This window comes from Polypterus senegalus, chromosome 6 (assembly GCF_016835505.1).
Source record: "Polypterus senegalus isolate Bchr_013 chromosome 6, ASM1683550v1, whole genome shotgun sequence".
NCBI lineage: Eukaryota > Metazoa > Chordata > Cladistia > Polypteriformes > Polypteridae > Polypterus > Polypterus senegalus.
Genome location: NC_053159.1, coordinates 187,489,367 through 188,066,082, shown reverse-complemented (window position 1 = coordinate 188,066,082; position 576,716 = coordinate 187,489,367). Strand labels below are relative to the sequence as shown.

General features: G+C 42.0%; 4 protein-coding genes across 6 annotated transcripts; 1 reads left to right on the top strand and 3 right to left on the bottom strand.

Moving 5' to 3' along the window:
• Window positions 1-92,070: 92,070 nt before the first annotated feature.
• frzb (frizzled related protein) lies at window positions 92,071-154,680 on the bottom strand. Its single transcript, XM_039757730.1, has 6 exons — window positions 153,338-154,680; window positions 132,372-132,431; window positions 125,363-125,428; window positions 111,536-111,740; window positions 109,861-109,924; window positions 92,071-92,961 (listed from the first exon to the last, which is right to left on the bottom strand). Exons 1-6 carry the CDS (start codon window positions 153,789-153,791, stop codon window positions 92,875-92,877), a joined length of 936 nt encoding a protein of 311 aa, XP_039613664.1. The 5' UTR covers window positions 153,792-154,680; the 3' UTR covers window positions 92,071-92,874.
• A 36,349-nt stretch (window positions 154,681-191,029) lies between these two features.
• On the bottom strand, window positions 191,030-465,279 carry nckap1 (NCK-associated protein 1). Its single transcript, XM_039757729.1, is given in 33 exon segments — window positions 191,030-191,385; window positions 191,930-192,019; window positions 200,879-200,988; window positions 204,560-204,676; window positions 211,563-211,656; window positions 220,784-220,864; window positions 226,136-226,218; window positions 232,516-232,609; window positions 237,222-237,319; window positions 242,015-242,145; window positions 256,744-256,962; window positions 260,996-261,127; window positions 266,070-266,155; window positions 266,157-266,210; window positions 272,122-272,241; window positions 285,123-285,255; window positions 286,935-287,080; window positions 311,378-311,436; window positions 316,497-316,578; window positions 317,601-317,733; window positions 326,863-326,969; window positions 332,818-332,914; window positions 333,035-333,091; window positions 338,134-338,290; window positions 343,839-343,887; window positions 347,955-348,092; window positions 349,939-350,029; window positions 361,086-361,228; window positions 361,334-361,390; window positions 365,639-365,731; window positions 402,596-402,706; window positions 422,540-422,557; window positions 464,889-465,279. Coding segments are annotated over 33 exon segments (3,405 nt in total). The 5' UTR covers window positions 464,997-465,279; the 3' UTR covers window positions 191,030-191,268.
• A 23,353-nt stretch (window positions 465,280-488,632) lies between these two features.
• Window positions 488,633-518,546, bottom strand: dusp19a (dual specificity phosphatase 19a). The gene is made up of 4 exons (XM_039757728.1): window positions 518,159-518,546; window positions 506,810-506,856; window positions 506,513-506,665; window positions 488,633-489,463 (listed from the first exon to the last, which is right to left on the bottom strand). The coding sequence occupies exons 1-4, from the start codon at window positions 518,388-518,390 to the stop codon at window positions 489,251-489,253; spliced, it is 645 nt and encodes a 214-aa protein (XP_039613662.1). The 5' UTR covers window positions 518,391-518,546; the 3' UTR covers window positions 488,633-489,250.
• A 13,654-nt stretch (window positions 518,547-532,200) lies between these two features.
• On the top strand, window positions 532,201-573,415 carry nup35 (nucleoporin 35). Of its 3 annotated transcripts, none has more exons than XM_039757726.1 (9): window positions 532,201-532,331; window positions 545,727-545,891; window positions 553,720-553,847; window positions 555,603-555,630; window positions 556,017-556,158; window positions 556,576-556,645; window positions 556,748-556,885; window positions 562,192-562,353; window positions 571,303-573,415. In XM_039757726.1, the coding sequence occupies exons 1-9, from the start codon at window positions 532,319-532,321 to the stop codon at window positions 571,378-571,380; spliced, it is 924 nt and encodes a 307-aa protein (XP_039613660.1). In that variant the 5' UTR covers window positions 532,201-532,318; the 3' UTR covers window positions 571,381-573,415. The 3 variants fall into 3 exon arrangements, with proteins under 3 accessions (XP_039613660.1, XP_039613659.1, XP_039613658.1); XM_039757725.1 differs by having other exon boundaries at window positions 532,202-532,331; window positions 555,603-555,645; window positions 556,748-556,876; XM_039757724.1 differs by having other exon boundaries at window positions 532,202-532,331; window positions 555,603-555,645.
• The last annotated feature ends 3,301 nt before the right edge of the window (window positions 573,416-576,716 follow it).

Here is a 576,716-nt window from a genome sequence, read left to right as displayed (position 1 = left end):
TATCACTCTTTAATTTAATATTGTTATTATCAGTATGCTGCTGCTGGAGTATTTGAATTTCCCCTTGGGATTAATAAAGTATCTATCTATCTATCTATCTATCTGTCTATCTATCTATCTATCTATCTATCTATCTGTCTATCTATCTTAAGGGGCTATACCTTCAGTGCTCATCCTCTTGATGTCTCCTCTGCTTTTGACACGGTCAACCTTCTGATCCTCTTTGCCACCCTCTCTGACCCTGCTTCCCTGGGAGTGTCGTCAGGTGGTCCGAGTCCCTTCCTTTTGGGCAGATCCTATTGAGATGTCAAGGGTGCCCCAGGGTAGCAGCTCTCCTCATCTCTCTCTCTCTCTCTACACCTTCTCACTGGGTCCTATCATGCAGTTCTCTGGTCTCTCATATCAGTGCTTTGCTGATGATCCACAGCTGCATGTGTCATTCCCACCAGAGGGCCACCTAGTATCATCTAGAGTCTCCACATGTCTCATTGGTATTGCTACCTGGATGGAAGTTGGACCATCTCTTGCTCAACCCAGCAAAGACAGACCTTCTTGTCACCCCAGCTCACCCATCTTTTTAACATTCAATCTGTGTTAAGCTTGGCTCATCATCACTAGCACCTGCCAAGGTGGTACACAGTGGTGATCAATGACCAGCTGTCCTTCAGGGACCATCTCACAATGGCCTGTTGGTCTTGTAGATTCGTTCAAGATCAGGGCACATCTGATGGAGTGTGTGGCACAAATCCTGGACTAGGCTTTGGTCTTGTCACATCTACAAGTCACTGCTGGCAGGACCACCAGCGTGTGTCACCAAGCCAATGGAGATGACCCAGGCGATGGTCTGGTCTTCAACCAGCTGAGGTAGGCAGAGCTTGCTCATCTCTATAGAGGACCTGGCTTCCTGTGGCGGCACAGATTAACTTCAAATTTATGCTGCCTACATACGGTATATTGCAGTCAAACTAGTCAGTAGCAGGAGACACTTGTGGGGTCCTCTGTTCCATCTCGGCCCATCAGGTCTGCTGTGGAATGCCATCTGGTGATGCCACTGATACATGACATCAAATCTCAGCCCAGTCTCATTTCATGCGTAGCTCCTGTCTGGTGGAACAAGCTGCCCATTTCCATCTGAACTTCTGACTCCTTCAAGGTGTTTAGGAAGCCAATGAAGACCCTCTGGTTTGGTGAATTTCTCTCTAACGGAAGGACTTAAGCTCCTGACTTCATTTTGTGACTGTGTCCTGTCACACTTGCTCCTAAACTGTCCCCAAACTGATGTTTACTCGATCACGTTGACCTGTTTTGTAAGTCGCTTTGGATAACAATTTCTACTAAGTGAATGATTAGAAATGGAAATAATGAAGATGGACTCATCGCCCATTTTTAGGATTAAACATGATTTCAATGCCGTATTATAAACCATGGTGCCCCCAGTACTGCCAGGAAAGACCCCAGCCCACCTCTGGATTTTTATTTTACAATAAAGCACTCAATATCTATCTCACAAATGTGATATAGTGGTTAAGGCTTTGGACGTCAGATCCTGCTTTTGACCCTGTGTGACCCTGAGGAAGTCTCTTCACCTGCCTGTGCTCCAAGTAGAAAAATTAAAGAAATGCAGCCGATTGAAATGTAAGTCGCTTTGGATATTAGGTGTCGGCCATTGTTAGTGCCATGGAGGGCTGAAAGGGCATCCCGGCTGGACAGGACCTCCTACCAAGATGGAAGCTGCCAAGAGATGGATGAGCAGAAGCAGTTCCATCCTCCATTCATTAGGTCGCAGTGGTCCACCCGCATGGGTTCATGGGTAATGGAGTCCAGAAGGGCCCACCTACTTGGGGTCCCTGGATGTGACAAGAGGGCACTGTCGAAGAGAGGGAGGGGTGGTTAAAACTTCCCTGGTTCTCAAACAAAACCCAGAAGTGCTTCTCACAAGTCATGCCAGGTCACCAGAAGTTCTTCCAGGTCCAGCATGAAAGAAGGCAGGAGAGGAAAGAGGTTCATTGTTCATGTGATCATTGGTTGTGTTTATTTTAAAAAGTACTAAAAATTTCATTATTTGAACCCATGATTGGGTCTGGGGTTGTTTGGGGCTCGGTGGTGCCCCCTATTGATTGCAGTATACATAACTGGGACAGGCTCCAGTCCCCTCCATGACCCTGACTTGAAATAAGGTGGTTTGAGAAAATTCTGTTTTTCTGAAATGGCATGGTCGGTTTATGAATGCTTTACAAAGCACTTGGGGGTCTGGCTCATTATGAAAGGCGCTATGCACAGTAAAAATGGATTTACTTGACTTCTGTTTTGTTTGCAATCAAATGAAATTTGATAATTTCATTCATTGGGACGGGCTCCAATTCCATCAATAGGTGGGCTTGAAAATGAGGGTCGATTTATTGATGCTTTAAGGGGTACCTGGGGATCCAATACAAAGTGAAAGGCGCTATAAATAATAAAAAATATGGACTTCCTTGACTCGTGTTTTTGGATGATTTGGAGGGTGATGCGACTGGCACTCCAGATGTAATAAAGAATGAGGACCCTCAGGCTCCGAACGCCATTTACTGTCATCATGCAGTTAAGAGGTGGAGTTTTGCTCTCCTGTTAATTCACAGAAATTTAGCTCGCCGTTCTCATGCTTGTGTGCCAGCCATGGGCATCGTGGTGAAAAGGCAAGGGGGACAATTAGCATTTAGTCAAGTGCCTAAACCCCCCCTTTAATTGGAGCAGACATTTTCAAGAGAACAATAGGCCTGCTGTTCTCAAAGCGGGTCCCTCTTGTCAGCTTATCTCGGGCTCAAGTGACTATACAATTCTGCTGGACTTTTCCTTAATTGCTTTTCAGACATACAAGCGATGCCCGTCGGGCAGCCTGCAGGAAGACTTGCGCAATTAACAGTCATAGGTTAAAGTGCAGGGCGCCTTTGTGTTGGTCCTTAACAAGCCAATTATCATGCAGGAGCCGGTGCTCGGAGGATGAGGGTGGCATGGCTGGCCGGCAGGAAGCGAGCGTCTGATAGACGTCTGAAGTAAGAAGAAAAAAAAAAGGCAAAATGCTGGCAAGCGCCCCCTGACGGCACGTCCGGGCACAGCAGATCAGCCACGGAGCAGATCGGACAAAAAGTGAGCTCTACGGTGTCAACCGGGGACAATAAGGACTTAAAGCGACACCGCCCACGGGCCAGAATAAAATGACAAATCTCCACATAGTGCCACTCTGCTAAGCGATGCCTGCAGTGTTGTGCATGAACTCGTTCAAAAGAGCGCTCATTGTTCTAAGAACGGTGAACTTGACGTGACGTATTTGCAAGTGAAGAACCTGAAGGTGAGCGAGTTCAGTTTTAGGTGACATTCTGGATTTGTTTAGGTCCTAATTAAACCTTACCTTACCCTGTAATGTAGGGGTGGAGACGAATTCGAATAAATAGGTATTCGGATAAGCACAAAGAGTGGATAATTACGAATAATTATTTTGTACGATTTTTTTTTTTTTTTGCCATTTATTTGTATTCAGGGAAAAATAACGTAAAATCAAATCGGCGCTGCCTGTGTCTGCCAGCTTGTGCTTAAGCTGCGCCCCCCAATGACACGAGCACACGGTGAAGCTCCGCTTTCACTTTTAGGAGAACGTTGTTCTTCGCGAGGCCACTTTATAATTTTTCCCCGTTGGACATGCAACATGTGACGCTAATTTTAACCGGCGACGTAATCGGTTTGTTCACCTACATGCTGGTGCCACAGTCACCATTTGTGTCACAAGGTTGGAAACTGAGTATAAATCAGTGGCGTAGCTGGAGTTCGTGCGGTCGGGGCGGGGCGGGGCGGTGCTACAATTTGCCGACCTCCAACATATCCGAATATGTTAATTTTTCTCTGTACGTCATTTTTTGGTTAACATATATTTTGCATAGATTTATTCATATATAGAGAGAAACAGCAATACGTTTTCTCATATAATTATTTATAAGCATCTAGACAAGAATGTAGTATAGACGCACTGATAAGCCGTTATTAGTTTAATATAATTACGCTGCGAAAACCAGAACCAGCGTAGTGTACAGGATCGTAGTGTTTTTGCGCAGAGCAAGAATGCATTCGGATATTTAACGAAACGAAATTACAAATTGTAAATTAGTTGTATATCTTCCTAGACATTATTATCAGTGGAATGTTTAGATTTATTTTTGTAATTGCCACATAAATTTCAACTGCTGTGTCTGATGCCGTCACAAAAGGACAGTCTGAAAAATTATTTTTGAAGCATTTGTGGGTAAAAATCAGTGAATTTGACTTTTTTCATTCATGTGTGATATTTTTCCGAACCCTGCTGCTTACACACGAATTGTACTGAGCCTTTTGGCCAATACTGCCGCCCCCAAAAATGTGCCGCCCGGGGCGGACCGCCCCAACCGTCCGCCCCTATAGTTAAGCCACTGGCGGTGATTTATATGTATACTTGCATCAATTTAATTTCTTTTTTGACCGGGAGGATATTAACATATATGGTTATACGTGTTTGTTGCTGGGTATAACTCAATAAAGTGTATTTAAATTAAAAAAAAACTCTTCATAATTATTGTATTTTATTCAAGAACACTGTAATAGCCTAATATAAGGCATGTAAAATTGACAAAAAAGTAAACTCGTGGGTCATTTATTCTCACTCCTTAAAAATACAAAATGAACTGAACATGAACGAGTTCAAAATTGAAAGGGTGAACTATGAACGTAAAAAGATTCATTTGAATCTGTGAACTGAACTTTGAGCGAATTCTTGTGAAGTGTGACAACACAACACAGCTCAGCGCAGGCTCCCTGGCATTGTTTTGCCCGGGCTCAGTGATGGCAGGAGTTTTAACTGAAGAATCTGCGGCTGTCGCGCGGGACGTTGTAAGTCAGATTGAATAAAGACGGCAGTTAAGTAATAAATCAGGTGAAAGCAGCCAAGCACAAACTGAAGGAGTTTTATTCAACTTCAGTACTTTGTGACTCTCCGCTGCCGGATCAAGGCTCCAAGAGCAATGGGCTTGAACTCGGGGTACGGTCTGGGTGGCATTGGCACGTTCTCTCCATATTTTTGTGTTTTTTTTCCCCCCACTTTTCTTCACAGGTCCGTGCTGTTGATGTGTCCTGGTGGCTCTAAAATGTGAACAAGCGAGTGGACTCCAGCTTTCCTCCAGTTTTGTCCGTTAATGGATTGATTGAACTCCACACAAATCCAGTGTCATCAGCTTGATTTCACCGTTAAAAGATCTCCGAGCCTTTGCGGGAAGACGTTTGCAATTACCAAGCGCTATGCTATCCGGCCATGCATTCGGATGGCTGACATTTTTATCACTTGTGTAAAGGCGGCCAGCCAGCCAGTGTTGTGCAAGTTCACACCTCACAAGAACTCGCTCAAAGTTCAGTTCACAGATTAAAAGGAATAAATTCACGTTCATAGTTCACCCCTTCAATTTTGAACTCGTTCATGTTGAGTTCAATTTGTATTTTTTTAAGGAGTGAGAATAAATGACCCACGAGTTTACTTTTGTCAGTTTTACATGCCTTATATTAGGCTATCAGTGTTCTTGAATAAAATACAATGAAGACTTTTTTTATTTAAATACACTTCATTGAGTTATACCCAGCAACAAACACGTACAATTATATATGTTAATACCCTCCCGGCCAAAAAGAAATTAAATAGATGCAAGTATACATATAAATCACCGCCAGTGGTGTAGCTATAGGGGCGGGCACTCCGCCCCGGACGGCACCTTTTTGGGGGCAGCATTATTGGCCAAAACGCTCAGTACAATTCGTGTGTAAGCAGCAGGGTTCGGAAAAATATCACACATGAATGAAAAAAGTGAAATTCACTGATTTTTACCCACAAATGCTTCAAAAATATTTTTCAGACTGTCCTTCTGTGACGGCATCAGACACAGCAGTTGAAGTTTATGAGGCAATAACAAAAATCAACCTAAAAATTCCACCGATAATAATGTCTAGGAAGATAAACAACTAATTTACAATTTATAATTTCGTTTCATGATCAATCCGAACACATTCTTGCTCTGCGCGGAAAACATCCTATCACCTGTACACTGCGCTGGTTCTGGTTTTCGCAGCGTATATTAAACTAATAACGGCTTACTAGTGCGTCTATTCAATATCTTTGTCTAGTTGATGCTTATAAATAATTATATGTGAAAAAGGCTCTTGATCAGAAAGCGGACGCCACTTGGTTGTTTCACAATAATTAAGATTATGTATATAAGTAGGTTCTGCGGTGGGTTGGTGCCCTGCCCGGGATTGGTTCCTGCCTCGTGCCCTGTGTTGGCCGAGATTGGCTCCAGCAGACCCCCGTGACCCTGTGTTCGGATTCAACGGGTTGGAAAATAGATGGATATAAGTAGGTTTCACATTTATGTTATCATTTTAGCCCTAAAATAGTGACTTAACATCAGGAACCTATTTTATTGACCTTAAGGTTAGTGTTTGGGCGAGGAGAAGGCCGTCTCAAGTGGCGTCCGCTTTCTGAATAGAAGAGAAAACTGAAATTTTAGTGACTGGCGATAATGGATATAATGAGGTTAATCTGCGGTGGGTTGGCACCCTGCCCAGGATTGGTTCCTGCCTTGTGCCCTGTGTTGGCTGGGATTGGCTCCAGCAGACCCTGTATTGGGATTCTGCGGGTTGGAAAATGGATGGATGGATGAGGTTAATAGAAATAAACTTGATGCATTAGGATTAAAAGTCAAGACGGAGGTACATAATTTAGGGGTAACTTTTGACTGTAACCTGAATTTTAAATTGCATATTAATCAGATCACTAGGACAGCATTCTTTCACTTAAGAAATATAATAAAAGTTAGACCTCTTATATCATTGAAGGATGCTGAGAAATGAGTTCACACTTTTGTTTTCAGTCGACTAGATTACTGTAACGCACTCCTCTCAGGACCACCCAAAAAAAGACATAAATCATTTGCAATGAGTGCAGAATGGAGCTGCTAGAATCCTAACTAGGAAAAGAAAACCCGAGCACATCACCCCAGTCCTAGCGTCACTACACTGGTTACCTGTGTCTTTCAGAATTGACTTTAAAATACTGCTTATGGATTACAAAGCCTTAAATAATCTGCTCCATCTTATATTTCAGAATGTCTGACACCTTACACTCCAAATTGTAACCTCAGATCCTCAAATGAGTGTCTCCTTAGAATTCCAAGAGCTAAACTTTAAAGAAGTGGTGAGGGTTAGGGTTAGTTAGGTAGGTTAGTTAGGTGCCTTCTGCTGTTATGCACCTCAAATCTGGAATAGCCTGCCAATAGGAATTCACCAGGCTGATACGGTGGAGCACTTTAAAAAACTGATAAAAACTCGTTACTTTAACATGGCCTTCTCATAACTTGATTTTAGTTTTAATCCTGATGCTCTGTATATTCAATTAATTCTAATTACTATTCACGGTGGCTGCAAAATCCGTACTAACCCCTAATCTCTCTGCTGTTCTTTTTCTGGTTTTCCGCCATCACCACCTGATCAAAGCACCGTGATGTGTTACATTGATGGATTAAAGGCTAGAAGTCCACGTGACCGTCATCATCAAGTCCTTCTATGAGAACCCTAAATCATTGATGTTAGGTAGAATGCCCAGAGGGGTCTGGGTGGTCTCGTGGCCTTGGTGCCCCTGCAGATTTTATTTTTTCTCCAGCCTGTCCTCCCTGGCCATTGGACCTTACTCTTATTCTATGTTAATTAGTGTTCTCTTATTTTAATTCTTACTTTGTCATTTTTTCTCTTTCTTCATCATGTGAAGCACTTTGAGCTCCATCATTTGTATGACAATGTGCTATAGAAATAAATGTTGTTGTTGTTGTTGAACAAGACCCTTGAAAAATTATTGCTATAGAATAAATCTATGCAAAATGTATCTTAAATTTTCTCTATACGTCGTTTTAATTTTCTATTTAAATAGGTGGACATATTCAGATATGTTGAAGGGCGGCAAATTGAAGCACCGCCCCGACCTGAGCGGCTCGAACTCCCGCTACGTCACTGATTTCCGCTCTGTTTCCAACCGTGTGACACAAATGGTGACTGTGGCACCAGCGTGTAGGTGAAGTAACCGATTACGCTGCCGGTGAAAATTCGCATCACATAATGCATGTCCGACAGGGAAAATATAAAGTGGCCTCGCAGAGTTCAACGTTCTCCTAAAAGTGAAAGCAGGGGCTTCACCGCGTGCTCGTGTCAGCGGGGGTGCAGCTTAAGCACAAGCCGCCAGACACAGACAGCGGCTATTTGATGTGACATTATTTTTTCCGAATACAAATAAATGGCAAAAAATTCATACGAAATAAATATTTGTAAAAATCCGCTATTTGTGCTTATCTGAACAGCGTATTTATTTGGATTCGTCTCCACCCCTACATTACAGCGTAAGGCAAAACGTTTAATCTGGACTGAATGTCCACCAGAATGTCACCTAAAACTGAAACTCGCTCACGTTTATGTTCTTCGCTTGCAAATGCGTTACGTCAGATTCACTGTTCTTAGAACAATGAGCGCTCTTTTGAACGAGTTCACGCTCAACACTGGTCACCGAGTGCCATACATTGACAATTAGACGTTATGAGCTCTCCAGTGTGCATGGTCCTGGCACAGAGGAGCTCAAACTGGCGCAGGCAGGACTTACATGTGTCCCAGTGTGACTCCCTGGAATTTAAGGATGGAGTGCTCTGTCAGCGCTGAGAAACTCCGATTCTGATAGTACTGATAGCACCACGGAGTCTCCCAGGGATTGGCCACTTCAGGGTCACAAAGAATCTTCAACAACTCTGCCAACAGTTGTGCTGGGCAGGTTGCCATTCTGATATTGAGCTATATGTCACTGCAGGCCAAAAACCCTTCTACGATTAAAGAAAGGGCAATGCCTTATAAGCGTTTGATTTGATAACAAATGTTATTATTAAACATTCTGACCTGAACAAAATGGGAGTTATTTATGTTGGGGGGTGGGGGGGGTGCACACTTGTCAGGCAAACAATTCTCCTCCTCCTTCGTCTTTGTTAATTCTTGTTCTTTCTCTTTCTCCTCTGTTCATCCTGGGTGAGCTTTGTCATGCCCACCTGGGTGGGATCAGAGAAGTGTCTTTTCAACCCTGGACCAGTGAGTACTTCTGGTGTAATAACATCTCCACCACAAAGCTCTTCCCGGTCAGGTGGAACTTCCTTAGGACAGGTGAGTATCCTTCTGGCAGCTCCTCATGGTGAACACCGAGTATCCCAACAAGGCTTCCCTTCAGGACTACATTTCCCATGCTTCCTTGCTGGGTGCACAAATGGGAACTCCACTAAAGGGATGCTGCCACGGGGAACCACACGTTTCTGGGAAACTGTCTCCCAGTGTCCTTCAGTTATAAGGATTTCATAGCTAGGTAAAGAATCCCCATCTATTCCAGGCCAGGATGCCAGTCTACTTTTGCATTCGGTGGCAAATATAGATATGGCGTGATACTCATGTGTTGGCCAAAAAGTGGAAATTAAAGGGAAGCCGGGAAGCACTTCTTTATGCAAAGAGTTGTGGGACTCCAGAAAAAATCCTTTGAGACATGGAGTTGAAGCAGAAACCTGGACAACATTTATGAAGGACTGGGAGGAGATACTGGAAATGCTGAGCTATTAGCTAAACAAACAGGCCTGGTGGATTGAATGGTCTCCTCTTGTTTGTCAGATTTCTTATGTTCAAATCTAATGTGTGGTGATTTTAATTTTCAGGAAAAAATGTGATGTTCCAATCTGACCCTTATGGAACTGAACTCTAGACAGACTCCAGGTCCTCACAAAGATCACACTCATGGATGCTGGGTCAGGCTGAAGCTGCCAATTCACCAGACCTCCCTGAGCGCACTTGGCATGTGGAAGGAAATAGCCGCGAACACAGACAGGGAGAATATACAGACGGCACACAGGCAGTGCCTATCAGGGTGCCCATGTTCAACCAGCTCCTCGACAGGCCGTCTCCTGTGGGTCCGTCAGGGGTTGGGGTAGTGATCGGGACTGTCAGATGGCTTAAAGGTCTTCAGATGAAGCACAGCTACTGTTTCTGTTTTCTCTGCCTGGCATCTCGGCCACTTAGGTCTGGGAGTTTCAACGGGACCGCCAACTACCCCACTTTGGCATTTTCTAACAAATGTTTCTAATTCTCCTCTGCTGGCGCATCAAGCTGTGTCTAAATAAACAAACGGATATTCCAAGAAGTCCTAATTAGGGACGGCACGCACACAAACAAGCGGCTTCTTGTGTTTGTTATGACGGAGTGACTGGTGTTTCACAGCTGGCATTGTGTAAATGTGAATTCTGCCAGGTGCAAAGAAAGCAGGCAAAAGGCACCGACGGGCAAAGTGGGTGAAATTCACTCATGAATACAGAGTGTGGGTGCCTCACTCTGAAAGACTAGAGCTACCTATATATTATATAGTGCCTTTCCCATCTATCTATCTATCTATTATATAGTGCCTTTCACATCTATCTATCTATCTATCTATCTATCTATCTATCTATCTATCTATCTATCTATCTATCTATTATATAGTGCCTTTCACATCTATCTATCTATCTATCTATCTATCTATCTATCTATCTATCTATCTATCTATCTATTATATAGTGCCTTTCACATCTATCTATCTATTATATAGTGCCTTTCACATCTATCTATCTATCTATCTATTATATAGTGCCTTTCCCATCTATCTATCTATCTATCTATCTATCTATCTATCTATCTATCTATCTATCTATCTATTATATAGTGCCTTTCACATCTACAGTATCTATCTAAAACTGATGTTAAAGATCGCATTAGCATAAAGAAACGGAAATTATTACTTGGTGAAATAATGGAACAGCGAAGAGAAATTGAATATATTGTTCAGGTTTAAACTTTAAGTTGGAGACTTGTAGATCGTCTAATGCATCAGGGAAAAGTAGTGTTTCTTCCCAATGAACAGGCGTATCCGCGAGAATTAAAAGTTTTGTTGTTTGGTGAAAATGAAATCCACATATGCGAGCGGCAGAGACGAGAAGTTGCTGGCACATAGTGCAGGCGGGGAGAGTTGGCAAATGGTCAGAGCTCAGGACCAGCCATTGTACAGCACCCCTTGAGCACAACTGACTACTATAATGTGGTGTTCACTGGCTGCTCAAATCATTTTTCATGTAGCTTTCAGTTAATTCTGCCGCAACAATTACTACAAGAACTAGAAAGTTCAAACACATAACTCTAATTCTCACATTCTTACACCTGCTCCCGGTTACGTTTAGGGCAGATTTCACCTCCTTTTCTATACTAATAAAAGGCAAAGCCCTCACTCACTCACTCACTCACTCACTCACTCACTCACTCACTCACTCACTCACTCACTCACTCACTCACTCACTCACTCACTCACTCACTCACTCATCACTAATTCTCCAACTTCCCGTGTATTTAGAAGGCTGAAATTTGTCAGGCTCATTCCTTACAGCTTACTTACAAAAGTTGGGCAGGTTTCATTTTGAAATTCTACATAAAACGGTCATAACTGGAACCTACTTACGTACATATATACGGCCATAGCCGCAGCTCGGTCGCCGTGTGAGGCGAAGTTACGTCCCTCATCGTCACGCCCCCACGTAATTGAGTGCCTGAATCCAATCCAATTGACACGCTGCCGCTAAATATTAATGGGTGAAGGGCCGTGCTTATGCAGACGAAGATGAGATGGTCAGGGAGGAACTTTTAAGTGCTGGGTCTTAGCTAACATTAAATAAAGCCGTTGACATCCCACGACATAGCACAAGCAAAGCTGAGAACCTTCGATGCATTTATATCGAGCGGCTCACGTGAGACTGACTGTGAACGCAGTACGCAGACAAAAAGCAACAGCTCCAAAGAGCGCTGAACAAAAACCATATTACACAATTGAGAAGGCCACAAAAAAATATGAAGTGAGTGACGCATACAGGCATATTCATAAGTGCAGCTACTGCAGAAACAAAGCACACGGTGGAAAAAGTCAACGTCCAGCTAATGGAAGACAGTGTAAAAACCCGTGCATGCAGTGTGTCAGGTCTCAGATAGAGAGGAAGACGAGCTGTTTATTGATGCAGTAAGAAACGAATCGATGAATGAAACCTGTCATCTTTACAACGATTGACAAACACGGAATGTAACTTGAACACAACACATCCTACAAATACGAACCTGATTGAAAGAAATAATGAGAATCAAATCCTTGATGACAGCAACACTCAACAATCATTGATAGCAAATAAAGTATCCATTATTCATAAAGCTTCAATTGGTGATCTGTCTTTCTGCGTTAACCGCATATTTTTTCATACGTCTCAAACCAAGGGGGTTGCGAAGGTAAAATGAATCAAGAAGCGCGCGTACATATTCAGTGCACCCCCTCTCGGGAATTGAACCTCAGACGTCAGCACTAGAGGCGAAGCCTCTTCCATTGCGCCACAGCATGTGGTCTGTCTGTTTGAGAGTATGTAGATCGGGGTATATATATACAGTGGTGTGAAAAACTATTTGACCCCTTCCTGATTTCTTATTCTTTTGCATGTTTGTCACACAAAATGTTTCTGATCATCAAACACATTAAACTATTAGTCAAATATAACACAAGTAAACACAAAATGCAGTTTTTAAATGATGGTTTTTATTATTTAGGGAGAAAAAAAATCCCAACCTACAAGGCCCTGTGTGAAAAAGTAATTGCCCCTGAACCTAATAACTGGTTGGGCCACCCTTAGCAGCAATAACTGCAATCAAGCGTTTGCGATAACTTGCAATGAGTCTTTTACAGCGCTCTGGAGGAATTTTGGCCCACTCATCTTTGCAGAATTGTTGTAATTCAGCTTTATTTGAGGGTTTTCTAGCATGAACCGCCTTTTTAAGGTCATGCCATAGCATCTCAATTGGATTCAGGTCAGGACTTTGACTAGGCCACTCCAAAGTCTTCATTTTGTTTTTCTTCAGCCATTCAGAGGTGGATTTGCTGGTGTGTTTTGGGTCATTGTCCTGTTGCAGCACCCAAGATCGCTTCAGCTTGAGTTGACGAACAGATGGCCGGACATTCTCCTTCAGGATTTTTTGGTAGACAGTAGAATTCATGGTTCCATCTATCACAGCAAGCCTTCCAGGTCCTGAAGCAGCAAAACAACCCCAGACCATCACACTACCACCACCATATTTTACTGTTGGTATGATGTTTATTTTCTGAAATGCTGTGTTCCTTTTACGCCAGATGTAACGGGACATTTGCCTTCCAAAAAGTTCAACTTTTGTCTCATCTGTCCACAAGGTATTTTCCCAAAAGTCTTGGCAACCATTGAGATGTTTCTTAGCAAAATTGAGACGAGCCCTAATGTTCTTTTTGCTTAACAGTGGTTTGTGTCTTGGAAATCTGCCATGCAGGCCGTTTTGCCCAGTCTCTTTCTTATGGTGGAGTTGTGAACACTGACCTTAATTGAGGCAAGTGAGGCCTGCAGTTCTTTAGACGTTGTCCTGGGGTCTTTGTGACCTCTCGGATGAGTCGCCTCTGCGCTCTTGGGGTAATTTTGGTCGGCCGGCCACTCCTGGGAAGGTTCACCACTGTTCCATGTTTTTGCCATTTGTGGATAATGGCTCTCACTGTGGTTCACTGGAGTCCCAAAGCTTTAGAAATGGCTTTATAACCTTTACCAGACTGATAGATCTCAATGACTTCTGTTCTCATTTGTTCCTGAATTTCTTTGGATCTTGGCATGATGTCTAGCTTTTGAGGTGCTTTTGGTCTACTTCTCTGTGTCAGGCAGCTCCTATTTAAGGGATTTCTTGATTGAAACAGGTGTGGCAGTAATCAGGCCTGGGGTGGCTACGAAATTGAACTCAGGTGTGATACACCACAGTTAGGTTATTTTTAACAAGGGGCAATTACTTTTTCACACAGGGCCATGTAGGTTTGGATTTTTTTCTCCCTAAATAATAAAACCATCATTTAAAACTGCATTTTGTGTTTACTTGTGTTATATTTGACTAATGGTTAAATGTGTTTGATGATCAGAAACATTTTGTGTGACAAACATGCAAAAGAATAAGAAATCAGGAAGGGGGCAAATAGTTTTTCACACCACTGTATACATATATATATATATATATATACCCGCGTTTCGCAGTTGAGAAGTAGTGTGTTATGAAAAAGAAAAGGGAACATTTTAAAAATAACGTAACATGACTGTCAATATACAGTATTTGTTTTGTGAGTGTTACTGAGTGTTGCTGTCATCAAGGATTTCATTATCATTATTTCTTTCAATCAGGTTCGTATTTGTAGGATGTGTTGTGTTCAAGTTACATTCCGTGTTTGTTAATCGTTGTAAAGATGACAGGTTTCATTCATCGATTCGTTTCTTACTGCATCAATAAACAGCTCGTCTTCTTCTTTATCTGAGACCTGACACACTGCATGCACAGGTTTTTTTTACACTGTCTTCCTTTAGCGGGACATTGACTTTTTCCACCGTGTGCTTTGTTTCCACAGTAGCTGCATTTATGAATATGCTTATCAGACGCTACATATTTTTTGCTGCCTTTTCAATTGTGTAATTCGGTTTTTGTTCAGCGCTCTTTGGAACTGTTGCTTTTTATCTGTGCACTGCGTCAGTTCACGTGAGCCGCTCGGTGTACATGCATCGAAGGTTCTCAGCTGTGCTGGTGCCATGTCGTGTGATGTCCACGGCTGTATTTAATGTTAGCTAAGACTCTGCACTTAAAAGTTTCTCTCACAGTTTCGCTGAGTTTGTGCCAAACACCACCCTGACCATCTCATCTTCGTCTGCATAAGCACAGTCCTTAACCCGTGAATATTTAGCGGCAGTGTTTCTATTGGATTGCCGCTGACGGACGGCCTTATATGGGCAGGCACTTAAATACGTGGGAGGTGTAACTCCGCCTCCCACAGCCATCGAGCAGAAGTCTATTATAGTATATGGACGAAAAAATAGGTTCCAGTTATGACCAATTATGCATAGAATTTCTAAATGAAACCTGCCCAACGTTTGTAAGTAAGCTGTAAGGAATGAGCTGCCAAATGTCAGCCTTCTACCTACACAGGAAGTTGGAGAATTAGTGATGAGTGAGTGAGTGAGGGCTTTGCCTTTTATTAGTATAGATATGTATATATATGTATATATGTATGTGTATATATATATATGTGTATATGTATATATGTAGATATATATATATGTGTATATGTATATATATATGTTTATATAAGTGTGTGTATGTATGTGTTGTGATGGATGGCCGGCCATTTATCCCGGCCAATACCCCCAAGCCACCAGGTGGAGCCCTCCTTGCAGCGTGGAGGTCCCCAGAAGACCAGCAGGGCATCATGGACAATGGAGTTTTTATGCAAAGCCCTGCTGGATGCTGTGGGGGCCACAGGAGGGAGCTGCAGGGAGGACCGAGGGCTTCTTCATGCCCTGTGACCCGGAGGTTCGTCATTGGAAGAGCGACGGACTTCCGGGTTGAAGAAAAGAACTTTTACCTGACCCGGAAGTGATTGAGGATCACATGGACTGGGGATTGAGAACACTTCCGGGTCAGGGATTATAAAAGGACTGTGGGAACTCCCAGACAACGAGCTGAGCTGGGTGGAAGGGTGGCAACATGTATGGGAGCTGGAGGATTGTGTATTATTAATTTATTGGTGATTTATATGAGTATTGTGGTGGAGAGTGTGGTTTGTGCACTGTGGCGACAAAATAAAGTCAACATTTGGACTTTTACCTGGTGTCTGGAGTCGTGGACAGGGGTTCAAGGGAGCGAGAGCACCCCCTATCGTTCACAGTGTGTATATATACTGTATATATGTATATATGTATGTGTGTATATATATATATATATATATGTGTGTATATGTATATATGTAGATATGTATGTATATGTATATATATATGTGTGTGTGTGTGTGTGTGTATATATATATATATATATATATATATATATATATATATGACAGCAACACTCATAACAGTGACAAAACAATTACATTAACAATCATGTTACGTTATTATTAAAATGTTTCCTTTTCTTTTTCATTACTTCTTTAACACACTACTTCTCTGCTGCGAAGTGCGGGTATTTTGCTAGTAACTTATAAAGCCTTAAACGCCCGAGGTTCTCCTTACTTATCTGAACTTATTATGATTTGAGAGCACACATTAAGATCAAGGTGCCATCCTGCTTATGATTCCAAGGGTTGATAATATAACAGCGGGAGTTTGAGGTTTTCGTTCCAGGGAATAGTCTGCCTGCTAATATAAGAGGCGCCTCTTCAGTCTCAGCTTTTCAATCATGCTGAAGACTCAGAACTTCAGTTTAGTATACCATGACTAGAACTACTGATTAGCTGCTCATAATGCATCTCTGCTGTTCATCATTAGTACTAAAATATAAGAAATAGGGACTCCCAAATCTCGTAGCTTCCCTTGGCGGCCCCTAAAACAGTCATCCGGGATTACAATACCCAGCATGCCTTGTGGGCACCCGTGCGTCAATCTGTGTCTAGGCTTCCTGCCATCTAGCATCCTGGGGGAGACACAACCCTGTGAGCTGTCTCACCCGGTCCTTCCACTCTAAGGTCATCTCAGCCAGGTAAGGACACGGGCTGCCCCTCACATGGCAGGGCTGGAGCCGGTGTGGGATGAGACCCTCGGCTTGTCAAAGCTGCAGACCGTTCAGGTCATCAACCAGCTGATAATAATTCTCTTAACTTACTCTAGTCTGTGAAAATTCCTCACTGCTGTATTTATTAATATAATTATCTACTATTTGTACTCCTGGTTAGATGCAAAACTTCATTTCATTGTTGTGGTATTCAGTGCTTGAAGAAGAATGAAATTACCACCGGTACCCCTTATGGTGATACGCTAGCATTCAAACAAAGAGTTGCGCCCCCTTGAGTGGCACCATAAAATAACATTCAATTGATGAGCTGGGAAGTTGAAATTTTGGGCGCTGTGATGAACTGGTATACTAAGAAAATGTACTGGTACCCTGGGTGGGTCCCTCTAGAAACTTTGAGCAGAGCAGGGGGGTCACAGCGGGTTCCAGTAGGATAGCGAAGGTACTCGTACTCTAGGCAGGTCCCCCTTGAAACCGAGAGGACTGTGATACAATAATATTCAGTTGATCGGCAGAGGGATCACCGGTACGCTAAGGAAAGGCACTACCACTCTAGCCGGGTCCCCCTTGAAACCTTGTGAGGTGCAATAGTCTGGTACGCTAATAAAAGGTTACGGTACTCTAGGTAGGGTATCCTTGAAACTTCAAGCATAACGATAAACACAATTATTTGATCGAAGAGCAGGGGATTCCTCCATGAAGCCTAGAGCATAGTGGGTACTGGTACACTAAGAAAAGCCCACCCTTGAATCTTTGAACACCTTTATACAATAACATTCCATTGAAGTGCAGGGGGGTCCCCCATGAAGCTTCGAGTTCACTAAGAAAGGTACTGGTACTCTCAGTAGGTCCCCCTTGAAACTTCGAGCACTGTGATACAATAACATTTGCTCAAAGACCAAGGGGGTCCCACATGAAACAAGCGGTACTGGTACTCTACATAATTTCCCCTTGAAGCTTTAAGCCCCACAATTCAAAAACATTCAATTCAAGAGCGGGTTTGGTGTTGGGTCTGCTGTGAAGCTACACTAGGAAAAAGGCATCGGCAATCTAGGTAGGACCCCCTTGACACCTTATGAGGTGCAATAGTCTGGTACGCTAATAAAAGGTTACGGTACTCTAGGTAGGGTCCCTTGAAACTTCAAGCATGACGATACACAATTATTTGATCGAAGAGCGGAGGTGGCGGGGGGTGTCCCATGAAGCCTAGAGCACAGATCCAGGTACTGGTGCAATAAGAAAAGGTACAATAGCCCACCCTTGAATCTTTGAACTCTATGATACAATAACATTCAATTGAAGTACAGGGGGGTCCCCCATGAAGATTTGAGTGCACTAAGAAAAGGAACTGATACTCTCAGTAGTTCCCCCTTGAATCTTCAAGCACTGTGATACAATAAAATTCGCTCAAAGAGCAAGGGGGTCCCACATGAAACAAGTGATACCGTTACTCTACATGATTTGCCCTTGAAGTTTAATGCCCCACAATTCAATAACATTCAATTGAAGAACAGGGGGGCTCCACTGTGACACTTTGAGCACCACTGGTTCTGGTACACTAGGAAAAGACATCTGTACTTTACATAGGACCCCCTTTTAGTGCTATGCCAAGACTAGGTGCTGGTACTCTAGATAGGTACCCCATGAACTTTTGAGTTCTATGATACAATGGCATGCTAAGAAAAGGTACTGGTACTCTAAGTAGATCTCCCCTGAAACTTTGAGCATCGCCTATATAAATGAAATGTATTATTATTATTATTATTATTATTATTATTATTATTATCGCTTTATACTAATATTCGATTGAAGAGCAAGAAGGTCCTCTGTGACGCTTCAGAAACTGGTACACTAAATAAAAGGCACTGGTAGTCTCGACAGAAATTTGGAAATTTGAAAAGGAGCTGGAACTGCATACCCATAAGTCCCGGCCCACTTCAGACTGTGATGGCACTTGTGCTGTGTTCAAAAACATTAAACCTGAATATGATCTAACATCAAAACAGGGTCTTCTGCTGCCAGGCCACCCCGTTACCGGGAGGAGCTTTCCACTCACCATCATGGATTCCTTCCCCTAAAGCAGACAACCCATTTACTTATTTGGTTGACACCTTTATCCAAGGGGACTTACAACATTCCAGTTGGAGCTCAGGCAGGTCAAGTGACTCACTCAGGGTCATTCGGTGGTGTCAGTAGGGGATTTGAACTGACAACTTCAGGGTTTGGAGTCCAAAGACTTAACCACAACACCTCACTGCCTCCAACCCCAATCAACATGAGTTGCATCCCACTTTTCCTGCTTCTTCTGCCCTTCCATCAACCCCTGGCCACTCATCCACTTACACACATAAGCAAAAATTCTGAAAATTCACTCTCATTCCAAAAGAACAGTCCCGCCATCATTTGAGAAACTGCAGGATCCTAACAAGCTGCTGAGGTCAGACACAAATGAACTGAAGGCCGTCTTTATTCTGCTGCCAAGCTGGAGAAGTGCAGAAGCCTCAAGTCAGTTTTGAGAAACACCAGGATTCAAAGTTTATGTGGTGTTGATAAACATTCCCAGGAGGAGCACACGTCAGCAGCGCCCCGCGTACAAATAATCAGGATTTATGAGGCTGCAATAAAAGGCTTGTGAGCTCGGCCACCCCTCCCACAACTGTATGGACAAAAGTGCTTCCCTTGAAAGGAACATCTCACACTGTTGGAAGATTTTTCTTTTTTTACGCCTTAGGCTGACAAGAAGAAGCTCTAATGAGGGGCTTTTGTTACCCATCACTCTTGTAATCCAATCCCGCCGTACAGCTGCTTAAAGTGTGGAACTCAAAGAAGCGTTTGGCTCATGCAGTGTGAGAAGATGCAGATGCAGAAGTGTGTGGTGAGGCCAGAATTCTCACTGTCTGGACTCCCGTGACTGCTGGACGGTAAAGCGGGTCAGCTGCTACTGGAAAGGAAATGGCCGAAACTGAACTCTTTGGGTTTCTGCATCTAGAGAATATAGATAGATACATGGACAGGAAAGGCACTATATAATAGATAGATAGATAGATAGATATGAAAGGCACTATATAATAAATAGATAGTGTAACAAAGGCGCTATATAGGCGCCTGACCCGACACAGATGGACACGGAGGCACGTATAGAAAGTACAAAGACTTTATTAGTTTTCTTCGGCTGTGGGACACGTCTTCCCTGTGCCACACAGCCCAAACACAGTCCCAAAAGCACTTAACACCAAACACAAACAATTCTCCACCTCGCTCCACCACTCCTCCCAGACAAGCTTCGTCTCCTTCTTCCCAACTCTGGCTCCTCGAGTGGTGGTGGCTGAGCCCTTTTATAGCCCACTCGGAAGCGTTCCAGGTGATTAACCACCTGGTCCTAATTGCACTTCCGGGTGGGGCTGAAGACTCATCCAGCCGGGCTATGGGAAGCAGACAACCCCCCCTAGCGGCCACCCCGGGCTCCAACCAAGCTGTGGAGGACTCCATCTCCCATGGAGCCCTGCGGGCGGTTGGGGAATCACCATCAGCCAGAGAGGCTGCCACTAAGCGTCCCGGGGAGGTATTGGACTGCCCATAGATAGATAGATAGATATGAAAGGCACTATATAATAGATAGATAGATAGATATGAAAGGCACTACATAATAGATAGATAGATAGATATGAAAGGCACTATATATTAGATAGATAGATAGGAAAGGCACTATAATAGATAGATAGATAGATATGAAAGGCTTTATATAATAGATAGATAGATAGATATGAAAGGCACTATATAATAGATAGATAGATAGATATGAGAGGCACTATATAATTAATAGATAGATAGATAGATAGGAAAGGAACTATATAAATAGATAGATAGATAGACAGATAGATAGATAGATATGAAAGGCACTATATAATAATAAATAGATAGATAGATAGATAGATAGGAAAGGCACTATATAGATAGATAGATATGAAAGGCACTATATAATAGATAGATAGATAGATAGGAAAGGCACTATATAATAGATAGATAGATAGATATGAAAGGCACTATATAATAGATAGACAGATAGATATGAAAGGCACTATATAATAGATAGATAGATAGATAGAGTGATGACTGCCTCACAACAACCCCTCCTCCCTCCCCCCAAAGCAGAAGAGGCCTAAGACAGATTGCACTGGCAGTGATTTAATAATATTTTGCAGAATGAACAGGGACCGGCTTGAGGAGTTTTAGCTGTAACCAACAAAAGGCACTATATAAAATCCATGCGTCCGTGAGTACAGTGGTGTCCTACATAAGGCAATTGGAAACTGGAAGAAATTCTGATAGGATGAGATCTGGTAGACCCAAAGCCTCAAGTCAAACAGATGACAAGTTTCTGAGGGTCACCAGCTTCTCCTCTTCACAGTACAAACTGACACTTGATTTTTTTTTACCTGCTCTGTGAAGCTGTGCTTAAAGCTGTTGTGCCGTCAGGCACCTGTGATCTACTGTATATACCTGTGGTATGTATACTGCCTTTCATATCTGTATATCTATCTGTCTATACATATTAACTCATTGTCATGTTCAACAAACCACCTTTCATGTTGTTGACCCCACCATTTGAATGTTGCAGCAGAAAATAAGACTCATCAGTCCAGGTGACGTTTTTCCTATCTTCTCTTGTCCAATTTTGGTGAGCTGTGTGAACTGTAGGCTGAGTCGCCTGTTGTTAGCTGACAGGAGTGTCAACCGGTGTGGTCTCCTGCTGCTGAAGCCCACCTGCTCCAAGGTTCAACATGTTGTGTGTTCAGAGCTGCTCTTCTGCACACCTCGGCTGTAACGAGTGCTTATTTGAGTTCCTGTCACCTTTCTATCAGCTCAGACCAGTCTGGCCATTCTCCTGTGATCTGTGCCATCAACAAGCCACTTTCACCCAGAGAACTGCCGCTCACTAATATTTTCCCTTTTTCAGACCATTCTCTGTAAACCCTAGAGATGGCTGTGAGTGAAAAAACACAGTAGACCAGCAGTTTGTGAAATACTCAGAGCAGCCCGTCTGGCACACACAACCACACGACGTTCAAAGTCACGTCAGTCCCCTCTCTTCTCCATTCTGATGCTTGGTTTAAACTTCAGCAGGTCGCCCTTACAAGGTCTACAGGCCGAAATGCACTGAGATGCTGCCATGTGATTGGCTGATTAGAGATTTGCATTAACAAACAGTTGACCTGGTGGACCTAATAAAGTGGCCGGTCAGTGTAGTTCTTGCATTGCTAGTCCAGCATTTACACTAGGGGGCCGCAGTTAGTGGAGGTAAACTCTCTTGGGAGATAAAATGGCCTCCATCTAAACATAAAATACACAGAACTTTGTAACAGTAAAATAATTTTGGGTGAGATGGATAAATTCCGTGCACTCCCAAATGCCGGAGGTATTTGGTCTACTGGGTCATTATTGTTCCGTGTACAGTGCTGAACGTCCCTGAAGATGGCGCTATGCAGGACTCAGATACGGTTTCTATCCTGAAAAGTCAAAGCCGCTCCGTGTGCACCAGCAACACAAACCACAAGGCTGTCTGCCCGCAGTCGTCACAGAGTATCGAAAGCCCTCCAGAGGCCCCAGTTGCACCCTGATAGTTCACATCTCACTGGTTTTCATCTCTGTAGCCATTTCGGGTCACACTGGTGGCTCCTCTGCTCTGACCGATGACCTGAAAGGAGCTGCAGAGCACTGAGTCGAACCCGCGCTTCATGAAACTCTCCCGTTTTTTTGTGCTGCTTTTTCCTTTCAACTCTGCCCCATTGATGATGATGAAGATGCCTGACCTTTCACACGTACATTTTCAGCACACTGATTTATAAACGCATCGGCGCCATTAATTTAAGGAATGCATCTTCAGCCGTGAAACACAAGAGAAACGGCGGACAGGCAGAGCGCGGCCCACGTAAACAAAGTTAAAACTGAGCAGGCCCTGCAACGTTCACAAGCGATTAATAAATCAGACAAGAACTGTGAATAGGGCCAAATGTGAGGAAGACGAGACTCCGACAGTGGGCTTGGAAGGGATTAACCACAGAAAGGCCATTATTTTCGGCCGTATCCTTTTTCTCACTTTCTGAGATTTACAGCGGATTCAGAGAGCATTCAGAACACTTCAAGTTTTCTGGGAGGCATTGCAGCACCTCAGACCCCTCAGCACAACCACAAATGTCAGTCATGTCAGTCAGTGTCCAACCTAACACAGGGTCACAGGGGTCTGCTGGAGCCAACACAGGGCGCAAGGCAGGAACCACTCCCAGGCAGGGTGCCAGCCCACCGCAGGGCACACAACACCCACACACCAAGCACACACTAGGGACAACTTAGGATCGCCAACGCACCTAACCTGCATGTCTTTGGACTGTGGGAGGAAACCCACGCAGACACGGGGAGAACATGCAAACTCCACACAGGGAGGACCCGGGAAGCGAACCCAGGTGTCCTTACTGCAAGGCAGCAGTGCTACCCACTGCGCCACTGTGCCGCCCAGGTGTAAATGTAGGTTTTATTATTATAAATTACCTTAAAAAGGCTTCTTTTAATAAACGGCAACACAAATCCAAATTCATTTCTCTTTCTTCCTCTCTTGTTCCTCCTCCATTCCTTCCAGATGAGCTTTGTCCGTCCTCCACGCCCAACTCCAACTCGCCTGGATGAAGTCAAGTGGCTCCCTTTATCTTAGACCAGTGCCATTGTATAGCCCATAGGAAGAACTTCTGGGTCAAATGGAACTTCCAAAAAGTATCCCCGCAGCACCCCCTGGTGGAACCCAACAAAGCTGCTCTATCGGACTCCAGTTCCCAGCATGCCATGAGGCTGCCATCTAGTGAGCTGGGGGAGCAAGTAGCCTCACCAGGTAGTCTCCCTCTGTCCTTCCATCCTACAAGCCTCCTGGCTGGGTAAGGGATCAGAATCCATCCCGACCAGGATACCTGCACATCACACACCCTTGTGCTAAATTCAGTCAGTCAGTCAGTCAGTCAGGGTCCAACCCACTATATCCTAACACAGGGTCGCGGGGGTCTGCTGGAGCCAATCCCAGCCAGCACAGGGTGCAAGGCAGGAACAAATCCCGGGCAGGGTGCCAGCCCACTGCAGGGCACACTCACACCCACACACCAAGCACACACTAGGGACAATTTAGGATCGCCAGTGCACCGAACCTGCATGTCTTTGGACTGTGGGAGGAAACCCACGCAGACACAGGGGTGCTAAATTCATGTAAATGCAATTTTTCCCTCATCAAACAACACTCGATACCCCAGAATGACAAAACAAAAACAGGATTTATTAAAAAAGAGAAACAGTGAAATATGCCGTTGACACAAGTCTTCAGACCCTTTACTTTGGCTCAGGGGCACCACACTCCATTGATGATCATTGAGATGTTTCCAGGAGTGTGGATCATCCTCAGGGTTACCCTACGGTATGTAGTACCATTTTGGGGTGAGAGGGGTGCTATCCCTAACCGTGTTCTCTCATTTTCATCCAGCAAGACCCAGAAGATGCCCCGCAGGAAGGGTACCTGACTCTGGCCCATCCATTTTTTTTTTTACATGATAAATTATAAGCTGGCACAAGGAGACCGGCAGCACTTCTGGGTGTGGCAGAAGAGCTGCTCTGTAGGGCTCAGCAGCAGCAACAGCACCCCCTGGCAGTGCCCATGGATCTCAAAAGGGCTGCATCAAACTCCAACTCCCATGAGGCCCTGCGGGAGTCCTAGGCACTGCTGCAATTCGGGGGGCTGGGGGAATCCGGGGGGGTTGGTGGGGTTTGGTTGCCATCTCTGGATAGGCTTGTTCCCCTGGTCCTCTCAGCGTGGAGTCATCCTAGGTGGGCTCATTGAATAATATGAACAAAGAGACTCCTTCTGATTGAAATTGGAGGCTCACTATGTGACCAATGAGAATGTCACTACAAACAGAAAACAGTTGTTCATTTTTTTTAGTGAATTTATGAACCAGAAGTTTAAATTTAAAAGCAGGCAGGGGCTGATGGATTAAACATTCATCTGTAAAGGGCAAAGCAAGAATCATGGTTGAGAGAATGTTTTAGCTGGGAACCTAAATTTCTTAGTAACATTAAACTTTTTATTATTTTGCAAAGGGCAGTTTTCCTTTTCTGTTTTAAGAGACGGCTTACTGGGAGTTTGCCCAACCAGTCTACATGTGTTTTGTGGACTTGGAAAAGGCGTACGACCGTGTCCCTCGGGGAATCCTGTGGGGGTTGCTCCGGGAGTATGGGGTACCGGACCCCCTGATAAGGGCTGTTCAGTCCCTGTACAACCGGTGTCAGAGCTTGGTCCGCATTGCCGGCAGTAAGTCGAACCCGTTTCCGGTGAGAGTTGGACTCCGCCAGGGCTGCCCTTTGTCACCGATTCTGTTCATAACTTTTATGGACAGAATTTCTAGGCGCAGTCAGGGTGTTGAGGGGACTCAGGATTGCTTTTTGCAGATGATGTTGTCCTGTTGGCTTCATCAGGCCGTGATCTTCAGCTCTCTCTGGATCGGCTCACAGCTGAGTGTGAAGTGGCTGGGATGAGAATCAGCTCCTCCAAATCCTGGAGTGGAGTGCCCTCTCGAGATCCTGCCCCAAGTGGAGGAGTTCAAGTATCTCGGGGTGTTGTTCACAAGTGAGGGAAGAATGGAGCGGGAGATCAACAGGCGGATCGGTGCGGCGTCCACAGTGATGCGGGCTCTGCATCGGTCTGTCATGGTGAAAAAGGAGCTGAGCCGTAAGGCAAAGCTCTCAATTTACCAGTCGATCTACGTTCATACCCTCACCTACGGTCATGAGCTATGGGTAGTTAACTGAAAGAACGAGATCGCGAATACAAGCGGCTGAAATGAGTTTCCTCCGCAGGGTGTCTGGGCTTTCCCTTAAAGATACGGTGAGACGCTCAGAGTAGAGCCGCTGCTCCTCCGCATTGAGAGGAGTCACATGAGGTGGCTCTGGCATCTGATCAGGATGCCTCCTGGATGCCTCCATGACGAGGTGTTCTGGGCACGTCTAACTGGCAGGAGGCCCCAGGGAAGACCCAGGACATGCTGAAGGGACTATTTCCAGGATTCCCCTGGAAGAGCTAGAAGAGGTGGCTGGGGAGAGGGAAGTGTGGGCATCTCTGCTCAAGCTGCTGCCCCCTCGACCCGATCTCGATTAAGCAGAAGAGGATGGATGGATGAATGAATGGAGACAGCTCACTGTAAGCAAATCACGGCAACGTATCCAGTGACCCAGACGTGGCCTTGACATAAGCCCATCTGTGGGTATTTTGTTGTTATTTTGTTGCCCCTTTTGTGCCCGGGTATTTTTATTATCCTCTGAAGAAGTAAACGGGGACGACTGATTTGGTGCCCCAACATTCTTTAGCTTGGGACTTGCAATTCTTCTTTCGTCAACCAGTCTCATTTATAAAAATGCCTCGCAGTAAGGAGACCTGGGTTCACTTCTCGGGTTCTCCCTGTGTCTGAATGGATTTCTTCCGGGTGCTCCGATTTCCTCCCACGGTCCAAAGACATGCAGGTTAGGTGCATTGGCAATCCTAAGTTGTCCTGTGTGTGTGTGCCCTGCGGTGGGCTTGCGCCCTGTCCGGGGTTTGTTCCTGCCTTGCGCCCTGTGCAGGCTGGGATTGGCCCCAGCAGACCCCCATGACCTTGTAGTTAGGACAGTGGTTCTTAAAGTGTGGGACAGACTGTGGGTCAGACCACCGAGCCTTGATATTTGTCAGTCTCATCTTGGAATCACAAGTGACTTGTGCATTAATGGAATGTCACTGTTCACAGTTAACAAAAGCGGCTCCATTCTCGCCAGGTGCCACTTCTTGTAATATGAGTTGTGGTCACCAGGGGGAGGGCCAAACACCAGATTGCAACTCAGTCATTTGGCAACTCGCTTTGTCCTGAACAGAGTCGCCGGGGGTCCGCATTGAGCCTGTCATAGCTAGCATAAGATGCAAGGCCAGGAACTAACCCTGGACAGTGTGCCAGTCCATCACAGGGAACACACACACTCACCACACACTAGGGCTAATTTAGAATCACGGATTTCCCCAACGTGTATGTCTTTGGAGTGTGGGAGGAACCCAGGGCCACCGGAGGAAACCCACGCAGACACAGGGAGAACATGCAAACTCTACGCAGGGAGGAACCCTACTGTCTTTTATGTGAGGCAGCAGCACTACCACTGTGCCACTGAGCCAGCCAGACACAACTAGAGCAAACACAATTTGAGGTACGGTAAAAGGTATTTTAATTAAAATGACTCTATTAATAGATTCGATCAGTCCAGCACAATAAGAAAACACAATTGGTCACCTTCTGTCTCCTTCACCCATGAGTGCCATCCACTGCCTCCCAACTCTGACTACCTGACGTAGAGGCACATCCGGTGCCAGAGTACTGCATGTCGGAAGCCGTCTAAAGTAGCAGTAGTGTTCTCCTGGATGGCATCCAAGTATCCCAACAGGGCTGCCCATCAGGACTACAGCTCCCAATATGCCCTGTTGGTGTACAAATGAGAGTTCCACCAGAGGGATGCTGCCACCCTGTGTATAGGGGGAATATATGGCCCTGGGAAGCAGTCTCTCTCTTTCCTTCCATTATGGCCTCGCAGCCAGAAAAGGTAGCAACAACAGGCCCAATCTTTGCTGGAATCCTGTCCAGGCAAGGAATCGCCATCCATCTCCGTCGGGATGCCAGGCTGTCCATTATGGCATTCATAGAGTGCAGTCGGTTACACCGATTATGTTAGGAGAACCAAGCATGGCTGCAAACTGACATGTAGTTTCATGTTTTATGTATTGTAATAAATAAGACGAAACACAGAGAAAGGTTTGCGGGTGCCATCTTGGTAACCCCATATACTTGAAGTTTGTGCAAAAAAATAAATACGTCATTGCGAACGGGAGCCCAATACAGAACTGAGAGAATGAACTGGAGTGCTGGATTTTGAGGAGTGACAGCAGGAAGGCGCGGGTCCCAGTGGGTGGACACCGGAGATGACATCAGGAGAGGTCATCAGTCAGCCTGAGGGAGAAAGTGAGAAAGGATCAGAGAAAAGCGCCAACCCCTGGTTCGGCAGGTAATCACACTTACTCAAGCCTGTAAGCTGTTTTCCATGAGCACTCGCGTGACCAGAGGTACACCCACACTGTACAAGAACTGGATGTAGTGCCTCCCCAGTGGGTTACCAGCTTCTTTTACAGTGGGCATGATGGAGTGAAGCTTGGCTAAGATATTATTGATATGTATTATATTGATATTGATATTATATATTGTATATGAATACATACATATACTCAGCAAAAAAAGAAACGTCCTCTGACTTTCAACTGTTTTTACTTTCAGTAAACTTAATGTGTAAATATTTGTATGAACACTAAAAGAGTCAACACCATAAGACATAAACTAAAAATGTTTCACAATGTGTCCCTGAATGAAGGGAGGCTCAAAATCAAAAGTACCAGTCAGTATCTGGTGTGGCCACCAGCTGCTTGAAGTACTGCAGTGCATCTCCTCCTCATGGACTGGACCAGATTTGTCAGTTCTTGCTGTGAGATGTTACCCCACTCTTCCACCAAGGCACCTGCAAGTTCCTGGACATTTCTAGGGGGAATGGCCCTAGCCATCGATCCAAATCGATCCCGCTCCAGGGTACAGGCCTCGTGTAACGCTCATTCCTTTGACGATAAACACGAATCCGGCCCATCACCCCTGGTGAGACAAAACCGTGACTCATCAGTGAAGAGCACTTTTTGCCACTCCTGTCTGGTCCAGCGAAGGTGGGTTTGTGCCCATAGGCGGCGTTGTTGCTGGTGATGTCTGGTAAGGACCTGCCTTACAACAGGCCTACAAGCCCTCAGTCCAGCCTCTCTCAGCCTATTGCGGACAGTCTGAGCACTGATGGAGGGATTGTGTGTTCCTGGTGTGACTCGGGCAGTTGTTGTGGCCATCCTGTACCTGTCACGCAGGTGTGATATTCGGATGTGCCGATCCTGTGCAGGTGTTGTTACACGTGGTCTTCCACTGTGAGGATGATCAGCTGTCCTTCCTGTCTCCCTGTAGTGCTGTCTTAGGCATCTCACAGTGCGGACATGGCAATTTATTCAGCAGTCCTCATGCCTCCCTGCAGCATGTCTAATGCACGTTCACGCAGATGAGCAGGGACCCTGGGCATCTTTCACAGTCGGTAGACGAGTCTCTTTAGTGTCCTGCGTTGTTAGAACTTTGACCTTAAATGCCTACTTTCTGTAAGCTGTTAAGGTCTTAACGACCAGTCCACAGGTGCATGTTAATTAATCGATTATGGTTAATTGAACATGCATGGAAAACATTGTTTAAACCCTTTACAATGAAGATCTGTAAAGTTATTTGGAGTTTTAAAACATTATTGTTGAAATACACAGTCCTGAAAAAGGGACGTTTCTTTTTTTGCTGAGTATATATGTGTGTATACTTATACGTACATACATACACACATTTTTATATAAATATATATAACGTATATATAAAAATACACACACACACTTTAAAATGCACACATAAGTGCAATGTGTGTCATGGTGCAAAAATATGTAATTTATATCTGTTCACTTAATATTTAAAAGTGCTATTCAGAAAGTGCATGTTTTATACAGACTACAGTATGTTAAAATGTAAAGCATTCAATAATAAAATAATGTAACCTGAAAAAAAAAAAAAAAAATTGCCCAGAGGGGACTGGGTGGTCTCATGGTCTGGAACGCCTACAGGTTTTATTTTTTTTCTCCAGCCTTTGGAGTTTTTTTTTTTGTTTTTTCTGTCCACCCTGGCCATCGGACCTTACTTATTCTATGTTAATTAATGTTGACTTATGTTTATGTTTTATTGTGTCTTCTATTTTTCTATTTTTCATTTTGTAAAGCGCTTTGAGCTCCATGTTTTTGTATGAATATGTGCTATAGAAATAAATGTTGATTGATTGATTGATGTCGTCCAGTTCTCTAAGAAGTGACTACAGGGAGTCAATACTGCTTTTGGTAATGTTATGCTGTATGTTACGCCTAATGTTGCTTTGCCTTTGCACCTGGAACTGTGAGGAACAAAATTTCATTCAGCCATATACTATGTGTGTGGACGAATGACAGTAAAAGTTGTGTTGCCTTGCCGATAAACTGATGAATATACAAAAACGCAGCATTGACCCTCTTAAAAGTGAAGTAAAAACACAGTTTGGACGTGATATTCATCACTTTCAAGGTTTTAATAAGTTAGTCACATCAACGTACATTCCAATGACAGCTTGGTGAATTGAATTATTTCTAAGCGTGAGTCGCCATTTAGCTGGTTTGGTTGCATTTCCCTACTTGAACAAGTGAGTCGTCATTTCCCAGTTTGTATGAAATGTGCCCACCTATTGGTGGGACTTGATAACAATTACAAGGGAAGAAAGTGGGTCACGGTACCAGAATGTTGTGAAACATTGCTCTAGGTGACGTTGGCTCAAGAGGAAAAAGTGATGGCAGAATTTAGCAGGTGGAAGAGAGATGGACAGAGCTGAGCAGAAATTGGACTGGTGGGGCTGAGGGGAGGTCGATCAGGCCAGGTCAGGTCAGGGGGGGGAGCATGCACTGGTACAAAGCGTTGTTGCACCCACCATACGAGAAGACAGCTCAGGATGCTAATTGGTAACCCCCCGGGCAGACACGCGGTCCAGTCACCCCTTCCAAAAATGACCCTCTATGTTCTGCAGTCAGGTATTACGTGGGTGTCCCCTTGGCCTGGTCCAGCCATTCGGGTCCTCAACAATGAGGATACTATGAGATGGATCACCCTCGGGTAATCGTGCTGGAGTGCGTAACTGACGCTCCCTCACAATGCAGGTCATGTGCCTCATTTGAGACTCTGTGAGCAACACAAAGTCAAACCAGTGGGACACAAGGATTCTCCGAAGAGACACAGGAGTCCACTGTGGTGGGCTGGCACCCTGCCCCGGGTTTGTTTCCTGCCTTACACCCTGTGTTGGCTGGGATTGGCTCCAGCAGACCCCGTGAACCTGTACTAGTTAGGATATAGCGGGTTGGATAATGGATGGATGGATGGACACAGGAGTCCAGTCTCAGGTCACTGGATAGCATCCATGACTCGCAAACAGGGAGCACCAGGACTCTAAAGACTTGGACCTTCGTCCTTTTACAGAAATATCACAACAACAACAACATTTATTTCTGTAGCACATTTTCATACAAACAATGTAGCTCAAAGTGCTTTACATGACGAAGAAAGAGAAAAAAGACAAAATAAATAATTAAAATTAGGGAACACTAATTAACATAGGGGCGGCACGGTGGCACAGTGAGTAGCGTTGCTGCCTCGCAGTTAGGAGACCTGGGTTCACTTCTCAGGTCCTCCCTGCGTGGAGTCTGCATGTTCTCCCCGTGTCTGCGTGGGTTTCCTCCCACAGTCCAAAGACATGCAGGTTAGGTGGATTGGCGATTCTAAATTGTCCCGTGTGTGTGCCCGGGGTTTGTTCCTGCCTGTGCAGGCTGGGGTTGGCTCTAGCAGACCCCTGTGACCCTTTAGTCAGGATATAGCGGGTTGGATAATGGATGGATGGATAATTAACATAGAATAAAAGTAAGGTCCGATGGCCAGGAAGGACAGAAATGGCTGGAGAAAAAAATAAAATCTGTAGGGGCACCGAGGCCACGAGACCACCCAGCCCTCTCTGGGCATTCTAACATAAATGACCTCAATCAGTCCTCATTGTATTCAGGGTTCTCATGGAAGAACTTGATGATGATGGTCATGTGGACTTCTGGCCTTTAATCCATCAATGTAAGGACATCACGGTGCTTTGATCAGGTGGTGGTGGCACAGATCACCACCACAGAAAACTGGAAAAAGAACATAAAAGAGAGTATGGGTTAGTACGGATTTTGGAGCAAACACCATGAATAGTAATGATAATAATTAATTGAATATACAGAGCATCAGGATTTAACTAAGATGAAGCTCTGAGAAAGCCATGTTAAAGTAATGTGTTTTCAGCAGTTTTTTAAAGAGCTCCACTGTATCAGCCTGGTGAATTCCTACTGTCAGGCTATTCCAGATTTTAGGTGCACAACAGCAGAAGGCCGCCCGCCTCACCACTTCTTTTAAGTTTAGCTCTTGGAATTCTAAGGAGACAATCATTTGAGGATCTGAGGTTATGATTTGGAATATAAGATGTCAGACATTCCAAAATATAAGATGGAGCAGATTATTTAAGGCTTTATAAACCATAAGCAGGATTTTAAAGTCAATTCTGAATGACACAGGTAACCAGTGTAGTGACGCTCAGACTGGGGTGATGTGCTCGGATTTTATTTTCCTAGTTAAGATTCTAGCAGCTCCATTTTGCACTCGTTGCAGACAATTGATGTCTTCTTTGGGTGGTCCTGAGAGGAGTGCATTACAGTAATCTAGTCGACTAAAAACAAAAGTGTGAACTCATTTCTCGGCATCTTTCAATGATATAAGAGCTCTGACTTTTGTTATATTTCTTAAGTAAAAAAATGCTGTCCTAGTGATCTGATTAATATGTGATTTAAAATTCAGGTCAGAGTCAATAGTTACCCCTAAATTATTTACCTCCATTTTGACTTTTAATCCTGATGCATCAAGTTTATTTCTAATACCCTCATTATCTCCATTATTGCCAATCACTAAAATTTCAGTTTTCTCTTTATTTAGTTTGAGAAAATTACTACTCATCCATTCAGAAACACAAGTAAGACATTGTGTTAGTGAATCTAGAGAGTCGGGGTCATCAGGAGCTATTGATAAATACAGCTGAGTGTCATCAGCATAGCTGTGGTTGCTCACGTTATGCCCCGAGATAATCTGACCTAACGGAAGCATGTAAATCGAAAAGAGCAGCGGACCCAGGATAGAGCCTTGTGGACCACCATATTGAATATCATGTGTCTTTGAAGTATAATCACCACAACTAACAAAGAATTTTCTACCTGCCAGGCAGAAATCAGATCAATTTAAGACCCTGCCAGAGAGGCCCACCCATTGACTAAAGCGATTTCTAAGCATATTGTGACACACCCCTTTCCAATGACCTCATGATCCCCCCATGCTCTCCCAATCCATCTACTGACTTTATACGAAGAGTCACCAGACACATGAATGTCACTGCTGAGGTAAGTAAACCGCTCGACCAGGTCGACACTCTCTCCACAGACAGACACACTGCTGATGGCCATGCCCAAGAGGTCATTAAAGGCCAGGATGTTGGTTTTTATCAGGACCCTCATAAGCCCAGACTCTCAGACTCCTCGCTCAGTCTCTTGAGAACCCGATCAGAGCCTCCATCGACTCCGCGAAGATCACAGCATCGTCACCAAAGTCAGGATCAGTGAATCTCTCTTCACCAACAGATGCCCCCCAGCCGCTGGACCCCACAACTCTGCCCACCACCCAATCCACGCAAGCACTGATCAGAATAGGAGCAGAACACACTGCTGACGAACCCCAGAATCAACTGGGAAGAACACAGAGGTTCAGCCTCCACTCTGCACAGCATTCACAGTACCAGTGTACAGGCCCGCCATGACAAACAGCCAGAGGCGGCCTTTAGGGGTGTGCGGGGCCTAGGGTTGACCAACCCCACACGGGGCCGGTTACGTCAAATGCTGTTACTGGTTTGTGTGCACTGTATAAACTTGTGTGCGAATTTAACCGGATTTTCTCATTACAGTATTCAGTGAAATTTTTGCAAGATAACATCCGGACTTTATCAAAATATATAACTGGAGAATATAACTTGACAAATCGGCTCGAACGGGATATGCGGACCTCAAAAGCAGGGCCTTGGAGTGGTCGCCCCATTTGCCACCCCTACACGCCACTCTTGCATCCAGAAACCTTGAGGGGATTCCGTGAAGTCTCAGGCTGTCCCACAGGGCAGCTCAATCAACTGAGTCAAACGCATTACGAAAATCGACAAAGGCTGCAAAGGAACTTTGCCGATATTTGCGTTTGCGCTCGATGGATACAGGATACTGTTTCTTCATATCGTGTAGTTAATGACCCCTACTTTAGGGATACATGCTGGTCGCATCCTTATTACAGCAGCGGCCACTAGATGTCTGGACCACTAAGCGCTGGAACACCATCAACCAATTCCATTTTTGCAAATCCGGAGTTTCTTCATAAGGTCGGGCATTGAGCTCCTGTGTCTTTTTCACCTATGCAGATGTTGATGTTTTTCATCAGCCTATCCTGAGTGGCTGGTAAGATGGCTCTGCAGAAGAAAATCCCCAAATGGTGTAAAATGAGCTCAGCTTCTTCTTCCTCTTGCTTTTTGCCGTGCTCAACATTGTAGATGTCCAGTCTTTGTAATCACAAAATAAACCCTGCATGAATACAAAACTGCTGACCCACTAGTCCTGTTGTAACAATGTTGCCTAAAAGGAGAAAATCCTTAGAAACTCAGCAGCCCGGGGACAGTTGCTATGGCAACGAGTCACACCATCGCCCTGTTAATGGAGCTCTGTCTGTTCCGTGCGCTTCTCAGCGGAAAACGTTTTGGCTCGAGACGCACATTGTTGTTTATTCGAGTCTAGAATTTCAGGAATTTGCTCAAGTCTTAATTTCATTCGGCGTGCTAGCGGAGCAACGCCAAGCTTACCGTATGCAGGGCTTATTGTGTATCCCACCCTGCAGGAACGCTGGTGCCTTACATCGAAATTACGCTAAAGTTCTTCCCAAGGCTGTTGATAGTGGCTGTAAAAAATATTCAAGTATTCAATCCCCTCTTCCTAGTCTGCAGTCCTTCACATTTGGTTTTATTAAAGTTTGGAATCTTTCTCAATTTAGTTGAGGTTGTCTGCCACTGATGAGCAAAAGACTGAAGTTCTTCCTAACTTAGTTGTAGGGAAAAAAAAACAAAAAAAAAAAACAAAGTGACCCGTTATTATTGTTCTGCTAGAGATGAAAATAAGCAGATCACAAAGGTCTAAGCATCAGAAGATGTAAGCTGGGAGCAGACAAGGACACCCTGCAGCCCCCCACAAGGCTGGGGGGAGCCACCAGACCTAAAGGACCCCCGAGAGTTTCCATGTTTTCATTCTAAATTGCTTGTGCAGGGGAAAAATAAGGATTTGTGGCTTTGTTCTTCTATTTTCAAGGGGAACACCCAAACGCCCGTAAAACCACCACCATGAAAGGTGACAATAGCACAACTCCAAAGGGGAACCCCCCAAAGATATCGACACCCCAAGAAACTCACACTGCATGACGGAGCACACACACACACACACACACACACACACATATATATTGTAGCGAGTGGCTGGGAGTGGTACCCAGCCGGGACGCCCAGGAGAACCGGAGTAGGGCTTACACCTCCTCCATACAACGAGGGGGCGACCGCCCTGGTGGTTTTGGGGACCACGGGAATGGAGCTTAGAAGCTCAACCATATAGGGGCCCTTGGTCACGGCCAGGGGGCACCCCAATGCCTGAAGTGCTGGGGGGAAGAAGACCAGGAACACCCAGAGTGCTTCCGGCACTTCTGACACACTTGAGAGGGCTGGCGGAAGTTAATCGGGAGGCACCTGGAACTCATCTGGGTGGGTGTGTATAAAAGAGGTCGCCTCGCTCCATTCGGGGGCTTGAGTCAGGAGCGGAGAAATATGGAGCTCGGGAGGAGAGGAAAGGAAAAGGAAGAAGGAAAAGCCATTGTGAGGCCTGGACTTTGGGGGAGTTTTGGGGTTGTGTGTGGCGCTTTATTTGTAAATATTAACTAACGATGTCTGTCTGTCTGTGTCTGGGCCAGCTGTCACACTATATATATATATATATATTGTGGACGCGGCCCCAACACAGACAGGCGGACATGTTGTTAAATACCACCACACGGTTATTCACAGAATTATTTACAATTAATTGGTCACTCAGACCCAGTTCAGTAAGTGTACAAACCCCAACACACACAGTCCTGGCCACAAATGCCTTCTTCTTGGGCCGCCTCCACTCTCCTCTCTTGCCTCGTCCTTCTTCCTCCCGACTCCAGTGCTGAATGATTGGAGACGGCCCCTTTTAAACAGTCCCCGGATGAGCCCCAGGTGTTCCCGGCATTCCTCCTCTGGCCACGCCCCAGCGTGGCGGAAGTGCCGGCTGTCCTCCCGGCAGCTCTCCAGGTGCCGTCCTAAATCTTCCCCCCACCACTTCCTGGTGTGGCGGAAGTGCTGGGGTAACAGGTCCCCAAGGCATTGGGCGCCCTGTACCCGTGGCCCCCAGAGCAACCAGGAAGGCGGCCCCCACATGATCCAGGGTGGGCTCTGACCCTCTTCCGGTCCCTCACGGTGTCCCGGCCGGGTCGTTGCCCCTGGCATCCCTGACAATATATACTTATATATGTATATGTGTGTGTATATAGTGGGGTGGGATAGCCAGAACCCTTGCCTAACCATAAAAAAGAGAGAAGATTTTCAGGACAGTTTCTCCCCAGGACCGACAGAGGGCAGCCCCCTTGGTTTACAGCGGGGGCCATAGATCATGAGCATGGAAGCATAGAAGCTCAACCCTCCTGGGGCCCGTGGCCATCAACAAAGGGAGCCTGGATGCTTCCAGGGTCATATTTGGCAGCACTTTCCACCACACCTGGAAGTGATGCCAGAAGAAGCTTGTTGGGCACCTGGAGTCCTTCCGGGTGCCCTATAAAAGGAGCCAGCTGCCACCATTTGACACCTTGAGTCGGGAGGAGGGGCGGCATGGTGGCACAGTGGTAGTGCTGCTGCCTCTCAGTAAGGAGGCCTGGGTTCGCTTCCTGGGTCCTCCCTGCGTGGAGTTTGCATGTTCTCCCCGTGTCTGCGTGGGTTTCCTCCGGGCGCTCAGGTTTCCTCCCACAGTCCAAAGAAATGCAGGTTTGGCGATTCTAAATTGGCCCTAGTGTGTGCTGGGTGTGTTTGTGTGTGTCCTGCGGTGGGTTGGCACCCTGCCCAGGATTGGTTCCTGCCTTGTGTTGGCTGGGATTGGCTCTAGCAGACCCCTGTGACCCTGTGTTCGGATTCAGCGGGCTGGAAAATGGATGGATGGAGTCGGAAGGAAATGGACAAAGCTCTTAAGGAGGAGTGTGGAGGGGGAAGGACTGACGGATAAAGAGACTGTGCTTTACTCTGCTTTGTGTAAATAAACTGTGTGCTGTGTGCCAACTTGTGTCTCAGTCTGTCTGTGTTGGGGTTAGGGCATCTGTATGCACCCCAGGCTTCACAATAAACTGTATATTGTCACAGAAGGCCGGGGTTCTTGTCCGGCCAGGACGCCTCTTCATTCTGTGGACCTGGGGAGCAAGCCTGGTCAGGACGGTACCTCCCCCGGAACGCTAGATGGCATGCATCGGGGCTACGGGCTTGGGATTTTGGAACTCAAGCTTGTTGGGGTCCGTGGCCAACACCAGGGAGCACTGCAGTGGTTCCTGAGTCCAAGTGGGCAGTTCTTCTAACCCAGGGGTTCTCAAACTCGGTCCTGGGGACCCCCTGTGACTGCAGGTTTTTGTTGATAGCACCGATCTCATTTAATTAGCTGCTGTTATTTATCTTTTATTCTACATTCAGAAAAGCACAGCAGCATGATTTTTACATTTACATCAGAAACTTAGAAATATTTCTGTTTTTGCTATGGATTTAAATGCTTAACTCTCTTTTTATTATATTTCGCCCTTTCTCTGTGCAGCCGGTTTGTTCCCTTCATTGAATCTTAATAATGACAATTAAATTCTGAAGCAGAAACCCAAGTAAACAACACTCAATCGTGAAAGGCTGCAACTACTTTAGCGTCAGCCCCACAAAGTAGTAAATAACGGATTCATTAAACAATTAGAACACCTAGAAAAGTACAATGACAATCAAGATGAAAATACTGTTAAAAAGAAAAAAAAACATATAACTGCTTAGTACATTTTAATACTTTTTTTTGTTTTTACCAAACTTATTTTTCTAATTTCTACATTGTTCCAAAAACAGGGAATCTGGGAAACAACAGTTCACTTAATTAGCCCAGGAGTCCAATTAAAAACAGAGGCTGGTTGGAATAAAAACCTGCAGCCACAAGGGTCCCCCAGGACCGAGTTTGAGAACCCCTGTTCTAACCACACCAGGAAGTGCAACCGGAAATGGGTCATCAAACACCTGGAGCACTTCCGGGTGGGCTATAAAAGGAGCCAACAGCCACTACTCTGGGAGCCAGAGTTGGGAGGAGAGGGACTGAGCTTGCCGGGGAGGAAAAGAAGAAAAGGAAACGAGAAAATATTGTTAGTGCTGTGTTTGGGACTGTGTTATTGTGCTTGTGGGAACAGGAAAGACGTTTCAACAAAGGGGGAAAAAGAAAATAAAAGCCCTGTGTGTTTTGAACCTGTGTCCTACATCTGTATGTGTCAAGGCTGCCTTTACTATATATATATACACATATATCCATCTATCCATTTTCTAACCCACTGAATCCAAACATAATGTCATGGGGGTCTGCTGGAGCCAATCCCAGCCAACACAGAGCACAAGGCAGGAACCAATCTCAGGCAGGGTGCCAACCCACAACAGGACATACACACACCCACACACACACATACTAGGGCCAATTTAGAATCGCCAATGCACCTAACCCGCATGTCTTTGGACTGTGGGAGGAAACTGGAGTGCCCGTAGGAAACCCACGAAGACACAGGGAGAACATGCAAACTCCACACAGGGAGGACCGAGGAAGTGAACCCAGGTCTCCGTACTACAAGGCAGCGGCGCTACCACTGCACCACCGTGCTGCCCATATATATATATATAAATATATATATATATATTGTGGAGCCTACCCGGACACAGACAGGCGGACATGTTGTTACTCACCACCACACGTTTATTATGTACAATAATATTTACAAGTAATGGTCACTCAGACCCAATCCCATGTGCACAAACCCCAATATTCAGTCCTGGCCACTCAATGCCTTTCTTCGGGCCACCTGCACTCTTCTATCTTGCCTCGTCCTCTTCCACACGACTCTAGCTTTGAATTAAGGGAGACGGCCCCTTTTATCCTCTCCCAGATGAGCTCCAGGTGGCTCCCCGCATTCCCTCGTTGGCCACGCCCCAGCGTGGCGGAAGTGCCGGCTGTTCTCCCGGCAGCTCTCCGGGTGCCCTTCTAAATCTCCTCCCCAGCACTTCCTGGTGTGGCGGAAGTGCTGAGGGAACAGGTCCCCAAGGCATTGGGGCGCCTCCTGGCAGTGACCACGGGCTCCTGCAGGGTGGGGCTTCCATGCCCTTAACCTGTGGCCCCCAAAGCAACCAGGAAGGCGACCCCCACGTGATCCAGGGTGGGCACAGACCAACATCTGTATAACAAACAATGCAAACAATATTTGCAGGACCAGACAAACTCTGTATAGTAGACCTCCACAAGGTCAGCCATCGAAACATACTTTTATTTTTGCAAAAATAAAAATAATATTTTGTGCATTTTTAGGCTAAACAAAACAGTAAACACATGAGACAAGAAAATCTGCATAAGTTATCTAATTATAGTAGACTAGGGGGCTCTGCTCCCTGCTCGCTTCGCTCGCCAACCCCCAGGCAGACAGTAGGCACTACCCACTTCATGGCTCTGCCGCTCACATATGGAGATGCGGATGTATGATTTAAACAGATTGTTATTTTCATGGGAATTGTTACATATGCGTAATAGAACTAACTATTTTACATTACAGCGAATAATTAACCATAGTAATGTATAATGAATGTATCGAATGTAATAAATTGAAAGAAAATTACGTTTCATGTTGTGTTAGAGGTATCCATTGCGTTGTACGTTTTTGTTCTGTTTGCCTTTGAAATTAACATGCAAATAATTTTTAAATTTACACTTTTACTGTAAAACTTGAGTAAAAACAATTTTTGAATGAACTTTTCATCAGTATCACATTGAATTTTGATTCTGTGTTTGGATTTACATCGTGACAACACAACAAATAGCTGCCCGTGAGTGAATATCGTTTCTTCTTTCTCTCTAATAGATAAACCGACTTTTTTGAATGTTTGTCCCTGTGATTTTTTAATTGTCATAGCAATAGCTATGCTAACGGGAGACTGTAAACGTTTTAATACGAATAGCATATCAAGATCTCCTTTGGTGTCTAATGTTATTCCCTGAAGATGGACTACATGACCTTTCTTGTCGCCTGTTAAAATTTTACATGTCAGAATTGTTCGACCAATTTTCAGTACAAGTAATCTTGTCCCATTGCATAGCCCATCAGTCAGACATAAATTAAACTATTACATTACGATACATCCTTCTGTCAACAGTAAGTCGGCCGGTGGAAGACCAGACAGTGTTAACAGTTGCAGATATTCTTTGTGATATTGCAAGTTGATGTTTTCATCTTCCGCACCATCACCACCAACTGTTTCAGCGTAGTCTATTGATACGCATTTAACCAATTTGTCGTGTCACCGATCGACAATTTTCATGTTAATTCGTTTGACTTCATCGTTTCTCAGTGCTAGGATTGCCCGTGTACTCGTTTCTTCTGTTGATAAGCCTTTGAGATGAAATTCTTCAATTTTGGACATAATACGTCTTCCTTAATTGGGAACTTAAAGTGAGGAAAACATAAAAATTTATAAGAGCTGAGAGTGCAGGAACTGAGTCTGACAAAAGCATTCGCACCAATGATAGGTGAGAGGACCGCGGGTGTGCGCCGTTAACCGTAAATGGTGGAGAGGAGGGAGAGACTTGAAAAAATCTCTTGGCAATAGTCTTGTCTTGTCTCAAGATCTTCTTTTATAATAGAGAGACATTGAAGAGATCCAGCATGGTAAGAAAAAGAACATCAAGCAAACAGCACAACTGGGCATCGCCAAACTACTAGCAATAACATCTAGAATTGAATGGAACAAATTTCTGTCATCAAGTACAGTAAGTGGGACAGAAAATACTTCCTCTGCTTGTCCTCCTTGCTCACCTCTTCCTACTGCAGCTGACCAAGAGCTTCTTTATAACTTTTTCTATACGATCCCCCCATTTCAGGGCACCGTAATGTTTGGCACACTGCAATGCCAGGTCTATTAAAACCATTGTTATATTTAGTTCTTTGTCGCATACCCCAGCATACACTGACTTCTTGAATGTCTGCCATTCATAGACATTACCAAGTGCTAATGGTCTTCTCTGGTGATGCTCTGCTGAGCCTCTCATGTAGCCAGCTTGTTTCAGAGGGCTTGTCCCCTTAAGTTTTCTCTTTAGCATATGGAAGACCTACTTGGTTGGACTGAAATCAGGTTTCTGCCTTGGCCATTCAAGAATTTTCTATTTTTAGCACCGAAAAACTCCTGTGTGGCCTAAGCAGTGTGTTTGGCTCATTATCTTGATATAGGATGAAGTGCAGTCCAGGGAGTTTGGGGACATTTACTGGAACGTGAGCAGATCAGATGTTTCAACACACCTCAGAATTCATTGTGCCACCAGCAGTTCCATCATCAATGAAGAGAAGTGTGCCAGGACCTGTGGCAGCCATACATGTCCAAGACAGAGCACCCTCAACACTGCCATGATTACAGATGAGGTGATTTGCTTTGGATCTTGGGCAGTGTCAAATATTATGAAGAAGTTGAAGGTCCATGGGACTTTAGCCAACCTCCCCAGACATGTCTGCAAGAGGAAAATCTACACTAGAATGGCTAGAAGGATAGAATGGAAGACAAAAAATCAAGGATGATTTCCAAAAGAGATACAAGCTGAACTCCAAGGTCAAGATCCATCATGGATTCTCCAACAGGATAAGGAGCCAAAACACACAGCTATAACCTCCCAAGAACGGCAAAGAACAAAACATTGGACTATTCTTAAGTGGCCATCTGATTTGAATCTCGTCAAACATCTATGGAAAAAAGGCTGGCGAAGACCCCCTTCAAACCTTACCGAGCAGGACGAGTGGGCCAAAGACCTGTGGACAGGTGTAGGAGACTCATGGAGAGCCCCATCAATCGCTTGTTTCTGGTGATTGCAAACCTTAAAGGTTGTGCAACCAAATCTTAGCTTAAGGATCCCATCACTGGTGTCCATGCCATTTTCATTTGTGCACTCAAAATATTCTGCTATAATCAAAACTCTAAAGGAAAGTCTGATTTTTATTAAATATGCAATAAACAATTATGGGCGCCAATTCCTTTTGACAGTTTCAAGTTATTTTATAGACAATTGTGGGTTCTGCTTTTTTCGAGGAGAGGTACCAACATCAAGGCCTTTAATGACCTCTTGAGCACGGCCATCAGTAGTGTGTCTGTCTGCAGAGAGAGTGTTGACCTCGTCATTGAGAGGTTTACTTACCTTGGCAGTGACATTCATGTCTCCGGTGACTCTTCCTATGAAGTCAGTAGAAGGATTGGGAGAGCATGGGGGGGGGTCATGAGGTCACTGGAAAGGGAGGTGTGGCGCTCCTGATATCTCTGCGAAAGGACGAAGGTCCAAGTCTTTAGAGTCCTGGGGCCTCATGTATAAATGGTGCGTATGCACAGAAATGGTGCGTAAGAACTTTTCCACGCTCAAATCGCGATGTATAAAACCTACACTTGGCGTAAAGCCACGCACTTTTCAACGGTACCTCATGCCTTGTCGTACGCAAGTTCTACGCTCGGTTTTGCAGACTGGCAGCACCCAGCGTCAAAGCAGCGCTACTGTGTGGTTGCCTTTTATTTCTTAGAACCACATTCCTGATGTGGCTTTATAAATACACTGAAACTAACCGCATATTGTTTATTAGTGTAATGCATCTGATTGTAATTAACTCGTAACAATATAATGGCCCAGGGAACAGCCATAGTATTCCAAATACCAGAACTGCTTTAGCTGTGTTACTCTCACTGCACCTTCTTCTTCTTCTTCTTCTTCTTTCAGCTCCTCCCATTAAGGGTTGCCACAGCGGATCATCTTTTTCAATATTCCTCTCACTGCACCACTCGGAGTATTTATATCACTGTATCTGAGTGGGAAATCACAGCAGCAGCTGATCGGAAAGAGAATTATCGGTATACACATTCAAGCACACGCTATCTCAGCCACAGCAAAACGTTTCAAAGCCTTTCCTGTACGGACCTCGCGGTTCAGAAACAGTCAATCAGTCCATCGAGTGCTCCTTGTAGAACTGTTAGGACTTATAAGTACAGTCACCTCAGAGTAAACTTGCACTACAGTTATAATATCGCACAACCTGCGCCACTTTATAAAGCGCGTATTTACATATGATGACGATATCATTTTTAAGATGAAATGCAGCAAAATATGTTTATCATATTATACAGATAAAACTTTAACTTCATTTAAATAATTTATATTGTTAATAATTAAACATGTAAGGACACGGTGTTGCAGCACTAGCAAGTTCACGTATTGTTCCTGCCTCGCACTGTATATTTACTGAGGCTGGTGTGACGCTGGAAGGATAGATGGATAGAATAATTAAACACGTACTATGAAGATATTTCAATTAATTCCTTAAAAGTTTTGAAGAATCGTTGTTGTAAGCTTACAGATGGCTTAATGTCTGTTACAGAGCTGATTGTGTGGCGATTGGGTATGTGTAGAAAGAAAAGGAAGGACAGGAATTGGAGGATAGTACGTTTGAAAGAGACAGCACTGCTACAATAAATTATTTCATCGAAGGTCGTGCACGGCACAGCAGCATCTTGTGTGAGACATGAACAATCACTGCTCCATCTTGTTCCCCTGTTTAATAACATGCTTTCATTCCAATCATCATGAAAATGACATCACGTATACATCTCAGTATTTTAATTATTCAGAGAGCTGTAATATCACGAATGTAATGGATTCTGTGGCCTGTCGGAGAAAGAGAAAAAAACGGAAACACGTAGTGATTCACGCACACAGAGCACATAGAAGATCAAATACAAAACAAAGCATTTAACGTGCTACTTTAGTTACGATAGGATTTGAGAAACTAGTAAAATAAATGATTTCAAGATGAAGTTTATGATGTTCTACTTTAATGACAAAATAAACTACGTGATTAAAGTGAGACTAAAGTTGACATTTTCGTGCTTTTTTCCCCACTGTGTGCCTATTTTTTTTTTTGTCTGTACCCTAATAAGCTCAGATGGTGGGCTACAACTCGCCTTTTCACAGCGACTTTGATATGTGACTTCTTTTTTATTTCCGGCACTGTGCGACTTTGTGAACTTGAGCTTTCGAGTTTCTCCGACACGCTATGTCACTCGATCAACTTCCTTTTGTTGTTTATTCCACTGTTTAAACCAACAAATAGTACGTTTTTCTTTGCCTCCACTTGGTATTCGTTGAAATTCTTCTATTTTCCCCCGTGCTTTTTCCATTGTCTTTTCACAGAACGCTGAGCTTAAGTGCTATTTATATTGATTTGCATATTCAAAGAGGCGTAATTCTGGGAGGAACTGAGGCGGGACAGAAGGCGCGTGCACGAGCGTTAGTTTTCACGCTGACCGGGATTTATGTAGCAGAAGAACACGGAAGTTGGAGTACACACAGATTCCTGCATCTGGATTTTTCTGTGCATAAGCTGACTTCGACTTTTGTGCTTATGTCATGTTAAAGTGCGAATTCTACACACTGCGTTATGCACGAGGCTCCTGGTGCTTCCTTTTTTGCTATATGTTTGTGAGACATAGATGCTATCTATTGACCTGAGACGAAGACTGGACTCCTTTGGCACTGTGTCTCTCGGGAAAATCCTTTGGCTTGACTTTGTGTTGCTCATGGAGTCCCAAATGAGGCGCATTACCTGCATTGTGAGGGAGCGTCAGTTATGGCACTACAGCCATGTGGCGCATTTCCCTGAGGGTGATCCAGCTCATAAGATCCTCATTGTCAGGGACCCAAATGGCTGGACCAGGCCAAGAGGATGACCACGTAACACCTGTCTGTGGCAGATAAAGGGTCATTTTAGGAGAGTGGGACTGGACCACGTGTCTGCCTGTGCCAACTGAGATCCCGAGTTGTTTCATCGTGTGGTGGGTACCAGTGCATGCTCCCCAACTTGACTTGACTTGGTACCAACACATTTGTCTACATCTGTAGCTTTTGTGAAAGGAGTTGTCAAAGACTTGCACTTCTTCAGACAGCAACTTTTTTTATGTCCAAAAAACATTACGTTTGTAACAATAGCGAATATTGGAGTTTTAAATTGGGGTGCTTTTTATCAGGGAAGGGCCCCCACCTGTGTTATTGCTGAGCAGGGGTCCACAAATTCTGTGCTACACCACTGATTATTTGCAACATTCCACAAACCAATAGACAAACCCCAAATCGATGGTGCAAAGGAGAATAAAAGGTCTTTGTCAAATGGATCGGTCGTAGTGATCATTACGATTTTGCAGTCTTCTTTATTTTTTTCCCTGGGGTTTTTACTAGTAAATAACAATCATAACTCATTTCTGAATCCAGGTTACCCAATTCTGCTATCTATTTTGTGATTTACTTCTTTACTCAAAAGCAGTGACGTGCGATGAGGTTCATGGCTGGTGAGGCACTGACTCCTTCAGAGTCAAGTTTACAAATTTATGAACCCCAAAGAGTCGCTTATTCACTAATCAATTGACAGCCAGCATACACATTGACTACTGGTTATGTTTCATATCTCATCAGCATTCTGTACACACACAGGAGGAGAAGGTTTGGAGCAGGCACTGATACAGCGCATTGCCGCACCCACCACACGACAAACCAACTCAGGATCCAAATTACCAGGCCAAGGGTGATACCTCAACACCACACTAGTTCAGATGGAGTGGAAGAGTGTGAGGTTTTTTTTTATGGTGGTTGGAGTGCCAATTCTGCTACCAACCCGCAAGTTTTTCTCTGCATGTTGGAGGGCCTGCAATTGCTCCGTCCTGGGTTTGACGTTAATCTGCATCCGTCCCTGCATGTAGGCCCTCCAACCTGCAGGGGTAAGGTGCATATTTGGATAAGAAAGAACGTTACATTTATAGCGGTGAGAGAAAGAGAGCGAAAAGAGAGCGCATTTGCTCCTCACCCTCCATGTGTTCTAAATTTGCCATTGCAATTCCACAATTCACACTCATTCAATACAAATGAAACTATAGAGTGGTGTACAAAAAAATGGATTTTAATTTTGACCTTGATTGAAATATTTAGTTGTTTTTAAAAGTTTTTAATTCTGATGCTTTAATCAACTTTAACACGGACTGCTCAACAAAATGATAAGAAAAGCAAAAGAATACTTCATTGAAGGTCAAAATTTAGTTTTTAAATATTGGATTGTTTTTTTATTAGTCTGATCTAATTTTTTATAGCATTGAAAACCATTTATGCTCTCACCTTTATTTGTAAATGAAGTCCATGCGCCGATACTTCTCCACTAAAATCTCCGTCACTTTCTTGTAAAAGTCTTATTTTCCTTTAGTTTTAAAAATCTTTATCTTCCATTTTGGCAGTCAGTCGGAACAAAAAATAAAAATAAACGGACCGCTGCAGTGCACTTGACTTTCTGATGTCGCTAACTTATCGGCACCTCTGCGTAGAAGAACAGCAGCAACGAGCACCTGTTGGGACGGCACGGTACTGCTGCCTCACCTTGTGAATTTTCACTGCGGTTTTATGTCCAATCATCAAGACTAAATACGTCACACACATTCATTAAAGATATTAGCCAGACTCTGGAAAGTCAGGGTGTATAATAAACGTGTCTGTCAACATTATATTGGCGACATACAGAGAGACACCAATTGCAGGCATCAACCCCGTCAGTGTGTGAAGGAGAGCGCAGTCCGAGGGGAGAAGAGACTCGTCGCTGCATGTATTTGAACAGGAAATGCGCAAATTCAGCTATTTTGACTATAAAATTGATCAGAATTATTGGAATCATACAGAAAACAAATTTATAGCACAGACCAGTGGACATATTTATTTTATGCTATCATTATTAGTTTTGTTACTTTCATAATGACAGGTGAACTTCTGCCTCACCTGCCTCTCCTGACCACACATCCCTGCTCAAAAGTGAATCATTTTTAATGCCATGTTGTTTTGTTATTGGATGTTGTTGTCTTTGTTGCTATGCTAATTTCCCATAATCCTCTGCAGTGAGCGATTGTTGAATCCATCATTTGTGATGGTATAATGATCGCTGTGAGAGTTTTTTACTTTCCAAGTTTGGATACAGAAACATAGTGATTACATGCGACTTTACTTTTCAAAATTATTATTGACTGCCTGCTTGTATTCTTTGACTTCAAATCTTGTGGTTAGTGTGTTGGTATTCTTTGATCTGCCGATATCGACCCTGCTTTGTTCTTTCCAGACTCTGATTTATCTCCCAAACACGACATTCACTAAAATTAAGTTTTTTGGGGGCGAGTTTAATATTTTTAAGGTGGAATATTGCTCCCTACAGGTTATTCTGCAACCAAAACTGTTCTCTCCTTCCTCGGCTGCCCTCCAACACAGACTTGATCTATCACATTTCCTTCCATGTGGCTCCTGTGAAGGTAACAACAGGACAAGGTTAGACTTTTGAGGCACCTTGTGGCCAACCCCGTATAATTCTGAACAATCAATGCAACGTAAAGACGTGTTATAACTTCCAACTTCCATCTAAGGTAGACTAAATAGGATAGCTTAGCTTATGTATGTCATAACTAAAGGCAAAGCAGACGTCTCGCATTTTGCTTCGCGGTAGCTCTGTGTGTAATGCATTTTGATTCAAGACCACGCCTCAATTGTTCCAACGATAATGGAATTAAATGACCAATCAGCATCAAGAGGCAGGGTTCGGGGTGTCAACCATTATGGAAGACTGCTTATATTGAGTTTTAATTTTGCTCAGATGAATCAGGATGAATTGAATTTTCAGGACCTCAACTACAGGGACAGTTAACATTGACAGCGTCCTTCCATGTGGACTTTTCTCATATGGCACAAATAATTTATAATTTTAATGCATTGGTTTATAACTTGATGCTAGGGGGAGTGGAAAATAAGTACAGATGCCACACCCACTCTCGGTCTGTTACTTGGTCTGATTTATATTAATGATATTGATTCTTTAGAGTCCTGGTGCCTCATGCATAATGTCATGCATAGAATTCAGACTAAAACATGGCGTATGGACAAAAACATAAATGTGTGTACGCACAAAAAAATCCAGATGCATAAATGTGTGCGTTCGTCAACTTCCACGTCCATATATCCTGCATGAAAAGTAACACACATGCACGCACCTGTTGCCATTCCCAAACTCCTTCCAGAATTACGCCTCTTAGAATATGCACATCAATATAAATAGCCCTTAAGCTTTGTGTTCTGTGAAAAGGCAATGGCAAAAGCACGGCTGGAAATGGAAGAATTTCAGCGAATACCAAGTGGAGGCAAGGAAAAACTTACTATTTGTTGGTTTAAACAGTGGTATAAACAACAAAAAGAAGTTGATCGATGACATAGAGTGTTGGAAAAACTCGAAAGCTCAAGTTCACAAAGTACCACAGTGCCCAAAATAAAAAAGAAGTTGTCAGATACCAAAATTGCCATGAAAAGATGAGTCGTAGCCCACCATCTGAGTGTCATCTGAAAGCTTAGGGTACAGAAAAAAGATAAAAAATAGGGACACAGTGGGAAAAAAATGAAATGTCAAATGTAATCTCGAAATTTCCACATAATCACGTAGTTCATTTTGTCATTAAAATAGAACATCATAAACTTGATCTTAAAATTGTTTCATTCGCTAGTTTCTCAAATCCCATCGTAACTAAAGTAGCACATTAAATGCTTTGTTTTGCATTTGTTCTTCTATGTGCTCTGTGTGTGTGAATCACTATGTGCTTCTTAAACGGGTTTTCTCTTCCTCTGACAAGACACAGAATCCATTACATTCGTGATGTTACAGCTCTCTGAATAATTTAAATACTGAGATGTATACTTGATATCATTTGAGTATTCATATCATATCAATTAAAGCATGTTATTAAACATGGGAACACGGTGGTGCAGTGATAGTGACGAGCTGGCGCCCCGTCCAGAGATTGTTCCTGCCACCCGCAAGATGCTTGCTGCGCCATGAGCGACCTTTGATAAAAAAATTTATTGCAGAAGTACTGCCGATTCTTCAAAACGTTTAAGGAACATTGAAATATCTTAATAGTATGTGTTTAATTATTCTATCCATCTAACCTTCCAGTGTCGTGCCAGCACCAGCAAGATTACAGCACAAGGCAGAAACAATCCCTGAACGGGGCACCAGCTCCTTGCTAGCGCTGTAACACCGTGTCCTCACATATTTAATTATTTACAATATACAGTAGATTATTTAAATGATGTTAACATTTTATCTGTATAATGTAATAAACATATTTTGCTGCATTTCATCTTAAAAATGACATCGTCATCATATGTAAATAAGCGCTTTATAAAGTGGCTGAAGTTGTGCAATATTATAACTGTATCGCAAGTTTACAGTGAGATGATTCTACTTATAAGTATAAACAGTTCTACAAGGAGCACTTGATGGATTGATTGAGTGCGTTTAGAGTTCTTGGGATGAAACTGTTTCTGAACCGTGAGGTCCGTACAGGAAAGGCTCTGAAGCATTTGCTGTATGGGAGCAGTTCAAATAGACAGCATGGCTGAGGCAGCGTGTGCTTGATGCTGTATACCGATAATTCTCTTTCCAATCAGCTGCTCTAGAGCTGTGATTCCAAACTCAGATACAGTGATATAAATACTCCGAATGGTACAGTGAGAGTAATGTGGAAAAAGATGATTACATCTTGCCTGAAGAAGGGGCCTGAGTTGCTTTGAAAGCTTGTATATTGTAATCTTTTTAGTTAGCCAATAAAAGGTGTCAATTTGCTTGGCTTTTCTCTACATTCATAATGGCTAACATGGTACAACAACCTAGTACTTTAAAAGATACAGTAACTTTCATTCCCAGAATATAATGCATAATCCTGTATACATACATATTCAGGTCAGAGAGAAGCAAAGGGACATCACAGCCAAGTGGGAGAACGCTGACAAACAGATGTCCCATCCAGCAACAAGGAATGTCGACGGCACAGTAAGACCCTTATAATGTCGTGCTGGATCTTCGTGATGATAAACACTCACATAATTATAAAATTCTTGTCAGATATGGGCAACCACCAGAAGAACTGGCTGCTTATTGACACCTTCACCTGTTCTCATCATTTCTTACAGACTCTGGGTTTTTTAACCACATTGGTGAAGCAGACATCAGCACTTTTTAAAATAATCTGCTCGTGTGTCCTTCACATGTTTTCTGCCCATCTTCCTAACCTGACTCACAGTTGCCGTTTGTCCATCTCTCGAGTTGTATCTCTCGCTCAGCTGAACTGCAAATCTTTGAAACAAATTTCACAAATCACGTTGGCACTAATAACATTCTTGCTACAATGGCATCGCTCTTATATGTATTTGGTATATATGTTCCAGAATCGGCACACAATTTAGGTATCATTTTTGACAGTAGCATGTCATTTAAAACACACATAACATCCAAAACATGTTTTTTTACATCTTAAAAACTAGGGGGCTTTGCCCCCTGCTCGCTTTGCTCACCAACCCCCCGGTCTGCACTACGCGCCAGCTGCTTTGCGTCTCCGCTGCTCGCATATCTGGATTTCGCTTTCACCAAACAACAAATCTTTTATTTCTCGCAGCTATCTATCTATCTATCTATCTATCTATCTATCTATCTATCTATCTATCTATCTATCTTCATTGGGAAGAAACACTACTTTTCCCAGATGGCAACATGAACTAGACGATCTACAAGTCTCCATCTTAAAGTTTAAATCTGAACAATATATTCAATCTCTTTTCGCTGTTCCGTTATTTCACAGTAGTAATAATTTCCGTTTGTTTACGCTAATGCGATCTTTACTATCATTTTTTTGAGACTTTCGAATTTTAGTACTTTCATAATCTCTAACCTGCTTTGCATGTGTATCGAGCCAATGTTTTTGAACCTCTTTACGACGTTCTACTTGTCATCTACTCTTTGTCTTTTATTTCTGGCACAAAGTCTCATCTCACGGGACTTGAAAGTATCTCTCTGAAAAATCAAGTCTAGTCTCAGGATTTTTTTATATAATAGAGAGATATTGGAAATTAAGATGTCTTCTAAATATGTAAGCTACTGAGAAATTAACTCCTGCATTTATTTGTAGTAGGGTTGACAACTGCAATGAGGCATTCACTTGCTTTTCAAATTGTTCTTTATGCATCTTGCAGTTCAATCAAAATGAAGCTTCAAGAATTACAAGTACTAGAAAGTACAAACACATAACTCCAATTCTTGAGTCCTTACCCTGGCTACCAGTTAAGTTTAGGCCTGATTTCAAAATATTTTTTTAACATATAAAGCCTTACAGTAAATGGCCCAGGTTCTGATTACTTATCTGAACTTATCATTACTCACAAACCTGAGCATATATTAAGACCTCAAAACGCTGGCCTGCTTATAATTCCAAGGATTAATAAAATAACAGTAGGAGGTCGAGCTTTTAGTTACAGGGAGTAACTGCCTGCTACTATAAGAGATGCCTATTCAGTCTCAGCTTTCAAATCCCAGCTGAAGACTCACAGCATACCCTGACTAGAGCTGCTCATTAGACTGCACCTCTGTTGTTAGTCGTTTATATTAAAATTTAAGTAATACAGTATTCATAAACTGTTACTAACCCTCCTGCATTCTGTTTCTATTCTCTGCATCCTCATGTAGCACTTGGTGCCCACTGCACTACTGCCAAGTTGTTTGCCTGTCTATGAAAAGACACCTCAGATAAAGGAACACTGGAATCATCGGGTAGAAGGGTCCTTTAATCTGATTGGCCAGCTCGGCACTGACTCAGCTCTAGAATGGCCAATAGTGGAGGCGGCTAATTGGATGACGTATCCAGGACTCTGACTTGTCTGACACCTTTTCTACTCTCTGGCTGTGGTTCTGCAATGTGCAGATGGACAGATGTTGTTGTGTTTCGTTAATGTTAATTTGTTTCTACTTTGTTTTTGATGTATTTGAACAAATCGATATCCTCATATGTGATATGATCCTCATACCTGTATTTAGTGAGTGGTGTTATCTATTCTTGCATTTTGCTTTGTAGTTTGCACTGCCATGTTGTATTTCTTAGGTGGCCATGATCGCCTGGCCATCGAGCTCTGTGGAGAGGATTCCTTCTGTTCTGTTCTGTTCTGTTCTGTTCTGTTCTGGGGGTTCTATTTACCCCATTTTTTTGACACCCATTGCACGTCCAACCTAAATGGCAGGGGGGTTTCTCTCTCCCTCTCTCTCTCTCTGCATTGCCTCTCCAAGTTTTTCTTCCAGTTTTTGTTTTTCTTCTCTTCTTAGGGAGACAAAACTGGAGACGTGTCAAAAAAGCAGAGCCTGTTAAAGCCCATTTAAGGTATTCCTATTCTGATTTAACTTAGCTTAGCTTCGGGCACCATGCTTCTTTGACATCTAACTCTTTCTTTTTTTTGTGCAGATTAATGACATCAGAGTTTTTTTGGCAAAAGAGACCTCCAAAAGATTACTTGTGGATGGAAACGTGGATTATTAAGAAACCAGGGGTGTGTGCCTTAAGTGGGTTATTCACTTTAGCCCCACTACAGTATGTGAACACACTGTAATGTTGAAGAGGATTCATATGAACATGAGGACAATGTGATAGCATCGGGGCTGGAAATACACCAGTGACTGTGAGGCAGACGCGCTAACCACTGAGCCACCCAGTCACTGATTAAATGCAGTTTTAAATAAAATGCACAGATTTGAATTCAGTCCCAGCAAGTGCAGACCACTGAATCAGTCAACATGATGTATGCATTGCACCAAGAAAGTAATTTATTAGTAATAAAATTCGGGGCAGTTTCTTATTATTGTAAAAAGATTAGTTCTGGTATTTAAGTGTTTAATATTGCCAGAGGAACAGTAAGTAAGTAAGTAAAGGAACCCACCATGATAAAGAAAGCAGACGACTGGTATGATGGCTTCAGGCGAGCGTCGTGTCACAGACTGCAAGCATTTGCACATCAGAGCTGGAGAGGATCGAGTTTCCAGCCTCGGTGAAATTCTCGTCAGCTTGTTTAAAAATGTCACTTCAACTGAAGCTCTTATCGCTGACAGCATCCGAAAAACGGGAAGACGATCCGATTTGCTTGGGGGAAGCGGCTAATCAGATCAATATGATAACCTTGAAAGAGCATGGGTCTCAGTTACTGAAGGGAAGAGCAACTCGAAACGGCAGGAGAGCCCCGGAGACCTCAGACAAAGAGGTGTAGGTGGATGAGATTGGGCGATAACCCCAAAGGCTGGGTCAACCGTTCGGTCGTTGTGACTTTCTGTGACCCTAACTAAATTCACAAGGATTTACTTATTGATTGTATTCATTTTGAAGTCCCTAAAATGTCAGTAGTGACTGAGCTAAATGAAACGCTGGCAAGACGGATCTCTTAATTCTGTTGCTTTTTATCAACTCTTTTGTGGTATTTGTTACAAATTATATTTTTTATTGTCTTTCTTTTTGTAATAGATTGTTTTTGATGTACAATTTTTAAGTGTATTAATCATTTTGTAAATTTCTTTTTATCATCTGCTTATGTTAATTTACATTAGTATGTATTTTGGTGTTTATATGTTGAGCCCACAGGGCAGGAACCCCCCCAGGACTTCAGCTGTTTAGACTTACATTTAAATTCAGAAAATAAGAACATTAGAACAGTCTGGACGAGAACAGACCATTCAGCTCAACAAAGCTCACTTTCATTTTCTCATAAATAACATCAAATCGAGCTTTGTGGGTCCCTAAAGTCCTCCTGTCCACCCCACGACTCCATCACTTATTCCAAGTGTCTGTGGTTCTCTGTGTAAAGAAAAACTTACTAATGTTTCTGCAAAATTTATTCTGTGCAAGTTTCCAACTGTGACCCTGTGTTCTTGATGAACTCATTTTAAAGTCACCGTCTCGATCCACTGGACTGACGCCCTTCACAATTTTAAACATTAATAAAGTATCTATCTATCTATCTATCTATCTATCTATCTATCTATCTATCTAAACACTTCAGTCAGGTCTCCTCTTAATCTTCTGTAAAGGCTCAGCTCTTTTAAACTTTCCTCATAACTCATCCCCTGTAGTCAGCCTAGTCGCTTATCTCTGCACTTTCTCTAGTGCTGTTATGTCCTTTTTATAGGCCAGGAGACCCAAACTGCACCCAGGACTCCAGATGAGGCCTCACCAGTGTGTTATAAAGCTTGAGCAGAACCGCCTGTGACTTGTACTCCACACATCAAGGCGCTATATAACCTGACATTCTGTTAGCCTTCTTAATGGCTTCTGTCTGCCAGTTGATAGCTTAGAGTCCACTATGACTCCTAAATCCTTCTCATAAGGTGGACTTTTGATTTTCAGACCACCCATTGTGTATTCAAACCTCACATTTTTACTTTCTATGTGTAATTCATTACATTTACTGACATTAAACTTTTGACACAAATCTGCACAAGCTTGTCTGCTGTCCAAGTCCTGGAATCAGCCTAGTCACTCTTCTCTGGACCTTTTCTTGTGCTGTTATGTCCTTTTTGTAGCATGGAGACCAAAACTGCACCCAGGGCTCCAGATGAGGCCTCACCAGTGTGTTATAAAGCGTGAGCAGAACCTCCTGTGACTTGTACTCCACACATCAAGGCGCTATATAACATGACATTCTGTTAGCCTTCTTAATGGCTTCTGAACACTGACTGGCAGTTGATGGTGTCAAGTCCACTACGACTCCTAAATCCTTCCCATGAGGCGGACTCTCAATTTTCAGACTTCCCATTGTGCATTCAAACCTCACATTTTTACGTCTTGCATGTAATTCTTTACATTTACTAACATTGTCATCTGCAACAAATTTGCCCAAACGTTTATGCTGTCCAGTCCTCAAATCAGCCTGGTCGCTCTTCTCTGGACCTTCTCTAGTGCTGCTGTGTCTTTATGGAGACCCAAACTGCACACAGGACTCCAGATGAGGTCTCACCAGTGTGTTATAAAGCTTGAGAAGAACCTCCTGTGACTTGTACTGCACACATCAAGGCGCTATATAACATGACATTCTGTTAGCCTTCTTAATGGCTTCTGTCTGCCAGTTGATAGCTTAGAGTCCACTATGACTCCTAAATCCTTCTCATAAGGTGGACTCTCGATTTTCCGACTGCCCATTGTGTATTCAAACCACACATTATTACTTCCTTCATCTAATTCTTTTCATTTACTAACATTAAATTTCATCTGCCACAAATATGCCCAAACCTGTCTGCTGTCCAAGCAATAGAATCAGCCTAGTCGCTCTTCTCTGGACTTCTCTGGACTCGCTCGCTATTGGACTTGGCCAAATGACATGTCATGCTTGTGCACACTGTGGATTACCAGCCACTCGACTACTTCAATCTGTTTTTGTCCATAAAGTGCCTTTCATCTTATGAGAGATGAGACATACAGTAATGTAATAAGTATGTGAATTTCCATACTGTAGAGGATCATTGAACATAAAATAGTGTGACATTTGTCATAAATAAATGTTGATTTATGTGTGAAACCATTGCTTTGTACGCTTTTTAGAAAAATATTCAGCCCTGGGACAAAAGGAAAACAGAAAAATAATTAGCCCTAAAAACAGTTAAGATCTGGGGCCTCATGTATAACGCCATGCGTAGAACTCGCACTATAACATAACGTAAGCACAAAAGCCGAAATGTGCTTACGCACAGGAAAATCCAGATGCAGGAATCTGTGCGTACTCCAACTTCCACGTTCTTCCGCTACATAAATCCCGATCAGCGTGAAAACTAACGCTCGTGCACGCGCATTATGTAACGCCCGAACTCCTCCCAGAATTACGCCTCTTTGAATATGCAAATGAATATAAATCCACTTAAGCGCAGCCTTCTGTGAAAAGACAATGGAAAAAGCACGGGGGAAAATATAAGAATTTCAGCGAATACCAAGTGGAGGCAAAGGAAAAACATACTATTTGTTCAAATAAACCGTGGGATAATCAACAAAAGGAAGTTGATCGAGTGACTTAGCGTGTTGGAGAAACTTGAAAGCTCACATTCACAAAATCGCACAGTGCCGGAAATAAAAAAGAAGTCGCATATCAAAGTCGCCGTGAAAAGCCGAGTTGTAGCCCACTGTCTGAGTGTCACATGAAAGCTTATTAGGGTACAGAGAAAAAAAAAATAGGCACACAGTAAGGAAAAAGCAAGAAATGCCAACTTCAATCTCGACATTTCCACTTTAATCACGTAGTTTATTTTGTCATTTAGTAGAACATTATAAACTTCATCTTAAAATCGTTTAATTAACCAGTTTCTCAAATCACATCGTAATTAAAGTAGCACGTTAAATGATTTGTTTTGTATTTGATCTTCTACTCGTATGTGCTCTATGTGTGTGAATCACTACGTGCTTCTTAAACCGGCTCTCTTCCTCCAACTCGTCACAGAATCCATTACATTTGTGATATTACAGCTCTCTGAATAACTAAAATACTGAGATGTATACGTGATATTATTTTATGATGATAGTTAAAGCGCGTTATTAAACATGGATTTCACGGCGCACTGATTGTGTGCGACCTTCGATGAAATTATTTATTGCAGCAGTACTCAGGGGCGGCTCTATGTCCAATAGAGAAAGTTCAATGTCAATATGGTATCTTATGCACAGTGGATGGCCACTGGTCACTGGTTGTGACACTGCATAGCCGCCTCGTGCTCATGACACAAGCGTTTAACTTTTGTCGAAATTTGCCGCTACGTGCTTCTTAAACTGGCTCTCTTCCTCCAACTGGACACAGAGTCCACTACATTTGTGATATTACAGCTCTCTGAATAACTAAAATACTGAGATGTATACGTGATGTCATTTTCATGATGATAGGAGCTAAAGCACGTTATTAAACATGAGTTTCATGAGCCTTGTGCTCATGACAAGCATTTATCTTTTGTCGAAATTTGCCGCTGCGTTTTTAGCTATGTCGTTATTTTCTCTTTCTGTTTTATATTCAATATATATTGGCGTGGCCGCCCCTGCAGTCCTTGCTTTTCTTTCTCCAAGTAACCGATCGCCACACAATCAGCTCTGTAATAGACGTTAAGCCATCTGTAAGCTTAGAGCGCCGATTCTTCAAAACATACAGTTTGAAGATACAGTGATATAAATACTCCGAGCGGTGCAGTGAGAGGAATCTGGAAAAAGATGATCCGCTGTGGCAACTCCTAACAGGAGCAGCTGAAAGAAGAAGAAGGTGCAGTTAGAGTAACAACGCTAAAGCAGTTATGGTATTTGGAATATTATGGCTATTCCCTGGACCATTATATTGTTACAAGTTAATTATAATCAGATGCGTTACACTAATAAACAATATGCGGCTAGTTTCAGTGTATTTATAAACCCGTGTCAGGAAAATAAAGAGTAACCACACAGGAACAGTGCAGTGCTTTGACGCTGGGTGTCGCCAGTCTGCAAAACCGAGCGGAGAACTTGCGTACGACAAGGTATGAGGTACCGTGGAAAAGTGCGTGGCTTTACACCAAGTGTAGGTTTTATACATCGCGATTTGAACGTGGAAAAGTTCTTACGCAACATTTCTGTGCGTACGTACCGTTTATACACGAGGCCCATGGTCTTTGCGACTGGCCTGGTCTGAGGTATGAGATTGAAGGAGTTGAACCTTCAAAGCTTCATGATGCTCCAACAATGATGGACAGATTAAAAGGAAGAAGTCTACGTGACCATCATCATCATCAAGCTCTTCCGTGAGAACCCTAAATCCAAAGAGGACTGTTTCATTTATGTTAGGTAGAATGCCCAGAGGGGACTGGGCGGTCTCATGGTCTGGAATCCCTACAGATTTTATTTTTTCTCCAGCCGTCTGGAGTTTTTTTGTTTTTTCTGTCCCCCCTGGCCATTGAACCTTACTCTTATTCGATGTTAATGTTGATTTATTTTTTATAATTATGTCTTTCATTTTTCTATTCTTTAATATGTAAAGCACTTTGAGCTACTGTTTGTATGAAAATGTGCTATATAAATAAATGTTGTTGTTGTTGTTGTTGTTGTTGAACCTTTTCAGGTTTTTTTTAGCAAATTGAGATTAACCTCGCCTGTATGTGCAAATCCTCTTAGATGAAAGTCTGCACCGTGCACTTAAATCGCAATGTCTAAAGTGTTTGATTTGTAATTTTGAACTGTGGAGCAGAGGGAGAAGTCAAGGACAGAAGTGTCTTTGTCCCAAAAATTATGGGAGGCAGCATGTTTGGTGGGATTTCAAGGCAATGCAGAAGATAAGTTCATTATTTATTATGTCTAATTAGTGGCTGAATAATTAAGAATGGCGCCCTGCCCTGGGTTTGTTTCCTGCTTTGTGCCCTGTGTTGGTTGGGATTGGCTCCAGCAGACCCCCGTGACCCTGTAGTTAGGATATAGAAGGTTGGATAATGGATGGATGGATGGATGGAGATGACATGAATCCCAAGCTTGACTCGGGTTTGGAATTCTATGTGTTTACGGTTCAGCCAGAGTCAGATTTGGGGTGAAGTTTGATAATCCGCTTTACAGAGTTAATCCCATATAACTGTCAGGATAGTAATCTGCTGCCATCTAGTGGATGAAACAACATCATACTTGCAAAAAAATGGTAACTCATCAATATTTATTAGTAAGGTGGAGCCTTTTGCCAAAAACATGATGGCAAACAAAAAGCCATAAAGTTTTTGAACAAAATGAAACTGAACCATTGGTGAATTGAGCAATAGTAATGACGATGGGAATCAGTTATCAGACACTGACATCGATGGTAGGAAGGCAGATTCTGACCTGCCAAGTTTCAGTGATGTTCATGTTTGGTGTCAGCTTCATACTACAGCGGACAATCCTACACCTCCCCGTTGCCTATTTGTGGATACTCACGGTCTGAAGATGTCTGTTGGTCAGAGATTATCTGGGCGATTTATGATGTGTCGATGATAGTCTGTTGGACAAACAGACATTAAAAACGAATCGCTATTCTTAGTAGTGCCCAAAAAGTCACTGTCAACGATTTGCTTGTCAGGGCCTCATTACAGACAACATGAGGGTGTTTGTCAGTTTCCTGATACTGCAGGGCATGTTGGGTAAACCAGCCAAAAGAAGGTAGTGGTCCTGTTGTGGAGAAATCTTCAGAAAGTCAAACAGTATTTAGACTTTAGTGCACAGCACAAGAAATAATTGCAGAGCACATAACGCCTGTCTCAGTTCATGGAACGAGCCTGGTGGTTTGGGCGCCATTTGCTTTTACTTCAGTTCTAATTACAGAACAGCCCCATTTTTCGTACATGCTGTATGCACAATAATAGCCTTGTGCTGTACCTGTTTTCATATAACAATTACCTCACCTTGTAAACTCCATTCCCCTAATAATAATCAATCTTTACATAACAATCATTTGGACTCAAAGGTCGTACTTGCTGCCCGGCCTGGAGATGACCATCATCTGATCATGTTTTACATTCCTCTCATTCCAAATCTGGTTTCTTCCGGGTACTCCGGTTTCCTCCCACAGTCCAAAGACAAGCAGGTTAGGTGCATTGGCAAATCGTAGACTGTCCCTAGTGTGTGCTTGGTGTGTAGGTGTGTGTACCCTGCGGTGGGCTGGCACCCTGCCCGGGGTTTGTTTCCTGCCTTGCACCCTGTGTTGCCTGGGATTGGCTCCAGCAAACCCCCGTGACCCTGTTATTAGGAAATAGCGGGTTGGATAATGGATGAATGGACATTCCAAATCTTGAGTTAATAAAAATTGGAGTCCCTCATCATTAAGTTTAAAGCAGGATGACCCACATATAAAAACTGAACTGTTCAATTAATACTTGCTTGTTGCACCAGCATTCATCCAACCATCCATTATCCAACCCGCTATATCCTAACTACAGGGTCACGGGGGTCTGCTGGAGCCAATACCAGCCAACACAGGGTGCAAGGCAGAAAACAAACCACGGGCAGGGCACACACACCAAGCACACACACGGGACAGTTTAGAATCGCCAATGCACCTGACCTGCATGTCTTTGGACTGTGGGAGGAAACCCACGCAGACACGTGGAGAACATGCAAACCCCACGTAGGGAGGACCCGGGAAGCGAATCCAGGTCTCCTAACTGCGAGGGGCACCAGCATCCAGAAAGACTAAAACCATAGACAGCTGGGCTGGTAAGTGCATCACGTAGCTTCACTGAGTAGGGCTCAGCTGCTGGAGCTGGAAGCAGGCGCCTGCTGTGATAGTCGACTCTTAAACTCCTGTTTAGCTCCATCTTAGCTAACACAATGCAGCTGGCTTTTAATCTGATCATCTAGAGCAGGGGTCTCAAACCTCGGACCCGAGGCCCCCCTGTGACTGCAGGTTTTTGTTCCAACCAGATTCCAGATCAGTGACAGCACCTGATAGCACTGATCTCATTTAATTAGCTGGGGTTATTTTTCTTTTATTCTCCATTCAGAAAAGCACAGCAGTGTGATTTTTACACTGTATAAGACATTTAGAAATATTTCTACTTTTGCTATAAATTGAAATGCTTAACTCTCTTTTGTCGATTTCATTCTATTTTGCCCTTTCTCTGTGCAGTGTCCCCCCTTATTAATGACAATTAAAAACGAGCAGAGCAGACAGCCAGGCGAACAACACAGAATAATCAAAGACCTCAACTACTTTAGAGTCAGACCCACTACTTAGTAAATAATGGATTAATGAAACAATTAGAACACCTAGAAAAGTAGAATGAAAATACTGTTAAAAAGAAACAAATACATTATTCCTATATAACTGCTTGGTACATTTTAATATATCCATCCATCCATTATTCAACCCGCTATAGCCTAACTACAGGGTCACAGGGGTCTGCTGGAGCCAATCCCAACCAACATATGGTGCAAGGCAGGAAACAAACCCCGATTTTAATTATTTTAATTTTAATTAATATATATATTATATATATATATATTAATATATATATATATATATATATATATATATATATATATATATATATATATATATATATACATATATTGTGGTCCCGGAGGGCTTGTGCCTCCTCTAGACCGCGTGGGGGCGTCCATCCTGGTTATGTTGGGGGCCTCGGGTACAGGGCTTGGAAGCCCAGCCCTGTAGGGACCCGTGGCCACCGCCAGGCGGCACCCCAATGCCTGCATATCCCTGGAGCCCAGCACTTCCACCACACCAAGAAGTGCTGGGGGGAAGACGACAGGGGACACCCGGACGGCTTCCGGATGCGCAGCCAGCACTTCCGCCACACTAGGGTGTGGCTATGACTAATTGCCGGGAAGCAGCTTGAGCCCATCCAGGTTCCCATATAAGGGGCCATCTCCCTCCAGTCAGCAGTGGATGTCGGGTGGAAGAGGACAGAGTTGGAGAGATGACGAGAGGCGGCCAGGAGAAAGGCATTGGACTTGTGTGGCCTGGACAGTTGGGGGAACGGTGCAAGAGGCACTGGGGGTGCACGTGAGCACAAATTGTAATAATTGTTGTAAATAAAAGGTGTGTGGTGGAACTATGTTGTCCGTCTGCTTGTGTCCAGGTCCCAGTTCACTATATATATATATATATATATTGTCACGCACACATGCATGGGAGGCAGCTGAAGGGCTCGAGTGAAGGCAGTTCTGAGGCATGCCGGGATGTGGCAGAGTGCACTGACTCTCTTTCTCACTTCCCTGTAGACCAAACCCGGGAGGCTCCACCTGGCTCTCTTGACATCACTTCTGGGACCGAACCAATGGAAACAGACCTTACCAGCTCCGGCCCCCCTGATGTCACATCTGGGCCTGATCCAATGAATAATGAACACGTGCCCGATCCTTATGACCTCACTTCCTGTCTTCCCCCTTTAAAAGCCTACCCTTTTCCCTTCTCCCGCAGTCTGGTTTTAGACTCTGTTGTATGCACTTCAGTGCTAGTTGCTTTAAAAAAACGACTTTTGCAGCCAGGATACCAAATAATATGGGTGGCTGCCCCAAACCTTTATCTGTCTTTGTCTTGCTTTATTACAATATATATATATATATATATATATATATATATATATATATATATATATATATATATATATATATATATATATATATATATATATATATATATATATATATATACAGTATACAGTATATATATATATATATATATATACAGTATATATATATATATATATATACAGGTGCTGGTCATAAAATTAGAATATCATGACAAAGTTGATTTATTTCAGTAACTCCATTCAAAAAGTGAAACTTGTATATTAGATTCATTCATTACACACAGACTGATGTATTTTGAATGTTTATTTCTTTTAATTTTGATGATTATAACTCACAACTAATGAAAGTCCCAAATTCAGTATCTCGGAAAATTCGAATATTGTGAAAAGGTTCAATATTGAAGACACCTGGTGCCACACTGACTCTAATCAGCTAATGAACTCAAAAGCCTTTAAATGGTCTCTCAGTCGAGTTCTGTAGGCTACACAATCATGGGGAAGACTGCTGACTTGACAGTTGTCCAAAAGACGACCATTGACACCTGGCACAAGGAGGGCAAAACACAAAAGGTCACTGCTAAAGAGGCTGGCTGTTCACAGAGCTCTGTGTCCAATCACATTAATAGAGAGGTGAAGGGAAGGACAAGATGTGGTAGAAAAAAGTGAACAAGCAATAGGGATAACTGCTTGTACCCTGGAGAGGATTGTGAAACAAAACTGTGGGGGAGATTCACAAAGAGTGGACTGCAGCTGGAGTCAGTGCTTCAAGAACCACCAGGCACAGACGTATGCAAGATATGGGGTTCAGCTGTCGCAGTCCTTGTGTCAAGCCACTCTTGAACAACAGACAGCTTCAGAAGCGTCACGACTGGACTGCTGCTGTGTGGTCCAAAGTTATGTTCTCTGATGAAAGTCAATTTAGCATTTCCTTTGGAAATCAAGGTCCCAGAGTCTGGAGGAAGAGAGGAGAGGCACAGAATCCACGTTGCTTAAGGTCCAGTGTAAAGTTTCCACAGTCAGTGATGGTTTGGGGTGCCACGTCATCTGCTGGTGTTGGTCCATTGTGTTTTCTGAGGTCCAAGGTCAACGCAGCTGTCTACCAGGAAGTTTTAGAGCACTTCTTGCTTCCTGCTGCTGACGAACTTTATGGAGATGCAGATTTCATTTTCCAACAGGACCTGGCACCTGCACAAAGTGCCAAAACTACCAGTACCTGGTTTAAGAACCATGGTTTCCCTGTTCTTGATTGGCCAGCAAACTCGCCTGACCTTAACCCCACAGAAAATCTATGGAGTATTGTGAAGAGGAAGATGCAATACGCCAGACCCAACAATTCAGAAGAGCTGAAGGCCACAATCAGAGCAACATGGGCTCTCATAACACCTGAGCGGTGCCACAGACTGATCGACTCCATGCCACGCCGCATTGCTGCAGTAATTCAGGCCAAATGAGCCCTAACTAAATATTGAGTGCTGTACCTGCTCATACTTTTCATGTTCATACCTTTCAGTTGGCCAACATTTCTAAAAATCCTTTTTTTGCATCGGTCTTAATTGATATTCTAATTTTCCGAGATACTGAATTTGGGACTTTCATTAGTTGTGAGTTATAATCATCAAAATTAAAAGAAAGAAACATTTGAAATACATCAGTCTGTGTGTAATGAATGAATCTAATATACAAGTTTCACTTTTTGAATGGAGTTACTGAAATAAATCAACTTTGTCATGATATTCTAATTTTATGACCAGCACCTGTATATTATATATTATACAGTATATAATATATATATATATATATATATATATATATATATATATATATATATATATATTTTACCTAAGTTAGTTTTGTAATTTCTATATTGTTCCCAAAACACAGAACTTCGGAAATAACGCATCACTTAATGACTCCAATTAAAAATAGAAGCTGGTTGGAACAAAAACCTGCAGCCATAGGGGGTCCACAGGGCCGAGGTTGGAAAACACTGATCTAGAATTTTCATAAGCCTTAATATTTAAAATATAATGCAATTTAGGCTCTTGTTCAAAAAGCGGACGCCACTTGTTTTTAAGATTAGGCACCTACTCTAAATTTATAAGATTAGGGACCCTGGTGTACCAGGCCTTACCCCCATGAACCTTAACTTCAGGTTTTGTAGCAGGGGTAGGCCATTCTAAAAGAAACAACAAGAAGGAGATGGCGTCCGCTTTTTGAACAAGACTCGCAATTTAAAATGCTTATATGTTAAAAGTGTTTATACGCTGGCATGCAAGTTTTACTTCATTTTCTTTAAGTTTAAGGGCCTTGAAGGTTTTCAAGAAACTTCTTTAGAGTTTGATGAGTCCAAAGGCCCAGCAGAGCCACCATGTCCCAAAATAAAAGCTTGTTACCTCAGTTCCCTCAAAAACACAGCCTCCTTGAACCATAAAGAACAAGGCAAGTGAAAAATAAGCAGACAACATTACAAAAGAAGCGGCCTGTAAAATAATAGTGCCTGTCCAAGCCACTTAGAAAAGATGTCAAGCAACTCCTATTCATTGTCAGCCAGTCATTGGGCAACCCGCTATATCCTAACACGGAGTTACGTGTGTCTGCTGGAGCCAATCCCAGCCAGCACAGGGCGCAAGGCAGGAACAAATCCCCAGGCAGGGCGCCAGCCCACCACAGTGCACACACACACCCACACACCAAGCACACACACGGGACAATTTAGGATCGCCAATGCACCTAACCAGCATGTCTTTGGACTGTGGGAGGAAACCCACGCAGACACGGGGAGAACATGTAAACTCCACGCAGGGAAGACACGGGAAGCGAATCCGGGTCTCCTTACTGTGAGGCAGCAGCGCTACCACTTGATGCTGTCTTTAGGGTCACATCTCCACTTGTTGCTATCTTGGATAATCTCCATGACCAGGATGGACAGGTTTGTTGGGCGGAATGAACCACTCTTGTTAAAATTTTTCTAACGTCACAGGGCACCCTGTTCAAAAGTGTTGAATAAATGAACTTCAAGAGCACCTTAGGGCATGGTGTCACCTCGCTTTACAGAACAGTGCGGACCACGGCGGCGCGTACAGCTGCCCTAATCCAACACAGACAGGCAAAAACAACAACAGCAGCAAAAACAACAACATTTATTTCTGTAGCACATTTTCATACAAATGATGTCGCTCAAAGTGCTTTACATGATGAAGAAAAGAGAAAAAAGACAAAAATAAGGGAACACTAATTAACAAAGAGTAAAACTAAGGAAGGACAGAAAAAACAAAAAAAAAAACTCCAGAGGGCTGGAGAAAAAAAAAATCTGCAGGGGTACCAAGGCCATGAGACCACCCAGCCCCCTGTAGGCATTCTACCTTCACACTTGATGATGACGGTCATGTGGACTTCTGGCCTTTAATCCATCAATGGAGGGACATCACGGTGCTTTGATTAGGTGGTGGTGGTGGCGCAGATCAACACTACAGAAAACTGGAAAAATAACAGAAGAGAAAGTAGGGGTTAGTACGGATTATGGAGCCACCATGATAATTCAATGCATATAAAGAGAATCAGGATTACACTAAAATGAAGCTGTGAGAAAGCCATGTTACAGTGATGAGTTTTTATCAGTTTGTTTTAAAGTGCTCCACCGTATCAGCCTGGCGAATTTCTATTGGCATGCTATTCCAGATTTGAGGTGCATAACAGCAGAAGGCCGCCCGCCTCACCACTTCTTTTAAGTTTAGCTCTTGGAATTCTAAGCAGACCCTCATTTGAAGATCTAAGGTTACGATTTGGAGTGTAAGGTGAGGGACATTCTGAAATATAAGATGGAGCAGATTATTGAAGGCTTTGTAAACCATCAGCAGGATTTTAAAGTCAATTCTAAATGGCACCGGTAACCAGTGTAGTGACGCTAAGACTGAAGTGATGCGCTCGGATTTTCTTTTCCGAGTTTAGATTCTAGCAGCTCCATTCTGCACTCGTAATCGATTGATGTCTTTTTTTTGGGTGGTCCTGAGAGGAGTGCGTTACAGTAATCTAGTCGACTGAAAACAAAAAGGTGAACTAATTTCTCAGCATCTTTCAATGTTATAAGAGGTCTAACTTTTGCTATATTTCTTAAGTGAAAAAATGCTGTCCTAGTAATCTGAGTAATATGTGATTTAAAATTCAGGTCCGAGTCAATAGTTACCCCTAAATTTTTTACCTCCGTCGTGACTTTTAATCCTAATGTATCAAGTTTATTTCTAATAACCTCATTATATCCATTTCTGCCAATCACTAGAATTTCTGTTCTCTCCTTATTTAGTTTAATAAAATTACTATTCATCCATTCAGACACACAAGTAAGACATTGTGGTCAGTGAATCAAGAGAGTCGGGGTCATCAGGCGCTATTGATAAATACAGCTGTGTGTCGTCAGCATAGCTGTGGTAGCTCACGTTATCAATCAATCAATCAATCAATCAATCAACATTTATTTATATAGCACATATTCATACAAAAACATGTAGCTCAAAGTGCTTTACAAAATGAAGAATAGAAAAATAGAAGACACAATAAAAAATAAAAATAAGTCAACATTAATTAACATAGAATAAGTAAGGTCCGATGGCCAGGGTGGACAGAAAAACAAAAAAACTCCAAAAGCTGGAGAAAAAAAATAAAATCTGTAGGGGTTCCAGACCACGAGACCGCCCAGTCCCCTCTGGGCAATCTCTGGGCAATCTACGTTATGCCCCGAGATAATCAGACCTCATGGAAGCATGGAGATCGAAAAGAGCAGCGGACCCAGGAGAGAGCCTTGTGGACCACCGTATAGAATATCAGGGGTCTTTGAAGTATAATCACCACAACTAACAAAGAATTTTCTACCTGCCAGGCAGGATTCAAACCAATTTAAGACCCTGCCAGAGAGGCCCACCCACTGACTAAGACGATTTCTAAGAATGTTGTGATCAATGGTGTCAAATACGGTATTCAGATCTAAGAGGATGAGGACAGATAGACGGCCTCCGTCTGCATTGACCCCCAAGTCATTGACTACTTTAACGAGTGCAGTTTCTGTGCTGTGATTTGTCTGAATCCCCACTGAAACTTATCAAGAATTGCAGGATTATTGAGGTGGCCATTTAGCTGCATAATGATGGCCTTTTCTCTAGGAGTTTCCTTAAGAAAGGCAGGTTAGAAATAGGGCTGAAATTTTCAGTCGCAGAGGAGTCCACATTATTTTTCTTCAGCAGGGGTTTAAGACTAATGACGTGTCTAATGACGAGTTTACTATGTCAAGAATATTATCAATTAGCACGCTCGATACTTCTTTGAGTTTCAGCACACAACACACTTTATTCCAGTGGTGTGGCACTTTTTTTCTTTGCTCCCACAGCACAGTATAACAAAGCACTGCACTGTCCCATCTTCTTTCTTTCCTTCCTTCCTTTCCAATTCACAGTCTTTCCACCTCCACTCCTCCCTCACAAGCTTCGTCCTTTGTCCTCCTCGAATGGAGTGAGGCGGCTTCTTTTATTCTACTTCTGGGAGTGCTCCAGGTGGCTCATTAGAATTACCTGGAATCACTCCCACATGTGGTGGAAGTCCATTATAGGCCTCTGCAGATCCCCCTGGCAGCCCCCATGAAACCCAACAGGGATGTGCCAAACTCCAAATCCCGGCATGCCCTGCAGGATTCCATGGTGCCACAGTCACCCAGGAGGGCTGCCCTCTAGCATCCCGGGGCAGGTATTGCCTTGCCGGTGCTCTCTCCAGGTTCTTCCATATGGTTGGCGTCCCAGCCAGGTAATGGCCATGGCCGTCCATCACAACAGTCTGTATTTGTTAATGTGCTGAGGAAGAAGTGACAACAGAAAAGATCACAACAAAATGAGTGTGTCGCAAACGTGAAGGCAATGGCCACCTGAGGGTCACTGGCCCTCGTGTCGAGGGCTGTCATCGGGTGTCTCTGCTCTGTTGCCCGCTTGCACTAAAGCGCTCAACTCACACATGCAGAATATTCATTCAGCGCAGGCTCACAAGGCCCAGCAGGCGAAGGCCCAGCAGGCATAAAGCTGGAGCAGATAAGATGCCAGTCCGTATTTTGAATCTGGTACCATTGTACCTGCAAACTTGGAAGGGCACACATTCCAGGGCTCTTTTCGCAAAAAAATAGTGTCTCCGCATAATAAATTCCCAGCGGCCACTAGTCGGGGTGGGGGGGGGCTTGGGGGGCTTCTTAACTCCTCGACACGATGACCTGCCGGCTGGCTGAAAATAAACCCAGCAGCCAACAGACGCTGAATTCTGAGCAGCCCGTCTAAAAGTGGCCTTTAACCGACATTCCTCGTAGACTCAATTAAAAGAGCGGGCACAGCTGTTGATGCCATTCTCATATGTCCAGAGGATTTTTTTTTCCCCCCTCTTAGCTTGAAATAAAATTAAACGGTCCTTTTGTTCGAGCATTCAGAGGAGAAGCACAGGTTGCACAATGTGACCAATGTGATTCGGGCTGACGCTGGTGCCCTGCCAACTCTCCAAACGACCTTTTCACTGACAAATAAAGGTCTTTTAGTTACTTTTAGCCACTGGGAGTTTGCAGCTTTTCTATGGCGTAAACTTCATCATTTAAAGTGAAAAAAAAAGAAAAAAAAAAACGAGCAAATAAAACGGAGACAAGCAGGCACAATTACGGCATTGTCCATTCATCTGGGCTCCACTTACCTGTTCTAACATAAGCCCTCTGTTTTACGTTCTGCACTGACCGCCATATCTGTGGAAAAAAAATAGAAAATGTGCACAAAGTGCCATAAGGACAAGTTGCTCAAATATTTAAGTGAGAAAGATCCTTGGAAATCTACAGCTGTGCATGTTGGCACCAGGTTTAGGACCCTTGACTTAGTTAAGATAGGCTGGTACATCGGGTGGGACCCTAGGTTTGTATCCTGATGCCCACATTTGGACTCTGCACAGTCATCTGTCACAAATTTGCCCAAGCCAATCTGCTGTCCAAGCCCCCCTGTGATGATTCAACAGATTCTTAATGATCTGCCAATCCTCCTAACTTGGTATCATCTGCAAACGTAACCCGCTTGTTATTTATATTTTTATCCAAATGATTTATATATATTTAAAAAAATATTTTCAAAATACTGCGGTGGACTGGTGCCCTGCCCGGGGTTTGTTTCCTGCCTTGTGCCCTATGTTGGCTGGGATTGGCTCTAGCTGACCCCCGTGACCCTGTAGTTTGGATATAGCGGGTTGGATAATGGATGGATATTCAAAATAGCACTGCCCCCTGCTGGATACCACTCTTAACATCAGCCAATTCTGATAAGATTCCTCACACCGTCTGGCAGTTGAGAGTGTCGAGTCCACTATGACTACTAAATTACAACCTTAGAACAATCTGGACAAGATCAGGCCATTCAGCCCAACAAACCTCCAAAGTCCTATCCACTTATTTCTTCTATAATAACATCAAGTCGAGTTTTGAAAGTCCATTAAGTCTTACTGTCCACCACACTACTTGGTTGCTTATTCCAAGTGTCTATTGTTCTTTGTGTAAAGAAAAACTTCCTAATGTTTGTGCAAAATTTACCCTTCACAAGTTTCCAACTGTGTCCCCGTGTTTTGATGAACTCATTTTAAAGTCACTGTCTTGATCCACTGGACTAATTCCCTTCATAATTTTAAACACTTCAGTCAGGTCTCCTCTTAATCTCCTTTTGCTTAAACTGTAAAGACTCAGCTCTTTTAATCTTTCCTCCTAACTCATCCCCTTGACCCCTTGACCCCTTGACTCATCCTAGCCGTTCTTCTCTGGACCTTGTCTAGTGCTTCTTTGTCTTTATGGAGAACAAAACTGCACACTTGTCTCCAGATGAGGCCTCACCAGTGTGTTATAAATGTTGAGCAGACCCTCCTGTGACATGTACTCCACACATCAAGGCGCTATATACCCTGACATTCTGTTAGCCTTCTTAATAGCCTCTGAACAGAGTCTGCCAGTTGATGGTGGAGTCCACTATGACTCCTAAAACCTCCTCATAAGGTGTACTCTTGATTTTCAGACCGCCCATTGTGTATTCAGACCTCACATTTTTTCTTCCTATGTGTAATTCTTTACATTTACTGAAAAATAAATTTCATCTGCCACAAATCTGCCCAAGCCTGTCTGCTATCCAAGTCCTTCTGTGATGATATAACAGATTCCAAATTATCTGCTAATCCACCTATCTTGGTATCATCTGCAAACTTAACCAGCTTGTTACTTGTATTCCTATCTAAATCATTTAAAAATATTAAAAATAGCAGCGGCCACAGCACTGCCCCCTGCTGGTCACCACTCTTAACATCGGCCAGTTCTAATGAGGTTCCTCACACCATCACCCTCTGCTTCCTGTGTCTGAGCCAATTCTGCACCCACCTACACACCACACCCTGAACTCCCATTTCTTTCGGTTTGATGCCCAACCTCTCATGTGGCACCTCATCAAATGGTTTTTGAAAGTCCAGATAAATAATATCATCTGCTACACTTTGATTGTATCCTTTTGTTGCCTCCTCACAGAATTCCAGAATGTTAGTAAAACACGACCTCCCTCTTCTGAATCCATGCTGATCATTCAGTAAAACTCCTGTTCTTGCCATTGATTTACTTGTGATGCATGTTAAGCTTACCAGCTTGTAGCTGCCTGCATGTGCCCAGTCACCCTTCTTACATAATGGGATAACATTTGCCATTTTCCAGTCCATCAGAATTTCCCCACTGCATGTTGTATTATTGTGATATTTACCTAGGGGTAAGTGTACTCATCAAATTTGTTACCAGGTTGGCGTACTGTCGCACCTTAAGACTAACACACACATACATAGTGTGGAATTTCACGAGCTCTGACACAGACAGACAGACCACAGGAGTCCCAACACACACGTTTATTTTCTCCTTTTCAGCCTTTATACAACAAAGTGCACAAATTACTCCAATTAGGCTCAGTCTCGTCTTTCTTTCTTTCTCTTCTCTGCCACCTTCACTCCTCCACTCGCAAGCTCTGCCCTCCACCTCCCGACTCTGGCTCCCTGAATTGTGACTGCTGGCTCCTTTTATAAGGCACCCAGAAGTGCTCCAGGTATCTGATGACCTATTTCTGGCAGCACTTCTGGGTGTGGTGGAAGAGCTGCTCTGTAGGTCTCAGCAGCAGCTACAGCACCCCCTGGGAAGCCCAAGGATCCCAATAGGGGTGCACCAAATTCGAATGAAGCCCTGCGAGAGTCCTAGGCACCTCTGCAACACAGCAGGGCTGCCATCTAGAGCTCTGGGGGAAGTAACACTCTGGATAGGCTGGCTCCTCTGGTCCTCCCAGTAGGGAGGTGTCCCGGCCAGGCAAGGGCTCTGGCCATCCGCCACACTAAATATATGCATACACACAGAGCCTCAACAGTGCCCTATGAATGGCACACACACACCTGGTCAATCTCTAGCACCTTTAACCATACAAGTGCCCTATGAATTACACAGCCTGTCACTCTCTTAGCACTTCAAGGGACTTGCTTATTATCGGCACAAACAACATTCAATGTTTTAAAAATATCTCAGACCTAAATATTACTTCGGTCTCTAGGAATACATTTAAACATAGAAAGGCTCAATATCCTTGGCTATAGGCCATTTATCAACCCAGAATACCTTACTTTACATACTGTTCCCTACTATTGGGTGTTGCTCACACCCACAGCCTTAATAAACCTTGCAGCATGTAGCCTATGGCAAACTTCTGGCTACTCCAGGTGCTCTTAAAAATATAAACTTTCTTACTTCAGTCACTATTGACATGAAGACAAAGCACAGAAAGTTAAAAGCAGAGTGGTATTTATTTAAGAGCAATAATACCAGCAGAGGAAAGCATAAAAAAAAATATGGATAGCAAATTCTAGATATACAGGGCTATTCAAAATGAAAGAGCAGATTTCACAAATTTATTTCAAACAAACTGTATAAGGCAGAAACACATTCTGCACATCAGATAGATAGATAGATAGATAGATAGATAGATAGATAGATAGATAGATAGATAGATAGATAGATAGATAGATAGATAGATAGATAGATAGATAGATAGATACTTTTTTAATCCCAAGGGGGAATTCACATACTCCAGCAACAGCATACTGATAAAAAAACAATATTAAATTAAGAGTGATAACAATGCAGGTATAACAGACAATAATTTTGTATAATATTAACGTTTACCCCCCAGGTGGAATTGAAGAGTCGCATAGTGTGGGGTCTCCTCAGTCTGTCAGTGGAGCAGGATGGTGACAGCAGTCTGTCGCTGAAGCTGCTCCTCTGTCTGGAGATGATCCTTTTCAGTGGATGCAGTGGATTCTCCATGGATACAAGAAAGTTCAAAGTTTAAAAATTCAACCTCAAGAAGATTCGAATTACTTCATTTTCATGCAAGATGGTGACCCGCCTCATTTCCACTAGTAGGTCCGGCGTTACCTGAATGACACCATTCCAGGATGATGGATTGGAAGAGGTGGACAACAAGATTTTACTCGTTGTCTATGGCCTCCCAGGTCTCCAGACCTTACCCCCTACAATTTCTATCTATGGGGGTACATTAAAGAAAGAGTGTTTGTTCCACGTATGCTCGCTAATGTTTAAGATTTGCGACATCGAATTGAGGAAGCTGTGAATTCAGTAACTAGAGACCAGTAGACTCGTGTGTGGCAAGAAATGGTCTACCGTTTTGGTGTTTGCTGCGCTACACATGAGGCTCATGTTGAGGGCATGCAACCTCAAGGACCTGTAATAAGTAGAGACCATAGGCGTGGAAAGGTTTGGGGCAGCCATCCGTTTAATTCGGTTTCCCGGCTGCAAAAGTCTTTGAGGCATTGTAAATAGTTTTACACAACAGAGTCCAAAACAGAACTGCCTGCCTAAGCAAAGGCAGTGAGCTTTATAGCACAGAGGGCGGAAATGATGTCGTCCTCTGGGCCGGAACTGGAAGTGACATCATCCTTGGGGACGGAACCAGAAGTGACCTCATTCTTGGGGCCGGAACCGAAGTGATGTGTCCTTCCTGGAAATGGCGGCTCCTGGTGGGATTTCCCGGGTAAGACCTGCAGAGAACTCAGAAAGAGCGCCAGTGTACCCGCCCCGGGCAGATGTATAAACAGTATTTCTAAGCCCTTCAGCTGCTTCCCATGCACACGCAGGTGACAAGACTCCCCTCAGCCCAGACCCGTGGGGTCGGGCGACCTGCACCGAGAGGTCGTGGGCCCGGGAGAGGGCATCGGCGTTGGCATGAAGAGACCCCTGTCGATGAACGAGCGTATACTTGTACTGCTGCAGGTCAAGAAACCACCTCGTGACCCGTGGATTCACTCCCTGTGAAGGGCCATCCACTTCAGAGGTGCATGATCCGTCACCAGAGTGAACACGTGACCCAAGAGGTAGTACCGCAGCTGCCACGCCCATTTGATCGCCAGAGCCTCTTTCTCCACCGCGCACCTGGTCTCCCGTCCAACAGTTTCCGCTCAGGTACATAACGGGTGTTCAACACCGCCGACGCTTTGGCTCAACACGGCTCCCAAGCCTGTGTCCGGCGTCCGCCTGGAGGATAAAAGGAGAGAGAAGTTAGGGGAGATCAAGATAGGTGCTGAAGTCAGAGCCCTTTTAAGTCACTGAATGCAGCCCCGCTTTATCAGACCATACCACCGTATTAGGAGCTCTTTTCTTTGTCAAGTCGGTCAAGGGCGCCGCTCTCGAGAAGCGAGGCACAAACCGGCGGTAGTACCCGCCAAACCGAGAAAGGATTGGACTTGCCGCTTGGTTTGCGGACGGGCCAGGCCATTATGGCTTGCAACTTGGAACACTGTGGCCTCACAGTACCCCGGCCCACTAGGTAGCCCAAATATTTGGCTTCTCTCAATCCAAAGAAACATTTCTTGGGGTTGATTCGGAGCCCGGCCTCCCCCAATGTCCGTAATACTGCTGTGACCTGCTGTATGTGTTCCTTCCAGGTGCTGGAATAGATGACAACGCCATCCAGATAGGCAGCACAGAACGAGTTATGGGGCCGGAGCACTTTGTCCACCAGACGCTGAAAAGTCGCAGGCGCCCCGTGTAACCCGAATGGAAGGACACGATACTGCCAGTGTCCGCTAGGAGTGCTAAACGCGTTTTTTCTTCGGACTCCTTAAAGGAACCTGCCAGTACCCCTTTGTCATGTCAAGTGTAGTCAAGAATTTGGCTGGTCCCAGTCTCGAGGAGGTCATCCACGCGAGGCATGGGATAAGCATCAAATCGAGAACCTTGGTTGAGCCGACGGAAGTCATTGCAAAACCCTCCAACTGCCGCCAGGCTTAGCAATCAAGACGATGGGACTGGACCAGGGACTACTACTTTCCTCGATTACTCCTAGTGCCAGCATTCGCTTGATTTCCAGTTCCACTTCTACTTTCTTTGCCTCCGGAGTCTGTAGGGTCGCCACGGACGATCACCCGGGTCAGTCAATATGTCGTACGCAATCAGAGAGGTCCGACCTGGTTGTTCACTTACCACCTCTGGTACAGAGCGGATAGCTGCTTCGAGCTCCTGTTTCTGTCTGGGAGATAGCTGCTCGCCGAAATTAAGGGAACTTACTTCAGCGAAGAGAGAGCAGGGCTGTCCGGAGGAGGGATCGATCCCTCTCCTTCCACGGTTTCAGCAGGTTTACATGATACACTCGCTCAGCTGGTCGGCGATTGGGCTGTTTCACCAAATAGTCAACCAATCCCTTCCTCTCCTTAATTTCGTAGGGGCCTAGCCAATGTGCGAGCAGTTTAGAGTGAGAAGTAGGTACCAATACCATGACGATCCCCGGTTGGAACTCCCGGAGAGTCGTACCACGGTCATAAAGGCGGGCCTGTGCTGATTGTGCCTCCTCTATATGACTTTTTAGAATCGGTCTTATTGCATCAAATCTATCGCGCAATTGGGCGATATACTCCAAAATATTAGTGGAGGGCTGTGCCTCCCCTTCCCAGCCCTCTTTAAAATATCTAATAAACCCCGGGGTTGTCTTCCGTATAGTAATTCAAATGGAGAGAACCCCGTAGAGGCTTGAGGAACTTCCCGGTAGGCAAAGAGGACAAGGGGGAGGAGTTGGTCCCAATTCCTCCCATCCTTGCTGACTACCTTACGTAGCATTTGCTTGAGAGTTTGATTAAATCTCTCCACTAGCCCATCGGTTTGAGGATGATACACCGAGGTTTTTAAATGCTTTATTTTCAGTAACTTGGCAGTCTCCTTGAACGTTTCCGAGGTAAAAGGCGTTCCTTGGTCCGTCAGGACTTCTCTAGGAATGCCCACCCGCGAAAAGACTCCTACTAGTTCCCGTGCAATATTTTTAGTGGTAGCCGAGCGCAACGGAACGGCTTCAGGGAATCGGGTTGCATAATCCACGAGGACGAGTATATATTTATGTCCTCGGGCTGAGGGTTCTAGGGGTCCTACTATATCACCCCAATCCTGTCAAAGGAACGTCAATAAGGGGAAGGGGAACCAGAGGAGCACGGTCCTCCTAGGAATTTGCCGCAGTTGACACCGGACAGGAAATGCAAAAGCGTAACCTCCTCATTAATCCCGGCCAGAAAAACGGAGCTTAATTTCTCTAATGTCTTATCGGAGCCGAGATGGCCTCCAAGAAGGTGGGAGTGTGCTAACTCGCAAACCTGCCGCCGGTAGGTCCGCGGGACTAGCAACAACTTCCGGACCTTCCCCTCATGTTCAGCGCCCCGATACAACAACTCATTATCAATGACAAAGTGAGGTCCCTGTGGCATGGGCAAATGCGTGCGTTGGCCGTTAACGAGAACCACTGCATTCTTTATGTGTTTCAGAGAGTCGTCATTCCACTGTTCTCTCTTGAAAGAAGCCGGTGTTGCTCTAAACTGAAAGTGCAACTCAGAGAGGGTCCGGTCTGACCTCAAGGGGGGAGATTCCTCCCTCGCTGCCGGGGCGCTAGTGGATGACGTAGTAGCCCGCGACGGTCCGGGAGTGTCTTCGTCATTCTCTTGGCCTACCGCCCCACTCCCTGTCGGCTGATTACACGGTGTGGAAGCAGCTTGAGATGAATCTTTGTCATCTATAACGAGGCCATAAGCTTTTCGGGGAATGCTTTCTAAGCTACCGCGTTACTATCAGACCAGTCTCGCCCGAGGATTACGGAAACGGAGGATCCGGATGTACCGCCACGTAAGCTGTCAAGGGTTCCTCCGAGACATACATAACACCGGGCGGTATTGTACGTGCGGATATCTCCGTGTATACATTTTAGACTGGTCTTATTTTTAATCCATTGTTGCGGTAGAATAAAACGGCGAGCAACGACAGACACGTTACTGCCGGAATCGAACAGAGCTGTTATTTTATGTCCATTAATGAGAAGCTCCCCCGTATGTTTATCCGCCAGGGGATTGCTAAGGGCACACAAACAACCCCGCCATTGTCCCCTACGGTCCGCCTTGTTCCCCGACAGGTCGCAAGCCAGACGGCCCAGCGACTTCGGAACAGGCTCTGGATTGCGTGGAAGGGACTGCTTTAGTAAGACATAGCTCCCAGGTAGTCCACAAAGCGGCTGTTCTGCCCTCCCAGGTTTCACAGCCGCCTCTGGGTTTGCAAGAGCTGTAGCAGCTCGTCCATAGAATGGAATTCGCCCCAGGCCGGCTGGGCAAATTCCTGGGTAGCTTTAGCAGCAAAAACAGGCCACTTGCTGCACTATTTGTAAGGGGTCAAATCAAATGGCCGTAGCCACTCACCCACCTGTTGCCAGAGAGCCATAGCCTGCTCTGACAGCCCTTTACTTGGGTTAAACTCCCAGTTTAGTATTTCCTTCACCTGCTGGCCTGGGGACAACCCATCGTTAACAGGGACCTTGGTCCCGATGGGCGGCTCGGTTTTCCTGCCAAGGAGAGCATACTGAGCCACTCGTGTGTGTTCCCCAGAAGCCAGCCCACGCCTGTGGGTCCCCTCTACCTTCTCCACGAGATGGGTTGTTAGCCCCGGGTTATGCTCGTGGAGCAGAGCCTGCACCGTGTCCTTCCTGACCCTCCGGCGCACTCCCTGCCCTGAAACTCGGCCCCGGTACTCACCCACCTGGTTCCGTGAAAGTTCGTGTCCCGTGTTCATCGGGGACACCATCCTGCCGACTACGCCACTGTAATAAGTGGAGACCAGAGGCGTGGAAAGGTTTGGGGCAGCCACCCGTTTAATTCGGTTTCCCAGCTGCAAAAGTCAAAAGACCTCCATAAGAACTCGAGGGTAAATATGATCTGGTCCTGGGGATTCCTAGCGATGTGCTTGACGGACGCGGGCCCTGCTCAGCTGGGAACATGTCGCTTTGTTTTTAGCCGCCGGCGTTTGTACACAATGTGCCACCCCGCCCGGCCGAGTCGGACGGCGCTAATGAAAATAATGTAATTGTGGGAAAATGTAAAAATGCTGACTGACGTTGGCTAAAATCGCTAAATACGGACATGTGAAAGTCCTTACTACAAAGTTACTTAAATTAATAAGCAATACGATCAGTCTAACTAATTTGACTGTGACTGATGGTCTGATGCCCTGATCACCTGATGAGAGTGCCGCAAAAAACAAGAGGCCTGATGGGCCCTCCCGAGGCCTGGGTGCATTGCACCCCTTGCCCCATTGTAGCTACGCCACTGGGTGTCGGCCCAACACCCAGGCTCACTATTCAGCTTGCATTCGCTCGCTCGCTCTCCTGCACCGGCTCTCTCTCTCACCACTGTTTCCTCCTTTCTCCTGCAACCTCCCGTCCGCTCTTTCTCTCTTTCTTTCTTTCTTAACCGTCTCGGGCTTCTCTTTATAATGGATGTGGCAATCAACAGTTCCCAGGAACGATTACGGAGCGGACCGTCTCTCACCTGTGCACTTAGGTGAGAAACGTCCACAGCACAAATCCACCCAGGAACCGCTTCAGCCAAACTACTACGCCCCCTCGCTAAGCTGTGAGCGCGGTGATTATTTATTTATTTAAAAATGGCTCTTTCGTTGTGAGCTGTGGACCCGCTACACCACATCTACACGGTGGTCGTCATCAACTTTTCCAGTGTACACTTCTGCATTCATCATATAACCACTTACGTTCACAGTAGAAATGTCTTTATGCATTTTTCGTTGGGATCATACCTTCGTCAAGTGAAAGTTCACAGGCTGGAATGAAGTGTTGCTGAACGTTAGCCGCAATGACGTCAAAAATTGGTTGGCTCTTGTATATCTTTTCATTCTTGTTCACAGCTGGATTTCTTTCATCTACACAGTGCGACATCAACTGGATAACTAAAAATCTGTCCCGAGGAAAAACCTTAGCGAATCCTGGCGTAGCAGTGATCCAGCTCCCCTTCTGCTTCCAGTACTGTTCGTATCTATCTTTATGAATCAACAGCTTCATGGCAATTTGGCACCCAAAAAATGCTTTCAGTTCGGGGACAGTGACCGGATGAAAACATTTGTCACTGTAGTTATCAGGTTTGTCTTCCTTTACATACTTTGCCTGCCGATTTGTCTCCTGTGCAATGATATTCCGCACCCAAAACAGCGACAGATAATCCAGTGGCCTATTTTCACTTGAAATAGAATCAGGAACGTTTTTTGGACCAACATTTTCTGACAGTTTGAATTCTGCATCTGTGACTGTGAATGAATCTGTGTTAGCTGTCCAAGTTATATGACCGATATCAAGAGCATTGCACCCAGCGGGTAAGTCATTATCTGAATCCTCTGCACCACTGCTTTCACAGCATAGTCTCTAGCTAAGATATCCTCGGGGTCAGATTCTAACAGCAACTGTTTGGCTTGCTCAGCTGGAAATTGCTGCCTTTTTGGTTGTGTTTTGTCTCCGGCACCAGGTTTTGGAGCAGCCAGCTGCTCAGCTCATAGCCATTTGCTAGTTATTTCAGTTCTATTAAATTTTTGCCTATATATTAGTGCAGGGGTGTGGTGTAGCGGGTCCATAGCTCACATCAAAAAGGTCACTTTTCAAATAAATAATCACTGTCTTCACGGCTTATAGAGAGGCCGTGGTAGTGTGGCCGGAAGCAGCTCCCAGGGAAGTCCGTGATGCGGGTGGTCCTCACTGAAGTGCACAGGTGAGGAGTTGTCCGCATCTGTAATTGCTGCCGGGAGCAGCTGATTGCCACACCTGATCCACGTCCTCGTGATAAATAGAAGGGCAAGGTGGCTAGGAGGGGGGGGTGGAATGAAAAAAGAAAAGGAAAAAATGAACGGAGGTTGCAGGAGAAGAAGGCAGGAAGCAGGGAGAGGAAAGCCGGTGAAAGAGAGCGAGAACGAGCGAGCTGAGCAGTGAGCCTGGGTGTTTGGCTGGCGTCTGAGGAGCAGTCGATTGTTGTCGCTTCCGTTGAGCATTTTATGAAGACCGGAAGAAGGATGGCTCACCGCGTAAGGCCAAGAAGGCAGCGGGAGTCGGGACTTGGGACGTGAAAGCCCCAGCGTAAGCGCCCTGGTCGCTGGGGATCCCAAGTCATGGTTTAGTGAAGCCATTCGAGCCAGGGATCAGTGAGGTGAATGAACCAGCAGAAGAAGGTAGAATGAAGGTCAGCTGCAGGTAGGGTGGCTCCCCTGGTGTATATCCTGGATGGGAGAAGCCGGGGAGTCACCAGTAGAAGAAAGGCACTGGGCTGATTTGTTCAAAGGGACATCTTCCAACCATTGTTTTAACCATGTTGTTTTTAAAAGTTTTTTTTTCTAACCTCCACGATTTCTGTTTTAATGGATTATCTCTCTATTATAAAAAAAAATCTTGGAGAGACAGACTAGGGAGACAAGATGTGATCTTCTCAGAAGACAATTTGAAGTCCCGCGAGAGACACTTTAACTTGCTCCCAGCTCTTAAAACAATGACAAGCGACATGCAGAACACGCAGCTCGCAGCAGATGATCCGACCACTTCTCCTTGTGTGCGTTCAGCCACCCTAACACCCCCTCTTCACAACGCGAGCAGCAGAGACACAAAGTGGCAAAAAGGACAGCGGCTGTGCAGGCTTTAAAATTATTGTCAGGCAGCGCGACAGCAGCTGCCATCCCCCTTCACAACACGAGCAGCGTTATACGTCCTGCGAGAAAGAGATGTAACCACTCACGGGGCCGGAAATAAAGGACAAGTATTTTTTTTACAACGTCACGCGAGACCAGGCAGTGAGCCATCATTTAAAACAAGTCCACAGACATCTAACCTAGCAGTTGTTGGATTTCTTTTGGCAGACATGCATCATGTGCTCCCAGCTCTTAAAACAACGACAAGTGACAAGCAAAACAGGCAGCTCACCAGCAGCAAAAAGACAGCAGATGATCCGACGGCATCTCCTTAGCGTGTGTTCAGCCGCCAATTCACACAACACGAGCAGCGTTATACGTCTGGCAAGGAAGAGATGTAACCACTCACGGGGCCGGAAACAGAGGACAAGTATTGTTTTTACAAAAAAAAATAAAAAGTGAAAATAATGCATATGTAACAATTCCCATGAAAATTACAGTCTCTTTAAATTGTATATTGCCTGCCTAAGGTAAAATCATCCCTGATGGAGGATCGCAGGAATCATGGGAAAGAGGGGTCCTTTCATTGGATTAGCGCTATTTCATCTGTGGAATGGCCAAATGGGGAGGCAGCTTGATGAATGAGGTCTCCAGGACTCTAAACGAATCCAAATCATATTATGTGATATCATCTACAGTTCAATTCTACTCCTTACTTCTAAAATTTTTATTTTTATACTGTACTAGCAAAATTCCCGCGCTTCGCAGTGGAGAAGTAGCGTGTTAATTAAAGAAGTAAAGAAAAAGAAAAGGAAACATTTTGAAAATAACGTAACATGATTGTCAATGTAATTGTTTTGTCACTGTTACGAGTGTCGCTGTGATATATATATATATATATATATATAGCAAAATACTTGCGCTTCGCAGCGATGTCATGTGTTAAAGAAGTTATGAAAAACAAAAGGAAACATTTTGAAAATAACGTAACATGATTGTCAAAGTAATTGTTTTGTGTATTTGGCGGCAGCGTCACGAAGTTGTTTTCGTCTGCTGCATCAGAAAATGTACCACGACGTCTGACATGCCTCCTTTTTAGTGTTTTCTCACAGCTTGCTCACAGATTGCTGCTGTTATAATCGGTTTGAGTTTACATATATATATATATATAGTCACGCACGCGCAAGTAGGGGGCCACGGACGGACCTTAATACGTTTGGGAAGTCATACGCCAGCAGGGAGTGGCGGGGTACTAACCTTTCTCTCTTTGTGTCTTACAGAATAAAAGAAGCACCGCCGCCATGAGCCTCCATCCTACAACTTCCCGCAGTACGCTACTTCCGCCCTTCCTCTGTCCACTACTCATGACGTCTTCAATCCCATCTTCCACCACAGCTCCTTCCCAGCATTCCTCCACTTCCGTCCCCTCCTCCATAAATGTCCGCCGACGCCATCTTTTACTGTCAAACGCATACTGAATGTTTTTTCATGTACTTTTGACCTGTCATAATTCAGATTGTGGATTATTATTCAGTATACGGGGCCGGAAACCCCAAACCTTTATGCTGTTGTCTGATTACTCTTTTACAACATATATATATATATAAAACCCATTGCCCTTCTTGTGTGATTTTGGGCTATACAAATAATAAATTGTATTGTATTGTATATCAGGTAAACCAAACACGGGGGTGGGGGCGAGCGATGTCTGTCTGCCTGTATGTCTGTTCGCTTTTCACGAGAGAACTACTTAATGGATTTAGATTGGGTTTTTATTCTATAATTTGTTTAAACATTCTGGTTGATTTTGCGACTTCTCTCATTTCACTATGTAGCATAGTTCACTTGTGGTACCAATTTATTAGCACAAACCCAAGAAACACGCAGCAGGCCGAGGGCAGGGGCCTTCCTCACTCACTCGCCAGCTACGGGGCGTGTGCCTTAACTCCACTAAGCTAGCGAACTGCCTCACAGTTAGGAGACTCGGGTTCACTTCCCGGGTCCTCCCTGTGTGGAGTTTGCATGTTCTCCCCGTGTCTGCGTGGGTTTCCTCCCAAAGTCCAAAGACATGCAGGTTAGGTACGTTGGCGATCCTAAATTGTGCCTAGTGTGTGCTTGGTGTGTGGGTGTGTGTGCCCTGCAGTGGGCTGGCACCCTGCCCAAGGTTTGTTTTCTGCCTTGTGTTCTTTGTTGGCTGGGATTAGATCTTCAAATGAGTGTCTCCTTATAATTCCAAAAGCTAAACTTAAAAGAAGTGGTGAGGCGGGCGGCCTTCTGCTGCTATGCACCTAAAATCTGGAATAGCCTGCCAATAGGAATTCGCCAGGCAAATACAGTAGAGCACATTAAAACACTGCTGAAAACACATTACTTTAACATGGCCTTTTTATAACTTCACTTTAACTTAATCCTGATACTCTGTATGTTCAATTCTTCATAATAATTATTCACAGTGGCTCTAAAATCCATACTGACCCCTACTCTCTCTTCTGTTTCTTTTTCCGGTTTCTTTGTGGTGGCAGCCTGTGCCACCACCACCTACTCAAAGCATCATGATGCACCAACATTGATGGAGTGAAAGCCAGAAGTCTACGTGACCATCATCATCAGGTCCTTCCATGAAAACCCTAAATACAAAGAGGACTGTTTGACTTATGTGAGGTAGAATGCCCAGAGGGGACTGGGTGGTCTCGTGGCCTGGTGCCCCTACAGATTTTATTTTTTTCTCCAGCCTTTGGAGTTTTTTTTTTGTTTTCTCTGTCCACCCTGGCCATCGGACCTTACTCTTATTCTATGTTAATTTATGTTGACTTATGTTTATCTTTTATTGTGTCTTCTATTTTTCTATTCATTTTGTAAAGCACTTTGAGCTACATTTTTTTGTATGAATATGTGCTATATAAATAAATGTCGATTGATTGATTGATTGGGATTGGCTTCAGCAGACCCCCGTGAACCTGTAGTTAGGATATAGAGGATTGCATAATGGATGGATGGATAGGTCCTGATGAGTTGAGTCTGGATATTCTCTTCAGTGTATGCCACATTGAAAAGAAAGGTTGCAATTCAAATTGTGGATCGTGATTTTGTGCTAAAAGGATCAGGATATGATGTTTTGGAAAGGTTGCCCACCCCTAATTTGACTAATCAAGTTTTTAAATTTATGTAGGATTAATTAACCTGTCACACACGTGTGCATGGGAGGCAGCTCAAGGGCTTCAGTGAGAGCAATTCCAAGTCATACTGGGATGTGGCAGAGTGCACTGATTCTTTTGCTTCTTGGCCTGCAGACCACCATGGGAGATTCCATCTGGGCCTGTTGAAGTCACTTCCGGGTCCGAGCCTATGGAGGTAGACCTTGTCGGCTCTGGCACCTTTGATGTCACGTTCGGGCTCGAGCCTATGGCTGAAGACTCTTCTGAACCGGCCCCCTTTGACTTCACTTCTTGTCTTTTCCTTTAAAAGCCTCCACCTTTACCTTATTGCCTCAGTTCTGATTTGGACTCGTTTTTGTGTACATCAGTGCTGTGTGGTGGATTGCCGGCTTTTTACTCGGGCCCTCACCCCCAGGCCGCCAGGAGGAGCTCTCCCGACAGCATGATCATGCCCCGAGTTCCAGCAGGGCATCATGGACTATGTAGTGTTTATACACAGCCCTGCTGGATACCTTGGGGGCCACCAGGCGTCGCTGTAGGGGGGCTCGTAGGCTCGCATGTGCCCTATAACCCGGGAGTACATCATAGTCATGTGACAGGAAGAAACAACGTGCTCCCGGGGTGAAGAAAAGGACTGTTTGCCTGACCCGGAAGGAATAAGGAACTGTGGACTGATTGGGCAGGAACACCTCCGGGTCAGGGGCTATAAAAGGACTACGGGCCAGTCCAGACACTGAGCTGAGCTGGGAGGTAAGGAGGGCGAAGGGTCTGGGCGAGGAGGAAAGAGAACTGATTGGAAATTTATTTTGTGGTTTATGAGTGTAGAGTGGAGGGTGCTTTGTGCACGGTATAATAATAAAAAGAAGAGTTATTATACTTTCACCTGGTGTTCAGAGTGGTACCTGAGGGTGTTAGAGGTGGACCACGCCTGTATCTGCTACAGCTGTTATTTGCTTACAATTTGCAGCCAGGAAACCAAATATACGGGTGGCTGCCCCAAACCTTGCTATGGCTTTTTGTGGAGTTTGTGACAAACCCTTTGGCAAGCTACTTGGAAAGGGGTTGTGAGCTCCCAGAGGCTCTCGAGCGACGTGTTGGAGACCCCTGAGTAATGACAGGGGGGCCAGAATGACTAGGCCCTGGTGGGCAGTTTAGCCAGGACATTGGCATACACCCTACTCTTTACGAAGGAGTCAGGACCTCAGTTTTACATCTCATCTGATGGTCCTGGAAGCAGACGCCTTTTATTTTTATTATTAAATTCAATAAAGTCCGGGAGAAAGAAAAAGTGTTAGTTACTCCATGGAAGAGGGAAGGGAGAAATCCTTTTTGAGAACGAACCAATTTAGATCTTTTTGGACTGCTAAAAAGAAGCTGTGTGAGGCAGAAATTAAGTTTGATCACACACATACACACACTACCGTCTGAAAACACACCAGAATGACTAAAAAGAAAGAAAATGTCTGACTTGGCAGTTCCAGTCCTCGTGAGGTGCTACACAGTCCTGCCACATGCAACAGTTCGCTGACGACACTGCTATGGTGGGCTGCATCAGGAGTGGGCAGGCGGAGGAGTACAGGAACCTAATCAAGGACTTTGTTAAATGGTGCGATTCAAACCACCTACACCTGAACACCAGCAAGACCAAGGAGCTGGTGGTGGATTTTAGGAGGACCAGGACCCTCATGGACCCCGTGATCATCAGAGGTGACTGTGCAGAGGGTGCAGACCTATAAATACCTGGGAGTGCAGCTGGATGATAAATTGGACTGGACTGCCAACACTGATGCTCTGTGTAAGAGAGGACAGAGCCGACTATACTTCATTAGAAGGCTGGCGTCCTTCAACATCTGCAATAAGATGCTGCAGATGTTCTATCAGATGGTTGTGGCGCGCGCCCTCTTCTACGCGGTGGTGTGCTGGGGAGGCAGCATAAAGAAGATGGACGCCTCACGTCTGGACAAACTGGTGAGGAAGGCAGGCTCTATTGTAGGAATGAATCTGGACAGTCTGACATCTGTGGCAGAGCGACGGGCGCTGAGCAGACTCCTGTTAATCATGGAGAGTCCACTTAACAGGATCATCTCCAGACAGAGGAGCAGCTTCAGCGATAGACTGCTGTCACCGTCCTGCTCCACTGACAGACTGAGGAGACCCCACACTCTGTGACTTGGGGTAAACGTTAATATTATACAAAATTATTGTCTGTTATACCTGAATTTTTATTACTCTTTAATTTAATGTTGTTTTTTTATCAGTATGCTGCTGCTGGAGTATGGGAATTTCCCCTTGGGATTAATAAAGTATCTATCTATCAATCTACAGGCATATTGCAGTTGGTATGTAGGACCCCCAGTCACATTTCTTGACACACATCTGCTGAATGATTCATTGGCTGGAAGTCCTCAGCGTTGGTGTGTCACAGAGAGGGTGTGCAGCGTTGTCCATAATGGCACTCGGTTTTCTCTTCATTCTCTCCTCCTGTTCCACCTCCTGGGGGTCCAGAGATTTTCCCATAACTGAGCCTGCCCTTTTTTACTGGCTTGTTGACTTGGTGGGCCTGCTTTGCTATTTGTTCTGTAAGTGATGTGCAGTGTCCATGTACTTGTAGCAGTGTACCACCTCTCTTTATCCACACCCTGGATTGTGACCGGACATAGAGGCTCGTTGGTGTGGCAGACATCAGATATGTCTTCATTAATGTAATCTTTTAGCTTTCTTTCTTTCATTTTTAATTCTCTTTCTCAGATCCAGTGGATTCAGCGTCATTCCTGGCTGTTGCCTGAGTGGACTTTGCAGATTCTCCTCATGCCCATAAGTGCCCCTTCATTATCACCCATACTTTCAGCCTACAGCCATGAGGGGAGTCACTTTCTTTGTGATCCAAGCACAGACAAGCCAAGTACTGAAATGACAGGCACGTCGGTTTGAAGACTGCCAGGTCTACATTGTAAAAGTTATGAGTAATAAGAAATCTGAGACCCAGCTATTAAGAGCTCTTAGGAGGGGATTAGTGGAGCACCGCCATGACTAGACGCATAGCTGAGCTATTAAGAGCTGATGAAATGCCACTCAGTACTCCTCTGACATCTGGATTATTTGAATTGCCGCTCGTCATTTCTGAATATTTTTTACAATAGTAAGCAAGATGTGGATTATGCTTTGGCATTTAAAGGACATCACCACACAAACGCTTTGGCGTAAGAAAAAAAAAAATGAAGTAGGCTATGAAAGTGTAGGGGAGATTTAAACAAAAGCCACCCTGTTGGGTCTTCTGTTGATGGTGTCACACATGCATGTCAGTGGACTCATCTGAGGTATGTATTACCACTCTGGGATGAGAGGGGGCGCTGGCGCTAACCCTGTCCTCCTCTGTTCCCTATACAGTACTGAAAAAATACCCGGCGAGGGCATTGGACTCTGGACCCCCAGCAATATATCCCTTGACCACCAAAGGCACACCGCAGGACGGAGCTCCTAGCTAAGTGTCTGAAAGAGCATCGGCTGTCAAGGGAAGGACAGGAGTCAAACGGGAGGTTGGGGTGTCAACCGGACCACCCCGTTTTACTTGAGACCAAAAAAATCTGAAAACGATAAACACGTGTTAGAGCAGAGTTAACAATAGTTAAGGAGTTAGCGTTCGGCTTCACTGCAATGGGCTCTGGGGAGAGGTCTTGTCACAGAATTAGAGTTCCCTAAGGCCGGGTTCATACTTCACGCAACGCGGCGCTTGCTGCAGCGGACGCTAATCCTATGCAAGCGTTGTAGTGTTTATACTTGCGTGCGTACTTTACGGAAATCTGGAGGAATCCACCAGGTGGCAGTGCGAGACATCATCACGGTGAGAACAGGTTCGGCTTCGCTGTGTTGTGAATTGCCTGGAACATGACATGACATCTTACCGCAATATTTCTGAAAATGATGTCTAATGATTAAATCCATCAATCCAGGGATGTGTCCATTCCAGCAAGCATTGGGCACGAGACAAACAATCCCTGGATCAGCTCATGGTGAATACAAGCACATTCACATACACTGGCACCGAATCCCCAAATCCGCCTATCTTTGGAAGGAAACCGGAGCCCAGTGTGGAATCCAAGCAGGGAATACCGGCGACGTGACGCCCTGCGAGAAAGCAGTGCTACTGCTCTGCCACCGTGTCACCCCTGTGTGTAATTATTAACAGTATTCATTATTTAAATGAAATTAACAATTTATCTGTAAAATGTAAGATACACACTTTAATGCATTGCATCATGAAAGTGATATCAAGTATAAATCTAAAGATTCTAAATGTGCAGAGAGTTGGAATATCTGACATTGAACGTGTTCTGTGTGGTGATCTATTGCTGCCTGCCATAGCGATTAAAAACTGGGATGACGTTTACGACGGTCTGCTTTAATGATAAAGTAAACCACGAGGTTAAAGTGGACATTTCGAGATTAAAGCCAAAATTTCCACTTTAATCACAAAAAACACGTTTTCACCAAGTCCTTATCTTTTTTTCTCAGTGGCTCAAACACAGCGCTGCACATTATGTTGCTGTTGTGAAGTTGCAAAAAAAAAAAAAAAGACGGCACAGAAGACGGTAGGTGAGACTTTTAAAATGTATCGTGTCATAACGATCGGGAATATGCGACGCTTGAATATAAAAGCACCACGAATGCATCTGTATGTCGGCATTTTGCTTCACCACATCGAACCATTTATCAAACATCGAAGCGCGGACACCGATCTCGTAGGTTCCACAAAGCCGCTTCCCGTCACATGTAGATAGTAACCAGAGACCCGGACGTCACGTTCCGACTTTTAGCACACTGCGCCCCCTGACTTTTTGATGGTACTGCAACTCCTGCATGCGTCACGTTAATTTCTGAGGACCTGCTCAGAGGACGCGTCAAATGAACGCTGAGAACGTGTGGCAGCCATGATGCGTGCGTGTATGCGTTCTGAGCGTGAAGTATAAATGAGCCCTTAGGTGGTGTACTTATCTCCTGAATACAGTTTATTTTTGTATAGCCCAAAACCACACAGGAAGTGCCGCAATGGGCTTTAACAGGCCCCGCCTTTTGACAGCCCCCCAGCCTTGACTCTCTGAGAAGACAAGGAAAAACTCCCAATAAAACCTTGTAGGGAAAATGGAAGAAACCTCGGGAAAGGCAGTTCAAAGAGAGACCCCTTTCCAGGTAGGTTGGGCATGCAGTGGGTGTCAAAAGTAGGGGGTCAATACAATACAATACACAGAACAGAACAATTCCTTAAGACAGCATAATAATAAAAATTTTAGAAGTACGGTTTAACAGTAGATGATATGACATAATTAGGTTTGGATATTTTTAGAGTCCTGGAGACCTCATCCATCTAGCTGCCTCCCCATTTGGCCATTCCACGGCTGAAACGTTGCTCCGATGAAAGGACCCCTCTTTCCCATGATTCCTGTGATCCTCCATCAGGGATGACTTTACCATAGGCAGGCAAACAACTTGGCAGGTGGGCCGTGGCACCAATTGCCACATTTGGGTACCGAGAAAAGAAACAGAATAGGTGAGGGTTAGTATTCAAATATAATTATCATGTTACTTATGTTATAGTGCTAATGACTAACAACAGAGATGCAGTATGTACAGTTAATCAGCAGCTCTAGTCAGGGTGTGCTAAACTAAAGTCGTGAGTCTTCAGCCGGGATTTAAAGGCTGAGACTGAAGGGGCATCTCTTATGGAAGCAGGAAGACCATTCCACAGTTTAGGGGTCCTGTAACTAAAAGCTCGACCTCCCACTGTTATTTTATTAATCCTTGGAATCCTAAGCAGACCGGCATCTTGAGATCTTAATGTGTGCTCAGGTTTGTAAGTCATGATAAGTTCAGACAAGTAAGCTGGACCTCGGCCATTTAATGCTTTTATATGTTAAAAGGAGGATTTTGAAATCTGCCCTAAACTTAACCAGGAGCCATTGTGAGGATTTAAGAACTGGAGTTATGTGTTCGTATTTTCTTGTTCTTGTAATAATTCTTGCAGCAGCATTTTGGATTAACTGGAGGCTGTATAGAGAACAGTTTGAACAGCCAGTGAACACCGCATTGCAGTAGTCAATCCTACTAGAGATAAATGCATTAATTAATTTCTCACAATCCTGTTTATTTAGAAATAAATATGAATGAGACCCAACGTCTCGGGAGAGCCTCACTTGTATGCCTCCTGCATTCGAAGGTGCATGGTCAGTTGCCATAAATGGATGTCTTCTCAGAGCTGTGGGTGATAAGAGAGATACAAGAGTTAGCGATTACGCCCCCTGGTGTCCCGGAGTGGTAGCCCTTACCTCAGATGAGCCTGCAAGGTGACCCTGCGCGATACAAGACATTCACGACTTTTATTACTCCTTTTGTAGCGCCATCATCTGTGTGTTTTGTTTATTACTGGATCCTGTTCAGTGGACGCAGTGGATTCTCCATGATTGACAGGAGCCTGCTTGGTGCCCGTCGCTCTGCCACAGATGTCAAACTGTCCAGCTTCATTCCTACAATAGAGTCTGCCTTTGTCACCAGTTTGTCCAGGCATCCCTCTTCTTTATGCTGCCTCCCCAGGACACCACCGCGTAGAAGAGGACACTCGCCACAACCATCTGATAGAACATCTCAGCATCTTATTGCAGATGTTGAAGGACGCCAGCCTTCTAAGGAAGTATAGTCGGCTCTGTCCTCTCTTACACAGAGCATCAGTATTGGCAGTCCAGTCCAGTTTATCATCCAGCTGCACTCCCAGGTATTTATAGGTCTGCACCCTCTGCACAGTCACCTCTGATGATCACAGGGTCCATGAGGGTCCTGGGCCTCCTAAAATCCACCACCAGCTCCTTGGTTTTGCTGGTGTTCAGTTGTAGGTGGTTTGAGTCGCACCATTTAACAAAGTCCTTGATTAGGTTCCTATACTCCTCCTCCTGCCCACTCCTGATGCAGCCCATGATAGCAGTGTCATCAGCGAACCTTTGCACGTGGCAAGACTCCGAGTTGTATTGGAAGTCCGATGTATGTTGGCTGAACAAGACCGGAGAAAGTCCAGTCCTCTGTGCTGCTGACCACAATGTCAGACCTGCAGTTCATACTGAGGTCTGTCTGTAAGATAGTCTACGATCCATGGCACCAGGTATGAATCTACTCGAATCTCAGTCAGCTTGTCCCTAAGGAGCAGAGGTTGGACGGTGTTGAAGGTGCTAGAGAAGTCCAGAAACATAATTCTTACAGCACCACTGCCTCTGTCCAAGTGGAAGAGGGATCGGTGTAGCATATAGATGATGGCATCCTCCGCTCCTATCTTCTCCTGGTATGCGAACTGCAGAGGGTCGAGGGCGTGGTGGACCTGTGGCCTCAGGCGGTGAAGCAGCAGCCACTCCATGGTCTTCATCACATTCATTAACGACAGGCAACGGGGAGAAGAGCCCCTTAGTAGAGTGTTTGGCCGACACTCGGGGGGGCAGAAAGAAGTGGGCACTCCTGCTGAGCTCTTAAGAGGAGCAGAAGTGACCAGAAGGTGGTTTGGCTCACTGCATGAGGCCGTTTAAGGCAGCGAGAGTCAGAGGCTTGAGAGGTTGTAGCCCCAGAGTGAGTGGTGAACCCGAGTCTCAGTCTGGAGGAGCTGAATGAAGCCAGGGATCGTGAAACTACCAGACCAGCAGAAGAAAGAGAAGGTCAGCTGCAGGTATGGTGACTCCTCTGGTGCAGGGTCCTGATGGAAGAAACAGGGGAGCCTCCAGCTAAAGAAGGCACTGGATTTTGCATTTAAAGAGAATGACTTCCTGCCCTTGTTTTTATCCTCATTTATAAATGTATTTAATTATTGGAATTTTTTTAACTTGTTTTTAATGGATTATTTATTTATGGACATTTTGATGCACTGCACGATTTATTTGGGCACTGGCTTTGTTGGTTTAATAACAGCACTGCTTGCACTTTGCTTCATTTGGTGTCCTCATTGTCCAGCTCATCCAGTTAAGTTACAGACGGTGTCGGGTCCAAGAGGATCCCTAAAGGGAAATGGAAGCCATGGTGCAGAACCCGCATTGTTACAGGGAGTGAAGCTAAAGTTAGAAAGTGGGATTCATCAGAAAATGGAACGAGCCTTCACAAAACTGATCATGTCATTCATTTCTCAATTCCGTCTCCACCCTTCTTCTTCTTCAATGCACTGCCGCCACCTGCCTGGCAGTGCCCAGATTCCAGCAGAATAAAAGGTTTTGTCTTGTCCTCATCACCACTCGTACCCTGAGTTATCGTTGAACGCTACGTGCCGAGGACTACCACAGTCACTAGTGCAAGTTACTGTGACTTGCTGGAGACCAATGTGAAGCCTGCTATTCGATCAAAGTGACGGGGACTGCAGTCTCATGGAGTCCTTTTGCTGTAAAAAGACGACGACACACACACTGCTAAGAAAACCAAGGCTTTGTCTGGAGAAACTGAAGTTTGAGGTATTGCCACATCCTCCTTATTCACCAGATTTAGCACCATTTCACTTCCGCCTTTTTTATTTGGACCTCAAAAAAAAATATGTGAGTGGTTGTCAATTCAAGATAGATGACGACATAAAGAAAGCGGTGTACACGAATGGTGGCGAGGACGAGACAAAACCTTTTACGAGTATTCTGCTGGAATCCAGGCACTGCCAGGCAGATGGCACCAGGCAGGTGGAGACTCCATAGAGAAATGACACAATCAGAATCATTCCATTTTCTTACTTTAGCTTGACTCCCCTTTATACATTAGCTGTTCAATTTTTGTTATATATCAACTAGGGTTCCTCCTCTGACTGGGGTTCAAATTCATTCCATTTTTGATTCTTTTGTATGCGTTCATGTTGTTAATGTTCATTTGTAATTGATTGAGTTTATGTTTCAGTGCCTCGGTGATGCTCCATGTCTGTTGTGGGTGGTCCCCCTTGTCAAAAATGGACACTTACAAAGGGGTCTCCTTTTACTCCCTGCCATTGAATCTGATCAAACAAAACAAGACCAGCATTTCATTTATTGGTATAAGCAAAGGCCATTGTTTATTAATCATTATTAAAACGCAGTCAATAATATTAATAAAGAATTCAAAAGAGAAAGTGCAGACTTTTTTTTTTTTTAATGAAGAAGTCTGTGATGTGAAGTGTTCAGCCCAGCAGAGAAGCTACTGTAGGTCTGTGCTAAAATATTCCAAAGGAAAAGTTGATTGAACAAAAAAAAAAAAAAGAAACAAAACAATTTAGCCATTCAGACAAGTGGCACTGGCCAGGCCCCTCCCCTAACCCCACCCCTCCCATAGCCCCGCCCTCACCTCCGATATCACAGAGCATCATGGACTCGACATTCACACTTTGTCATCTTTCCTCCTTTGCTTGTCTTCACTGTTTCAACTGCTGGACGTCTCCTTTCTCGTATGTCTTTTTCCTTTCGTAACGCTTTTATCGTTTTGCTGCATTGCCTCAGACGAGACTCCATTCAGTTTCCTTTCATGGTGGCTCTTCTATTCGGCCACACTGACTGTCACCTGGACTTGGTTCTCCTTTGAGTCACGTTTCGTCCGTCAATAAATGTCCACCATTGGTTCCTCAGTGTACAATGCATAAAACTCCCATAAGTCATGTCCACCATCTTTGAATGGTCCCAAAATGAAGGATGGGAGATGAAGGTCAAAAAATGAAGAATACAATCATAATCTACAATCACCTAAAATTCAGAGTCAATAGTATAACAAAAACGTGCAATAGTGCAATTTCCTCTTTGCTCTTTACAGAAGGAGATTCTCTCGTCATTCTGTCCAGGTTGCATTCCATCAGGTGCATTTAGTGACGACTTGGTCTGCCGTTGTTTCTGCCAGGATCGCCGTCACTTTTCAGTCTTCGTGGGTTTCGGAGCTTCTGATCCCAGCGCTAGGAAGAAGCAAACAAAAAAAACATCTTTGGTTACTAAATTTAAAATGTCTGCCCTTCCATCTATCCGCCAATTCTTTGTTCCTACATGTCGAGGTTAGAATACTTCCCAGGTATGAATAGAATATTAGAATCTTCGAGACGAGAACTGGCCATTCAGCCCAACAAAGCTCGCCAGTCCTGTCCACTTATTTCTTCCAAGAAAACATCAAGTCGAGTTTTGAAAGTCCCTAAAGTCCTACCTTCCACCACACTACTTGGTCATTTAATCCAAGTGTCTATCGTTCTTCGTGTAAAGAAAAACTTCCTAATGTTTGTGTGAAATTTCCCCTTAACATGTTTCCAACTGTGTCCCAGTGTTCTTGATGAACTCATTTTAAAGTCATCGTCTCGATCCACTGGACTAATTCCCTTCATTATTTTAAACACTTCAGTCAGGTCTCCTCTTTTGCTTAAACTGTGAAGGCTCAGCTCTTTTAATCTTTCCTCATAATTCAACCGCTGTAGTCCTGGAATCAGCCATTTGCTGTTCTCTGGACCTTTTCTTGTGCTGTTATGTCCTTTTTGTAGCCTGGAGACCAAAACTGCACACAGGACACCAGATGAGGCCTCACCAGTTTGTTATAAAGCTGCTCCACACCTCAAGGCGCTATATAACCTGACATTCTGTTACCCTTTTTAATGGCTTCTGAACACTGTCAGGAAGTCGATAGCTTAGAGTTCATTGTGACTCCTAAGTCCTTCTCATAAGGTGGACTCTCGATTTTCCAACCACACATTGTGTATTCAAACCTCACATTTTTACTTCCTATCTGTAATTCTGACATTAAATTTCATCTTTCAAATCTGCCCGCCCGTCTGCTGTTCAAGTCCTTCTGTGATATAACGGATTCCAAATTATCTGCCAATCCACCTATCTTGGTATCATCTGCAAACTTAACCAGCTTGTTACTTATATTCCTATCTAAATCATTTATAAATATTAAAAATAGCAGCGACCCCAGCACTGACCCCTGTGGAACACCACTCTTAACATTAATAATACAAAAGGGGAAGTATTTGATTATGTGCTCCTTTGTTAATAAACATCTTCTTTTATAAAGAGTTTTCACCGTTCTCCTTAGTTTGTCTATTCTTTTACAAGTACTACTTAGTTAGTAGTAAAAGAATAGTCAAGGAGGAGGTGAAGTGCATCAGGAATAGTAAAGGGGAATTAAAAAATACAGGCAGTGAAATAGCGGACGCTCTAAAATCGCATTTATCGGAGATCTTCACATATGAGGAGGTGGATAACCTCCCAGCAGTAAAAGGGACTATTAGATAGATAGATAGATAGATAGATAGATAGATAGATAGATAGATAGATAGATAGATAGATAGATAGATAGATAGATAGATAGATATGAAAGGCACTATATGATAGATAGATAGATAGATAGATAGATAGATAGATAGATAGATAGATAGATAGATAGATAGATAGATAGATAGATAGATAGATAGATAGATAGATTCTTTATTAATCCCAAGGGGAAATTCACATAATCCAGCAGCAGTATACTGATACAAAGAAACAATATTAAATTAAATAGTAATAAAAATGAAAAAAATTCAAATAAAATTAATGTTAGCATTTAATCCCCCGGGTGGAATTGAAGAGTCGCATAGTGTGGGGGAGGAACGATCTCCTCAGTCTGTCAGTGGAGCAGGACGGTGACAAAAGTCTGTCACTGAAGCTACTCCTCTGCCTGGAGATGATCCTGTTCAGTGGATTCTTCATGATTGACAGGAGTTTGCTTAATGCCCGTCGTTCTGCCACAGATGTTAAACTGTCTAACTTTAATCCTACAATAGAGCCTGCCTTCTTAACAAGTTTGTCCAGGCGTGAGGCGTCTTTCATCTTTATGCTGCCACCCCAGCACACCACCCCGTAGAAGAGGGCATTCGCCACAACCGTCTGTTAAGTAGGTACTGAGGGATGTAGAAATTGTAGAGAGAGAAGAGCTGTTGAGATAAATATGCTCAAATCAAACAAATCACCAGGACCAAATAATGTTTACCCCTTAATTCTTAAGGAGGTTACTGAGTGCAGATATAAACCCTTGATGCATATTTAGGAAGTCACTGCACACTTGGGAAATTCTGAAGAACTGGAAAATGGCAAATATCATCCCGTTATATAAAAAGGGTGACCGCGCAGATCCAAGCAACTATAGGCCAGTGGGCTTAACGTGCATCACAGGAAAATTAATGGAAGGAGTTACTAAGGATAAGATTGAGCAACACATGGCAAGGACAGGACAGTCAGCATGGGGCCAGAAGAGGGAGGTCGTGTTTTACTAACATGCTGGAATTCTATGGAAGCAGCAAAAGGATACGATCAGAGTGGAGCTTATGATATTATTTATCTGGACTTTCTGAAAGCATTTGATGAGGTGCCACATGAGAGGGTGGGCATCAAACTAAAAGAAGTGGCAGTTCAGGGTGTGGTGTGTAAGTGAGTGCAGAATTGGTTCAGACACAGGAAAGAGAGGGTGATGGGGTGAGGTACCTGATCAGAATTGACTGACGTAAAGAGTGGTGTCCAGTAGGGGTCAGTGCTGGGGCCACTGCTACATTTAATATTTATAAATGATTTGGATAGGAATATAAATAACAAGCTGGCTAAGTTTGCAGAGGATACCAAGATAGGTGGATTGGCAGATAATCTGGCATCCATTGAATCATCACAGAAAGACTTGGACAGCAGACAGGCTTGGGCAGATTTGTGGACGATGAAATTAATGTCAGTAAATGTAAAGTATTACACATAGGAAGCAACAATGTTAGGTTTGAATACACAATGGGCAGTCGGAAAATCGAGAGTACACCTCATGAGAAGGATTTGGGAGTCATAGTGTCCTAAGCTATCAACTTCCAGACACAGTGTTGAGAAGCCATTAAGAAGGCTAATAGAATGTCAGGTTATATAGCGCCTTGATGTGTGCAGTACAAGTCACAGGAGGTTCTGCTCAAGCTTTATAACAAACACACTGGTGAGACTTCATGTTGTTAATTTTGGTTCCCAGGCTACAAAAAAAGAAATAGTTTCACTTGATTTTATATGAAGTTCCTACCGCTTGTGTTGAGTCAGTATGGTGGCCTGACCTCCACTATGAGGACAAAAGAACACAACAAGCAACTCAATGAGAATCTCCAAGTCACTGAATATCCAGTTAACTTAATCATGATGACGTAGAAAGAGTATGGCAGAGCAGGAAATCTGCTAAAGCAGGTCATCCACCAAAACTGAATGAAACAAGTGAGGAGGCCACCAAGAGACTTCTTAGAACTCCGAAGGACTCACCAACCAAGTGTTGGTTTTCACAAAGTTTGCTGCTTCAGTGTTTTTAGATCTTTCTTGTCAGATGTTTCTGTAAGTTACTGAAGCAGAATTACAAGCAGCTCAGAAGTTTCAATGCGTTTTGGATTTCTGAAAAGGTGGATCCACATTTTAAAACACCTGAACTTCATTATGAGATATCTGTAAATGTTAATACATAACCCTGTAATGGTGTGACACATGCATGTCAGATATGTCATCCTCTAGGCTCCTCTGAGGTATGTACTACCACCCCAGGTCGAGAGGAGGTGCTGGTGCTAACCTTATTTTCTTGTATTTCCTGCATAGTGATGTGATGAGAAGACTCCCAGTAAGGGTAATTGACCCCCCCCCCCACCATGTTTTTCACAAGGAGGTGTTACTCAATACGACGGTGACCCCAAAAGACAGAGCTCCTTCCCAACACGACTATCACTGGCGTACTGAGCCGCGAGAGATTCCCAAAGTAATAAACATCCGATTTTCATTTTGTTGTGGCACAGTCGAGTGAATATTTTGTTTATAACCTTTGCATTTGATTAAACGGGGACAATCAGGTTGGCGTCCCAACATTTCAATGTGTGGACCTGCAATTCCTTCCCCATCGACCTCCGTGGCTCCTGAAAATTGAAAGGCAGATGGACATTTCTGCCAATGCACAAGTCCTAACAGTTATCAAACAGATTTGAATTTAAATTATTAAAAAAAAGAAAAAGTTGGCAAGTTAGCCAACTCAACAAATACATTTCATGAGTCACATTTCAGCTCTTGGCTGCCCTACTGATGACTTTTGATGAATCATTTTTGTTCCCACAATGAATGGTTTGAATTACCTCTGACACCGAGTTGCACATAAAGGCTGCCCAGCTTTATGGGTTTAAGTTGGCTCCAGCTGCAGACACCCAATTGCAGGATTGCAGGATTTTGTCACCTGGTTTACTTGACCTGGGTCACACATAAAACCCTAATCTTAACCACAGTTTAACCAGGTGTTATCACTGACATATAATGTAAGGCAGTCGTCTCAAACTCCAGTCCTGGAGGGCCGCAGTGGCTGCAGGTTTTCATTCTTACCCTTTTCTGAATTGGTGACCAGTGTCACACATGTGTGCATGGGAGGCAGCCAAAGGGTCTAAATGAGAGTAATGCCACACCAGACAAGGAGGTGACGAAGCGCGCTGACCTGTTTTCTCGCTTTCCTGCAGACCGTTCACAGGAAATTTCGCCTGGTCCTGATGACATCATTTCAGGTTCCGGTCCTTCTGATGACGTCACTTCCGGTGCAGAACCAATGAACGAAGAGCCTTCTGTTTCTGTTCCCTTCTGATGACGTCACTTCTGGGTCCGAGCCTATGGAAGAGGACTCTTCCGCTTCCGCCCTCGATGATCTCACTTCCCTTGCTGGCTTCTAAAGCCTCCATATTTTACCCTAACTCATCAGTTCTGTTTTGGACTCTGTTCAAAGTACATCAGTGTGAACAATTTATCTTTTTGCAGCCAGGAAATATTATATGGGAGGCTGCCCCAAATCTTCTTTATGACTCTTGGGTCTGTGTTTTGTGATACCAGTTTTTGCTGCTAATTAACCCTAACCCTGACCCTAACTCCTTTTCCTTTCGTTTTAATGGACTTGTTTTTTAAGATTTGTTCCCCTGCATTTCTTCCTCTTTCCTCTGAATTGCTTCATTTCTTTACTTCCATGGCACCCAAACATAAATGAAATGTGAAGTGAGGGAGCCAATAGAAGCCCACCTAAGTCAGGGCCACAAACTCCAACCAGTTGCTTAATTAGGCTCTGATTCTTGTCGTTAAACTCGTTCTTTAATTCCATGGCTTGTTGCTGCTCTGATTGTGTAACAGCAGACATTTCTGTAATTGCTGTTTTTCTCTTTTCTAAGAGCACTGGGGACCTGAGCAGATCAACATTCCTGAGACCTTCACCTTTCTTTATTTTCAGATATTCTATGATGGACACAGTTTGCTGGTCAAGTTTGGGCTCATTTTGTATCTCATTATTGTTTGGCTGCTAATTAAGGAAAAAGAAACAGTTAAGGGGTCCGAGTCTTCAAGAACAAGACAATTAAAATGAATGCAAAAGAAGTTAATTAGCAGCAAAAACAGGTCACTAATTAAGAAAAAGGTCAAAATGAAAACCTGCAGCCACTGCAGCCCTCCAGGACTGGAGTTGGAGACCACTGATGTAAGGTAAGTGGGCCTCTGGAAATCCACAGCTAGAGCTTTTGCCACCATAGTCACCATGTACAGTAACTCCAGTTGAGGTCGAGTCGGTTCTCCTCTCTTGTGAAAAGTTTGGTGCGATTTACTGTTATAAAGCATTCATCACCCTTAAACCACCAATCTGAATTGTGGATCCTGGTGGGGGGGCTGCATTGGCTACAGGTTTCACTTCCCAACACTTCCTTAATTAGGAACCATTTACTGCTGCTAATAAAATTAACACAAACGTGAGTGGCTTTTCAAGATTCAGAAGCCTTCATTGTTTCCAGCAGCAGAGATGTAAAGCATGCCAACAGAGGACGGTTAAGATGGTCCAACTCACATTTCGGTGTCCATCATACTGTAAAATGCATGGAAGAATATGCCGTACATATTCAAGTGGGTCTTTTCAGTTTGGTATTGTTCTACCCTGGCTGAGAGACCCCAGTCAGTCAGGATTGGAAACGGCATCTCCAGCACCACCACACTGTGCAACGTTGCTCCACAGGGCTGTGTTCTTAGTCCATAGCTGTTCACTGTACTGACTCACAATGCACAGCTAATAGCTAATGCATCAGGTTCGCTGACAACACAACTGTGGTGAGCCTCATCAGCAAGAACAACGAGTCAGGATACCAGGAGGAAATGTGGAGGTTAACGGACCGGTGCAAAGCCAACAGCCTGTCTCAGAACGTAAACCAAACAAAGGAGATGGTTGTTGACTTCAGAAGAAGTAGAGGTGACCACTCTCCGCTGTATATAAAATGGCTCAAGCGTGGAGATCTTCCAAAGCATCAAATGGCCATGTGGCGCATTTCCCCAAGGGTGATCTGGCTCATAAGATCCTCATTTTTGGGGACCTGAGTGGCTGGACCAGGCTAAGGGGTCACTCACGTAACACCTGGCTGCAGCAGATAGAGGGTCATTTCTGGAGGGTGGGACTGGACCGCGTGTCTGCCTGGGAGGGTTGCCAACCGGGATCCCGAGTTGTTTCATCGTGTGGTGGGTGCGGCAACACACTGTACCAGTGCATGCTCCCCGACTTGACTTGACTTGATACATCTCAGAATCCGTAAACTAATATGTCCCATGTAGTGATTTACCATCGTCAAGTGCCGATCTTCAGATTGTTCCCAGAGTTAAACACAATGAAGCAGTAAAGCAGCCTTTGTATCCTCTAACGTTCTGGAGCACATCACCGCTTTACACGTGGTAGGCATCTTCTCTTAAGAGTTTTAAGAACTTTTAATTCAGCATTTAATTATTTTTACTTTTCTTCTTTCTGATATAAATATCCATCCATTAATTACTTTGCAGTTTGCATGTTCTCCCCGTGTCTGCACTCCTGAGAAGCCAATCATCTAACGTGACATATCCAACAACTGGATCCAATTAGTCTAGGGCTAGCTAGGATAAAATAAAACCGGTTTGATTTTCTCATTGGTTGGAGGGGCAGGTTTCTTTGAGAGTGAAGAACCTGTGAGTGTTTGGCTGTTAATATAATGCAAGGAATAAGGAACACTTATGTTTTGAACCTTACAGAAAGAAGAGAAGTTCATCTGTATGGCGTCAGAAACTTCACATGCCGTAACAGAATGGCGGCACGGTGGCGCAGTGGGTAGCGCTGCTGCCTCACAGTTAGGAAACCCGGGTTCGCTTCCTGGGTCCTCCCTGCATGGAGTTTGCATGTTCTCCCCGTGTCTGCGTGGGTTTCCTCTCACAGTCCAAAGACATGCAGGTTAGGTGCATTGGCGATCCTAAAATTGTCCCTAGTGTGTGCTTGGAGTGTGTGTGTGTGTGTGCCCTGTGGTGGGCTGGCACCCTGCCCGAGGTTTGTTTCCTGCCTTGCACTCTGTCTTAGCTGGGATTGGCTCCAGCAGTCCCCCCATGACCCTGTGTTAGGATATAGCAGGTTGTAAGATGACTGACTGACTATGTTTTATTATTTATTGGTATCTAAAATAGACAACTGTCGTGCAATACTCAAGTAACTGATTTTCTGTCTATAATAACTAAGCACCAAGCCGCCTTCCTCCCACACCTCTTCTGTATACTGTCTCTTTAAATACAATCGCTTTCTCTTTCACAGAGGAGCATTCTGACGCCCTTCTAGCAGCTCAGCTGTGAGATAGCGGGCACCCTGCGCCAACCCTCGAGGGTTGGCAAGTGAAGCAAGCAGGTTATGTTATGTTTAAGAAAATTGAACCACTGTTAGTCACAGACCCTTCAACCATTACTAACACACATCAATCGATGCCAGTTTCACAATAACTTGAGCCACCACAAGCCTTTTTGTCCTCCATTTTGAACTCTATTGTAACGTGCTGTTAAAAAACTCGGATTTAATGTCGTCTACTATCACATGGAATTCTATCCTATTATCTCTATTACTTATGAATATGACACATTGTTACAAAACTACTTAACCCTTTCAAACTCATTTTTTCCCCCCCGTTATCTGCTACTTTAATTTAACTGGCTATAACGTCATCACGCTTTACTCAATATTTATCTTCCACATCTCAAAAAAAAGGTTGGGCATTTCTCTTTCAGAATTTTTGCAGCTATACACCTATGTTACAGCAGAATAAGTTGCAAAATTCAGTAATATTTTTACAAAAAAAATGCATTTTGAATGTTATTCTTATTTCCATAGGTCTTGGAAAAAGCTTCCAAACACAGCAAAAGTATCAGTGAATGTGCAAGGAGCACCCAGAAAAAAATGGTTATAAAACACAATATATCTACAATCAGTCTGCATATCTGTCCAGTTTTACTGTTTTGAAACGGCAAACACTTCAGAGCCTTTCCTGTACGGACCTCGCGGTTCATCCCAAGAACTCTAAACGCACTTCATCAGCCCATCAAGTGCTCCTTGTAGAAATGATTGCACTTCTAAGTACAATCACCTCACTGTAAACTTACACTACTGTTAGAATATTACACAACCTGCGCCACTTTATAAAGCGCGAATTTACATATGATGACGATATCATTTTTAAGATAAATGCAGCAAAATATGTTTATTACATTATACAGATAAAATATTAACATCATTTAAATAATCTATATTGCTACTAATTAAACATGTGAGGACACGTGTCGTAGCGCTAGCAAGGATCTGGTGCCCCGTTCAGGCTTTGTTCGTGCCTCGCGCTGTATTCTTGCTGGGGCTCGCGTGACATTGGATGAATAGAATAATTACATACGTACTACGAAGATATTTCGATGTTCCTTAAAAGTTTTGAAGAATCGGCTTTCTCAGCATACAGATGGCTTAACGTCTATTACAGAGCTGATTGTGTGGCAATTGGGTATTTGGAGAAAGAAAAGGAAGGACAGGAATTGGAGGTTAGTACGTTTGAGAGAGACAGCACTGCTACAGGAACTTATTTCATCGAAGGCCGCGCACAGCGCAGTAAGTATCTTGCGTGAGGCAGGAACAATCACTGGACAGGGCGCCATTTCATCACTATCTCTGTGCCACCGTGTTCCCGTGTTTAATAACATGCTTTAACTCCTATCATCATGAAAATTATATCACGTATACATCTCAGTATTTAAATTATTCAGAGAGCTGTAATATCACGAATGTAATGGATTCTGTGTCCTGTCGGAGGAAGAGAAAGCCTGTTTAAGAAGCACGTAGTGATTCACACACACAGAGCACATAGAAGACCAAATACAAAACAAAGCATTTAACGTGCTGCTTTAGTTGCTATGGGATTTGAGAAACTAGTAAATGAAACGATTTTAAGATGAAGTTTATGATGTTCTGCTTTAATGACAAAATAAACTACGTGATTAAATTGAAAATTTTGAGATTAAAGTTGACATTCCACGCTTTTTTCCACACTGTATCCCTATTTTTCTTTTCTCTGTACCCTAACAAGTTTTCATATGACACTCAGACAGTTGGCTACGACTCACCTTTTCACGGCGACTTTGATATCTGACAACTTCTATTTTATTTCGGGCACTGTGCGACTTTGTGAACTTGAGCTTTCGCATTTGTCCGACATGTTATGTCACTCAATCAACTTCCTTTTGTTGATTATACCACTGTTTAAACCAACAAATAAGACGTTTTTCTTTGTCTCTACTTGGCATTCGCTGAAATTCTTCTATTTTCCCCCATGCTGTTGCCATTGCCTTTTCACAGAACACTGAGCTTAAGGGCTATTTACATTGATTTGCATATTCAAAGAGGTGTAATTCAGGGAGGAGTTGGGGTGGGGCAGCAGGCGCATGCACGAACGTTACTTTTCACGCTGACCGGGATTTATGGAGCGGAAGAACGTGGAAGTTGGCATTTGCACAGATTTATTCATCTGGGCTTTTTGTGCATACGCACATTTCTTCTTTTCTCCGTACGCCATGTTTTAGTGTGAATTCTACGCACGGCGTTATGCATGAGGCCCCAGGACTCTAACGACTTGGACTTTTGTCTTTTTGCTGATATATCAGGAGCGCCACACACCCCTTTCCAGTGACCCCATGACCCCCATGCTCTCCCAAACCGTCTACTGACTTCATATGAAAAGTCACCAGAGACTCGAATGTCACTGCCGAGGTAAGTAAACCTCTCGACAAAACATTGCAATGTGATTTCAGGATATGAAATATGGAAATTTTAATGACAGAATACTGTACTTTAAATACAGCAATGAAGAAATTCATAATTTGATGCAGTTTTTTTGAGTTTAAAGGGTTAATAAACTAAAATTGTGATAACTGCTCCAACTTTCATATCACTTAACTAAGTCACCAAATGCACCTGAATGTTACGCCCTGCTGACTTTGTTGAACTTGTCCTTGACTATGAAGGTCTCATGCAGTGGAGGTTTATTATTGAGAGCTTTAGAGAAGGCAACAGCAGTAGATGCACGAAAGTAGCACTTTGTCACAATTTTCATTTTCACATTATTCTTCTCCTAACCGAGAGACATATTAAAAAATTTCCAGGGGTTGACAACCTGATCTACAATAACATTAAGTTCATGTGTGATCATAAGCTCCAATATGTGGCCTGAAAATGTATTTAGTAAATTCTGAAGAACTAAGCAGGTACAGAAATTCCTTACATCTTTGACCTACATGAACATTAACTCTTTCAGAGCTGATGCCGACTTCTGTCAAAAGGAGGAGTTGATGATGGTAATCAACTGTAAACTGATAAAACCAACCGTTATGTTTTAGTTGGACTCTCGTTGCTAGAAGGAAAGTTAGCTTGATTGGTTTGACTGAGATTTCCTGGGCTTGTGTGAGTAGTAAGGCACAAACAAGAGCAAAACTGGCACTGACATAATGGCAAGAGATCAAAGCGAATGTGTAAAGCAAAATAAAAGCTTTGCCTATTATCTTAGAACTGGACTTTGAGTTGCCGGACTCCGATTTTGATACAAGTGATCGAAAACGAATGTGAGGTTGCAGCTTCAGCTGATTGGTCCCCAGTTAATCATGGTGTTGAGCAGGTTCATGTAGGCTGACACACCGATGGCAGTGTTCGCCAGGAGGACTGCCACTTAAGAATCTCACTGCGACCGTGACCCCTGCTGCTGCTGCCGCCGCCACCCCAACCACACAAAGACAGCCTGGCAGCCGCAGCTTGCAGCAACAGACATTTTATGTTGATTTCTGTGTGAAACCATTGCTTTTCAGAAACTAGAGTTAAAAGGACCAGTTAAGACAATCCTACGATGATGCAGTCTTTGCATGGAGACAGCTGACGGAGAAGCATTGAGAAAAACAGAAAGGTTTACATGTGGTGTTTACTGGTTTGGAGAAGATAGAGTGTCACGTCAAGAGGTCCAGAGGTGCATGAGTGAGAAACCCTAACCCCAAATCCTAAAACAGATAGTGAGAGACAAGAGAGGTAAACACAAGAGAAACTAACATGTTGGTGGAAAGTGCAATCACTGCGTCTTTTGTCCTCACCCAGAAATGCACTTGAGGATTGTCCAGGACTCGTGTTAAAACAGACAAGACCCCAGTTAGTGGAGGTCTGCATCAGGGGTCTTCTTGAAGTCCTCACCTTTTTAGTTTGATTATGAAGATGTTGAGTCATGGGATAGAAGACCACTCCCCATGGCACAGGCATGGTGCTGATGGCATTTTGTTGTGTAGCATCAGAAGAGAGGAAGTGGAGAGGAAGTTGGAAGAATGGAGAAGAGAGTAGAAAGAGAAATAGGAAGAAGAAGATGGAAGATATAATGTTTAATGATGATCAGCATTCAGAAAGTTAGCCTGCAAGGAGAGTTACTGAAACATGCGGAGAAGTTTAAATATCCAGGATCGGTGGTAGCCCAAGATGGAGAATTTGATGCAGAGATAACACACGGAGTGCAGTGTGGATGGAACCATTGGAAGGTGTCAGGAGTGTTGTGTGATTGAAGAATTAGCGTGAAGGTTAAAGGGGAAATTTTTAATATAGCAGTAAGCCCAGAAATGATGTAGGGGGCTGAGACGTGAGCAGTAAAGGGAGCCCAGGAGAAGAAGTTGAATGTGACAGAAATTAGAATGTAGAGATGGATGTGTGGAGCTACAAAAAGGACAGAATAACAAACAAGATCATCAAAGGTACAATAAAAGTGGGAGAGAAATCTAAGAAAGTATGGGAAAGTAGGTTGAAGACACATGAACATGTGTGATGAGGAGAGATAAGGAATATGTGGGAAAAAGAATGATGGGTTGTGGAAGTCCAGGGGAAGAAAAAATGAGGGAGAGCAATGTGGTGGCTGATGGATAAAGTAAATGAATGATCTGAAGGAAAAGGATCTGATTACGGAGATGGTGTGGCTGTTGGAGAAGGTTGATCAAGCCCATCAACCTCACATCGAAGTGGGGAAAGATAAAGAGGAAAAAGAAGAAGTTAAGACAATCTTATCATTATTAATAAAATAAATGGAGAATAGCTCTGAAAGTCCTGACAAAACGCTGGTGACCGATAAATAATTATAAATTGAACTGAATGTGTTCCCTTTATCGTAAGAGTAAGATATTCAAAAGAGGCCAATTTCTCTAAAAAGAGGGTCTTAAAGTATTAGCAAAAAACAGAGCTATGATGCCCCCTTTCCTGCCTTTACTTATGACATGGATGAAGCTATAATTTGGTGGTGTGGTATCACGTAGGGAAATGAGCCAAGCCAAGTTTTAGGTGGATTCATGGACGATAGATTGATCACAGACACGTTGACGTAATCAGAAACGTTTGTAATCTTATAATTGTAATTGCTTTTTGTTTATATACTTCTTTTGTCTTTCTGTCTTTGTATATGAAGGAGAACAAACAAAGTAAGAATTTCATTACATGGTTTAAACCTGTGTTTTACTGTGTATATGACAATAAAAGTCTTGTATCTTGTAGGCAACAGATCGGTATTGTCATTTTGGTAGCAACCTTGGCACTGATTTCTGATCACGTCTCTTTCACCTGATCCTTAAAGGATAAGCGCAGTATTTTTTCCAGCCAAAGTAAATTCTTCACAAACATTATACAGTCATATGAAAAAGTTTGGGAACCCCTCTCAGCCTGCATAATAATTGACTCTCCTTTCAACAAAACAGATATCAGTGGTGTGTCTTTCATTTCCTAGGACCATCTGAGCACTGCGGTGTTTTCTGAACAAAGATTTTTAGTGACGCAGTATTTAGTCGTATGAAATTAAATCAAATGTGAAAAACTGGCTGTGCAAAAATGTGGGTCCCCATGTAGTTTTGCTGATTTGAATGCCTGTCACTGCTCAATGCTGATTACTTGGTTGGATGAGCTCATTAAGCCTTGAACTTCATAGACAGGAGTGTCCAATCATGAGTGCTAAAAGGTATTCTATGTGGTCAATCACAAGTTGTGCTTCCTTCCCTTTGACTCTCCTCTGAAGAGTGACAGAGAGCATGGGATCCTCAGAGCAACTCTCAACAGATCTGAAAACAAAGATTGTTGAGTGTCCTGGTTTAGGGGAAGGCTACAAAAAGCCATCTCAGAGGTTTAAACTGTCAGTTTCAACTGTAAGGAATGGAATCAGAAAATGGAAGGCCACAGGCACAGTTGATGTTAAACCAACAGGCCAAGAAAAATACAGGAGTGACATATGAGCAGGATTGTGAGAATGGTGACAGACAACCACAGATCACCTCCAAAGACCTGCAAGAACATCTCGCTGCTGATGGTGTATCTGGACATCGTTCTACAATTCAGCGCAATTTGCACAAAGAACATCAGTATGGCAGAGTGATGAGAGAGAAGCCCTTTCTGCACTCGCGCCACAAACAGAGTCGCTTGTTGTATCAAATGCTCATTTAGACAAGTCAGATTCATTTTGGAACAAAGTGCTTTGGACCGATGGGACAAAAATAGATAGACAGATACTTTATTAATCCCTGGGGGAAATTCACATAATCCAGCAGCAGCATACTTATAAAGAACGATATTAAATTAAAGAGTGATAAAAATGCAAGTATAACAGACAATAACTTTGTATAATGTTAACGTTTACCAAACCCCCCATGAAGGGTGGAAATGAAGAGTCGCACAGTGAATGGAGTTATTTGGTCAGAGCAAAAAGCACTTTGCATGGCGGAAAAAGAACACAGCATTCGAAGAAAAACACCGGCTACCTCCTGTCAAATTTGGTGGAGGGTCCATCATGCTGTGGGGCTGCGTGACCAGTTCAGGGACTGGGGCCCTTGTTAAAGTCGAGGGTCGCATGAATTCAACCCAATATCAACAAGTTCTTCAGAATAATGTTCAAGCATCAGTCACAAAGGTGAAGTTACGCAGGGGTTGGATATTCCAACAAGACGATGAGCCAAAACACAGTTCAAAATCTACAAAGACATTCACACAGAGGGAGAAGTACAATGTTCTGGAATGGCCGTCACAGTCCCCTGACTTGAATATCATCGAAAATCTATGGGATGATTTGAAGCAGGCTGTCCATCAAATTGAACTGAACTGGAGAGATTTTGTATGAAGAATGGTCAGAAATACCTCCATCCAGAATCCAGACACTCATCACAGGCTATAGAAGGACAGCGTCTGGAGGCTCAAAGGAGCAAAAGGAGGCTCAACTAAGTATTGACGTCATGTCTCTGTTGCCCACATTTATGCACCTGTCTAATTTTGTTATGATGCATATTGCATATTTTCTGTTCATCCAATAAACTTATGTCACTGCTGAAATCCTACTGTGTCCATAAGGCATGTCGTATATTAAAAGGAAGTTGCAACTTTAAAAGCTCAGCCAATGAGAAACAAAAATCCAAAGAATTAAGAGGGGTTCCCAAACTTTTTCATATGACTATATATACACATTAATTTTCCACCCAAAATTGCATTAGAAAGTTAAGCGTTTTCTATAAATTTTGAAAAATATCTCGCCTGCCCCAGTATTTTGTATTGGAAGCTATGGGGCATGGATCACCACCGGAAAATAAAAGCCTAAAGACTTACCGAAAAAGTCCACTTCAAAGTGGCAAAGATTTCGATATAACAAAATGTGCTTTCCATGTTTCTAAACGTATGTTTCTGATAACATCCGGGATCTGGAAATGATCTTTTTATCGCATATTCCTGGTAGTACAGGTGAAGTATCCCTAATCTGAAATCCCTGGGACCAGAAGTATTTCAGATTTTGGAATATTTGGTATACATAATGAGAAGCCTTGTAAACATTATTGAACAAGTAAGGAAATGCAGCCAAACCTGCTAAATGACGACTCACACGTCTAATAATTCATATTGCTTAGCCGTTATTAGGATGTGCGTTGACGTGACAAATCTGATGAATATGCTGTACGGACTCTGGTATAGTTCCCTTTTAAGAGGGCCAATGCTGCGTATTTGCACCAAAGTACCAAAATACGCGTATGCAACTTTCCACACAAATTTTATACATCTTTTTTTTTTTTTTTTATTTGGGTGCCACTCAGCACTTTTGGTCTGCGGTGTAGGTGTTATTGTTTCTCTCACACACGCACGAGGCATATTGAAACTGCTGTGGCACTTCATGGGGTAATTGATAATCGATTGAGTGGCGGTTTTTCATAGATCTCAACCCTGGTTGCTATTTGTGTATCCTAGCTTTGTGGCGTGTTGCATAAATATGAAAGTAAATCAACACAACATCAAGAAAACTGGCAGAGAAAATCGGTACTGACCCCTACTCTCTTTTCTGTTTCTTTTTCCGGCCTGCGCCACCACCACCTACTCAAAGCTTCATGATGCTCAAACAATGATGGACGGATTAAAAGGCAGAAGTCTACGTGACCATCATCATCATCAAGCCCTTCCGTGAGAATCCTAAATCCAAAGAGGACTGTTTCATTTATGTTAGGTAGAATGCCCAGAGGGGACTGGGTGGTCCCGTGGCCTGCAGATTTTATTTTTTCTCTCCAGCCGTCTGCAGTTTTATTTTGTTTTTTCTGTCCTCCCTGGCCATCGGACCTTACTCTTATTCTATGTTAATTAATGTTGATTTATTTTGTTTTATAATTGTGTCTTTCATTTTTCTATTCTTTAATATGTAAAGCACTTTGAGCTACTGTTTGTATGAAAATGTGCTATAGAAATAAATGTTGTTGTTGTTGTAGTGTGATTTGACCTTTCAAGAGGAAGCCAAGAGAAGTGAAAGGTTATTGAGGAGGAAGACAACTTCTGAGGTCACACGCATGGCTGGACTTTTAAAATGGCTGACTCTCATAACACTGATGATTTATTTTTTTGTTCAAAAATAACATTTATAAGATCATTTATAATGGGTGTGAAATCCCATGATGCACATCAACACTTAACAACTGTCTTGGTTTGAAAAATGGACAAATTCAGTAAGCTTTAAGGTTTTTTATTTTCTGGTTGTGCTACATGCCCCGTAGCCTCCATTTTAAAATGGTAGGTAGGGGAAGATATTTTTTTAAATTTATAAAAAACACTTAACATTAGAAAATTATTTTGCACGGAAAACATATGCATACCATACTTGTGAAGAAGTAGCTTCAGCTTGAAAAATAGCAAACTTTCCTTTAATGTAAAACTTGTCCTGTGTCTCATTCAAGATTGAATGTTAGTAACAACATTTCAATTTATTGCACATTTTCATGCTTAAAAGTAGCTCACAATAGCAATGGCTACTTTGAGAGGGTAACAATAAGGAAAGTGAAAAACTTTTTTAAGACCATAAGAACAAGAAAGTATGTCCAGCTTAATAAAAAAACTGATGAGGATAAACTGGTAAAGGGTTCACGTACAAGGCCTGGGGCTGGAAAAAGCAAATCAACTAGAAGTATCAGGGCCGGTCCAAATACATCACTTTCAAATTACATACCTTGACTTTTTTGCCCAGGCGGTCTTTCCATTTTTCTGCAATGGAGCCCTCAACCAGAAGCAGCCTGCAGACACAGACACATAATTACTTATGAGACGAAAAGTTGGGACAGAAAGGCTGGAGCAGGTGCCATCAGTATGAAGAGCTGCTCCACACAACGTGTCACAAATGTCTGAGAAGGCTACTAAGAGGACCCAAATAACGTGCCCAGCATTGACTCAACAAACCTGGGGTTTCCTTTTGTTTATTGGACAGTGTGACACTTTACAGTAAGGATGTTTCTGCCATGGACTGACAACTCAGAAAGTATTGCAGCTGTGGGAAATGTCCTGCAATGTTCCTGTTCACCAAGATCTTTGAGAGGCTGGTCCTGGACTGTATGAGTCCTCTTGTGGTGGACCACCTGGACCCACTGCTCTCTGCCTGTCAGACAAAGACTGGAGTGGAGGAGGCAAAGACCTATCTGCTCCACGAGGCTGGACAAAGCTGGCCACACTGTGAGGATGATGTCTGTTGATGTCTCCAGTGCCTTCAATACCATCCAGCCATCCCTGTTAAGGTGTCAACTCATAGATATGCAGGTAGATGAGCTTGCGGTGTCCTTATGATGGACTGTCAGGCAGTTTGTGAGACTTGAGGACTGCGTGAGAAACACAGGAGCACCACAAGAAACAGGCCTGCCTGCTTTAACCTTCACTCTGTGACACCTCAGACTAGAAATAGAACAGCAGGCCACATCACTTGAGTAAATTCTGAGATAAATCAGCATCTATGAGGTCTATCGAAAAGGAGGATGAAACTGAGGCAAGGAGTCAGGAAGAGTATTTTGAGAATGGTCTGCATCTTAACATCAGCAACACCAAGGAACTGCTTATTGACTTTCATCTCACCAAAGAGTTTACATATCCATTTAATATTTAAGGAGCAGATATAGAGGTGGTCCACCCCTACAAGTACTTGGGGGTCCACTTTATTGTCAGGTTGGACTGGTCACATAACACAAAGAAACTATAAAAGACTCTTCTTTCAAAGGAGACTGCGTTCTTTTAATGTGAGAAGCGCTATCCTTCACATCTACAATTTTGTGATCGCCAGTGTGGTGTGCTGGGCTGGTAACATCACTTCAAGAAAGGACCACCAAATCAACAAGCTGATTTAAAGGGCCTACTCTGTTATGAGATGCACATTGGCACAGCTGGTGGTGGTAGTGGAGGAATGTATGAAAACAAAACTGGGTGCCGTTATGAACAAAGCTGCACAGCCTCTCTCTGACTCATCAACACGGAGGACTGTGAGCCAACAAATTAATCAACAGATGTGTGTCAAGAAAAGTGACTGGGGGTCCTTTATACTGTACCAACAGCAATACACCTGTATAGCGCCTCACTGGGACTGCAAAGTCAGACTTTTTAATTTATTTATTTGTTTTAGTCATTCTGGTGTGTGTTCAGACCATAGTAACTATCTATCTATCTATCTATCTATTGTATAGTGCCTTTCACATCTATCTATCTCTCTATTATATAGTTCCTTCCATATCTCTCTATCTATCTATTATATAGTGCCTTTCACATCTATCTATCGATCTATCTTTCTATCTAATATACAGTGCCTTCCATATCTATCTAACGGAGTCCCATCTAATCTAAAATGCAGCAGCACTCAGTTGACGTACCTGGACTGCTCCTCGCTCTCGTAGCCCATTATCACATACTCCTCGTTGGCGTGCAGGGGTGGGCACAAGCAGCCCGAGTTTGAGTACAAAGTGACGGTGTCCCGAGGAATATTAACTAGGGAAGACTTGAGGATCTCCTTCACTTCCACCACAGCAGTAACATCATGACACCTGCTTCTTACTTCCTTCACCTTCGCCCGTATAACTGTCAAAGGAATCAAAGCAGAGAAGATGTTAGTGAATAGAAGTACAATTATCTGATGAGTGTTGGCCAAGAGCAGGTGCCACTATCAACATTGCAGGTTCCATTTACATTCGCAGACAGGAAGTGGTGGAAGTAGAAGAAAAGGACTGGCAGTACCCCGGTTGTTCTTCATCCTCCTCCCACATGCTGTACTGTGCAGCGCCTTCACATTTTTCACCTTTTCGTATATCGCAGCCTTGTGCTGAAATCATTTTTTCTCCCTTTTTAAGCAACACTGCATACTAAGAATGACCAAAGAAATGCTGGATTTTAAGATTTTTTGCAAATGTTTAAGAAATATCAAACTGACGCAAATATTCAGCCCCTTTCATCTGTACTTAATTGAAGTCCCTTTGTCAGCGGTCCCAGCCAGAAGTCCACTTGAGTCTGGTGCCATGATTTGTGATTTCAGATTTGTGGATGTTCTGCCATTCTTTTCTGCAGATCCTCCTCAAGCTCTGTCAGGCTGGTGGAGAGCACTGGTGGGCCGTCATTTCCAGGTCTCTCTGGAGATGTTCGATTGAATTGAAGTCTGAGATCCTGCTGGGCCATTTAAGAACAATCCCAGAGTTGTCCATAAGCCACTCCTGTGTTGTCCTTGCTTTGTGCTTTGGCTCACCATCCTGTTAAAAGTCTGCAGTGATCTGAGCAGGTTTTCACTGCTCTTTGCTCCGTTCAGCTTTCCTTCAACCCTTTCTAATTATCCTAGTTAAGCCCACAGCAGGATGCTACCACCACACTTCACCACTGGTATGGCATTGCACAGGTGATGAGTGGTGCCTGGTTTCCTCTGGATGTGACACTAATCCTGGTTTCATCAGACCAGAAAGTCTCGTCTCTGCCCATCTGAATGAACGTCCTTTTGGTACCTTTTTTAAAACTCCACAGAGCTCTCATGTGACTTCTCCTCCATCTGGCCCAGATCAGTGGAGCATTGCACTGATGATTGTCCTTCTGGAAGTCCAAGGCCCCAACCCGTCCCCTCCCCCACCACCTTCTTCACGCAGGTTCTTCAGGAGATCATCCAGAGTGACCTTCAGGTTCTTAGACACCACCCTTACCGATGCCCTTCTTTCATGATTGCTCAATATTGCCGTGTGGCCCGCTCTAAGAAAAATCGTGCTTGTTCCAAACTTACTCCATGTATGGATTATGGAGGCCACTGTGTCCTTGGAAATCTTCAGTGCTGTAGGAATTTTTTGCCGCTTTTCCCAGGTCAGTGTCTCTGAGCTCTGCTCCTTAGATCACCCCAGTCCCAAAGGTATCACGTCCTCGTGAGCTGAACAACTTCCGGCCTGTCGCTCTGACGTCACATGTGATGAAGACCATGGAGTGGCTGCTGCTTCACCACCTGAGGCCACAGGTCCACATACCAGGAGAAGGAGGGCGCAGAGGATGCCATCATCTATATGCTACACCGATCCCTCTCCCACTTCGACAGAGGCAGAGGTTCTGTAAGAATTATGTTTCTGGACTTCTCTAGCACCTTCAACACCATCTAACCTCTGCTCCTTAGAGACAAGCTGACTGAGATGGGAGTAGAGTCATACCTGGTGGCATCGGTGGATCGTGGACTATCTTACAGACAGACCTCAGTATGTGCGTCTCGGGAACTGCAGGTCTGACATTGTGGTTAGCAGCACAGGAGCACCGCAGGGGACTTGACTTTCTCCGGTCCTGTTCAGCCAACATACATCGGACTTCCAATACGAGTCCTGCAACGTGCAAATGTTCACTGACGACACTGCTATGGTGGGCTGCACCAGGAGTGGGCAGGAGTAGGAGTATAGGAACCTAATCAAGGACTTTGTTAAATGGTGCGACTCAAACCACCTACAACTGAACACCAGCAAAACCAAGGAGCTGGTGGTGGATTTTAGGAGGCCCAGGCCCCTCATGGACCCCGTGATCATCAGAGGTGACTGTGCAGAGGGTGCAGACCTATAAATACCTGGGAGTGCAGCTGGATGATAAACTGGACTGGACTGCCAATACTGATGCTCTGTGTAGGAGAGGACATAGCTGACTATACTTCCTTAGAAGGTTGGCGTCCTTCAACATCTGCAATAAGATGCTGCAGAAGTTCTATCAGACGGTTGTGGCGACGGCCTTCTTCTCCACAGTGGTGTGCTGGGGAGGCAGCATAAAGAAGAGGGACGCCTCATGCCTGGACAAACTGGTGAGGAAGGCAGGCTCTGTTGTAGGCACGGAGCTGGACAGTTTGACATCCGTGGCAGAGCGGCGGGCGCTGAGCAGACTCCTGTCAATCATGGAGAATCCACTAAACAGGATCATCTTCAGACAGAGGAGCAGCTTCAGCGACAGACTGCTGTCACCATCCTGCTCCACTGACAGACTGAGGAGACCCCACACTATGTGACTCTTCAATTCCACCCGGGGGGGTAAACGCTAGCATTATATAAAGTTATTGTCTGTTATACCTTCATTGTTATCACTCTTTAATTCCTTTATTATTGTTCTTTATCAGTATGCTGCTGCTGGAGTATGGGAATTTCCCCTTAGGATTAATAAAGTATCTATCTATTTATCTAATACATTTGCAAAAAATTCTAAAAGCCTGTTCTCACTTTTTCATTCCTGAGTGATGGCTGATGATGAAAAAATGAATTGAAATGATTTTAACACAATGGCAGTGACATTCATGTCTCTGGTGACTTTTCCTATGAAGTCAGTAGACGGTCATGAGGTCGCTGTAAAGGGGTGTGTGGCGCTCCTGATATCTGCAAAAGGATGAATGTCCAAGTCTTTAGAGTCCTGGTGCTTCCTGTTTGTGAGACATGGTGCTACCCAGTGACCTGAGATGAAGACTGGACTCCTTGTGTGTCTCCTCTGAGAAGCCTTGGGTCCCACTGGTTTGACTTTGTGTTGCTCACGGAGTCCCCAATGAGGCACATGACCTGCCATTGTGAGGGAGCGTCAGTTACGGTACTATGGCCTTAATACTGCGCGTCACCTTCTTTAGTTGTGCGTGTCACCTTTTGTTAATTGTTCAGTGCCACATTTGATTCTGTGCGTCACCTCATTTGAATGTGCATGTCTCCTTAAGCTGCGGTGGGTTGGCACCCTGCCCAGGATTGGTTCCTGCCTTGTGCCATGTGTTGGCTGGGATTGGCTCCAGCAGACCCCCGTGACCCTGTATTCGGATTCAGCGGGTTGGAAAATGGATGGATGGATGTCTCCTTAAGTGTTTAATTGTGCGCAGCACACCTTTTAATTTTTTGTCACTTGCCCTTCAGGGCCACCATAAGAAACAGAAAAAATAAGGATACAGAGTCACAGGATGAAAAATACAGCCAATCAATCAGTTAGTCAATCAATCAATGAATACATACATGCATATTGTGAAGTAATTTCAAAATGAACTTAAAGGGTACATAAGGTGGAAGCATTGAAATGCCTGATAGCAGTGGGCAGAAAAGACCCCCATGCCATGGTGGAATGAGCCTGTGGCTAAAAGTGCTGCAAGAGAGAGCGCCCCCCAGAGGAAATAGAGAGGATTTTTCATGATGGCATCCATTGTTTTTCTACCATCCACTTTTCCACAACAACTTCCAGTGTGTTTGGGTTCACCCTGTGATGGCGCAGGCTTTCCTGCTAAGTTTGTTCAGGTCTTGTGCATCTTTTGAGCTCAGGTTGCTTCCACAATGTAGAACACCACCACATTGGCTACTATGGACTGGTAGAACATTTCCATCAGCTTGCTGCACACATCAAAAGACCTGGGACTCCTCTGCAAGTCCAGTCTGCTCTGGCCCTTCTTGTGTTGTCAAACCAGGGAAAAATTCGATATATGGTTGGTTGTGACATACCCAAATCATCACTACTGCAAATCTTCATTTTACACTTCACGTTACCAACTCTTTAATTTCGGTTGACAGCACATGGCTTCTCCTTGTTGATGGAGCGATCACGTGACGTACAAGACTTGTTATGAATGTTAAGCCATCTCCCTCAAATCGATATTTTTTACAAGTTCATTGAGGCCCTGCATTTCCAAATCATTCCGTCTTTCCCGGAATGTGTGTGCTGATCACTGCCAGAGCGCCATCTCCTGGAAGCTCCTAGCGAGTTAGGACAGCTCTCCTAAATCCCAGTGAAGTTAGGAGTACATTTGGAAAATTGATTGAGGAGACCCTGGAGAGGTGAGGACCTGCTCTAAAGCTAAACAGTTTTACCCAAACTCGCATCACTTTGAGATTTACGAGACAGTTTTCCTGCTCTGAGACCCTTGAGGGATATGGGCACTGGTCTTGAAATAGTTAGAGATTTCCAATCTTAACTTTGAGTTTAGTTAGCATTTGGGCTTATGTAATGACTCTTCTGACATTTTGGCTTATTTCTTATCTTTCTGGGCACCGCCAAACTGTGTTGTGTTTTCATGGGTGCTGCCACCTTCCTTACTCTTTCCATGGAAGTTGCCGCCACGTGATTCGTGTTGCATTGTGTGTGACATTATAGATCCTGATTTTATAGATGATGGCATACTGCTCGGAAAGCGAGCAAAGATATTTTTAGAAGAAGTTTAAAGTTTGTTCGTCAATTATATACATTTATTTTCAAAATTTTAAATCACGTTGTCATTTAAATATAATTAAAAAATCTCTTTGAACCTAACTATTATCTAACTGGTAAAGGATGTTGCCGAGTTGTATTTTGCCAAAATGTTTCGTTGCCAAATTGTCTTTCGCCGAGTTGCCTTTTCGCTGGTTATCTTTCGCTGAGTTGTCCTTTCACCCAGTTGCTACTGAACCCACTAGAATACATTCTTTAATTAGCAGAAGTATGAGAGAGGTTCACCATCGCTGGCAACGTGACCAGGTGTAAAGGCAGTGACAAACAGTGTATCCTGGGCCATCCTCACCGATAAGCACCATCATCCCCCTACCAGGAATATTACCTTTGTGAGGACAGGAGAAAAGCCCCCTGAGGCCAGCCCGTCGCAAACAGGACCTACTTCACACTGCGCAACACTGGCGGCTAATGTTGGACCTACTCAAGTTGCCAGCTCACTTTGTAGTGACATCACAGCGTCCAGATATAGTTATTCTGTCACAAGCTCCAAAACAGCTTGTCATGATAAAACTCCCCATGACCTGTGATTTGGCCTATGAGGGGAAGTACACAAAGTACCAGGGCCTTCTGGGAACTCTATCCAGAAGGGGGTGCTTGTTTCCTGGGATTGTGTTTTGTATTGATACACACACATCCCTTTAGTGACGGTGGCAGAAATAGTCAGACGAGAGTAGTATGGTACAAAAAGAGATATGTGAGCTTAACTTGCTTGAAAATGTAGATTCCAAACCCAAATTACAATGCATAATCTACAGTATACTAATAAAAGGCAAAGCCCTCACTGACTCACTCACTCATCACTAATTCTACAACTTCCTGTGTAGGTAGAAGGCTGAAATTTGGCAGGCTTATTCCTTACAGCTTACTTACAAAAGTTAAGCAAGTTTCATTTCGAAATTCTACACGTAACAATCATAACGGTCGATAACGGTCGACAACATCCGCCATGTTGAACTTTCTTATTTATGGCCCCATCTTCACGAAATTTGGTAGGTGGCTTCCCTGCGCTAACCGAAACAGATGCACGTACTTATTTCGATGGTATGACGCCACTGTCGGCCTACTTATTGAACTTTCCAACGTCACTAATTCTCCAACTTCCCATGTAGGTAGAAGGCTGAAATTTAACAGGCTCATTCCTTACAGATTACTTAAAAAAGTTGGGCAGGTTTCATTTTGAAATTATACGGGTAATGGTCATAACGGTCAACAACGTCCGCCATGTTGAACTTTCTTATATATGGCCCCATCTTCATGAAATTTGGTAGGCGGCTTCCCTGCGCTAACCGAAACCAATGTACATACTTATTTCGGTGGTATGATGCCACTGTCGGCCGCCATATTGAACTTTTCATCGGTCTTTGTTACTTATAGGCCCATCTTCAAGAAATTTGGTACGCGGGTTCCCAACGCTAACTGAATCCTACTTACGTACATATATACGTCCAAAGCCTGCAGCTCGGTAACCGTGTGAGGCAGCGTTGGGTCCCCCATCACCACGCCTCCCACGTTGTTGGCTGCCTGCCTATATAAAGCCGTCCGTCGCTCCAGTCTCTTCATTCCCTTCCTTGCTTTGCCACAGGATTCACGTCTCCCTGCTTATAACTACAGCCTTTTTATTTAATCCACGGCTTCTCCGCTGTTTTATTGTTCATTTATTATGATTATAGTTATTGTGTAGGTATTTTAGACTTACTTTACATTGTTCAGGTACCCATTTCCTTTATCATTCCAACCGTACCCCCATGAACATGTCTATCGAGGTGATCACCATCGATCAAAGAACTGTCACTTACCGATTTGAGTAGTGGACACTTTGATGTTAATGAATGTTTAAACTCTAAAAAGCTGGATGTGAAGTTATCGATGAAACCGGTTGTGTGCTTACAACGCTTGACAGATGTCGAATGTCACTTCAACACAAGTCCTACAAATACTGTCGTCATTGAAACAAACCATGAAACTCAAACCGATTATGACAACAGCAATCCAAGCTGTGAGATTTGAGGCAAGATTACTGTTCACATGGCCGACTGTACGTCGAATGCTCAAGAGTAAGATCAGCGCACAGCTTGGTCATATTACAACCGGAGGGCCGAACTCACAATGTGGTATACAAAGAGATCCTTAATAAATAATTATTGGAATATTTTCCCTCAGTTTAAAAAGGTTTAATTTTCTTCTTAATAAAAATTTTAAGGCAGTACTTCGCCACTGCGAGTCGCAGGTATTTTGCTAGTTATTTATATATTCATATCCAGGGTGGAGGGAAGCCAATGGAACATACAGCTGCCATTCAGTTCCTTCAATGGGAAAATGCTGACAAGTACGTAGTAGTAAATACTTTGTAAGTAAAACAAAATGTATAAAGTGCTTTTCTCAGACATGAGTCACAAAGTGCTGTACAATAAAATAAAAGAACAAGGGAGATATAGTAAAAAATAAAAAATGCAAAAATTTACTAACAAAAACTACCCAAAAGCTTTTCTTAAGCTGGGCTTTAAACTGTTCATCTCAGAGCAGGAGGACGACTGTTCCATAGTCTGGGAGTAACAGATCGAAATGTGTGATCCCCGCCCGCATCTTCAGCCTGGAGCGGCGGAAACAAAGAAGGCCTTGCTGGCTCGATCTCGAGGCTCGACTAGCTATGTGATGGTGCAGGAGACCCACAATGTACTAAGGAGCCTGACCATGCAAGGCTCTGTATTTTATTATATTGTATCCTGAATGTCGAGAGGTTTACTTACATCAGCAGTGACATTCATGTGACTCTGGTGACTCTTCCTATGAAGTCAGTAGATGGATTAGGAGAGCATGGGGTCGCTGGAAAGGGGTGTGTGGAACTCCTGATATCTCTGATAAAGGACAAAGGTCCAAGTCTTTAGAGTCTTGGTGCTTCTTGTTTGCGAGACATGGACGCTATCCAGTGACCTGAGATGAAGACTCGACTTCTTCATGTGTGTCTCTTCAGAGAATCCTTGGGTCCCACTGGTTTGACTTTGTGTTGTTCATGGAGTCCTGAATGAGGCACATGACCTGCATTGTGAGGGAGCATCAGTTATGGAACATCAGCCATGTGGCGTGATTCCCCGATAGTGATCAGGCTCACAGGACCCTCATTATTGAGGACCTGAGTAGCTGGACCAGGCCAAGGGAACGCCCACGTAACACCTGGCTGCGGCAGATAGAGGGTCATTTCCAGCTGGTGGGACTGGACCACATGTCTGCCTTGTGAGATGCTAACCAGAATCCCAAACTGTTTCGTTGTGTGGTGGGTGTAGCAACATGCTGTACCAGTGAATACTCCCCAACCTGACCTGATCCTGAATTCTACTGGAAGCCAATGTAAAGAGAATAAGAAAGGAGCGATATGAGTCCCCTTATGGAAGCCTGGCAGCTGCGTTTTGAATATTCTGAAGGCGAATTAAACCAGATTTGCTTAGACGGGAATAAAGAGAGTTACAAAAATCAATGTGTGATGAGATAAAAGTATGAATATGCATTTCCATCTCGGCCTTTGAAACAACTGTCCTTAGTTTGGAGAAGATTCTCAAGTGAAAAAAGCAGGAGTGACTAAGGGACCTCATATTTGCATCAAAATTCAAGGATTGATCAAAAACAACAGCTCCGTTGTGTAGAGAGACCTGAGAGAAGATAGAAGGTGTTGAAAGCTTATGGCTAACTGTCGTGTATGGGTCAGGTGGGGCAAAAATTCAAAGGTCTGTTTTCTGAGCGTTTAGCTTTAAGTTTTGGGCTAAGAGCCGTTTATTAATCTCCGTCAGACAATCAATAAGAAAAGTCAACTTGTATAGTTGTTGGCTCATAAAAGAACAAAACAGTTGGATGTCATCAGCATAGAAATGATAAGAAATATCCATCCATCATCCAACCCGCTATATCCTAACTACAGGGTCATGGGGGTCTGCTGGAGCCAATCCCAGCCAACACAAGGCAGGAAACAAACCCCCAGGCAGGGTGCCAGCCCACCGCAGGGCACACACACACACCAAGCACACACTAGGGACAATTTAGAATTGCCAATGCACCTAACCTGCATGTTTTTGGACTGTGGGAGGAAACCAGAGCACCCTGAGGAAACCCACACAGACACGGGTTTCCTAACTGCGAGGCAGCAGCACTACCCACTGCGCCACTGTACTGCCCCATGATAAGAAATATCCTTAAACTAATTGATAATATGAGCTAACAGTAGCATATGTAACAAGAGAAAGAACAGGCCCAAGGACAGAACACTGAGGAACCCCACAAGACAGTGAAGCGCTGACTGACGTGAACTTGGCCCACCCACACCGAAAAACTCCTACCAGCTAAAAAAGATGAAAAGTAGGCTAAAGCTGAGCCAGTGATACCTAAAGAGTGGGACAGCCTGTCTGAAAGGATCTAATGGTCAACAGTATCAAAAGCTATACAGCTATACGAGTCCGGTCTGGGCTGGCAGGGTGGGGGGCAGCATCGGTCGCTCCTCCATAGTTTCTCCTCATTTTAAATACTCCAGTTTATTTATGAGTCTTGCCAGATATGAACAACTGCCATCAGGGATGGGCTCTTCTCAGACCAACATAGCACCTTTTATTGACACCTGTTCTAATCACGCATGGCCGTGGAACTCGTTCACAGAGAAAGCTGGAAATGGCAGACAGGAGCTCCTGGTCATGGGCCAAATAGGGCAACAAGTCTGCATGTGCCATCTCCCTACAGATTTTATTTTTTCTCCAGCCGTCTGGAGTTTTTTTGTTTTTTCTGTCCCCCCTAGCCATTGAACCTTACTCTTATTCGATGTTAATTAATGTTGATTTATTTTGTTTTATAATTGTGTCTTTCATTTTTCTGTTCTTTAATATGTAAAGCACTTTGAGCTACTGTTTGTATGAAAATGTGCTATATAAATAAATGTTGTTGTTGTTGTTGTTGTTATCTCCCAGTTGTCATCTCATCTTCTCCCTGTAAGCTTATTTGTGTGGTTTGAGCTACAAAATAATGTGTTTCCACCCTATTGGCTGTAGGGGTTGGACAGAACATCCATAAAAGTTGCTTGGTTAACCTCACTCTCTCTGTTACTAACATCTGATAAAGGAGCATCTCTCACTCTTACCAAACTGATAAACTGAAAGGACAGCACAATGGAGAGCACAGCTCGGCAGCCATATTGAGACAGGCATGCAGCCTGTTCTGAAGAAAGCTGAGCACAAATGATGCCTTAACTAGAGACATTTTAAATAACTAACAAGTCTGTGTGCCGCCTGAACTACACATCACCATTTATCAGGTTGTATGGTTGCCAGTATTCAAATGTACTTTGCATATTGTTATTATTTATGAATATTATCAATAATACATTGTTTAAATTGTAACTGAACTCCTGCTTGTCTTTTACTACACCTAATTGTCTGAGGTTATAGATGTAGAAGAGAAGGTGGGGAGAAGTTATATACTATGATACCTTATAAACAGTGGTAAGTCTGAGAGACTTGAGGCATTCCGACAAAGGCTACATATTAATAATCCAAAAGGGGTAAGTAGAGCAATATTTTACTCTACCAAGACAAAACAGTACCTGAGGACTAGATTAAGGATTCTTGTTCATTTGACTTATGAACAAATCACTATTTGAGAACCAGTCTAACGATTCTTGTTCATTTAGTTCGTGAATGAGTTACTACCCGATAGCCAGTCTAGCGATTCTCATGTATTTGATTCACAAACTAATCGATACTCAAGAACCAGTCTGATAATTCTTGTTCATTTCATTCGTGAATGAGTCAGTACCCGATGATCAGTTTAATGATGCTTGTTAATTTTACTCGCAAACGAATCAGGACTATTCTAATGATTTTCATTCATTTAGTTCGTCAATGAGTTACTATTCGATAACCATTCTAGCAATTCTTGTTCATTTAGCTTGTGAATGAGTTACTAATTGAGATTCAGTCTAGTGATTTTCGTTCATTTGACTCATAAACAAATCTCTACCTAACAACCAGCCTAAGTCTATTGTTCATTTTATTTCTGAACTAGCTGTCCCCTGCGGCTCTTCCCAAGTAGTAATGAAACAGGGCAAACTGTAAAAATCATAAAAACACTTTAAAAAAAAATGGTAATTCTGGACAAGCGGAAGGTAGGTACGGTCCAACGTCAAACATCGGCACTGTATCTGATTGTGTTCAGCTCTGACAGGACAGCGTCCCCTACGTGGGGAGAAAAGCACATGGCCGTGACATCTCTGCCAGTCACCAGGGTTCTGCCCGATTCCCCCTCTCCTTGGCTCGCAGCGTCTCTGTCAGATTTGCACAAATGTATTGGTTCCACTAGTGAACTATGATACTTAGCACGATGAGATAAGTCGCAAAATCAACCAGAATATTCAAGCAAATTATAGAAAAAAAATCCGATCTAAATCTGCTATGTAGTTCTTTCGTGAAAAGCGTAAAGACTTAAAGTTTATATCCGAACAACATATTGGATCTCTTTTCGCTGTTCCGTTATTTCACGGAGTATTAATTTCCGTTTGTTTGCGCTAATGCGATCTTTCCTATCATTTTTTTTGAGACTTTCAAATTTTAGTGCTTCCATTGTCTCTAACCTGCTCGCATGTGTGCCGCGCAAATGTTTTTGAATTCGTAATGACGTTCCACTTTGTCCTCAACTCTTTGTCTTTTATTTCTGGCCTCTGGCGTGGTTAAATCTCTTGGCACAAAGTCTCGTCTCGTGGGACATGAAAGTGTCTCTCTAAGAAAGTCACGTCTGATCTCTCTGAAAAAGTCTTGTCTTGTCCCAGGATTTTTTTAAATAATGGAGAGACTAGCAGCGCCCTGTAGCTCCACCCTCATAGAAGTGAAACAGGACAGTGAGGAGGCTCCCAGCCAGCTCTCTACTCCTGACGTTACGCTTCCCTTCCCTTCGGCCCGCTGCCTCTGTCTCAGATTAGTGCAAATATATCGCTCCTGCAAGTTAATTATGATTCTTAGTATGATGAGAGAAGTCGCACAATCAACCGGAGTGTTCAAGCAAATTCTTGAGAAAAGCCCGATCTAAATCAATGAAGTAGTTCTTTCGTGTGCTAGTTAAGCGCAAGGCTGGCGCATGAGTGAGGAGGCCCAACAACCCTCACCCCCCAGCTGCATGTCTCTCCGATTCGCACAAATAAATCGGTACCGTAAACAAACTATAATACTTAACACGATAAGAGAAGTCGCAAAATCAACCGGAATGTTCAAGAAAATTAGAGAAAAAACTCCGATAAGTAGTTCTCTTGTGAAAAGTGGACAGACAGACAGGCAGACGTTTGATTTTATATAGATGAGTCAGTACCCAAGGATTGGTCTAACAATTCTCGTTTATTTGAGTCGTGAACAAATCTCTACCTAACAACCAGCCTAAAGTCTATTGTTCATTTTATTTCTGAACTAGCTGTCCCCTGCGGCTCTTCCCAAGTAGTAATGAAACTGAACAAACTTTAAAAATCATAAAAACACTTTAAAAAAATGGTAATTCTGGGCAAGCGGAAGGTAGGTACGGTCCAACGTCAAACATCAGCACTGTATCTGATTGTGTTCAGCTCTGACAGGACAGCGTCCCCTACGTGGAGAGAAAAGCACATGGCCGTGACATCTCTGCCAGTCACCAGGGTTCTGCCCGATTCCCCCTCTCCTCGGCCCGCAGCCTCTCTATCAGATTTGCGTGAATGTATCGGTTCCACTAGTGAACTATGATACGTAGCACGATGACAGAAGTCGCAAATTACAGAAAAAACTCGAGCTAAATCGGTTAAGTAGTTCTCTCGTGAAAAGTGGACGGACAAACAGACAGGCAGGCAGACGCTGGATTTTAAATAAAGAGAGAGATATAGATGAGTCAGTACCCAAGGATTGGTCTAACAATTCTCGTTCATTTTATTCATGAACAAATCACTATTTGAGAAGCAGTCTAATGACTGCGGTTCATTTCATTTGTGGATCGGCCACTACCAGTCTATTGATTCTCATTCAGTTGATTTGCAGATGAAATCTTTATGAGTTACACATTTCTCATTCACTTGTGATTCTGTAGTCAAATACCTTGTTTTAATTATGCATCTTAAATGTGTTATCATACTTAACGGCATATGAATTATCATGCTAAATGTGCAATTAATCCTCCTTAGTTTAGAGGACAAGTGGCCGTTTATCCGTGTGTCTGTCCAGTTGCTATGTCTCTGTCATCCTAACAACAGATGACACACCACACACATTTGTGGTAATGAAATGCATTGCATCTGCCATTCCAACAGACGGTGCATCACAGCTGTTTGTAGTAATGCATTTTATTACTACATGCATTACAAAGTACATCTCAGTAGATGGTGCAGAGCAAATGTTAACGCTGAGGTCTACCTTGATTACGTTGATTTCAACCCGTAGCACAGTTACTGTTTCCATTTTCCATTTAAACGAATTGTACAAAACAGACAATCGGTACACTCTGATATACTCGTATCGTTACTCCGTTGTGTGATAAATGAGAGAATCATCAGTAGGTCCATTCTTGTTCTTGACAGTAGTAGGTGTCATTTTGCTTGACTTCTCATTGTCTCTGATAGATTAGTTTTGCCAGCACCCCATTTTTGGGGCCTTCTGGGCAGGTTAGTGAACACCTTGGTCTTCTTCTTAGCCTATATTTGGAATCCTCACTCCCAACATGCCTTTTTGAAGACCCCATGTTACTGGAACACCTTGGCTCCTGGAATATTCTGTTAACTTATCAGAGAAGGTTTCAAGTGTTGGAATCAAGTCCAAGGGTTGGGTGTAACATGAACTCACTCCAGACTGTTATGGATGTTACCATGTCCTATTTCTGAATGCTTGTGGTGTCGTTTTGCATTTTTGTTTCTTAGAAATAACAACATTGGGATGAATGGACAAAATCTGGACACATCGAATCACCAGAACATTCAAACTGTCCGTGAAGAAAAAAAAAAAAAATGTGCGACTCACCATAGTTGTAATTGTTCCTCAAGTAGGTCTTCTGGTTGGGCTTGATGGGCTTACACTTGCAGTGGTCTGTGAAACAAAGAGGTCAAGGGTCAGCTGTTGACAGATACACAGGTGAAAAACATTCCGACTTGAGGAGCGCGTGCCATTCTGAATGCTGCCAAGGAGCCCATGGGCACCACCCACAGCAGAGACCCTCACTAGAGATGGAGAACACTCATAACATTAGGATGAAGTTTAATGGCCACTCCACACTAGTAGACAGATGGGACAAATGTTTAACTGGGACAAGAAAGAGACACCAGGGCCTGAGACAACGTGTGTGAGAGACATTGGGAGAAGAAGGGGCTACTTCTGAGTGGGCTTATAGTCCCTGTGCTCATCCCTCTAGTTTTTCTTTTTCTGATTTTGTATTTCTTCTATTACTCTGTATGGGGCAGAAGATGAAACTCAAGCTGCCCTTTAGCAGTTTAAAAATAATAATTATCATCATTTACATTGATATAGCACTGTTCATACTACTCAAAGCACTTCCCATATGAATGAGGAGCCACCTTAACCACCCCCAATGTAAAGAATTTTAAATATTGTTATTAAATAACACACACCCCCCACCACACTCACACACACACTCACACACACACACACACACAAGAACTTCAGCCATTGATAATGATTCAACCTAATTACAGGCTTTAGGTGGTAGAAAGATGGATCAGATTATAGTCAGATCTGCCCAGCTGTGCCACAGGCTTACATGGCAGGGCATTTAACACTTAAATAAAGCTTTGGGTGTGGGCTGGTGCCCTGCCTGCGGTTTGCTTCCTGCCTTGCGCCCGGTGTTGGCTGGATTGGCTCCAGCAGACCTGCGTGACCCTGTAGTTAGGATACAGCGGGTTGGATAATGGATAAAGCTTTGGGTAGAACATACTGCACACTGAAATTAAGCTTGGTACATAATACACACACGCATGTTCTCCCCATCACTGTGTTTCTCTGATTTTCCTTCCATATCCTCAAAAATGCACAGTTTAGGTTTTATGTTTATTTCAGACTAGCTGCTCCACCACTGCTCTGCCCGCACAGTCTTGAAAAGGGGCAAACTTTAAAATTCAATAAACTAAAAGGTATTGCTAGCTAAGTGGAGACAAGATCCGCTCCAAAATACAGAGGTAGAGTGGCTCCCCACTCCTGACATCACACTTCCCCTTCACCTCGGCCCACAGCCTCTCCCTCAGATTAACACGAATAAATCGCTCCTGTAAGTGAACTGTGAGAGAAGTCGCAAAAGTTCAAGCAAACTCTAAAAAAAAGCCCGATCTAAATCCGTGACGTAGTTCTTTCGTTCGCTAGCTAAGCAGAGGTAAGGAACGTCCCGAGGCTGGCAAGTGAGTGAGGAGGGGCCCCCTCGGCCTGCTGCATCTCTTTCAGATTCGCACAAATAAATCAGTACTGCAAGCGAACTACGATACTTAACACGATGAGAGAGGTCGCAAAATCAACAAAAATGTTCAAGCAAATTCTAGAAAAAAACCCAATCTAAATCCGTTAAGTAGTTCACTCGTGAAAAGTGGACAGACAGACAGATGTTGGGTTTTATATATTGTGGCGGACGGCCGGCAGCTTATCCCAGCTGAGACGCCCCTGAAATGGATGGGGGACGGCAGCAAAACGCTAGATGGCAGCTTCCATGGGATCTGGCGGTGCCCCGGATTCCTGCAGGGCATGCTGGAACTTGGAGTTTGGTTGCGCAGCCCTGTTGGGTGCTGTGGGTGCCACCAGGGGGAGCTGTGAAGACTAAAGATGCTGAAAAATGAATTCACACTTTTATTTTCAGTCGACTAGATAACTGTAATGCACTCCTCTCAGGACCACCCAAAAAAGACATCAATCGATTACAACGAGTGCAGAATGGAGCTGCTAGAATCTCAACTACGAAAAGAAAATCCAAGCTCATCACCCCAGTCCTAGCGTCACTACACTGGTTACCTGTGTCATTTAGAATTGACTTTAAAATTCTGCTTATGGTTTACAAAGCCTTCAATAATCTGCTCCATCATATATATCTGAGTGTCTGACATCTTATATTACAAATCGTAACCTCAGATCTTCAAATGAGGGTCTGCTTAGAATTCCAAAAGCTAAACTTAAATGAAGCGGTGAGGCGGGCGGACTTCTGCTGTTATGCACCTCAAATCTGGAATAGCTGACTGATAGAAATTCACCAGGCTAATACGGTGGAGCACTTTAAAAAAACTCCTAAAAATACATTACTTTAACATGGCTTTCTCATAACTTCATTTTAGTTTAATTCTGATGCTTGGTATATTCAATTAATATTATATTCAATATTCAATTAATTATTACTTTTATTCATGGAGGGTCTAACCCCTACTCTCTCTGCTGTTCTTTTTCCTGTTTCTGTGGTGTTGATCTACGCCACCACCACCTGATCAAAGCACCGTGATGTTCGATGGATTAAATTAAATGCACATCTTTCCTTGAAGAAGGGGCCTGAGATAGCCAATAAAAGGGGTCATCTTGCTTGGCTTTTCTCTACATTCATAATGGCTAACACGGTTCAACACCCTAGTGCAGGGGTCCTCAATCCCAGTCCTGGAGAGCCGCAGTGGCTGCAGGTTTTTGTTCTGACCTGGTTGCTTAATTAGAAAGCAATTCTTGCCAATAAAGCACTAACAAGCTATGAAATTAAATCAACTCTGCTATGTCAGCTCATTCTCATATCCTAGATTTTCTTTCCCTTTCTATCATGCAAATGATTTGAAGGCTAAAATGGACGAGTAATTCTCAGTCCTTCACTTTTTTCTCTTCATTTTTCTTCCAAGTAATTAATTAAACCCAATAGTGCAGATAAATACACACAGGTGTAAATGTAAAGAAGCTAAATGGAGAAATGCTGCTCTCTCTTGTCATTTGCATGTTATTGATAATAAGGAGCAATTAAAATAGCTGTTTAAGACAAAATTAAGCAATAAGGGCTCAAAATCACTAAAGTGAAGCAGAAGTGTTACTTTAGCAATAAGTGCTTTTTATTAAGCAAAAACCTGCAGCCACGGCGGCTCTCCAGGACCGTGATTGAGGACCCCTGCCCTAGTGCTATGCTCTATATATGGACGTTTCAGGGTGGCATTCAAGGCGGGCTCACCTTTGCATATTTAAGGTGATTGTGGTTTATAAACAGAAAATTCCATGGACACTATATAATAGATATATAGATAGATAGATGGAGATATGAAAGGCACTATATAATAGATATATAGATAGATAGATGGAGATATGAAAGGCACTATATAATAGATAGATAGATAGACAGACAGACATGAAAGGCACTATATAATAGATAGATAGACAGACAGACATGAAAGGCACTATATAATAGATACATAGATAGATGGAGATATGAAATATGAATAGATTGATAGGAAAGATCCTGCAGTATGCAATAGATAGATGGATGTGAAAGACGCACGGTGGCGCAGTGGGTAGCGCTGCTGCCTCACAGTACGGAGATCTGGGTTTGCTTCCCGGGTCCACCCTGTGTGGAATTAGCATGTTCTCCCCATGTCTGTGTGAGTTTCCTCCCACAGTCCAAAGACGTGCAGATTAGGTGGACTGGCGTTTCTAAATTGTCCCTGGTGTGGGTGTGTGCCCTGTGGTGGGCTGGCACCCTGCCCGGGGTTTGTTTCCTGCCTTGTGCCCTATGTTGGCTAGGATTGGCTCCAACATACCCCCATGACCCTGTAGTTAGGATATAGCAGGTTGGATAATGGATGGATGATTTACAGTGGGATGCAAAAGTTTGGGCAACCTTGTTAATAGTCATTATTTTCCTGTATAAATCGTTGGTTGTTACGATAAAAATATCAGTTAAATATATCATATAGGAGACACACACAGTGATATTTGAGAAGTGAAATGAAGTTTATTGGATTTACAGAAAGTGTGCAATAATTGTTCAAACAAAATCAGGCAGGTGCATAAATTTGGGCACCGTTGTCATTTTATTGATTCCCAAACTTTTAGAACTAATTATTGGAACTCCAATTGGCTTGGTAAGCTCAGTGACCCCTGACCTACATACACAGGTGAATCCGAGTATTTAAGGGGGTCCATTGTAAGTTTCCCTCCTCCTTTAATTGTCTCTGAAGAGTAGCAACATGGGGGTCACAAAACAACTCTCAAATGACCTGAAGACAAAGATTGTTCACCATCATGGTTTAGGGAAGGATACAGAAAGCTGTCCCAGAGATTGAAGCTGTCTGTTTCCACAGTTAGGAACATATTGAGGAAATGGAAGACCACAGGCTCAGTTCAAGTTAAGGCTCGAAGTGGCAGACCAAGAAAGATTTCGGATAGACAGAATGGTGAGAACAGTCAGAGTCAACCCACAGACCAGCACCAAAGACCTACAACATCATCTTGCAGCAGATGGAGTCACTGTGCATCGTTCAACCATTCGGCGCACTTTACACAAGGAGATGCTGTATGCGAGAGTGATGAAGAGGAAGCACAAACAGAGCCGCTTGAGGTCTGCTCAAGCACATTTGGACAAGCCAGCTTCATTTTGGAATAAGGTGCTGTGGACTGATGAAACTAAAATGAGTTATTTGGGCATAACAAGGGGCGTTATGCATGGAGGAAAAAGAACACAGCATTCCAAGAAAAACACCTGCTACCTACAGTAAAATATGGTGGTGGTTCCATCATGCTGTGGGGCTGTGTGGCCAGTGCAGGGACTGGGAATCTTGTCAAAGTTGAGGGACGCATGGATTCCACTCAGTATCAGCAGATTCTGGAGACCAATGTCCAGGAATCAGTGACAAAGCTGAAGCTGCGCCTGGGCTGGATCTTTCAACAAGACAACGACCCGAAACACTGCTCAAAATCCACTAAGGCATTCATGCAGAGGAACAAGTACAACGTTCTGGAATGGCCATCTCAGTCCCCAGACCTGAATAGAATTGAAAATCTGTGGTGTGAGTTAAAGAGAGCTGTCCATGCTCGGAAGCCATCAAACCTGAATGAACTAGAGATGTTTTGTAAAGAGGAATGGTCCAAAATACCTTCAACCACAATCCAGACTCTCATTGGAACCTACAGGAAGCGTTTAGAGGCTGGAATTTCTGCAAAAGGCGGATCTACTAAATATTGATTTCATTTCTTTTTTGTGGTGCCCAAATTTCTGCACCTGCCTGATTTTGTTTGAACAATTAGTGCACACTTTCTGTAAATCCAATAAACTTTATTTCACTTCTCAAATGTCACTGTGTGTGTCTCCTATATGATAGATTTAACTGACATTTTTTTATCGTGACAACCAACGATTTATACAGGAAAACAATGACTATTAACAAGGTTGCCCAAACTTTTGCATCCCACTGTAAATCATCCATCCTATATCCTAACTACAGGGTCATGGGGGTATGCTGGAGCCAATCCCAGCCAACATAGGGCACAAGGCAGGAAACAAACCCCGGGCAGGGTGCCAGCCCAGCACAGGGCACACACCCACACCAGGGACAATTTAGAAACGCCAGTCCACCTAATCTGCACGTCTTTGGACTGTGGGAGGAAACTCACACAGACATGGGGAGAACATGCTAACTCCACACAGGGAGGACCCGGGAAGCAAACCCAGATCTCCGTACTGTGAGGCAGCAGCGCTACCCACTGTGCCACCGTGCGTTTTTCACATCCATCTATCTATTGCATATTGCGGGATCTTTCTGATCAATCTATTCATATTTCATATCTCCATCTACCTATCTATGTATCTATTATATAGTGCCTTTCATGTCTGTCTGTCTATCTATCTATTATATAGTGCCTTTAATATTTCCATCTATCTATCTATATATCTATTATATAGTGTCCATGTAATTTTGCCCAAACTTTTGCATCCCACTGTATTTTTTTGGTCGTACGCATTTTTGCTGTTTTATTTATTTATTTATTTATTTATTGCTGAATGTGTATTTTCATGCTTGAATCAAAAGTCTTATAAATGAGGCCCCCGATCTTATCATCCATCAATCAGTACCCGACCTCACAAATGTAATTTTTGGCTGAATGGACCCAAATTCACAAAAAGACCCCTTCTAAAATTCTGTGAAAAGGAGGGGGGGGTGGGACGGGGGACATTATGGCAGCTAAGGGTTCAACTACAAGTTCATAGAGGTGACCCCAAACCTTTAGGCCGTACTGTGTAGCATATGAGAGCGCCCCCTCCTGTTTACAGCATCGAATGAAAAAGGCCACCTTTACAATCTGTGATTTCATGTCTTTGTCATATCAATTTGCGTACTTTCGAAAGACATTTTAAAGCAGACAGCTTTCATTTTAATCAGGAAGAATCCTGTCACAGGCAGTGGGAAATGTGGGGTTAAAAAGTTGCCATGACAGAATTTTCAGAGGGGGTATGGGCCGAAGACGTCAACTGGGGGTCTTCATTTTAAAGGCATTTGTAAGGGCAGCCATTTAAAGATGCCCAAAGGGTGACTCTCCATAAAATCCCCATCAGTGCCAGTTGTCGCTCCATACTGTAACTTTGCACTCTTTGTCTTAACCCTTCCATGTTCGTTTTCCTTTTGCCGCACTGGGATTTTATAACAGAAGATGGCATCCACAGCTGGTTTGCTCAGCTCAAGCCTCAGGTGCTCCTCTAACATTACATCCTACTTATCGAAACGATCGGCTCTTCATCTCTGATCAGGCACAACACAACCGATGTACGTGCATTTGACGCAAACAAATGTCAAAAAATATACGTTTCCCACAGTACAACATTGTCCGATTTTTTAAATAACACACTCAAATCTAAAATTCTGTGTTTCAAACAGGACCTGATAAAGTAGGGGACAATGTTAGAACAACACATAGAAATTCTGTTATTCATAAGTAAAATAAAAGCATCAGGAATAACATTCTAAAAGAAATGTTTCAGACTGCAGACAAAAACAATCCTAATAAATAAATTCAAAAATCCTCCTACCAGGGCTGGCGCTCCTGCAGTTGCCTCCGTGAGGTTCCATCGAGAAGTCTGACGCCGAGTCTTAAAAGAAAGAAAAAACGAGTCACGTCAGTCCGCTGACCCAAATCCAGCCTCAGGGGGTCATTTAGCCAGGGTACACCCCCACCACCACCAAATATTATGTTGAGCCCCCCACCCCATGACTGCACACTATTCCATTAAGTGTCTGTTTGTCCATCCTGTTGCTGTGTCTCTGTTTTTCCAACAGATGCGGCATCACAAACATTTGCAAAAATAAAATGTATTGCATTTTTACCATTCCAACAGATGGTGCATCACAAACATGTGTAGCAATAAAATGATTTGCATTTGACATACAAACAGGTGGCACATTGCAAACATTTGTAGTAATGATTTGCATTGCATTTTTCATTTCAACAGATGATGCATCACAAACATAAACACTGCTTATATGAATCCCATATCAAACGGCATATAACAGAAATGTGCACTGCATTTTTCATTCCAACAGATGGCGCATCACAAACATTAACATTGCTTTAACAACTCCCATACCAAATAATAGAGACACATACATTGCATTTGTTGTTCTACCAGATGATGCATCACAAGTCCCTCTACTGACACTACTGTGTGACCCTGAGCAGGTTACTTGACCTGCCTGTGCTCCTATTGGAAAACCAAAAGAAATGTAACCAATTGTATCATAAATGTTGTAAGTCACTTTGGATAAAGGTATTCGCTAAATAAGTAAATATAAACATAAAGTTTGTAGCAATTGAATGCATTGCATTTTTCATTCCAACAAATGGTACATCACAGACATTAACACTACTTTAATGAATCCCGAATGGAATAGAACAGAGACATGCATTTATTTCAGCAGATGGTGCATTACAAACATTTGTAGTAAGGCATTTATTATTACATGTTTATAAAGCCATCTGTTGGAATGACAAACGCAATGCATTTTATTACTAAATAGCAAAATACCCGCGCTTCGCAGCAGAGAAGTAGTGTGTTAAAGAAGTAATGAAAAAGAAAAGGAAACATTTTGAAAATAACATAACATGATTGTCAATGTAATTGTTTTGTCACTGTTATGAGTGTTTCTGTCATATATATATACACATACACACACACATATAAACACATATATATATACATATACATATCCATACATATATACATATAAACATATACGCATATATATATATATATATACACACACACACACACACACACACACACACACACATATATATATATATATATATATATATATACATCCACATATATATATATATATATATATATATATATATATATATATATATATATATATATATATATATATATATATATATATATATATATATATATATATATATATATATATATATATATATATATATATATATACACATCCACATATATATATACACATCCACATATATATATATATATATATATATATACACATATCTACATATACACACATACATACACATATATACACACAAATACATATATATATATATACAGGTATATACATATCCATACATATTGTCAGGGATGCCAGGGGCCATGACCCGGCCGGGACGCCAGGAGGGACCGGAAGAGGGTCAGAGCCCTGCCTGGATCACGTGGGGTTTGCCTTCCGGGTTGCTTTGGGGGCCACGGGTCAAGGGCATGGAAGCCCTTCCCTGTAGGAGCCCGTGGTCACCGCCAGGAGGCGCCCCAATGCCTTGGGGACTTGTTTCCCAGCACTCCCGCCACACCAGGAAGTGCTGGGGAAGACTTGGAGGATGCCCGAGAGCAGCGGGAGGACAGCCGGCACTTCCGCCACACTGGGGCGTGGCCAGAAGAAGATTGCCGGGAACACCTGGGGCTCATCCGGGTCCTCTACAAAAGGGGCCGTCTCCATTCATTCGAGGCTGGAGTCGGGTGGAAGGAGGAGCGAAGCAGTGGAGAGTGGAGCGGCCGAAGAAAGGCATTGTGGCCAGGACTTTGAGTGTTTATTGGGGTATTGTGCACTAAACTGGGTCTGAGTGACCAAATAGACTGGGGTCTTTGTGACCATAATTTGTAAATATTGTAAATAAACGTGTGGTGGTTTGTGCAAAACAAGATGTCTGCCTGTCTGTGCCCGGGTGCCGTTGACAATATATACATATAAACATATACACACACATATATATATATATATATACACACACATATATACACACAAATACATATATATATATACACATACACACACACATACATACATACTACAGTTGTATTTTTGAGGATTAATTTTAATATGGAACAAACACAGTGCTATCAGTCAATCCAAAATGTTAATAAACCTGAATGTTGCACAACGGAAATGTGAGTGTGAACATCATCAGGGAATACATATGTGCGCACAATTATTAGGCAACTATTAGTGTGCAGATTTATTATGCAACTAAAGGAAAAATGAAAATTTTCCCATCTCACTTGTTTATTTTCATCTGTTATAGTGAGAATAATAAACAAACACCTCAAAATGTACAAATAAACATCTCTGACATTTCAAAAAATCAATCAATCAATCAATGACCAATATAGCCACCCGTCTTTCCAATAACAGTCATAAGCCTTTCCATTCATGGAGTCTGTCAGTTTCTTGATCTGTTGACGATCAGCTTTTTGTGGAGCAGTGACTACAGCCTCCCAGACACTCTTCAGAGAGGTGGATTGTTTTTCTCCCCCGTAAATCTAGCGTTTAAGAAGTGCCCACAAGTTCTCGATAGGGTTTAGGTCAGATGAGGAAGGGGGGCCATGTCATTATTCCTTCATCTTTAAGGCCTTTACTGGCTGGCCACGCAGTGGAGAACTTCGATGCAAGTGATGGAGCATTGGCCTGCATAAAAATCATGGTCTTCTTCCTGTATCACTGTTTGAAGAAAGTGTCTTCGAAAAACTGGCAGTAGGTTTGGGAGTTGATTTTGAGTTCATCTTCAATGCAAAAGGTCCAACTAGCTCATCTTTAAAAATACCAGCTCATACCAGTACCCCACCTCCACGTTGGAGTGGAGCTCTGTGCCATTACTGATCCACAGGTCCATCCATCTGGTCCATCAAGAGTCACTCTCATCTCATCGGTCCATAAAACCTTTGAAAAAAATCTGTCTTCAGATATTTCTTGGCCCAGTTTTGACGTTTCAACTTATGTTTCTTGTTCAGTGGTGGTTGGGTTTCAGCCCTCCTTACCTTGGCCATGTCTTTGAGCACTGAACACCTTGTACTTCTGGGCACTCCAGGTAGGTTGCAGCTCTGGAATATGAAAGTACTGGAGGATAATGGGTTCCTGGTAGCTTCACGTTTGATTCTTCTCAAATCTTTGGCAGCTAATTTGCATCTTTTGTTCTCAACACGTTTCTTGCGACCCTGTTGACTATTTGCAACAAAATGTTTGATGGTTCTGTGATCACACACCAATATCTTAGCAATTCCAAAAGTGCTGCATCCCTCTGAAAGACTTTTACAATTTTTGACTTTTCAGAGTCAGTTAAATCTCTTTTTGGCCCATTTTGCCTGAGGAAAACTAGCTGCCTAATAATTCTGCACACCTTGATATAGGGTGTTGATCTCCTTAGGCCACACCCTCCCTCATTACACAAATACACATCACCTGACGTGCTTAAATCCAATAAGCATTCAAGTTAATACAGCTTGGAGTTGGAATATACGCATTCAAAATGATGATATGGTCAAAATACTCACTTGCCTAATAATTGTGCACACAGTGTACATACATATCTACATATATATACACACACACACACATATATATATATATACACATACACACTCTTTGGGGTGCGAGCAACTGTTGCTGGGGCTGCCAGAATCCATGAAGGAAGAAAAATGAAAAACATTATTTGTACAAAATCTTAATTTATTTATCCATTCCTAAATAATTAAATGGGCAGGCTATTTAGTATCAGTGCAATACGCTGCTTGTTAAAACGGATGACTCCGCTCTTACGGCAAGTCTGCGTGGATATTATGAACTATCGTTTCTGTTCAAGTTCTATTTAAATTTTAAATAGAATGAATTTTTATTTACTCGACAGAATATTATTCCGGAATAAATCAACTCAAACCTTAAATAACTTATAATATTTTGCTCTCCATAAAAATATATCCTGTCTAAATTATACAAGTTAGAAATAAAGTAAACGTTAAAAGAACAAACATTCAAATTTCTTTACTCTTATGTAATTTTATATAAAAATAAACTTAAATTTTAAATATCCCAAAAGATTTTGCTCTCCATAAAAATATATCCTGTCAAAATTATACAAATTCAAATATGAACATGGTGCATAACAAAACCTGGAAATATAAATAAAATTTGTTCTTTTCAGCAATAACAAATCAAATCATTCAGTTGTCTTTGCTCAGATGTCATTTTATCAGAGCTGGACGCCTGGCATCTTTTTGGCAACAAGTTTGTTTCTGTTTGGTGTGAGGTTCTGTGTTGTGGAGATTCTCAGGATGGACTGCAGGTGCTCATCAGTGAGGCGACTCCTGTGTGCTGTTTTGTTAGTCTTCATCACTGAGAAGAGCTTCTCACACAGATATGTGCTACCAAACATGCACAAGGTTCGAGCCGCATGTAGGCGGAGCTGGAGCATTTGTGCGGAATGGAGTGAATAAACTGTGCGGGCCGTGCAGTATCGTACTTTGCCTTCAGTGTGCCATTACACTGCAGCTCAATCACCTCCATCTGAATCTGCACAGGTGCAGTTTCCACATCGACGGCAAATGGGTTGCGAAACAACTCAAAATTCTTTTTTTGTTCTTCAAAGTCACCAAAGCGCGTGCGAACTCAGTGCGCAGTGCGCTCAGTTTATCAGCAAAGTGCGTATTTGGGAACACCGTTGTGCCGACTTGGTTCAACATTACTTGGCAACAGGGAAAGTGGGGCAAGTTGCACTGCTGCATTTGTGTCTCCCATAAAAGTAGCTTCACTTGAAATCACTTTGTGTAAAAACGTCCGCTGAAGTGTCAGATTCTTCTTTAACTCTTCTGCTTTCTGTATCTTGTGCATTGCATTCAGGTCTTTCAGGTTATCTTGATGTTTTGTCTCATAGTGCCGTCTTAGATTAAATTCTGTAATTACAGCCACATTAGCTCCACAAATGAGACACACGGGTGTCAGTAAACATATACTCAGGCTCCCATCGGTTTTAAAGGCTCTATGTTCAGAATCACCTTTTCTCTTGGCATCGTGTGGGCTAGCTTCACAATAACTTGCAGCATCATAAGCTAGACTTGATTAACGCGTAAGTGTTGGCAAGGCAGCTGAAGCGCTGCATTATGGGATCTGTAGTTTATTGTGTTACCAGAGCTTCATCTCTCCGGGCCATTAATAACAATAATACAGTATATAAAATGATCTCACGGGTCGGATATAATTACACGGCCATGTGGCCCGGGGCCTTGAGTTTGACACATATGGACTAAATAGAACTTGAAAAGAATATTTTTCAAATGTGATCGCAAATTCAGATCGAGTTGACGCAGCACTACAGTACATCGAGCCAGCGTGCTATTGTGGTTTTGCCTGCGTGCCTCAATAAGTTATCCTCCCCTCGCTCTTACTTTTTTACCGTTCATCTAATGAATACACTGAGTATGGCTTTACCAAAACAATCATTGATCGCGAATAAAGTATCCATTATTCATAAAGCTTCAATTGGTGATCTGTCTTTCTGCGTTAACCGCATATTTTTTCATACGTCTCAAACCAAGGGGATGTGAAGGTAAAATGAATAAAAATGCGTACATACTCAGTGCACCCCCTCTCGGGAATCGAACCTCGGCGCTAGAGGCAAAGTCTCTACCATTGCACCACGGCGTGTGGTTTGTCTATTTGAGCGTAGCAGTGTAATTCGGTTTTTGTTCAGCACTCTTTGGAACTGTTGCTTTTTGTCTGCGCTCGTCAGTTCACGTGAGCGCTGAATATGGTTTTATATGTCACTCGCTCGCTTCTAATTGTTTCGCTGCCTTCTTAATTATATAATGCATGTTTTCTTCAGCACTTTTTGGAGCTCTTCCTGGTTTTCTACGTAATGCGTGATTACGTGAGAGGCGTGATGATGTCACACGAAACTCCGCCCCCCACGGCTTTCCAGCTCAACTCCATTACAGTATATGCAGAAAAATACCTTCTAGTTATGACCATTATGCGTAGAATTTCAAAATGAAACCTGCCCAACTTTTGTAAGTAAGCTGTAAGGAACGAGCCTGCCAAATTTCAGCCTTCTACCTACACGGGAAGTTGGAGAATTAGTGATGAGTCAGTCAGTCATTCAGTCAGTGAGTCAGTCAGTCAGTGAGTTAGTGAGTCAGTCAGTGAGTGAGTCAGTCAGTCAGTGAGTTAGTGAGTCAGTCAGTCAGTCAGTGAGTCAGTCAGTCAGTGAGTCAGTGAGTCAGTCAGTCAGTGAGTGAGTCAGTCAGTCAGTGAGTTAGTGAGTCAGTCAGTCAGTCAGTGAGTGAGTCAGTCAGTGAGTCAGTCAGTGAGTCAGTCAGTGAGTCAGTCAGTCAGTGAGTCAGTCAGTGAGTCAGTCAGTCAGTGAGTCAGTAGTCAGTGAGTTAGTGAGTCAGTCAGTCAGTCAATGAGTCAGTGAGTCAGTCAGTCAGTGAGTCAGTCAGTGAGTCAGTCAGTCAATGAGTCAGTGAGTCAGTGAGTCAGTCAGTGAGTCAGTGAGTCAGTCAGTCAGTCAATGAGTCAGTCAGTGAGTGAGTCAGTCAGTCAGTGAGTTAGTGAGTCAGTCAGTGAGTCAGTGAGTCAGTCAGTGAGTGAATCAGTCAGTCAGTGAGTCAGTCAGTGAGTCAGTCAGTCAGTCAGTTAGTCAGTCAGTCAGTCAGTGAGTCAGTGAGTCAGTCAGTGAGTCAGTCAGTCAGTGAGTCAGTCAGTGAGTCAGTCAGTGAGTCAGTCAGTGAGTCAGTGAGTCAGTGAGTCAGTCAGTCAGTCAGTGAGTCAGTGAGTCAGTCAGTCAGTCAATGAGTCAGTCAGTCAGTGAGGGCCTTTTATTAGTATAGATGCACTACAAAATCATTCCAATAGACGGGGCACTGCAAACATGAATCCTTAGGTCTACATTGATTATTTAGATTTCAACTCATCTTAGACAGGTAGCACAGCTACTTCACAATAATTTGATTACTTTTATTAATTATACATTTTTTCAACACTTCAATGACTTATTTAGCTGTGTTTTGAAGTGAATATTTATTCATTTCATTTTGGCACCAGTGGTATTTCCACATGAAAAACCAGACCACGCTGACAAAAAAAAAAAGAAAAAACAAAACCTCTCTTATATTAACGTAATGCGAGCCGTTAACGAGTGAACAACAGCCATAAGTGTTCATGTGGGAATAATAACGACGTACTTAAAGACTGATGGGATCTTCCCCACTCAGTACAGTAAGTATGCAGGAGCAAGTCAGATAAAGTAGCGAGTTAGGAAATGGTGGACTATCAATCTGAATGTTGGAGCATCTTCATTTTATTTTATTTTTTTTTTATGTTACAAGTTTATAGGTGATCTTCTTTTAATTTATTAAATATTTTTTAAAAGAATAGCACTAAGAAAATGCAATTGCATGTGTGGGTAGACTGTCAATCTATCCGTCCATCCATTATCCAACCTGCTATATCCTAACTACAGGGTCATGGCGGTATGCTGGAGCCAATCCCAGCCAACATAGGGCACAAGGCAGGAAACAAACCCCGGGCAGGGTGCCAGCCCACCACAGGGCACACACCCACACCAGGGACAATTTAGAATCGCCAGTCCACCTAATTTGCATGTCTTTGGACTGTGGGAGGAAACCCACACAAACACGGGGAGAACATGCAAACTCCACACAGGGAGGACCCGGGAAGCAAACCCAGATCTCCGTACTGTGAGGCAGCAGCGCCACCCACTGCACCACCGTCCGTCTTTCACATCCATATATCTATTGCATACTGTAGGATCTTTCTTATCAATCTATACTTAGCACCCTTCAGTATTTTATAGTGCCTTTCATATCTCCATCTATCTATTATATAGTGCCTTTCATGTCTGTCTGTCTATCTATCTATTATATAGTGCCTTTCATATCTCCATCTATCTATCTATTACAGTGGTGTGAAAAACTTTTTGCCCCCTTCCTGATTTCTTCTTCTTTTGCATGTTTGTCACACAAAATGTTTCTGATCATCAAACACATTTAACCATTAGTCAAATATAACACAAGTAAACACCAAATGCAGTTTTTAAATGATGGTTTTTATTATTTAGGGAGAAAAAATCCAAACCTACATGGCCCTGTGTGAAAAAGTAATTGCCCCCTGAACCTAATAACTGGTTGGGCCACCCTTAGCAGCAATAACTGCAATCAAGCGTTTGCGATAACTTGCAATGAGTCTTTACGCGCTGGAGGAATTTTGGCCCACTCATCTTTGCAGAATTGTTGTAATTCAGCTTTATTTGAGGGTTTTCTAGCATGAAGCGCCTTTTAAGGTCATGCCATAGCATCTCAATTGGATTCAGGTCAGGACTTTGACTAGGCCACTCCAAAGTCTTCATTTTGTTTTTCTTCAGCCATTCAGAGGTGGATTTGCTGGTGTGTTTTGGGTCATTGTCCTGTTGCAGCACCCAAGATCGCTTCAGCTTGAGTTGACGAACAGATGGCTGGACATTCTCCTTCAGGATTTTTGGTAGACAGTAGAATTCATGGTTCCATCTATCACAGCAAGCCTTCCAGGTCCTGAAGCAGCAAAACAACCCCAGACCATCACACTACCACCACCATATTTTACTGTTGGTATGATGTTCTTTTTCTGAAATGCTGTGTTCCTTTTACGCCAGATGTAACGGGACATTTGCCTTCCAAAAAGTTCAACTTTTGTCTCATCAGTCCACAAGGTATTTTTTGGCAATCATTGAGATGTTTCTTAGCAAAATTGAGACGAGCCCTAATGTTCTTTTTGCTTAACAGTGGTTTGCGTCTTGGAAATCTGCCATGCAGGCCGTTTTTGCCCAGTCTCTTTCTTATGGTGGAGTCGTGAACACTGACCTTAATTGAGGCAAGTGAGGCCTGCAGTTCTTTAGACGTTGTCCTGGGGTCTTTTGTGACCTCTCGGATGAGTCGTCTCTGCGCTCTTGGGGTAATTTTGGTCGGCCGGCCACTCCTGGGAAGGTTCACCACTGTTCCATGTTTTTGCCATTTGTGGATAATGGCTCTCACTGTGGTTTGCTGGAGTCCCAAAGCTTTAGAAATGGCTTTATAACCTTTACCAGACTGATAGATCTCAATGACTTCTGTTCTCATTTGTTCCTGAATTTCTTTGGATCTTAGCATGATGTTTAGCTTTTGAGGTGCTTTTGGTCTACTTCTCTGTGTCAGGCAGCTCCTATTTAAGTGATTTCTTGATTGAAACAGGTGTGGCAGTAATCAGGCCTGGGGGTGGCTACGGAAATTGAACTCAGGTGTGATACACCACAGGTAGATTATTTTTGAACAAGGGGGCAATTACTTTTTCACACAGGGCCATGGAGGTTTGGATTTTTTTTCTCCCTAAATAATAAAAACCATCATTTAAAAACTGCATTTTGTGTTTACTTGTGTTATATTTGACTAATGGTTAAATGTGTTTGATGATCAGAAACATTTTGTGTGACAAACATGCAAAAGAATAAGAAATCAGGAAGGGGGCAAATAGTTTTTCACACCACTGTATATAGTGCCTTTCAGGTATGTCTGTCTGTCTGTCTATCTATTATATAGTGCCTTTCAGATATGTCTGTCTATCTATTATATAGTTACTTTCAGATATGTCTGTCTGTCTGTCTGTCTGTCTGTCTATCTATTATATAGTGCCTTTCAGGCATGTCTGTCTGTCTATCTATCTATTATATAGTGCCTTTCTTGTCTGTCTGTCTACCTACCTAAAGGAGTGAAGGAATGGCAGACACTGAGGAGGCAGCATAAACAATTCCAAATGACCTCATCAATCTTCAGAACTGGACCAACACCTGGAAAAAGGAGTTTAATGTTGAAAAGTGCAAAGTGCCTCACGCAGGCTACAGGAACATTGCTAACAAATATGAAGTGGGAGGCACTGCGCCACAGGAGATGACCTCTGAAAACGATTTCGGGGTTTATGTTCTCAGTGTCTAAGCAATGAAAGATTAAAAGACAAATAAACTGTTAGGTTCGATCCTAAACACAACTGAATATAAATCACGGGACCCCAGGTGAGTGACAGTTGCACTTCCTTCAATGTCCCTGTTGACTTTTCGGTGCCACTTTCCTAAATATTTGCTTCAAACGATGACCTGGGATGTGCCAGTGTGGGTGTGTGCCCTGTGAGGGACTGGCACGCTGCTTCAGCTGGATGAGGGGACTGTTTAAAATTATGTGGGGGTCAGTATGGTGGACGTCAGCTGTGACTTTAAAATGAGTTCTTCACCGAGAACACGAGGGCATTCAAATGGGCGCTGGTTAAAGAATGTTGTACTTATCTCATACTACATTTTTTATCTTTATTCTATATATATAGTGCCTTCACATTTATCTACAGTGTACATTTTTTTACTACATATAGTGCCTTTCACAACTGTCTGCAGCACCAGTGCTCCCATTCTATCGCATATGGCGCCTTTCACATCCTGTAAGCCTATGTAAAGCTGTCTTTTATTGTCTATGCACTCTGTACTATGGAGTGAGAAACGTTTCATTCTGTAAGAGTTTCACACAATAAAATCCTTTGTTCTTTGGAAAACTTGTGTCTGTGTGGTTGTGTCAGGAGTCTGGGGGACCTGCAGCGCCCCCTGGTGACCACAGCTTTTCTAAAGAACAAAGGATTTCATTGTGTGAAACTCTTACACGATGAAGCGTTTCTCACCCCACACTATAATTCTCATTTTCTTCAGCATTGCTGTCTTTCCTCCACTCCTCCCCGGTGAGTGTTGCCCGACTTCACTCACGGGCACCAACTCGTCCGGATGTGGCAGAATGGCCCCCTTTAACTTGGACCTGATAGTCCTTCCAGTGCCAGGACATAGCGTGATGGAAGTACTTCTGGGTCACTCAGAAGCCTCGCAAAGTAGGGATTACCAATCCCAACAGCTCCCCCTGGTGGGCTGCCCCGCTGTGGGTATCCATGCGGGAGTTCTGGTCTGGGTGTGCTGCCATCTAGTGTGGCAGAGAAGCCACTGCTCTGAATGCAATGTCTCCCCTTGTTCCATAATTACATTTGTCTCCCAGCCCTTGCCTGTCCTCCATTAGGAGTGCCTTTATAATTAATGCTATATATAGCGCCTTTCACATCTGTCTATGGTATCTGTATTACTGTTCTATTATACAGGATGCCATGCACAGCTGTCTGTCTTTCTAATACTAATTAATATGCCACGTATAGCGCCTTTTACACGTATCTATAGTGTCTGTGTTACCAATTTATCACATATAGTGCCTTTCACATCTGTCTAAAGTTTTGTTTTACCAAAATTTTGCACAGAATGTCTTTCATGTCTGTTTATCTAATAGTGTCTTTATTATCGATATGCTGCCTATTGTGACATTCCACGTCCCAAGAGCCAGCTTCTGTAGCCGAGGATCGGACCGCCAAGGTCCCCACCTTCGGCCACCACCCAACTCACACTGCACCCGCCCTCCTTGGCCTCTCCCAAAGGTGGTGAGCCCATGAGAAGGGGGAAACACATTGCCTCTTCAGGCTGTGCCCGGCCGAGCCCCATGGGTGCAGAGCCGGTCACCAGGCGCTTGCCATAGAGCCCCACCTCCAGGCCTGGCTCCAGAGGGGGGTCCCGGTGACCCGCATCCAGGTGAGGGAAAACACGGTACAAATTTTTTATTCGTCATAGAAGGTCTACACCCTTAGCATAGTCCTGGAGGGTGCATGGGAGTTTGCCCAACCAGTCTACATGTGTTTTGTGGACTTGAAAAAGGCATTCGACCGTGTCCCTCGGGGAATCCTGTGGGGGGTGCTCCGGGTGTATGGGGTACCGGACCCCCTGATAAGGGCTGTTTAGTCCCAGTACAACCGGTGTCAGAGCTTGGTCTGCATTGCCGGCAGTAAGTCGAGCCCGTTTCCAGTGAGAGTTGGACTCCGCCAGGGCTGCCCTTTGTCACCGATTCTGTTCAGAACTTTTATGGACAGCATTTCTAGGTGCAGCCAGGGTGTTGAGGGGGTCCGGTGTGGTGGACTCAGGATTGCTTTTTGCAGATGATGTTGTCCTGTTTGCTTCATCAGGCCGTGATCTTCAGCTCTCTCTGGATCGGTTCGCAGCTGAGTGTGAAGCGGCTGGGATGGGAATCAGCACCTCCAAATCCGAGAGCATGGTCCTCAGCCGGAAAAGGGTGGAGTGCCCTCTCAGGGTTGGGGGAGAGATCCTGTGCCAAGTGGAGGAGTTCAAGTATCTCGGGGTCTTGTTCACGAGTGAGGGAAGAATGGAGTGTGAGATCGACAGGCGGATCGGTGCGGCGTCCACAGTGATGCGGGCTCTGCATCGGTCTGTCGTGGTGAAAAAGGAGCTGAGCCGTAAGTCAAAGCTCTCAATTTACCAGTCGATCTACTCTCCTACCCTCACCTATGGTCATGAGCTATGGGTAGTGACCGAAAGAACGAGATCGCGAATACAAGCGGCTGAAATGAGTTTCCTCCGCAGGGTGTCTGGGCTTTCCCTTAAAGATAGGATGAGAAGCTCAGAGTAGAGCCGCTGCTCCTCCACATCGAGAGGAGTCACATGAGGTGTCTCGGTCATCTGATCAGGGCACGTCCATCCTGGAGGAGTCCCCGGGGAAGACACAGGACATGCTGGACAGACTATGTCTCCTGGCTGGCCTGGGAACACCTTGGGATTCCCCCGGAAGAGCTAGAAGAAGTGGCCTGGGAGAAGGAAGTCTGGGCCTCTCTGCTCAAGCTGCTGCCCCCGCGACCCAACCTCGGATAAGCAGAAGAGGACGGATGGATGAATGCCTATTGATCTTTTGACATATAACGCTCCTGCCTGTCCTATCACTCCATTGTATATAGCGCCTTTCACAGCTATCCATAGTGTCTGTCTTATACTGCACTGAGTGTTTTTCACATTGGTATGTCTTTATTATCTAGTTACATGCATATGTATGTATGTATATAGCGCCTTCCAGTCTTACCTACCATTCTATAGTGTCTTTCACACCCGTCTATCTTACACAGCCTTTATTATCTCTATGCCATGTGTATATATAGCGCCTTTTATGTCTACAGTGACTGTCTTACCACAATATTGCCTTTCATATCTCTCTGTCTCATGGTCTCCTAATGCCCCCATGTTGTCCACCCACCATATCTGTAAATATTTGTGTCAACTGGCGACCCTCGAGCCAAATTGGCAGGAGTGTGTCAGTGGCGTAGCGAGGGGGGTGCCGAGGGGGACATGGCCCCGGGCGGCGTATCAAAAGGGGCGGCGGCAATCACCATGATATTTAAGTTTAAAAAAATATAGGTATATTTGAAACTGCAAATCGCGCCCGCGCTGATTCAAGCCAAGCAGACAGCGGGTGCGGAAAGGGTGGCAGGTGAAGCAGGTGGTGCAATAGAAATTTTCTCAGACGTTTTTACAGCGCATTGTAGAGTCAATCTACGACAGTATCTAGTGACGACAATTGTATAAAAGATTTTGCTATTAAAAAAATACGAAAAGTAAATTTTTAATCAATAAAAAAATTTAATGCTGCTTTTTTTATTTTGTCTATTTTTTTTAAGAATAACTAAATAGAGGGGCGGCAAATTTCCGGTCGGCCCCAGGCGACGAAAGCCCACGCTACGCCACTGGAGTGTGTGCCCTGTGAGTGACTGGCACCGTGTCGTGGTCGGCTACGAATTAGATAGGACGAGAAACTGCAAAGCCATAATTGGATGAGGGGACTGGAAAATGGGTGGGATGGCTGAAATGTTTAAAATAACAAAGGGGGTCCGTACAGAGGACACCCCCTTTAAAGTGAGCTTTCCACCGAGAACACACTTGGGGGCACAGAAATGGGCACTGGTGGAGGGGAAACTTAACACAAATCTTAATAAATATTTCTTCATAGAGAAAAGCAGATAAATGGAGCAAAATCCCAAAACTGGACGGGGGTTCAAATGTCAGAGATATTTTGGGAATGTGAGATGAACGGGAAATGAAAGAAAGAAGACCCTAATGTTGATTATTTATTGTATATGGCGCCTTTCATAAAAACAGGTTTTACTAATTCAGGCTCAAGGAGTGCCTGGGCCTCTCAGTTTATAGCGCCTTTCATGTCTTTCTGTGGTATCCTGGTTTGTTGGGTTTTTTTTTTTCCCAGTCTATCAAATACGCCGAATTTCCAGGTCTTCCCTTGTCACTCCTTGCAAATAAACTTTTTTTTTTTTATTATTTAATTGTACCGCTGTTGGGTAGCATGGTGGCGCTGTGGAGTTAGCGTGATCTCCTGGTGTCCGGGTGGGCTTCCTGCTACAGTCCAAAGACACGCCGGGCAGGTGAATCGGTGGTGTTACAACGCACCTGTATGTGTGTGTTTGTGTGTGAGTGTGCGTGAGTCTGAATGTGTGTGAGTGAGTGAGTGCACAAGAGTGTATGTACATGTGGGTGAGTGTCTGAATGAGTGTGAATGTGTTTGTATATGTGTGTGTGTGCTCGTGCGTGTTACTGCGCGTGTGCATTGGTGTTAGAGTGTGTGAGGGTGTAGTAGTGAGTGTGTCTGTGTGCGCGTGTGTGTATAAGTGTGTTACTTTGTGAGTGTGTCCTGCCTGGCCCCCGACGCTTGCTCGGGTTGCTCCAGCCCTGCGCTGGTCGAGCAGTTTTCGGTGATGGACGCCTCGCGGTTTCTTTGCGCTCATTCTAATGCTGCGCGTTATTTTCCGGTTTAAAAATCGTCTTCTGGACAACAGCGCAGGTGCGCGACACGCGCGGCCAGCCGCCACTGAATTGAGATTAAATAAATAAAACAACAAAAGCTGGCAGTCTGTATCTCCCCGAGCGCTTTGGTTTGAAAGCCCCCCTTTGGCCCTCTGCGCTCCTGACCACGAAAACAAAACAGCAGCAGCCGTCGGTCGGAAGCTTCAAAAATCCGACATGGTAAAGAACTGGATTTCCTCCTGAAGTATCCGGACAGCCATCAAGATGTCCTTAACATGTTCGGATATCACGATACAAGACCACGTTCTATCCACGGTGCCTTTCGTGACTATCAGGTGTAAACGCAGCGCTGTTTCTGACTATCCTCCGTGTATAGCGCCTTTCACACCGTCTATCTTTCCGCCAGTCCGTGTGCATTCATTCGCCCGTCCGATGTCCTCCAAGGAACCCTCCGTGTGCTGCGCTCCGCTTAGTTCCTCGGGACTCACAACGCGTATTCAGCCGTTTAATTATGACTACTGACGTGCTGTTCACTCCTCCACTACATGAAGAGTCCGCCATGAGGAGGAAAAGTAACCTCGAGTCGGGCTGAGCTCGCGCTCATGGCTGCTGTATCTTTGAGTTGGAGCGTATTTCCAGTTTATCTGGCGGAGAAGGCGCTGGACCCGTCGGCAGAGTATGCGTTGTCTCCATGTTGTATTTATTATGTCACTCTATTGCATATAGCGCCTTTCACACCTCTCTGTAGTGTCTGTTTTACTAGTCTGTTGTGTGAGGTTCCTTTCGCGTCTGTCTGCCTAACAAAGCCATTATTGTTAGTTATATATAGCGCCTTTTGCAATTATCTAATTTCTGTCTTTTCAAAATATTGCATATAGCGCCTTTCACTTCTGTAATAGTGAATTTATTATCTGTATGTTTCACATCCATCTGTGAATCTGCTGTGTGTCTTTCATGTCTGTCTGTCTACTGCCTTTATTATCATGTTTTTTATATATACATATACAAATATATATACACACACATCCATCCATCCATCTACTATCCAACCCGCTATATCCTAACACAGTGCGCAAGGCAAGAAACAAACCCCGGGCAGGGCACACACACACACACACCAGGGACAATTTAGGATCGCCAATGCACCTAACCTGCATGTCTTTGGACTGTGGGAGGAAACCCAAGCAGACACGGGGAGAACATGCAAACTCCACGCAGGAAGACCCAGGAAGCAAACACAGGTCATATAAATTTATATACATATACATACATACACTATATATATATATATATATATATATATATATATATATATATATATATATATATATATATATATATATATATATTTTTTTTTTCACCGACAAAAGCGCGATAGACATATGAGAGCCGACAAAATAGCGCCGATTAAAACGCGGCGTCAAAATCGCGCAGACAAAATCGCGAAAGTTTCATGAAATGTGAATTACTAGTTTAAAGCATATATAATAAAGTTTATTTTAGTAGTCAATATTATGAGACGCGGCATGCCATCAGCACGGCACGCAGATCGTCCTTAAGATCACGCCCTGCATATGTAGGAAGAATTGCAGCAAGACGTCTTGATAGTTGAGCGTATTTAGACTTGCTGGCTGCCTGCCGCTTTGTATACGACACGTTATGCCAACCCTCGACTGAGTTATTTGTTCGCGGCATGCCATCAGCAGTTATAACAGTTATAAACTAGCACATAATGTGTACATAATGCGCACGTACGCGTCCCACTCTCTTGGCCTCTCTCGCGATTTTGTCGGCGCTCATATGTCTATCGCGCAAATTCCGGGTCACATGCACACATATATATATATGTATATATATATATATATATATGTATATATATATATATATATATATATATATATATATATATATATATATATATATATATATATATATATATATATATATATATACACACATATATATATGTGCCTTTCACATCCATCTGTAGTTTCTTACCAGCGCCTTTCACATCTCACTTTTCCAAGTCTGTTATGTGGACAGTCTTTCAGTCTGTATCTGTCCACCAGTGCCTTTACTATCCATATGGTATACATATAGTGCCTTTTACATCAATGTATTGGGTCTGTCTTACGGGTCCATTAAGTGGGTGTCTTTCACATCTGTCTGCCTTTATGATCTATATGTTATGTATAAAGTGTCTTTAACATTTATCTTTGACCAGTGTGTTGCATGGAGAGCCTTTCATATCTGACTGTCAAACTGCAATTTATGATTAAAGTATTTATAGTGTCTTTCAAATCCGTCTGATTGTCAAATAGTGCGTTTATGATCTATATGTTGTATATATAGTGCCTTTCAGGTCTATTTATAATATCTGTGTTACCGGTCTGATGATGCACAGGATGACTTTCACATCTGTCTGTCTATTTAATGGTGCCTGTATGATCTGTATGTTATATACACACATACACACATACACACATACACACATACATACATACAAGTGCCTTTATAATTAATGCTATATATACTGTAGTGCCTTTCACATCAATCTATAACTTCTGTGTTACTAGTCTATTGTACAGGATGCTGTTCACAACTGTCTGCCTGTCAAGCAGAGCCTTTATGATCTTTATGTCATGCACAGTATATACAGTATGTGTGTATAGACATATATATACGGTATGTGTATATACAGTACATACGGTACCAAGGATGATGTACCTGCACTGGTGCACCCATACATACACACACACACACACACACAGGGCATGCTGGGAATTGTAGTCCTGCTGGACAACTCTGCTATTTTCCTGGGTACTGTCAAGGAGAGCAGCAGGGAAGGACCAGCCATACTGTGGGCAACAGAATCAAGCTGCAGACCACTAGAGCTCCACTTCACTAAGGAGTTTGTCACTTTACATTGTACATCGGTGATGTTAAGCAATACGCTGTAGTTACGGGTTATGGATATGAAAAGAGTAAATCGACTCAAGTAATGACGACGGTCAAGGAAACACATGCCAAAAACATGTAATCCAGCTGCCTGGTGCTCCTGAATCATAAAGTGCTGGATGCCGGCAGCTGGACCCCCGTCACTTTGCATGGCTTCTACTTGACGCTGGAGTTGTTTCCTTCCTACAATGACTCCTGCTGGGTCCGGCATGAACGGGGTCTCCTCAAAGGTGTTTATGCAGTTTTGTCGATGCCTGGGGTTCTAGTGCATTCTATCTCCATCCATTATCCAACCCGCTATATCCCAACTACAGGGTCACGGGGGTCTGCTGCAGCCAATCTCGGCCAACATAGGGCGCAAGGCAGGAAACAAACCCCGAGCAGAGCGCCAGCCCACCACGGGGCACCCACACACACACGTACCAAGCACACACCAAGCCCAAGTTAGAATCGCCAATGCACCTGACCTGCATGTCTTTGGACTGTGGGAGGAAACCCACGCAGACACGGGGAGAACATGCAAACTCCACGCAGGGAGGACCCGGGAAGTGAACGCAGGTCTCCTAACTGTGAGGCAGCAGCGCTACCCACTGCGCCTACCTGCCGCCCCATTCTATCCCTCTCTTTATATAGTAAATGAGACAAAAGGACAGCTGCTGTACAGGCTTTAAAATGATCGTCGGGCAGCGCAGCATGCAAATCTCGCAGCATGGCGGCAGCAGCAGCAGAAAGCCAGTAGCTGATACGTCCGCATCTCCTTAGCCTGTGTTCAGCACAAACCCACACACACGCCCCAACCACAACGTCCGCATCTCCTTAGCCTGTGTTCAGAACCCCCAAAATGCCCCCTTCACAACCCGAAGAGACCGGCGCGCAACGCCTACGTGAGGTAGCGAAGCCAGCAAGAGGCACAGCCCCCTAGTGTATATACAGGTGTATGTAAAATCTGTTTATGAATAAGAAGAGGACCAAAAAATGATCGGATTTGTTCAAAAAATGATTCTACAACTTGCAGCATTTTCAGTCACCATCAAAATCCTCCCCCGAGACGCTATGCGCTTGTCCCAGCACTTCTTCCATCCCTTGTTAACATTTCCTGTCTTTTGTCACCTAGTTTAGAGACCCCTGTGTTTTATTTTGATCTATTTTTTCTGACACGGTAGTAAATCGTCTCCCCTTCAGTCTCAATTTTAATTTCGGGAACAAAAAACAAAACAAATCACGGATAGCGAGCTCACTGTAAGGAAACAACCTCATTGTTGTTGGTCACCGTGGCGGACCCCGCAGTGTGTGCAGGTGCAGCTCCGCATGCGACTCTCCTCGGGACGCGTATTTTTATTTTTCTGATGTTTTTCTACAGACGCCTCAGCTGTTCGGTGTAGTATCACTGATTAACAGTCTGTTTTAAGAGAAGCTCTTTATTAACAAGTCCATTAATACAGAAAAACTCGATCATCGTTGTCTTGATGCTCGATATGACCCGACCTGCTTATTTCGGCTAGAAGAAAAAAAAATCGCTAAAGTGACGCGTGCGACAGTAGAAGAAAAAGTCAGAAACGCGCATCCCGATGAGCTCCTCACAAAGCCACTCGGAGGACTGAATAACAAGACGGTGGGCACGCGATACCTCACGGGATGTTCGACAACTACACCCACTATCGACCGACTCCGGGAATACTGGAGCCCCCGTCATACAGAGACAAGCAAACCAAAGACAGACAGACTTAGGCGTGCTGGTGTCTTTAAGCTAAATGCTATGTTGGGAGTGTCTAGCATACAACATTTATAGCTGTTATATACTGTACTATCTATTATATCAATCGATCGGTCCTATTGCACCTTGAAATCAATCAACGAACCTACAGTATCTTATGGAGCCTTTTTAGTGCCTTTCTTAGATAGATAGATAGATAGATAGATAGATAGATAGATAGATAGATAGATATGAAAGGCACTATATAATAGATAGATAGATAGATAGATAGATAGATAGATAGATAGATAGATAGATAGATAGATAGATAGATAGATAGATAGAAATAACTTTATTTGTTCCCAGGGGGAAATTAAGCTTTTTACAGAAGCGCCTTTAAGTAAACAAATAGATAAATAAATATGTATTATATATCGTCTTTAATATCTGTTATATATTGTTGTATCTTTCTTATGGATCTATCCTATAGTACCTTTCATATCTACTTATCAATCTTATAGTGACTTCCTTATCCATATATCAATAACTTAACGTTTTTCGTATCCATCTATGGGCTTATTTATCATATAATGCCTTTCACATCTATCTATCCATTTATGCATTATATTACATATTTCATATCTATCTATTGTATACTGTAGTATCTTTCATACTGATCTGTCCTATAGTGACTATCTAAAGATCTAGGTTTTATATAGCGCCTTTCACATATATATCCATTGTACACTGTACTGTCTTTCCTATTGATCTATTCTTAGTATCTTTCAGATCTCTCTATTAATCTGTTATAGAGTCCCTTTCCTATATCCATCTATCTATCCTTTATAAAGCGCCTTTCACATCTATCTATTGCCTACTGTAGTATCTTTCTTATCGACTTATCCATAGCATTTAACAGATCACTCTATTAATCTATTATATAGCGCCTTTCCTACTTGCTAATCTATTGTACAGTGCCTTTCATGTCTATCTATCTATATACCAACCCTATAACGTTTTAGACATATCTATCCATATGATATATAGCGCGTTTCACATCTATCTATCACATATGCATTATATAGTGCCTTTCACGTCCATCTATCTATTGCATACTATAGTATTTTTCTATCGATCTATCCTTAGCAACTTTCAATATTTTATTTTGTCCTTCCTATCTATTGGGTGGTCCAGATCTAATTATACAATTTTCATTACGCTATAACTTATTAAGGTTATTACATAGATATAGCGCCTTTCTTGTCTGTCTGTCTGTCTAGAGTTTTAAAACGACACTCTCGTATACTGAGACCATCCGCTTGTATCCCCTCGAGGCGCCCACCCAACCGCACGCCCCGGACAACGCTCACCTGGCCCGTCGGCGGACACGATGGCCTCGGGGGAGATGCAGACCCCTCGGTCGTACACGGGCAGGTCCTCGCAGGCCAGGCTCTCCGGCCACGAGTGGTTGTACCTCTTCATGATGGGCTCACAGCCGCTCTTGGCCCGCTCGCACACCGACTTGCAGGGCTTGATGGGGTCGTGCTGGAAGTCGATGGTGCAGATGGGCGCGTACATGGCGCAGAGGAAGAAGAGCAGCTCGGGGCTGCACTGCGTGCCCAGCAAGCCCTCGAACTGCTCGATGGCCAGGATGGCGTTGGCCTGCGTGCTGTGGTGCAGGTGGTTGGGCATCTTGGTCATGTTCCATGGCATGGACTTGCACATCCTGATGCGGATGGGCTCGCAGGCGGCGCCGAGCGCCCTGGGCATGCCGAGGAGACTGAGGACGGCGGAGCAGGTGACAAGCACCTCCGGGGACAGCATGGCTCGGACCGTGGTGGACGGTGTCTTGGGGATGGCTTGTCCAGGATTGGGAGGGGGAACTGAGGCCTGCAGATTACCCGAAGCTCCGCTCCTTCCCGCCCGGCGTTAAGAAGATCCGTCCCAGAAGGTAAATGGACAGCTGGCACATCCAGAGAGGAGCAGAAAGTCAAACAAATCCGCGTGGAGGAAACATCTGAAAAATCCGACCAAAGAAACAAAAAGGCAGCGGTGCCCCCTCAACAGGCTCCGTCCCGGCCAATTCGGTCCGCTCGGTCGGTTGGTCCCAGCCCTGGTGGTCCTCCTCCTCCACCGCCGTCTGCCTGGCTGCTCTCTCGCGACTCACTTCGCCGGCAGACTCGCCCTCCTTTGGCTCCGGATGCCCCCTTTTTCTAACGCCGACGGCTGACCCTCCCTCCGCCCCTCGCCGAGAGCGCCTATCCTCAGCAGGGGGCGCCTTCGGCCAGCATGTTCACTGTTGGAGTAACGCGCCTTAATAAACGGAACCAGGAGAGCAAGCGAGTCATCCAGCTATATAGCGCCTTTCAGGCCAGACAGAACGTCCGCGTCGCACCACCCACGACATCATCACGTACGACGGTGTCAGTGGGCCGCGTCTCGGAAATCAGCCGGACTCTGGCCAGTGAGTGCCAAGGAGGAGCGGTCGTTGAAGTGCAGGGACTCACCGCTTCTGGAAACGGGTTGGGGCATCTCAGGTGTGGAGTATCTCGTCCAAGTTTGGTGACATACAGTGATGTAAATGAGGACGAGAAACTGGAAAAATAATTATAAATAAATAAAAAAATAAATAAGTAAAACGCGTGGCCTGCAGTTCGGGATGGACATCCAGCTGTGAGCGGCCACCGTGCTGGTTTAGTTCAGACGACGAGACAGAGCAGAAAGAAAACGAAAGGGTTAAATAAGGAAAGCTAACAATAATCTGGCGGCAATGCGTTCTCATACAGCGCCAGCATGCGCGAAAACAAAGGCCACGTGACCAAAAATAAAACACGCGAGAGTGAAAAAAACGAAAACGACAGAAGAGCGGAGCAAATGAAACACCAGCGAAATCTCGACGTGGCATATAGTGCCTTTCACATCTATCCACCTTTTATAAAGATTATTTTCTTATGTTTTACTGTATATGCTGCCCTTTTAATCTATTTCCAATAGCGCCTTTCAAATATGTCTATCATAAAATGCCTTACCTATGTCTTTCCTTTAATAATATAGTGCCTTTCCTATCTATCAGTTTTATAGCACCTTTCAAATCTCTTATCTACCTATCATATAGTGCCTTTCCTATCTATCTATCCATGAAATATATAGTGCCTTTCATACCTATCCATAATATTATATACCGCATTTCACATCTTTTATATCGTTTTTCTTTTCTTTGCATTATATAGTGTCTTTCGTAGCTATGTATCATATAGTTCCTTTCCTGTCTATTAATTTTATAGCACTATTCAAAGCTCTTCTCTACCTATCATATGATGTCTTTCTCATCTATTATATAGTGCCTTTCCTATTTATTTATATTTCAATGTATTTTTATAGTTTCTTTCATATCTATCATATATAGTGCCTTTACAATCTATCTGTCATAAGGTACAGTACTTTCTTTCTCATCTACGTATTATATACTGTACTACCAGTTCAATCTATTTTTATCAAAACATCTTGACTATCCATTGTTCTCTTCTCTTGTTAAATGATTCTTAGCCTGGAGAGGTCTATTAATGTTTTACATCCAAGATGTCTCACTTCAAGGTTTTCCAGTGCCGTCTCTGCCCTGGGGTCTATAGAAACACAGGGAAATTCGAGTTTCTTTATTACATCTTTGCCTGAAGAAGGGGCCCGGGTTGCCTCGAAAGCTTCCATATGGTAACTTTTTTAGTTTGCCAATAAGAGGGGACATTTTGCTTGACTTCTCATTACATCCATAATGGCGAACATGGTACAGCACCCTATAGCAACTTTCACATCTATCTATCCGTCTGTCATACCTTCCTTACCTGTCTTTCGTTCTATCATATAGTGCCTTTCACGTATACCTTTCAATTTTTATATAGTGCATTTCACACCTGTCCATCTATTATATCGTGTTTTTGTTATCTATGCATCATAAAGTGTTTTTCTAATCTAATTCTGATATGATGTCTTTCAAATCTATCTATCTATCTAATAAAGCCTTAACAAAAAATTTCATTTCAATCCTACTCTATTTCCGTCTCTGATTTTTATTCAATTTTACATTCCAAATTTTACATTTAGAGGGTCACCTAAAGTCAGTCATTTTTCCAACCCGCTACTGAATATCCTAACTACAGGGTCACGGGGGTCTGCTGGAGCCAATCCCAGCCAGCACAGGGCGCAAGGCAGGAGCAAATCCCAGGAAGGGCGTCAGTCCACCGCAGGGCGCACACACACACACATCAAGCACAATTTAGAATCGCCAATGCACCTAACCGGCATGTCTTTGGACTGTGGGAGGAAACACACGTAGGCACGGAGAGAACATGCAAACTCCACGGAAGCGAACCCGGGCCTCCTTACTGCGAGGCAGCAGTGCTACCCACTGCGCCACCGAGCCGCCCTGTCACCTAAACTGAAACATTGAAATCACGGCGCCATACACATATACAGTAAACTCAGAAGGCGTCTGACCGCAAAACCAAGCTGTGAAAAATAAATCGTCCCTCGCTGCCCATTCCGCTGTGTTTTCTGCGATGCGGTAACGGAGAACGGCACAGTGCCTCAGGTCTTAACTGTAGCGCCGTTCGTTTACCTATCCGGTTAAGTAGCGATCTCGGCCACTGCTTGCACAGTTCGGACTCCGTCCTCGCCATCTCGAGAAACCCCCGGCCGTCCTCTTTGTATTTAATTCGAAGAAGCCCCGCGTCGAGACCCCGCCGAGGTCCGCGGTGTTCTTGTGGTCTCGCTGGTGTCTTCACACCTCGCGCCTTGGCTTTTCCTGTTGTTTTTTTTTTTTCCGGTACTCCGGTTTTCTCCTGCCCAGCTCCGATGAATTGGTCAGCTGTGGGCAGACGGAGTCCCGGAGAAGAGAGGCGCAGCTCTCACAGCACGAAGGACGCGTTAAGCGCGGTCAGGGATTTACCTGATAAATGAAGACGATATGAAAAATACGTTGGGACAACGGGGATAAAATCTAAAAGTGACTGTCGGCTGTGTGCATTTGTCACCCAGCCCTGACTGCAAGTGAGGAGCTCAGCACTAGACACGGGTATCAAAAGACCACCGAGCGGCGCTGCGCTCCGCAGATTCTTATAAAAGCCACAATGCCAGCTGGCAAGAGGGGTCGACTCACTCAGGGTCGCTCACGGGGCCGGCTGAATCACCTCGATCTGAATCCTTGGGATTTCATGTGCTGTTTATCAATGGCAAAAAAACCCGAAATCACCCAGAAGCAGATGACACAGCAAGTCATCGCTGGCACTTGAATTATAACTATTGTGGCTGAATATAGCGCCTTTCCAGGGTGAAAGCAACTTCATGTGGGGGTCACACATCCTGTCAGTGAGGCAGGTGACTGTATATAGGGCCTTTACATGGTGAGGACCCTCCAGATGTGCTCTTACAAATACAGATGGTCGCATTACACTTTTGAAAGACCACAGACATGTCATCAGTAGTGTGGATTGGTGAAATTCGCCAAAGCGTTTTGATGCTTTGGTAGGCCAGCATGACATCACAGAGCTACAGCGGCCATGTTGGATGTTGCTGTCACCACCGGATCTGCTTCACCTGCCTCATTTTCGAGGCACATGTGGACTGTAAGTGCACTCCACCTAACACACTTACCTGATGCACTGCAGCTGGCAGGATGGGGCGTGGCTACACATGGGATGAGTTCGACGTTAAGCCCCGCCCCGTTCTGCAGACTGGTTGGGCTACAGCGACTGTCAGTGTGATGGGCTCTGTGACACTCTGGTTATGACTCAGTTTGGGGGAGGAGTTATGTGACTCAAATAATGAGGCGTGTCAAATCAAAACCACGGGACATAAACCTGCACGTGTCATCAGCTGCGGGAAGGTCACGTCTTCCGTGCATCACTGCAAAGCAACTCACAAATCAAAAAGAATACAAAACAGCATGAACAACCGTTTCGTGAAAAAGTATTTGCCCCCCACCCCTTTTACTGCCATTGTTTTGTGCTTATTCATAACACTTCATTGTTTCTGATCTCCACATAAATTTTGCAGAATAGTAAACATCTATCCATTATCCAACCCGGTATATCCTAACTACAGGGTCACGGGGGTCTGCTGGAGCTAATCCCAGCCAACACCGGGCGCAAGGCAGGAAACAAACCCTGGGCAGGGTGCCAACCTACCGCAGGGCACACACACACACCCAGCACACACTAGGGACAATTTAGGATCACCAATGCGCCTAACCTGCATGTCTATGGACTGTGGGAGGAAACCCACGCAGACACGGGGAGAACATGCAAACTCCACGCAGGGAGGACCTGGGAAGTGAACCCAGACGGGTCTCCTAACTGTGAGGCAGCAATGCTACCCACTGCACCACCGTGCAGCCCTCTAGTAAACATGACACACAGTTTTTAAATGATCATTTAATTTACTGGAGGAAAAAATAACCCAAAACCACCCTTGTGAAAAAGTAACTGCCCCCTTGTGAGTCACTCAATCAATAAACCAAATGGAAAAGACATTGGGTGTGGAGGTAGGGTACTCACTCGACTCAGGACCCCCACTTAGGATGCCAACTCAGGCTGCTCCGTTCTCGACAGATGTATCGGGAAGGTTTACTTTGCACTGTCACAATGGGAACGAAGACCAGCAGGCATGTAAATCTTCAGTGTTCTTTATTAAATGATCAGGCTGGATTCAAATAACAAGTTATAGTAATTAGCTAGTAATTAGCATCTGGCCATTTTATTCATTCAGATATACATATCAACCTGCAACCAGGGACGTTCTTAGGCATACGTGAACTATGCATCCGCGTATTGTCTGTAGACCTCAGAGACAGGATTGTCTCGAGGCACAAATCTGGGGAAGGTTACAGAAAAATGTCTGCTGCTTTGAAGGTCCCAATGAGCACAGTGGCCTCCATCATCCGTAAGTGGAAGAAGTTCAAAACCACCAGGACTCTTCTTAGAGCTGGCCGGCCATCTAAACTGAGCGATCGGTGGAGAAGGGCCTTAGTCAGGGAGGTGACCAAGAACCAGATGGTCACTCTGTCAGAGCTCCAGAAGTCCTCTGTGGAGAGAGGAGAACCTTCCAGAAGGACAACCATCTCTGCAGCAATCCACCAATCAGGCCTGTATGGTAGAGTGGCCAGACGGAAGCCACTCCTTAGTAAAAGGCACATGGCAGCCTGCCTGGAGTTTATAAAAGGCACCTGAAGGACCCTCAGACCATGACAAACAAAATTCTCTGGTCTGATGAGACAAAAGTTGGACTCTTTGGTGTGAATGCCAGGCGTCACGTTTGGAGGAAACCAGGCACCGCTCATCACCAGGCCAATACCATCCCTACAGTGAAGCATGGTGGTGGCAGCATCAGGAACTGGGAGACTAGTCAGAATAAAGGGAAAGATGACTGCAGCAAAGTACAGAGACATCCTGGATGAAAACCTGCTCCAGAGCGCTCTTGACCTCAGACTGGGGCGACGGTTCATCTTTCAGCAGGACAACGACCCTAAGCACACAGCCAAGATATCACAGGAGTGGCTTCAGGACAACTCTGTGAATGTCCTCGAGTGGCCCAGACTTGAATCCGATTGAACATCTCTGGAGAGATCTTAAAATGGCTGTGCACCGACGCTTCCCATCCAACCTGATGGAGCTTGAGAGGTGCTGCAAAGAGGAATGGGCGAAACTGGCCAAGGATAGGTGTGCCAAGCTTGTGGCATCAGATTCAAAAAGACTTGAGGCTGGAATTGCTGCCAAAGGTGCATCGACAAAGTATTGAGCAAAGGCTGGGAATACTTATGGACATGGGATTTCTCAGTGTTTTTATTTTTAATAAATTTGCAAAAACCTCAAGTAAACTTTTTTCACGTTGTCATTATGGGGTGTTGTGTGTAGAATTCTGAGGGAAAAAATGAATTTAATCCACTTTGGAATAAGGCTGTAACATAACAAAATGTGGAAAAAGTGATGTGCTGTGAATACTTTCCGGATGCACTGTAACAATAAATTGCAAAAAACGTAATTTAAAACTCTGCCTTAATGTACTCCCCTCCGCTGCATGCCAGTTATTTTTTGAAACACCTGTTTAGCTGTATGCACATTTGAATGGCTCCACTTTTCTTACATCGGGTTAAATTTGATGGGACACATCCATGCCTAACGGCTGCCGGTCACATTGAATCTAAACATCACCTCAATAGAACTTCTCCTGCGATGTCAGGATGACTAAAGGGTCTCCACAGGCAGCACACCATGCCTTGATCAAAAGAAATTAGCGAACACCTGAGGAAGAAAGTAACAGAAGCAGATCAGTTAGGACAGCAGATTCTAAAGCCCAGGGACGCCAGTGAACCACCATGTCATCTCCAGATGTTCAGTCTGCCCAGAGTGAGGATTCCAAGAAGTCGCAGAAGAACCCAGATGAACATCTAAGGAGCTGTCGGCCTCTCTCAGTTCGGTTAACGTTAACGTTTGTGAGATTCCACCATTAGATAGACGCTGGGCAAAAATGGAATCCATGAGAGAGCTGCAAGGTGAAAACCACTGCTGATCAAGAGGAACATAAAGGCTTTGTCAAACAACACCTTGGTTACCCCCAGAACTTTTGGGATAACGTCCCGTATATCGATGGGTCAAAAGTGAACTTTTTGGAAGACACGGGTGCGACGGTGCCGGTCCTCTCCATGCGCCCTCTTCACATTTGGGAGTCTCTCGAACCCAACACCGTCGATAGTTATGACCGTGTGAGCCGACAGATGAGGACAAATCACACCTGCAGCACAGGGGGTGGCGTATAAAGTGTCCAAGAATCCAAACAAAATCAAAAACAGCGTCCCGAGTTAGTCCGTGGTCCTTCATTTTAGAAGCAAAAACGAAAAAACGAAAATGAAAGGAATTTTCAGATTTTGATTTTTGATTAAAGAATAAAACGAGGGAAAATAAGGTATTTTTTAATTCTGTGGTAACAAATAGCAGTCATAAATTTAAAATTACACGTACTTTTCTGGATTTATTTGTGATTCAAATAATGAAAGTGTAATAGCTCAAAAAGAACAAAACAGACGTATTTTCGTTGTCTGAAACCGGAGGTGGTACTTCTGCGCGATTAATCCTCCTCACTACACATCGATTGACAGCCTTGAACTTACACTGCATGGCATCAGCAGAGGATGGACCATCACGTTGTTTTTCGGAACAGTAAAAGAGTGACAGCCCAGGACGAGGACATGACTGCAGAAAAACTGAGTCGCATCTTTCCGGTATGGCCATTTTTAGAGTGCTAACATTTTGAATGGCTGCTCACTGACAAATGTAACACATGTTAAGAAAACTTTCTGTAAATCACGTTGCTTTCCTATCGTGTTACACTTGTGCGCATTGTTAATACTCGAAACGCGTTTAGCGATAGCACTATAAAAATGGCCAGACTTAGTGTTAGTAAATGAAATCACCAAATGTTAGCTGTTTCACAGTAAATAACAACAATAACGTTCATTAAAGAACTGCTACATTAATGAAGCAAAGTTTGCAAAGCTTGTATTTTTACCGGAAAGATGCAACTCCATTTTTCTGCAGTCATGTCCTCATCCCGGACTGTCACTCTTTTACTGTTCCGAAAAACAACGTGATGGTCCATCCTCTGCTGATGCCATGCAGTGTAAGTTCAAGGCCATCGGTCGATGTGTTGTGACGAGGATTGTTCGCACGTGTCGTCAAAAATCGCGTAGAAGAAGAAATGCCTCCGGTTTCAGACAACGAAAATGCGTCTGTTTTGTTGTTTTTGAGCTATAACACTTTTATTATTTGAATCACAAATAAACCCAGAAAAGTACGTGTAATTTTAAATTTATGACTGCTATTTGTTACCACAGAATTAAAAAATACCCTATTTTCCCTCGTTTTATTCTTTAATCAAAAAATCAAAATCTGAAAATTCCTTTCATTTTCATTTTTTCACTTTTGCTTCTAAAATGAAAGGGTCCGTGTAGTGTTTTGGTATTTGATATTTCGTTTCAGAAAATATCATTTAAAATAGAAAAAGAGACACTTATTTGATTTTCAACTTTAAAGGGAAAAATGAAAAACGATTACTTTTTCCTTTTGTTCTTTTGCACATCAGAAAAGAAAAATTCAAGAAACGAGAACAAGGAAACGCCCGTTATTTATTTTGTCTGAACCGGGAGTTTTTGTAGATAGATAGATAGATAGATAGATAGATAGATAGATAGATATTTAATTATAGTAGGCAGGATGATAGATAGATAGATAGATAGATAGATAGATAGATAGATAGATAGATAGATAGATAGATAGATAGATAGATAGATAGATAGATACTTTATTAATCCCAAGGGGAAATTCACATAATCCAGCAGCAGTATACTGATACAAAGAAACAATATTAAATTAAATAGTAATAAAAATGAAAAGAATTAAAATAAAATTAATGTTCGCATTTACTCCCCCGGGTGGAATTGAAGAGTCGCATAGTGTGGGGGAGGAACGATCACCTTAGTCTGTCAGTGGAGCTACTCCTCTGTCTGGAGATGATCCTGTTCAGTGGATGCCATGGATTCTCCATGATTGACAGGAGTCCGCTCAGTGCCCGTCGCTCTGCCACAGATGTTAAACTGTCCAACTTTAATCCTACAATAGAGCCTGCCTTCTTAACAAGGCGTCTTTCATCTTTATGCTGCCTCCCCAGCACACCACCGCGTAGAAGAGGGCACTCGCCACAACCGTCTGGTAGAACATCTGCAGCATCTTATTGCAGATGTTGAAGGACGCCAACCTTCTCAGAAAGTATAGTCGGCTCTGACCTTTCTTACATAGAGCATCAGTATTGGCAGTCCAGTCGAATTTGTCATCCAGCTGCACTCCCAGGTATTTATAGGTTTGCACCCTCTGCACAGTCACCTCTGATGATCACGGGGTCCATGAGGGGCCTGAGCCTCCTAAAATCCACCACCAGCTCCTTGGTTTTGCTGGTGTTCAGTTGTAGGTGGTTTGAGTCGCACCATTTAACAAAGTCCTTGATTAGGTTCCTATTCTCCTCCTTCTGCCCACTCCTGATGCAACCCACGATAGCAGTGTCATCAGTGAACTTTTGCACGTGGCAGGACTCCGAGTTGTATTGGAAGTCTGATGTATGTTGGCTGAACAGGACCGGAGGAAGTCCAGTCCCCTGTGGCGCCCCTGTATTGCTGCACACAATGTCAGACCTGCAGTTCCCAAGACACACATATTGAGGTCTGTCTGTAAGATAGTCCACGATCCATGCCACCAGGTGTGAGTCTACTCCCATCTCAGTCAGCTTGTCTCTAAGGAGCACAGGTTGGATGGTGTTGAAGGCACTAGAGAAGTCCAAAAACATAATTCTTACAGCACCACTGCCTTTGTTCAGGAGAGAGAGGGATCAATGAAGCATATAGATGATGGCATCCTCCGCTCCCACCTTCTCCTGGTATGCGAACTGCAGAGGGTCGAGGGCGTGGCGGACCTGTGGCCTCAGGTGGTGAAGCAGCAGCCGCTCCATTGTCTTCATCAGAGCAACAGGCCGGAAGTCATTCAGCTCACTAGGACGTGATACCTTTGGGACAGGAGTGATACAAGATGTTTTCCAAAGCCTTGGGACTCTCCCCTGTTCCAGGCTCAGGTTGAAGATGTGCTGTAGAGGACTCCCCAGTTCCAACGCACAGGCCTTCAGCAGTCGTGATGATACACCATCTGGACCCACTGCTTTGCTGGCATGAAGTCTTTTCAGCTCTCTGCTCACCTGGGCTGCTGTAATTGTGGGTGGGGATGTCTCTCCTAAACTGGTATCAGCAGAAGGATGGTTGGAGGATGCAGTACTCCGAGGTGAGAGTAGGTTACTGTGATCAAACCTATTAAAGAAGTTGTTCATTTGGTTTGCTCTCTCCACGTCTGTCTCGATGGCGGCACCCCGCTTCGAGCTGCAGCCAGTGATGATCTTCATCCCATCCCATACTATTTATTTATTTATGAAAGGCACTATATGATAGATAGATAGATATGAAAGGCACTATATGATTGATAGATAGATAGATAGATAGATAGATATGAAAGGCACTATATGAAAGATAGATAGATAGATAGATAGATAGATAGATAGATAGATATGAAAGGCACTATATGAAAGATAGATAGATAGATAGATAGATAGATAGATAGATAGATAGATAGATAGATAGATAGATATGAAAGGCACTATATGATAGATAGATAGATAGATATGAAAGGCACTATATGATAGATAGATAGATAGATATGAAAGGCACTATATGATAGATAGAGAGATAGATAGATAGATAGATAGATAGATAGATAGATATGAAAGGCACTATATGATAGATAGATAGATAGATATGAAAGGCACTATATGAAAGATAGATAGATAGATAGATAGATAGATAGATAGATATGAAAGGCACTATATAATAGATAGATAGATAGATATGAAAGGCACTATATAATAGATAGATAGATAGATATGAAATGTACAATATAATAGATAGATAGATAGATGTGAAAGGCACTATATAATAGATAGATAGATAGATATGAAAGGCACTATATGATAGATAGATAGATAGATAGATAGATAGATAGATAGATAGATCGATAGATAGATCGATAGATACTTTATTAATCCCAAGGAGAAATTCCCATAATCCAGCAGCAGCTTACTGATACAACAGGTCAACAACCTGGTCACGTAATGCGCCACTGGCAGCAAACACTGGTCACTGGTGTGTAGACTGGACCATCGTCATGACGTTAGAACAGAACTCAGATGTGATTTTAGAGATGGCAAAACAAGGCCTGTCATTGAAAATGATATCTGAGCGTCTGTCATATGAACACGGAGAAGCGAGAGGGTTTTCTGTGAGAAAGGTTAGAAAGTTTTGTGCTGAGCAAATCTCGGGCTGTCGACTGTCTGCCACACTTTTGGAGACAGAGGTGACAAAAGCTATCAATGAGGTAAGGCCTTCTCTTCCTACACCTTATGATTGTGTCTGGGGTTATGTTGAGACTGTGTGTGTGTGTGTTGATGCGTCCTGCAGGTGGTGGGTTGTTATTTAAAAGATGTCTGTCACTGATATTAGCACAGTAATGTTTTAGTGTTACACAGTTGGTTTTAGAGTAAGCTACTTTACATTTGTTATTCTAGCATGAACTTTATTTTAAACTGGTGGGCCCAACATATGACCGTAAAATGATGAAGGGTTATCTGTCCACGAAAGGGACACATGCTTCAGAGGGACGAATTGTGTCAATTTTAAGAGAGGAGCATCAACCTTATCATGAAGCAAGACGCCAAGTATGTTATTCAGTAAACCTTTGCCAGAACTGTATTCAAAAGTCCTGTTTGTGATATAACACCTGTGACGGTAATTCTGTTTTACAGAATACAGAGTTTGAATTAGTTCTCCAGCTTATGATAAAATCTGTCTTTAACTGATTAGCTGTCATTTATTCTTGTGATTTTTTTTAAGGGAGCACAGAATCTTAATCCCACACCATACCATGCTGAATACATGGGTCACAAAAACAACATAATGGTCCATTATCTGCTGATGCCAGTGTAACTTCAAGGCCGTCTATCGATGTGTTGTGAGGAGGACTGTTCACACGTGTCGTCAAAAATCGTGCAGAAGAAGATGAAGTACCACCTCTGGTTTCAAACAATGAAAATGCGCCTGTTTTGGAGCTATTATACTTTCACTAGCCATGTGCGCCCAACTACGTTGCGCGTGTTAAAGTTGTCTGTGAAGAGCTCCCTGTTTAAACGCGGCTGCCAGTCGTGAACTGGGCCCTTCGTCGCACAGCATTATGATTTTTTATAAGGGAAAGAAAATTACAAAAGAAAACCCTTGGACATTGATTCGATAGGAACGGCCCACTCTGAATCACTGTCTAAATCGTAATTATGTGGTGGTGTAGGAGCATTTCTGTTTCTGTCCGTTCACAGTCCGTCTCGTTTTCACGACGCTGCCGTTTCCTCTCACGATGTCTTCTCAACCTTTCTCTAATCTCACAGGTTGCTTTGTGGCAATCCAAAGAGTAAGGCAATATACACGGAGCAATGGTTATAAAAGGGGGACACACAGGTATCCAGGCTATTTAAAGCATAAATAGGGATAACTTCACTGACATGTGAGCAAGCCACGGTACAACTGTGAGACGCGCAGCACTCGCCGGCTACAACGTAACAATAATAATTTCCAAAACGTGCTGTTACGTTGTCATTCATTGTACCCACTGTCTGTCTTTCATTCATATGTCACGTAGGCGCATACCTTTTATCTTCGGCAATCTCATTCTCTGACCAGGCCTCAGGAGCTAACCAGCGTAACACTGTCCACCACCCCTTTCGTTATTCCGGCACATTGTTGACATCCATGAGTAACAACAACGTACTAAACTGAAAGGTGGTCTACGCATGCGTGGAATTTGCGGACAAACAAAGATCAAGATCTAAATGAAGATCTCTTTAGTTAATTTAAAGCACAACAATTTGTTTAGTTTGAATGTCTGTGTTTTGAGGTGTGACTGGCGTACTGCAGTCTTCAGTAGTATAAGCCTGGAGGAGATTCTTAATGCAATGCCTATGTTTTAGTTGTCTCTCTACTGCCATCTAGTGCTTCTTCTAATTCATTCATGGACAAACAAAGATCAAGATCCAAATGAAGATTATATATTGAGATTATTAGAATCACAAAACCAGAAAAGTATGTGTAATTTTAAGTTTATGACTGCTATTTGTTACCATAGAATTAAAAAATACCTTATTTTCCCTCATTTTATTATTTAATCAAAAATCCATCCATTATCGAGCCCACTATAACCTAACTACAGGGTCACGGGGGGTCTGCTGGAGCCAATCCCAGCAAAATCTGAACATTCCTTTCATTCTTGTTTTTTCGTTTTTGCTTCTGAAATGAAATTTCAAATACCAAAAAGTCCACGGACCCGAGTGCAGTGCTCAAAAATCCATAGATAAATAATCCATAAAAACAAGTGAACAGTGAGCGATGGAAACACAATAAATAAATCCATTAAAAGCCGAGGTTGAAAACACAGTCACTGGCTCCTTAACGTTCTTTTCATTCATGGATGATCCCAGCCCACCTCCTCCTTTGTCTCCCCGGCTCACCCATCACTTGTGCAGCCACGATCTTCATCCCCTGGTCACCCAAGTCAGGCGGTCAGTGCAGCCAGACTGTCCGATCGAGGTCGGCTCTCCTCCCATCATCCTTCACGCACCTGCTGTCGTACCTCGGAGGTCATCCGCCCTGCTGAACAATGGCATGGAGTAGGGTGAAGCAGCCCCCTAAAACACCACAACCTAAGATCCTTTGCGGGGACCCCGGTTCGTGCTGCCTTTCCCCTCTAGGTGGCCAGATTATCCCGAACGAGACTCCTTTTCAGCCGCCTTTAACCTCTGTTCCTTTTCATCTTCCTTTGACCCCCTACTTACACTCATCCTTCTCATCTTATATGGGGGGGACGTGGCCCAGGTGTGGTGATTAGCAGCTTCCAGCATCAGTTACGGACACGGACGATTCCTCAACTGTGCATGTAAGTGAGGAAGCGCCCGCGCCACATCGCACCCGGGAACCTCTCCCACCACACTACCATGCCCCCTAATTAAGCTGCGAGTGCGATGATTATTTATTTTAAAAAAACAATCGGCTGTGGACCTCACTTTACCACAATGGGTCCCATTACATCTGACATAAAGCTAACACAACTTTCCACAATAAGAACATCATGGCCAGAGTCAAACATGGTGCTGGTAGTGGGGTGATGTGGAGATACTGTGCTGTTTCAGGGCCTGAGTGTCCTAACCGAGGGAAGCACAACTTCAACTCTCTACCAGAAAGTACTGAAGAAGAAGGTCCAGTCATCGACCATTTATCTGAAGCTCAAGCACCAATTGGGTTATACAGCAGGACAAGTCCACCTATGAATGGTTGAAAAAACAAAATCATTAACTCGTCAAAGTCTTGACTTGGACCCCATTGAGATGTTGCGATTAGACCTTAATTGGGCAGTTCGTAGTTGGAAACATTCCAGTATGGCAGGAGTGAAGCAATTCTGTAGAGAAGAGCAAATCAAGATGCCTCCAGAGCGATGATGAAGACGGACATCCTGTTACCAAAAGAGTCTGATTGCAGCTGTTGGTGGCGCAACCAAGTACTAAGTTTAGGGGGTAGATACTTTTTTTTTTTATGTGGGTGGCACAGTTGTCAGTGAACTTTAATTCCTTCAATTAATCAATTGATTGTTTATAGAGTGTGTTGTGTTTGCTCAGGTGGTCTTTTGTATTCTACACAATTTGTTTGGAAATCAGATACAGTGAAGTGTTACGAATAAGCAAAGCACGGGAAAACAGGACGGGGGCAAATACTTTTTCACAGCACTGTTATTCATGGTATTCTTCTTGATTTGTGAGTTGTGTGCTTTTGTGCACACCATGAAATGTGTTGTAAAGTAACAGACTGGGTACCAAACGTCATTATTAGAAGCGGTGAAGACCCTGAAGACCGTGTTTGAGGCATCCTCTGTACTCACCTCGGCGTCCTTAATATCCAGTAAGGCTGCAGCCAACAAACAGCCTCAGGTGTTCAGACTGAGCCAGTGTTCAGTTCAACGTGCCAGGCGGCATGCTGGGTCGACCTGTACCCCCTCCGAGTGAGCCCATCAATTTCGTTGTGCACCCTATCAGATGGTCCATTCTGTGCTCGTGAACATGCAGACACATCTGCCATTTGCAGGACCGGAACTGGAATCCTTGTGACTTTATATAGTGCCTTTCTATCCAGAGCTCTTCATTTAGGGGGTGTGACACTTGAACCCTAACCCTTTTTGGTTTAACACGAGAATCACCCAGAAGTGCTTTCATTTAAATGGAGAGGAACTGAACTGATCGGCCCTTTAGTTAGTCATTTGGACCGTCTCCATGTTAGAGCAGATGACCTGCAGCTTTACGGACCTACAGACCCTGGTGCTCTCTGATCCAATGTCTTACCAGTGTTACAGAACGGATGAGCAGTCATGTCCCCCCAAGCTTAATAAGGCTGAGGACATGACTTAACCTTATTAAGAAAAAAATGTTTGAACAATTATTGCACACTTTCTGTAAATCCAATAAACTTCATTTCACTTCTCAAATATCACTGTGCGTGTCTCCTATATGATATATTTAACTGACATTTTTTATTGTAACAACGATTTATACAGGAAAATAATGACTATTAACAAGGTTGCCCAAACTTTTGCATCCCACTGTAAATATCGTATTTACTTATGTAAGACGGACACCCTAATTTTTACAAAGAAAATCGCGAAAATCATTTTGCCCTGTGTACGATGCATGTTGTGATTGTATAGGAAGCGTTTAGAGAGACAGCGCGACAGAGAGAGAGAGTGCGAGATCGCGAGCAAGAGAGAGGGAGAGAGCGAGTGAGCCCAAGCAGAAGTACACATTACAGAATTACATTTCTTACATTGACGTGCACCTGATTTTCTAAAGCTAATTTTCGGGAAAAAATGTGCACATGGTACATGCGTAAATACGGTATACAGTTGTACTTGAAAGTTTGTGAACCCTTTAGAATTTTCTATATTTCTTAATAAATATGACCTGAAACATCATTAGATTTTCACTCAAGTCCTAAAAGTAGATAAAGAGAAACCAGTTAAACAAATGAGACAAATTTATTATACTTGGTCATTTATTATTGAGGAAAATGATTGAATATTACATATTTGTGAGTGGCATATTACATATTACATATGTGTCCGGTGTTTTCAATCAATGTGATGCCAATCAGGTGTGAGTGGGCACCCTGTGTTATTTCAAGAACAGGATCTATCAAAGTCTGCTCTTCACAACACATGTCTGTGGAAGTGTATCATGGCACGAACAAAGGAGATTTCTGAGGACCTCACAAAAAGAGTTGTTGATGCTCATCAGGCTGGAAAAGGTTACAAAACCATCTCTGAAGAGTTTGGACTTCACCAACCCACAGTCAGACAGATTGTGTACAAATGGAGGAAATTCAAGACCATTGTTACCCTCTCCAGGAGTGGTCGACCAACAAAGATCACTCCAAGAGCAAGGCACATGTGTAATAGTCGGCGAGGTCACAAAGGACCCCAGGGTAACTTCTGAGCAACTGAAGGCCCCTCTCACATTGGCTAATGTTCATGTCCATGAGTCCACCATCAGGAGAACACTGAACAACAATGGTGTGCATGGCAGGGTTGCAAGGAGAAAGCCACTGCTCTCCAAAAACAACATTGCTGCTCGTCTGCAGTTTGCTAAAGATCACGTGGACAAACCAGAAGGCTATTGGAAGAATGTTTTGTGGACGGATGAGACCAAACTAGAACTTTTTGGTTTAAATGAAAAGCGTTATGTGTGGGGAAAGGAAAACACTGCATTCCAGTATAAGAACCTTATCTCATCTGTGAAACATGGTGGTGGGAGTATCATGGTGTGGGCCTGTTGTGCTGCATCTGGGCCAGGACGGCTTGCCTTCATGGACGGAACAATGAATTCTGAATTATATCAGAGAATTCTAAAGGAAAATGTCAGGACATCTGTCCATGAACTGAATCTCAATAGAAGGTGGGTCATGCAGCAAGACAACGACCCTAAGCACACAAGTCGTTCTACCAAAGAATGGTTACAGAAGAATAAAGTGAATGTTCTGGAATGGCCAAGTCAAAGTCCTGACCTTAATCCAATCGAAATGTTGTGGAAGGACCTGAAGTGAGCAGTTCATGTGAGGAAACCCACCAACATCCCAGAGTTGAAGATGTTCTGTACTCAGACTATGGGCTGAAATTCCTCCAAGCCGGTGTGCAGGAATGATCAGAAGTTACTGGAAATGTTTAGTTGCAGTTATTGGAGGGTCACAGCAGATACTGAAAGCAAAGGTTCACATACTTTTGCCACTCACAAATATTTAATATTCGATCATTTTCCTTAATAAATAAATGACCAAGTATAATATTTTTGTCTCATTTGTTTAACTGTTTTCTCTTTATCTACTTTTAGGACTTGAGTGAAAATCTGATGATGTTTTAGGTCATATTTATACAGAAATCTAGAAAATTCTAAAGGGTTCACAAACTTTCAAGCACAACTGTAGAAATAAACACATTAAGCTGTAATCACAGACTCTGAATGATGCGAAAGATATTTAGTCGATAAAGACGAACCTTGAGCCGTCATTAGACATGAACTCTAAAATGTTCATCTTTTATTAACATGTGGCCAGTGGAGCCATGCTGTGTGAATGGAGCAGATCCAAACAGCACGGCTGGCTAGTCTTTGATTACTGAACATTTGAATATAATGTAATTTGAACCAATCAACATACAAATAAATGGAATATACTGTACTAGGTAACACCCACTCTGCCATTAAGTATTATGCAGTGTCCAAAATTAGTTAAACATATTAGGAGTCAAGGGTAAATAACTGGCACAAGGAAACAGGACTTGTTACATGTAAACTTTTACCGGAGAAATGAAATATGGAGGTAACTATTAAATATTTTATCATTTTCTAATTTAAATGTGCTGAAGTCAGGATGTCCTCATTTAACAGATAGTACACTGACCTAAAGTTTAAACCGCGCATTAACCAGATTACTGGGATTGCATTTTGCCCCATTTAACCTCCTTGATGGTAATCTCAAGCATGACTCTGGCTTGGAATTCCATGCAATTACGGTTAACCCCAAGTCAGACACGGGTGACGTGTGATGATCCGCTTTATAGCATTGAGCCTTTTCACACACTTGCGGATGACAGGCAGCCAAAGGGCTCAAATGAAGGTAATTCCACGCCAGACCAGGGGGTGGCAGAGTGCACTAAACCTCTCTCTCTTTTCCTCTGCAGACCAGTTACAGGAAGTTCCGCCTGGGCCCCGATTACATCACTTCCAGTCCAGATGACATTACATCCGCTTCTGACCATCCAATGAACTCATTTCCGGTTCCGACTCTGCTGACCTCACTTCTTTAGCCTGACCATAAAACAGCCATTTTGTTTCTCCCAACTCAATTCTGTTTTGGACTCGAATCTGCATAAACCATGCATCTAATTGCCTTCTTAGCAGCCTTATTTCACGTATAGGGTGGTCCAGATCCAATTATGTAATTTTCATTACACTATAACTTATTAAGGTTATCACACAGAAAATCCCGGACCATCGAGAAGTGTGCGAACTGACGACATGAAGAATCGTCCCCGCATAAATCAAAGTCATCCAGACGATCTGGATCTGCATAATTAGATCTGGACCACCCTGTATACGGATGGCTGCCCAAACCTATTCTGTGGTATTTGTCTGTTTATTTGACAAATGGCGTAGTCAGCAGGATAAATAGCTCCAAGATGTACACGGAGCAGGACATGAAACACATCACGGAAGATCCAACATCTGCTAACATCCAGGTGGGAAAACACCATACCCGAGTTTCCGAGTGGGGGGCTGCATCCCACAGTTCAGAAACACCAGGTGCAAGCTCCGTCCCCAGTACACATAACCAGGCAAAATAGCTACCACGGGGAGTGTGCAGGATGGGGGAGTCTCAGGGGGCTTATTATGCTCTCTCGGAGGAGAGGGCCGCCCTCCCCAAAAAAGACAGAGCCCCAGACCAGCAGGTGAAGTTATGACAGTGGAATTACCCTCATTTGAGGCCATGTGTGACAGCCTGAAGAACTCTCAGGACAGTATTTTGCTGCCATCTAGTGAATAAAATAACATCATAATGTAAAAAAAACACAATGAAGTAAAGCCAGTTTTAGATCAAACTGAAATGGACCCATTGCTTGAATCAAGTGATAGTGACAATGATTTGACAGTGAATTGGTCGCCAGACGTTGATACGGACAGTAAAATGAATGCGTAGACAACTGGATGAATGAGCAGCCATGTTAGGCCTGGTGAATTTGGTCTCGTGAAGCTTTACCGGGGTGTAGTGTTATGGGTCCACAGCTCTCTCAGCAAAGGCCCGTTTTAGATAAATAATCACCGCGCTCGCGGCTTAGCAAGGGGGCTTGGTAGCTGTAGCGGATCTGAGGGCGATCTGCGGTGTGGGTGTTTCATGCCTAAATGCACAGGTGAGAGACTGCCCACATCTGTGATTGTTCCTGAGGCTGCTAATGTGCTGCAGCTGCTATGCCATCTCAATATATAGAAGCGCGAGTCGGCTAGGAGGGGATGAATGGAAAAAGAGAGGAAAGAAAGACGGAGGTTGCTGGAGAGCACAGAGCAGGAGAAAGCCGGTGAGAGCAAGAGAGCGCAAAGGCGAGCGAGAGATCAGGCTCAAGGGCAGCTGGACGGTGGGCCCTAGCAAGGTGTTTAGCTAGCACCTAGGGCAGTTGATTGTAGTCGCTCCCGCTGAGCATTTGGGGAAGAGCGGGAGTGACTAGCAAGGAAGGTGGCTCACCGTTGAAGAAAGTGGGAGCCGCGAGACTTGGCTGAGAAGTCCTTGTAGTGAGCATTCTGGTTGGCAAGGACTCTAAGTGTCAGGCCTGGGATGAGTGCGTGACCAAAGCCAGGATCGGGTGGCCTCCAGACCTGTGTGAGTGAGAGAAGGTCAGCTGCAGAGAGAGAGCGTCTCGCCTGCTGCAGGGCCCATACAGGAGAAGCAGGTGAGATGCTAGTGCAAAAAAAGCACTGGGCTCGTCATTGTTTTAAGACTGCTTCCAGAAACGTTTTAACCTAGTTTTAAAGGATTGTTTTCGTATTGATTTTAAACCTCCACGTTTGTTTTATGGATTATTTATTTAATGACTCTTTAGATGAAACTTGCACTTTAATTGAACACTTTGTTTTAGTTGGATTATAAATACAAGCACTTTTGCACTTTTATGCACCATCCCCTTGCTCCATTGTTATTGCCTCACTGCCTGGCTCATCGGTAACATTACCAACGGTGTAGTGTTCAAGGGCTCCCGGACAGCATATGGGAGCATGGAGCAGAACCCGCATCGTCACACAGGGTGCAAGAAGCTGCTTGACAGAATGACAAATTGCGATCGATGAAGACGTTAGCCACCTAAGCACTGTTCTTGATAAATTTCAGTCAGGTTTGAGGACAAATCACAGCACAGAAACTGTACTCATTAAAGTAGTAAATTACTTTCGGGTAAATGCAGACAGTGGCCATGTATCTGTTCTCATCCTCTTTAGATTGGAGTGCCGCATTTGACACCATTGATCACAACATTCTTAGAAATCGCTTTAGTCAGTGGGTGGGCCTCTCTAGCAGGGTCTTAAATTGGTTTGAATCTTACCTGGCAGGTAGAAACTTCTTTGTTAGTTGTGGTGATTATACTTCAAAGACCCCTGATATTCAATATGGTGGTCCACAAGGCTCTATCCTGGGTCCGCTGCTCTTTTCGATTTACATGCTTCCGTTAGGTCAGATTATCTCGGGGCATAACGTGAGCAACCACAGCTATGCTGATGACACTCAGCTGTATTTATCAATAGCGCCTGATGACCCCGACTCTGTTGATTCACTAACACAATGTCTTACTTGTGTTTCCGAATGGATGAATAGTAATTTTCTCAAACTAAATAAAGAGAAAACTGAAATTTTAGTGATTGGCAATAATGGAGATAATGAGATTATTAGAAATAAACTTGATGCATTAGGATTAAAAGTCAAGACGGAGGTAAAGAATTTAGGGGTAACTGTTGATTGTAATCTGAATTTTAAATTGCATATTAATCAGATCACTAGGACAGCATTTTCTCACTTAAGAAATATAATAAAAGTTAAACCTCTTATATCATTGAAAGATGCCAAGAAATTAGTTCACACTTTTGTTTTCAGTCGACTAGATTACTGTAACGCACTCCTCTCAGGACCACCCAAAAAAGACTTCAATCGACTGCAACAAGTGCAGAACGGAGCTGCTAGAATCCTAACCAGGAAAAGAAAATCTGAGCACATCACCCCAGTCCTGGCGTCACTACACTGGTTGCCTGTGTCATTTAGAATTGACTTTAAAATACTGCTTATGGTTTACAAAGCCTTCAATAATCTGCTCCATCTTATATATCAGAATGTCTGACATCTTATATTCCAAATCGTAACCTTAGATCTTCAAATGAGGGTCTGCTTAGAATTCCAAGAGCTAAACTTAAAAGAAGTGGTGAGGCGGGGGCGGGCGGCCTTCTGCTGTTATGCACCTAAAATCTGGAATAGCCTGACAATAGGAATTCGCCAGGCTGATACAGTAGAGCAGTTTAAAACACGGCTGAAAACACATTACTTTAACATGGCCTTCTCATAACTTCACCTTCATTTAATCCTGATGCTCTGTATATTCAGTTCATTATAATAACTATTCATGATGGCTCTAAAATCCAAGTTAACCCCTACTCTCTCTTCTGTTCTTTTCCCGACCTGCGCCACCACCATCTAATCAAAGCACCATGATGTTCCTACATTGATGGATTAAAGGCCAGAAGTCTACATGACCATCATCATCAAGTCCTTCCAAGAGAACCCTAAATACAAAGAGGAGTGATCATTTATGTTAGGTAGAATGCCCAGAGGGGACTAGGTGGTCTCGTGGCCTGGAACCCCTGGAGATTTTATTTTTTCTCTCCAGCCGTCTGGAGTTTTTTTTCGTTTTTTCTGTCCTCCCTGACCATCGGACCTTACTCTTAATGTTAATTAGTGTTGTCTTATTGTAATTTTTACTTTGTCCTTTATTTCTCTTTTCTTCATCGTGTAAAGCACTTTGAGCTGCATTATCTGTATGAAAATGTGCGACATAAATACATGTTGTTGTTGTTGTTGTTCACAATGTGGCAACCGCCAATGTTCACGTCAGGGGAAATGTGGAAGTCGTTAAGTCGAGCTGTGTGGTGGCCTACAATAAACATAAGGAGTGCATCAATTGTGCAGATCAGGAACTGATGTGACACCATCTCAAGTAAAAAGAAGTGGAATAAATATAAGAAAAATGTGCAAAGTAACAAACATCTACTGTTCTGATTGTGACATCAGGCTGTGCTTTGGCGACTGTCGAAAAAATCTGGCCATCTTATTCTTTCAGATATACGTATAAACCTAAATATTTGTAACACAGTCATGAACAAACATAACATTTATACTTCTTCCTTAAATATAACAATAAATCACAAAAATGTAATTTAAAACTTAACTTAAATTTAACTCTGCCTTAATGTTACTCCACCCTGCTGCCCGCCAGTTATTTTTCTAAACACCCGTGTTGCTGTATGCAAATTTGAATGGCTCCGCCTTTCTTACATCAGGTTCAATTTGACTCTCCTGTCCTACCGTATTTATGCTGAGATGTTGGTATTTAAATGTTTCCCTTACTTGTAATAACGTTTTTTGCTTGTTTTAAACATAACAGAAAGATATAAAACATTAAAAATTATACATCTCATAACATTACAAGATGGCGGCGAAATTAATTCAGGTTTTTGTTTTCAGATTACTGTAATGCGTTCCTAACTGGATTACCTAAGAAAGACAGAATCAACGGCAGCAAATTCAAAATGCAGCAGCAAGAATCTTAACCAGAAAAATAAAAATCTGAGCACATCACCCCAGTGTCGGCATCATTACACTGGCTACCCGTGTCTTTTAGAATTGATTTTAAAATACATGAAAACATATGACTGCGGAGGGTTGGCGCCCTGCCCGGGATTGGTTCCTGCCTTGCGCCCTGTGTTGGCTGGGATTGGCTCCAACAGACCCCTGTGACCCTGTGTTCGGATTCAACGGGTTGGAAAATGGATGGATGGATGAAAATATATGAAGCCGTAAGTCACCTGCTCCTTCCTATATTATAGAGTGCCGGTCCCACACATTCCCAGTCGTAATCTTAGATCTTCTTATAATGGTCTGCTTATTATTGCAAGAGTCAAGCTTAAAATAAGTGGTGAGGGAGCTTTGTGATGTTAATGCACCAAAAATCTTGAATTTGTTACCAATTGAGATACGGCAGGCTAATATTGTGGAACACTTAAAAAAAAGATTTATAAATATCTGTGTTTTAGGTGCACTCACATATAATACAAGAAGCACAAACTGCGTGAGCCATGTCAGATTGCCTGCATCAATTTTTTGTGGAGAGATCTCATTCTGTCCACACTACACAAAAAATTTTCAAATGCCACAAACCTTCTGTTGGCGAATCTTTAAACTTGTCAATGTTAAAATGGAAAAAAAAAACGTTCTGCACGACTTCAATTATGAATTACTTTACTGTTGCAGTTTTACCTTGAAAATTGTTACACCAGCTTGTATGTTCTCCTCTTTTCACCTCCGATTGCTGCTACTGACAGCAAACTGATCCCCCGTACAAGTCATTGACACACCAGAGGACTGCGTGTGCAGGTTGGAAGTCACGGTTACAAACTGTTTCTGCACACACAGCTGGGCGATCCTCTATTGGCAAATCCAGCTGGGCGTGTGTGGAAACCACTGCATCAGCAAATTGTTTCTGCTTTATGGCTACTCGTGCGTAAACAGAAGAGAAGCAGTGCATCACCATCCCACTCCTCCCGGTGCTTGAAGTTGTAACCGGTAAGTGAAATGATCTTCCTAACAGTAAACGTAAAATGCAAAGAAAACAAAGCATGGTGGTGGGAGTGTCATGGTTTGGAGCTGCATGAGTACTGCCGGCACTGGGGAACCATGAATGGCAACATGTACTGTGACATACTGAAGCAGAGCCTGATCTCCTCCCTTCGGAAACTGGGCCACAGGGCAGTATGCCAACATGATAACCTCCAAGACCACCACTGCCTTGCTAAAGAAACTGAGGGCAAAGGTGCTGGACTGGTCAAGCATGTCTGCAGACCTAAACCCTACTGAGCATCTGTGGGGCGTCCTCAAACGGAAGGTGGACGAGCGAGCGCAAGGTCTCTAACATCCACCAGCTCCATGATGTCGGCATGGAGGAGTGGAAGAGGATTCCAGTGGCAACCTGTGAAGCTCGTGTGAATTCCATGCCCAAGAAAGTTAAGGCAGTGCTGGAAAATAATGGTGGGCGGCCACTCAAAAGTATTGACACTATGGGCACACTTTGGACATTTTTCACTTAGGGGTGCACTCACTTTTGTTGCCAGCGGTTTAGACATTAATGGCAGTGTATCGAGTTACTTTGAGGGGACAGCAAATTGATACTGTTATAAAAGCTGTACACGGACTACTTTACATTGGATCAAAGTGTCATATCTTCAGTGTTGTCCCATGAAAAGATAGAATAAAATATTTACAAAAATGGGAGTGGTGTACTCACTTTTGTGAGATACTGTACATGGAGTACCAGGGCATCACAGGATCCACTCACACGTATGCCAGTCATCCTTACCTGAATGTCTTTGGAATGTGGGACAACATCTGGAGTACCTGGAAAAAATACACACAGAGGGAATGCCTTCCAGTCACAGAGCTGTAAAAAAGTATTTGTTCCCTTTCCCTTTTATTGCCGGTTTGATAAGGACCCTGCTTGATCTCTGACCCTCTGCCTATCATGTCTCTCGCTCTCACAATCATTTCAGTGTCACCACCCCCCCTTCACTGATGTCTGATTTACCTTCTTCAACTTTCCTTCAACCCCAAGTCATTCCCGTCTGCTGCACCCTATACCTTCTCTGAAGAAAGATGAAGTACAAAAACTTTTTGGGAAACAGATTATCGGGAAAGCAGCGGGCCCTGACGGAGTCTCACCTGGTACTCTTAGAAATTGTGCAGATCAGTTAGCTCCAGTCTTCACTGACATATTTAATACTTCCCTGCAGGTTCTGGACTGCTTTAATGAAACCACTATTATTCCAATACCCAAGAAGCATAAAATCTCTGAACTTAATGACTACGGGCCAATTGCTTTGACCTCAGTGGTTATGAAAGTATTCAAACGTCTCAAGCTTTTCTACCTAAAGTCTATCACGGACCCTCTCCTTGATCCACTTCAGTTCATATAGAGGGCAAATCGCTCAGTGGAAGATGCTGTTAATTTATGCCTGCATTACATTATTCAGCACCTGGACTTGCCTTACACCTACAGTACGGGAGGGTCTCTCTTGTGGATTTTCTAATCCAGTGAGGAGTACCCTCTGGTGTCTGCCAGTGGATTAGGAGTTTCCTTGACAGGTAGGAAGCAGTCCAGTGCTATGTAAAAATTTGGGCACCTCTGATAAAAATCACTGTCAATTTATAACTTGCTAAGCTTTGGAAGCAGCAACTTCATGTTAACATATTTTACACCTTAATGGAAAAAGCAACATTTCAGTAGTAAAATATTTTTTTTATTGGACCAACAGAACCAATTTAATGAGCCTTTAAATAAAAATAGGCAGGTACGTAAATTTGGGCGGCCCAAAGGAATAACACCGTCAATAGTTAGCAGAGCATCCTTTTGCTGAAATAACAGCCTGTAGACGCCTCCCTCCTATAGCCATTGACAAGGCCCTGAATTCTGGGCCATTCTTCCATATAAAATGCGTCCAGTTCAAGTCAGGTTTGATGGCTACCGAGCGTGGACAGCCTGCTTCAAATCAATCTGTACATTTTCAATACTGTTCAGGTCTGGGGACTGGGATGGCCATTCTAGGACACTGGACTTGTGCCTCTGCATGAATTCCTTGGTAGATTTTGAACGGTGCTTTGGATTCATTGTCGTTCTGAAACATTCAACCCCAGCATAACTTCATCTTTATGACAGACTCGTGAATATTCTTGTTAAGAATCTGGGAGATACTGGGAAGAATTCATGCGGCCTTCACCTTTAACAAAGTTTCCAGTACCTGTGCTAGACACACAGTCCAAAAACATGATGGACCCTCCACCAAATTTTACAGTAGTCAAACTTCTTATCCTGGAATACTGGGTGTTGTTTATTTCGCCATGCCTAGCACCTCTGGTTGTGACCCAATAACTCCACCTTAGTCTCATCTGTCCACAGTAGTTGTTTCCAAAATGTTTCTGGCTTGTCCAAATGTGCTTTTGCATACCTCATGTGACTCTTCTTGTGGTGAGGACTCAGAAAAGGCTTTTTTGCGCATCACCCTTCCATCGAGCTGTTTCCGGTGCAAAGTGAATGGTTTGAGGACCGTGATTAATGGTTCACTGGGTTGACTTGGCCTCCAAATTCCCCAGATCTCAATCTGATTAAGCATCTGTGGGATGTACTGGAAAAACAACTGCAATCCATGGAGGCCAAACCTCACAACTTACAGGACTTAAAGGATCTGCTGCTAACATCATGGTGCCAAATAGCACTGGGCAACTTCAGAGGTCTTATGGGGTCCATGCCTTGATGGGTCAGAACTGGTTTAGAAATTTGAGGGGGGCCTACACAATATTAGGTAGGTGGTATTAATGTTGCAGCTGATCCCACCCCAGTATTGTTTGCGTGAAAAGGTAATTGCCCCTATTACTCATTCAGACAGCTGACCAAAGGCCACTGATAGGACTCAGTCCTCTGAAGATAGTCAGCCAGATTAATCTAAAAATTCCAACATATTGATGTCAACAAGAAAGTGAAGGTGCCACCACAAGAACAGTAGGCCTCAATCACAGGAAATTCCAGAGGAGATGCAAGAAAAGTTTTTTTGTTGAGACCTGCCAAACAGGAAAGGATTACAAAGCCATTTCTACAGTTCTAGACCTCCGATTACACAATAGTGAGAGTGGTTATCTCCAAGTGAAGGACATCAGAAACAGTGGGGAATCTTCACAGGAAAGGCCAGTATGCCAAAATGACCCCAAGGGCCCAGTGATGACTCATTCAGAAAGTCACAGGGGACCTCAGAAGAACAGCCAAAGAACTGCAGGCCTCTGTAGCCTCAGCTTGCGCCGGTGTTCATAATTTCACGACGAGGAAGAGACAGTGGGGAAAAATGGGAGTCATGGGAAGATGGAGACTTCTACTATCCAAGAGGAACATCAAACCTTCTTCTCACATTTTCAAATAAACATGTGGATGATCCCCTAATTTCACAGGGCCCACTACATGTAGCATTCGACAGTGAGAACATCAGACCTACAATACAACATTGGGGAGATGGTGTGATAGTGTGATGACATGGAGATGCTTTGAAGAGCTGCCATTATTGAAGAAACCAGAATTGTGCACATTACCAGAATTTTCTTATGGAACACCTTAAATCCTCTACCTGTGACCTGAAGCTGAAGCTCATCGGGTTATGCAGTGAGACGTTAAACCAAAACACAAAAGCTAAGCTACAACTGAAGAGCTCAGAAGCTTTGGAATGGTCTCAAAGTTCTGACTTGAACCCAATAAAGATCTTGCACTCACAAACCTGCCAGTGTGCTCAAATTAAAGCAACTCTCCAAAGAAAAGCGGCCTAAAATTTGTCAAGAGCGATTTGAAAGACTGATATCAAATTCTACAAAGCGTTCTGTGATTATGGCTGCTAATGGTACTGCAACCAAGTACTGAAGCTTGAGAACTACCAACCGGTGTCCCTCCTGTCATTTCTGTCCAAGACTTGAAAATGCATAATCTAAAAACGACTCTGTCTTACCTCTCAAACAACAAACTATCTGACCCTCTTCATACTGGATTCTGCAAGGGTCATGCCACCGAAACTGCACTGCTTTCAGTCACAAATGCTGTTAGATCTGCTCCTCTCTCCTCTGTCCATATCCCCTTCTTGTCTATCTTCTCCCTCAATAAACCCAATCCATGGTTCTGCTGTGGACTGGTTCGCGTCCAACCTTTCTGACCATCATTTTGAGTCTCTGGTCCAACTCCTCATCATCTCCACAAGTATTGAGTCTTCATTCTCCCTTCAAGCAATGTTGCTTCTTCTCATGAATTCTCCAAATACTTGCTAATGCACAGTACTTCCTCTCATTCTCTCAGGTTTCTGCCAAGATCTCCACCTGTCTCTCAAACATCTCATCCCAGATGAATGTTCATCACCTCAAACCTAACCATTCAAAGTCAGTTATCCTGGACTTGCCTTCTGATTCTCCTTCCTCAGATTTGTCTCTGAGCATCACACACAAAAATTTCACCTTTACATCATAAGTAACAGTTATGAATCTTGGTGCGACTCTGGACTCCTCACTTTTATTCATTCATTTCTCCTCCATGGTGTTCTCTGTTCCTCACTTCATTTCTTGTGTTCCCCTGCTTCATTCTCTCCACAAGATTCCTGCTGCTGTTCCAAACTCTCATCTTGACCAACGTTCTTCTGAATGGTTCTGCTCCTCGGTATCTCCGGTGTTTGGTCACTCCATATGTCCCTTCAAGAAGTCTTTGTTCTGCCTCTGCCTGTCTGCTGATCATCCATCCTCTTGCTAGACGGGCCAAGACTGGACGGTGCTTCTCTGTTCTCACTCCAAAGCTGTGGAACGATCTCCCGTTGTCTTTTGGAACTTCATCCGGTTTCCTTGTCTACAGGCCTATTTCAAATTTACCATTTCTCTCTAATATACTAGAAAAAGTAGTCGCCAATCAGCTTCAGTCACACTTTACGCATTATAATTTATTTGAAAAATTCCAGTCTGGTTTCCAAACTGGTCATAGTACAGAAACGGCACTAACGCGGGTTGTAAACGACATTCTGATATCCTCTGATGAAGGAAACTCCACTGTAATTATGTTGTTAGACTTTAGTGCAGCGTTGACACCATCGACCATCCTATTTTACTGCACAGGCTAGAAAACGATGTTGGGCTCACAGGCAGTGACTGTGCTCGCTTGGTTTAGTTCTTATTTATCAAATCGATTCCAATATGAAATACAGAAATGTGCTGACAGGACTCCATCATTATACCCAGAAGTTCAATATGGTGTCCTGCAGGGCTCAGTACTCAGACCTTTACTGTTTTCACTTTACAGGCTTCCACTGGGATCTCTCATTCGGAAACATCAGGTTCATTTTCACTCGTATGCAGAGGACACCCAGTTATACCTTTCATTTAAATCAAATGAAGTTTCTCAGATGTTATCTTTAATTTAGTGAATTAAAGGAGTGGATGGATGAGAACTACTTGTCTTTAAACACAAATAAAACAGAGCTGTTAATTGTTAGATGTAATGACGTTGATCACAACAATATTCTGTCATCATTTAACTCAGTTGGAATCCCAATTAATTTTACTGAATCAGTCCGCAATCTCGGAGTTATCTTTGACTCTAGCATATCATTGAAAGTGCACATCACAAAGTTGTCCAAATTGTGTTTCTCCCATCTTAAAACTGTTGGGAAATTAAGGCGCTTTCTAAATAAATGGGATTCTGAGGATATTAATTCCTGCATTTATTTCTAGTAGGATTTGACTACTGCAATGTGGTGTTCACTGGATGTTCAAACTGTTCTTTATTCAGCCTCCAGTTAATCCAAAATGCTGCTGCAAGAATTATTACAAGAAAATACGAACACATAACTCCAGTTCTTAAATCCTTACAATGGCTCCCGGTTAAGTTTAGGGCAGATTTTAAAATCCTCCTTTTAACATATAAAGCCTTAAATGGCCAAGGTCCGGCTTGTCTGAAGTTATCATGAGTTACAAACCAGAGCGCATATTAAGATCTCAAAATGCCGGTCTGCTTATAATTCCAATGATTAATAAAATAATAGTGGGAGGTCGAGCTTTTAGTTACAGGACCCCTAAACTGTGGAGTGGTCTGCCTGCTTCTATAAGAGATGCCCCTTCGGTCTCATCTTTCAAATCCCGGCTGAAGACTCACAACTTCAGTTTAGCACACCCTGACTAGAGCTGCTGATTAACTGTACGGACTGCATCTCTGTTGTCAGTCATTAGCACTAAAACATAAGTAACACGATCGTTAGAATTTGTTACTAACCCTCACCTATTCCGTTTCTCTTCTCGGTAGTCACATGTGCCACGGCCCACCTGCCAAGTTGTTTTGCCTGCCTAAGATAAAGTCAGCCCTGATGGAGGATCGCAGGAATCGTCGGGTAGAGGGGTCCTTTCATCGGATTGGCTGGCCCAGTGCTGGTCAGCTGTGGAATGGCCAAATGGGGGAGGTAGCTTGATGGCCGAGGTCTCCAGGACTCTAAACAAATCCAAATCTTATTATGGGATATCATCTACTGTTAAATTCTGCTCCGTACTTGTAAAATTGTTATTTTTATACTTTATCGAGGATTCGTTCTGTTCTATGCATTGTATTGTATTGTATTGTATTGACCCCCTTCTTTTTGACACCCATTGTACATTCATCCTACCTGGAAAGGGGTCTCTCTGTGAATTTCCTTTCCTGAGGTTTCTTCGATTTTTTCCCCACTAGGGTTTTTTTGGGAGTTTTTTCTTGTCTTCTTAGAGAGTCGAGGCTTGGGGGCCGTCAAGAGGCAAAGCCTGTTAAGCCCATTGCAGCACTGCATGTGTGATTTTGGGCTACACAAAAATAAATTGTATTGTATTGTATTGTAGGAGTCTTTTGAAAACACACCCGTCCATTAAATATTCTGGAACTGCTTGGCGTCACTTCTACAGGGTGGCGTCTGCTTCACTGACAAAGAGTATAGGGTACCAATGTTTGTCTTAGTCCAGTTGCAGGTATAGTTATGTAGTACAGCATTTCCCCAACCTATAGGCTGCAGGGGGAATTGAAGGTGGGCTGCGGACAAATTCCCATATTCCCTGATTGAAAACTCTTCTCCCCGGATCTCCAGGGATCTAATGATCATGCTCGATTCACTAAGGGGGGGGAACGGTTTTTGTTGCTCACATTTGTGAACAGCCAAGCTCTGAAGAGGGTGCTTCATTCACCGCGGGGAAATTGTGGGTGGTGAAGACACTAAAATGGGAAAAAGTGAGTCGTGATACCGGAAAGGCTGAGAAGCACTGATGTAGTAGAAGCAGGACTCCCTCTGAGTCAGGATCTTCTCTTGTTTCCTGTTGCTTTTGAAGATTTCACCCTCTAATTATTCTTGCATGTATTATAACTTGCTTTGTAGGTCGCCTTGGATAAAGGTGTCTGTTAAATAACAATAATAGTATTAATAATAAACTATGGAGGCAATAACATTTTTATATGAGTGGCAGACAGACATGAAAGGCACTATAGAACAAACAGACAGAGAGATGTGAAAAGCACTCCGTATTAGCTAGCCAGGCATATCTTTATCATATTTATTTAACATAAGGGTGACGGGGTGCTGGTAACTTTGTCCCTTGAATAAAGACGGTCCTCATTTAAAAGGTGCAGTGTGCACTCCCTCAGTCTCCCCTTCTCTAATATTGAATTATGTCGAAAGGGCTGAGGGCATTCATTGTGTACCCAAAATCAAAGGGTAATTGGGAAGGGGGGCTAGTACTTTTTCAAAGTGTTATATACAGAATCTCAACTATAAACATTAATAATAATTTTTTACATATATAGGGAGGCTCATATTTATGTATATGATTGAAAAGGCATTACTGTCAGGAAACTACCAATGTTTATTATCAAATGACATAATGGAACATTAAGGACCTTAAATGTTTTTTCATCCCCTGTTCTCAATGGCGTGGTCCACCAATACACCATCCAGGTCGATACACACCTGAAGACGAAGAGCAACGTTGTCACAGGCGGCCTGGCACATCTGTACTGGTATCCTCTGAAATTTGTTTGTGATAGCTGCATGTAGCTCAGCCACTTTGTGGACGAGATGTTGATATGCCTCGTCTTTTAGGTAACCCCACAGGAAACAGTCTGGTGGGGTCAAATTGGGAGACCGAGCCGGCCATTCCACAGGCTCACGTAAGCCGATCCAGCGGGAATGTTTTGTTCAACCACTGTCGCACGTAGTGTGGCGGTGCCCCATCTTGCTGCCATCACAGATCATCAATGTCCGGTCATCGTTACTCCCATTCTCGGGCTACATAGTGATGCCATTTTCGATACTTTTCTCTAGGGCTGGGTGATTTTGCCTAAAAAAAAAAAATCTTCAATTTTTAAAGAAAAATTCGAGTTTCGATTCGATTTTCGATTTTTTTTTTCCAATGCACTTAAAAAACGGCTGCACACATCAGATATAGTGTCAAAAGTGCAGCTTTATTGCTATGATTGTCCTCAAGAGTTAAAATGCGTAGAATCCCAAAACAAAAAGTAAATGAGGCTCTGTCATTCAACAATTTCAAGCTTTAACCCAGGTTTAAGCAAAAGTGCAACAGCTTCACAGTAGCTTAAATTTTCTGTTCAAGAAATCAGATAATTACAAATGTTGTAACATATAACATTACAATTAAAAAAATAAACTCTTCTCAGTATAGTGTGAATATAAAAAATGAAACATGCCTGTGGCAGACATATAGCCTGCTCAAAGAATGAACAAATGTAAACTTTTATCTATAACAACAAAACACGTGCTTGTTAGATCTCTGAAACATTGTGCATGCTGATTCTAAACATTTTTTGCAAGAAAGATGAGCCTGTCCACAACCTCTGGCTTAAGGCAGGCCCGGTTGCCGGTAACTCTTCCCCCACCCACACTAAATACCCTCTCTGAGGGGCACTAGTGGCTGGAATAGAAAGATATTTTTAGCCAGTAAGCTTAGCCTTGGAAAGTTGGGCTGATGCAGCTTCCACCATTCAAGAGGATCTGTGTCTGGCTCTATGTCTGGAATAAGGAAATACGTTGCAAGCTCAGTCTCAATTTTTGTTTTCTCAGATTGCGGGTGTGGCGTGCTGGATGGTGCACTGTTTTTAAAGAAGGCACCCAGAGTCATTTTCTTTTTTGGTGGGGTGTTCTCTTGAACAGCTGAGGGACCAGCTTCCTCTGTGGCAGAGTTGCAGAGAGCAGAGATCTCAGACACCGCTCTTTTTTTGACAACTTCCAGTTTGCTTGCATCAATGTATGTTGTCCGGAACCTCGGGTCTAAAAGTGTGGCCATGTCCAAAAGTTCCTCTTTCTCCAAATCACAGTATTTACTTTCGAGGTAACACATGATGTTAGCTTTGATTGTTTTTGTTAGCTCCAAATCTTCCTCCTCTGGCAGGAGGAGACTTGTTTTAAACAAATGCAGCACTGGTTTGATGCATGACACACTGACATATGATTCCCTGACAGTGCATCAGTGAAGTCCTGGAGAGGTTTTACTGCTTTGTTGGTGGCTTCTAATACTTCCAAATCTTGCCACGTGGGAACAAGATGACGCGTTTTCTTGTCCGCACCCAGGACACGAGTTATCGCCTTCTCTTGCTCAAGAAAGCGCTCCATCATCTTTTGACGAGACCCCCAACGTGTTGGGGATTCTGAGATCAAAAGATGCTGGGGAAGTCCAAGCTCAGCCTGCACCTCTGTCATGTCTCGCCTTTTTTTCCAGCTGTAGGAGAAGGCTGATACAGCTTTTTTGCAGACCCCTATGGCCCGATCGATCCTTGGATCCTTCACACCATTCTCTGTCATAAATGTGAAAAGATATTTAGTATATTTTTTGTCACTCCAAGCTTAAACTATATATTTGATTATGTGAGTTTTCAAAATTGTTTTGTACTTTTATCACAATTTTAATAGCTGTAACACAGTTTAATACATAATGTTGAAAATTCAGTTGAAATATATACCATGTTCTGGCTATTAAATTATAAGCAACCAGTACTTTACAATGTGCAAGTATGTGCACCTATTTATTCTTACACCAACTCTTACCTATTGCGCTGTGGAGTCTGTGGCCAAAACACTGCAAGCTGGGCCAGTTGTTGTCCTGAAGGGCTTTTATGATGTTGGTGCCACTATCAGTTGTCATGCAGACGAGTCGTTCCTCCGAAAGTCCCCAGGAGCTGAGAGAGTCTTTTAAGCCATGGGCAATTATGTCACCAGTGTGGTTGTCGGGGAAATACGCTGTCTGAAGGCAGATGCTGCGCAGAGTCCAACTAGTGTTGATGTAGTGAACCGTCAGACTCAGATATGGCTGCATCGTCCGGCTGGACCTCAGGTCCGTTGTGGCTGAGTAAAACTGCATCTCCTCCAGCTCACTGCGGATCTTTTCCCGAGTTGTATTGTACATGTGAGGCAGCGCTACATCGGCGAAATACTTGCGACTGGGGAGAACGTACCGTCGCATCTAATACTTTCAGCATGTGATTAAAGCCTCACTTTTCGACAGAATAACTTGGCAGCATGTCTGTGGCAATATAAAACGTGATCGCCTCTGTAATCGCTTTCCATCGTGCTCCGTTCTTATCATAAGGTACACAGTTTGTAAAGCTCTCTGGAAGTGTAGTTTGCTTTTTAGCAGGTGTGCTAGAGGAGCCGTTTTCGCTATGGAGTTGGCTGCACTTCTCCCATTCTTCGGGATGTTTATTCCTCAGGTGCTGGAAAAGATTTGTTGTACTGCTGCTTCCAGTAGCAACAGCCTTGAAACATTTTGCAGCAAGCAAATTACGGAATTACCTGTGCCTTTCTTTGGAAGTAGTTCTCTGCTACACGCTGCCATGTTGTTTTGACTGTGTTAGGCGGGGCGGGGGCTGGCTCATATCGCGCTACGGTAACCAACAAGGACGAAACGCGGAAAAGTCCGAAAAAACTATTGTGGCAAAAAACTCGAGTTTGCAAAATAAAAATCGCTTTAAACTACAAAATCGATAAATCGATGAAATCGATTTTTTGCCCAGCCCTACTTTTCTCACAGTACTTTAAATGCTACAGCCTGTGAAACATCATATACATAAACACTGGCCACCCTGTATAGCGCTTTTTTCAATATTTAAAATGTTTTACACAGTAAGTGGGGACACAATTCAACCACAACTAACGTGTAGTATCCACCTGGATGATGCGACGGCAGCCATTTTTGCTCAAGTTCGCTCACCACACATTAGCTGTTAGGAGGTGAAGTGGTGAGAAATGTTTAGCCAATTAGAGACAGGGGATGAATGACCCAAGATGTTATGTGCAATTTATCGTAGACAACCAGATACACCCAACTCTTTATGAAGGATGGCCACGGATTTTTTATGGCCAAAGAGAGAGTCAGGACATCAATTTTACATCTCATCCAAAGGATGGCACCAATCTTATAGCATCATTGCCCTGGGGCAATCGGATCCTCATTCGGACCTCTGGCGCCCCCTTTCTGGCCTTCAAACACCTCTTCCAGCAGCAACCCAAGTTTTTTCCTAGATGGTCTACCATCCAAGTATTGGCCGGGCCCAAACGTGTTGCGCTTCAGTTGGACGATCTGTTCTGAAGTGCATGTGGTGTGGCTGCTGACTGTTCACTAGTAAGACTTGGGCTTTACCCAATGCCAGCAGGCCACCAAAACCTTTTTTTTTTTTTGCATTAGTGGCTTACAGGGGATGCAATGGAGCCCCAAACACCAGACACAACTTCACCTACACAAGCTCCAAGTTCAAATACTTACACAGGCTTCAACAATTATGTTTTGTCCTCTTCCAAACCTCCCAGGTGAGCGTCGTCCTTCTCGTCTCCCGTCCCCAAATCCCTCTGGTTGAGGTGGAGCAGCTCCTCTTCCCCACAGACCCGGGAACACTTGTATTGCAACAGCACTGCCACCTGGAAGCTGGTACCTTCCCAAGCACACAAATGCCCGTACATGAGGGGTGTCCAACTCCAGTCCTGGATGGCCACAGTGGCTGCAGGTTTTCATTCTAACCATCTTCTTAATTGGTGACCAGTTTTTGATGCTAATTAACTTCTTCAGCCTCAGTTTTAATTAGCTTGACTTGGGCCCCTTAGTTGTTTTTTTCCTTAATGAGCAGCCGGACAGTAATGAGACATAAAACAAGCAGGACATGACCAGCTCACCTGTACCCATAAAACAAAATCTGAAAATAAAGATGAAGGTCTCAGTAAGGTTGATCCCTCAGGTTACTAAAACATTTTAGGAGTTCTTAGAAAAAAAACAGAATATCAACAGTTTTGGAAATGTCTGCTGTGGCAAAAAGAGAGCAGCAACAAGCCGTGGAATTGAATAACTGGTTTAATTAACAGCAAGAATCAGCTTCTCATTAAGGAACTGGTTGGAGTTTGAAGCCCCAATTTAGCTGGTCATCTGTTGGCTCGTTTCAGGTCTCATTTCTGTTTGGCTATCATTTAATGAAGAAAAGAAACAATTCAGAAGACTTAATCCTTAACAGGGCTATTAAAATAGAGGGATAAGAAGTTAATTAGCAGTGAAAACTGGACACTGATTAGGAAAAGGGTTAGAAAAAAAAACCTGCACTCACTGCGGCCCTCCAGGCCTGGAGTTTGACAGCCGTGCCCTACAGAACCGGCCATTGGGACTACAGCTCCCATGATGCCCAGCAGGAGAACACACAGGGCTTGTGCCATTCAGCATACTAGAGAAAACACCGCTCACCCATCCACCATAATGGCCTCCCAAGACCAGCAGTGGGATGCCAGTCCATCCACGTCCCTTGCACCTTTAACAGCCGGGCTTTGCTAAATGTCAGTACAAGAACTGAAGATGACATAAGCCCACAAACCTGATATAAGCTAATGTTTATTTTATGTTATGAAGATACACTGGAATTTCAAAAAATTTAAAACATATAAAAAAGTGGTTAAGGGATAACAATTTTTCAACATTCCATAAATATTTAAGAATGTTTCTAATACCATACAGGAGGGTACAATGGTGGTGTTAATGCCAACAAGGCTTCATGAAAGTTAGTTTATAAAATTATACTATGCTTTATACAAACACCCTCTGATGCTCTGAAATTCGGTATAGTTAAAGTAAAATGATATATAGTGTCGATAACAATTTGGCAAATATTTCCAAAAGAAAATTAAGTACAGAAAAAAAAAAATTACAGGAAAATAACAAAAAATAAAATAAAATAAAATAAAAAAAACAGAAACACAGATCCACAAATAATACACATTTGTAACTCACAAAGATGAGAGATAGAACAACCATCAAGAAGAACCACTACTCATTATTTAAGCATAGAAGAGAGTCAATAAACAAGCAACAAAGTTCTTGCATTATTGAAAATTGTTAAAACTCAAAACAAAATCAGTTTCATTCGTGGTGTGTGTTGTCTTTCTTTTTTTTTTTTTAATGGGTTGTATTAGTGTCACTAATTCTTATCACCCAAGATCAGAGATAACCGTTATAAGCAAACAACTGGTCATTGATACAACTTCAGGAAAAAGTGACCCGATTTCACAAAAAAAAAAAAAAAAAAAAAAAAAAAAATCAAAAAGAAAAAAAAATCTTTAAGACTCTAAATGTACACACGCAAGGCTGTCACACTCCGTGTCCTCCCATGTCAGCTGACGGCGTCTATGCTGAAGACGTGACGCTCTGCTTGTAGACGGCGTGGTAGGCATTTCTCAAGAGGACGTACGGAAAGCAGGACTCCAACAAGTCCATGGTAAGAAAGGGAGACTCTTGCACAATCTGTTAAATGAAGACAGCCAAGAATCTGTCAGTCCTTTCTCCGTCGCTAACGTTTCTAGGTTATCAGGCTCACTAACTCCCACCCGTAAAGCCGCCCCTTAATTGGGGGACATAAATAGTGTCCTGGGAAGGCTGGCAGTGACGCAGGTCCAACGCAAACATCTCGACACAACTGCAGGGCCGAGCTGAAGTGACCAGCCAGCGCTTCTGATCTAAGACATCACCTACAAGGGTTATCAATTTCACTTTATATGCTAAGCAGTATTCATTAGTTTGAAAGTAAATCAACTTGTGCAGCCATGCTGGACAACCAGCTTTCAGATCTACAATGACAGAGTCCCAAGTGCCCACCCGACATTTCCAGGCAACTGAGTGACATCACTGGCCATGAAATGCCTCCTCATTGTATGGCCGTCAAGCTGTGTTTCCACTGCCCGCTGACTTATGGCTGCAGGGAATGATTGTGGAAACCCCGCTGTTGACTCAGCAGTGGCTGATAATAAATAAAGCCCCCAAAATGAGAAAGTGAAAAGCTCCGACTCACCATATCCAGCAGTAAATAAACCGACTCTCGGTTCCGTGTCGTGGTTTTGTCCGTCTCCTGGCCGATTTTGAGCAGGCTGGAAGAAGCAAGCTGAGAAAGGGAAAGAGGGAGGGAGGATGAGACAACATTCAATGTGAAGTCTTCTGTTAGGTCATCTGAGCACTTGAAGCCAAAAGTCAGAGAGACGTCTGTAGCCGATTCTAAAACCGTCTGTCAGATGGGGCACTGCAGCTTAGCAAGGTGTAGGAACAAAAGAAACTTCTAGGCTCCTGCGTTTGGTCTTTTTTATTATTTGTCTGGTGCCATTATCCAAGGCAACTTATAACTTATCTGAAATACACTGGGCAGCAAACATACAAGCTATAAAAACCTGGACACAAACAGGTGAACATACACAGGCCCGGTCCACAATAGAAGTAAAATCCTGCAGTACTTCTTTATATTCCCTGCTTTGTGCCCCAATAAATCACCAATATACTAATAACCCAATTGTGCTTCACTCACTGAGAATATGGAACCAATGTAGAAAGCATTTTAAGATGAAGAATCTTTTATCTGTGACACCTCTGCATGAGAACCACCTTTTTCAACCCCTCGCAAACATATGCAAGTTTTTAATATCTGGAAAAAATTTAGGATTCAATTGCTTAGAGGTCTTTATATAGATAACTTCTTTGCATCCTATGAACAATTATATTCCAAATTTAACTTTCCAGCTACACATTTCTTTCACTATCTTCAAATTAGGAACTGAACAGAACCTGCCCGATTTCCCTCATCTCGCACCTTGATCCATGCTGGAAAAAATATTGTTCAGTCTTGAGGACTCAAGACAGCATCTCTGCAATATATAAAATTATTTTACAGTCCCTCCCTTTCAAAGATCCAAGAGGACACTGGGAAAAAGATCTCGTAATCTACATATCAGAAAAGGAGTGGAAGGTAGCAATGCAGAGACTTCACTCGAGCTCCATATGCGCAAAGCATACAATCATTCGACTCAAAATTATACAGTGCAGGCCAAAAGTTTGGACACACCTCCTCATTCAATGTGTTTTCTTTATTTTCATGACCATTTACATTGGTAGATTCTCACTGAAGGCATCAAAACTATGAATGAACACATGTGGAGTTATGGACTTAACAAAAAAAGGTGAAATAACTGAAAACATGTTTTATATTCTAGTTTCTTCAAAACTCTGATGACTGCTTTGCACACTCTTGGCATTCTCTCGATGAGCTTCAACAGGTAGTCACCAGAAATGGTTTTCACTTCACAGGTGTGCCTTATCAGGGTTATTTAGTGGAATTTCTTGCTTTATCAATGGGGTTGGGACCAGCAGTTGTGTTGTGCAGAAGTCGGGTTAGTTGGACGACCATTTATTTTTCAACAGGACACCTCCAGGCTGTGTAAGGGCTATTTGACCAAGAAGGAGAGTGATGGAGTGCTGTAAACGGTCATGAAAATAAAGAAAACACATTGAATGAGGAGGTGTGTCCAAACTTTTGGCCTATACTGTATATCGAGCACATCTGTCTCGCTTAAAACTGTCCAAAATGTTTCCAGGGCAGAATCCAACCAGCGAACGCTGCAATCGAGCTCCAGCCTCACGGGGTCACATATTTTGGGCCTGCGCCAAATTAATATCATTCTGGATACCATTCTCGACAGTCTTGGGGTCTCAGTCCCTCCTAATCCACTAACAGTTGTATCTGGTGGGCTCACAGAGGGGCTTAAAGTGGGGAAGGACAAACAAACTGTGATTGCCTTCACTACACTATTGGCACGCAGACTTATTTTGCTAAGCTGGAAGAACCCAAACTCTCCTCTTTTAAGTCACTGGGTAACCGATGTGTTATACTATTTGAAATTGGAAAAAATGACATTCTCAGTTAGAGGATCTGTGCAGAACTTTTTCAAAACCTGGCAGGATCAGATCAATAATATTTTAGAACTAGCAAAATACCCGCGCTTCGCAGCGGAGAAGTAGTGTGTTAAAGAAGTAATGAAAAAGAAAAGGAAACATTTTGAAAATAACGTAACATGATTGTCAATGTAATTGTTTTGTCACTGTTGTGAGTGATGAGTGTTGTTGTCATATATATATATATATATATATATATATACATATATATATATATATATACATACATATATATATATATATATACACACATACATACATATATACACACATATATACACACACACATATATATAAACATATATATACATATACATACACATATACATACATATTTACATATATACACACACAGCTATTTCAGATCAGTGCAATACGCTGCTTGTTAAAACGGATAACTCCGCTCTTACGTGCAAGTCTGCGTGGATATTATGAACTATCGTATTTGTTCAAGTTCTATTTAAATTTTAAATAGAAGGAATTTTTATTTAGTCGACAGAAATATCTTTGGTAGGAATGGTAAAACAGACAGGAATATTATTCTGAATAAATCAACTCAAACCTTAAACAACTTATAATATTTTGCTCTCCATAAAAATATATCCTGTCTAAATTATACAAGTTATAAATAAAGTAAACGTTAAAAGAACAAACATTCAAATTTCTTTACTCTTATGTAATTTAATATAAAAATAAACTTAGATTTTAAATATCCCAAAAGATTTTGCTCTCCATAAAAATATATCCTGTCAAAATTATACAAATTCAAATATGAACATGCTGCATAACAAAACCTGGAAATATAAATAAAATGTGTTCCTTTCAGCAATAACAAATCAAATCATTCAGTTGTCTTTGCTCATATGTCATTTTAGAGCTGGACGCCTGGCATCTTTTTGGCACAGGTTCGTTTCTGTTTGGTGTGAGGTTCTGTGTTGTGGAGATTCTCAGGATGGATTGCAGGTGCTCATCAGTGAGGCGACTCCTGTGTGCTGTTTTGTTAGTCTTTATCACTGAGAAGAGCTTCTCACACAGATATGTGCTACCAAACATGCACAAGGTTCGAGCCGCATGTAGACGGACTTTTTGTTCTTCAAAGTCACCAAAGCGCCGTGCAAACTCAGTGCGCAGTGCGCTCAGTTTATCAGCAAAGTGCGTATTTGGGAACACCGTAGTGACGACTTGGTTTAACATTACTTGGCAACAGGGTTGCACTGGTGCATTTGTGTCTCCCATAAAAGCAGCTTCACTTGAAATCACTTTGTGATTGTGCACGGGTAAAACGTCCGCTGAAGTGTCAGATTCTTATTTAATTCTTCTGCTTTCTGTATCTTCTGCATTGCATTCAGGTTACCCTGATGTTTTGTCTCATAGTGCCGTCTTAGATTAAATTCTGTAATTACAGCCACATTAGCTCCACAAATGAGACACACGGGTTCAGTAAACATATACTCAGCCTCCCATCGGTTTTAAAGGCTCTATTTTCAGAATCAACTTTTCTCTTCAGCATCGTGTGAGCTAGCTTCGCAATAACTTGCAGCATCATAAGCTAGACTTGATTAACGTGTAAGTGTTCGCAAGGCAGCTGAAGCGCTGCATTATGGGATCTGTAGTTTATTGTGTTACCAGCGCTTCATATACCCGGCCATTAATAACAATAATACAGTATATAAAATGATCTCGGGCGGATATAATTACACGCGGGCGGATGTGGCCCGCCCTTGAGTTTGACACATATGGACTAAATAGAACTTGAAAAGATATATTTTTCAAATGTGATCGCAATTCAGATAGAGTTGACGCGCACTACAGCCTGCATCCTCCCCTCGCTCTTACTTTTTTACCGTTCATCTAATGAATACACTGAGTATGGCTTTACCAAAACAATCATTGATGGCGAATAAAGTATCCATTATTCGAGTATGTAGATCGGGATATATATATACATATATATATATATACCCGCGTATCATGAGAAGTAGTGTGTTAAAAAGCTAGAAAAGAAAAGGGAACATTTTAAAAATAACGTAACATGACTGTCAATATACAGTATTTGTTTTGTGAGTGTTACTGAGTGTTGCTGTCATCAAGGATTTGATTATCATTATTTCTTTCAATCAGGTTCGTATTTGTAGGATGTGTTGTGTTCAAGTTACATTCCGTGTTTGTCAATCGTTGTAAAGATGACAGGTTTCATTCATCGATTCGTTTCTTACTGCATCAATAAACAGCTCGTCTTCTTCTTTATCTGAGACCTGACACACTGCATGCACGGGTTTTTTACACTGTCTTCCTTTAGCGGGACATTGACTTTTTCCACCGTGTGCTTTGTTTCCGCAGTAGCTGGATTTATGAATATGCTTGTATCAGACGCTTCATATTTTTTGCTGCCTTTTCAATTGTGTAATTCGGTTTTGTTCTGCTCTTTGGAACTGTTGCTTTTTATCTGTGCACTGCGTCAGTTCACGTGAGCCGCTCGGTGTACATGCATCGAAGGTTCCCAGCTGTGCTGGTGCCATCTCGTGCTATGTCCATGGCTGTATTTAATGTTACCTTAGTCCTTTCTCTTGCAGTTTCGCTGAGTTTGTGTCAAACACCCCCCTGACCATCTCATCTTCCTCTCCATAAGCAAAGTCCTTCACCCGTGAATATTTAGTGGAGTTTGCTATTGGATTGCCGCTGACGGACGGCCTTATATGGGCAGGCACTAAATTACAAACGCCAGCGCAGCCTGTCTATGAACTTAATTTAAAGTGTAGGTTTACATCGTGCTTTGTTTCAAGTAGCAGAAATCCTGAATATGGCTGTATATGTCACTCGCTCGCTTCTTATTGTTTCGCTGCCTTCTCAATTATATAATGCATGTCTTCCTGGTTTTCTATGTACTGCGTGATTACGTGGAAAGCGTGATGATGTCACACGAAACTCCGCCCCCACGGCGTTCAAGATCATCTCCGTTACAGTAAATGGAGAAAAACAGCTTCCAGTTATGACCATTACGCGTAGAATTTCGATATAAAACCTGCCCAACTTTTGTAAGGAAGCTGTAAGGAATGAACCTGCCAAATTTCAGCCTTCTACCCACACGGGAAGTTGGAGAATTAGTGATGAGTGAGTGAGTGAGTGAGTGAGTGAGTGAGTGAGGGCTTTGCCTTTTATTAGTATAGATAAGCTCTTAAAGCACTGAGGAAATAAAAAAAAAAGAAATGCGAAGAGAATTATCTGCCTATTAAACTCATCAATTTATTTATTTTTATTAGCTTTAAGTTTTACTCTGTTGGCCATGCTCTCTTTCTCAGGAGTGAGGGTTGGGTTGTTTTGTTTCCAACCCTATTTTTTGTAAAAATTGATCTATTTGTTTGGAATGATTATAATAAAATCAATAAAAAAAAAAGAAATACACTGGGGGCGGCACGGTGGCGCAGTGGGTAGCATTGCTGCCTCGCAGTTTGGAGACTCGGGTTTGCTTCCCAGGTCCTCCCTGTGTGGAGTCTGCATGTTCTCCCCGTGTCTGCGTGGGTTTCCTCCCACAGTCCAAAGACATGCAGGTTAGGTACATTGGCGATTCTAAATTGTTCCTAGTGTGGTGTGTGTGCTTGGTGTGTGTGTGTGTGTGTGTCCTGCGGTGGGCTTGCGCCCTACCCGGGGTTTATTTCCTGCCTTGCGCCCTTTGATGGCTGGGATCCAGCAGACCCATGTGACCCTGTAGTTAGGACATAGCGGGTTGGATAATGGATTAATTGAAATACGCTGGCATACAGAAGTATTCAGTCCCCCGTGTATTCATGTAACCAAGCATTCATCATCATCATTTTCTGCAGATTTGTCCACATATTTATTCAGCATTTTTAATGTGAACTCTTAAGCTGTCACACATACATTTCCAAAGTCCGAATACACCATTTTCTGTAGATGTTTTACTGTAGAAGAAGACAAAGCCCAAAGTGAGTGTTTGCCGAAGTATTCACGGCCCACACATTTGTGAAGAAGCCTTTTGGTGCAATAACATCCTTCATTCTTTTGGTATGCAAGCACGTCCCAGTTTTGCATGTTGTGATTCTTCTCCACTTAAATGACCAGAATTTCTAGAGGTCCTCTAGGTTGGTGGGATGGAGCCTCTGGACAGCAGTTTTCAAACAGTGCCAAGGATTCTCAAATGACGTTATGATCAGGGCTTTGACTCGGCCATTCCAGAACATTCACCTTTCTATTTCTAAGCCACTACAGTGTTGCTTTGGCCTTATGCTGAGAGTCATTGTCATGATGAAAGATGGATCTTTTCCCGAGCTCTAGGTTCATAGCAGACTGGCACAAGTTCTCCTGCACTGTTGTGAGGTATTTGTGTCCATCCATTGTCCCTTCAACTTTGACAAGATGCCCTATCCCAACACTTGAAAAGCATCTCCATAGCATGTTGCTTCATCAATATATTTCACCGTTGGTATGCGGTCCCTTGAGGCCTGGCCAGTATTAATTACACGCCACAAGTACCACTTTGAAGTGGGTAAAATGGGGTGGGCATGGTTGGAATGGGTCATTCGGGCTAAGCTACAATGAGAAGCAGGAGTGACCGGGAGTTTTAGACGACTCGGCGGCGGAAAACAGGGAAGGCAGTGGAGGATGAAGAGGTTTGGGAAGAGAGCCCCAGTGTGAGAGCCCTGCCGGCTGGGGACCCAAGCCGAGGTCCGGACCGGGAACCTTTTCCGTAGCCATTAGGGCGACTCCTCTACTGCAAGACCTGCGGGGGGGATAAGTGGGGGAGCCGCCAATTAAAAGATGAAGGCACCGGGGTTTTGAAAGAAGATAGTTTCCAGCCTGTTGGTTTTAACCTTGCTTTAATGGACGTATTTATTCTGATTTTAACCTCCAACTCACCTCTGCTTTTATGGATTATTTATTTATTTATTGAACAATTGAATTTTGGAGCACTGCACTATTTAATACCTATTTGTTGATTAGTTTTTAATAAAAGTACTAAACACTTTTTTAAAACTCCCGGTTGCTTTACGTGGTCTCCTCATTTGTACAACTCATCCCAGTCATGACTATCGGCGGTGTCGGGTTCAAGAGGCTCCCCAAATGAGAAGAGGGAGCAATGGTGCCAGACCCGCACCGTCACAGAGTGCCTATTAGGTATGTTGAGAGAGTGAGAAGTTCTGTACTGCAGAAGTACCAACAGCATGGGGCGCTAGAGAGGGGTGGCGCAGACAAGTTAAGAGCCCAGAAGTAAGAAGCTGCCAAGAATCTCCTCCATGTGACGTGTGACCAGGGCCGTGGAGTCAGAAGTCAGAAGCAAATCACTGGGTTACTGGAGTCAGAGTCGGTAAAAATGTAAATTGTAAAATAATTTCTAAATTCACATATATCGATCTAATTAAACAATTTTTTCTTCTAGGCTTCTTTTTTTACAGTCATTTTTTTTTTAACTTCGTCTCATGTTACTCATACTCTTTTGCATCTGTTTATGACCACACACTCGGGTGACGAACAAGCCAGTCTCCCTTCTGATTTGAACGCGCTGATGATTTCTGCACGTGTTCTGTCTGTCCCTGTACTGTACATTGTTCTCGGTGCATCACGCAGAGGGACTCTCCCTCAAAACTGCAACCTCTTCTCAACCCAGCTTCCTCCTGTGGTATAGCGGGTCTACAGCTCCCGTCAAAAAGGCCAGAGGGAGAGAGAGAGAGAGAGAGCGAGCAAGTTGGAGAGAGCGAGGGAGAGAGCAACAGAAAGAGAGAGAGAGCGTGAGCAAGCGAGCACGAGAGAAAGAAAGAGAGAGAGAAAGAGAGAGTGTGAGCACGAGAGAGAGAAAGAGAGACAGCAAGACAGCAAGTGAGAGAGAGAGAGAGCGAGAGAGAAAGAGAATGTGAGAGCGTGAGCAAGAAAGCATGAGAGAGAGAGAAATAGAGCGAGCAACAGAAAGCGAGAGAGAGCGTGAGCGAGCGAGCGAAAGAGCGTGAGCACGAGAGAGAGAAAGAGAGAGAGACAGCAAGACAGCAAGTGAGAGAGAGAAAGAGAGAGAGAGCGAGAGAGAAAGAGAGTGTGAGAGCGTGAGCAAGCAAGCATGAGAGAGAGAGAGAGAGTGAGCAACAGAAAGAGAGCATGAGAGAGCGTGAGCAAGCGAGCACGAGAGAGAGAAAGAGAGAGAGACAGCAAGTGAGAGAAAGAGAGTGAGAGAGCGTGAGAGCGCAGCCTTGTGTGAAGCTGAGCAGGGAGCCTGGGTGTTTTTCTCAATGTTTTTACGTTTAGTTTACTATTACACTGTGCATTCTATCGTATAATTAACTATTTTGTGCTTAAAAATCTTTAAAGAAAATATATTTACATACAGTTTGTGCTGTCCGGAACGGATTAATTGTATTTACATACAATCCTATGGGGGGAATTATTTTGGGTAACGACAAGAGTTTTGGAACGAATTACAGTCGTGACCCAAGGTTCCACTGTACCAGAAATTGAGACGTCTGAGGTGGTAGTACCGGAAATTGATAAGTCCAAATCCGAGTCGGGTCCAGTGGTACCGGAAATTGAGAATTCTGAGTCAGAGGTCCTGTAAACAGAGGGGTCGGGGTTGGAGTTGTAGGTTTGTGAACCAACTCCACAACACTGTGTATGACTCAAAAGAAGCCATCAGTTACAAGACCTCAATTTTACAAACAGGGGAATCAACCTCAACAGCTCGATCTTACAGCAACAGTCAAGTCCAAGACCATTCAGGATGGTCAAAGGTTATTCCAACAAAACTAGTTCTCAAGGAAGTCATAGTTGAGAAATTTCTGTTCAGCACTGGCATGTCTACAAACTTCTACGGTGTGAGAAGAAAGATGGCAAAATACATACAGTACGATATTAACTCTAACTTAGCAGCAGGCTCCTGTGAGGACATGATAAGCCATAGTGTGTCAGGCAATAGCTGAGCTCCACAAACAGAAAGTAGCCTCAATTCAATCAGTGTCCTTGGGATAGTGGAAAATTTTTTTTTGCACAAAAATGGGCATAAACAGCTTTAAAAGAAGAGACTTACGGCCAGAAACTCCTTGAGACGGTCTTCAATGCTTCCCTTATGAATGGTGAAGAGGGCAGCAGCTATCTGGTTTATCGCTTTTGCTAAGCAATGAATGTTGTTGCAGTGACCTGAAATAAAGTCAAAAGCATTAATTAGCTAATAATTAAACTAAAGATTACTGATTAAGCATTTTAAATAGCCTGTAAAAAATACATATGGAATCAAAGGAGTCAATTCATATCTGCAGCAATGCACACATCTGATACAGTTTAATATTGTGCAGTGTGCTGAATCAGAACATACAACAACTAAATACATGGTGACATTGAGGTCAAAATCTTTGATTAAAAAATCATTACCAGATAGCAAATGTGGAAAAGAAATTAGAGTGGCACAGTTTCAACTTAAAACCTGGTTTGGAATCAGTTTTGTTTCATCTGATAGATACGTCACATTAGACGACTTTTCCAGCGATCTACATTGCCAGATGAAGGCAGTCGTTTCTGCACTCCTGAGAAGCCAATCGTCTAACGTGACATATCCAACAACTGGATCCAATTAGTCTAGGGCTAGCTAGGATAAAATAAAACAGGTTTGATTTTCTCATTAGTTGGAGGGGCAGGTTTCTTTGAGAGTGAAGAACCTGTGAGTGTTTGGCTGTTAATATAATGCAAGGAATAAGGAACACTTATGTTTTGAACCTCACAGAAAGAAGAGAAGCTCATCTGTATGGCGTCACAAACTTCACATGCCGTAACAGAATGGCGGCACTGTGGCGCAGTGGGTAGGGCTGCTGCCTCACAGTTAGGAAACCCGGGTTTGCTTCCCGGGTCCTCCCTGCGTGGAGTTTGCATGTTCTCCCCGTGTCTGCGTGGGTTTCCTCCCACAGTCCAAAGACATGCAGGTTAGGTGCATTGGCGATTCTAAAATTGTCCCTAGTGTGTGCTTGGTGTGGGTGTGTGCGTGTGTGCGTGCCCTGCAGTAGGCTGGCGCCCTGCCCGGGGTTTGTTTCCTGCCTTGCGCCCTGTGTTGGTTGGGATTGGCTCCAGCAGACCCCTGTGACCCTGTAGTTAGGATATAGTGGGTTGGATAATGGATGGATAACAGAATGGAACAAAATAAACAAAGCGCCAAGACTGCAGCTGAACTCATGGCAGCTCCATCAGGCAGCACAGTATGGGGATGTCAAGAAAAGGGGCCAGCATGACCGTGCTGGAGGATCTGCGCTCGGTCGGTAAATGTGACACGGGCTGCGTTTTTTAATTGGGTAATCTGACATGGAGCAGCAACTACAATCTGCAGATCTGACACACCCCACAACAAGAGGTCATGTAATGTGACATCAGTTAAAGTCACTGGCTCAGATTATTGCTCTAAGGCATGAGGGGGAGTCACTGCACTCATAATCAACTATCATGCTACAATACCTACTTCTGACATTTATTATCAATCCGCACCTGTGAAGTCAGTAGACGGATTGGGAGAGCATTGGGGGGGGTCATGAAGTCGCTGGAAAGGGGTGTGTGGCGCTCCCCATATCTATGCAAAAGGACGAAGGTCCAAGTCTTTAGAGCCCTGGTGCTTCCTGTCTTACTATAGGGTTGAGAGACATGGACGCTATCCAGTGACCTGAGATGAAGACTGGACTCATTTGGTACTGCATCTCTCTGGAAAATCCTTGGGTACCGCTGGTTTGACTTCGTGTCGAATGAGTGGTTGCTAATGGAGTCCCGAATGAGGCACATTACCTGCATTGTGAGGGAGCATCAGTTACAGCACTATGGCCATGTGGTACGTTTCCCCGAGGGTGATCCAGCTCATTAGATCCGTATTGTTGGGGACCCAAGTGTCTGGACCAGGCCAAGAGGTCGCCCATGTAACACCTGGCTGCGGCAGATGGAGGGCCATTTCTGGAAGGTAGGACTGGGCCGTGTATGTGCCTGGGGGGTTGCCAATCGGCATCCCAAGGTGTTTCGCCGTGTAGTGGGTACGGCAACGCACTGTACCAGTGCATGCTCCCCAACTTGACTAGCACCTGTGACAAGAACTGAAATGTCACCAATGCTGGGCTGACATTCACTTGTAACCTACCACAACCACCATCACATCTTACTTGCTTCCATTCTCTTGGAAAGAAACTAAAAATCGTGTCAACCAAACTGGCATTGTCCAAACTGGGGGTATCTTTAAAACCGTTACCAACTGCCAGTGTAGTGCCCTGGAAAACTAATGTCTCTATTGTAGCAAGTGCCAGTTTATATCTGCCTCTTAATGTTATGTTTCTGTCAGAGTTTATTCCCTGGTCTTATGTGTATTTCCAATTTTATTACTGTTTTTGGTTATTTTTGAATTATTTTTCATACTTTGATGCAGTATCTATTCATTTTGCTTACTGTTTTGTATTTACTGTATGTACTGCATCTTGTGTTCAGAGGATGGGACCACCTTTTATCTTTACATACTGGTGGATGAGACCACTTCCAACCAATCGTCACCAAGTTTGTAGGAGTCAGTGAAGTTGCTGGCCTGCTTTTGGGTCTTCTCCCCCACCATGTCTGTGACTCCATGTTATAACACCTTGATCCAGCAGCCATCTTTTTAAAAACTGGTGTATCAACAGAGATGTCGGAAAATTTGAACTTTTTAGTGACATGGTTTGAAATGCATTGCACTTTAACATGTGAACCAATTCTTTGCTCCTCTGCCTTACATGAGAGCAACATTGGGAACATCCTGAATGACTCGCCTTTCATTCACTACTGTGGTGAGATGTATGGTTTAAAAGACTATTATTATGTACCTTTCAAACTGTGTCTGTTTGTTTTACTGTGAGCAGGCCAAAGAAGGAATTCCAAAGGCAAGTAAAGCATCTGTAATCTCATTACAGCAGCTAACCCTGTTTGTTTAAACGTATCTGAAAATGAACACTGAGACATTCAGCACATCACAACCCAGGACAAAGGGACAGGCCATGTATTTCAAAATAATATTTGTAATCTATTTAGTTAGCCAATAAAAGGTGTCATTTCACCCTACTTTCTCCTGTTTCAGCCTATGGCTAACATGGTACAACACTGTATTGCTATTGTATTAATTACAGCAAGGAATATTCCATAAACTGAGACAGAAAAAAGATTTTACACATGCTGCATATAGAAAAATAAGCCTTGTAGTGCCTGTGTAACAAGGCGAGGTCAACAGTGTGCGGGGGGCGTTTTTGGGGTGGAAGGGGTCTAAATGTGGATCCCCATACCCCAGTGCAGTGACGAGGACACTGTGCTGTTAAAATGGCATCATCCTTTGGATGAGATGTAAAACTGAGGTTGTGACTCTTCATGGTCATTAAAGACCCCTGGACATCCTTTGTAAAGAGTAGGGTGTACCCCAATATCCTGGATGTACTGCTCTCCATTGTGTGGTCATTCTGGCCCCCTAATCATCCCCTGTCTCTAATTGGCTAACGATCTCTCACCCCTTCACCACCTAACAGCCAATGTCTGGTGAGTGTACTGGCACAAAAATGGCTGCTGTCACATCATCCAGGTGAATGTTACACATTGGTGGTGGTTGAAGTGGCTCCCCAATTAATAAAGCAAATTTGAGTAGCGAGAAAGGCGCTATATAAATGTAAAGAATTATTATTATTATTCTTCTATGTATATTTAATTACATGCACAAAGTTATTTTTACCCAACATACCTTCAATTGCAGGACTGTACTGCGACATGACATTACTAGCAAGGGTTGGCAAAGAAACAGCCACAAAAACCATCAGGAGGCAGGCAATTTTGTATTCTTCCTCTGGACTTATGGTTTCTAAAAATTAAAAATAAAAATACATGTTAAAAACAAAATGACCATCATGGTAGAAAACTGGCACGACAGGGAGCTGCTTTAGATAGCTCTGGGGCACCAGGTCTGCTCCTAGCTGGCATTCATCAATGCATTTGTCTTGGCTTTTTCAGGAATGGTTTCCAAAGATAATTGTTAGACTGACTGTGTGTGTGGGTAAAAGGGTCCTCTGAAGAACTGGGGTTACCTGCAAGCCAGCCTCCTATTTGTCCTGCACCTCTGTCTGTCAATACTGACTACCAATTCTAGGGAAAAAAAAAGGCCATGAAAATGGAGAGATGATAAATGCACAGTTGAATTTCTTCCTGATGCCGAGTTTGTCAGGTAAAGAAAATTAATTACAATTCTCTCTATTATAAAAAAAAAAATCCTGGGAGGGAGACTAGGGAGACGAGACGTGATCTTCTCGGAAGACAATTTGACGTCTGCGCGACAGACACTTTAATGTCACACGAGACAAGGCGGTGAGACCACATTTAAAACAAGTTCAAGTACATCTAACCTAGTAGTTGTTGGAATGCCTTTGACAGACAAACATCATGTGCTCCCAGCTCTTAAAACAACGACAAGCAGTACATGCAGCTTGCCAGCAGCGGCAGGAAGCCAGCAGATGATCTGACTGCTTTTCCTTAGCGTGCATTCAGAACCCCAATCCCCCCCCGTGTCCTTTCACAATGCGAGCGGCTGAGACACGAAGTGCCAAAAGGCCAGCTGCAGTACAGGCTTTTGAATGATCGACGTGCAGCGCGACAACAAAAACACCAAGCTTGCCAGCAGCAGCAGAAAGACAGCAGATGATCCAATGACATCTCCTTAGCGTGCGTTCAGCCGCCCCCCCTTCACAACACGAGCAGCGTTATACGTCCTGCAAGAAAGATTTAACCACGCCCGGGGCCAGAAATAAAGGACAAGTACAGTGATCCCTCGTTATATCGCGTTTCGAGGCTTCACTCCATCGTGGATTTTATATGTAAGCATATCTAAATATATATCACAGATTTTTCGCTGGTTCGTGGATTTTGGCAGACAATGGGTCTTTTAATTTATGGTACATGTTTCCTCAGTTGGCTTGCCCAGTTGATTTCATACAAGGGACGCTGTTGGCGGATGGCTGAGAAGCTACCCAATCAGAGCACGTATTATGTATTAAATAAAACTCCTCAATGATATACGATATGCTTCCCGCGTGGTGCTTCGCATACTTGAAAGCCCGAACAGCACGTATTGATTTTTGATTGTTTGCTTTTCTCTCTCTGACATTCTCTGCTCCTGACAGAGGGGCTGTTTGCGCACTGGCCTAGAGGATACGGACGCTCCTCTAAAAATGCCGAAAGACTACCTTCACATTGCTCTCTTCCTTGCGGCTGCTTTGTCGGGCGGTGCTTTGCATACTTGAAAGCCCGAACAGCACCTACTGATTTTTGATTGTTTGCTTTTCTCTCTCTCTGTCTGACATTCTCTGCTTCTGACGCCACTCCTTTGAAGAGGAAGATATGTTTGCATTCTTTTAACTGTGAGACAGAACTGTCATCTCTGTCTTGTCATGGAGCACAGTTTAAACTTTTGAAAAAGAGACAAATGTTTGTTTGCAGTGTTTTGCGTGACAATATAAAAATAACAATATAAACGTATGGTTTTTACTTCACGGAATTTCACCTTTCGCGGGGGGTTCAGGAGCGCAACCCCCGCAATCGAGGAGGGATCACTGTATTATTTTTACAAAAGTTTTAAAACAAAAGTGAAAATAATGCATATGTAACAATTCCCATGAAAATAACAATCTCTTTAAATTGTATATTCGGCAAACCAAACCTTGGGGTGGGCGAGCGAAGCAAGCAGGGGGTGGAGCCCCCTAGTACCTAATTACAAAAATGCTCACTGAAGCTGTTAGGACAGAATGAATAACTGGAGTTTTTTTTTTAATATATTTTACAGTAAGATTTGTTTCATCCAGTGCTGAAAGACGACAAGTGATACTGCTAGAGCAAGGCTTGATCAAATCTGTGTCAAATTTTTCTCCATAAAAGCTTAGTAATTGGTTGCATTGCATCTTTCCTGTTTGGTCAAGAAGCCTGTCATTTGACGACAGACAACGCAAGCCTAGGGTTGCGTGCTGTCATCCTTCTGGTATGTCACAGGTTGCAGAAACATGCAGCAGAAGCCCAATACGTGGAAATTAAGTTAATAAGTAAAGTATTACGTGTAGCAAGTAAAAATGTTAAATTTGAACACATAATGGGAGGTCTGAAACTTGAGAGCTGATTATGACAAGGACTTAGGAAATGAAGTGGACTCGTCACTATCTACATCCAGAGAGCGTACAGAACTGATCAAGAAAGCGAATAAGATGTTGGGTTATACATCACAATGTGTAGAGTACAAGTTGTGGTATAAATTTAACATCTCATTAAAGAAAGAAACATCCTCTAACAGGACAATTCAGTATTCAGGCAGGAGAAAAGCTGTTCATTGTATCTTTTAATTCCTCCTCAGCAAAATGCCTTGGAGGGAGCATTCATCAAAAGCAGTCTGTTACAGAATGGTCAGAAAAACAAAGAACAGAGGCTCATTTTATAAGCTACTGAATTTACATTTAGTGTCAATCAATACATACAGTTTACTCTGATTGGTTCGCTGGTTTACACCCAAATAATTTATATAAAATAAAAGTCTGTTATATTATATTCTGGTTCTTCTTATACCTTTGAGTTGTGCCACCACCTTTGAAATTTCTGTGCATATAACAACTGTCCATTCTCGTTGTTAGGACATCTGCTTAGTCATCTCTCGGTCGTCCTTCAGTTCATTTTGTATATTACATCAGCCTTTCTTCTGGTACATTGTTACTTACTTGACCGTCTCAGTATTTTTCCTAAACCAATTCTTATATTTCAGTGTACATTTTGTTGTTCACTTGACCTTTATCTCGTTTCCTGGTGTGCCTGAACAGGTTTCTGACATTTATTAAGCCTTTATGCCATTTCTCTAAGATGAATGCTATGTTACCGTAAAATGATTCTTCCACAAAGTCAATGGAGGATATGATTAAATTGTATAACACAAAGGTGGAGCTGTCATCTGGAGTACTGTGTGCAGATGTGGTCCTCATATTACAGGAGAGACACAGCAGAGCTAGAAAAAGTCCAGTGCAGAGCGACTAGGGCGACTCTGGCACTGAGAGCTCTGAACTATGAGGAAAGACTGAACTTTTTCATTTTACGCAAATGGAGATTAATATGTGACAAGATTAAAGTGTTAACAATTATGAAAGGAATTTGTACAGTAGATGTTACTCAAAAATACATTTTGGAACGAGAACACATGGACACAAGCAGAAACTTGTAAAGGACAGATTTTGCACAAATGAAGAATAAACAAATTCTTCTATTCATCCAACACTGAAATGACCCCGACAGGAACAATCACCTCCTGGTTTGGGAAATTAACGTGGCAGCAGGACCACAAGGCTCTGTAGAAAGTGGAGTGGCCAGGGTGTGGACTCACTAACCGCCAGGACAGCTATACTGAGTGATGTTGGACCAGGGCAAGGAAAGTTATCTGTGACACCAGAATTCACATCAATGGCTTCTTGTCTGTGCTGCAATCAGGTAAATGTGACCACTGCATAAAGTCCAATTCAGGGAGACTGAGGTGGAGTATCCGATCACAGCCCATCCACATATTAAGTAAGAAAAGCGACTAGAAATACATCATGCCCTACTGTTAACTCATACATTAAATTATTTAAGTCATTGATTTGGCTACTAGCATTCTTTAATAACAATTCTAATAATTATCCTGTATTTATTCATGTACCACACGCCCTCATGTAAGATACGCACCCTAATTTTTACAAAGAAAACCATTTTGCCCCGTGTACAAGACGCGTTGTGATTGTATATGAAGCGTTTAGAGAGAGAGAGAGAGCGTGAGTGCGCGAACAAGCGAGCGTGAGTAAGCGGGCGAGAGAGAAAGAGCGAGCAAGAGAGCGAGCGAGGCCAAGCAGAAGAAGTAAACATTACAGAATTACATTTCCTCGTGTATAACGCGCACCTGATTTTCTAAAAAATTCGCGAAAAAATGTGCGCGTGGTACATGCGTGAATACGGTAATAATAATAATAATAATACTACGAGGGACGTTCAAAAAGTTTCTGCAGTTTTATATTTTTGTTGGAAATGGTGGTGGCAGGAGGAGTAGTAATTGGGCATTAAAAAGTTGGTATGACGCTGGGAAAATTGCATCGCAAACAAAGATGACTATGTAGAAATTTGATGTAATTTGTTTTTGAAATTCTTAATAAATAGAATTTTAAAAAAAGTGTCATCATCTCTCTAATATACTAAAAAAAAAAATTCCGTTGTGTCCACGTTATTTAGCCTTGACCACGCCCCTCCACACCGCTCACCCAATCATTACTCCTACTTTGCACATCCTCTCTCCATCCCACCTCGTGACACTCTCAGTGCTAACTTGCCTTTCAACATAGTTGGTTATAATGGCACGGCAGAAAAGCAAATTATCTATTCAAGAATGTCGAATTTTAGATCACAATAGAAAAACAGCAGCAAGAGCTGATAATGAACGTCGAAAAAAGAAAATGAACAAAAAAGAGCTGCAAATAATAAAAATCCAGAACAAAGATAAACGAGATAAACGAGAAAGAGAAAAATATCTCAAACAATATGCAAACAGAAATGCAAAAAAGCAAAGTTTAATGAATGTAAGTTACGGGATAAAGTAATTCATAATATTGTTTTTGATGTGGCATTAATGTAATTTAATTTTCACTTTGTATGATGTTTTATTATTCACTAGTATTTAAAATAGTTGTGGTGAAATACTCAAGTATTTGATTTTTCTACCTATAACAACTAAGGATCAAACCGTCTTCCTCCTGCACCACGCATACTCGCATGTACCATCTCTTTAAATACAATTGCTTTCTCTAACGTAGGGTGCCGAGCACCTCAAACACAAGATGGCAGGCACCCAGCGCCCACCCCCAGGAGTTGGTAAGCGAAGTGAGCAGGGGGCAGAGCCCCCTAGTTATTATTATTATTATTATTTACTGTTACTAATGCCATATTTATCATTGTGTTAATGATTTTTCAATGTATAAAGTTATACAGTGTCATTGTTCCTTTACATTTGCCTCAAGGCAAAAAATAAAAATCATAACAAAACAAAACAGAAAGGTCAGCTTGTGGTGTTTATTGAACTGAAGAGGTGTGGAGGTACATGAGTGAGAAACTGTGTGACGATGTCCAGTATATGTTTGAGGGAATGAGGACTCAGGTTAAAAGCAGGGTAAGGATAACAGAAAATATCCCAGTAAGCCCGGACCAGGGGTGTTCCTGAAGTCCTTACCTCATTGACCTGCTTATGGATGTGTTGAATCATGGGATTAAAGATCAAACCACCCCGGTGTCAGTTTTGTGTGGATGACATTGTGTTGTGTAGCACCAGAAATGAGGAAGTCGCTGGGAAAATGAAGGAATGGAGAAGGGCTTTGGAAGACAGAGAGTTGGAGATAAAGACAGAAGATCCAAGGTTTAATGATGATCAGGATTCAGAAGTTAGCCTGCAGGGTGAGCTACTGAAAAGTGTGGAGAAGTTTAAATGTCAAGGGTCAGTGGGAGCCCAACTAGGAAAATTAGTGCAGAGATAAAACATGGAGTGCAGTGTGGATGGAACATCTGAAGAAATTATCAGGAGCATTGTGTGACTGAAGGTCACATTTCTAAGACACTGGTAAGACCAGCAATGAGAAGATGGATGTGGCAGAAATGAGAACACTGAGATGAATGTGTGGAGTTACAAAAATAAAAAAGGACAGAATAAGAAATGAGACAATTGGGAGAGAAATCAAAGAAAGTACAGGAATGTAGGCTGAAGTGAAACAATGACAATGCGGGCAAAAGAGTGATGGGAAAAGAAGTCCAAGGGAAGAAAAAATGAGGAAGACCAAAGCAGAGATGGATGGATGAAGGAAAAGGGTCTGACTGGGCAGGAGGTGCAGGAGTGAGCTGTTTAAAGAAGTCTGATCAAACACATCGACCCCACACAGAAGTGGGAACATGTGAAGAGGAGGAGGAGGAAGAAGAAGAATCAAGATCACATGTGTCTGGGTTTTAAATGTCTATTACTGACAGGCAATGAGAAGTGTGCACTTCTTTGCTTTCTCAATAAATTTCCTCACTTTGTTTATGCAGAGAATCAAAGATTTGCTTGGTGAAGAAGTGTGCTTTCAAGTGGTTCTTGACACTTTTGTTTTCATGTAGGAAATCTGAGCAATGACGTACCTGTACATAATGTCTATGAAACATCCTAACTAGGGTAATATACTCCATGTGTCTTTTAAAATCGTACACACAACGTAAACACACAGAGTGCTGCTGTATAATTAACTGCATGTAATTCACTCAAAGATATGTTGTGTTTAGTCAAGAGTTAATTCGCTGGACTATCTGGGTATCCAATGCCAAGCTTATAATCAACTACAGGAGAAAACTTTAAACAAATGATATCTAAGGTGACGCTTCTAATTTCTATAATTCACCTTCTCAGTCGCGAAAGTCCCTACATCCCATAGAAACACTTGACGGAGCTCTCACTCTCCCGTGCAAACAGGCAGGCGGCTCAGTGCTAAATCTCTAATCGCAAATCTCAGAATTTCCCAGCCATTTCCTTGCAGGCAGTTTCCACCTTGGGTGTTCTTTGCATGTGGTCTTATTTTATTTCTAATAAAACGGACTTTTCTTGTTTTTTTTTTCTTTTGGCAGAGGAACCACACATTTTATTATTAACAAAATCCAACACTCCATTTTCTGAAAATCTAAAGACTTACCTGACTTTTGAGAGGATAAAGCAACTACTAAGGCCGGGTCAATCTCACAAGGCAATCCAGCAGCTGATGAAAGTTCATAGACATTCATGGCCACCTGGGAATACAAACAGATGTTAGGTGTTTCAAGCGCCAGTGCAAATCACAAAAAGAGCAGGCCATGGCTTTGACTACATTTAATCCATGTGCACCTTAACCATTCTCCTTCTTTTTCTACCCTGGTTAGATCTACATTATCCTTTACTGCTGTCCCATTTTGGCCATTTTTATACCCAGAACCGTCAGTACCTTGCAACCCAAATGAACAGGAAAACAGGTTTTAGTGGTGCCGATACAATTACAAAGGTTTCTCTAATAACCAATTGGCATCAGGTCAATGAAGGAATTGCTACTGAAAACGGGGCTCACATATGCAGGCATATGTCAGTAATAAATTAAAATTCAGTCATCTGAAGCAATGTATTTTGAAAATCAATTTAATGGTATTTTGATAAAAAATAAATCAACTTCTATCAAAAACAAGAAATGTTTTGGTGTATCCAAACCTTTGACTGGTACTTGTGTGTGTGTGTGTGTATATATATATATATATTCATATATTGTCACACATGTGTGTTTAGGAGACAAGTAAAGGGCTCGAATACTTGTGATTTCATGCCAGACCAGGGGGTGGCGACGTGCACTAATTTTCCCTCTTGATCTTTTACAGACCATTCTAGGGAAATCCCGCCCGGCTGTGGGGCAGCCATGGACGTCACTTCCGGCTCTGGTATTGATGACACCACTTCCTTTGCTGGCCTTTATAGCCGCCATCTTGTCTCTAGAAGATCAGTTCTGTTTTAGACTCAGTTGGATGAACATGTTTTGTTATTTAAATCAGTTTTGCAGCCAGGAACAATTATATGGGTGGCTGCCCCAAACCTTCTCAATGTTTGATGGTCGTTATTGTGACAATATATATATATATATATATATATATATATATATATATATATATATATATATATATATATATATATATATATATATATATTGTGGAGCCGACCCGGACACAGACAGGCGGACATGTTGTTCAATACCACCACACGTGTTTATTTACAAACTATTTACAAATAATTTGGTCACTCAGACCCAGAATACCGTCCAAATAGTGCACAAACCCCAAACACACACAGTCCTGGCCACAATATGCCTTTCTTTGGGCCGCCTCCACTCTCTCTTCTCTTGCCTTGTCCTGCCTCAACCCGACTCCAGCGCTGAATGAATGGAGACGGCCCCTTTTAAACAGTCCCCGGATGAGCCCCAGGTGTTCCCAGCATTCCTCCTCTGGCCACGCCCCAGCGTGGCGGAAGTGCCGGCTGTCCTCCCGGCAGCTCTCCGGGTGCCGTCCTAAATCTTCCCCCCAGGACTTCCGCTACACCAGGAAGTGCTGGGGTAACAGGCCCCCAAGACATTGGGGCGCCTCCTGGCGTGACCACGGGCCCCTACAGGGTGGAGCTTCCTCTTCCGGTCCCTCACAGCGTCCCGGCCGGGTCGTTGCCCTTGGCATCCCTGACAATATATATATCCATCCATCGTCTAACCTGCTGAATCCGAATAGGATCACGGGGGTCTGCTGGAGCCAATCCCAGCCAACACAGGGCACAAGGCAGGAACCAATCCTGGGCAGGGTGCCAACCCACCGCAGGACACACACAAACACACCCACACACCAAGCACACACTAGGGCCAATTTAGAATCACAATCCACCTAACCTGCATGTCTTTGGATTGTGGGAGGAAACCGGAGCGCCCGGAGGAAACCCACCAATACAGTATATATATATATATATATATATACACACACACACACACACACACACATATACATACACACGCAGACACATTCTCAGTACTGGTGAAAAGTTTTTAGAACAGCTCAGTTTTTCCAGCTTTCCTTTTAATTTAATCAGTTGAATCACCTAAAATGGTGAAAAGGGTTAGTAAACTGCCCAGAGGTTTAAATTTAAAGTTTAGTTTAGAAAAACTGCAAGATGCAAAAATTTGCACTGGGTGTGACGAGGATGGACAGGATTAGAAATGAGGACATTAGAGGGTCATCTCAGGTTGGGAGACAAAGTCAGAGAGGCGAGAGTGCGTTGGTTTGGACATGTGCAGAGGAGAGATGAGGGGTATATTGGGAGAAGGATGCTAAGGATAGAGCTGTCAGAGAAGAGGAAGAGAGGAAGGCCTAAGAGAAGGTTTATGGATGTGGTGAGAGAGGACATGCAGGTGATGGGTGTGACAGAACAAGATGGAGAAGACAGGAAGATATGGAAGAAGATGATCCGCTGTGGTGACCCCTATCAGGAGCAGCTGGAAGAAGAATAAGACGACGATGACAAAAGGAACAACTAACAGGTTAAAACATATAGATATTCTGTAGCAGTTCAAGTAAGTGAAGCCTTGCAAGTTGAAGCAAACAATTTACACAGGTGTCCCAACTTCTTTTGATTACTCTCTATCTGTCTTAAGGCAGAGTTGAAACAGACTGTGTCACTACACATTCTGAAGGACCGCTTGGACAATATTCCAGTGATAAATGGCAAGAAAATGGCAATTAACAAATGAAATGAGACTGAGCAGAAGTGTAGGCCTTTAATTTAGATAAATTGCAATAAAAATCAAAGTGTCAGTGAGTCCAGGGGTGTCCTACACAAAGGCAACTCTGGTAGAAGAGATCCGGCAGACCCAAAGTCAAGCTGAGTTTCTGAGTGTCACTAGCTCGCATGATCACAGGTGCCTCACTGCACAGGTCGAATAAAGCAAGTGTCAGTTTCTACTGTGAAGAGGAGATTTTGTCCAGTCTGCTGTAGTCCACAGCTCTTATTTCAAGGCCTTATTTTGTCCTTTAACTCTTTCAGGGTGGATGTCAACTTTTGTCGAAATTCAGGGGTAGAGGGGTAATTGACCGTAAATGGTGGCAAAACTTGCCGTTATGTTTTAGTTCAATTCTCTTTGCTAGAAAGATAGTTAGCTTAGTTGATCTGTCCTCGATTCCCTGCGTGTGCATGAGTAGTGAAGAGCAAAGAACCTCTAAAGCGGCACAGACATCTGGTGAGAGACCAAAGTAAATCCGCAAAGCAAAATACTCTATGGATGACATTTTTCACAATATCACTGAATCGGATTCTGACTTGTCAGACTTTGCTGCAAGTGATCTGGAGATCGAGACTGAAAATGAAACTAAGGGTTAGTCCCCAGCTGATTGTGACGCTAAAACGTTTGTGTAGCCGATTCCAGGGCTACAGGGGATGAGTTATGAAGAAAGATGAAAAGAGCTGAGCCTTTACAGTATAAGCAAAAGAAGATGAAGAGTTGACATGACTAAAGTGTTTAAAATTCTGAAGGGAATTAGACCAGTCGTTCAAGACGGTGAATTTAAAACGAGTTCATCCAGAACACGGGGACACAGCTGGAAACTTGTTAAGGGTGAATTTCAGACAAACATTAGGAGGTTTTTCTTTACACAGAGAATCACAGACACCAAGTAGTGTGGTAGACAGTCGGACTTTAGGGACCTTCAGAACTCGACAATGTTGTTTAGAAGAATTAAGTGGACAGGACTGCCGCGCTTTGTTGGGCTGAATGGCCTGTTCTTGTCTCGATTGTTCTAATGTCAAACCTGCAACACAAAGTCCCCTCTTCACAGTAGAAACTGACACTTGCTCTTTTTTTGACCTGCACTGTTAAGCTGTGCTTGAAGCTGCTGTTGAGGTGCCTGTGATCACACAAGCTGGTGACGCACAGACACTTTGTTGACTATCTCACGTCAATGTGTCCTAGCCAGCCAAACACCTTGCTTGTCTGCAAATGATAGTTTTTTTCCCCTCCTTGGAGCCCCAATAGATAAACTCCAATGGCTGATCATGAACACCCCACAAGGTCTTGCCGTTCTGGAAATGCTCTGACCCAGATGTCTGGCCATAGCGATTTGGCTTTTCCTGAAATCACTCAGGCCTTCACCTCTGCCCAGATCTGTCGACCACAAGTACTTAATGTCAGCTTACCGTCTAATCTGTCCCTGACCTTGACAGGTGTTATTGTTACGAGGAAACAAAATCTTTGTTGTCCAGCGCAAGGCATCCAAGACGCTGAAACCTATGCTAGCAGTGTTAGGCACAAGGCAGGCATTAATGCTCAGGCAAGTGCGCAGTCCTTCACAGGGCACACTTACTGGTGCCCACCCCACACAAACACCCATGTCAGGCCAATTCAGAGTCCCCATTTCACCAGAAAATGGAAGTCTTTGCAAAGTGGGATCATATGCAAACTCCACCAGTAAAGAGTGGCCGGGCCTGAGATTTGAACCCAGAGTTAAGAGGCGGCAGCACTGCTAACAACTGCACGACTCTCAAGCCCAGAATGATAACTATGAACGTGTACATTTCAAAATCAGTTACCAACAAGTGGAAAAATGACACCATGGGATGCTGTGTGGCAGTTTGCTTCCTACGCGTTTCTATACATTATAATGGAGACACTTTGAAAATGCTGATTTTGGCATTTCTGACGCACAATCAGCTCGTCCAGCAGTCTTCACGCTGCTCAGATTACACATCTGTGTTTTTCTTGGCACTTCGCACAGGAGCTTATGTATCTGGGAAGCAGAGGACGGCTTCACTGGCACTAAATTCTGTTAGCTTAGAAAAACAGCTTTCCAAATCTGTTATATTTCTGTTTCATCTTTCTTACTTTTTTTTTTTTTCTTCTTAACATTGGTTTAGACTGCAGTCTTTCGTAACCATTGACATGTGAAACTCATCCACAGCTGATTTTGGCTTGAGAATTTCCAAAATACAAACGGTTCTTTTTTTAGGCCTGTCCGTGTCAGCTTGAGACAGCTATCTAGAAAAACGTAAAACCACTGAACAAATTCTGTCACATAATTGCTAAAGGATGCAAAGGGATTATTCAAAATTTGAGGCTCTATAAACATACCTTGTGGGTTATATAGTGCCTTTCCCCAGTAAACACTACACCTCCAGAGGCTCTTTAAAGTATAACTGCTACCATGTTCATAGAACGTGAACCTTGCAAGTTATTACCAACGGCAATGTGCCTGTATAGCGCCTCACTGTGGCTGTAATGGCCAAGTCAGTAGTTGTCTTTCTTTTCAGTCATTCTGGTGTACACTTGAGAGGGGTCTGTCACTTGTCAGAATGCAGTAAACAGTACTTACTTATTGAAGTAACATTACTTGCTTACAGAGCTTCTGTAAAAGCCAAACTTCCCCCTGGGGACAAATACAGTTTGTTTGGTTGCTCTTTCTATCTCTCTATAGCTGTGGTTTTGAATGTTTCTTTCTTCTTGCAACCCAATTTTGCCTTTTTGTATCTTCGTGACCCACAATCACCCCAGAGCGTCATCCAGGGGATCCATCCCCTCTTCTAGAACTGCCATTAATCATTGTTCTGATTCAGGGATGGAATCTGGTCCCTTAGTGAATGGTCGCCAATTCCCATCCTTCTGCCTTGGTGAATCACTGTCGATTATCGTCCTTTCCCCTTAGAGAATCACTGCTAATTGTCATTCCTCCCTCAATCATCGATCTTCCCTCATGGTGAATCGCCTCCAATCGTCATCTTTCATCTAGGTGAATCGCTGCAAATTGTCGTCATTCCTTCTTAGAAAATGGCCCTCCTTCCCCCTTAGACAACTGCCGCCAACCATCGTCCTCCCCCCTTGGTAAACTACCACCCATCATCATCCTTCCCTCTTAAATAATCACCGCCAACTGTTGTCCTTCCCCTTTACAGAATCACCGACATTCGTAATCCTTTCCCCTAAGTGAGTCACCACTAATCATCATCCCTCCCACTTTGATAATCGCCTTCAATAATCATCCTTCCCCCTTACAGAATCGCTACCAACCGCTGTCCTTCCCCCTTAAAGTATCACCGCCAATCGTCAACCTTCCCTCTTAGACAACTGTCGTCCTTTCCCCTTAGAAAGTCACGGCTAATTCTTGTCCCTCCCATTTGGACAATCACCTGCAATCATTATAGTTCCCCCTTAGACAATCACTGCCAATTAGGGAATCCATTCCCAGACGGGTTTATCCATTCCTGGGAATTTGGGAATCCCGCATGTCATTCTCGGGAATCCTGGGGATGACACAGTGCACGGGCATCTCACATGTGAATGGTTTTAGAACGACCAACACTTATTTTTAATAAGACTACAGCAATATGTTGACACCAACAAAAGACTAACCTTAACTACAAGCAGTTCATGCTGTCATATAAGTACATGTATCTAGTTTGTTGCGGTAATAAGAGTGTAGAAAGCACAACGTGTCCAGCGTGCAGCCGTCCTGGCGAGAGTGCACCTTTGTGCAGAGTATGCTAGCTGCTGAGAAAGCACGCTCTGCCTTCACTGAAGTAGGTGGCACAGTCACCAGATACTGATACACTTGTTCTAAACAATGCCAGCACTTGCCGTTGCTCTGAAACACCACCATTTCAGCTTTTATTGATGCATCCAGTTTCTTGTCATCGTTCTGTGATGGCAAGTTTCTTGGCACAGATAATGCGAATGCAACAGACTGACGCATTGCAATTTGAAGTTGCTGTTCAAAGCCGTTGTCTGACAGAGGTCAATGAAGTCTGCCCCGTCCCGGCATTCATGAGCTGCAGAGTGCAGACTCCTCCCAGTCCACTGTGCTCAGTCTTAGTGGGAGCCGGGAGACTGATGACTGCTGCTGGTCTGTTGTTGACTGAATTAATCGGCAACACACTACACCGTGGGCCAAAATACCGTGCCACTTAATTATGTTCAATTTTCAATCTCAATCGATTTTTACACTTTTACATACTATATATGCGAGCTTGGCCGTTCCTGGTTTCCCAGGAATTACAGCAGTTTCATTCCCGTGAATGTGGGAATAGATTCCCTACTGCCAATTGTCGTCCTTACCCATTGGTGAATTGCCACCAATTGTCATTCTTCTTTCTTAGACAATCACCGCCAATTGTCATTCTTTGTCCCAACTGCCTTGGAGACTCGCCACTGATCGTTTTCCTTTTGGCCGCAGTTTCCCCTTGCCTGCGGTGACCTATCACATGGTATTCCACAAAACTTTGCGACACTTTCACCTTCGGTATTATTATGATTCATGACTCAGCGCAGCAGAAGTTCAGACATCACGTGATCCATAGTTTAAGCAGCATTGCTCTTTCTCTGAGTCGCACAGTTAGTTGTTGGTGGTGTTTATTTGAATATCTAGAACAAAGGGTTGCAAATCAAGGTACTGACCGGCAGGTTCCGAATCAAGCAAGCTTATGAACAGCTAAAGTGTTGTGATGGACTGCAATCCAATAAGATGGAGTACATCAAAAGTCAAGGATGTGCAGCACCATTGGCACATTTGTGAATGTCGTTACATTTCATGTAAAAAAAAAATGTGTGTTATGACACACACATGTGTGTTATTCACTTTTAAAAGTCAAGCAGTACCCATCATAAAAGGCTAAGTGCTGTTATGAGCTACTATTCATTAAAATGAAGTAATTTGTGTACACTTCTGATGGCACACAAAGTGCATGTAAATGCACCCCAATAACCCAGTTATTCACAGACACTCAGTTTATAAAATGTCATGTAAAACATTATCCTAGTTAGAGAAACCGGGTTAACACAAATAGATTTCTTTGCGAGGAACCCGGTTATTTGGCCATGTAAACCCTTAACTTGGTTACAGCTAAGAATTTTGTAGTCTGCGCATATCCATTGCACTCTTTCATCTGCACATGTGTTAGCATCACACATGCTTTCAGAAGCCAAGGGTAGAAGCATCCACAAATATACATTTCCTTGGTCGATTGCATTAATCCTTGTCTTGTTTAAAACAATCCGTCTCAACATATCAGAAACTGCTAAATGTATGGAGATGAGCTGAATGTACAGTGTTAAGCTCAGCAGCACAATCTGGGGAGTGGTGCTGTGGGTAAAAGTGTTAAAAGTAACAATGCATTAAGTCACAGGTGTCAAACTCCAGGCCAGGAGGGCCGCAGTGGGTGCAGGTTTTCTTTCTAACCCTTTTCCTAATCGGTGTCCAGTTTTCGCTGCTAGTTAACTTCTTATCCCTCTATTTTAATAGCCCTGTTCTTAAGGATTAAGTCTTCTGAATTGGTTCTTTTCTTCATTAAATGACAGCCAAACAGAAATGAGACATGAAACAAGCTAACAGATGAGCAGCTAAATTGGGACTTCAAACTCCAACCAGTTCCTTAATGAGAAGCTGATTCTTGCTGTTAATTAAACCCGTTATTCAATTCCACGGCTTGTTGCTGCTCTCTTTTTGCCACAACAGACATTTCCAAAACTGTTGATATTCTGTTTTTTTCTAAGAACTCCTAAAACGTTTTGGTAACCTGAGGGATCAACCTTACTGAGACCTTCGTCTTTATCTTCAGATTTTGTTTGATGGGTACGGGTGAGCTGGTCATGTCCTGCTTGTTTTATGTCTCATTACTGTCCGGCTGCTCATTAAGGAAAAAACAACTAAGGGGCCTGAGTCAAGCTAATTAAAGCTAAGGCTAAAGAAGTTAATTAGCATCAAAAACTGGTCACTAATAAGAAGATGGTTAGAATGAAAACCTGCAGCCACTGTGGCCCTCCAGGACTGGAGTTCGATACTCCTGCATTACGTAGTTCGATTACTTTTTAAAGTAACGAGAAACCGAATTACTTATGTTACTGAAGTAAATATATATGTGTTATTATTATCCCCGCAGCACTGAGTGGAAGGCAAAAAGCATCCATAACAGTACACCACACCTTTGTAGGACTCAACTGCAACGCCAAGCAGAAAACCTTTTTGCTGTGTGCAATCCAGCAACAGAAACAAATGAATAAACTGTAGTTTTCATCTTGTTATTTGCTATTGATATGTTGGAGCAGTGTGATCAGGCGACACAGCGGCCAGTATTCATACATTGAATCACACTGGTAGCTCAGGTCAAGGATGTCAACTAAGACAAACAAAACACACAGCAGTTTTACGTCTGTGATTCAAATACTAGAACAATGCAACACTTTTCCCCAAACATCTGTAAAGTAATGTAAAGGAAAGCAAATAATTAACATCACATTGTGGCGTCTGGCACCATTATTATAAGACGTGTTCTAAAATAGGTGATGGCCAATAATTCAGCAGGACAGATTCCTTATTCTTTACTTACCTTCATGTCAGTCTCTCTTGGAATGTGATCCTTAAAGTCCTCAATGGAACTGACAAGGAAAGGGATGTGACATGACAAAACCTAAGGAAGAAATAAAACAGAAAATGATCCAGCAGCTGTGTCCTCTGTTACAAGCAGTGGCCCAGAACAACTTAACACCACTCAGCCTGTTGAAATGTGGAGATGTGACACGGGCAGTGCCTGACCTGCCAGAAGAAAACGAAACTCAAAGTGTTATGAGCCGAGATTTACTTTACGAAAACGAAACTCAAAGTGTTATGAGCCGAGATTTACTTTACGAAAGCGAAACTCAAAGTGTTATGAGCCGAGATTTACTTTACAAAAGCGAAACTCAAAGTGTTATGAGCCGAGATTTACTTTACTTTTTGTGGGGATTCTAAGGTCCTTGTATGGCCTTTAAATTTCCTTTCTATAAACCCCTTTGAGGTTTTATTGAAGAAGGAATTCATTTCTGATATTATTGTTTTCTCAGAAGGCAGCTGGAAACAGTAATTTATTATTTCTCATTACGTCACAACACCCTTTAGTGTGATTTGATGCACCCTCACATTCTGCACTATACAGATCTTTCCCAGACAGCACTGGGGCGGCAAAGAATGAGATGTCGCCAGGGTGACTGCGTAAAGGTCAGCAAGTGCATCCCTTATTATTTATATTTATTATTATTTATATATCCCATCAGTTTAGAGGTTCTTTAGAAGTTCCTTTCTTCTGGGTTATGTTACATTTCTGCTTTATAACTTTGATTCTTGAGAAGTGTTTTGACAAACGATAAACCAGACTTCCAGGTACACAAATTTGGCTTGACTTTTGGTAACAAAGATTTCCCAGTCGTCTCTTATTAAAGTATTTACTCCTTTGCCAGTCAGATCACAAAGCAGTTATCAAATGTTTCAGCATGGCATACTAGAACTGTGTACACGTCAAAATCAGTCATTAAGACATCCCTAGACAAAACAGTTAGAAATACTGGACCACTGAAAGTGGTTTAATAATAATACTAATAATTCCTTACATTCATATAGTTTTTTCTCACTACTCAAAGTAGTTTACAAAGTGAGAGGGGAACCACTTCAACCACCTCTAATGTGCTGCACCCACCTGGACGATGTGATGGCTGACATTTTTGCTACAGTGCGTTCACCACACATTATCTATTAGGTAGTAAAGGGGTGAGAGACAATGGGCAATTAGAGATGGGGGATGATTAGGTGGGCCAGAATGACAGGGCTATGGTGGGCAATTTAAAGAGAATATCAGGATACGCCCAACTCTTTTCAAAAGACGCCCATTTTATGACCACAAAGAGTCAGGACCTCGGTTTTACATCTGAGCCGAAGGACGGTGCCATTTTTGGAGCAGAGTGTCCCAGTCAGTGCACTGGGGCATTGAGATCAATGTACAGACCACCTGGTAAGCACCCCCTGCTGGCCTCATTAACACTTCTATCACCAGTAGCCCAAGTTTTTCCTAGATGGCCTCCCATCCAAATACTGGCCGGGCCAGAACATGCTCAGGCTAGAATGATGTTTCTTAACCCTGAGGTTGCTAATGTCTTAAATCAGACAATGTTAGGTTATATCGTAAAAACTGGTGAATATAAATCAAGGGACGTCATGCTCTGACTATGCAATGCACTAGAGAGACCACATCTGGAGTATTGTGACACATTCTGGTCACACCACTAGAAAAAGAGGAGAGCAACCAAGTGCATCATGGGACTAAATGACATGTCCTACTGTGACAGACACAGAGAACTGTCAAGTCTCGAGTACAGGAGGCAACGTGGGGACCTGAGCCATGTATTCAAAATTCTCAAAGGCATGCTTCTGCAGATGCAGCTGAACTCTTTCAACTAAATGGAGAATCAAATACTCAAGATCAGCAGTAGAAATGAAAAGGACGTGCATTCATCTTTATGCAAAGGGTAGTGGGAATCTGGAACAAACACATGGAGATGAAGAAGAAACGTTGACAACGTTAGGTTGGGTTAGGTTATATAGAGCCCTGAAATGTGGAGTACAAGTCCAAGGAGGTTCTGCCCAAGCTTTATAACACACTGGTGAGGCCTTGTCTGGAGTTCTTTGGTCCAGGCTGATGGGTATGAACTAAAAAAAATCAAAAACTAAAATCTCTCCTTCCTAGAAGTATTCAGACTTTTTGCTGTGAGACTCTAAACTGAAGTCAGGAGCATCTTGTTTGCTTCAGTTCTTGTGGAAATGTATCTAGAACTTGACTGGAGTCCACCAACTGAATTAACTGAGTATCATTTAAAAATGGAGAATTGTACCTGTGTGTATAAGGTTCCACGATTCACACAGCAAGTCAGAACAGAAAACAAGCAATTAAGTCCAATGGACTCTCTGTAGATAAAATTGGGTATGAGGTATAGATTAGGGCAAGGAGATTAAACCATTTGTAAAGCTTTTTGTGTTCCCAAGAGCACAGCAGACTTGATAATTGTGAAGTGGAAGAAGATTCACACCACCACTCTACCAGGACTCAGCCAAACTGAGTAACTGGACAAAAAGGCCTTGGTCAATATGCGACCAAGAACTCAATGGTTTTTCTAGCAGAGCTTCACAAGTCCTCTGTTGAGAAGGGAGAACCTGCTGGTAGGACAAACATCTCAGTAGCAATCCATCAATCAAGGAACAAATAACAGACAGTTTTGTGGTTGCTAAATGGCATTTACAAGACTCTGAGAGCACAAGGGAAAAGATTCTCTGGTCTGATGAGACACAATTTCTCTTTGGGCAGAGAAACGCTATGTCTGATAAAGACCAGGCACTGTTCTTCACCTGCCTGATACCATCCCTTGCAGTGAAGTATGGTGGTGGTGTTGGTGGCAGCAGCATCATGCTATTGGGGGTGCTTCTAAACAGCAGGGACATGGAGATGGGTCAGAAATGAAAGATGGATGAATGTACCCAAACCCAGAGGGGTACTTGAAGAAACTGCTCCAAGGTGTTTACCAACCTCAGGCTGGGGCGATGGTCCACCTTTCAGCATGACACTGAACCAATGCATACTGTGAAGACAACACTAGAGTAGCTTCAGGACAAGTCTCTTGAGTGTCCTTGAGTAGCCGAGACAATTCAGTGTAGATTAATGGTCCAAAATGGCAAACATATCCATTTATAATTAAATATGTAAATCAATCAAGTGGGCAGAACGTTGAGTGGTCTAAATTTTTCTACATGTTAAAATACAGAAAATTACATATAAAAGGCAATTAATAGGGTACTAGGCTGACACTCCAAATCTTTCTTTACAACAATTTCTCATTCTTTCCACAGCACGTTCCTTCTTACTTCACAAGAGTGTTTGCCAGAATGGCTTTATTTAACAATATTTTAGTAAAACTGCATGCGTTTGGAGCATTATAAGTGACGTGACATGTTGATTACATGGCTCGAGTAACGTGAGGCATTTTTCATGGGCATTTTTGATATCATTTATACAGTTGAGCTTGAAAGTTTGTAAACCCTTTAGAATTTTCTATATTTCTCCATAAATATGACCTAAAACATCATCAGATTTCTGTCCTAAAAGTAGATAAAGAGAAACCAGTTAAACAAATGAGACAAAAATATTATACTTGGTCATTTATTTATTAAGGAAAATGATCGAATATTACATATTTGTGAGTATGTGAACCTCATGAATGATCAGTTAGTTTGAAGGTGAAATTCGAGTCCGGTGTTTTCAATCAGGTGTGAGTGGGCACCCTGTGTTATTTCAAGAACAGGATCTATCAAAGTCTGCTCTTCACAACACATGTCTGTGGAAGTGTATCATGGCACAAACAAAGGAGATTTCTGAGGACCTCACAAAAAGAGTTGTTGATGCTCATCAGGCTGGAAAAGGTTACCAAACCATCTCTAAAGAGTTTGGACTCCACCAATCCACAGTCAGACAGATTGTGTACAAATGGAGGAAATTCAAGACCATTGTGACCCTCCCCAGGAGTGGTCGACCAACAAAGATCACTCCAAGAGCAAGGCACACGTAATAGTCGGCGAGGTCACAAAGGACCCCAGGGTAACTTCTAAGCAGCTGAAGGCCTCTCTCACATTGGCTAATGTTCATGTTCATGAGTCCACCATCAGGAGAACACTGAACAACAATGGTGTGCATGGCAGGGTTGCAAGGAGAAAGCCACTGCTCTCCAAAAAAACATTGCTGCTCGTCTGCAGTTTGCTAAAGATCACGTGGACAAACCAGAAGGCTATTGGAAGAATGTTTTGTGGACAGATGAGACCAAAATAGAACTTTTTGGTTTAAATGAAAAGCATGTATTTTGGAGAAAGGAAAACACTGAATTCCAGCATAAGAATCTTATCTCATCTGTGAAACATGGTGGTGGGAGTATCATGGTTTGGGCCTGTTGTGCTGCATCTGGGCCAGGACGGCTTACCTTCATTGATGGAACAATGAATTCTGAATTATATCAGAGAATTCAAAAGGAAAATGTCAGGACATCTGTCCATGAACTGAATCTCAAGAGAAGGTGGGTCATGCAGCAAGACAATGACCCTAAGCACACAAGTCGTTCTACCAAAGAATGGTTAAAGAAGAATAAAGTGAATGTTCTGGAATGGCCAAGTCTAAGTCCTGACCTTAATCCAATTGAAATGTTGTAGAAGGACCTGAAGCGAGCAGTTCATGTGAGGAAACCCACCAACATCCCAGAGTTGAAGCTGTTCTGTACGGAGGAATGGGCTAAAATTCCTCCAAGCTGGTGTGCAGGAATGATCAAAAGTTACCGGAAACGTTTAGTTGTAGTTATTGGGGGGTCACAGCAGATACTGAAAGCAAAGGTTCACATACTTTTGCCACTCACAAATATGTCATATTCAATCATTTTCCTTAATAAATAAATGACCAAGTATAATATTTTTGTCTCATTTGTTTAACTGGTTTCTCTTTATCTACTTTTAGGACTTGAGTGAAAATCTGATGATGTTTTAGGTCATATTTATGCAGAAATATAAAAATTCTAAAGGGTTCACACACTTTCAAGCACAACTGTACTTCTCCTGCATTGGTCTCCATAGACGCCTATTCTACTGGAAGCTTTTATATTTCCATTCTGCATGAAAACATGTTTTTCTTTTGGCCATCACTATAAATCACGTGGAGTAAGTTGGGCGTGGAGTAATCCTTTAAAAGCAGAAATATTCAGCTGATTATAAAACTATGTGGCATAGAAGCATCAGGACTAAGAAACATATGAAACCTCCTCCATTCAGAATGCCCCTTTTGTGCCATCCCGCTTCATCAAACCAATAAAAATGAAACAGAAATAAAAGAAAGAGCAGGTCTCACATCTCTGAGTGCCTCCTGAGCCAGTGAACGGAAGGAGAGAATTACTCCGATAATGGTCATCCTTTTCAGGACACTGTCAACTGCTAAAAAGAAAAATACAGAAGATGCATTAAAGCCTGCAATGAGAAAGGAGTACAACAAGCAAAATGGCTCCATGTACACTTTTACAGTCTGCCAAACACAAGTTTCCAATTTATTGGCATATCTGTCAAAAGGGCTGCACTTTAGATTCAGACTTATATTTACATTTTTTTTCCTTAGAAGACACTTTTACAAAAAGCAACTTGCAAATGAGGTCAACATAATCGAGTAACATCAGCTTGGGGGCTGTTTGGGAGCAAGGGTGGCAGGACAAGGGTACAAAACTGATTTCCACAAGTGGAAAAGTTCAAAATAACATACAAGCCAGTTGCAATTTCCAGAATTACGAAACCTAACAGCTATTAGTTAGACAGGAATTTAACAAACAAGAGAGGGTATTCAGACTCTTGGTAAAGACATTGTGGGATTCAGAGTTTCGGACAAAGGTGGGCAGCTCTCGTTCCACTAGACAGGAGTGACATGTTGAAGGAGTCTAGACTTTGATACCACGCAGAGGTGGCATCGGCAGACCTCAGAGGTCAAAAAGGAAGTGAAGGACCTCACAAGTGTCTCCATCAATATGGCTGCAGACTCACTGACTACACCGTAGGCAAGCATTAAGGATTTGAGCTTTGTGGACAAATTAGTGGGTCCCCTTACAAAGTCACTGAAAAGTGCTGTAAGCCACCTGAAAAGAGATGAAATGAAAAGCAACTGTCCCCTGTGTGCCTAAATGTCTTTGATATGTCATTCGAATAAAGCAAAGCAAGTGTGACAGGAGATCAAGTGTTGCTTATTCTACAAAGATCTTCTAAAATGGCCTGGACACATTTGTTAGGACCCCTGGAAAAGATCCAAAATCAGTGGATTTGAGTGGGTTTTTTTTCTTTTTAAACTTGCTGTTTTCTTGAACTCATATTACAAGTCTCCAATCGTGCATTCAGTTATTCAGTCTATTTAAATGTTGTCACACTGCTGCTGTTTGGTGTCATTGTGTGTCCCACACTGAACATGGACTAGAGGAAGCAAAGGTGACAGTTGTCTTAGGAGATCAGAAAGAAAACGATAGGGAAGCATATTAAAGGCTAAGGCTAGAAGATCATCATCTCCAAGCAGCTTGATGTTCCTGTGACAACAGTTGCAAATATTATGAAGAAGTTGAAGGTCCATGGAACTGTAGCCAACTTCCGCAAGGGGAAAATCTACCCCAGAATGGGCAGAAGGGTAACGAGAATGGCAGGCAAAAAGCCAAGGACAACTTCGAAAGAGATACAAGATAAACTCCAAGGTCAAAGTCCATCAGGGTTTGATCCCACCATCTGTCACTTTTGAGTGATAGTGGGCTCAATGGAAGAAGACCCATATTGACACAAGCTACAATGCTTCTGGAAGAATATCCTTTGGACAGATGAGACAAAGTTGGAGGTTTTCGGGAAGTCACATCAGCTCTATATGTCAACAGACCAAAACATGAAGCTTTCAAAGAAAGACTACCATAGCTACTGTGAAACATGGAGGAGGCTTGCTTATGTTTTGAGGCTGTTTTGCTGCATCAGGCATGGGGTGTCTTGAGTCTGTGGAGGGAATGAAGAAATCTCAAAACTGTCAAGACATTCTGGAGCAAAACATCCTACCCAGTGTCAGAAAGCTCTGTGCGAGTCAAAGGCCACGGATCCTCCAACAGGACAATTAGCCAAAACGCACAGCAAAAAGCACCTAAGAGCAGCTAAGAACATAACAGACTCCTCTCAAGTGGTCTTCTATGGAGCCCTGATTGGAATCCCATCGAACATCTATGAACTCCTGTGTCTTCAAACTTGACAGAGCCGAAGCAGTTTGCTCAAGAAAAGTGTGCCAAACTACATGTGGACAGGTCCAGAAGTCTCGTGGAGAGCTCCTGGAATCGCTTGTGTGCATTGATTGCAAACTCTGAAGCAGGGGTTTTTAACCTGACGTTCATAGACCATTAGGACCATGGATGGGTTTCAGGGGGTCTGTGAGGGTCAGATAACAATTTACTATACACCCCGGTACTGTTGATTTAGAGTAGATTTAGTAGTAATTATGTGTGTAGTAATTGTAATTTGTGGTATTATTTTTAGGAAGTCACAGCGCACTGGAGAGATTCCGAAGGACTGGAAAATGGCAAATATCATCCCATTATATAAAAAGGGTGACAGGGCAGATCCAAGCAACTATAGGCCAGTAAGCTTAACATGCATCACAGGAAAATTAATGGATGGAATTATTAAGGATAAGATTGAGCAACACATGGCAAGGACAGGAGATATTAGGAACAGTCAGTGTGGGCTCAGAAGAGGGAAGTCGTGTTTTAGTAACATGCTGGGATTCTATGAGGAGGCAACAAAAGGATATGATCAGAGTGGAACATATGATATTATTTATCTGGACTTTCAGAAAGCATTTGATAAGGTGCCACATGAGAGGGTGGGCATCAAATTAAAAGAAGTGGGAGTTCAGAGTGATGTTTTTAGATGGGTGCAGAATTGGCTCAGACGCAGGAAGCAGAGGGTGATGGTGTGAGGAACCTCATCATAACTGGCCGATGTTAAGAGTGGTGTTCCACAGGGGTCAGTGCTAGGGCCGCTGCTATTTTTAATATATATAAATGATTTAGATAGGAATATAAGTAACAATCTGGTTAAGTTTGCAGATGATACCAAGATAGGTGGATTAGCAGATAATTTGGAATCCATTATATCATTACAGAAGGACTTGGATAGCATACAGGCTTGGGCAGATTTGTGGACGATGAAATTTAATGTCAGTAAATGTAAAGAATTACAAGTAGGAAGTAAAAATGTTAGGCTTGAATACACAATGGGCGGTCAGGAAATCAAGAGTCCACCTTATGAGGAGGACTTAGGAGTCACAGTGGACTCTAAGCTATCGACTGCCAGACAGTGTTCAGAAGCCATTAAGAAGGCTAACAGAATGTCAGGTTATATAGCGCCTTGAGGTGTGGAGTACAAGTCCAAGGAGGTTATGCTCAACCTTTATAACACACTGGTGAGGCCTCATCTGGAGTCCTGGGTGCAGTTTTGGCCTCCAGGCTACAAAAAGGACATAACAGCACAAGAAAAGGTCCAGAGAAGAGCAACTAGGCTGATTCCAGAGCTACAGGGGTTGAGTTATGAGGAAAGATTAAAACAGCTGAGCCCTTACAGTTTAAACAAAAGAAGATTAAGAGGTGACAGGATTGAAGTGTTTAAAATTATGAAGGGAATTAGTACAGTGGATCGAGACTGTTCTTTTAAAATGAGTTCATCAAGAACACAGGGACACAGTTGGAAACTTGTTAAAGGTATATTTCGCACAAACATTAGTAAGTTTTTCTTTACACAAAGAACGATAGACACTTGAAATAAGTGACCAAGTAGTGTGGTAGACAGTAAGATGTTAGGGACTTTCAAAACTCGACTCTGTGTTTTCTTGGAAGAAATGAGTGGACAGGACTGACGACCTTTGTTGGGCTGAATGGCCTGTTCTCGTCCAGAGTGTTCTAATGTTCTAATAATGGTAGTAGAAAACATAGTAGTAGTAGATCTGCTTTAATTAGCACAAGAGGACTGTCTTGTATATAAACGTCTACACGTGAAAGTGTGTGCGTGTGTCTGTCTGTCCGGAAGGGAGGTAGAGTCAGGGTAAGGGCTGCACCTCCGAGGATACACAAGCGCGGCCAGCCCATCGACAAAGCTAAACCTTTCGAAGAAAGAGTCATTCGCTTAGTCGCTAATACACAAGCGAGGCGAGTACATCGAAAGAAGAAACCTCCAAAGAAAGACAAAGTCGCTTAGCCGCTAATGCACAAGCGAGGGGAGCACATCAGCAAAAAGAATCCTCCTAGGAGAGACGCCCAGAGTAGTTCCTTTCAATTACTTGACATCTCTACATTTCAATTTTTTTTCTGACGATATCAATAGTTTAGGACCCCGGGCTTTTTACAGCACGGGCTTACACAGATAGTATTTTGTAATTAAAATGAGTGCCCATTACTTTTTGCCTAAAAAAGAAGTATTTTTTTTTTAGATTGTTTACTTTAAAGTTTAATAATACGTTGTGTGTTATATATGTATGAGACAATGAAATCTCGATAAATAAAGTACACTATATTCATTGCATGCAAAGTTGTGTTTACGTGAATATTTCTGGGTAAGGGCGTCCATAGCTTTCATCAGATTGTTAAAGGGGTCCGTGACTCAAAAAAATTTTAAAAATCACTGCTCTAAAGATTGTGCAACCAAATACTAGGTGAAGGGTTCCATCACTTTGTCCACGGGTTGAATCAAATCTCCAAAGCCAAGTCTGATTTTTGTTAAATACGCACTAAACGACGATGGGTGCCAATGACTTCCGTCAGACTCAAGTTATTTCAAAATCAATTGTGGGTTCTTCTTTTATCATGGAGGGGTACCAACAAATTTGTCCAAGTCTGTACGACGACACGCCGCTTCAGAAAGCTACTGTATTGAACTGAAGAGATTTGACTGTGAATCGTCACAATTCAAATTCTAATATCAGAATTTGCTACCTGTGTGAGGGGCTCAGAGTGAATAGTTGAAGCAAAGGAAATCACCCACCCCAAGGCTAAGACACACTTGACAAATACGGCATCGTAAAGCGAAAGGAAAGAAGGACAAAGGCTTTGACAAGTGGAATAACGACAGAGTCAATGTGGATGTGTTTCATTTCAGAACAGGTCTCTGGGTTAGAAACACTAGTGGAAGGTTACACTCTGTGAAGGATGGCGGGCCATATATTCCGGACCACACCTCCAAGTCGCCAGATGGAGCCCTCCCAGCGGCATAGATTTTCTCCGAATTCCAGCAGAGCCTCATGGACCTTGTAGTTTTTATAAACAGCCCTGCTGGATCACATGGGGGCCACCAGGAGCTGCTATAGGGAGGCTTGGGGAGTGCTACGTGCCCTATAACCCAGAAGTACGTCCTGGTTACGTGAACAGTAGGAATGACGTGCTTCCGGGGTGAAGAAAAAGACTTTGTAGCTGACGTGGAAGTGATAGGGAATCTCATGGACTGTTTGGTGGATTCACTTCCGGGTCAGGAGATATAAAAGGACCATGGGAACTCCCAGACGACGAGCTGAGCTGGGAGGAAGGATGGCTAAGTGTCTGGGAGTTGGAGGATTGATTATTATTGAGAATTGTTTATTAATAAGGAGTGTGGAGTGGAGGGTGCTTAGTGCACATAATTGTTACAATAAAGAAGAATTATTGGACTTTTACCTGGTGCTTGGCGGGGTACCTGAGGGTTCAAGGGAGCAATAGCGCCCCCTACTGCTATAACTCATAAAAGGGCATTGAAGGAAATATCAGCTGTCATGGCTGGAAAGGGTTTCAACAGTACCTATTGTGCCAAGGAAAGGACAAACTCTTGAGGCTAGGCCTCTGCCCACCAATCACGAAGTCGGGCAACATGTCGTACGTCAAGGTTACAGTTCCATTTATAAATGCATGTCACATCAGGCCATGAAAAGACATGGATCTGATCAGTTCTATGAAAATGCAAAATTTTTGTACAGACGCACATTTTATTCAAATACGAGAGTGCGAACCAAGAATGAACAAATGTCAGGTCTGAACAAAAGATCAGAGGATTTTATTACTGCTGCTGTGTGGACAAAGCCAAAAAATTCATCCTGAGGCAAAAAAAAAAAAAAAATTTGGACAAAATGTAGGCAGCACAGGAACATTCACAGACAGCATCGTCTTGAAATGATTTCCGAAGCGATAAGTTCCACTGTCTAAAGAACATGCAGTTGTTGTTCCGAGCAACATCTGGGTGACGGAGACATTGCATTTGTCAGCATTAAGGTTCAGAACAGCACACATTTGTCATCAAGATCGAAATGAAAGAATAAGAGAAGAACGTAAAACTGCATGGCCTCAAGGACTGAAAGAGACAGTAGCAGGAAGTGACTTTATGAGCAAGTTAAAATGCAAGTAATGTGTTCACCAGAAAACAATACTTAAAAAGTAGTTAAAACTGATTATCACATTAACACGTTTCACTCTTAAAAATGTTATCACATTGAAGAGTAAGTTAAAGTAAAAAAAAAAAAAGACGAAGCAAAATAATCCAGATTAAGCAGGTTAGAAGAAATATAGCCGTTAAAGGAGTGAAAAATAAATTGTCTTAAATAATCGCGTGCTCTAACATAATTGGCAAAATGTGCTTTCCATTAAACACAACTTGCCAAGTCCAAAGAGGATATTTTATTGTGCGTGTTAGCAATCGGCCCCGGCTCACAATACCCACATGTCAGTTTCTTGAAGAGGGCCGCCATCTGGTCCGGCTTGTCAAAGCTGGTCCTCATTTGCGTAAGCACTTCGACGTTATCCACCACAAGTTTCTGAAAAGATTTGATAAGTTTATGTCACGCATGAAAATGCCAATGGACTTTATGATATGTAAGAATGGTGGCCACATGTATGAATACAACATGTTCCAAAAGGCCGGAAAAAGATGTTGTGGCTGTAGCAGAAGAAAATGAGAACACTCTACAGCGGAAAAGCATTCAGAGGTTCTGTAATAATAGGAAGCCTTTCAGAATGATTTCCCTAAACCTAAAAAAATGAACCATTCTCATTGACAAATATAGGCCTGTCTTAATTATCCAACCCGTTATATCCTAACTACAGGGTCACGGGGGTCTGCTGGTGCCAATCCCAACCAACACAGGGCGCAAAGCAGGAAACAAAACCCTGGGCAGGGCGCCATTCTTAATTATTCAACCACTAATTAGACATAATAAATAATGAACTTATCTTATGCATTGCCCTGAAATCCCACCAAACATGCTGCCTCCCATGATGTTTGGAACAAAGACACTTCTGTCCTTGACTTCTCCCTCTGCTCCACAGTTCAAAATTACAAATCAAACACTTCAGACATTGCGATTAACGTGCACGGTGCAGACTTTCATCTAAGAGGATTTGCACATATTTTGGTCACACCACGACACTTGACTTTACCGACGATGCTGTGATCTTTGCTGAGTCAATGGAGGCTCTGATCGGGGCGCTCAAGAGACTCAGTGAGGGGTCCGAGTGTCTGAGCTTGTGAGGGTCCTGATAAAAAACAACATCCAGGCCATTAATGAACTCGTGGGCATGGCCATCAGCAGTGTGTTTGTCTGTGGAGAGAGTGTCGATCTCGTCAAGAGGTTTACTTAACTTGGCAGTGACATTCATGTGACTCTTCCTATGAAGTCAGTAGACGGACTGAGAGAGCATGGGGGGGTCATGAGGTCACTGGAAAGGGGTGTGTGGCGCTCCTGATATCTCTGCAAAAGGACGAAGGTCCAAGTCTTTAGAGTCCTGGTGTTCCCTGTTTGAGAGACATGGACGCTATCCAGTGACCTGAGACAAGGCTGGACTCCTTTGGTACTGCGTCTCTCAGGAAAATCCTTGGGTACCGTTGGTTTGACTTTATGTTGCTCCTGGAGTTCCGAATGAGGCACATGACCCGCATTGTGAGGGAGCGTCAGTTACGGCACTACGGCCATGTGGCGCGTTTCCCGAGGATGATCTGGTTCATAAGATCCTCACTGTTGGGGACCCAAGTGGCTTGACCAGGCCAAGGGGTCACCCATGTAACACCTGGCTGCAGCAGACAGAGGGTCATTTCCTGAAGGTGGGTGTCTGCTTGGGGGTTGCCAACCGGGATCCCAAGTTGTTTAATTGTGTAGTGGGTGCGGCAACATGCTGTACCAGTGCATGCTCCCCAACTTGACTTGACACTTTCTCTACATGGTCCCCCCATTTCAGGGCACCATAATGTTTGGTGTCACAGGTATTTGTGATTCCTCACGTGGGATTCATTGCTTCACAAAATTCTACCCTTTGGAGTCTGTAGTTGTCATTGTTCAACATGAGGACAAGAGCTGTGCCAATGAATGTCAAAGAAGCCATTATGAGGCTGAAACATAAGGGTGAACAAAATCAACTGTCTGGAATATCATGAGGAAGAAAGAACACACTGGTGAGCACAGTAATCACTAAGGGACTGGTAAGCAAAGGAAGACCCCCACTGCTCATGACAGAAGAATCCTCACTATAGTCCAGAAAAAGACCCAAATGCCTGTGCAACAGATCAGAGACAGTCTTCGGGGGCCTATGTGGACGTGTGAGAGACGACTATCAGCAGAAGACTCCATGAAGAGAAATATGGAGGCCACACTGTCACAAAAACAGGCAGTATAAAAGAGCCTGCAGAATTCTGGGAAATGGTCTTGTGGACAGACGACACAAAAATGAACCTCCAAGTGATGGCAAGAGCAGAGTGTGGAGACGACAAGGAACTGCCTGAGATCCAAAGCAGACCATCTCATCTGTTAAGCATGGCGGTGCTGGGGGTGTTATGGATTGGGCATGTATGGCTGCCACAGGTCCTGGCACACCTCTCTTTATTGATGAAGTCACAATGAATTCTGAGGGGTGTGTAAACATCTGATCTGCTCAAGTTCCAGTAAAGGCCCCCAAACTCACTGGAAGACGCTTCATCCTACCACAAGATAATGAGCCAAACACGCTTTTGAAGCAGCACAGGAGTTTATCGCAGGTAAACAATGGAAAACTCTCGAATGGCCAAGCCAGTCATCTAAATGGAATCCAACTGAGCAGGCCTTCTACAGTTGTGCTTGAAAGTTTGTGAACCCTTTAGAATTTTCTATATTTCTGCATAAATATGACCTAAAACATCATCAGATTTTCACTCAAGTCCTAAAAGTAGATAAAGAGAAACCAGTTAAACAAATGAGACAAAAATATTATACTTGGTCATTTATTTATTGAGGAAAATGATCGAATATTACATATTTGTGAGTGGTAAAAGAATGTGAACCTCACGGATGATCAGTTAGTTTGAAGGTGAAATTCGAGTCCGGTGTTTTCAGTCAATGGGATGCCAATCAGGTGTGAGTGGGCACCCTGTGTTATTTAAAGAACAGGATCTATCAAAGTCTGCTCTTCACAACACATGTTTGTGGAAGTGTATCATGGCACCAACAAAGGAGATTTCTGAGGACCTCACAAAAAGAGTTGTTGATGCTCATCAGGCTGGAAAAGGTTACAAAACCATCTCTAAAGAGTTTGGACTCCACCAATCCACAGTCAGACAGATTGTGTACAAATGGAGGAAATTCAAGACCATTGTTACCCTCGCCAGGAGGGTCGACCAACAAAGATCACTCCAAGAGCAAGGCACACGTGTAATAGTCGGCGAGGTCACAAAGGACTCCAGGGTAACTTCTAAGCAACTGAAGGCCTCTCTCACATTGGCTAATGTTCATGTTCATGAGTCCACCATCAGGAGAACACTGAACAACAATGGTGTGCATGGCAGGGTTGCAAGGAGAAAGCCACTGCTCTCCAAAAAAACATTGCTGCTTGTCTGCAGTTTGCTAAAGATCACGTGGACAAACCAGAAGGCTATTGGAAGAATGTTTTGTGGACGGATGAGACCAAAATAGAACTTTTGGTTTAAATGAAAAGCGTTATGTTTGGAGAAAGGAAAACACTGCATTCCAGCATAAGAACCTCATCCCATCTGTGAAACATGGTGGTGGTAGTATCATGGTTTGGGCCTGTTGTGCTGCATCTGGGCCAGGACGGCTTGCCTTCATTGATGGAACAATGAATTCTGAATTATATCAGAGAATTCTAAAGGAAAATGTCAGGACATCTGTCCATGAACTGAATCTCAAGAGAAGGTGGGTCATGCAGCAAGACAACGACCCTAAGCACACAAGTCGTTCTACCAAAGAATGGTTAAAGAAGAATAAAGTGAATGTTCTGGAATGGCCAAGTCAAAGTCCTGACCTTAATCCAATCGAAATGTTGTGGAAGGACCTGAAGCAAGCAGTTCATGTGAGGAAACCCACCAACATCATAGAGTTGAAGCTGTTCTGTACTCAGGAATGGGCTGAAATTCCTCCAAGCCGGTGTGCAGGAATGAGCAGAAGTTACCGGAAACGTTTAGTTGTAGTTATTGGGGGGTCACAGCAGATACTGAAAGCAAAGGTTCACATACTTTTGCCACTCACAAATATGTAATATTCGATCATTTTCCTCAATAAATAAATGACCAAGTATAATATTTTTGTCTCATTTTTTTAACTGGTTTCTCTTTATCTACTTTTAGGACTTGAGTGAAAATCTGATGATGTTTTAGATCATATTTATGCAGAAATATAAAAATTCTAAAGGGTTCACAAACTTTCAAGCACAACTATATATGCTGAAGAGAAAACTTAAGGGGACAAGCCCCCCAAAATAAGCCGGAGCTGAAGACGGCTGCATTATTGGCTTGACAGAGCATCACCAGATAAGACCCTCAGCACCTGCTGATGTCTATGAATCGCAAACGTCAAGCAGTCATTGCATGTAAGGGATAGGTGATGAAGTCTTGAATATGACGACTTTAAAAGAGCTGCCGCTGCTGTGACCTAAACATTATGGTGCCCTGAAATGGAGGGACTGTGTTGTAAAACTGCTGTGTGGCAGACATGTGTGTAAATCCCCTTAAATGAAAGTCTGCAACGTGCACTTTAATCACAATGTCTGAATTGTTTAATTTGTAATTTGAAACTGTGGAGCAGAGGGGCAAATCAAGGAAAAATGTATCATGTGTATTTTTTTTTCTTCAAAATGTCATTTCTTGTGTTCATGCTCAGCTTAGATAACTTCAGTTGGCTATACAGGAAAACCTTATTAACAAATACTGAAAGTACAATTATTGGTTACAGCTTCCAAGAAATCATTTTATTGCTGGCTTCACATTTCCCTTTTACTGCCAATGCAAAGTTATAAATTAAAAACAAGCGTCCAAAACTAACTGGCAGTGTTAACAAGCTATAAATTAATAATAAGCATCCAGCCTTAACTGGCTGCGTCTCTGTGAACTTCCATCTTATAAAAAGGCACTAATGCATCAAAAACAATTTAAATGAGTCTCTGTGTTACCTTGAGTTCTGCCACCTGAGAAGAAATGTGCCACATCAGACTTTCACTCAGGAATTTCATGCCATAAGGGCCAAGTAGCTCTGAGAGGGCCCTCATCTCTGGAACAGAAAACATACATTCATACACATGTTAGAAATTAATCTCCGCACCTAAAGAGTGAATGGTAGGCGATCCTTGCGGTGTATTTATTGGACTAAAAAGATGCAAAACAATAAACTAATTGTAGGAGAGAAGAAAACAATACTGTTAACAAATTACAGTTAAATCATCAACAAGAAAAAGTATGTGAAGGTGTTGGAATGATCCGGTGTTCTGCATTAATTGGTCATAAAATGTAATTTGATTTTCATCTAAGTCACAAATACAGACAAACACAGTATTCTTAAACTAACAATACATTTTTCATGAATTTATTGAACACACCCATCAAATATTCACTGGGTCAGACGTGCGCAGCGTTCAGGAGGAACGGAGGACCCTTCTTCCTTACAGAACTGTTTCGGCTCAGCTGTACTCTTAGCACGTCTGGTGTGAACGGCTCTCTTGACGTCAGTCCACAGCGTTTCAATTGAGTTAAATCCTGGGTTATCCCAAAAAGTCAGACTTTATTTATTTATTTATTTATTTTTTTGGGAAGCCATTCATTAGTAGATTTACTTTGATGTTTAGGGACTTTGTCCTGTTTCACCACCCAACTTCTACTGAGCTTCAGCCGGAGGACAGCCACCCTGACGTTATCCTGTAGAATCCCTTGATCAACTTTAGAAGCCATCCAGTCTCCAAGGCAGCAAAACCAGTCCAAATCATGATGCACCCACCGCCGTACTTCACTGTTTATATCTAGAATTGCAGTGCTCTTTTGAAACCCATGTATACAAAATGCTGGCTATTCTTCCTGCACAATTCAATCATAAATTCATCAGCTCACAAAACACTTTCTTAATAGCATTGTGAAGTGCCAAGGTGGTCTTTGGAGTGCAGAGACGTGTTTTTATCTTTTTGAACAGCAGAGATGGCTTCTTCCCTTGGTGTCTGACTGTGGACATAATGCCTGTTCGATGTTTTGCATATGGTAGATTCATCGATTGATGTCCTGCTGCATAACTCAACTGCACTTGAGCTCCATATAACACATTGATGAGCTGTCATTCCCCTTTAGTACTTTCTGGTAGAGTACTAAGTTCATGCCAGCCTCAATTCTGACCAGTCGCACAGGCCATAAAGTAGGAATGCATCTCCAAACCATTACACTACCAGCACCACCATCAAGTGGGCATGAGGTTCTTATTGTGGCATGCTGTGTTAACTTTACATAAAATGTAACGGGACCCATGTCTTCCACAAAAGTTCAACTTTTGACCCATCAGTCCACAGAACATGATCCCAAACGTTCTAAGGGTAATTAAGATACTGATTACAACATGTCAGACAGGTTTTAAGTTCTTCTTGCTCAGCAGTGCTTTTTGTCTTACATCTTGCCCATGGGGTACCATTCTGGCCCAGTGTCTTTCTAATGGTTGAATCAAGAAGAGCTGAGAGAGGCCTGCAGTTCCTTAAAGCTTCATCTACGTGACTTTCTGGATCAGCTTTGTATGGAGTAATTTTGCTAAGCTGGCCACTCCAGAGCAGGTGTACCACTGTTCCAAGTTTTCTCTATTTGGAGGTGATGGCTCTCGTGGTGGTTTGCTGGAGTCTCAGGGTTTTAGTGACTGCTTTGTAACTCTTTAATGACTGACTAGCTGTCCCCCGCGGCTCTGTCCACATAGTAGTGAAACAGGACAGCAAGGAGGGCCCTGCCCGGCTCGGCTCCCCACTCCTGACGTCACGCTTTCCCTCTCCCTTCGGCCCGCAGCCTCTCTCTTGGATTGGTGCGAATATATCGCTCCTGCAAGTGAACTAGGATTCTTAGCTCGATGAGAGAAGTCGCAAAATCAACTGGAATGTATGGAAAAATATACATATATACAGTGGAACCTCGGTTCACAACCGTAATTCGTTCCAAAACTCTGGTCGTAAACAGATTTGGTCGTGACCCGAAGTAACTTCCCCCAAAGGATTGTATGTAAATACAATTAATCAGTTCCAGACCATACGAACTGTATATAAATATATATTTTTTTTAGTTTTTAAGCACAAATATTTTTAATTATACCATAGAATGCACAGTGTAATAGTAAACTAAATGTAAACACATTGAATAACACTGAGAAAACCTTGAACAACAGAGAAAACTAACATTGCAATAGTTCGCGATATATCGCTAAGAACCGCTCGCTAAAAACACTTTTTTTAATGAGTTTTAAGCACAGAAAAAAAAAATCAACATTTGAAAAATCCGTAATTTAATAAACCACCAAGAAAAGTAACTTTGCGACAATGCACGCTACGAACCAATCACTGTAAACAGAACTGAAAACAAAAACAAGCCCAGTGCATTCTTTAACTGCCTTCTCTACCTTATGCGTCCAGCTCTCTCTCTCTCGTGTGCATGTGTCTCTCTCTTGCGCGGCTCTGTGTGTGCGTCTCTCTCGTTCGTGTGTGTGTGTGTGTCTGTCGCGCTCTCTCTCGCTCGCTGCACAGGGAGAGACTGAACACGTACAAACCGAAAGGGAAACTGGCTTGTTCGTATACGGAGTGTGTGGTCGTGAAGCGAGGCAAAGGTTTGGTGAACTTTTGGTCGTAAACCGATTTGTACATGAACTGAGGTTCCACTATATATATATATATATATATATATATGTATATGTGTGTGTGTATATATATATATATATATATATATATATACATATATACACACACACATATATATATATATATATATATATACATATACAAACCGGATTCCAAAAAGTTGGGACACTAAACAAATTGTGAATAAAACTGAATGCAATGATGTGGAGATGGCAAATGTCAATATTTTATTTGTAATAGAACGTAGATGACAGATCAAACGCTTAATCCGAGTAAATGTATCATTTTAAAGGAAAAATATGTTGATTCAAAATTTCACGGTGTCAACAAATCCCAAAAAGTTGGGACAAGTAGCAATAAGAGGCTGGAAAAAGTAAATTTGAGCATAACGAAGAGCTGGAAGACCAATTAACACTAATTAGGTCAATTGGCAACATGATTGGGTATAAAAAGAGCTTCTCAGAGTGGCAGTGTCTCTCAGAAGCCAAGATGGGTAGAGGATCACCAATTCCCACAATGTTGCAGAAAGATAGTGGAGCAATATCAGAAAGGTGTTACCCAGCAAAAATTGCAAAGACTTTGCATCTATCATCATCAACTGTGCATAACATCATCCAAGATTCAGAGAATCTGGAACAATCTCTGTGCGTAAGGGTCAAGGCCGTAAAACCATACTGGATGCCCGTGATCTCCGGCCCTTAAACGACACTGCACCACAAACAGGAATGCTACTGTAAAGGAAATCACAGAATGGGCTCAGGAATACTTCCAGAAACCATTGTCAGTGAACACAATCCACCGTGCCATCCGCCGTTGCCAGCTGAAACTCTACAGTGCAAAGAAGAAGCCATTTCTAAGCAAGATCCACAAGCTCAGGTGTTGTCACTGGGCCAGGGATCATTTAAAATGGAGTGTGGCAAAATGGAAGACTGTTCTGTGGTCAGACGAGTCACGATTGAAGTTCTTTTGGAAATCTGGGACGCCATGTCATCCGGACCAAAGAGGACAAGGACAACCCAAGTTGTTATCAACGCTCAGTTCAGAAGCCTGCATCTCTGATGGTATGGGGTTGCATGAGTGCGTGTGGCATGGGCAGCTTGCATGTCTGGAAAGGCACCATCAATGCAGAAAAATATATTCAGGTTCTAGAACAACATATGCTCCCATCCAGACGTCATCTCTTTCAGGGAAGACCCTGCATTTTTCAACAAGATAATGCCAGACCACATTCTGCATCAATCACAACATCATGGCTGCGTAGGAGAAGGATCCGGGTACTGAAATGGCCAGTCTGCAGTCCAGATCTTTCACCTACAGAGAACATTTGGCGCATCATAAAGAGGAAGGTGCGACAAAGAAGGCCCAAGACGATTGAACAGTTAGAGGTCTGTATTAGACAAGAATGGGAGAGCATTCCTATTTCTAAACTTGAGAAACTGGTCTCCTCGGTCCCCAGACGTCTGTTGAGTGTTGTAAGAAGAAGGGGAGATGCCACACAGTGGTGAAAATGGCCTTGTCCCAACTTTTTTGGGATTTGTTGACACCATGAAATTCTGAATCAACATATTTTTCTGAAGATGTGAGATACGAGAGTTACTGAAATCTCTCTCTCTCTATCTATATATATAGATATATATCTCGTATCTCACATCTTCAGTAATTTCTTTTGATCGAGTCGAGTGTGCTGCTTGTTAAGACCTTTTAGCCCACTTCTTCACATTGCTGGAGAGGTTCTGTTTAAGTGATGTTTAGATTCAACATGGCTGGTAGCAATTAACCAGCTTGTGCCTGACTACAGTAAGTGACTAAGGGGGCATTTACTTTTTCACATGGGTGCCATCAGTGTTTTTGAACATTTTTCTTTAATAAGTGAAATGATCATTTAAAAATGATGTATTATGTTCACTCAGGTTGTCTTTCGTATTATACAAAATCTGTTTGGAGATCAGAAACAAGTTTGATGAATAAGTAAAAATAGAGGGAATCAGAAAATATGATTTCACGGCACTGAATATACTACTGATGCCTGGCTCCATCTGTTCAGAGTATTTAAATTCTGGGTCCTTTAAATTTTGTAAGCCAGTGCGGTTTGGAATACTCACCTGATATGTCAGAATATTCCTCGGCATTAAATGTCAGTTCGTTTTCTGTGGGCAGGTTTACAAACGCCTTCATTGCAGGAAAATACGCAATGTGTCCATTGCTAACTTGCCGCAGTAAGGTCTCCAAATACCTATAAAGCAAAGCATTTGTTAAGACTTCTTCATAAACACTTGGTTTATTCCTGCAATGTGCTAAATTACAAGAAGCAAGGCCCACCTTCCAAATAAATGTGCCATCAACTCTCTTAATTTCTCTCGTTAGTCATTGCCAGTCATTGTTCAGCAAAGGCGCACCGCTGATTTCATCCCGTCGGCACAAAATGTGCACAATGGAACAGTTCATTCACACTTACAACAAATAATGAAGGGAAACAAAAACCTCAGCAGTCATTACCACACTGGGCTGGCAGAGAGCTGATACACTTAGCATAACATGGCAGTAGAGCAACATTCATTATTAAGACATTATAGAGCTCACAGGGGATACGCTGAACTTGTCAGATAATTGAATTACCAATAAGCGAGGCCAGTATTGCCACTCAAATCTAACCACCGATTAGTCAGATTTGTAGGGACAGACAGACAGACAGGAAAGGCACTATATGATACATAGATAGACAGAAAGAAACACAAACTTAGGTCGGAACACACACCAGAATACTAAAAGGGGAAAAAAAGAAAAAGAAAAATGTCTGACTTGGCAGTCCCAGTGAGGCGCGATACAGGTGTATTGCTGTTGGTATAAAGGCGCCCCTGTCACATTTCTTGACAAACCTCTGCTGAATAATTCATTGGCTGAAAGTCCTCAGTGTTAGCATGTCAGAGAGTGGATGTGTAGCATTGTTCATAATGGCACTGTCTCTCTCTATTCATTCTCTCCTCCATTCTACGACCTCCAGGGGGGTCCAGAGTGTGTCCCATAACTGAGCCTGCCTTTTTAATTGGCTTGTTGATTTAGTGGGCCTCTCCATAAGTGATGTTGCCAGCCCTGCACTTCACAATGACCATCACAGAGTTATAGAAGAAGTGAAGGATGTCAATACCCACATTAGGACAATGAAGTTTCCTAAGGAAAACAGAGTCTGCTCTGCCCTTTCGTCTACAACTCTTCTGTCTCATAAGATCAGTCCAGTCTGTCACTGATGTGGACCCCAAAGTACTTGTAGGAGTGGACCATCTCTACATCCTCTCCTTGAATTATGACCGGTAATAAAAGCTCTTTGGTGTTGTCAAAGTCCATGGGCAGCTCCTTGGTTTTGCTGGTGCTGAACTGCAGACAATTCTCACAAAGTTCTCCATCTGACTCTCCTCCTCAATCTTACCCGTCCTTATCAATACATCCCATAAGTGCAGAATCACCTGAGAATTTCTCCAAACGACTTGACCTGCTGTTATATTTATAGTATATACTTATGGCCATTATTGTCTCATGCAAAGATTACATTGAAATTATATAGTAGAGCAAAAAAATAACAACCCACAAGTCAAAATTAGTATGACCTGGCATATGCAATGGCACAATTGTGGATACAACTGACGAGGAAGTAGTAACGGCCACCATCACTTCAGAATGTTTCACTGAAATGCTAGAGAACTAGAAAAAAATGGATGTGGTGGATACCTGGTGTCAACAGCTCATACGGCGCAGTGATCCTGATGTTTCTGAGGAAGCTGATTTCCCTGCGCGGTGACGTCAGGTGGGCTTCACACGCTCACTTGATCTCACTCTGTGCGATTTCTTCTTGTCTCAAGTGGACGGTATACACACACAGTACTCAAAACCTTGAAGCCCTCAAGGATACTATTTTGCCACAAAACTGCTGCTATTCCCTTTAAAATGGCCAAATGAGTCATGCGAGTGTTCAGAAATCATCCCGAATTGTGTACCGCTAATGATGCCCACCAATGTCAATGTCAAATTTATTTATATATAACATTTAAAACAACATAGGAATGATGTGGCCAAAGTGCTTTCCGATAATAGAATTAAAGAAAACATACAAATAACATCAACAGAAATAAAATAAATTAACATAAATAATAAATAGAAGTAATGTTATATTAATCACAATGAGGAAACCATCAGTATTACTGAAAGTCACGGAATGCAAGTGAACAGAAATAAGTCTTTAATCTCGTTTTGAATTGTCGACGACTCCTTTATGTGACGAGGTAACGAGTTCCACAGGCGAGGAGCAGCAGATGACAAAGCCCTGTCTGTCCCCCTTAGTTTGACACTCGGTACTTGAGGGACAACAAGAGACAACTGACCAGAAGATCTAAACACTCTCGATGGCTGGTGTAAAACACACAGTTCAGATAAATAGGCAGGAGCGAGCCCATGTTAAAGATTTAAAAACTAGCAACAAGATTTTAAAATCAATTCGAAAACTGACAGGCAGCCCGTGTAAAGAAGCTAATACTGGAGAAACAGAATCCGACTTTCTTGACCCAACCAGAAAGCGAGTGGCAGCATTCTGGACCAACTGTAACCTGCGTATCAGCGGTTTGCTAATCCCAGAATACAGCGAGTTGCAGTAATCAAGGCAAGAAAAGATAAAAGCAGGAGTAGCTTTCTCAAGATCCCCAGAAGATAAAAAAGGCTTGATCTTACCTAACAGACGAAGCTGGAAAAAGCAACTCTTGACTACAGAATGTACTTGTTTCTCAAAAGAGAGGTTACTGTCAAAGATAACACCAAGATTGTGGAGTTGAGGTTTGTAAAAGACAAAGAAAGAGCCGAGAAGTCCAAGACCAATTTGAGCTTTAGCTGATGGACTCACTATAAGGACCTCCATTTTATTTTGATTCAGATCAAGAAAATTATTAGCCATCCAGGATCTTAGTTCACAAAGACAGTTGTGCAGTTGATTCATTGTAGAGTTGCAGACGGGAATATAAACCTGAGTATCATCAGCATAGCAGTGAAAAGAAATGATAAATTTCCTAAAAATAGCTCCAATAGGGTGAAGGTATACAGTAATTCCTCCTCGATCGCGGGGGTTGCGTTCCAGACCCCCCCCGCGATAGGTGAAAATCCGCGAAGTAGAAACCATATGTTTCTATGGTTATTTTTATATATTTTAAGCCCTTATAAACTCTCCCACACTGTTTATAAATATTCCCCGCAGAGTTATACAGCATAATCCCTTTGTATTCTCTTAGATATTAGGTAAGATTCATTGAAATTATGTATATAAACACACTGTTTATATACAGTAAAACCTAAATATTATTTTAAAGATATTGAGTGTCTCCGATATCACATGTTACAGCCATTACGATAGACAGGCCACCAGCAATAAATACGTACAATGCAACAAAAATAGTATACAGTAAATGTGTGTACAGTGACACTAAACGCACATACATGTACTAAGCACTGTAAGTAGAAAAATAATTATGGTTACTCACCAACAATGACACGATGACTTGTCCAATAACAATGAGTTTAATTTTACTGCACAACAAAGGAGAGCGTTACAGCCCTTAAAGGAGCCACTTCAGGTGATTGTGTAGCACTGCCGTTGTTCTTCTTCAATGCAAATCCCTAAAGCAGATCCCATCCAGACTTCTGCCTTATTACATCCACTTACAACTCATTTTGCACCCTGGTTAAAAGGACACTGCGACCGTAGATCTTATATTTCTTTCCTACTTTTTAAATAAAAAGAATCGTAGCCTTCAACAAATCCAAAACGCGTTTACCTTTTCGCAATCGTTAACATCTTCCGTTTGCACTTGGGCACGGCCCCTGAAGCAGGAGCAGATCGTTTTGGAGCCATAATGAAGGACTTGACTATGCACAAAGATAAACACAAAAGAGCACAACTCTTTGCACAGCGAAACACGTTGATGCTGAATGAGCGAGACGAGACTTCCTGGTTAACACCGCCTTCAGCAAGCAGGAACTTAACTGCGTGCTCTGATTGGTTAGCTTCTCAGTCATCCGCCAATAGCGTCCCTTGTATGAAATCAACTGGGCAAACCAACTGAGGAAGCATGTACAGGAAGTAAAAAGACACATTGTCTGCAGAACCCGCGAAGCAGCGAAAAATCCGCGTTATATATTTAATTATGCTTTCATATAAAATCCGCGATAGAGCGAAACCGCGAAAGTCAAAGCGCGATATAGCGAGGGATTACTGTATAGGCGTCACTTTTAAAACACAGTGAAAAAAATCTAATTTTTATACCCTTTCTTGTGTCGTAATGAAATAAATTTTATCTTGTAGCTTTTTTTGTAAAATAAACGTTCAAAATGTGGTACTTCTTTTTGGCTCACCCTGTAAATACACAGGGCCCAAGTAGACTTTAATTGCTTCAAACACTTGCCTTATTATTTCAGAAACCACGTGTCTCGACAATCCAAAGACGTTTGCCAACTTGCGTTATGTCCCCTCGTCTGCTAAAGAGTAGAATGTGTGGACAACTTTTTTTGACAACACCGACAGGCGATTTCGTTACAGTTGTCTTTCCTTCGATGTGCGGGTGAAGCACCTTACACAAAGACAACAGCGATGTCCCTGACAAACACAAATTCTCTTCAGCAACCACCACTTCATTCTCAAAGTTGTCCCACCTACTAGAAGTGTCTGTGTCGTCGGAATGATCGATGTAGCAGTGACCGCCGTGGCGCATTCCGACACCTCTGTTGCTCAATATAGTGATGAAATAATTGTACGTTTAACTGTAAACGTGTAAAAAGTCCCGTTAAGAAGGGTAACACCAGCACTACTTTAGTTACGATCACAATTGCACAAAATTGCCTTATGTAAACAAACGCGTAACGGTGCAAAAACTGACGTTAATCATCTACACGTAAACAGGAAAAACAGAGTTTCTAAACATCTTCACCCTGGAAGGAGTTTATCAAAAGGTCCGTTTTCAAGGACCTAAAACGCAAGGCCAAAATGCATACAAAAAGCTGTGTTTTTAAAATAAATACCCAGGTACATGTGGGACAGGGTCTCAGTGCAACCCATCTGTGACTCGTCCCAACAAAACAACAAGCTGTAGGGGCCGACCCGGAGTGCATGAGAGAAGACTACCAATAAACGCCCACCCGGAAGTACAATGCACAGAATGCAGCGATGAAGAATAAGGAACGTGGCTCCCAAACAGAAAAGACGCCCGTCTTGCCTGGTGTTGTGTGTTTTACATATCATGGCAGAATGGGAAAATGAACAAAAAGGACAGAGACTGTGGCTGAACTCCCTGTATCTTTAGATTAGATAAAGTTTATTAATTCCTAAGGGAAACTCACGTGCATACTGCAGCATAAAAATATTGTGAACCCTCGCTTATCACGGTTAATCCGTTCCAGACTCTACCGTGATAAATGAATTTTCGCGAAGTAGGATTCTTTATTTATAAATCGAATATTTTTGCAGTTACAGTATAGAAAACCTGTTTACGACCTTCTAAATACGTTTTTTAACATTATTAGAGCCCTCTAGACATGAAATAACACCCTTTAGTCACCATTACACTCATATTATCCAATATATTAAGACAAAATAAGAGAAAATAAGACATATTAGACGTTACAAATATATTACTAGGCGCACTCGCCTTTTAAGGCGACCAACTTTTATCCTCAATTTGTGTGCGCTCCATGTGTATATCAGGCATGTAAATGTAGGGAATGAGAACATCAAAGTGCCCATTCATAACATCTCCCGAAAACCTACGTTTTTTTTTATCCCCTCAAGTGCCTGTCCAAAGTCGTACAATGTCAGCCCGAATCTGTACCCTTAAAGACGGAGTTTCATGCACTAAATAAGCTATAGATGAGAATAAGCAAGCACCATCTCCCCTGATATTTACTACGCGGTGAGGCATTTGTACTCCATCAACATGAATTATTTCCAGAGACATAATTGTGTCTATTTTTCCAGCGCATCGCGCACAAAAGCAAGGGAACGATGAGAGCACCAGAACTCTGCTCACATTGTGTCGCTTCGTACCTCAAGCAGCAAGTAGTAAGTCTGTGATAGGCGGAATACCGCTACGCTTTGCACTCACGGGACGGAAGGACAATCCCGACCGCTTTTATATAGTAGATTATTGTACTGTACATTTAATTGCACACAAACACTAACCTATGAAGGTACGACCTCAGTAGGAGAGTCTTCAGGTGGTGCAGTATCTTCAGCAGGTGCGTCGTTGTCTTCTTCCACTGAAGGAGTACTAGGAGTAGGCAGTGGGTGTCTGGGTGCGCGACTGAAGAACATCTTGATAGGCAGTTGCTGGTGCTGTCTTTTCACATGCATGAGGAGGCTTTGTAGGGTATTGCCATCTTTAATCATATCCAAGAGTTTCACCCTCTCTTGGATAGTAAGCATCTTCCTCCGGCGCTTAGTTTTATTGTCAGAAGGCTTAGAAAAAGCAGCACGTTTAGGAGCCATCGTGTGGCTTACATAAAAGCTTTCAGAAAGCGCGTGCATTGTGAAGTAACCGTGTATGAGAAAAAATCATAATAGAGTGAAGCTGCGAAAATCGAAGCGTGATATAGCGAGGGATCACTGTACATTAAAAAAAAAAACAAGGGTAAAGGACTCACAGGACAGACAATACAGCCAAGCGATCAACCTCAACAAGTAAATAAATACAAATAAATACATAATGTATATCGTGTAGAGACTACAAAATGAACTTTAAGAGTACGTCGGGAGGAAGCACTGAATTGCCTGATATCGGTGGGCACAAAAGGTCCCCAGAGGTCCTTCTAAGCACACTGTGGAGGAACAAGCCTGTGGCCAAACCCTGCATGAGCAGCAGACATGTGCCCAGTGCCGCTCTTAATCTCTCAAACTCACTGCTGCGCATGATGCACACAAAGAAGAGTGAATGAAATGCACGCTTCATGTATACTCACTGCGTCTCACCTACAGCAGGCACTCCCCTGTGTACACTCTCATGCCATTTCACCCAAGCTGGCGACCAGTGGTGTTTTCTGCCAGCTGTACTCTTCCCCTCCATCCTCCTCCTCTCTTTCACACCATAATACTTTGTCATCGTACACAGGATGCTGTGCTTGAAACTGCTGATACACATTCACATGTCAAGTGACTGACGAACACTACCAGTCAAAAGTCTTACAACACCTCCGCTTCTCTTCAAATTTAATCAGCTGAAATGCAACAAATGGCCTAAATTGGTGAAAAGGTAAACAGGAAACTGCCAGAGGTTTAAATTTAAAGTTTAGGTTAGCAAACACTGGAAGAAAAAAAAAAGGAACCTTCAGAATATAACAGAATCTCAAGAGTTATGAATGAGATGCAAGCACATTACAATTAAAGCCGATAAGCATGATCCAGACTTTGAAAAACGGAGTGAATTTGTCCATGTTACTGTCTAGGAGCGGCCGCATCATCCTCTTGAGGTTTACTTTTAAACTCTGCAGCAGAACAATGAGGGATTCCAAATCAATGTCTAACGGCATGTTCTCTTTTCAGACACAAGACGTTGGACCACATTTATTCCTTTGTTAACGCCGTCAAACGAACATCTGAACAGGTCTGAACATCTTTCTGCCACCTATTGCTCTGTTATCGAGGGCAGCAGATCCCCAGTATCCAAGTCAAAAGTTCTTATGATTGTTATGGCGGTTCTTGTTTGTTTGATTATTTATATATTTGTTCATTTCTCTTTCGTGAGCTTCTATAAAGTTCTAATTTCCCCTTGGGGACAAATAAAGTACATCTATCTAACAAGTATGCAGTGCCTTTCATATCTCTCACTAATATAGCGCCTTTCATCTATCTTTCTATCTATCTATCTAGTACATAGAGAAAAGCCAAGCAAAATGACACCATTTATCGGCTAACTAAAAAGATTACAATATGCAAGCTTTCGAGGCAACTCAGGCCCCCCTACATAATGCTTTTCCTTTTTATCTATCGTATAGTTACTTTCATGTCTATCTATCTATTACATAGTGCCCTTTCATCTAACTATCCATCTATTTTAAAGGGGCTTTCATGTCTATCTGTCTAGTACATACAACATTTACTTTCTGGCTATCTATCTATATATAGTGCCTTTCACGTCTATTCAATACATAGTACCTTTCCTTTCTATTTATCACATAGAGACTTTCATGTCTGTCAGTCTATTATATAGTGCATTTCACGTCTATATATCTAGGTCACAGTGCCTTTCCCTTCTGTCTGTCTGTCTTTCTGTCTGTCTGTCTGTTTATCTATATACAGTGCTTTTCATGTCTGTCTATCATATAGTACCTTTCATCTATCTGTTTATTTTATAGTGCCTTTCATGTCCATCTAGTACATAGTGCCTTTCCTTTCTATCTATTAATCACATAGTGCCTTTCATGTCTGACTATATTTAATATGACGCCTTCATCTATCTATATATACTGTAGTGCCTTTCATGTCTGTATATTATATAGTGCCTTTCATGTTTATCTGTGTATTATATAGTGCCTTTCATCGCTCTATTATATTGTGCCTTTCATGTCTGTCTGTGTATTATATAGTGCCTTTCGTCTATCTATTATATACTGCCTTTACTTTCCATCTACCTATTAATCACATAGTGTCTTTCACGTCTGTCCATCTATTGACCCCACACTGAAGTGGGAAAAGATGAAGATAAAGAAGCAGCTCTCCGTTGAGGGATGGGGTTTTAGTGTGGCTTATAATTACAAATCTTCACTGTTTCGGTGATACTGTATATGTTGTATGATTTTTTTAAAAAGTTGTAGGTTTCCTAAAAGTCACGCTATAAAACTTGTTTTCTGCAAAGAATACATCTGGAGAGAGTAAAATTAAAAAAAAAAACATTCTGCCCATTTGCTTACAAAAGACGATTTCCAAAAAAGAAATACTGTATTTAGATGCTCCAGAGGACACGCCAGAGCCATTTAATACGCTGCTGTTTTTATTTGCTAACTCAGCCAAACATCTGCACATCAAACTCGACTAAAGAAAGGCCTGCAGTGTAAAGTAGCGACTCAGCTGGGGGGGTGGGGGTTGTTAGGTAAGCAAACATTGCAAATGGAAAAATGTGTTTGGAAGAAGCAGCCACATTATTGACTTGGTATTAGGCAGATTAAACGCTGTGTGTTAAACAAATATAAAAAACTTAACACTCACTTTAGCATTTTGTATTGGTTTAATCTTAGGGTCAATATTCCACTCTGGGGGTGTTAGGGAGTGGTGAGAAACACGATTAGCATGTTTCTTAAGCTGCATTTCACAAAATGGGTCTAAATGTTATTTTCACTTTATATGGAAGCAGGGTGACAGTGGGGTGCAGAAAGTTGGCTTACAAAGTAGATGCAAGTAACCATGAACACGTGTAAGCAATACACTTCACCACGTGTAAAAAAATGGTAAGTGCTCAACTTTCGTGGGGTTAGCGTTCCTAGGAAACAACATGAAAGTGGAAGACGCAGACGTTAATACATTGAACCTATGAGAAAGAAGGGGTTAGGTTTCCGTGACCATTAAAAACTGCAATCATTCACTAGAGTTTGCTCAAAATACACGTCAAGTCAAGCTGGTGAGCATGCACTGGTACAGTACATTATTGCACCCACTACATGACAAAACAACTTGGGATCCTGGTTTGCAACCCCCTAGGTAGACCCGTGGTCCAGTCCTACCCTCCGGAAATGATCCTCTATCTGCCACAGCCAGGTGTTACGTGGGCGACTCCTTCGCCTGGTCCAGCCACTCGGTTCCCCAACAATGAGGATCTTACGAGCCAGATCACCCTCGGGGAAACACGCCACATGGCAGTAATGCTGTAGCTGACGCTCCCTCACAATGCAGGTAATGTGCTTCACTCGGGACTCCATGAGCAGCTGCTCATTCGACACAAAGCCAAACCAACGGTACCCAAGGATTTTCTGGAGAGACGCAGTACCAAAGGAGTCCAGTCTTCGTGTCAGGTCACTAGATAGCATCCATGTCTCACAACCATAGAGCAAGACAGGAAGCACCAAGACTCTGAAGACTTGGACCTTGGTCCTTTTGCATAGATATCAGGAGTGTCACACACCCCTTTACAGAGACCTCATGACCCCCAATCCATCTACTGACTTCATACGAAGAGTCACCAGAGACATGAATGTCACTGCCAAGGTAAGTAAACCTTTCAATGACGAGGTTGTCACTTTCTCCACGGACAGACACACTGCTGATGGCCATGTCCAAGAGGTCATTAAAAGCCTGGCTCTTAGGTTTTATCAGGACAATCGCAAGCCCAGACACTCAGACCCCTCACTGAATCTCTAGAGACCCCCAATCTGAGCCTCCATTGACAACGTGAAGATCATGGCATCGTCAGCAAAGTCAAGATCTGTGAATCTTTCTTCACCAACAGATGCCCTTCAGTTGCTGGACCCCACGACCTTGCCCAACACCCAGTCCATACAAGCATTGAACAGAGTAGGAGCAGAACACAACGCTGATGAACCCCAGTATCAACTGGGAAAAACACACCTGCAAGAATTATTTATAACAAAACACCATTTTTATTATACACACTTTCTGTAACACAGTAGCCATGAAGAGAGAGAGAGGGGTTAGGAGAAGGCACACCCACCACATGACAAATCAACTCAGGATCCCAGATTAGGGCCCAAGTACAGCCATGCAATGGGTGACACCTCAGCACCACACCAGTTCAGATGGAATGGAACCAGTGGGAGGTTTTTTTGTTTTTATGGAGGCTGGAGTGCCAACTGTGCAACCAACCCTCAAGGTCTTTCCCTGCAAGTTTGGGGGTCTAGATGGATAGATGGATGGATAGATGGATGGATAGATGGATAGATAGATAGATAGGATAGATAGATAGGATAGATAGATACTTTATTAATCCCAAGGGGAAATTCACATAATCCAGCAGCAGTTTACTGATACAAAGAAACAATATTATATTAAATAGTAATAAAAATGAAAAAAATAAAAATAAAAAAAGCAGACAATAACTTTGAGTAATGTTAACATTTACTCCCCCGGGTGGAATTGAAGAGTTGCATAGTGTGGGGAAGGAACGATCTCCTCAGTCTGTCAGTGGAGCAGGACGGTGACAAAAGTCTGTCACTGAAGCTACTCCTCTGACTGGAGATGACCCTGTTCAGTGGATTCTTCATGATTGACAGGAGTTTGCTTAATGCCCGTCGCTCTGCCACAGATGTTAAACTGTCCAACTTTACTCCTACAATAAAGCCTGCCTTCTTAACAAGTTTAAGTCCAGGCATGAGGCGTCTTTCATCTTTATGCTGCCACTCCAGCACACCACCGCGTAGAAGAGGGTTAGGCTGGGTGCCCAACAGAGTAGAGTCACTTTAACATTTACAGGATTTGAACCGGCAACCTTCCAATTACCAGTGCAGATCCCTGCCCTTAAGAGCCACCACTCCGCCCAGTAACCATGAAATAACCCATAAAACGCAGTAAACAAAACACAATCGGTAATGTGTAAAAAAAAAAATTTCTAGCTAGTCATTCATTTTTGTGCAAGCATCTCAACTAAATAAACTTTACTCATTGCTGTCAGAAGACTCAGAGACTAGTGAGATCCCAACATCACCCCTGACACTGTCTTTCACGGCCGGTGTTGGGACACCATAAAGGATACACTGGATTGAAATACTCCTTCAGCATTGTTTATTTTGTGAGCCTCTTCAGATCCTTAAGGGTCTCGGTATATGGGAGGTTAGCAGAGGCTAGTTGAAGTTTAACCTTGGGTTTGCGAACAATGGTGGGATTGGACACATCAAACTCTGTAGCCGACTCACTGACTCGTTAACACCAAACTCACCAACACCTTTGCACTCCCACCAAGCCACATCACTGACTTTCCACACTTGGGCTTACAACCCAAAGGACTTGCACTATTGCTTTGGGGACATACAGTACATGCAACACAAACCTTTATTTATTTATGTATAAATTTGTTAAGCAAAACAAAGAAAATATGCAAAGAATACCCGGTGAGTTCTGTATTCTACACCAGAAGGGTGAAACAAGACCAGTGAAGTGCCTAGTGGGATACGAGCAGCTCCTCCTGGTCTTACCATTCTCTTTGTTAAATACCGTATAATATTATTGCTGCATCTTGTTTATGTTATGGGCTGGAGACGGTGGCACTGACCAGAAAGCAGGACACAGAGCAGGAGGTGGCAGAGTGAAAGACAGTAAGATTTGCATTGGGTGTGACAAGGGTGGACAGGATTAGAAATGAGGACATTAGAGGTTCAGCTCAAGTTGGACGGTTTGGAGACAAAGTCAGAGAGGTGAGATTGTGTTGGTTTGGACATGTGCAGAGGAGAGATGAGGGGTATATTGGGAGAAGGATGCTAAGGATAGAGCTGCCAGGGAAGAGGAAGGTTTATGGATGTGGTGAGAGAGGACATGCAGGTGATGGTTGTGACAGAGCAAGATGGAGAAGACAGGAAGGTATGGAACAAGATGATCTGCTGTGGTGACCCCTAACAGGAGCAGCTGGAAGAAGAATAAGAAGAAGACAACAAAAGGTGACAGAGCAAGATGACGAGGATAGAAAGATATGCTGTGGCGACCCCTAAAGGGAGCAGCCGAAACAAGAAGAAGATCAACTTCCTTTTATTCCATTTTGTAAAGCACTTTGAGCTACACTGCTTGTATGAAGATGTGCTATAGAAATAAATGTTGCTGCTGTTGTTATAAATGTGCGTGTGTCACGCCTCTCGTTTCTTTCTCTATTGCGCATACAGAAAAACCCACGAATGACTGAGGCTGCCAACGTCAAAGTAAAAAAGATTACAAATAAGCTGTGAAAGTTAAACAAGTGAATGTTTAGAATTGACTAAAAATGGGAATGTACAGTGTCCTCCATAATTCGGAGAAAAGACTAATTTTTCCTTGACTTACCCCTCTGCTCCAGAGTTTATTACTGAGTGGTAAGGGAGTGTGAGTGTGTGTGTGTTCACCCTACGATGGACTGGCACCCTGCCCACAGTTTGTTCCTGCCTTGTGCCCAATACCAGCTGGGATAGGCTCCAGCACCTTCATGACCCTGTTCAGAACTTGAAAGGTTAGAAAATGACTAACAATTCAGATGTAATTAAATTGCACATTGCAGACTTTCATTTAAGGGGATTTCCGTACATTTCGGTCATAGCATGAAGACAACACTTTTTATGCACCGTACCCCCCATTTCAGGGCATAATGTTTGGAACAATTGGTGTGTATGATTCCTCAGGTGTGTTTCATTGCTGCATAAGATACCTCGGCTTGCTTCTACCCTTTGGAGTCTGCAGTTGCCATTGTTCAACATGAGGACAAGAGCTCTGCATTGAAAGTCGAAGAAGCCATTAGAGGGCTGAAATACCAGAATAAATCCATTGGCGACCTTAGTAAAACCTTAGGATGACTGAAATTAACTGTCTGGGACATCTGGTCATCTCAGTCATTGCAAAGGGGCTGGTAAGCCAAGGAAGACCTCCACTGTTAAGGACAGAAGAATCCTCACTTTGGTCAAGAATAAAACCCACACACCTGTGTGACAGATCATACAGTCTTCAGGGGTCAATGTGTGTGTGTCAGAGATGTCTATCAGCAGAAGACTCCATGAACAGAAACACAGAGGCCACACTGCAAGATGAGACCCACACAAACAGGATGGCCAGATTACAGTTTGTGACAAAAGACTTCAAAGAGCCTGAGGAATTCTGGGAAAATGTCTTGTGGACCAAGGAGACAAAGATGAACCTCATCAGAGTGATGGCAAGAGCAATGTGTGGAGATGAAAAGGAACTGCCCGAGATCCAAAGCAGAACACGTCATCTGTTAAACATGGCGGTGCTGGGGGTGTTATGGCTTGGGCATGTGCGGCTGCCACAGGTCCTGGCACACTTCTCTTCATTGATGATGGAACAATTGATAGCAGTGGCACAATGAATTCTGAGGTGTACAGAAACATCTGATCTGCTCATGTTCAGTAAAGGCCTCCAAACTCACGGGACGACGCTTCATCCTACCACAGGATAATGAGCCTAACATGCTGCTGAGGCCATACAGGAGTTTGTCAAGGCTGAAAAATGGAAAAATACTGATTGGCCAGGCCAGTCACCTGATTGAAATCCAATTGAGGAGGCTTTCCATCGCTGAAGAGAGAAGTTAAGGGGCAAGCCCCCCTGAAACAAGCAGAAGCTGAAGATGGCTGCATTGTTGAAGGCCTGGCAGAGCATCACCAGAAAAGATCCTCAGCACCTGCTGATGTCTATGAATGGCAAACTTCAAGTAGTCACTGCATTTGAGGGATAAGCGATAAAGAATTAAATATGACAGCGGCTTTGACAAACCCGCCATTATGATGTCCCAAACATTATGGTGCCCTGAAATGGGGGGGGACCGGGTATAAAAAAAGTGGTGTAAGTGAAATGTATGCAAATCCCCTTAAATGAAACAATCACAATGTCTGAATTGTTTGATTTGCAATTTTAAACTGTGGAGCAGAGTGGGAAATCAAGGAAAAAGGTGCGTTTGTCCCGAATATTATGGAGGGCACCGCAGTTACACACATTAAGCAATTAAACAATCAAAAACAAATGACACTACCGGTTACCCCACTTTAAATTGGTCACCTTTCTGAACAAAGACCCTCTTCACAGGCAGGGCGGTATGAATGTGCATGTTATCCTGCAGCATGTTAAGTGCATCCTGCAATTTGGAATTGTGGTTCAGAAGTGGTTCTCTGAGGGACTTACCAGTTTGTGTACAGGCTGGTGATTGTAGGCTCTCCATGGCTGTCTAAATGCTGTGTCTGCTGCAGGAGGACGTTATTGAACACTCGGGTGATATCGATTTGAACGTAGTTCTCAATTGACTGCAGCACAGTCATGTAGGCTCTCACGCTCGTCTGCAGCTCAGAAGGTTTGGCAATCTCTTGTGTCGTCTGATTGTACATCGTCATTCCTACAATCGACCTGCAAGAAATACAGCCGTATGAAACGTACACTGGGAAACAGATGGACAGTTATTTACTTTCAGTTATTAATGTCATCATAACAAATATCTGAAGTGTACAGAATGTGAAAGACCAATATACCAAGAAAGCCTGTCTAATTGATGAATAAACAGAAATGATTTTGATAAGAAAGGCATCAGTCTTAGAAATTTGTATTGCTTGTCCATTATTTTGTTCATACTGTTCGTGATTAAACGTTCAACCCACTGTAGCCCAGTTTTGGCATTTTCAACAGTAATAAGTCAATTCTTTTGGGTGGGTTTGGGTGCTTCATTTAAAGTAGTGAATACAGACAAGTGAAGGCATAAGTAGACTCCATAAATGTTTTTCTTTTCAAACATACGTTATCACACACGAGCACATGGGAGGCAGCTGTAGGGCCTGAATGAGAGTAATTCTATGCCAGACCAGGGGGTGACGGAGTGCACTAACTCTTTCTCTCACTTCTCTGCAGATGAGTTATGGGAAATTCCGCCTGGCCCTAATGACGCCACTTCTGTGTTCCGGCCCCCACTGATGATATCACTGCTGATCCCGGGGCCAATGACGCCACTCCCGGGTTCCGGCCCCCACTGATGATGTCACTTCCTCCGCTCGCCTTTAAAGCCGCCATCTTTGTGCTATTATATCAGTTCTGTTGTGGACTCCAGTCTGTACACATTGTCACACACATGCACATGGGAGGCAGCTGAAGGGCCTGAATGAGAGTAATTCTATGCCAGACCAGGGGGTGACGGAGTGCACTAACTCCTTCTCTCACTTCTCTGCAGATGAGTTATGGGAAATTCGGCCTGGGCCCCCACTGATGACGTCACGTCCGGTCCCGGCCTCAATGCCACTTCCGGTTTCTGGCCCCCACTGATGACGTCACGTCCGGCCCCGGCCTCAATGCCACCACTTCCGGTTTCCAGGCCCCACTGATAATGTCACTTCTGGTCCCATGCCCAATGACGCCACTTTCGGCCCTGGTCCCAATGATGACATCACTTCCTTCCGCTCTCCTTTAAAGCCGCCATCTTTGTGCCAGCAAATGAGTTCTGTCTTGGACTCAAACCCATACACAATTTAAACTTAATTTTGCAGCCAGGATACAATATAAGGGTGGCTGCCCGAAACCTTTTTATGACTCCAGTCTATTCTTGTGACAATGTGGACCTATCAAGATTTGATTTTCATTTAAACAGTTACATCTTTGGATGAAGGTGATATAATAAAGCAAACATCAGGCCACATTTATATTTTGTAATCCATCGCAGTGAATTTAAATAAACATAAATTAAAAAAATTTGCATAAGGAAAAAGCAAGTCCACCCAACCATTTAACAGTAACTCAAGTCAAGTCAAGTCAAATTGGGGGGCATGCACTGGTACAGCGGGTTGCTGCACCCACTACACGGCAAAACAACTCGGGATCCCAGTTTGCAACCTCCCAGGCACACACATGGTCAGTCCCCACCCTCCGGAAATGACCCTCTATCTGCAAGTAAAATACACCAAATTAGAATCAGGCAAAAATGATTAGAACATCATGAAAGAGTCTTATTTAGACCTTGGGCATTTAGTTTGGTTTGCTCTTTGTCAAAGAAACGTGTTAACACCATGCTGAAATCAAAAGAGCTCCCCGAAGCCTTCAGAAAGAAGGTTAAAGGAGCCTATAAGATAGGGTGAGATTTAAAAAGATCTCCAAGCAATTGGAAATCAACCATTCCACTCTACTTCTATGAGGGATGTTCATAAAGTTTATGCACCTTTTTCTTTTTTACTCTATTAAGAATTTGAAAAACAAATGAAATCACTTGTCTACACAGTCAGCTTCCTATGCAATGCAATGTTCCCAGTGTTGTACCAACTTTTTAATGTCATCAGCAAAAAAAATGTTTTTGGTTGAGCGCGTAGCCACTGCTGCTTTCACATCAGGGTTCTTTCTTCATTCCTCGTATTCGTGACTATAGCTGGACGTGTGGAGGGCTCTGCATCCGTCACACAAGTATGGCAATTTTCAAACAATTCAGTCCACTCATAGACGACTTTATGAGAGAGAACTTTATCCCCATTACTGAGCGCACACAAGCGGAGATGAATTTCTGCTCCTGGCACAACTTCAGAAAGCGTATGGCAGAACGTTGTTCCTCTTTGGTGCAATTTATACGTTTCTTCACCACAGGGTGACAACTACTAAACTGTAAGGGCAGCCGGCTTGCCAAACACACCCAATTACTACTCCTTCTGCCTTCACCATTTCCAACGAAAATATAAAAGTGTGGAAACTTTCTGAACAATCCTCATACATATGGAGAAGATCTCAAACAATGGCCAACTTGTCCAGGCCAGGCCACCCCAGGGTGTTCAACCCAAGAGCTGAAGAAGCTGTAAGAAGTCTCTAAGAAGTCCAGAATGTCATCACAGCTCTTGCTGCTGTTTATGACAGCATATGAGTTTAACATTAGTGAGATGCCGCACAAATTAGATCTACGTGGGAGGGGTGCCAGGTGGAAACCTTTGCCATCCATAAAGAACATCAGTGCAAGACTAAAGTTTGGCAAAGAACACCTAGGCAAATGCCAGGACTTCTGGAACAATCTGCTCTGGACAGATGAAACAATGATAAGTTATTTGACCACTGTACCCGAATACGTTTGGTGAAAACCAAAGACCACATTTGGCAAGAAGAAACCTGATAGAAAATATGTTAAGGCATGGTGATGGAAATTATATGGCTTGGGGCTGCTTTGTTGCATCAGGGCTTGGACAAGTTCACTTTGATTGGACATTGTTTAGAAAGGCTCAAGTGTAACAGTGTATATAAGGTCCTGCAATTCACAATACATGTAAGTACAAAAACCAGGCCATGAAGTCCAAGGAACTTTCTGTTGACCTCAGTAATCAAATCAGTGCAAGGGAATAAAACCATTTCTTTCAAGAATTTGGAACCACCAGGATATCTCCTAGAGTTGTCTGTCTGGCCAAACTGAATAACTGGGCAAGAACAGCTTAGATTAGATATGGAGATGACCAAGAACCCAGTGGGTCACTCTAGCAGAACTTCAGAAGCCCTCTGCTGGATTGGGAGAACCTGTAGGAAGGATAACCATCTCAGCAGCACTCCATCAATCGGGCATTCACAGTAGAGTGTCTAGAAGGAAGCCACTCTTGAGTAAAAGGCACAGGACTCTGAGAACATGACGAAAAAGACTCACTGGTCTGATGTGACCAAAATTGTGGACAGAATTATAGGCAGTATGTCTGGCAAAAACCAGACACTGCTCATCACCTACCTAATACCATCCCTACGGTGGTGGTGGTAACATCATACTATAGGGGTGCAGGGACAGAGAGACTGGTCAGAATTGAGGAAATGATCAATTTGAGCCAAATACTGAGAGGTCACTGAAGAAAATCTGCTCCAGCGTGTATACCACCTCGGACGAGGCAATGGTTCAGCTTTCAACACTATAATGACTTGAAGCATACAGCCAAGGCACCACTGGAGTGCCTTCATGACAAGTCTCTGAGCGTCCTTGAGTGTCCCAGACTTATACCCCCACAGAACATGTGCGGAGAGACTTGAAGATGGCAGTTTAGAGATGCGCCCCATCTGATCTAATGGAGCTTGTGGAGATCTGCTAAGACGAATGGGATGCATTGCCCAAATTCAGCTGTGCAAAGCTTGTAGAGGACTCACCCAAGAAGGCTCAATGCTGGAATTGTTGGCAAAGGGGATTTTACAAAGTACTGAGTTAAGGGCCTGAATACTTCTAGAGGGAGAGAGATTTCAGTTTTTGATTTTTATGCTGTCATTACAGGTTATTCTTGTAGACTGATGGGGAAAAATGGCAAATTTATCCATTTAAAGCTACAAAATGACGAGTACAGAAAGTGACGCGATCTGGTGACTTGCTGAATCTACTGCGTGATGACGAAGGCTTGTGCCAGTATGGCCTCATGATTCAGGTAAAAAAACACCTGTCCTTCTAAAATGTTTCCATACTCACTTGGTGAAGCGGATCTCTAAGTGAGAAGTCAAATACTCCCTTGGCGTGAAGGTGTGCTCCCACACAATCATGTTGGGGACATAATTGATCGAGAAGCAGAGCTCTGACAGGGCAGTGTGCAGCTTGTCCAAGCTTAAAAGGAGAAGAAAGAAAAAGATTCAAATGAGAAAAGGTTAGTTTAAAAAAGCCAGTTGATAAATGGGTGAACATATCAAACACCGAAAATCGTAGCTGTCTAAAAGTAGCTAAAATGTACAGGTCATTTCTGTTACTCCACGTCTTCATTTTCATCACTTTTATATTGCCAAGGGGAGTTACAGAATTTGATTTTTTAACCAAAAGGCTGCAGGTTTAACTCCCAATGTCAACACATGCTTCTTAAAGGCAGTATATCAACAGTAAAAATTGTATGCATAATAATTATTATGTATCTTAATCTTCCAAGTCACCCAGGATAGGGAATCGACCTATATAAATAACAACACTCCCTGTGAATTCCATGTCATGGGTTGAGTATCCTGGGTTAAAATCCTGTACCCAGTTGTTGTGCATGTGGACCGTGCAGGGTTTACCTCTGGCTAAATGGGATTTTTTTCTTTAGGAAGTCCAGTTTTCCTCTCAAAGACACTCAGGTCAAGGCACTTAGCGATTCTTAAATGACCCCGAGTGAGTGTAAGAGTCTGGGTTGGTCATCTAATCCACCCAGGAGTATTTCCTGTCCCACATAACCCTTAATGTTTTCAGGAAGATTATGTTATTTTGTACCACAAAACACAGACCCGAGAAGAATTTAAATTTAAAAATTAGAAGGATAACTTGAATACATTTTACAGAAGAAGCCCAGAAAATGTGTGATTATCAATTCCTTTCAAACCCACTTCTCCAGTTTTTGATCAGAGCTGGTGTTTCTCTGCTGAGGAATTCGCTTGGAGTGAAGCCCCTCTTGTAGCCACTTTACCTCCTACTGGAGACATTGACAGCCGTGGGGCTCAAACACGGGTCACTGGGATCATAGCCACCAAACCTACTGCTCAGTCAAACAGAGCTCTCCATTTAGCCAGAGGCCGATCTGGTCACAGTTTTATGACAGGGTTTTTTTGCCTTGATTTTTGTCCGAGTCTTACAGCCGTGCTTGCTCATGATCTGCTGGTTATAAAGTGTTTTTTTGTAGTTGTTTTGGGCATAAAGTTCAAAGTGAAAAGTAAAACTGGATGGGGTGGAAGTTCACAGCAGAGCAAAATCAGACATACAGTCATATGAAAAAGTATGGGAACCCCTCTCAGCCTGCATAATAATTGACTCCCCTTTCAACACAAAGATAACAGTGGTCTGTCTTTCATTTCCTAGGACCATCTGAGCACTGCGGTGTTTTCTGAACAAAGATTTTTAGTGACGCAGTATTTAGTCATATGAAATTAAATCAAATGTGAAAAGCTGGCTGTGAACAAATGTGGGTCCCCTTGTCATTGTGCTGATTTGAATGCCTGTCACTGCTCAATGCTGATTACTTGGTTGAATGAGCTCGTCAAGCCTTGAACTTCATAGACAGGAGTGTCCAATCATGAGTGGTCAAAGGTATTTAAGGTGGTCAATCGCAAGTTGTGCTTCCTTCCCTTTGACTCTCCTCTGAAGAGTGACAGACAGCATGGGATCCTCAAAGCAACTCTCCAAAGATCTGAAAACAAAGATTGTTGAGTCTCCTGGTTTAGGGGAAGGCAACAAAAAGCCATCTCAGAGGTTTAAACTGTCAGTTTCAACTGTAAGGAATGGAATCAGGAACTGGAAGGCCACAGGCACAGTTGCTGTTAAACCAACACAGCAGGTCTGGCAGGCCAAGAAAAATACAGGAATGGCATATGGAGAGGCAGGATTGTGAGAATGGTGACAGACAACCACAGACCACCTCCAAAGACCTGCAAGAACATCTCGCTGCAGATGGTGTATCTGGACATCGTTCTACAATTCAGAACATCTGTATGGCAGGGTGATGAGAAAGAAGCCCTTTCTGCACTCACGCCACAAACAGAGTCGCTTGTTGTATGCCAATGCTCATTTAGACAAGTCAGATTCATTTTGGCACAAAGTGCTCTGGACTGATGAGATAAAAATGGAGTTATCTGGTCAGAACAAAAAGCACTTTGCATGGCAGAAGAAGAACACCGCATTCGAAGAAAAACACCGGCTACCTCCTGTCAAATGTGGTGGAGGGTCCATCATGCTGTGGGGCTGTGTGGCTAGTTCAGGGACTGGGGCCCTTGTTAAAGTCGAGGGTCAGATGAATTCAACCCAATATCAACAAATTCTTCAGGATAATGTTCAAGCATCAGTCACAAAGTTGAAGTTACACAGGGGTTGGATATTCCAACAAGACGATGACCCAAAACACAGTTGGAAATCTACAAAGGCATTCATGCAGAGGGAGAAGTACAATGTTCTGGAATGGCCGTCACAGTCCCCTGACTTGAATATCATTGATAATCTATGGGATGATTTGAAGCAGGCTGTCCATCAAATTGAACTGAACTGGAGAGATTTTGTATGAAGAATGGTCAGAAATACCTCCATCCAGAATCCAGACACTCCTCACAGACTATAGGAGGACAGCGTCGAGAGGCTGTTAGATTAGCAAAAGGAGGCTCAACTAAGTATTGATGTCATATCTCTGTTGGGGTGCCCACATTTATGCACCAGCCTAATTTTGTTATGATGCATATTGCATATTTTCTGTTAATCCAAAAAACTTAATGTCACTGTTGAAATCCTACTGTGTCCATAAGGCATGTCAGATATTAAAAGGAAGTTGCTACTTTGAAAGATCAGCCAATGATAAACAAAAATACAAAGATTTAAGAGGGGTTCCCAACCTTTTTCATATGACTGTACTGTAAATATCCCTACAGTAATTCAAATGTAGCCAACTTAACGCTGACAGTTAACCTAACCTGCATGTCCTTGGGTAGTCTTACAGGGCCAGAATATGAGAATACAAGCGAGAATACATATCTGGGGAGAAGGCGTTAAAAAGTGTGTAGTGAATGGTGGCAAAATCCTACGTTGTAAATGCTGCACCCACAGTGCTTCTTCCTAAAACACCTGAACCTCCCAATTCCTCCAGTCCGTGCGTTTTAAAGCGCCGCAGAGGTTTCAAGGAGACAACAAAAGATACTGAATAAAAGATTTGACGCTAAGTGAAAATAACAAGCTAAACGTGCTGTTATGAGTTTAAGAGCTCAGTGGCACAAGGCAACTGAAGCTTAATAATTAATTTGTACATTTTAATGAGTGTAGCCAGAGTGGACAAAGTCACACACACACACACCACCGCAGTTACCAGGCTCCACACACTTGAGATGTGCCCCAGTCTGCTATGATATCTTTCTGTCATTTTAACTACTGCATCACTATATGATGTAATAACAGCAAATCAACTTTTCAATAAGCATTGTGGTCCGTGGATATACAGTGTGTTAAAACGCAGTGGCTATTTTGTCAAGGCATGTTTGCATTTCCAATTAGTCAGTAATGTTTAATTTCTTTGTAGCTATTCGTTTAGACGTGCAGTCAGAAGGTGGGTGTTGTGCAGCCTCATCTGTGCATCTACTGGTGTCTTTACTCGGATATTTGTATTCGGGTGTTTTAAGCCCTGAAAAATTTGCATCTCCTGTGGCTCTTTGTTATCTGCTCTCTTAACGGCAGTTCTTTTGACGCAGTGTGACGCGTCGTTTACTTCAAATGTATATTTTGCAGTTTATATTTTCATGAATACAGCTGCCAATTCTTTCAAGCTTACATCGACACCTACACTATTGTCGTAAGGCTGAACAATAGAGAGCTCACGCAGCACCTGCAACAACGTATTGTTCATATTTACCACTCATCAATTGATGCGGTTGAATGCCAATGTATAATCTGTTGCTACAAATTTTTATGACGTAATTTCCTTGCACCAGATATTCAAATAGAATAAGCATTTATATTGAGGGAAAAGACTCCTTTCTCTCTTTACTGCTCTTAACGGTTTTTATCTGGTTGTTGGCTTTCCTCTCTTTCTCATTGATTTGATTTTAGTTTTGTTAAATTTTACTTAATTGTATGAAATGCTATATGCTTTTAATAAATTCAATAAAAAAAGTTTATTGTGAACAGGCAATTCAGCCTAATAAATATTGCCAGTCCTATACAAGTAATACTTCTAAAAAAAAAAAAACCATTAAGTCGAGTCTTGAAGGTCCCTAAAGTCCCGTCTGACTACAAAACTACTTGGTCACTTATGCCAAGTGTCCATGGTTGTCTGTGTGAAGAAAACTTCCTGATGTTTGTGAGAATTTATCCTAAACAAGGTTCCAACTGTGTCCCCGTGTTCTTGTTGAGCTCATTTTAAAGTCACAGTCTCGATCCACTGGACTAATTCCGTTCATAATTTTAAACACTTTATTGTGTTTACCACTAAAACAAAATGACAGATGACATGGGCTATCATGCATGAACATCTAAGGGTCTCCTCTTTCTGGAACATCTGATGTAAGAAATAAAACTCCGGTACCCAAGGTGGCGCTGTCGCTAAATGTATCCACAGTTCAGAGAAGCCTCCCACTGAGGGTCTAGCTGACTCTGCCCATTCCTATCAGGAGACTATAAGGTCGAGGAGCTCCCAGAAGGTGGAATCTCATTTAGGAATCGGGCTGCCCAAAGGATGGAACTCTACCCCAAAAGGACTGATCGCTCAACCCAACTATCCTGTTATTAAGAAAGCAACTGCCGTTTGTAACTTCTTGTTATTATTTAGTGCCATCATGCCACTGTAAATTTGCTTTGATGGCATCATTAAAAGGGACGACCCAACCCAACATTTTCTGGACTCGTGTTATACCTTACTCGACCACAAGGTGAAGCGGTATTCCTGCTTATTAAGGCACTTGAGACTGAACTGCTGGAATTGGACTCAGAAAACAATTCAGCTCTGAACTGATCACCAGTAAAATTAAACTCAGCACAGTTTGCACAAACATTTCTTAAACTCCCCTCCAAAGATTGATCACATATAATTTTACTGCTGACAGAGTAGAACACTCACTTGGTGACTAGTAGTCGGTTTTTCCTCATACTCTCCACTCCAGGCTTTTCTCGCTCAGGTTCTCCTTTCTTCCCGGTCTGCTTTTTTGGATTTCTTATTCACGGCTTGACTGATTGTTTTGGCACAATGTTTTGGAAGTAACTGTACAAAAGTTGAAAAGGAAATTTCCACATTGTTGTCATTACATTTCTATAGTAAAGTTACAGCTTAGCAGAAAGAGCACAGGCATTTGTAACATGCGCATACCGCAGTGGTGATCTGAATTTCTTTCTGAAGGTATACGAGGTGAGACACAAAAATAATCGGACTGGGCTTGGGGCTTTCCTGGAAAACAGACTGGAGGTCGGCCGGACAAGAATCACAGAACTATGTTCTCCTACACACCCTCTCAAACTGTCGACCGACTAGGTATATTCCTGTGAATAGCTCAGTCAGTATTTGCACAACAATTGCTACACGAGTGGCCGTAAAGCAGTTTTTGACTAACAAAACCATTCCTGTCCTTGATCATCCTCTTTATTCACCCGATTTAGCTCCCTGTGATTTAAATTTTTTCCCGAAAATCAAAAGTGACCTGATGGGAACACATTTTTCTTCATTGGATGAAGTGAAGACAAAAACAGCAAGCCTGCTGAAGAGCCTCAAGCAAGAAGACTTCAAGCACCATTTCGATCAATGGAAGATACGTATAGAGCGGTGTAGAGATCGTGAGGGGGAGTATATGCACCTTCAACACCATCCAACCTCTGCTCCTTAGGGAGAAGCTGACAAAGATGGGAGTAGAGTCACACCTGGTGCCATGGACAGACCTCAGTATGTGCGTCTCAGGAACTGCAGGTCTGACATTGTGGTCAGCAGCACAGAGGACTGTACTTCCTGGTTCCTCCCTGTGTGGATAGCGCTTTGAGTACTGAGAAAAGCGCTATATAAATGTAATGAATTATTATTATTATTATTATTACTTCCTCCGGTCCTGTTCAGCAAACATACATCAGACTTCCAATACAACTCGGAGTCCTGCCACGTGCAAAAGTTCACTGACGACACTGCTATGGTGGGCTGCATCAGGAGTGGGCAGGAGGAGAAGTACAAGAACTTAATCAAGGACTTTGTTAAATGGTGCGGCTCAAACCACCTACACCTGAACACCAGCAAAACCAAGGAACTGGTGGTGGATTTTAGGAGGCCCAGGCCCCACATGGACCCCAAGATCATCAGAGGTGACTGTGCAGAGGGTGTAGACCTATAAATACCTGGGAGTGCAGCTGGATGACAAACTGGACTGGACTGCCAATACTGATGCTCTGTGTAAGAGAGGACAGAGCCGACTATACTTCATTAGAAGGCTGGCGTCCTTCAACATCTGCAATAAGATGCTGCAGATGTTCTATCAGATGGTTGTGGTGAGCACCCTCTTCTATGCGGTGGTGTGCTGGGGAGGCAGTATAAAGAAGAGGGACACCTCACGCCCGGACAAACTGGTGAGGAAGGCAGGCTCTATTGTAGGCACAGAGCTGAACAGTTTGACATCCGTGGCAGAGCGGCGGGCGCTGAGCAGACTCCTGCCAGTCATGGAGAATCCACTGCATCCACTGAACAGGATCATCTCCAGACAGAGGAGCAGCTTCAGCGACAGACTGCTGTCACCATCCTGCTCCACTGACAGACTGAGGAGACCCCACACTATGCGACTCTTCAATTCCACCCGGGGGGGTAAACGTTAATTTTATACAAAGTTATTGTCTGTTAAACCTGCATTGTTATCACTCTTTAATTTAATATTGTTCTTATCAGTATGCTGCTGCTGGAGTATGGGAATTTCCCCTTGGGATTAATAAAGTATCTATCTATCTATATATATATATATATATATATATATATATATATATATATATATATAAGGTGACAATATTTAGAATGCTGCAATTCATCAATAATTTTTTTTTTTTTTTTTTTACCAATTCGGTTATTTTTGTGTCTCACCTCGTATATAATGTTATATTATTAAAAAAGGAAAAAAAAAACTCATGTTCTTGATACCTGAATTAATACTGTCTACAAATATTTAAAGACAGACACCAAAAGTGAACATTTTAAAGTATTAAAACAAAATTTATTAACAGTATTATGAAAGCAGAACCTTAGTTACAAAATTATAATCACTCAAATTCGTGTTTTCTTCCGCCAAGCAACACTCAGAATTACAAAGATTTTTGAAAATTTTGTAAACTTGTTATAAATAAAAACAAAGAATTTCCCAATGACACAACTAGAGAGACCCTTTGCCATTCCGACATGGTGTGATCGAAATGTAAGCAAATCCTATTAAAGTAAAGTCTGTGACGTGAACTTTAATCACAATGTCGGAATCATTTGATGTGTAATTTTAAACCATGGAGCAGAGGGAGAAATCAAGGAAAAATGGGCCTCTGTCCCAAACATTATGGAGGGCACTGTAAAATGTAAAAATTCCAGATTCACACTTACTGAGTTGATTAAACTATTTTTTCTCATAGATGGTTGATAAAAGTGTGTAAGTTAGAGAAGGGGAATGACAGTCAGTAGGAGTAAGACGTAGTCCATGTGTGTGAATGAGAGGGTAGATGGTGGAAGGGTGCAATGGCATGGAGAAGAGGTGGTAAGGCAGACATATTGAAACACTTGGGTTCAACAGTCCAAAGCAATGGAGAGTGCGGCAGAGAGGTGAAGAAGAGAGTGCAGGAATGGTGGACTAGGTGGAGAAGAGTGGCAGGAGTGATTTGTGATAGAAGATTACCTGCATGAGTGAAAGGGAAGGTATATAAGATGGTAGTGAGACCAGCTGTGTCGTATGGTTTGGAGACGGCGGCACTCACGAAAAGTCAGGAGGCTGAGCTGGAAGTGATGGAGTTGAAGATGCTAAGATTTTCGCTTGGAGTCAGGAGGGTAGACGGTATTAGGAATAAGTACATTAGAGGGACAACACAGGTATGACAGCTTGGTGACCAAGTGAGAGAGGCTACATTGAGACAGTTTGGACATGTGCAGAGGAGAGAAGAGGAGCACATCGAGAAAAGAACATTGAGGGTGGAACTGCCAGGCAAGAGGAAAAGAGGAAGGCCAAAGAGGAGGTTTAAGGATGTGGTGAGGGAGGACATGAAGGCAGTCGGTGTGGCAGAAAATGATGTGAAAGACACGTAGAGATGTAGACGGATGATCTTCTGTGATGACTCCTAAATGGGAGCAGCTGAAAGAAGTAGTAAAGTAAAGTAGTAAAGTAATCCAACCTCTGCTCCTTAGAGACAAGATGACTGAGATGGGAGTAGACTCACACCTGGTGACATGGATCGTGGACTATCTTACAGACAGACCTCAATATGTGCGTCTTGGGAACTGCAGGTCTGACATTGTGGTCAGCAACACAGGAGCGCCAGAGGGACTGTACTTTCTCCGTCCTGTTCAATCTATATACATCAGACTTCCAATATGACTCGGAGTCCTGCCACTTGCAAAAGTTCGCTGATGACACTGCTATTGTGGGCTGCATCAGGTGTGGGCAGGAGGAGGAGTATAGGAAGCTAATCAAAGACTTTGTTAAATGGTGCGACTCAAACCACTTACACCTTAACACCAGCAAGACCAAGGAGCTGGTGGTGGATTTTAGGAGGCCCAGGCCCCTCATGGACCCTGTGATCATCAGAGGTGACTGTGCAGAGAGTGCAGACCTTTAAATATCTGGAAGTGCAGCTGGATGACAAATTGGACTGGACTGCCAATACTGATGCTCTATGTAAGAAAGGCCATAGCCGACTATACTCTCTTAGAAGGTTGGCGTCCTTCAACATCTGCAATAAGATGCGGAGATGTTCTACCAGACAGTTGTGACGAGTGTCCTCTTCTACGCGGTGGTGTGCTGGGGTGGCAGCATAAAGATGAAAGACGCCTCACGCCTGGACAAACTTGTTAAGAAGGCAGGCTCTATTGTAGGAGTAAAGTTGGACAGTTTAACATCTGTGGCAGAGCGACGGGCATTAAGCAAACTCCTGTCAATCATGAAGAATCCACTGCATCCACTGAACAGTGTCATCTCCAGACAGAGGAGTAGCTTCAGTGACAGACTTTTGTCACCGTCCTGCTCCACTGACAGACTGAGGAGATCGTTCCTCCCCCACACTATGCGACTCTTCAATTCCACCCGGGGGAGTAAATGCTAACATTATTTAAAGTTATTGTCTGCTTTTACATGTATTTTTATTACTATTTAATTTAATATTGTTTTTTGTATCAGTATACTGCTGCTGGATTATGTGAATTTCCCCTTGGGATTAATAAAGTATCTATCTATCTATCTATCTATCTATCTCTAGTAGTAGTCTTATATTTAAACGTTGCTCAGTGTTTGAAAGCCACAACACTGCTACGGCCTTTAAATCCAAACAGGTTAGGGTGCTAAAAAGTCGCCTGAAGATTCACGCTGGCGATGATGAAATGTCTTGTGTCTTGTATGTTGTGTGCTTTCAAAATAGTAAATTTATTAGTCTAATTACGAATAAATGAGTTGGAGTTGTTGGTACAAGGAATAGAGGAATTGGAGTCGAAGGTTTTGTTTGTGCTAACTCCCGAGCTCTGCTTCCACCGGTCAGTTACGAGTTGCTATTGTTTATATTGGCTGTGGGTCATGAGTGGGTTTTTACTCTGATGATATTCACTCAATGCTTCTCCCTATTAAAGGATCATGCTCAATTCTCTGAGGAGGAAGCTCTGACGATTGCGGAATAAGGCTCTGAAAATTGTGCATGATTTGCTAGGGGTAGGAGGACACTTACATAGGAAAAAGTGGATCATGACACCAAAAAGGTTGAGAAACACTGTCGTAGTGTCTCTTCAGAGGAAAGATAAGAATGCGACTACCTGTCATTCAAAGAGCACTAGGCTGAGAGTGTGAAGAACTAAACACAATAAAAAAACGGTCGTATCCCTACACGTGATCTGCCACTGAAGGCCCCTTTTATCTGTTTTCACTTTGGTCCAAGCATGCAGGTTTGTGATCACAAACGGTGGACAATGAAAGTGGCCGAGGCTAAATGAGAAAGCAGAAAAAGGGCACTTTACCCAGAACCAACAGTAGAAGAATGGTAAAGAAAATAAGTGAAATAAATGAATACAAATATTTGACAGGAACACTCTGTTGTGATGTGGGATTTTGCATATAACTTGATAAATGTTTTGTATGCCTTTATTTATAATTTAGGCAAACCAATGTAATTTAGAGGCATTCATTTTTGCCTTCCCCCCACCCCCTTTTTACAACTGTCTTTTTGTAATTTTATGACAGGATTTGGGGGGGAGTGTGTCTTAAACCAGTTTGATCTCCCACACAAAGCCAGGTTAGCTTAACATAAGGTCTTGGGGGGTTGAGGTGTTAAAATGTACTATTTCTCCCATTGGTCTGAGATATGGCTGGTTGGAATTGGCTTGTCTCAGAGGCCTTTGATGTCCTATTGGTTCTAGGAATTGGAGAGAGCATCTATAAATGTACTTGCTCAACCACATTCTCTCTCTCTGACCAACATATGATGAAGAAGCATCTCTCTTGCTAACCTGTGATGATGAAGACAACATAATGAAGAGCACAGCTCAGCAGCCATATTGAACAGACATGTGGCTGAAAGCTGAGCACCAACGATGCCTTAACTAGAGACATTTTAAGTAACTGCAAGTCTGTGTGCCACCTGAATTACACACCACCATTTTATCAGGTTGTATGGTTGCCAATATTCAAATGTACTTTGCATTTTGTTATTATTTATGAATATTATCAGTAATACATTATTTTATGTGTAACTTAACTCCTGCTTGTCTTTTTACTACATCTAATTGCCTGAGGTTATAGATATAGAAGGGAAGGTGGGGAGAAGTTATATAGAATAATACCTTATATACAGTGGTAAGTCTGTGAGATTAGGCATTCTAAGGCTACATATTAAAAATACAATAGGGGAACGTAGAGCAATATATATTACTCTACCAAGATAAAACACACTCATACAGATTACAATTTTCCATCCCTTACCTGGTCACTCAGAGTGCACTGCTCTGTACAAATGTCTGTGATGAGGTTCCGGGCTTGTTTTGCCATTTCATCCAAAAACATGTTGCACAAAGACAAACTTCGGTCCCCAATATGATGTCTCTATAAAACAAACACTTCGATCAGAAAAGTATACATTAAAGGGTGATGATTCAAAGTCTCACGTAGGCTTGGTTACTGCTTTGCTCACCACACTGCAGGTGTAGGGTCGACCCTCGGGCTGGGCGATATGACCAAAATTCTATATCACGGTATTTTTCAAAATTTTACCAGTTTCACGGTATTCAACGGTATTTTTTCCCCCATGCAGTAGACTGTATTCCACTTTCATGAGAATTGTACATTGAACAAAAAACATTTTAATGTGTACACAAGTATTAATACAGGTTTGCATGGCCCCGTAAAGTTTTCAAGGGGGTGGCATTAATGAAGAGAAGGAATCACATTGCATTACAGTTGCAGTCAAACAAATATTGAGCAAATTTTGCAAACAACTTAAACTAGAATTTTGACAACATATTTTCAACCATCCAAAGAGGCATTTAGACTTAGTAAAACATTCAGAGGTGCTTGTCAAAAGTTCTATTGCACTGAACATGTCTTAGAAAAGGTATAAATAGTAAATATGTTTTGTAAACCAACTACACTTTGTTGATGTCAACAATCTCGGTCGACTGACACGTTAGCTATATGGATTGTAATGGCGTTGGTTATCTCCATCCACCACTTGGTTTTTTTGTCGTAGGCAGTACGGTAAGTAATGTCTGACTAGAGTGTCCTTTAGCTTTTTCAGTTTTACCTGAGGATGTGGAGGGTGCCAATCTTAGTTCCATACATTCATGGTACTCCAAAGCGCGTTTGCGGCTAAGGTGGTGCAGCAAATTGCTCGTGTTTCCGCCTCCAGTGACAACTTTAGCTCGACCGCATTTGCAGTAAATAGTTCTTTGGTCTACATCTGACATTTTAAAACCAAAATCTCCAGACAACAGACGCGACTCCTTTATTCGGCAAAAGTTCTTCTGTGTCATCATGTTCAACTTTATCGTCTGCTACAGCTTCAGTTTTCGAATGTTCTCTGTCCATTTTCACCGCTCAATACCTCCACTACTGCATGTGTTCCGTTGCATGCGTGTTTAGGGGTGTAGCAGTGAAAAAAGTCCCCCCTTAAACAGTTTCCAGCTGAGCCATTTAAACCAGTGTTGCAGTATAAGAAAAATTCATATCATAACAAAAATAAAAAACAGTTTTCGGTATGAACCGGTATACCTCCCAGCACTAGTCGACCCTAAACCCAAAATGGGGTTAAGCAAGCTGTAGAACGGTAGTTTGTTAAGGTACACACTGAATATCAAAGGCATGCCAAGCATATCTTTTTTCCTTTTTGTTAGCTTTTCGTCACTGCTAACAAATAAAAACAATCAGAAAAGAGCCACATCTTTCATTTCCAAAACAAAAATGATGCACATTAAAACATCGGTGGAGAAATACATTCACAGAGCTGTTATTTACTCTCATGCTGTTCAAATGAATTTTTATTAAGTAGACTTCTTTTATGGCACTTCTTAAAAGTACATTTCTCCCTAAACAAAACATTCAGGGGTGGATGAGGTCTCCAGGACTCTAAAAATATCCAAACCTAATTATGTCATATCATCTACTGTTAAACCGTACTTCTAAAATTTTTATTATTATGCTGTCTTAAGGAAGTGTTCTGTTCTGTGTATTGTATTGTATTGTATTCCCCCTACTTTTGACACCCACTGCACGCCCAACCTACCTGGAAAGGGGTCTCTCTTTGAACTGCCTTTCCCGAGGTTTCTTCCATTTTTCCCTACAAGGTTTTTATTGGGAGTTTTTCCTTGTCTTCTCAGAGAGTCAAGGCTGGGGGGCTGTCAAAAGGCAGGGCCTGTTAAAGCCCATTGCGGCACTTCCTGTGTGATTTTGGGCTATACAAAAATAAACTGTATTGTATTGTATTGTATTGTACTCTGTACAGTATACGAGACACCCAGTATGCTGATTTTATTCAACTTCTCTGCTACATTCTCTCAGAATATTTTGTCCGTTTCCGTACCTTGTTTTCGTGTGATGCTTGAACAGACAGACAGATAGACAGAAATGTAATATTTATATATACAGATGTGAACACATTTGTTGGTACCCCTCCAAGAAAAAAAAAACAAAAAAACCTACAATTGTCTTTGAAATCATGGATTAAAGTTCATGTGTGTGTAAAGGCAGGCGTCCCAATACTTTTGGCAATATAGTGTACATCACTTCCTTGGCAGCAGTATTCCCTCAAGGAGGTGGCATCTGTCAGCAGGATACTGCACCCTGCCACACTTAGTGAATTGTTGAGAAATGGTTTGAGGAACATAAGAAAGAGTTCCAAGTGTTGCCTTGGCCACCAGACTCTCCAGGTCTATTTCCAACCTGAGGTTCTGTGGGATGTGTTGGAACAAAAATACCAACCTGCAGCAGATCCACCTTGCAACGTACAGGAGTTAGAGGAGCTGCTGCCAGACAGCACAGGACACCTACTGAGGCCTTGTAGAGCTCGTCTCGGCAGGTCAGCATACTATACAGGAGGTCATAAGTGTAATATATGAACCTTTTTTAATTTAAAATAAATCCATGAACCACTGACTAAGGTGCTGTTACCCCACATAACACAAAACATTCAGAATCAAAGTGAGTTGCTAAAAATCTCTCTCGGAAAGGAACAGATAACCGCGTGCTATAATTCTGCTTCGCCCAGCGCTAAACGTGACCTTTGAAGCGGACCACTTATTTATTCTTAAAACCATAAATTGTTTTCAAAGAAAAAAATTTTTTCTCTCTCTCTCTCTTTGCCTTACACGGAAATTTTCCTGGAAACTCTTCGCGCTTGTCCAACACAAATACAGCCTGCAGCTGTTTAAAGTTGTGTCAAGTGGACTCATTTCAGGGACATACTGAGACAGCGAGTTTTAGTATTTGAAGAAGGAAAACTGAAGACTTGTAGAGCTCAATAAATCTTATTTATGAAAGTGCCTTCACGCTTATAGATTTGAGGGTAGCAGACCACTGAGACAAGAGAAATGAAGTCAAACACCCACTGGGGTACAAGGAGGGATACAACAACTATGAGTCAGTTTATTGACACAAAGGATAAACTTTAGTAAAGGAGCATTTCATTTACAGGTCGGGTGGGGTGGGGGCTAATTTAATTCCAGGGTAGTTTGTGAAAGACACGGCATTATTTCTTGAGCCTTAAGTGCAGCCAGACAGCAGAATGAACAAGCGTTTCAAGTGACCTTTAGAATCAATTGAGCTCCATGTCTGCAGCTCCTGTGTGCAATTTACCAATCATTTACACAATCTTGTTTTCTCAGCCTTAAATAAACATTTTTTTCCCCTTTTCTAACCTCAGTAAAAATTTTCCACTGCCTAATGTAAGCAGTCTTGCCCTATGACCAGCCCAAATGCAAGTATGGGGTGGGGGAAACAAAATTTCAGTCCCAGCATCCACTTCCTTCCCACTGAGTTGGTTTGTGTTTCACCGCAGACGCTCTCCTTTTGAATAGCCCTGCATTAACAAGCCCACCCGTAAATCCCCCCCAAAAAATGGAGCGAGTCTCTCCCTTGACGCTAACTCGCGGCCGTGAATTGGATTAAGTGGATTTGAAAATGTAGCTTAGAGCAGTGCACATGTAACCCTAGTGTTAACAAAATCACAAGAGGCATTATTGGAAAAATCCACAGCGAAAATCAGACCCCTACACTTTCCGCACATTTTATTGCGTCGTTGATTTAATTTGAAATGGATGCGTTAAACATTTTTAACCCATAATGACAAAGCAGGGCTCTAGACTAACTTTTTGCACTGGTTGCACTGGTGCGCCTAACTTTTTTTCTTAGGTGCACCAGCACAAAAGTTAGGTGCACCCAAATTTTCAACCGCATCACATTTAACACCACAGTTTTGCAGTTTGTAAATGATTAACTAACAATCTGGTCAATATAAAGTTCTTTATTTGAAGGCAAGCACAATTCTACAAGAAAGGTAACTTACTGAAAAAGTGTTGGTGCTTAAAGTGCTTTACTGAGCTAAAATTTAAACTTAAAAAATCTCAAGATAAATTAACTGAAAAGAAAATCTAAATTAAGTGTTTTAAGGGCTTCAGACTGAACATCTCATGGCTCAATGTCTTATGGACTATCCTCCATTGCAGTCACATGCCCCTCGGATGGCCAACTCCTGTAGTTTGGCCTTCTTGATCTTTGGCCTTGACTAAACCAGCTGGCCACACTCTCTCTAGCATCAAAATCTTCCAGACTTGGGCATGAGCATGCTCGACCTCAATGTGTCCAATAAGTATATTCACCGGTCTTCCTCTCCGCAAGATACGACTGTACACAATGACGCATTCCTTTGTGGCGATATCTGTGTCTCCGTCGATCAGGAATGCCATTTACACACTGTTCGCAATTTGCACAGACGTCTTTTTTTTCAATGTATCTGTGATGACTCCTATAAATTGGGCGCACGCGTCATCATTGCTGTACGTCGGGTTTACGTTCAAGCCATTTTTCTTCATAAGAATTATTTCGGACTTGAATTTAGTGAAGGGAAGCTCTTCTTTTGCAATATTGTAGGCAACGTTAAACTTAATTATCATCTCGGCCTCGTCTGATGATCTGTTTGCTGCTGCCTGCCGCTGAAAGGCAGCGGGAGAGGGACACTTGAGCAGTGCATTTATCGCGCATGTAATGTGTTTTATAGATGCATTGTGCTTTTTCAGCGTTTCAATTCTAAATGTATTAGAACCAGTCACAAATGCACTACTGCCGGCCATGGTCTTCCCACACTCTTTACAGTAAATACAGTGCATTATATTATCGGCTTTACTGTATCTTAGCCAAGGAAACTGGTCAAGTCACTCTTTTCGAAATGTATACACTTTACCCCTTTTAATTTCAGTGGGCTCGGACTCGATTGTATGTGGCTCATTATCTGGACCAGGGCTTGCTATAACTTGGGAGGTTGATGGCTCCGTGTCAGAGCATTGGTTATGATTTTCGGACGGATCAGGCCCTAACTTAACATTCTTAACGAAAAAGCTGTCAATCGTTCTTTTCATCTTCTCTCATAATCCGCGGGTACATCCACTGTTTACCTGATGGGCTACTCACCTCTCTCTGTCTGACTGCATCACATGCATTTTCAAACGTACACACACATACAGGAATATCTGGACCACGGCCAATCAGAGTGGGGGCGGGATCCGCCGTTCACTATCTCTGATTGGTTTAGACCACGATATGGGCCTGATGTGTGTCTGTTGTTGAACAACAGGGAGACTTTAAGAGTCACGGAGTTTCGTTTTTTTTCCCCCTCGAACGGCTGGTCGCACCGGTGCAACCTTTGATTTTTTTTAGTCGCACCATTGAGAAATTAGGTCGCACTCTAGAGCCTTGCAAAGTGAAGACATGTTCTTAGAAAAGTTTGCAAATTAATTAAAGATCAAAGAATGAAATTTCTTGTTCATCTAAGTCAGGGGTCCTCAATCATGGTGCTGGAGGGCCGCAGGTTTTTGCTCCAACCCAGTTGCTTAATAAGAAGCCCTTTATTGCCCAAGTAACGCTTCTGCTTCACTTTAGTAGTCTCGCTCATAAAGATTTTGAACCCTTATTGCTTATGTTAGTCTTAAACAGCTGTATTCTGGGTTTTTAATGGCTCCTAATTAGCAATAACATGCAAATGACAAATGAGACCAGCATTTCTTTATTTAGCTTGTTACCATTTACACCCTGTGTGTATTTATCATGTACTATTGGGTTTAATTAAATACCTGGAAGGAAAGTGAAGAGTAAAACATGAAGGACTGAGAATTACTCCTCCATTTTAGCGTTCAAATCATTTGGATGAGATCCTTAAAAAGGGGAAGAAAATCGAGGATATACAAGGGCAATCACAAAAGAAAGGTCTCCAAAGCGGTGGGGACGTAGAGAAACTGTTCGTACGGCTGTTGGCCACACTGTTGTGATTGGTGCTTCCTCCACTCCCAAACAAGCATGCGCGGCTTCGCTGGGATGCTCAACCTTGGCTTGGTAGCCCTTGAACGCTACCGGCAAGTGCAAAGTTCGCGCAGTTATTTGATTTTTGAACGCAAAAGGCGTTAAACTGGTTGAAATTCATCGCCAATTGGCGGAAGTGTATGGACAGTCATGCATGGATGTTAAAAACGTTCGCAAGTGGTGTAGAGAATTTACAGCCGATTGTACTGAAATTCACGACGAAAAAAGGAGCGGGAGACTGTCAATTTCCGACGAGACAGTCATGAAGGTTGAGGAAAACATGCGTGAAGATCGGCGGATCACTCTGGATGCTTCTCTGCGTTTTGGTTCCTGAGGATTCCCGAAGCACCATCCACAGGATTTTAATGGAAAAGTTGCAATATTGGAAGGTGTGCGCAAGACGTCGCTCTCCTGAAAAATTGAAGTCCGGACTTGGCGCCCAGTGACTACAACCTGTTCCCTAAGTTGAAAGAACATTTGGCTGGAAGGCGATTCTGCTCCGACGAAGAGGTGAAAGATGAGGTTCAACGCTTCCTGAAAGACATGGTGGCGAGCTGGTATGACATGGGCATTCTAAAACTGCCACAGTGTCTACAAAAAGGCATCGACCGAAATGGCGATTATGTAAAACAATAAATAATTCTTCAACCTTTAAAATGATGTAAATATTATAGAAAATAAACGGTTGTTTGTATTTCTAAAAAAATAGGAGACCTTGCTTTTGGGAATGCCCTCGTAAGAATGACCTGACATAGCTGAGTTAAAGCACAAACAGGCCATGAAATTAAATTATTGGCAAGAATTGCTTTCTAATTAAGCACTGCGGCCCTTCAGGACTGCGATTGAGGACCCCTGATCAAAGTGTTCTGGCCATTTGCTGTGGAATCAGGTTTACTAACCTTAACTTTGCGGCACATCCTCTCTCTGACACACCAACACTGTGAACTTTAAGCCAACAAATTAATTCAGCAGAAGTGTGTCAAGAAAGGCTACTGAACTGAAAAACGCCTTGCAGACTGAATAACCGAATAAGAAGGGCCTTAATCAGGGACATCAACTTAAAATAGGATGATGTGATGGGAGAACCTCTTGGAAGGAAAACCATCAGACACTTCTCATTCTTACCATAAGTGTCTGATTGATGGAATGCCTTTTAATTGTCACTATACACATGTACAATGAGATTAAAAGCAGCTCCTTCAGTGCAGACATATATGTAGAAGTAAATAAACAAATGGTGCAAAAAGTTGGAAAAAAGTTCTGCGATGCTATATACTGTCACAGGTGGCTGGGGGGGCAACCCGGCCGGGACGCCCCAGAGGAGGGCTTACGCCTCCCCCAGACCACGTAGGGGTGACCGCTCTGGTGGCTATGGGGACCACGGGTACAGAGCTTTGAAGCTCAGCCCTGTAGAGGCTCATGGTCACCGCCAGAGGGCGCCCCAATGCCTATGGAGCCCTGGACCTTAGCATTTCCACCAAACCGGATCGGGGACACCCGGAGTGCTTCCGGGTGCACAGCCGGCACTTCCACCACACTGGGGAGTGCCGGCGGAAGATTGTCGGGAGGCACCTGGAGCACATCCGGGTGATTATAAAAGGGGCCGCCTTACTCCATTCGATGGCTGGAGTCGGGAGGTCGAGAGACGAGGTCTTGGAGGAGGCAAAGAGGTGGGCTGGAGAGAAAAAGGCATAGTGTGAGAAAGGCCTGGACGTTTGGGGACTTTGGGGTTGTGTGGCACTTGTAAATATTAAGACTTGTAAATAAATGTGTGGTGGTGCTTAATACGATGTCTGCCTGTTCGTGTCCAGGGCTCGTTCCACAATACATATACATATGGAAAGAATAATAAGTACTGCACTATTGGGTTAGGGTTACAGTAATCCCTCGCTATATCGCGCTTCGACTTTCGTGGCTTCACTCTATCGCGGATTTTAAATGTAAGCATATCTAAATATATATCACGGATTTTTCACTGGTTCGCGGATTTCTGCGGACAATGGGTCTTTAATTTATGGTACTTGCTTCCTCAGTTTGTTTGCTCAGTTGATTTCATACAAGGGACGCTATTGGCGGATGGCTTAGAAGCTACCCAATCAGAGCATGTATTATGTATTAAATAAAACTCCTCAATGCTATAAGATAGGCTTCCCGTGCGGTGCTCGATTGTATGCTTGTCTCTGCCTCTCTCTCACCCTCTCTGACATTCTTTGCGCCTGACGGAGGGGCTGTGAGCAGAGTTGCTGTTTGCACAGAAGCTGTTTGCCTAGTGGATACGAACGCACTTCTAAGAAATGCCGGCCGCTTTATCGCGGTGCTTCCAAAAACACACTTATTGATTTTTTAATTGTTTGCTTTAATCTCGCGCTCTCTCTCTCTCTCTCTGACGTTCTCTGCGCCTGACGAGGAGATGTGAGCAGAGGGGCTGTTTGCTGAGAAGATACAGATTTTTGATTATTTGCTTTTCTTTGCGAGTGATCTCTCTCTCTCTCTCTCTCTCTGAAATTCTCTGCTCCTGAAGAGAAGATCTATTTGCATTCTTTTAATTGTGAGAAAGAACTGTCATCTCTGTCTTGTCAATGAACACAGTTTAAACATTTGACTAAAATGTGTTATTTCATGTCTAAAGGGCTCTAAAAATGTTAACAGTGTGGGAGAGTTTCTAAAGACTTAAAATATATAAAAATAACTATACAAACATATGGTTTCTACTTCGCGGATTTTCATCTATCGCGGGGGGTTCTGGAACGCAACCCCCGCGATCGAGGAGGGATTACTGTATTGCACATTATTTAAATATTTCATAATAATGATGATTCATGTGCAGTGAGTAGTGGATGTTGGACCCCGAGAGTAATGATATTGCAGTTATTATCAGTACCATTTAGATATTGGATATTGCACAGTTGATGGATAGAAGGAAGTCCAGGGGTTGGGGATTAGACTGGGTGGTCAGTGCACGTGTGAGTTTAGAATGGTTATGGCTTTTGGGAAAAAACTGTTCTTGAGTCTGTTTGTCCTTGTGATGCACTTGTAGCGCCTCCCTGAGGGCACCTGGTCAAACAGATCAGAGCCAGGGTGGGAGCTGTTCTTGATGATGTTTTTTGCTCTGCTTAGGCAGCGGGAGGTGTAAATGTCCATCAGGAAGGGGAGAGGGCACCCGATGATCTTCTGTGCAGCCTTTACTACTCTCTGAAGCCTCTCCCCGTCTGCCATGGTGCAGCTGCCGTACCATACTGTGATACAATACGTCAGCAGGCTCTCGATGGACGAGCAGTAGAAGGTCAGTAGCAGGCTGGAGTCCAGTTTGTGCTTTCTGAGGACCCTCAGGAAGAGTAACCGCTGCTGAGCCTTCTTGATGACTGCTGTGATGTTTTCTGTCCAGGAGATGTCAGCGTAGTGGCTAGATGGGCATATGATTGCATTTAAAGGAGGCTGAGAGCATGAGGGGGGAGAAAGATTCAGTGGTCCGATGAAACCAAAATTGAAGTCTTTGGTCAGAACCCCAAGCATTATGTCTGGCAAAGACCAGGCACTGTTCATTACCTGCTTAAAACCCTCACCACGGTGAAGCATCCTGCTGTGGAGACAGGTCAGAATTTAGGGAAGGAGCCAATTAGGCACAGTGTGTCACGAAACACTTTGGGGGCTCTGTAATGCCAACGCCAATACTCCAGTATAGCATCTCACTGTGACTGTGTCAGCTAAGTCAGAAGTTTTACTTCTTTTTAATTGTCTTGGTTTATAGTCATTGTGGTGGGTGATCAAACCAAAGAGTTTGTGTATATTGATTTACTCTCTTATCTACCTATTTGGGTGGAGTGGTGGCTCTGAGGCTAGGGATCTGCACTGGCAATCAGAAGGTTGCCGGTTTGAATCCTATAAATGCCAAAAGGGGCTCTGCTCTGTTGGGCCCTTGAGCGAGACCCTTAACCTGCAATTGCTCCGTGGATATGACGTCAATCTGCATCCAGTCCTGCATGTAGGCCCTCCAGCCTGCAGGGAAAAACTTGGGGGTTGGTGGCAGAACTGGCACTCCAGCCACCATAAAAAGCCTCACACTGGTTCCATTCCATCTGAACTGGTGCTAAGGTGTCACCCGTTGCATGGCTGCATTCGGGTACTAATCTGGATCCTGAGTTGGTTTTTCATGTGGTGGGTGCAGCAATGCGATGTATCAGCAGGTGCTCCTAACCTCTGACCTTCCCCTGATCAGTTTCTCTTCTAGGTATCCTCATGTGGCACTTAGTGCCACTGCTCTGCTTCTAAGTTGACTGCCTAGCTATGGAAAAGTCACCTCAGATAAAGGAGCACAGCTTGTTGGTCGAGGTCTCCAGGAATCTGAATGTGTCCGGCTTGTCTGACTCTTTTCTCCCGCAGTTCTACAATTAGCTGACAGACAGATGTTGTTGTTTTTCATTTACGTTCATCAGTTTCTACTTCGTTTTTTATATATTTGAACAAATCTTTACCCTCATATGATATACGTCTGTATTTAATGAATGGTATCACCAGTTCTTACATTTTGTCTTGAGAGCGATCATGGTGATCCAGGCCTGCACTTGGTAAGGAGCACTGTGCAGGAATGAAGTCATTTCTACTGTTGTATTATAATTCTGAGGTGGCCATGATAGACTGGCCATCGAGTTTTGTAAAGAGGACTCTTTACTTTCGTACTTGCTTTATGTGTTGTATTTACCCCATTTTCTAACACCCTATTTGGAAGGGGGTCTCTCTCTTTTCTCTGAATTGCTCCTCCCAAGATCTCTTCCACTTTCTTCTATCTCTACAAGATTTTTTTCCTTGTCTTCTTCGAAAGCCAAGGCTGGGGAGCTTTCACAAAACAGGGCCTGTTAAAGCCCATGGAAGCATTCCTTGTGTGATTTAGGGCAATACAAGAATTATTATTGTTGTTCAGAATTAAAGGGTCTTAAATTAAAGTTAAAAAATGTGCATACATTTCTGAAAACCTACTTCCTTTCACTTGGTTATTAAGGGTTGCTGAGTGTAGACTGATGGGGCCAAAATGGCAAATTTATCTATTTCAAATGATATCCACAACACAATAAAATACGCAGAAAGTGTAGGAGTCTGAATCCTTTCCAAATCCACTGTACAATGTCTACTTAACTCTGACAGAATATGCTTCCTGAAGAGAAGGGAGTAACTTGTAGGAGATAAGGGAACTGAGATACAAAAAGATAAATAAATTAAACTTATAAAAAAAAAAGCCAGGTACAGTCATATGAAAGAGTTTGGGAACCCCTCTTAATTGTTTGGATTTTTGTTTCTCATTGGCTGAGCTTTCAAAGTAGCAACTTCCTTTTAATATCTGACATGCCTTATGGACACAGTAGGATTTCAGCAGTGACATTAAGTTTATTGGATTAACAGAAAATATGCAATATGCATCATAACAAAATTAGACAGGTGCATAAATGTGGGCACCCCAACAGAGATATGACATCAATACTTAGCTGAGCCTCCTTTTGCTCCTTTGAGCCTCTCGATGCTGTCCTCCTGTAGCCTGTGATGAGTGTCTGGACTCTGATGGAGGTATTTCTGACCATTCTTCATACAAAATCTCTCCAGTTCACTTCAATTTGATGGACAGCCTGCTTCAAATCATCCCATAGATTATCAATGATATTCAAGTCAGGGGACTGTGACGGCCATTCCAGAACATTGTACTTCTCCCTCTGCATGAATGCCTTTGTAGATTTCCAACTGTGTTTTGGGTCATTGTCTTGTTGGAATATCCAACCCCTGTGTAACTTCAACTTTGTGACTGATGCTTGAACATTATCCTGAAGAATTTGTTGATATTGGGTTGAATTCATCCGACCCTCGACTTTAACAAGGGCCCCAGTCCCTGAACTGGCCACACAGCCCCACAGCATGATGGACCCTCCACCAAATTTGACAGGAGGTAGCAGGTGTTTTTCTTGGAATGCGGTGTTCTTCTTCCGCCATGCAAAGCGCTTTTTGTTCTGACCAAATAACTCCATTTTGTCTCATCAGTCCAAAGCACTTTGTTCCAAAATGAATCTGACTTGTCTAAATGAGCATTTGATACAACAAGCGACTCTGTTTGTGGCGCGAGTGCAGAAAGGGCTTCTCTCTCATCACCCTGCCATACAGATGTTCTGAATTGTAGAACGATGTACAGATACACCATCTGCAGCGAGATGTTCTTGCAGGTCTTTGGAGGTGATCTGTGGGTTGTCTGTAACCATTCTCACAATCCTGCCTCTTCATATGCCGCTCCTGTATTTTTCTTGGCCTGCCAGACCTGCTGTGTTGGTTTAACAGCAACTGTGCCTGTGGCCTTCCATTTCCTGATTCCATTCCTTACAGTTGAAACTGACAGTTTAAACCTCTGAGATGGCTTTTTGTAGCCTTCCCCTAAACCAGGAGACTCAACAATCTTTGTTTTCAGATCTTTGGAGAGTTGCTTTGAGGATCCCATGCTGTCTGTCACTCTTCAGAGGAGAGTCAAAGGGAAGCACAACTTGCAATTGACCACCTTAAATACCTTTTAGCACTCATGATTGGACACTCCTGTCTATGAAGTTCAAGGCTTAATGAGCTCATCCAACCAAGTAATCAGCATTGAGCAGTGACAGGCATTCAAATCAGCACAATGACAAGGGGACCCACATTTGTGCACAGCCAGTTTTTCACATTTGATTTAATTTCATAAACTAAATACTGTGTCACTAAAAATCTTTGTTCAGAAAACACCGCAGTGCTCAGATGTTCCTAGGAAATGAAAGACACACCACTGATATCTTTGTGTTGAAAGGAGAGTCAATGATTATGCAGGCTGAGAGGGGGTCACAAACTTTTTCATAAGACTGTAATACATCAAGATGAAACATCCACTGTAAGATAAGGAAAAGGTCCAGACAGCCAGTACTTACCTCCTCTGGACACAGCTCGTGAGTGCAGCTCATGAAGTGAGTACAAACAAGTGGGAAAGAAATGGAGTATCTGGACTGAGATGGCAGCTCCAAGCACTGCTGGAACATTTTCTCAAAGGCCCGGCTGTAAAAACTGAAAACACAAACTTTTTTTGAACACACTGAAGACCCTCAAACACAATAAAAACTACACTTGCCAAGCTTAATAAAATATGCAGAGCAATGCATTACTAATGAAAATCCATCAAAGATCACTTCAAACAATATCTAATAATATAAAAAAAAACAAAAGTACTAAACTTGCTAAACAACAGGTTTAATAATATTTTAGTAATGAAAAGACTATGCAATGTAAGACTTATACATGCTAATGTTTTATATGCAAACGAGGTTTGCTTGTGACATGTCTCAGTAATTATAATAAAACTGTGTCTCTTAAAAAGTACGGTGAAACTTGGAAGGTCACTTTTTCATTTGCCCGGTATGTTCTGTGAACAAGGATTCTGAAAAAATGATCCCTGACATAAAAGCAATGAACTATGGAGATGAAGATCACACGTAGCTCTGCCGAGTACACTAAACTTTGGTGGCAAGTTTCTTTTTGGACTGTTCTAGAAACATGAGGTCACTGTTGATTGACCACCTGGCATGAGAAAAAAACCCAAAGAAATAAAGCCCAGATTGCAAAGGGCATCTGATGGGAATTAAGCCTACCTGGTGGCACAGCATATCGTCATTTCAGAATTTTTCAGTTCAGTCTCCTTGAAAGTGAATCCATTTATCCCATTGGTGTTTCAATAGCAGTTGTCCTCTTGGTGGGGAAATGAAGCTGGAAGAGGACTTCGGGGGACAACTTTTCAGGACGATTTCCAGCAATGGCAGGCAGAAGAAAGAGTTGCCAGGATGAAAGTTGGCGGGGATCACAAACAAGGTCTGGTCTACTCACAAAAAACGTTTCACATACCTGATGCTACTCTATTATTCGTAGGCTCATGTCCAACCAGACACTGCTTGTAAATGTATTAAGCGTTGAATGCATGGAACTTTCAGGAAACACTATTACATACCTCAGGTCTTTAGTGACCCGGCATATATACACTATATGGATAAAAGTATTGGGACGCCTGATCATTACACCAACAGGGACTTTAATGACAATTCAAAGACATAGACTTTAATATGGATTTGGTCCCCCCCACCCAAATTTAATAAATTTGTGAAAATTCCAAAAAAATTTTTTGATTTGTTTTTCTGGGAGACTGAGTGTTACGTGATATGAGGGGGAAAAAAATGAATTTCAATCATTTTAGCACAAGGCTAAAACATAACAAAATGTGAAAGAGCTGAAGGGGTCTGAAGACTTTCTGAATCCACTGAATTCCTTTTAAAGGAAGATCTGAATGTGTGGGTCAGCAATGGGAAAATTATATCTCCCAGTTGGCCTGGGAATGCCTTGGGATATCACAGTATGAGATGGCAAGTATGGCTGGTGAAGGGAGCCTATGGGTCCCACTGCTAAGACTGTTGCTCCCACGACCCGACTTCGAATAAGGAGTGGAGAATGAATGAATGAATGAATGAATGGAGTGTGGCATGATTTGGGGGTACATGGAAAGGATGAACGGATCAAAAGTTTTTAAAACCACCATAATGTGCCCCGCCAATAATACCCCTTTGAATCAAATTTAAAAACAGCAGACCTTCCAAGTGTCAGGTTATGAGACAGTAAAGTGATATTTTACAAGAAAAATGCAAAAGTGCATCTTAAACGGGCAGATCATTGCTCTACACGGCAGGGTTATATTTTCTTACCAGAAAACAGAGAGGTCTGACGTTTCCACTAACATCTCTACCAGGGAATCCACCATTTTTGTGTGAAATATGATTGTGTTCATCATCTTCCCAAGTTCTCTGTGATCTGCCAGACCCAATGAAGCCTTAGACACGCTGGTGTATGCCTGTTAAAATACAAAGAAGCACAGTGAATACAGAAGAACACAGGAAATGATGACACAAGAAGGACCTGAAAGGAGGAAGCCATGTTGTTTTTTTTCTCATTCTAATCAAGCACGCTGGCAACCAGAAGTTTAGGAGTTGGGGTCTGGCTTTTCCAAGGAACAATTGCAGCATGAAGGTTATTCCAAGTGACACATTGCCAAGAAACTGAAGATTTCCTACAAAGGTGTCCACTATTGCCTTGACAGAAAATGGAAGTCGAGAGAAGGGGAAGGCCCAGGTGGGCAGCTACGTAAGAATAGGAGGACATCAGAGAGTGCAGTGTGAGAAACAAACACCTGACAGGTCCACAGTCATCTGCGTCACTAAATACACACCAAAGTGACATCTGCAACAAATGAAAGACGACTCCAAGATGGCGAGTATAACACGTCCTTCCAGTCATCGTCTGTCCAATGTCTGTGCCCTTTGGCCCATTTTAATCTTTTCTTTATAGTTGGCAGTTTCACATGAGGCTTTTCACACTCAAAGGCGAGCATCCCATAATTGTCTTTAATCTGTTACAGATGACCCTGGTGTGTATGTACAAAAGAAGTTAACTGAGGACCTGTCAAGGTGTTTGTTTCTTACACTGTACACTCTCATGTTCTTCTCCATTTATGCAGTTGCCCACTATTGTGCTCCCCTCTTCTTTTTCCATTCCCTTCAGATTCCATTCGTCCTCTTCTCTCTCAAGAAAGTAATGGACACCTTTGTGTGAAATCTTCACTTTCTTCATGAACTAGCTGTTATTCTGCAAAAAAAAAACAAAAAAAAAAACAGATGGACACGTTTCTTGAGAATGTTATAACATTTTGTCCATTTTTGAACCCACAGCTGAACTGTAGGAATGCCAGTATGTTGCAGCACAACTGAACAGAAGAACAGGTGTCAAGGGTCCTAATGTTACTACAAAGGTTTCTCCAATAGCCGATTAGCATAACACAAGACAAATTAAGGATAAGATGAGCGAGTTGGACGTTAGGAGACTGAAGGAGCTGCTGCTGAAAATGAGGCCTTTGTAGCCATATGTGAATCATAAATTAAAAAGCAGCCATTTCAAGCAGTAATAGCCATCAGAAACATGTGGAATGCCTTGGTTATGTACTATATATATATATATATATATATATATACACACACACACATTATATATATATATATATATATATATATATATATATATATATATATATATATATATATATACACACACACACACACACATACATATACAGTATATAAAATCAATTTAATGGTATCTTCATAGTAAAAAATAGGTATCCATTTCTGCCAAAAATCTGACCCCAAACCTTTGACTGGTAGTGTATATAAAATGTGCTCATTGTGATCAGATACCAATACTATGATTGAGAGAATCATCCATCCATTAATGAGAAAGATATCTTCTTATATAATATGCTACCATGGTTCTCCATTGGTCTGTCCAGGATTTTAAATCACCTGTAGCTTGCAAACCGTTTGGACTACTAACCTGAAATTTGGTACACATCTACTACGTGATGTCTACTATCCACTTTCAGAATGATGATTGACCTCCAAGGTTATTCCTATTTTTATTTTATTTTATTGTAGAATCAACTCTCGGCAGCGGCCAGCGGTGTGGCACATGCATACGGGGGCTCCCTTCTCATCCCTACCACCTTGGCTGCCACTTCCCCTACCTCTTCATATCTTAAATCATTTTTCAGGCAGATTGAAGAGTGAAAAATTAAGGAAAACATACTAAGTAATTGCAACACAAAAACTGACTTAATCAGTTTTAACGCAAATAGATGTCAACAGAAAAAGAGAAGAAGCGGGCCACAAGGCTGGAGAAAGACAAGCTGCTCAGGAAGCAGCAAGCGCATCAACCTCTGAGCAAACGAATGCTAAACAGAGACAGAGAAAGAGGATGGAAAGTACAAGTGTATTCACTGTACGTTATTGTGCAGTGTGCCGTTACTGGTATAGATAGATAGATACAGTGGTGTGAAAAAGTATTTGCCCCCTTCCTGATTTCTTATTCTTTTGCATGTTTGTCACACAAAATGTTTCTGATCATCAAGCACATTTAACCATTAGTCAAATATAACACAAGTAAACACAAAATTCAGTTTTTAAATGATGGTTTTTATTATTTAGGGAGAAAAAATCCAAACCTACATGGCCCTGTGTGAAAAGTAATTGCCCCCTGAACCTAATAACTGGTTGAGCCACCCTTAGCAGCAATAACTGCAATCAAGCGTCTGCGATAACTTGCAATGAGTCTTTTACAGCGCTCTGGAGGAATTTTGGGCCACTCATCTTTGCAGAATTGTTGTAATTCAGCTTTATTTGAGGGTTTTCTAGCATGACCCGCCTTTTTAAGGTCATGCCATAGCATCTCAATTGGATTCAGGTCAGGACTTTGACTAGGCCACTCCAAAGTCTTCATTTTGTTTTTCTTCAGCCATTCAGAGGTGGATTTGCTGGTGTGTTTTGGGTCATTGTCCTGTTGCAGCACCCAAGATCGCTTCAGCTTGAGTTGACGAACAGATGGCCGGACATTCTCCTTCAGGATTTTTTGGTAGACAGTAGAATTCATGGTTCCATCTATCACAGCAAGCCTTGCAGGTCCTGAAGCAGCAAAACAACCCCAGACCATCACACTACCACCACCATATTTTACTGTTGGTATGATGTTCTTTTCTGAAATGCTGTGTTCCTTTTACGCCAGATGTAACGGGACATTTGCCTTCCAAAAAGTTCAACTTTTGTCTCATCAGTCCACAAGGTATTTTTCCAAAAGTCTTGGCAATCATTGAGATGTTTCTTAGCACAATTGAGACGAGCCCTAATGTTCTTTTTGCTTAACAGTGGTTTGCGTCTTGAAATCTACCATGCAGGCCGTTTTTGCCCAGTCTCTTTCTTATGGTGGAGTCGTGAACACTGACCTTAATTGAGGCAAGTGAGGCCTGCAGTTCTTTAGACGTTGTCCTGGGGTCTTTTGTGACCTCTCGGATGAGTCGTCTCTGCGCTCTTGGGGTAATTTTGGTCGGCCGGCCACTCCTGGGAAGGTTCACCACTGTTCCATGTTTTTGCCATTTGTGGATAATGGCTCTCACTGTGGTTCGCTGGAGTCCCAAAGCTTTAGAAATGGCTTTATAACCTTTACCAGACTGAAAGATCTCAATTACTTCTGTTCTCATTTGTTCCTGAATTTCTTTGGATCTTGGCATGATGTTTAGCTTTTGAGGTGCTTTTGGTCTACTTCTCTGTGTCAGGCAGCTCCTATTGAAGTGATTTCTTGATTGAAACAGGTGTGGCAGTAATCAGGCCTGGGGGTGGCTACGGAAATTGAACTCAGGTGTGATACACCACAGTTAGGGGATTTTTGAACAAGGGGGCAATTACTTTTTCACACAGGGCCATGTAGGTTTGGATTTTTTTTTCTCCCTAAATAATAAAAACCATCATTTAAAAACTGTATTTTGTGTTTACTTGTGTTATATTTGACTAATGGTTAAATGTGTTTGATGATCAGAAACATTTTGTGTGACAAACATGCGAAAGAATAAGAAATCAGGAAGGGGGCGGAGGAGAGAGGGAGAGAGGGAGGTAGATACTTTATTAATCCCAAGGGGAAAATCACATTATCCACCTGCAGTATACTGATATGAAACAACAATATTAAATTAAATAGTAATAAAAAAGCATGTAAACGCAGACAATAACTTTGAGTAATGTTATCATTTACTGCCCGGGGTGGAAGAGTCGCATAATGTGGGGGAGGAATGATCTCCTCAGTCTGTCAGTGGAGCAGGACAGTGACAGCAGTAATATATAATACTTATCTACTGGTTGGTTAGATTATTAGATGAAAGTTACTGCAAAGTGGGACTGACACCCCTTAAGTATAAAAAAACAGCAAGAAATATCATTATAGCACAAATCGGTGGACAAAACAAAATGCATGAACAACATAACTCACACACAACAAACATGACGGCTGTTCATACATGCAAATGTCACTTTTTTTGTTTCTTTTTTTAAACGCTCTTTCAAATCTTCTCAAGCCTAAAAGAACAGAAAATCAAAATATACCCACACTACCAGAATACACCACCATGTCTGAATACGGCTGTCAACAAATCGGACTTACTGGACACTCAAATTCAACGTTAGAAATAAGTGGCCAAGAACATGGCCTGTCAGCAGCGATTAGGCACGTAGGGAAGTTGGTCAGATTAATAGTTTTAATTGGCAGGGTGGAGGAATTAAAGGACATTAAGCTTAATCTGCCCTTATTTGCTGAAGTTAATTAATTAATCGCAAACCATCGCAACTGTACCAGACCAGCTGCCATTGCACTCAAACAAAATTTTTTTTAATCATTGTTCACATATTAAATGCTAGCTGTGCTACACGTCTAAGCTGGAAATCAAAGTAATTCTTGTAAGCCCTCAGCATATTCAGCATTAATGTTTGCAGTGCACCATCCATTGAAATGTATTTTGTAATGCATGTAGTCATAAAAGGCACTGAATTAGAATGACAGCGTATAAGGCACTTGCTTTTGTTTCCATTTTGTATTTTATTTTCTTTTTTACCCCCCCTTCAATAAAAGGGGTTTTAGCTGGCTTGGCACCTGAAAAATGTTCACCCGGGTCCAAATATCCTTAAAGACCTGCATGTCTTTACACTCAGTGTGTTTACATGTACACACATAATTGAATTAAGGTGAATGACGCAGTTGAGGCAGAAGCTTGGTTTCTTAATAATCTGCTTTTATATTAGCAAGTAAGCTTCTAGAGTTCTCCTTTTGTTAAAACATTCCGCCATCATTAAATCTCGCAAATAAATAAATAAATAAATAAGTTAAAAGACATTATCCGAATCCGAAAATGAGCCTGTGAGAATTTTCTTGTATTTTATACCGTGTTTCCCCGAAGATAAGACAGGGTCTTATGTTAATTTTTGCTCCAAAAGATGCACTACAGCTTATTTTCAGTGGATATCTTATATGTACAACAATATACTTTTATCCAAATACAATCATGTCATCTTCTTCTGGAATATCCTCATAGCGCTCCATGTTCTCAGCATGAATTTCTTGCTACTCCAGTCGCTTTGTGGATCCTACAGGATCGATGTGCCTGCTTCGATGTTTGACGACCGGTTCGATGTGCTAAAGCAAAATGCCACCATACAGATGCATTCGTGGTGCTTTGATAGTCAAGCGTCGCATATTCCCCAAAGTAATGACACGATACATTTTAAAAGTCTCACCTACCGTCTTCTGTGCCGTCTTTTTTTTTTGCACCTTCACTATACCATCAGAATGTACGGCGGCGTATTTGAGCCACAGAGAAGAAAAAAGGACATAATGAAAATGTCTATTTTATGATTAAAGTGGAAATTTCAGCTTTAAACTCGAAACGTCCTCTTTAATCCCGTACTTTACTTTGTCATTAAAGTAGACCGCTGTAAACATCATCTTAAAACCAACCCAGTTGTTAAATCACTACGCGCTTCTGGGGCTTCCTCCTGACCTGACAGCAGCGGCAGGCAGTGATTGCCACACAGCATGTTATATTTATGACATTCCGGCTCTCTCTGCACATTTAGAATTCTTAGATTTCTATCTATTCTTTCATGATGAAATGCAATAAAAATATGTATGCTGCATTTCACAGATAAATCATTAACTTTGTTTAAATAATCAATACTGCTAATAGTTACACATATGGGGTGGCACGGTGGCAGAGCGGTAGCGCTGCTCTTTCGCAGGGAGTCACGTCCCTTGTGATCCCTGCCTGGAGTTTGCATGTTTTCCGGGTGGGTTTCCACAGTGGGCTGTTTTCCATCCAATGACATGAAGGTATAGGGATTTGGTGAAGCTACAATGAGGCCAGTGTGTGTGTGTGTGTGTGTGTGTGTATGTGCTTGTGTTCACCTTGCGATGAGCTGATGCCCACTCCAGAGATTTTGTTTCGGTCTTGCGCCAATCCTAGCTGGAATGGGAACATCCCCGAATTGATGAATGTAATCATTAAACATCCTTTTCAGAGATATTGATGTAAGGTGTCCTCGGAATTTCATGGATGTTTCGGCACACGCTTCGCATCACGTGAAGTACAGGGTGGTCCAGATCTAAGTATGCAGATCCAGATTGTCTGGATGACTTTGACTTATGTGGGGACGATTCCAGTTCGGCACGAAGACGATTCTTCATGTCATCAGTCCGCACACTTCTCGATGGTCTGGGATTTTTCGGGTGATTTTCTATGTAATAAGCTTAATAAGTTATAGCGTAATGAAAATCGCATAATTAGATCTGGACCACCCTATATAAATCTGGCCTTAGGCGCCTTATTTTCGGAGTAGGTCTTATTTTTGGGGAAACACAGTAAACATGTTTAGTCAGACTGACATATTTTTCGGTTTCTCTTACCAGACTGCATGTTTTTCTTTCCTTACATCCAATGCTGCTGGAATAACGACAACACAGGTGCTTTTTACTTCAATAAGATGTGTCAGGTTGCTTGTTACCTTTAAAAGTACACGGACTATGTAATGCATGCTACTTTTAACGTTACCCTACTACTCTCCAGATCGTGTTGCTGAGTTTAGCACTGTCTGTTCAACTCACGAACATAAATTTAGAGATTTCTAAAATACTGAGACAGACAATTCCAACTAGGAGAACAAATAATGCGATTGCCTGAATATTTGCATCTTGATGCTCCTACCTTTGGCTCCTGAAAGTTGAGTGCAAAGCAAATCCATCGCAGGCTGACAGAGTGGAACGGACATGCACAGACTATAAGATCCTTACCAGCAACCCAGTTAAGGGTTTACATGGGCAGTGAATCGGGTTAGTCACGGAGAAATGTACCTCTGATAATCCAGTTTCTCAGAGTAAAAAAATAGCCAGATTTCCCTAAACAGAACAAGCGTTTACATGGCATTTTGAAAATCAAGTTTCTGTGAATTAATTGAGTTATTGAAGTGTATGTAAGCGTGCTAACTGTGGGAGGAAACCGAAACGTTTTAACAAAAAAAAATAAAAATCAGTAGTGGTCTCCCCTCGACTCTCTCAAATGCTCAGATATGCGGAGAGCCGCAAGACAATGATTATATTTTTAAATTATGTACATGAAAGAACTATCAACACAAATCAAATCAAACAAATAATATATTGAACAATTATAATTAAAGTAAAGTCGAATAAATCGGACTCTGCAGCTGCATGAATAAAAGGTAAAGCACCACTTCTGGTTGTCAGAAATAGTCCAAAAGTTGAAAGAATCTATGTTTTGTACCTAATACTTGTATGCAAAATTTGGTTGACCGAAGTGAAAGTGTATTCAAGTTATCGTGTTTACACACACACACACATAATTCCAAAAATGGTATTTTTGGACTCACATTGAGATTCATCAAAATCTCAACACTGAATCGATCACAATAATTTCCCAATGCTTCGTATACAAGAAAGTAAAAAATGCCATTGTTTAAGTTTGTTTGCTGTCCAAGTTGTATTTACTTCAAATGGAAAAAGAAATTTGGCCATTGACGTTCAAACCTTTGTATGTATACATATATTTATTCATACACATGAATTCAAACTGCATTGTAACCACACGGGGGCACAGACAAGCCCCAAACCGCAGACACAATATCACCCAACATATGGCCACATATACCATAATATACAGTAGCTAAATAAACGTCTTCCTTTCCTTCCACTCCTCCTGAGTGAGTTTCACCCGCTGCCTCCTAACTCCCTAATTTGAGGCGGTGGGCTTCTTTTTAAATAAGACCCAGGAATGTTTTCGGTGTCAACTGCACTGAATGTCGAGAGCATTTCTAGGTCATGCGGAAACAAGTGTTGTCTTTCACCCCCCAAATCCCCCAAAACACCACCCAATGGCCCCTTTAGGGATGCACTTCAATTCCTAAGAAACCCTGCGGGTGTCTTAATCGGGATCAGACTAGAAGAACACTGCCACCTTTAGTGTGGTGGAATGAACTGCTCCTGGTATCCACCATCACCCAGCCTATCCGTTATTCCTTGTTCCCAGGCAGGACAAAGAATACAAGGCTAGGTTGTGTCTATTCTCTCGCAGTCCTTCCATTATGGTCTTCTGGCCGGAGCAAGATATTATCCTCAATCCCAGCTGGGATAACCAAGACACTTACAGTATATACATAAACACTGTGTATGTGTCACTTAGAAGTAAACTTCACAAACGCGTTTGCTTTAAAATGAGTTCAAGAAGACATGCCAGAGTAACGCTATTGGGGTCTGATCTTAAGTAGATGGAGGGTGTGTATGCGGAAACTTTATTACTCAAGAGTTATTCACACAGCAAGCTAATTGCATGGTAGCAGGGTGTAAACAGGCTCATGGGGGCGTTTAACTGTCGAGAGAAATTATGAAATCTGAATCAACAAAAGGATTAAGAAAGGTTTTTTTGTTATTTTATTACTCGAAAATAATTTATCATCATTATGACATTTTTAAGAAGCACTTGTTAAAATACTGCCGGCAAAAAAAAACGTGTAAGACTTGGTGACAAGGCAGAATGTGAAGAAGTCTTAAAAAAAAAATGTTTATAACTATTCTGTGAACGTCTTCAGTGGCTGCAGGAGAGTCTTCATCTTGTTCTATTGAACAACAATTACATTTACAGTCTCCTCCATAATGTTTGGGACAAAGACACATTTCTCCTTGACTTCCCCCTGAAACAATTCAGACATCGTGATTAAACACATTTATTACACAGCCCCTCCCCCCCTTTTGGGGCACCATAATGGTTGGCACACAGCAAAGGCAGGTCTCTTATATTGAGGACTTTGTCACTTGGTTCACCGACAAAAGCGCGATAGACATATGAGCGCCGACAAAACCGCGATGGACAAATGAGCTCCGACAAACTCGCTAACTGGTTTTCGACAAATGCGCGCCGACAAAATCGCGAGAGAGGCCAAGAGAGTGGGACGCGTACGTGCGCATTATGTACACATTATGTGCTAGCTTATAACTGTTATAACTGCCAATGGCATGCCTCGAACAAATAACTCAGTCGAGGGTTGGCATAACGCGTCGTATACAAAGCGGCAGGCAGCCAGCAAGTCTAAATACGCTCAACTATCAAGACGTCTTGCTGCAATCCTTCCTACATATGCAGGGCGTGATCTTAAGGACTATCTGCGTGCCGTGCTGATGGCATGCCGCGTCTCATAATATTGACTTCTAAAATAAACATTATTATATATGCTTTAAACTAGTAATTCATATTTCATGAAACTTTCACGATTTTGTTGGCACGATTTTGACGCCGCGTTTTAATGGGCGCTATTTTGTCGCTGCTCATGTGTCTATCGCGCAAATGTCGGGTCACTTTGTCACTTATCCCTCAAATGTAATGACTGCTTAAACTCTGCCTTTCATAGACATCACCAGCTGCTGAGGGTCTTCTCAGGTGATGCTCTGCAAAGCCTCTCATGCAGCCATCTTCAGCTCCTGCTCGTTTTACGGGGCTTGTCCCACTAGGTTTTCTCTGCCGGCTCCACTGGACTGAGCTGAGGTGACTGGCTTGGCCATTCAAACATTTTCCATTTTTTATCTTCGATAAACTCCTGTATGGCCTCAGCAGTTTGCTTGGCTCATTATCTTGTTGTAGGATGAAGCACCGTCCACCATGTTTGGAGGCCTTCACTGGAATTTGAGCAGATCAGATGTTTCTACACACCTCAGAATTCATTGTGCCATCAGCAGTCACATCGTCAATGATGAGAAGTGTGCCAAGAACTGTGGCGGCCATACATGCATAAGACATAACACCCCCAGCACCATGTTTAACAGATGAGGTGGTCTTCTTTGCTTCTCTTCTGTCCACTAGACCTTTTCCCAGAATTCTGCAGGTTCTTTGAAGTCCTTTTTTGCAAACTGTAATCTGGCCATCCTGTTTTTACGGCTAATTAGTGGTTTGCATCTTGCAGTGTGTTCATGAAGTCTTCTGCTCATAGTCGTCTCTGACACACATACATCTGCCTCCTGAAGACTGTTTCTGATCTGTCCCACAGGCGTTTGGGTCTTTTTCTTGACCATAGTACGTGGTGTTCTTTCATCAGCAGCGGAGGTCCTCCTTGGCCTCCAGTCCCTTTTGCAATTACTGAATTTACCAGTGTGTTCTTTCTTCTTCGCAATGTTTCAGTCATCCTAAGGTCCAAGCCGTAACACTCCCAGTACCACCACGTTTAACAGATGAGGTGGTCTGCTTTGGATCTTGGGCAGTTCCTTTTGGTCTACACTTTCCTATCGCCATCACTCTGATGAGGTTTGTCTCAGTCTCGTCTGTCCACAAGATCTTTTCCCAGAATTCTGCAGGCTCTTTGAAGTCCTTTGTCACAAACTGGTCGTCCTATCTTGCAGTATGGCCTCTGTGTTTCTGTTCATGGAGTCTTCTTCTGAGAGTCGTCTCTGACACACACACACAAACACACATCGGCCCCCTGAAGACTGTGTATGATCTGTCAAGACAGGTGTTGGGGGCTGTTTCTTGACCAAAGTGAGGATTCTTCTGTCCTCAGCAGTGAGGGTCTTCCTTGGCCTGCCAGACCCTTTGCGATTACTGAGCACACTAGCGTGTTTTTTCTTCTTCTTGATATTCCAGACAGTTGATTTTGGTCATCCTTAGCTTTTAATAAAAGTTTCCAACGGTTTAATTCTCATGTTTCAGCCTCATGATTGCTAATGTTGTGCCTGTACCACAAGACAAAGTCCTCCACGACTTTTCTATACTCTGACTCGTCTTCATTATCAATGCAACCTATGATGGGCGAGTCATCAGAAAATATCTGTAGATGGCAAGCGTTGGTATTGTGCTGGAAGTCCTTTGTGTGAAAGGGGAACAGGAAGGGAGACAGGACGGTGCTCTGAGGTGCTCCAGTATTACACACCACCATTTCTGGCACACAGAGTACATGCTTGTTAGGTAGAAGGCCCAGTGAAAGCTGGCCAGCCTTTTGGGCTTTTCTCAAGAATCGTGCAGCTGTATTTTTTCCTGACCTCACTGGCCATCTCGCCATCCCATCAGACTTATTTTTAGAGACTTAAAAATACATCCATATACAAGAACTCCTCTATGTTTTATTACCTGTATATCTATGCTATTTAAGCGTATATCAACTTACTGTTATCTAATTTTTCTGACAGCCATACTTACACGCGATTAGTGTTACAGCAGGATGTGGGATAAAGTTTAAAGGGCGGAGTGGTGGCTCTCACTGCCAAAAAGAGATCCTACCCTGCTGGGCCCTTGAGCAAGACCCTTAACCTCTGAACAATGGCTGACACTGCACTCTGACCCCAAGGGGTATGCGAAAACTAACAAATTCCTAATACAAGAAAACTGTATAAGGCGAAATAAACGAACAAAAAAAAAAAAAAGTAATAATTACTAGCCGGCCTGTGTAATTTTTAAGCTCTATTCAGACGAGGAGGTGGTGTAAAGTCAGTGATTTACTGCCATTGCCCCATTCCCTCCCTCTAGTTTGATGTATGCACACAGTCAGTTCCGACCACAATAGCAACTCTTATTTCTAGGAACAATGTGCCCGTCTGCACATCCAAGAAGGTGAACCCCGCAACCATTCACTTTTCAACATCAATCGTGTATGTCGGCAGGTCGCTGGACCTCTGAGGGGACATAACACCCACCCCATGATGCAGCGTGCACAACAAGACATACACAGACGGTTCTTTCTGCCCAACTTCAGGCACTGACTAAAGTGATTATTACCGGAGGATCTGTTTAATGTTATTCACAACTCTTCATTTGGGTGACAGTTATAAAGAATTCTCTAAAACCCTGGGGACCACCATGAGAGCCATCCACTCCAAAATGGAGAAACGCTGAAACAGTGGGACATGCACCAGTGCAAAGAAAACCCGTCCAGAAAGTCACAGAAGGACCCAGACAAACATCTAAAGAACTGCAGGGTCCATCAAGTCAGTTCATGTCAGCTCTCCTGTTTCCATCAATAATGGAATCCCTGAAAGAATTAACACGGTGAAATGACTGCTGAACTAGAAGAATGTAAAGGCTGGTCAAACACTTGCCAAAAAAACACCTCCAAAACTTTTAGGATAATGATATGTGGACTGGTGAGTCAAAAGACATGGGCCCCATTCCATCTAGTGTAAAGCTAACAGTTACAGCTTCCAGAAGAACACCATCATGCTAGCAATCAAACATGGCGTTGGCAGTGTGATGGTATGGGGATGCTGTGCTGCTCCAGGGCCTGGGCAACTGGCTATAATGGAGGGAAGCAAGAAGCAAATGATGAAATAGCAGATAGATTAATTGGCAGCCCTAGTCAGAAGTTTTCTTTCTTCCTTTTTAGTCATTTTGGTATGTGTTCAGACCACAGTGTATATGTAAAATATATATATATTTATGAATCTATTTATATATTTATTTATTTAAAGAGCTTCTTTAAAAAGCCAAATTTCCCCCTGGGGACAAATAAAGGTTGATCTACCTATCCATCCATCAATCAATAATAGTGTCTTTCACATCAATCTATTTTATAGTGCAATTTCACATCTATCAATCAATCATATAGTGGCTTTCACATCTATCTATCCATCTATCAATCCATCTGTACATTAATCCATCCATCATAAAGTGTCTTTCACATCTATTATATAGCGTCTTTGAAATGCATCAATCCATCTATCTATAGTGTCTTTCACATATATCCATCCATCTATCATATTGTGTCGTTCACATCTATTATCAAACAATCAATTCAATCAATTCAATTTTATTTGTCATTCAGCAGAACATCCGAGATGTGCTGCAGAACGAAAAGACAATGCACAAGACATTAATAAAAACACATGGTTAAAATCAATTACATTCTAATTAAAAGTGCATTCAGTGAAATGCTAAAGTGCTTCATTTAAAAGACGAACGGCGGTGGGGAAAAAAACTGTTTTTAAACCTGGTGGTTCTGCATTTCGGGCTGCGGTACCTTCTACCTGAGGGCATGAGGGTAAAGAGTTCAGAGGCAGGATGAGTGGGGTCTCTGGAGATCCGCACAGCTCTGGCCAGACAGCCTTGTTTTGCCAAGTCTTGTACATTAGGTAGTGGGGCTCCAATGACCCTCTCAGCAGCCCTCACCACTTTCCTCAGTGCTTTCCAGTCCGAACTGCTGCAGCTCTCCTGCCACAGAGAGCTGCTGCTGGTTAGCACACTTTCTATGGTCCCTCTGTAGAAAGTGGCGAGGACCGACTTGCTAAGATGGGCCCTCTTTAGCCTCTACAAGAAGAGCAGGTGCTGTGCAGGGACCAGGTGAGGTCGTTTGTCACAGTTACTCCTAGGAACTTGGTAGACTGCACAACTTCCACAGCAGTGTTCTTGATGTAGACCGGGGTGTGTGTCCGCTGTTTCTTCCTGAAGTCGATCACCAGTTCTTTCGTTTTTTCGACATTCAGTGTCAGATTGTTTTTATCACACCATTCCACAAATGACTTCACCTCCTCTGTGTAATCCCCCTTCCCATCACCTCGAATGAGACCCACCACTGTTGTGTCGTCCGCATACTTAATAATGTGGTTTGTGCTGAACTTGGCACAACAGTCATGGGTCATGAGTGTGAAGAGGAGGGGACTCAGAACGCACCCCTGTGGAGAACCTGCACTGAAGAAGATGGTGTCTAAATTTATTCTTCCTTACCCATACGTACTGAGGCCTGTATTATATAGTGTCTTTCACATCTATCTATTATATAGCGTCTTTCACATCATCTATCCATTCATCTACCCACATATCTATCCATCAATCAATCAATCATATAGTGTTTCACATCTCTCCATCCATCCATCATATAGTGTCTTCCACATTCATCTATCATATAGTGTTCTTCACATCCATCTATCTACCATAGTGTCTTTTACATCTATCCATCCATCATATAGTGTATTTCACATCCATCATATAGTGTCTTCCACATTCATCTATCATATAGTGTTCTTCACATCCATCTATCTACCATAGTGTCTTTTACATCTATCCATCCATCATATAGTGTATTTCACATCCATCACATAGTGTCTTTGACATCTATCTATTATATAGCATCTTTCACATCATCCATCCATTCATCTACCCACACATCTATCCATCAATCAATCAATCATGTAGTGTTTCACGTCTCTCCATCCATCTATCATATAGTGTCTTCCACATTCATCTATCATATAGTGTGTTTCACATCTCTCCATCCATCTATCCATCCATGCATCATATAGTGTCTTTCACATCTATCCATTTACCATACCGTGCCTTTCATATCTATCTATCCATCCATCTGTCATACATTGCCTTTCATATCTGTCCATCCATCCATCATATAGTGTCTTTCATATCTATCTGTCTAGTAATAACATGTGCCTGCAGCAGCCACTAAAGCCGTACTTTATGAATTAATGGCAGAGTCGGAGTGAACCCTAAAGTTATGCCGCTCACAGTTCCCTGTTGTTGATTTGATTGAACAACAATCTTTTTCTCCATGAGATATATGAGAGAATAAACTTCAGATAGGCTGTGGGGTAGGAGAATTTAATGCAACAATTATCTGACATTTTTGGAAATGCTTAGGGTAGGTGAATGAATAAGAAATAGACACACTAAACCCGGAAAAGACCGACCACAATGGGTAAAAGAAAAAAAAAGAGAAAATGTGCTCGTAAGGTTCAAAGAGTAATAATTCAAATCATATGGTGAAAATACATAAATAAAATGTAAACATTGAAAAGACGGACAAAACTCACGCACAGAAACCACCAACTAAAGCTAAAATTGGTTCTGCTTCTTGGCTTTGAAACTTGTGGTGAAGGTTTTTCACATATTAAGCATAAAATTCACTTTGTAAAAAAAATAACATAAATAATAATATATCAAAGCTCATTTTGGAAGATCTCTGCATTACATCAGGGTGTAAATTCATCCAGCAGTGATCAAACACGATCTACAAGAACTTGTAAACGACTGCCAGCTTCAGATTAAAACACTGCCAAAAAAATAAGAGTAGACACTGCAGAAAAGCACAGCTGACAGGTGTGAATCCCAAAAGTGCCAGGATGTCAAGCCTTAATGTTATTGTTTGCGATTGGGCCATCAGCTTGGCACTCAAGCACAGGTTAACTTTTCTAGGAATGACAAATTTCGGTTTTTCATCTCTAAATATATAAAATCCAACATCTCTCTCTGTATGTCTGTCCGCTTTTCACAAGAGAACTACTTAACAGATTTAGATTGTTTGTTTTTTTTTATATCATTTGCTTGAACATTCTGGTTGATTTTGTGACGTCTCTTATCATACTAAGTATAACAGTTTACTTGTGGCACCGATTTATTTGCTCGAATCCGAGAGAGACACAGCAGGCCATGGGCCCTCCTCACTCACACACCAGCATCGGGGCGTTCCTTACCACCACTTACCTAGCGAACGAGAGAACTACTTAACAGATTTAGATCTTTTTTTTCTATAATTTGCTTGAACATTCTGGTTGTTTTTGCGGCTTCTCTCATCGTGCAAAGTATTATAGTTCAGTTTACGGTACCAATTTATTCACGCAAATCAAAGAGAGAGGCTGCGGGCTGAGGGGAAGGGGAGGTGGAACCTCAGGAGTAGGGAGTCAGGCAGGGCCCTCTTCACTCACGCGTCAGCCTCTGTTTGAATCGGTCTACCTCTGGTGACGTGTTGGAGCGATACCTGTTTATTGCTTCTTAAAGTTTGTCCTGTTTTACTACTACGCGGGCGGAGCCGCGGGAGACAGCTAGTTTTGAAGAAATTTGCACACCTTTCTGACAACATGTTTTCACTTTGTCTTTATGGGTAACTGAGTGTAGATTGATATGTAAAAAACTCAATTGTAACAGTTTAGAAAAAAATCTCTGTATTATAAAAGGAAATCCTGAGATGAGACTTTTTCAAAGAGATAATTTCAAGTCCCGCGAAACAAGACTTTGGCCATGAGATTTTTTCAAGTCACACCATCCTCTCAACCATTATCAACAGAAGAAATGAGTACATGGGCAATCCTAGAACCAAGAAACGATAAAGTCAAACGAATTAACGTGAAAATTGTCGATCAGTTACACGAAAAATTGGCTAAATACGTATAAATAGACTCTGCTGAAACAGTTGGTAGTGATGGTGCGAAAGATGAAAACATCAACTTACAATATCACAAAGAATATCTACTGTATAACCGTTAACACCGTCCGGTGTTCCACCTGCTGTATTACTGTTAAAAGAAGGATGTATCCAAGAAAGGTAATAGAGTACATCTTCAGTGGATAACATAAGACACCAAAAGAGATCTTGATATGCCATTCATATTAAAATGTTTACAGTTTCCCGTTAGAATAGCTTTTGCAACGACAATTAACAAATCACAGGGTCATTCAAAAAAGTTGGTTTATTTATTAGAGATAAAGAAACGAAATTCACTCACGGGCAGTTATATGTTGCGTTGTCACGATGAAAGTCCAAACACGGAATCAAAATTCAATGAGATACTGACGAAAATGTAATTAAAAAAACTATTTTAACTGAGGTTTCACAGTAAATGTGTAAGTTTAGAAAGTATTTGCGTGTTAATTTCAAATCCAATCAGAATGAAATCGTATAACGCAACAAATAAATCTAATGCAACATGAAACATAATTTACTTTCAAATTATTATATTTTACTATTCTTTACTATCCTTCTATATAAAAGCGGTCGGGATTGTCCTTCCGTCCCGTGAGTGCTACGCAGGCGCGGAGTTTCACACACGCCCCGTCCATTTTGCAATGCACGATGGGATTTGTAGTTTAATTTTTCCACGTAAAAGATGATTTTCTACTCCAGACTGTGCGATATCTTCTTCTTCTTTCTTACTATATAAAAGCGGTCGGGATTGTCCTTCCGTCCCGTGAGTGGAAAGCGTAGCGGTATTCCGCTTATCACAGACTTACTACTTGCAGCTTGCGGTACGAAGCGACATGATGTGAGCAGAGTTCTGGTGCTCCCATCGTTTCCTTGCTTTTGTACGCGATGCGCTGGAAAAATAGACAAAATTATGTCTCTGGAAATAATTAATGTTGACGGAGTACAAATGTCTCACCGCGTAGTAAATATCAGGGGGGTTCAAAAGGGGGACCTCAATATAGAAAAAAAGTTTACATTTCATCACAAAAATAACAGAAACTAGGAGTATTAAAGTAACGCAATATAACCAAATGAATGAGTTTGTATAAAATATCAAATTGATCTACATATTGAATTGCCTTAAGAAGTGGTCAACTTAAAAGGTGGGTGAGCCTAGTGGTTAAATACTCGCTGTAATGTAAAATAGTTAGTTCTATTATGCATATGTAACAATTCCCATGAAAATAGTAATCTATTTAAATTGTACATCCGCATTGCGGCTGAACAGCAAAGAGGCTAGCGTGTAGCACCGAAGCGGGGGTTGGCGAGCGAAGTGAGCAGGGGGCAGAGCCCCCTAGTCTACAATACAATAAAGTGTGTAAAAACTGAAGAGATCAGAATATCTTCTGAATCTACTGTAAAAATTAAAATTATAATAAAAGGAAAAGTTTATAACACGTGTGTCATAAGAATGGTACACTGGTAGGTACCAGTGGGGCAGCAATAGTGTGAATGGTTCCAAACACAAGACCCCACCAGTAAACTGTCACACCAAAGAAGGCCAAGCAGTGTGCCTTACGTGGAATGGCCGAGGAGGGCTTAACAACATGTCAGCCATCCGTGATTAGGCAGGCAGTGGTCACGTTAACCCCATCTGCTTTAGCTTTATTAATTTGGCAGGCTTACTGATTTCAGTGGAGTGAAAAGTACACATTTTGTATTTTATTTTTATTTTGTAACATGGTTAAATTGTTGATCTGATGTTACTATGAAGGATAAGGCACAGCATTGACTCATTTTCCATGATTTAATTATGAAATACAAGCAGAACAAAATGTTTAAAAAAAAAGAGAAAAAAAAAGCCTCGACTGTTCTCCTCTCCCCAAAAATGACTAAAGGTATTCGGCGAATGACTCATGGAAGATCTAAGAGGATTACTTTACTTTTTCTTTCCCAAGATGTAATTAAGGAGGATTAAAAAGGGTTGAATATTTCTGTAAACAGAACTGTTCATTTAAAGGAAGAAATAAAGGAGAATGCAGGGTGTAACTGGAAACTTTTACCCACGTCTAGAAAGAAAAAAAAAAAAAGGACTCTTCAGATACTCGACTTGATAAGATCTCTGCGGCCTTGAAAGGCAGATCACATACTAGAGCTAGAATGGCCGCTTTCTAAGTGTGTCGAGTTAAGTCCTACGCTTTAAAAAGGACTGATGGCGACAGTTAAAGAGGTTCAGGTGTTAGCGTCACTCATACCAATTGAAAGCACAAAAGAAATGGACCCAACTGTGTCATAAACGTTGTAAGTCGTCTTGGATAAAGGCGTCAGCCAAATAAGTAAATGTAAATGTAGTACAAAACAAAAAGATGAGCAAGGAAAAGGTCATCACAAGAATTTAAACACACACACACAAACCATACAAGGAGGAGGAGTATAGGAACCTAATCAAGGACTTTGTTAAATGGTGCGACTCAAACCACCTACACCTGAACACCAGCAAGACCAAGGAGCTGGAGGTGGATTTTAGGAGGACCAGGCCCCTCATGGACCCCGTGATCATCAGAGGTGACTGTGCAGAGGGTACAGTAATAGTGAGTCAGGAGGAGCTGGACCAAAAAAATGGGATTTCAAAGTGCTCAGAAGTAAATCTTATGAACACAAGAGATTTAAAAAAAAATATAAACATTTTTACAACTCCAAATGTGAAAAGAAAACATTAATTAAGTTACCAAAGGATTAAGGATGTCCATGACATTGCTCTCTATCTCAGGGGTGGGGATCGATCTGTTCTTAACATGATTCTTTTTTTTGTAAAAACTTGATTGCTATGTATGGATTGTAATAAAATTATTAAAAATAAAAAAAGGATGTCCATGATTGGAAGCACAATGCCTGAACAAAGTTATCAGGAAAGCCTGCAGCATCGCAGGGGGAAATCTGTTATGGTAAAGAGGATTGTGGGAAAATCAGATGCCATCATGAAATATCCTCTGCAGGAGGCGCTAGCTAGCTAGATAGATAACTTTATTAATCAATCCATCCATCCATCCATTATCCAACCCGCTGAATCTGAACACAGGGTCACGGGGGTCTGCTGGAGCCTATCACAGCCAACACAGGGCACAAAAGGCAAGAACCAATCCCGGGCAGGGTGCCAACCCACCGTAGGACACACACACAAACACACCAAGCACACACTAGGGCCAATTTAGAATCGCCAATCTACCTAACCTGCCTGTCTTTGGACTGTGTGAGGAAACCCACGCAGACACGGGGAGAACATACAAAGTCCACACAGGGAGGACCCGGGATGCGAACCCGAGTCTCATAACTGCGAGGCAGCAGCGCTACCACTGTGCCACCGTGCCACCCTAACTTTATTAATCCCAAAGGAGAATTACCATACTCCAGCAGCAGCATACTGATGATAAAGAACAATATTAAATTGACGAGTGATAACGATGAAGGTATAACAGATAAGATGCACCTCTGGAGGTCTTTTCTGCCTACTACTATCAGACAAGTCGATGCTTTCACCTGATGTACTTTTTAAGTTTAATTTGATTGATTGATTGATTGGCTATATTATCTGTCTTCTGAGTCTGTAGGTTTATTGATTGATTGATTGGCTGTATTATCTGTCCCGTGAGTCTGTGGATTATTGATTGATTGATTGGGTGTATTATCTAGGACAGCTAATCAATCAATCAATCAGTCAATAATCCACAGACTCACAGGACAGGTAATACAGCCAATCTGAAGATGATTGATTGATTTTTTTGGCTATATTATTTTTCCTGTGAGTCTATATCTCTGTGTTTTATGTTTCTGCTGCTGTATGGATCTGAATTTCTCCTTGGGATTGATAAAGTTTATTTCATTTACCTAATAAATATGATTTAAAATGTTTCGACTGAGGTGAGTTTAAAAAAAAGAAACTTTCTTTCATACATCATTAAGAAAAACAAATTTTGGCAATGCAGAGCAATCTCACGGCACGTGGAGATCATAACAGAACTTCAGTCAGTGAAAGTCCTGCATTTAGACATGGTGGGCTTGAAGCAGTCTCCTTCAAAGTTCCTAACCCCCACAAATCCACAGTTGTTAACTTCCACAGCCCCCCCTTTGCTCAGGTTCTGGGCCACTTCTGATACTTTAGGCTAAACTCCAAAAACAGACCATCTGGCAAATTATGTCTTGTTTTTCATACTGAATTTTCTTTTCTATCCTGCTCTCGTTTATACAGAAAGTTATTTCTTCATTTAATGATCTCAGCTTTGCAATATTACTTTTTCCATTCTCTTCTCTGTCTGATCCAGGGGTGGCCAACACTGACCCTGGAGAGCAGCAGCGGCTGCAGGTTGCCAATCCTCACCAATCACAGATCTTATTTAACTTCATGACTTGTTAGTGTTTAAACTCTACCATGTAATGTCGTTCTTTTTTTTTTTTTCCTTTTTAATGATACACGTATCATCCAAGTGATTTGAAGCCTAAAATGTACGAGTATTTTTCAGTTCTTCACTTCCTCTTCAGTTTCCTTCTGAGAACTTAATTAAAACAAACAGTGAATGGTGAACACACACAAGTAGAAATGGAGACAAGCTAAAGGCAGAACTGCTGGTTCCTTTGTCATTTGCATCTTATTTAAAACAGTTAAAATAAAAAATACAGCTGTTTAAGATGAAAATAAGCAACTGAGGGCTCAAAATCTTAACAAGCGCGACAACTAAAGTGAAACCGAAAAATGTCACTTGAGCAATAAGTGCTTCATCAGCAATGAATGCTTTCTCATGAATCAATTGGGTTGGAACAAAAACCTGAAGCCACTGCGGGCCTCCAGGACTGAATCAGGGGTCTCAAACACCAGGCCTGGAGGGCCGCAGTGGCTGCAGGTTTTCATTCTAACCCTTTTCTTAATTAGGGTCCTGGTTTTGCTGCTAATTAACTTCTTTTGAATTAGCATATATACTCGCATATAAGTCGGATCTTCAAACCCAAAAAATTGATCATAAAATTAGACCCCGAGTTATACGTCCGTTCAAAAATGCAACCCTTCATTTTTTAAATTATTTTTTACATCTTCTTGCCTCCTCCAATCTCTCATCAGTTTCTCAGACACATCAAATTTTGTTGCAGCAGCACAGTTACCATTTTCTTTCGCCACTTCAGCGACTTTTAATTTAAAACCAGCTTCAAATTTTCTTCTGATCGTAAGCTCCATCATCGATAAGGGATGCTCTTACGATAAAGGTGTATGAGGGTCTGAGATACAAAAAACACAAAACAGTGCAAACGTCGCTTCAGAATAGTTTGGGTATCACCATGTGGTCACGTAGGCACAATACATAGAAACACAAGGCCGTGGGCTCCCTGGTTACTCTCTCAGGTGAGTGTTAGCATATCATAATCTCTTGGACTAACAGCGTGAGTTTTCCGCATTCGACTTCTACGACCAACATTGTAAAATACCAGAAATTCTACGGTAAAATCAAGTCCCAACTTACAGTTAGGTCCATCAATATTTGGACAGAGACAACTTTTTTCTCATTTTGTTCTGTACATCACCACAATGAATTTGAAATGAAACAACTCCGATGACGTTGAAGTGCAGACTTTCAGCTTTAATTCAGTGGGTGAACAAAATGATTGCATAAAAATGTGAGGCAACTAAAGTATTTTTTGAACACAATCCTTCATTTCAGGAACTCAAAAGTAATTGGCCAATTGACTCAAAGGCTATTTCATGGGCAGGTGTGTTCAAGTCCGTCGTGACGTCTTATCAATTCAGCTGATAAAAGGCCTGGAGTTGATCTGAGGTGCGGTGCTTGCATGTTGAAGATTTTGCTGTGAACAGACAACATGCGGTCAAAGGAGCTCTCCATGCAGGTGACAGAAGCCATCCTTAAGCTGTGAAAACTGAAGAAACCCATCTGAGAAATTGCTACAATATTACGAGTGGCCAAATCTCCAGTTTGGTACATCCTGAGAAAGAAAGCAAGCAGCACTGGTGAACTCAGCAACGCAAAAAGACCTGGACGTCCACGGAAGACAACAGTGGTGGATGAGCACAGAATCATTTCCATGGTGAAGAGAAACCCCTTCGCAACAGCCAACCAAGTGAACAACACTCTCCAGGGCTTGGTCGGCGTATTGATATCCAAGTCTACCATAAAGAGAAGACTGCATGACAGTAAATCCAGAGGGTGCACTGCAAGGTGCCAGCCACTCATAAGCCTCAAGAATAGAAAGGCTAGATTGGACTTTGCTAAAGAACATCTAAAAAGCCAGCAAAGTTCTGGACAAACATTCTTTGGACAGATGAAACCAAGATCAACCTCTACCAGAATGATGGCAAGAAAAAAGGATGGAGAAGGCGTGGAACAGCTCATCATCCAAAGCATAGCACATCATCTGTAAAACACGTGGAGTCAGGCAGTGTGATGGCTGCCAGTGGCACTGGGACACTCGTGTTTATTGATGAGGTGACACAGGACAGAAGCAGCCGAATGAATTCTGAGGTGTTCAGAGACGTACTGTCTGCTCAAATCCAGCTAAACGCAGTCAAACTGACTGGGGCGGCGTTTCATGATACAGATGGACAATGACCCAAAACATACAGCCAAAGCAACCCAGGAGTTTATTAAAGCAAAGAAGTGGAAAATTCTTGAATGGCCAAGTCAGTCACCTGATCTTAACTCAACTGAGCAGGCGTTTCACTTGTTGAAGACTAAACTTCGGACAGAAAGGCCGACAAACAAACAGCAACTGAAAGTAAAGGCCTGGCAGAGCATTAAAAAGGAGGAAACCCAGCATCTGGTGATGTCCAGGAGTTCAAGACTTCAGGCTGGCATTGCCAGCAAAGGGTTTTCAACCAAGTATTAGAAATGAACATTTGATTTCCAGTTATTTAATTTGTCCAATTACTTTTGAGCCCCTGAAATGAAGGGATTGTGTTCAAAAAATACTTTAGTTGCCTCACATTTCTATGTAATCGTTTTGTTCAACTCACTAAATTAAAGCTGAAAGTCTGCACTTCAACGTCATCTGAGTTGTGTCATTTAAAATTCATTGTGGTGATGTAGAGAACAAAATTAGAAAAAAGTCGTCTCTGTCCAAATATTGATGGACCTAACTGTATTTGCGGGAGAACTTAAACTTAAAGTATATACAGTCATTTAAATTGAAGACTCAGACCTCTTAATTGTTTCTTTTTCCTTCATTAGCAGCGAAACAATAATGAGATACAAAATGAGCCAAAACACGAGCAGCAAACTGTGTCCATCATACAATATCTGAGAATAAACAAAGATCCCAGGAATGTTGATCTGCTCAGGTCCACAAAACATTTTAGCAGTGGTCTTAGAAAAGAAAAAAAAAAAACAAAATGTCTGCTATTGCACAATGAGAGCAGCAACAAGCCATGAAATTAAAGAACGAGTTTAATTAACAAAACCTCATTAAGCAGTTGGTTGGAGTGAAATCGGTTGGAGTTTGAGGCCCTGACTGAGTTGGTCTTCTGTTGGCTCCCTCACTTCACGTTTTATTTCTGTTTAAGGGGTGCCATTTAAAGAAAGAAATGAAGCAATTCAGAGGAACAAATCTTAAACAAAACAAGGCAATTAAAATTAAAGGAAAAGGAGTTAATTAGCAGCAAAAATGGATCACCAATAAAGAAAAGGGTTAGAATGAAAACTTCCACAGCCGGAGTTTGAGACCACTGATTAAAAGGCTCAGAGTCTTTAAATAGTAAATAAATTAAATGAGGTTAATTAAAAAGGAGTCACTAATTAAAAAAATGGACAGAATGAAAACTTGTAGGCACTTCGGCCCTCCAGGGTCAGAGTTGGCCAGCCCTGGTCTGATACATGAAGCCCGGGATGGAGTGGTGGCAAAAAGTGGTAACTGCTAAACGTCAAACCCAAGCATATGGTCATTATGAAGAATGTTTAACAGGCTTGGGGAGGAAAACAAAAAAAAAAAAACAACAAGAAATAACTTTCATTGTTTTGTTTTCTTCATTTCTTATTCTCGAGTTATAACATGAAGTAGCGGCTTACCTGCAGTCTAAACCAATCAAGTCTCATTCCTCTGAAATCAAACACCTCTCCATCTTCAACTACAAATAAATACAAATAATAATGAACATGAACGCCACATTTTCATAATGATTCCTATTTAAGTTAACTAGATTAAGATGTTCAAGAAAATGTTATATTCATAGCTGAGCATTTTTAATAAGAGTGAATAAATATACATAGTTCATTACAATTTAAATACATTTGTGGTCGTGGCCCTCAAGAATGAGTGCGCACATCCTGAGCAGATGCCAGCTCTGCCGTGTAAAGTTGTGTAAAACTGTTTAAGCTATTTTATAGCTTAAAAAATATAATTCATAATACTAAAACATTTACAAGACTTATCAAATACACATTTATTTAAAAAGTAACTTAAACTTGACACCGGGTTCAACTCCATTTCCAAAACAAAAAAAGAAAAAGAAAGTTGGGAGGCTGAGTGAAATGACAATAAAAATAAATCGAATGTCATGATTTGCAAATCATATAAACCCCAAATTGAATTGAAAAAATCAGATGTTAAAACGGAGAAACTTATTTTTTGAGAAATACAGTGGTACCTCTGGTTATGACCGTAATTCGTTCCAAAACTCTGGACGCGACCTGAATGTAATTTCCCCATAAGATTGTATGTAAATACAATTAATCCATTCCAGACCATACGAACTGCATGTAAATATATATATTTTTAAGCACAAAAATAGTTAATTAACATTGCACTAGACCCTTATGAACCGCTCGCTGTAAACACTTTTTATTATTAGATTTAAGCACAGGGGAAAAAAAATGAAATGCCACTTCTCTTGCGAAACTTTTCAAACCATCCTCTACTGGCTTTAAATGCCTCACCTTCGCCACTCGAAGAAGGATTTCTTTTCAGCAAATCGCCTTGAATCTTCCTGGCTTTCTCACATATGATCGTCTCACTTACGCTCTCCTCTGCTTCTCGTTCTCGGACTACCCAAGAAAGACTTCAATCGACTGCAACGAGTGCAGAATGCAGCTGCTAGAATCCTAACTAGGAAAAGAAAATCCAAACACATTTCTCCAGTTTTGATGTCACTACACTGGTTACCTGTGTCTTTCAGAATTGACTTTAAAATACTGCTTATGGTTTATAAAGCCTTAAATAATCTGCTCCATCTTATATTTTGGAATGTCTGACATCTTATATTCCAAATCGTAACCTTAGATCTTCAAATGAGTGTCTGTTTAGAATTCCAAGAGCAAAATTTAAAAGAAGTGGTGAGGCGGGTGTCCTTCTGCTGTTACGCACCTAAAATCTGGAATAGCCTGCCAATAGGAATTCACCAGGCTGATACAGTAGAGCAGTTTAAAACACGGCTGAAAACACATTACTTTAACATGGCCTTCTCATAACTTCAATTTAACTTAATCGTGATACTCTCTATGTTCAATTCATCACAATAACTATTCATGGTGGCTCTAAAATCCGTACTGACCCCTACTCTCTCTTCTGTTTCTTTTTCCAGTTTCTTTGTGGTGGTGGCCTGCGCCACCTCCACCTACTCAAAGCTTGATGCTCCAGCATTGATGGACTAAAAGCCAGAAGTCTACGTGACCATCATCATCATCAAGTCCTTCTGTGAGAACCCTAAATACAAAGAGGACTGTTTCATTTATGTGAGGTAGATTGTCCAGAGGGGACTGGGTGGACTCTTGGTCGGGAATCCCTGCAGATTTTATTTTTTTTCTCTGGCCGTCTGGAGTTTTTTTTTTTGTTTTTTCTGTCCCCCCTGGCCATCGGACCTTACTCTTATTCGATGTTAATTAATGTTGACTTATTTTATTTTCTTACTGTGTCTTTTATTTTTCTACTCTTCATTATGTAAAGCACTGTGAGCTACATTTTTTTGTATGAAAATGTGCTATAGAAATAAATGTTGTTGTTGTTGTTCAACCACACCTCTTCCAGAACTTGAGGCCTCTGCTTGGTTAACATCGTAACTCCTGTTGCAGCATCAGCTGCTTTGTTAGGCCGTGTATATGCAAACAAAAGAAAATGGAAAACGGAGAATGGGAGATTCATTGGCGCTTACGAACGTGCGTAGGGAAACTGGCCGCCTGTGTTTTTGTTTGCCACCAGAATGCGTGGTCGTAAACAGATGCAAAATTTTGGCAAACTTTTTGGCCGTAACCCGATTCGTACATGTTCGGAAATGATTGTGACCAGAGGTTCTACTGTACCTGCACATTTTGAATTTGATGTTTCCAAAAAAGTTGTCACAGGGCCCTACTTACCACGCTGCTGCCATCCCTCGTGTTTTTACCAACGTTTCAGAATTGAGGAGACCTGGAGTTCTAAAAGTGATCTGTGTCGGGGGGCCCATTCCTGCCTGAGTTAGGATTTCAGCTGCTCCACAATTCAGGCTCTCCTTTGTCGTATTTTTCATTTCATAAGGCGCCAAATGTTTTCAGTGGGTGGCGGGCCGCTTTAACATGTGGACCCTTTGACTACAGAGCCATGCTGTCGTAGTATGTGCAGAATGTGGTTTGGCATGGTCTGCCTGAAAACGACGTCAACTGGATGGCAGCACGTGTTGCTCAAAAAAACCTGTAGGTTTCATTCAGCATTAATGGCGCCCTCCCAGATGTGCAAGCTACCCATGCCATGTGCACTAATGCAACCCCAACCCCCCTAACACCATCACAGATGCTGTGCCTCTTGAAGTCTGCATTGATAACAAGCCGGGTGGTCCCTTTCTCCTCTTTAGCCTGGAGGGCACCAAGTCCACGATTTTCCAAAAATAAAGAATTTCACAGTTTGATTCGGGTGGACCACAGGACATTTTCAGACATGAGCTCGGGCCCTGAGAAGGTGGCGTGGTTTCTGGATCATATTTATATACTGTATATGGCTTCTTCTTCACTTGGTAGACTTTTAACTAGCATTTGTGGATGCTGCGATGCGCTGTGCTCACAGACGATGGTTTTCAGAAGTGTTCCTGAGAGCCATGCAGTCAGTGATTTCCACCTCAGAATTGTGTCTGGTTTTAATGTGATGCCAATATCGGTCTTCAGTCTGGTCTCTTCTGTACAGAGATCTCCCTGGATTCTCTGAACCTTCTAATGATATTGTGTATTATGTAGTTGAGGAAATCCCCAAATTCTTTGCAAATTTACACTGAGGGATGGCATTCTTCAATTGCTGCATTGTTGGTCTTTCACAGAGAGGTGAACCCCTCGCCATCTTTACTTCTGAGAGACTCTGCCTCTACGGGATGCTCTTTTCATACCCAATCATGTGACTGACATCCATCCATCCATCCAACCATTTTCCAACACGTTGAATCCGAACACAGGGTCACGGAGGTCCGCTGGAGCCAATCCCAGCCAATACAGGGTGCAAGGCAGGAACCAATCCCGGGCAGGGCGCCAACCCACCGCAGCATGTGACTGACATCTGGCCAATTAACCTCATTGGCTGTCAGATGCTCCACCAGCTGTTTTTTGAGCATTACACAGCTGTTCTAGTCTTTTGTTGACCGCCTCCCACCCCAGGATTATAGCAACATAAATCGTCTGCTGCTATGTGCTGTGGCTGCTGTTGCCGTCTGTTCAGCATGTCTGGCAGCAGTAGCTGCGCAAGGGCGGCTTGATGGCAAGCAGGAATGCACGGCGGGCCGGCTACCTCTCCGTCTTCGCACAGCAGGTTGGTGACGGTGGCAGTTGCAGTGTGATGCAATATGGTTTGTACCTCTTGTCGTCATAAGTGGTGGTCCTCCTAGGCGAACGCTGCTGTAACCGTATCAGCTACACAAACGTGTTCAGGATCAAAATCAGCAGTTGACCGATAGGCCGATGCTGGTACCACACTATTGTTGTCGATATGCATCTCCAGATCGCTTGCGTCAAACTCAGACTCCGATTCAGCAATAATACGTAAAACGTCCATGGGGTATTTTGCTTTGCACATTTGCTTGACTCGTGCCATTTTAGAGACTGTTTGCTCTTCACTACTCATGCACACGCAGGGAATCGAGGTCAAATCAACAAAGCTATGTAACTTTCCTTCAAGCAAAGAGAGTCGAACTAAACAGTAAGGGCAAGTTTTGTCACAGTTTACAGCCCATTACCGTCCTCTACCCCTGAATTTCGACAAAAGTCAACATCAGCCCTGAAAGAGTTAAATGTGTTGCTGACATCAAATTCAAAAAGAGCTCATCATTTCTCTCAAATTTACGACATGACAAGACTTTTTCCCAGAGACGAGACGTGATCTTTTGAAGAGAGACACTTTCACGTCCCGCGAGACGGTCAACTCACATCATACATACAATCTTTGGAAGCAAGTCCCGTGATACACATGCAGAGCAGGTTAGAGATAATGGAAGTAGGAACATTCAAAAGTCTCAAGAAAATGATAGAAACGATCGTAATAGCGCAAACAAATGGAAAATATTCCTCGCTGAAATAACGGAACAGCGAAAAGAGACTGAATAGTATTTGAGGACGTCTGGGGGAGAAGAGAGAGCAGGAAGAGAGACAAAAGGACAGTTGCTGTACAGGCTTGTAAACGTTCGAAGCATCGCGGCACGGCAACAGCAGCAAGCCAGTAGCTGATCGAGCAAAGAGGAGGCAAAACTGTATTTGTTTCCAATTGTATCACCGATTAAGAGGGGTTTTAGAGGAGCGATCACGTCTTCTTCAGCCCCCGTCTTCACAACGGCGCAAAGTGCTGATGGGAGGGCAAAGCCCCTTAGTTTTTTATAAAGCAATAACATTCTTCAGTTTCAACATTTGCTATTTATGGCTTTGTTCTATTTAAAAAAAAACTGGGTTTTATACGGTAGTTTGCAAATCATCAGATACTGTGTTTATCTGAAATTTACTCAGCATGCCAACTTTTTTGGAAATGGGGCTGTACAGAATGTGTACAGTTAAGGCATTAAATGAAATCAGTCAATATTACTCAACAAACGCAAAACAGTTATGTGATGCTTTAAAAAAGTTCCATGCATTAGCTCCCTACAAAGCAACTTTATAGTCAATTTTACAATACAATGAAAAAAAGGCAGAAATTAAAAAGTAGAAATATTAACTGATAAAATATCATAAAGCTAGATTTTAAATTATTCACCTTGTTTTACACTAAGGGAAGTCATTGTGTTTACAAATGAAGACATTATGATTGATTCATCTTCTGGGCACACAGACAGATTCTAGAAAATAAAATACAACACCAAGTTACAAACGTTTAATAAATGTTAAAACTAATCTTAGTATTTTGTTTTAATTGCATATTTTTGTTATTCATGACACGGAAATACTTAGTGTTGGATATTACAATAGAACAAGGGCTCCATCTAGTGGCCAACTTGTAAACTTTGCCTGCACGTAAAAAAAAAATCCCAATAGGTTTTTACAACATAAAATTTTAACACAAGTCTTAAAACAGAAATATCATGCGTCATTTAAAATTACCTACTCTTTGTTAACTTAAAAAAAATGGTGGCATAAAAGAATTAGATTTGGGCAAAATAAAAGTTTAATTGCACTAATTAGAAACAAAGGCTGCACTTCACTTCAAAAGAGGAATAAATTATACAAATACATTGTCAAAGCTGCTTAAATAAGTACGCCACCCAAAAATGGGAGTATAATATAAAAATCTAAAAAATATATATAAACTATAAAATATATGCACTCACATACATACGTACACCATCTGTTGTATTACAAACATTTGTGATGTGTCATCTGTTGAAATGACAACTACACTACAGCAGGCCATTTAAAATGGGATTTATAAAAGCGGTGTTAATGTTTGTGATGCTCCACCAGTTGGAATGACAAGTGCAATGTATTCTATTACTACAAATGTTTGGGAATGACCAATGCATTTTATTACAAATGTCTGTGTTTTGCCAGCATTTGGAATGACAAATACAACAATGGCTATGTCTCCACTACATACCATTTGGTAGGATTTTGTAAAGGCAGTGTTAATGTTTATGATGTGCCATCTGCTGGAATGACAAATGAAATGCATTTTATTACTAAAAATACTTGCGATGTGCCATCTTTTGGAATTAGAGACATAGCAACTGGATAGACACACAGACAGACATAAAGCCCCTGATCCTTTTAGTAAGGTGGACAATCATCACATTTAATGACAACTGTTTGAAAACTCAAATAACAAATCAGTAACAGAAAAAAAGGTCCAAATCAATAACCCTACCTGAACAAGCTCATTGAGAACAACAGCGTCAAAGCCTGACAAATACTGGACATAGTATCGCTGCATCACGGGGCCGTATTTCCGAACGTGTGCTCGTAATTCTTCCATGTAAAAGATGAGTTCAGCAATATGTCTGAAAAATAAAAAGTGACAAATAAGAGAAAACAACTCAACGTGCTCGAGTTAAAGCCAACCATTGAAAATGTTCAAAATAAGCTGGCGGAAGGGGCTCACCAACTTCAGCAGCAGACTGAATCATTTCATAAATAAAACTTTAAAAGTTTACATCTCTTAAACAAATTCATTTCATTTTTAATACAGCACTCTTCATTCAGTAAAACACAAACCTAACTACAGAGCATCAACAGCAAATCGGTCAATCCTACAACATTTACAAATGTGAACACACAAACTGTCTCGCATGTTAAATACACAGGAAAGCAAGTCAGAAAATGTACACCTGGCATAAACGTCTGGCGAGTACAGTGACTTAGTTAACAGTTTTGATTTGTGCTTATTGACTTAATCAAAATACAGAGACGTCACCTTTTGGTTTATGAAATCTTAGCAGCAGCTGTCGATGTTGCCCAGATACATTGAACGTGTCAACGTTTTTCTCAGTAAAAAGATTTCTAATGGGGCTGTTGAGATGGATGGATGGATGGATAGATATGAAAGGCACTATATGATAGATAGATAGATAGATAGATAGATAGATAGATAGATAGATAGATAGATAGATAGATAGATAGATAGATATGAAAGGCACTATATGATAGATAGATAGATAGATAGATAGATAGATAGATAGATAGATAGATAGATAGATATGAAAGGCACTATATGATAGATAGATAGATAGATAGATAGATAGATAGATAGATAGATAGATAGATAGATAGATAGATAGATATGAAAGGCACTATATGATAGATAGATAGATAGATAGATATGAAAGGCACTATATGATAGATATAGATAGATAGATAGATAGATAGATAGATAGATAGATAGATAGATAGATAGATAGATAGATAGATACAAAGAAATCAAAACAAACAAGTCTGTAAATGAAGTGTAATAAAGTGAATGACACAGTAAATAAGTATTGAACACGCTCACTGAAATGTATTTAAAACTCAGTAGAAAAGCCTTTGTTGGTAATCCTGTATGGAGAAACGAGTCGCATGCATTGCTCAGGTGGGGTTTTTGGTCCATTCTTCCACACAAAGTGTCTTCAAGTCTCGAAGGTTCTTGGGATTCTTCTATGAACTCTGATTTCAAGTCAGGTGATTGACTGACTGGGACATTTTAGCAGCTTTATTTTCTTTATTCTCTGAAACCAATTGAGTTTTTCTTTGGCTGTGTGTTTGGGATCCTCGTCTTGCTGAAATGTCCCCTCTCATTCTCGTATAAAAAGTTACGCTTTTTTTACTTTAATTTTCTCAGTCTCGTTCACGCTTTCCCTCCCCTCCTGATCTGACCCTAACTAACTAACAGCCGCACCATAAATTCTCAAGAGACGGTGGCATCACATCTCCAGGATGCTTTCGTTTCAGATGCTCATGCATCGCGGTGGTGCTGCCGTGAAAATAAAGCTCCGCTTTACATAATCTGCATTCAACTTTTTTTTCTTTTTCGGTAAAGTGCTCCCTCACTTTAGAAAGTTTCTGTCTCACTTTTTTCCACCTCCTCTATCTGACTCGCCATTGCAACGTTTATTTTCGTCTACATTCTTCTTCTCCTCAGACGTTCTTCTTTGTTGGTAGGACTGTGTGCAGTCTTGACAAACAAGCACAAACGATACTGCCCCCAGGTGTTCATGTAGTGCATTGCAGTTACAAAAACCAATGTGGCTCTTTGTGACTGGAGCCTCTATTGAAGGTTCTGTTTATGACGCGTCGACAATAAAAAATCTGCGCTAACGATTATTTGTAGTCGACATCGTCGATTACGTCGACTAATCGTTGCAGCCCTAGTGTGCAATGACATTCATAGAGTTCAATTTTGGCCTCCTCTGACCAGACTCTATTCTCCCAGTATTGTCCAAATGTTGTGCAGCAAAATTTCAACAAGCTTCAATATGCTTTTTCTTTAGCAGTGGAGTCTTTTGCGGTGAACGGTGTGCATAGAGGCCTTGACGGTTGAGTGCATTACTTCTTGTTTTCTTTGAAACAACTGGACCTTCTAATTCCAGGTCTTTCTGAAGCTCTCGGCAAATGGTCCTTGGGTCTTGGACAACTCTTCTGATTATTCTTTTGTCAGAAATCTTGCGAGGAGCACCTGGTCGTGGCCGGTTTATGGTGAAGTCACGTTCTTTCCACTTTCGGATTATGACCCCAACGGTGCTCACTGGAACACTCAGAAGTTTAGAAATGCATTTGACAACAATGCCATCAACGATAAGGTTGCGAAGGTCTTGAGAGAGCTCATTGCTTTTACCCATCATGAGTTGCTTCTTGTGTGACCCCTTGGGAATGAGAAACCATCAACTAGGACAAAAGCAGCTGATATTTATTTGCACTGATAGGGGGCTACCAGGATTGACAGATTTCAGATGCTTTCTTGACTTTCCGTGCCATTTTGCTCCTACATTTGTTCATGTGTTCAATACTTTTTCCCGGTGTCATTCCACTTTATTACATGTAACTTAATTGATGGACTTATTTGATTTCTTTGCATGTGTGGATTACTTGGGTTGTTACCGACATCTGCTGAAAATTTCATGTCAACGGCCCCATAGGAAATATATTGTGGACGCATTTGATACTTATTTTCCCCGTTATAAGTAATTTTTAGTCAGAACTAACTAATGTCTATTCGGCAGCAGAAGATTTTAAATTACTTTAACTGCTTTCACCAAATTAATTTATTTCAAGGCTCAAAATCCGGGAGGAGCCAATGTCATTAAAAATCTCACCAGACTGGGTTAACATTTTGGGTTCCAAAACAGTCCACCATCTCTTCTTGACAAAAGTGGGATGTGTGTGCAAAACGTTGTTGAGACTGAGACGAAGGTGTGAAATTATATAATAATTCTTTGCATTTATATAGCGCTTTTCTCACTACTCAAAGCGCTCAGCAATTGCAGGTTAAGGCCCTTGCTCAAGGGCCCAACAGAGCAGAGTCCCTATTGGCATTTACGGGATTCGAACGGGCAACCTTCTGATTTCCAGTGCAGATCCCTAGTCTCAGAGAACAGAACTCCCCACCAAGGATGGGGTCAGAATTTTCACTTCTAAATTTGCTGTTGCATCTCCCTGACAGAGTGGGGTATGCATGCACAATTCTGCTGAGCCTGAACCAAGTATGCGAAATTATATATAAAGAACGCACACAACACACTGAGCCTCCCATATTGAGCTTTATATGTAAGATTTACGCAGCAGGGTGTCAAATTCAAAGAGGAGTGATAATTACACGTCTTAGTGGAATACATAAAACACCTGTATTGTTCAGTAGCATTTTACAATATGATAGACAAAAACTGAACAGAAAAAAACCTTGTGTTTATTCAAGGCAGCTTTCACCGACAGTCAAAAGAAAAGTGACATAATTACATCCATTAACTGGTTGTGAGGGGTCTATGGATAAGTGGGATTCATATTTCTTGATTGCTTCATTTCACATACATTGTGGTGGCACATAGAGGCATAATTATGAAAACTGTAGCACTGCCCAAAGACTTGTGAGCCTAACTGCATACGTAGAAATGATTTCTCCCAAAGATAAGTTCAATTTGAAAGAGCTTTGTTATTCAGTCAATACAGAACATTTCTTGGTTTTAAGGCAGACAATTTCAAAAACCCACTGATGCTCTTTAAAGTGTCTGAAAAAAAAAAAAAGCTTGTGTGACGCTATAGCCTCACCGTGATGCTAATACACAGATAGATACTGGGGGCAAGACTCTCAATAAGTTGTAGGTATGAACTGCAAGGAGCAATATACCAGCAAGTTTACAGCGGGGGGAAAAAAAGAAAAATAAATGTTTCTTACTTCAACAAGATTTTTGGACTTACCATTAGGTTGTTTATTTCATTTTTTTTTTTTTTTCTTCTCTCAGATGTTCCACCGTATGTTTTGGGTGCAACCCTCATGCGTAACATACCACGACCGGTATTTTAAAGGTGGCACTTAAGCTAAACGCAGTCACGGGTGCCTGGGAAGGTCAAAAGACAGCTATAGGGGGACTCCATGTTGGATTAGTAGTATAGGTGTACCGTGATAGATATATAGATATATAGATAGATATATAGATATATATAGATATATAGATATATATATAGATATAGATATATATAGATATATATAGATATATATATAGATATAGATATATATATAGATATATATAAATATATAGATATATATAGATATATATATATAGATATAGAGAAGGGATGTTCGACTAATGCCACTCTCCAGTGACATGCGGCGAGTGCTACGCGGTGGGCTCTTGCTGAATGAAGCTAGGACAGCCACTGATGTTTCTTCATTAGTGACAGTTTTCATGCGTCCATATTTTGGCAAATCCAACACTGAACCAGTTTCATGAAACTTAGCAAGCAGTTTGCTAACTGTAGCATGGGAGATGGGTGTTCTCGTAGGGTGTCTGGCATTGAAATCTGCTGCAATGACCCGGTTACTGCATTCACCAGACATCAACACAATTTCTATCCGCTACTCACGTGTTAACCTCTGCGACATGTCAATGGTTGTAAACAAAGAGAAACTTGTAAATAACTCATGAAAGAATAAAGTTACGTTAAAACCGAGCACACCATTGTTTTTCTTGTAAAATTCCCAATAAGTTTGATGTGTCACAGGACCCTGTTCCTATTGAAAAAACAAAAGTTGGATCCAAAATGGCCGACTTCAAAATGGCCACCATGGTCACCACCCATCTTGAAAAGTTTCCCCCCTCACATATACTAATGTGCCACAAACAGGAAGTTAATATCACCAACCATTCCCATTTTATTAAGGTGTATCCATATAAATGCCCGACCCATATATATATATTATACGATATATATAAAACAGAGAGAGAGAGAGAGAGAGAGAGAGAGAGAGAGAGAGAGAGAGAGAGATAGATAGATAGATAGATAGATAGATAGATAGATAGATAGATAGATAGATAGATAATTATTAATCCCAAGGGGAAATTCACATGCACCAGCAGCAGCATACTGAGGATTTTAAAATAAATAAATAAATAAATATTAAAGAGTAATAACAATGAAGGTAAAACAGACAATAACTTTGTATAATGTTAACGTTTACCCCCCTGGGTGGAATTGAACAGTCGCATAGTGTGGGGTCTCCTCAGTCTGTCAGTGGAGCAGGACGGTGACAACAGTCTGTCGCTGAAGCTGCTCCTCTGTCTGGAGATGATCCTGTTCAGTGGATTCTCCATGATTGACAGAAGTCTGCTCAGCGCCCATCACTCTGCCACGGATGTCAAACTGTCCAGCTCCATGCCCACAATAGAGCCTGCCTTCCTCACCAGTTTGTCCAGCCGTTAGGCGTCCTTCTTCTTTTTGCTGCCACCCCAGCACACCACAGTGTAGAAGAGGGCGCTCGCCACAACCATCTGGTAGAACATCTGCAGCATCTTATTGCAGATGTTGAAGGACGCCAGCCTTCTAAGGAAGTATAGTCAGCTCTGTCTTGCACTGAGCATCAGTATTGGCAGTCCAGTCCAGTTTATCATCCAGCTGCACTCCCTGGTATTTATAGGTCTGTACCTTCTGCACAGTCACCTCTGATGATCACGGGGTCTACGAGGGGCCTGGGCCTCCTATAATCCACCACCAGCTCTTTGGTTTTGCTGGTGTTCAGGTGTAGGTGGTTTGAGTCGCACCATTTAACAAAGTCCTTGATTAGGTTCCTATACTCCTCCTCCTGCCCACTCCTGATGCAGCCCACCATAGCAGTGTCGTCAGTGAACTTTTGCACGTGGCAGGACTCCAAGTTGTATTGGAAGTCTGATGTATGTTGGCTGAACAGGACCAGAGAAAGTACAGTCACCTGTGCTGCTGACCACAATGTCAGACCTGCAGTTCCCGAGACGCACATCCTGAGGTCTGTCTGTAAGATAGTCTATGATCCATGCCACCAGGTATGACTCTACTCCCATCTCAGTCAGCTTGTCCCTAAGGAGCAGAGGTTGGATGGTGTTGAAGGCACTAGAGAAGTCCAGAAACATAATTCTTACAGCACCACTGCCTCTGTCCAAGTGGGAGAGGGATCGGTGTAGCATAGAGATGATGGCATCCTCCACTACCACCTTCTCCTGTAAGGTTTAAGTTTGTATCTTAGTATCCTCAAGGTTAGGTATAAATGGCTTTTGTTGTTTAGTGTTTTATTATGTCTTGATGCATGCTCAATAATCCAGATAAGGAAATTCTAGAAAGTTGATTCTGTTCATCTGGACATAGATTTTTTTTTCCCCGATACATTTCATCACTCATCCAAGTGACTTCCTCAGTCTCAGCTGACTGCAGGTTTCTCCAACCTTATAAACAGTACCTTGGCCTAATGACCAAACTAGAACCATTGACTAACAATGGGCCATGTGATCAAGTGTAATATAGTTTATGCAGTTAAGTGCCAAGAGGATTGTTGTGAATCATACATCGGGGAAACCAAACAACCACTGGCAAAGCGGACGGCACAACACAGAAGGGCTACCTTGTAAGGCCAGGACTCCACAGTCTAATTTACAGTGGAAAGTATTCACAGCGCATCACTTTTTCCACATTTTGTTATGTTACAGCCTTATTCCAAAATGGATTAAATTGATTTTTTTCCTCAGAATTCTACACACAACCACCCCATAATGACAACGTGAAAAAAGTTTACTTGAGGTTTTTGCAAATGTATTATTTGCACGCTCAGCAGAGAGGCCATAATGGAAGGAGTATGCAAACGGGCTCACTAGGAGTAGATCATTCTTCCACATGACAGGTGGCAGTATCTCTTCGAGCTAAACCCGATCAGGGCATCCACAAGGTGGCATGGGAGATGGGAGTTCAGAAATGTAGCCCTGTCGGGGTCTTTGGGGACCACCAGAGGTAGCTGCCTAGGGAGGACTGCCCTGATTGCCACACAATCCGGAAATGCTCTGGAGAACCTGGACAGAAGATCAGAAGCAGTTCCCAGGTCTGGTTTAAAAGGAAGCCTGCTGCCTCTCTCTGAACTGAGTCAGAGTCAGCAAGCAACACTCAACGGGTGGTGGAGGGGAGGATGGACTTATTTATCTCTCTATTATAAAAAAAAAAAAAACTTGGGACGAGGCAAGACTTTTTTTCCCAGCGACAACACGTGACCTTTTGAAGAGAGACACTTTCACATCCCGCGAGACGTCACGGCATACTTACAACCATTGGAAGCAAGTCCTGTGAGACAGTGACTTTTACAAGTCACTCCCTACTTACAACCATTTTCAAACAAGACCTACGGTTATCTAACCTTTTAGTTGTTGGAATACTTTTGGCAGACACACTTCCTGCTCTAGATGACACATCAACAACTAAGCGAAGAAGAAAGAGCATCGTGTCGAAAAGAGACTCAAAAGCGTTGGAGAGAAAAGAATGCAAAAAAAAAAAAAGCCCAGGCCGGAAAAAGACAAAGTAGAACGTCGTAAGGAATTTAAAAATGTTGGTGCGATACACACGCAGAGCAGGTTATAGATAATGGAAGTAGGAAAATTAAGTCTCAAAAAAATGATAGAAAAGATTGCATTAGCGCTAACAAACAGAAATTATTACCCAGTGAAATAATGGAACAGTGAAAAAAAATCAAATAGTGTTTGAGGATGTCTGGGGGAGAAGAGAGACAAGGCGGTGAGACAAAAGGAAAGCTGATGTACAGGCTTTAAAACGTTCAAAGTGCCACATGAGATGCGGATCACATGGCACGGCAGCAACAGCAAGCCAGCAGCTGATCGAGCAAAGAGGAGGTTAAAAGAAAACGCATGTGTTTCCCATTGTATCACTGTTTAAGAGGGGGTTTCAGAGGAGCTATTTTTATCAGTTCAGTTTATTTTTAAAACTTTACTATTATATTCTTTATCAGCTCAGTTTTTTTAATGTTTACAGTAATCCCTCGCTATATCGCGCTTCGACTTTCAATCTATCGCGGATTTTAAATGTAAACACATCTAAATATACATCACGGATTTTTCGCTGGTTCGCCGATTTCTGCAGACAGTGGGTCTTTTAATTTATGCTACACGCTTCCTCAGTTTGTTTGCCCTGTTGATTTCATACAAGGGACGCTATTGGCGGATGGCTGAGAAGCTACCCAATCAGAGCATGTATTACATATTAACTAAAACTCTTCAATGCTATAAGATATGCATCCCGCGCGGAGCTTGATTGTTTGCTTGTCTCTGCCTCTATCTCACCCTCTCTGACATTCTCTGCGCCTGACGGAGGGGCTGTGAGCAGAGGTGCTGTTTGCCTAGTGGATACAGACGCACCTCTAAGAAATGCCGATTTATCGCGGTGCTTACAGAAGCACACGTATTGATTTTTTGATGGTTTGCTTTAATCTCACTCTCTCTCTCTCTGACGTTCTCTGTGGCTGACGGAGGGGATGTGAGCAGAGGGGCTGTTTGCTTAGAAGATACTGACGCTCCTCTAAAAAATGCCGCGGCAAACTTAAAAGCACAAGTATTGATTTTGTGATTGTTTGCTTTTCTTTGCGAGTGCTCTCTCTCTCTGAAATTCTCTGCTCCTGAAGAGAAGATCTATTTCCATTCTTTTAATTGTGAGAAAGAACTGTCATCTCTGTCTTGTCATGGAGGACAGTTTAAACTTTTGACTAAAGGGTGTTATTTTATGACTAGAGGGCTATAATAATGTGAACAGTGTGGGAGAGTTTATAAGGGTTTAAAATATATAAAAATAACCATACAAACATATGGTTTCTACTTCGCGGATTTTCACCTATCGCGGGGGGGTCTGGAACGCAACCCCCGCGATCGAGGAGGGATTACTGTATATTCATCTTTTATTTATTTTTATAGTTTACTTTTGCATAGTGCTTTACGTTGACTACAGGCTCACAATGCTAGCACGAATTTGCAGGTGTAAATCAACGATAAGATAATGAATCCCTACATCATTTATAGAAACCGACTCAGATGAGGCTGTCTGAACACACAGTAAAACGGGGTCGATTTCTCTCTCGTTACATTCAAATAATGACCACTGAGGTCGATTAGCATTAGATGTGAGATACGGCCATTTGTACTTACTTGTCAATAAAGTCATCTGCACTCTTTTTTTGAATATTATCCGCATGGCGAAGGAGCCAGATAATTTCATCTCGAGCAAACGAAAGTGCCATAAACACAAAAAGTGCCTAAAAGATAAATAAAAAAAAAAACAACTTCATTTCATTCATTTCACTCATTAATAAGGCACTAAGATGAAACATTAATGCATTATTTTTATCACAAGTGTGTTAACAACAGACAACAAGTACGGTGCCTATAGAAAACCATCAAACTCCTTTGAATTGTCACTTCTTTTGTCTTGCAGCCTAACAAACCAATTCAAATGATCCAGTTTTAGTTGTTTTTTTTAACACATTTTGCCTTACATTACTCAAACAATGAGAACAAAAGGTAACAGTACTATAAATCAATAAAAAATAAACCAAGAAACTACAACAACAGGGTGTGAACAATGGTCAGTCATTTGATTTAACACTGTGCAGAGCCACTTGGCTTTAATGACGGTCTGTTTGAATGTCTCTACCAGCTTTGTGCACCAAGGATTACAGAATATTTGCCCAATCTTTGACTTCAGTGTACTTTTGTAATGAGCAGCGATGGACTGCTCTCGTCAAGCCCATCCGCATATTTAAATCAGGGTTCTGAGTTGCCATCTCAAGGACATTCGCCTCCTTTTTTATTTTGGATCGTTGTTGTTCTGGAAGGTGGACCACCTGTCTGGCAGAGGTCCACAGGTTTTGCTCAGGAATTGAGGTGTAACTGGTAGCCTTCATTTTCCCATCAATTCTGAGACGATAGGCCAGGCTTGATCAGCAAGCATGTGAAGGAGGAAAACGATACAGAAAACCAAACACTCTGTATGACTGGAAAATGTGTGCCGCCTTTAAAACAAAACTGGATTAAGCCTGCACCAAGTGGTTCTCAAGCTGGAGTGAAAGAGTGAAGTTAAGAGTAACACAAAACAAAAGAATTAATAATTAAAAAAATAGCAGTTAACTTAAAATTAAATAATTAAAAAATGAAATCAGTAAATGGGAAATAAGACCTTAACTACTTGAAAAGAAAAGTCACACTGAATTGTAAACAAATAATAAAAAAAGGACATACAGTCGAACCTCAACTTACTCAAGTTCAACTTTACACGAGTAGAATGTAAAAATAAAATGGAAGGAAAAAAGTGCAGAAACTGAAACAATACGCCACGCATGGTGATGTGCTTTTGTCTTTTATAGTCTTTTATAGTCCTGCCGATGTGTCTCAGTCACTGTTGCATATTCTTGCGCTTTCAGACAGCAGTGCCAAGAAGGAAGCTCCCACTGCTTACATTCACCACCCTCCTTGTTCCAGTAAGTGTGAAAAGAATCCCACGTACTCATACCGTGATTCATTCACTTGCATGAGACACGTGACTTGAGCCACTTTCGTTCCCTCACTCTCACTATTGCACAAAGGGGCACAAGGAAGAGTGAATTGCACTTTTGTTGTACACTCTCTTGGTCTCACACCACAGCGGGATTAGAAGTAGCGAGACGCACTCTCTGCACCCTCATTCTGGCATGGGATGGCATCTCCAGCCTGCTGTATTCTCTCTTTCTCTCACACGACTGCAGAAGCTACCATTAGAAAGAACGAGACGCAGGCCTCTTGTGTTCTCACTTAAAGTACCATGTACAATTGCTTTGTCTTACTCGCCATGTCTATCTTCTCATGTCAAGATGTCAGCTGTCCTTTTTGTAGAACAGTGTTATTTTCTAAATCTGGAGATACTGGACTGAAGCAAAGAGTTGAGTCTGCCTCGGTTTTTGGCCTCCTGCACACAGCCCAAGTCACGCGCAGAATAACGTTACTGGACACTGACACCTTTTCATATATGAAACAACTGATGTATACACATAATGTACTGTACATATTGATGGGACATTTTATGTTATTTTATGAGTGACTGCCAAATCAGAACTTTTCTTTCTTTTGAACTTTCTTGCTTTGTATCCATATTCCAATGTGTGTTCAGAACAAAGTGTGTGTGTATATTTATTTATTTACTGACTCACGTATCAATTTTTGTATTTATTTATTTAAAGAACTTCTGTAAAAATGCCAAATATCCCCCTGGGGACAAATAAACTTCTTTCTTTCATATAGTGCCTTTCACATCTATCTATCTATCCATCCAGGAGTAGTCTAAGCACGTTTGACTCTACAGTGATCCCTTGCTATATCGTGCTTCGACTTTCACGGCTTCACTCCATCGCCGATTTTATATGTAAGCATATCTAAATATATATCACGGATTTTTCGTTGGTTCGCGGATTTCTGCAGACAATAGGTCTTTTAGTTTATGGTACATGCTTCCTCAGTTGGTTTGCCCAGTTGATTTCATACAAGGGATGCTATTGGCTGATGGCTGAGAAGCTACCCAATCAGAGCACGTATTACGTATTAAATAAAACTCCTCAATGATACACGATATGCTTCCCGCGCGGTACTTTGCATACCTGAAAGCCCGAATAGCACGTATTGATTTTTGATTGTTTGCTTTTCTCTCTATCTCTCCGACATTCTCTGCTGCTGACGGAGGGGGTGTGAGCAGAGCGGCTGCTCGTACACTGGCCTAGAGGATACGGACGCTCCTCTAAAAAATGCTGAAAGACTATCTTCACATTGCTCCCTTCCTTGAGGCTGCTTTGTCACGCGGTGCTTCACATAATTAAAAGCCTGAACAGCACCTACTGATTTTTGATTGTTTGCTTTTCTCTCTCTGTTTGACATTCTCTGCTTCTGGCGCAAACTCCTTTGAAGAGGAAGATATGTTTGCATTCTTTTAATTGTGAGACAGAACTGTCATCTCTGTCATAGATAGATAGATAGATAGATAGATAGATAGATAGATAGATAGATAGATAGATAGATACAGTGGTGTGAAAAACTATTTGCCCCCTTCCTGATTTCTTATTCTTTTGCACGTTTGTCGCAAAAAATGTTTCTGATCATCAAACACATTTAACCATTAGTCAAATATAACACAAGTAAACACAAAATGCAGTTTTTAAATGATGGTTTTATTATTTAGGGAGAAAAAATCCAAACCTACATGGCCCTGTGTGAAAAAGTAATTGCCCCCTTGTTCAAAAATAACCTAACTGTGGTGTATCACACCTGAGTTCAATTTCCGTAGCCACCCCCAGGCCTGATTACTGCCACACCTGTTTCAATCAAGAAATCACTTCAATAGGAGCTGCCTGACACAGAGAAGTAGACCAAAAGCACCTCAAAAGCTAGACATCATGCCAAGATCCAAAGAAATTCAGGAACAAATGAGAACAGAAGTAATTGAGATCTATCAGTCTGGTAAAGGTTATAAAGCCATTTCTAAAGCTTTGGGACTCCAGCGAACCACAGTGAGAGCCATTATCCACAAATGGCAAAAACATGGAACAGTGGTGAACCTTCCCAGGAGTGGCCGGCTGACCAAAATTACCCCAAGAGCGCAGAGACAACTCATCTGAGAGGTCACAAAAGACCCCAGGACAACGTCTAAAGAACTGCAGGCCTCACTTGCCTCAATTAAGGTCAGTGTTCACGACTCCACCATAAGAAAGAGACTGGGCAAAAACGGCCTGCATGGCAGAATCCCAAGACGCAAACCACTGTTAAGCAAAAAGAACTTTAGGGCTCATCTCAATTTTGCTAAAAAACATCTCAATGATTGCCAAGACTTTTGGGAAAATACCTTGTGGACTGATGAGACAAAAGTTGAACTTTTTGGAAGGCAAATGTCCCGTTACATCTGGCGTAAAAGGAACACAGCATTTCAGAAAAAGAACATCATACCAACAGTAAAATATGGCGGTGGTAGTGTGATGGTCTGCGGTTGTTTTGCTGCTTCAGGACCTGGAAGGCTTGCTGTGATAGATGGAACCATGAATTCTACTGTCTACCAAAAAATCCTGAAGGAGAATGTCCAGCCATCTGTTCGTCAACTCAAGCTGAAGCGATCTTGGGTGCTGCAACAGGACAATGACCCAAAACACACCAGCAAATCCACCTCTGAATGGCTGAAGAAAAACAAAATGAAGACTTTGGAGTGGCCTAGTCAAAGTCCTGACCTGAATCCAATTGAGATGCTATGGTATGACCTTAAAAAGGCGGTTCATGCTAGAAAACCCTCAAATAAAGCTGAATTACAACAATTCTACAAAGATGAGTGGGCCAAAATTCCTCCAGAGCGCTGTAAAAGACTCATTGCAAGTTATCGCAAACACTTGATTGCAGTTATTGCTGCTAAGGGTGGCCCAACCAGTTATTAGGTTCAGGGGGCAATTACTTTTCACACAGGGCCATGTAGGTTTGGATTTTTTCTCCCTAAATAATAAAACCATCATTTAAAAACTGCATTTTGTGTTTACTTGTGTTATATTTGACTAATGGTTAAATGTGTTTGATGATCAGAAACATTTTGTGTGACAAACATGCAAAAGAATAAGAAATCAGGAAGGGGGCAAATAGTTTTTCACACCACTGTAGATACTTTATTAATCCCAAGGGGAAATTCCCATAGTCCAGCAGCAGCATACTGATAAAGAACAATATTAACTTAAAGAGTGATAACAATGCAGGTATAACAGACAATAACTTTGTATAATGTTAGCGTTTACCCCCCCAGGTGGAATTGAAGAGGCACATAGTGTGGGGTCTCCTCAGTCTGTCAGTGGAGCAGGATGGTGACAGCAGTCTGACGCTAAAGCTGCTCCTCTGTCTGGAGATGATCCTGTTCAGTGGATGCAGTGGATTCTCCATGATTGACAGGAGTCTGCTCAGCGCCCGCCGCTCTGCCACAGATGTCAGACTGTCCAGCTCCGTGCCTACAATAGAGCCTGTCTTCCTCACCAGTTTGTCCAGGCGTGAGGCGTCCCTCTTCTTTATGCTGCCTCCCCAGCACACCACCGTGTAGAAGAGGGCGCTCGCCACAACCGTCTGGTAGAACATCTGCAGCATCTTATTGCAGATGTTGAAGGATGCCAACCTTCTAAGGAAGTATAGTCGGCTCTGACCTTTCTTACACAGAGCATCAGTATTAGTAATCAGTTTGCTGTAATTTTCCTTGAGATGTTGTACTGTACTGTCTTGTCATGGAGCACAGTTTAAACTTTTGAAAAAAGAGACAAATGTTTGTTTGCAGTGTTTTAAAGTCCCTGTCTCTACAACCTCCTGTGTTTCTGTGCAAATCTGTGACCCATGCGTGACAATATAAAAATAATATAAACGTATGGTTTTTACTTCGCGGATTTTCACCTTTCGCAGGGGGGTTCTGGAACGCAACCCCCGCGATCGAGGAGGGATCACTGTATACGCGACTCAGAAAAGTAACAGATGCATAAGACGAGAGTCTACTGTACATCTATGATATTGTACACTAAAGCATTGTTTTTCAATCAGTGTGTGTGAAAGAAGAGCTGCCCGGGTGTGCTGTTGATATAATAGTGTAGCGCACCTGTGTCTGAACCTGAGAGGCAGTTGAAATCTGTCTGAGGAGGACAAGACTACGTGAAGAAGCGGACATAAAAGCTGCTCCATGATTGCCATGTTGCAGACACGACACTTCCATGTCTCCTAGCTGCTGGTGTGTACGGCCACCAGTGTGTCTGGTGGATAGTGAGCATACAAGTTGCCTGTGAGGCAGTGAGTGCCAGGCAAAAAGACGAAGCAGCTGGAAGATGCCACCAAAGTGCTCAGTAAGTGCAGTCTTTGTGAACTCTGATCTTGGAGCTGCTTTTTTTTTTTAGTCTTACCACTTCAGACAGTTGAGCTTGTGTATGAGATGTATTGTGCTTATGGTTAGCAGTAAGTGGTAATAGTAGTGTGCCTTGGGATGCTTTTGGTTACAAAAAGTGTGCCACCACAGAAAAAAGTTTGGGAAACACTGCTCAAGAATCTTTAAAAGTATAAATAAAGGACAAGATGCAGTAAGGTTACCTTTGGTCCCAGCAAACCAGGCTGGTCAGCCAGAACGGTGGCAAGCTCCTTCAACGCTGACCTTAAAAACTTGCGTCTTTCTCGGTGCATGGAGCCACTTTGGGAAAACATACACAAAGAATTGCCTCAGTTACAGAATTACACAGCTCTTCCATTTTGAAAGAACTGAACAAAGTACTTTGCACAGTGAAACACATCATAACATACAAATACATACCCGTGTGACAAAGCTGCTTCTTTGCATTCTCTAATATCATTAATACGCTTGTTGTGCCTGAAACAGAAAGAGAATTTGAGTTTTAATACATAGGCACTGTATAAATATTTACTACGAGATATTTTTTTAAAAAAGGGATTTTCAAATAATTGTGTCATTTTCATTTTTTTCAAATTTTTAATTAGATGTTTTTATTGACCTGAGAGTGGCAAGATTTTTGTAGTATGTACCAATAACTGGGGAGTAAACTTCGGTAAAAGCATCCAAGTAAAATACAGTGGATTAAGGAAGTATTCAGACCCCTTCGTTTTCTGTACACTTTAATACGCTGCAGATTTAAATTGAATTTGATTTGTTTGCCATTTTTGCCCATCAATCTACACTTTAATAACCCATAAAGACAAACTGAAGACATCTTTACAGAAAGGTTTGCAAATTTATTAAAAATCAAAAATAGCAATCCTTCATTCTTAGATATGGCATTGCAAATTGTGCTCAGGTGTCTTCTGTAATTTTCCTTGAGATGTTGTCGAGAGCTTCAATGAAGTTCAACTGCGGCCAACTGAATTGAGAGGCCACAGTTTAGCAAGACACCAGTGTATAGAAAGAACCACAATTCACACTGCAGGTCAGGACAAAAAACAAACTACAAGGTTCTTCCACTCTCTGTAGACCACCATGATCAAATTATGGTGATGCACAGATCAGGACAAGGGGATAAAACCATCTGTAAAGCTCTGTGTGTTCCCAGGAGCACAGAATTGTAAAGTAGGAGAACTTCGGAATCACCGAGACTCTTCCTAGAGCTGGCCGTCTGAGTAACTGGACAATGAGGCTGTGGGTTCAAATCCAATTAGTGACACCATGTGACAACGAGCAAGTCACTTCACTTGCCTGTGTGTTCCAAAGAGAAAACCAAAATGTAACCAAATATACGTCTCAAATGTTGCAAGTCACCTTGGATTAAGGTGTCAGCAAAATAAGTAAATGGAAATATACTTGGGTTCGCTTCCTGGGTCCTCCCTGCGTGGAGTTTGCATGTTCTCCCTGTTTCCTCCCACAGTCCAAAGACATGCAGGTTAGGTGCATTGGCAATTCTAAATTGTCCCTGATGTATGCTTGGTGTATGTGTGTGTGTGTGTGTGTGTGTGTGTGTGTGTGTGTGCCCTGCGGTGGGCTGGCGCCCTGCCCAGGGTTTGTTTCCTGCGTTGCGCCCTGTGTTGTTTGGGATTGGCTACAGTAGACCCCAGTGACCCTGTAGTTAGGATATAGCGGGTTGGATAATGGATGGATGGAAATATACTCAAATACTAAGCCATATAATCAACTCTAAATCGTCAAAATCAAAAACGGATTTAACGGAGTTAACTTGAACTCATTAAATTTACAAAAAATCTCCATGATTAAAACAAACAGTTAAACCTAACTGCCTAATATAAATAGTTTACTTTTTTCAAAAAAAAAAAAAAATTGTGAGTGCGTTCTCCTCGACTATCTTGCATACTGAGATAGAAGAAAAGGTCATCAGAACCACCTTCAGTTGGCGCAATATTTCTCAAATATCATATCTCTTTGTTTCTCATTATAACTAATTGATAATATCGATACGCAATCATTTATCTCTATTTATAATGAAACTTTATATTAAAATAATACTTTCGAAAATGGTGGTGGAATTTTTTCATGATTACATATGCATTACCGAAATTACGTGCAAAGTAAAAAGAGTTACAGTGTAATCACCTAAAAACATAGACAAGTGTTAGTATTAAATATTTCTTGCAATAAATTGCTATAGGTAAAACTGCATTTAGCTACACTCAATTATGATAATGATGGAGTAAATAAAAAAAAAATCATAAAATGAAATGTATTACCAGGAACACGACAGGGATGTAGCAGCTTATTGTTCCCATTACATCTTTATATTTACATGGCAAGTTCAATGTTTACACGTTATTGTTAAACTGATGATGTATAAATTAAAATTAATAACTTATTGAAAGAATATGCGTTATATTGAATACAGTTTTTAATATCATGTATACATTTGTTTTTCTATGATGCAAAAAATTCGGATGGTTATTTAAATAAAATACTACTTCCAGTTGAGAAATTTTTCTCAAATTTCATATCTGCTGGCTTTTTATCATTGTAAATATCTATACAGCAGGGGTGCCCACACTTTTTCGGCTTGCGAGCTACGTTTAAAATGACCAGGTTGAAATGATCTACCTAAATTAAAAATTATATATATATATAAATATATAAATATATACATACATACATACATATATACATAAATATATATATATATCTATACTAATAAAAGTCAAAGCTCTCACTCACTCACTCATCACTAATTCTCCAACTTCCTGTGTAGGTAGAAGGCTGAAATTTGGCAGGCTTATTCCTTACAGCTTACTTACAAAAGTTAAGCTCATTTCGAAATTCTACGCGTAACGGTCATAATGGTCAACAACATGTTGAACTTTCTTATTTATGGCCCCATCTTCACGAAATTTGGTAGGCGGCTTCCCTCGCTAACCGAAACCGATGTACGTACTTATTTCGGTGGTATGATGCCACTGTCGGCCGCCATACTGAACTTTCCAATGTCACTAATTCTCCAACATCCCGTGTAGGTAGAAGGCTGACCCCATCTTCACGAAATTTAGTAGGCGGCTTCCCTGCGCTAACCGAAACCGATGTACGTACTTATTTCGGTGGTATGACGCCACTGTCGGCCGCCATATTGAACTTTCCAATGTCACTATTTCTCCCACTTCCCGTGTAGGTAGAAGGCTGAAATTTGGCAGGCTCATTCCTTACAGCTTACTTACAAAAGTTAAGCAGGTTTCATTTTGAAATTCTATGCGTAACGGTCATAACAGTCGATAACGTCCGCCATGTTGAACTTTCTTATTTATGGCCCCATCTTCAGGAAATTTGGTAGGTGGCTTCCCTGCGTTAACCGAAACCAATGTACGTACTTATTTCAGTGGTATGATGCCACTGTCGGCCACCATATTGAACTTTTCAACGGTCTTTGTTACTTATGGGCCCATCTTCAAGAAATTTGGTACGCGGGTTCCCAACGCTAACTGAATCCTACTTACGCATATATATCGCCCATATCCTGCAGCTCGGTCACCGTGTGAGGCGGCGTTGGTCCCCATCCCAACGCCTCCCACGTTGTTGGCTGCCTGCCTATGTAAGGCCGTCCGTCGCTCCAGTCTCTACATTCCCTTCCTTGCTACGCCACGGGATTCACGTCTCATAAATATCTTAGACTCACAGGTGACGATTTCAGTAGTGGACACTTTGATGTTTATGAATGTTTAAACTCTCAAAAGCTGGATGTGAAGTTATGGATGAAACCGGTTGTGTGCTTACAACGCTTGACAGATGCCGAATGTCACTTCAACACAAGTCCTACAAATAATTATTAGTATATTTTCCCTCAGTTTAAAAAGGTTTAATTTTCTTCTTAATAAAAATTAAGGCAGTACTTCACCGGTATTTTGCTAGTATATATATATATATATATATATATATATATATATATATATATATATATATATATATATATATATATATATATATATATATTAGTTCCCTCTCCTTTGTATTTCTCAGATTGCTTTTCGGAAGGAAGTCAGTTTCGTAGTTTTTATGAACAATTCGAAAGTGCCTTTTCACATTTTCCTTCTTTGGAATAGCAATGATAGACTGATAGATCAGACAAACGCACTTTGACTGTGACCTCGTGAGAAAAAAAAAAAATCCTCTTCCAATTCCACATCCAGCCCATACCCTCCCCAAACAATTATTTTTTTTTTTTTAAATCGTTTCTTTAGGCGATAAAAATTGGAAGGCTAACTAGATCACTTTGATAGCCGGAGTTTTGCAGTAGCTCGCGCGTTTGATCGTGAAGTGCGGGATGACCAGTGTGTTTGAAGAAAAGAGATCTCAGACTGGCCGCCCTGTATGTCAATCAAGTGGCAAATGCCATAGGGAGGATATATGATAGACTTACGTTTTAAAAAAAAAATAATTTTTTTGAATGCAACGCGATCTACCAGTCGATCGCGATCGAAGCATTGGGCACCTCTGCTATACAGAATTTGAATCAGCTATCTGTAATTATAACCATAGTTTATTTGAAATTTTGCAAAAGTATTCAGTTAAAGTACCACTTCTGGTTGCTAGTGGCTGAAAAGTTGATAGGATTCCTTATCTATTCTATATATACGGTATATAAAATAATAAGCCTAAAAGTGCAACGATTTTATGTGATGTTTTTATGTCACGTTTTTTGTCACACTTTAAATTGGGCTTATCTTAAAACTTACATATATATGTTTGGTATCATTCTTTATCATTCGAACTATAAAGTGATGTTAGATTTTCAGATTCTTATTCCGTTTTTAAATTATAAACTAAAAAATATCAAGAACTCACGTCTCGCGAGACAAGACTTTGTGCCAAGAGATTTAACCACACTGGGGCCAGAAATAAAAGACAAAGAGTAGGACAGCTGCTGTACAGGCTTTTAAATGTTCAAAACGCCGTGCGAGATGAACATCACGCAGCAAGCCAGCAGCTGATCGAGCAAACTGGAGGTAGAAAAACCCAAAAAATACTATTTGTTTCCCATTGTATCACCGTTTAAGAGGGGGTTTCGGAGGAGCGACAGTGTCTCCTTGGGGTGCGTTCAGCCCCCCTCTTCATAACGTGAGCGGCAGAGACGCAAAGTGGCTGGGGGGTTGGTGAACGATGCGAGCAGAGGGCGAACCCCCTAGTTTTTGATATAAAGCTGGTGAACAAAATTTCACTGACCGAGGTCAACGCACTTTCAAGTTATCATGTTGACACACAGACAGACAATTTCAAAAATTCAGGAAGGTCTAAAATATCAAGATTCATCAAAATCTCAAGATCTCATTTTTTCACAAGTCGTATACTTTCTCTATACTGTGTATATAAGAAAGTAAAAAGTAAGTCAAAGTGAAGAAGACATCGAAATATTCTTGCTTCTAAACATGCAGAATAAAGAAAAACGCATCCCTGAAGGAAAGATAATGGAGAAGGCCTACCCTCTGATATTCACAAACAGATCCTCTATTGATTTGTGAATGTGGAAGACTTCGTCTCTGTAGAGACACAAACACGAGCTGCTCTGAAGGGCAAGCTTCCAGAGATTTAGAGCAGCAGCATCTGTGTTCAAGACCCCGTGACATAATGTAAAGCCAACTAGAAGAAAAAAAACAAATACATAAATCAGTTCTTTTCATTTAAAATTGCATTTTCAATATATTAAAAAGGATATTTAAACTCTTAATTGCCTGTGTTTAACGTAAACAAAAATGGAAGTAAATAAAATAGGACATAACAGTCAAACACTGTTATATCCCAACCCAAAGAAAATAATTTTTTGATTTTATTGATTTTATTAAAACAAATAGCATTCCATACAAATAACTCAAGTTTAACAAAAAGGTTTGAAACAAATCAGCCCCCAAACATGAGAAAGAGAGCTAGGCCAGCAGAGTAAAACTTAAAGCTAGTAAAAATAAGTAAATAGATAAATTAATAAAGATAAATGGTGTAAAAGAGGGGAGAGAACCTGCTTCCTCAATTTAAATGCTTATTCTAAAATGTTATTGATTAGATCCTGCCAAGTTTTGTACAGATCCTCCAAGTGCAAATTTGATTTTTTCCAGTTTTAAATAGTATATCACATCAGTTACCCACTGACTTAGAAAGTAAAATAATTTATGTTAAAATCTAACATTCTTAAACTTGTTTAATCCACTTTAGACTCACGGTGGGCCTTAGTTTATAACAGCAGTATGGTGCTGGGCCATCACAGACCCCACTTACACACACCACACCCCCTCACTGGGGCAAATTTAAGGTCAGGAATTAACCAAATCTACACATCTTTGAAAGGAAACCTGGAATGACTTCACCAGCAAGTCAGTTATAGCACCTTGAAACAGCTACAACTCTCTGATTCTGCAACTGGTTTGCTTTCCTCCTAGGGAGTCACGAGTTATTAGGGTGAAGAACAATGGAACCTTCAAGGGAAAAATCAGGAGTGGTCTTCCCTTGACTTTCTTGTCTATTCAGATATGGGGAAGGATATTTTATTAGCAAACTACAAGACAATGATTGTATTTTTTATATTATGTACATTAAAGAACCATCAACAACAAATCAAATTAATAATATATTGAACAATTATTATACAAGTTGAATAAATCAAAGCAGCATGAATAAAAGGTAAAGTACCACTCCCAATTCGTGGAAATAGCTCAAAAGTTAATAGATATCTATGTTTTGTACATAATACTTGTATGCAAAATTTGGTTGACCGAAGAGAAAGCGTACTCAACTTATCGTGTTTACACACACACACACACACACACAGAGACACAATTCCAAAAATGGTATTTCCGGACTCAGGGAGGAGTTAAATGTCGAGATTCCTCAAAATTTCGAAATGGAATTTTTGTAGGATTAGAATACTTTCCCTATACTTCATATACGAGAAAGTCAGGGAGGTCTAAAACATCAAAATTCATCAAAATCTCGACATCAGACCTTTGGACAATTACAATACTTTCCATGTACTTCGTAAACGAGAAAGTAAGAAAGTAAAGCAAGTGTTTGAAGTGTGAAAACAGAGGAGATGCTCACCAAACTGGGCCCTGTTCACGTTCTTTATATATACTGTGTGTATATGTGTATATATATATATATATATATATATATATATATATATATACACATACATACATACACACATAGTACATCCCCAAAATTCACGGGGTGCGACATTCCTAGAGCACTCGCAAATTGTGAAAAACCACGAATTTCAGATGTGGTTAAAAAAAATTCCTATTTTTATACTGTAGTTTAAACCCTAAACATGCCCCCAAAACACTTTTTAATTTCAAACTCAGCTTAATACATTACCTAAAAATAAAGAATGTAAAGGTAAACCCGTATACTGCACAGTACTGTCTCCTGTAGTGCTAGAATGTAAAATACCGATGTTGCCGCTATATGTACTGTATTCTAAGTGCGCTTTCATTGCCAGAAGCCTTAGAAGGTGCTGGGCATTTCGGCGGCATCTTGGGGCTTTTACTCTTAAACTGCCAGATACTTGGGGGATAATGCATCCCTGGACACCATATGCTTTTTTGCTGCACTTTAAGTAAATGTCACAATTCACAAAGAAAAAGTGAAATTTTAACGGAACACATTTTTTTTCATGCAAAGAGCATCACAATTACTGCAACACTAATCATTTTACACAATGCTAATGAACTATAAAAACTATTTAAAAAACTACTGGAACAATATGTGCAAGATGCAACTGACGCAATGGATGAAATTCAGTAAATCTCAGAGCCAACTGCGCTTGAACTGGCTTGCACTCAAGCACACAGAGGTAAGCGCTGATGCTGGCAGGCCAGTCTTGTGCAGCGGCTCAATCCCAGGGACAATAAAGCTGCAGTGCTGCAGAGTGTCACGCTTGGGTCACAGAATTGCACAGAAACTCAGGAGATTGTAGAGACAGGAACTTTATGCAAACACTTCAAACAAACGTGTCTCTTTCAGAAGTAAAACGAGCTCAGTATGCAGTTATTTCTTGATTAAAAGAATAGGCAAAAATCATAGGGGAGCACAACGGGAGTGGGACCCACAACAGGAGCAGAGAGAAACAAAGCAATCAGCCAAAAAGGGCAGGTGCTGTTCAGGCTTTTAAGTATGCTGAGCAACTGGCAGTGGTCATGAATCTACGACACTGACTGATCAGCTCCTGCGTGCTCACAAATGGCAATGGGAAATGACTATAGCCAGTTGTGGCGGTTTAAGGGTTAAGAGGAACAAAACGGAAAACACAAGAACATTCAGCTGGAGATGCATCACAGTCAATCAGCAGCAAGGAGAAATGAATAACACTGTAGCAGTCCGGTGCCGCTAAGATTCACACCATCAAGACCACCGCGATTTATTTATTTTTATGGTGGAGATTCCAGTGACGCACCCAGCCTTGGCCTGAACCGCACACACTCACAAACAGAGACAAAAACAAAGCAAACCAGTAATCAAACAGCAAATAATGAATGTAATTAAAACAAATGAAACAAATTAAAACAACGATACCACCCCTGTTCCCCTTACAGCGATCACATATTAAGTACAACAAAGCACAAACAAAACACACACAGTAAATCAGGAAAAACGGCAACGGATGAAATGTAATGACGAAAATAGATAGTCCAGAGATCCGCATGTTGAATGGGAATGTAAAGGTAGGCCTACCGCTAGTTCCTGAAATGGTGAAGACAGGTGGACGGGTTCAGCAGCGCTCCTTTCTTTGCAGGATGGCCATGAATCCACTTACAATCCTAATGGACACAGGCAGACGGCAGACAATCCAGACGCAAAAAACGATCCAGGACAAAATGAATAAGTACACGTAACCCAACAGAAGGCAGACAGAGAGACAGAAACTCGTAACACAAATTACAAAAACTTTTTTTTTTGCTTTAGGTCACCGGCCCCACTTTTTAAAAGCCGCGCTGACATCCTTTGACCCCAACCGCCCCAGCACCCTCAGCAGAAGACCAATCAGAGCCACTGCAGGGACTTCTGGGAGTTGCAATTTCAAATTTTATTGGCTACTTTCACCATCCCAAGCCATGTTTTCCTCTACAGTTGCTTCCTGGTCTCTCTACAGTGCAGTATAGCCACGATAAAAGCCATAAAAATTGCGGAGGATATTTGCGGTTCCCACTAACAATTATTCGATAGGCTATAAGAAAAAATCCGCGAATGACTGAGGCCAAGAACTCTAAACCGCGATTTCGCGGGGGGTCTACTGTAAATGTTTTGGACAGGAATATAAATGACAAGCTGGTTAAGTTATGTCACACACGCGCAAGTAGGAGGCAGCTAAAGGGCTTGAGCAACTGTAATTCTACACCAGGGAGTAGTGAGGTGCACCGACTGCGTCTCTCAGTTCCTTGCAGACCATTCTCGGGAAATCCCACGGGGTTCCAGAGTCTCTGAAGATGTCATTTCTGGTCCCGGTGATTGTGATGACATCACATCCGGTCCCGATGATGTCACTTCTGGTTCCGGTATTAATAACATCACTTCCTCCACCGGCCTTTAAAGCCGCCATCTTACCTCCTCATAGTCAGTTCTGTCTTGGACTCAAACCAGTGAACATCTCTGTTCAATATACAACCCATTTTTGCCACCATAGAATAATATATGGGTGGCTGCCCCAAATCTTTATGATGTCTGTGTCTCATCATCATCACAGTTAACAGATGATACCAAGACAGGCGGATTGGCAGATAATTGAGAATCCATTGAATCATCACAGAGGAACCTGGACAGCACACAGGCCTAGCAGATTTGTTGCAGTAAATGTAAAGTTTTACATGTATGAAATAAAAATGTGAGGTTTGAATACACAATGGAAGGTCCGAAAATCCAAAGTACAACTTATGAGAAGGATTTAGGAGTCGTAGTGAACTCAATACTATCAACTGGCAGACAGTGTTCAGAAGCCATTAAGAAGGCAAACATAATGTCAGGTTATATAGCGCCTTGATGTGTGGAGTACAAGTCACAGGAGGTTCTGCTCAAGCTTTATAACACACTGGTGAGGCCTCATCTGGACTCCTGTGTGCAGTTTGGGTCTCCAGGCTACCAAAAAAACGACATAGCAGCACAAGAAAAGGTCCAGAGAAGAACGACTAGGCTGATTCCAGGGATACATGGAGGAAAGATTAAAAGAGCTGAGCCATTATAGTTTATGAAGAAGGAGATCAAAAGGTGACATGACTGAAGTGTTTCAAATTATGAAGGGAATTAGCAGAGTGGATCAAGACTGTGACTTTAAAATGAGTTCATCAAAAACACAAGGACACCGTCAGAAACTTGGGGGTGTTTTTCTTCACACAGAAAACCACGGGCACATGGAATAAGTGACCAAGCAGTGTGGTGGACAGAAAACTTTCAAAACTCAAGTTGATGCCATTTTAAAAGAATTAAGGAGACAGAACTGGTAGGCTTTATTAGGCTAAATGGCCTGTTCTTTTCTAAATTATTTTTAATGTTCTATTCCAGCACTTTCCATGTTGATCAGCTGCTGAAATAAGGCGATGTCATACTAATTTTCAGTTGTAATGTCACGAAGATATGGTATGTTGACTGACATATGACTGACACTCACACAGGCGACGAGAATCAGCAGAGAAGCTGTTAAATCTCACATGCTCTTCAAAGTCACGTCAAGTCCTCTAGTATTCTGCCTACTTAGTTTGCTCAGCATTACTTTAAAATCTTTAAGCCACATAGTATTTACATGTTAAACAAAACTTCCAACATTAATGGTAATATTTACCTGTATATTGGTATAAAGAAACTTACACAACATGATAAACTTGCTCCATATTTTTACTACTAAAGGGCTAGAAGGCTAAATGGCTCTCTGAGTGCCAGAGAGAGAGTCAGGGCATGGACTGAACCAGCGATGAGCTGGATTTTCAGTTCAGTACGTTAACTCATACGAACTACCTTGTAACTCTTGTTAAAAAATTTTGTTAAACTGTAAAATGTAAGCCATAAATAAAACAAGCAATTCTCCAAAACTGAAACAGTTTTAGTTTTATAAGGACAGGGTTTGCAACAAAGCACAGAAAAGTAAAACCTAATACATCGGATAAGATAGGAGCAAAAACACAAAGGAAAAAAGAAAGATTGCACTTACAAATGATCCATTTCTCCATAACATCCAGGGAAAGATATTCACATGGCATCTAAGAAATAAAAAAAAAAAAAGACATAAAAATGTATGAGGATTAAAAAAATACCACAATCTAAACCGGGGTCTCCAACCTTTTTTCCCCTTAAAGCAACGTTTCCAAAATGAAAATGGCCGAGAGCTCCTCATGTTTTCTAACGTTTATTCTCATCGCTTATGTCAACCCAAACAAACTGAATAAGCTCGTTTTGCCTGAACATTTACAAACTGTTGGTGTCCACAACTCACATTTTGCATTAAAACATCACAAAAAAATATTTAGTTCACCTGCAAGTGCATTTTGTACGTCTGTATGCATTTTCTAGTGTATCTCACACTATTGAATTAAAACATGAATGCTGTCCAAACAAAACAATGCAATTCCAAGTACACAGATATGACGTATTCATTTGTCATTTTGTCACGTCACTGTGTCACTTTATTCACAGGTCCAGTTGCATGTGTGATGTGTTTTTTAGTTAGTTAGGTAGTGTTTTAGATGACTGGCACTGCATGGAGTCAACAAGAGAGGCAGGTGTATGGTGGAGTGGAGCCACTCAGGTTCACTCTTATGGACTCATTTCAATGTCCGTCTGTCAATCTTGTTCTGAACTTTGAACTTCATGACATTAACGTCAGACTCACAGAGGTATGGAGACCCAAACAAAGCAGACATTTTCAGAGCTGCTTGGTGAAGATTCTCCTAGTTATCTGGCTCTAATAAGCTTCAGAAATGTTGAGAATGCTGTCAACATTATTTTGAAGGTTTACTAATATATAATATATAACATCAAACATCTGTGTGTTTGTATGTCTGTCCGCTTTTCACAAGAGAATTGCTTCACGGATTTAGATCGAGATTTTTTCTATAATTTGCTTGAATATTCTGGTTGATTTTGCGACTTCTCTCATTTCACTATGTATCAGAGTTCGCTTGCGGATCCGATTTATTTGTGCGAATCTGAGAGAAGCAGTGGGCCGAGGGGAGAGGGGCCTTCCTCGCTCACTCGCCAGCTTCGGGGCACGTTCCTTAACTCTGCTTAGCTAGTGAATGAGAGAACAATTAAATTTAACTTTTGTCTGATATTTAAAATAAAGTGTTACTTAGGTCTTGATGAGTTTGAGTCTGGATATTCTCTTAAGTGTCTGCAACATTGAAAACAGAGATTGCATTTCAGTTTGTGGATCGTGATTTTGTGTTGAAAGGATCGTGATATGAGTTTTTTGGAAAGTTTATCTTCATTCTCTCCTCCACTACAACCACAAGAGGGTCCAGAGAGCGCCTTTTAATTGAACCTGCATTCTATTTTTTTATATTATATTTTTATTAATTTTATTGCAATCCATACAAATCAATCAAGTTTTTACAAAAAGAAAAAATTGAGTTAAGGACAAATCGATCCCAACCCCTGAGAGAGAAAGCAAGGCAAACGGCGTGAAATTTAAGGCTTGTCAATATACTTAAATTAATAAATTCTCTGTGCTTTATGAGCTTATTTTAAAATATTACTGATTAGATCCTGCCATGTTTTGAAAAAATTCTGTACGGATCCTCGAACTGAGTGTTTGATTTTTTCCAATTTCAAATAATATAACACATCGGTTTCCCACTGACTTAAAAGAGGAGAGTTTGGGTTCTTCCAGGTTATCAGAATAAGCCAAGAGTGTAGTGAATGCAATCACAGTTTGTTTGTCTTTCTCCAATTTAAACCCATCTGGAAGACCACCAAACACAGCTGTTAATGGGTTAGGAGGGATTGTGAGTCCAAGGCTGTCTGAAAGGTAATTAAAACTTTTTGGTCCAGAATAATGTTAATTTGGTGCAGGCCCAGAACATGTGACCTAGTGAGGCTGGCACTAGTTTGCAGCGTTTGCAGGTTGGATCATGCCCTGGAAACATTTTGGAGAGTTTTAGACGAGACAGATGTGCTCGATATATAATTTTGAGTTGTATAATTGTATGCTTTGCATATATGGAGCTCGAGTGAATTCTCTGCATTGCTACTTTCCACTCCTTTTCTGATATATTAATTGAGAGATCTTTTTCCCAGTGTCCTCTTGGATCTTTGAAAGGGAGGGACTGTAAAATGATTTTATATATTGTAGAGATGGTGTCTAAGTCTTTGAGATTGAGCAATATTTTTTCCAGCATGGATGAGGGTGCAAGATGAGGAAAATCGGGAAGGTTCTGTTTAACAAAATTCCTGATTTGAAGATAGTGAAAGAAATGTGTAGCTGGAATGTTAAATTTGGAATGTAATTGTTCATAGGATGCAAAGACGTTGTCTATATAAAGATCTTTAAGCAAGTTAATTCCAAATTTTTTCCAGATATTAAAAACTGCATATGTTTGTGAAGGTTGAAAGAGGTGGTTCTCTTGCAGGGGTGCCACAGATAGAAGCTTCTCCATCTTAAAATGCTTTCTACATTGGTTCCATATTCTAATTGAGTGAAGCACAATTGGGTTATTAGTGTATTGCCGATAACGTGTGTTTATTGGAGCACAGAGCAGAGAATACAAAGAAGTACTGCAGGATTTTACTTCTATTGCGGACCAAGCCTGAGTATGTTCTTCTATTTGTGTCCAGGTTCTTCTCGCCTGTATATTGGCTGCCCAATAATAAAACTGGAAGTTAGGTAGAGCCATGCCACCTTCTGCCTTAGGTCTTTGTAGGGTCGCTCTTTGGATACACGGATGTTTTGAATTCCAAATAAATGAGGTTATTGTTGAATCTAATTGCTTAAAGAATGATTTATTAATATATATTGGAATGTTTTGAAATAAAAAAAGGAGCTTAGGAAGAATATTCATCTTAACAGTGTTAATTCTTCCAGCTAGTGTGAGATGAAGGGTTGACCATCTATGCAAGTCTTGCTTAATTTTTTCCAAGCAGACGGCGAAATTTTGTTGATAAAGAGCTTTATGTTTACTTGTGTGAACCTGCATTCTCAATTGGTTTGTTGATTTGGTGGGCCTCGTCTGAAGTGTTGTTACTGGTTCACCACACCATTGACTAACACAGTTACACTTATTGAACGTGTAAAGGGTGTCACTACCCACAACAAAGAAGTTCAGCCGCCTAAAGCCCATTTCACATTAGATGACTTTTCCATCAATTTTCAGTCGTACCTTTCATTTATATGATCGGAGGCAGTCAGTGGCAAGCTCCTCTAAAGACGATTGCCTAATGCGACTTACCCAACTACAAAGACTAAAAAGTCTGCCAACTGGATACGATAAAATAAAATCGGTCTGACTTTCTTTTTATTTGGAGGGGTGAGCTGTGTATACAGGAGAGCGGACAACCAATGAATGCACATATTTTCAGGAATAAGAAACATGCATGTTTTGAACCTCACAATCAGAAGAGTGGCTTGTCTGTCTGATGTTTCACCTACTAAAACAGAATGGAAAAATGAAAAAAGGGGCCGCAACTTCAGCTATTATCGTGGCAGACGTCAACCATTGGCAAAGTGCTGGTAAAGTTGTCGGCTCCATCAGGCAGCACGGGGGGGACTTTGGACTTCACAAACAGAAGAGGGGCTCATTTGTCTGATGTCTCAGGATTTAAGTGCCACAACAAAAATTGCCGCGGCTATTAATTATTAACTGCTCCGTCGAGGAAGGACGCTACTGGCTGTCAGAAAAAGGGGTGAGCACTCCTGTGCTGGAAGACTGGCACTCAGTCGATAAATGTGACATGGGCTGCGATTTTCAGTCATGTGATTTGATATGGGCTAGCAACGAGATCAGTGACAGTGGTTGTCAAATCTGACAACAAAACGTCACATAATTTGACATTGACTTAAGAAAGAAAGAGTCTGCCGTTTTTTATACTGTATCGTTCATCTGTGTCCATCCTGTCACTGATGTGGACCTAAATATTCAATTAGGAAGAAACTGATCAAATATAAAAATAAAGTATCATACTCAAATATTAAAACTGAGGTTGCTTAAGAACTTAACATCTATACAGATATATATATATTTTTTAAATGGAAACAACACTTTTAATAAATGGCCAAATTACTTGATGTACTTGGCAAAGGATTAAAATCCAGAAACTGACAAAAAACACTCACTGTGTCAGACTGAGCAGGATTGAGCATTGTGCTAGGAGCGCTGACAAGGCTGAGTAACTGGGCGTTGCGCCACTGGTCAGCAGACAGGTTTCGCCGAGGATACACCATCTGAAGTGAAATCAGGGCATCGGATAAGGACTGTAGGGAGAAAAAAAAAACAAAAACGACGAGATCTGTTAAATATCAGCAGGTGACTTTTCCAATTCTTCAGGCTATTCTCCAAATATAAAATAAAACCACATTAACAACAGTATGGCAGCTGTAAACATCTTTAGCTCCTTAGTCGTCTTCTTTTTTCGGCTGCTTCCGTTAGGGGGGTTCCATCTCTTCCTGTCCTCTCCATCTTGTTCCGTCACACCCACCACCTGCATGTCCTCTCTCACCACATCCATAAACCATAAACTCTTAGGCCTTACTCTTTTTCTGTTACCTGGCAGCTCTATCCTTAGTATCCTTCTCCCAATATACCCGGCATCTCTCCTCTGCACATGTCCAAACCAGAGCAATCTCGCCTCTCTGACTTTGTCTCCCAACCGTCCAACTTGAGCTGACCCTCTAAAGTCCTCTTATTCTTCTTATCCAGTCCATCCTCGTCACCCAATGCCAATCTTAATATCTTTAACTCTGCCACCTCCAGCTCTGTCTCCTGCTTTCTGGTCAGTGCCACCGTCTCCAACCCATATAACATAGCTGGTCTCACTACTGTCCTGTAGACCTTCCCTGTCACTCTTGCTGATATCCATCTGTCACAAATCACTCCTGACACTCTTCTCCACCCTGCCTGCACTTTCTTCTTCACCTCTCTTCCACAATCCCCATTACTCTGTACTGTTCATCCCAAGTATTTAAACTCATCCCCCTTGTATCCTCACCATTCCACTGACCTCCCTCTCATTTACTCATTTCTTAAACTCCTTATTATTCATTATAAACCAGTGCTACGAGAATTAAATAAGTATGTGCTAATGCTATATAGAATAAATAATCCTCTTCCATCCTACATAGTCACTCTGAGCACTTGTAGAGATGTGTATTGGGGTACACTTATTGGAGATTTGAGTCAAATTAGCCAATAAGGTTTCAAATTTAAACGTATATTGCCTTACAGTACAATATTACGCCAAGGCCCCATCCACACTAATTTCAAAACACATACATTTGTCCACGTTTTTACCTTTCGTCAACACTACCCCATCATTTATGACTCCTGAAAATGACAACAACAAAATGTATTTATAAAGCACATTTTCATACAAATGCTGTCGCTCAAAGTGCTTTACAGGATGAAGAAATAAAAAAAGAGAAAATATAAAGAATAAAATTAGGCAATACTAATTCACACAGGGTAAAAGTAACGTCCGATGGCCAGGGAGGACAGAAAAAACAGAAAGAAAAAAAAACTCCACATGGCTGGAGAAAAAAAAAAGAAAATCTGCAGGGGTTCCAAGGCCACGAGACCACCCAGCCCCCTCTAGGCATTCTAGAGGACTTTTAAAGCGGAATGCTTCATAAAACGTAGCAGCAGCATTTCAGCGTGGACAGGCGTAATCTAAAAACTCTACTCGTGCTCTGGTTGGTTCGTGCTCATTTCTTGCCCCTTTTCCTGACTGTATCCTGCTCACTACAACGGCTCATCTCCTGACTGGTCAACCTATACAGTTGCTCATGGATGTCACATTAATATCCCCAGCTTTAAAATAAGAAATGTCTCTATACATAGACAAGGTAGAACTTTATTTGTCCCCAGGGTGAAATCTGGCTTTTTCCAGGAACTCTTTAAACAATTAAATACATAAAAAGCTAGATAAGCAAGTAACTGAATTGGTCTGAAAACACGCCAGATAAATATTAACACTCCAAAACAAAAAAAAACAAAAAAATTCCAAAACTTTTGATTTGTTAAATGACACAAAACTGCAACCATTTTTATGACATTTTCAATAAACGCATTTTGTATAATAATAATATTAAAAAGTGTATATACCTTGCTATGGGGTACAAATTCCTCCATCATTTTCTTTAATGGGTTTTCATAGTCTACAATCATCTGGCCCAGTCTTGGATACTCTCGGTCACTAAACAGAATAAGAAAAAGTTAGAAACATCAGGAACTGGACTACATTATCATTTATTATTGTTTACCGGTGTCATTTTTGCATAAATAGATAAAACACAGTTAAAACTTTGTGTCCACAGGGTGAAATTTGACTTAATACAGAAGCTCTTTAAGTAAATAAATGCATATAGAGGTAGATAAAAAAAATATACTGTATATACACTCAGACTATGGTCTAAAGCACGGGTGTCAAACTCCAGGCCTGGAGGGCCGCAGTGGGTGCAGGTTTTCTTTCTAACCCTTTCCTAATCAGTGTCCAGTTTTCACTGCTAATGAACTTCTTTTCCCTCTATTCTAATAGCCCTGTTCTTAAGGATTAAGTCTTCTGTATTGATTCTTTTCTTCATCAAATGACAGCCAAACAGAAATGAGACATGAAACAAGCTAACAGATGAGCAGCTAAATTGGGGCTTCAAACTCCAACCAGTTCCTTAATGAGAAGCTGTTATTCAACGGCGTCTTACTGCTCTCTTTTTGCCACAGCAGACATTTCCAAAGCTGTTGATATTCAGTTTTTTTTTTCTAAGAACTCCTAAAATGTTTTGGTAACCTGAGGGATCAACCTTACTGAGACCTTCATCTTTATTTTCAGATTTTGTTTGATGGGTACATGCGAGCTGGTCATGTCCTGCTTGTTTTATGTCTCATTACTGTCATTAAGGAAAAAACGACTAAGGGGCCCAAGTCAAGCTAATTAAAGCTAAGGCTAAAGAAGTACCTAATTAAGAAGCAACTAATTAAGAAGATGGTTAGAATGAAAACCTGCAGCCACTGCGGCCCTCCAGGACTGGAGTTTGACACCCCTGGTCTAAAGACACTCCAGAATGACTAAAAAGAAAGAAAACTAACTTGGTAGTGCAGGGAATGTACTATCTTCCTCTATAAAACGCTACCATGGCTGGCTGTTTGTCTGTCCAGGATTTTAAATCACCTGTAGCTCGCAAACCGTTTCACCGGTTGACTTGAAATTTGGCACACATATACTACGTGACATCTACTATCCGCATTCGGGATGATGATTTTTATTACTCTTTTTATTTTTATTTTATTTTATTGTAGAATCAACTCTTGGCACCTCGCGGCAGGGCGGCCATGTGGCGCATGTGTACGGGCGCTGTTCTCATTCCATGCCACCTTTGCTAATCATTCTCGAGGCAGACTGAAGACTTAAGTGCCAGCTTAAGTGAAAAATTAAAGAAAACAAACTAAGTAATTGCAACACAAAAACTAACAATCAGTTTTAACGCAAAAAGATGCCGACGAATGAAGAGAAGAAGCGGGCCGCTAGAGTGGAGAAAAGAAGAGCAGCTCAGGAAGCAGCAAGCACGTATGCTGAACGTACAGAGAAAGAGAATGAAAACTAGGAATGCTCAAGTCAAGTGTATTCACTGCACGTTATCGTACAGTACGCCGTTACTGGTACGGATATATTACTGTTGGTACAAAGGAGCACCTGATGCATTTCTTGACACACTTCTGCTAAATAATTTGTTGTCTGGACGTCCTCGGTGTTAGTGTGCAACATTGTTCATAAATACACTAAGTTCTGTTTTAATGGGGCACAGATGCAATGGAAAAAAAATAATCTGACATTTGATCAAAATGTTTATAACCTTCAACTACGTCATCTTAAGTATTTCTATTTTTTCATTATATGCTCAATACAATTTCTTAACTAGAAAAAGAAGAAGCTATTTTTATATGTTTGCATGTTCTCCCCATTTCTGCATCGGGTTTCTTCTGGGTACTTTGGTTTCCTCCCATTGTCCACATACATGCAATGTTAGGTGAATTGTCAATGCTAAATTTGCCCTTTTATGATTGATGTGTGTGTTCACACGACGATAGACTGGCACCCAGGATCCAGGATTTGTTTCTGCCTTGCACCCTATGCTAGATGGGATGGGATAGGAGAGGCTCCAGCCCTTATCACAACTTTGGTCTGAATTAAGTGGGTTAGGAAATGACTTGACATGAAATAGTCTTTACGGCAGATGCATCCGTCGGGCCAGTTTCAGGGCTGGCTTAGGTGGTGTTGGCCCAGCGGTGTTCTAGGTTTATTTTTGAGTGTGTGCAGACCTGACGTGTTCAGCTTAAAGATGGGGACTCAAGCCTAGAGCTTCTTTTAATTTTTTTTTTATTTTTTAATCAACCATTTGCCCTTTTGGTTCAATCTTCACACAGTTAAGGTTATGCAGCACAAGCCACCAAAGAGGAATGAAAAAGTAGTATTTGTTTGCTTTAAGGTAGCCAAAGTAACTGAGGGTGGGTTGTGGCGGCACGAGGATGGGAACTAAAATTGATCAGCATCGGGAATACATCCGCACAAGATATTATTAAAGAATAAGTTTGGTATTTTTAAAGCTGAAGTTATTTCTTGGCAATCATGGTATACAGTGCCCTCCATAATGTTTGGGACAAAGACACATTTCTTCCTTGATTTCCTCCTCTGCTCCACAGTTTCAAATTACAAATAAAACAATTCAGACACCATGATTAAAGTGCACATTGCAGACTTTCATTTATGGGGATCGGCAGCTATTTCAGTCACACAACACTTTATTCCACACAGTCCCCCATTTTAGGGCACCATAATGTTCGAGACACTGCAATGGCACGTCTGTTAAAACCGTAGTCATATTTAGTTCTTTGTCGTCAAATCCATCACATGCAATGACTGCGTGAACTCTGCCATTCACAGACATCACCAGGTGCTGAGGTCTTTTCTCTGGTGATGCTATGCCAAGCCTCAAATGCGGCCATCTTCAGCTCCTGCTTGTTTCGGGGGGCTTCTCCGCTTAGGTTTTCTCTTCACTACAGTATATGTAAGGCCTGCTCAGTTGGATTGAATTTGAATGACTAGCTTGGCCATTCAAGAATTTTCCATTTTTAGCACTGAAAAACTCCTGTGTTACCTAAAGCAGCGTGTTTGGCTCATTATATTGTCGTAGGATGAAGCGCCGCCCAGTGACTTTGGAGGCCTTTAATGGAACTGGAGCAGATCAGATGCTTCTACACATCTCAGAATTCATTGTGCCATCAGCAGTTCCATCACCAATGAAGAGAAGTGTGCCAGGACCTGTGACCGCCATACTTCCCCAAAGCAGAACACTGCCACCACCAATCTCGGTCAGTTCCTTTTCTTCTCCACACTTTGCTCTCTCCATCACTCCGATGAGGTTCATCTTTGTCTCATTTATTCAGAAGACCTTTTTCCCAAAATTCTGCAGGCTTTCTGAAGTCCTTTTTCACAAACTGTAATCTGGCCTTCCTGTTTTTGTGGTTTGCCTCTCACAGTGTGGTCTTCCCCTGTGTTTCTCCTCATGAAGTCTTCTGCTGATAGTCGTCTCTGACACACACACACATCGGCCTCCTGAAGACTGTTTCTTATCTGTCACACAGACATTTGGGCTTATTCTCTACCATAATGAGGATTCATCTGCCATCAGCAGTGGTGGTTTGCGATTACTGGGGTAAATCAAGGAATGTGTCTTTGTCCCAAACATTATGGAAGGCACTGTATATGCATTTGTCACATACAATTGTGCTCTAAAGTTAAGCACTTTCTGTAAACTTATGAAAATATCTTGCCCACTCTGGGTCTTTAAAATAGAGGGTATTGGGCATGGAGGAAAAGCCTAAAAACATCCATTTTTCAAGCCAAGGAAGCTGTCGAGCATGCACTTGTTTTAATGTTGTTTTGCTGTTGTGTATTTGTAATATTTAGCATTGTTATAATTGTATGTACTATGTCTTTTAAGAATAGGTTTAAGATTATATTAGATAGTGCTTTAGGAGGCACAATTTATAGGTAAGAACAGCTTTGCTTTGCCCAAAAAGCCCCCTAAAAAATCCCCCCATAGTCTATAGGATATACAGTAATCCCTCCTCAATCACGGGGGTTGCATTCCAGAACCCCCCGCGATAGATGAAAATCCGTGAAGTAGAAACCATATGTTTGTGTGGTTATTTTTATATATTTTAAGCCCTTATAAACTCTCCCACACTGTTAACATTATTAGAGCCCTCTAGACATGAAATAACACCCTTTAGTCAAAAGTTTAAACTGGGCACCATGACAAGACAGAGATGACAGCTCTTTCTCACAATTAAAAGAATGTAAATAGATCTTCTTCAGGAGCAGAAGGAGCAGAGAATTTCAGAGAGAGAGAGAGAGAGAGAGAAAAGCAAACAATCAAAAAATCAATACACGTGCTTTTAAGTATTATAAAGCGGCATTTTTTAGAGGAGCGTCAGTATCTTCTAAGCAAACAGCCTCTGTGCAAACAGCCCCTTTGCTCACATCTCCTCCGTCAGGCGCAGAGAACGTCAGAGAGAGAGAGAGAGAGAGCGAGACAAGCAAACAATCAATAAGTGTGTTTTTGGAAGCACCGCGATGAAGCGGCATTTCTTAGAGGTGCGTCCGTATCCACTAGGCAAACAGCTTCTGTGCAAACAGCACCTCTGCTCACAGCCCCTCCGTCAGGCGCAGAGAATGTCAGAGAGGGTGAGATCGAGGCAGAGACAAGCAAACAATCGAGCACCGCGCAGGAAGCATATCTTATAGCATTGAGGAGTTTTAGTTAATATGTAATACATGCTCTGATTGGGTAGCTTCTAAGCCATCCGCCAATAGCGTCCCTTGTATGAAATCAACTGGGCAAACAAACTGAGGAAGCATGTACCATAAATTAAAAGACTCATTGTCCGCAGAAATCCGCGAACCAGCAAAAAATCCGTGATATATATTTACATATGCTTACATTTAAAATCCGCGATAGAGTGAAGACGCGAAAGTCGAAGCGCGATTTAGCGAGTGATTACTGTAGTGTTAAGTACTGACTCCTGATGTGACATTTTACGTGGGGGTGAAGGCATACAAAATTGACACTTTAACATGGTCTGAAAGGGGGGCAGGATGAGTTTAGAAGAATGAAAATATATATATACTGTATATATATATTATATATATATATATATATATATATACAGTACTGTGCAAAAGTTTTAGGCAGGTGTGAAAAAATGATGTAAACAAAGAATGCTTTCAGAAATATAAATAATGATTGTTTATTTTTATCAATTTACAAAATGCAAAGTGAGCAAACAAAAGAAAAATCTAAATCAAATCAATATTTGGTGTTACTACCTTTTGCCTTCAAACCAGCATCAATTCTTATAGCTACATTTGCACAAAGTCAGGGATTTTGTAGGATTCTAGTCAGGTGTACGATCAACCAATTCTACCAAACAGGTGCTAATGATCATCAATGTCACACGCAGGTTGAGACACAGTCATGAACTGAAACAAAGACAGCTGTGTAGGAGGCTTAAAACTGGGCGAGGAACAGCCAAACTCAGCTACCAAGGTGAGGTTGTGGAAGAGAGCTTCATGTCATGGCAAGATTGAGCACAGCATCAAGACACGAGGAAGTTATACCGCATCAGCAAGGTCTCTCCCAGACAAAGATTTCAAAGCAGACTGGGATTTCAAGATGCACTGTTCAAGCTCTTTTGAAGAAGCACAAAGAAACGGGCAACGTTGAGGATCGTAGACGCAGTGGTCGACCAAGGAAACTTAGTGCAGCGGATGAAAGACACATCAAGCTTACTACCCTTCGAAATCGGAAGATGTCCAGCAGTGCCATCAGCTCAGAACTGGCAGAAACCAGTGTACACCTATCTACTGTCCGGAGAAGTCTGGCCAGAAGTGGTCTTCATGGAAGAGTTGCAGTCAAAATGCCATACCTTCAACGTGGAAACAAGTCCAAGCGACTCAAGTATGCACAAAAACATAGGAACTGGGGTGCAGAAAAATGGCAGCAGGTGTTCTGGACTGATGAGTCAAAATTTGAAATATCTGGCTGTAGCAGAAGGCAGTTTGTTTGTCGAAGGGCTGGAGAGCGGTACAGTAATGAGTGTCTGCAGGCAACAGTGAAGCATGGTGGAGGTTCCTTGAACGTTGGGGGCTGCATTTCTGCAAACGGAGTTGGAGATTTGGTCAGGATTAATGGTGTTCTCAATGCTGAGAAATACAGGCAGATACTTATCCATCATGCAATACCATCAGGGAGGCGTACGATTGGCCCCAAATTTATTCTGCAGTAGGACAACGACCCCAAACATACAGCCAAAGTCATTAAGAACTATCTTCAGAAGTCCTGGAAGTGATGGTATGGCCCCCACAGAGCCCTGATTTCAACATCATCGAGTGTGTCTGGGATTACATGAAGAGACAGAAGGATGTGAGGAAGCCAACATCCACAAAAGATCTGGGGTTAGTTCTCCAAGATGTTTGGAACAACCTACCAGCCAAGTTCCTTCAAAAACTGTGTGCAAGTGTACCTAGAAGAACTGATGCTGTTGTGAAGGCAAAGGGTGGTCACATCAAATATTGATTTGATTTACATTTATATTTTGTTCATTCACTGCATTTTGTTGATTGATGAAAATAAATAATTAACACTTTTTTAAAGCATTCTTTGTTTACAGCATTTTTTTTCACACCTGCCTAAAACTTTTTCACAGTATATATATATATATATATATATATATATATATATATATATATATATATATATATATATATATATATATATATATATATACATAAATATATATATACATATACATACAGTGGTGTGAAAAACTATTTGCCCCCTTCCTGATTTCTTATTCTTTTGCATGTTTGTCACACAAAATGTTTCTGATCATCAAACACATTTAACCATTAGTCAAATATAACACAAGTAAACACAAAATGCAGTTTTTAAATGATGGTTTTATTATTTAGGGAGAAAAAATCCAAACCTACATGGCCCTGTGTGAAAAAGTAATTGCCCCTGAACCTAATAACTGGTTGGGCCACCCTTAGCAGCAATAACTGCAATCAAGCGTTTGCGATAACTTGCAATGAGTCTTTTACAGCGCTCTGGAGGAATTTTGGCCCACTCATCTTTGCAGAATTATTGTAATTCAGCTTTATTTGAGGGTTTTCTAGCATGAACCGCCTTTTTAAGGTCATGTCATAGCATCTCAATTGGATTCAGGTCAGGACTTTGACTAGGCCACTCCAAAGTCTTCATTTTGTTTTTCTTCAGCCATTCAGAGGTGGATTTGCTGGTGTGTTTTGGGTCATTGTCCTGTTGCAGCACCCAAGATCGCTTCAGCTTGAGTTGACGAACAGATGGCCGGACATTCTCCTTCAGGATTTTTTGGTAGACAGTAGAATTCATGGTTCCATCTATCATAGCAAGCCTTCCAGATCCTGAAGCAGCAAAACAACCCCAGACCATCACGCTACCACCACCATATTTTACTCTTGGTATGATGTTCTTTTTCTGAAATGCTGTGTTCCTTTTACGCCAGATGTAACTGGACATTTGCCTTCCAAAAAGTTCAACTTTTGTCTCATCAGTCCACAAGGTATTTTCCCAAAAGTCTTGGCAATCATTGAGATGTTTCTTAGCAAAATTGAGACGAGCCCTAATGTTCTTTTTGCTTAACAGTGGTTTGCGTCTTGGAAATCTGCCATGCAGGCCGTTTTTGCCCAGTCTCTTTCTTATGGTGGAGTCTCTATGTTAATTAATGTTAACTTATGTTTATCTTTTATTGTGTCTTCTATTTCTCTATTCATTTTGTAAAGCACTTTGAGCTACATTTCTTTTGTATGAATATGTGCTATATAAATAAATGTTGATTGATTGATTGATTGAGTCGTGAACACTGACCTTAATTGAGGCAAGTGAGGCCTGCAGTTCTTTAGACGTTGTCCTGGGGTCTTTTGTGACCTCTCGGATGAGTCGTCTCTGCGCTCTTGGGGTAATTTTGGTCGGCCAGCCACTCCTGGGAAGGTTCACCACTGTTCCATGTTTTTGCCATTTGTGGATAATGGCTCTCACTGTGGTTCGCTGGAGTCCCAAAGCTTTAGAAATGGCTTTATAACCTTTACCAGACTGATAGATCTCAATTACTTCTGTTCTCATTTGTTCCTGAATTTCTTTGGATCTTGGCATGATGTCTAGCTTTTAAGGTGCTTTTGGTCTACTTCTCTGTGTCAGGCAGCTCCTATTTAAGTGATTTCTTGATTGAAACAGGTGTGGCAGTAATCAGGCCTGGGGGTGTATGTATATATATTTATCTATTTATCTTGGCATGAAAAGAAGACAACTCTGTCTCAGCAACCATATTGAGACAGGCAAGCTGCCTGGGCCTGTGCAGAAGATGAGCTGACCAGGAAGAATCAAAGTTATTTTGGCACTTGAAGCTACAGGTCAGGTGTCAGGGAGCGTGTACTGGTAGAGCATGTGGCCACACCCACTGCATGACAAAAGAGCTTGGGATCCTGATTAGGAACCCCATCCGCACCCCACCCCCCCCCCCGAAGGTATCCACAAAGTCCAGTCCCACCGTCTAGAAATGACCCTCTATCTGCCACAACCAGGTGTTACGTGGGCATCCCCTTGGCCTGGTCAGGTCACTCAGGTCCTCAACAATGAGGATCACCCTCAGGGAATCGCACCACGTGACCGTTTGTATTGAAGCTACACATCTACCATTATCAGGCCACAGTGGCTTGTAATCAACACCCATCTTATCTTTCTTATAATGTCAATGTCAATTTATTTATATAGCACATTTAAAACAACATAGGAATGCTGTGGCCAAAGTGCTTTACGATAAAAGAAGAAAAAAACAAAATACTGTAAATAATAAATAGAAGTAAGATTATATAATCACAATGAGGAAACCATCAGTATTAGTGAAGGTCACGGAATGTAAGTGAATAGAAATAAGTCTTTAATCTCGTTTTGAATTGTCAACGACTCCTTTATGTGACGAGGTAACGAGTTCCACAGGCGAGGAGCAGCAGCAGCACAAGTCCTGTCTGTCCTCCTTAGTTTCACACTCGGTATGAGGGACAACAAGAGACAACTGACCAGAAGATCTAAATAGTCTAGATGGCTGGTGTAAAGCACACAATTCAGATAAATAGGCAGGAGCAAGCCCATGTTAAAGATTTAAAAACTAGCAACAAGATTTTAAAATCAATTTGAAAACTGACAGGCAGCCAGTGTAAAGAAGCTAATACTGGAGAAACAGAATCAGACTTTCTTGCCCCAACCAGAAAGTGAGCGGCAGCATTCTGGACCAACTGTAACCTGCGTATCAGAGATTTGCTAATCCCAGAATACAGCGAGTTGCAGTAATCAAGACGAGAGAAGATAAAAGCAGGAGTAGCTTTCTCAAGATCCCTAGAAGATAAAAAAAGGCCTGATCTTACCAAATAGACGGAACTGGAAAAGCAACTCTTGACTACAGAATTAATCTGTTTCTTAAAAGAGAGGTTACTGTCAAAGATAACACCAAGATTGTGGAGTTGAGGTTTACAAAAGACAGAGAAAGAGCCGAGAAGTCCAACACCAATTTGGACTTTAGCTGATGGACTCACTATAAGCACCTCCATTTTATTTTGATTCGGATCAAGAAAATTATTAGCCATCCAGGATCTTAGTTCACAAAGACAGTTGTGCAGTTGATTCATTGTAGAGTTGCAGACGGGAATATAAACCTAAGTATCATCAGCATAGCAGTGAAGAGAAATGTTAACATTTCCTAAAAAGAGCACCAATAGGGTGAAGGTATATCGAGAATAAGATAGGACCCAAAATGGATCCCCGAGGAACACCACATTTAAGAGGAGCAGTAGACAAAAAAGAGGAATTTAAAGTCACTGAAAAGTGTCTACCAGTTAAATATGACCTGAACCAGTTAAGAGCAGCCCCTTTAAGCCCAACAAGATGTTCAAGCCACAACAGCTATATCTCATGGTCGATAGTGTCAAAGGCAGCGGACAGGTCAAGGAGGACAAGGACTGCAGCGCCACCCGAGTCAGTAATAATAGAGATGTCACTGAATGCTTTAAGGAGGGCCGTCTCAACACCATGATAACGCCTAAAGCCACATTGGTAAATCTCAAATAAATTATTGGAGTTAAGGTGATCAACCAATTGATTATAAATAATTCTTTCTAATATTTTAGCCAGAAATGGCAATTGGGAAATCGGGCAAAAATTGGCTAAAACTCCAGTATCTAATTCTGTCTTTTTTTAGACGGGGACGGACTGCAGCTTGTTTATAATTGGTGCATATTTCTTGAAATGCAGAATTACACGTGCAGCCCCTTCACCAGCCTGTCCTTTCACTCTACCTGACTGCCTGATGTTATAGATAAAGAAGTGAAGGGGTACAGGTCAGGTTGGGGAGCAGGCACTGGGACAGCATGTTGTCGCACCCACCACACAACGAAACAGCTCGGGATGCTGGTTGGCAACCCCAAAGGCAGACACGCGGTCCAGTCCCACCCTCCCGAAATGACCCATTATCTGCTGCAGCCAGGTGCTATGAGGGTGTCCTGTTGGTCTGGTCCAGCCACTCGGGTCCTCAACAATGACCAACAATCACCCTCGGGGAAATCACGCTACATGGCCGTAGTGCCGTAACTGACGCTCCCTCACAATGCAGGTCATGTGCCTCATCTGCGACTCCGTGAGCAACACAAAGTCAAACCAGCGGATTCTCTGGAGACACAGTACTGAAGGAGTCCAGTCTTCGTCTCGGGTCACTGGAGAGCTTCCATGTCTGACAAACAGGGAGCACCAAGACTCTAAAGACTTGGGTACGAAGTGCTGAAATACAATACCTGACCACAGAGTGCTAAATGTATGGGATTTGTGGCATTTTGGTGAAGTCTACATAACAAAGAGTTTAAATGGTAAAACAGGGTCACCAAGGACTCTACATGACACAACAGTGTGAAAAATGGAGGTGCATTTATTAGGGTTTTAAAACAAATGACCACAGACCTGTGCGTTAAAGGAATGTAACTGGAGATAAACGTTCTTATTTATCAGGTGCAGGATGACGTTCAAAATTAAACTTGATCAAAAATAATTGTTTGCAAAAAAAAAAAAAAAGCCACTATAACATTTTAACACCACGCTGACAGCAGTTACCTGGACTGATGTGTCATTTCGTGAGCATAATTATACAGCCCAATGATAGCCTTGCGCTCCTCGATTCGTGACAACATGATCATTAATGTTGTGTAAGTAACGATTAGATCCAGGTAGTTCTTGGTGAGATCAAAATTCACCGTCTGAGTAAAAAAAAAAGAGAGACAAGAAAACAACGAATAAAACGATTCCAAAAAGGGATAACACAATTCAGTAACAGCAAATAAAGGAAAAAGGTAAATACTTACAATGTCAAAGAAGACTTGGCAAGCATCAATGGTATTCAGCAACTCACAAACATGATCCTTAAAATGAGAGAGAAGAGTCGAGTACATATTCATAAATGACAAATTCATGTTGAAATTTCTGATGAATAAAATTAATTAAAAAAATAAAAAGCCCATTATGAACAATGTGATTTCTCACTACTTTAATTCATAACTTTAAATGGTTGTTGCTCTGGCTCAAGTTTATTTCTTAATTATTAACTAACACATTAAATATGTAATTAGTTTTGGTTCTTGGATGTTTTGTCTCTAGTTTAGTATATTACTTAAATAAACGATAGAAAAAAGGCAAATTAAGAGGAAAACAACATATATACTGTATATATATATAAAAAAAAATACTTTTTAAAACCTTACTGTTTAGTACACTTTTTAACTTAATATAAGCGTGGTTTTTAAAAAGTATTTTTTATATATATATTATTTTCAACTTTTTAGTCTTGAAAATGTTTCAAATATTCTCAAATGAAATGTTCTAACCGATACCAACGGCATCTATTAGATAATATTTCTATCTGTTACTATCGCCATCTATTGTTGAAATTGTGAACTATTCTTTATATGAACATTCATTTCTTAATTAACATGGATTAATCGATCAATTAGTGAAACTGATTTTTTTTTTACCTCCTCTTTGCTCGATCAGTTGCTGGCTTGCTGTTGCTCCCGTGCTGCATGATCAGCACTTTGTGCGGTGCGTCGAACGTTTTAAAGTCACTGCCTTGTCTCTCTTCTCTCCCAAACATCCTCAAACACTATTCGATGTCTTACCACTGTTCCGTTATTTCACCGAGTAATATTTTCCATTTGTTTGCGCTAATGTGATCTTTACTAACATTTTTTTTTTTTGTTTGAGACTTTCGAATTTTCCTAATTCCATTATCTCTAACCTGCTCTGTATGTGTATCATGGGACTTGCTTCCAAAGGTTTTAAGTATGAGGTGCCTTGCCCGTATCACGGGACGTGAAAGTGTCTCTCAAAGATCACATCTCATTGCAGTCTTGTCCAAAGTTTTTTTTTATAATAAGAGTTCTCCCCGTGTCTGCATGGGTTTCCTCCGGCTGCTCCGGTTTCGTACCACAGTCCAAAGACATGCAGGTTAGGGGCACTGCCGATCCTAAAATTGTCCCTAGTGTGCACTGGCGCCCTGCCCGGGTTTTGTTTCCTGCCTTGCGCCTTGTGTTGGCTGGGATTGGCTCTAGTAGTGCCCCGTGACCCTGTGTTAGGATATAGCGGGATGGACACTGACTGACTGACTTAACGGAATAATAATCTGAAAATCTAACAACATCACATTAAAGTTCGATAAATTCTGAAAAGAATGATACCAAATCAGGTTTTAAAATAAGCCTGATTTAAAGCATGACAAAAACGTCAAATAAAATGGTTGTACTTTTAGGCTTAGGATTTTATATATATAATCTATGAATGAACACATGTGGAGTTATGTACTTAACAAAAAAAGGTGAAATAACTGAAAACATGTTTTATATTCTAGTTTCTTCAAAATAGCCACCCTTTGCTCTGATTACTGCTTTGCACACTCTTGGCATTCTCTCGATGAGCTTCAACAGGTAGTCACCTGAAATAAAACCAACTAGAATATAAAACATGTTTTCAGTTATTTCACCTTTTTTTGGCCTGTACTGTATATATATATGTATGTGTATATATATATGTATATATATATATATATATGTATATGTGTATATATATATATATATATATATATATATATATATATATATAGAGAGAGAGAGAGAGAGATAGAGAGAGAGAGTAGATAGTTTGTTTGTTTTTTTTCTCTCTTGAGCTTCTGTAAAGTTTTATTTATTCATTTTTTGATTGATATGCATACTCTTTATTAATCTGTGAGGTGAAACTGTCTTTTCACATAACCTTTGGGGTTTACAGCACAGAGTCAGCCACTGTACAGTGTCCCTGGACCAATTTTCAGGTTAAGGGCCCGACACAGCAGCATCCCTGTTTTTCACCATAACGGGACTTAAACCAGCAACATACCGGCACAGATCCTTAACCACAGAGCCGCCACTACCCCACCAATTTCCCCTTAGGGAGAAACAATGTCTGTCTGCCTAGGTGTCTGAGTCAGGCAGTGTGACAGAGTGGCTAAGGCTTTGGACTTGAAACCCTGGATTTGTGGGTTCAGATCCCGCTGCTGACACTGTGTGACCATGAGCAAGTCACTTTACCCTGCTGCTTGTGTGCCAATTGGGAAAACAAAACAAATGGAACCAATTGTCTGTCAGTCAGTCAGTCATTGTCCAACCTGCTATATCCTAACACAGGGTCACGGGGGTCTGCTGGAGCCAATCCCAGCCAACACTTGGCACAAGGCACGAAACAAACCCCAGGCAGGGCACCAGCCCACCACAAGGGCACACATACACACCAAGCACACATACTAGGGACAATTTAGGATTGCCAATGCATCTCACCTGCATGTCTTTGGACTGTGGGAGGAAATATTCAAACTCCATGCAGGGAGGACCCGAGAAGCAAAGCCAGGTCTCCTTACTGCAAGGCAGCAGTGCTACCACTGCGCCACCATGCTGCCCGGGACCAACTGTACCTCTCTCAAATAAGTCGCCTTAGATAAAGGTGTTAGCCAAAATGAAAACAAGTAAAAAAAAAGTAAGTGTCTGCCTATTTCTCTCTCTCTCTCTCGTACCCCCTTTGAGTTTCACTACACCTCATTCATCTTCCAAAACCGCCTACACTAAGTCAGTGCTGCCATAGGCCGGAGATCAGCCAGCCATGTTTTTTTTTTTTTTAGTTGACCTTGACAGCTGACTCAGAGTTTCTTACAGTTGTCGTGCTTTCATTTTGTATTTTTGCCTCTGTGATTAAAGGAGGGTAGGCATGCAGGCCGCTGCATCAGTGAAAACCAGTAACTGTTTTCAAGAACAATGCAGGGTTAGATGTTTACACAGTTCACGCGGTTTCTGAATCATCACCATGAGCACCACTAGATTTGGTCTGAAAGATTCCAGCAATGTCTACAGCACAATACCAAACCCTCGCTCACGGGTTACTCTTTCCTCAGGCATCAGCATTCCTCAGATAATCAAATAGCAAAAGCTGTCAGAATTCCTAGGCCTCCGTTTGCTCTCATAGGATTTCAGCCGCATTTATTTTTTGTTTTAAAGTTTGTTCAGTTCTTACAATGCCGTATTTTGATTCAATGTCACGTGAATGGCAATGCACAAAACAACATATTCAAGGGTAAGTTCGGTATTTTTTTTTTCCAAGTTTTATTTTACACCTCAAAAGTTCTATTAATCAACTGGCGAGGCAATATACCAAGTTTTTATATGTTGTGGGTGCACATACATAAAACAAGACATGCTTTTGCCACCATGAAAAGGCAATTTGCAGCCAAGTCCAGCTCTCCAACTAACTATACTTGTATTGCAATGAGGGCACCTAACGAGAGTGACGCTGCCATGATAAGTGACATTCCTAACAAACAAGTCCTCTGTCATGCCAGTGTGGCCAGCAAACGTCACGTCTCAGCAGCTTGGATCAGCTCGTGAATGGCTTGTCGGTAAGATACTCGGTGGGACCCTCGGTGTTTTATATAGGGAGGTCCAGATCTAATTATGCAATTTTCATTACACCATAACTTATCAAGTTTATTACATAGAGAATTCACAAAAAATTATTTTTGTTACCGATAGATGGCAGCACCTGCCCTGCATTCCAAAATCGCGGGGAGACGGTTGTCAGTTGAACAGCGGGTGCGATGTGTTTGCTTTTTCATAATTGCATAATTAGATCTGGACCACCCTGTATCCATCCATCCATCCATTATCTAACCCGCTGAATCCGAATACAGGGTCACGGGGGTCTGCTGGAGCCAATCCCAGCCAACACAGGGCACAAGGCAGGAACCAATCCTGGGCAGGGTGCCAACCCACCGCAGGACACACACAAACACACCCACACACCAAGCACACACTAGGGTCAATTTAGAATCACCAATCCACCTAACCTGCATGTCTTTGGATTGTGGGAGGAAACCGGAGTGCCTGGAGGAAACCCACGCAGACACGGGGAGAACATGCAAACTCCACGCAGGGAGGACCCGGGAAGTGAACACCAGGTCTCCTAACTGCGAGGCAGCAGCGCTACCACTGCGCCATCGTGCCGCCCGTGGACCACCCTGTACTTAGAGGATAAATAAAACATTTTAGCTCCAATAAGTAACTCTGCAAATGTTAACATATTTAAAAAGTCCTTACCTTAAATTCCATAACATCCACAAAAGTGAAGTAATATAAAGCTAGGTTCTTCAGAATTTCAGATTTCTCTTTTTGAAGTTGTGCAAGCTGTTGCTACAAAAGAAATGCATAATCATAAACTTTTTCGATAATTCGCCAACATTAAAAAAAAAATGTCATAAGGGGTCATTTTAGGCCTGTGGGCCAAATAAAACCAAGTTATTTCCATCAAGTGGTCAAATCTATAATCGTTAGAAAAATTTCTAACTGCTTACTGTATTAAAAAAAAAAATCAATAAATTCAGCTCAAAGGCATGTGTCAATATTGACTTAATTAGTTCCAAACTATTAGTAAAAATCAATAAATAAATAAAATTAAAGATGCAACCATAAGCCACCTATTCATTGTTGTTAAAATTTGCAAAGAAAATAACACAGCAAACATGTTTGGTATAAAAATCTCAGAATATATGTAGAGTTATGCAATTGGGTACTGGAAAAGTACTGAAAAACTCCAAATTAAAAATTGTACGGTACCCGGAAAAAAAAAAAAGTCAGATTTCCTCTCAATTCCACAAACCGACACTCGCCATGAAGTTGTTGAAATTGTCCATTTTGTAGACCTCACGAAATGAAAGTACAAACGTCAATGCAATTAGAACTGGAAACCCCTCATTAAAGAATCGGCACAACTGAAACTTCAAAAGCGACCGAGTACACAGTGCGGTGCCATGGCGTGGCACAACATGGAGGTGGGCAACTGTGTGCCGCATTAGGGAAACTGGAGTAAGACTTGGGGAGTTTTGGAAGTATGTGTTATTCGCTTTGGCACCGGAACTGTAGATCGAAAGCTGGTAGAGATACCAAAGTCAAAGCTTTAGTACCGATCCAACACTAGATGTATCACTACGACCCCAAGCGAGTGACTTAAGTGGCTAGTGTTCATACTTTAAAAAAGTGGAAAAAATGCTACTAAAATATGTTGTTTAATAGAACAAGACATAGTTATTAATACAAGGGAAGTTCAAAAAGTTTCTGCACTTTTATATTTTCGTTGGAAACGTCGAAGGCGGGAGGAGTTGTAACTGGACATTAAAAAGTTGGTACGACTCTTGGAAAATCTCAACACGAAGGAAGAGGACTATGTAGAAAAGTGATGTCATTTGTTTTTGAAATTCTTAATAAATAGACTTAAAAAAAAAAAACGGACATTTTGATGGGATGGGACCCTTAACCTAATACTTAGTTACACAACGTTTATAGAGTTTACAGTCACTACACACAAGCAACTCCTGGAGCTCTCAATGAAACTTCTGCACCTGTCCCCAGGTTGTTCGGCTCATTCATCCTCTTCTCCAAACTGCATGCTTCCATTCTTTCCATAGATGTTCCATGGGACTTAAATCAGGGCTCATAGATGGCCACTATGTTTATCTCTTTGCCGTTCTTGGGTACTTTTAGCTATGTGTGTTTAGGCTCCTTATCCTGTTGGAGGATCCATGATTTGCAACTGTGACGGAGCTTTCTGACACTGGGCAGTGCATTTTACTCCAGAATGTCCTGATAGTCTCGAGATTTCATTGTTCTCCGCACAGACTCGAGACACCCCATGCCAGATGCAGCAAAGCAGCCTCAAAACATAAGCAAGATTCCTCCATGTTTCACAGTAGCTATGGTGGTCTTTCTTTGAAAGCTTCATTTTTTCGTCTGTGGACACAGAGCTGATGCAACTTGCCAAAAAGCTCCAATTGTGTCTCATCTGCCCAAAGTACCTTCTCCCAGAAGCACTGTGGCTCGCCAATGAACATTTTAGCAAATTCCAATCTGGCTTACTTATGTTTTTCTTTCAACAGTGGAGTCCTACTGGGTCTTCTTCATTGAGCCAACTTTTACTCAAAAAGTGACCACTCAGTGATGGACCTTGACCTTGGAGTTCAGCTTGAATCCCTTTGGAAGCTGTCTTTGGCTTTTTGACTAACATTCTACACTTCTGCTCATTCTGGGGCCAATTTACGGTTGGCTACAGTCCCATGGACCTTTAACTTCTTAATAATAATTTGCAACTGTTGCTACAGGACCATCAAGCTGATTGGTCTTCTAAACATTGCCTTTAACATGCTTGTCTATTATTTTCTTTCTCTTGTCCATGTTCACACCAAACAGCAGAGTGACGACTTTTCTCCATTTAAATCAGTTGAATCACTGACTGTACTAATGGAGACATGTGATACAAATTCACGAAAACGGCGAGTTTGGAAAATCCCTCAAATCTAATTATTTAAGATCTTTTCTAGGGGTCCCAACAAATGTGTCCAGGCCATTTTAGAAGATCTTTGTAGAATAAGCCATACTTGATCCCTTGTCGCTCTTGCTTTGCTTTGCTTTACTTGATGACGTATGAAACGTATGCAGGCATACAAGGAGCAACTGCTTTTCATTTCATCACTTTTCAGGAGGCGTGTAGAACTTTTTTATTGAGCTGGAAGGGGATCAACAAATTTGTATACAACTATAGCTCAGTTTCAGAGCATCTCAAGTGACAGGGTAAAGAACTTTACGGCAACCTGCACAATTCTGTATTCAAACGTAAAAACAGCACATCTCTACTGCATTATCAGGTACAAAACAAGGTCAGTCTGTAGCAACCTGCCACATGAGCAGTACCAGCAAAGAAAAGATGGGATGACTGCTGGTGGGACGAAATCATAGATTGGGTGTGTACAGTGATAGAAGAAGCTTGGTTAAGATAAGATTGTTTAAGTAGCGAATGCAAACCCTACTGGTTCTGTGGCCATCAGTTAAATTGTTAATGAATGTTTATGTGCTGTGGGTATCTGTCATATTATTCATTGATAATTTCGGTTATTTTAGCTTTATTAGCTTTCACTTGTAGTGATCAACTTTCGTAACTTGTCCTGCTCCTCTTGTTCAAAACAGTCCCTAAGATTGATGTTACTTGTTTTCCTGTTTTAAAAATCAGCAGTGCAGCTCAATTTACTCCCACACTTCCCCTTAGTTTTGTTCACTTGTTTAACAAGGTGATTTAACTAAAGGCGACTGAGTCAGGAACGGACAGCTACGTTAAAATGTTGTGCACTAAGACGGTGCTGAATTGATAAATTATATGGTTATAACTGAATCTGCCATCTAGTGAGCCTAGTCTGTGTGTCTTTTTGACTATAAACCCATTACAGTGAAGAATGATTGGCTACCAAAGTAAACCTTCAACAACCATAAGTAATGATAGAGTGCTTTGACAGTCCATTTTATCAATAGTGGAATAAATTAATTACCTGAGCAACAATTTGTGACAGATATACATAACCGGGTGTTCTAGATCACTGAAAACCTGAGTTAACACAGACCCCAACTCTTACGTGCTGAAATCTGTTTGCAGAATAAAACCATTAGAATTTGGGGCTCATAGAACAGGATAAGAGGAAAAAGTGCTTTATAAATCCATGAAAGCTTTATCACTAGTAATCGACCAGACAATATTGTGATTCTTATGCCATTTCATTACATCCATTAAAGCAGCAGCCCAATTAGCAAAATTAGGAATAAACTGTCTATAATATATAACCAACCAGCCCTAAAAAACAATGGACCTACTTTTGTGTCTCTGGATGCAAGTACTTAACCAGTCTTTTTCATATGGCATTTGATTACAATCTTAACCAGGGAATAACCAAGGCTGTGAGGTTCTGACATGCCTAACTTACATTTCTTTGGATTAGCAGTTAAGTCAGCACCCTTCAATATGTTTAAGACAGCGACTTCACATCAATGCTGTCAAGTATGAGTCCCAGTCAATCTTGAAAATGACAACATCATCAGGGTATGCAGGGCTGACGAGTTGGAGTCATGGAGTCGGAAGCAATTACTGGAGTTGAGGTGGTTAAAAGGTAACGACTCCTACTAAATGTAAATGGTAATGTGTTAAAATTTCCAACTTCACATGTACTGATTCAATTCAATTATTCATTCTTCTAGAGTTTTGGTAAAAACATACTGTAGGTTTTTTTTTTTTTTTTAAATGTTTTAGCTTAGTCTCATGTTTAATGTTACTCAGTGTTTTTAAGTCAAATCAGCATTGCTATAGACTTTACACCCAAGCTTTAACAGGCCAGAGTGCTAAAAAGTAGCCTGGTAATTCACAATGCTGATGAAGAAGCACTGGGTATCTTGTATGATGTACGTTGTGTGCTTTAAACCATCACAGTAATTATATTAGTCTAATAACAAATAGAGGAATCAGAGGTACCATAATTTGAGGATAATGAGTCAGTAGAACCATAAATTGAGGAGTCAGGAGTCGAGGTATCAGAAATTGAGGAGTCGAGAGCCTGTGCTGCCATAAACTGAGGAGTCAGGAGTCAAGGTACCATAAATTGAGGAGTTGGTGGTATTAAAAATTGGGGAGTCGAGGTATCAGAAACTGAGGAGTCACTGGTATCAGAAATTGAGGAGTAGGGAGTAGAGGTATCATAAATTGAGGAGTCAGGAGTCGGTGGTACCATAAATTGAGGAGTCGGAAGTACCATAAATTGAGGAGTCATGAGTTGGTGGAACCATAAATTGAGGAGTCGTGAGTTAAGGTATCAGAATTTCAGGAGTAGGGAGTAGAAAGAGAGAGGTTAGGAGCAAGCACTGATACAGTACATTGCCGCACCCACCACATGACAAACCAACTCAGGATTCAGATTAGGACCCAAGTGCAGCCATGCAACGGGTGATACCTCAGCACCACACTAGTTCAGATGGAATTAAACAGTGTGAGGTTTTTTATGGTGGCTGGAGTGCCAATTCTGCCCCCAACCCCCCAAGTTTTTCCCTGCAGTTTGGAGGGCCTACGTGCAGGGAGTAGGGAGTCGGTGGCAACATAAATTAAGAAATCGGGAGTACCATAAATTGGAGTCAGGAGTTGAGGTATCACAAATTTAGGAGTCAATGTACCATAACTTGAGAAGTCAGGAGTCAGTGCTTCCATAAACTGAGGAGTCTGGAGCTAAGGTATCATAAATCGAGCAGATGGGAGTCAGTGGTACCATAAATTGAGGAATCTGGATTACCATAAACTGAGAAGTTGGAAGTTAGTGCCACCATAATTTGAGGAGTTGGGAATTGAGGTATCATAAATTGAGAAGGGGAGTCAGTGGTATTAAAATTTGAGAAGTGAGAAGTCAGTGCTACCATAAACTGAGGAGTCAAGTTACCATAAATCGAGGAGTTGCCAGTTGGAGCTTCCATAAACAGAGAAATCGGGAATATCAAAAATTGAGGAGTCAGTGATACCATAAATTGAGGAGCCAGGAGTCAGTGCCGCCATAAATTGAAGGGTCGGGAATCAAGGCATCATGGTACCATAACCTGAGGAGTTGAGAGTCAGTGATACCATAAGTAGGAGCTGGGAGTCGGAGGTTTTATGTACCAGTTCCACAGCCCTGAGGGTATACACACAAATACTCAGAATGAGGGAGTAATATTTGATTCATCATGCACTGAAATGTGTAGGGGGGCTGTAATCCATCACAGTATATACTGGAATACTGACAATGATATACAATATATGCAATATGTACTTGCATGTTATTTAATTTACATACAGTTTGTTGCATGCTGACCACTGTATAGTTTTAATTTTTTTGTCGTCTGTTCCAAGAAGGCATGCAAGTACGAATTTCATTATATTGAGTGCACAGACAATACTAAACTTGACTAAGAGGATTTATGGTCATTTAGTACACAGAAAGTCCCAACCAATAAATCTCTTTTGAACTTTAGGTTATTTACCAAGCACACTTGCATGGCTGATAATCCGTTCCTCTGCATCTCCAGCATGAACTTCAGCTACAGTTGTTCCTCAGACTTAAACCACTTTTCAGTGAAGTGATCTGAAGTACAAATCATTTGAAACACTCCTCATGGAGCTACACTAGTGGAAAAGAAAAACATCTGAGTCAAGGGGGTTTTAAACATCATACTGGAAGCGCAACAAGGAGTAAAGTAGATGAGATTCGACCCAGGAGTTTAATCAACGATGAGACACAATCCCTCATTAAGAGAGACAGAGAGCACTGCCATTGTGGCCCCAAGATCGAGTATCATCAGTCTAGAGTGTTTAACAGATATGAAAAGATGCAGTTTTTTAAAAAAATGTCCCTTTTTAACTGTGAGCAACACAGGCTTGACACACTTAAAGAGGAAGTTCACCGTTGTATACCTTTTGGTCATTTATCACTTTAAATTTGCCAGTGCTGACACTCTGAGCTTTGCTTTTTGATATTTGTTGCTTGGGGATTTGATAATAAACTTTCTCATCTTAATTGTTGAAATGACCTAAAATGCTCTAAATATCTAATTGATTTATCAGGTTGTTGGCAGAGTAGTGAAGAATAAAAAAAAAGGCTGAAGTTTGAATGGTTTAAACAAAATAACCCAAGTCAATCCCATCTTATTGCTTTGCTCTCTAAAGATGAGAGATTCTCCTCATGCTATGATGCAATTTGTGCTGTGATTCAGGCTTTGCAATACAGTAAGTATCCCTATCGTATAACATTTTTATAATCTGAACAATGGTGTGATTTCCCTGAAAGTCTGGTTCGTTTAGATGTAGACCAAAACAAGCGTATCGAGACCCCTTGGAAGGGGTGGCCTCAGTGCGATAACAAACGGACCCTGGAATGGATCGCTTGAGGTATGAATGTGACCCGACACGGGACCGGTCTAACCATGAAAAACTGGCCATTAGGAGTGAAACTGTGCGTGCGGTGGTAATCAAGCTGAGGGGCTGCAGTCGGTAATCGTGGAATCTCCTTTATAGCATAATGAGTTGAGGATAAACACAAAGTGTAAAAAATAATTAAAAGTTGAAATAAAAATAAACTCCTACACACGTACAAAAGTAACAACAAATTGCATAAAACAACTCACACAATTCCTTAATTAGAGAAGTGCCTTATTTCGTCTCAGAGTTCCCCGAGGAAAGGAATACATAATACATTTATTTCTGATCGGGTCGATCAAAACACGTACAGAGGTGACGAGAAACGATAGCAGTGTCCTGTGAGACCGACGGTCCAGTGTTCAACAAAGAGATGCATGCAGGTGGGGGAGCCTTTTCAGTGCACACACTAACTATGACATGTTAGTCAGTGTTAATCAATTATTACAAAATAACTTTTATTAACAGTAATGTACAAAAGTTAGGCCAGTAGACATTTGGTTTGAGAGAAGTTAAATTGAGGTTATGTTCATATGGTGACTACTGGCAACATCAAACAGCGAAAACAAAATTACGTGATGAGCCTCAGTGCCGGCCTTCAGGAAAGTGTGTGTCTTCTGTTGAACACTCGGCTACAAGAGTTAAGTGTGCGGTGGAAGTCACGCTGAGGGGCTGCAGGCAGGAACTGTGGAAGCTCATTTATAGCATAATGAGTTGAGAATTAACACGAAGTGTTAAACATAAATAAAAGTTGAAATAAGAATAAACTCATACACACGTACAAAAGTAACACAAATAGCATAAAACAACTCACACAATTCCTTAATTAGAGAAGTGCCTTATTTCGTCTCAGAGTTCCCCGAGGAAAGGAATACATAATACATTTATTTCTGATCGTGTCGATCAAAACATGTACGGAGGTGACGAGAAACGATAGCAGTGTCCTGTGAGACCGACGATCCAGTGTCCTAATCTTAGTGCGACAAAGTGATGTGCGCAGGTGGGGGCGTCCTCTCAGTGCACTAGGACATGTTCGTCAGTGTTACTCAATCATTCCAAAATAACCGTTATTAACAGATATGTACAAAAGTTAGGCCAGTAGACATGTGGTTTGAGAGAAGTTAAATTGAGGTTATGTTCATATAGTGACTATTGGCAACATCCATCCATCCATCTATTATCCAACCCGCAATAACCTAACTACAGGGTCACGGGGGTCCACCCAGCCAACACAGGGCACAAGGCAGGAAACAAACCCCGGGCAGGACGCCAGCCCACCACAGACTGGCAACATCAAACAGCGAAAACAAAATTACATGATGAGCCTCAGTGCAGGCCTTCAGGAAAGTGTGTGTCTTCTGTTAAACACTCGGCTACAAGAGTCAAGTGTGCGGTGGTAGTCACGCTGAGGGGCTGCAGGCAGGAACTGTGGAATCTCATTAAAAGCATAATAATTGGAGAATTAACACAAAGTGTTAACAATAATTAAAAGTTGAAATAAAAATAAACACATACACACCTACAAAAGGAACAGAAATAGCATAAAACAACTCACACAATTCCTTAATTAGAGAAGTGCCTTATTTAGTCTCAGTTCCTTGAGACAATGTTTTTAAAAATAAAAGGAATACGTAATACATTTATTTCTGATCGGGTCGATCAAAACACGTACGGAGGTGACGAGAAACGATAGCAGTGTCCTGTGAGACCGACGGTCCAGTGTTCAACAAAGAGATGCACGCAGATGGGGGCGCCTTTTCAGTGCACACACTAACTATGACATGTTAGTCAGTGTTAATCAATATTACAAAATAAGCTTTATTAATAGATATGTACAAAAGTTAGGCCAGTAGACATGTGGTTTGAGAGAAGTTAAATTGAGGTTATGTTCATATAGTGACTATTGGCAACATCCATCCATCCATCTATTATCCAACCCGCAATAACCTAACTACAGGGTCACGGGGGTCCGCCCAGCCAACACAGGGCGCAAGGCAGGAAACAAATCCCGGGCAGGACGCCAGCCCACCATAGACTGGCAACATCAAACAGCAAAAACAAAATTATGTGATGAGCCTCAGTGCAGGCCGTCAGATGGCAAGTCATCTGTTGAACACTCGGCTATTTGAAACGTGTCCACTACGGCATTATTTTCAAGTACGGCAGTACACAAATATATCTGCTGTTGACACACCATGATATTTTATCCTGGTGGCAAAAAAAAGGTTTCTGCCGAAGAAGTCCGTGACCCACCAGCATTCACTGATGCTTCAAGGTCACTTGAAGGTTTGCAGTATGACGTGCAACCGAAACTAACTGGAAATGTAAGCATGCCGTGATTTGTAACAAAGCAAATGAACTAAGAGTGTGAAAACGCTTTAAGAGATTAAAGCCCGGCTTCTACATTTAACTTCCTCAACACTACATGCTTATTAATCACACCTGAATATTTTTTTATTATTATTATTGTTATTTTTGAGAAGTTTGCACAATACCTTGGACTCTATCATTGACTCTGATTGTTTAAAGAAATCTCACTACGGCACGTTGTTCAACAATGGTGTAATCATGCAGCAGAGCGCCTATGTTCATTTCACCTTGGCTTCAAATTGATTGGCGAGTTGTGCCAATTCAAACTACCCTGTCTGTGTGTCCGTCCGTTCACTATGCCTCTGTCATTCCAAAAGATGAGACAACACTAAGATTTTTAGGAATAAAGTTAATTGCATTTGTCATTCTAACATTAACACTGCTCTTATGAATCCCATACCAAATAGCATATGACAGAGACATATGCATTGCATTTGTCATTCCAACAGATGGCACATTGCAAGCATTTGTAGCAATGCATTTTAATACTTCAAATGCTTGTGAGGTGCCATCTGTTGGAAAGACACATACAATCCATTTTATTACTACATGCATTACTAAATATATTCTAAGTGATGGTGCACTGCAAATGTTAATGCTGAGGTCTAAATTGACTACTTAGATTTCAACCCATCTTTGATTGGTAGCTAAACTAGAAAAAAATTAAACCTAAAACACAATAAAGTGTGCACAAAGTGATGAGGTCTGAATACTTTCTGAATCCACTGTGTAACGCAGGGGTCCCCAACTCTGGTCCTGGAGGGCCCCAGTGGCTGCAGGTTTTCATTCTAACCTTTTTCTCAATTAGTGACCTGTTTTTGCTGCTAATTAACTTCTTTTGAATTAATTTTATTTGACTTGCTTTTTAAGATGTGTTCCCATCAGTCCCTTCATTTCTTTCCTTCAATGGCACCCAAACAAATGAAACGTGAAGTGAGGGAGCCAACAGAAGACCAACTCAATCAGGGCCTCAAACTCCAACCAGCTGCTTAATGAGGTGCCGAGTCTTGTCGTTAATTAAACCCGCTCTTTAATTCCATGGCTTGTTGCTGCTCTCATTGTGTAACAGCAGACATTTCTGAAATTATTCATTTTCGCCTTTCTAAAACCACTAGTAAAATGTTTTGTGGACCTGAGCAGATCAGCTGTCCAGAGACCTTCACCTTTCTTCATTTTCAGATATTGTACGATGAACACCGTTTGCTGCTCATGTTTTGGCTCATTTTGTATCTCGTTATTGTTTGGCTGCTAAGTAAGGAAGAAGAAACAATTGAGAGGTCCGAGTCTTCAAGAGCAAATCAATTAAAATGAATTTAAGTTAATTAGAAGCAAAAACAGGTCACTGATTAAGAAAAGGGGTTAGAGCAGGGGTGGGCATGTTTTTGTACCAACCCAACGGCCTAATAAGGAGCACTTATTGTTCAAGTAACACTTCTACTTCATTTTAGTTGTCTCGCTCATCAAGATTTGAACCCTTATTGCTCAGTTTAGTCTTAAGCAGTTGTATTCTCGATTTTGAATTGCTCCTTATTAGCAATAACATGCAAATGACAATGGAAGGCAGCAATTCTCCATTTAGCTTGTTACCATTTACACCCTGTGTGTATTTATCGTGCACTGTTTGGTTTAATTAAATACTTGGAAGGAAAGTGAAAAGAGAAAAAAGTGAAGGAATGAGAATTACTCCTCCATCTTATACTTCAAATCATTTTAATGACATCCTTAAGGGGGGAAAAAAAATCTAGGATATGAGTGCATTAACTCTGCCATGTCAAGTCATTCTAACAAGCCATGAAATTGAATTATTGGCAAGGATTGTTTTCTAATTAACCAACTGGGTTGGAATAAAAACCTGCAGCCACTGCGGCCCTCCAGGACTGGAGTGGGGTACCCCTGGTGTAACAGATATGGATGTCGGATCTCTTGATGTGCTCTGATTGCAAGACTTACTGCTTTTTAAATATAAAAAAAATGGTAAAAGATTACAGCCCAGGCTAAAGTGCTGTGTGAAGAAATGGCTTTTAGTTGCATCTTTTTAAACATGAAACATGAATATACATGCTGCTTCGTACAAAGAACAGTCGCCCTATATATTATTTTACAGAGTTCAAGTTCCAGAGATCATAATAATTTGATTTTGACATAATGAACTGTAATATTATAAAAACAAAATACAGGATTAAAAAAAAATTTGCATCAGAAAAGGATTCCCGACAAAACACCAAGCTAATCTTTGCAGTGTTAGGGCTTTGACATGGCATTTGAATTTGTATTTCATAAAGCACTTAAAAAAACAGGTAATAAATTCAGATGACGTTACACAGCTTCAAAACATTTAAGAATTAAAAGTGCAACAATTTCAAATGCCAGTAGCTCTTTGGACTGTTTATGTAGACTTTAAAGTGCACATTAATAAATGACTCATCACGTTTTAAAGAACTGAATTTACAGATTCGCTTTTTTTCAAAGTCTCTTATCATTATCAGTTAGTTGTATGAAAGAAATAAATAACTTTGTTATCAAAATTAGAAAAGTCTGAAAAAAGGTTAAGTTACAGGATTGTGAGATCCAAGAATTGGATTCAGAACACATAATAATGTCACCCACGCAGGGCTAAACCTAACAATCAAGAAATTTCAGTCTACGCTCGCACAGGTAGAGCCCGTACCCGCAGCGGAGAGGTGTAACACTATAATGAAGAATCACAAAGTCTACTCCATGTGCGACTACTACAGTATAAGCTAAAGCACGTCAGAAAAGAAAACCTCAAAATATGGGAATTAATGGGTATCATCAATATATAAAGGCATATATCGATCTGAACCTCAACAATATAGAAACTCGGGTGCCATTTTTGTTATTTATGTTTATCAAAAAAAGACCACTTATCATACAGGTATAACTAAATACCCCCAATCCACAAGATATCGAAGAAGAAGCGAGAATACAAACATGCTGCAGGTTTTGGTAATGCTCCTTTATTTGGTATACACAGCGCCCTCCATAATGTTTAGGACCAAGATGCATTTTTCCTTGATCTGTTCCCCCATCCCCGACCCCACACAGTTTAAATTTACAAATCAGATAGTTCAGATGTCGTGATAAAAGTGCACACTGCAGACTTTCATATAAGGGGATTTGCACACATTCTGGTCACACAACACTTTTTTTTTACACGGTCCACCCATTTCAAGACACCGTAATGTTTGGTACACAACAATGGCAGGTTTATTAAGGCCGTTGTCATATTCTGTTCTTTGTTGGATATCCCAGCATGCAATGACTGTTTGAAGTCTGCCATTTAGTGACATCAGCAGGGTCTTCTCTAGTGATGCTCTACCAAGCCTCTAATGCAGCCATCTTCAGCATAACAGTAGAGTGTTGTACCGTGTTAGCCATAGATTGATACTGGAGAAAGTAGGGTGACAGGTTACACCTTTTATTGGCTAACTAAATAGACTACAAATACGGCCCCTTCATCAGGCAAGGTGTAACCTTATCGGGTTTTCAGTTCCATGTGAATCCGGTACATTGTAATACAAAGAGGACTGTTTGACTTATGTTAGGTAGATTGCCCAGAGGGGACTGGGTGGTCTCGTGGTCTGCAACCCCTACAGATTTTATTTTTTTTCTCCAGCTCTTGGAGTTTTTTTTTTTTTTGTTTTTTCTGTCCACCCTGGCCATCGGACCTTACTTATTTAATGTTGACTTATGTTTATTTTTTATTGTGTCTTCTATTTTTCTATTCATTTTGTAAAGCACTACATTTTTTGTATGAATATGTGCTATATAAATAAATGTTGATTGATTGATTGATTGTGGTGTCTGGTATATCCATAGCAGTAGAGTGTTGTACCGTGTTAGCCATATATTGATACAGGGTGAAAGGTCACACCTTGCCCGATGAAGGGGCCTTAGCTGCCTCAAAAGCTTGCATTTCTAATCTATTTAGTTAGCCAATAAAAAGGTGTCATTTCACCCTACGTTCTCTTGTATCGTCAGCATATGGAACTCCCGCTCAGTTGGACTGAAATCAGGTGACTGGTTTGACCATTCAAGAATTTTCATTTTTGTAGCTTTGATAAACTCCTGTGTGACCTCAGCAGTGTGTTTGGTTCATTATCTTGTTGTAGGATGAAGCGCCATCCAGTGAGTTTGAACGCCTTTCCTGGACTTGAGCAGATGTTTCTACACCCCTCAGAATTCATTGTGTCGTCAGCAGTTCCATCACCAATGAAGAGAAGTGTGCCAGGACCTGTGGTAGTCATACATGCCCAAGCCATAACACTGCCACCATCGTGTTTAACAGATGAGGTGGTCTGCTTTGAATCTTGGGTAGTTCTTTTTCATCTCCACACTTCACTCTCGCCATCACTCCGATGAGGTTCACCTTTGTCTCATCTGTCCTTCCCTAGAATTCTGCAAGCTCTTTTTCACAAACTATAATCTGGCCATCCTGTTTTTCTGGTTTGAATCTTTCAGTTCATGGAGTCTCCTGCTGATAGTCGTCTCTGACAAGCCCACATCAGCCCCCTGAAGACTGTGTATGATGTGTCAAGACAGGCGTTTGGGGGCTTTTTCTTGTCCATAGTGAGGATTCTTCTGTCATCAGCAGTGTAGGTCTACCTTGGCCTGCCAGTCCCTTTGCGACTGCTGAGCTCACCAGTGTGTTCGTTGTTCTTTGTGATATTCCAGACAGTTGATTTTGGTCACCCTAAGGTTTTACCGAGGTCTCCAACGGTTTTTTTCCTTGTTCTTCGGCATCATAATGGCTTCTTTGACATTTCATTGGCTCAGCTCTTATCCTCATGTTGGACAGTGGCAACTACAGACTCCTCTAAGCGTAGAAGCAAGCCGAGGTGTCTTATGAAGCAATGAAACCCACCTGAGGAATCACAAAACACCTGTGACGCCAATTGGTGCCCTGAAATGGGGGGACCGTGCAGAAAAAGTGTTGTGTGACCAAAATGTGTGCAAATTCCCCTTAAATGAAAGTCTGCAGTGTGCACTTTAATCACAAGTCTGTATTGTCAGTCAGTCATTATCCAACCCGCTACATCCTAACATAGGGTCACGGGGGTCTGCTGGAGCCAATCCCAGCCAAAACAGGGCTGCAAGGCAGGAACAAACCCTGGGCAGGGCGCCAGCCCACCGCAGGGCACACACACACACACACTAAGGACAATTTAGGATCGCCAATGCATCTAACCTGCATGTCTTTGGACTGTGGGAGGACACCAGAGCACCCGGACGAAACCCACGCAGGGAGGACCCGGGAAGCGAACCCAGGTCTCCTTACTGCGAGGCAGCAGCGCTACCACTGCGCCACCGTGCCACCCAAGTCTGTACTGTCTGATCTGAAATTTTAAACGGTGGAGTAGAGAGGAAAAAATCAAGGAAAAATGTGAGTTTGTCCCAAACATTAGGGAGGGCACTGTGTATATCAAATCAAGAAGCATTACCAAAACCTACAGTGTGTATGTACGAGGGGGGACCCAAAAATAACCGGAATTTTGTTGTTGTTAGGTTGGTACTTGTAGTACGTGGTTGGGCCGCTAGGGCGATCTGGTTACACTCCTCACAAGTCAGTCTGCCAAGTGCCATCAGTCTGGAAGGTTGTGCTTTTTGTAAAAGTAGTTTTGTGCAAGCGTCGTTTTTTTTACGATGGCCGATTATCGTGAGCAACGCGCGGCAGTGAAATTTTGTTTTCTTCTTGAAAAAAGTGTTGCAGAAACTATTGTTATTGGAACGGTATGACCACCCTACTCACCGGATTTAGCTCCGTGTGATTTCTTTTTGTTCCCTCGGATGAAAAAAGACTTGAAAGGAAGGCGTTTTGCTGACGTCGAAGAGGTAAAACAAGAAACGACCAGAGCATTAATGGGCATTACTTCAGACGAATTTAAAAAATGTTTCGAACAATGGAACAAACGGTTAGGTAAGTGTATTTCCGCCAATGGAGAGTACTTTGAAGGAGACTAATTGTAGTTTGTACAGAAAATTAAATTAAACACGTTTTAAAAATATTTCCGGTTATTTTTGGGTCCCCCCTCGTATTCTGTACAGTATATATGTATGTATGTATTCTGGCTTCTTCAAAATTTTGCGGATTAATTATATCTGCAAGTGGTCTTTCTTCATAAAGATGTGTGTGGGTGCCCTATGGTGGGCTGGCACCCTGCCCAGGGTTTGTTTCCTGCCTTGCGCCCTGTGCTGGCTGGGATTGGCTCTAGCAGACCCCCCGTGATCCTGTAGTTAGGATATAGCAGGCTGGATAATGGATGGATGATGAATCTGGGACCAGAGTTTCTACATTGTTGAGGCAGACTTCTGATATCGATACACTATATGCATTTCTGTATTGACGATAATCAGATTTTTTTTTTCTCGTCTGAAGTGCTTTGCTTTTACAGTCATCAAGGCAGCTCATACTGTGGAGCCGAGTTAGAGACAGACTTTATTGTGTTACCCATAGAGTGTTTGGAGGGTACATCTATGGTTTCCTTTAACATAACACACAAATTTTCGATTGTCCAATTCAGGCTCACAGTGGCAGGAACACATTCATCTGCACCATAATACTCACAACGCAGCCAATAAACTCAAATTATTATAATTAAAATTAACTAGGACAATTCTTGGAACTCACTGGTTAGTTATTAATATGGAAGAGAAGAATGAAGGTTGGCAAACCACTCATGTAAATTCTAGCTTGTGGTTCAAAACTAAAACAAAAGGGGAAAAACAAAAAGCAAAAAACAAAATTGAAACTTACCAAAAGAATATCCAGAAAATGCCAAGATAAGCATGCAAAATAAAATGCAGAGCCAAAAACATAAACCAACATAAGAGATACACAGACAATGTTAAATATGATGCAGTGACATTGCATTCCAAAAAGCAGTCATAGTCATTAAAACATTCACGAGGTAGCAATGGCACGGTGGGCCATATGAACCCAGCACCTTCCAGAAGGCAAGCTGGAGCATAAAGAATGAAATTCAAACCAAAAAACAAATACATTATATCACAACTTATGACAATATGCAAGTGATTGTGAAAAACTAGAACAATGGATGCAAACCCATTTTTAGTTCATTTTTAAACAGGTGTTTTATTATTAATACTCACCAGCAATTCAATTCAATTACTTTACACACAGAAAAAGTATTAACATAATATACTGAAGAAAAAAAAGGAAACAAAACCCTTCCCGTTTTACTGAAATTTAAAAGACTGTTGCTAAAATACCAATAAACAAATGTGAACTGTGAACGTGACAGTTGGCACTCCTTCCACCACCACTGGACACATCTGATGCACTTGTCTGATTTTATTCCGTCATTTCTACAAAACGAACTAACAAAACCTCTGGCCAATGTGGCACAGAGGGTCCCAGAAGTGCTCTCTTAGGGCCGGTTTATACTTCACGTTCAGAATGCGCACGCATCATGGCTGCCACTCGTTCTCAGCGTTCATTTGACGCATCCTTGGAAATTAGCGTGTAGTACCAGCAAAAAGTCGGGGAGGCGCAGCGTGATCAAGTCAGAACGTGACGTCCGAGTCGCTGTTTACTATCGACATGTGACAGAAAGCTGCTTTGAGGATCCTACAGGATCGATGTGCGTGCTTCAATATTTGATGAACGGTTCGATGTGGGGAAGCAAAATGTCAACATTCAAATGCATTCGTGCTGCTTTTATAGTCAAACGTCGCATATTCCCCAAAGTAAAAGTCTCACCTGCCATCTTCTGGGCCGTCATTTTTTTTTTTGCACCTTTACAATAACATCAGAATGTACGGCGGAATATTTGAACGACAGATTAAAAAAAAAAAGTTACGGACACAGTGAAAAGGTGCATTTTGTGACTCAAGTGGAACTTTTGGCATTAATCTCCAAATGTCCACTTTAGCCTCGTAGTTTCTCTTATCATTAACGCAGACCGTCGTAAAAGTCATCTTAAAAACGACCAAGTTATTAATCGCTACTCACTTCAGGGGCTTTTTCCTGACCTGACAGCAGCAATCACCACACAGAACGCGTTACATGTATGATATTCCAGCACCCTGCACATTTAGAACCTTTAGATTTATACTGGATGATGAAATGCATTAAAGTATGTATGTTTTACATTTTACAGATAAATTGTTAACTTCATTTAAACAATGAATACTGCTAATAATTACACATGTTGTGGCGGCATGGTCTGCCTCACAGGGAGTCACGTACCTGGTATTCCCTTCCTGGAGTTTGCATGTTTTCCTGGTGGGTTTTCCACAGTGTGCTATGGTTTTCTCCCAAAGTCATGAAGATTTTGGGATCTGGTGACACTAAAATGACGCTAGTGTACGTGTGTACTTGTATTCACCTTGCGATGAACTGATGCCCCATCCAGGTATCGTTTCTGACTCGCACCCGATGCTTGCTGGAATGGGCACATCCCTGAATTGATGGATGTAATTATTAAACATCCATCCTTTTCAGAGATATTGTGGCAACGTGTCCTCTGAATTTAATGGATGTTTCAGGCAATTTACAACACAGCGAAGTCGAACATTTTCTCATCGTGATGATATCTCGCACTGCCTCCAGGTGGAATCTTCCAGATTTATGTAAAGTACACGGGCAAGTATAAACAGAACAAAGCTTGCGTTGCGTCTCATCACGTGAAGTATAAACCCAGCCTTAGGGTCTTCTAGGTCAATATCTTCACACATCCATTCAGTTAATCACAGCAGCTATGTGTGGCCTGGCCTCATCCTGCTGGATGTTCAGGAGGTATGAACAACTGGCCTCTGACAGACCTCCTTGCTTTAAGCACAGGAAAATGGAGCGTGTTCCTCATTGTTCTATCACTGGTGTGGCCATTGTGTCTACTGGCAGTTTAAAGAGCAGCACAACTGACAGATCTGAAATGGTCCCTCAAGGGCACCAGTCTATCTGTTGGGATAACCTACATCTTTGATGGTCATCCGTCATGCATGCCCTTTCTGTTTAAAGCAGAAAAAAATGGACTTCCATTCCTTTCCCACAGCACTGATCCTGGATGCAGGGTGCTGATGCCTACATATGCTGTATCAGAAGCACTGGGCACAAGGCAGGACCACAGCCCTCCAGAGGGCTCACTTAAGCACACATCCACACACCTTGAGTCACCAGTCCACTTAAGAATGGGAAAGATCAATCCACACGGACATTGTGAGAAACTAAAAATGTCACACTGGTACTGTCTTGGTAGAGGTTGCATTGAAGCTGTATTTCTCACAATTCACTTTTTAAAGATGTCCATTTTAAATTACTTAGCATGAGTATTGCTTTGAGGTTTTGAAATACAATGCAATAAAATGCAATTCGAATTAGGGGCCACCTGGGTTCACATACAGTTCCTGGGAGAGGCTGACCTGGACAGACCTGCTGGACCTCTCCAGTCTGCCTCTGAACTCTGGGTACCCCCAGTGTTCCGCTTCAAAGGGTTTTGGTGGTGTCTGGGATGGTCTGTGGCTCCTGGGGGGGCTTGGCCTTTATGGATCTTATCATCTCTCCCCGGATCTGTCATCACCCCCAGACGGCATTTACTTTGGGGACATTTTTTGATTTTCGTGGATTAAGAGATTGTTAAGATTACAAAAGTATTCTCTATTAGCTGTACTTGCTATTTAAAGACAACAGTTCACAAATCCCATTGCGTGGTTCAGGGTACAACTAATATTTCAGTCCATAAAGCATAAAAAAAAAGTTTAACCCTATATATTAAGGAGCAAGCATTTGTTTAGGGTTCATCTTTTAAGACTAAAAAAATGTCAGGAAACACAGGAAAAATAAATAAATAAGCTGATAGATAGATAGATAGATAGATAGATAGATAGATAGATAGATAGATAGATAGATAGATAGATAGATAGATAGATAGATAGATAGATAGATAGATAGATAGATAGGAAAGGCACTATATAAATAGATAGACAGATAGATAGATAGACGATTTTATTAATCCCAAGGGGAAATTCACATAATCCAGCAGCAGTATACTGATACAAAGAAACAATATTAAATTAAATAGTAATAAAAATGAAAAAAATTAAAATTAATGTTAGCATTTACTCCCCCGGGTGGAATTGAAGAGTTATAAGAGCTATATAAAGAGTTTACATTTTTTTAAGTAAATCAAGCATTTTTTAAAAAGAGAAAAAGAAGTAGAGTCATGTACCATGTTAGCCATTTATGGCTGCAATAAGAAGTGAAACAAAATGACACCTTCATTGAGGGCCATCTTAACACCATCATAGCCACCCCAGGGCAAAGTAGAGCACTGGAGCCCCAAATTTGAAAGAAAAACAGAAGCATACATAGGCATCAGAAAAAAATGTGGGCCCCTATTCTCGTGGGGGCCTCGGGCAACTGCCCAGCGTGCCCAGCGTGCCCATGCGTTTAGATGGCCCTGTTTTCATTGGATAACTGACAACAACAACAACAACATTTATTTCTATAGCACATTTTCATACAAACAGTAGCTCAAAGTGCTTAACATATTAAAGAATAGAAAAATGAAAGACACAATTATAAAACAAAATAAATCAACATTAATTAACATCGAATAAGAGTAAGGTTCAATGGCCAGGGGGGACAGAAAAAACAAAAACTCCAGACGGCTGGAGAAAAAAATAAAATCTGTAGGGATTCCAGACCATGAGACCTGCATTCTACCTAACATCAATGAAACAGTCCTCTTTGGATTTAGGGTTCTCACGGAAGGGCTTGATGATGATAAGATTAGACTAGATTACAATATATAAGCTTTCAAGGCAGCTCAGGATCTTTCTTCAGGCAAGGCGGTCTTCTGAGTCTGCCGAGTAGGACCCTCTTAAACCGAGATGCCAAGTTTATTTGAGCTGGTTTTGATTCCACCAAAGAGGATTAGGGAAAGTCACATTTGGCAACCCGAGGTAACCAAGTGACATATCTTACTCTATTTTTTTTTTTTTAATAGTTTGTTCCTGTGAAAGAAAGTTTACTCGATCAAAAATAAAAAACACAACTTTCTTAATATTAAAAACCATGACTTTCTAGAAATTTAAAAACAGAATAAGAATCTGAAATAAAATTATTCTGAACCGGGATCCTGGTTTGGAGACGTTCTGGACAGGTCAGGAGGACTCCGTGGTGCCAAATGCTGTAGCTATTTATTTCTTTGTGTTATCAACATGAAACTTTACACAGGTACAGTTAACATGTCTGGGAACATCTCAGTGATGGTAAAAACTGCCCTGGTATTACTGTATCAGAAAAAAAAACTGAAAAAAATTACTCTGAGCCCTGTGTTTTTTTTCCCTCCTAGTTTTAACAGCAGTCTCTAAGTCAGGGGTGCCCAATACATCAATTGGGATTGATTGACAGGTAGATCGCGTTGCATTCAAAAAAATTATTTTTAAATGTTAGTCTATCAAATATCCTCCCTATGGCATTTGCCACTTGATTGACATACAGGGCAGCCAGTCTGAGATCTCTTTTCTTTTAACACACTGGTCATCCCGCACGCATGATCAAACGCGCGAGCTGCTGCAAAACTCTGGCTGTGATCTAGTTAGCCTTCCAATTTATATTGACTAAAGAAGGGGTACGAAAAAAATTTGTTTGGGGAGGGTATGGGCTGGATGTGGACTTGGAAGAGGATTTTCTTCTCTCACAATGTCACAATCGAAGAGCGTTTGTCTGATCTGTCAATCTATCATTGCTATTCTAAAGAAGGAAAATGTGGAAAGGCACTTTCGAACTGTTCATAAAAACTACCAAACTGATCTGAGAAAGAGAAAGGAGAGGGAACTAAAATCGCACTTAATCGGACAGCCGTCATTTTTCACTCGGCTGAATTCAAAACCAAAGGCAGACGCAGCGAAGCATCGTTCCGGGTGAGTCACTCGATCATTAAGCATAAGAAGTCCTTCCAAGATGGAGAGATGATAAAAGATGCCTTCGTTGAGGCAGATGGCTACGGAGAAATTCCTTATGAGATTTCAAGACCCCTGGCCTGAGAAAAAGGAGTTCCTCCTTGTCATTAAACATGCAGAATACAAGCAACTTAATAACGATCAATGGCCGCTAGACTTAGCATTTTTTTTATGATCTGACCAACATGTTCAATGAGCTTAATTTACAGCTGCAAGGAAAAGAGAAAACCAATATGACCAATATGATTAGCTCAGTTAATGCTTTCAAACGAAAAATGCAACATCTGTCCTCAAAGCTGCAGCGCCTTGATTTGGAGAACATCTAAAACCTCACGTCAGAGCTGGAAAAGCAATGGAAGGCGTGTGCGCAACTTGACAGCATCCGCTACACAGAGCAGACTGAAAAATAATCTGTCAGACTTTGACAGACGGTTTCAAGACTCAGCTTTACTTGAGCCAATCACTACATTTAAGTGCTATCCATTTAGGGAAGATGTTGAGGGCGATTCACCCGCATCAGAAATTGCAATACTGTTTCACCTAAAACTCCTCTACAGTGGAGGATGAGATGTTGACACTACAGGATGACATTCAGCTGAAGTCTGGGGGATCTTGGACAGTTTTGGAACTTACTCACAGAGGAAAAGTACCCAAACATGAGGAAATGTGCCACCTCCTTGACTGCATTATTCGGCTCTACTTATTTATGCGACTCGGCCTTTTCCCACATGATTATTTAATCCAAATACTGTGGTGACCATAAATGTATTGAATTGTTATTGTGCCATAAAGGTTATTCAGTTATGTAATGTACGACAACATATATTTTATGTCTAAAGTATACTCAGTGTATGTGTATGTGTGTATATATACACACTGCTCACAAAAATTAAAGGAACACTTTAAAGAAACACATCAGATCTCAATATGAAGTTGGATATCTATACAAATAACGACAGGGCAATGTCTTAGGAACAAAAGGATGCCAAGTCTTTTAATGGAAATAAAAGTTTTCTGCCTACAGAGGGCTCAATTGTGTAGACACCCTAAAATCAGAGTGAAATGAAGATGTGGCAGGCTAGTCCATTTTTTCAAAAACTTAATTTCTGCTACTCAATATGCTTTTCAGTATCTTGTGTGGCCCCCACGAGCTTGTATGCATGCTTGACAACGTCGGGGCATGCTCCTAATGAGACGACGGATGGTGTCTTGTGGCATTTCCTCCCAGATCTGTATGAGGGCATCCCTGAGCTGTTGTACAGTCTGAGGAGCAACCTGGCGGCGCCTAATGGACCGAAACATAATGTCCCACAGATGTTCTATTGGGTTTAAGTCAGGGGATCGTGAAGGCCATTCAATTGTTTCAATTCCTTCATCCTCCAGGTACTGCCTGCATACTCTTGCCACATGAGGCCGGGCATTGTCGTGCATTAGGAAGAAACCAGGACCTACTGCACCAGCTTAGGGTCTGACAATGGGTCCAAGGATTTCATCCTGATACCTAATGGCAGTCAAGGTGTCTTTGTCTAGCTTGTAGAAGTCTGTGCGTCCCTCCATGGATATGCCTCCCCAGACCATCACTGACCCACCACCAAACTGGTCATGCCGAATGATGTTACAGACAGCATAACATTCTCCATGGCTTCTGCAGACCCTTCAACGTCTGTCACATGTGCTCAGGGTGAACCTGCTCTCGTCTGTGAAAAACACAGGGTGCCATTGGTGGACCTGACAATTCTGGTATTCTATGGTAAATGCCGATCGAGCTCCACTGCGCTGGGTTGTGACCACAGGGCCCACAGACCACCCTCAAGAAGTCTGTTTCTGATTGTTTGGTCAGAGACATTCACACCAGTGGCCTGCTGGAGGTCATTTTGTAGAGCTCTGGAAATGCTCATCCTGTTTGTCCTTGTCCAAAGGAGCAGATACCAGTCCTGCTGATGGGTTAAGGACCTTCTATGGTCCTGTCCAGCTCTCCTAGACTAACTGCCTGTCTCCTGGAATCTCCTCCATGCCCTTGAGACAGTGCTGGGAGACACAGCAAACCTTCTGGCAATGACACACATTGATGTGCCATCCTGGAGAAGTTGGACTACCTGTGCAACCTCTGTAGGGTCCAGGTATCGCCTCATGCTACCAGTAGTTACACTGACTGTAGCCAAATGCAAAACTAGTGAAAAAAAGATGAGGAGGGAAAAATGTCAGTGGCTTCCACCTGTTAAACCATTCCTGTTTTGGGGGTCATCTCATTGTTGCCCCTCTAGTGCATCTGTTGTTAATTTCATTAACACCACAGCAGCTGAAACTGATTAACAACCCCCTGTGCTACTTAACTGACCAGATTAATATCCCATAAGTTTCATTGACTTGATGCTATACTCTGATTAAAAAGTGTTCCTTTAATTCTTTTGAGCAGTATATATATATACACAGTGGAACCTCGAGATACGAGTTTAATTCGTTCCAGCACTGAGCTTGTATAGCAAATTTCTCGTATCTAGAACAAACTTCCCCATTGAAAATAATGGAAATCCAGTTAATCCGTTCCGCACCCCAAAAAATATCAACATAAAAATCAATTTTCCTAATAAATAATATATACAAGTGGAACTAATACTAATTAATCCGGTGTTTGACCCCCTTTCGCCTTCAGAACTGCCTTAATTCTATGTGGCATTGATTCAACAAGGTGCTGATAGCATTCTTTAGAAATGTTGGCCCATATTGATAGGATAGCATCTTGCAGTTAATGGAGATTTGTGGGATGCACATCCAGGGCACGAAGCTCCCGTTCCACCACATCCCAAAGATGCTCTATTGGGTTGAGATCTGGTGACTGTGGGGGCCATTTTAGTACAGTGAACTCATTGTCATGTTCAAGAAACCAGTTTGAAATGATTCGAGCTTTGTGACATGGTGCATTATCCTGCTGGGAGTAGCCATCAGAGGATGGGTACATGGTGGTCATGAAGGGATGGACATGGTCAGAAACAATTCTCAGGTAGCCCGTGGCATTTTAACGATGCCCAATTGGCACTAAGGGGCCTAAAGTGTGCCAAGAAAACATCCCCCACACCATTACACCACCACCACCAGCCTGCACAGTGGTAACAAGGCATGATGGATCCATGTTCTCATTCTGTTTACGCCAAATTCTGACTCTACCATTTGAATGTCTCAACAGAAATCGAGACTCATCAGACCAGGCAACATTTTTCCAGTCTTCAACTGTCCAATTTTGGTGAGCTCGTGCAAATTGTAGCCTCTTTTCCTATTTGTAGTGGAGATGAGTGGTACCCGGTGGGGTCTTCTGCTGTTGTAGCCCATCCGCCTCAAGGTTGTGCGTGTTGTGGCTTCACAAATGCTTTGCTGCATACCTCGGTTGTAACGAGTGGTTATTTCAGTCAAAGTTGCTCTTCTATCAGCTTGAATCAGTCGGCCCATTCTCCTCTGACCTCTAGCATCAACAAGGCATTTTCTGCCATTACTGCCGCATACTGGATGTTTTTCCCTTTTCACACCATTCTTTGTAAACCCTAGAAATGGTTGTGCGTGAAAATCCCAGTAACTGAGCAGACTGTGAAATACTCAGACCGGCCCGTCAAAATTGCTTAAATCCTATTAGGTGTTCCTAATAATCCTTTAGGTGTGTATATATATATATATATATATATATATATATATATATATATATATATATATATATATATATATATGTGTGTAGGTAGATCATTTCGAACTGGTCATTTTAAAAGTAGGTCACAAGCAGAAAAAGTGTGGGCACCCCTGCTCTAAGTAAAGGAGGAATGTTTAAATTTGACACAAACACAGATCCTATCACATTTGAGAAGTTATCTATTAGGTTTTAGTAAAAACAATTCACTGCCTTGCCTTTATTATTCGAATAATAAGGCTGTATTTTGGTGGAGATTGCTGAAAAGTGCCCTCAGAGTGTAAGGGGTCTGTCAAACTACTGCAGCAGCTACTTAATTTTTTATCCACCATGCTACTAAATATATTTCCTCAATATGGTTTTTCCACTTCCAGTACAAGTTAACATTTTAGATGTACACTGATAAAGGGTATTCTATTAAAAAAATCCATTCTGAAAGCCAAAATTAACAAAATACTAAATGAAAAGAGAAATTATAAAACAACAGATGCCATCCCTTACTTGCACCGTAACAACTACCTCTATTGTGAGAGGCCAGACAGTTATTTTTATTGTAACTGTTTACATTTACTTCCCCATCTCCGTTGACCTTTGCACATAAAATGGACTAATGTCAATATAAGTAAACAGGCATTTAATGCCAGCTTGAAAAACTATTTAAAAGTATATAAAGTGAATTCAGAACACTTATCCTTTGTTGCACATTGTTATGTTGTAGCCAAAGGCTAAAATCCTTTAAATTTATTTTGAACCTCATCAAGCAACACTCAATGGCCAAAAATGTCAAAGTGAAAACAGGAAATTAGAAAGTTTTGCAAATTTATTACAAATATAAATCTGACAATGACACAATTATTCAGACCCCTTACACGGCACTTAACTGATGAGACTCTGGAGATCCTCTCAAGCTCCGTCAGTGCACAGATAAGAGACTGGGATCAAGTTCTAGGCTCTGGCTGGGCCACTCAAGGACACTCACTAATCTGACCCTGAGCCACTCCTGTTTTGTCTTTGCTTTGTCCTGTTCAGAGGTGATTTACTGCATTGACTAGCACAATGCATTGTTCACTGGCTATCCAACTCGTTCGTTATGCAGCTTTCAGTTCATTCAAAATGCTGCTGCATGAATTATGACACAAATTTGAAAATACAAAGTCACAACTCCTGTCGTCGAGTCTTTACTCTGGCTTCCAGTTAAGCTTAAGGCAGATTTTAAAAATCCTCCTTTTAACTTCTACAACCTTAAATGGCAGAGGCCATGCTTACTTACCTGAGCTTATCATTACTTACAAAACTCGAGATCTCAAGATGCCAGCCTACTTATGATTCCAAGGGTTAATAAAATAAGAGTGGACGGTCGAGCTTTTAGTGACAGCACCCTGAAGCTGTGTAGTGATCTGCTGGCTAAAATAAGAGATGCCCTTTCAGTCTCAAAATGAAGACTCGTCACTTTAGTCCAGCATACCCTGACTAGAGCTGCCGATTAGCTGCACATACAGCATCTCTGCTTGTTTGTCATATGTACAGAAATATAAGCATTAAAGTATTTTAAACCATTACTAACCCTTCTCTATTCGGTTTCTCTTTTCAGTATCTGGATGTGACATTTGATGGCACTGATCTGCTGCCAGGCTACTCTTCTGCCTATGGAAAAGTTATCTTGGATAAAGAAGGATGGAAAGATTCTCTCATCAGATGGGAAAGTTGGCACAGACTCCACTATGGAAAACCCAGGAGCAGGTAGGCAGCCAGCTGGCCGAGGTCTCCGGAACTGTCACTTTGTTTTTAACTTTTTTTGCTGTCCACTGGCCATAATTCATCATAATTAATGGACAGACGAAGGCTGGTTTCCATTTAGGTTTAATATTTGAACAAATCAACATTTTTATGTGTACCACTTCCGTATTTAGTGATTAGTATCATCCATACTTGTATTTTAACTGAGAACTGTTCATAGAGCTCTGTGCCTGTACTCGGTGAAGAACGCTAAACCAATAATAAGTTGTACTGAACCTTCAGCCCCCAGAGCAGATTTTCATTAAGGCCATGTCTGCACTTTCTTCTTTTCAGCTTTCCCTCAATCATGACTAGTCTCCCGGTCTCTGATGCTGCCATTACCATGTTTTCCCACAAACACAATGCTTAGAACTCAGGCCAAGGCCAGACAATTCAATCGTGGTTTCGTCAGACTAGAGAATCTTGTTTCTCGCAGTCTGCAAGTCCTTTAGGTGCCTTTTTGTAAATTCCAAGAGGGCTTTCATGTGTCTTTTACTTCCATCTGGCCATTCTGCCTTAAGGCCCAGACAAGCGGAGTGCTGAAGTGATGGTTATCCTTCTGGAGGTTACTACCCTCTCCACACAGATTCTGTGGAGCACAGCTAAAGTGACCATTGTGTTCTTGTTGACATTTCTTACCAGAGCTTTTCTCCCCAGATAACCCAGTTTGCCTGGGCAGTCAGCTATTGGAAGAGTCACGACTGCCCCAATCTTTTTTCATTTAAGAATTATACAAGGCAGGTGTAGCACAGGGTTCTACAAATCCAACAGCCCCCCAGCTGCTAATGGTGGAGCTGAACCACTTCACTCCTAGCTTTGAGGTGAAGTCACCAGAGACGGCTACTTCACATCTGCTAGCTCACAACAGCCACATTCTCATGGTGGAGGAGCATGAGGTGAGGCGTACACCAAGGGCGGTGAACCCAAGGGAGACTGCAGGACCTGAGTGTGTTTGTGGACGAATGCTATTGGACTGTATGAATCAGCTGGCTGGGGTCTTCACCAAGATTTTCAACTAGTTCTTATCCCAGTCCACCATTCCATCCTGCCTGAAGTCCTTATTATAGTTCTACTGCCAAAAAAGACTACCATCCGCAGCCCGTATGACTATCATCCAGTGTGATCATGAAGTGCTTTGAGAAACTGGTCCATTAATTCAAACCTCCCACCCATGTTAGACACACATCATTATGCTTACATGATCTACAGGGGACACCATAGCCACAACTCTCCATTCTGTTCTAACCCACTTGGAGCAGCAGGGAGTTACGCTAGGCTGCTCTTTATAGATTTTAACTCTGCATTTAATATCACCCTCCCTCACAGACTGGTAAATCTGCCTCTGGATCATGGACTTCCTCTCTGATTGCTCCCAGAGGGTAAAAGTAGGCCCCCCACATCTCCTCAGCCCTTCGTCTCTGCTGGTTCTCCACAGGGCTGCATGCTGAGCCCTCTAGTCTTTACCCTCTATACCCATGACTACATCCCTGCACACTCCAGCAATGGCATCATCAAAATTGCGGATGACACCACTGTAGTGGGGCTCATCTCTGGGGGGAATGAGTCAATTTATCAGGACAAGGTGGAGCGGCTGTCTGGGTTGTGGCAGAGGCAACAATCTGGTTCTCAACACCACCAAAACCAAGGAGCCGATTATCAACTTTAGGAGAAAACAAACGGATATCCAACCCCTTTTCATTGGTGGGGACTGCATGGAGACTCGGACATCCGATTCCTGGGTGTGCACACAGGAGGAGGACCTGACTTGGAGGGCTAACACCACTGAGATGGTGACTTTACTTCCACAGTAAGGATTCTCAGTAAGAATAATTTCCCCCAAAAACTGCTCATGTCCATTTATTGTAGAAAGCATATTGACTTATTGCATCTGTGTGTGGTTTGCCAGCTGCACAGTATCAGAGAGGAAAACGCTCCAGAGAGCCGTAAATACCACCTAGAAGATTACTGGATGGCCTCTCCCATCCCTGGAAGATCTTTACAGTTCCCGCCGTTTTAAAAAGGCCCAGAGCATAATTAAAGATCCAACCCACCCCGGTCACTCCCTATTTGAAATGCTGCCCTCAGGCAGACGTCTCAGGACAATTAGATTTAAAAAGTTTTCACTCCAATGACTGCATTAAATACTGCTCATTACATAAATACCAGCAGAATGTGAAAAATATCTTGTATGCGTGGTATGTGTATTTTACCTTTTTCTAATTCTTTAGGATGCCTTTTATAAATCTTTATATATTTTTATAGTTTTATAATTTCATGTTGTTTTGCATTGTTAAGTTGCCACTTAATGTGGTTGTATATGTGCAATGACAATAAAGATATTCATTCTTTCCATTATGGAGGCCACTGTGACCATGGAAACCTTCACGGATGCAGAATTCCCCAGATCTGTGCCTTGACACAACCCTATGTGTACTGACAGATGTGTGCCTCTCCTAATCATGTCCAGTCAACTGAATTGACTACAGCTGAAGATCGAACAAGACGTAGAAACATCTCAATGATGATCAACAGAATGTGATGAAGCTCAGCCAAAGCAAAGCATCTGAATACTTGTGGCGGCAGGATATTTCACATCTCCACATTTTATAAATTTGCAAAAATTTCAAAAATTCTGTTTCTGCTTCTTGTGTGGGAAAAATTAAGGTAAACAATTTTCACCTAAGGATTCAACATAACAAAATATGAAAAAAAGTGAAAGGGTCTGAATACATTCTGGACATACTGTACTAAACCAGACCTGACTTTGACCAATATTTATTCTTAAATAAAGGCCACGACTGCTGAAGGCCTGTGCGTTGGAGCTGGGGAGTCCTCTACAGCGCATCTTCAACCTGAGCCTGGAACAGGGGAGAATCCCGAGGCTTTGGAAAACATCTTGAACCACCCCAGTCCCAAAGGTATAACGTCCTAGTGAGCTGAATGACTTCCGCCCTATTGCTCTGACATCACATGTGATGAAGACCATGGAGCGGCTGCTGCTTCACCACCTGAGGCCACAGGTCCACCATGCCCTCGACCCTCTGCAGTTCACATACCAGGAGAAGGTGGGAGCGGAGGATGCCATCATCTATATGCTACACCGATCCCTCTCCCACTTGGACAGAGGCAGTGGTGCTGTAACAATTGTGTTTCTGGACTTCTCTAGTGCCTTCAACACCACCCAACCTCTGCTCCTTAGGGACAAGCTGACAGAGATGGGAGTAGATTCACACCTGGTGCCATGGATTGTGGACTATCTTACAGACAGACCTCAATGTGTGCGTCTTAGGAACTGCAGGTCTGACATTGTGGTCAGCAGCAAAGGAGCACGGCAGTGGACTGGACTTTCTCCAGTCCTGTTCAGCCAACATACTGTACATCAGACTTCCAATACAATTCGGAGTCCTGCCACCTGCAAAACTTCGCTGATGACACTGCTATCGTGGGCTGCATCAGGAGTGGGCAGGAGGAGGAGTATAGGAACCTAATCAAGGACTTTGTTAAATGGTGCGACTTAAACCACCTACACCTGAACACCAGCAAGACCAAGGAGCTGGTGGTGGATTTTAGAAGGACCAGGCCCCTTATGGACCCTGTGATCATCAGAGGTGACTGTGCAGAGGGTGCAGACCTTTAAATACCTGGGAGTGCAGCTGGATGATAAACTGGACTGGACTGCCAATACTGATGCTCTGTGCAAGAGAGGTCAGAGCCGAATATACTTTCTTAGAAGGTTGGCGTCCTTAAACATCTGCAATAAGATATTGTACCAGATGGTTGTGGCGAGCGCCCTCTTCTACGCGGTGGTGTGCTGGGGAGGCAGCATAAAGAAGAAGGACGTCTCACGCCTGGACAAACTTGTTAAGAAGGCAGGCTCTATTGTAGGAATAAAGCTGGACAGTTTAACATCTGTGGCAGAGCGACGGGCACTAAGCAAACTCCTGTCAATCATGAAGAATCCACTGCATCCACTGAACAGGATCATCTCCAGGCAGAGGAGTAGCTTCAGTGACAGAATTTTGTCACCGTCCTGCTCCACTGACAGACTGAGGAGATCGTTCCTCCCCTACACTATACGACTCTTCAGTTCCCCCCAGGGAAGTAAATGCTAACATTATTCAAAGTTATTGTCTGTTTTTACATGCATTTTTATTACTCTTTAATTTAATATTGTTTTTATTTTTGTTTTTTGTATCAGTATGATGCTGCTGCAGTATGTGAATTTCCCCTTGGGATTAATAAAGCATCTATCCATCTATCTAAAGTATAACATTATACAGTCATGTGCCGCTTTATGTATGTCGACCACAAAGTGTACATGTTGTTACATTTGGGTGTCTGGGTGCGAGTTATCGGTACGCATAGTTTTAACAGTCGGTACAAAGTAGCACAAACCGATCTTCACATCTCAGCGGCCTCACAGCATGTCCGTGTGAGGCAGTGTTTCTCAACCACTGAGTCACGCTACTGGCTGCCATAGTTGCTTCATGAGTGGGCCGTCTAAGTCAGCGTTTTTCTCGATCACTTTTTCATTACCCAGGTGGCCACTGATGGGTCGCATTTTGCCATTGTTGCTTCATGAGTGGGTGGTAGTGGATCACCCAAGCACAATGTATTTCCATTTCTAAATGAGCTCATTTCACCAAGCGGGACTGCCCGATTACGCTTGTTTCACCAAGAGGACAGCTTGCTACTGCTGCCAACGGGTCATCATTGTACTTAAAAAGGCAAAACTGGGTCACGGGACCATAAAGGTTGATAAACACTGCTGTAAATGAAGGCAGAGTAGGTTGAGCGCATTAGCCACGTAGAGCAGGAGCGATCAGAACAAACATTAAAGGACCTCTGTATGTCAGAAAACATAATAATAATAATAAAGATTTATTACTGCAGTAGGTTTTAGCAAAATTACCCTATTGTTTTTAAGGCCCTCAGCCATAAGTGTGACTCGCCTAAACTCAGTCAGCCATAAATTAGTGCATAACTGTACTTAATCCAACTCGGGACTGTAGGGTGGTTGGAAATGACCAGAAGAGGGCCCAGTCACGCACACACCCACCTAGTTTTATAACCACTTAATAACCTATAACCTATCCTGCACATCATTGCGATTTGGGAGACAAAACTGAAGTAACCGGTGGAAATAATATGCAGATATGTTTAAAAAAACAGCAATACGCTTAGTGCATATTGGAGCTAATGGAGATTCGAACTAAGAACAGTTGATCCATCAGAAGGCAGGACTAAACACTACACCATTTCTGAGAATTTTAAATCTGATGAATTTAAACAAACATTTGTCCTTAATACAATATTTAGTCTTCTGTAAACAGGGACACAAATTGGGAGGCAAAATCAAGACACAAAATGGACCACGGAATTTGTGAACTGTTACCTTGGTTGCAGATGTATACAAAATGCACATCCAACACAACTAAACAGGGAAAAAGAAGGAGCACTAATGCTGAATTCTATTAGGAAGTCAGAATTTCCGAGTTCCTAGTTGGAATTTTCAACTGGAACATCCCCCTTAAGCCGGATTCCCAACTAGGAAAACTCAGGAGTTGGTCTGTCAAGTCAAAGTCTGACAGACATCATATTATGACGTCACTTCCAAATGGCGACATACACCGCAAACTTTACTAAAAGCTGTGGTATCATACTGTTAATGAACACTGTTGTCTAAGTGTGTCTCATTAAATCAGCTGTACACACAGTGATGTCCAACTTCTATCCATGGACAGGTTACTACAGTGTTTGGATGTGCAAAATAACCACGTAATGCGTTGGTTTTCCTGAATGTGTCCTCACTGATTTTACTGGAACACAATCAATTCAGGAGTGACGTCATTCCCAGCTCTGAAATCTGACTTCTGAGGTAAATGGAACACAGCATTATAGCTTTTTGTGGCCATTGCACATACCACACAGTCTTTTCTGAAAAATACAAAACTGTTGTGAAGATACAGTGTACAGCAAAAGTATTTATCCCCCTCAGTGTTTGTCCTGTTTTGTTGCATTACAAACTGGATTTTCATTTGGATTTTATGTAATGGACTTCACAATATAGTCCAAAATTGTTGATGTTAAATGAAAATAAAAATATGTTGTCTCTCTCTCTCTCTCTAAAATCCAACGTCGTCTGTCTGTCTGTCTGTCTACTTTCACAAGAGAACTACTTAATGGATTCAGATCTTTTTTTTCTATGATTTGCTTGAACATCCCGGTTGATTTTGCGACTTCTCTCAGTGCGCTAGGAATCATAGTTCGCTTGCGGGAGTAATTTATTCTCGCTAATTCGAGACAGAGGTTGTGGGCCGAGGGAAGGGGAAAGAGAGATGTCAGGAATGGAGAGCAGGCCGGGGCCATCCTCACTCAAATGCCAGCCTCCGTTCAAGACAGTGAACCTCTGGGCCATGTTTTGGAGCGAACCTTGCCTCCGCTTAGCTAGCGATACCTGTTTGTGCATTGAGTTTCAAAGTATATATATACATCCATTATCCAACCCGCTATATCCTAACTACAGGGTCACGGGGGTCTTCTGGAGCCAATCCCAGCCAACACAGGGTGCAAGGCAGGAAACAAACCCCGGGCAGGGCGCCAGCCCACCGCAGGGCGCGCACACACACATACATATATATACATACACATAAATATATATATATACACACACACAAATATATATATATATATATATATATATATATATATAAACTGCTCAAAAATTAAAGGAACACTTTGAAAACACATCAGATCTCAATGGGAAAAAGAAATCCTCCTGAATATCTATACTGATATAGACTGGGTAATGTGTTAGGAGCGAAAGGATGCCACATCGTTTGATGGAAATGAAAATGATCAACCTACAGAGCCCTGAATTCAAAGACGCCCCAAAAATCAGAGTGAAAAATGATGTGGCAGGCTAGTCCATTTTGCCCAAATTGAATTGCAGCAACTCCAAATTGTCCGCAGCACTTTGTATGGCCCCTGTGTTCTTGTATACATGCCTGACAACATCGGTGCATGCTTCTAATGAGATGACAGAAGGTGTTGTGGGGGATCTCCTCCCAGATCTGGACCAGGGCATCACTGAGCTCCTGGACAGTCTGACGTGCAACCTGGTGGCATTGGATGGACCAAAACATAACGTCCCAGAGGTGTTCTATTGGATTTAGGTCAAGAAAGTGTGGTGGCCAGTCAATGGTATCAATTCCTTCATCCTCCAGGAACTGCCTGCATACTCTCACCACATGAGGCCAGAAATTGTCGTGCACCAGGAGCCACTGTACCAGCATAGGGTCTGACAATGGGTCCAAGGATTTCATCCTGATACCTAATGGCAGCCAAGGTGCCTTTGTCAAGCCTGTAGCGGTCTGTGTGACCCTCCATGGATATGCCTCCCCAGACAATCATTAACCCACCACCAAACTGCTCATGCTGAATGACGTTACAGGCAGCATAATGTTCTCCATGGCTTCTCCAGACCCTTTCACTTCTGTCACGTGCTCAGGGTGAACCTGCTCTCATCTGTTGGACTACCTGTGCAACCTCTGTAGGGTCCAGGTATCGCCTCATGCTACCAGTAGTGACACTGACTGTAGCCAAATGCAAAACTAGTGAAGAAACAGAAAAGATGAGGAGGGAAAAATGTCAGTGGCCTCCACCTGTTAAACCATTCCTGTTTTGGGGGTCATCTCATTGTTGCCCCTCTAGTGCATCTGTTGTTAATTTCATTAACACCACAGCAGCTGAAACTGATTAACAACCCCTCTGCTACTTAACTGACCAGATTAATATCCCAGAAGTTTCATTGACTTTATGCTATACTCTGATTAAAAAGTGTTCCTTTAATTCTTTTGAGCAGTATATATACACACACACATAAATATATACACACACACACACATAAATATCTATCTATATATCTATCTATATCTATATATCTATATATATATCTATATATCTATATATATATCTATATATCTATATATATATATCTATATATATATATCTATATCTATCTATCTCTATATATATATATATATATATATATATATATATATATATATATATATATATATATATATATATATATGTGTGTGTGTGTGTATATATTTATGTGTGTATATTTATATATTTATATAAACGGCAAGTAAAAGTGCTATGTATTTGCTTTGAAACCCCCAAATATGATCTGCTCTAACACCATCAAGCAAGTGACATGAAAAGCAAGGAGCACTCTAAACAAGTCAGAGACAAAGTTGTGGAGAAGTAAAGATCAGGGTTGGGTTATAAACAAAGTATCGTAAACTCTGAACATCCCACAGAGCATCATTAAATCCATTAATAAAAAAAAATATGGAAAGAACATGGCACCACTATAAATCTGACAAGGGAAGGCCACACACCAGGCAAAGAGGGCATTCATCCGAGATAAAACAAAGACACCAAGGAGAACACTGAAGGAGCTGCAAAGATCCACAGCAGAGATGGGACTATCAGTCCACAAAACCACTTTAAGCCGTACATTCCACAGGGATGACCTTTATGAAAGGGTGGCCAGAAAAAAAGCCATTGCTTAAAGAAAAACGAAAAAATAAATAACAAAACACATTTGGAGTTTGCCCAACAGTGTGTGGTGGACTCCATAAACACATGGAAGAAGGTTCTCTGGTCAGGTGAGGCTAAAATTTAAGTTCATTGATCATAAAGGGATACAATATCCCTGGTGAAAAACCCAACACGTCCCATCACCCCAACGACACCATTAATACTGTGAAGTACGGTGGTGGCAGCATCATGCTGTGAGGACAGGAAAGCTGATCAGGACTGAAGGAAAGATGGATGGCACTAAAAATGGGGCAATTCTGGAGGAAAACCTGTTCGAGTCTGCCAGAGACCTGAGGCTGGGACAAAGGTTCAACGTCCAGCAGGACAAAGACCTTAAAGCTACACTGGAGAGGTTTAAAGGGAGACATTTCTAAGTCTTGGAATGGCCTCATCAAAGCCCAAACCTCAATCCAACTGAGAATCTACGGCTGACTTGAAGATTGCTGTACACCAACGCAACCGATTGAACTTGAAGGAGTTACTGCGTGTGGTGGGCAGGATCCCCAGCCAGGATGCCTGGAAGGACCGGGAGAGGGACAGTTAATCCCCTGGACCACGAGAGGGCAGCTGCCCTGGTTTTCATGGGGGCCACGGGATCGAAGCTTAGAAGTCCAAACCTGTTGGGGCCCGTGGCCACCACCAGGTGGCGTCTGGATAGTTCCGGAGACATGGACTGTAGCACTTCCGCCACATGCGGTTTTGCCATGAAGAATAAGTAAAAATGCCACTGGTAAGGCATGCTAAGCTAGCCGAGACATTCACCAGAATTGCAGGTAAAGGGGATCTACAAAGTATTGACTGTTTTTTGGTATTAATTACTGCACATTAACTCTTTCAGGGCTGATGTTGACTTTTGTCAAAATTCAGGGGTAGAGGACAGTAATCGGCTGTAAACTGAGAGAAAACTTGCCCTTACTTTTCAGTTTGACTCTCTTTGCTCGAAGGAAAGTTACATAGCTTTGTTGATTTGACCTCGATTCCCTGCGTGTGTAGGAGTAGTGAAGAGCAAAAATGGCATCAGCATCTGGTGAGACTAAAGCAAATGTGCAAAGCAAAATACTCCATGGACGTTTTCTGTATTATTCTGTATTTTCAGACTCTGAGTTTGATGCAAGTGATCTGTAGATGCAGATCAAAAATGAAACTGAGGTACCAGCATTAGCCTATTGGTCCTCAGTTGATTGTGGTGCTGAACGCGTTCGTGTAGCTGATACGCTTACAGCAGCGTTTTCGCCTAGGAGGACTACCACTTATGATGACAAGAGGTACAAACCATATTGAGTCACACAGCGACTGCCACCGTCGCCCACCTGCAGTGCCAAGGCAGAGAGGTAGCTGGCCTGCCATGCATTTCTGCTGGCCATCGAGCCACCCCTGCGCAGCCACTGCTGCCATAGATGCCAAACAGGCACCAACAGCAACCAAAGCACGTAGCTACCAACAGACGTTTTATGTCGATTTATGTGTGAAACCAGTGCATTGGGTACTTTTCAGAAAATATTCAGCCCTCAAATAGTTAAAATGGTAGACATGCTGTGTAAATCAAATAGGGCAAACTCCTCAAAACGGCATTTGAATTCCAGGTTGTAATGAAACAAAGCAGGATAAAAACACTGAGGGGGGGGAGAATATCTTTCTGGTAAATGTGGCCATTTTACATCCCACACAGTCTTTACTGACCGGAACTTTCTCAGCATTGAAAGCTCCGAAACTGTTTTGAAGAAGAAGTTCATCCCAGTTAAGCAGAAAAATGTCAAACATTTAGACTGTTTATAACTCAGCAATTTGAATACAAGTCTCCAAATATAACGCTAACGTCTTAGCCTTTAGTCCTTTACAATCCAAATTACACACAAAGTAATCCGACTGCATGACTTACATTGTTGTTGCGCGTCTCCACGGCAGGGAATTTTCTGACGATAAATTTGACAGCAGACTCCAGATTTTTGTCTATCAAATATGATGGTTTTGCTTTGGGGTCTCCGCATGCCTATAATAAAAGAGTGGAGAAAAAAAAAAGAAATATAGCAGATAAAAAAAAGTATGTTACAATAGGAAAACAAATGTCATGATCAAATCACTGAGAGGTGGCAGATCAAGCTATGCAAAACACTGGTTGAATTTCAGTGGACAGGTGACAAGATGAGAAGGCAGAGTGCAGGGCAGAGCTGGAGGATGCAATGGGAGTGAGAAAGAGAGTGAGAGTGAGAGAGAGAGAGAGAGAGTGAGAGAGAACACAAATGCTCTGCTACGCAAAATGCTGTATGGGAATTTTCAAAGCAGTTAGTGCAACACAGCAGAGGATGAAAAGATTCATTCCTACAAGAAGAAAAGGTGGAATTTTAGTTGGCTTTAAGGTGATAAGAGAAGAGAGCAATTATCTGAAACAGAGCTGCTGCTGCAACAAATACTCCAGTGCAACTGAGGTAGTGCGGTGCGCGGGTTAGGGGGCGACATGCAGGCTGGAAAGTTGTGCGAAGAAAAGAACGTAACGTTGATTTGTCTAACTTTTATTCACTGGACCGAGTTTATTTCCCACAGGTTTAGAATTTTTCGCTACATAGAAAATGAGACACAGACATGGGAGAAACCAAAAAAAAAAAAAAAGAATGCACTCCTTCACTCTATATAGCACACCACTTCACTAGAAATACAACGAGGTGTTATCTAAGTAATACTCTAAAAACAGGGGTCTGTTTGGTCTGGTCCCGGAGGACCACTGTGGGCTGCAGGCTTTCATTCTAACCCTTTTTTTTTTTTAATGTGTCCTGTTCGTGCTGCTAATTAACTTCTTGTGAATTCATTTTAATTGAATTGCTTTATTAAGATTTGTTTCCAAGAATTTCTCCCATCGTTCCTCTGAATTGCTTCATTTCTTTCCTTCAATGGCACCCAAACATAAATGAAATGTGAAGTGAGGGAGCCAAGAGAAGACCAACTAAGTGAGGGCCTCAAACTCCAACCAATTTCACTCCAACCAGCTGCTTAATGAGGCGCCGATTCTAGTCGTTAATTAAACCCGTTCTTTAATTTCATGGCTTGTTGCTGCTCTCGTGGAGCCTTAGCAGACATGTCTCAAATTGTTGATGTTCTTTTTCTAAGACCCCCGTTTAAAATGCTTTAGGGACCTGATCAACATTACTGAGACCTTCGCCTACCTTTATTTTCAGGTATTGAAAATATGACTTGGAGTCCTGCCACGTGCAAAAGTTCGCTGATGACACTGCTATTGTGGGCTGCATCAGGAGTGGGCAGGAGGAGGAGTACAGAAAGTCAATCAAAGACTTTGTTAAATGGTGCGACTCAAACCACTTACACCTTAACACCAGCAAGACCAAGGAGCTGGTGGTGGATTTTAGGAGGCCCAGGCCCCTCATGGACCCTGTGATCATCAGAGGTGACCGTGTGCAGAAGGTACAGACCTTTAAATATCTGGGAGTGCAGCTGGATGACAAACTGGACTGGACTGCCAATACTGATGCTCTATGTAAGAAAGGACAGAGCCAACTATACTTTCTTAGAAGGTTGGCATCCTTCAACATATGCTGCAGATGTTCTACCAGACGGTTGTGGCGAGTGCCCTCTTCTACGGGGTGGTGAGCTGGGGTGACAGCATAAAGATGAAAGACGCCGCACGCCTGTACAAACTTGTTAAGGCAGGCTCTATTGTAGGATTAAAGTTGGACAGTTTAACATCTGTGGCAGAGTGACGGGCATTAAGCAAACTCCTGTCAATCATGAAGAATCCACTGCATCCACTGAACAGTGTCATCTCCAGACAGAGGAGTAGCTTCAGTGACAGACTTTTGTCACCATCCTGCTCCACTGACAGACTGAGGAGATCGTTCCTCCCCCACACTATGCGCCTTTTCAATTCCACCCGGGGGAGTAAATGCTAACATTAATTTTATTTTAATTCTTTTCATTTTTATTACTATTTAATTTAATATTGTTTCTTTGTATCAGTATACTGCTGCTGGATTATGTGAATTTCCCCTTGGGATTAATAAAGTATCTATCTATCTATCTATTGTATGATGGACACCAGTTGTTTTGCCTCATTTTGCATCTCGTTATTTTTTGGCTGCTAATTAAGGAAAAAGAAACAATTAAGGGGTCTGAGTTTTCAAGAGCAAGTCAATTAAAATGAATTCAAAAGAAGTTCATTATCAGCTCATTAAGGGTTACAATGAAAACCTGCAGCCACAGTGGTCCTCCTGGACCAGACTTGACGACCCCTGCTCTAAAACACAGGTGTCGAACTCCTGGAGGGCCGCAGTGGCTACAGGGTTTCATTCTAACCATCTTCTTAATTAGTAACCCATTTTTGCTGCTAATTAACTTCTTTGGCATTAATTTGAATTAACTTGATTCAGGCTCCTTTGTTTCTTTTTCCTTAATTAGCAGCCAAATAATGGCGAGACCCAAAACAACCCGCCACATGAGCAGCTCACCACATTACCTGAAAATAAAGAAAGGAGAAGGTCTCAGTAAGGTTGATCTCTCGGGTCACCAAAACTTTCGACGATGTTCTTAGAAAAAACAGCAAATCGACAGTTTTGGAAATGTCTGCTGTGGCAGAATGAGAGCAGCAACAAGCCATAGAATTAAATAATGGGTTTAATTAACAGCAAGAATCGGCTTCTCATTAAGAGTGAAATTGGTTGGAGTTTGAAGCCCCAATTTAGCTGGTCATCTGTCGGCTCGTTTCAAATCTCATTCCCGTTTGGCTGCCATTTAATGAAGAAAACAATCAATTCAGAGCACTGAACAGGGTTATTTAAATGAAAGGAAACAATTAGCAGAGGAAAAACTGGTCACTGATTAAGAAAAGGGTTAGAATGAAAACCTGCAGTCACTGCGGCCCTCCAGGCTCGGAGTTCGACACCCCTGCTCTAAAACATCACTCGGGGCTGTGTCCACACTATTATGTTTTCGTTTAAAAACAAACATTAGTCTCCGTTTTTGCCTTTCGCCCACACAACTCACCGTTTCCTTAACCCCTGAAAACAGAAACTTTTGGAAATGCTCCACCGGGAGACGTAAATCCCTGAAAAAAATGGCTCAACACTGCAGTGTGGAGTGGTGAAAACAGACAGTCTTGGTAATACGGACCCTACGCATGTTCTGATTGGTTCGTTCTTATCATGTGGCCCTTCTGATTGAATCCTGCTCATTATATTTTCTCTGCCGCTTTGCTCGCCTCATACCTGTGAGTTCCTTACCATAACGATTCTACCTCATTGTCAGTCCAAACAAAATATACTGCCCTCCATCATGTTTGAAGCAAAGACGCGTTTTTCCTTGATTTCCACCTCTGCTCCATGGATTAAAACTACAAATCGAACAATTCAGACATCGTGATTAATGTGTACATTGCAGATTCACACTTTTTCTATGTGGACCCCATTTCAGGGAATCATAATGTTTGGGGAAAATCGGTGTCACAAGTGTTTGTGATTCCTCAGGTGGGTTTCGTGGCTTCCTAAGATACCTCAGGTTGCTTCTCCACTTTGGAGTCTGCAGTTGTCATTCTTCAACGTCAGGGTAAGAGATCTGTCAATGAAAATCAAAAAAGCCATCACGAGGCTGAAAAACAAGAATAAAACCAGTGGGGACATCGGTAACGTCTCAGGATGACCAAAATCAACCATCTGAAATATCATGAAGAACAAAGAATGCAACTGGTGACCTCAGGAATCGCAAAAGGTATCTTGTGAATCAATGAAACCCACCTGAAGAACCACAAACATTATGGTGCCCTGAAAAGGGGGGACCCTGTACACAAAAGGTGTTGTATGACCGAAAAGTGTGCAAATCCCCTTGTAAGAGCCAATCGTAGAAAGTTAAAGCCTTAAGTTAAGCTCATATTAGTGTTTGCTTAATTTCAATCTTATATATAAACGTCTACGTGTGTCTGTCTGTCCGGCCCGGAAGTGCGAGGCTACAGCTTGAAGCTCAAACAAAGCAACTCTGTCGCCAAAGTGAAACCACCGCCGCTGAGAGACAACGGAGGCGAGCATGTCGGCAAAACGGAATTGAGGAGGAGCCGCTAATACACAACCGATGCGAACGATTGATTGAAATGCCAGAATCCATGGTTTCTAGGAGCCCGGGCTGCTTACACAGCTAGTAGAATATCATTTTTTTTTCATACCTATAGATTATGGTATAGCCTTTACCCCCTGTAGTTAACGTGAAATAGAACTTTCTTGGCTATACCAGTAATGCAGTGTGTTAAGTCTGTATGGGATTAGTCTCATTGCTAGCATGGACTGATAAACCTTTTACAGTCCGTAAATGGCATAGACATACAGTTTTATGGATTGTTTAGAAACGATTTGACTGTAGGAGCAAACTTACAGAAAAGAAGATAAGTCATAAATGGAATTATTCTTTAAACACAGACTTTACTTTGCAAAATTCTTTTTACTGTTTTCTGTGGTGGCGCACCTGATCAAAGCATGCCCTCGACCCTCTGCAGTTCGCATACCAGGAGAAGGTGGGAGCGGAGGATGCCATCATCTATATGCTTCATTGATCCCTCTCTCACTTGGACAGAGGCAGTGGTGCAGTAAAAATTATGTTTCTGGACTTCTCTAGCGCCTTCAACACCATTCAACCTCTGCTCCTTAGGGACAAGCTGACAGAGATGGCAGTAGAGTCATACCTGGTCTCGGGAACTGCAGGTCTGACATTGTGGTCAGCAGCACAGAGGACTGGACTTTCTCCGGTCCTGTTCAGCCAACATACATCGGACTTCCAATACAACTCGGAGTCCTGCCACGTGCAAAAGTTCACTGACGACACTGCTATCGTGGGCTGCATCAGGAGGAGTATAGGAACCTAATCAAGGACTTTGTTAAATGCTACGAATCAAACCACCTACAACTGAACACCAGCAAAACCAAGGAACTGGTGGTGGATTTTAGGAGGCCCAGGCCCCTCATGGACCCCATGATCATCAGAGGTGACTGTGCAGAGGGTGCAGACCTATAAATACCTGGGAGTGCAGCTGAATGATAAATTGGACTGGACTGCCAATACTGATGCTCTGTGTAAGAGAGGACAGAGCCAACTATACTTCCTTAGAAGGCTAGCGTCCTTCAACATCTGCAATAAGATGCTGCAGATGTTCTATCAGATGGTTGTGGCGAGCGCCCTCTTCTACGTGGTGGTGTGCTGGGGAGGCAGCATAAAGAAGAGGGACGCCTCGACAAACTGGTGAGGAAGGCAGGCTCTATTGTAGGCACAGAGCTGGACAGTTTGACATCTGTGGCAGAGCGACGGGCGCTGAGCAGACTCCTGTCAATGATGGAGAATCCACTGCATCCACTGAACAGGATCATCTCAAGACAGAGGAGCAGCTTCAGAGGAATGCTGTCACCATCCTGCTCCACTGACAGACTGAGGAGACCCCACACTATGTGACTCTTCAATTCCATGGGGGGGTAAACGTTAACATTATACAAAGATATTGTCTGTTATACCTGCATTGTTATCACTCTTTAATTTAATATTGTTTTTTATCAGTATGCTGCTGCTGGAGTATGGGAATTTCCCCTTGGGATTAATAAAGTATCTATCGAACTATCTGATGTCCTTCCATTGATGGATTAAAGGCCAGAAGTCCACATGACCGTCATCATTAAGTTCTTCCATGTGAACCCTGAACTCCGTGAGGACTGATTGAGGTCATTGATGTTAGGTAGAATGCCTAGAGAGGGCTGGGTGGTCTCATGGCCTGGAACCCCTGCAGATTTTATTTTTTTTTTCTCCAGCCGTCTGGAGTTTGTGTTTGTCATTGAACCTTACTTTTATTCTATGTTCATTAGTGTTCCCTTATTTTAATTCTTACTTTGTCTTTTTTTTTTTCTTTTTCTTCATCATGTAAAGCACTTTGAGCTCCATCATTTGTATGAAAATGTGCTATAGAAATAAATGTTGTTGTTGTTATATATACCAACTTTTTCTCCCTTCTCTACCTTAGGTGTTATTGGTTTAAGAGCTTAGGTGTTATTCCCGATAGTACCTTAACATTTGAGGAGCATATTAATAACGTGACTCGGTCTGCACATTTCCATCTACGTAATATCGACCATTTACGCCCAGCTTTTTCAGCGACCAGAACTGCTATTCTTGTTTATGCTCTGGTCACATCTCGCCTTGATTATTCTAATTCTATCCTTTCAGGTCTTCCTCACAAACTCCTTTTTAAACTTCAATTGGTTCAGGATGCCACTGCCGCTCATATTATTACCAGAACCCCTTCTATAGAACTCGGTACTCCAGTCCTTCAGCAGCTTCACCGACTCCCTATTAAATATCACACTGATTTGAAGATTCTGCTCTTTACTTACAAGACCCTCCAAAATCGGGCACCTCCTTATCTTTCTGATCTTCTTCACATCTCCAGTCCTTCTTGTATCCTTAGATCTTCCTCCTCTATCAGTCCTCTCTATAATTCCTCCTGCTCGCTTGACTTCCATGGGGTTTAGAGCTTTCATTCGAGTAGCCCCTCACCTCTCCCACAAGATATTCGTAATATCAACTCTCTTCCTACCTTAAAATCTCATCTTTTTAAGTTGGCTTATTCTGTCTGATAATTGTAGCTGATAAATTTAAATTCAATTTTATTATCGTATTCATTCTGGTTTTATTGTACTCTAATATTTTATTCATTTTATGTTGCGACTGTTGTTATTAATGTGCTCTGTAAGGTGTCCTTGAAATGCGCCTATAAATAAAATATTATTATTATTACTATTATTTTTGTGTGAACTGTTCTACTTTGAATTTTTACTAAAGATATTTGGTCTGTGGAATCATTTCAACCTGTCACACCTTTGCTAAAAATCCCATGAAGCAAACTACAGCTGCAGAACTAATTTTGGGTAAACGCAGCTCCACATTCCTCAATGAAAGTTTGCAAAGTGCCCTTTAATCACAATGTCAGAATTGTCCGATTTGTAATTTGAAACTGTGGAACAGAGGAGAAAATGAAGGAAAATCGTGTCTCGATCCCAGACATCATGGAGGGCGCTGTTGTTCCGTTTCTGTTATTTGCCATTGCTGTTCTCCTCGCGTCAACACGAGCGGTGAATGAAGGTCCAGTGTTGAGTGCAGCTCCTCATCTCGTATCTGCCGAGGAGCGCATGTCCACTTTGGGTCATATGTGTTTTCTCTCGTTGGTGTGGGTGGAGAAACTTTCATAAACGATGTGCAAACACTAGTGTGCGAGGAGATCCTTTTTCTTTAAATAAGCCATTTTTTTTCGAAGAAAACGTACTAGTGCGGACATAGTCTCAGGGTTAAACAGCTTATTCAAAGATATCAACAGCAGCCAAAAAGTTAACAACAAAAGAATTTGAAAAGAAAGCAGCAAAACAAAAAAATATCTAAGTAAGGGCAAGTCACCTTCAAATACAATTGTACCATGCAAGGCATGTTTATGTCAGGTTACCCTTCTAGTGTCAAATTATTGCAGTACATTTACAAAGAAAGTTTAAGGCTGTAAGTAGGAGCCTTTCCCACCGCCAGAGTTTTTTTCAGGAACCATGAACATTTTTTTTAGAAATTCAAGGACTTTTTTTAGCGTTCCCACCACAGGAATCCGGGTCATTTATAGTTCCAGGTACTTTTTTTTTTTAAGCTCCTACTCCAGGGTATGCATTTCTCATTTTCATTCCACCGTGGGTGGGGCTTCAGAGATGAATTGTGTTGATTGGTTGACCACAAGCACTGCCAACTTCAGAAGTCCTTGGCTAAGGTCCCTGTTGTAAGGCCTGTAATGGCGCTTTTCCACTGCATAGTACGGCACAGCACGGTTCAGTACAGCTCACCTTGGTTCGGCTCGGTTTGCGTTTCGACTGCAGTTTAGTACCACTTTAGAGTGGGCGGGATTATTCACGTGTCGTTATAGTTGCGCCTCTACTGCCGTGACACCGTGGAACTTTTACAACAACACGCGACACGACAACACTTTAGCTCGACGACGCAAGGGTAAGCATCTAAAAAGCACATCACTAGCTAACTTTTATCACTGTTGCAAAGCATAAAATGAACTTAACTGCCAGTGTAACATTAAAATGCTGATTCTGTAGATTACAGATCTTCCACATTTTGCAAAAAAGTCGCCGCAAAAGACCATCTGTTTGGACATTTAACCGTGCTTCAGAGTGGTGGGATGTGATTGTTCCCGGTTTTACAAACACTCAGTGGCTGGAGAACTTTCGAATGTCGGAAGAAACATTCATCCACTTATGCAACAAACTGCGTCCAGCGATGGAGAGACGGGACACAAACCTCCGCGTGTGTGTACCTTTAAAGAAAAGAATAGCCAGTGACACAGTAATGACGATTTTCTCCAGCCAATCAGTGACCAGCAGAGTTTACACGTCACGTTTTGGTAACGGTTCGGTGCGCTTGGAACCTCGGCTGAGGTGGTACTAAAAAAAGGACCAGGTACCAGGTACTGTTCCCAGTGGAAAACGCCCCAAAAGTGAGCTGAACTGAACCGTGTCGTGCCGTACTATGCAGTGGAAAAGCGCCATAATTCCATCAATCAGGCACCACAGGAAGTTTTTGCAGAAATGAGGGTCTTTTTATAAACTTGGGAACTTTTACAGCATTTCCACTGCCAAAACTCCTGACATTTACAGGTAGTACTTTTTTTATTATTTTAAAGCTCCTACTCCAGGCTCTGTACTTTGCATTCCTAAAGAACTATCAGGAGTGAGGCTCTAGAGATGAATTAGGCTGAATTGTTGACCACAAGCACCGATGCCATCTTATTTAGTCGTCTGGACTTTGGTGAGTTGTGAAGATGGAGTACTCTTCATAGTGGCCTCCCCAACATGCCGTGTGACGCACCGCTTCGAAGCAATAATGTGGAACAACTCCCAGACACTCCTAACTCTACATCACCATCTCTCTTCTTTGCACATCACATATATTTGCATAAAGATTCCAGATTCTCTGATGTGGTGGGAAACCAACACACGAACGTGGCCAGGGACCACAATGAAACCCAGGGCTGGCATCATACAGGGACTCGCTGGCTCTTGAAAACAAACTTCTGATGGTGGGAAAATGCCTACTTACAATGGACAAAAACATATCTAAAATTTTACTATAACACAAGTAACACTGTGACAAAAAAAAAAGGCTAAAGTGTTGTCGTTGTCTGCGTGTTCTTGTAAAAGTTCCACGGTGTCACGGTAGTTGAGGCGGCGCAACTATAACGACACGTGAATAATCCCGCCCACTCTAAAGCGGTACTAAACTGCAGTCGAAACGCAAACCGAGCCGAACTGAGCCGAACCAAGGTGAGCTGTACTGAACCGTGCTGTGCCGTACTATGCAGTGGAAAAGCGCCTTGATATACCTCTAAGTGAATGACGAACAGCTCCCGACAGCCATGCTAACCTGTGAAAGCATAATGCCTCAAAATCTCCTGTCTATGTAATACCATTTTTGACAAAGTTAAATAAATAAAATGGTAATTATGTGATATATAAGCACATGGAAAAAGCAGCAAGTCACTGAAATGTGAATATTTGTATAATTAAATAAACGTCACTTCATTATTATGAAATACAGCGCCATTTTGGTTCATTAACTTGAGTTACCTTACATTTCGTTATTACAGATTTAATTTCAAAGTGGCCTTATTGTTAAAGAAATTTTTATTTAACAATGGGACTTTTTCGAATGACTGTTTTACCGGCTGCACTACTTATTTCAGAAGGCCTCTTTTCATGGTGGTTTTGTCACTTTTCAATCAAGACCAACGGACTGAACAGCTTCCTATTAGTTAATCATTTCCTGTCATTTACTTTTGCCTCACTTTATGCAACACGCTATCAAAAACTCTATCGCTACTTTTTCCTGCATTCAGGCTACCAAAAATAGCAATGCAGTAAGAGTTGGGATAATTTTGAAGACAGAATACAAAAAGACTACCAGAGCAAAAAAGCATGTTTGTTACAAAGAGCTTAATGGTAATCTTTCTCTTTCAGTCGTGTCATACATTTGTGAAAATCCCTTCAGCAGATATGCGTTACCTCCCTTCTTTCTTTTTTATTGGACAGTACAACCCCTTTCATTCCTAATTCTTTATGCTTCTTGTTGCCTTTATATGTCAGACATTTCAACACTGTTATGGACGATGGGACGCACATCACTACATATTATTTACTGTCGTACCGTGTCACTTGCCCCTGTTCATAAGACATTCTCTCCCTCTTGTGGACGCTAGACGACACTGCACCTAAACTGGGTACGGGCACCGGATGGGAAAACACTTTAGACCGTGTGTACATGTATGTGTGTGTTTATATACGAGGTGTGGCAGAAAAGTAATGAGACTGGCAACACTGCAAGCGATCTGGCAACGCTGCGCTGTTGTCCTTGATAGAGCCCGTGTATCGGTACCCTCCCATAGCTCAGTGCGAGTTTCAACTCCTTCCGTTAACTACGTGATTTTTGTGACTGCTGCTATTAGCGAAGTTGTGTTTTTGGTTGTGCGTCACGCAAAATGGAACAGCGGAATTTGGAGCAACGTTGTGCCATTAAACGGCAAGTTTGACATTTGAAAAGTTAAAACAGGCCTATGGGGAACATTCTTTATCACGAGCTCAAGTTTTTCGCTGGCACAAATCATTTTTGGAAGGCAGAAAACACGTTGAAGATGAACACCGTTCAGGGAGGACTTGAACTTCGAAAACCAATGAAAACATCGAACGTGTGAACACTCTTGTGAGGTCAGACCGTCGTTTAACATTAAGAATGTTGAGTGAACAATTAAATTTGAACTGATTTAACGTTCAACAAATTTTGACTTAACATTTGCACATGCGAAAGGTCTGTGCCAAAATGGTGCCGAAAAACTGCCCTCTCCATAACAGAATTTTTGACCTCAAAAGGCATTCCTGTGGTTCCCCAGCCCCCTTATTCACCTGACCTCAGTCCGTGTGACTTTTTCCTTTTTCCTAAACTGAAAAATCTCCTCAAAGGACGTCATTTCGGGACTTTAGAAAACATCCAAAAGAGTGAAACGGACATTCTGAAGACCATACCGGTTGAAGACTTCCAGCGCTGCTACCAACAGTGGGAACGACGTCTCCATCAATGTGTGGCTGCCCAAGGGAACTACTTTGAAGGGGATAACATTGATGTTTGAAAAAAAGAAAAACTTTGGTAAATAAAAAATCAGTCTCATTACTTTTCTGCCACACCTCGTATATATGTATATATGTGTGTGTATATATATATATATATATATATATATATATATATATATATATATATATATATATATATATATATATATATATATATATATACACTCACCTAAAGGATTATTAGGAACACCTGTTCAATTTCTCATTAATGCAATTATCTAATCAACCAATCACATGGCAGTTGCTTCAATGCATTTAGGGGTGTGGTCCTGGTCAAGACAATCTCCTGAACTCCAAACTGAATGTCAGAATGGCAAAGAAAGGTGATTTAAGCAATTTGGAGCGTGGCATGGTTGTTGGTGCCAGACGGGCCGGTCTGAGTATTTCACAATCTGCTCAGTTACTGGGATTTTCACGCACAACCATTTCTAGGGTTTACAAAGAATGGTGTGAAAAGGGAAAAACATCCAGTATGCGGCAGTCCTGTGGGCTTAAAATGCCTTGTTGATGCTAGAGGTCAGAGGAGAATGAATGGGCCGACTGATTCAAGCTGATAGAAGAGCAACTTTGACTGAAATAACCACTCGTTACAACCGAGGTATGCAGCAAAGCATTTGTGAAGCCACAACACGCACAACCTTGAGGCGGATGGGCTACAACAGCAGAAGACCCCACCGGGTACCACTCATCTCCACTACAAATAGGAAAAAGAGGCTACAATTTGCACGAGCTCACCAAAATTGGACAGTTGAAGACTGGAAAAATGTCGCCTGGTCTGATGAGTCTCGATTTCTGTTGAGACATTCAAATGGTGGAGTCAGAATTTGGCGTAAACAGAATGAGAACATGGATCCATCATGCCTTGTTACCACTGTGCAGGCTGGTGGTGGTGGTGTAATGGTGTGGGGGATGTTTTCTTGGCACACTTTAGGCCCCTTAGTGCCAATTGGGCATCGTTTAAATGCCACGGGCTACCTGAGCATTGTTTCTGACCATGTCCATCCCTTCATGACCACCATGTACCCATCCTCTGATGGCTACTCCCAGCAGGATAATGCACCATGTCACAAAGCTCGAATCATTTCAAATTGGTTTCTTGAACATGACAATGAGTTCACTGTACTAAAATGGCCCCCACAGTCACCAGATCTCAACCCAATAGAGCATCTTTGGGATGTGGTGGAACGGGAGCTTCGTGCCCTGGATGTGCATCCCACAAATCTCCCTCAACTGCAAGATGCTATCCTATCAATATGGGCCAACATTTCTAAAGAATGCTTTCAGCACCTTGTTGAATCAATGCCACGTAGAATTAAGGCAGTTCTGAAGGCGAAAGGGGGTCAAACACCGTATTAGTATGGCGTTCCTAATAATCCTTTAGGTGAGTGTATATATATGCCTGCCTGCTGCTATCAGGTAATTCAATGCTTCCTCCCAACATACCCAAACTAAATATCGATACTCAAAATTCATTTTGCAATTTACGCAACAACTCCCATTTATTAATTATTTATTGATTGATGAATTGTGTTATTTGCCCTATGAATCTGTATCTTTGCTTGTTATGTTCCTGCTGTTATATGCATCTAAATTTCCCCACAGGATTAACAACGTTTATCGAGTCAAAACTCCAGGGATAGCTAAAACGTGAACTTCCTTTAAAAACTTCAGGTTGAAAATCTGAACTCATCACAACACTTGGACTAAATACTATATTTACGAAGGGGGACCCAAAAATTACCAGTATCGCTCAAGAGGAAGGGAGTAGTTATCGAAAATCCAGTTACGTATTGCAAGCGTACAGGCTGATTAATTAGTCCGCCAAGGGGCAGTGCGGCGAGTTGGTCGACTGCATATTTCTGATATTTATTCTACTACTGTGTGCCAGACTTCCACGATTTTTTTTTTAATTCTCCAAACCGATCAAAATATGTGCGATCATGTGAAACATCAAAACAATGGTTGCGTTTTTGCAAGTTGATGGACTTTTTAATAAAGTGCTTCCCAGTGAAAAGACTGTTAATCACTGATATTACACTGAAATTCTGAGAGATCTGCAGAAAAGTGTAAGGAAAAATAAAAATGCTTAGCAGTGGCGCAGGGTAAATGGTCTTTTCTCGTGACCTTTTGGGGTTAGAACGTAGGATCGGCCATTGTACAGTGCCCCCAACCTTGACGACAACAACAACATTTATTTCTGTCGCACATTTTCATACAAATAATGTTGCTCAAAGTGCTTTACATGATGAAGAAAAAAGAAATAAAAGACAAAGTAAGAATTAAAAAAAGTCAACACTAATTAACATAGAATAAAAGTGTAAAAAGCTCCGATGGCCAGGGAGAACAGATAAAACAAAAAAACAACTCCAGACAGCTGGAGAGAAAAAATAAAATCTGAAGGGGGTCCAGACCATGAGACCACCCAGCCCCCTCTAGGCATTCTACCTAACATAAATGAACAGTCCTCTTCGTATTTAGGGTTCTCATGGAAGGACTTGATGATGATGGTCACGCAGACTTCTGGCTTTTAATCCATCAATGTAGGAACATCATGATGCTTTTGATTACGTGTGGCGCAGATCGCCACCACAGAAAGCCGGGAAAAGAAACAGAAGAGAGAGTAGGGGTCAGTACGGCTTTTAGAGCCACCAGGAATAGTTATTATAATGAATTGAATACACAGAGTATCAGGATTAGATGAAGGTGAAGTTATGAGAAGGCCATGTTAAAGTAATGTGTCTCTACTGTATATTTTTTAAACTGCTCTACTGTATCAGCCTGGCGAATTCCTATTGGCAGGCTATTCCAGATTTTAGGTGCATAGCAGCAGAAGGCCGCCCGCCTCACCACTTCTTTTAAGTTTAGCTTTTGGAATTCTAAGGAGATACTCATTTGAGGATCTAAGGTTACGATTTGGAATATAACGTGTCAGACATTCCAATATATAAGATGGAGCAGATTATTTAAGGCTTTATAAACCATAAGCAGTATTTTAAAGTCAATTCTGAATGACACAGGTAACCAGTGTAGTGACAGCCCACCTGTACAAACCGCACAGTCATTCAAATAGTTTTTGACCAAAAACAATATGGTGGTTGTTCAGCTCCTACTGAATTCACATGATCTCGCTCCCTATGACTTCTTGTGGGTGCCAAAATAAAAACTGAGATCAGCCGCGAAGATGATTTGCTACCATGTTAGAAATACAGGGGGGAAAAAAATCATAATGCGCTCTAGACGCGGTAACAAAAGATGAGTAGAGGAAACGTTTTCAGAAGTGCAATGCATTTCAAGGGGAATATTTTGACGGTGACTAAAATGGAATTGCTGTCATCTTCTTCTTCACCTCTTCCCACTTCTATGTTATGCTATTGTCAGACACATTTCTTGTCAAGAGAAAGAAATGATATTCACTCACGGGCAGTTATACGTTGCGTTGTCATGATGTAATTCCAAAAACACAATCAAAATTCAATGTGATATTGATGAAAAGGTAAAAGCGTAAAGAGATCGAATATATGGACATAGGAAATATGACAGGAGTGCGCAGCAAGAGATGCACATCACGGAGCAGCAGCAGCAAGCCAGCAGCTGATCGAGCAAAGAGGAAGAAAAAAAAATGTATTTGTGGTGCATTTAGGCCCCCTCTTCACAACAAGAGCGGCAGAGACACGAAGTGGCTGGCTGGGGGGGTTGGGTTTGGTATTGCAAGCAAATCAAGCAGGGGGCAAAGCCCCCCAGTCTTCCGAAACAAAAAAAAACATCAAGTCGAGTTCTGAAAGTCCCTAAAGTCTTACTATCTTTGATTAATTCCTGCATTTATTTCTAGTAGGATTGACTACTGCAATGCAGTGTTCACTGGCTGTTCAAACTGTTCTTTATTCAGCCTCCAGTTAATCCAAAATGCGGCTGCAAGAATTATTACAAGAACAAGAAAATACGAACACATAACTCCAGTTCTTAAATCCTCACAGTGGCACCCGGTTAAGTTTAGGGCACATTTCAAAATCCTCCTTTTAACATATAAAAGCATTAAATGGCTGAGGTCCGGCTTACTTGTCTGAACTTATCATGACTTACAAACCTGAGCGCACATTAAGATCTCAAGATGCCGGTCTGCTTAGGATTCCAAGGATTAATAAAATAACAGTGGGAGGTCGAGCTTTTAGTTACAGGCCCCCTAAACTGTGAGGTGGTCTGCCTGCTACTATAAGAGATGCCCCTTCGGTCTCAGCTTTCAAATCCCGGCTGAAGACTCACTAGTTCAGTTTAGCACACCCTGACTAGAGCTGCTGATTAACTGTACGGACTGCATCTCTGTTGTTAGTCATTAGCACTAAAACATAAGTAACACGATAGTTAGAATTTGTCACTAACCCTCACTTATTTCGTTTCTCTTGTCGGTGTGCCAAGTTGTTTTGCCTGGCCAAGGTCAAGTCATCTCTGAATCATCGGGTAGAGGGGTCTTTTCGTCGACTGGCCCAGCACCGACTCTGTAGAATGGCCAGTCGTTGGGTGAGGCTTCAGCTTGATGGCCAAGGTCTCCAGGACTCTGAACAAATCCAAATCCTATTATGTAATATCATCTACTGTTGTATTCTTCCCTGTACTTGTAATATTTCTATTGCACTGTTATATTATAACCTGGGTTCGCTTCCCGGGTCCTCTCTGCGTGGAGTTTGCATGTTCTCCCCGTGTCTGCGTGGGTTTCCTCCAGGTGCTCCGGTTTCCTCCCACAGTCCAAAGACATGCAGGTTAGGTGGATTGGCGATTCTAAATTGGCCCTAGTGTGTGCTTGGTGTGTGGGTGTGTTTGTGTGTGTCCTGCGGTGGGTTGGCACCCTGCTCGGGATTGGTTCCTGCCTTGTGCCCTATGTTGGCTGGGATTGGCTCCAGCAGACCCCCGTGACCCTGTGTTCGGATTCAGCGGGTTGGGAAATGGGTGGATGTTATATTATATTGAGGATTGCTTGTGTTCTGTTCTGTGTATTGCATTGTCCCACTCTTTTTTAATTGACACCCACTGCACGTCCAACCTACCTGGACAGGGGTCTCTCTTTGAACTGCCTTTCCCAAGGTTTCTGCCATTTTTTTTCTTTACAAGGGTTTTTCCTCATCTTCTTCGAGAGCCAAGGCCGGGGGGCTGTCAAAAGGCAGGGCCTGTTAAAGCCCATTGCAGCACTTCTTGTGTGATTTTGGGCTATACAGAAATAAATTGTATTGTATTGAATCGTATTGAATGCGCTGTATTATTTGTCCTGCGAGTCTGTATTCTTATTTTTTATGTCGCTCTTGCTGTATGCATCTAAATTTCCCCCTGGGATTAATAAAGACAATCCAATCTAATCTCCTCTATAAAAGAAATATCAGTTCTAAATCACATTTGTCTGAGATGATAAATCTTAACTGTGCCACAATGTATGTGGTGCACCCTAGACACGCTTGCCAAAATCCAGCAAGTATTAAAGGCCGCTCCAAGCTAACACACTCCCGAGCGAAAGGCTTCATACTTCACATCCGTCTTCCCTGCATGGAGCTGTCAAGTTCAAAAAGGACGCAACACACGCCAAGACAACTGTGCGCTGCTTTTGAGGCATCCGAGTAGGCTGAGACACTTGTGTCCTCTGGGACAGACATCCTTTATTTAACCCGCTCTCGCTCTGAAAATTAATTCAGGACGCCTGCCACCGTTGCCAATGGTTTAAAAAGTGTGCCACAGTGATGGTTATTCTATATTTAATTAAAAACAGGTATTTGCTGAATGCACACACATCAGCTGACAGGTTGAAATTCACAGGGAGCTGGACAGAAACCCGTGAAAAGGAAGGCTGTTTAAAAGTATTGATGTGCCCTGATCAATATATGGCTGCAGAAGCCTTAAGTGTTTAGAGGAGGTACAAAAGGCGCTAGGATGGTCTGAGAAGAGCCCAGCTCAGGTGGCAGTAACCCATACTTGGCAAGTTTGATAAAAAGTTCACTAATTATGTAAAATATGTGAGCATTTATATTGGAAAGGAACCACCAGGAAGCCAGACGACGTTGAAATGCCATCGACACTCGGCAGGATCTGACATTAAAAAAAAATAAAAAAAAGTCAGCAGTATTCCCCACTGAGAAGCTGGGTGATGACCGCACTGTTCCAATGGCTTCTCTTCGGCTGGGATACGTATCTTTATATACAATACGCTACCGGGGCTGTCCGTTTGTCTGTCCAGGATTTTAAACCACAAACCGTTTGACTGATTGACCTGAAATTTGGTACAAATATACTACGTGATGTCTACTGTCCGCTTTCAGGGTGATGATTGACCTCCAAGGTTATTCCTCTTTTTATTTTAATTTATTGCAGAATCCAGGGCTGTGGAGTCGGTAGATAAATGCTCCGACTCCGACTCCCCGACTCCGACTCTGTATGTATATACTGTGCTAATGTATTTTCTACATCCATTGAAGGAATGGAAGGCAACATACATGTCATTTCACCACAGAACTAATGGCTAGGAAGCCAACGCTCTACTATAATGCCAGATTAAAGACAAACACAATTGATTGGCGGCCGCAGATTGCGGGTGCCCACATGGACGGGCAGATCCAGCTTGCCGAAAATCTCGACCACCGTCCCCCATCCAAAGTAATGTGATGCCTCTGTCTGCTGCAGTGGCCGTCTCCTCTGTCAGCCAGCCGGAAGTTTAGTGCATTGTGCCACTCACCGGCCAGCTGATCAGCAGAACGAGCCTCTGCTGGAGACCGGTAGGGAGATCTGTGTTCTCGGCTCCTTCACTAGCGCATAGCGAAGGGGAGCCGACGGAGCTGAGAACACACCAGAGGATTTTTCAGGCGTTTGACGCGTGATGACTCGTTGAACGGCCGAAAAATCGGCAGTGCGTCTGTAAATGTATGGGGGGCTTTAGGCCAGGTTCACAGTTCCCTGTAACAGTGGAACACGACACAATGGAAAGCGGTGCCGCACCTTACCTGTGCATTACATCCCATATAGTGACGCATACAGTCAATGAAAAGCATGCTTCATGGTTACTTGACATGTTCGTTTTGTGGTAACATTATGCACTGCATGCATTGGGCTTTATTCTTACAGCAGAGAAGTAGTGCATTATGACGGTTTGTGAATTGGGACATTTCAACTTACTTTTTTAATTCCCATTTAAATTTAGTAGGAGTCCGAGTCGGTTAACTTTTTGCCGACTCCGACTCCAGGGACCCAAAATTGTCTCCGACTCCACAGCCCTGGTAGAATCAACTCTAGGCAACGGCCAGCAGGGCGGCCATGTGCGGTATGCGTACGGGCGCCGTTCTCATCCCTACCACCTTCGCTGTCACTTCCCCTACCTTTTCATATCTTAAATCATTCTTGAGGCAGATAGTTGGAAGGCATTTCGCCATCACTTCCCCTAACTCTTCATATCTTAAATCATTCTTGAGGGAGCTTAAGTGAAAAATGAAGGAAAACGCACTAAGCAATTGCAACACAAACACCGACTTAATCAGTTTTGATGAGAAAAGATGCCAACGGAAGAAGAGAAGAAGCAGGCCACTAGGGTAGAGAAAACAAGAGCTGCTCCGGAAGCAGCAAGCGCATCAACCTCTGAGCAAACGAAAGGTGAACGTACGGAGAAAGAGTCTGAAAACTAGGAATGCTCAAGTGTGTAACGTGCAGTGCGCCGTTACTGGTGTTTAAATAATTACACATTGTATGATAGGGGCGGCACGGTGGCGCAGTGGTAGCGCTGCTGCCTCGCAGTTAGGAGACCCGGGTTCGCTTCCCAGGTCCTCCCTGCGTGGAGTTTGCATGTTCTCCCCGTGTCTGCGTGGGTTTCCTCCGGGCACTCCGGTTTCCTCCCACAATCCAAAGACATGCAGGTTAGGTGGATTGGCGATTCTAAATTGGCCCTAGTGTGTGCTTGGTGTGTGGGTGTGTTTGTGTGTGTCCTGCGGTGGGTTGGCACCCTGCCCAGGATTGGTTCCTGCCTTGTGCCCTGTGTTGGCTGGGATTGGCTCCAGCAGACCCCCGTGACCCTATTCGGATTCAGCGGGTTGGAAAATGGATGGATGGATGGACATTGTATGATGGCAGTGGAAGCTACATTTTAAAGCAAGCAAAATACTGATCTCTCTCTTTGTAGCATTTTTCTGTCCGCCATGGTTACTATGGGATGTGTAGAAGGCTCAAGTCTGTTCTGCATTCAATAAAGAACACAATCCCAAGGAGAACGCGCCCCCTGCTGGAGGCAGCTGCTTAAACACTTCTATGAGACCTGAAAACAGAGTTTACTTCTTACTTCTTATATGAAGACTTCAATACTTTTCTTCATCTGTAAAGCAGGTGGATCAAAGACATAATATGTTTATTATAATTTTTTTTTAGGGAGTAGAATGTGAAAATGTGCAATGGGTGAAGACCCTGACAAGGCGTAGAATTGGCCCCACCTTGAAACAATCAGATCCATTTTTTTTTTTATACATATAAGCTGCAGTAAAGTGCAAAAACCGTGAGGCACAAAGAAAAAGAAGTCATGAAATGTGGAACTGGTCGAAAAAAAGAAGAAGAAAAAAAAAGTAGGAGAAGTGAGGAAGAGGTTGGGGTGGGGGTGTGGGGTGGGGAAGGTGAAAAGCTTTGCAAACCTTCCAAACTTGTCCTTGCTGGGTAAGCATTGTAACAGAAAGAGAGAAAATTACACATAAACACAGGTTGCCAACATCTGACATTCATTTCTGACATATAAAAATGTTTAGCTGTGGGAACCAAAGGCATTATTAAAAACTTTTTTTAAACAAAAACACAGGAAATGTCTTAATTGTTTGACACAGCTTAGCATGCTTCATGAAATTAAACCCACACTGCACACAGGAGTGGACGTTCCCACAGATAACAGACACCAGACAGATCGTCTTTGCGGACTTGCTTAGGTACTGCGTATGCAGCCAGAGGAACAAAACATGCAAGTAAAAACAAAGGAAATCAATGCAGTTTTTTGTTTTGTTAATCCATTCAAGGTAAAGCTATCATATTCTAAATTACCTGAAGAAGGAAAAAAAAAAAAAATAAGGATAATAATAATTTAAGAATAAATCAATCTGTTTAAAACTGCGAGGGTATATCAAAAAAAGCAATTAGAAACAAACCACTTAACTCCCATGTCAAAATAAATCACCCTAAGGGGATCATACCTACTACGCTATAAGCAAACCGACTTGAGAGCTGCCCACTGTAAAATGTCCAGTCGCAGTGCAATTATGTCCGCTCCGCCTTCCAAGTTGCACACTTAGTTAAAGAATGTAACCAGACTGTATTGGTGAGAAGAGATGAAACCCTTTTGAATGTTAGCAACATATGGAAAAACATGTTAGCCAAAGAACAGAATACGCATAAGAATGGGAAGTGCGTCCATAATGGTCGACAAAGACAGCTTAGGCAATTCAGCAGCTTCAATCAAAGGCAAAAACATCTCACACGGAGCAAATTAAACTTGAATACCTGATATTTTGGGGGTTAGACTTTTAAATAGAAATTGCTTTAATTTTATTTTTTTTGATTTACCCTCGTTTATACATATCTTTTAAGAAAAGGCACATTTAAAGCCATTGCAAGACGAAGTACTTTGAAATTCACACCATCACAAGGCAATGCCATACCAAGTTCTACATTACAGCACCATAAAACAAAACAGAAAGAAAAGCAATTCTCCAAGCGATGCCCCCATACATAATGACATCTTTACATCAAACAGGTCTGGCAAGCACAGATAAATCACATTGCTGATGTCACACACACAAAAAAAAAGTCAAATATGTATTAAAAGACAAATCACCAGCATCATGGAAAAACAAAATTATCGGCTATACACGGTGCCTGAAATTTATCCTAACACTGCTGATAGCTCTTAAACAAATTTAAAATACGTAAGGATAAAAGTGAGTGTTAGATGAAATGAACTGAATAGAAAAAATAACATTAACAAAGAAAAATAAATAAATAAATCAGAGCGTTCTCTTTGGTATAGCAACAGCAGACCCAAAAGACACAAATTCAGATGTTAATTAATGTGATGAAATCAAAACTACATCTAAAAGGGGCAGCGTGCCTGAGGCAGCGCTTCTCAAGTTCAGTCCTTGTTGGGGTCATTCGCCCCCTGCGGTTACAGCCTTTTGTTCTTGTCATTTTACTTGTAATTGATCTCATTGTTTAATTTAGCTGCTCTTTTTACTTTCTCGTATGTGAAGTACACGGAAAGTATTGGAATCGTCCAAAGATATGATGCTGAGATTTTGTTAAATCTCGATGTTTTAGATCTCCCTGACTTTCTCATAAATGAAGTACAGGGAAAGTATTGGAATCCTCCAAATATTCCATTTTGATGAATCTTGATGTTTTAGACCACCCCCATTACGAAAGTACAATTTTTGGAATTATGTCTCTGTGTGTGTGTGTGTGTGTGTATATAAACACGATAACTTGAGTACACTTTCACTTAGGTCAACCAAATTTTGCATACAAGTATTAGGTACAAAACGTAGATTTCTATCAATGTTTGGGCTCTCTCTGTTAACCAGAAGTGGTACTCTACCTTTTATTCATGCGGCTACAGAGTCTGAATTATTCAACTTTACTTTAAAAATAATTGTTCAATATATTATTAATTTGATTTTATGTTGATGGTTCTTTAATGTACATTATCTATCTATATAACACTATATATATATATATATATATATATATATATATATATATATATATATATATATAACACTATATATATATAACACTATAAATAAAAGTCAATGTGTGTATGTATGTACGTTCCAGCATCACTTCCAAACAGCTGGAGCGATTTTCATGAAACTTGGTACCCGTTTCTCATTGGTCGAGTATAAATACTGTAGGGTGAAATCAGCCCTAACCCCCTTCTGGATAGGGTGGAGGGTGATCTTGCGGTCTTATACTGTATGCATGTTATCATCCAGTTGACACTCGGAACGACCACCAGAGGGCGACCTGGAGGTGACTGCCAGCATTCTTTATGTTTGAGTGCCACCGCCGCACCCGCCTGTTGCTTTTGAATTTAAATCAAGTTGACCGGTTCCAAGTGTCAACTGGATGATGATAACATACATACCAGACCGCAAGACAAGCACATTAGTGAGTCTTCATTGTTTGTTAATTTATTTTTAAAGTTGTGTTTTTTTTTAATTATATTTTTCTCAAACAATTAAAAAAAAAAATATACCACTTTATTTTCCACCTGGGCAACGCCGGGTATTTCAGCTATAGCTAGTATAAAAATACAATCATTGTCTTGCGGTTCAATCCTCAAATATCTATCCCCATATCTCAGTATATGAGAAAGTCAAGAAGAGACTACTCCTGATTTTTTCCTTTTTCTTTTATTCTGTGCTCACTAAACCACACTTGTGTAAAGCCCCATGTACACTTATCACACTAAACTTGCATGCAGACCGTGACACAAAACAAATATTTTGCTGTTGGTGGCCAAAACCCATTTATACTCAATCAGCACATTTAATTATTCTCCAAGTGAGTAGGAGGTAGTGTACGATGACTTCGATAACGATACCAGCTTTCAGATCTCAGTTCTCGTAACCGAAACGTTTCCAAAGCAAATAACAGAAAACTTCAAAAAATGTCCATCTTACACCAGCCTCCCTGATGTGCCGCACGATTGCCTGCCTCCCTGGTGCGCCGTACTACACACCGCTTCCCTCTTGAAATAATGAAGTCCCAATTGCATTAAAGCAATGGTTGGGTCTCTGTGAAGAAACTTCTCCCAGAAATCCAAGAACAGTTTGGTGACCCACAATGCCTTTTCCAGCATGATGGATCATGATGGCCAGAAGTGAGGACTAAGTGGCTCGGGGAACAAAACATCAAAATTTTGGGTCTATGGCCAGGAAACTCCCCAGACCTTAATCCCATTGACAACTTGTGGTCAACCCTCAAGAGGTGGGAGGACAAACAAAACCTCACAAATTCTGACAAACTCCAAGCATCGACTATGCAAGAATGGAGGGCTGCTGCCATCAGTCAGGATTTGACCCAGAAGTTGATTGCCAGCCTGCCAGGGCGAATTGCAAAGGTCTTGAAAAAGAAAGAAGGGCCAACACTGCAAACATCGACTCTTTGTGTAAACTTCATGTCATTGTCAATAAAAGCCTTTGAAACTTCAGAAATGCTTGTAATTCTACTTCAGTAGATCATAGAAACATCTGGCACAAAGATCTAAAATCACTGAAGCAGCAAACTTTGTGAAAACCAACACTTGCGTCCTTCTCAAAACTTTTGGCCACGGCTGTATAATTAATTCTCCTCCTCATTTTTGTGTAAAGTGTTTTCCTTTGAATTTTAAAACGAGAGCCTCTAAGCCCGGTACTATTCAAAGAGGGAAAGCAGACGTGGCCCACATTACAAGTACTTGGGGGTCGACAATCTGTCTATCAACGATAGGTTGGAGTGGTCTTGGAACACAAAGGCATAGCAGGCTCATTTTTCTTAGGAGACTGCGATCTTTTAATGAAGGAAGCAACACTCTTCTACAACTCCATGACGGCCAGTGTGGTGTGATGAGCTGGTAACGTCACTTCAAGAGATGCCCACCGAATCAGCAAGCTAATTAAAAGGGCAGGCTGAGTTACAGAACACACTCTGGACCCCCTGGTGTTTGCAGTGGAGGAGAGGATGAAAGACGAGATGAGTGCCATTATGAACAATGCTGAACATCCTCTCGCCCCAAAATGAATTATTCAGCGGAAGTGTGTCAAGAAATGCGAAGGGGGCTCCTTTATACCAACAGCAATATGCCTGTATAGCGCTTCCCTGAGGCTGTCAGAACTTTTCTTTCTTTTTGAAAGTGTGTGAATATACAGTGGAACCTCGGTTGACGAACGTCTCGGTACACGTACAACTCGGTTTACGACCAAAAAGTTGGCCAAACTTTTGCCTCGGTTCACGACCACATACTCGGTATACGAACAAACCAGTTACTCTTTCGGTTTGTGCGCGCCGATGATTTCCGCACATGTTGCATTGTTCTCGGACAGACGTGCATGCTTTCGCTGTGAACTCTTTGTGCTCTATTCCATTTCCCTTCCGGTTCGTACGCGCCGATTATTGTATTTAAGCAGGTGTTGAGCCGCTCCCTGTTCATTGTTCTCAGTCAGACGTGCGTGCTTTTCCTGTGATCTCTTTGTGCTCTACAGTATTTCGTGTGCTTTTGCGTTAACCATGGCTTCTAAGCACTGTAAGCTCCTCTCCACCCAGTTCCTCCTCACTTCATGCCAGAACTCAACTCATGCAAGGTTAGTTTCCTTGGTGGTTTACGATTAGTTTTTGTATTACGGATTTTTCAAATGTTCATTTTTCGGTTCGTAGCGTGAATTGTTGCAATGTTACTTTTCTTGGCTGTTTATTAAGTTACGGATTTTTCAAATGTTCATTTTTTTTTCCCCTGTGCTTAAAACTCATTTTAACTCTTTTAGGGCTAATGTCAACTTTTGTCAACAGCAGGGCTCGAGGTTGGATGTTGACTTTAGTTAACATCCAGGGCTAGAGGGTAATAATCAGCTGTAGACGTCGACAAAACTCGCCACCTTTGCTAGGAGGACTTTTAGACTCATTGACTTGACATTGAATCCCTGTGTGTGTATGTGTATGAGGAGCGTAGAGTGAACAACATCTAGAATGGCATTGATGTCGAACAAAAAAGCAAAGCGATTGTGCAAAGCAAAATACTCTTTGGGCATTATTAAGTTTTTTTTGCTTTATGCATATTATTGCTATGTCAGACGGACTTATCAAACTCCGATTTTGATGCAAGTGATCTGGAAATCAAAAACAAAAGGCAGGTAGCCGTTTCCTTTCTGGGAAGTGCCTTTCAGAATATAAATGGTTTGACAAACAGGTATGTAAGCCGTGTTACAGATGATCTTAGAAAGCTAATGTTTAATGTTAGTTAGTTTTGGGGAACAATATTCAGACCTTGTAGAAAAATGAAAAAATAATTAGCCCTGAAAGAGATAAAAAGTGTTTACAGCTATCGGGCTGTAAGGCTATTAGTGTGAACTCCTGCAATGTTACTTTCTTGGTTGCTTGTGGTTGGTTTTTAAATAAAGTTCGGATTTGTTCAAATGTTCATTTGGTTTTTTTCCCTGTGCTTAAAACTCATTTAAAAAAAAGTGTTTACAGCGAGCGGTTCGTAGCACTATAGCGCAAACTCTTGCAATGTTAGTTTTCTCTGTTGTTCAAGGTTTTCTCGGTGTTATTCAATGTTTTTACATTTAGTTTACAATTAGATGTGCATTCTATCGTATAATTAACTATATCTGTGCTTAAAAATCTTAAAACAATATATATTTACATACAGTTCATACGGTCTGGAATGGATTAATTGTATTTACATACAATCCTATGGGGGAAATTGCTTCGGTTCACGACCAACTCTGTTTACGACCAGAGTTCTGGAACGAATTATGGTCGTGAACTGAGATTCCACTGTATTTATTTACCTATTTATGTACTAAGGGAATTAGTCCAGTGGATCGAGACTTGTATTTTAAAATGAGTTCATCAAGAACACGGGGACACAGTTGGAAACCTGTTAAGAGTAAATTTCACAAAAACATTAGGAAGTTTTTCTTTACGCAAAAAACGATAGACACTTGGAATGAGCGACCAAGTAGTGTGGTAGACAGTAAGACGTTAGGGACTTTCAAAACTCGACTTGATGTTTTCTTGGAAAAAAATAAGTGGACAGGACTAGCAAGCTTTGTTGGGCTGAATGGCCTGTTCTCGTCCAGATTGTTCTAATGTTCTAATGTTATGTAAAGAGCTTTTCCCCCTTAGGAACAAGCCAAACTCTCCCCCAGGGGACAAATAAAGTCCAATCTGTCGATCTGTCTAAATTTTCTAAGAATAAGTGAACTAAAGCAGTGAGAGAGAATTAAACATTACACTACAGACACAGAAGGTGCATTTGAAAAAGAAAAAGGGGATTTGGATGTTCTAAAGGAGAGATGAGAGCTTCTCCACGACAAAACAGACATGAAGTCGCAGTAACTTGGACAACAGCAGCTGTTTCAATGAAAGCAGAAGTTCAATTACAAGCAGAATTGTTTGGAACGAAAAAGCAGCAGGTACCTTTTTGGGGTCTCCCCCAGCCCAGAACTGAACTTGAGAACCCCTGGCCTAAGACACACCAGCGATGCTAAGGTGAGCTGCAGCACAGGAGGCAACACCTACTGAAATGGCTTCCGTAAAACAGAACCGAGCAACATGACAAGAATCACTCAAGCATTAACATGCACCTCAAAGGTCACAATCAATACAGTTTATTAAGTTACATTTCCTTTGATAAATAAACTGCTTAGTAAACAACAAGCTAATAAAAGACACTGACCATTCCTGTAGCACACTTCTTTGGCTTTGTACCTTTTCACTTCAAGTGTGTTATGCCAATTCTTTTTAACGACATGTTGCGTTAACCGATGAAACTCTAAACTTTGCAAATCCATCACATTAGCAATTGACAGGGATTTACTGATTTTGTTCATTTTTTTCAAAACCACACTTTAGAACAATTGCTTATTTTTTCAGGTTTTGCATACAGTATATGATTTACATCAGGGGTCTCAGACTCCAGTCCTGGAGGTCCACAGTGGCTGTAGGTTTTCATTCTAGCCCCTTTTCTTAATTAGTGGCCTGTTTCTGCTGCTAATTAACTTCTTTTGAGATCTTTGTAATTGACTTCTCTTAAAGACTCACAACACCTTAATTGCTTCTTTCTCCTTAAACGATAACGAGATACAAAATGGGCCAAAACATGAGCAGTAAACTGCATTCATCATACAATATCTGAAAATAAAAAAAGAGGAAGGCCTCAGGAATGTCGATCTGCTCAGGTACACAAAACATTTGAACAGAGTACTTAGAAAAGAGAAAATCAACCGTTTCAGAAATGTCTGCTATTGCACAATGAGAGCAGCAACGAGCCACGGAATTAAAGAATGAGTTTAATTAATAAGAAGTGACGCCTAATTAAGCAGCTGGTTGGAGTGAAATTGGTTGGAGTTTGAGGCCTTGACTTAGTTGGTCTTCTGTTGGCTCCCTCACTTCACATTTCATTGTGAATTAATTTTAATTGAATTGCTTTTTTAAGATTTGCTCCCCTGGACTTCTTCATCGTTCCTCAGAATTGCTTCATTTTGTTTTTTTCAATGGCACCCAAACAGAAATGAAACGTGAAGTGAGGGAGCCAACAGAAGACCAACTAAGTCAGGGCCTCAAACTCCAACCAATTTCTCTCCATAGCAGTAGCTTAGTTAGGTGTCAGTTCTTGTTAATTAAACCCGCTCTTTAATTCTGTGGCTTGTTGTTGCTCTCATGGTGCCTTAGCAGACATTTCTGAAGTTATTGATTTTCTCTTTTCTAAGAGCCCCGTTAAAATGTTTTGTTGACCTGAGCAGATCAACATTCCTGAGACCTTCATCTTTCTTTATTTTCAGATATTCTATAATGGACACCAGTTGTTTTGGCTCATTTTATATCTCGTTATTGTTTGGCTGCTAATTAAGGAAAAAGAAACAATTAAGGGGTCTGAGTCTTCAAGAGCAAGTCTCGGGAACTGCAGGTCTGACATTGTGGTCAGCAACACAGGAGCGCCGCAGGGGACTGGACTTTCTCTGGTCCTGTTCAGCCAACGTACATCAGACTTCCAATACAACTTGGAGTCCTGCCACGTTCAAAATGTTCACTGACAGCACTGCTATCATGGGCAGCATCAGGAGTGGACAGGAGGAGGAGTAAAGGACTTTGTTAAATGGTGCGACTCAGACCACCTACACCAGAACACCAGCAAAACCAAGGAGCTGGTGGTGGATTTTAGGAGGCCCAGGCCCCTCATGGACCCCGTGATCATCAGAGGTGACTGTGCAGACCTATAAATACCTGGGAGTGCAGCTGGATGATAAATTGGACTGGACTGCCAATACTGATGCTCTGGGTAAGAGAGGACTGAGCAGACTATACTTCCTTAGAAGGCTGGCATCCTTCAACATCTGCAATAAGATGTTCTACCAGACGGTTGTGGCGAGCGCCCTCTTCTACGCCGTGGTGTGCTGGGGAGGCAGCATAAAGAAGAAGGACGTCTCACACCTGCACAAACTGGTGAGGAAGGCAGGCTCTATTGTAGACACGGAGCTGGACAGTTTGACATCTGTGGCAGAGCGACGGACACTGAGCAGACTCCTGTCAATCATGGAGAATCCACTGCATCCACTGAACTGGATCATCTCCAGGCAGAGGAGCAGCTTCAGCGACAGACTGCTGTCACCATCCTGCTCCATTGACAGACTGAGGAGACCCCACACTATGTGACTCTTCAATTCCACCCGAGGGGTAAACGTTAACGTTATATAAAGTTATTGTCTGTTATACCTGCATTGTTATCACTCTTTAATTTGATATTGTTTATTATCAGTAAGCTGCTGCTGGAGTATGGGAATTTCACCTTGGGATTAATAAAATATCCATCTATCTAATTAAAAAAGTTCAAAAGAAGTTAATCAGCAGAAAAAACAGGTCACTCATTAAGAAAAGGGTTAGAATGAAAAGCTCAGCCACTGCAGCCCTCCAGGACCGGAGATTTGAGAACCCTGGTTTAGAGGTTGCTTCTGTCGTTATTTACTATTAAAAGTGAAACATACATACATACATACATCAAAAATATTAGACAAGACAATATTTTTAACAGTTTAAATCAAGCCTGAAACCGGATATTAATTATAATAAAACATAATATCCGATTACCAATAACATAGCCAAGTGAACATTGAGAAGACAATGCTAGAAAGGAAATGTTAGGAAAAATAATCTGATCACAAGTTGAGAGGTGGACTTCCAACAAACAGCAGTACTAAAGAGTCATGTTAAGATTAAACCTCAGCAGTAATTAAATTAAAATGGTATTTTAAGAAGTGTTCACAGGCATATATGGGACAACAACATGTGTAATAATAATAAGACTGTTTTCTCTTTTGAACTGGGTTGAATTATTGAAGAAAAAAACCAAATGAAAACATAATAATAAGAATATAAAGAAATTCGTTTTTTCCCCCACAATCCACCAGGAAATTGAAAATCTATGCAAAAGGTTGACTATGATGCAAAAAACTGCCTCAGGCACAAACTGCATTTGTTTCTTAAAATGCTTCCTAATACTTACAACATCTTTGGGTCAAATCTGACCCGGGTTTTGCATTGAGTTTGCTTTCTTAAATATCTGAACAACAACAACAACAACAACAACAACAACGTTCGTTTCTACAGCACATTTTCATACAAATGATGTCGCTCAAAGTGCTTTACATGATGAAGAAAAGAGGAAAAAAAAAGACAAAATAAATTAGAAAATAGAATTAGGGAATGCTAATTAACATAGAATAAAATAAAGACAATTAATGATGAGCAGAGCAGACGCTAACACAAATGACTCTGAAAGGAGCAGCTACTGCGGTGTTGGCCATCTGGGCGCTTATTAACTAACCAGAACATTCAAAAACGAAACATTTAAAAGGGAAACAGAATGGATTCTTACCCATCTAACACATATACATTTCAGTACAAATGTCACCTAATCAGTTTGTAATCTCTGGATTGATGCAAGAAGCACAAAATGTGGGAACTAAAGGGTAACTTAATTAAGGCAGAGGTCCAATTAAGAGAAGAACTGGGGTGACACAAAAACCTGCACCCATGGGGCTCCCCTCGGACTGAACTTGAGGACCATTGGCCTAACCTCCACAATGAAGACACAAGAACACTCCAAACAACTTCAAGAAAAGCACAAGTCAGGGGATGGAGACAAGAAAATCTCTAATTCATGGACTATCCAGTTAAATCCATCATTAAGAAAAGGAAAGAGTAAGGCAGAGTCGCAAATCTGTAAAAGCACGCAATCCACAAAAAACTGAAGAGAACAAGTACGGGAGACCTCTGAAGACTTGGAACGAGTTACACGCTGTACTGGTCGACATTGGCGAGACTGTGCAAACAATAACCGTTACATCTGGGTGCTTCACCAGAGAGGCAAAGATTACAAAAAGTTCAGGACATATGCGGAAGTTTCTGTGCTCTTCTGACTTTCAGAAAGCACTCGATGAAGGGTCTCATGAGAGGTTGGGCATCAAACTACAAGAAGTGGCAGTTGAGAGTGTGGTGTGTAGATAGGTGCAGAGTTGGCTCAGACACAAGAAGCAGTGATGATGAGAGGAACCTCGTCAGAATTGGGCGACGGTATGAGTGGTGACCAGCAGGAGGCAGTGCTGGGGCTGCTGCTATTTTGAATATACGAGGGACATTGAAAAAGTTTCCACACTTTTATACCTTCATTTGAAATGGTGGAGGCGGGAGAAGTAGTAACTGGGCATTAAAAAGTTGGTACAATGCTGGGAAAATTGTATCGCAAACCAAGGTGACTATGTAGAAAAGGGATGTCATTTGTTTTTGAAATTCTTAATAAAGTTAAAAAAAAAAAAGTGCAGAAACTCTTTAAACATCTCTCATGTATACAGTGGGATGCAAAAGTTTGGGCAACCTTGTTAATAGTCATTATTTTCCTGTATGTTGTTACGATAAAAAATGTCAGTTAAATCTATCATATAGGAGACACACACAGTGATATTTGAGAAGTGAAATGAAGTTTATTGGATTTACAGAAATGTGCAATAATTGTTCAAACAAAATCAGGCAGGTGCAGAAATTTGAGCACAGTTGTCATTTTATTGATTCCCAAACTTTTCGAACTAATTATTGGAACTCCAATTGGCTTGGTAAGCTCAGTGACCCCTGACCTACATACACAGGTGAATCCGAGCATTTAAGGGGTCCATTGTAAGTTTCCTCCTCCTTTAATTTTCTCTGAAGAGTAGCAACATGGGGGTCACAAAACAACTCTCAAATGACCTGAAGACAAAGATTGTTCACCATCATGGTTTAGTAGAAGGATACAGAAAGCTGTCCCAGAGATTGAAGCTGTCTGTGTCCACAGTTAGGAACATATTGAGGAAATGGAAGACCACAGGCTCAGTTCAAGTTAAGGCTCGAAGTGGCAGACCAAGAAAGATTTCGGATCGACAGAAGCGATGAATGGTGAGAACAGTCAGAGTCAACCCACAGAGCAGCACCAAAGACCTACAACATCATCTTGCAGCAGATGGAGTCACTGTGCATCGTTCAACCATTCGGCGCACTTTACACAAGGAGATGCTGTATGCGAGAGTGATGCAGAGGAAGCACAAACAGAGCCGCTTGAGGTCTGCTCAAGCACATTTGGACAAGCCAGCTTCATTTTGGAATAAGGTGCTGTGGACTGATGAAACTAAAATGGAGTTATTTGGGCATAACAAGGTGCGTTATGCATGGAGGAAAAAGAACATAGCATTCCAAGAAAAACACCTGCTACCTACAGTCAAATATGGTGGTGGTTCCATCATGCTGTGGGCTGTGTGGCCAGTGCAGGGACTGGGAATCTTGTCAAAGTTGAGGGACGCATGGATTCCACTCAGTATCAGCAGATTCTGGAGACCAATGTCCAGGAATCAGTGACAAAGCTGAAGCTGCGCCGGGCTGGATCTTTCAACAAGACAACGACCCAAAACACTGCTCAAAATCCACTAAGGCATTCATGCAGAGGAACAAGTACAACGTTCTGGAATGGCCATCTCAGTCCCCAGACCTGAATAGAATTGAAAATCTGTGGTGTGAGTTAAAGAGAGCTGTCCATGCTCGGAAGCCATCAAACCTGAATGAACTCGAGATCTTTTGTAAGGATGAATGGTCCAAAAAACCTTCATCCACAATCCAGACTCTCATTGGAACCTACAGAAAGCGTTTAGAGGCTGTAATTTCTGCAAAAGGCGGATCTACTAAATATTGATTTCATTTCTTTTTTGTGGTGCCCAAATTTCTGCACCTGCCTGATTTTGTTTGAACAATTATTGCACACTTTCTGTAAATCCAATAAACTTCATTTCACTTCTCAAATCTCACTGTGTGTGTCTCCTATATGATAGATTTAACTGACATTTTTTATCGTAACAACCAACGATTTATACAGGAAAATAATGACTATTAACAAGGTTGCCCAAACTTTTGCATCCCACTGTATATAAATGATTTATATATGAGGTTGATAGTGACCAGTCCACTACGACTCTCACATCCTTTCCCATAAGGTGTACTTTTAATTTTCAGATCTCCCACTGTGTATTCACAGTTTCACATCCTACATTTCACCCTTTACATTTACAGTGATCCCTCGCTATATCGCGCTTCGACTTTCGCGGCTTCACTATCGCGGATTTTAAATGTAAGCATATCTAAATATATATCACAGATTTTTCGCTGGTTCGCGGATTTCTGCAGACAGTGGGTCTTTTAATTTATGGTACATGCTTCCTCGGTTTGTTTGCCCAGTTGATTTCATACAAGGGACGCTATTGGCGGATGGCTGAGAAGCTACCCAATCAGAGCACGTATTACGTATTAAATAATACTCCTCAATGTTATATGATGCATTGCTTCACACACTTCAAAGCTCGAACAGCCCGTATTGATTTTTGATTGTTTGCTTTTCTCTCTCTCTCTCCGACATTCTCTGCTCCTGACGTGCACTTCTTTGAAGAGGAAGATATGTTTGTATTCTTTTGTGAGAAAGAACTGCCATCTCTGTCTCGTCATGGAACACAGTTTAAACTTTTGACTAAAGTGTGTTATTTCATGTCTAGAGGGCTCTAATAATGTTAAAAAACATATTTAGAAGGTCATAAACAGGTTTTCTATGCTCTGTGAAAATATTAGATTTATAAATAAAGAATCCCACTTCGCGGCAATTCATTTATCACGGTAGAGTCTGGAACGGATTAACTGCGATAAACGAGGGTTTACTGTACTTAAATTAATATATTAGTAACAGACATTAAGCCCGTTACAATAACGGGCGCTAGAACAGTATTGCATAAACATTATTAGGAACAGTCTATATTAAATGGCAAGGGACCTTGACCTCATTCTGTTTGTTGTCTTCATTTTTTTGTTAAAAATATTTTTGCAAGAAGCCTAAGGTAAAATAATATTAAAAATAAAATAGAAATGTATATGACAATACAGTAAGTATCTATATATATATATATATAATTCACTAAGGCAAGACAACCATGGAAAGCACGCCGGAAGGGGCGTGGATTCACTAAGCCGGCAACAAGTGAGACACCTATGGCGCACGCAGGAAGGAGCCACGCCCACCAACTCCAAGCCCATTGGATACGACGATGACTCGCAGGGCCACGCCCACCAACTCGGACACGACGACACTGAAAAAATGGCGTCATTTATATTTGTCTGTCGTAGAGGCAACATGCAGTGCAGGTCAGGTTAATGTCATGTGCATGTCATGCACCTCCGAGCTACGTTGACTGTTCATAGAGGCATGTTTCTCACGGAGGTGAACCATAGCAAACTGTTTTACACACTACATACAGCAATTCGCATCTGCGACAAACATGCTTCTTCTTAGATGCTCCTGCACTTTGTTCACACCCCTTCACTACTACCGTCGTCGGGCGTCTTGGTGGATTATATATACAAAGGCAGCCAAAACCGCACAGAGCAATGAAAAGTCTAGAGTTCCATCTTGTCATTCACTTTGTTGTATCCTCAAACCCTCCCTTTTTAGACAACTGTGTCTTTCCAGAAGTGTTCAACCATCAATAAATAATTATACGGCGTTTGTTATGCCGCGGGTTCACTATTGTGTTGTATTTTGCTCTCTCCAGAGTTCCATCTTTTCATTCGCTTACTGTTGTATTCTCACACCAACCCGTTTTAGACAACCGCGTCTTAACAGAAGTGTTTAGCATTCAATAAATAATTATGCATGACATTGAGCGTGTGTCTACCCGGCGTGGGTAAACCATTGAACCGCATTTGGGCTGCAAACCATGGAATTCCCACTAAGTGCGACTCATACGCTCCTACTGCTTACGTCCCAACCGTTTGTACACCCACCTCGCTACGACCGTGGCCGGGTGTCTTAGTGGATTATATATAGAAAAGCAGCCAGATCCGCACAGAGCAATGAAAAGTCTACATCAGTCACACGTACATCTGGACTGTATAAAGACGACGACTCAAGTGACGAGTTGGAGGTGGGCACATGAGAGGGCAGTGCATACTGAACGAGAAATCAGCAGACTAGCATGACGGACGCAGCTGAATGGACGTCATTCTCCTTTCCTCCCGTTCCAACCTCCGCGCCGTGCACCCCCATCCCTCCGTCTGGCAGGAGGAGGCGCGAGGATGGTCCGCCAGTTTTCAGTCATGGATGATTGTGTGTTGGTTCGTTCTGTGCATTGTTACAATGTTGCTTTTCTTGCTGATTTATTACATTAACGATTTTTCAAATGTTACTTTTCTCCCTGTGCTTAAAAATCATTAAAATACCGGCCTGATTATGCGGCATATGGTACGCCACGGGTTGGCTAGTAATTAATATTGCCTTAGTGTAAAACTTTATAACAATCTGTAATACACAATATCTGAAGAAGATATTTAGGAAAATGTTTTTATTTTTTTACCTCAAGAAATTTTTCAATAAAATTTCATTATAGACAACATTTTTTGTAAACACTCTTGTTCAGGACCATCTACAACGTTGACAACAACATCTGTAAAACTTCTACCTCTTGATAATGCAACATATAACTGACCGTGGCTGAATGCTGGTTCTGGCAAGTAAATGGAAACTTTTCCTAAGGTTTGCCCTTCAGCTTTATTAATTGTTATGGCAAAGGTTAATGTAACTGGAAATTGTCGCCTTCTTATGGTAAAGGGTAAATTAGTAGAGGATAGAGCCAAATCAATACGGGGAATATTCTGACGCTCATTTTCTTTTTTACAATCGATCTATTTGCTCGTATTTTTCTTTGTCTTTCAGCCTTTCTTTTGCTAATGTTACTTGCTGAGCTGACTGTTCTTCCAGGAGATGTTGCTTATATACGAGTGTCTGTGTCTTTTGTCCTACTTGACGTGTCCTTTTTTTTTTGGGTGGCATGTTGTTAGTATATAGTTAGTTAGTAAACATGCACGGGGCGGTATGTGTGGCGTCTCCCCAGCAATGGATTTTATGTGCGATGCCGCGACTACCCAATCAGCACTCTCCCCAGCAATGCTGTCCTTTATTTGCTTATCATGCGTGGCCGCGGCTACGCCATTCACTGTGTGCCCAGCTTCCAGTGTGTGGGCGTCCACGATGCCGGTCGTGCGTGTCGCACCGAGCCTCGCGTATGCGCACTTCACCAAAAGACACACACACACGGACACCTGGACGCACACAGGGGTTTTATTAAAGAGGATAACTGGGACTACGGTGCAGGTACTGATTGATTTGAAAATTGTAGAGAGAGAAGAGTTGCCGAGATTAAAGAGGCCTGATATCAAACAAACTACCAGGACCAGACAATATCTCTCTATTATAAAAAAAAAAATCCTGGAAATGAAAAGCAGGTTGACGAGACGTGATCTTCTCGGAAGAAACTTAAACTATTAAATAAGAGAGCACAGCCAGTAAAACACTCAGTCATGTAAAGGCACGTAGCACACACGGATCCTGTGCTCTCAGCACATATGAAGCGTATCAGGACAATACGTTCGAGATGAAACGTCAACGACTTAGCAAAGAAGAAAGAGCAGCGCGGAGGAAAGAGACCCAAAAGCACAGGAGAGAAAAAAAGGCAGATAAGAGATTATGAAAGCAGTGGAATTCGAAAGGCTCAAACAAACGATGGCGCGAGACACATGCAGAGAAAGGTTAAGAATATGAAAGCAGTAAAATTCGAAAGTATCGTAGCATCCCAGCCAGGCTGAAGCCTTTTTTGTTTTAAGTGACTGTTAGGTCCGATTTGAGGGAGGGCAGAGTACAGCACAGAAGACTGATAGCGGGGTATTGATTGATGCGGTAATCAAGACCCGGGGGATGAGGGGTTGGAGAGGGGGCTAGAAAGTTATGTTTGGGGTTATGAAGTCGGCAATTGTTCAAGTAAAACTTTTGTGACACTACTATGTCAGTCGCTACAGCATCAAAAAAAAAAAAAAGATAGTAAAGATCACATTAGCGCAAACTAAAGGAAATTAATCATCAGGACCAGGTGTGATTGAAAAAATAGCAGGACAAAGCAAGGTCGGAAATAAAAGGCAAAGAGCAGAAAACAGTCTTTTCGCTTTTGCATCATTCAATGCACAAAATGTAGATTAACACAATAATGGACCATACATTATGAGAATCTGTGGTCCTGCAACAGTTAAAGCAACGACAAGTTTAATTTCAAAGAAAACACAATTCGGTCAGGTGTATATTTAGGATCATGGAGAAGCGATGCAAATTTTAACAGGCGACAACCGTATATATTCTGCGAATAACATTAGACACCGAAGGAGATCTTGATATGCCATTCGTATTCAAATGTTTACAGTTTCCCGTGAGAATAGCTGTTGCTATGACAATTAAAAAATCACAGGGACAAACATGAGAAAAAGTCAGATTACTTATTAGAGAAACAGAAACAATATTCACTCACGGGCAGTTATACGTTGCGCTGTCACAATGTGTCTCCAAAAACGGAATCAACGGACTGTTAGACTCGTTGACTTGACATCGAAGCCCTATGTGTGCGTAAGTAGCGAAAACAGCATCTATAAAATGGCAGTGGCATCGGGTGAGAGATCAAAGTGAATGTGCAAAGCAAAATACTCTAATTTATTTATTGTGTATTATTGCTGAATTAGACTCAAGAATTAGAGGCAAGTGACGTGGAGATCGAAAACGAAAATCAAGTACAGGTAGTCCCCAAGTTACCGACATCCGACTTACAAACAGGGCCGCAGCCACTCCTTCATCTGTCTGGGGGATGCGACGCAGGCTCCTCAGTAACTGCCGCTCCGTCATCTTTGGCCTGGGGACGGAGTCTGGAGGGGGGCGGTTTCGCTGTTCACATAGTGTAGTGTCCCTCAGGCAGTTCCAGCTGATGAATGGGGCGGTGGGGGCCGCATCCCATTCATTCTCAGTGGGCGGCTGGGTGCGTGGCAAGCGGTGACCTGGGGTCCACAGTCAGCAGGGCCGCAGCTACGGCTCATGCGCAGGAAGGAGGCTTGCTGGGGTGGTTCGCTGCCCGCCCACCACGCCACCGCAGCTACTGCTCCTGACTGGACAGAGGCTGGATGGAGCAGAGGGGGGCGTTTCACTGCCCGCCCACCACACAGACTTGCAACGTCCCTCGAACGGCTGTCCCGTTTGTTCTCGGTGGGCGGCTGGTGATGCTGCAAGCGGTGACCCGGTTGTGGCTAAACGGAGGCCACTGAAGGTGAAAGGGGCGGCGGGGAGCAACATTGAAGTGTGCCTCAGGTGGCTGCCTGTTGAAAGGGGACGGTGGTGGGCAATTCACTACCCACTTTTGGCCACACCCTGTTCGTTCTCAGTGGGCAGACGCTACAGGGAGCATACTATATTGCAAGGTGAGGTGACTGTGTGGTGGGCAGGTGGTGAACCGCCCCTCTCCGCCTCCATTCATTCTCAATAGCAAGCCTGCTTGTACTGTTACGTAAATAGCAGGAAGTTGTCTCATGTCAGTACACCAGACGTGTTGACGACGGGTGCCTTCCTGCTGTGATAGCGTGTACAGTGCTGTGCAGAAGAGCTCATCTTACCCTTTTGTCTTCACCCTTTAAGAATGTCTCTAAAACACAAATCTGATGCAAGTGCTGTTGATACGGTAAAGAAGAGAGAAACCATCACCATGGAAAATAAAGTAGAAATAATAAGAAGGTCAGAGAGAGGTGACACTCCATCATTCATTGGCAGAGCACTTGGTTACAGTCGGTCAACAATAGCAATTATTAAAATAATGGACCTGTTCCGACTTACATACAAATTCAACAGTCCCTATCTTGCATCAGCTGAACTTGCTCATGTAGCTGACGTGCCTATGGCAACGTTCACCTGGAAGGACTTCACAAGCATTTATCCATCCATCCATTATCCAACCCGCTATATCCCAACTACAGGGCCACGGAGGTCCGCTGGAGCCAATCCCAGCCAACACAGGGCGCAAGGCAGGAAACAACGCAGGGAGGACCCGGGAAGTGAACCCAGGTCTCCTTACTGTGAGGCAGCAGCGCTACCCACTGTGCCACCGTGCCGGCCACAGGCATTTATGACACTCTGATTTTGATGCAAATAATCTGGAAATCGAAAACAAAAGACAGGTAACTGCATCAGGTGATCGGTCCCTAGCTGATTGTGGTGCTGAGCTCACTCGTGCAGCTGACGCGCCTATGGCAATATTCGCCTGGGAGGACTACCCAGATATCGATCAACTTCATGGACTTCATCAAATAACATGGTGTGCGAGTGGACGCTACGGATTAGCAGCCATTTGACTACTTCAAGCCGTTTGTCTCAGCACTATTAAGCTGAAAGGCTCTTTCTGGAAACAAACAGGTATGTAATAATTATGTGAATATACATACCGTAGAGACTCATGGAACATAAAACAGAGTGACATTTGTCATAAATAAGCATTTTATTTTAATTTATGTGTGAAACCATTGCTGTGAGAGCTTTTCAGAACACTCTGTTTTTTGGAAAAAAATATTCAGCCCTGGGAGAGTCAGGTCAGAGACCCCGGGACAAAAGGAAAAAAAAAAATTAGCCCTGAAAGAGATAAGAAAAGACAAGTGAAAATGGCAATGAAGGCATTGCTCCCCTTTGGCATTTTATATTGTTTGCACCCAAGGCTGTACTGCTCAATGCTAGTCATCCATGTTGAATAGAATGAAACTCTACAAAAGAGGTTGAATCAGAAAGAAAATGCAAACATCAAAGCATACCGTAGATCTGAGTACACCCTAAAGTAAAGCAGTGTGTGGTCTTTGAATGACTGGGCGAAGAAACCACAAGCAGTTCCTTTTCCTACCACAGAATTTGCTTCCTTCTATCACAAGCATAAGATTTATCTCGTGTTTTCTGGAAACTGAAACTGCGTGTTCATCACTTTTGGTCAATTTGAGTGCAAACGCCATGCAATGGCACAGAAATTACATTCAGAAAACTATACCACTTACAATAAATGACCGACGGCATTAATGGGTTGAGATGAAATAACACCAACCACTTATCTATCATTCATTCATTCATTTTCCTGCACTTATCTCAAACCGGCGGGTCATGAGGGCAACAGTGAGGATCGTACGCCCCTTTACACAGCCACACTTGCTAATTCACGCTTTGGGATATCAAGGAGTTCCCAGTGTATCTACGAGATATAATCATCCATGTGAGCCCTGGGGTCTCCTCCTATAACTGGCTGTGCCCATAAAACTTCTACACGAAGGCATCCATATCAGATGCCCAAATTATTTCAATTGGCTCCACTCGATGCAAAGGGCCAGCAGCTCTACTCAAAGATGTCTGTGCTTCTCACCCTGTCTCTAAGGGAGAGTCCAACCACCCGGCGGAGAAAGATCATTCTGGCCGCTTGTACCGGTGATCTCATTCTTTCGGTCATCACCCAAAGCTCATGAACATAGCAGAGGGTAGGGATGTAGACCGACTGGCAAATCGAGAGCTTCGCCTTCTGACTCAGCTCCTTCTCAACCACTACAGATCTGTATAGCGACCGCATAACTGCACTCGTCGCCCCAATCCACCTGTTGATCTCACTATCCCATTTCCACTCACTCGTGGATAAGACCCTGAGGTACTTCAATTACTCCACTTGAGGTAGTAACGCACCACCCAGACAGAAAGGACAGTCTAGCTTTTCTACCTCAGATGTGAAGGTGCCAATCCTCATCACTGCCTCTTTATCACTCTGTCACCATACCTCCCAATGCGTGCTGGAGTTCACAGTCCAACGAAGGCAATAGGACCACATCACCTTCCTGGATAACCTGGCCATGTAAATCACAAACAGGATAGGACACAAAAATAAGGGACAAAGCACAGTTATGGCCAAGTCCCACACTCACTGAGAATGGAAGTGATGTTTTTCCCAGTATATATATATATATATATATATATATATATATATATATATATATATATATATATATATATATATATATATATATATATATACTGCTCACAAAAATTAAAGGAACACTTTAAAGAAACACATTAGATACATCAGATCTCAATATGAAGTTGGATATCTATACAAATAACGACAGGGCAATGTCTTAGGAACAAAAGGATGCCAAGTCTTTTAATGGAAATAAAAGTTTTCTGCCTACAGAGGGCTCAATTGTGTAGACACCCTAAAATCAGAGTGAAATGAAGATGTGGCAGGCTAGTCCATTTTTCAAAAACTTAATTTCTGCTACTCAAAATGCTTTTCAGTATCTTGTGTGGCCCCACGAGCTTGTATGCATGCTTGACAACGTCGGGCATGCTCCTAATGAGACGACGGATGGTGTCTTGTGGCATTTCCTCCCAGATCTGTATGAGGGCATCCCTGAGCTGTTGTACAGTCTGAGGAGCAACCTGGCGTGCCTAATGGACCAAAACATAATGTCCCACAGATGTTCTATTGGGTTTAAGTCAGGGGATCGTGAAGGCCATTCAATTGTTTCAATTCCTTCATCCTCCAGGTACTGCCTGCATACTCTTGCCACATGAGGCCGGGCATTGTCGTGCATTAGGAGGAAACCAGGACCTACTGCACCAGCGTAGGGTCTGACAATGGGTTCAAGGATTTCATCTCGATACCTTATGGCAGTCAGAGCACCATTTCCTACGCAGTAGATGTCTGTGCGCCCCTCCATGGATATGCCTCCCCAGACCATCACTGACCCACCACCAAACCTGTCATGTTGAACGACGCTTGCAGGCAGCATATCGTTCTCCTTGTCTTCTCCAGACTCTTTCACGTCTATCACAGCTGCTCAGGGTGAACCTCTCGTCTGTAAAAAGTACAGGGCGCCAGTGGCGGACTTGCCAATTCTGGTGTTCTTGAGCAAATGCCAGTCGAGCTCCACGGTGCTGGGCAGTGAGCACAGGGCCCACTACAGGACGCCGGGCCCTCAGGCCATCTTCATGAAGTCTGTTCCTGATTGTTTGGGTAGAGACATTCACACCAGTGGCCCTCTGGAGGTCATTCTGTAGGGCACGAGCAGTGCTCAGCCTGTTCCGCCTTGCACAAAGGAGCAGGTATCGGTCCTGCTGATGGGTTGAGGACCTTCTACGGCCCTGTCCAGCTCTCCGAGAATAACAGCCAGTCTCCTGAAATCTCCTCCATGTTCTGGAGATTGTGCTGGGAGACACATTAAACCTTCTTGCTGCAGCACGTGTGGATGTGCCATCCTGGAGAAGTTGGACAACCTGTGCAACTTCTGTAGGGTTAAGGAATCGCCTCATACTGCCAGTAGAGATGATTACTCAAGCCAAAACTAGCACGAGTGGAAAACCAGCCAAAAAGATCAAGAGGGAGAAACTTGAAATGACCTCCACATGTAAAACCAGTCCTGTTTTGAGGGTTTTCTAATTGTTGCCACTTTAGTGCACCTGTCGTTAAGTCCATGAACACCAATACAGCTGAAAGTGATTAACAATGACCTCAGCTGCTTAACCAACCAGAAAATTATCAGACAGGTTTAATTGATTTCATGCCAGGCCCAATAAAAAAGTGTTCCTTTAATTTTTGTGAGCAGTGTATATATATATATATATATATATACAATAAAACTAAGGGCCGGAGGAAGATGCTTACTATCCAGGAGAAGGTGAAACTCTTGGATATGATTAAAGATGGCAATACCCTACAAAAGCCTCCTCACGCATATGAAAAGACAGCACCAGCAACTGCCTATCAAGATGTTCTTCAGCCGCACACCCAGACACCCACTGCCTACTCCTAGTACTCTTTCAGCGGAAGAAGACAACGACGCACCTGCTTAAGATACTGCACCACCTGAAGACTCTCCTACTGAGGTCGTGCCTTCATAGGTTAGTGGTTGTGTGCAATTAAATGTACAGTACAATAATCTACTATATAAAAGCGTTCGGGATTGTCCTTCCGTCACGCGAGTAAAGCGAAGCGTATTCCGCTTATTACAGACTTACTACTTGCTGCTTGAGGTACGGGCGACACAATGTGAGCAGAGTTCTGGTGCTCATCGTTCCCTTGCTTTTGTGCGATGTGCTGGAAAAATAGACAAAATGATGTCTCTGGAAATAATTAATGTTGATGGAGTACAAATGCCTCACCGCGTAGTAAATATCAGGGGAGATGGTGCTTGCTTATTCTCATCTATAGCTTATTTAGTGCATGAAACTCCGTCTTTAGCGGTACAGATTCAGGCTGACATTGTACGACTTTGGACAGGCACTCGAGGGGATAAAAAAAAAAAAAACAGGTTTTCAGGAGATGTTATGAATGGGCACTTTGATGTTCTCATTCTCTACACTTACATGCCTGATGTACACATGGAGCGCACAAAAATTGAGGATAAAAGTCGGTCGCCTTAAAAGGCGAGTGCGCCTAGTAATATATTTGTAACGTCTAATGTCTTATTTTCTGTTATTTTGTCTAATATATTGGGTAATACGAGTGTAATGGTGACTAAAGGGTGTTATTTCATGTCTAGAGGGCTCTAATAATGTTAAAAAAACGTATTTAGAAGGTCAGAACAGGTTTTCTATACTCTAACTGCGAAAATATTCGATTTATAAATAAAGAATCCTACTTCGCGAAAATTCATTTATCACAGTAGAGTCTGGAACGGATGTAAAGTTTATTACATAGAAAATCACCCGAAAAACCACCCGGACCATCGAGAAGCGTGCGGACTGACAACATGAAGAATCGCCTTTGCACCGAACTGGAATCGTCCCCTCATAAATCAAAGCCATCCAGATGATCTGGATCTGTATAATTAGATATGGACCACCCTGTATATAGATATATCTCTATCTCTGTCTGTCGTTCTCTCTCTCTCTGTCTCTCTCCAAAGAAGTGTTAGAAGTGGTGTTAAAGAAGTTATGAAAAAGAAAAGGAAACATTTTAAAAATAACGTAACATGATTGTCAATGTAATTTTTTGTGACTGTTATGAGTGTTGCTGTCATCAAGGATTTGATTCTCATTATTTCTTTCAATCAGGTTCGTATTTGGAGGACGTGTCGTGTTCAAGTTACATTCTGCGTTTGTCAACCGTTGTAAAGATACGACAGGTTTCATTGATACCTTTGTGTCCACGTTGTCAGAGTTGAAACATTCATAAACATTGAAGTGTCCACTACCCATATCGTTACCTGTGAATCTAAGATGTTTAACAGGCATTCCCAGTTGTCCAAAGGTGTAAAACATTTCCCCATTTCTATACACAGTTCATATGCAGAACCATAGGTTGAAAGCTTAAGCATTTCACTGCTCTAGTGGTCCTGTGTAGTCTAATTATCTCCTGTACCGTCATCAGTCCACACCTTGAACCTGCCCCAGTCATTCAATACATAAGACACGATGTCTCTACACATATCAAGGCCGAGACTGATATGGCCATGAAATAAGTAAGAGAGAGAATGAAAGAGGCAGGCGCAATCTCGGGGCATGGAAACCACTGGGTGCGGGTCAGTGAAATTGTGATCGACGGTGATCACCGGAACAGACATGTTACTCGGGGTAAACTTGCACTCGTTGAGAAAGAAAGTACAAAGGAAGACGAGAAACGGTGGAGCAGTGAATGAAAAGCAGAAGTCAACACCAGGAAGACGTACACAAGCAAGAAAGGAAGCCCAACAATGACAGCCTTGAAGCAGTGGAGTAAACGAAAAGGCAGGAGTCGCCAGCAGGGTGACGTGAGGCAAGGTGAACAATAACAGGCTCTGAGCGGTGGAGTAAAGAAGAAGGGAGCAGTAAGCACGCCGAACAGCTGAGGAAAGTAAGGAAGCAAGTGAGGAGGCACATGAGCGCGGGATGTAGTTAATGTATATAGGCAGGGAGCCAAACATGTGGTTAGGTGCGCGGACAGCGGCCGTGCAGAAAAAGGAAGGGTGCCATGAAATAAATCCTCTGTTAACAGAAATAAGGAATGAAACCGCCAATAACAGAGGTCAGTTCCGAAAGTTCTTTACGGCATAATGGTGAGAACCACCAAAAAGAAGTCATTATTTTTGAAAGTTCGTTACGGGGAATGGCCAAAATGAAACATAACGTTTTTAAGTATGGTGTAAAGGATGAGCATGGGAAATTTGGGCTTCCTACATATACTGGAAGTCGCCAAAATAGTGAAGAAGGGTTTCCCCTATATATATATATATATATATATATATATATATATATATATATATATATATATATATATATATATATATATATATATATATATATACATATACACATACAGTACTGTGCAAAAGTTTTAGGCAGGTGTGAAAAAACGCTGTAAACAAAGAATGCTTTCAGAAACATAAGTAATGATTGTTTATTTTTATCAATTTACAAAATGCAAAGTGAGCGAACAAAAGAAAAATCTAAATCAAATCAATATTTGGTGTTACTACCTTTTGCCTTCAAACCAGCATCAATTCTTATATATTCTTACGTTTGCACAAAGTCAGGGATCTTGTAGGATTCTAGTCAGGTGTACGATCAACCAATTCTACCAAACAGGTGCTAATGATCATCAATGTCACACGTAGGTTGAGACACAGTCATGAACTGAAACAAAGACAGCTGTGTAGGAGGCTTAAAACTGGGCGAGGAACAGCCAAACTCAGCTACCAAGGTGAGGTTGTGGAAGAGAGTTTCATGTCATGGCAAGATTGAGCACAGCAACAAGACACGAGGTAGTTATATTGCATCAGCAAGGTCTCTCCCAGACAAAGATTTCAAAGCAGACTGGGGTTTCAAGATGTGCTGTTCAAGCTCTTTTGAAGAAGCACAAAGAAACGGGCAACATTGAGGATCGTAGACGCAGTGGTCGGCCAAGGAAACTTAGTGCAGCAGATGAAAGACACATCAAGCTTACTACCCTTCGAAATCGGAAGATGTCCAGCAGTGCCATCAGCTCAGAACTGGCAGAAAGCAGTGGGACCCAGGTACACCCATCTACTGTCTGGAGAAATCTGGCCAGAAGTGGTCTTCATGGAAGAGTTTCAGTCAAAATGCCATACCTTCAACGTGGAAACAAAGCCAAGCGAAAAAAAACATAGGAACTGGGGTGCAGAAAAACGGCAGCAGGTGCTCTGGACTGTTGAGTCAAAATTTGAAATATTTGGCTGTAGCAGAAGGCAGTTTGTTCGTTGAAGGGCTGGAGAGCAGTACAGTAATGAGTGTCTGCAGGCAACAGTGAAGCATGATGGAGGTTCCTTGAACGTTGGGGGCTGCATTTCTGCAAATGGAGTTGGAGATTTGGTCAGGATTAATGGTGTTCTCAATGTTGAGAAATACAGGCAGATACGTATCCATCATGCAATACCATTAGGGAGGCGTATGATTGGCCCCAAATTTATTCCGCAGCAGGACAACGGGTGCTTTACCAATCTCTGCTTCAGCAGATTGTAGCAAACGGGGAAAAGAAAAAAAAATAAAACACCACACTGGACATCTTAACTATAGTTTGGCAGAAGGCACAACAAGGACTTCAAGATGAGCTGGAAAAAGGTCTACACAGTCTGATGAGACAAAAACAAAAGCTAAATGCTGCATTAAACAACACATTATTAAAAAAAAAAAAAAAACCATACGCCAACCCCTCAATAAATCATGCTGGTTGCAGCATCAGGCTCTGGGGATGCTTCTCTGCAGCAGGCCCTGGAATGCTTGTGAAGGGAAAAATGAATGCAGCAAAATTCTGGAAAAAAAAAAATCACAGAGCAGTCTTTAAGAAACATGCACCTTTGGAGAAGATGCGTTTTCCAGGAAGACAATGACTTCAACTTTCACAGGAATGGCTTCCAGACAACAATGTGAACATTCTGGAGTAGCAGAATTACAGTCCAGATCTCAATCCAAGGGAGAATTTGTGGTTGGACTTGAAAAAGGCTGTTCATTTTCAATCCTCGTGCAACTTAACAAAGCTTGAGCAGTTTTGCAAAGAAGAATGGGATGGCAGTGTGGACTTGTGCACAGTATGCCAACTCAAAGCTGTCATGGCTACCAAAAGTGCATTAATCCATAATCCAGCCGCAGATTTTCAAATTCTTTCCCTTTCAAGGAAATACAACGGCCGTTAAATTTTCTGACTCTTCATTTTGTGTGGTCTTGAAAAATGTGCCGAAATCCGCTTCTTAATAGCTTAGTGCAAATACCGTATATCTTCCAATAGTAGCCCCGGCGTTTATTCAAAAAATTATTCGGACGGCCCGGCGTTTAAAAGAGACCGGCTATTACTCACCTCGCAGACGGAATGGTGATGGTTAAACGGGGTTCATTTGGCAGCAAAATACGGTATGGTACCGTATTTACGGTCACAAAATGTAGGCAACAAAACCGGATGAACATTTCAGGATTTAATGAAATTATCAGTACGGTCTTATTAAAGCAGTATACAGTACGATACTACCGTAAGCATGAAAAACAGGTACGGTAGACGTCAACTTTCTTGCCAATGATGCCACCAGCACTGACCTGCACCAGTACGAATTTCGCACGAAAGCGCTCATCAGCCCGACAAGTTCCCTGCGGAACATAAGGAAATGCAATAAGCTCGAAACTCACGCATATACGTATACATTACGACATGAGACTGGATAAGATACAATAAAGTACAGTATTTACCATCTACTCGTCGTCTAAATAGGTAATGATTGCTTCATTATTTGCGAGTTCTTCTTCATCTTCCTCTTCTTGTGATGGCAATACAGGTACTCCCATTGCTTGTTGTCGCGCAGTAATCAGTTTTATCAGGATTAACGTGTCGAAGATGGCATTTTCATGTTCTTCCCGCCACCTCTGCCCTCCCTCTGGGGTTATGATTGACGTGGAGAAGAAAGGGCAAAATGTACACAAAGAAATTTCTTTTTGACTTTCTCGCTTCCTCGATGGCATCTGACGACACGAAAAGGTACTTACCGTATGATTCACTGCAGGAGGGCGGTAGCCCAGGTGGTACAAAAAAAGAGGATTAGCGTACGAAAAAGGCGGTGGGTCATTGGAGATCGGCGTTTACTACAGACCGGTGCTTAAAGGAGACCGGCGTCTATTTGTCGCGACATCTCTTCAAACCCGCCGTTTATTAAAAACGGGCGTCAATAAGAAGCCAGCCACTACTAGAAGATATACGGTAAGTGCTACAGCAGCACAAAGTAGTTGGGGGTCTCAGAGACCCAGCCCCAATCATGGAAACGTTACCATTTCTGTACGAGCGTTTATGCTTCAATTTATATTTGTATTTTCTTAGTCCTGCCTGAGACATTGCTGGTGTAGTTTGTTGAGGAGCAAGTCCAGCTGATGTGTTTATGAACAACGAGTCAACGACCAACAAAGAAATTCAATGCAAGTGAAGCCCTGGCTGAAATAATGAAGGAGTTGTCGGATTTCGATACATCAGACAACTCAAATGAAGATGACAATGATGATGGCAGTGACAATGTGTCAAGTGATTAGGAAACAAAAACTGATGATGAAACAGCCCCGTGGAGATGCAGCAAATGTAGCTAAGAAGTGACGCTGTCACGTGTGACCAAAGGCAAAGGAGAGAAAGATAAAGGCCTCTTGCTCCCAGTGCAAACTTCCAGTTTGCCAGGAACATTCCGAGCGTTCCCTCATGTGTCTGAACTGCAAACAAGTTGAAGTTGGGTCAGGTTCTGAGCGACTGTTCTGTATGCAAATCAGACTGACGTCTTGTTTTAGTGCTAATATGACTGTATTTTATAGGATTTGTAATAGTAATGCGTGTTTAGTGTTCACCAAAGGTAACATGTAAACCATTGACAATTTACATCACATTGACTTCATTTCAGAGGTAATAAAAATTTCTGAAGTTATTGTATTGCTTTTTAGGCAGATTTAACCAGTTTAAAATGGCCTGCAAGACCCCCCATTCATGGAAACGTTATAAAAATGGCATTCATGGATAAGGGTTAACTAAAAAACTGACTTGAAAGAGATGAATACTTAAGGGGTCAATTTCCGTGCATCATCCTGTAAGTTTTAAAAGAATCCATATTAGGGACACAGTGACCTAAACACTTCCAAGTTTGACTGAACATTTCAGGGGCTTTCTTAAGTGGAGATACTGAAAAAGTCCTAAGTGTGGAGGCTACATTCTACATTCAGTTCCACGGATGGACCTTTAACACTTTCAGATGAATTAACAGGGGTTTATCAGAAGACTTCTGAGGACCAATGCTGTCTGAAACAGATCCCTCAAAAGGATTACCAAGTGTTCTCGTGGGAGTGTGGACAAGGGATGTTGTGTCTGCTGTTTCTCCCAGCATGTTTGATAAGATTATGGGAATTCTCAGGAACAATTTAGAAGGAAATCTCATGTCAGTTTACACACCTGGTCTGTCATGGTATTGAAGACCTTCCAAGGTGTCTGACCTGTGAGAAGAGTGGGCCGTTTGAGTGACAGTGTAGAAATATACACCCTATGCCTGATGCTCAACAGAATGCAATCACAGACAACCGTAAACCTGACACAGAACCATCATCTCTGAATAAGGCCCATAACGCGTACAAATGATCCAACTTAGAATGAAACCCACATTTCATCACACGTGGACGGTTGAATTTCTAGCAAAAAGGAAAGCACAACATCATCATAATCAGCATGAGAACTGAGTGTCATCTTACGTGAAGCCCATCAGCTCGCAAAGGCAGAGTGTGTGGGGACTGGACGCACACACACATATAAAACACACATGAGCCGTAAATGGCTGCGGTCCGGCTTACTTGTCTGAACTTATCATGACTTACAAACCTGAGCGCACATTAACTCTTTGAGGGCTGAATATTTTTTCCAAAAAACATACTTTTCTGAAAAGCAATGGCGTCACACCGACATCAACATAAAACGTCTGTTGTTGCATGCCGTGGCTGCCAGTTTGCCAAGAATGTGTGGCAGGCTTGCTGCCAGGCTGTCTTTGCGTGGCTGGGGCAGTAGCAGCGGTCACGGTCGCAGTACATTGCAATCTGGGTTGTACCTCTTGTCATTGTTAAGTGGCAGTCCTCCTAGGCGAACAGTGCCATAGGCGTGCCAGCTACTTGAACATGATCAGCACCACGAATAGCTGGGGACCAATCAGCTGAAGCCAGAACCTCACAATCATTTTCAATCGCTTGTATCAAAATCAGAGTGAAAGGCAAAATGTCGTCCCCAGAGTGTTCTACTTTGCACATCCACTTGGATCTCTCGCCAAGTGTCAGGGCCAAGTTTGCCGCTATTTGTGCCTTGCTACTCATGGGAGTGCAGGAAATCTCGGGTCAAAACCAATGAAGCTAACTCTCTTTCTAGCAACAAGGCTCCAACTAAAACATAAAACGTTTTGTCACAGTTGATTACTATCGTCATCTCCTCCGTTTGTCAAAAGTCGACATTAGCCCTGAAAGAGTGAAGATCTCAAGATGCCGGTCTGCTTATGATTCCAAGAATTAATAAAATAACAGTGGGAGGTCGAGCTTTTAGTTACAGGGCCCCTAAACTGTGGAGTGGTCTGCCTGCTACAATAAGAGATGCCCCTTCAGTCTCAGGCTGAAGACTCACTACCTCAGTTTAGCACACCCTGACTAGAGCTGCTGATTAACTGTGCAGACTGCATCTCCGTTGTTAGTCATTACCACGAAAAGATAAGTAATACCCATCTATCCATTATCCAACCCACTATATCCTAACTACAGGGGGTCTGCTGGAGCCAATCCCAGCCAACACAGGGCGCAAGGCAGGAAACAAACCCCGGGCAGGGCGCCAGCCCACCGCAGATAAGTAATATGATAGTTCTAATTTGTTACTAACCCTCACCCATTCTGTTTCTCTACTCAGTACTCAAATTGTGGCACTTGGTGCCACTGCCCACCTGCCAATTGTTTTGCCTGCCTAAAGTCATCTCTGATGGAGGATCGCAGGAAACATCAGGTAGAGGGGTCCTCTCATCGAATTGGCTGGTCCAGCGCGGACTGTTGGATGCCCAATAGGGGGAGACAGCTTGATGGCTGAGGTCTCCAGGACTCTGAACAAATCCAAATCCTATTATGGGATATCATCTACTGTTAAATTCTGCTCTGTACTTGTAATATGTTTATTTTACTATTATACTGTATTGAGGATTATTTGTGTTTTGTTCTGTGTATTTTATTATACTGAACCCTTTTCTTTTTGGAACCCACTGCACACCCATCCTACCTGGAAATTCTTTGAATTGCCTTTCCTAAGGTTTTTTCCATTTTTTCCCTACAAGGTTTTTTTGGGGAGTTTTTCCTTGCCTTCTTAGAGAGTCAAGTCTGGGGAGCTGTCAAGAGGGAAGGCCTGTTAAAGCCCAATGCAGAACTCCTTGTGCGATTTTGGGCTATACAAAAATAAATTGTATTGTACTGTGCGTGAACATTTTTTCAAAAGATACTCAAAGACGTTCTCAAGTTTGGACATGGCATTTTATAGGCTTTTCCATGGCAGGACCGTGGATGCTTTCAGATGAATTACAGGGGTTTATAAGAAGTCTTCATCGGAGGATAGATACGGTCTCAAAGAGATGCCTCTTTAATGCTTACAGATGAAGTTTATAAGAAGACTAGCAAAATACCCGCACTTCGCAGCGGCGAAATACTGCCCTAAAATTTTTATTAAGAGGAAAATTAAACCTTTTTAAACTGAGGGAAAATCTACCAATAATTATTTGTTAAGGATCTCTTTGTATACCACATTGTGAGTTCGGCCCTCCGGTTGTAATCTGACCAAGCTGTGCGCTGAGCTTACTCTTGAGCATGTAACGTACAGTCGGCCATGTGAACAGTAATCTTGTCTCAAATCTCACAGCTTGGATTGCTGCTGTCATAATCAGTTTGAGTTTCATGGATTGTTTCAATGACGACAGTATTTGTAGGACTTGTTGTGTTGAAGTGACATTCGGCATCTGTCAAGCGTTGTAAGTATACAACCGGTTTCATCGATAACTTCACATCCAGCTTTTGAGAGTTTAAACATTCATAAACATCAAAGTGTCCACTACTGAAATCGTCACCTGTGAGTCTAAGATGTTTAAGAGGCATTGGCGGTTGTCCAAAGGTGTAAAATATTTGGCCATTTCGTTACACTTGAAAGCGACAACCGAACAATTCAGCGGCAGCCATCAACTCACATGCAGAACCATAGGTGAAGGACTTAAGCATTTCACTCTTCTAGTGCCCCTGTGTAGTCTAATTATCTCCTGTACCGTCATCAGTCCACACCTTGAACCTGTGCCAGTCATTCAATACATAAGACACAATGGATATCAAGAGTGAGCCTGATATGGCCGTGCAATATGTAACACAGAGAATGGAAAAGGCAGGTGCCATCTCCGGGCATGGAAACCACTCGGTAAGTGACAGTTCTTTGATCGATGGTGATCACCTCGATAGACATGTTAATGGGGGTACGGTTGGAACGATAAAGGAAATGGGTACCTGAACAATGTAAAGTAAGTCTAAAATACCTACACAATAACTATAATCATAATAAATGAACAATAAAACAGCGGAGAAGCCGTGGATTAAATAAAAAGGCTGTAGTTATAAGGAGGGAGACGTGAATCCCGTGGCGAAGCAAGGAAGGGAATGTAGAGACTGGAGCGACGGACGGCCTTATATAGGCAGGCAGCCAACAACGTGGGAGGCGTAAAGGTGGGGGACCCAACGCCGCCTCACACGGTGACTGAGCTGCAGGCTATGGACGTATATATGTACGTAAATAGGATTCAGTTAGCGTTGGGAACCCTCGTACCAAATTTATTGATGATGGGCCCATAATTAACAAAGACCATTGAAAAGTTCAATATGACGGCCGACAGTGGCGTCACACCACTGAAATAAGTACGTACATCGGTTTCGGTTAGCGCAGGGAAGCAGCCTACCAAATTTCGCAAAGATGGGGCCATAAATAAGAAAGTTCAACATGGCGGACGTCGTCGACCGTTATGACCGTTATGTGTAGAATTTCGAAATGAAACTTGCTTAACTTTTGTAAGTAAGCTGTAAGGAATGAGCCTGTCAAATTTCAGCCTTCTACCTACACGGGAAGTTGGAGAATTAGTGATGAGTCAGTGAGTGAGTGAGTGAGTCAGTCAGTGAGGGCTTTGCCTTTTATTAGTATAGATTTCATCAGAGGGCAGACACGTCTCAAAGAGGTCCCTCAAAAGTGTTTTTTATTTTTTTGTTTTCTATATTTCAAATTATACAATTTTCTGTGTTCGGAATTTGGTAGTTTTCACATACCCCTTGAGGTCAGAGAACTGGGTCGGCCATTGTGCAGCACCCCAGGAGCAATTGCAGGTTAAGGGCCCAGCAGAGTAGGATCTCTTTTGGCAGGAATGGCAACCTTCTGGATACCGGCACAGATGCTAAGCCTTAAGAGTCACCAAGTGTTCTCTTGGGATGTTGTGTCTGCTGTTTTTCCACTAGTGTGTTTGATAAGAAATTAGGAGCTCTCAGAAACAATTCAGATGGAAATTTCAGGTAAGTTTACACACAGGGTCTGTCAGGCCTTCCAAGGTGTTTGACATATAAGCACTGGCAATGTAAAAATGTCCAACAGAAAGCAATCAAAGACAACCGTGAACCTGACATCGAACCATCATCTCTGAATGAGGCCCATAACACGTACAAGTGATCAAACTTAGAATGGAACCCCACATTCCATCACACGTGGACAGTTGTATTTCTAGCAAAAAGCAGAGCACAACAACATCATGAGCAGCTGCATAAGAAATAAGTGCCGTCTCACATGACGTCCATCAGCTTGCAAAGGCAGAGTGCGAGGGGACTGGCCGCACACACACATACGTATAAAACACACATGAACATTTTTTTCCAAAAGATGAAAGACGTCTTCAAGTTTGGATGTTGCATTTTATAGGCTTTTCCACGGCAGGACTGTGGATGCTTTCAGATGAATTACAGGGGCTTATAAGAAGTCTTCATCGGAGGATAGATATGGTCTCAAAGAGATGCCTCTTGAATGCTTACAGATGAAGAGTTTAAGAAGATTTCATCCGAGGGCAGACACATCTCAAAGAGATCCACCTGAACACTTTCAGATGAATCACAGGGTTTTATCTGAAGACCTCATCAGAGGGCCGACATGATCTCAAAGAGACTCACATTGAATGCTCTCAGATGAATTACAAGGGTTTATCAGAAGACCTTCACCAAAGGACAGATTCGGTCTCAAAGAGATCCCTCAAAAGTGATTTTTTTTTTTTTTTGGTGTTCTATATTATATTTTATACAATTTTCTGTGTTAGGAATTTGTTAGTTTTCACATACCCCTTGGGGTCAGAGCACAGGGTCATCCATTATATTGCGCCCCTGGAGTAATTGCAGGTTAGAAGCCCAGCAGAGTAGGATTTCTTTTGGCAGGAATGGCAACCTTCTGGATACCGGCAAAGATACGTAGCTTCAGAGCCACCAAGTGTTCTCGTGGGAGTGTGAACATGGGATGTTGTGTCTGCTGTTTCCAACAAACTGTGTTTGATAAGAAATGAGGACTTCTCAGAAAGAATTTGAAGGGAAATTTCAGCTAAGTTGACAAACAGGGTCTGTCAGGGTATGCAAGACCTTCCAAGATGTCTGACCTAGAAGTACAGTGGGCCATTCAACTGGCAAGGTAAAAATGTCCAACAGAAAGCAATCAAAGACAACAGTGAACCTGACACAGAACCATCATCTCTGAATAAGGCCCAGAACACGCACAAGTAATCAAACTTAGACTGGAACCCACATCTCATCACACGTGGACGGCTGTATTTCTAGCAAAAAGGAGAGCCCAACAACATCATGAGCAGCGGCATGAGAAATAAGTGCCATCTCACATGACGTCCATCAGCTTGCAAAGGCAGAGTGTGTGGGGACTGGACACACACACACACACACACACACACACACACACACACACACACACACGCGCATAAAACACACTTGAACATTTTCTCAAAAGATACGAAAATATGTTATCAAGTTTGGATGTTGCATTTTACAGGCTTATCCATGGTAGAACTGTGAAAGCTTTCAGATTAATTACAGGAGTTTATAAGAAGACTGCAAAAAAAACAAAAAAGAAAACAGACAGTTAGTTATCAGCAAGAGTGACAGGGAAGGTCTACAGGACGGTAGTGAGACCACCAATGTTATATGGCATTGTCGGGCAACCGGTACGCGGAATTTTCTAGGGGCGCCGCGAAAAAATCACTAGTGTTTTTGAACTTTTGGTTGATTAAAAAGATAATGTTTAAAAAATATATTTTATGTTGGAAAAACAGAAGGTTAATCAGATTGTTGAATAAACGAATGTATTTATTTTAAAAATTTCCGCTGTTCGCCATTCATCATAATATCAACACCAACGGTGTCAAAAAAACACATCTCGTGAGACTCAAAAAGTCTCGTTGTTAGAAGATCTCGCTCACTGTGCGGATAGAAGAAGGCGGAGCAAATACAGAGCGAGAAAATACGAACGCTACATTTCGGCTCTTGCCGATGACAGAGAATCGCTGTAGCAGCAGCTCTCACCACTTAATCGTCTGAGTATTACTATGGAAATACTATTTGATGAGGTGCCACATGAGAGGTTGGGCATCAAGTTAAAAGAAGTGGGAGTTCAGGGTGATGTTTTTAGATGGGTGCAGAATTGGCTCAAACACAGGAAGCAGAGGGTGATGGTGTGAGGAACCTCATCAGAACTGGCCGGTGTTAAGAGTGGTGACCAGCAGGGGGCAGTGCTAGGGCCGCTGCTATTTTTAATATATATAAATGATTTAGATAGGAATATAAGTAACAAGCTGGTTAAGTTTGCAGATGATACCAAGATAGGTGGATTAGCAGATAATTTGGAATCCGTTATATCATCACAGAAGGACTTGGATAGCAGACAGGCTTGGGCAGATTTGTGGCAGATGAAATTTAATGTCAGTAAATGTAAAGTATTACACATAGGAAGTAAAAATGTGAGGTTTGAATACACAATGGGCGGTCGGAAAATCGAGAGTCCACCTTATGAGAAGGATTTAGGAGTCATAGTGGACTCTAAGCTATCGACTTCCCAACAGTGTTCAGAAGCCATTAAGAAGGCTAACAGAATGTCAGGTTATATAGCGCCTTGATGTGTGGAGTACAAGTCACAGGAGGTTCTGCTCAACCTTTATAATGCACTGGTGAGGCCTCATCTGGAGTCCTGTGTGCAGTTTTGGTCTCCAGGCTACAAAAAGGACGTAGCAGCACAAGAAAAGGTCCAGAGAAGAGCGACTAGGCTGATTCCAGGTCTACAGGGGTTGAATTATGAGGAAAGATTAAAAGAGCTGGGCCTTTACAGTTTAAGAAAAAGAAGATTAAGAGGTGACCTGAGTGAAGTGTTTAAAATTATGAAGGGAATTAGTCCAGTGGATCGAGACTTGTATTTTAAAATGAGCTCATCAAGAACACGGGGACACAGTTGGAAACTTGTTAAGGGTAAATTTCGCACAAACATTAGGAAGTTTTTCTTTACACAAAGAATGATAGACACTTGGAATAAGCGACCAAGTAGTGTGGTAGACAGTAAGACGTTAGGGACTTTCAAAACTCGACTTGATGTTTTCTTGGAGGAAACAAGTAGATAGGACTGGCGAGCTTTGTTGGGCTGAATGGCCTGTTCTCGTCTAGATTGTTCTAATGTTCTAATGTTCTAAATATTAACCTTATTTTTGCTCTGACACCGCTGATCAACACAGTAAACTTTGTAAACTCAGTGACCTTTTCCAGTTCTTTGTGGTGAAAAACATTTTGTTGTGACGCAAGCATTCGACACTTCCTTGTAATTTAACTCTCAACGATTATCATTCGCTTTTTATTTACGGTACTTTTAATTAAACTTTATCTAGAAAAATTCGCACATAGTTTAATCTCGTCACAACTTTATTTAGGGGCAGTCCCACAGGTGCGCCGTGAAAGACAATTTTTGGCCTTAGTGCACCGCAACTCAAAAAAGGTTGCCTTTCACTGTTATATGGGCACAGGAGACAGAGCTGGAGGTGGTAGAGTTAAAGATGCTAAGATTTGTGTTGGGTGTGACGAGGATGGACAGGAGTAGAAATGAGGACATTAGAGGGTCAGCTTGTAGCATTGCCACATAAGTATATATTTTTCTTTTCTCTACGGAAAATCCTGTTGTCAAAAAAAAAATATATATATATATATACGGAAGATAGGTGGGTTAAATAGAGAAGACCTTTTGGGGAGGTACAGGGTTGTTCTTTACAATTTCCGCGGGTTGCCATGGATACTGACGCACTATTTAAATAGAGGAGGGAAAAGGCAGATGGGAGAGAGAGAAAAAAAAAAAGGAAAAGACAGCCCGAGTTTTATGCCGAAGGAGGGAAAGGACATGACCATTCCAAGTCCAGGACAAAGATTTGTTTTTCGGGGAGCACCACAAGTCAACTGCAGTCTGGGGTGGCCACCTCGAAGTTTTCCGGATACACTGAGGATACCAGGAAAAGGATCGAAACAGTGTGAGCGGTAAATCTTTTTATTCCGGGATTGGCATGCCTGATGAACTGGACTATGGAGAAATAGTAAAACGAGGAAAACACTAAATCAAAAGGACGGAGGGGGAAAGCCTGGGAATTATAGTTTCATGTTTTGTGTTCATAGTGTATATTGGAAGTGAGGGCGTTTTAAAAGTGTATTAAATTATTGTTTTGTTTTTGCATTTTCTTTTCTCAGTGTGGGTTTTTTTAATATCGTTTTATTATTATAAATCACCTTCCGGCGTTGTATGAAGGGGTTAAAGGCAGGGTGAGGTTGGCCTGCAATCTTCAATTAAACTTAAAGTGTAAATCGTTACAAGGTCAGGTGGGAGACAAAGTCAGAGAAGTGAGATACTGAGTATATTGGGAGAAGGATGTTAAAGATAGAGCTGCCAGGCAAGAAGAAAAGAGGAAGGTTTATGGATGTGGTGAGAGAGAACATGAAGGTGATGGGGGTGACAGAGCAGGATGACGAGGACAGGATGATATGGAAGAAGATGATCATCTGTGGCAACCCCTAACAGGAGCAGCTGAAAGAAGAAGAAGAAGAAGATATGTCTATCATGAGCAGCTGGAAGAGAAGTGCCACCTCACATGAAGCCCATCGGCTCACCAAGGCAGAGCATGTGGGGCTTGACACTCACACAAACATTTTTTCAAAAGACACTGACGACATCAGTTCAAACGTGGCATTTTGCAAGCTCATCGATGGCAGGGCTGCGAACACGTTCATATGAATTACAGGGGGTTTATAAGAAGATTTTAGAAGGGGACAGACACAGTCACATAGAGATCCACCTGAACACTTTCAGATGAATTACAAGGGTTTATCAGAGGACTTCACCATAGGACTGACTCCGAGAGATCCCTCAAAAGGCTACCAAGTGTTCTCCTGGGTGTGTGGACCTGGCACGTCGTGTCTGCTATCTTTGCCCCATTGTGTTTGATAAGAAACGAGAAGTTCTCAGGAACAATCCGGAAAGAAAGTGTCTGACCTAGAAGAACAGTGCAGTAAGCCATTCAACTGGCAAAGTAGAAATGCCCAACCTCTGCTTAATGTTAATCAGAAAGCCATCAAAGAAAACAGTGAACCTGACACAGAACCATCATCTCTGAATAAGGCCCATAACGCGTACAAATGATCAATCTTAGAATGGAACCCCACATTTTACCATATGTGGACTGCTGTATTTCTATCAAAACGGAAGTAAGACAACATTCTCATTTTCCCTTGGGGACAAACAAAGTACATCAATCTACAGTGCATCCGGAAAGTATTCACAGCGCTTCATCACTTTTTCCACATTTTGTTATGTCACAGCCTTATTCTAAAATGGATTAAATTCATTTTTTTTCCTCAGAATTCTACACACAACACCCCATAATGACAACGTGAAAAAAGTTTACTTGAAATTTTTGCAAATGTATTAAAAATAAAAACATTGAGAAATCCCATGTACATAAGTATTTACAGCCTTTGTCATGAAGCTCCAAATTGAGCTCAGGTGCATCCTGTTTCCCCTGATCATCCTTGAGATGTTTAATTGGAGTCCACCGGTGGTCAATTCAGCTGACTGGACATGATTTGAAAGGCACACACCTGTCTATAGAAGGTCCCACAGTTGACAGTTCCTGTCAGAGCACAAACCAAGCATGAAGTCAAAGGAATTGTCTGTAGACCTCCGAGACAGGATTGTCTTGAGGCACAAATCTGGGGAAGGTTACAAAAAAACTTCTGCTGCTTTGAAGGTCCCAATGAGCACAGTGGCCTCCATCATCCATAAGTGGAAGAAGTTTGAAACCACCAGGACTCTTCCTAGAGCTGACCGGCCATCTAAACTGAGCGATCAGGGAGAAGGGCCTTAGTCAGGGAGGTGACCAAGAACCCGATGGTCACTCTGTCAGAGCTCCAGAGTTCCTCTGTGGAGAACCTTCCATAAGGACAACCATCTCTGCAGCAATCCACCAATCAGACCTGTATGGTAGAGTGGCCAGACGGAAGCCACTCCTTAGTAAAAGGCACATGGCAGCCCACCTGGAGTTTATAAAAGGCACCTGAAGGACTCTCAGACCATGACAAACAAAATTCTCTGGTCTGATGAGACAAAGATTGAACTCTTTGGTGTGAATGCCAGGCGTCACGTTTGGAGGAAACCAGGCACCGCTCATCACCAGGCCAATACCATCCCTACAGTGAAGCATGGTGGTGGCAGCATCAGGAACTGAGAGACTAGTCAGGATAAAGGGAAAGATGACTGCAGCAATGTACAGAGACATCCTGGATGAAAACCTGCTCCAGAGCGCTCTTGACCTCAGACTGGGGCGACGGTTCATCTTTCAGCAGGACAACGACCCTAAGCACACAGCCAAGATATCAAAGGAGTGGCTTCAGGACAACTCTGTGAATGTCCTTGAGTGGCCCAGACTTGAATCTGACTAAACATCTCTGGAGAGATCTTAAAATGGCTGTGCACCGACGCTTCCCATCCAACCTGATGGAGCTTGAGAGGTGCTGCCAAGAGGAATGGGCGAAACTGGCCAAGGATGGGTGTGCCAAGCTTGTGGCATCAGATTCAAAAAGACTTGAGGCTGGAATTGCTGCCAAAGGTGCATCGACAAAGTATTGAGCAAAGGGTGGAAATACTTATGGACATGGGATTTCTCAGTTTTTTTATTTTTAATAAATTTGCAAAAACCTCAAGTAAACTTTTTTCACGTTGTGATTATGGGGTGTTGTGTGTAGAATTCTGAGGAAAAAAATGAATTGAATCCATTTTGGAATAAGGCTGTAACATAACAAAATGTGGAAAAAGTGATGAGCTGTGAATACTTTCCGGATGCACTGTATCTGTCTATCATGAGCAAGTGAAAGAGAACCAAGTGCCACCTAACATGAAGCCCATTGGCTCACCATGGCAGAGCATGTGGGGGCTCAACGGTCAGACAAACATTTTATCAAAAGACACTGAAAACATCTCCAAGTTGAGATGTTAACATTTTACAAGCTTATCAATGGCAGGACTGTGAACGCTTTCACATGAATTACAAGGGGTTTCTAAAAAGATCAGGGGACAGACGCGGTGACATAGAGAATGCTTGACTTGTTTTGAAACTAGTTTTGTAAAACTTGACTTATTTGTATGGAATGTTATTTGATTTTAATAAAATCAAAATACAAAAAAAAAAAAAGAGATAATGCTTCCAGATGAATTACAAGGATTAGGGTGTTGTACTGCGTTAGCCATTATGGATGTAGTGAGAAGTCAAGCAAAAATGACACCTTATACTGGCTAACTAGAAAGATTACAATATACAAGCTTTGGAGGCAACTCGGTTCCTTTCTTCAAAAGCTTGCGTATGGTAATCTTTTTAGTTAGCCAATATAAGGTGTCATTTTTGCTCGACTTCTCACTACAAAGGTTTCTCAGAAGACTTCGCCAGAGGACCGACTCAAAAAGATCCCTCAAAAGGCTACCAAATGTTCTCCTGGGTGTGTGGACCTGGCATGTCGTGTCTGCTACCTTTCCACCATTGTGTTTGATAAGAAAAGAGAAGTTCTCAGGTACAATTCAGAAGAAAATTTCAGGCAAGTTTACACAAGGTCTGGAAGACCTTCCATGGTGTCTAAACTAGAAGAACAGTGGGCCATTCAACTGGCAATGCAGAAATGCCCAACCTCTGCCTAATGTTAATCAGAAAGCAATTACAGACAACAGCAAACCTGACACAGAACCATCATCTCTGAAAAAATGCCCAAAACACGTACAAGTGATCACACTTAGACTGGAACACATATTTTATCATATGTGGATGGTTGTATTTCTAGCAAAAGAAAGCACCACAATATTCTAATCTATTTATCTATCTGTCGATCATAAGCAGGTGGAAGAGAACCAAGTGCCACCTAACGTGAAGCCCATCGGCTCACCGAGGCAGAGCATGTGGGGGCTCAACAGTCAAACAAACATTTTTTCAAAAGACACTGAAAACATCCCAAGTTCAAATGTTGCATCTTACAAGCTTATCGATGGCAGGACTGTGAACGCTTTCATATGAATTACAAGGGGTTTCTAAAAAGATCAGGGGACAGACGCGGTGACATAGAGAATGTTTGACTTGTTTTGAAACTAGTTTTGTAAAACTTGACTTATTTGTATGGAATGTTATTTGATTTAATAAAATCAATAAAATTAAAAAAAAAGAGAGTACGCTTTCAGATGAATTACAAGGGTTGATCATGTCTGCAGTATTAGGGTGTTGTACCGTGTTAGCCATTATGGATGTAGTGAGAAGTCCAGCAGAAATGACACCTTATACTGGCTAACTAGAAAGATTACAATATACAAGCTTTGGAGGCGCCTATTGTAATCTTTTTTTTTAGTCAGCCAATATAAAGGTTTCATTTTTTTTTTTTGGACTTCTCACTACAAAGGTTTACCAGAAGACTGACTCAAAGAGATCCCTCACAAGGCTACCAAGCGTTCTCCTGGGTGTGTGGACCTGGCATATCAAGTCTGCTATCTTTCCCCATTGTGCTTGATAAGAAAAGAGAAGTTCTCAGGAACAATTCAGAAGGAAATTTCAGGTATGTTTGCACAGGGTCTGTCAGGGTGGGGATGAAATGTCAAGGTGTGTGACTTAGAAGTACTAAGAAGATCTAGAAGTCATTCGACTGACAATGTAGAAATGCCCAACCTCTGACCAATGCTCATCGGAAAGCAATCAGATACAAGCGCGGAACTGACACCGAACCATCATCTCATAATGGGTGCAAGTAATCAAACTCGGCATTGCATCCACATTTCATCATACGTGGACTGCTGTATGTCTAGCGAAAAGCAAAACTCGACAACATCACGAGCAGCTGCAAGAGAAGTGAGCGCCGTCTTACGCGAAGCCCGTCAGCTCGCAAAGGCGGAGCGTGTAGGGACTGGACGCGCACACACGTATGAAACACACATGAACAATTTTCTCAAGTCAATTCTCTCGACTGGCACAATGCGGCCCGTGCTGAATATTCTGCCTTTCACGTCCCATTTGTCAATCATCCTCCGTACAGTCGTGTTTCATAGCCATGGCTTCTTTCCCCAACCACTATACTCCCATCCCCCCCAACACCACCACCACCCGACAGCAAAAAACAAAACGCCGCTCCACAGCCGTCTGTTCACTCGCGCAGCTCTCACAGTTACCCTGCGCGATCGTCCACCACAGCCTTACCTTTTTGATGTTATAAATGCGGGTGAGCATCCCGATGCCCCTGTCGTTGAGGATGGTCAGTTTCTCGGCCAGCTTCTGCTGGCTGGGCTGCAACACTGCCCGCGACATGCTGCCTGCCTGCTGGAGCCGCACAGATGTACGACAAATGGACAAAATCCCAAGCCTACGCCTTTCCCTGGGCGGCACGTACGCAGGCTGCTTCTGTCAGGGGAAAAAAATCCCGAACGTTCGACCACTTAGTGCGCATCCATGATATGTGGCGAAAATATACCAGCCAACCACCCTACTACCCCGCGACTCTCCCTACCGGACACCTCCCTCTAGGTGTTGCCCCGGACTTCCAGAACGAGGCCGTTTCCTGCAACACCGACGCGTGTCACGTGATGCGGTCGGCTTCTGCCGCTGGGATTGCGGGAGAAGGAAGGCGAATGCGCGTGCACCTTGATGGCGTGTGGGTCAGCGGCGCGCCGATGCGCGGTCATGTGCCAACCTGCGCAATTTGCGTTGCGCGCCTTGTAAATTAAATATTAAAAAGCAGGAGATGTATGGGAGCCTGCCATTTTACACGGGATCATCTTTGAAATAGATAGATAGATAGATAGATAGATAGATAGATAGATGTAAAGTGTAACGTGTACTATTTTTACGTATAGACGTTAGAAAAGACACTACATAGATTAATATCTACACAAGGCACTACATTTACAGTCAGTACGTAAAACCTATGATTATTTTCAGTCATCAGATAGAATATCGAAACCGCTAAATTTAGCCTAAATCGATATATACCTACTGTAGCTAAAAAGGTGTAAAATGCACATCTATTTAGACGGTTAGAAATCTATATATTCTTGTAAAAACACTATATTTAAGTCAGATATTTAGAAAAAGCACTGTGAAAAGTTATAAAATGCACTATACAAAAGATAGATAGATGTGAAAGGCACTATATAATAGATAGATAGATAGATAGATAGATAGATAGATAGATAGATAGATAGATAGATAGATAGATAGATAGATGTGAAAGGCACTATATAAGTGATAGATAGATAGATAGGATAGATAGATGTGAAAGGCACTATATAATAGATAGATAGATAGATAGATAGATAGATGTGAAAGGCACTATATAATAGATAGATAGATAGATAGATGTGAAAGGCACTATATAATAGATAGACAGATAGATAGATGTGAAAGGCACTATATAAGTGATAGATAGATAGATAGATGTGAAAGGCACTATATAATAGATAGATAGATAGATAGATAGATAGATAGATAGATAGATGTGAAAGGCACTATATGATAGATAGATAGATAGATAGATAGATAGATAGATAGTGTGACAAATAGGGGCGCTGTCGTCCCTTTGAACCTTCGGACCAGACGCCAGACACCAGGTAAAAGTCCAACAGTTGACTTTATTAAAGCAATAATGTGCACAAAGCACCATCGACTCCAAAATACTCATAAATAATAAGTCAATAATCAATAAACACAATCATCCAATTCTCAGACGCGTTGCCACCCTTCCTCCTGACTCAACTCGTCCTTTATACAGTCCGTGAGCTGGAAGTGCTTCTGAACCCTCAGTCCATGTGACTTTCTAGCACTTCCGGGTCAGATCAAAACTCTTCTTTTTCTTCAGCCGGAAGTACTTTAGGATGGGATGACTCCATCCTCATGACCGTGAAGTACTTCCGGGCTATACAGAACATATGAGTCCTTGAGTCTCCCTGCACCATCCTCTGGCAGCCCCCGCGGTATCCAGCAGAGCTGTGATGGAAAACTCCAAGGTCCATGATGCCTTGCTGGAATTCGGGGCATCTCCATGTTACAGGGATGGCTCTATCTGGCAGCTTGGTGGTATTGGCCAGGATAAACTGCTGGCCATTGTCCACAACAGATAGATAGATAGATAGATAGATAGATAGATAGATAGATAGATAGATAGATAGATAGATAGATACATAGATAGATAGATAGATAGATAGATAGATAGATAGATAGATAGACTGAAAGGAACTATATAATACATAGATAGATAGATAGATAGATAGATAGATAGATAGATAGATAGATAGATAGATAGATAGATAGATAGATAGATAGATAAGTAAGGCACTATATAATAGAAAAATAGATAGGTAGATAGATAGATAGCCAGTGTGTTATGATGGGCTGGTGACATCATTTTAAGAGAGGCCTACCAAATCCACACGCTAGGGCAGACTTAGTTTTGGGACATGCTCTGGACCCACTGGAGGTGGCAGAGGAACAGAGAATTGAACCAAACCTGAGTGCCATTATGAACAACACTGCACATCCTCTGTGTGAGACACCAACACTGAGGACATTCAGCCATCGAGTCATTCAGCAGAAGTGTGTCAAGAGACACGACTGGGACTCCTTTACACCAACAGCAATACACCTGTATAGCGCCTCACTGCAACTTCCAAGTCAGAAGGGTTCTTTCTTTTTAGTCATAGCGCTGGTAAAGTTTACACGTTAATTTTTGTGATTAATGTGGCCACTTTAACAGATTAAAAATATTGTCATGTCCAGTGCAGGAAACAAGGTGATCGCCTCATACTGGTGTTCATTTTCTTGATTTATAGATACCATAATGACATAGATGCAGGGGAGTGGGAGGAAGAGGGGACACAGGGAGTGTTTCTGGCGGTTCTGGTGCAATGTTAAAAAGTTGCAAAGATAAAAACTGTGCTGCAGTTTTTTTTACCATTTCCATTTTAATAAGAACATTGAATCAATCTCATATCCTATAAGTGCTAAATAAGTTATTTTTGAGGGGCATTAAAAAACCAAAATTAGTCCCGAGTACCTTTGTATTTAACTCGCCAGTCTGTAAGGTAACTTGCCGTGCTGACTGCCCTAATGTAATGACAAAATCCTACAAATTACAAGTGCACTGAGTATTCCTACCCATGATTCCAGTTTGCAGTATCTTCACCAATTTATGCAAAGAGAGCAGCCTAACCACCTAAGAAATGCACAGTGCCAGTTTTTAGGCGAGACAGAAGCTCCGGAGAACTTTTTCCGTGGTGTACAACAGTGGTTTCCAAACTTCTTTTCTGTGGTGCCACATCCCAAGGCATCCCACAATTCTATCCATCCATCCATCCATTTTCTAACCCGCTGAATCTGAATACAGGGTCACGGGGGTCTGCCGGAGCCAATCCCAGCCAACACAGGGCACAAGGCAGGAACCAATCCTGGGCAGGGTGCCAACCCACCGCAGGACACACACAAACACACACCCACACGCCAAGCACACACTAGGGCCAATCTAGAATCACCAATCCACCTAACCTGCATGTCTTTGGATTGTGGGAGGAAACCGGAGCACCCGGAGGAAACCCACGCAGACACAGGGAGAACATGCAGACTCCACGCAGGGAGGACCCGGGAAGCGAACCCGGATCTCCGAACTGCGAGGCAGCAGCGCTACCACTGCGCCACCGTGCCGCCCCCCACAATTCTACCAACTACAAAAACATTAAATGTCATACATGTGCTAAACTGTCTGAAGGGACTTGGAGACTGGCACTCACAGATATAACACTTAGTGAGCACTTGTATGCAGGGCTGGTGCCACTGTTAAGGCGAATTAGGCATTCGCTCAGTGCGCAGATCATAAGGGGGGCCAAAACCCAGCCGTACGGGTCAAGCTACCGAACAAATAAGCTTGGCCTAGGGAGCAAAAGAACCTAGCACTGGCACTGCTTGTATGCCCACTGTCTCTCGGCTCTGTGAGAGTGACTGATGAAGGACACTCTGGCAGCTGGACACGCGACACATCTCCTGGCTGCTACTGTGCTCTCTTATTGCTGTGTCTGGAAAACGGCGATCACAAAGCTGCTTTCCTGTTGGCTTCTCCGGTTAGTCCAACCTTCTCAGACAGATCTCGACCACCTGAGGAGTGTGTCTCTGTCAGGTCAGGGTCCAGGGGGCACTACAGTACACTGTTATTTCTATTGTGCACCAGTTGAAAAAACACTTGTGTAGAGTAGAATTAATTATCAAGTTGTTGATGATGATGATGAACAATTGAGGGTGGTATTTGCACACTTTTAACACAATTTGTGTTAAAGACTTCAGCAGTGCATTCAAAAAATACTCATTTTACTTTGACCCATTCGTGGTTTATAGGCTATGCCAATTTGAGAATTAACACAACTTTTGTTTGCTGTTCTGCAGTGGGCTGGCGCCCTGCCTGGGGTTTGTTTCCTGCCTTTTGCCCTGTGTTGGCTGGGATTGGCTCCAGCAGACCCCTGTGACCCTGTGTTTGGATTCAACGGGTTGGAAAATGGATGGATGGATGGATGGATTATATTATACTGCAGTGGGCTGGCGCCCTGCCTGGGGTTTGTTTCCTCCCTTGCGCCCTGTGTTGGCTGGGATTGGCTCCAGCAGACCCCCATGACCCTGTAGTTAGTTAGGATATAGCGGGTGGGATAATGGATGGATGGATGTTTTCTGCTGTTATTTGTGGAGAAGCTTACACTGTAATACATTGGCCTAGCTTTTTGATTTCTTTTCAACTGACTTTTAGGGAAGCCATTCAGATTCGGGTTCATACACTGCTAAAAGTTCCGGTCCTTGTTTAAGTTGAAGCTACACTATTAAATTTGTCAGTCAGTCAGTCACTATCCAACCTGCTTTATCTGAATACAGGGTCACGGTGGTCTGCTGGAGCCAATCCCAGCCAACACAGGGCACAAGACAGGAACAAATCTCAGGCAAGGCGCCAGCTCACCGCAGGGCACACCCACATACCAAGCACACACTAAGGACAATTTAAGATCACTGGTGCCCTGCCTGGGATTTTGTTCCTGCCTTGCACCCTATGTTGGATGGGATTGGCTCCAGCAGACTCTCGTGACCCCGTGTTCAGATATATGTAATGATAGTAATAATAATAGTAATGATATGTACAATGTGCGAGTGAGACGAGTGTCACTTCTGGACTCCCCGAATCCCATTTCAATTTCACTGACTGAAGACAGATTTGAAGCTAGGAGAAGGCGTGTCTGCACAGTTGCCCGGGTAACACGCGGGCCCGATGCTTGCACAAGACACGCCTACACCGTTGCCTGAGTAACGCTCAGCACTAGCGCTGTTGGCACTTTTACAGCCCGAGTAAGCCTGAGTGACACTCCGGACTAACGCTTTCATCACTGTTTTTACAGCCCGAGTGACGCTCGGGTCGAATGCTAAGGAGGTTCACGAATGTGCACTCGTATCCATTTTCTTCACCCACTTAATCCAACTCCGGGCTGCTGGGGTGCCGTTAGCCTATCCTATCAGCATCTGGCACAAGGCAGGACCCAACTGTGGACGTGGCTCCGGTCACCACACAGATTATCAAAGTTAAAACTCAAGTCAAAGCAAACTTTATTGTCATCTCAACCATACGAAATTCCAAAGCTCAGGGTCCACAGTGTAACAACATGAAGTGCAAATAAAAAATTTAAATTAAAAATTAAAATTCCATCTATCCATTTTCCAACCCGTCACGGGGGTCTGCTGGAGCCAATCCCAGGCAATACAGGACACAAGGCAGGGAACAAATCCTGGGTAGGGTGCCAGCCCACCGCAGGGCACACACACACACACCAAAAAGACACTTGGGACAATTTAGAATCGCCAATGCACCTCACCTGCAAGTCTTTGGACTATGGGAGGAACCCGTCGCAGACACGGGGAGAACATGCAAACACCACGCAGGGAGGACCCGGGAAGCGAACCCAGGTGTCCTTACCGTGATGTAGCAGTGCTACCCACTGCGCCACCGTGCCACCCCTAAAATTTAAATGAAAACACAAATAAGACAAGACAGAGAAGTAGCAGCAATATTGATGTGTAGTAAGCAATATGAACATTGATGCAATGTATGGTATTATGCAATCTAGATACATAAATATAGTACAATACAATACAATACAGTTTATTTTTTGTATAGCCCAAAATCACACAGGACGTGCCGCAATGGGTTTTAACAGGCCCTGCCTTTTGACAGCCCCCCAGCCTTGACTCTCTGAGAAGACAAGGAAAAACTCCCAATAAAACCTTGTAGGGAAAAATGGAAGAAACCTCGGGAAAGGCAGTTCAAAGAGAGACCCCTTTCCAGGTAGGTTGGGCGTGCAGTAGGTGTCAAAAGTAGGGGGTCAATACAATACAATATACACAACAGAACAAATCCTTAAGACAGCATAATAGCACATAGTCAATAAATATTTAATATAAAATAATAGATAATACAGAAATGATCAGTGTATGATAATAGTTGTTTAAGACACCTGTAAATAATGACAGGTCAGAATGTTTCACAGCAGAAGGATATCAAAGAATGTCAAAGTGCAGTGTGCAAAATACTTAAATGTCAGTATGAGATATAAATGTATTTATTTATCATAAATTATTTTACATTCTAAGTCAGCGGGTAACTGATGTTATATACAATTTAAAGCTGTCAGTCAGTCATCTTCCAACCGGCTATATCCTAACTACAGGGTCACAGAGGTCTGCTGGAGCCAATCCCAGCCAGCACAGGGCACAGGGCAGGAAACAAACTCCAGACAGGGCGCCAGCTCACCGCAGGGCACACACCCACACAACAAGCAAACACTTGGGACAATTTAGAATCGCCAATGCACCTCACCTGCAAGTCTTTGGACTGTGGGAGGAAACCCACGCAGACACGAGGAGAACATGCAAACTCCACGCAGGGAGGACCCGGGAAGCGAACCCAGGTCTCCTAACTGCAAGGCAGCAGTGCTACCCACTACGCCACCGTGCCACCCCTAAGATTAAAATTTAAAATTTAAATTAAAACACAAACAAGACAAAACAGAGAAGTAGCAGCAATACTGATGTGTAGTAAGCAATATGAACATTGATGCAATGTATTTTATTATGCAATCTAGATACATAAATACTGTATAGTAAATAAATATGTAATATAATAAATATAAATAAATAAATAATAGATGATACTGAAATGATGAGTGTATGATAATAGTTGTTTAAGACACCTGTTTCATAGTAGAAGGATATCAAAGAATGTCAAAGTGCAGTGTGCAAAATACTTAAAGGTCAGTATGAGATATAAATTTATTTATCATAAATTATTTTACATTCTAAGTCAGTGGGTAACTAATGTTATATACAATTTAAAACTGTCAGTCAGTCATCTTCCAACCCCGCTATATCCTAACACAGGGTCACGGGGGTCTGCTGGAGCCAATCCCAGCCAACACAGGGCGCAAGGCAGGATCAAACCCCGGGCAGGGTGCCAGCCTACAGCAGGTGATTTGCTGTATAAAGTCAATAAAATAAAATAAAAAAGTACATAAGTTGAACAGTGTGAGAGGCCAGCGAGCGAGTGTATGCAGCGTGTTACGTTAACGGCGAGGCCAGACTTACCCGCGCGCTCACGAGCTTTCCTGCTGGTTTTTATCGGTGTGAACACTAACCTCTCCCTATTTACTGAGGTATTGAAACAATGAAATCTTTTGAAACTTTGACCGCCGCAGTCGTTTATGTGCAAACATACAAGCAGACGGGCACCTTGTCAAGAAATGACTCGTTCCTACCTGGTGATGAGTTTCACGCCGGGTGAGTGCCCGGTTCTGTCTGTTATTTTGGGGCAATTCTTATCAAACGTCATACATGCACGCACTGAGCAGATTCTTAAGACCACCGAGATGGTCTCCTTGTGCACTCAAACCAGCCTCAATTCTTCATGGCATGAATTCCATAAGATACCAGAAACATTCCTCTGAGATTCTGGTTCAAGCGGACATCATTCCGTCACACAGTTTTTTTTTTGCAGATTTGCCAGTGGCACCTTCATGCTGTGAAGCTCCTGGTCGGCCTCATGCCAGTTTAGAGGTGTCATGGTTGCCACCGGGGAGTTGCTGTTTTTTATATCAGCATAGGGTTGTGGTGGGTCGTGAGTGGGTCTCCACTCTGATGAATTCACTTGACCCAACCACTTCCTCCACTCTGACCATCATGCTGGGTTCACCCAGAGGACCACCCCTCGACCCGCTCTGACTGTCATGCTGGATTCACCAAGGCTCACAATTTGAGAAACGGTGGGCCATGACACCAGAATTGTTGAGAAGCATCTGTTCTGCCGGACTGGGAAGGCCGCTGAAGGAAACTAAACTCATTGTCTTGTTCATGAAACTAACTTGAGATGACGTTTACTTTATGACATGGTGCTTAAGCAAGATGGACGTAGCAATTAGAAGATTGCAGCCATGAAGTGACGCACATGGTCAGCAACAATACTGGCTGATGTTAAGGGAGGTGACCAGCAGGGGGCAGTGAGGGGCTGCTGCTATTTTTAATACATAGAAATGATTTATAGGGTGGTCCAGATCTAATTATGCAATTTTCATTACGCTATAACTTATTAAGTTTATTACATAGAAAATCACCCGAAAAATCCTGGACCATCGAGAAGTGTGCGGACTGACGACATGAAGAATCATCTTCGCACCGAACTGGAATCGTCCCCGCATAAATCAAAGTCATCCAAACGATCTGGATCTGCATAATTGGATCTGGACCACCCTGTAGATAGGAATATAAGTAACAAGCTGGTTACGTTAGCTGATGATACCAAGATAGGTGGATTAGAAGATAATTTGGAATCCGTTATATCATCACAGAAGGACTTGGACAGAAGACAGGCTTGGGAAGATTTGTGGCAGATGAAATTTAATGTAAGTAAATGTAAAGAATTACATGTAGGAAGGAGAAATGTGAGGTTTGAATAAACAATGGGCGGTCTGAAAATCGAGAGTCCACCTTATGAGAAGGATATAGGAGTCATAGTGGACTCTAAGCTAACGACTCCCAGGCAGTGTTCAGAAGCCATTAAGAAGGCTAACAGAGTGTCAGGTTATATAGCGCCTTGATATGTGGAGTACAAGTCACAGGAGGTTCTGCTCCAGCTTTATAACACACTGGTGAGGCCTCATCTGGAGGTCTGTGTGCAGGTTTGGTCTCCAGGCTACAAAAAGGACACAGCAGCACAAGAAAAGGTCCAGAGAAGAGCAAATAGGCTGATTTGAGGACTTGGACAGAATAAAGGTTTGGGTAAATTTGTGGCAGACGACGATGTCAGTAAATGTAAAGAATTACACATATGAAGTAAAAATGTGAGGTTTGAATACACAATGGGAGGTCTGAAAATCGAGAGTCCACCTTATGAGAAGAATTTAGGAGTCGTAGTGGACTCTAAGCTATCGATTTCCAGCGAGTGTTCAGAAGCCATTAAGAAGGCTAACAAAATGCTAGGTTATATAGCGCCTTGATGTGTGCAGTACAAGTCACAGGAGGTTCTGCACAAGCTTTATAACACACTGGTGAGGCCTCATTTGGAGGCTACAAAAAGGACATAGCAGCGCTAGAAAAGGTCCAGAGAAGAGCGACGAAACTGATTCTGGGCTATAGGGGATGAGTTAGGAGGAAAGATGAAAAGAGCTGAGCCTTTACAGTTTAAACAAAAGAAGATTAAGAGGTGACCTGACTTCTTCTGTTAGCTGCTCCCGTTACGGGTTGCCACAGCAGATCATTTTCTTCCATATCTTTCTGTCCTCATCATCTTGTTCTGTCACCCCCATCACCTGCATGTACTCACTCACCACATCCATAAACCTTCTCTTAGGCCTTCCTCTTTTCCTCTTCCCTGGCAGTTCTGTCCTTAGCACCCTTCTCCCAATATACCCAGCATCTCTCCTCTGCACATGTCCAAACCATCGCAATCTCACCTCTATGACTTTGTCTCCGAACCGTCCCACCTGAACTGACCCTCTAATGTCCTCATTTCTAATCCTGTCCATCCTCATCACACCCAATGCAAATCTTAGCATCTTTAACTCTGCCACCTCCAGCTCTGTCTCTTGTGCCACCGTCCCCAACCCATATAACACAGCTGGTCTCACTACCATCCTGTAGACCTTCCCTTTCACTCTTGCTGATACTCGTCTGTCACAAATCACTCCTGACACTCTTCTCCACCCACTCCACCCTGCCTGCACTCTCTTCTTCACGTCTCTTCCACACGCCCTGTTACTCTTTACTGTTGATCCCAAGTATTTAAACTCATCCACCTTCGCCAACTCTAATCCCTTCATCCTCACCATTCCACTGACCTCCTTCTCATTCACACACGTATTCTGTCTTGGTTGTCCTACTGACCTTCATTCCTCTTCTCTCTAGAGCAGATCTGCTCCTCTCCAGGATCTCCTCAACCTGCTCCATAGATAGATAGATAGATAGATAGATAGATAGATAGATATGAAAGGCACTATATGATAGATAGATAGATAGATAGATAGATAGATAGATAGATAGATACTTTATTAAACCCAAGGGGAAATTCCCATACTCCAGCAGCAGCATACTGATAAAGAACAATATTAACTTAAAGAGTGATAACAATGCAGGTTTAACAGACAATAACTTTGTATAATGTTAACGTTTACCCCCCCAGGTAGAATTGAAGTCGCATAGTGTGGGGTCTCCTCAGTCTGTCAGTGGAGCAGGATGGTGACAGCAGTCTGTCGCTGAAGCTCTCCTCTGTCTGGAGATGATCCTGTTCAGTGGATGCAGTGGATTCTCCATGATTGACAGGAGTCTGCTCAGCGCCCGTCGCTCTGCCACAGATGTCAAACTGTCCAGCTCTGTGCCTACAATAGAGCCTGCCTTCCTCACCAGTGTGTCCAGGTGTGAGGCGTCCCTCTTCTTTATGCTGCATTATTGCAGATGTTGAAGGATGTCAGCCTTCTAAGGAAGTATAGTCGGCTCTGTCCTCTCTTGCACAGAGCATCAGTATTGGCAGTCCAGTCCAGTTTATCATCCAGCTGCACTCCCAGGTATTTATAGGTCTGTACCCTCTGCACAGTCACCTCTGATGATAACGGGGTCCATGAGGGGCCTGGGCCTCCTAAAATCCACCACCAAATCCTTTGGTTTTGCTGGTGTTCAGTTGTAAGTGGTTTGAGTCGCACCATTTAACAAAGTCCTTGATTAGCTTCCTATACTCCTCCTCCTGCCCACTCCTGATGCAGCCCACAATAGCAGTGTCGTCAGTGAACTTCCCAACTCTCACTACAGATCACAATGTCATCAGCAAACATCCCAGTCCACTGGGACTCCTGTCTAATCTCGTCTGTCAACCTGTCCATCACCATTGGAAATAAGAAAGGGCTCATAGCCGATCCCTGATGCAATCCCACCTCCGTCACTCCTACTGCAGACCTCACCACAGTCACACTTCCTTCGTACATATCCTGTACCACTCTTACTTACGTCTCTGACACTCCCGACTTCCTCATACAATACCACAGCTCCTCTCTCCTCATCCTGTCATTTGCTTTTTCCAGGTCCACAAAGACGCAATGCAACTCCTTCTGTCCTTCTCTCTACTTCTCCGTCAACATCCTCAGAGCAAACATCTCATCTGTGGTGCTCTTTCATGGCATGACACCACACTGCTGCTCACTAATCATCACCTCAATTCTTAACTCAGCTTCCACTACTCTTTCCCATAACTTCATGCTGTGGCTCATCAATTTTATCCCCTTGTAGTTACTGCAGTCCTGCACATCCCCATTAATCTTAAATATCAGCACCAGTCCACTTCTTCTCCACTCCTCATCATCCTCTCGCTTTCCAAGATTCCATTAAACAATCTGGTTAGAAACTCCACTGCCATCTCTCCTAAACACATCCATGCTTCCACATTTATGTCATCTGGACCAACGGCTTTTCCATTCTGCATCCTCTTCATCGCTGTCCTTACTTCCTCCTTGCTAATCTGTTGCACTTCTTGATTCATTATCTCCACATCATCCAACCTCTTCTCTCTCTCTCGTTCTCTTCATTTATCAGCCTCTCAAAGTACTCCTTCCATCTGCTCACCACACTCTCCTTACTTGTGAGTTTGTTTCCATCTTTATCCTTTATCACCCTAACTTGCTGCTCATCTTTCCCAGCTCGGTCCCCCTCTGTAGCCCACCGGTCTTTTTCTCCCTCTTTAGTGTCCAACCTCTCATACAACTCATCATATGCCTTTTCTTTAGCCTTCGCCACCTCTCTCTTCACCTTGTGCCTTATCTCCTTGTACTCTTGTCTACTTTCTACATCGCTGTAACTATCCCACTTCTTCTTCACCATCCTCTTCCTCTGTATACTCTCTTGTATTTCCTCATTCCACCACCAGGTTTCCTTTTCCTCCTTCCTCTTTCCAGATGTCACGCCAAGCCCCCTTCTTGCCGTCACCCTTACCTCATCTGCTGTAGTTTCCCACCTGTCTGGTAATTCTTCACTGCCACCCAGTGCCTGTCTCACCTCCTCTCTAAACTCAACCTTGCATTCTTTCTTTTTCAACTTCCACCATTTGATCCTTGGCTCTGCCCTCACTCTTTTCCTCTTCTTGATCTCCAACGTCATCCTACAGACCATCATCCTATGCTACTTGACTACACTTTCCCCTGTCACCACTTTGCAGTCTTCAATATCCTTCAGATTGACTCTTCTGCATAGGATGTCATCCACCTTTGTGCATCTTCCTCCACTCACCCTATACGTCACCCTGTGTTCCTCCCATCCTTTAGGCAAAATCCACTATCCCTACCCATCACCTCCTCATCTCCTCTGTTCCCTTCACCAACATGTCTATTGAAATCCGCTCCAATCACCACTTTCTGTCCCTTGGGTACACTGTTTATCACTTCATGCAACTCACTCCAGAAATCTCCTTTCTCCTCCATTGCACACCCAACTTGTGGTGCATATGCACTAACAACATTCATAATCACACCTCCAATTTCCAGCTTCATAATCATCACTCTGTCTGACACTCTTTTCTCCTCCAAAACACACTTGACATGCTGTTCCTTCAGAATAACTCCTACTCCATTTCTCCTCCCATCCACACCATGATAGAACAATTTGAATCTCCCTCTGATCCTCCTGGCCTCACTCCCCTTCCATTTAGTCTCAGGCACATACAATATATCAACCTTCCTTCTCTCCATCATATCTGCTAACTCTCTCCCCTTACCAGTCATACTGCCAACATTCAAAGTTCCTACCTTCAGTTCCACTCTCTTTACCTTCCTCGTCTCCTCCTGCCTCTGGACACGTCTCCCCCATCTTCTCCTTCTTCGGCCAACAGTAGCCCAATTTCTGCCAGCACCCTGTTGGCTAACAGTACTGGTGGTGGTCGTTGTTAACCCGGGGCTCGACCGATCCGGTATGGAAATTTGTATTGTTGTGTCCGCATATTGATTTGGCAAAATTTTACACTGGATACCCTTCCTGACGTAACCCTCCCATTTATCTGGGCTTGGGACCGGCGCGAAGAAACACACTGGTTTGTGCATCCCCTGTGGCTGGGTTAAGAGGTGATATGATCGAAGTGTTTAAAATGATGATATGAATTAGTCCAGTGGATCGGTGACTTTAAAATGAGTTCATCGAGAACACGGGGACACAGTTGGAAACTTAATGGTAAATTTCGTCGAAACATTAGGAAGTTTTTCTTTACACAAAGAACAATAGACACTTGGAATAAGCAACCAAGTAGTGTGATAGACAGTAAGACTTTATTCAAAAGTATATATATAGCCACAAACCTGCGCCTTGTGTACACTAACACCTTCTCTTTCTCTCTTTACAGATTGGATGATTGACAGCCAGATCAACTCTGACATCATTTCCTTCATCCGTCCCACTGGATCCACCTCTTCCTGCCTGGCTGGCATTTATCTGGAAGCATCGCCATCTTGGCTAGTCTGATGTTTGACTCATTCCCTCCCTGAATGACATTGTTTTTTTCTGAAAAGCTTTTCATACTTGTCTTTATAATATGCAGGGTCACGATGTTGCCCCAAACCTTTGTAGAATTAGACCATATAATTAATATATATATATATATATACACTAGCAAAATACCCACATTTCGCAGCGGTGAAGTACTGCCTTAAAATTTTTATTAAGAAGAAAATTAAACCTTTTTAAACTGAGGGAAAATATGCCAATAATTATTTATTAAGGATCTCTTTGTATACCACATTGTGAGTTCGGCCCTCCGGTTGTAATCTGACCAAGCTGTGCGCTGAGCTTACTCTTGAGCATGTAACGTACAGTTGGCCATGTGAACAGTAATCTTGTCTCAAATCTCACAGCTTGGATTGCTGCTGTCATAATCGGTTTGAGTTTCATGGTTTGTTTCAATGACGACAGTATTTGTAGGACTTGTGTTGAAGTGACATTCAGCATCTGTCAAGCGTTGTAAGCACACAACCGGTTTCATCGATAACTTCACATCCAGCTTTTGAGAGTTTAAACATTCATAAACATCAAAGTGTCCACTACTGAAATCGTCACCTGTGAGTCTAAGATGTTTAAGAGGCATTGGCGGTTGTCCAAAGGTGTAAAATATTTGGCCATTTCAGTACACTTGAAAGCGACAACCGAACAATTCAGTGGCAGCCATCAACTCACATGCAGATCCATAGGTGAAGGGCTTAAGCATTTCACTCTTCTAGTGCTCCTGTGTAGTCTAATTATCTCCTGTACCGTCATCAGTCCACACCTTGAACCTGTGCCAGTCATTCAATACATAAGACACAATGGATATCAAGAGTGAGCCTGATATGGCCGTGCAATATGTAACACAGAGAATGGAAAAGGCAGGTGCCATCTCCGGGCATGGAAACCACTCGGTAAGTGACAGTTCTTTGATCGATGGTGATCACCTCGATAGACATGTTAATGGGGGTACGGTTGGAACGATAAAGGAAATGGGTACCTGAACAATGTAAAGTAAGACTAAAATACCTACACAATAACTATAATCATAATAAATGAACAATAAAACAGTGGAGAAGCCGTGGATTAAATAAAAAGGCTGTAGTTATCAGCAGGGAGACGTGAATCCCGTGGCGAAGCAAGGAAGGGAATGTATAGACTGGAGCGACGGACGGCCTTATATAGGCAAGCAGCCAACAACGTAGGAGGCCGCCTCTCACGGTGACCGAGCTGCAGGATATGGACGTATATATGTACGTAAATAGGATTCAGTTAGCGTTGGGAACCCGCGTACCAAATTTCTTGAAGATGGGCCCATAAGTAACAAAGACCATTGGAAAGTTCAATATGGTGGCGGACAGTGGCGTCACACCAACGAAATAAGTACGTACATCGGTTTCGGTTAGTGCAGGGAAGCTGCCTACCAAATTTCGTGAAGATGGGGCCATAAATAAGAAAGTTCAACATGGTGGACGTTGTCGACTGTTATGACCGTTACGTGTAGAATTTCGAAATGAAACCTGCTTAACTTCTGTAAGTAAGCTGTAAGGAATGAGCCTGCCAAATTTCAGCCTTCTACCTACACGGGAAGTTGGAGAATTAGTGATCAGTGAGTGAATGAGTGAGTGAGTCAGTGAGGGCTTTGCCTTTTATTAGTATAGATTAATATATGTAACAAGGGCGGCATGGTGGCGCAGCAGGTAGCGCTGCTGCCTCGCAGTTAGGAGACACTTAAGGGTTCGCTTCTCGGGTCCTCCCTGTGTGGAGTTTGCATGTTCTCCCCGTGTCTGCGTGGGTTTCCTCCCACAGTCCAAAGACATGCAGGTCAGGTGCATTGGCGATTCTAAATTGTCCCTAGCGTGTGCTTGGGGTGTGTGTGTGTGTGTGCGCGCTGCGGTCGGCTGGCACCCTGCTCGGGGTTTGTTTCCTGCCTTGTGCCCTGTGTTGGCTGCGATTGGCTCCAGCAGACCCCCATGACCCTGTGTTAGGATATAGCAGGTTGGATAATGGATGGATATTGTGCCCGATCCGACACAGACTGACACCGAGGCACGTGTATAAAATAAAGAAACATTTTATTTTGCTTCAGCTGGAGGGCACGTCTTCCCCGTGTCCCTCAGCCACAACACAGTCCCAAAGCACAAAGTGAAACACCAAAAGCACTAATTCTCTTGCACCACCACTCCTCCCAGGCAACCTCGTCCTCCTCCACCCGACTCTGGCTGCTGGCCCCTTTTATCGGGCACCCGGAAGTGCTCCAGGTGTTTGATTGCCGACATTCGGCTGCACTTCCGGGTGTGGCAAATCCAATGCCCAGAAGTGTTCAGCAGCTCCTGCTGCAGCACCCCCTGGCAGGGCCCGCGCCTGTAGAACCCAACAGGGCTGTGGAGAACTCTGTCTCCCATGGAGCCCTGCGGGAGGCTGAGGCACCATTCTAACCCAAGGGGGCAGCCATCTAGGGTCCAGGGGGAGGTATTGCACTGTCCAGGGCTGCTCCCCCTGAATATATAGTGAAGCGGCGTCCCGGCCAGACATGGGACCCAGCCATCCGCCACTATATATATATATATATATATATATATATATAATTAAAAAATAAAACATGGCTGTCTGTTCCTCATACAATCCTAAACACGTTACCCAATCTATTCCAAATTTTGCTTAGTTGCTCTTAAGGGCATACGGATAATACTTTGGAATCCAAAATTTTTTTGACCCCAAGGGTGCCAGTGTTTTCTTTTTTTTTTATCCTTTGGTGCAACAGTTTGCCATCTACTGGCTTAATAACCGCTAATAAACTGAAAAGAGGTATTCAGAAAGGTTTGCAGTTCATTTTAAATCAAAACCCAAACAGAATCTCTGCACGTCTCACTGACCTTGAAACCTGGATGAAGGAGCACCATCTCCATTTGCTCGTCCTGGCAAAGATGAATACTTCTTGTTTTCCTAGGTCATCCGTTTATTCAGCACAGCGTCTCCGTTGAGCTCAGTTCATTGTTAATAACACCCAGCAATTCTTTACTGTAAGCAGCAGGGGGTGCCAGTGAGACCAAAACCTCAGACACGATCACACCCAAACCGGTAACAGATCCAAATACAGTCCCGTTTTATTAATAAATGTCAGTTTCGCAGACCAATTAAGACAACTAAAGTGTAAACAACCCAGAAGATGATCCTCTTCATCCACACTCCTCTCATCAAGCCTCGTCCACCTCCTTTTATCTTTTACCCGGCAACACTTCTGGGCGTGGGACATGGTCCATAAGAAACACTTCTGGTTCAGACGGGAGTCCCACAAATTAGGGACCATATTCCCCCTGCAGCCCCAAACCCCAACCCCCCGGTTGGCCCCCTTGGAACCTTGTGTTCAGGAACTCCAGTTTTCAACAATGCAGACGAGCTGAAGGCCGCGATCAAAGCATCCTGGCTGATCACCTCCATGCCACGCCACATTATTGATGCAGTCATTCATACAAAAGGAGCCCCGAACGAGTATTCAGAATATCTTTATTGTCATTGTAACAAATACAACGAAATTAGATGCAGTCCCTTTTTGAGTTCCTACATGGACATGCTTTTCAGCAGGCCAACACTTCTGTATTAAAAATCTTTTTTTTTATTAGTCCTATGTAATATTTTAATTTTCTGAGATACTCAAGTTTGAGTTTTCATTACCTGTAGGCCACAATCAGCAAAATGAAAAGAAATAAACGCTTGAAATATATCACTCCGTGTGTAATGAACCTACAGTTGTGCTTGAAAGTTTGTGAACCCTTTAGAATTTTCTAGATTTCTGCATAAATATGACCTGAAACATCATCAGATTTTCACTCAAGTCCTAAAGGTAGATAAAGAGAAACCAGTTAAACAAATGAGACAAAAATATTATACTCCGGCCTGTTGCTCTGACGTCACATCTGATGAAGACCATGGAGCGGCTGCTCCTTCACCACCTGAGGCCACAGGTCCGCCACGCCCTCGACCCTCTGCAGTTTGCATACCAGTAGAAGGTGGGAGCGGAGGATGCCATCATCTATATGCTACACCGATCCCTCTCCCATCTGGACAAAGGCAGTGGTGCTGTAAGAATTATGTTTTTGGACTTCTCTAGCGCCTTCAACACCATCCAACCTCTGCTCCTTAGAGACAAGATGACTGAGATGGGAGTAGAGTCATACCTGGTGGCACGGATTGTGGACTATCTTACAGACAGACCTCAATATGTGCGTCTTGGGAACTGCAGGTCTGACTTTGTGTGCAGCAATACAGGGGTGCCGCAGTGGACTGGACTTTCTCCGGTCCTGTTCAATCTATATACATCAGACTTCCAATATGACTCGGAGTCCTGCCACGTGCAAAAGTTCGCTGATGACACTGCTATTGTGGGCTGCATCAGGATTGGGCAGGAGGAGGAGTACAGAAAGTTAATCAAAGACTTTGTTAAATGGTGCGACTCAAACCACTTACATCTTAACACCAGCAAGACCAAGGAGCTGGTGGTGGATATTTGGAGGACCAGGCCCCTCATGGACCCTGTGATCATCAGAGGTGACCGTGTGCAGAGGGTGCAGACCTATAAATATCTGGGAGTGAAGCTGGATGACAAATTGGACTGGACTGCCAACACTGATGCTCTATGTAAGAAAGGTCAGAGCCGACTATACTTTCTGAGAAGGTTGGCATCCTTCAACATCTGCAGTAAGATGCTGCAGATGTTCTACCAGACGGATGTGGAGAGTGCCCTCTTCTACGCGGTGGTGTGCTGGGGTGGCAGCATAAAGATGAAAGACGCCTCACGCCTGGACAAACTTGTTAAGAAGGCAGGCTCTATTGTAGGATTAAAGTTGGACAGTTTAACATCTGTGGCAGAGCGACGGGCACTAAGCAAACTCCTGTCAATCATGAAGAATCCACTGCATCCACTGAACAGGATCATCTCCAGGCAGAGGAGTAGCTTCAGTGACAGACTTTTGTCACCGTCCTGCTTCACTGACAGACTGAGGAGATCGTTCCTCCCCCACACTATGCGACTCTTCAATTCCAACCGGGGGAGTAAATGCTAACATTAATTTTATTTTTATTTTTTTTAATTTTTTTAATTTTTATTACTATTTAATTTAATATTGTTTCTTTGTATGCTGCTGGATTATGTGAATTTCCCCTTGGGATTAATAAATACTACTATACTACTACTACATTTTATTTGAAAGCGCCTTTCAAAACACTCAAGGACACTGTACACAGTAAAAAATAATAATAAAAGTAAGAAAATAAAAAGCAGGCAAAAGAGCAGGTAATTTACAAGATCATAAAAACATAAAACATAAAACAGTTCCAAGATAGTAAAATGGAGAAAGTTATGTGGGATAAGCTATTTTGAATAGGTGAGTTTTAGTCTAGACTAAAAAGAGAGAAAGAGGTGATGTTTCTTATTTCAGAAGGTAGGGAATTCCAAAGTCGAGGAGCAGAGCAACTGAAAGCCCAGCTCCCCATAGTGGCAAGACGGGGGACAGGGACAGAGAGAGAAAGAGAAGAAGAGGATCTGAGACACCGAGATGGGATGATGATCTGTACCAAATCAGAGAGATATGGAGGAGAGAGATGATGAATAGCCTTAAATGTATACAGAAGTATTTTAAAATTAATGCGATATTTGACCAGAAGCCAATGGAGCTGCTGGAGAACAGGGGTGATGTGGTGAATAGAAGGGGTCCTGGTGATAATACGGGCAGCAGAGTTCTGAACACGTTGAAGCTTATGAATTGATTTTTGAGAAAGACCAAAAGAAGTGAATTACAATAGTCAAGCCGAGAAGTAACAAGGCTGTGAACAAGAATGGCAGTGGCCTGTGGAGTAAGAAAGGAACGGAGACGATTGATGTTACGCAACTGGAAATAAGCAGACCGAGTGACATTATTGATGTGTGAATTAAAAGACAGAGTACTGTCAAGGATGACACCCAAACTTTTCACACATGGGGAAACAGAGACCGGCAAGTTATTGATAGCAATAGAAAAACTATTAGTTCTGGATAATGTTGATTTAGAGCCTACCAGGAGAAGCTCTGATTTATTGCTGTTGAGTTTCAGAAAGTTAGAAGAGAACCATGTATTTAGTTCAACTAAACAGAGAGTGAGGGAGGATGGGGGGAGAGCAGAATCAGGTTTGGTGGACAGATAAAGCTGGGTGTCATCAGCATAACAGTGAAACTGAATATTATATTTACGAAAAATATATCCAAGCGGGAGAAGGTAGATAATGAAAAGAAGGGGCCCCAGGAGTATCTATCTATCTATCAATCTATCTATTTATTGAGGAAAATGATCGAATATTACATATTTTTGAACCTCACGGATGATCAGTTAGTTTGAAGGTGAAATTCGAGTCCGGTGTTTTCAATCAATGGGATGCCAATCAGATGTGAGTGGGCACCCTGCGTTATTTAAAGAACAGGATCTATCAAAGTCTGCTCTTCACAACACATGTCTGTGGAAGTGTATCATGACAAAAACAAAGGAGATTTCTGAGGACCTCACAAAAAGAGTTGTTGATGCTCATCAGGCTGGAAAAGGTTACCAAACCATCTCTAAATAGTTTGGACTCCACCAATCCACAGTCAGACAGATTGTGTACAAATGGAGGACATTCAAGACCACTGTTACCCTCCCCAGGAGTGGTCGACCAACAAAGATCACTCCAAGAGCAAGGCACACATGTAATAGTCGGCGAGGTCACAAAGGACCACAGGGTAACTTCTAAGCAGCTGAAGGCCTCTCTCACATTGGCTAATGTTCATGTTCATGAGTCCACCATCAGGAGAACACTGAACAACAATGGTGTGCATGGCAGGGTTGCAAAGAGAAAGCCACTGCTCTCCAAAAACAACATTGCTGCTCGTCTGCAGTTTGCTAAAAATCACGTGGACAAACCAGAAGACTATTTGAAAAATGTTTTGTGGACAGATGAGACCAAAATAGAACTTTTTGGTTTAAATGAAAAGCGTTATGTTTGGAGAAAGGAAAACACTGCATTCCAGCATAAGAACCTTATCCCGTCTGTGACACATGGTGGTGGTAGTATCATGGTGTGGGCCTGTTGTGCTGGATCTGGGCCAGGACGGCTTGCCTTCATTGATGGAACAATGAATTCTGAATGATATCAGAGAATTCTAAAGGAAAATGTCAGGACATCTGTCCATGAACTGAATCTCAAGAGAAGGTGGGTCATGCAGCAAGACAACGACCCTAAGCACACAAGTTGTTCTACCAAAGAATGGTTACAGAAGAATAAAGTGAATGTTTTGGAATGGCCAAGTCCTGACCTTAATCCAATCGAAATGTTGTGGAAGGACCTGAAGCGAGCAGTTCATGTGAGGAAACCCACCAAAATCCCAGAGTTGAAGCTGTTCTGTACTCAGGAATGGGCTGAAATTCCTCCAAGCCGGTGTACAGGAATGAGCAAAAGTTACCGGAAACGTTTAGTTACAATTATTGGGGGGTGACCAGATACTGAAAGCAAAGGTTCACATACTTTTGCCACTCACAAATATGTAATATTCGATCATTTTCCTTAATAAATAAATGACCAAGTATAATATTTTTGTCTCATTTGTTTAACTGGTTTCTCTTTATCTACTTTTAGGACTTGAGTGAAAATCTGATGATGTTTTAGGTCATATTTATGCAGAAATCTAGAAAATTCTAAAGGGTTCACAAACTTTCAAGCACAACTGTATATAATATATGAGTTTCACACTTTGAATTGAATTACTGAAATAAATGATCTTTTCGATGACATCCTACTTTATTGAGAGGCACCTTTTAAATGTATCTATCTACCATTCAGGTTTTATAGGAGAACACAAAGTAAACTCTTTGGTCAGTTCCAAATAAATGAAGTAGGTATTAATACAGGGTGAGCCAAAATGAAGTACCCCATTTCTCAAGGACATTGAGCAAGGTGGAGGCAGCCGAGTGGGTAGGGGTAGGTGGGGGGTCGTTGGATAGGCGATCCCTTGTAGCGTTCTTCAAAAACAATGAATCCATCATCACTACACAGCGCGCCAACCGAACGCACTTCAGCATTCCTCCAAAGTATTGAACGCATCAATATTTTTCTCAGTAAATATATTTCTAATGGGGCTATTGACATGAAATTTACACCAGATGTCAGTAACAACCCAAGTAATCCACACATGCAAAGACACCAAAACAAATAAGTCCATAAATTATGTGTAATAAAGTGGAATGACACAGGGAATAAGTATTGAACACCTGAAGAAAAGGAGGTACAAGAAAGGCCTGGAAAGCCAAGAAAGCAGCTGAAATTTGTCAATCCTGATATCCCCCCGTAAGTGCAAATGAGCATCAGCTGGTTTAGTCCTAATTGATGGCCTATCATTATGAAGGTGCCACACAAGAAGCATCTCATGATGGGTAAAAGCAAAGAGCTCTCAAGACCTTCACAACCTTATTGTTGATGGTGTTGGTGACAGACGTATTTCTAAACTTCTGAATGTTCCAGTGAACACTGTTGGGGGCCATAATCCAGAAGTGGAAAGAACATCATTTCACCATACACTGGCCACAACCAGGCGCTCCTCGCAAGATTTCTGACAGAACAGTCAAAAGAAGAATCAGAAGAGATGTCCAAGAGACAAGGACCACTGGCAGAGAGCTTTAGAAAGAACTGGAATTAGCAGGTCCAGTTGTTTCAAAGAAAACAAGAAGTAATGCACTCTACCGCCATGGCCTCTATGCACGCTCACCTCGCAGGACTGAAAGAACGTTGAAGCTTGTTGAAAGTCTGCTGCACAACATTTGGACAAGCCAATGAAATAACTGGGAGAATAGAGTCTGGTCAGAGGAGAGCAAAACTGAACTCTTTGGATGTCATTGCACACACCATGTTTGGTAGCGAAATGGCACTGCAGATCACCCCATAAACACCACAGCAACAGTGAGGTTTGGAGGTGGGAACATCATGGTATGTGTGGGGCTGTTTTTCAGCATATGGTACTGACAGACTTCATATAATTGAAGGAAGGATGAATGGAGAAATGTAGCGGGACATTCTTGATAAGAATCTGCTGCCGTCTACCAGGATGCTGAAGTTGAAACGAAATGAGGGGAGACATTTCAGCAAGACAAGGATCTCAAACACACAGCCAAGGAAACTCTCAAATGGTTTTAGAGAATAAAGAAAATAAAGAAGCTGCTAGATTAGCCCAGTCAGTCAATCACCCGACTTGAATCCAATCGAAAATCTATGGAAAGAACTGAAGATCAGAGTTCATAGAAGAAGCCCCCAGAACCTTCAAGATTTGAAGGCAGTTTGTGTGGAAGAACGGGCCAAAATCCCACCTGAGCAATGCATGTGACCCGTTTCTCCATACAGGAGGCGCATTGAAGCTGTCATTACCAACAAAGGCTTTTCTACTAAGTTTTAAATACATTTCAGTAAGCGTGTTCAATACGTATTTACTGTGTCATTCACTTTATTACACATAGCTTAATTTATGGACGTATTTGTTTTGATTTCTGTGTATGTGTGGATTACTTGGGTTGTTACTGACATCTGGTCAAAATTTCATGTCAATAGCACCATTAGAAATATATTTACTAAGAAAAACGTTGACGCGTTCAATACTTACTTTCCCCGCTATATATAGTACCTTTCACTATCTATCTATCATATAGCACCTTTCATATTTATCTATCTATCTATCATATAGCGCCTTTCATATTTATCTATCATACAGCGCCTTTCATATTTATCTATCTATCTATCATATAGCGCCTTTCATATTTATCTGTCTATCTATCATATAGCACCTTTCATATCTATCTATCTATCATGAAATTAAGTCAGAAGATTCCATAGACAGAGGATATTACGATTTTATTTTATACAGATGGTACAAGAAGTCTGCTTAAAGAAGAGCCAACAGGCCATTTCAAAAGCACTGACCTTGGTAATCGATAAGAGTCTCTGAGTACAGCTGCTGCTTCTCTTGATCAAGGAGAGCCAGTTTGGGCAGAAATGGTTTTCCAAAAACAGGCCACTGCGAGTAGATTCAGGACACTTGATATATTACATCTTTTGGTTGGCCTGACATCACCAGGAGATCCCCACCAGGGGAAGCTGAGGAAATGGAAGTCCGCTCTGCCCTGCTCAGCCTGTTACCACTTCAAATCTCATCAGAACAAAACAATATAGACAAGGAAATGATTTTGTAACATTGCTTGTATATAAAATGCAAACTGTATAAATTCTGTATAAATACAAATGATGCCCAGGTTTCATTTTCTCATTTTAAAATTTAACAAAAAGCTGCTACTACTCCTGTAAAATAAATTGCACTTCTCTCTGTCCTGTTTAGTATGAATGGAGTGTACTTAATAAATAAAACATTCATCTTTAGTTATGTACATTGACAGCACCTTCAGATTTTCCTTAATAATAATCTAAGCACAGATTTACTTGGAAGCCCTTGCTCTCTAGGATGACACATGATCTTCCTTCTTCAAAGTAGGCTTGTACTGCTTCAGCTGCTCCAAGAAACCAGGATTCGGACAAATTGCAGGTCTTGCCATCTTAACTCGTGAAAAGGCATCTTCAAAAGTTAGGCCGTCCACAGACATTAGGTATCCGATGACGATAGAAGGTGCACGGGACACCCCAGCATTGCAGTGCACCAAAACCACACCATTCTGGGGGAGAAAAAAAGAAAACAAAAATAGATGAGGAAAGAAAAAGAACAACCCTCATGACCAAAGATAAATTTGCATATGGCTGTGGGAGCTCACAGTTGCAACAGTGGTTGCACTGCTGCCTCGCAACAATGAGGCGGGGGTTCACTTCCCTGGTCCTTCCTAACATGGAGTTTCTATGTTCTCCAAGTGTCTACCTGTGTTTCCTCTGGGTGCTCCAGTAACGCATACAGGTTAGGTGAATTGGGGATGTTAAATTGCTCCGTGTCTGGGTGCGTCTTCACCCTGTGATGAACTGACACCCTGTCCTGGGCATAGTTCTGCCTTGCACCCTATGTGTGTTCAGATGGACTCCAGCTTATTCACAACCCTGATCAGGATGGATGGATGTCTGGCTGTTGAAGCTCTAAATTAGACAATTACAATAATTGTGATGACATCATTCACACCAATAAGTTCATCTATCCTGTTGTGAAAGAAAAACAAGCCACATTAATCATATACTGTATATAAGGTAGACTGTAACAGTCCTGCATTCTTGTATGTATGCTATCATCCAGTTGACGCTCGGAACGTTTCTGGTATGCTCCGTAAAGTTTTATCATGAAAAATCCATAGTATTATTTGTTTGTCGTTTAATGTTCATTTTTGTTAACTATATTTTCAACTTGCATTATTCTTATTATAACAATGTTGCAGTGGTAGTAGAATTAAATCAACCTATTAATTTAATTGACGTTTTTGTTGTTCGTCGTCTGCATGTAAAAACTTATTATTGCACCTCAAAACAAAAATGAATCTGTCAAAAAACCTTAAAAAAGGCTTCGCTTTTCCCATTGTTTTTACACTACCTTGAACGTATTCCGCGATTATATTTTGATGAATATAGGCCAAGATAAGTAAGCAAGTTTATTTTTTATCTACCATGAACATCCTATATTTATTTTGTGGATTTGGTGGCTCTCTTTGCGATTTTTGCTTATTCATTAACAAACAAAATGTCATTTGTTTCAAAGCATCGTAGCTAACATGTTGGTGTTACAATTTTTTCGTTAAAAGTAATAGTGAGTATTTTTTTTAATATGTTCGTAATCAAAAAAACTAATTTAATTAAGTTATCAAAATCGAAGGTAAAGTATAGACCAAATATTTCCGCTTCATTTGGCTTTTGCCATATGAATAAATAAATCTTAAGGACAATCATTGAAATTTGCTGGAATCAATTTGGACATAGCCTGCTTCTCATATGGAGAAGTTTATGTGGCTTGTTCAAGTGTACAAAGTCCTAAGAACCTTTATATATTGGCTAAAGACGGAAAAACTAAAAACACTGTATATAACAAGGCACTTCAGTAAACAATACAAGCACATTAGTGAGTCTTCATCCATCCATCCATTTTCCAACCCGCTGAATCCGAACACAGGGTCACGGGGGTCTGCTGGAGCCAATCCCAGCCAACACAGGGCACAAGGCAGGAACCAATCCCGGGCAGGGTGCCAACCCACCGCAGGACACACACAAACACACCCACACACCAAGCACACACTAGGGCCAATTTGGAATCGCCAATCCACCTAACTTGCATGTCATTGTTTATTAATTTATTTTTATTTTTAAAGTTGTGTTTTTTTTATACTTTACTCAAACAATTTAAAAATCTCTGTTTGCTTAATCTGAAAAGATTTCAACTCCTGCAATCTCTCCTCATACCTTAGACCTCTAAATCGCAAAATTAACCGATGTAGTTGCTCTTCTCTGGACTTTTTCTAGCACTACTTTGTCTTTTTTGTAATATGGAGACCAAAACTGAGCACAGCACTCCAGGTGAGACCTTACCAGTGTGTTACAAAGCTTAAGAATAACCTCACTCATCAGGGCACAATATAACCTAACATTAGTTTCTTCATCATTTCTCTCCATTGTCTGGATGTAAATACAGGTAAAATTCCGTTACAACGAATATCTTTACAATGAAATTTTCATTACAACAAAGTATTTTTATGGTCCCGACAGTTTCCCCATATGACACGAGTCTATAGAAATCTTGTTTCTACGAAATACATTCAGCAGACATTTTCATTACAACGAAGTTACCTTGAAATGCCTGAATGAATCATCCGCAGAACAGTTAGTTCGGTGGTCTCAGCTCAGTTGTGCACAACGATCCCCAAATAGAAACAGAATTTCTTTTTCTTTCTTTGAACTTTCCTCATACTGTTTTTTTGCTGTTTTTGTTTTCGGTGGTTTTTAGGGATACCTTTTGCTTATCGCTGGACAACAGTTGAAAAACATCCATTAGAATTTAACTCATTGTCACCCTCCTATAGAAATGGCACACACGAAAAAACGATAACAGTTCATATTAGGAAAAAAAAAAAAAACTTTGCATTTTTGCAGCTCTCGATTCCGAGAAAAAGAAAAAAAAGACGTTGCCAGTGAATTCGGAATTTCGCCATCGACACTGTCAACTTTCTTGAAAGACCAAGCTAAAAAAAGAACAAAAATCTCGGGTTGCAAACTTATGCGAACTGTTGCATTTGAAGACGTCAAAAAAGCCATTTTTATATGGTTCAGTGATGCTCGTTCAAGAAACATTCCAATTAATGCGCCACTCATTCAAGAAAATGTGTGGCTTCTAAACTCTCTTGGGACCTCCCCGAACTGGAAAACATGCCGAAGAGTATTTTGAAATGAGATCACTGCGTCTGTGGACGGCTCTTTATCCGTTGCCAGGGCAACAGCAGGCTCATAGATGTGCTGCGGTTTGCCACCAAAGCAAAAAGAAAAAATCTCAATGGGTGATGCAAGGAGCATTGTAAATGCAGCGAACAGGATTACTTGGCCACAACCCTATCTGACTGCCGTGTCTGTTTATAGGAGAGTGGCAGATCCCGCTACAATAAATAACCGTGCTGTTCCTGTTTCAAGCTGAATAAAGCTGGTTTTGCTAAAGTACTGAGACTCAGCCTTTTCTTTGGGGTGCAAGACAGGGACTTACGGTGAGACCCCGATCTTTTAGGATTTGCTTCTGGGGCACTTCACTGCAGCGATGTGAGCCTGCCGTTGCCCTGCCCCGGCAACGGAAAAAACAATCTTCCACAGACGTGGCAATCGCACTTCGGGACACACTTCAACGTGTTGTTCCTGTTGGTTGGGGGGGATCCCAAAAGAGTTCAGAAACCTCACAATATGAAGAAGAAAAAAAGGATGATTCGACTTCTGATTGATAACTGTGCTGCCCACAGCATGCCTTCACATTTAGATAATGTTTGCGTTGAATTCCTCCCAACCCAGCAGTGCTTAAGCCATTGAATTTGGGCATCATTCGCACCCTGGCAGAGTATTATCGCAAGGAAATGCTGAGAAAAATTCTCGTCAGCATTATATGTATACAGGAGGAGATTAAAATTAACATGAAAGAAACTGTTGAAATGATTGCAAATGCCTGGAAGTTAAAGAAAGCACTATAGTGACAAATACAGAATCTCATTACAACAAAATATTTTTTAGGTCCCTGGCAGTTCATTGTAACAGAATTTTACCTGTACTGTAGTTAGGAGTCCACTAGGACTCCCAGGGCCTTCTCAAATGGTGTACTTTTGAATTTTAACCACCCCACTGTCTATTCAAATCCAACATTTTTACATCGTTCATGTGATACTTTACATATACTCAAATTAAATTTCATCTGCCCTAAAAAACAAAGAAATATATAAATCGTGACAAATATATTCTGAAATTTTTCATGTAAGGAAGACAGAAGTGTTGGGGTAAGGTTGTTATACATGCTAATCATGGTGTCGGAGAGTGTCACCGTGATGCTTATTGGTAAGACATGTAAGGAAAATCTTCACTGAATTCTGTACACCTGACAATAAAACTGCTGTTAGGTTACTTCTTACAATTTGCTTTAAGCTGAAAAAAATGTTCTTCATTCTGATATATTTTTTTTTATATTGATTTTGAAATATGCAGAATAGAAAGGTGCCTGATATTTGTTTATCACAGAGCCAGACATCTGGAGAGAACCATGAGTGAATTTAACTTAAAAGATGGTGGGAACAATTGGATGGGTGACACACTTTGAAATTTCAATAAACCAATCCATTGCCTCATGAAGGTAGCACTCACAGCAGGAGTGGTGGTTTAAACAGTCACAGTGTACTCGTTAACCTGGGAGCAAGCCAGAGGTCATGATGGATAAACCTGCAAAATGTCCTAAAAAGACCTCTGTTAAACATACAAATGTGTATCGTGTGTACTGATAATACTTTACATGTGCTAAAAATAAACAGAACCTGTTGCAAGAGAAAAACATTCCGTAAAACCAGACTATACTTTGGTATTTAAAGTATTTAAAGACATCCCTAGGCTACTGGTAAAAGTGAATGATGCCCCATCTCTAGGTGTCTGTCGCTCTCAGTTACGACGATACTCCCATAGTCAGTATGTGGTTAAAATAAAATGTCACCTACGTCTGTCAAGAATTTTTTTTTTTTTATTAATTTTATTACAATCCATACAAAGCAATCAAGTTTTTACAAAAAGAAAAATTGAGTTAAGAACAGATCGATCGAGAGCAAGCCAAACAGCGTAAAATTTAAGGCTTGTAAACATACCTAAATTAATAAATTCTCTGTGCTTTATGAACTTATTTTAAAATATTACTGATTAGATCCTGCCATGTTTTGAAAAAAGTCTGTACGGATCCTCTAACTGAGTGTTGGATTTTTTCCAATTTCAAATAATATAACACATCGGTTTCCCACTGACTTAAAAGAGGAGAGTTTGGGTTCTTCCAGTTTATCAGAATGAGTCTGCGTGCCAAGAATGTAGTGAAGAAATGAACGGTAAAACATACATTCAGTCTAAAGGGTGTAACTGGTGCTCAGGGTGAAGTTTAAGATAATGGATGGAATAACCAGTTAAAATGAGGTGAAAAGAACTCCCTTAAAGCATACCCAAAACTGTAAATTCACCTAATAACAATGACACAACTCAGCAGGACCACAAACGAGGCTGCACAGCACACAATGTCACGCTACACATCCAAATGAATAACTAAAGAAAGTTAAATGTGCCATACCTGAATATGGTCACAGCATGTTAACAGAAATTGTGTGCGTGTGTGTGTATTATTATTATGTCTGCATCACATCTCTTTGGGAGTTCTGCTCAAAAGATCGTGCTAGGGTTCTCATCCCCTCCTCCAACTCAAAATTATTGGCCCGTTGGCAAGGACCTTATGAAGTTAAGGAGAAGAAAGGGCTTGTCGATTATTTGGTAAAACAAACCAATCGTCAACAGAGTGGACGGGTATATCATGTAAACTTGATGAAACTCTGTAAGGATATGGATCCCGATCTCTCCTCCAGACATCCCCGTTCACTCTCTGCTCACAAAACAACCCTTAACTTTGGTCCCAATTTGACCGCCAAACAACAATGGCAATTGGAAGCCGTTATCCTGTCTGTCACGGAGGTGGTGAGCGAAACACTCACCGACAGACCTCTCTGATTGCGCATGACATTGTGACAGAGCCCAGGTGACCATTAGAGAATGCCCGTACTGACTTCCTGAGGCAAAAACAGCTGAGGTGAAACTAGAAATCAACCGCATGCTGGAACTAAGTGTTGTAGAGGAAAGTTATAGTCCCTGGTCTAGTCACATTGCGTTGATTCCTAAGCCTGATGGGAGTTGAGGTTTTGCAGTGACTTCTGTCAGCTTAATCAAGTTTCACAGTTTGATGCCTATCCGATGCCAACTCCTTGGGCGGCTAGGACAGGCAGAATTCTTGACCACACTTGACATGACGAAAGGGTACTGGCAGGTTCCTTTAAGACTAGAATCCCTGAAACCTTTGAAAAAAGTCGCAATTCCAGGCCACCTTAAATACCTTCGCACCTCTCCATCAGCATCTTTTGTATTGCAAATGTGTTGATCAGCACAAGCAGCAAGCAGCCTGCTATCCCATCTCCCCACTGACAGAGCTGAAGTCAGTTAAAAAATTCTCAAAGCTCAAGTCTCTTTATCTGGGTGTGAGGTGCCTTGAGTTGTATAGCGTAAAGATATTGTTATTTGGAATACATACATTTAACTCTTTTAGGGTGGATGTCGACTTTTGTCGACCGGAAGGGTTGAGGGCAAATGTCGACAAAAGTCGACATCCTGGGATAGACGGCGACAATCAGCTGTTAATGACGACAAAACTCATGGTCACGTCACAGGAATTCCCTCTCTGCTCGGAGGAATGTTAGACTCATTGACTCAGCATCTAATCCGTGTGTGTATGTGAGTTGCGAAATGTAAACAAACGTAAACAAAGGTAAGATGGCATCGACATCTCACAAGGGAGCGAAGCGAGTGCAGAAAAGAAAATATTCAGCACATGATGTCGGACTCTGATTTTTCAGAATCGGATTTTACTGACAGCTGAGCGTATTCGCACAGCCGATGCACCTACAGCAAGGTTTGTGTGGGAGGAATACCCAGACATTGATCTGTGGGAGGCAAACTGGCTACCGGACTTCACAAGACGACATGGCTTGCTGTTGAGACACGACAGATTACCAGCCACTGGACTACTTCAGGCTACTCTCTCCTGATGCCACTTTCAGCTACTGTCAAATGAGACAAACAGGTATGCAGAGCAATTTTTTGAATCGCAGGCTGCGCTTGCATCACATTCTCGTTTTTCAAAGTGGAAACCCACAACAAAAGATGAGATGGAGGGCGTTGTGGTGGCATTACAAATAAAGATGGGACTAGACTGGTGGTATAACTTCAGGGAGCATAGGTCCAAACATGCTTTGTCCCCTGGTGGCTTTGGACAGGTGATGCCGTGTGATGATAGGTATGTGCTGCTGCAAAGTTTTATTCACTTCTGTGATAACCAGAAGCAAATCCCAAGGGGTGAAAGTAATTATATATACAGGAAAGTATTTCTTTCAAAGAGAGAACTGTCCCTTGACAAGTCAGCTTGTGCTGGAGCTGCTTCAGTGCTATGAACATTTGGGTCATGTTGTGTACATGGACATCACCAGAATTGTTCATGCAGCTACAGAGCAGGGGAGTTGGAGCTTGTGGCACAGTGAGGGTAAACAGGAGACACAGGCCTTCACAGTTGAAGCCAGACAAGCTGAAGATGAAAAGAGGTAACAATACGGTTTTCATGCAGGCAGAAAACTTGGTGGCAGTGGCATGGCACGATGTCAAACAGGAGACTTGTCTCTCTACAGACTTTGCTGTGTAACATGTATGTGATATGTATGTGAAATCATAGTATGTAATCATAGTATATAACATGCTAGACAGTAACATTTGTCAAAAGTAAATATTTTTTGTTGATTTGATATGTTAAACAATTGCTTTGTGTTCTTTTTTAAAAAAATGTTAGTTTTTGGAAAAATATTCAGCCCAGGGAGAAAAGAAACAAAAAAAAATTAGTCCTAAAAGAGTTAATAACCTTTTGGTTAGAAGGCAGCCTGTTCTTACCTCTGCACCATTCAAGAATATGTATCAACTTTCTGTCGATTGACATTTGAGCTTGGGTTTTTAACTCGTTGACAGCAACATGTCAACTGAATCACTTTTTTTCCTTTTGATACATTTTTGAATAAAAGTGCACACGTTTATTTGCTATTTGGACTAAAGTATTCACACATTATACACTTCACGTCATTATTAGTATAACATGGAAAAAGTTTCTGTTTTAAAGTATTTGTTCAGCATTTCTTGCCTCGCACTTCCTGTCATCCTATATTTACACAGATCGTTGTACACACGGAACACACATGAAATGTATATATTCCAAATAACAATATATTATTTATGCTATACAACTCGAGGCACCTTATAACCAGATAAAGAGACTTGAGTTCTGAGAATTTTGCGACTGACTTCAGCTCTGTCAGTGGAGAGATGGGATAGCAGGATGTTTGTGCTGATCAACACATTTACAAAACAAAAGACGCTGATGACGAGAGGTGTGAAGGAATTTAAGTTGGCCAGGGATTACGACTTTTTTCATAGGCTTCAGGGATTGTAGTGTTAACGGCACTGGCAGTGTCTTATCCTTCCATTTGGGTTAAATGCGGTGCCAGCAACCTTACAGCACCTGATGGATGAAGTGCTACGTCCACATAACTCCTATAGCTCAAACAAGTGCAGAAGGAACTCCGAGTCCAGCTCGGGGCAGCGAAGGAGCAGTACAGGAGAAAGCTGGAGCAGAAGTTGCAGAATAACAGCATGAAGGAAGTGTGGGATGGGATGAAGATCATCACTGGCTGCAGCTCGAAGCAGGGTGCCTCCACTGAGAGAGACATGAAGAGAGCAAACCAAATGAACAACTTCTTTAACAGGTTTGACCACCCTAACCAACTCTCACCTTTGGAGTACTGCATATTCCAACCATCCTACTGCTGATACCAGTTTAGGAGAGACATCCCCACCCACAATTATAGCAGAGCAGGTGAGCAGAGAGCTGAGGAGACTTCGTGCCAGTAAAGCAGTGGGTCCAGATGGAGTATCGCCACGACTGCTGAAGGCCTGTGTGCAGGAACTGGGGAGTCCTCTACAGCGCATCTTCAACCTGAGCCTGGAATAGGGGAGAGTCACAAGGCTTTGGAAAACATCTTGTATCACTCCAGTCCCAAAGGTACCATGTCCTAGTGAGCTGAATGACTTCTGGCCTGTTGCTCTGACATCACATGTGATGAAGACCATGGAGCAGCTGCTGCTTCACCACCTGAGGCCACAGGTCCGCCACACCCTCTACCCTCTGCAGTTCGCATACCAGGAGAAGGTGGGAATGGAGGATGCCATCATCTATATGCTACACCGATCCCTCTCCCACTTGGACAGAGGCAGTGGTGCTGTAAGAATTATGTTTCTGGACTTCTCTAGCGCCTTCAACACCATCCAACCTCTGCTCCTTAGGGACAAGCTGACTGAGATGGGAGTAGATTCACACCTGGTGGCATGGATCGTGGACTATCTTACAGACAGATCTCAATATGTGCGTCTCGGGAACGGCAGGTCTGACATTGTGGTCAGCAACACAGGAGCGCCACAGGGGACTGGACTTTCTCTGGACCTATTCAGCCTATATACATCAGACTTCCAATACGATTTAGAGTCCTTCCACGTGCAAAAGTTCGCTGATGACACTGCTATCGTGGGCTGCATCAGGAGTGGGCAGGAGGAGGAGTACAGGAAGCTAATCAAAGACTTTGTTAAATGGTGCGACTCAAACCACTTACACCTGAACACCAGCAAGACCAAGGAACTGGTGGTGGATTTTAGGAGGCCCAGGCCCCTCATGGACCCCGTGATCATCAGAGGTGACCGTGCAGAGGGTTCAGACCTATAAATACCTGGGAGTGCAGCTGTGTGATAAATTGGACTGGACTGCCAATACTGATGCTCTGTGTAAGAGAGGACAGAGCCGACTATACTTCATTAGAAGGCTGGCGTCCTTCAACATCTGCAATAAGATGCTGCAGATGTTCTATCAGACGGTTGTGACGAGCGCCCTCTTCTATGTGGTAGTGTGCCGGGGAGGCAGCATAAAGAAGAGGGACACCTCACCCCTGGACAAACTTGTTAGGAAGGCAGGCTCTATTGTAGGAATAAAGCTGGACAGTTTAACGTCTGTAGCAGAGCGACGGACGCTAAGCAAACTCATGTCAATCATGGAGAATTCACTGCATCCACTGAACAGTGTCATCTCCAGGCACAGGAGTAGCTTCAGTGACAGACTTTTGTCACTGTCTTGCTCCACTGACAGACTGAGGAGATCTTTCCTCCCCCACAATATGCGACTCTTCAATTCCACCCGGGGGAATAAATGCTAACATTATTCAAAGTTATTGTCTGCTTTTAAACATGCATTTTTATTACTCTGTAATTTAATATTATTTTTTGTATCAGTATACTGCTGCTGGATTATGTGAATTTCCCCTTGGGATTAATAAAGTATCTATCTATCTAGCAATGCCTACCTGGATGTTGTCATCCATTCCAGCACATGGAAGGAACACCTACAGCAGGTCCAAGCTTTTCTACAGACACTAGATAAAGCCAGTCTTCAAATTAATCCCAAGAAGTGCGTCTTTGGATTAACTGAAGCCAAATATTTGAACTACCTGGAGGGCTAGGGTGCTGTGAAGCCACAGTGTTTCAAGTTAGATGCCATTCGGAAATGGCGCCATCTGATAACCAAGAGGTAATTCCAAGACTTTCTCAGTTTAACGGGTTACTAATACCAGTTTGTGTTCTATTTTTCTGAGACAGCGATGCCCTTGATAGATCTGACAAAGAGGAGGGCCCCTAATACAGTGATTTGGGATGATAAAGCAGGCCCTGATGTCAACACCAGTGTCAAAAACTCCTAACTTCTCTTTGCCTTTCATTCTCCACACAGACACTTCAGTCACAGGTCTAGGAGCAGTGTTAAGCTAGAGCGTCAATGGTGTTGAACGTCCCGTCATGTTCCTGAGCCAGAAACTGCTGGACCAGGAAACCATGTATGTGGTGGTGGAGCAGGAAGCCTTGGCGATCAAATGTAATCACAGCTGAGGTATTACTTCCTGGACAATGTGTTTACCTTACTTATGGACCATGCACCCTTACAGTCGATGTTCTTACACAACGAGTCGAACCCACCCTTACAGTCGATGTTCTTACACAACGAGTCGAACCCACGTGTCACAAAGACCTCCAGCCTTACAAGTTCTCACTTGTTCATTGTGAAGGCTCTCTCCAAGCCAATGTCGATGCTCTTTCTTGGGTTCACGACCTCTTGATTCGGACCGTCCAACCCGATGGGTCTAGGCTGAGGTGGGGGCCGTGTCACACACATGTGCATGGTAGGCAGCCAAAGGGCTTGAATGATGGTAATTCCACGGCGGACCAGGGGCAGCAATGTGCATTAACCTTTACTCTCTTTCTCCTGTGGACCATCTGAGGGAAAATCAGGCCTGGGCCATTCAACATCACTTCCTCCGACAGACTATAAAAACGCTTTTGGACTCTCGTCTGTAAAGACATATTGTTGTTTTTATATTTCTTTTCGGCAGAATCTTCAAGTATACAGGGAGGATACCCCAAACCTTTTATCTGTGTGTATTTGAATACTTTCTGAAGACTTGTCTGAAGTCTGAATCCGTGATATGTAAGTCTGTTGTTTGTGTTAACAGTCTACCTAATGATCAAGGAAATTCTGGACAATTTTAAGGATTCTGTAAGTACTAGCCAGACCACTATTTTAGGTCTCACAATAAGGACATTGTCTCAAGTGCCTTTTAGAGGGAAAATGTCAATGTGGTCTGGAGTGGAATGGAAACTTTTGTTAAAGCAGGAGAAAGCAGGTGGGAGCGGGTGGAAATGGGATGGAATTTTGTCAGGAGTGGCCAGGAGCAGGGTGAAATTTATGGTGGGAACAGTCAAGAGTGGGACTGAAAAAGCAATACTATGCAGACCTCTACTTCATGGGATATTCTTTTCTTGACAGAAGTCCTGTTCGATTCCTAACGAGCCACAGGGAGGAGGCTCCCATCTGACCCAGAAGTACTTCTGAGCTAAAACTCCAATATCCCAGAAGTAGTCCTGGGTCTGGCTTTATAAGGAGCCTTTCGTCCTCAGACAAGCAAGTTGGAGGTGGCTACGAAGTACAGCAACACATGCCCGGAGTGAAGGAGAAGAGGAAAGAGAGTTATTGAAAACAAGTCTGTGACAAGGTGTTTGGAAAGCAAATAGTCTATTGCGAACCAGAGACTTGTGTTTGGTGGCTGTGGTCTTGGATTTGGATGCTGGTTGCCCCCTATCACCTACAACTTTTTTTTTCCTGGTAAAGTTGCCTACAGAGGAACCAGTGCCCAATTTTCATATCTGTCAATTTCCAAACCACTTCTTCTGGGGGCAGAAGTAGAGACTAGGCTACCTTCTAGTTTTGAAAAAAAAGAAAGGCACTATGTAAATAAAATGTACTATTATTATTATAAAATCCTATTGTTTGAAATTACAAAAGTGCAAATATAAGCATCCAATCCAATAAATACTTTTAGTCAAATTTTACATGATCCATCTCTCCAAGACCATAATCCAAAATAGCACATTAATTAATTAATTAATTAGGTTAAATGAGCTGTTGAGTCCTGAACCATGACAAGCAAAGGAAGAACTTGAAATCTCATTTGCAAATGGAATGGAAATTTATTTCTAAGTAATGTGGTAATTATAAACCTGCATGAGCTCACTTAATGCAACAGAGTCGGGTTTCTGCTAATGATACTTGTAGGTTGATAAAGGACTTGTATACAGAAAACAATGACCAACAGAAAGAGATATGATCTTTTTACAAACTACTGAATAATACATTACGAAAACTTTAGCACTCCCGGGCTACACCAAGATATAGACTCACTTGAATTGGAAGTATTAAAGACACAGGATCCGTTCAGTTATTTAACTGAGCGTGTTAAGGCACATTAAAATGTATTTTACTTGAAAGAAATTAAACAAGCTTAACTTTCACTGCATACACAGTACGTGTTTATAGAAAATTACTGTGACGGGATCAAAATTTTGAATTTCAACAAAGTTACACTGTGAGGTATACAAAACAAAACCTGGATCAGTTTCAGAGTGGAGACCACGTGTATTTCTATGTTTTTGGGTCACAAAGGACATGACAGTTCTAAAATGAATCGCTCAGCCCAAGCAAAATTAGATACAATTAAAAACACTGAAAAAATCGATTGATTCTGGGTGATTTTTTTGCCATTTATTCATTACCATTTACGGTGCACTGCACAATAACGTGAACATTCCTAGTTTTCATCCTCTTTCTCTGTACGCTTGTCATTCGGTTGCTCAGTGATTGATGTGCTTGCTGCTTCCTGAGCAGCTCTTCTTTTCTCCACCCTAGTGGCCCGCTTCTCCTCTTCTTTCGTCGCCATCTTTTCGCGTTAAAACTGATTAAGTGAGTGTTTGTATTGCAATTACTGAGTACGTTTTCCTTAATTTTTCACTAAAGCTGACACTTAATTGTTCCATCTGCCTCAAGAATGATTTAAGATATGGATAGGTAGGGGAAGTGACGGCGAAGGTGGTAGGGAATGAGAACGGCGCCCGTATGCATGGGCAGCACTGCCGCCCTGCTGGCCGCTGCCGAGAGCTGATTCTACAATAAAATAAAATAAAAATAAAAAGAGGAATAACCTCGGAGGTCAATTATCACCAGGAAGGCGGATAGTAGACGTCACGTAGCATATGTGTACCAAATTTCAGGTCAATCGGTCAAACGGTTTGCAAGCTAAAGGTGATTTAAAATCCTGGAAAAACAAACGGACAGTCACGGTAGCGTATTATATAAGAAGATTATTCTTACCTAATCATGTTTATTTTTTCTTTTCTTGCACTGCAATTTTCTCTTTTGACATGTTATAAAGGAGCTGGATGTACACTCTTTGTATCTGCTATACTTCCTTAAAAACTACAACAGTCTGCTTTTAGGGGTAAGCTGTTCAGAAAAGCTTCAGTAAGCAGCCATACCACATGCACTTCAGAACAGGACGTCCACCTGAAACTAAGCATGTTTCGGTCCGGCCAGTACTTGGATCGGAGACCATCTAGGACAGGGCTATTCAATTACAAATTAAATTTAAAGATTTTCAAAGCAAGAAATTTACCTGGGCCAGACATTTTCAGTGGGTGGTAAGCAGCTGGTAATAACAAATTTAAAGTCAACACTAATGAATGCATTGAAAAAAATCCATCCAACCATTATCCAACCCGTTATATCCTAACTACAGGGTCACAGGGTCTGCTGGAGCCAATCCCAGCCAACACAGGGTGCAAGACAGGAAACATAACCCCAGGCAGGGCGCCAGCCCACCGCAGGCATTGAAAAACAAGTCATGTTTGTTCATTGTTTCCCTTTTAAATTTGGTCACATCAAAATGTGAGCTGTGGACACCAACAGTTTGTAAATGTTCAGGCAAAAGGAGCTTATTCAATTTGTTTGGGTTGAAATAAGCTTTGAGAATAAACGTTAGAAAACTGGAGTAGCTCTCGGCCATTTTCACTTTGTAAAAGTAGCTCTCAGGGGAAAAAAGGTTGGAGACCCCTGGTTTACAGTAAACCGAGGGAAGAGAGGATTGCTTTAAATCACCTCATGTGTGATTAGCAAGGTTTTTTTTATAAACAAAAAGGTGATGTTTGGATCAAGTTTGAGGTACTGTGAAGGTATATAGAAGCCGAGAGTCCTAACGCTACATGTTTTGCTTATTTGATGAAGCAACAGAACATTTAAAATTTGTAATTGACAAATCGTCAAGTATAGTAACAATTCTTTTTTTTTTTTAATTATTAATTGTATTGTGATCATTTCATACAAATGAATACATTTTTACAAAAAGTAGGATTGAGAACAACTCGACCCCCACCCCTGAGAGAAAGAGCATGGCCAATGGGGTAAAAATTAAGGCTTGTAAACACACCTAAATTGATGAGTTTGATAAGCAATAGAGATGAATGGAGAAGAAAAAGAAATGCGGAAATAATTGCTTCCTTGGTGCTTTAAGAGCTTATTCTAAAATATTACTGATTAGATCCTGCCATGTTTTGAAAAAAATCTGTACAGATCCTCTAACTGAGTATTTGATTTTTTCCAATTTCAGATAGTATAAAACATCAGTTTCCCACTGACTTAAAAGAGGAGAGTTAGAATTCTTCCAGTTTAGCAAAATAAGTCTGCGTGCTAAAAGTGTAGTGAATGCAATACTATAGTATAGTAACAATTCTTTACGTTTACATAGCGCTTTACTCACTACTCAAATCACTTTGCTACTCACTCCACGTAGAGAAGACCCGGGACGTAAACCCATAATCTATTTATTGCCAGGCTGCAGCACTGCTATTACGCCACCTGCACAGGTGTTCTATACTGCATGATATTGTCCTTGATAGTTTTAAATTATAAGCACAGAATTTCCGAAATCAAAGAATATTAACCGCAGGTTAATGAGAAGCTCTACATTATACAAAAAAGTTGTTATGTAGTCCCGCAAAGCAACCAGTACTTAATTTGACTGAGTTTTAAAGAAAAGTACAAACTTTTTGCATATTTTCATAGTACTAGGGTGTTGTACTGTGTTAGTCATTAGGGATGTGGTGAGAAGTTAAGCAAAATTATAACTTTAATTGGCTAATTAGAAAGATTACAATATGCAAGCTTTCAAGGTAACTAAGGCCACTTCTGATCTTGCCTGAAGAACTTGGCTGGAGTAAAACTGGTTGGAGTTTGAGGCCCTGACTTAGTTGGTCTTCTGTTGGCTCACTCACTCATTTCTGTTTAAGGAAAGGAATGAAGCAATTCAGAGGAACAATCAAAAAATTCCAGGGATTAAATCTTAAAAAAACAAGTCAATTAAAAATAATTCAAAAGAAGTTAATTAGCAGCAAAAACAGGTCACTAATTAAGAAAAGGGTTAGAATGAAAACCTGCAGCCACTGGGGCCATCCAGGAGTGGAGTTTGAGATCCCTGTTTTAGAAGGCAGGGCCTGTTAAAGCCCATTGCGGCACTTCTTGTGTGATTTTGGGCTATACAAAAAATAAATTGTATTGTATTGTACTGTAACATGACGCTCACGCCTATGTAAAGGACAGGCTCTGTGTTAAGAAGACAGAGGATGTCAATCCAGGTTTGCTGAAGGTACACCCCTAGGCTGCTTAGAGATTTCTCCATCTTGGACAATGCCTCCCCCGTACATTCCCACAATGAAAGGTATCAATAAAGCTTTGAAAATATTTCTTTAAGTCAAGTCCCACACACTCAACTAGTTTGTGCTTTTCATTTGTTAGTCTTGCAACCTATTGTTTTTGTTGAAATTGAAAGGAATACACCGGTATCCAATCATTAAAGGATATAAGAGCAGCAGTTCCTGCTTTTTTAGAATTTTTAATTGAATTAAAACTTTGTTTTGTATTACAAATTTTGTATTGAAACTTTATTTTGGGTATGGTGACAATTATTTTGCCTCATTTTCAAGGGAGCTGTCAACTTCAGAGCCTGTTTCATTGTTGCCTAGAAAACAAGTCGGAAGAGAGCGGCACGTGATGTCACTGCGGTGACGGGTTAAAAGGATAGCATTGTGAAAATTACAGATTGCTGTACCGCTCCTTGAACCTGAACACAGACAGGCACAGACACACAATTCCAAAAGCACATTCTTTATTTCCTCATGGGGCAGTTGTATTCCCCAACTCCCCACTTCCAATCTCAGTACACAATAAACAGCACACAATACTGCTCAGTCCCTTCTTTCTTTCTTTCTTTCTTTCTTCTCTGTCACCTCCACTCATTTCCATGCAAGAGCTTTGTCCTCTACCTCCCGACTCTGGTTCTTCGAATGGAGTGAGGCGGCCTCCTTTATAGTGCACCCAGAAGTGCTCCTGGTGCACTCTAATTCTCTTCCGGCAGCATTTCTGGGGGTGGCGGAAGAGCTACATGGGCACCTGGATCCTTTTCTGGCAGCACTTTCGGGTGTGGCGGAAGCGCTGCACTCCAGAGCTCCGGAACTGTTCAGGCACCCCCTGATGGTGGCCACGGGCCCCAAAAGGGTTGAGCTTCCAAGCTCCAAGCCTGTGGCCCCATTGCAATCCAGGGGGGTTGCCCTCTTGTGTTCCGGGGGAGGCATTGTCGTGACCCTGTCCTCTCCCCCCGTCCTTCCACCACAGCATCAATATCTCTTCCCTATCTGAGATTGCAGATAAAGCCTCAACTCCATTTGTGATTGTTATTAAGAAAGTTCCTATTTAAAAAAGACATCTCAGTTCTGTTCTTCCTGACTATGATTGTCAATTACTATTTTGCTTCTGGTGACAGAATTTTTTGATGAGACCCTTACTATCATTTTCTGACTTTGCCTCATCTTCTGGCCATTGCTTCTGTTTTCATGCTAGTCCTTCTACTTAGCACAACAATTTGGACGCACATTTAACCAAACACTCAACGAACCACCTAAAAGCAAAACAATGGATTTACCTGTGACCTTGCCTCAGATATAAAATCAAAGCACTCCTGGAAATATGATGTGATGTCAGTATCAGGCAGATCCAATATCGCCAAAGTTCTATATGTAAAATGATCAGGGAATGCATTTTCCACTCCATAGGCAACATTCAATATGTGTGAAACCTGAGAAACAAGAGAACACAAAAAGCACATGGTCACCACATTGTGATTTCACAGTTGGTGATTTTGAGAGTCTTGCGCTCGCACACTGAAAAAAACACAATAAATAAAAACACACAATCCACTCAATTGTAATTTCCCTTTTACCTTAATTTTTTTCAAACTTTCAAAATCCTGTGCAACATCTTGCGATGCTGGAAAGGAAAAGGGAAAAAGGTTAAACAGCACATTGTCAAAGCACTTAATCATAGCTGGCAGAAATTATTGTTGGCTTTCAGCAGTCTGTCAGCACAGCTTTTTATTGTTTCATTGAATCCTGTTTTTCAGTCAACACATAAAGTTTGAGGAACTGCCTGCTGGATATATATGAATGCATGATGTGGGGGCTTGCAGTTTGAAAAGCATGTAATTCATGGCAGCTTCCTAACTTACAGCAGATGCTCATACTTCTTTGACCTCACTGCCACTCTGTATTGGACTAAGCAAGTTCAAATAAAAGGAGAGTATAAAGGCCAACCCCGACACAGACAGGCGTAGGACACAAGTCCAAAGCACACAGGGCTTATATTTTTATTTTCCCTTGTGGGAAACGTCTTCCCCGTCTCCCACAAGTACAGCAACACAGTCCCAAACACAAGCACAATAACCAAAGACAATTATTTTTCTCCTCCACTACTCATAAGCGAGCTTCGTCTCCCTCCTCCTGACTCTGGCTCCCAGAGTAGTGGCTGCTGGCTCCTTTTAGAACGTACCCGGAAGTGCTCCAGGTGCTTGATGACCTATTTCCGGCAGCACTTCCGGGTGTGGTGGAAGAGCTGATCTGTAGGCCTCAGCAGCAGCTACAGCACCCTCTGGTGGCGCTAATGGATCCCAACAGGATTGAGCTCCCAAACTCCAGTCCTGTGGCCCACGATGCAAACCAGGGGGGCTGCCCGCTCATGTCCCAGGTAAGGCATTGCCTCCCTCCCGGTCCTTCCACTCTCCTGGCATCCCGGTGGGGCAAGGTCCCCGGTTGTCTGCCACAACAGATATTGAGTAGCTGCAACATTTCTTTACAAGACTCCCAAAATTATTATTACCTGGAAGAGTAAACAAAGTCCATTAGACTCCCATGTCTGAACACGTATCAATCAAGTCAAGTCAAGTCAATTTGGGGAGCATGCACTGGTACAGCACGTCACTGCACCCACTACACGACGAAACAACTCGGGATCCCGGTTGGCAGTCCCCCAGGCAGACACATGGCCCACTCAAACCCTCAGTAAATGACCCTCTATCTGCCGCAGCCATGTGTTACGTGGGCGACCCCTTGTCCTGGTCCAGTCACTCGGGTTCCCAACAATGAGTATCTTACGAGCCTATCACCCTCAGGGAAACGCACCACATGGCTATAGTGCCGTAACTGACGCTCCCTCACAATGCAGGTCATGTGCCTCATTCGGGACTCCATGAGCAACACAAAGTCAAACCAACGGTACCCAAGGATCTTCCAGAAAGACACACTATCAAAGGAGTCCAGTCTTTATCTCAGGTCACTGGATAGCGTCCATGTCTCGCAACCATATAGCAAGACAGGAAGCACCAGGACTCTAAAGACTTGGACCTTCGTCCTTTTGCAAAGATATCAGGGAGCGCCACACACCCCTTTCCAGTGACCTCATGACCCCCCCATGCTCTCCCAATCCATCTACCGACTTCACAGGAAGAGTCACCAGAGACATGAATGTCACTGCTGGGGTAAGTAATGGTGTTGAATTATCTAAACTTCACACGGGGGTCTGCTGGAGCCAATCCCAGCCACCACAGGGCGCAAGGCAGGAAATAAACCCTGGGCAGGGCGTGATAATCAAATTTCAACACTCTGCCACCATGACTAGTGATTATAACTACTTTACTTCAAAACTCCTCTTCTTCCTTAACTGAAAAATCTCAGAACACATTTGTCATAAATTATTAACATCCGTTTCTATAAAAAAAAAGTGGTAATGCAATGTATTCAGAAACAGATGAATGGCATGAATGCGGTACAACCTGACAACAGGCTAGAGTGATGAAAGGCACAATGGGAGGAGGCTTTAGACAGTGGTGGAACCGGAACGTATCAAGTATTTATAAATGTTACATGGAGATAATTCAGTGTTTTTGATTTTTTTTACAGTATCTTGGTTTTAAACTTTTCCACATCATCATCTTCATTGCAATTTCTCTTCCGCTTTTCCTTGTATTTAATTCATCATTTCCTAGTGACCATGCTAGTGAGTCTGACACTAATGTGGCTATGGCCTTCCAGCATTCAGTGTTATGTACCTAGGTATCTGTCCATGTTATTATTAACATACAATTAATTGTGCATCGGTGCATTAATAACAGAATTAAGAACTTAAAACAATGACAAAAAAATGAACATTTCTATAAATCTTATGCATGTAGTTCTGACAGGTCTGCTTTTTTCTAAAATGCAACATTAGGCAAGAAATGTGGTAAGCTAGTTAAAAAATTAGATCAGTAAGAAGGAAAAAGACAAACTGTTCAGGAAACTGGGTGGAATAAAAAGTTGCAGCCCCAGGACTGGAAAACTTCAACTATAGATAGCTCCACAACACCCTTTATAATGGGCAGGTAACGTGGGGGTCTAGGTGTGCAGGGACACCTGGTGCCACTAGGGAGAGTTCTAGAAAGGCAGTCTTAGGAGTTCCAAAGGTCATTCCCAGTCACAGGTGTGATCTCTGGGCCTCTGGGAAGATAAGGGAGGATCGAAAGAAATGTTACGTGAACCTGGAAGATGATCAGGACACTCAAAGGATGAACGCAACTTCAGAAACAGTGCAAGAAAAGCCATGGCTAGTTTCAGTAACTGTTACTTTATGAGAAGTGTACTACAGACAGTGGGAAGGTGAATCTTCTGAAAGCATGGCTGTGGATCATTCACTGTTAAATATGTGTATATTATACATTACTCTCATTTGGTGTGTGTGTCATTCCATCTTGGTGCTCATTACTGTATTATTAGGCGGAGTGGTTGCTCTGAGGTTTGGGATCTGCGCTGGCAATTAGAAGGTTGCCGGTTCGAATCCTGTAAATGCCAAAAAGGGACTCTGCTCTGTTGGGCCCTTAACTTGCAATTGCTGAGCATTTAAAGTAGTGAGGAAAGCGCTATATAAATGCAAAGAATTATTATTATTTTTCTTGATGTTGAAGTGGCAAAAATTACATGCAGCTTAGCACCACATCTTGCTTTCCGTATACTTCTTTTTCTTCTTTCCTCCTCCTATTTTAAATATTATTATTCATTTTTATTATCTTCTATATGATAACTCATTAGTGTTAGTATCAGGTAATTATAACACGCCATCATGATGATTTCTAAAGAAAGTGTAAAATGTCTTCACGAATGGAAATTTGTGGTATGAGTTTTTGTAAAACTGTGACGTTATTTCTTCCCAAATGGAAACTCATCTTCCTAGATTGGAGTAGGACACTTCATAAATACTTCACATGTCCTACTCTGAAATAGGACAAATTCTAATCCTAGTCAGAGTTTTAGTGCAATTCCCTGGACTCTGTTAACGCTTGATAAATACGAGCACTGGGGGCTTAGGACTACAGGGACACCTGAGGCCACTAGGGTGAGTAAGAGCAAAACAGTCCCAGAAGTTCCCAAGTTCATTTCCTGTCAAATGTATGGTCTCTGGGGTTTATCCAGTGACAGTTCCTATTCTAATTCATACGAGGCTGCAACCCAACATTGCACTGCTTCTGCATTGGCTTCCTGTAGAACACCGTACTCCCCGTGACCATGTAGTTAGGATATAGCAGATTGGATAATGGATGGATGGATATATTTTAATTTTATTGAATTTGTAAAAATTAAATAACACTCCATACACATAACTCAAGTTTTACAAAAAGAAAGAAAAAGGTTTGAAACAAATCAACCCCCAAAGAAGAAAGAGAGCTAGGCCAGCAGTGTAAAGCTTTATGCTATTAAAGACAAATGAATACATAAAATAATACATTAATAGAGATAAATGGAGTAAAAGAGGGGAGAGAATCTGCTTCCTCGATTAAAATGTTTATTCTAAAATGTTATTGATCAGATCCGGCCAGGTTTTGAAAAAGTTCTGCACAGATCCTTTAAGTGCGAATTTGATTTTTTCCAGTTTCAAATTGTATATAACATCAGTTATCCACTGACTTAGTATACAGTACAGTACACCTCCTCATTCAATGTATTTTCTTTATTTTCATGACCATTCACATTGGTAGATTCTCACTGAAGGCATCAAAACTATGAATGAACACACGTGGAGTTATGTACTTAACAAAAAAAGGTGAAATAACTGAAAACATGTTTTATATTCTAGTTTCTTCACAATAGCCACCCTTTGCTCCTCTGATTACTGCTTTGCACACTCTTGGCATTCTCTCGATGAGCTTCAACAGGTAGTCACCTGAAATGGTTTTCCAACAGTCTTGAAGGAGTTCCCAGAGGTGTTTAGCACTTGTTGGCCCCTTTGCCTTCACTTTGCTATTTTGAAGAAACTAGAATATAAAACATGTTTTCAGTTATTTCACCTTTTTTTTGTTAAGTACACAACTCCACATGTGTTCATTCATAGTTTTGATGCTTTCAGTGAGAATCTACCAATGTAAATGGTCATGAAAATAAAGAAAACACATTGAATGAGGAGGTGTGGCCAAACTTTTGGCCTGTACTGTAGATAGATAGATAGATAGATAGATAGATAGATAGATAGATAGATAGATAGATAGATAGATAGATAGATAGATAGATAGATAGATAGATAGATAGATAGATGTGAAAGGCACTATATAATAGATAGATAGATAGATAGATAGATAGATAGATAGATAGATAGATAGATATGTGAGACACTATATAATAGATAGATAGATAGATAGATAGATAGATAGATAGATAGATAGATAGATAGATGTGAAAGACACTATATAATAGATAGATAGATAGATAGATAGATAGATAGATAGATAGATAGATAGATAGATAGATAGATAGATAGATGTGAAAGACACTATATAATAGATACAGTACAGGCCAAAAGTTTGGAGACACCTCCTCATTCAATGTGTTTTCTTTATTTTCATGACCATTTACATTGGTAGATTCTCACTGAAAGCATCAAAACTATGAATGAACACATGTGGAGTTGTGTACTTAACAAAAAAAAGGTGAAATAACTGAAAACATGTTTTATATTCTAGTTTCTTCAAAATAGCCACCCTTTGCTCCTCTGATTACTGCTTTGCACACTCTTGGCATTCTCTCGATGAGCTTCAACAGGTAGTCACCTGAAATGGTTTTCACTTCACAGGTGTGCCTTATCAGGGTTATTTAGTGGAATTTCTTGCTTTATCAATGGGGTTGGGACCAGCAGTTGTGTTGTGCAGAAGTCAGGTCAGTTGGACGACCATTTATTTTTCAACAGGACAATGACCCCAAGCACACCTCCAGGCTGTGTAAGGGCTATTTGACCAAGAAGGAGAGTGATGGAGTGCTGGAAATGGTCATGAAAATAAAGAAAACACATTGAATGAGGAGGTGTGTCCAAACTTTTGGCCTGTACTGTAGGTGAGTTAGGATTTTTCCAATTGAGCGAGATAAGTCTACATGCCAGTAGTGTAGTAAAGGCAAATACAATTTGTTTGTCCTTCTCCACTTTAAGCCCATCTGGAAGTACACCAAACACAACTGTTAATGGATTAGGAGGGATTGTCAAGCTGTCTGAAAGGCATTTGAAGAGTTTGGTCCAAAATGATGTTAATTTGATGTAGGCCCAAAACATGTGGCCTAGTGAGGCTGGAGATTGACTGCAGCGTTCACAGGTTAGATCTTACCCTGGAAACATTTTGGACAATTTTAAACAAGAGAGATGTACTCGATATATAATTTTAAGTTGAATAATTCAATACTTTGCATATATGGAGCTCGAGTCAATTCTGTGCATTGCTACTTTCCACTCCTTTTCTGAAATATTGAGTGAGAGATCCTTTTCCCACTTTTCTCTTGGATCTTTGAAAGGGAGGGACTGTAAAATGTTTTTATATATTTCAGAAATGCTGTCTGAGTCCTCGAGACTGAGCAATATTTTTTCTGGCATAGAGGTAGGTGGGAAGTGAGGAAAATTGGGCAGGTTCTGTTTTAACAACGTTTCGAATTTGAAGGTAGTGAAAGAAATGTGTTGCTGGTAAGTTACATTTGGAGTGTACTGTAAAACCTCGGGTTACGAATGTTTCGGAACACGTACAAATCGGGTTACTATCAAAAAGCTTGCCAAACTTTTGCATCTGCCCACGACCACACACTCGGGTGGCAAAAAACACTGGCAGCCAGCCAGTTTCCCTTCCGGTTTGTATGTGCCAATGATTTCCGCACGTGTTCAGTCTCTCCCTGTACATTGTTCTCGGTCAGACGTGCGTGCATTCGCTGTGAACTCTGTGCTCTATTTCATGTGCTTTTGGATTAATTTTGCAGTTAACCATGGCCACTAAGCAAGTGAAGAGTGGTAGTGTTGGTGAGAAGAAAGGTCAGAAGAAAATTGAAATCGAATTAAAGATAAACATGATGAACGACCATGTCATCTTCGCATTTCCAAAAACTTTTAATGTGCAGGAAAAGGAAAGTCACATTAGACCGCTATTTCGCAAACTTTGATCCACCAGCTAAACACACCAAGAAATCACGAGAGAAAACACCTGAAGAAGAACGTCCCTCTGTCGTAGAGCCGGACGCTCCCTCAAAACCTTCTCTCCACCCAGCTTCCTCCTCACTTCCTTCATGCCAGAACTCGACTCATGCAAGGTTAGTTTTCTTGGTTGTTTATGGTTAGTTTTTGTAAATATTAAGGATTTTTCAAAATTTCAATTTTTTCCCTGTGCTTAAAACTCATTAAAAAAAACAGCAAGCAGTTCGTAAGGGTGTAGCGTGAACTCTTACAATGTTTGTTTTCTCTGTTCTTCAAGGTTTTCTCAGTATTATTCAATGTTTTTACATTTAGTTTACTATTACACTGTGCATTCTATGGTATAATTAACTATTTTTGTACTTTAAAAATCTTTAAAAATATATATATTTACATACAGTTCGTATGGTCTGGAACAGATTAATTGTATTTACATACAATCTTATGGGGGAAATTAGTTCGGGTCACGACCAAATCGGGTTGCAACCAGAGTTTTGGAACGAATTACGGTCGTGACCAATGGTTCCACTGTAATTGTTCGTAGGATGCAAAAACGTTGTCTATGTACAGATCTCTAAGTGATTTAATCCAAGATGCTTTCCAGGCATTAAAAACTGCGTACAATTGAAAGGGTGGGAAAAGGTGGTTCTCGTGTAAAGGTGCCACAGATAAAAGCTTCTCTGTCTTAAAATACTTCCTATATTGATTCCATATTCTGATTGAGTGAAGCACAATTGGGTTGTTAGTATATTACCGATAACTTGTACTTATTGGGGTACAAAGCAAGGAATATAAAGAAGTGCTGCAGGATTTTATTTCTATCGCAGACCAAGCCTGTGTCTGCTCATCTATTTGTGTCCATGTCCAAGTTTTTATAGCTTGTATATTTGCTGCCCAGTAATAAAACTGAAAGTTAAGTAGAGCCATGCCGCCTTCCGCCTTAGGTCTTTGTAGGGTTGTCCTTTGGATACGTGGATGTTTTGAATTCCAAATAAATGAGGTTACGGTTGAGTCTAATTTCTTAAAAAATGATATATTGATGTATATTGGAATATTTTGAAATAAAAAGAGACGCTTAGGAAGGATATTCATCTTAACAACGTTAATTCTTCCAGCTAAATTTTAATTTTAAGCTTATTTTAATTTTTTTCATTTTTATTACTATTTAATTTAATATTGTTTCTTTGTATCAGTATACTGCTGCTGGATTATGTGAATTTCCCCTTGGGATTAATAAAGTATCTATCTATCTATCTATCTAAAGTGAGATGAAGGGTTGACCATCCATGCAAGTCTTGCTTAATTTTTTCCATACAGACAGCGAAATTTTGTTGATAAAGAGCTTTATGTCTACTTGTGATGTTTACCCCTAGATATTTAAACTGATCTGCGATGATATAAGCGAAGGTGTCCAACCTAATATTGTATGCCTGACGATTTACTGCAAATAGCACACTTTTATTCAAATTGATTCTGAGACTAGACATCTTTTGAAATTCTGTTAGTGCTGTTAGGACTGCAGGGACAGTATTTGGTGGGTCATTTTAAAATGTTACCCAAGTGTTACACACACGCAAGTAGGAGACAGTCAGAAGGCTCAATGGTGTGTGAAAGAACAAGACAGAGGGAACTGGAACGGGGAACTAACGCTTTTCTCTCCTTTTATCTACAAAAAAACACCAGAATGAAACACTCCTACCCGACATAACGATCCAGTATCCACCTCCAACCTGACAGTATAGAAGACTTCTCTTCCGGCTCCACGGAATTACCTCACTTCCATCTGCTCCCGATGACCTCAGTTCCGTCCCTCTGCTACTGACTTCATCTCCGGTCACTTCTTTCTACGACACCTGCTATTGATCTCACTTCCTCCCTGTTAATTGTACTTCCTGTAATGTCTCTATAAAAACCAGAGAACTTCTGTTGACTTACCTAATACTTGTATGCAAAATGTAGTTGACCTAAGTGAAAGCATACTGAAGTTATCGTGTTAACACACACACACACACACACAGACAGACAGAAATAATTCCAAAAATGGTATTTTCAGACTCAGGGATGTCTAAAACGTCGAGATTCATCGAAATCTCAACATCAAATTTTTGGATGATTACAATGCTTTCCCTATACAGGGGGTCCTCAGGTTACAACGTCTCGACATACAACGTTCCGAGTTTACAACACTCACTCCCATAAAAACTTAAAAAAATTGAAATGTGAGAAGGAATAAAGGTAAGGATTTTTTTCACACTCATTTTTTCTGTTACTACAGTACAGTGTACAGTACAGTATATTTATGTCCTTTTCCTTTTTCTGTGGCTTAGTTATGTTTTTATGTTCTAGATTATGATTTTGTAATAGGATAGGTAAGTGACTTAGGCTAGGGTGTGTTTCGACTTACACCAAAATTCAGGTTATATCACTGTTGTAGGAACGGAACTGTGTCGTAACCCGAGGAACCCCTGTACTTGGTATTTGAGAAGGTAAAAATATTGAAGCGAAGGATGCAATTATCTATCTGCTCTACAAGGCGTGTCAAAGTTAAGAGGATGATGTTTTTTGATTTCTCCAGAGCCCTCAAAAATATCCAGCCATCCCTGTGTTGGGTAAGTTCAGCGATATGGAGGAGGACGGGCCTGTGGTGTACCGGAGAGTGGACTATCTGTCAGGCAGACCGCAGTTTGTGAGACTCAAGGACAGTGTTTCTGATACGGATGTGAACCACACTGGAGCACAGTTCTGTCTCCTCTTTTCTTTACTGTGTAACCTCAGAATATAAATATCACAGCAGGTCACGTTACCTGCAGAAATTCACTACTGATTCTGCATTTATGGGGTGTATTGATAAATGGCATGAGACAGAGGAGAGGAGTCAGAGGGAGAACTTTGTTTCCTGGTGGAAAGAGAATTGTCTGCATCTCAACATCATCAAAACCAAGGAGCTGGTTATTTACTTTCACCTCACCAAAGTGCCTGTACGTCTGGTCACTAGTCAGAGAGTAGATGTGGAGGTGGTCTACTCATACAACTACTTGGGGGTCTAAATCAATGACAGGTTGGACTGGTCTCGGAGCACAGATGAACTATATAAAGAAGGGCATAGCAGGCTCTTTTTTTTCTTAGGAAACTATGCTTCTTTAATGTGAATTGGGACATTCTTCACATCTTCTACAACTCTAGGTGATTTTCTATGCTGTGGTGTGCTGGGCTGGTAACGTCACTTCAAGATAGGCCAACCGAACCAATAAGCTAATGTAATGGACAGCTGGGTCCCATGCCCGGTCGTGACGACCCAGCTGTATATGGTCCGGGGGAGCAGCCATGGATTTCTCAGTACCTCCCCTGGGACACCTGGTTGATGATGCCTCAGTTTCCCGCAGGGTTTCATGGGAAATGGAGTTCTCCCCAACCCTGTGGGGACCCAGGATGGCCGCCAGGGGGCGAGGCAGAGATAGTTAAGCCCAGCTGGTTTAATCATCAGCCCCACACAGGAGTGCAATTGGGAACAGGTGAACAAGCACCAGGAGCACTCCCGGGAGGGCCATAAAAGGAGCCAGCAACCACCACTCTGGGCCAGAATCGGGAGGAAGAGGTTGTCTGAGAGGAGGAGGAGGAGGAGGAGGAGGAGGAGGAGGAGGAGGAGGAGGAGGAGGAGAAGAAGAAGAAGAAGAAGAAGAAGAAGAAGAAGTGCCAGTGCCAGTGCCAGTGGAAGGATCGCTGTGTTTAAAGTAAGGTGCTTTGGGACTGTGTTATACCTGTGGGGTTCACAGGGAAGACGTGCCCCATAGGGGAAGAGTGTTTGGACTGTGTTTAAGTGTTTGGGACTGTGTTGGGCCTGTGGGACACGGGGAAGACGTGCCCCATGGCTGAAGAGAAAATAAAAAGATTTCTGTTCAATTTATACGTGCCTCAGTGTGAATCTGTACCACCTTATTCACACTAATTAAAGTGGCAGGTTTGGTTATGGGACACTCTCTGGAACCCCTGGAGGTCGTAGAAAAAGAGAGAATTAAAATAAAACTGAATGCTATTATGAACAATGAACATTCTCTGTCACACCAACGCTGAAGACTTTCAGCCAACGAATGATTCAGCAAGAGTGTCAAGAAATGCAGCGGGGGCTCCTTTATACCAACGGCAATACAGTGCCTTAATGTGACTGCTAAGTAATATTCTTCATCTTCAAATTGTCTTTATTTTTAGTCATTCTGGTGTGTGTTTATATATATATATATATATATATATATATATATATATATATATATATATATATATATATATATATTATTGAGCTATACATCTATGAATTTATTTATTTTGAAAGGTTCTATAAAATTTCAGATTCCCCACAGAGGATAAGTAATGTCTATTTCAGAGGGTGGTTGTTGTTTGTCATAACAGCATTTATTTATTGAGCTTCTATAAAAAGCTAAATTTCCTTTTGGATACAAATAAAGTGCAAACTATCGAACTATCTGCACTAGTTCTGCGCCAGCTACATTTTTTCATCATACAATTCAGGGAGCACTGGGTAGATTTAACAGAAAAATCTGAAAAAACTATGACACAATATTAATACTTATGAATTTGTATGAATAAATCACGCGCTACTGCCCTTTTCTACATGCAGAATAACAGAGGAAAAAACGATGAAATTACTTTGAAGGTAAATTAACCAACTGACAGGGAAACTGGTCGGAACAAAAACCCAGAGCCACAGGAGTGTCCCTCAGGACTGGCATGGGAAACAACCGAGTTAATTCGTTCTTACCCAAAAACAGCCACGGAGTCACCTGTCCGACTTGCAGGTCAAGGCTGAGGTCCTGTACGTAGCCGCAGCAAACCGCCTCGCCAGCCGGACCGGCATCTTCCAGCACCTCCTGCACACGCGAGTCTCTCCACGTCTCGATGATTCTCTTCCCTGTCAAAGTTGTCACCCTGGTATTCTGCTTCTTCAAGGCTGTCTTTGAAAACGCCTTTATTTCTTGCGCAAGTGAATGCATCCCATTCGTCGTAGGCGTATAAAAGTATAAATAAATCAATTAATTCATTAATTATTACACTTTTAAAATACTACTACTGTATTCTGAACAGCAACTAACCACAAAGCTGTCACAACAGCGCTACATTACAGCTATACCGAAGCGGTAGTGCACAGCCACGCCCCCACATTAACGTCACCAGCACCCGTCTGAGCGCGGCTGGCTCACCTAAAGTAAAATCGTAGCCACAAGCGCCCTCTGCCGCCTCGGAGGTTTAGTCTTAGTTTTCACAATTAAAACTTTCTTTTCACATTGCCTACCTCGATTGTCTTCCAAAAGACTAAGAACCTGATACCCATATTCACCTTAAAAGCATGGATTAAATGACATGGGGGCTCTCTTACTTGTGCTGTATCAAGTAGCAGACATTACATCCTGAACGTGTAACTGGTACTGCAAGGCTCACACATTTAGACAGATATCAAATCAAGTGTTTTAAGGTAGAGCTGGGCAGCCATGATACACTGTACACGGGCAAGAGGCTGCATTATATCACTTAGGCCAGTAGTTTTCAGCTCATGTCCTAGGTGTTGTTTCTAGATAACCAGAGCAGCCACACGAGGACACCGACGACAGGAAAGAAAGATAAAGGAGGACACATTTAAAGTTTCAGTCATGGGTAGTGATGGCCTTTACCATTCATTGTACTAATTCAGTTCTTCTGAACTACCCGTTTTAAGTAAATTAACTCTTGATTCATTTGATTCATTTAGAGTCAGGCATGAATGGGGAGACCTTTGGGCTCCCCTCTGATTGCGTCACAAATATACAGAGCGCCTTGCGAAAGAACTTGGTATTGTCCTGTTTTGTCACATTACAATCTGGAAATAAAATGGATTTTAATTTTAGTTTTATGTAATGGACTTGACAATATAGTGCAAATTGTTGAAGCAGAATGAAAATAAAATCCCTTGTGTATATATGAAAAAACAAGTAAAAACTAAAAAATTGTGAGTGCATAACCCCTAAATAAGATGTAGTTGAACCAGTTCACTTCAGAAGTCCCACACTTAGCTGATTAGGGTCCTCCTGTGTGTAATCAAAGTGTCACATGATCTGTCACATGCTGTCTATATTAACAGACTAGGGGGCTTTGCCCTCCAGTTCACTTCGCTCTCCAAACCCTGGGCGGGTGCTACACGCTAGCCATTTTGTGGTTCAGCCGAACGCGTATGGGGATGTGGATGTACTGTTTACGCAGATTGTTATTTTCATGGAAGTTGTTACATATGCATAATAGAACTAACTATTTTACATTACAGTGAGTAATTAGTCATATTAAAAATTTGTAAAACGCCCATCTATCCGTTATCCAATCCGCTATATCCTAACTCAGAGTCACGGGGGTCTGCTGGTGCCAATCCCAGCCAACACAGGGCGCAAGGCAGGAAACAAACCCCAGGCAGGGCACACACAACCCCAGCACACACTAGGGACAATTTAGAATCGCCAATGCACCTAACCTGCATGTCTTTGGACTGTGGAAGGAAACCGGAGTACCCGGCCGAAACCCACGCAGACATGGGGAGAACATGCAAACTCCAAGCAGGGAGGACCCGAGAAGCGAACCCGGGTCTCCTAACTGCAAGGCAGCAGCGCTACCCACAATGCCACTATGCCACCCATAGTAAAACAATAAAAATTATGTTTCATGTTGCGTTCGAGTTTTTTGCTGCATTATAAGATTTTGTTCTATTTGGCTTTGAAATTAACACGCAAATATTTTTTAAAGTTACACTTTTACTGTAAAACCTCAGTTAAACAATATTTGGAATAAAATTTTCATCAATATCGCACTTAATTTTGATTCTGTGTTTGGACTTTCATCGTGACAACACAAACGATAACTGCCCGTGAGTGAATTTCGTTTCTCTCTAATAAATAAAATGACTTTTTCAAATGTTTGCCCCTATGATTTGCTAATTGTCATAGCAAACGCTATTCTAACGGGAAACTGTAAATGTTTTAATACGAATGGCATAACAAGATTTCTTTTGGTTTCTAATGTTGTCCCCTGAAGATGTACTACATGACCTTTCTTGTCACCTGTTAAAATTTTACATGTCAGAAATGTTCGACCAATTTTGAATACAACTAATCTTTTTCAATTGCATAGTCCATCACTCAGACATAAATTACGCAGTAACATTACGAAACATCCTTCTGTCAACAGTAATTCAGCCGGTGGAAGATAGGACTGTGTTAACGGTTGTAGATATTCTATGGGATATTGTAAGTTGATGATTTTATTTTCCGCACGATCACCACCAACTGTTTCAGTATAGTCTATTGATACGCATTTAACCAATTTGCCGTGTAACCAATCAACAATTTTTGCGTTAATTCGTTTGACTTCATCATTTCTCGGTGCTAGGATTGCCCGTGTACTCATTTCTTCTGTTGATAACCCTTTGGGATGAAATTCTTCAATAAGATTTAAGTAATAAATCTTCTTTTATTGGGAACTTAGTGAGGAAAACATAAAATTTAAAAGAGCTGAGAGCGCAGGAACTGCGTCTGACAAAAGCATTCACACGAATGAGACGTGAGAGGACCGTGGGCATGGTTTGAGAGGAGGTCGTGACGTGAAAAAATGTAATGTCAAAAGTCTTGTCTCATGGGACTTGAAAAGATCTTCCAAAAAGTCTTGTCTCGTCACTGGATAATAGAGAGACATGTTCTGACTCTGCAACACGACTAAACAAGCAACATGAAGACCAAGGAGCACTCCAAACAGGCCAGAGACAAAGTTGTTGAGAAGCAGAGATCAGGTTTGGGTTAAAACAGAAATGTCCCAAACTTTGAATATCTCTACGGAGCATCCATTAAAACAAAATGGAAAGAAAATGGGGTGGCATAGTGGTGCAGTGGCAGCGCTGCTGCCTCGCAGATAGGAGACCCGAATTCGCTTCCCAGGTCATCCCTGCGTGGAGTTTGTATGTTCTCCCTGTGTCTGCGTGGGTTTCCTCCCACAGTCCAAAGACATGCAGGTTAGGTGCATTGGCGATTCTAAATTGTCCCGTGTGTGCTTGGTGTGTGCACATGCGAGTGTGCCCTGTGGGTTTGTTTCCTGCTGTGCGCCCTGGGATTGGCTCCGGCAGACCCTGTAGTTAGGATATAGCGGGTTGGATAATGGATGGATGGATGGAAGGAACATGGCACCACTACAAACCTGATATGAGAAGGCCACCCACCAAAACTCAAAGACTGGGCAAGGAGGGCATTCATCAGAGATGAAACGAAGACACCAAGAAAAACACTGAAGGAGCTGCAGGGATCAACAGAGGAGATGAAAGTATCTGTCCATACACTCTGCAGAGTGGGGCTTTTGGAAGAGTGGCCAGAAAAAAGTCATTGCTTAAAGAAAAAAATAAAAAGACATGTTTGAAGTTTGTCCAAGAGCATGTGGTGCACTCCACAAACACACAGAAGAAGGTTCTCTGGTCAGATGAAACTAAAATTGAACTTTTTGACCCTTATGGAAAAAACAGCATGTGTGGTACAAACACCCAACACTTCCCATCACCCAGGAGAACAACAGTGGCACATTGAAGCAGGGTGGTGGCAGCATCCTACTTGGGGACAGGAAATCTGCACTCCTGAGGGAAGACACTGAGACCAAAGACTTCAAGAAAACCAACTTTATTCCGATCAAAACAGGAACAGTCAGGGTATTTATTCAAACGGGAGCTACCACTTCAATACACACAAACAATACACAGCAAACGAGCAGGGACGGGGTCAGGTCTGTGGCCAGGTTATACTATTCTCGGCATCACACTTCAGGTGACAGATGTGTTACGCGGGGAGGCTGTTAACTTATAGTCATCTCGGTGGCACTGCAAACCTGTTGTTGCCTCTCGTTTCAGTGTGCTGCACCATTGGGGAAGGTCTCAAAAGATTTCGAAAATTTGACAGGTCAGGTCAGGGAGCATGCACTGGTACAGCGCATTGCTGTGCCCACCACATGTCGAAACAGCTAGGGATCCTGCTTGGCAACCCCCCAGTCAGATATGCCGTCCAGTCCCACCCTCTGGAAATGATTCTTTATCTGCCGCAGCCAGGTGTTACGTGGTCATCCTCTTGGTCTGGTCCAGCCCTCGGCTCCTCAACAATGAAGGTCCTGCGAAGTATATCACCCTCGGGGAATCGCACCACATGGCCATAATGCCATAACTGATGCTCCCTCACAATGTAGGTCATGTGCCACATTCAGGACTCCATGAGCAACACAAAGTCAGACCAATGGTACCCAAGAATTCTCCGAAGAGACACACATGAAGGAGTCCAGTCTTCATCTCAGGTCACTGGGTAGCAGCCATGTCTCACAAACAGGAAGCACCAGGTCTCAAAAAACTTGGACCTTTGTTCTTTTGCAGAGATATCAGGAGCACCACACACCCCTTCCCAGCAACCTCATGACCCCCCATGCACTCCCAATCCATCCAAAGATTTCATAGGAAGTGTCACTAGAGTCACATGAATGTCACTGCCAAGGTAAGTAAACCTCTCGACAAGGTCGACACTCTCTCCGCCAGCAGATACACTGCTGATGGCTATGCCCAAGAGGTCATTAAAGGCCTGGATGTTGGTTTTTATCAGGACTCTCACAAGCCCAGACACTCAGACTCCTCACTCAGTCTCTCGAGCGCCCCAGTCAGAGCCTCCATTGACTCTGCGAAGATCACAGCATCATCAGCAAAGTCAAGATCAGTGAATCTCTCTTCACCAACAGATGGCCCTCAACCGCTGGACCCCACGACCTTGTCCACCACCCGTACATGCAAGCATTAAACAGAGTAGAAGCAAAACACACCACTGACGGACCCCAGAATCAACTAGGAAGAACACAGATGTTCTGCCTCCACTCTGCACAGCACTCACAATACCAGTGTACAGGCCAGGTATGATATCCAGCAACCTCGAGGGGATCCTGCGAACCCTCAGGATGTCCCACAGGGCAGCTCGATCATCTGAATGAAACACTTTATGAAAATCAACAAAGGCTGCAAAGAAACTCTGCTGATATTTGCTTTTGCACTCCATGAGAACCCTCAGTGCCAGGATGCAGTCGATGGTAGACTTTTTAGGTGTAAAACCAAACTGCTCCAGTCACTGGTAGGGAGCAAGTGATCATGGATCCTATTGCAGACAACTCTAGCAAGGACCTTACCTGGCATCAAGAGGAGTGTTATCCCCTTGTAGTTGCTGCAATCCTGGCAATCACCCTTCCCTTTCCAGATATGGACGACAAGTCCCGTTTTCCAGTCATTTGGGATGATGCCCGTCTCCCAAATGGAAGCAAAGATTGTTTGCAATGCCAGGAGGACAGCATAACCACCAGCCTGGAGAAGTTCACCCAAGGTTACCACAGATCCCTTCAGCTTTCTCTCCCCTCAGCTGGTTCACCACCTGTGCCACCTCAGTGAGATTGGGTGGTTCACAGCTAATTGGAGGATCAGCCTCAAGAACTGTGGACCTAGTGGTATCCAACGTCCTAGCCAGTGGATCAACTTTGAACAACTGCTCAAAGTAGCCAGCCCAGCGGGTCATAACTGCAGTGTCATCTGTAAGGACAGTCCCATCAGCTGCCCTGACTGCGACTCTCCGAGGAACAGATGTGCATGATGCTTTGACTCCTCTGTCTAGACTACAGATGGTTTGTCACTTGCTCACAGATTCCTCTAACAAATGTCTCTTTATCTGTCCTCAGAGCCCACGCAGCCATCCTTGCAGTTCCCGGTAAAGACCAGTGTTGCCATCAAGCCGTGCACTGGGACTCCTCTCGATAATATCTAGGTTGCCATGCGAGATGAAACAACACCAGTAACACCAAAACAACTCTTAGCAACCTTCAGGGTCTTGTCATGGAAGGTCTTCCACATCAGATTAGGATGGGCAGTCGCACCCAAATCTGCAAGTTCCTCACACAAAGTGCGTGCAAACCCGTTAGAAACAGCCTAATCTTGGGGGTCTGGCCATGTCCAGCCTCATTCTCCTAGTAGGTGGTAGCCTACTGGACATAAGGTGGATCTTCAGAGTAGCAACAACAAGTCTGTGGTCAGAATTCACAAACTGGGCACTTCTGTAGACCCTGCAGTTTTGCAAGAGCCTCCAGCGTCTGCCCATGAGGATTTGATCGATCTCCTTCACTACACCACCAGTACTGGAGTACCAAGTCCAACGATGCAGGGTGCAGGAACTGGGATCCAGCAATTTGCAACACCTGACCATTTGCAAATCAAGGAACATGGAGCCACTTTCAGTATGGTCACCAGACCCATGGGGACCGAGACAATCCTGTCAGTGCCAGTGGCTGCATTGAAGTCACGCATGACCAGAGGAGTGTCACTTTGCGGGCACCCATCAACCACCAAACAAAGTTGCAAATAAAATGTCTCCCTCACCGAGACATCACTTACTGCGGTCGGAGCATACACTGAGACAACAGACAAGGCACCCAGGGAGTGCCGTAATCTGAGTCTCATAATACGCTCATTGAAAGGAGTGACATCGGACACCATCTGAAGAAGCTGAGCCACTACAGCAACAGCTTGTCCCCAAGTATGACAGCCATCAGAGCGAACAGACCAAAAGAAGGTGTATCCACCTACTGAGATCTGGCCAGCCCCAGGTCTGTGCACCTCAGAGAGTGCCGCCACTGAAATGCGGAGTTTATGCAGTTACTCCAACAGCAGAGGAAGATGCTCATCAGGCCGGAGAGACAAGATATTCCACACACCTACCCGGATGGGCCGCCTCAAATTGGGACCCAAGTGCTGCCACATCAGTTCTGATTCCCAACAGGCCTGACCCCAGTAGCTCTCCAACGGTTTCAACTCTACTTGGGATGGGGCTCCCTAGGGCTTTCCCTCATTCCCTTCATGATGCGAGCAGCCTTTCTATGGGTGGCTGGAGCAGAGCTACTCCCGTGGAGAGCATAAAGGAGTCCTTTCTGTCGTCTCACAGCTGTGTGAAGTTTTTTTTTATGGCGTGTGACAAAAGGAGCTATATCAACGCTCAACCCGACACAAACAGACGCAGGAGGCACACTGGTAAAACAAATAAACGCTCCTCTTATAGGCCACCCGGAAGTGCTCAAGGTGTTTGACAACCTCTTTCCAGCTGCACCTCTGGGTGTGGCGGAAGGACCAACCACACAGGCTCATGAACAAACTGCAGCGCCCCCTGGCAGCCACCCTTGATTGAAACAGGGTTGTAGAGAACTCCATCTCCCATGGAGCCCTGTGGGAATCCAAGGCACCACTGCCACCCAGGGGGGCTGCCATCTAGCATCTCGGGGGAGGTGGTGTTCAGTCCATACTTGTTCCCCCGGACAGTATATAGAAGAGGTGTCCCAGCCGGGCAATGGCCCTGGCCATCTGCCACAGGTGGCTGGAGTGCCAATCCTGCCACCAACCCCCATGATTTCCCTGAAAGTTGGAGTTTAATATCATACCCAGGACTGGTAAAGTCTGACATATGTGATAAACCCCTCTAAGCTCATCACCATGCTCAAGGATCTGAATGAGAGCACTTCACTGTGTAGCTGGGTTTTTAACTTCTTAACAGGAAAGCCTCAGGTGGTTCAAGTCGATGGCAACACTTCCATTATTCCACCCTCAGTACAGGGGCTCCACAGGGCTGTGTGCTGAGTTCTCTGCTATATAACTGCATGTCTGCACATGACTCGAACATCATTGTCCAGTTTGTTGATTACACTGCTGTGATAGGCCAATAGGCCAGATCTCTAACAACAGTGAGAGGGCTTACCTGCACTCTTAAAAATAAAAGTGACCGAGACATTCTTCAGAATGATGCCATGGGGGAACCATTGTTGGTAGGATCAGTGGTAGACTAAGATTGAAAATTAGATGGAGAAATAACCCATAGAGTGCAGTGTTGATGGAACAATTGGAAGAAGGCATCAGTAGTATTGTGTGATCAAAGAATTAAGGCAAAGATTAAAGGTAAGGTTTTTAAGACAGCAGTAAGACCAGCAGTGATGCATGGAGCAGAGAGATGGGCAGTAAAGGGAGCGCAGGAGAACAAGTTGGGCGTGGCAGAAAAGAACATGTTGAGATGAATGTGTGGAATTACAAAAAATTACAGAACAAAAAATTAGACAATCAAAGGTGCAACAAAAGAGAAATCTAAGAAATTACAGGAAAGTAGGATGTTATGGAATGGACATGTGATTTTTTTGATATACTTTATTCCATATAGGATCGGTTGAGACTCGGGTTAACAACGACTGCCACCAGTACTATTAGCCAACATTGTGCTGGGAGGAATCGGGCTACTGTTGGCTGAAGGAGAAGAAGAGGGGGAAGGCATGTCCAGAGGCAGGAGGAGAGGAGGAAGGTTAGGAGAGTGGAAGTGAGGGTAGGAACTTTGAATGTTGATGGACACGTTTACAGACGACATTAGACAGGAGTTCCCATGGGCTATGAAGTTTGCTGATGACATTGTGATCTGTAGCGAGAGTAGGGAGCAGGTTGAGGAGACCATGGAGAGGTGGAGATTTGCTCTAGAGAGGAGAGGAATGAAGGTCGGTAGGACCAACACAGAATACATGTGTGTGAATGAGAGGGAGGTCAGTGGAATGATGAAGATTCAGGGAGTAGAGCTGGTGAAGGTGGAGGAGTTTAAATACTTGGGATCAACAGTACAGAGTAATGGGAGTGTGGAAGAGAAGTGAAGAAGAGAGTGCAGGCAGGGTGGAGTGGGTGGAGAAGAGTGTCAGGAGTGATTTGTGACAGACTGGTATCAGCAAGAGTGAAAGGGAAGGTCTACAGGATGGTAGTGAGACCACCTATGTTATATGGGGTGGAGACAGTGGCACTGACCAGAAAGCAGGAGATGGAACTGGAGGTGGCAGAGTTAAAGATGTTAAGATTTGCATTGGGTGTGATGAGGTGGACAGGATTAGAAATGAGGACATTAGAGAGTCAGCTTAGGTTGGACGGTTGGGAGACAAAGTAAGAGAGGCGAGATTGTGTTGGTTTGGACATGTGCAGAGGAGAGTTGCTGGGTATATTGGGAAAAGCATGCTAAGGATGAAGCTGCCATGTAAGAAGAGGAAGGTCAAAGAGGAGGTTTATGGATGTGGTGAGAGAGGACATGCAGGTGGTGGGTGTGACTGAGCAAGATGGAGAAGACAGGAAGATATGGAAATGAATGATCTGCCATAGCCACCCCTAATGGGGACAGCTGAAAGATAAAGAAGAACATACTGTACTTTACTAATCTCCAAGGGGGAATTGTATTTTTTGCATGGCCTTTTTGCGGGGTCAATGCACAGGGTCAGCAATTGTTGAGCAGCAATTTTTCAGGTTGGGCGCCTTGCTCAAGGGCCCAACATAGAATGATCCATTCTGGAAGTAACGTGATTTAAACCAGCAGCCTTCAAGATACCAGCACAGCCAAAGAGCCACCACTCCGCCCTGATGAGAAGAGACAATGAATATGTGGGTAAAAGAATGATGGGAATGCAAGTACAGATTAAGAGAATGCGTGGGAGGCTGAAGCGGAGGTGGATGGATAAAGAAAAAAAAGATCTGAAGGAAAAGGGTCTGACTGGGCAGGAGGTGAAGGACCGAGCTGCATGGAGAAGATAAATCAGGCACATTGAATCCACATGGAACTGGGGGAGGATAAAGACATTTCATGTTTGCAGTGCTTAGTCAAATATAACACAAGTAAACACAAAATGCAGTTTTTAAATGATGGTTTTTATTATTTAGGGAGAAAAAATCCAAACCTACATGGCCCTGTGTGAAAAAGTAATTGCCCCTTGTTAAAAATAACCTAACTGTGGTGTATCACACCTGAGTTCAATTTCCGTAGCCACCCCCAGGCCTGATTACTGCCACACCTGTTTCAATCAAGAAATCACTTAAATAGGAGCTGCCTGACACAGAGAAGTTGACCAAAAGCACCTCAAAAGCTAGACTTCATGCCAAGATCCAAAGAAATTCAGGAACAAATGAGAACAGAAGTAATTGAGATCTATCAGTCTGGTAAAGGTTATAAAGCCATTTCTAAAGCTTTGGGACTCCAGCGAACCACAGTGAGAGCCATTATCCACAAATGGCAAAAACATGGAACAGTGGTGAACCTTCCCAGGAGTGGCCGGCCGACCAAAATTACCCCAAGAGCGCAGAGACGACTCATCCGAGAGGTCACAAAAGACCCCAGGACAACGTCTAAAGAACTGCAGGCCTCACTTGCCTCAATTAAGGTCAGTGTTCACGACTCCACCATAAGAAAGAGACTGGGCAAAAACGGCCTGCATGGCAGATTTCCAAGACGCAAACCACTGTTAAGCAAAAAGAACATTAGGGCTCGTCTCAATTGTGCTAAGAAACATCTCAATGATTGCCAGGACCTTTGGGAAAATACCTTGTGGACTGATGAGACAAAAGTTGAACTTTTTGGAAGGCAAATGTCCCATTACATCTGGCGTAAAAGGAACACAGCATTTCAGAAAAAGAACATCATACCAACAGTAAAATATGGTGGTGGTGGTGTGATGGTCTGGGGTTGTTTTGCTGCTTCAGGACCTGCAAGGCTTGCTGTGATAGATGGAACCATGAATTCTACTGTCTACCAAAAAATCCTGAAGGAGAATGTCTGGCCATCTGTTCGTCAACTCAAGCTGAAGCGTTCTTGGGTGCTGCAACAGGACAATGACCCAAAACACACCAGCAAATCCACCTCTGAATGGCTGAAGAAAAACAAAATGAAGACTTTGGAGTGGCCTAGTCAAAGTCCTGACCTGAATCCAATTGAGATGCTATGGCATGACCTTAAAAAGGCGGTTCATGCTAGAAAACCCTCAAATAAAGCTGAATTACAACAATTCTGCAAAGATGAGTGGCCCAAAATTCCTCCAGAGCGCTGTAAAAGACTCATTGCAAGTTATCGCAAACACTTGATTGCAGTTATTGCTGCTAAGGGTGGCCCAACCAGTTATTAGGTTCAGGGGGCAATTACTTTTTCACATAGGGCCATGTAGGTTTGTTTTTTTTTTCTCCCTAAATAATAAAAACCATCATTTAAAAACTGCATTTTGTGTTTACTTGTGTTATATTTGACTAATGGTTAAATGTGTTTGATGATCAGAAACATTTTGTGTGACAAACATGCAAAAGAATAAGAAATCAGGAAGGGGGCAAATAGTTTTTCACACCACTGTATAACTAGCTGTCCCCCCGCGGCTCCGTCCACCTAGTAGTGAAACAGGATAAACTTTAAAAATCAATAAACAAACAAGTATCGCTAGCTAAGCGGAGGTGAGGTACACTCCAAAACGTGGCCAGAGGAAGACTGATTTGAACGGAGGCTGGCACTTGAGTGAGGAGGGCCCTGCCCGCTCCCCACTCCTGACGTCATACTTCCCCTTCCCGTCAACCCACTGCATCTCTCTCAGATTCGCGGAAATAAATCAGTACCGCAAGTGAACTATGATACTTGGAGAGATGACAGAAGTCGCAAAATCAACAGGAATGTTCAAGAAAATTATAGAAATAAAACCCAATCTACATCCATTAAGCAGTTCTCTCATAAAATGCGGACAGACAGATGTTGGATTTTATATAAACTGCTCCAAAAAATTAAAGGAACACTTTGAAAACATGTCAGATCTCAATGGGGGAAAAAATCCTGCTGGCTCTCTCTACTGATATGGACTGATATGGTGATGTGTGAGGAATGAAAGGATGGAAATGAAAATAATCAACCTACAGAATGAGGGCTGAATCATACTCAGTAGCTTGTATTGAAACCCCCTCCCCCCCGCCACGTACTTGTATGCATGCCTAAGAACGTCCTAATGAGACGACGGATGGCGTCCTGGAGGATCTCCTCCCAGATCTGGACCAGGGCATCACTGTGCTCCTGGACAGTCTGAGGTGTCGGATGGACGCAAACATAATGTCCCACCCAGAGGTGTTCTATTGGATTGAGGTCAGGCGAGTGAGCATGGGGGCCAGTCAATGATATCAACTCCTTCATCCTCCAGGAACTGCTTGCATGCTCTTGCCACATAAGGCCGGGCATTGTTGTGCACCAGGAGGAACCCAGGAGCCACTGCACCAGCACAGGGTCTGACAGTGGGTCCAAGGATTTCATCCTGATACCTAATGGCAGTCAAGGTGCCGTTGTCTAGCCTGTGGAGGTCTGGATATGCCTCCTCAGACTGACCATTACTGACCCACCACCAAACTGGTCATACTGAATGATGTTACAGGCAGCATAACGTTCTCCACAGCTTCTCCTGACAGTTTCACGATTGTCATATGTGCTCAGGGCGAACCTGCTCTCATTTTTTTCTCATTTAGGACTGTTTGACTTATGTTAGGTAGATTGCCCAGAGGGAACTGGGCGGTCTCGTGGTCTGGAACCCCTACAGATTTTATTCTTTTTTTCCAGCTTTTGGAGTTTTTTTTTTGTTTTTTCTGTCCACCCTGGCCATCGGACCTTACTTATTCTATGTTAATTAATGTTGACTTATGTTTATTTTTTATTGTGTCTTCTATTTTTCTATTCATTTTTTAAAGCACTTTGAGCTACATTTTTTTGTATGAATATGTGCTATATAAATAAATGTTGATTGATTGATTGATTGATCTGTGAGTGGCACAGGGCACCAGTGGTGGACCTGCCAATTCTGGTATTCTATGGCAAATGCCAATCGAGCTCCACGGTGTCCACTAGAGGACGTCGGGCCCTCAGGCCACCCTCATGAAGTCTGTTTCTGATTGTGTGGTCTGAGACATTCACACCAGTGGCCTGCCTGCCTGCCTGCCAGAGGTCATTTTGTAGGCTCTGGTGGTGCTCATCCTGTTCCTCTTTGCCCAAAGGAGCAGATACCAGTGGGTCCTGTTAATGGGTTAAGGACCTTCTACGAGGGGCCCTGTCTGGGCTCTCCAAGAGTAACTGCCTGTCTGTCTCCTGGAATCTTCTCCATGCCCTAGAGACTGTGCTGGGAGACACAACAAACCTTCTGTCAATGGCACGTATTGATGTGCCATCCTGGAGAAGTTGGACTAACTGTGCCACCTCTGTAGGGTCCAGGTATCGCCTCATGTGACACCAGTAGTGACACTGACCGTAGCCAAATGCAAAACGAGTGACAAAACAGATAATCAGGGAAAAATGTCAGTTAAACCATTCCTGTTTTGGAGGTCATCTCATTGTTGCCCCTCTAGGACACATGTTGTTCATTTCATTAAACTGATTAACACCCCCTGCTACTTAACTGACCAGATCAATAGCCCAGACGTTTCATTGACTTGATGCTATACTCTTTTACAATTATAAATTGTTCCTTTCATTTTTTTAAGCAGTATATATATATATATATATATATTGGGATTAATTATATATTTATAGATAATTATATGTAAATTAATAAATAATGATATTTATGTATGTATACACATACGTATATACCAAAATAAAGTACGAATGATTAAATTATGTATTTGTGATGCCATCTCAATTCTCACTCCCACTCCGGTCTTCCCACAAACGCCAGGCTCAAATTGAATCAAACGAATGAAATGCACCATAGGATTCGATTCACTTAAACGGGTATATCGCAAAAATCGAATCAGAAAAGTGGATTTAAATTCTGATCACCAGCACAGTCAGCGAGAACATTATTTATACTTATCAAAAAAAAATAAAAAAATCCACCCTGAACCCGGAAGAAAGATGTCATCTGCGAGGCTCGTGACGTCATACCCAGCATGCCACGCGGCTCCTGCCGCTCTACTTCCGCCATATTTGAAAATTTGAATGTAGACGACGGGACTCTCGGCCACGTTTTCTTGTGTGTTGTCCGCCTGTGCAGGAGTACACCCAACCTGGCATATTCTGCAATGGATTTTCAAGGTGACATTTTTAATTTCTTCTTCGTTTAATTTTGACCCTCCCATGTATCCTTAAAGCCCATAGTATGGCTCGGTTACGAAGTGACATCTTTCAGGCGGGACGTGCCACAATGTGTGAGGCACCATACGTTTTTTCGTTCTCATTAACTACTTTTAAGGGCACAAAACCTTCGAAGGAAATGTGTATTTACTAGTATGCTTTGTGTTTGTCGGGTTTGCGCTGAACTGAACTTGTCGGGTTAAATTCTTTTCACGACTGCATCTTCTGTTGACCTCGCGGCTTTTGCTGCCGACTGTTAACGCTGTGATTAGATTGCCTGTCGGCTGATATTTTCAGAGCTGCTTGAAGATCTCCGATGTGATCCTCTCCGAACTGCACCGTCCGTTATGGGTACTCCTACTGTCCACTAGGCTTGTGCTTTATTGTCCAAAAGTTAGAAATCGCTGTCATCTTTCAGTGTTGCCAATAATTGGTTTAAAACCTTTACAAATCAATGGAAACAAATCTACACATTTGTTTATACTAGGAGAGCCTCTGCTACTTTCACTTTCGTGTCATTGCCGGAATCGTCGTATTATACTGGAATGTTAATCCAGATAACCCGAGTTAAGATCCTCTTACACGTTAAAACGGGAACATACAAGACATTTCATTATGATGTTGGCAGTAAGAATGTCTGTTGTTTCTTCGCTCTCCGGTTTCATGAGTTGTAAATCATAGCATACGAGGAAAGATAGAGACGTTGAACTAAGCTTTTGTAATGTAGCCATAAGATCTCTTTAAGGAGACCGAGATTCAAGTCAAGTCACTCGCCTTTAGTGCCATGCCGTCCATGTACCCTACTGCAGAATGTAGCTGCATGCAATAGCGTTCAAATCAAGTCACTTGACTTTGTCATGCCATCTATATACCCAACTGCAAAATGTAATAACATTCAATAACGTTCCTCAGGTCGGCGGTGCAACTTGTTACATAAACACAGAGCAGCAGCAAGACTGGTAAAAAAAACTGTGCTACAAATATATAAATATTTAAATAATAAGTGAATAGATAGTAAACAAATATGAATATATAGTAGTAAGTTGAAATAGGTAGTGATAAATTACAACAATTAATAGTACATATAGTAGCAACAAATGTAAGTAAGGTATTAGGAGCAGATCTGAGCACAGAGTTAAGAGACTGGACAACCAAGTTGTGGAAGCTGTTTCAGAACCTGGCAGAACTGGTACGTGTGCTGCTGAACCTTCTGTCAGATGGAAATGACACAAAGAGAATGTGGGAGGGTTGGGAGAGATGCTTCACGATGCTACAGGCATTACATATGAGCAGCAGCCTCCCAGTCTGGTACGGCAGTTGCACAGTTTCGAACCAGAAGTCCCTCTTGAGCAGGGGTGAGCAGATTCAGTCCTGGAGGGCCACCGCGACTGCAGGTTTTTGCTCCAACCCAATTGTTTAATAAGATGCACTTACTGCTCAAGTAACACTTCTGCTTCACTTTAGTTGTGCTCGTTAATATTTTGAACCCTTATTGCTTATTTTAGTGTGAAACAGGTGTAGTCTTGGTTTTTAATTGCTCCTTATTAGCAATAACATGTAAATGACAAAAGAAACCAACATTTCTCCATTTAGCTTGTTTCCATTTACACCTGTGTGTATTTATCATGCAGTATTGGTTTTAATTAAATACTTGGAAGGAAAGTGAAGAGAAAAATGTGAAGCATTAAGAATAACATGTCTTTGTTAGACTACAAATCATTTAGATGATATCCTTAGAAAGGAAAAAAAAATCTAGGATATGAGAATGACCTGATATGGTAGAGTTAAAGCACTAGCAAGCCATGAAATTAAATAATTGACAAGGATTGGTTTCTAATTAAGCAACTGGGTTGGAACAAAAACCTGCAACCACATCGGCACTAGCCTCCTATCTTTACAAGATCTGGACTTGTCACGCTGCCTTAGAAGAGCCTCCCAGCCTATGCAGGGCTCTAGAGTGCGACCAATTTGGTCACACGTGCAACCTAATTTCTCAATGGTGCGACTAAAAAAAATCAAAGGTTGCACCGGTGCGACCAGCCGTTCGAGGGTGAAAAAAAACGAAACTCCGTGACTCTTAAAATTCTCCCTGTTGTTCAACAACAGACACACATCAGGCCCATATCGTGGTCTAAACCAATCGGAGATAGTGAAGGACGGATCCCGCCCCCACTCTGATTGGCCGTGGTCCAGATATTCCTGTATGTGTGTGTACGTTTGAAAATGCATGTGATGCAGTCAGACAGAGAGAGGTGAGTAGCCCATCAGGTAAACAGTGGATGTAGCCGCAGATTATGAGAGAAGATGAAAAGAACGATTGACAGCTTTTTCGTTAAGAATGTTAAGTTAGGGCCTGATCCGTCTGAAAATCATAACCAATGCTCTGACACGGAGCCATCAACCTCCCAAATTATAGCAAGCCCTGGTCCGGAGACGGCATTAGATAATGAGCCACATACGATCGAGTCCGAGCCCACTGAAATTAAAAGGGGTAAAGTGTATACATTTCGAAAAGAGTGGCTTGACCAGTTTCCCTGGCTAAGATACAGTAAAGCCGATAATATAATGCACTGTATTTACTGTAAAGAGTGTGGGAAGACCATGGCCGGCAGTAGTGCATTTGTGACTGGTTCTAATACATTTAGAGTTGAAACGCTGAAAAAGCACAACGCATCTATAAAACACATTACATCCCGCGATAAATGCACTGCTCAAGTGTCCCCTCTCCCCGCTGCCTTTCAGCGGCAGGCAGCAGCAAACAGATCATCAGACGAGGCCGAGATGATAATTAAGTTTAACGTTGCCTACAATATTGCAAAAGAAGAACTTCCCTTCACTAAATTCAAGTCCGAAATAATTCTTATGAAGAAAAATGGCTTGAACGTAAACCCGACGTACAGCAATGATGTTGCATGCGCCCAATTTATAGGAGTCATCGCAGATACATTGGAAAAAAAAGACGCCTGTGCAAATTGCGAACAGTGTGTACATGGCATTCCTGATCGACGGAGACACAGATATCGCCACAAAGGAATGCGTCATTGTGTACGGTCGTATCTTGCGGAGAGGAAGACCGGTGAATATACTTATTGGACACATTGAGGTCGAGCATGCTCATGCCCAAGTCTGGAAGATTTTGATGCTAGAGAGAGTGTGGCCAGCTGGTTTAGTCAAGATCAAGATGGCCAAACTACAGGAATTGGCCATCCGAGGGGCATGTGACTGCAATGGAGGATAGTCCATAAGACATTGAGCCATGAGATGTTCAGTCTGAAGCCCTTAAAACACTTAAATTAACTGAAAAGAAAATCTAAATTATCTTGAGATTTTTTAAGTTTAAATTTTAGCTCAGTAAAGCACTTTAAGCACCAACACTTTTTCAGTAAGTTACCTTTCTTGTAGAATTGTGCTTGCCTTCAAATAAAGAACTTTATATTGACCAGATTGTTAGTTAATCATTTTTTTGTAAGTCAATATTGCCTATATGGACAGCGATTTTATAAAAAAAACAAAAAAAAAAAAACAACAACAACAAATAAATAAAGTGAACTTGTAAAACTGTGGTGTTAAATGTGATGCAGTTGAAAATTTGGGTGCACCTAAGAAAAAAAGTTAGGCGCACCAGTGCAAAAAGTTAGTCTAGAGCCCTGCCATGGACTGTTCAGAGTTTTACCCTCTGGCGCAGGCTACTATAATATGCAGTGCAAAACTGCCACACTCCGTAGGAGTTCCTTACCACAGGCCATCCGAATATTCGGCTCCCTGTAACAATACATTGACTTATTGGGACTGTTACATTCCTGAACACACAACATATTTAGAATCTCATATCTTCTAAAAATGCTGTTATGTCCGGCATTATGCTGTTTTCTGTTGAAGACTTTACAGCTATTTACCAATGTGTCTTTTGGATTATACAGTGTACATATACTCTGTCTGTTACTTCTGTCTATTGTTGTATAATGTGCCTGTGTCTTTGTTTTTGTTCGGTTATTGAGCCTGGAAAAACACAATTTCATTTAGCTATGCATTTCTTGTCGTATGGTTCAAATAGCAAAGTTAATCAAATATTTATATATAATACACTACTGTGGCTGTCCGTTTGTCTGTCCAGGATTTTAAATTGCCTGTAGCTCGCAAAACATTTGACTTATTGATCTGAAATTTGGTATACTTATACTATGTAACGTCTATTTGCTTTCATGGTGATGATTGACCTCCAAGGTTAATTCTTTTTAATTTTAATGTTATTGTAGAATTAACTCTCAGCAGCAGCCAGTAGGGCAGCCATGCAGCGCAGGCGTACAGGCGCCATTCTCATCCCTACCACCTTCACCGTCACTTCCCCTACCTTTTTATATCTTAAATCGTTCTTGAGGCATATTGAAGATTTGAGTGCCAGCTTAAGTGAAAAATTAAAGAAAAACGTACTAAGCAATTGCAACACAAAAACTGACTTAATCAGTCTATCCAGCAGTGGGTGCTAGCTCACTTGTTGGAATAAGTTATTTTGTAATTGCGGCATGTTACATATCCTGAAACTATATAGATATGATAGTAAAAGGCGATACCCCTCCCTTAGTGATATGGCGGTAAGAAATCACATAGGAGAAATAACTTGGCTTTCTTTAATGACGATTTACGTGGCACAACAGACGAGGAAGCCATGACAAGACTGTTACCGAAGTGGGGGTCCGAGGTATAGTCTCTGCCATTTTCATTGATGCACTGGATCTTCATGATTGGATGACTTTATCTCCCATCCATCCGTCCATTGGCTTCAAAAGTGTGCCGGGCAGTGTTCCAAGGTTTTATACTCTTTCTCCATGTGCAGTCCCCCAATTAGGTGAATAATACAATTCCAAACAAGGCAAAGAGAGGTTAGACTTTCATACTGACTCTAACACACAGAAATAGTGCACTTTGCCCATTTGCAGTTGTTCTTACCTTGTCTTAAATTGCTTGCCTAGCAGTTCTAAATGACAATGACAAGCCCGTGTGCTAAAATTGGCTTTGTGTTAACTGTACATGTGAGAAGAAGCAAATTTATAAAATATTTTTTTTTAATAATTTTGTAATAATTTTATTACAATCCAGTTTTATCGTGAAAATATTCCGACTAAAGAAGAGAAGAAGCAGGTTGCTAGGGTGGAGAAAAGAAGAGCTGCACAGCAAGCAGCAAGAGCATCAACCTCTGAGCAAACAAATGCTAAACCTACAGAGAAGGAGGATGAAAACTAGGAATGCTCAAGTCAAGTGTATTGCGCGGTTACTAGTATAAAATGTTTTATAAAGGTGCCTTTAATGGAGGGCAGAGAGGTTGCAATGATGTTTTCTGCTTTGTGCACTGTCCATTGTAGTAGGACCTTATGGTCAAAGACGCAGAAATTACCAAACCAGACAGTGAATACAGCTAGTCGGAATGCTCTTGATGGTACTCCAGTAGAATGTAGTGAGAATAGGAGGGGGATTAGTTTGGTGGTAGGCTTGGCGCCTTCAGCTGCAAAAGGAAGTGGAGATGTTACTGTGCCTTCTTGGTTATGGAGGTGGTATTAATTGACCAAGTAAGATCACCTGCCAGAAGTCATAGTTGCTCCCTGTGTGGATATTGCATGTTGTTCTTGTGTCTGTGTAGGTTTTTTCCAGGTTCAGTGATTTCACCCATAGTCCAAAGACATGTAGGTTAGGTGAAGTGTGTGTGTGTGTGTTCACCCTGTGATGAACTGGCATCATATTCAGGGTTTTGTTCCTTCTTTGTGCCTGAAACAAACACATGCATTTGAGAATGGATGGATATTTGCAAATTATTGTTAAGTACTTCTTAACCATACCACTTGATGTGTCTTTGTGTGGAAAGAAAATGCTTGTTAGTATAAGTTTGAAATGTACTTTCAAGTGGCTTCTGTCTGTGCCTTTGCATTTTTGATACATTTTTCCATTATTGTCTGCAGTGTTGCAGTCACACTCGGGTCCTAATCTGGATCCTGAGTTGGTTTGTCGTGTGGTGGGTGCAGCAATGCGCCTTATCAGCATGTGCTCCTAACCCCCCTCTCTCTCTCTCTCTCTCTCTCTCTCTCTCTCATTTGTACAGAGTATATGTATATATGAGTGTATATGTTCACTTTGTTTTTGTTCGCATAGTATTTTTCACATAGCCCAGCATACTTGTCTGTTTGTTTGTGTGTACAGTATATGTGTTTGTAATTTAAGTCTGTTTGCTTAAAATAGAATCTTACCCATCGATCATAGAGCTATTTTTAGCTTATAGTGACATTCCAGTGAAATTCAGTGCTCAATTCACTTTGCAAAAACGGTCACTAAATTATTTCATTTCTTGGCATGTCACTTTTCTGCAATTGATCCAGAGAAAGAGGTATTTAATATAGATTAACAGTTTCCTCATTTATTCATCTCATCTGCAAGCTTGTGTCAATTCCAAGATATCATCAAAGGTGTTAGCTGCTATTTTTTTTTTCTCAATTACTTTGGGATATCACTTTCATTGCCCTTGCTGAATTACAGCCTTTATCTTGCAGTACATCTTTTTGTCTCATTGTGGGTTGCGAATCTCAGTGTTGCTTTTACAAAGACACTCATCCCCCTCCAATATCTTTTTTAATCTGAACCATTTTGTGATAAATGTGTGAGTCCAAAAGTATGGCCTATGTAGTGTTGCCTAATCCTTAGGGTTCAATGTTCATTTCCTTCTTTTCAAACAAACTGTAGTAAGTCAAATTAGCTGATGCAAAATCACACATGAAATGTCAAATTCTCAAAAGGAAATACTGCTATTTTTCTGTTCACTACCTATTATGATATTATAGTTGACATAACCTCTGAATCATGATTTGGCAGAAGTGATGCAATTTAACCTTTCACTTTATTTTACTTCAGTATGTGCACCACATGTGGCAAATCTGAAAAGAGCTGATTACAGCACATTTTTTTTATCAATGCATAGCCTTGTGTTTTTGAAAAGGCCAACACTGTTGTCCACCAATGTATTGTCATTATGCCCGCAGTAGTTATCAATGATAATTGAATGAGGTGCTGTTTTTCAGAATGTGGTAGAAAGAGAACAGAGGATTTAGCTTTTGAGTGATAAAAGTAATTAGTAAACTATTTTTTGTTGGTAGGCATTTATTTATGCTGGCCATTGAAATGTGCAGTTTTTCATACAAAAAGGAAAAAAAATTAATGCAAGAGTAATGCATGGTTTATAAAACATTACATTTTATATTAAATATGTAACATATTTAGTTACTTTTTTTGTAAGTAATGAGTAATATATCTTCTCGTTACTTTTAAAAATAACATTCCCAGTCACTGTACACCAGTTTATGCACAGTACCTCATCATTTTTAGTGTTTACGATGAAACCTAGCACACTGTGTGCGTGCTTCTGTTTAATGTTTTAAATCAATTCTACAGCATATTGCTTAAAAGAGCATGAAGGTAATATTTAGAAAATTTTTTGTATGTATTGGATTTCACAAAATATGCTGTAACAATTCGAAAAAGTAACGTTTCGGTTCAGGTATATCCTACTTGAGTTTTTTTTCCTTTTTTTTAATCCAAACTTTTAGAGTATTTTGCGTATGAAGGCATGCGATCAGGTACAATTTAAGATGGGGTCTCATCTTGTATATGTTGTTGGCATAGACTCTAGTGAAGAGACAGAATGCAGTAGGCAGTTTTTTATTTTAATAAAAGTACTGTTATTCAAAAGCAGAGAAGCATCTTTAAAGTATATAACAATCGTGTTGAATTCATCACAGAACTTGTAATAACAGTGTGATAAAACAGTTTCATATAATGGGTCCATGTTCAAAAGACTGCAGAGATATATTGAACTCTAGCTGAATGTACAATTCTGTTACAGGAGGAATAAGGCAATTTCAACTCAAATTGGGTGCATTTGTGGACATTTTCAATCTTTCTGAGATTACATTGTCACTATTTTAATATTTGGTTCTTTTTTTAATATTTACTCAGCCATTTGTTCCATTACAGATATGCAGGAGGAAAGAGGAAGTGCAATTGTAACAGGCGCACACAAGAAACAACTCTGGGTGGAGTACTTGTTTATGGGGCACACATACCCACTCATCACAGGCTTTTTTAAAGTCCTGTCACATTACACAGCTTTTCTGATGATTTTCATTTGCAGATTTCATTCAATGGTATTGATTCGGAGGCAGTTTCAGGAGACAGTTGTGTAGTCTGATAATCCTAGCAATTTAGTCCAGAGAGCCTGCAACTTGTCCCTGCTTGAATTTATTTTAAATCACAGTGGTGGGGTCAGTGTGTGCGAGAGTTGAAAACCAATGAGCACTGATCCAGAAGTACAGTGCAAATGGAGCTGCGCGCATAAAGAAACAAGTGTTTGGATCTTGCAACCAGGAGAGAGATTAGTCTGGTCTAATGTGTTGTGTTTTAGGCATCATGTTATTGGATGAGAAAGCCACAAGCTTGTGATATTTTGGAAAAGTAAAAGCTCTGCTAAAAAGTCGTCATTGAGTCATGTGATTTGTCATAAACTATGGTTTCTTGTCATGTAGAAAATACCAGACACGACGACTGGCAATTGCAGTTATCAAGTTTGACGTCACCTCCGACTCGAATCCTGATACCCGTTTTAGTGTTGCGAGTTAACTCTAAAGCGTATCTTTAGGATGTGTGGAGAACCCCATGTGAACCTGTAAGAATGTTCTTTACTATTTTATTATAGTCCATGCCGGAGTCATGAACACACAATTGTGGAATTGTTGCAAAAGAACACATTCGGATGCAACCGTTATAAATGAAATTATATTTCCCTCTGTGTACGTGCTTGTGTATTATATACTTAAGGGTGTGTGATGTTTGCAAAAAATTACATATCAATATTTTCCATGACTTGGATGACGACGATAATTGGACAATATTTTGCATCCTTTTAAAATGTGTTAATTAAAGTTTTATTGTTCTAGCTTGGTCTTATTAATAGGATAATAATTGTAGCTTACTAATGAGATTAATGTAGTAATAGGGTAATGAGATAGTGGAAACTGTTAAGAAAACAGCTCTTTTTTTATTTACTTAAAACTGAAGTAAAATAACACAAATATTAAAATCGCCAAAGTATTATTGAGATCAAACAGTGCAAATATGAGTAAACCATTTCAAAGTGGCCTACAGGATTTACACAATAGACCAACAAAACTATTATGAGAGCATTTTAAATAGATACTTAACCTTAATGTAACTGAAATAAGAATCCAAAGGGAATAAAATACTAATCATATTTGAACTACAGGACATGAACATTACAATGCGGATGAACATAAACTGCTGTGCTGTAAGGTGAATTGTGCAGCATACAAGCAAGAACAAAAATCTAACATACTGTACTACTGTGTAAAACTCCAAAGTCCTTCAAATACTGCACAAGAAAATAAAACTATAGCATTTGTAAACAAGTTCTGTCATATATTACACAAAGATAGAAAGAAAACGTTTAACATTTTTAAACAAACTCCTAATTTCAGGGTTTTCCAATATTGCACAAAGGTATCAGAGAAATTTAACCTTTGTAAAATTCTACTGAGGAAACTCCAGGTTGTGTCAGAAACACCAGTCTGTCCACAGCATCTTGCTTCAGAGCAGCATGGTTACCTGTTACATTTCCTCCGGTGCTGAATGCCCTCTCAGAAGGGTCGCTTGAGGCAGGGATATACAGGTAGTTTTCTTGCCAGTTTCCCCAATTTGGAGATGTACTACTTGTGTTTTCCAACACTCAAGTGGATTTACATCACTGTCCACCTCGGGCATCGTCCAGTAGCTGTTGATCTCTTTTTCAATGGCAGTGTGCAGAAACTCGCCTTCTCTGAATTCCTGCGTTTTTTGTTTTGAAAAAACTGCCAAAAAACTTTTTTTTACTTTTTCACCCAACTGTGGTTGGTTCAGATGTATACATCGGTTTGAACAGAACGATTGGGATTTACCGGCAGGCACAGCATTTCCGTTCCACTTCATCATTACTTTAACATTGTTGTCGTTCTTGTACACATACTTTTATACATTAGTCGGGGTGGGATGGAGTGGGATGAGGAGGCAGGAATCCGTATGAGTGTTTTAAATAATGAAATGAAAGAAAGTGGTTTAGAAATGATGTCCCCCAACCAAGACGGCTTGCAAAATAAAATGCGCCTGATACAGGAGTAAAAATAATTTGTTCAAACAAATTATGCAATTCCATACTTCCGATGTGCTGACTGTGGATGCCTATGCTGTTGCTTTGCACATGTGCAGTAGTCTATGCCGGCTACATGAGACAGTGAATGCATGGACTCTCGAGGTGTGTGTTTGATTGTTTATGTTTTTGCAAAGTTAGTGACATAATCAATAATTTCACGTTGCACATTGTTTAAACAATAAGATATTATTGTAGACAATACATATTGTACACTCCTGCTATACAGTATACACATACCGACATGCACACACACTTTATTACAAATGTTATATTGCTGTTAGAGTAAAGGATTTCTTATGTCCACAACTAAAATGATGATGTATGTTTGACTATGTGATAAGTTGTTTACTTCAGGTTTTTAGCTCTTTTCTCAGTCTATAGGATGAATCACTGCCTACTAGCTGTCAGTCCTTATCTGTCTATAAAAGCACTGGATCTCTGTTTTAAGTGTTTCGAGTGAAGAATTCACTTGCTCTCTCCAGTAGCTTGGCTGAGTTAATGAATATATTAATGTAATTCTTGGCAGAGTGATTTTAGAACATTTATTTTTATGATCAATTATTTATTAAATATTTCCAGCATAGTATTTTAAACAAAATTGTACAGAAAATTTGAAATAGAAACCATATCCTGACAACAATAGATGTATTCATTAAATAACAAAACGTTAAGGAGGGCTCATTATATGGAGAAAAGAAAGTTACAAGCACAAATCCCTACTGGCTCTCTAGGCCTAACTGTACAGGTCCACGTTTGCTTCATCCACCTGCACAAATTTCCAGTACAACATATAAGCGCTCCAGTCTGCTGTCATCGGTTTCTTTTTCTTCCCTCAGCAGTGAACCCCTGCACTACTGTACATCACAGATCCTTTGGAATTCTTAAAAGTGCTTGCCCTACAGCATTAGTTAAAATGGCCAACAAACTCTTAAACTATGTGGCCAGGTGCTGGGGGATACATCTGGCCTCTGGCAAGTTGTGTTGGATCTCATTTTAAATCAAGACCCTGTGCTGCTGTTTATTTTCCTGACGATAGTTTCATGTGCTGCCAACCCTGTGTGACATTTCTGTTTTTTACAGCATAGATTGCTATACCACCTGTCCTGTGATGTCCTGCCCTGCTCACAGACCCGTTGTCTGCCAGACCACTCCTTACCCTCATGTTAATAGCTAAATAAATTCAGTTTATTTTATTGAGAAGAAATGAGACCCATCAATTTCAAATCCAAGATGGCGTCATATTAATGAGATCAGCAGCACAATGTTCACAGCTCTCACTTTAGAATTGAATTTTTCCACCTTACTATTTACATTATCCTCACTATTATAATTAGCACTATAAATGGACTGATTGCTTAGAATATTTGTAAGTTTTAAAGCTGCTGAGGAGTATAAGAAGCACTTAACAATATGCTTCTCATGAATGTTTTCTATCATTTCTATATTAAATAGTAGAAGAAAATGGTTTGATAGACTTAACTTTTAAACTTAAAGTTTAAAGCCAAACAATATCTACATACTTCTGTCATATCACCTATGTCCATATATTCAATCTCTTTTCTCTGTTTCATAATTTCACTGAGTAATAATTTTTGTTTGTCAGCGCTATTGCGATCTTTACTATCAGTTTTTCGAGACTTTTGAATTTTAGTGCTTTCTTAATCTCTAACCTGCTCTTCATTTGTTTCATATTGTGTTAGAGGTATTGGTTGTGTTATACGTTTTCGTTCTTTTTGGGTTTGAAATTCACACTCAAAATACTTTTTAAACTTAGTTTTACTGTAACACTTCAGTAAAATTACTTTTGGAATTACCTTTTCATCAATATTGCATTGTATTTTGATGCCATGTTTGGAATTACATTGTGACAGTGCAACATATAACTGCCCGTGAGTGAATGTCGTTTCTGTCTACACGAACTGTGTCTGACAATAGCATTTACACGAATGAGAAATGATTGAACCGTGTGCGTGGTTGTAAATGTTTTAGATGTGGGCAGGACAATTCTCATGAATACGCCTCTTCATTGGGAAGAAACACTACTTTTCCCTGTTGGCAGCACGAATTAGACGATCTACAAGTATCCGACTTAAAGTTTAAATCCAAACAATATATTGGATCTCTCTTCGCTGTTCCGTTATTTGACCGAGTAGTAATGCGATCTAATCTAATGCGATCTTTACTATCATTTTTTTGAGAGTTTCAAATTTTCGTACTTTCATTATCTCTAATCTGCTCTGCATGTGTATCGTGCCAATGTTTTTGAGTTTTTTACGACATCCTACTTTGTCATCTACTCTTTGTCTTTTCTTTCCTGCCCCGGGCATGGTTAAATCTCTTGGCACAAAGTCTTGTCTCGCGGGACCTGAAAAGTATCTCTCTGAAAAAGTCATGTCTCATCCCAGGCTAAAACGTCTCGTCTCATCCCAGGATTTTTTTATTATAATAGAGAGATATAATTTCAATATGAATTATGGTCGATGAGTTTTATAAGCTTTAAGTAATAAGTGCACACCTGTGATAAATTGCCTTCCTGTATAGTAGTCATCTTTTGCCCCTGATGCGACTAAGATAGGCTCTGGCAACCCTGAAAATTAACAAGTTGGTGCAATTAGTGCTAGGAAGGGTTGAGTTCTTAATAAATGCCCTTTCAGAGCAGCTACTACTCTTGACTGGTGCAGTTGCTTCTTGGAAGACAAACTCAAGTTCAGCATTTGGTTGGAGTGTTCATTTATATTGCAATGAATTCCCCATTATAACCCACTGCATCTTCTCATCTGAAGCTTGTTCTGAATGCAGCAGATTATGAAAGCTTTATTCTGTTTTCAGCATTGTGGCCAATTGGATGATATATATTTCAAGTGTACACCAGACTGGAGCTGGTCTTCCAGATTATTGTAGAAATATGAAAACAGCTATGAAATGCAAATAGTATTTGCACTTAATTATAAAAGTCACAGTGTCTGCTGGACATGTAAATATGCATATTTCAAGTTTAGGGTTTCAAATGCTATTAGCATGGCAGTAATATTTGATGCAAGCATTATAAAACTTGAAAATATATTTTATATAAATCTGAGTGTATTTATTTTGTTTCTTCTTTTTTTCTATGGGAAAAGAACCAATGACATTAGGATCTCCTGCATCCCCAAAGCCTGCAACTGGAGCCCAGTTCTTGCCAGGATATTTAATGGGGGATCTGCCAGCTCCTGTCTCTCCTCAGCCTCGTGCATTTGCAGTGGCTTCTGGGATAGGTTTGGAAATGAGGTCACCGCTTATAGCAGGTAGGTTCTTTGTTGACTGTGTCAATATAATCTTGAGGTTTATTAGCATAGACACAGTGAAGATTTTCCAAGGCAATGCTGATCATTTCTTGCTTTTCCATATATGCTTAAAAACCTTTCACCAGGGATCCTCAGTCATGGTCCTGGAGGGGCCTCCATGACTGCAGGTTTTCCTTCCAACTAGTTTTCTTATTAGAATACATTCCTTGCTGGTGAAAAAACCTGGTATTTAACTATTTGGCTTGTTAGTGCTTTCATTCATCCAAGAGAAATTTTAATTTCACTGTAGAGTTTCATTTTCTGAAATTGTTATCTGTGTTTTGTGGACCAGAACAGATTTAAACTTAGTGTTCCTTCCAATTTCCCCCCTCATTTATTTCTAAACAATTTTAACACATATTTCTTGGTGTATATGCACAGGTTTAAAAGGAAGAACAGCTAGCTGGAGTGATGCTGGTTTATTAGTTATCTGCATTTCATCATTAACATCTGGTTAAGAAAATGGGCATCAATTCACTTAAACGCAGCAGCTAAAAACTGAAATAGGCAGTTAAGGGCTCTGAATTGTAACCAGCAAAATAACTAAAATTAAGCCCTGAAAATGTATTGCTTTAGTAGTAAATAAATGGGTTCTTATTAAGAAATTGATCTACAGAGTAACTAAAATGTATCTTTGATGAATGAAAGCACTAACAAGAAGACTGACTGGGATGAAAACCTGTAGCCACTGTGGCCCTCCAGGACTGTGTTTGACGACTCTCTGCCTTACACAGCCAGTGTCCGTAGTTTGAATGCATTGCCCTTTTGTCATCTGTGTGGAGTTTGCATGGTCTCCCTACAGTGGGTACGGAAAGTATTTAGATCCCCTTCAATTTTTCACTCTTTGTTATATTGCAGCAATTTGCTAAAATCATTTAAATTAATTTTCTTCCTCATTAATGTACACACAGCACCCCAGATTGACAGACAAAAAAAATAATTTTTGAAATTGTTGCAGATTTATTAACAAAGAAAAACTGAAATATCACCTGGTCCTAAGTATTCAGACCCTTTGCTCAGTATTTAGTAGAAGCACCCTTTTGAGCTCATACAGCCATGAGTCGTCTTGGGAAAGATGCAACAAGTTTTTCACACCTGGATTTGGGGATCCTCTCTAGTTCTGTCAGGTTGGATGGTAAACGTTGGTGGACAGCCATTTTTAGGTGTCTCCAGAGATGCTCAATTGGGTTTAAGTCAGGGCTCTAGCTGAGCCATTCAAGAACAGTCACAGAGTTGTTGTGAAGCCACTCCTTCGTTACTTTAGCTGTGTGCTTAGGGTCGTTGTGGACCAGAACAGAGACCTAAAAATGGCCGTCCACCAACATTTACCATCCAACCTGACAGAACTGGAGAGGATCTGCAAGGAGGAATGGCAGAGGATCCCCAAATCCAGGTGTGAAAAACTTGTTGCATCTTTCCCAAGAAGACTCCTGGCTGTATTAGCTCAAAAAGGGGGCTTCTACTAAATACTGAGCAAAGGGTCTGAATACTTAGGACCAGGTGATATTTCAGTTTTTCTTTTTTAATAAATCTGCAACAATTTCAAAAATTCTTTTTTTTTGTCTGTCAATCTGGAGTGCTGTGTGTACATTAATGAGGAAAAAAAATAATTTAAATGATTCACAAAGAGTGAAAAATTGAAGGGGTTCTGAATACTTTCCGTACCCACTGTATGTATCCATTGGTTTTCCTTGCTTTCCTTCTTTTTCTTTTCCTTTCCTATCGACGTGTATATTTGGTTGTTTAGTGTGCTGTTCACATTATTATTATTATTATTATTATTATTATTATTATTATTATTATTATTATACTTTCTGTACTTCTGACTTTTAGCGTTTTGCATGTTTTACAGTAGAAACATGAGATTTAATAAGTGTAAATTTTTTCCTCACAAAAAACATGTAAAAAGCATAACACTAAGGAGGTTAATTAATATTGGCAGTTAAACACTGCTTAAATGTAAATATACATGCACTTATAGGTTTTAATCATTAATTGCACCACAGATTTTTTTTTGCTGTGAAAATGTATATTTACTGTATTTGTACATTTTTTTCCCCAGTGTATCAGCTAGACATTCCTAATACTTAAGGTTTAATTATAAATATGGATTACCATTTTAAATATGCAGTACCTTTTTTCCTTTACCAAAATTTGTACTGTATGACAAACACAATCAAATAATAAACACAGTAGAAATCTTGAAAAAGTCACAAATCTATCAAATGTTCTTATGTTTATCAAGAAGATAAAAGGCTAACATGCTTAACAAATTTACAAGTAAAATAGCCAATCTTCAAATTTTCTTTTTCTTTTGTAATTGAAAATCTAAGCTGCTGCACTCGACACAAATGTGTTCATCGTCAAATTTAGACAAGCTGTGTCCATTTCAGATGGAGAAAATTAAAAGCTCTGAATTCATTAAAGGATCATTTCTTGATGTTTGTCTAATTGCACAGGATGACTCCTCTGATTCCTTTTCCTCAACTTATTACTCCACTTTATTTAATGTAAAGGCTAATATTCCAATCTTCTCTCTCTTTCTCTCTCTCTCTGGCAAAGCTTGCACTTACTGCTCTCTGTTTACAGGAAATTGCCTCATAAAGACATGTAAGCCTACCCACCATAATACCTCACATAAGGAGCACTGTAACAAAATTACCGTCAAGCTGATAACGAAAAAAAGTTTTGTGATTGGCCAATTTAACAATCGCCTACCAAGTCTTTTGTATTGACAAGTGATAAATTTAGATTGGCAGCTGATCAATCAGAACATTACTACTGTTGTCCTCTTAAGAGCTTTTTCCTCCCTTATGACAAGTGCTGTTGATAGAGGCTTCAGCCCTTCCTGACCCTAGGCAAGTACAATCAAATGATACTTTACAAAGTGAATAAACTTAAACTTAAATCTACCGCAGCCAGGTGTTACATGGGTGTACCCTTGGCCTAGTCCAGCCGCTTGGGGACCCTATGAGCTGGATCACCCTCAGGGAATCGTGTCACATGGCCATATACTTTGTCAAGTATTCTTCAAAGAGACACAGTTATGAAGGAGTGCAGCCATCATCTCAGGTCACTGGATAGCGTCCATGTCTCACAAACATATAGCAAGACAGGAATCATCAGGGCTCTAAAGACTTGGACCTTCATCCTTTTGCAGAGATATCGGGAGCACCACACACTCCTTTACAGTAACTTCATGACACCCATAAAAAAATCATATTTGTCTGCTTACTTCAATGAAAAGCCACCAGAGACATGAGTGTCACTGCCGAGGTAACTAAACCTCCTGATGAGGTCGACACTCTCTCTGCACACAGACACACTGCTGATGGCTGTCTCCCAAGAGGTCATTAAAGGCCTGGATCTTGGTTTTTATCCAGGACACTCCTAAGCCCAGACACTCATACTCCTCCCTTAGTCACTCGAGATGCTCCATCAGAGCCTCCATTGACTCTGTGAAGATCACAGCATTGTTGGCAGAGTCAAGATTAGGGAATCTTTCTTCACCAGCAGATACCCTGTAGCTGCTGAACCACACAACCCTGCCCATCATCCAATCTATGCAAGCATTGAACAGAGTAGGAGTAAGAGCAAGTAGTGCTCCTCCTACTTCAGTTGGCTGTTCAAAAAAAAAACTCTTAATACTGGTTTGAATGGACCTTTCCCTCATAAACCCTTTTTAGCTGTCGATTGTTTTTCATACAAGAAGTCTTTCTTATTTCCGATTAAAGTTTCTGTAGTGTTCTTTGTTCATAAGTCAGACTTCATTAGCTTATGATTTGCTGTGATTCATTTTGTTTCCATCTTTAGTCACACGCGTTACTAACTTTTCAGTCATTACACATTGGTTCTATCTGAAAAGTTATTGCCGGCATATACATAGTAAAGGTTGCTAAGTAATACTGACAAACCCCAACCCCACCCGACAGGAAAAAATCCCATCAGCCCTTGGGATGTTACTTGTCTTCAGTGCATCAAAAGCCTGTAGCACATCTGGCTCTTGAAAATTTTCATACATTTTAATAATGCCATTCATTTAGGGGATCTCATTAGCCTTTTGTTTTTGATGATTGTATTGGGTTCTAAACAGTGTCCCTCTGAAGTGATTTCTATATCTATTTGCATTGTATTAATTTTCGCATCTTACATTTGCTTCTCAGTCAATTGTAGTGCTTTTGGTGTTTTTTATGAGAATGAATATGTGGGGCACAGTTGTTTAATACCACTGAAAGATTGAAGGTGAAAATTTTCAATAATGTGCTGCTATAACATCACAAAAATACAACACTGAGCTAAGCTGGCAATATGTTGTGTCTTCTCATCATTGTGCGCTTTATTTTGTCTTTGTCTAGTGCAAAAATGATCTCCTGCACAATTGGCTGCTATCAGCTAGCCTTTTTTTAATGTATGAGAAAATGAACTTGTCTCTTTTTTTTCCCCCTTACTGAAAAAACACACAAAGATAAAAATGTCTTTGTTTGCAGGCTGCTTTGGATTTTTACTATTTTTTTTTAATGTGTACCCAACCCAAAATTGATACTCCACATACCCCTCCACACCCCCCATGTTGCTTACATGCAGTTTGTAGTGATAGATGAAGCATTTTTTAATCTCATGTTTTCATGCAGGACAGAACTATGAGAGTTTTTTCTTTAATAGAAGTGGGCTTCCAGTTCCACTGGATAACAGCAAGCAGTACCAAAACGTTTGTGTAAAAAAAAAAAAAATCTCTTGAAAATAGCCCATAACTCGGAAGCCATTTCATATAGGGTTGCTGTTTTGAATTGAAGACAGAACTCTTAGCCAATGTATAAACAAGGGTGTCCAGCTCCAGTCCTGGTGGCCTGCAGTGGCTGCAGGTTTTCATTCTAAGCATCTTCTTAATTAGTGCGCCATTTGTGTTGCTGATTCACTTGTTTTGCTTTAGTTTTAATTGACGTGACTCAGACCCCTTAGATTGTTTCTTTTTCCTTAATGAGCAGCCAAACAATAATGAGACACAAAACAAGCCACCACATGACCAATTAACCTGAAAATAAAGAAAGGTTAAGTTTCACCAAAACATCTTGATGGTGGTCTTAGGTAAAAACAGAAAATCAACAGTCTGCTGTGACAGAATGAGAGCAGAAACAAGTTACGATACTCAATAACGCCTTTAATTAACAGCAAGAATCGGCTTCTCATTAAGAAACTGGTTGGACAAAGTGGCTGGAGTTTGATGTTCCAGTTTAGCTGGTCATCTGTTGGCTCGTTTCACATCTCATTTCTGTTTGGCTGCCATTTAATGAAGAAATGCATCAATTCAGAGGACTGAATCCTTAAAAACAGGGCTATTAAAATGAAGGGAAAAGGAGTTAATTAGCAGTGAAAACTGCTCACTGATTAGGAAAAGGGTTAGAATGAAAACCTGCAGCCCACCAGGACTGGAGCTGGACACCCCTGGTATAGGAGAAAGGCAGGTTTTAGGGCTACTTTTGTTTTACTGGAAGAAGTAATATGTATAACAATATTTTAGCAATAAATGCATGCTCTTTTTGTATTTGCAGTAAACGATTGAATGACTTATGGCGGATTATTTAAAATGAGTAATGTCATTTTTTTAGTGCAAGCGTGAGATTTAAAATTTTTCTCAGCCAGCAACCAACTACATGGGGTAAGGAACGTGATGTTTTGGGTAGAGGTTTCCTTTAATAAATCAAGTGGGTGAAAGTAGCCTTTATATTAGTCAATCGCTCAAATCAAATGTATTTATAACGCACATTTGAAGACAACAGAAGTTGTACCAATGTGCTGTACAAAGAAACATGAAAGGTTACTATAAATTACAGGGGTGTCAATCTCAAGGCCTGGAGGGCCACAGTCACTGCAGGCTTTCATTCTAACCCTTTTCCTAATCTGTGACCAGTTTTCATTGCCAACTGACTTATTTTCCCATCATTTAAATAGCCTTAATTTTATGGATTCAGTCCCCTGAATTGATTCTTTTCCTCATTAAATGCCAGCAAAACAGAAATGAGATGCGAGGCGAGCCATTTGATGACCAGCTAAATTGGGGCTTCAAACTCCAACCAATTACTTAATGAAATGCCAATTCTTGCTGTTAATTAAACCCGTTATTTAATTCCGTGGCTTGTTGAAGCTCTTAGTCTGCCACAGCAGGCACTCCCAAAACTGACTTTTTTTTTTTTTCCTTAGAACATAATCGAAAGGTTTTCATGACCTAAGCAAGTCAACCTTACTGAGACTCTCACCTTTCTTTATTTACAAATATTGTGTCACGGATCCAGTTTAGTGTCATGTTTTGGGACATTTTGTGTCTCATTATTGTTTGACTAGGCTAATTAAGGAAAAAAAAAACAAATCAGGGGTCTGAGTCAAGTCAATTTAAAATTAAGGCAAAAGTAGTTCATTGGCAGTAAAAAGGGGTCACTAATTAAGATGGTTAGAATGAAAACCTGCAACAACTGCGGCCCTCCAGGACTTAACTGGGCACCAATGCTGTTAAACAAACAATTTTATAAAACAGTTAATTAAAGCTATTTATCTATCCTCCCCCTTCCGACCTCCTCACCCCACCGTAAAAAGTGGGGTTTTAACCGAGTCTTAAAAACCTCAATTGAAGGAAAATTCGATATGTAGCGGCAGATCATTCCAAAGTCTTGTCACCCTTAAACTTTAGCCATGATCTATGAACTGCAAGAAGCAATTGAGCAGATGACCTCAAAACTCTCATTCTAGAGAGGGGATGAAGGAGATGGCAGATATATTTAGGGGCAACGCCATGCAAGGCCTTATAAACAAACATTAAAACCTTGAAGTCAATCCAAAAATCTCCCCAGCAGCCAACGGAGAGGAGGCCAATACAGTTGACAGATGCTCTCTTCTACTAGTGCTGGCCAGAAATCTAGCTGCTGCATTCTATACCAACTGAAGGTGCAACAGGGTAGACTTGGGCAATCCCACATATTAGGAATTACAATAATCAAGCTGAGATGTAATTAAAGCATGAATCACTGTTGCCAAATCCTTATGTGAAAGGGAAGATTTTTAACTTTGAAACTTCCTCAGTTAGTAAAAGCTGGACTTCACTATTGCAGAGATTTATTTGTCAAAGCTTAGAGATGAATCAAAGATGTTACCCAGGTTTCTGACATCATTACAAAATTTTGCCCTCAACGAACTTAAATGAGTGCCAGTTTCATTAGCAGATAAAGCAGGGACAAAGATATTTACCTCCGTTTTATTTTCACTTAGTTGGAGGAAATTTTGTACCATCCAGAATTTAGTATCGTCAATACACTCCATCGGCTTCTATACACATGAAACGATGTCAAGGTTAACTTTAATATAAATCTGTGTATAATCAGCATAACAGTGGTAACTGATGCCATGTTTTTGGGGAAAAAAAAAGACGCCAGAGGGAGCAATTATAAGGCAAATAATAAAGAGGCCAGAATCGAGCCTTGTGGGTACAAATTGATTGAGCGGAGGTGGCTGGGAGAAGTTATCACATACGTTAATCGACATACATAGATCTACCAATTAAGTAGAACACAAACCATTTCAGTGCACATCCTTGAATGCCAACTTCACACTCAAGCCGTTTTAATAGAACCTCATATTCCACTGTATCAAAAGCTGCACTAAGGTCCAGCAACACCAAAATAGCACAAGAACCTGAGTCCAAGGTTAGTAGAATAGCATTTATCACCTTCAACAAAACAGATTTTGAATATGACATGAAAAGAGCATTTATGTACTTGTTTTGTCTTCGTCAAATATCTAGGTGCTACTCCTCCTCAACCCGTTGTTCCAACTCCAAAGGACAAAAGTGGGGCACCTCCAGTTAGAAGTATATATGAAGAGCTTTCAAGTCCAGGAATTGGGATGACCCCGCTAAGTTCAAAAAAACAAGTAAGTCTTTTCCTGCAGTAGATTTTATTGTTACTCTGTTTCAGTACTTGGATTTCTCTACTGCATAATCCTTTCATAAATGAATCCTCATATCTAATTTCTTACCGTGTCTTCATTTTAATCTTCTGGAAATTTCTCTTGTTGACGTTATCTATATAATCTTAAATGCTTGTGCTTGATTACTTTATATGCTGGTGTATTCCTCATAGTCATGTAATGGCTCTCAACGCAAGACAGGTGGAAGTTTTTATTTCATTAATTATCATTGTTGAGGATTCCCTAAAATGAATGCGAGTTACTTAATAATAAAAAATAATAAGGATGCATGCACTGTACATTCCACAGTGGTTCTTGGGCACTTAACATGGACAGTTTTGCTTGTGTATTAAGCAGGACAGTTTATTTCATATCCTGCTTTATATCAGCCTGATAATTCAGTGTTTGAAAGTTGGAGTGGAGTTGAAGGTATACCGTACAAATTTAGTTATTGACGCAAGTTGTAATATTTAATGGGCGAATATCTCACATTTATTTGGTGAGTAATCTCTCTTGCTTTTTGCAAGAATGTTTAGGGTTTTTTTTTTCTTAAATTACTGTATGTATTATTCTGCCTTATTTGTTACTAATGGCTAATTTATTTTTTATTGTTCTTGTTTCGTTAAGCTTGCATGTATATTATGTCACCTACCTGTTGCAGCTACTTGTGACCAGAACATGCAGCTGCGGATTTTGGCAATCGGCTGTTCAGTGGAGCTGCACAAGCATATACAGCACGTGCCCTGTGTTTAAACTTTAGAGAAAAAAACAAGTTCCAAAAATTAACTGACCTGTGTTTAGAAAAAAACTTTACTGAATTGGAAACAGGCTGATAATTGTGCTAAAATCAATATAAACAATTCAGGAAATTGACTTGGCTTGTTTAGTGAATTTATATTCATTTGGTCCTCTTTTTATTTGACAAACTTTTCTCTGCTGTTTTGTGGCAGCCTTATGACATTTAGACATTTGTAAGTGTCATTTCTTTTCAATGTTTATGGTGGGCTGATTGCATATAAACTTAAATCTGAAAAGTAAAATTGAAGACACACACAAAGAGATGAAAGATGATCAAGGAATCTTTCAAGAAAATCAGCTGTAGATACAGAATGCCCATGGCTAAGGCTGCCACCTGTCTAAATTTGAAAATAAGGACATTTCTAAAGAAAAATGAGGACTTTGTCAGACGCCCTTCCACATGGTACAACAATTCATGATACATTCGGTTATGGCGTTTCAGAAACATCCTTTTGGTTTTTCTGACAGTGGAAGTCTCTACATGTAATAGTTATTAACTTAAAGTAGCAGAAATAAAAAGTTGAGTGGCTTGCAATTCAAAAATGTTATGTTCTACTGTAAATGTCAGCGAGAATAAGTTGTGACATTTAAAAAGATGCCAGAAATATTCATACCAAAATGCTTTTTAATGTGTGGGTTTTGTACTTCCCACATAGTTTGAAATCCTATTTAAGAGGGGATTGACCCTACCACACCACCCCTCAATTCAGAAATGAACTCCTAGCATATACACATCTAGTGTATGAGTTTTTTCATTTATAGTTAACAGTTTGTGTCTTATTTGGTGTAATTTTTATTTTATAGTTCATTGGCATATTTAACTGTTTTAGCTCTTCAAGACGTGTAATAAAGTGATAAGTGCCACCTGAGATCCTTTAGATAAAGAGTAGCCATAACTTACCTTTCTTTGCTGTTTTTCAGGCCTCCTTTTCTCTCATGCAGACACCAGGTAATGCTGGAATAGGTAAATATTTCTTATAACAAAATGTTTCAAAATTATATTTTGTAGTTTATTTTTGTTAAGATTTATTAATGTAACGTAAAATATTTTGATATTTAATGCGCTGTTGAATAATGGTGTCATAGTTAATGAAAAGTTACTGTGCTGTGCTTATTTTAATGAATCATAATGCCAAGGGTGGCTGCAGCAGTCAATCTTATCTAACTATATGAGAACACAGTACTGTAATTGATTATAAGAAATGCTTGGAAGTTGGGCAGGAGTAAAACGTGAGGATGAACTGTTTATTTAGGATATTATTTTTGTGTCCTAGTCTCTCTGTAGCTCTTTATGATGTATCCAGTAGATTTCATTTTCTGCTTTTGAATACTCAGCATCAGGAATGTTCAGCCCCTCTACCATCGGACAGCAAAGGAAGGCCACTCTCTCTCCTGCACAGGTGGACCCTTTCTATACACAAGGAGATGCCCTTTCTTCTGAGGATCATCTTGATGATACATGGGTTACTGTTTTTGGGTGAGGATAGTGTTATACTGTTATAAATGTAACCAATTTTTTTTGTGATTAAGTCAAAAGTACTTGAATTGTTGCTTTGAATGGTAATAAAACATAGATTTGAAGTATCTGGTGAGTGGGGTAAATGTGATTTACCATGTTACACTTGAAACATATATTTTAATTATTTATTATGTAAAGTTTTCAAACCCAATATTTGGTTAGGGTGAGTGGTTGATGAGCATTGCTGAATATGTATGTTAAATATTATTCTTATTAATGTGATAAGGACATTTGTTTGTTTTGCTTAAAATAAAGTTTTTCAATTGTTATTTTTAAGATACTGGCCAATTCAATAGTTTCATATATTTTTTTTTCTCAACTTGATAATGTTGGGTTTAGTGCCATTTCTAATTTTTTTTTTGACATTTATCACAGATTTCCCCCTGCCTCAGCCTCTTACATCTTACTGCAGTTTGCACAGTATGGAAATGTATTGAAACATGTGGTAAGCTAACTTCTTTGAAATTTAATTCGTTATTTGATGAACGTTAGATTTAAGTGACAACACTTTTTCTCTTTTTTTTTTTCTTTTTTGTAATATTTAAAGATGTCAAACAATGGAAATTGGATGCATATTCAGTATCAGTCAAAACTCCAAGCAAGGAAAGCACTAAGTAAAGATGGTAAAATCTTTGGAGAAACTATAATGATTGGAGTCAAACCCTGTATTGATAAGGTCAGTAAAGTAGGTATTGGTTTATTACATTTTTTTTTTGTTTTTTTTGTCTTAATGTTTGTCTTTTACATATAATTTTACAATATTAGTATTTTAAAGTATTGTCATAGTACATTTCATTATGCTGTCGTACTGATGGCTTTAAGAAGCATACATATGTAGAAAAAACTCATCTATAGCTATCTTATCTATGATATGTCATTTTGTACAAGCTACATGCCTTGTATCTGCTATAGAAATAAATGTATTGTAAGCATCTGGCAAATCCCTTAACTGGTAGATTATTTTCTACCTTTTTCTTTGATGTTTTAAAGGTCTGGAGTATGTGCTAAAATTACTGGGTTTGTGTGAGGTAATAAAATCAAAGAATTTTGTTAAACATTTTGTGTAAAGATTCGAAAGCATGTAAATGTTTATACATTAATTCTGAATTTCAGTCAGCCATTGTCCAACCCGCTATATCCTAACACAGGGCCACGTTGGGTCTGCTGAAGCAAATCCCAGACAGCACAGGGCGCAAGGCAGGAACAAACCCTGGTCAGGGAGCCAGCCCACCGCAGGGCGCACACACACACACCAAGCACACACTAGGGACTATTTAGGATCACCAATGCACCTAACCTGCATGTCTTTGGACTGTGGGAGGAAAATGTCAAATGACTGAACCTCAGTATAGGCAAATCTAATGTTTGTCTAATTTTGGTGAATTCTGATATGCTTTGGAAGGTTTTGTGGCTTGCACTGTGTCTCTGGAATGTCTGCTTGCATGACAAAAAGGCTTTGTAGTTTATTGTATGTTTTATGCTTATTTAGCTGGTTGGTCCTTAAACGATAGGGTTTCAGATGTGCAGCGCCTGGTTGTTATTGGGTTTGGATTCCTTTCTCTTTTTCCAAACCACCCCACCTCGTTTGCCTGCTTAATGTTAGGGTAGATGCAAAGTTTGTTCTGTCTGCTTCTGCTTGTGTTTTTTTTTTGCCATTTCAGTTCAATGTGTGAAAAGGGAAATGAAAAAAAAATATTTTGAATGGTGTATGGGGTGAACTTTATTCTGCTTGATAAGACCGATTTACACAATTTAAAGTACAACAGTTAATAGTTTACATGCACAGCTCTCAACTCTTGTATAATATGCCATAAACTAACTGACCTTTTTAAGAAAGGCCTACGTCTCTATTATAAAAAAAAAAAAATCTTGAAAGGAGACGAGATGTGATTTTCTCAGAGAGAAACTTTCACGTGAGAAGAGACGTTGTGCCAAGAGATTTAACCAGGCCTGGGGCTGGAAATAAAAGACCAAAGAGCAGATAACAAAGTAGAACGTCTTAAAGAATTCAAAAATGTTGGCGCGGTATACATGCAGAGCAGGTTAGAGATAATGGAAGTACAAAAATTCGAAAGTCTCAAAAAAAAAAAACGATAGTAAAGATCGCATTAAAGCAAACAAGCGGAAATTATTACTCGGTGAAATAACGGAAAAGCAAAAAGAGATTGAGTATATTGTTCAGATTTAAACTTTAAGTTGGAGACTTGTAGATCGTCTAATTCGTGTTGCTATCAGGGGGGGTAAAAAAGTAGTGTTTTTTCTTAATGAAGAGGTGTATCTGCGAGAATTAAAAGATTGTTTGTTTGGTGAAAGAGAAATCCTGTGAGAGAATTTCAAGCCCCGTGAGACAAGAGCTTATGCAGTGACATTTGGAAAAGTCCTGGTCACATAACCACACACACGGTTCAATCATTTCTCATTTGTGTGAATGCTGTTGTCAGACAGAGAGAACTGATATTCACTCACGGGCAGTTATACGTTGCGTTGTCACAAGGTGATTCCAAACATCAAATCAAAATTCAATGCGATATTGATGAAAAGGTAAAAGCGAAAAGAGAGTGAATATATGGACATAGGTGATATGACACAAGTATTGTTTGCCTTTAAACTTTTGTAGATCGTCTAATTCGTGTTTAAATCAGAGAAAAGTAGTTTCTTCCCAATGAAGAGGCCTATCTGCAAGAATTAAAAAGTTTTGTTTGGTGAAAGTGAAATCACAAACGTGAGCAACAGAAATGCGAAGTTGCTGGTGCGTAGCGCAGACAGGAGGGTTGGGGAGCAAAGCCTCTAGTACTTAAAAATATTAATCATTCCTCTACTGCAGGGGCGCCCACACTTCATCATCTTGCGAGCTACTTCTAAAATGACCAGGTCGAAATGATCTACCTACATTAGATATAGAGAGAGATATTAGAGATAGATATATACACTGAGTATACTTTATACATAAAATGTATGTTGTCATACCTTGCATAACTGAATAACATTTATGGCACAATAACAATTCAGTACATTTATGGTCACTACTCTATTTGGATTTAATAATCATCATGTGGGAAAAGGCTGACGCATAAATAAGTAGAGCCGAATAATGCAGTCAAGGAGCTTTTGAATTCAGCCGAGTGAAAAATGATGGCTGTCCAATTAACTGCGATTTTAGTTCCCTCTCCTTTCTCAGATCGCTTTTTGGATGGACGTCAGTTTCGTAGTTTTTATGAACAGTTCGAAAATGCCTTTCCACATTTTCCTTCTTTGGAATAGCAATGATAGATTGACAGATCAGACAAACGCACTTCGATTGTGACATTGTGAGAATAAATTCCTCTTCCAATTCCACATCCAGCCCATACCCTCCCAAACAATTATTTTTTTTTTTTTTTAATTCCTTCTTTAGTCGATATAAATTGGAAGGCTAACTAGATCACAGCTGGAGTTTTGCAGTAGCTCACGCGTTTGATCGTGCGTGCGGGATGACCGGTGTGTTAGAAGAGAAGAGATCTCAGACTGGCTGCCCTGTATGTCAATCAAGTGGCAAATGCCATAGGGAGGATATATGATAGACTAACTTTAAAAAAAAAAAAATATTTTTTAATGCAACGCGATCTACCTGCAGTACCATCGCGATCGACGCATTGGGCACCCCTGATGTACTGAGGGATTCTGTGTGCCACTATAGTGCACTTAAACCGCAATAACTGTGATCACATTAAGTCAGTAAAATTTGGAAGTGTAGATTCAAATTACTCTGCAAAAGAAAACTAAAGCACTAAAATGCAGGAAAAAAAACCTGGAAGATCACAAATCCTTTAGTTTAAAATGCAGCATTTTTAAAAATCAGTTTTCTTTCTTGAAAACTGAAATATTTCACATATCACTCTGTGATTTAAAAGCCTACCAATGCACCTGTTAGTTGCAGTTGGGACAGCTTATTCTGCTAACACCATCACTGCCTATAATGGTTAAAGAAGCAAGAGCTCACTGACATTGGCAGCTGCTATGAGAAACATTGCTTATTGTTCTCGCCCTTTTCTGTACCGATTCTGAGAAAGTTCTGACACTTCTTAGTGTGAACTCCCACACCACATATGGCAGTATCTCACTATCCCTAATGTACACTTTCTCTTTACTTCACTCACTGTTTGACTATCACCTCACTGATTTTTCCTTCCCTGTTTTATATAAAGTGCTACTGCCAGTACAGGAGCACTTACTATATTAATACCTGTTTTTAGTCTTTCTCCATTAAGGGCATTGTGATTTGGGTAAGAGTAGGAATGAATGGGCTTAGGTGCTGTTTCTTACCGTCCTAAATTGTTTTGAACCTCAGAATGGATTTTTTTTTTACACTTTTTTTTTATACCAAGAATCAGTGTTTGTTACAAGGAATAATTCTTCTTAGAAGTGACTAGGATCTTTTGTACTGAGAGTCTTCTTTATCAGCACTTGCTGTCATTTTTATTTTCGTTTCTATCAAGATTCTGGAAAACGTTTATACTGTGCTTGAGGGCATAATCGTACCATATGTTGCTCATATATCAAATATATTTACAGTCCTCTAAAATTGAAAAATATTACCTGAATTCTGCACAAGAACAAACCAAAATTAGGAAATTGTTTTTCATCTTGCATTCATAACTGCCGTTCCTTTTGTCTGCATATCTCACCTTGCATTTTTCTACATTAAACTTTCCTAGTGGTTGCTCAGTTCTCAAGCTTGTCCGAGTCTTTTTGAATTATTTTGCTGCTCCTCAGTGTCTGTCATTATTCCAATTTAGCATCATCTGAGAGTTAACAAATTTGTTTACTATACCAAAAATCAATGTCATTAATATAAAGAAGACAAAGTAATGGTCCAAGGACAGACGACTGATGACCTCACCCCACATGGAGCATTTTCTTCTTCTTAGTTTCCTGCTGATTAACCAACTTGACATCCAGATGCCAGCAGCACATAGTTTCAGAATTAATCTTGGGTGGGGAGTTAAGTCAGTCTTTTTGAAAGTTTACAGTAAGTAAATTCTATGGTATGATTTGCATTTGTCAAAATAACCAAACAAATGGGTTTTGTCGCTAGTTAATCTGTGGACACTGCAGTCTCTCTCCCCCCACCCCCATCACATCCATCCATCCATTATCCAACCCGCTATATCCCAACTACAGGGTCACGGGGGGTCTGCTGGAGCCAATCCCAGCTAACACAGGGCGCAAGGCAGGAAACAAACCCCGGGCATGCCACGCACACATACGCGCGCGCACACACACACACACTAGGGATTATTTAGGATCGCCAATACACCTAACCTGCATGTCTTTGAACTGTGGGAGGAAACCCATGCAGACACGGGGAGAACTTACCCCCACCATTTCCAAATTTGTGAAGTTCTGCTCTGTTGTGTGTTTTATTTATTCATGTATTTTTTTATTTTTATTTTGCAGGTCTAGTAATGCGATATTAGAATTGTTTTTACTCAAAGAAAGGCAAAATACACATTTGTTGTTAATCTTTTTTTTTTATAAGTAATATTCAGTAATGGAAAATTGTATAACATTTCATCATTATTGTTGCTTCATGCATTTGGAAATTTCTTCAAAATATTGATAGACTGAATATTCCTTCAGTTATTCTTTATGATTATATTGTACTGCCATTGACTAAAATATTGTTTGCCTCTTGGGTTAGTCGAAGTGTTTATGATGCATTTTGTGATTATACATTAATCTGTTGTATGATATAAATATTATTCCTAAATTTAAATAGTAAACCATTTAATTTTTTATTTTGAGTTTCAAGATACATACAGTATATAAGCATTAAGCAATTAAAAAAAAATGTTTCTACTTCCAGGACTTTCAAATTATCAGAGCTGTACTACTAGTATTAGAGTTGAAGTTTATACGTAATTTGAGCCAAAAACACTTTCTTTACTAAGAGCATAATGTGCAGTGTCAGAAAGCATTTTTAATCAAACGTATTGTTTTTCTCTTTTGCAGAGTGTCATGGAAAATGTGGATCATAGCATAGCATTTTCAAGTTCCTCAGCATTTACTCCTGTTAAAAGTTCAGGAACTCCATCTAGTTCTGTCAATACACCACGGTCTACATCTATGAGGCCATTAGCTGCTGCGTACAAAGCTTCTAGTAGTGACTATCAGGTATGTCTTCAAGAATCTTAAGTAGAAATTTAAAATGTTGAGGTCCAGTTGGTTAAGAAAATGCTTTCTTCTGTCATGAGTATCATAGTTTGAGCTATTACAGCCATTAAAGAATTTTGAGTTTTTCAGTCTTAATATAAATAGTAGTTAATTTAAGAGAATGTAACCCAAATATATTGCTGGCTACCAGGTCTTGAGCGCTGTTCAATCTCTCTGAACATAATTAACTTACTACAGCCTCACTTAATCCATGTTGAAGTGTGTTATGTTAATGAGGAATATAAAATGTATTCAAATAAACTGAAGTGATTACTGAGTTCATGATACTATACTTAAAATGATTTGCTAGAATTAAAATAAGAACACTAATTAACAGAATAAAAGGGAGGACAGAAAAAAAAAACTCCAGACGACTGGAGAAAAAAATGAAATCTGCAGGGGTTCCAAGGCCACAAGACCACCCAGCATTCTACCTAACATAAATGACTTGAATCAGTCCTAATGGTATTTAGGGTTCTCATGGAAGGACTTGATGATGACGGTCACGTGGACTTCTGACCTTTTAACACTCATCATACATTTATACCGGCTGTTACAGACTGAAATCAAATATATGTTTTTATTCCAAAATAGTAAGAATAAAAGCAGCTGACTTCTCAAAACGGACTCGTCGGGGATCGAACCCATGAAGTTTTGATTACCAGTCAACTGTTGATTCCGTTGCGCCGCCGAAGCTGTTGTAGTAAATGCGTGTCAATGTCACACCCAAATGTGTGGTGTTTTTCTGCAGTTATATTTTTTGAATAAAAGTGCACTTGTTCTGTTGTATTTGTACCTTTTGTGAAAGTGTTTCTTTGATATTTGGACTTCAGGCTTCACACATTGTAGACATGAAGTTTATATTTTGTCAATTATTACTAAAACATGACAAACTTTTCTTTTTTAATGATGTGTTTACATAGATCGGTGTAGACACAGAACACACATTAAATGCATGTGTTCCACATGATATAGTATTTATAAAAGGTGTGATTTTGCTTGACTTCTCACTCTATACAACTCCAAGCAACTGACATGCAGGTAAACAGACTTGAGCTGAGAAAACTGTGCGCCGGTGGGGAATGTGATAGCAGACTGCTTGCTGCTTATCAACACATTTAAAGGACAAAAGACACTGACGGAGAGGTGAGAAGTGATTTAAGCTGTGTCGGATCTACAACTTTTTTTTGTAGGCTCTGGTAATTCTAGTGTTAATCCATCAATGTAAGGACATCACGGTGCTTTGATTAGGTGATGGTGGCGTAGATTGCCACCACAGAAAACTGGAAAGTAGGGGTTAGTACGGATTTTGGAGCCACCATGAATAGTAATGATAATTAATTGAATATACAGAGCATCAGGATTAATCTAAAATAAAGCTATGAGAAAGCCATGTTAAAATAATGTGTTTTCAGCAGTGTTTTAAAGTGCGCCACTGTATCAGTCTGGCGAATTCCTATTGGCAGGCTATTCCAGATTTGAGGTGCATAACAGCAGATGGCTGCCCGCCTCACCACTTCTTATAAGTTTAGCTCTTGGAATTCTAAGCTGACACTCATTTGATGATCTAAGGTTACGATTTGGTGTGTAAGGTGTCAGACATTCCGAAATATAAGATGGAGCGAGATTATTTAAGGCTTTGTAAACCACAAGCAGTATTTTAAAGTTGATTCTGAATGACACAGGTAACCAATGTAGCGACCTCAAAACCAGAGGAATATGCTCGGATTTTCTTTTCGTGTCCATTTATTCCAAAAAAGATGTGAAAAACCGATTCGTCTGACCACAGTACACGTTTCCACTGCACAATGGACCATCCCAGATGCCTCCGAGCCCAGAGAAGTCGACGGTGCTTCTGGACACTATTTACGTAGGGCTTCCTTTTGGCACAGTACAGTTTTAGCTGGCATTTCCTAATGTAACTACGTACTGTAGTGCTTGAGAGTGACTTTCTGAAGTAGTCCTGAGCCCACACAGTTATATAATTTATTGATGAATGACGTTTTTTAATGCAGTGGCGTCTGAGAGCTCGGAGGTCACGGCCATTAGGTTTAGGCTTGCGCCCTTGCGCACGGTAATTTCTCCAGATTCCCTGATTCTTTTCACTATGTTATGCACTGTAGAGGGAGAAATGCCCAAATCTCTTCCTGTCTTTGAGAAACGTTTTTCTTCATTTCAAAGATTTTTGCCCGCACTTGGTGGCAAACTGGTGATCCTCTGCCCATCTTTGCTCCTAAAGGAGTAGGCCTTTCTTCGATGCTGCTTTTGTACCGAATCATGATTGCAATCACCTGTTAACATCACCAGTTTCAACTCACATCATTATTTAGTTGTTATACCTCATTACTACCCCATAATTGCCCCCATCCCAACTTTTTTTGGAATGTGTTGCAAGCCTGAATGGCAAGAATGGATGTTTATTTACAAATCAAATGATGTTGACCAAAAAAAAACATGAATTATCTTGTGTTCATACTGTCTGCAATGAAATAAGAGTTAAGGGAAATTTGTAAATTATTGCTTTATTTTTTTATTCACATTTTCCACACTGTCCCAACTTTTTCTGATTTGGGGTTGTACATTATCCTCGCTATTGTAGTTAGCACTACAAATGGACTGGTTACTTAGAATGTTTGTAAACTTTGAAGCTGCCGATAAATCAAAGAAGCGTTTTTTTAACAATATGCTTCTCGTGAATATTTTCTATCATTATTTCTATATTAAATAGTAAGAGAAAATGGTCTGATAGACCAATATCAATGACCTGCTTTACATCAACTTTTAGTCCTTTAGTAATTACTAAGTCTGACGTGTGACCTGCTTTGTGTGTAGGCTGATTAGCGAACTGTCTCAAATCATGAGTCCAGGAGGTTCATGAAATCTTTTACTTTCGGGTCACACTGATTATCGATATTAAAGTTAAAGTCACCAACTATTAGGAACGTGCCATAGTTTGTAATTATAATTGACCCCAAGTCTGAGAATTCCTCAAAGAAAGATGTATTGTATTTAGGAGGTCTATACACTGATAATACTAGAAACTGAGAAACTTCATGAATAACAACAGCAAGATACTCAAAGGACTTGAATTTACCAAAACTGACATCTTTACAGTTTAACCGGCTCGTGTAAATGTTTGCTAAACTGCCGCCTTTCTTACCTTGCAATCCGCATGAGCAAAGCTTTAATTCAGAGGCACAGATTCAATTAAAATAGCCGCGCCATCAGAGCTAAGCCACGTTTCACTTAGTACAATAAAATCAATTTTCCTATCACTAATAACTCAAAATTTAGTATCCCAGAAAATTAAAATATTACACAGGACCAATAAAAAAAATATTTTTAATGCAGAAATGTTGGCCTACTGAAAAGTATGTCCATGTACGCACAGTACTTGGTCGGTGCTCCTTTGGCATGAATTACTACATCAGTGTGGCGTGGCACAGCTTAGGTGTTAAGGAAGCACAGAATGCTTTGATCGCGGCCTTCAGCTTGTCTGCTTTGTTGGGTCTGATGTCTCTCATCTTCCTCTTGGCAATACCCCATAGATTCTCTATTGGGTTTAGGCCAGGTGAGTTTACTTGGCCAATCAAGCACAGTGATACATACCATGGTCATTAAACCATTTATTGATACTTTTGGTATGTGGGCAGGTGCCAATTCCTGCTGGAAAATGAAATCCACATCTCCATAAAACTTGTCAGCAGAGGGAAGCATGAAGTGCTCTCAGATTTCCTGGTAGAGGTCTGGCTGTGCTGACTTTGGACTTGATGAAACATAGTGCACCAACACCAGCAGATGATGTGGCTCCCCAAATCATCACTGACTGTGGAAACTTCACACTGGACCTCAAGCAGCTTGGATTCCATGCCTCTCCTCTCTTCCTCCAGACTCTGAGACCTTGATTTCCAAATGAAATGCAAAATTGACTTTCATCTGAAAAGAGGACTTTGGACCACTGAGCAACAGTCCAGTCCGTTTTCTCCTTAGCCCAGGTAAAATGCAACTGACGTTGTCTCTGGTTCAGGAGTGGCTTGACACAAGGAATGCGACAGTTGTAGCCCTCGTCCCTGATAAGTCTGGGTGTGGTGGATCTTGAAGTGCTGACTCCAGCCGCAGTCCACTCTTTGAAGGTGCTTATGCACCTTTTTCTGCCACATTTTTTCCTTCCACTCAACTTTCCATTAATATGTTTAGATACAGCACTCTGTAAAAAGCCAGCTTCTTTAGTAATGACCTTTTATGGCTACCCCACCTTGTGGATGGACGGTCTCAATGACTGTCTTCTGGACAACTGTCAAGTCAGCAGTCTTGTCCCTTGATTATGTGGCCTACTGAAACAGACGGAGAGACCGTTTAAAGGCTTAGGACACCTTTGCAGGTGTTTTGGGTTAAATAGCTGAGTGGATTGGGACACCAAGAGTCTACAATATTGAACCTTTTCACAATATTCTACTTTTTTGAGATACTGAATTTTGTGTTTTCATTAGCTATAAGCTATAATCAGCAAAATGAAAAGAAATAAACACTTGAAATGTATCACTCAGTGTGTAATGAATCTATATAATATAGGAGTTTCACTTTTTGAATTGAATTACTAAAATAATTTAACTTTTTGATATTCTAATTTATTAAGATGCACCCGTATAAATATGTATATTTGTATTGCTTTGACTGCCAGATATCTTGTCTCCATTTTTAATCTTCTGAAAACACAATGAGGTGAAACAGAAATGTGAAAAAAACTTTGAGTTTGTTAATACAGACCATCCAGAAAGTATTCACAGCTCATCACTTTTTCCACATTTTGTTATGTCACAGCCTTATTCCAAAATGGATTAAATTAATTTTTTTCCTCAGAATTCTACACACAGCACCCCATAATGACAACGTGAAAAAAGTTTACTTGAGGTTTTTGCAAATTTATTAAAAATAAAAAACTGAGAAAGCACATGTACATAAGTATTCACAGCCTTTGCTCAATACTTTGTTGATGCACCTTTGGCAGCAATTCCAGCCACAAGTCTTTTTGAATATGATGCCACAAGCTTGGCACACCTATCCTTGGCCAGTTTCACCCATTCCTCTTTGCAGCACCTCTCAAGTTCCATCAGGATGGATGGGAAGCGTTGGTGCACAGCCCTTTTAATATCTTTCCCTTTATCCTGACTATTCTCCCAGTTCCTGCTGCTGAAAAACATCCCCACAGCATGATGCTGCCACCACCATGCTTCACTGTAGGGATGGTATTGGCCTGGTGATGAGCGGTGCCTGGTTTCCTCCAAACGTGACGCCTGGCATTCACACCAAAGAGTTTAATCTTTGTCTCATCAGACCAGACAATTTTGTTTCTCATGGTCTGAGAGTCCTTCAGGGGCCTTTTGGCAAACTCCAGGTGGGCTGCCATGTGCCTTTTACTAAGGAGTGACTTCCGTCCGGCCACTCTACCATACAGGCCTGATTGGTGGATTGCTGCAGAGATGGTTGTCCTTCTGGAAGGTTCTTCTCTCTCCACAGAGGACCTCTGGAGCTCTGACAGAGTGACCATCGGGTTCTTGGTCACCTACCTGACTAAGGCCCTTCTCCCCCGATCGCTCAGTTTAGATGGCCGGCCAGCTCTAGGAAGAGTCCTGGTGGTTTCGAACTTCTTCCATTTACGGATGATGGAGGCCACTGTGCTCATTGGGACCTTCAAAGCAGCAGAAATGTTTCTGTAACCTTCCCGAGATTTGTGCCTCAAAACAATCCTGTCAGAGGTCTACAGACAATTCCTTTGACTTCATGCTTGGTTTGTGCTCTGACATGAACTGTCAACTATGGGACCTTCTATAGACAGGTGTGTGCCTTTCCAAATCATGTCCAATCCACTGAATTGACCACAGGTGGACTCCAATTAAACATCTCAAGGATGATCAGGGGAAACAGGATGCACCTGAGCTCAATTTGGAGCTTCATGGCAAAGGCTGTGAATACTTATGTACATGTGCTTTCTCAGTTTTTTTTTTTTTAAATAAATTTGCAAAAATCTCAAGTAAACTTTTTTCACGTTGGCATTATGGGGTGTTGTGTGTAGAATTCTGAGGAAAAAAAATAATTTAATCCATTTTGGAATAAGGCTGTAACATAACAAAATGTGGAAAAAGTGATGCGTTGTGAATACTTTCTGGATGCTCTGTATATGTTAAAAATTAGTAACATCTAAACATGAGGTATTACAAACAACAAGCCATTAAGATATTTGAGAACAAATGTATTTAAAGGAGAAGTCTGCCGTTTTTCAAGTGAAAGTTGTTTCTTCACAATAATGGTGGTGTTTGAAGACCGTATTGATAATGGGTTGCCATTGAAATTTTTGAGTTGTTTCTCTGAGTGTTTACATTTTTGTAATTAAAATTTCATGTAATTCAAATTGAATTTTATTTGTTATATACAAATTTTACATAAAATATGTAGTGAAATTCTTTCTTACTAAACTCCAATAACTTCATCTCAGAAGCATATAAAAGGGCAATAACAATAATACATGACATTATAAATATCAATTAAAGTCATTAATAGAATTTTAAAATATGTGATAATAAAAAAAATCCCTTCATGTAGAGTTAATAGGGCATTGTGAACTTCTAGTAATTTTTTCTTATTAGAGATGCCGGTGGACTGTACCATAGCTCCTCCTCAGTCTCTCTAAATTGGTCTTCAAACAGCTGTAATGTCGAAGCTGACCACGGCACAGAGGAGAGTCCATTGTTGGAATGGCTTGTATTACTGATAATTTCCTTTGCCCTGGTGTGACATTTCTTGGTGTAAATGTACTAGATGTTAGAGAGGGCACTCCCAGTTATATCTTCAGCTGACCGCACCATTCTCTATAGAGCGTTGCAGTCTATAGTGTCCTGGTTGGGGCTGCACCAATTGAGCAAAAAAATAAAAAAAAATTATTTATCAAGCGCTTTTTACAAACAGTTACAAAGTGCTGTTCACCATAGAAAACTATTAAAAAAAAAACAGTAAAAAATACATTTAAACTAACCAATTTAACAATTGAACATTAAACAGAAGAGCTAAGAAATGCTAGCCTATAAAGGCACTTCTTAAACTGCTTTTTAAATGTATGAAATGTATCAGCAGCCCATAAAGCACAAGGAAGGTTATTCCACCATATCTGTACAACAGACTGAAAAGCCCGATCCCCCACGAATCTGTAGCCAAGTACGTAGAACAATAAGAAGGCTGTGGTTAAATGACCTAACTGGGCAACTGTTGATATAATGTTGTAAGAAACGTGAAAATATTACGGTGTTTGATCGTGCAGAGCTCTACAGGTGATTTGCTAAAATTTTTAAAGCATATTCTAAATTCCACCAGAAGCCAATAAAGCGAATATGAAATCTGAGTAGTGTGAGACCACTTACTGGAGCTCGTTAACAATCAAGTGGCAGCATTCTGAATAGACTGAAGATGCAGCTGCCACGTCGTCTTTAAACATGTAAATAAAGAATTACAATAATCAAGGCGTGAGGGGAAAAAAGTGCATTAATGTCATCATTTGAACAATTGATACCATTGCTCTTTGCTTTGCTAATATCCTCAATTGATGATAAAAGCAAGCGCAATACAAGGACCTAAAATTGAACATCAGGGTTTAAAGACTGGTCAAACATAATACCCAGGTTCCGGACACAAGTTTTAAAGTTGGGTGAAACAGCCGCTAACCTGAGACTCCTCTCTGCAAGCAGATTTAATGGGGCAATAATTAAAACATCAGTTTTTATAGAATTGAGCTGTAAAAAAAGTAATAGCCATTTATTCATTTCACTCAGGCATTTGACCAGGGCAGATAACTTATGGTGGTGTTGTGATTTAAAAGAGCATGAAAGTTGAATATCTTCAGCATAAATGTGATATAAAATCTTTAAAAGAACTTAATTCAAACTAAAGGAAGAATGTACAAGGAAAATCACACTCGCCCAAGAACGGATCCCTGCGATACTCCACCCAACAAGAATAGTGGGGCTAACATGTACTCGTTTATTAACAAGAGTTTTGCACTCTGATCATGATCCCCTTTCCAATGAGCAAATAACATGCTAGTGTTGGATCAGTACTAAAATTTTAAATTTGGTATCAAAACCAGCTTTCGGGACCATAGTACCGGTACCAAAGCAAATCTGAGGCAAATAATGGAAAACTCCCCAAAAACACGGTTTCACAGCCTCTTCGTTCCCCCCTGCCTGCCTCCCTGCTCTGCTCCACAATCCTATACCCACCTGCTCTCTAACACTCTCTACAAATAATTGATGTTGGTTGGGACTGGGATCGCTCCTTTTTTGGAGTGTCCTGAGCATTTCTATTAATATATACATTCGAAAAGTTGTATTAGTTAGTTGGTGATTCAAGCTAGATATTAAACAAATATTCAGTTTACCAATCACTTGTATAAATGACAGAAATGCCATTTGTGTAGTTGAATTAAATTCAGACTCAAGTGATACACATTTGCTAAGTTTTCATTAGCTCTTTACTTTCATGAAAAACATACCAGCATTGCGTTTCTCCAAATGGTCAAATTTTCATGTGAATGCACTGAAGTGAGAGGGTGAAAGTCACAATTCATAGCTCCATAAACTCAGAGAGCATGTCAACAGAGCACAATTTCCATAAAATCCATAAACAAAAATCTGCTCCCATGAAACTATAACAGAATGGCAGTGTGCTGACAAATGCCACCATCAAATAAAAGTAGAAACACAATTTTATTAAAGTTTCAGAAATTGAGTCTTAATTTGGTAGGTGTCTTAACACAGATTATAACCGCGTTCTGCATGTGTTTTGCTAATAAACTCTGTAACAAACTGAAAATGATTCCGGAGAACTATTTTATTTATTTATTTTTCTTCTTTTGTTTTCTAGGTTGTTTCTGACCGACAGACACCAAGAAAAGATGAGAGTCTTGTTTCAAAAGCAATGGAGTTTATGTTTGGCTGGTAGCGATTTTTCTGCTGCACTCCTGAAATAAAGTGATAAACAGTACATTAGCCTAACTGGCTTTACTGGTACTGTGTGAACTGGTTAGTTATATAACCATTACTCACTAATGACGTTTCTGCCAAAATTATGCATTTTGTTACCAATGACATGTAGATAGCTTCTTGGGTTATTCAACAAAGGTAAAACACTTAATGGTAACGCAGTAACTTTGGGTGGTGGAGCAGTTAGAGAGTACATGATGATGTCTTTTTATTTATTTTTAACAAAGGACCACATTAAAATATAAACAAGGATGGCTATATCATAAAGCAACACTTTGCTCCCATATATGAATTCATTTAAATGCCTCCTCTGAACAATTCAAAGGTTTGAGGAAAGCACTTTACACCATTTTCTGTCTCTCCATGTCCTTTTTATGTGGGGGGAAATTTGACATCTCCAGAATGTTTACTGACCCTTGATAACGAGCAGACTTTCTTGGCGTTGCTTCGTGTTTTAAATATATGGGGCATCTACAACCCATCAGACTCTTAGTCAGACTATTGTGCAGCACAAGCTTTGGCCCATAAAGAAGAAATTTCCATTGGTATATTTATATAACCAGGCACGCAAAGTTTTTACGGAGTATCTTCATAAATACAGTTGCATCTGTGTAGTCAGACCTCAAAAAGCAGTGGAAAAGAAAAGGAGGCAAGTGGTGCAGGCCATATTGACGTTGGTCACAAGTTCATATTTTTAATCCCCTTTAAAAATGTGTCTGAAGGAGCATGTATCATTTGACTGTGTTGGTTTTTGCTGTGATCAAGAGAAAATTGATTGTTGGTTTAATGCTTTGCAAAAAATACTTCCTAGTGTGACATTCTGTTGACAGACTGACAGGCTGTGAAATTGCATTTTTGCAAAAAATATCTTGGTTGCCCGTCATTATAAATCTTAAACGCATTATGCTTAAAATGGAAGTGTGGCACAAATAGATGGAGTTGGTGGGTCTTATGAGATGACCTTGACAGTAATACAGTTTTGGTTGTGACACGTACTAAAACTAGAAGATGCTCATGAACAGTGTCATTTTATACTCTCTGCCAAGCAGACTGATTTAAGCACATTTTTAAAAAGAAAGTAGGCTCTTGGTTTGTCTTTTTTATTATAGAACAATTTATGAGATCTCAGCTCTTTATTTCTTTAATTTATGGTTATGCATATGGTGTCAGATTGTCTCCTATCTTGCTTTGTATACTTTATAATAAAGTGGTGAAGTGAAAGTTGACTTCCGTGTCTGAATGTGGTAACGGTTATTGAAATTAATTGTCTGTTATTGAAATTTCTAACAGCATGACTGTTATCAGAGCCCCTTTGCCCAACTTAACATGTGATGGTTGGTTATTGAAAAGTGGTTAGGTGTTATCATATGAGGGATTTCACCATACCTCATTGATAAAGAAACATTACAATTCCCAGGTCACTGCTCATCACCTGCCTAATACCATCCCTATGTTACTGTGTGGTGCTGGTAGCAGTATCGTGCCATGGAGTGCTTCTCTGCGAAAGGCACAGGGAAACTGGTCGGGATGGAGGGAAGAATAAATTCAATCAAGCACAGTGAGGTTCTTAAAGAAAATCTGCTCCAGAGTGCATTCCGCCGCAGACAGGGGCTTCAGTTCAGCTTTTACCTCGACGCTGACCAGAAGCATACAGTACAGCTAAGATAATTCTGGAGTGCCTTTGAGACATCTTTTATACTGTCCTCGAATTGCCCAACCAAAGCCAAACGTCAAGAGGAACCAGAACCATTAAGCCGTCCCTGTTACCTGTCTGTCTATGCAGCTTGTTTGCTTCAATTGACCCAATGTGTTTAGATTCAAATCAAATTGTAATCACATGATTCAATTTTCTGATTGTTTTTTTACTCTACATTTGTGTGTACTAAGTATAAGTTAGTGTACTTAATTCTATTTTATTGCACAGTACAATTAATTCAGTTGTAAAATCTTCAAGTGACTTCCTGCAATATCGCTAAAGTGTAATTTACATGACAGTACTGTATGGACCATTCCTTATTGTTTCTTTCCTTGTAATATTCTATTTTTCATTTAGTCAGTTGTCTCCTTAGTGTTAATCATTGTTTTTAGTGCTTTGTATTAAGGTAATCGTGTTTTGTTAATACATGTAATCATTGTTATTATATTTGTTGAATGAAATGGAGTCTTCAAAAGGGCAAAATGGGTGTGAGGCCTTCAAAAATGCAAGAAGACACAGGCCAGCATTTTGACTAAACTGTCCCACAGAGTCTCTCCTTAACTCTGCCAGTCCACATATACTACTTGCTAGTGGAAGTGATGTCATTGGGCTTCTGTCATGAGGACAGTGTAATATTATGATAAAAATGTGTACTTAAATACTTTAGATACTATTAAAGGCTAAACTAAAGATGATAAAAATATAAGAAAGTGAATGGACAGCTTGTCTGGGGCAATACAGGTGTGCAGAGATGAATGGGGAATCTGGCTAAGAATGGAATGGAGCCGAGTTGTGCTGAAACAACAATGGATTAAAGTAGTGAGTCACTTTGCACTTTGATATCCCATTGGTCTGGAAGGTACATCAAGGAAGGTGCACTAAAGACAGGGGTAACTAGAAATGTTTGTCATTTTCCATCCCTGGAAGAGAATGGTGAGTGTATTCAGAGAGGTCACACTGGACCAGACAGTAATCGATAAAATGACAATCCACTGGGTACTCTAATATCAGGTTGATTTTGTTTGTTAGATTCGTTGTACTTTGCCTACACTTTAGATAGAACTTAATTCTTTGGCATATTATCTATATTACATAAATATGTAACTTTTTCTCCTGCCTGTTCTGGCACCCTAACTGTGTAGGGGAATGTAAAAGTAAAGGGGGGGGTGTATCGGTCCTTGCAGTTCCACTCTCTTTACCTTCCTCCTCTCCCCTTTCCTCTGGACACACCTCTCCCTTCTTCTCCTTTGGCCAACAGTAGCTTAATTTCAACTTGTTGGCTTACAGTACTGGTGAAGGCTGCTGTTAACTCGGGGCTCAACCTATCTGGTATGGAAAACTTGTTGTTCTCTGTATATTGATTTGGAAAAATATTACACTGGATGCCCTTATTGACATATCCCTCTCCGTTTATCCAGGCTTGGGACCGGCACAAAGAAACACACTGGTTTGTACTTAAGTATTTTATTATTACACAACAAGAATAATAACATTATAATTATGTATTTTATATTACTTTAAGGTGTATACCTTAGGGCTAGTGAGGTATCTGCCAGCTATGAGGTGCTGATTAGGCCTCTTGGAGGCCTTTGATTCATTTATAGGATTGGCTGCTGATGCATACATTTAATGGAAATTTTGGGGTTTGAGGCTAATGGGGACAATGAGGGGAAGTGACTAGGGTTGATAGATCTGAGGACACAACAGGAGAGATGCAAGTAAACAATGCCATACCGTGGTTTGAGGTGGAATTGTGCCTATCAGTAAAACTCTACCGATGTTCTCTGAGCACACAAGCATGACAATGTATGTTATTAATTATACAGTGTATTTAATATGAAGATGATTCATATGACATTACCCTGTTTCAATAATCAAAGAAAAAAAATCACACATTTGAGATGTTATGTCAGATCAGGTTGGGGAGCTGCACCCACCACACCCCGAAACCGCTTGGGTTGGCAGCCCCCCCAGGCAGACATACCATCCAGTCCCATTCTATAGAAACAACTACCTGCCTCTACCAGGTGTTATGTGGGCATCCCCTTGGCCTGGTCCAGCTGCTCGGGTCTTCAACAATGAGAATCCTGAGAGCTGGATCACCCTCGGAGAATTGCACCACATGGCCGTAGTGCAGTAACTGACGCTCCCTTACAATGGCAGGTCATATGTCTCATTCGGGACTCCATGAGTGACACAAAGTCAAACCAGTGCTACACAAGGATTCTCTGAAGAGACACAGTGCTGAAGGAGTCCAGTCTTCATCTCGGGTCACTGGATAGTGTCCATGTCTCGCAACAATATAGAATGACAGGGAGTCTCTGGACTCTAAAGACTTGGTCCTCTGTCCTTTTGCAGAGATAACAGGAATGCCACACACCCCTTTCCTGCGACCTCATGATCCCTCCATGTTCTCCCAATCCGTCTAATGACCTCATAGGAAGAGTCACCAGAGATGTGAATGTTGCTGCCGAGGTAAGTAAACCTCTTGACATAGTTCTTGACATACAGTAGTTAAAGGTAAGAAGTTATGTGAAAATAACAAGTATTTAAAAAATTGTGCAACTTGTTTTTGGATTATAAACCAGTTCACACAAGATGAATGAGAATTGTTTTTCTCTTTCTTGGGTAATGATTTATTCGCAAATAAAATCAACAAGATTAATGTGACTTGTTCCAAAACAAAATGAACAAGAATTGTGCGATTTGTTCACAAAACGAATTGAGGAGAATCACGTGACACATTCTCGGTTATTGATTCATTCACAAATCAAATGAACAAAAATCATGAGATTTGTTCACGAATGAGAATCACGTGACTCATTCTCGGGTAATAATTCGGTTGGAACTCAAAAGGAATCTGTAAATGATATACGCTCTGTGCATTCAATGACCTGTTAAAAAGTGCGCAAATGGAGAAAGCAAATAATTGTTAGAGTAGCTTAAGTCTTGTGTGGAAATTTTGTTGAATGTCCAAAGAGGCAGAAACCTAGAAGTTTAATTTTATGTTTACGGGTATATATTCCTTTTAAAGCAATTTCCGTAACACTTATTACAAAACAATCGATACATTTGAATAGAAGTGTATTATTACTGTATTTTTGTATGATGAAAGACAATCATCATTGATAGAGTTTTCATTTGTCGATGAAGATTTAGTTCTGACTTGAAACTATAAAACAGATGGGTGGTCCCTGCACATGCTCTTTAAACATCTAAATGAAAGTGGCTTACAGCACCACACTTAGCACGATTACAGCAAGTACAAAACAATTCCCTTGATTCACTGAAAAGAGTCATACAAAAAGAATGAATCGTCCATGAATTGTCCATTACCAGTATGTAGTGCTGATTCTAGTAGTGGGTGGTATGCTGGATCAATCGCTCTATCTGTATGGATTTAATGAGAACTGTTTTACTGGCATTCTAAACAGTTTTCAAACATTCAAACACAAAATGTGCACATGTGTATTTTGTGTGTAATATGTGAGCCTTGGCCCTTTAATGATATTTCCCAGAGTGCTGTGCAGTGGATGCCAACAGCAAGAATTGAAGAATCTGTGTACTTTAGTGTTGCGCTTATTTGGTAGCAGCAGGAG

What these genes read in the sequence shown, in the direction of transcription:
- nup35 (XM_039757724.1), top strand. An exon ending in GAAATGTATTGAAACATGTG is followed by an intron (nt 556,646 to 556,747) that starts GTAAGCTAACTT and finishes TAATATTTAAAG; the next exon opens with ATGTCAAACAATGGAAATTG. An exon ending in CTTCTAGTAGTGACTATCAG is followed by an intron (nt 562,354 to 571,302) that starts GTATGTCTTCAA and finishes TTTGTTTTCTAG; the next exon opens with GTTGTTTCTGACCGACAGAC.
- dusp19a (XM_039757728.1), bottom strand. Translation starts at nt 518,390, where the DNA reads ATGCATTCACTTGCGCAAGAAATAAAGGCGTTTTCAAAGACAGCCTTG. An exon ending in GACTCCGTGGCTGTTTTTGG is followed by an intron (nt 506,857 to 518,158) that starts GTAAGAACGAAT and finishes TTTCCTTTCCAG; the next exon opens with CATCGCAAGATGTTGCACAG. An exon ending in TATCTGAGGCAAGGTCACAG is followed by an intron (nt 489,464 to 506,512) that starts GTAAATCCATTG and finishes TTTCTCCCCCAG; the next exon opens with AATGGTGTGGTTTTGGTGCA.
- frzb (XM_039757730.1), bottom strand. Translation starts at nt 153,791, where the DNA reads ATGCTGTCCCCGGAGGTGCTTGTCACCTGCTCCGCCGTCCTCAGTCTC. An exon ending in CTGCAGGAGCGCCAGCCCTG is followed by an intron (nt 125,429 to 132,371) that starts GTAGGAGGATTT and finishes TTTGTTTCACAG; the next exon opens with ACCACTGCAAGTGTAAGCCC. An exon ending in GCCTGGGCAAAAAAGTCAAG is followed by an intron (nt 92,962 to 109,860) that starts GTATGTAATTTG and finishes GCTTCTTCCTAG; the next exon opens with CGCTGGGATCAGAAGCTCCG.